This window comes from Lutra lutra, chromosome 13, assembly GCF_902655055.1.
Source record: "Lutra lutra chromosome 13, mLutLut1.2, whole genome shotgun sequence".
Lineage (NCBI taxonomy): Eukaryota > Metazoa > Chordata > Mammalia > Carnivora > Mustelidae > Lutra > Lutra lutra.
The window spans coordinates 87,292,926-87,770,641 of NC_062290.1; the positions used below are offsets into that span (position 1 = coordinate 87,292,926).

Consider the following 477,716-nt stretch of genomic DNA (forward strand, 5'->3'; position numbering starts at 1 on the left):
CTCCGCACTGATCATGTACCCTCCAGTCATGCGTGCCAGCCAAATTCCTTTAATGTAATTGAGAAATGTCCTTAAGAATGGGCAGCACTGGGGCGCCTGGGTGGCTCAGTGGGTTAAAGCCTCTGCCTTCGGCTCGGGTCATGATCCCAGGGTCCTGGAATCGAGCCCCACATTGGGCTCTCTGCTCGGCGGGGAGCCTGCTTCCTTCTCTCTCTCTGCCTGCCTCTCTGCCTACTTGTGATCTCTGTCTGTCAAATAAATAAATAAAATCTTAAAAAAAAAAAAAAAGAATGGGCAGCACTCAGACTCCTCTCCACAGAGGTCATGAGGGGACTCTCAATCTATCCCCACACACACTCATTTACATCCAGTTCTTTAATGACTAGAAGGTAGCCATCACCACCCCTGTCCTATTTCTCTCTCACCTAGGTTGTTGGACCAGCCTGGTCTCACTCCACCTCAACCTACACACACCTGTCAGCCTCAGTCTTCCATCTTGTCCCCAAGCTGTTCTAAAACCCCCAACTCCCGCCAAAGTAGGCCCCAACTCTCCAGACCGTAGGCTTAGACTTCCTTTCTGGTTTGTTTCCACTGTTCCTCCAACCTACCTATTCTACTCTCCAGCCAAATCCCATTTTCCTTGAACTTGCCCTCAACTTCCCTGTAACCACAAGCATTATTAATGTTCCCTTTCCTCCTGGCCAGAACAGAGCCCATTTTGAAGGCCACCTCCTGTAAGTTTTCACTATCCTACCCAGTTCCGTCTGTGCCCAGTTGTGTCACTCACACAGGCATCATTTGTACGCACCTTGCTAAGCTCTGCGAGGACCAGCAGGTATAAACACCTTGTACCTGTGTCTATCCCATTTTTGTGTTCCTTACAGCATAGGGCCTGGCTCCCAACGAGCTTGTGCAGGTGAAGTCAGAACGGTCTCCTGTGTCTTTAGGAAGGCTTGAGTAGGACAGTAGCAAGGTAAGAGACTGGGGAGACCAAATACTCAGAAAAAAAGACATCAGTTCCTGTTCTGGTGAGAGCTGAAAACGTATGACACTGTACCATCACTGATTGTATTCCCTCTTGTAACCCTCAGTCACCTAGCAAATGCAGCTTTTTCTATAACCAGCCACCTGCAAGCCCAGAACCGCTGCAGAAATGACTGGGTGTTGAAGGTCGGCTTTATCACAGTCCAGTTGCTCCCCTCTTCCGAACTGAAGTGTACTGACTCACTGACAGGACCCTGCTGCATCTCCACGAGCCCCTGAGCAGCTGTCACAGCCTGGTGCCTGGAATCAGGAGCCGAGTGCGGGTCTCAAACCAGGTCAAGTACAACAGTCACACCCACAGCGGAGCTGCTTCTGCGCCTCCGGTCGCTCCACCCTCTGCAAATGGAGGCTGACGATAATCAGCTGTATTTGCTTTTTGAACTTAGAAAAATGACTAGCTTGGCTCATTTTAAAAACACAGTTTCTTCCTTGTCCTTTGAGTAATCTTATCAGAGTCACAAACTGCTGCTTTCAGCAGCAAAGACACCCCCCCCCCCGCCCCACCGCCTTGAGCAGGATGAAAGTCAACTTGCTCTTCCATGGAATGCCTGGGAGGCACCTTGTCCTGTGATCAGAGTGGCACTGGGGGGATTCTGCCCGGCGCATGGGCGGTCTCAGTCTGCGTGGGAGCCCCTCCCCAGACAGACCCTGTCAGCTCCTGGCGAAACTGTGACATGTTTTCTCCAGACAATAGCTGTGCCTTCCAGCAGCCCCTGACCCCTGGCCCCCATTAGGGGTCATGATACAGAACGCCTGCAGACAGTGATCAAGGAAGACTCTGGATGAGTTCCTCTCCTGCGCCAGGAAAGGAGCACCTCCTCCTGGTAGATTTCAGTGACCCCTGCGGACATAAGCGAGCTGGGCTGGGCGTGCTAGTCTTTTCATGGTTCTGTGACTAGTTTAAACTTACAAAAATGTACACAAATTATTTGCATTATCATTGTGTGATTCCATCCTGGACCTCAGGATTTCCTGCTGGCCACATGCACTTTTTTTGTGCAACTGAAGTATGAGCGAGCATAAAGGAGCACAGATGATAATGCATGGCTCAGTGAATTTTCACCAAATGAATGTACCCATGTTGCCAGTAACCCAATCAAAACACCCGGGACTCAAAATTCCCTTCATCTCTCTTTCCGGAGTAACCTATCCTGACCTAGCAGTAGCCCCATTTTTTTTGCCTGTTTTTGAGCTTTATATAAATGGAGTCATCTAGTACGTACGCTAGTGGTTTCTTTAGCCCGGTGTTGTGTTTCTGAGCTTTGTCCATGTGGTTGTGTGTGATTATAGTTCTCCATACTCCATTCATTTGCTCTGAAAATTGCAGCTCAGACTCCATCAGAGTCCCATAGTCTGCAGCAGACCGCTTCAGTATTGTGTGTGTCACACATAACCTTCATCTGCTAGAAACCGCGTTCCCAGCTAGAGGAATGTGACACAGACAAGGGAGATGATGGGTATTTGGAGAGATTCTTGGGTCAACAATATGGCTTGAACTCTTTTGGGCAAAGGAGGGGCCCTACTTGCCCTTTTACCTCTAACTCTTCCTCCTGAGTTTCTGGGTCTCCCAGTTTAGGGGGCCATGGTCAGGCTGGCTTTGGAGTGTGGCTAAGAATTCAAGAGGGCCTTTCTCCTAAACCGGGAGAGGGACCTAGAGGTTGAGGCAGTAGCAAAACTTAATGAATAGCTCCACGCAATTTATTGAAGTGGTTGGCTGTCCCGTGGATAGGTTTCTAGAACACATCATTGGTTGTTGTAGGGGACCAGGGACACTCCTTTCAAAGGGGAGAGGGAGCAGCATCAGCTACCCACCACTCTTAGCACCTGGGGCATGGCTGCTGCTCACTTCTCAGAGGTAAATTGCCTGTTTTTCAGCTTTCTGCAGAAAGGCAGGGTGAGCAGCTGTTCCAAGAGGAGGTTGGAATGAGGACTCTGGAGGGCCCACGTAGCAGGGGGTGGTCTGCCTCCAGGCAGGGCGGCTGGACTGCTGCCCACTCAGGAGGGCTCTGAGAATCTGTGCTTTCTTTTTTTTTTTTTTTAAAGATTTTATTTATTTATTTCACAGAGAGAGATCACAAGTAGGCAGAGAGGCAGGCAGAGAGAGAGAGAGAGAGAGAGAGGAGGAAGCAGGTTCTCCGCTGAGCAGAGAACCCGATGCGGGACTCGATCCCAGGACCCTGAGATCATGACCTGAGCCGAAGGCAGCGGCTTAACCCACTGAGCCACCCAGGCGCCCGAATCTGTGCTTTCTGATTCGGAGCCATCTCACCCTCGTGAGAGCCAGCTGGAGCCCGACCTCTTTTTGTCCTAACTTGGTTCCTTGTTTTAAAACATTTATTGAGCACTTGCCTCGGGCCCAGCTTGGTGCTAGGTGCAGGAACTACGGTGAGAAACAAGACAGGGTCCCTGCACTTGAGTCACAGGAAGCCCCCGACAACAGGAATTGCTGGGGACTTCTAAGAATTGCAAGAGAGCAAGACAAGTCTCTGTCGTGAACCTGCTTATGCTCAGCAGAGGAGCCAGCGGATGCTCCGGGCTCAGTGCGATAGCTCCCAGCTAGCCAGATGGAGTAGAGAAGCCTCAGCAGGAAAATAAGATGCATCCTAACAAACCTCAATACGGACACATGAGCTACTGGGTTTTGGGTGTTTTTCACACACAAGGCACTTTGTACGAGCGTCACGATCATGATCTCATTGTACTGCTGCCAACAAGCCTTTGGGGCCAGAACACTCACTCTCTCCCTTATACAGGTGAGGAGACAAGTTCAGAGAGCTTGCCCTCTTCCCCCTTGTTCAGTGAGTTTTAACCATAGGCACTGTGTCCTTAATTTATTGCTTGACCAGAAGTGGAGCCACTCCTACCTAACAAGACATCAGGCCTACAAGGCCTGCCTAAGAATCCAAAGCAGAGGAGCACGTCCCAACTTTGTCGAACCTCTGGGATTCCAAGGGGAAAAAATGAGAAGCTTAAAGGAAGAAGAGAATGGGCAGAGGTTACTCACTTATTTGAGTGTCGTGTGAGTACCGAGAACAGGTTAAAAAAAAAAAAAAAAAAAAGTGTTGCAGTATAAATTGTCAGCTAAGCCCAGCTTCCACATTGGGAAACAGCGCAGGTGCCTTGGTTCCAGCCAGGAGAAGGATCAGGGCAGAAATGTTGAGAATCTCTGTGGGTGAGGGAGTACCCTGGACAAATTTAACCCACTGACTAGTCTGGCCATGAACGCCAAGGTTGCTGGGTGTTCTGAAAGGCTACTTATTTTCAGAGAGGAGAAAGACTTCTTACAAACCAGGTCATCAGAAATAAAGAAAGGGGGGCGCCTGGGTGGCTCAGTGGGTTAAAGCCTCTGCCTTCAGCTCAGGTCATGGTCCCAGGGTCCTGGGATCAAGCCCCGTATCAGGCTCTCTGCTCAGGGGGGAGCCTGCTTCCTCTCTCTCTGCCTACTTCTGATCTCTGTCAAATAAATAAATAAAATCTTTTAAAAAGAAAAAAAAAGAGAGAAAGAAAGAAAGAAAGAAAGGGCCAGGATAGCACCAGCTTCTGGAGTCTTGACTGACAAGAAAGGCATCATCCCCTTTGAACAGAGACTCTTCTTGGGGGCATGAGAGTGGGACGCAGGGAAGGAGGGAGGGAGCAGATGAGATGAGTTTTTCTCTTTAAGTGGCCAGAGGCAAAGATTCCAAGGAGCTAAGCTACCTGATGAAAGGGGAGCCGAGAATGACAGTGTCCAGTGGGGGGGAAGGGAGAGGAGATGAGGAGGAGGTGTGGGGGAGACAAAGCCAGGGTGCATCTCCGTGCTGGGTTCCCCCTTGCACTGCTGCCATTGGTTCAGTCCCTCCTATGTTACAGCTCCTACTGACTCAGCACCCACCAAGGATGAGGCTCTGAGAACCACTTTTCCTCATTTCATGGGGTTCTCATCACCATCCGGAGCAGGTACTATCACCATGAGAAAACTGAGGTTCGTAGAGTCTGATTATCCTTGCCCAGGGCTCATGGAGTTTTTTGTTTTGGGGGGGGCTTTGTTTTTGTTTTTGTTTTTTACCATGGGACCAATTTTGGAAACATGATGAAAGAAGCACTGAATGTGAAGACAAAGTCAGCCCAGTTCAGGGGATGGGCAGGGATGGACAGAGCTGAGACTAGGGGACAGAGAGTGCATAGGAGCTAGTGATCCTGGAGGGGCCCAGTAGAAGAGGACTGATCAGAGCAGGGCAGGTGCACGGGGTTCAGGCAAGCCCCCAGGTCAATGTCAGCGGGGAGGAAGAAGATCAAGTTCGGGAAGGCAGGTGATGGTGCCATGGGCCCCTGCTCACCCTGCAGTGGGGAGAATCTTCTTGTTTGACATTGGGGCTGAGAACTTCAAACTAGTACCAGACTCTCTCATGGAGTGATGTATGGTCTTCTCCCGTTTTCCCTTCCCTGTTTGTTTCTTCCATCGCCCTTCTCCCCATCTAACAATTCATACATTTCGTTAGTTTATGCCCCTCTCTCCCTGGCCATTCCTGAGAAGTGGGGATTTCTTCCCCCTGTCCACTGCTACACCCCCCAGCACCTAGAGCCATGTTTGGCACTCAGTTAGCGCTCAATAAATATGTGTTGAATGAATAAATATGTTACAGTGATATCATGCCAGGGTCTCGCAGGCATTGTATGCCTTGACTGTCCAGCTGCTCTGCTTCGGGCATGGCGATCTCACCTCCCCTGTTGGGACTCCCTCAGCCACTGATTTCTGCAGTTGGACAAGCAAGACCAGGATTCACGGGGGCTCTAGGAGGCGGGATCAAAAACCAGATGCTCAGCACCTTGCTAACGCTCAGCAAAAGCCAAAAAAGCAAAGGTCGGGCTGGCAGTTAGCGAATGTCTACATTGGCCAATCCTCATCATTCCTCATTAAAGTTGATTAAAAGAAAAAGAAAGATGGACTGTCCTCCCTCCACAATGCCTGGGACCATCCCACAGACCCACAGTCTGGGGACTCTGTTCCCAAAGGGCTCTCCTTCATTCTGATTCCATTGTAAGAAGGAAAGGACTAAAGGACTAGCAGAAGGAAAAAAGAGAGCGAGAGATGAAAGACACAGCCCCTCTCCAGATCCTCATATTTGAAATCGTTAGTGAGGCCTTCAAACAATCAGATGCCATGACTTTTATTTTTAAATAGCTCTCGACTCAGGAAAACACTGAAGTCATGTCTAAGGTCAATGGAACTATTTGCTCTAGGGAAATTTACTTAGGCAGGAAAGGTTCCGCCTCCCCAGGTATCTTTTTAAAGAGTCTTGGTCATCAAAGTCATCCCGCAAAGCCCTCTGACTTCTGAGCGACGGCGAGCAATGTCTCTAGTCTCGTGTTTGATGGACAGGATGTCGGCTTTACATGAAACACATGTGGCGGCGTGAATGCTCTTCACGTGTGCTTTGCTCCATTCACTGAAATCCAAGGCGTGCCCAGCGGGTTTGTGCCTGGTTTATAACACCGAGAGCACAAAGTCACCTTTTAAACTGCGCTAAATCAGGTGTCTCCACTTTACTGACTTCAGTCAGACATGTGCCTGTGAGTTACAACAGGGCTGTGTCTTGAGAGACATAGCTCTCCAGAATGCCACTGATTCTGAGATACACTCTGGATTTATTGATCTGTGTTTGGGACCAAAACAAAACAACACAACCCCATTAAATATACTCATTGTAAGATGTCTTCTGATTCCAAGAATGTCTAAACGTGAACAAGAACGCATCCTTGATTAAAAGAGGAAATTCGGTAATATTAGGCACCATTTTCAGAGAAGTGAGAAAAAGCAAAAAGTCAAAAAGATTAAGCGATTCACCCAAAGCGACTCTAAAAGACTCCCCCATTCTTGGGGTGCTTGGCTGGCTCAGTCAGTAGAGCACGTGACTCCTGAGCTCAGGTCATGAGTTCAAGCCCCACCTTGGCCCTAGAACTTCCTTTAAAAAAAGACTCCCCCATTTTTTTTTTTTAGCAATTTTTTTTAAGATTTTTTTTTAAATTTATTTATTTGACACACAGAGATTACAAGTAGGCAGAGAGGCAGGCAGAGGGAGAGAGAGGAGAAAGCAGGCTCCCCGCTGAGCAGAGAGCACGATGCAGGGCTCGATCCCAGGACTCTGGGATCATGACCCGAGCCGAAGGCAGAGGCTTTAACCCACTGAGCCACCCAGGCGCCCCGACTCCCCCATTTCTTAACCAGACTCCCAACACTGCCCACCACAGTATATACGAGCGTGGGTATGAAATATGGCAGTTAATGGCTTTGGTGGTAAGTGAGAGGCAAACGCTCTGGGCCAAAGGTGGTCCTGTATGTGTTTATTACCCGCTTTTGAGTACCCTCTCTTTGGACCATACAGGTGTGTCCCTCTCAGGAAGCAGGGCAGAGAGGACCCATGCAGATTTCCCAAAAACTTTATTTTTCAAATGAGAATTCTCTACAAATGTGGAAGGTGTTTCTCACCTGTCCTCCTCATGGGTCCAGGGGAGCTGCAAACGAGGGGCTGGTCAGGACTATTTACACAGATGGGGAGACTTGGTTGTAAGGTGTGTTGCAGGTCAAAGGGGAGGAGAATGGGGGGGTTCATTCTTCATTCATTTGTTCATTCTTTGTCTCAGCAAATATTTTGTTACTGCTCATTCAGCACCAACTTCTCCGCAGGATGCAGAGGAAATGGATCAGTGAAATAGCCCCTGGCCTCAAGGAACACAGACTTAGAAACAAAAACAGATAACCAATCATTACCTATTAATGCAACAGATACTTACGGAGTACCAAGAACTGGAGAAACAGCGGGAAAGAAGTCAGACAAGGTCTCACCCTCGTGGAGTTTATAGGCTAGTGGTGGGGGACACAGATATTAAACTCATAATTGTACGGGTCATTAGTTAATTACCATTGTGGTTACTACAAAGGAGAAGTACAGAGTGCCAACTGAGGCAATTAAAGGGGCAGGGTTGGAGACTTAGCAGGAAACCGTGAGAGCAGGAAGAAAAGGACAGCGAGGAAGGACTCCAGCGGCAGCACCCGTGCCCAGTGGGTGTTAGCAGGGCTCAGGTCCACAGGAAGGCAGGCCCATCTGGTGAGACAGGAGGAGAGGAGACAGCAATCATCTCTCTAGGAAGTGAGAAAAGTCTCATGGAAATGGGCAAGGACTCTCCCAGCCAGACTTTCTCCCTTGCTTTCTTGCTGACCGAGAATAATTCTTGGGCATGCCATGCTGAAAGCACTGTATCATTCATTCTCTTATTTACCCGTGGAGGTAGGTACCATCACCCTGCACGCAGGTGCAGAGGCCAGCGCTCAGTGGGGTGAGTGCCTTGCCCTGGATCAGATCATGGTGCTCTGTGGCTGAGCGGGAACGGAGACCCGGATCTGCCTCCCTGCTTAGCCACAGCACTCTGCTGCCCAGTCTTGGCAGTGGGAAGGGAGACTACGATTCACATCCCATGGTCCAACCACCAACGCACAGATGAAGAAGAGAGGCTCGGAGGCATGAACCAACTACCTGGCCCCTGCCGCACAGGCAGGGGGAACGAGAGGGGTCTCCAAGGAGGAGGGCTCTTCCTGGCCCCGTGGAAACTGACACTACCCTGCAGAGGTGGCCAGGTGGAAGGAACCCTTACCCTCTGGGGTGTTCTAGAAGTCAGTGGGCATCTTGGAACTATTTGGAGAGACAGACGCCCCCTGCTGGCTGAGAACTACTTAGGTAGTGAGGCAGGTGGAAGACGTGTACCCATGTCCTGGTGAGGGGAGCGAAAATGAGGAAACCCCTAACAGTTCATACAACTTTTTTGTTTAAGGGATACTCAGTCTCTTGTGTGTCCTGTGAGGACTCTAACAGGTGCCAACACAGACGGATTTTGCCAAACTCTGGGGATTTTATGTTGTATTTATTGATTTTGTTTTTAAAGATTTTATTTTTAAGTAATCTCTACACCCAGCGTGGGGCTCAAACTCACAACCCAAAAATCAAGAGTTGGAAGCTCCACTGACTGAGCCAGCCAGGCACCCCCAAGCTCTGGGGATTTTTTTTTTTTAAGATTTTATTTATTTATTTGACAGAGATCACAAGTAGGCAGAGAGGCAGGCAGAGAGAGAGGAGGAAACAGGCCCCCCCGCCGAGCAGAGAGCCCATGCAGGTCTCGATCCCAGGACCCTGGGATCACGACCTGAGCCGAAGGCAGAGGCTTTAACTCACTGAGCCACCCAGGCGCCCCTCTGGGGATTTTTAAGTGGGCCAGAGCCACATAGCATAGCCCAACTTCTGGCAGAAAGGGTCTCCTTGTGGCAACGAGAAGAGGGAGAGGCTGGGATCAGATAACCTGGCTATCAGTGCTCAGGAATCTGAAATAGGTGAGAACTAGAGATTCAGTGGCACTGTCCTAGGAAGGGAGAGGGAGAAAGAGAGGGAATGGAATTCACTTACAAGCACTTCACACACTATCTCTGCTGACACGTGACATGGAGGGCAGCCTGGGAGGTGTTTTAGCCACATACGTCAGACGAGCGGAGGAATACAGATACTAGCCAAAACCAGCTGTCACTGTCACAAATGCTAACCCCCTCGAATGGCAAAACCAGTCCTTGACTGGATTGAAGGTTAAGCCCAGACTTTGATGAGATGTGCCTTTGATCATTTCATAAACACTGCTGGCAAGGCTGGATAACTGTGTAATGAATTAAAAAATGAGGCCCTGAGGCCCATACATCACCCTCTAGCCTCTTTTTGATTTCAAATGGGCTAAAAAATCATTTTGAAAATTATACCAAGATTATGGGAAAACAATTGTGGAGAAGCGACGATTTTCTAACTAAAAGAAATTAGTAAAGATTATCACCCATAATCAGCCAAATGACAAAAATAAAAGTAAGGGACTGGAAAAATACATGAGTTCAGTGGCCCAAGTAGGTGGGGGAATAAAAATACATCTGTGACGGAAATACCCAGTGTCCAGTGGACAGATGGCCAGTCACTTTGAGACACATGACAAAAAGGTGAAGCACTGAGGAACATGTTAGTCTTTATAGTCCTTAAAGACATGCAAAACTGTAATACAGCCAAGAAGACCCCAACTCTTACCAACAAATTTAGTAACAATCGGTTAAAATGATGAGGCCCACAGCTGCTCTGAAGGGAAACAGGAACTCACTCATGTGCGCTTATGAGTCAGCCCAGTGGTCCTGAGGAAATCTGGCCTGACAAGAAGATGCATTCCTGTGCCCTTGGGTTCACTGATCTCACTCTTGGGGACAGATCTCAAGGAAATAGCTCAAGAGGAATAGTAATTAGAGAGGGACACTGTCTGCCCAGGTGCCTGCAGTTAGAAACTGGTTACCTAAAATTCTGTGTTTGGAATATTCTGTTGCCCTAAGAAGTTCCTGTCTGGAGTTAGAGAGATAGGGAGCTCATCCCAACTCTGCCATTTAGCTGTGTGACTTTAGATAGGTCACTTAACCTCTCTGAGCCTCAGTTCCCATCTGGATAAAATGGAGATAGTAATTGATGGCTACCCCGGGGCGGTTGCATATTAAACGGGAGTCATGTCTCTAGTGTCTGCACAGCGCCCTGCACAGACTGTTTAACAAAGGGCAGCTGTTGTTACTGGAAGGTGACTATTTGATAGATCCCAGAGAAAGTTCTTGCTTGCAAAGGATGAAGTAGCATCAGGAAGAATCAGCTTTGTGTCTTGAAGAAGAGCTGGTATCTTGATTCGGGGTTTATTTTTATAACAAAGTCAGAAAAGGGAAAATGAACCTCTGCCACTACTAGGGAAGAATCCACCAAAATGCAAAGGGGGTAAACCTCTTCAAAAGGGGTTAAATTCGCCTAAAGCAGAGAGGAAAATTCTGGCCAAGCTCGCACTCGCAGCCGACTGTCAACATTGGGGTGTCTCCAAGTATTTGGAAATGCACATTTTTTGAGGCCTGCTCTGCGACAGGGGTTTTACAACCGCAAGTCCGGAATTTTTATCTCCCGCTTCAGAGAGGAGGTAATCCTCCCAAGGTCATACGTTAAGTGGCCCGATATGGAAGGTCCCCAGACCCGTGCTCATAACCACTGCACCTTACTGCCTTCAGCTGTCCCGCCAGGCGCGGCTCGGGTGAGGGGTAGGCGCCCGAAGGGCTGCGGGGTCTCCGGTCTCGGAAGGAGACAGCTGGGCCAGGGATGGTCGCAGGTCCCCAGGGGTGGTGGGGTCGAGGGTCCTGGCCTACTCGGTCCTCCCCCGGAGACCCGGGGCTCTACCCGCTGCGGCGCCCCCCTCCCGCCACCAGGTGGCGCCGAGGAGACCGCGGGCGGGAGGCCGCGGGGCGCGAGCCCGCCGCCGCTCCCTCCCGGAGTCTGGACCAAGGCCGCCGCTCGCCCACGCGTCCGCCGCGAGGCTCCTAGACGCGGCTGAGGCGGGATCTGAGCCCCGGACGCCCGGCGAGAGGCTCGTCCCGCAGCGCCACCGCCCCCGTTCGCGCCTGCCCGGAAGCGCTGGCGCCGAGGGGGCGGGGCCGGGAAGCGCTTCCGGGGGCGGGGGGCGCGGGCTGGGGCGGCAGCCGGAGCGGCGGGGACGGGCCTGGCGCCGGCGGCGGCGGAGGGGGGCGCCGCGGGCGGGCGATGTGAGCGCGGCGCTCTCGGCAGGTGAGGCGCGCCGGCCGGGGGCGGCGGGCGGCGGGCGAGGAGCGGGCAGAGCGGGCGGGGCGGGGGACAGCCCTCGACCGCTGTCCGGCTCCCTCTGGGCGCGGCGGGGCGGGCGCCTCCGCGCCTGGTCAGTCCGGCGGGCCGACGGGTGGGCGGGCGGCGCAGGCTGGAGCCGAGGCCGGGCGGGGTCGGGAGGCCCGGGCACCTGCTCTGGCCAGGCGCTCGTCCCGGAGGGGCCAACAGTGCTCGGCCCGGGCGTCCGGGCTCCGCCGGCGGGGCCGAGGGTAGCGCTCGGCCAGCTGCCCCGGGCTCCCCAGCCTCCGCCTCGGGCGTCTCGGGCTCCCATGCTTCCGGTCCCCTCGCCCCCAGGGGCGCACCCCTTTTGTACGGGAGGGCCGGATGCTTGAGTGCTCTGGAGAGCCTGGCGGGGCCGCGGGGTCGGCCCTACTGGTGGCTGCAACAGACCCCCTGCCCCACGCCGCCGCTTTTCTCCAGGTAAACAGGCGGCAGCGCGTCCTGCTTGGCCCTGGACGTCTCCATGGTCACTCTCGCCCTCAGTCGGTCTTGCCATTACGAAGGGCCGGGCTGGGGTTAGCCTCGGGGTGTAAACACTGTCCTTCTAGGCTGGCCGGCTGTGCTTTAGGGCGGCAGTGGTCTGGGAGTTGTCTTGAGGCTTTCAGCAAATCTCTTCCACGATGGGCCTCAGTTTCCCCATCTGATCAGTGAGGGTTTTAGATTCGCTCTCTAAAGACCCTGTGGGTCTGCCAGTCTGTATGTGTCTGAAATTGGAAGGGCTCCCCCTGGTTCAAGATCTTGGGCAGTTTCACTGAAGACTTTTTACAAATGTGGACTTTTTAGCCACTTAATACACTTGGTTTCAGACAGGCTTTAAAATGATTCCTAGAAGAGTTTCTAAACCTTACCTTAATCATATTTCATCCCTTGCTTTTGTCCCTAGTAGTAGTCAGTCACATCCCACGGAGTTTTGGCCTGCAGATTTTTTTGTTGTTTATATTTGCCCATTTTCTCTTTGTTCCTTAGTCCAGGCCCTCTTTGCTTCACATCTGGATTATTGCAACAGCTTCTTAGTTGGTCTGTGACTTCAGAAGTCCCCCGCCTCCCCCCTCCTTCCTTTATGCTAATGCCAAACTTAATATAGGAAGTCAAAAAAAGAGTTGAGTGCTTGCTTGATTATTAAATGTCAAGATGCTGTTCCATGTGGTGGGTGAAAGTATGGGAAGACACACCGCCTCCAAGCAGCTTTACACTGGCTGCTGAGGCTTTACCTGTGAAAAGGTAATTGACTGATGAGACAGGGCTGTGTGCTATAGAATTAAGAAGGAGAGATGGAGGTCATCGGAGGCTGAACGGTCAGGGGAGGCTTAGCGAGGAGGCAGGATTTGAATTGGCTGTTAAAGGATGAGTAGGATTCAGATAGGAAAAGAGGAGTCAGGCCCAGTGATCCAGTGGAGTTGGTGAATAAACCAGCGTCCTCGTAGAGAAGTGTTCATATAGGAAAGGGAATAGGAGGAAGGACTGGCTGTGGCTTGTTCCTAAAAGAACTTGAACACTAGGCCAAAGTTGAAGCTATTCTAAAGGCAGTGGTGAGCGGCAGGAGACTAAGGGTGTTTTGTCATAATGTGCAGAAGGGGAAAGGAGAGGCTTGGGGCCAAGAGATCAGCTAAGAGGCCATAGCTCTGAGTAGTGTCGTCTCGTCTGCCCCATTGTGTCCAGCCGTTGCCCACCCTATCTTTTCAAGACTCTCCTTGGTTTGGCCCCTCCCCACCTACCCGAACCTGTTCCCTGCTTCTCTTTTCTCCTGTCTGTCCTCTGCAGAAGAGAGTTTATGACTGCCTCTAGGGCTTTGTTGTTCCCCCGTTGTTCCCCCTTCTGAAGTGCTGGCCTCCTTTTTCTTCTCTGTGTAAATTCTCCATTTCACTTCCTTCAAGCCCCTGCTGAAGATACACTTCCTCCAAAGGGTGTTCCCTGGCTGCCCTACCCCCATGCCTTTGTGGCACTCACAATCTAAAGCTCGGGATTCAGCATTTGTTCCTTGGGTATTGAACTTGTTCTTGTCCCAGCTAGAGTGGGAGTTTTTTTGAGGGCAGTGTGTTTTAACACTTCTCGCAGAGCCCTGCTGGTGTCTAATACGGTAGCCGGACTGTTAGAGGAGATACTCAAATACTTCCTGATTCTTGTTGGTAAACAACTTTGAAAAAATTTTTTTGATTCCCCTCCTTTTCTAGAGGGGACTCTGTTATTAGTTGTCAGCTTTCTCTGTAATATGTCACCTAATGCCTAATGCTGCCGTTCAAAGTGGATGTTTTCCACTTTCATTCTTAGAGTACACAGAGCGTAAAAGGAATCTCTGAAAGATTAGAAAGTTTACTTTTGATTATGGGAAAGAAAAAAGTCTTGTAATTCTTCTGTTGGAGACTGTGGGGGAAGAACCTCCGCTTTGGAATCGGGCCTGGGTTTGAATCCCGCAAGGCTCCTTATTAGCTTTGTGAATTTGGGCAATTTGTATAATGTCTCTGAGCCTGTCTTCTCATCTATAGTGTGGGGATAATAAAACCATCTCACAGGATTGATCGGAGTTTTAAAATGAAAAATATATATGTGAAGGAGGTAGCAGACTTTGCAGCTCCTGTTAACTGCTCAACACATTTTCGTCCTCATCGGGTGTAAATTTATCAAGGTGGAGAAATGAGTGCTGATTTCTGCATGTCTCTGGATCCTTTCAGTTGAAGCACTTGTTGAAAATGTCAGTATCCTGAATCTAGAATCTAGAATGGGAAATTCATTTTCATGTTACTGTAGTTGAAATTCTGCTTCATGTTTTTCAGATCTCTTAATTGTGTCCATTTAATGTTTTATAGCTGACTGCCGAACTTAGCTTAGTGAAGGTCATCAACTGAATGCAGTTTAATATCTAATGGTTATTTTCTGGTTGATATTGATGGCACGGAAAACCTCACGGAAGAAGGCGATTCAAGGTGAGCTTTTCTAATCCTCCTGTCCTGAGAGGTGGGACTCGTGTTTCCCAGGCCCAGTGTTCCTGGAAATGCCAGCCGTCAGCAGGTGAGAGGCCACTTCTTGACAGTTTTGAGTTTGGCTCAACGCTTACTCATTCCTTTACCTGAAACGTACCTTTCTCCGTGGGGATGAATTCTGGAAGCATCTACTTGCCCACTTCATAGACAGAGGTCAGGAGAGGTTTTCGGACAGATGGACATCATGCCGAGAAATGCTGCCAACTACTCAAAGTACAACACGGTGTAAACCCTTCCTTATCATTGTGTCGATGTAATGATACATCCTTGAATGAGAATTTTCTTCCCACTCAAAGTTGATCACCAAGAGTCCGGCACCAGTAAAAAAAACTGTGCATCTCACCAGCGTGCCTGAATCCAAGTCTTATCGGAGATAAGAATTCCCAAATGGGATACTGACAAATCCAGGTTCACATCCTGGCTCCGACAGTCAGTAGTGACCTTGGGAAAGGTTCTTCGTGTCTCACCTGAGTTTGTCTCGTCACCTGCAGAATGGGGATAGTTGCACGGTCTGTGTCAGAGTGTTGTCATGAAGGTCCAGTGAATAGGTAAAGAGCTTACTTAGCGTATGGTACACAGTAGGAGTATAACTGTTAGTCCTTTACGTGGCAGGTGAGGTTAAAGAGGCCATCCCTTCCCCACCAGGACAGCTCAGGAGAAGCTTCTGATGTTCTGCATTGACTGAAAGACAAACCCCACTGTCAAACCAAATCGTACTCTCAGAATTAGTGTAACTGAGCAGACTTGGAGAATGTTAACGCCTTGGTAGGAAATCTTAACAGTTTGGATAAAAATGTTCTTTCAGGCTCACATGAATTAATGCAGTAAGAACTCTAGACTTGTTTTCTTTTAAATTAGTATGAGTGCTTCATGAATATCCATCACGGAATGCCATTTTATTTATTTTTTTCGTGCATTGGGTTTCAGCAGCACCAGAATGTTTTATGCAGCCCTGGTGTTATTCGGCTGCTGCTTTCTAAAGGATTAGATTGTAATTCATGACAGCTCAAGTTTAGTTTTGATCTAGACCCAGGCAGAAATACCTAGAAAAGTTATTTTTATATAGTTGTTACTGCTGTTACCATGCCTGCTGTCCCTCGTGCTTCCATCTGTGGTCTTTTTCATGACTTTTTGTATGGAATGGAAATTAGAGATCTTAGGTCTTCAGTGCCTGAGAGAGGAAGCCAAGAGTGAGTTGTGGCTCTGGTGTCCGCAAGTGACTGAATCGGGCGGATGCAGACGTGGGTTTTGGAATCGTGAGCATCTTGATTGGGAATAATGGGTACCTCCTGGTGCCTCAAACAACTCCCAGATTTTGTAACCTTGCTTTCTTTTCGTAGAAGTGTCACTGGGTATTTTTAAAGGAAGCGGTGCAAATTAGAGTGTTTCTGGGCTAGATGGGAATGAGCCACCTTGCTAGATTTTGCCCGCTGGAAGGGGTGGTCTTGGGTCTTCAGCAGGAGGAATTGAAAGCTGAGGGTGTAGTGATGGTGGCATCTGGGGATTTTGAGCCACCAGCTTGGTTCAGGTTGAGTCAGGTGACATGTGCTGAGAGCCCCTCTCTCTCTGCCAGACGCAGTGCTGGGCTCTGGGCGCATGGTCCCTGCCCTCCGCTCACGGCCAAGGGTGTGTGCCCAGCAGCACGTTGCCAGTTGCTTGGATTTTATGCTTGCGCTTTTGTTCCACTTGTCATTACGAGGAAACACTTCCAGGGCTTTCCCCGAGAACGTTGTAGAGGGGATTGCAAGGCCCATGTGGGTGGTTGCCCAGATGGCATTTCAGTGTCCCCTCTCTCATCTTCAGGCTCTCTGCAGAACGGGTTAGCAGCACGGGAAGATATCACTAGTCTACGTCTACGTCCTGGTTTTCATTGTTCAGTTTCCTTACAGCTTTAAAAGAAGGCCCAGTGCAGAACTTTATTAATGAAATGTTATGTTGAGGAGAGGGCTAAGTATGGGTGTTCTTGTGATGATGTTTGAGTACCTCTCTTAGGAGCAAACAGCAGAACTTTTCTGCTCTCAGCTAAACTTTTTACTGTTTCCTCTCTTGTCTGACCATGTCAGTCCTTAGTACAATTTTTGGTTACTCCCAAATCAGCATCTAATGTTTCCGTACAGTTACCCACCCGTCCCTCGCCCCCTTCCTGCTACCTGTCAGACAGCTCTACACCGATGCCCAGTGGGCAGTCCGGACTCCTCTTGTTGGAGGCTGAACTTGCTTGCCTCCGAGAATGGACAGCGCCCTGCAGTCTCCCGAGTCCTGTTGAGTCCTTCTTTGGACTCAAGTTCAGGTTGGCCGCTGCCAGAATTGAGTTTCGGTTTTCTAATCTCGTGTTTAAGGCCCTCCACGTCCCCGTGGTCGTTTTCCTCTTTGCCCTGTCACCCCCGGAACCTGGGCCCCAGCCCCTACTCCAGACACCACACATTTCACTCCTTTATTCCCTGCTCCTGCCATGTCTTCTGTTTGAGCTGTTCTTTCTGTTCCATTTGAAAACAAAGCCCTGTTCACATATTACTAACACCAGGGAGCTTTCCTTTGTTCTATTTTGATTTTTTAAAAAATCTTTTTGGTCAGAAGTAATCAGTCTTGTCATTGCTCCTCATAGTTCTTTGTTTCTGCCTCTATAATTGTCTTGATGCGCTAATTATCCACTTGCTGCTTATCTTCCTCTAGATTCTTTGGTTTACAAAATTATATATTTTTAGGTAGAATCTTACACATGTCTTAAAAAAAACTTTTGGTGAGAATAATACGGCTATGTGATAAAAGATTCAAAGTATAAAATGAAGCCTGTTTCCTTTCCCTCTCCCCAGTCCTTAGTCCTCATTCCCAAAGTCACTGACATTAATAGTTTCATGCGATTCTTTCTAGGGTGGATACAGCAGTGTGTGTTTATTCTTTTAAGAAAAGTACATGAGGGGTGCCTGGGTGGCTCAAGTTGGTTAAGAGACTTCCTTTGGCTCAGGTCATGATCCTGGAATCCGAGGATTGGGTCCCACATCAGGCTCTCTGCTCAGCGGGGAGTCTGACTCTCCCCTTCTCCTGCTTTCTCTCTCATTCTTTCTCTCTCAAATAAATAAATAAAAATCTTAAAAAAAAAAAAAAGAAAGAAAGAAAAGTACTTGAAAAGAATCCCACATATGCATACATAATTGTTCCTTATCCTGCAGGTTTGGGCCAAGTAATGGAATTCTTTGTATATTAAACCATACTGATCTGTGTATCCTTTTTAAGGGCTGTGTAGTGTCTCATTGTTTTGTTTTTTTTGTTTTTTTTTTTAAAGATTTTATTTATTTATTTGACAGAGAGAGATCACAAGCAGGCAGAGAGGCAAGCAGAGAGAGAGGAGGAAGCAGGCTCCGTGCTGAGCAGAGAGCCCGATGCGGGGCTCGATCCCAGGACCCTGAGATCATGACCTGAGCCGAAGGCAGCGGCTTAACCCACTGAGCCACCCAGGCGCCCCAGTGTCTCATTGTTGATTTTTATTGTTGTCATTTTGAGCCAGTCTCCTCTTGATGGATTTTGAAGTTCTCCTTCTCTCTCTCTCTCTCTCTCTTTTTTTTTTTTTTTTTTTTTTGGCTACAGCAAATAAAAATGCTTAGTGAGCATCCTTGTTACATAGATCCTAACATACTTTTTTAAGGACTGTATATTTGTGGGATCACTTCTTAGCAGTTAGTGGTGGACCAAATGGTGAATGCCTTCTGCATTTTGATCGAGCTGACCAGGTTATCCCTCAGGATTACTCCTGCCAATTCTTTTTAAATGTGTGCAAATGTGATGGGTCACAACAGGTATCTCATTTTTTCTTTCTCTAATTCACATCTTTAGTCATGAAGAAAACTAAACATCTTTTCATGGGTTTTTGGCTATTTGCCTTTTCTTTTTCTGTGAAATGTTAATTCCTTTGTGCCTTCTTCCAGAGGATTTTCTGTGTCATCCCGATCTGATTGATTTATGATATAAGTTAAGGAATTTGGAAAGTAGCCCATTGTCAAATACAAGTAGCCCATTGTCAAATACGCATGTATTTTTGCTCAATATATCATTCACTTCTCGTGTTTTGCAGAGGGTGTTTCTTTGTCCTTTTTGTCAGATGTATTGGTCTTTGCCTATGTGGCTTCTGGGTCAGGGATTTCTGTCATGCTTAGAAAGCCTTTTATGTCATTATTATCCATGCTTTTTTTCAGTTAATTTTTGATGATAAGTCTTAAAAAACATTGTTATAAGAACATACCGGCATTAAATGGAAAGTAATAGGATTCTCTTTCCATTCCCTGGTGCTAAGAAATTGATAAACAGGCAACACCTTTGAAAACTCATGTTGCTTCCCTTAACCGTGTTTTCTTTCCTTTGAGCATCTACTGTTGTTATGTGGGAGGGAAGTCATTGCCGGTTCAACCTTTTGCTCAAACTCAGTGGGAGGAGCAGGGGAAAGAACAGAGTATCCATACCTGCTACATCTGTTTGCCCACGTCATGATCAGTCCTGTCTGCTGACTGTGGCCTCTCCAGCTTTGCAAAGTAGCTTTTTTATTCTAAAGCTCCTTCAGGTAAAATGCATTTGTTCTTAGTGAACTTTGGAACCCGCATTAGGGGTAAGATTCCCGAGCTGGATTTCAGAACGGGGTCCTGTCGTGACACATGGGCGTGGTGAGATGTTCTGCAGCTTTTTGGGTGGGGTCTTGCCGAGGTTGCAAGCAGCTTTACTAAGCCCCTTTACCGTGTGGTCTTGCATCGGATCTTAGTTTTCTTCCCAGAGCACACATGCGTGTTGACCTTTCGGACCCTTTTCCCGACTTCGGGTCTGTGGGAGGAGCATCCCAGGCCCACCTGCACACAGGACATGCAGTGTGGCTCTCCCCCGTGGCTTGTGCCCACAGTGCCTCGCTGTGGAAACAGCCTCCCTTCTCTGGGAGGTGGGCTTCACTCCCCAGCGTGGGTCTGTTTTCCTCCCGAACCTGCTCCTTCTCCCCTCGTCATGGTCCTGACCGCCCCCTGGCCTGTGCTGGCCTTGCTGCTGTCCTCGGTGCTTGGTCAGCCCTGGATGCCCTCACAGTCCTCTCTGGCTTCTGGAACGTCAGTCTCCGCGCTGCTTGGAATTCTGTTGAACTTGGGCTGAACCTGTGTCTTGGCAGAATCTACTCTGTGATTTCCACCTTTAAATACCAAAAAGACCAGTTACTTGAGCCTCAGTCCGGTGGTTTCTAATTAATTGAGGCTGTAGCATGAGGATAGCTGTGTATTTAAAGGAGGTAAGGGTGCCTGAGTGGCTCAGTGGGTTAAGTGTCTGCCTTTGGTTCGAGCCCCGCATGGGCTCCCTGTGCCTTGGGGAGTCTGCTTCTCCCTTTCCCTCTACCTGTGCTCTCCCTGCTTTTGCACGAGCGCACGCATTCTCTCTCTGTCAAATAAATAAATGAAATCTAAAAAAAATAAAAAATAAAAAATAAAGGTGGTAGGGGCGCCTGGGTGGCTCAGTGGGTTAAAGCCTCTGCCTTCCGCATCGGGCTCTCTGCTCATTGGGGAGCCTACTTGCCGCCCCCCGCCCCCGCCTACTTGTGATCTCTGTCTGTCAAATAAATAAAATCTTTAAAAATAAATAAAGGTGGTAAAATCACCTTTCTGTGATTTGTGCTGTAGTGAATTCCTAGAGCTGAAATTATTCAGTCACAGGGGACACGCATTTGTAATTTGGATGGATATTCATAAACTAGCCCCCACTCACCCGTCTTCATCCCCTTCTTCCTCACAACAGCAGTAGGAGCCCTTGGCAGCGCGAGGGGGCTGTTTACCACTTGTCCCTGTCCCTTTCCCTGGCCGCCACACTAGGGCAGGAAGGTAACTGAGGGCAGGCTTTCTTCTCATCCTGCCTTTTTCTCAGCTCTGCTGACTTCTGCCGGGCCTGCTGTTCCCCGAGGACAACTTAGACAAGGCTCAGGAGTTACCTGTGAGGGAAGTCCGCATGGGCAGACTTTGCAACAGTCCTGGGAAAGTTAGCCTCTGGGAGTCTCAGTTTCCTCGTTTCTAAAATAGGGGTAAAAGTACCTCCCTTGGAGGGCGGGCACGAGGATTCAGGGAAATCCTGCATATAAATTCTTTATGACATGCCTGGCCTGTATCAGGCATTCAGTCAGTGCTGGTTATCGATGATGCTGATGGGGGGCTTTCCCGAGTGACGGAGGAGAAGGCTGAAGGTTGTGGGAGGTGGCAGTGATCCCCTTTTACCGTTGCTGAGGCTAGCGTCGGGTGGGGGTGGCTGGCCACAGGGAAGGGGATGGGGGGGGACCATTGTCAGGACTGCCCACCTCAGAGGTGGTCCTACCCAGAACCCGCTGAGACCAGGGTCAGCAGAGTGTCATCCGCTGACCTCGGCAGAGGCTGTGTGTGGGGTGAAAGCCGCTTCCAGCTTTGAAAGTATTCTCCCCTTAAAGAAACCGGCAGAGGGGCGCCTGGGTGGCTCAGTGGGTTAAGTCTCTGCGTTCAGCTCAGGTCATGATCCCAGGGTCCTGGGGTCGATCCTCCTGTCAGGCTGTCTGCTCAGCAGGGAGCCTGCTTCCTCCGCGCGCGCGCGCGCTCTCTCTCTCTGTGTGCTGCTCTGCCTACTTGTGATCTCTCCCTCTGTGTCAAAGAAATAAGTAAAATCTAAAAAAAAAAAAAAAGAAACAGGCAGAGCCGGAAGTATGTGTGTCCATGAGTTGAATGCGCGGAGGAAGACTGAACAGGTTGGCCGACAACCTGAACTTTCCTGCAGCTCCCTGCAGCTGAGTCCTTACCACAGGTGCTTTTTAAAGATGCATTTCACGTTCTTACCCAGAGTGTAGTCTTCACGAATGAACAGCAAAAGTATTGTTAAAATAAGGTAAGTATTAATGAAAGAAAAAAGTCTTAATGGTATTGAAGAAAAATGTCCAGCTCATATATGCTTGATTTTTAAATTCGAAAATAATAGTAGAAATACCCAGGTGGAGGATCGCTTCTTGCTTAGTATAGTGTGACAGACCTGTGAGTAATCTGCCGAGCTAAAGAATACTGATCCTGTTGTATTTAGTGAGAGGAATGATCAAATTCATTATTGTCTTCTGAAGCAGCAGCAAACCTAGTGTAGATGAAAAACTAATATATAAATCACTTCTCTACATTATAAAAAATGATTTTCTTTCCCTCATCTCTCTGAGTTGGGAGGAATCTGCGTTAAGCCTGTATCAAACGGCAAGACTGGGAGTCTTACTCTCTTCATCTCTGAATTCCCTTTGGTTTGTGCATGCAGAAGACTGAAATTGAATGACTGTTTCCTGTACATGTAGAAAAATAATCTAAATTCCCAGTCAGTATGCCGTTTAGTGATTGCAATTAAATGTCATATTTGCAGCATATAAGACAAAAGGCTAATTTCCCTAATTTGCAAAGAGCTCTGACAATTAAATAAAAAATGCAAGTATAGACAAAGGATATGAACAGACAGTTCGAAGACAAATTTATACAAATTGCCATTAAACATGAGAAAAGATGATCAGCCTCACTTATAATTAAATAAAGGCATTTCAAAGCCATGAGATGCCATTCAAACTGATGAGTCTGGCAAAAGTGAAAAGGGGTAATGTTCATTATTGGTAGTCACGGGGGGAACGGGGACCTCATGTGCTGTTGGTGAGGGTAGCTGCTGCTGCCTTTGGAAACCATGATCCTAGCGAGATCTTCTGCTTGGAGGAAATACTGTGGCTATTTACCTTTTTTTCCTGTTTAGAGTATCACTTGGGGCCTGGTTAAGTACATTGTGACACAGCCTTCCACGGCATACTCTGAAATGGGAAAAGATAATGAGGGAGAGGAGTTTGTGCTGCTGTGGGAAGATTTGAAGGTGTATTAAATACATTTAAAAAAAAAAAACGGGGGGGGGGCTGGGTAGCTCAGTGGGTTGAGCCTCTGCCTTTGGCTTAGGTCATGATCTCGGGGTCCTGGAATCCAGCCGCACATCAGGCTCTCTGCTCAGTAGGGAGCCTGCTTCCGCCTCTCTCTCTGCCTGCCTCTCTGCCTACTTGTGATTTCTCACTGTCAAATAAATGAATAAAATCTTTAAAAAAACCAAACAGGGTATAGAACAATTTAATGCTGTAACTTTAAGAATGCCAAAAGCCCTGACCAGATCTTTGGGAAGAGGAACTGGGGAAGAGCTTTGCTGTTCATTTGTATTTTCTGTACTAGGATTTGAAGTTTGTGTGCCTATATTTTATTTTAAAGGTAGATTTTATTTTAAAGATAAAACTAATGAAACATTGATCTAAGTTAGGTGTGGGCTGACACTGCGTGGGGGAGGAATTAAGACCTACAAGAAACCAGTGAGGAGCCCATGTTGGAAAACCGCCAATCTGGAGGAGTCGGGGATCATATTTGAACTTGATTGTCTCTGAAGGGGGTTCTGACTTGCTCTACCCCTGGACCACTAGGCCTGACACATCAGGTCATTGGGTGTGGAACTTGTGATTCATTATGCCTTTTGCTCCTTTCAGCTCTGTTCCCAGCCGAGGGCTGGTTTCCTGCAGATTCCCTGTGCTGCAGACTTCAGAAGCCTCTTCCTCTGGAGTGTTGCTTGTCAGCAGCTCTAGGCAGAGGGCTTTGAATCTCATTGTCAGGGCCAGAAGGAGGTGTTAATGTAAAGGAGAGGAGAGTGAAGCACTTCCTTTCTCATTTGCAGAAAACTGGAATCCCTCTCTTAGGTGTTAATCATGGTCTTTGGTTTTTCTCTCCAGTGATTTTCTTTCAAGTGTAGTTCTCTGTTTTTCTTCTGAGAAGATAAAAAGCCACACAGGAGGAGGAGGAAGCCTCACCAGGGAAGCTAGTTTCACTTGTGGACTATTTCAGAAATGCTTCGTTGTTTGCTCTTTTCTGCTGGCTTTTGCCCAGGACTTTGCATCTTTCAAAAGCCTAAGCCCACCTTCCTTTTGGCCCTCACTTCCCAGAGTCCGTATTTACACAGCCTTGTGTCATGCCAGGCAGTATCTGTGTTTCTAGAAGGCGGTCAGGTGTAGTTAGGACCACAACCTCCCGAGTCAGACTAAGTTCATCTTTTAACTCTGGGACCTTTGGCAGTGTCTGAACTGCTTTTCCTCAGTTTCCTCATCTACAAAGTAGGAACAATCATAGTTATTTCCTTCACAGAGTTGATAAAATTAATATGTATAAGGTGTTTAGCACAAGATAAGTGCTCATTATATGTCAGCTTTTATACACATTCAGTGCATGAATTTGCCTCATTTAATCATGACCGCAATTTCACTGGGCAGTAGTTCTTCTGAGACATTCTCTAGGTAGGAAATCAAAGTTAACTGACTTGTCCAAGACCATGTGGCTATTTAAATATTCATTGTTATTATTATTATTTTTTAAGATTTTATTTATTTATTTGACAGAGAGATCACAAGCAGGCAGAGAGGCAGGCAGAGAGAGAGGAGGAAGCAGGCTCCCTGCTGAGCAGAGAGCCCGATGCGGGGCTCGATCCCAGGACTCTGAGATCATGACCTGAGCCGAAGGCAGCGGCTTAACCCACTGAGCCACCCAGGTGCCCCTCATTGTTATTATTTTTATCAGAAAGTGGCAGAGCTAGGATTCATAGCCAAGTCTACCTTCAAAGCCATTTCTCTTTGCCCCCTAAAAAAAAGTCTGTTATAGCTAACCTTGATACTATGGGCCAAGCAGCCACTGGGCTGAGTGCTTGCTACTGTTTTTTTTTTTTTTTTTTTTTTTATTTATTTATTTATTTGACAGAGAGAGATCACAAGTAGGCAGAGAGGCAGGCAGAGAGAGAGGAAGGGAAGCAGGCTTCCTGCTGAGCAGCGAGCCCGATGCAGGACTCGATCCCAGGACCCTGAGATCATGACCTGAGCTGAAGGCAGCGGCTTAACCCACTGAGCCACCCACGCGCCCCTGTTTTTTGTTTTTTTAAGATTTGTTTATTTATTTACTTGAGAGAGAGAGAGGGAGGGAACGTGCGTGCACGTTGCGTGTGTGCCCACAGTGGGAAAGGCAGAGGGAGAGAGTCCTAAGTAGACTCCCCGTTGAGCCTGAGGTGGGGCTGCAATCTCACAACCAGAAACCAAAACTTGGATGCTTAACTGACTGCATCCCCCAGGTGCCCCTAGTGCTTCCTACTTCTGCAGACTTGTATTCCTCATAACAAGCCATGAGGTAAGGACTCCTCTATTCCCATTTTCAAGATAAGAAAACTGAGACTTGGAAAGTTTATGAAGTACCTCACACAAGTTTGACAGGTGGAAAGCAGGTATCTTTTGAACCCAGATCCGACTCCAAATTCATACCTCAGACAGTTTGATTATGGTATTTTCCTATCTTTTAAAAACTGGCTAAGGGGGACACCTGGGTGGCTCAGCTGGTTAAGCAGCTGACCTCAGCTCAGGTCATGATCTTAGGGTCCTGGGATCAAGTCTTTCGATGGGCTCCCTGCTCATCGAGGAGTCTGCTTCTCCCTCTCCTTTTCATGCTGTCTCTCTCAAATAAAATCTTTTAAAAAGGTAAAATAAAAACTGGGTGAGTTATCCTAAATTTCTTTTTAAGTGTTACCGAATTTTAATATGTTCAGGTAGTTTAGAAATGTGTCTAAAAAGATTCATTGAAAGCTAATAGGGCTTCTAGCTACCTTGTCCCCCTGTGCATAACCATGATGTGTATATGTTGACACAGCAGTGTGTGTGTGTGTATGTGTGTGTGTGTGTGTGTGTGTTTTCACGGTGCCTTGTACAAACACCTATACTGTTTGGCACCTCACCCTTTTCCTTTAGTGATACACCATGGTGATTTTTTCATGTCAGTATGAAAAGAGCTTCCTTGTTTGTTATTTCTGGTTGTATAGTAATCTTTTTTTTTTTTTAAGATTTTATTTATTTACTTGACCGAGAGAGACACAGAAAGAGAGGGAACACAAGCAGGGGAGCAGCTGAGGGAGAGGGAGAAGCAGGCTTCCTGCCAAGCAGGGAGCCCAATGTGGGGCATGATCCCAAGAGCTGGGATCGTGACCTGAGCCAAAGGCAGACACTTAATGACTGAGACCACCAGGTCTTATATACATACATATACAGCCCCTGGTTGTATAGTAGTCTTAAATATGGATGTCCCATAAGTTATTAACCACGCTTCTCTTGATGGGCATATAGTCTGTTCCGAATCTTTTGTTGTTTTGTCCAGTGAAGTAGTAAATTCCTAGGGCTGAAGTTCCTTGGTCATGGGGAACGTGCATTTGTAATTTCAATGGACAATCACTAAAATGCCCTCTAAAGTATTTGCTTATTTTACAAATCACCAGTAATGTCTGTCAGATTATCATCATCAGGGATTTTAAGATATTTTTTACTTGGCCTTTTTTTGTCATTCCAAGTAATAAATGTTCACTGTTAGAAGTTTGGAAAATACAGGAAAGTGTGAAGAAGAAAGTAAAAACGTTTTTAAACTTAGATTAATGTAACCATTCTTTATTTATCTCTCAGTATTATTTCTATGTATATTTAATATCTGTTTATACATACATAATTTTAGAAATATCCTACTTTTGTTGTTACCTGATTTTTTTTTTTAAGATTTTATTTATTTGATAGAGAGCATGAGAGGAGAGAGGTCAGCAGGAGAAGCAGAATCCCTGCTGATCAGGGAGCCCGATGTGGGACTTGATCCCGGGGCTCCAGGATCGTGACCCGAGCCAAAGGCAGTTGCTTAACCAACTGAGCCACCCAGGTGCCCATCTGATTTTTTTTTAACAGCTTTACTGAGGTGTAGCTTACATGTCATAGAATTTGGTCATCTTAAATGTACAATTCAGTGATTTTTAGTAAATTTATGATGTTATACACTCTTAGAGTAACCCACCTTTAGACCATTTCCGTCACCCATAAAGATCCCTTGTGCTCATTTGCAGTTGATTTGTTGCCATGTTATTGAATATTCTTTCAGCAAATATTTATTGAGTGTCTACTATGTGCCAGGCGGTAAGCTGCATGCTAGTTAATAAAACAGATGAAAATCCTTGCCTTCGGGGGCTCAGATTTTGTAGCGCTTGCTTTGTATGCTTCCTTAACATCAGTTTAAATAATGACATAGTATTCAGTATATAGGTGTGCTATCCTTTAATAATTTCCAAGAAGGTGGACATTTTGATTGTTTTCATTGTTTTGCTATTGTAATTGGATATACCAACGGATAAGTTCCTGTGCCTACATCCGGGATAGAGAGTGCTGAGTCCAGAGAAGTGCCCGTCGCAAGCCTTTGTTACTCTTGTCTACCAGGAGCATACAAGATCGCCGCAGTCCTGATAGCACTGCTAGGCGGGTTTAAATCTTGCCAACTAGAGAAAGAATTGTGTCTTGTGTTAAGTTTTATTTGTTTGTTTATTGATGTTGTTAAGCACTTTATCTGTACTTCAAGACTATTTTAATTTCTTTTTTTTTTTTGAAGCATCTGTTCATAGTCTTTGCCCATTTTTCAATTGTTAAATTTGCTTTTATTTGTAAGAGTTTTCTACTTCTTCACCATATATGTCATATTTTTCATAATTTGTCTCTTGTCATTTGCTTTTGGTCAGAAGCCATTTTTTAGATGTATAGAAGTTCTTCTGTGGTTAAATCTCTGTTTTTTTCTCGGTGTCTGCCTTTTTGCGCATAGTAAGACCTTCTCTAGAAGTTCTTATGGGGGGATATGTGGTGAAGAAGAGATCTAACTTTGTTGTTATATATTCACATTATCCGAGAAGCATCTATTTCAAAAGTTCTTCCTTTTTCGCTGATTGGAAATGGCCCGTAGGGCCCATCTGGACTGACTCTCACTTACTACCTTGACAGCCATGTGAGACCTTTGTCCTTCCCCTTGTTCCTTCCCCTAACTATACCACAATTCTCTAAGGCCTCTTTCCTTCCTGCTCAGGCTCTCGTCTCTTTATGCGTGTCATTCCTTCTGTCTGTAGCACCTCCCTGCTCCCTTTACAAAAGATCTTCTAGCCCTTATCATAGTTTGTAACAAGAGAATTCAAGCTTACCTGGACCCCTCGTGCCTGGCGTGGAGAAGACAGTACACAGCAGAGTGAATGAATTCTAGAGTGATCATACATTTTGACATCTATATCTTCAGCTGGGTTTTTTTGTGGTTGTTTTGTTTTCCTAAAATGCCTTAGTATTTATTCTTCTAGATCTATGCTGTCCACAGTGTGGTAGCCACTGGCCATATAGGGCTATTGAACACTTAAAATGTGGTTATTCCAAATTGAGATGTGCTGTAAGTGTAAAATACACATCAGATTTCAGAGAGTTAGTATGAAAAAAAGAATGTGAAAGGTCTCACTAATAACTTTCTAACATTGATTATATGTTGATGCTTTAACTGGGTTAAGTAAAAATATATAAAATGTTAACATTTTTATTGTTAATGGGACCGCTAGGAAACACCACACGTGTTTGTGAAGTTACTAAGGAAGTACTTCATTGGGCTGCATTATAGTCATAAATCAGTCTTGGGTGAAAGTGTCTATAGTGTGGACTCCTTTAGAAGCGTCATGTGTGTCTTCGTTTATATGTTTTTGTCCTTATTAAAGTGTTTCTGTTTCTTCTTGCAGAGCCTATTTTTTGTTTATCCCCCAGGTAGTTCATAGTTTCTGTTACTGTTGACGGCTGTGACTTGTCATTATCTTACCTAACTGGTTTTTTATGTACAATAATTTTTGAAATGCTTCATTTGCTAGTTCCTGCTTCTAAACAGATTTGTTCCAGTGATTCCCTTGTGTTTTCTGTGTAAATAGTCCTGTCTGCCTTGAATAGTAATTTAACTCTTCTTTTCTAATGGCTCTGTGCCTTAATTTTTCTCTTGTCTGTGGCTTTGGCTGAAACTTCCAAAGCAGTGTTAAGTAAGAGAAGTGATGGGCAGACAACCTTGTATCCTCCCAGGGACTAATGGGAATGCCTCTACGAAAGTGTTTACAAGAGTGTGTACCAGCGAACACTAATTCTTGGGCATATATATGTATCTACCTTGAGAGAAGAGTTACACGCTTAAATGAGTGTGCAAACGGCTGAGGTAAATAGAATTCTTGTCTGGAGGACTTTTCAGATGGGTTAATATGTTAGTATATTGTTCAACCCCTAAGAGGTAGGGATATTCAGTCTACACATGGGCTTGTGTGCTACTAAATACATTTTGGGAACCACGGATAGGATGTTTCCTTGCTAAGGATGGTATTGCCATCGGCTTTGCAGTAGGTACTGTTTATTACATTAAGAAAATACCCTCTTCCTGTTTTTCCCCTTACTTTGAAAAGGCATTTAACTTTCTAAAATCCACGGCTAGCATAGTTTTGATTTGGCCATATGGTTTTTCTCCTTTGACTTACTGATGTGGCAGATTACATTTATACATTTTCCAACATGCGTCCATCCTTACATTTGGTCACAATATATTATTATTTTAATAGGTTATGTTTCCAAGTATTTCCTTGAGGACTTTACAATCTGTTTACTAGGTAAAGTTGACAGTCGTCTCTCTTTATGCTGTTTGCCATCTTCTGGTATTCAGATGTATGCCATATAAATTGAGATGCTTTAATTTTTTTTTTTTTTTTTTTTTTTTTTTTTTTTTTTTTTTTTTTGAGATGCCTTAAATGTTTCAACATGCATCTAAAACAGTGTGAACGGCCTGAAGATCATTTATGCTTTGGCACTTCTGTTTCTTTTTATTTAATTCTGCCAATTTATGTTACTCTAAAAATATGTCTGTTCCGTACAGATTTCAAATTGATTTCAATCATAAATCTAGGATAAATAAGAGCACAGTGTTCCTCCTTAACTAAAATGTTTTAATTCGGATTCTGGCATAATAAAAAAATTCTGGTGTGATCTAGCCACACTAACTGGTCGGTCCTTTCCTGCAGGTGTCAGATTTAATTACACATTGTTGTATCTTATAATTTTTTAAAAATTTCTCTGCGGTTATATGCTGTTCTGTATTCATTACTTTTTTTGCTTTCTTTGGGTTTAGTTGGTTGTTTCTTTTCTGACCTCTTTGGTGAGTCCATTTATTTTTCTTCTTTGTTGTTTAATGACAAAAACTTTTAAGGCACGGACTTTAAAATTTGTTGTTTCAAAATCCTCAACATTTCATTTTGAAAAATTTCAAATATACAAAAAAGGTGGATTTACAGAAAAACCTGTATACACTCCCATCTACACTCTACGCTTGTTAACACATTCCTGTGTTTGCTTTATCACCTCTCTATCCATCTCTATTTTTGGATGCATTCCCAAGTAAGTTAAAGACCTAAGTAAACTTAAACTTTACTCCTAAAGCCCTCTTGCTGCAGATTTGATGTGAGTTTTCTTTTTTCTGAATAGTTTTATTCCTTTTTGATTTTCTTCTTGATTCAGTGCTTATTCAGAAGGTGCTTAAATTTCAATTGGTTGGATTTTATTTTATTTTTTTTTTTTTAAGATTTTATTTATTTATTTGACAGAGAGAGATCACAAGTAGACGGAGAGGCAGGCAGAGAGAGAGAGAGAGGGAAGCAGGCTTCTCGCTGAGCAGAGAGCCCGACGTGGGACTCGATCCCAGGACCCTGAGATCATGACCTGAGCCGAAGGCAGCGGCCCAACCCACTGAGCCACCCAGGCGCCCCAATTGGTTGGATTTTAACCACTGAAATATAATTGTTAGATCTGATTGCATTGGTTTTGGTCAGAGAGCGCAGCCGGGCTGTATCCACTTTTGTAGTTGTGAGCGATTCGGTGCACTGGGTTCTTGGCAGGGGCAGCCAGCCAGTCCAAGGTGTGCGTATGCTGTGAGCACTGGTGGGCATTGATATGCTTGTGATATGTCCATCGCTCTTGGTGTTTGCCATGTCTAAAGCTCTTCACTGAAAGGGTCAGTTACCAACCCAAAAGGATAATAAGGTGTGCAGAACTGAAGGGGGGGAAAGTGCACATCAAGACCACTCAGATTCTAAACTAAAAAGCGTTTAGCTCTGTTCAGTGTATCCCATGTGCTATCTGCCTGGAAAACACCAATTGGAAACATACAAATAAAGCAGAACAGTTTTCAGATGAGTGTGCATTTTTTTTTTTTACGAAGTATTCCAAATCCTCAGAAGTAGGTAAAACAGGGAAATATTTTTCCTAAAAGGATACCAAATTCTCAATCAGCTGCAAAGGCCCTACTGTCTATAACATGTTATAATTTCGATGAAGATGAATATTAGGCATTTGGGGCACTAGGCTGATTGATCTTTAGGTTATCTGACTTTCGGTGACGTGAGAGACTGAAAGTAAGTAAGAGGAAGAATGCCCAGGTCAACCCTCCGAGGCACCGTGGCCGCAGTGGTGGTGGTGATGGTGGTGGTGTGATTTTCGCAAGCTTGTGTTGATGCCACTTGTGCTTAGTGAGGAGTCACTGGTGAATTATGAAACTCTCTCTTTCTGCAGATTACGCTTCATGTCAGTAGAAATGGACAGCAGCAGTTTTATTCAGTTTGATGTGCCCGAGTACAGCAGCACTGTTCTGAGCCAGCTAAACGAACTCCGCCTGCAAGGGAAACTATGTGACATCATTGTCCACATTCAGGGTCAGCCATTCCGAGCCCACAAAGCAGTCCTCGCTGCCAGCTCCCCCTATTTCCGGGATCATTCAGCATTAAGTACCATGAGTGGCTTGTCAATATCCGTGATTAAAAATCCCAATGTGTTTGAGCAGTTGCTTTCATTTTGTTACACTGGAAGAATGTCCTTGCAGCTGAAGGATGTTGTCAGCTTTCTGACGGCAGCCAGCTTTCTTCAGATGCAGTGTGTCATTGACAAGTGCACGCAGATCCTGGAGAGCATCCATTCAAAGATCAGCGTTGGAGACGTTGACTCCGTGACTGTCGGCACCGAGGAGACAACAGAGAGTCGGAATGGAGTCAAGGACAGCAGCTTCTTTGCCAATCCCGTCGAGATCTCCCCTCCGTATTGCTCTCAGGTTCGGCAGCCCACCACAAGCAACGATCTTCGGATGGAGACGACGCCCAACAAAGCTTTGCGCAGCCGCTTACAGGAGGAAGGGCACTCAGACCGAGGGAGCAGCGGGAGCGTTTCCGAGTACGAGATCCAGATAGAGGGGGACCATGAGCAAGGGGACCTGCTGGTGAGGGAGAGCCAGATCACCGAGGTGAAGGTGAAGATGGAGAAGTCTGACCGGCCCAGTTGTTCCGACAGCTCCTCCCTGGGGGACGACGGGTACCACACGGAGATGGTGGACGGGGAGCAGGTTGTGGCCGTGAACGTGGGGTCCTACGGCTCCGTGCTCCAGCACGCCTATTCCTATTCCCAAGCCGCCTCGCAGCCCCCCAGCGTCTCCGAAGCTTTTGGAAGTTTGAGTAATTCCAGCCCGTCCAGATCCATGCTGAGCTGTTTTCGAGGAGGGCGCGCTCGCCAAAAGCGAGCTTTGTCCGTCCACCTGCACAGCGATCTGCAGGGCTTGGTGCAGGGTTCTGATAGCGAAGCAATGATGAATAACCCCGGGTATGAGAGCAGCCCCCGGGAGAGGAGTGCAAGAGGGCACTGGTACCCGTACAATGAGAGGCTGATCTGTATTTACTGCGGGAAGTCCTTCAACCAGAAAGGAAGCCTGGACAGGCACATGCGGCTCCACATGGGAATCACCCCCTTTGTGTGCAAGTTCTGCGGGAAGAAGTACACGCGCAAGGACCAGTTGGAGTACCACATCCGGGGCCACACCGATGACAAACCCTTCCGCTGTGAGATCTGCGGCAAGTGCTTTCCATTCCAAGGTACCCTCAACCAGCACCTGCGGAAAAACCACCCTGGCGTCGCCGAAGTCAGGAGTCGCATTGAGTCCCCCGAGAGAACAGATGTGTACGTGGAACAGAAACTAGAAAATGACGCATCGGCCTCCGAGATGGCCCTAGATTCCCGGATGGAAATTCACACAGTGTCTGATGCTCCTGATTAAGATGGTAACGAAGTGTGCCCAAACAAAGCACATTAATCAATGCATATTTGTGATTTGCTTTGTTGTAATCTTTGGTTTTCCCAACCATCTGGAAATCTCTCGGTCTCTTGGCAGTTTTTCTAAGGTTTCTGGAAGGAACACTTCATTGTGTTTATCCTTTCCCCCGCCCTCCCTCTCCCAAGGAGCTCAAAGCATGAAGGGCAACGTATCCAGGGAAAACACAGGCTGACAGTATTCCTCTTTGGCTGAACTCTTAATTCCAAATCTGCCAGTGATTTAGCTATGCCAACTGGTTGACCCTACATTCTCTGCCAAGAGGCATGCTCTCTCGTTGTGTGCACTGGCACCGGTGCATTTCCACGGGGAGAGACCAGGATGCCGTCAGCTGATACAAATGGGTAACCTTTTCTAATTTAAAATTACTTTTAGGGGGTAGTTAGACAATTTATATATATATATAATAAAGCGATTATTATATATATAGTATATATACATTCTCAAATTTGATTTTATTCTGGTTGAGGTGAATGTAAGAGGAATATATAATTTAATACAATGTGAACAGGGCTTTTGACCCTGTCTCATTCCCTACCCAATGTTAGGGTTTTGCCCCTTTATTTCCCTTACAAAAGAATGTTAATAGGTTTTCATATATATTAATCATCGTGTCCAAAAGCAAGCAAAGCAAATCACAGTGTTCCTAGCTCTGCTTCATGACAAGTACATAAACCAAATGCCGTAAAATGTATTCAACTCTAGTTGGAAACCGTTTTGGAATTTTTGTTCGTTGTCCAGTAGGTAAGCTGGATGACCCGTGGTGCTGACCTTTTTACATATTGTAGTGTTATATTAGCCAACCCCAAAGGAGCAGTGGTTTTCAATGTTTTTACTGGCCTACGAATCTACCTTCATTCCGTACTGTAGAAACATACATACCAGGTAACTAAATCGAATCACTCTACCATGAGTTACTACTCGCACTAAAGGAAAGGGATTTGTAGTTCTGTCTACAAAATTCTCCAAGCAGTGTTGTGGGTTGTTTCTTCGTTTCTTTTTTTTTTTTTTTTTTTTTCCCTCTCTTTCTCTCTCTCTCTCTCTTTTTTCAAACAGCTAGTTCAGGTGCACAGCAACTTTTTCTACATGCGGTTCCCAGGGAAACTGCAGAACTTGGAATTTGTACTTTTTGTAAAGATATACTCTATGGGAATTGCAAGCAATATATCTATCTTAGTATCGTGTGTGCTAACGAGAGCCTCAGTGGCTCCCCCACTCTCAGTGTTTCCTGCTTAAAGAAACCAACAGTCAAAAAGCCCTCTAAGATACTCTGTGTGTCACCAAATCTGTGTGTGTCACCATTTTTTTGGTCACGTGGTGCTATTTTTATGTCTGTATCTTTTAGGTCAGTATAGTTGTAGAAAATGTGAAATCTAATGGTAATAGTGAATTACAGGTCTTGTTTTGGTTTTGTTTTTTTTTTCCTCTCTTGAGTTTATAGCTTGAAAAGAGACCTCAAAAGCATGTGCTGGCAAACACATTACTGTATGAAAACATACCTGAGTCCTATTTGAATACTTGTTTTCTTGATGCTTTAGGAAGTGTCTTGGGTTCTATATTTTGTTTACCCGTGTGCTTGTAGTGAACAAAACGGGCTTTACCAGATGGCTTCGGTACTGTGTGCTCCGACAGAGGAATTCCGTCGGCAGGTGGATGGGGCGTTTTGGCCCGCGTGCTGCCCGTGGGGTGTCGGCGCCCCAGACTCTGCTGGAGGACCTTGGCTCTGAGACTCGCAGCCAGTGTGTCTCCACAGGAGAACAGCACGAACCACCTCAAAGAAACACAGACGTGAAAAAAGACCAACCTCAGAGGCTAGGAGTTAAAAGGAATACAAAAATAGACGTTTGCTGGTTTTCTGTGCTTTTTTGGCTCTTACAATACCAAGAAGGGGTGGGAGGGTGGTGCTGGGAGGGCCACGGGGTCTTTGGGGGAGGTTTTCGTTTTGTTTGACGTTCTGTTATTTTGAGACAAGAAACTCGTTGAGGCCCTTGTGTGTGACAACCCCCGGGGGGTGGTAGCCGTGCGGTAGCATCTCTGTAGCACACGGGAGCCGTGTGTTCGCGTGTGAACTGCCGCGCTCCACATCAGTGTTACTACGGACAGATTACACTCTAATCCTGCTGCTCCCGACGAGCAGCTCTTGCTAAATCGGGTATATAGTGTATGCCTTTTCCTGTCAAACTGCCTAAGTAAGGGGTGCGTTCTCTCCCTGAAGCACTTGCTCAACTCCTGTCAAAGCCGCGTGCCTCAAGGGGAGGCTGGACCCCAAGTGTTTACCCACTTAAATATGTTCTGGGGTTTCAGGTAAATGTTTGTGATTTTTTTTTTCCCCCTTACCTGAGTAAGTTTGCTTTTGATTTTTCTTTTTTAAGAATTAAATGCAAAAAATTTGTGTGGTGATACAAATTAAGTTCGTGACAAGAAATGCCCAAATCAAGGATGAGAGGTCAGGCTCAGGGAAGGAACCTCCTTTTCTCTCAGGCTTGGGGCCTTCTGAGAGGTCTCCAGAGCATTCCGTGATAGATGAGACAAGTCAGGAGGGGAGAGCACTTGGGGCAGGTACCTCGAATAGCCTGGTTCTTGTCACTGTGTCCGTCTTAACCGTGTTTAAATGGAGTTCTTTGTATTTGTCAATTTGTTTAACTGGTTTGAGTTTACCAAAGAGTGACTTATCCAAAATTGTCTTTGACAAAACTATACATTGCTTTGATTGTACAGTTCAGGTTCAAACATTGTAATGGGACTGTTGAGGGGCAGAAAAATTGATTGAGTTTCTCTCTAATAACCATGAGTCCACATTTTGCAAGTTCCACTTGCCTCCCATTCATGTTGCTAACACTTTACCCTTTCCACTGCTAGCAGTGTTAAGAATGAATTCTCAAGCCATAACCCAGTACTGTAAGGTTCCACAGGGCTTCGAGGAGGCAGCGCGTAGGCCAGCGCAGAGCTGGGCAGCCTCTCTGGGCGAGCACGCCGTCGTGCTTCTCAGTGTGCGTGGCGGGTGAAAGGTTAACTCCATTCAGATCGGGCAGCAGCAATGAATTGTGCCTTGTCACATGAGGATTGTGCCAGGAGGATGACCATGGCCACAGAACAGAAACATTCTCTCCCCGAAGGTCCCTTCACGTCTCCGCAGACGAAGTTCGCTGTGTAACTCCTTAGAGCAACTCTTTTTGGAAAGCAGAGTCCCTATTTCTGTACAGTTTGAGGTTAGATGTTTCATTTATAACAAGTGCAAAAGTCAACTAAGATAGAAGTGATATGTGAAGAAATCCTTTACAGCAAAACATATCCTGAATTCATATAAGGGTTCATAATTGAGTCTCTTCTTGAGCTATACCTTTTCCAATACGTAGACAATGTGAAGACAGTGACGGCGTCCTTTCCTCTAGGTGTTTCACCTGTTACTACAAACTGTGAAAACAAAGAATTTTATACTTTTACTAACGTTTGTGGTTTTAAACAGTTCTTTTCATTCTAATCCGTTCTCTCCCCTCTAATTTCTACTAAAGCTGTAAATACATTTAGAAATTATATTTGTAAATACAGCATATGAAGACAAGTTAATTTTTTTGGTCAGTGGAAAGCCTCCCAGTTGGCTCTGCCTTGGCAGTTTTGTTTTTTGTTTGTGTGTGTGTGTGTGCGTGCCTGCCTGTGTGTGTGTGTGTGTGTGTGTGTACACGTGCGCGCACGCGTGCGTGGGTGCGTGTGCGTGTGCGCGTGCCTGGTGTTTAACAGCAGAAAGGATACTGTCGGTTCACTGTTAAGCAGAATATACTGTAGAACTAAATTGATGAATTTCCAGCTTCCAGAGCATGAGTAGATGTCTTCTCATGATAGCAGTTATAACCAAGTCTTTGTTTTTCCCTTAGCCCAGACCATAGGCCTGCATATCTTTGTGTGTGGTTTTGTTTTTACTTTTGTTTTTCCAGCCTAGACTCTAGGAAGAACTTGCAGGAACACAAAACAAGGGCTGGGGCGGGGTGGAGGGGGGGGGAGGGAGGGTGGGAATCATCCACGTGAATGAGCTTTACTTTAAAGAAATCAATGTATTTTATTTTAACAACTTTTTCTATTAGTTACTGTGATTTTTGTTGTTGTCTTTGTTATTGTTAAATTCTGTAATGGTTTCCTGTGAAGCCTCCACTGAAAGGGACTCAAATATGCAACACCTAAACTATTTTCCAAGGGCACACGCCCCTTGAATGGTGCTTCTAGACTGGTCAGGGTTATTTATTAAATTTTATATATGAAAGTATTGGGGAATTATGTAAATTCTTTATATGAAACTATCTAGTTCATAAATCATAGATTTCATATTACTCAGTGCAACTGAACTGAACGTTCAGGAGAGTCATTCACATTGTTCCAAATTTGTAATGGTTGTCACACGCCACATATGTCTTCTTCAGTAAGTGCCAGAGTGTCTCCACTGTTTCTGCCCGGTGCTCGACCTCTCGGCCCGGAAGAGGACCTTGTTTTCCCCGGTTCCCCTCTGGGCCTGGCACACACAGGGCTCCCGTAGTTCTTGGTCAGTCCCGGAGTGAGCCCTGCCGCAGACGCAGTAACCAGACCTCTTGCTGCCCCTCAGTGACAAGATGCTGTGAATTCAACCTTTGGACTTGCTGCCCAAGCCTTTGGTTGCTGCCCTGACTATAGTAAGAGGTAAACGTACCTGGTTTCTTTGAGAATGACCATTTTCCTAATGTGAAAACCATCTCTCTCACCACTTTTATTAGTAGGGCTAACACTTTTTTCCGTTATAAATGGTTGAGCAATTTGAATGACTTAACACAGTGTCATTATCTTGCAATATAAACTGGTAACCTCACAAGCCCACACTTCATCACCATATGAAGTATATGAAGCTAGCTAAGCGGATGCTGTATCTACTAGTAACTTGCCATTAAGGATTATTTTATAGCATGAATTTAAGACTATTTATTCAAATGATATTTTACTCTTGTATTCATTTTGTTTTAGATTTGTGACATGAATATTTCAGTGCTGCTTAATTTTGTTCTGAATTCTTGTTTCTTGCTTGTAAATGGCTTTTTTATGGTATAAAGTCAATGGAAATTGCTGTTTGTAAATAAAAATGCTGCTAGAGCAAATGTGCGGTGGCCTCCCTCTGTGTCTGCCCCTCGGGGCTTCCGTGAGCCCCACCGGCTCTGCAGACGTCCGCCACGTCGTCATTTCTGTAACCGCTGTTCTGAGAGGTGAGGATTTCGTAAGAAGCTCTTGGGCCACCGTGGTGCCGGGCAGACGAGAAAGAAGGTGTATTTCTGTATACCTCCCTCTTGTGTGGCCAAAAACGACTGTCAGGGGCCCCGTGTGCGCCCAGTCTCCCCGAGAAAGAATCACCGGTGACCCCCGTCCCCACTCGCCTGCAGAAGCTCCCCCTCGGCTCCCTTGAGCTTGCCCCGTTTGCTCCCGCCGCAGAGCGTCGTTTCCGCTGCCTCCAACCGGCTTCTCCCCGTTAGCCTCGACTCGACTTCAGATTCCAGCTTCCCTCAGTCAGGGAGCGGCGTGCCTGCTGCCCTTCGGAGCACGCGTTCCAGCCGGCCACTGTGTATTGACGAGTAAGATGGTTCAGCTCATGCTTCTCCCTCCAGCCTGTAAGCTTCGTGACAGCGGGGACCCAGGACTGTCTCCGTGGCCCGTAGAGCCTTAGCACAGGACCTGGCACCGCAGCGGCAGGGATTGAACGAATGAGCAAATGCGTGTATTCTGGGAGGTTCGAGCAGGGCGGCGTGGCTGGGAAACAGGGATTCAACTTGGCTCCTACACGCTGGAGCTAACTGGCTCCTTGCTCCTTACTGTGGAACGGGGTCTGCCCTCCCAGCAGAGCTCCTCTTCAGTCCGGTGGGCAGTGAGATGCCCCCACCCCCGTGTAAAAGCTCCATGTAGGGGACCAGCTTCAGGGTCTAGCTGGGGGCGGTGGGGATGCCTGAGCCACTCAAGGGCATGTTGGAGAACGTACATCAACTTAAGTCTGGAGGTCTGGCTTCTAGCCATGCCTGTGCCTGACCGTGACCTTAAGCACGTCCCTCTTTTTAGTCCCAGCTTATCTATAAAATGATGGAGTTGGACTCCGAAGGCTCAGATAATTTGTGAGGCAATGGCTGCTGATAGGCTTTCTCCTTAAGGCTGGAAAGGCAGCCGAAGGTCAAGAGTCAGGGCTGTGCCTGTCCCGCAGGGGTAGAGGAACATCCCGAGGGGGTGAGGTCCTGGAAATGGAAGCGGATACACTGATGGGGACCTGGGGTGGGGAGACCTCACGGAGCTGCTTTGCTGACAAAGGCCTCCGGCACTAGTTCATTCACTCTTTTCATCTGCCCTGAAGGCACTATCTGTCCTCACTCTGGCTTCTTCCCATTACAATTCACACAACCGGCTAAGCCCTCCTGGCTTCAGGGATGTTTATGATGTCCTTTATAATGTCAAAGGACAGCCACCAATCCCTAATTGCTTGCTGGTTTTCATCCCTGTTCCCTAGGCCATTTCCTTGAAAGCCCCTCACGGCTGAGTGACTTTTATGTTTAACATCCTGTGATGTTTTCCTTGTTTTACACAACAGACCTGACTTGTGCACCTTTTGTCAGCAAATAGGGCTCAAAACTTTCCAGAATGCAAAGAGCAGAAAGAGGCCACCTGGAAGGACTGGAAGGAAACATGCAGAACCTCATCAGCTTGGGGTCCTGCCGTGGAGCCCTCACTGGGTGGCTGCTGTGCCCTGCTTGGCGGGTTTATACTAAAGCCTGCTGGCCTCGCTGTCCACAGTCGAGAACGAACCATCCCTCGAAAGGGAATGGGAGGGGGGGGATTTGTCCCCATTAACACTGAATTATAATGCAGTCACCAGAGCAACCTGCCTGGGTCTGCGGGGACAAAGCTGCATCCCTTTCTTGTCTGACTCTGCGACAACAGCTAGGTCCCCTGCCCCTCATCTCTGAGAGAGTTTGCTTCTCTCGTTCCCGCTCCTGGCCTCATGGATCTGATCAGTCTGGCTGAGCCTCTACCGGGATGGCGATGGCAACATTCCCATTTGGGGTGGCGAACTAGGTGTTGCCTGTGGTTGTGGCGCGCCCCCCTTCCACTCACACCCCCACCCCCGCCCCAGCTCTGTAACAGGCTCCCCTCGTGTTTTGCTGCAAAGGCAATGAGGTCCTGTCGCTCAAAACATTTCTTCATCCCTTTTCACCCCGGCCTTGGCCCCTGATCAGCCCTTGAGCACCCTTCCCTGTGTCCCAACGGAAGATTGGCCGCTGTTGTCCTCCCCACCCCACCCCCCACCCGTGCTCCCCCGGGCTCCCTGGGGTCCCGCCAGGAGCTGTGCCTGGCCCAAGCGTTTGAGCTAGAAGGGAACCTGCCAATTTGCTGGCACCGCCTTCAGGGGCCATGCGTGTGTCTGTGTTCTTTGAAATGTGCAAATCAGAGGGTGACTCATTTGGAATTCCGCCCCCTTCCCCAGAGTGCTGGGCTTGGAAGGGGAAGACCCTGACACTCTTGTGAGTGGGAAGGCACCTCCCAGGCTATCTGCTCCCGCCCCCCATGCCGGGATTCCTGCGGTAAGTAGTCCTCTAAGCAGTCTCCAGTATCTACTTGCTTGTGGAAACCGGCTACTTCCCCACAGGCTCTGCATCTTCGACAGCTTTCCATGATAATGGCCTTTTCCTGAGCCTAACATGGGCCTCTCTGGAGCTGGACCCTTGGCCCTCCTTCCAGGCCCCAGGACCACACATGCTTTAAATATTCGTTGAGAGCATGACTGGTCTCCTTCCAGCCCTCTCTGGGCTTCTCTAGGCTAAATGTGTCTCCGGGCTACTTTCTCTAGAATCTAGGCCACAGAGACATTCTAGCGCTTTCTGTCTGCCCACCTCCCTCCTTTTCAGGGCTTTGACAAATACTATTATGAGATATGTTTCCCACAGCATTTTGCTGGAACTAAGGTAGCAGAATCTCTTAAGTTGCAAGAACGCTTCTTGGGCCAATGCCTTACTTCGGTGGGACTTACTCTAACGGCCAGCGTCTGCCAGTCGTTCTATCCATTGCCTGTCTGGGTCGCGGGAGCTGGTTTCAGTTGTTTTCGTGGGTTTTGTCGTTATTTTCCCACTCCAAAGCTTCACTCTTTCCACTTCTCCAAGTCTTCCTTTTTTAAGATTTTATCTATTTATTTGACAGAGAGAGAGCAGGAGAGCACAGGCAGGGGGACCAGCAGAGGGAGAGGGAGAAACAGGCCCCCCGCAGAGCAGGGAGGCCAATGCAGGGCTCGATCCCAGGACCCTGAGATCCTGACCTGAGCCGAAGGCAGAGGCTTCACCAACTGAGTCAGGCAGGCGCCCTCCGCTTCTCCGAGTATTAATGTAAGAATTCAAAAACCACCCTTAGTTGGGGAGATCTGGGCTCCGAGCATGGGTGTTGCACCTGGATTTCCTCTGAAGACAGTCCCCTTGAGAGCTTCCTCACCCAGTGACTGCCGGGTCTCGCCCTGCTCTCAGGGCTGCTCTGGCTTTCTGACCTCACAGGCCACTGGCCCTAACCCACTGAGCAAAGGGATTCCCGCCTGTGTCCGCTGTCTTTGCAGAGGGAAAGCACTGGGGTCTTCTTCCCACTTCGTCTTTGCCCTTTCAACACAACTAGCCCCGCACCCCCATGCTGCGGCTTCGCTCACCCCCTTCTTGCCTGTGGGCCCCTGGCCAGGATGGTGGTGAAATGGGAGGACTATCAGCTGTTCCATCACTAAACTACTGGTTGCCTCCTTTCCCTCCACTGCATGGTCCCCCGTTCCCCAGGGTGGGCCTGCGGGGACCTCCCGCCACCAGGCTCTGTGGAAAGGCCCCACTTGGGACAGCAGTCAGGAGGGGTGACCAGCCGCAGGGCCTGTGAGGACTGCAGACGTCCACCCTGAAGGTCAGCCCAGCACCTCTCTGCCTGTAATTTTACTTGTGGAAATGTTTCCCTTTATAAAGCGTCAGATACTCTCTGGATCTCATAGTCACAGCTCAGATGGAAAGAGTTGGGTGGTATCCTTCTTGGGGCTTCTGCGTGGATAACAGAGGAGGCTCACGACCTCATGGACTCCCCCCCACCCCCAGAGAGCCAGTGACAGGGCCTGGTAACCCTGAGCATTCTCTGAGGACAGAGGACCCAGGGACAGGGGATTCTGCACGTGGGGGTTGTCTTGGCACTAAGATGGCCAGCCTGTCAGGTTCTGAATGGCAGAACTCAGATGGCCTGACCTTGAGGATTCCAGGACACCACTCCCTCCTGCTGTCTCTGGAAAGAATTTCATTGTAACGAGACTGCCAGGCCTGGTGCTCTGTGGGAAAGCCCTGAAATGAGACAAGTCCTCCAGTGGCTATCCATTGCATTCGTTTGGCTGGAACCAGTGGACACATCCTGCAGATGGAGACCTCAGCCTTTGGGGTAAAATTGCCTGACACTAGTTTTAATGTCCCTTAAGAATCTGTATCCTAGACAAACCATAAGTGACTCTTAATCTCACAAAACAAACTGAGGGTTGATGGGGGAAGGGGGGTTGGGAGAGGGGGGGCGGGGTTATGGATGTTGGGGAGGGTATGTGCTATGGTGAGTGCTGTGAAGTGTGTAAACCTGGCGATTCGCAGACCTGTACCCCTGGGGATAAAAATATATGTTTATAAAAAATAAAATTTAATGAAAAAAAAAAAAAAAGAATCTATATCCTGCTCAAGGGAGAAAGGACTGGGAGAGACCCAGTCTGAGGGAGGAGGTCCAGCAGAGTGAAGAGGGGACAGGACCAGAAACAAGATTAAGGAGAATTGGGGTGCCTGAGTGGCTCAGTGGGTTAAGTCTCTGCCTTCGGCTCAGGTCATGATCTCAGGGTCCTGGGATCGAGCCCTTCATCAGACTCTCTACTCAGCAGGGAGCCTGCTTCCCCCTCTCTCTCTGCCTGCCTCTCTGCCTACTTGTGATCTCTGTCTGTCAAATAAATAAATAAAATCCTAAAAAAAAAAAAAAAAGATTCAGGAGAATTAAATTGTTAATTATAGAAAAATGAAACCATGAAGAAACTGGTTTTTTTAAAGGGGGGTGAGGGTCGACTGGGTGGCTCAGTTGGTGATGCGTCCAACTCTTGATATCAGCTCAGGTCTCCATCTCAGGGTGGTGAGTTCAAGCCCCACATTGGGTTCCATGCTGGGCTTGGAGCCTACTTTTAAAAAGGGGGGGAGGGGATGACTTATTTGCTTTTGCAATGGGGAAGATCTTTTTAAGGGTAAGACCAAAAAGGGACACCTGGGTGGCTCAGTGGGTTAGGCCACTGCCTTCGGCTCGGGTCATGATCTCAGGGTCCTGAGATCGAGCCCCACGTCGGGCTCTCTGCTCAGCAGGGAGCCTGCTTCACCCCCCACCCCGGCCCCACCTGCCTCTCTGCCTACTTGTGATCTCTCTATTTGTCAAATAAATAAATAAAATCTTTAAAAAAAAGGGGGGGGGGTAAGACCAAGAAGAAGTAATCCTCGGGGCAAAAATAGATTTGACTATATGCGAAGTAAAACATGCTTACTAAAAACAAAACAACAACAAAAAAACCACTACAAGTTTAGAAGAAAACCTTTGCAATATACAGAGCAAGAGTTTTAAAATTAACTTTAAAAGGATGAAGGGTCCAATTTTAAAAAGGGAAAGGACCTAAAGAAGCAAACCATAGAAGAATGTATACTCAGGACTAAGAAGTTTACAGTAGAGCTGTTTTACCTCTATAGAAAGCAATGGAAACACTAATGAGAGACCATTTTCCTACTTACTCAGAGGAAATACCCAGCATTGATGAAGGTGGGGCAAAATGAGACATTCATACCCTGAGGTTGGAAATAAAAGTCAATGTAACATCTCTGGAAGGTAGGTGGTTACCATGTTTCAAAAAAAATTTTTTTTAAGATTTTATTTATTTATTTGACAGACAGAGATCACAAATAGGCAGAGAGACAGGCAGAGAGAGAGGAGGAAGCAGGCTGCCTGCCGAGCAGAGAGCGCGATGAGGGGCTCGATTCCAGGACCCTGAGATCACGACCTGAGCTGAAGGCAGAGGCTTAACCCACTGAGCCACCCAGGTGCCCCCCATGTTTCAAAATTTTAAATGTACATTCCTTTTTATAAAGATTTTATTCCTTTATTTGAGAGCAACACAGAAATAGTGACAAGTGAGGAGGAGAGGGAGAAGCAGGCTCCCCACTGAGCAGGGAACCCAACACCAGGCTCCATCCCAGGACCCTGGGATCATGACCTGAGCTGAAGGCAGATGCTTAACCGACAGCCACCCAGATGCCCCCTCTGTGCTCCTTTTGATACGACAATACTACTTTTCCTCCTTTTGATACGACAGTACTACTTTTCTTTAAGAGAGTGAGAGGGAGGGGCAGGAGGAGAGGGAGAAAGAGAATCCTAAGTAGGTTCCACGCTTAGCACCAAACCTAATGCAGGGCTCGATATCAGGACCCTGAGATCATGACCTGAGCCGAAATCAAGAGTTCCCAGCAGTACTCCTTTAAAGAATTTAACATAAGAAGATAGTCTAACAAATAATAATCCCAAAATATGCATCTATTTATTCATTCCGGGGGTGACTGTAGTATTGATAAGTTGGAAGCCACCATAATGTTTATGAATAGCATTCTTACAATGCTGTAGTAGGGAATCATTGAAAATGGTGATATAAATGTGTAAATAAACCTTCATGTCTGGGGCGCCTGAGTGGCTCAGTTGTTAAGTGTCTGCCCTGGGCTCAGATCAGATCAGGATCCCAAGGTCCTGGGATCAAGCCTCACGTTGGGCTCCCCGCTGAGCAGGGACCCTTCTTCTCCCTCTCCCACTCCCCCCCTTGTGTTCCCTCTCTCACTGTGTCTCTCTGTGTCAAATAAATAAATAAAATCTTACAAACAACAACAACAACATATTGTTGAGTGTGTAAAAACAACTTACAGGAGAACATATGTTGTATGAGATATTTAGGTTAAAGTATATGCATGTACATACAACATATGATATGTCATATAATAATTTATACCTGATGGCTTCTATGACACCTGTGGATATCTATATTTATTGAATGAAACTGTGTATGAGATGGAACATACTAAATGCTTTGTCAATGCTAGCAGTTAGGAGATGAGGGTGGATAGGGTGACATGTGGAGACGTATTTTATTTCATATTTAGAAATTCAGATTTTAGCCTGTGTCCATGGGGAGGCAGTAGAACTCAGCGCAGTGAGTACTTACAGGAGTGTCTACTATAGAAATGCCAAAGGTGAAAAGGCTTTTTCAATATTGCAGCAGAGAGAATATTGCAACAGAGAATAAGGTTTGTATCAAGGGAAGGTCAACCGATTGGCTCTAAGGATAGATTGCCTTGGGGACTTCACCATGGCCTGGGGCCGGCCCTCAGCCTTATCCCACTAGAAACCTGACTTTGGAACACAGGAAAAGTGGATCTGAATCTACTATTGACTCACAGTTGCTAAGATATAAGACTAAGATATAGAATTAGAATGCTGCCACATTAAATTTCGGTGGGATACAAGTGGCACGCTAAAATGTGACATGTTCACACATTAGTTTTCAGCAGACCCGCAGGGGAAGCTGCTACTACTACTGGCAGCACCGTCACTTACAGCTGTCATTTATAAAACATTCACCAGGTGACAATATGTTTAGTACTATTCATGCGTTATTTCCCTGAATCCTCAGAAAAACTCTGTGAGGTAGATACTATTATTTATTATCTCCATTTAAAAAAATGTTTTGGGGGGCGCCTGGGTGGTTCAGTCAGTTAAGCATCTGCCTTTGGCTCAGGTTGTGATCTGAGGGTCCTGGGATCAAGCCCCTCTGGTGGGCTTCCTGCTCAGCGGGAAGTCTGCTTTTCCCTCTCCCTCTGCCCCTCCCCCACACTTGCTCTTTCTCTCTCTCTCTCTCTCTCTCTCAAATAAATAAATCTTAAAAATAAAATAAAATAAAAAATGTTTTGGTGAGGGGCACCTGGGTGGCTCAGTGAGTTAAAGCCTCTGCCTTCGGCTCAGGTCATGATCCCAGAGTCCTGGGATTGAGCCCCGCATCGGGCTCTCTGCTCTGCGGGGAGCCTGCTTCCTCCTCTCTCTCTGCCTGCCTCTCTGTCTACTTGTGATCTCTGTCTGTCAAATAAATAAATAAAACCTTAAAAAAAAAAATGTTCTGGAGAACCTGGGTGACTCCGTTGGTTGAGCCTCAGACTCTTGGTTTTGGCTCAGGTCGTGATCTCATGGGTTGTGAGATAGAGCCCCATGTCTGATTTCACACTCAGCGGGCACAGGCTTGAAGATTCTCTTCTTCTGTCCCTTCTCCCATTTGCACATGCATACTCTCTCTCTGAAATAAATAAATCTTTTTTTTAAATTTGTATATTTTTATTTTATTTTTAAGATTTTATTTATTTATTTGACAGAAAGAGATCACAAGTAGGCAGAGAGAGAGAGAGGAGAAGGAAGCAGGCTCCCTGCTAAGCAGAGAGCCTGATGCGGGGCTCAATCCCAGGACCCTGGGATCATGACCTGAGCCGAAGGCAGAGGCTTTAAACCACTAAGGCACCCAGGCGCCACTGAAATAAATAAACCTTTTTAAAGAAATGTTTTAATCTCTATTTCTTAATACTAGAACACTCAGTCACCAAATGACTGAGCTGCCCAGATAAACTGAATCTTATCTGATCTACAAAACCATAAGTTTGGACTTGGGCAGCAGCAATCCATCATTAAGTAGAAATGGGATATGAGATTGAACTTGGGAATGTCCAGAAGTAAGTTCTATGAGTAGGTGACTCAAATACTCATAACACTCATTCCTACCATATTGCCTCCTCTACTTCAATCCAAACTTGGAACCTCAAGCTACACTCATGCCAGCACCTGCTGAAAATCACAGACTGCTGAAAATCACAGCCAAGTTCAAGAGTGTCTTTGAAAAGATGGTGTAACAGGAAAACTTCCCAGTGCCCGATACTTAGCTGTCCATTTCGTGCAGGTGAGAGATGACCGGAAGTGCAGCTGTGCTATATACAGATTCATGGGCAATGGCTAATGGTTTGGCTAGGTGGTCAGCGATCTGCAAAGAAAAGGACTGGAAGATGCTCACAGAGGGCTTTGGGAAGAATCATGTAATGTGCACAGAGCATGAAGATACTTGTATTGGCTCTCTATTGCTATGTAACAAACCATCCCAAAACTTAGTGCCTTGAAACTATAACCAGTTGATTTCCTCACAATTCTCTGGACCAGCTTCATCGGGCTTCTTTGCTGAACTTTTAGGTTCTGATAACCTAGAATCTTTCCATGATATTGTGACTCCTAAGAAATACGTATTTGGTCATTCAGATAACCAAAATATATTTTTCATACATATTTTTTCTTCATCCATGGTTCCAGCCCCACAGCTCCCAAAAGATTTGGAATTTCCCAAGCTGGAAGAACAAGGGGAGCATTTGGTCTCTTATCTTTAGTTCCTAAAAAAAAATGCTTCAGAGCCATAGGGTGAAATGTATGTTTTGTTATTCCTAACAAGCCTCTTTCAAACACAACTGAGTGCATAGTCATTAAATGACTTTGGGAAACCCCTTTAGAGATGAGAACTTTCAGTCCCACTTTCTATTTTAAGAAGGAGAGAGGCTAGAGATTGAATCAATCACTAGTGGCCAGTGATTTAATCAATTATACTTATGTAATAAAACCTCCATAAAAAACAAACAAACAACAACAACAAAAATGGAAAAAAAAAAAACCCACAAAAAACAAAAAAGAAGGATCGGAACACTTCCACATGGCCCTGTATTGGCCCCTAAACTTCACAAGGACAGAGATTTATTTGTTCATTTAGGATCTTGACTTAGGTGTCTCTTCATCTAACTATTTATGTGTATCCTCTTTGTTTGTTTGTTTTTAAAAGATTTTATTTATTTGAGAAAATGAGCATGAGCAGGAGGAAGAGGGAGAAGCAGACTCCCTGCTGAGCAGGGAACCTGATGCAGGGCTCTATCCCAGGATCCCAAGATCATGACCTGAGCCGAAGGCAGAGGCTTAACCTACGGAGCCACCTAGATGCCCCTTGACTTGTATTCTTTATTATCCTTTGTAATAAACCAGCAATCTAGTGAGCAAACTGGTTTCCTGAGTCCTGTGAGCCACTCTCGCAAATTAACTGAACTCAAGGAGGGGGTCGTGGGAACCCTTGATTTACGGCCAGTGGGTCTGAAGCACAGGTGTCACCTGGCCTGGCGGCTGAAGTAGGGAGCAGCCTTGAGCCCTTAGCCTGTGGGATCTGATGGGATCTCTGGGTAGCTGGTATCAGTATGGAGTTGAGTTGTAGGACACCCAGCCAGTGTCAAAGAATGTCTTGCTGGTGTGGGGATCCTCCCCTCCCACCCGCACACTGTCACTGGTGATCAGAACCTCTGCTTCCCTGTCTCTTCAGCCCGAGGAATAGGAGCTCCTTCATTCCATCATCACATGTTTCCTCATGATATTAAGGTCTTTAAGTCATATGTGAAATGATATTCTTTGAGAAGAGACTAATTAACGAAGGATGTATGTTGTAAAACTTAGGGAAACTGTTAATATTTTTCTGAAGCACTTAAATAATTGAACATACTGTGCCAGATTCTCTGTCAGCAACTTAATACCATTCCCCTTCTGTGCTCTCCCATGTGTGAAGGGTCTGCACACTTAGGGGAGCTACAACCCCCAGCATTCCCTGCTAGAAGGGTTACTAGCTAGATTCTCATTCTATCAATGAGAAGTAGAGCTAACTCTAGTTATTTGCAGGAGTGATGCCCTATAGTGTCACTGTGAACACTAGGTTAGTGAATACTAAACCATCTTTCCTAGGGGGAAATATGGAGTTAGGTTCCTGCAAGTCACTGGTCACGTTTTGTCAGCCAATCCACCTTTAACCTTATTTTATGTGTATTTATGTTTACAGACACCTTACTTGATATATACAGTTGCCCCTAACAACACAAGACTTAGGGCTGTTGATCCCTGTGCAGTGGAAAATCCACACAAAACTTTTGATTCTCCAAAAACTTAACTACTAATAGCCTATTGTTGACCTTACCAACAACATAAACAGTTAATTAACACATATTTTGTAGGTTATATGTATTATAAACTGTATTTTTACAGTAGTGGAAGCTAGAGAAAAGAAAATGTTATTAAGAAAATCATAAAGAAAATACATGTGCAGTATGGGACGGTATCATTTTAAAAATCCATGCATAAGTGGACTTTTGCGGTGCAAAAGCATGTTGTGCGAAGATCAACTGTATTGTTGATGTGTTGACATTGAACTCATGAACAACAGCACTCGAACTCGTGCGGGAACTGTTTACCTAACACATGCACTTTCTCTTCAGGCCCAGCACAGCCTTCCTGTGCTTGGGGATGCTCTACAGTTCTCCATCACTATACCCAGAGATCAATTTTAAACAGTGAAATCACCCAAAGAAGCACAAAAATGAAAAACATGGTGCTGGATAGTCTGCCAAAAGGACACCTGTGTACTGTGTGAGGGCTGCACACGAAGGTAGCATGTCACCTTGTGTCACCTCTACCGGGAACGGGCACATCAGGCAACTCAATGTGAGTGACCTTTACAAACAAATGTTAGCAATAGGCTAATTTGCAAAGGTGGAAACCGTTAATGGTGAGGATCACTGTATGTCTGTTTCAGCATGCCCACTTCTACCAACGACTAGGGCAATTCAGGTGTTTCCATGCCACTGAGAATGGACCATTATTTTTTCCAGGCTTCTCTGAGCCACTCTAGTAGCTGGGATCCTCGCTAGCATGGTAAAGAAAGTGTCTTAAGAACATGTTCCTGACTCAATGAAGTATTTTTTTAATTAATTAATTTATTTGAGAGAGCTCATGTGAGAGGGAGTTGGGGGAGGGGCAGAGGGAGAGAATCTTCAGGTAGACTCCCAGCTGAGCACGGAGTCAGATGCAGGGCTCAAACTCACAACTCAACTTGTGACATCATAACATGATCCAAAACCAAGAGTCAGATGTTTACCTGACCAAGCCACCGAGGTGCCCCTTGAGTCAATGAATTCTTGCTTGCCTGGTCTTGCATTCCAGCTTCCTTGACAAAGCATCCACAAAATCCTATCCCAGAGGTACTCCCCTGGCTTCTCTCAGCACATGCTGGCTAGCTAATTCTTGCATTTTTCAGGTGTATCATTTATTTTTTACCTTATCAGGCTTGATGCATTCCCCATTCCCCATTCTGCTGGGTTTGAGCCCTAGTTACCAGCCTGGGAGGCTGGGGAGGAGGTGGGGGCACCTGTTGCCTCTGGGGAAGGGCTTCTTCTGATAACAGCACTGTGGTGGGTCCAGTTCTTACCAAGGAAAGGTGTTCTAGCTTGGCAAGCCCAGAGAGCCCTGGGGTGCACGTCATAGAGTCAATATCCTTAGGAACATACATCCAGATGTTCCGGTCCCATGTTTTAGGATCCTAGGTTTTCTCCACTGTGGCCCTGACCTTCATCCAACAGACTCATCTTGGCTGACCAAGTCGACAACTCCAAATATTTCTGGAGCTCTAGATTCTAACAATTAGATCTTCAGCCTGCCACTCAATGTGTCTGTCCTTCCACCAACACAGGTGATGAGGACCTCCTTGGAAGCTGCCTCCAGAGTTCCCTGGCTCTCAACCTTAGCCATTAACTGTCCCTTGACAACCCTCAGTCTCTCATTATCCTTCTGTAATACAACTTGGCTGTAACCAACCAACTTCCTCTCTTTTTGTAGGTACTGTTCTTCCCATATATTTTATTTAAAAACCTTTTAAAAGTAAACTCTTCACCCAGCGTGGGGCTTGAACTCATGATCCTGAGATCAGGATCTCAAGACAACTGGCTTTGGCATGATTTATGATTCCTTGGATTATGCAAAGAAAAATGAACCCAAACATAGACTTGCAAGACATGGTCTGTATGAGAAGAAAAAGACCTCAAGAAAACAGCAACACTAAGTTGACTAAGCCAACCAGGTGCCCCTCTTCCCATATATTTTAAAATGCTGGCATCACAACACCCATCCCAGGATTCTCCTCCCCAGAGATAGTTCCCCAGGTCACCAATGGTGAAATCTTTAACATTTGAGCCATCATCTTGTCCCAAGGACTTCCCGTGTTTCCTTAGAAGAGCAACCTCTGCCTGCTAGGCAGTGGGTAAGTGGGCAGTGGGTAAATCTGCATCCCCTAAGTATCTATTTTTCCTGACCACTCCTGGTACTGTTTGTGTCAGTCCAGATTCACTGAGAAGTAGAGGCCGTACAGGATTCAACATGAGATGATCTTATTAGAGGAAATGGGCAGGGAGGAAGGTTGAGAGAATCATGAGACTGTGATGCAAATCTGACCCCAAGTGAAGAAGAGAGGGAAGGAAGCGTGTAGAAGCATCCCATGCCATTATGCAGTCTAAAGGAGGTTCAGTGAGGCTGCTGGGGAGTCCTTGAACCAAAGATGATTACCAGAGGAGTCCCACGGCCACCTTGGGGCAGGCCGGCATTAAAACCCCTGCCATGGTCCATCATTGGGTACAGCCCATATGTACTGAGTGTAGCCCATATGTAGTGTTGCCTTAGTGCAAATGCTTTTGGGTTTCATAATGTAGCAGCTGGCCCTTGGTCAAATAAGCTCCCAATGGTGGGAGGTCTACTAGGAGCATTCTCCTGGCCACCAGGAGAACTTTTCCTTAGGAGAACCCTACAAGATAGGTACTCTAAACATTATCTTCTGATACATGAGAAACCTTTCTAAGGCCATATAGCTGGGAAGTGGCAAAGCCGTCATTATTTTCTAGAACTGACTGAATTGAAAACTTTATTCTCAACCCCTGTTCTTCCAGTTTCCCCTCTACTGCCCACATCGATAGCTGCTTCCTCTTTGGGGCATCTCCCCATTGCCACTGCTATCTGTACCTCAATGATGGCATTGTTTTCTACACCCTATCCTTTGCCTCCTGGTGCCCCCAAAGACACAAGCCCCCAGGATCTGGAGGAGTGCTGCATTCCAGAATCCTTGCTGTACCTGGGCATGGATGGCTTCTGCACAGAAGCTGCCTCTTGGGCACCATCTTGGGACAGGATGGGTTGTGCCACTGTATGAGTTATGCGTTCCTACATTAACGATTTTATCACAAGTGGAACAGCTTAAAACAACTCACATTTATTCTCTCAAAGTTTCTGTAGGTCAAGAATCTGGCTCAGTTTAGCTGGGCCTTCTGCATCAGGGTCTCACAAGGCTGTAGTCAGGATGTTGACTAGGGCTCCAGTGTCATCCAAGGCTTGGTAGGGGAAGGGTGTGCTTCTAAGCTCCTGTGATTATTGGCGTCATTTAGTTCCTTGCAGGCTTCTGGACTGAGGGCCCCAGTTTCTTGCTGGCTGTTGGCTGGAGGCTGCTCTCAGTTCTTTGCTGAGTGGTTTTCCCTCTAGGGCAACTGACAATATGGCAGTTTGTGTCTTCAAGGGCAGCAGGAGAGTCTCCCAGCAAGATGGGTCATAATCTTATGTAACATAATCACATACATCCTAAAAAACTTTCATTATTCTACTGGTTAGAAACAAGTCAGATCCTCCCTACATGCAGGAAAGGGGATCATGAAGGCCAAGGACATCAGGAGGTGTAGGATGTGGGGGCCATTCTAGAGTCTGTATATCACAGCTTCCCTATTGACTAGCATCTCTAATGAAAACAGCTCTTTGAACCATCCTAAAGCTTAACTCTCCATGAAGTACAAGTCAAGACAGAGGCACTGGCCTAGGAGATTGCCACTTGATGACTTCTCCAGGCCTCCTCTTCTCCGGTGGTTCAAAAGTTCTTTTCCCTCATTGAGAGTGACTCAAACAAATGAGATGATGAGAGCACCCCACCAGTGTGAGTACACATACACACCAGTGTATCACACGTTGATGGTAGGCAATCCAAACTCTACTGGCTGCAGCTTGGATCCTCTCATATTCTGTTACATTCTGTTTGAGCATGGGAATGACATGATTGATCAGACTTTATGATAACTGAATTTTTGAATTTTTATTTTTTAAAGATTTATTTATTTTTAATGAGAGAGTGGGGCGGTGCAGAGGGAAAAGAAGAGAGAGAGAGAATCTCAAACAGACTCCCTGCTGATTGTGGAGCCTGATGTGTGGCTCCATCTCATGACCCTGAAATCATGACCTGAGCTCAAATCAAGAGTTGGATGCTCAAGTGATTAAGCCATCCAGGCACCCCATCATAACTTTTTTTAAAACAGCTTTATTAAGATATATGGTTTCACTTACTTGTGGGACATAAGGAATAGCAAGGTGGACATTAGGAGAAGGAAAGGAAAAATGAAGGCAGGGAATCAGAGGGGGAGACAAACCATGAGAGACTGTGGACTCCGAGAAACAAACTGAGGGTTTGAGAAAGGACAGGGGTCAAGGGATGGGTTAGCCCAGTGAGGGATATTAAGGAGAACACATACTGCATGGATCACTGGATGTTATATGTAAACAATGAATCATGGAACACTACATCAAAAACTAGTGACATACTGTATGGTGACTAACATAACATAATAAAAATAATAATAAATTAAAAAAATCTTTAATCCATATACTATATAACTCATCCATGAAAAGTGTACAATCCAATGGCTTTTGGTATATTCACAGAGTTGTACAACCATCCCCACAATCAATTTTAGAACATTTTCATCATCTTAAAAAGAAGCTTCGTGTGCCTTAGCCATTACCCCCAATTCTTCCATCCCCCCAGCCCTAGAAACCACTAATCTACTCTCTGTCTCTATAGACTTGCCTGTTCTAGACATTTCATATAAAGTGGAATCAGATGTGATCTGACTTCTTTCATTCAGCATATTGTCATGGTTCATCCTTGTTGTAGCATGTATCATAACTTCACTTTTTTTTTAAATTCCCTTATATGGATATGCCCCATTTTAGTTATCCATTCATCTGTTGATGGACATTATGTTATTTCCACTTCTTGGATATTATGAATAATGCTGTTATGAATATTAATGGACAAGAGTATAGACGTATGTTTTCTTTTGGGTATATATCTGAGAGTGGAATTGCTGGGTCATATGGTAACTCCAAGTTTAACCCTTTAAGCTACGGCCAGGCTGTTTTCCAAAGTGGCCGCACCATTTTGCATTCTTACGAGCCGGGTATGAGAATTCCAATTTCTCCACTCCTCACCAGCTCTTATTATTGTCCATCTTATTTGTTTTAGCCATCCTAATGGGTTTGAAGTGGTATCTCATTGGAGTTTTTTTTAAAGATTTTATTTTTATTTTTATTATTATTTTTTAAAGATTTTATTTATTTATTTGTGAGAGAGAGAGAGGGAGAGAGAGCAAGCACAGGCAGACAGAATGGCAGGCAGAGGCAGAGGGAGAAGCAGGCTCCCTGATGAGCAAGGAGCCCGATGTGGGACTCGATCCCAGGACGCTGGGATCATGACCTGAGCCGAAGGCAGCTGCTTAACCAACTGAGCCACCCAGGCGTCCCAGATTTTATTTTTATTTATTTGAGAGCGAGACAGTGAGAGAGAGCATGAGAGGGGAGAAGGTCAGAGGGAGAAGCAGACTCCCTGTGGAGCCGGGAGCTGCATGTGGGACTCAATCCCGGGACTCTGGGACCACGACCCGAGCCGAAGGCAGTTGCTTAACCAACTGAGCCACCCAGGCGCCCCTCAATGGAGTTTTAATTTGCATTTCCCTGATGGCAGGTGATAGTGTGGAACTTTTCCACATGTGCATTAGCCATTTGTATATCTTCTTGGGGAACTATCTCTTCAGATCCTCTTCTCATTTTGCAATTGGGTTTACAATAACTTTTTGATGTATTGCAAAGAATATGTTCACCGAAGAAAACTTAGAATCTATGCACAAGCATAATAAAAATAATAAATGCCATTTAGCAAGCGTATATTGCAAACACTGTCCTAAATGCCTTCCGTGCTTGCTCTATACCCAGAGGTAGAAAGAAAAATAACTAATGGGGCGCCTGGGTGGCTCAGTGGTTGAATCCTCTGCCTTTGGCTCAGGTCATGATCTCAGGGTCCTGGGATCGAGTCCCGCATCGGGCTCTCTGCTCGGCGGGGAGCCTGCCTCCTCCTCCTCTCTCTCTCTGCCTGCCTCTCTGCCTACTTGTGATCTGTCAAATAAATGAAAAAAATAAAATCTTAAAAAAAAAAAAAGAAAAATAACTAATGTTTACTGAGCTCCTCTTAGTTACCAGGCGTTCTTCCACATAGCATCTCATTTAATCCTCCCAATGGCTTTTCTGATTTTCACCAGACTCAGTTTCAACAAAGAAACTGAGTCACAGAGATATTAAGTAACTTGCTTGCCTGAATACAGCTAGCTGGTGGCAGAACCAGAGTTTGGACTCAGGTAACTGTCTCTCCAAGTTTTTTTCTTTTTTTTTTTTAATTAATTTTTTAAAAATATTTTATTTATTTGACAGAGAGAGACAAAGCAAGAGAGGGAACACAATCAGGGGGGAGTGGGAGAGGGAGAAGTGGGCTTCCCGCTGAGCAGAGAGCCTGATGCAGGGGCTCAATCCCAGGACCCTGGGATCAGGACCTGAGCCAAAGTCAACCGCTTAATGACTGAGCCACCCAGGTGCCCCCAGCTTTTGCATTCAACCACAGCCCTGTGCCTTTCTGAATTGAGAGGCTTTGAGCAGAATCATTGCAATACATTGTCTTTTTGCTCTCCTGAAGTAAAATAAAAGTATCTTCTTTGATGATTATCATTTTCTTTGTGCAAAATGGCAGAAATTTCCCTCAGAGACCCCTGAAGACTTAGAAATGGTTTAATTTCCACTGATTTTTCTTTCTTTTTGATTGCTTCTCCTTTTTCCTCTATAAGCTTTGGGAAACAGGAACCAAGTCTTTCCATACTCTGATGGTGATTCCAAATGAATGTGAAAATTGCCAAAATGACCTTCTCCATGTTTGCATGCTCAAGAATCAATCAGAGTAAGGGAGGACGGAGGGGGTCCCCACTGTGCTTCTGGACTTCCACAGTTTCACAGATTGTCTTTGCAACTCTGCGACCGGAAGCAAATAACTTCACCTCCCTGCCTACCTCGTAGTGCCTGGCGGAGTAAGGGATGTGGGAGCAGGGGGACTAGAGGCAGACTCATTTCCCCGCTTTGCACTTGTGTGGTCTTGGGCAAGTCCCTTCACCTCGTGGGGCCTGATTTTGCCCAGCTGTAAAGTAAATGGGTAGGACCCCAGGCTCTCTGAGGTGTCTTCTGGCTCTGACGTTCTCTGTTCTGTGCCTGCCTCTGAGTTGTAAAGAATGAACATTAAGGTGATGTCTCTCACAAAACCGTTTTTTGTTCAAAACGGTGAATCCTAGGTAGGGTTCTCAAGGGGAAATTGCAAGAGGCCTGGATGTACGGGGAATAAGATGCACTGGTATTTCTAGGAAGGAGATGGGCGTGGAGGGGCGCTGAGAGGGGTGTGCGGACCGCGGAGCATCCTTACAGGCTGAGAAGGCGTCCGCAGGCTAGAGGGGAGGCCGGGGCCAGCGAGGACCAAAGCTGCAGCGGCTGCGCACTGGCGCGCCCAGCCAGCCGATTTGCGTGTCTCCGCCTCTGCGACGAGCTGGTTGGGTGCACTGGTCCGGCGCCGCAAGCGCATTGGCTGCGCGGCCTGCCGCTCAGGCCCAAAGAGCGGACGGTTCCTACTGCGGCTGGGCACCGGCTCCGCTCCCGCGTCGGCCCGCGCTCCAGCTGCGCCCGGCCCGGCCCCGGCCCGGCTCGGCCCGGCCCCGGCCTCCGAGCGAAGGCGCCGCTGCCGCCTGGGCCGCTCCCAGGGCCATGAGGAGGCGGCGGCAGCCACTGCGGCTCGCGTCAAGGTGACCGGCCGGGACTGCGGCGGCGGCGGCGAGAGCGGGCGGTGAGAGGAGCGGCCCGCGGGGAGGGGCGGGGCGGGGCCCTGAGGGCCGGGCCGCAGGGAGCTGCAGGTGCGGGGGGCGGGACCCGGAGGGACCGCTGGGCCGGGGAGGGGCCTCGGGGCGGGAGGCGGGGCCAGAGGGGCAGGGATGGTGTCGGGCGGGTTCAGGGTCGCGGGGGGCCGGGCGGAGGGGCCTTAGGTGGGCTGGTCCGGTGAGGGGTGGGTAGGAAAGGCAGCTAGTGAGGGGGTGGAGGTGGAGACAGGACGCAGGTGTGGGGGGGCGGGGCTGGTGGAGGCAGTTGGGCGGGGCAGAGGGGGGCTGCAGGTGTGGGGGCGGGGCCAGGTGGGACCACGGATTTGGCAGTGGGAGGGGGCTGCCAGGTGAGGCCGGAGCTTCTGGAGAGCCCCGGCCTGAAAAAACCACAGGTGCAAAGGGCGGGGCCAGGGAGACCTGCAGAGGCGGGGGGCGGGGCCCCGAGTGGTTGCAGGTCCGGAAGCGGTGCCCCAGGTGTGGAGCGGGCGGAGGGTGAGTGGTCCCTGGAGAAAGGGACGCAGCCCTCTCCGTTGTCTAGGGATTTTTGGGGTGGGCTCAGGAGCTTTGGGCTCTGAAGATTCTGGAGGCTTCGAGGGTTGCTGCCGGGCCAGAGGGGCTGGCCAGGCCTGCCTGTGCCTCTCCTGAGGCTGATTTGGGTGTCTGCCGCCCCGGTTATTAGGCTGGCGGCTTCTCTGCCACGCTGTGCATTAAGTGGGGCGCGTCGTTTTTCATATCCCTGTTGCTGGGGGCATGACTCGATTGGGGTCGGCGGCTGGCATCCTTTGGATGATTAGAAATGTGGTTGAGAAATGTTGCTTGCTGGAAGGGTAGTTAGTGTGAAGCTTGAAGGGTCCTGGTACCAGATGCTGCTGCAGTTCTTAGTAATGGCAGTCTCCAAAAGACTGACATGGCAGCCCGGTGAGGGGGAAGAACAGAAATGAGGGCTCAGAAGCTTTTGCCTCTGTGTAACCCCCAGAGAGTCTTTTAACTCTCCAAGCTTTGTGTTTTCCTTTGCAAAACGAGCATCTGAGCATGGACCGTCATGCTACCTGCCTTGTGTGCCTCCCAGGGGCCCTGTGAGGATAGGATGGAAAAATGCTTACCGAGCAAGTGCTGGGGTAAAGTTATGAGTCTCCTTCCTCTTTGCCGATGGGGATGTTGGATTCAGGGACTGAGGTTTTTTTTTTTTTTAAAGATTTTATTTATTTATTTGACAGAGAGAAATCACAAGTAGGCAGAGAGGCAGGCAGAGAGAGAGGAGGAAGCAGACTCCCTGCTGAGCAGAGAGCCCGACGTGGGGCTTGAACCCAGGACCTGGGATCATGACCTGAGCCGAAGGCAGCGGCTTAACCCACTGAGCCACCCAGGCGCCCCAGGGACTGAGGTTTTAAAGGGGAGGTTGGATTTGGTGTATTTCTAATTAGCAGACCATTTTCTTATTTGAGTTTGGGATGAGGTTTGTGGCAGAATGTCCCCAAGAGACAGTCTCGGATCTGACTTGGATCAAGACCTCTGAGGGAGCTGTGGCAGGGAGCAATGGCAGGTGGAAAGTGAGGAACATTTGTTTGCTGACCTTTAGACCCCAACCCCATTGAGGACTCTGAACTGGATCATAACGCTTAGGCTTGAGCCTAATTTCCCCTCCCGATCCAAGTAGGAACTCTGATTTTACCACATTCCAGGAAGAAGACCCAAAAAAGAAGGGGATGTGAGAATTTCACTAGCTTCCTACAGGGGCAGGGAGAAGAAATGAAGCTGAGAGGGCTCTCTCCTGTCCTGAAGATGTCCTGTACCCATGTGTGTGACCTTTTGGCACACAGTACCTCTATTCACTGGCAGTTTGACCATTCCAAACTGTCATTTCTCCTACCTGCATTGCATGGACTGAGACAAGGCAGGAGGAGGCTTCTCCTACACTGGCTTGCATTTTTCTTTACTTTAGAAGCTATGAAACTTTTAGAGGCCAACCACCATGGGGCTGACCTCTGTCCCTGCCACTCACCTGGTGTGGCGGTGACCCAGTGGCATCATGGGATGGGATTTCAGGGACGGGTCCTTACTGGGGCCTGTGTTTATATGGCAGGCATCCAGAAGGTCTAGAAGCAATATGTCCGATGTCCCTTTCTGTCCTAGCAGAAACTGTGTAAACGGTTTTCAGAGATTGCTGCCCTCTGGATAACCATCTGTGGGTTCAAAGGAAAGCCCAAACTTGGTGGCACACAGAAGTTAGAACATACATTGAATAATGAGGGGGTCAGCTTTTTGATTGTTATTATTGGAGTGACAACATCCAGGGTTGAGAGAGAAACTTCATTAATGGAAAATATTAAAACCAAGGCTTTCTGTGATCCAGCCCCAGTTTACCTTTTTATTTTTTAATTTTTTAAAGATTTATTTATTTATTTATTTATTTGAGAGAGAGAGAGAGAGAGAGGGAGGGAGAGAGTATGAGGGCGGGGAGGGGCAGAGGGAGAGAGAGATTCTCAAGCAGACTCCACGCTGAGCCTGAGGTGGGGCTAAAGCTCAGGACCCCTGCGATCATGACCTCAGCTGAAATCAAGAGTTTGACACTCAACTGACTGAGCCACCCAGGCAGGCCCAAATCCCCCAGACTACCTTTTAAAATCGATTTTCCTATTCAGTAAGGAGGGCGAAGGCTCTGGCTTGCAAGTCAGACAGGTCTGTGTTGGAAGCCTTATGCACCAGTTTCTCAGCTTCTCAAAGTTTTTTTCCTTATTTGTGAAGCAAGGATAATCATGCCCACCTTGAGAGGTTATGAAGAATAAATGACCTAGGTTATGTGAAAGCATCAGATATCAGGCACTGAGTGTTAGAGTACATTTCTCCTCGCCCTGCATGCTCATCTTTCAACACCACTGAACAGCATGAAGCATGTAGGGAGAGCAGGACTGGTAATTCTGAGGCCTTTACTTCTTACGTAACCTTGAACAAATCCCTTCCCCAGTCCTCCATTTTCTAGGTTGAATGAGGACGGTGTTAGACTACGAACATCAAGGGTGGTCCTTGCTCTGACATTCTTCTCATTAGCATGCTGTCCATATTTTCCTGAAAGGCAGGAGGGAAGAAATTAATGACCTGTTTAGTTCTCTTAAAAAAAAAAATCTGTCTAGCACTTTGCCTAGTATACAGTAGGTGCTCATTAAATAGTTGTTGAATGGGGCGCCTGGGTGGCTCAGTGGGTTAAGCCGCTGCCTTCGGCTCAGGTCATGATCTCGGAGTCCTGGGATCGAGCCCCACATTGGGCTTTCCGCTCAGCAGGGAGCCTGCTTCCTCCTCTCTCTCTGCCTGCCTCTCTGCCTGCTTGTGATCTCTCTCTGTCAAAAAAAAAAAAAAAAAAAAAAAAAAAAGTTGTTGAAGGAACAGATAAAGGAGTTTAGGAAGAAGGTGTGGCAAATTGCCCCTGATGCTTCTATGTATGTTGTATCTCTGTCTTCAAAATTCTATTGATTTATTTGCCAAAACATTGCAGCATTTTATTGAAACTGGTGAACCTCAGCATAGAAGACAAAAGCTGTTTCACAGTCCTGTCTTACCACAGATTAAGTTCATCCAGTTTTTGTTCATAAGCATACATACTTTCATGGTTGCTGTTATATGTATGTGAGCATATGAGAGAGGCTTGGCAAAAAGTGGTGTCTTTAAATGGTGTTTTTAATTTAAAATTTTTTTAAGAAGTAAAAAAAAAAAAAAAATCACACATGGATTCTCTTTTGAAAGGCAAGTAGTCCAGAGGGGAACAAATTGTAAAAAGGGTCTTTCTTGCCTCAAGCTGCCAGCCCTTTTCCCTAGGGGCAACTACTATTACCATTTTCTTGTTTATTATATATTCTTTCTCTTACACAAAGAATAGTGTCTGTACATACTCTTTTTCCTTAGTCTAGTCACTTGATCTGTTTTGGAAATTGTTTCAACGTTGGAAAATATTCCAATTGGTACATACAGTTCCTTCTTTTTTTTTTTTTAAAGATTTTTTTTTTTTTTTTTTTTTTTTTTTTTATCTGACAGAGAGAAATCACAAGTAGGCAGAGAGGCAGGCAGAGAGAGAGGCGGAAGCAGGCTCCCTGCTGAGCAGAGAGCCCGACGTGGGGCTCGATCCCAGGACCCTGAGATCATGACCCGAGCCGAAGGCAGCGGCCCAACCCACTGAGCCACCCAGGCGCCCCCATACAGTTCCTTCTTAATAAATGTTTTTGATTGATGTTGTAAGCAGTTTTGTCCTTATGCCCCCCACTCCTCCCCACCATGATGTTTACTCAGTACTGGTGAGCAGTCATTGTTGAGAAGAGTAGTAAGGGACATCCCTTTTTCTTTTCTGGGAAACAAATGGCTTTGGTCCCATTGAACAATAGATTACAGGCAATCCACGTATCTGGATGCAAGGCAGATGACAGAAAGAGAAAGGAAAAGGGATTTGTTTACTAGTAATTGAAAACTGATTTTCCATTCAGCCCTTGACTCAAAGTTCAGCTGTTACTTACTGGTTGCATGACTTGGGACAATGTCTCTAATCTCTCTGAATTTTACTTTCCTTATCTGCAAAATGGATGATGTTAATAAAGTCTGCCTTTTGGAGTTTTTGTGTGGAAGAGATGAGATCATGCATACCAAGTACTCGCAGCGATAGCAGCTTGTAGTAGATGCTCAGGACGGGGTAGCTGCTGTGTTGTTAAAAACCGGATGGAAACTCTTCTCTTCTTTGTCAGGAGGTATTTACTGGGCAGTTGAGGGCGAGCCGTGGGCAATGCCCAAAGTCCTTGCCCTTGAGATGCCCACACACTGTGCAGGGAGACAGGCACACAAGCCACCTATCGTAGAACAGCATGGTGGGCCCGATGTTGAGGTGGTGACCAGTATGGGGGTCGCTCAGGCTGGAAGCAATGACTTCTCCTCCGGTGATTTGGGAATGGCTTCCCAGCTCAAATATCCCCTCCTTTGTGAAACCTGCTCTGTTCTTTTTGGCACAAGTGACCACTCCTGCTTGTGTTCCCTTGACTTTCATTGTGTGCCTGCCTTGGTCGGAGTGTGCGTTGTGTTACGGCACGCGTTGCTTTATGTCTGCGGCTGCTCCCTGCACAGGGAAACTCTCCTGCTTTCTTTGCCGCTGAGACTTCAGGGTATGTTCTTTTTGGCCATTGTGATGGACCTCCTCTCCATCACGGCCGCTGAATGTTGGCAAGCTCTTACTGATAAGCTGTCAGGTCTCTGGTGAAACCCAGTCTCTGGGCTCTGTTCCTTCACTTTCCAAGTATTTGAGTGCTGACTCTGAGACAGGTGTGTTTGTGCCATACACTAGCTATAGGCTTTGGGTATGGCTGGTGATACTTGTCCAAAAAGTCTTGGAGATGGGAGAGAAAAGAAATATTTCTCCAGAGGCTCCAGGACAAGAGGGGGAAGCAGATAAAAGCATGACTCTAAAAATGAACTGCTCACACTGGCTGAAGCCCGCCTTGCCTTTCCTCAGAAGAATGGCTGCTCATCCTTCCCTTGGAGTGGGGTTGTGGAGGAACAGGCTCACGGGAGCTGAGTAGGTGGTATGTGGATTTTGACCGGGGGTAGTGGGCAGTTGGTTGGGTGGGTTCTGTGAGGGGCATCCTGGGGCATTTTTAGGGCCACTTTCTTAAAAGGAGAGGGGGTTTTACTTCTTTTATGTGGGCAATCACTCACCAGCCTTGCTGAGTTCCTGCTTTGTGCTAAACCCTTTGCTGGATGCTGGGCATATGGAGATGAAGGAGTTCTGTGCCTGCCTTTGAGGAGCTCATGGTTGGTGGAAGAACCACATGCAAACAGAAGGTGACCAGAAGGCGACTGACTATGACAGAAGACCTTGAATGAAATGGCCAAGCAGATTCATGCTCTGGAGCCAGGCAGACCTGGGCTCAGATTCCGGTTCTTCCATACACAAGGCCTTGGGCAAGTGTCTCCCTCTCTGTGAATCTTGGTGTACTGGTTTACTGAAGATTCAGTGAAATGATGCAGTGGAATGTTTAGCATGGGGCCTGACAGAGAGTTGACGCTTACAAACTGCTCATGGTTCTTAGCCACGGTTCTTAGGGAGCACTGAGAAGCACCTCTTTGTCTGTTTTCTCTGGGTTCTAGTGTGATGGTAATGGTGCTAGTGGGGTGGTGAAGGTGGTGGTCACGATACCCGAGAAACCAGCTCTGAAATCACAAAATGCTCAAGGAGTCCTAGGGACACCCCTCATAGGCCCTGTTGGCCGCAAGCTATGGGTTTGTCCACACGCGTTTCCTCCTTTTTCACATGAGCTCTTCCCGAAGGTAGTTTCCCACCCTGCACCATTGTGAGCACTTTGTATTCTTTGGGTCGCCTGCGCTGATCAATTCCATGACTTTTCCCCAAGAGGAGGCACAAGCCAGGCTTATTTCATGTGCACTTATGGAGGAGAGCAGAGGCCATGAAGACCCAGAATGGCAAATCATCCCACGGTATTTCTGCCGAGTTTTAGTTCTTTATATTCTTTATAGGAGATTTATTTCCTGACATCAGAGTGATAGGGCAGAGCTTAAAGACTCTGGAGTCAGGCCAGTGCGGGTCTGGGTCCTGACTCTACCACTCACCTCTCATGCCTTTGGGCAAGTGACCACTCCTCTGTTTTCTTATTGATACAGGAAGTGTGATGGCACTTACCTCAATTCCTGAAAGGCTTCAAGGAGTTGATGCAGAATGGGTCTTAGCATAGGGTTCATACATGAAAACCCAGTAATCATGAGCTGGATTAATGTTCTCTTCAGCCATTGTTAGAGGGCCTGTAGGATGTTTTGGGGGGCTATTAATTGTCTATGAAAGTTATGTGAGTTATTGCACAAGGAGTATATTAAAACTCAGATGTCCTTGGTGGCAGTGGCTAGTAGGAACCCCCAGGTGGCAGGCAGAACTCAGCCTTTTTTTTTTTTTTTTTAATTTTTTTATTAACATATAAGGCATTATTAGCCCCAGGGGTACAGGTCTGTGAATCGCCAGGTTTACACACTTCACAGCACTCACCATAGCACACACCTTCCCCAGTGTCCATACCCCCCCCCCCCCGGCAACCCTCAGTTTATTTTGTGAGATTAAGAGTTTCTTATGGTTTTTCTCCCTCCCGATCCCATCTTGTTTCATTTATATTTTTCCTACCCTCCAAACCCCCCATGTTGCCTCTCAACTTCCTCATATCAGGGAGATCATATAGTCATTGTCTTTCTCTGATTGACTTATTTCGCTAAGCATAATACCCTCTAGTTCCATCCACGTCATTGCAAATGGCAAGATTTCATTTTTTTGATGGCTGCATAGTATTCCATTGTATGTATGTATGTGTGTGTGTGTATATATATATATATATATAACATCTTCTTTATCCATTCCTCTGTTGATGGACATCTAGGTTCTTTCCATAGTTTGGCTATTGTGAACATTGCTGCTATAAACATTTGGGTGCACGTGCCCCTTCAGATCACTACATTTGTATTTTTAGGGTAAATACCCAGTAGTGCGATTGCTGGGTCGGTAGGGTAGCTCTATTTGAGGAACCTCCATGCTGTTTTCCAGAGTGGTTGCACCAGCTTGCATTCCCACCCACAGTGTAGGAGGGTTCCCCTTTCTCTGCATCCTCTCCAGCATCTGTAATTTCCTGACGTGTTAATTTTAGCCATTCTGACTGGTGTGAGGTGGTATCTCATTGTGGTTTCAACTTGTGTTTCCATGATGCCGAGTGATGTGGAGCACTTTTTCATGTGTCTGTTGGCCATCTGGTTATCTTCTTTGCAGAAATGTCTGTTCATATCCTCTGCCCATTTCTTGATTGGATTATTTAGAACTCAGCCTTTGTTGGGACTACAGATGCAAGCCTTGACTCCCACAAAAGCAACTGGCTATTGGTGAGTGAGAGGATGGAGTAACCCTGAGGGTGGGCCCTGACTCCGGCTGGTCCGGGAAATGAAGGCTGCTTTCCCAAGTTCTTTCTGTTCCTTGTTTTGTGATTCCATGTAAATAGAGGGTCTTTAATGTGAACTAATACAACATTATACTTTTCCTCTTTAGGATTTAAATATTTCTATTACAAGATTTTATTTGAAGGTTAAGACAATTACTTGAGTAATCAGAAGAAATTTGTATGTTTGGCCTCAGTCAGAGTTTTGTTTGAAAATCATCTTATTAGAGATGAAAGAAAGATTAATGAATGTAATTAAATTCGTGTTTATTGAATGCAATGATTCTCACTCACTCTTGTATAAGATTGATAACTAGGTCAAGAGAAATCTGTGCTTTTGATACATTTCTGAGTAATGAAATATTTATGGAAAACAAGTTAATAAATTCAGGAGAATATGCTGTCTCTTTTTGTGGCACTAAAGTTTGTTATGTGGAATTAGTGACTTTCACTATTTTGAGATATTTTTGTGTGTGTGTCCCTTCTGGGGCTGTGTTTTGTCTTTCCTCTAGGCACCGTATCTCCAGCACTTTCGGTCCACTAGCATTTGTAGATTGTTCCCCCACAGGCTCCCACGGCACCCTGCTGTAGCATATAATAACACTGTGTGACAAATGATGACTTCCTGGTGACCCTACCCCTCCCCCCCTCACTTTTGTAGAGGAAGAGCCTGCATTTGTTCTTGCCATATCCCAGACCTAGCCCAGGGCTAGTACAAGGCAGCCAGAATGCTCTGAGCATGTCATTCCTTCTGCTTAAAACCCTTCAGTGGCTTCTGATTTCTCTTAGAAAAAAGACCAGATCATCCACATGGCCTGCAGGGTCTAAGAGGATATGCTCAGTGGTGTGCTGCTCCGTGATGTGTATCTCCTGTGGTGCAACGTAATGCAGTCGGGTCAGATCGTGGGCTGGGGCTGCTTTGCTCACTGTCGGGGCCTTAGTGCCTGGAATAGCACCTGGAATGGAGTGGGTCCCCCGTAAATGTCTGTTGAATGAACAGCGGAAGTAGATGGTGAGTGTCCAGTAACTGATTTGAGTCTAGAAAATGGAAGGTTGTTGGATCTGAGGTCCCTTCATTGTAAAATATCTTAACACTTAACAAAGTCTCTTGACACCTGTTTTTTTCTGCTTCATATTGATTCCTGCCGGGCCGTCTCTGAAGTGGGCCGTCTCTGAAGTGCCGAGAAGATGGAAGCTCAGGGAGAGTAAACAGATGCCCACCACGTAGCAGTGGGAGAAGCAGAGGCACCCCAGGGTCTGCTTCAGGGTGTGGTTTCTGACAGTGGAGGAGCCATAGAGGAGATAAGGAAATAAGGATAGGGATTCCTTGGAAGAGGTACTTGTCATAGTTTGTCTTGGTTTTAGTTATTTTAATTTCCTGATAACTGAACTTAAGGAGTTGGTTTGAAGTGATGGGTTTAAGGTGTGGTTTCCATTCTAGAGAGGAGGAAACCCTGATCTCTTATTGTAGGTGGCTGAAGTACTTAATTACTTAAAGTAATTACTGACCATGTGCTGATTGGTTGACAACTAAGATTAGAATTTGTTCCTGTTGGGAAGCTTTTTGATAAGATTGGAAGTTACTTGATGACTGATCTGTAGCATTTTTTCGTTCTTTCAAAAGATGTGGCTTCCGGGCTTGCCGCAGTTAGCTTATTCTCTATCTCTGCTGTCCCGGCTACAGGGCTCTTTCGCAATGAGCACGGCTGTGGCCTTTGCACTTGTCAGATGTAGTATCTTGTCTGTCCTGAAAGTTAGAGGGCGTTGAGGCCACTCTTCCCACCTTGCAGCTGAGGGTGGGGACTTTGCCAGGGCTTCATACTCAGGTGTCCTGATTCCCTACCCAGAAAACCTGTGGACTTTAGCCCATCCATGTGCACCTTGCACTTTCTTAACAACTGCCTGCGGGTCATATAACTTTGCACATAGACCATGTGCATGGAGAAGCATTTATCTCTGATGAAAACCTCTGCGTCAAAGTCCTTTGTTGAATCAACAGTGTGAGTGTGTGGGAAGAGGGACTGAGGCGTGACTTAGTGTACAGCTCTGGGATCCAGAGGTGCTGGCTGGCTGAGAAAAGGCAGTGCCTTTCTGGTCTGTTGGCAATACGTGTCTTGATCTTAGGGAGCTTCTTCATCTTCTTAAGGGCCGAGAGATACTTGGAACCTAGTTTTATTGGTATAGCCAGTATCCTTGTGGAACAGAGAGAACAGCGTGGTATTATAGAAAAATCACCAGGTATGAAGTCAGAATGCCAAGTGTGTCAGTTTGCTGTGACACCTGCTTTCCAAGTAAACAGGAATATCCCTGGTGTGTATGCATCCTTTCTTCAGTAGGAAAACCATAGTTTTATCCTCTTCTTCTTTCTTTTTTTATTAAGTAATTTCTGTGCTCAGTGTGGGGCTCCAACTTGCAACCCCAAGATTAAGGGTTGCATGCTCTACAGACAGAGGCAGCCCCATGGAAAGCTACAGTTTTAAAATCTGAGATTGCTTTTCATGGGTAGAATCAGCGTAAAGAGAGCTGGATGATATGGAATTGCTGTAGCAATAATGAAAGGAAGTCATATTCCCTGTTACTGCCTGTCTTCCAGTTCGTCTCTCTGTCCATCCATCCGTCCATACATCCATCATCCATCCAGTTCTGTTCAGGGTCTGCTGAGTCTATGTGAGGCCACAGTACAGGAAAAAGATGGGTCTGGTCTTGCTATCTTTTAGCTCATAATCGAGTAGCAAAGTTAAAGAAGTATAAAAATAAGTACAAAAACAATAACAAACAAGTATAGAAAACATTAATTACAGCATTGACAATGGCTACAGAAAAGGATTACAGGGTATGTAGAGGCTGTAAACAGGGCAGTATTGGCCGGGAGGCCCAGAGTGGCTTCCCAGAGGAAAGACTGGTTAGACTTGACCAGGTGAAGAGGTGGCAGCTGCATGGTCACGGTCCCCACTGGGGCAAGGGCATGGTGGTGAATTCAAGATGTAACAGAAAGCCAGTGTGGTTGGAGCACTGAATGTGAGGGAGACGCCATAGTGTTCACAGCCCGGTGGGTTGGTGGTCGCGATGCTGTTTTCTTGACCTGTGCAGATAGGTGTTCCCTGACACATCCTCTACTTGCTGACTCTTTCTCAGAACGCCCATCTATCACCCAAAGCGTCTGCTACCGAAGCAGTACCTGCCGTGGTTTCCAAGATAGCAGGTGGCTTTATTTTTATTGCTTTAAAGATTGGTTGCTTCCTTTGCTTCTTGATCTCATTAGTGGTTTTCACTCATGAAGTAAACATCTACTGAGCATGTAACTGGGCTTGACACTGCCGGCTTTGCCCTCAGGGGTCCACAGACTTGACAGAGAGGCGTAAGTAAATGATGGTGGTGCTGTGTCTGGGGTGGAAAGTAGTGGAAATGGAAGCTGGTGGGGTGAAATCTGACTCCTGGGATCTTAAAGAGAGATTTTCAGTTTCTCAGGTGAAGAGGGACATGAGCAGAGGAAACAGATTGTGAGGAGTAAGAGAAGCAGGGGAGAGCAGGCTGCGTCTCAGGAATGATGAGCCGGTGTGGTGTTGCTGGAGTGTGAGGCTTTTGAAGACAGAGAGGAGGAGGTTGCTGGAGACGAGGTCAGAGAGGTGGTTTTGGGTCAGTACTCAGAGGGACTCAAAGGTAATGCTTGGGAGTTCAGATATTATCCTGCGGCCAGCGGAGAGTCATTCTGGAATTACAGGAGGAGGGAAACACTGCTAGTTATGATCCTGGTGTAGAGAATGGTTGGTGTGGGAGGAGACTGGTGTGTCGAGATGAAGTGAGGGGATGTCATCCCTGAACCTGGCTGTGGGGATGGAGAGGAGGAGGCAGGTTCGAGTGAAACTGAGGCAGAGGCCTCCCTCGCAGATTTAGCAGATGGGAAGGCATGGTCAGGGTTTGTCACTTTAGTAATGTGAGGGGCTGGGCCAGTCACAGAGATAAGGAATGGGAAAGGGGTAATGAGTAGAGGACAAGTAGTGAATTCAGGTTTGGCAATAGCCCAACTGAATTTGGGGTGCTTGGGGGATAGCATTTGGCAGTTGGCCTACTAGTCTTGGGCTCAAAGAGAGGTCTGGGCCAGAGCAGTGGTTCTCAGTCTTTGGAGCATCAGAATCCTCCGTGGTGTTTGCAGGAGAGAGATTGGTCATCTGTATGTTACAGTTTTCACAGGTGGTTCTGATGCCCTACTGGTCTAGAGAGAGAGACTTGGGGTCCTCCTTGTATAGCTGGCCCTGGAAGTGGTAGGAGAGAGATGGATTACCCAGGAAGCTTCTACATAGTGAGCAGAGGATCTTGGGTGAGCTGGGGAGCACCAGCATGAGGGGTAGAGAGCACAGTGGAAGAGCCAGAGAAGGAGCAAGAGAAGGGTCAGTGAGGAAGGAGTAACCCAGGAAGATGATGGTATGGAAATTGGTGGTTGGGCCATCCCCTCCAGCTCTCTCTGCAGGGCCTCTGCCCCTGCCTCCTGAAGCTGGGTGCTCCAGGGCCTCCCACTGACACTCTTAATTTCACTAATGCTGAAGCCAGTCTCACACGAGAGAGGTTATTTTGGTTATTTTGCTTCTGTGTGCAAAAGACTAGGGGAGGCTCTTAGCTGCAGCCAGTGTCTCAACACTTCAGCTTCTCTTAGAACCTTCTCAAGCAGTCTCCTCATGCCTTATTCTGGTGGTCTTTTGGTCTGAAATCTCTGGCTCCTAAAGCAGGAAAGTTGGGGCCCCATCTGGGTCTGGGTCAGGATGGGTCAGCAATCTTGGTGGGGAGGGTGTGTGTCTAGATCCTAGGAAAGGGAGATATCAGAACTATGGAAGTCCTGGGAAGATGATAAAACCATGTAGACTGGACTAAGGTGGTGTGGGAGCCCTGTGACTGGGACATGCATCCTTGGTCCCCTGTGTATCCTGAGCTTGGGTAGCAGCTCAGAGCCTGTTGTATAATCTCCAGAATTTACAGATGGGTCTCAGAGTTAGAGCACGTGAGGTTTACCCAGACTGCTAATGGAGGAGGATCCTGAATTAGGAAAGTGGAAGTCCATCCCGCTGGTAGGCCTGAGTAGCCTGACTGAGATCAGCTTACAGAACCCAGTGAAGAGCCTTTAATCTGAAACAGTCAACAAGAATCTGGTATCTGATCCTATATGTCTTTATTACCCTGAACCCAAAGACCTGGAAGCGTAGGATGGGGCAGAGACCTGGTTGGCACTGGCCCTGGTGCTGAAAACCACCGCTGAGTGGTGGTGAGAAAGGATCAGGGAAAATTCAAGAGGAGCAGCTGTCCTTAATATCAGGGTCCACCACCCTAGTATGAAGTCATTTGCCCCTCAGGAAAGGAAAAAGAAGAAGGATTAATGTTCATTGAGCTGAAAACCTTCAGTGCTTAGCAAAGAGAAGGGAGCAGATGAATGGGTGGGAGTATGTGTACCAGCAGAGCATAAAATGCCATTCAGCTCTTATGGGAGGAACATAGAGAAATGGTTCAGAATTTGGGGCCGACTGAGCTGGGTTCAGATTCTGCTTTTGCTCAAGGACACACTATCATAGCCAATGAAGATGCTCTTATGGATGGTGTGTTCCTAGGAATGTGACCTAAGCTCCTGGGGCCTCACTCACTAGGGTTAGTTTTCTCATTTTAAGTGGGTGGTATAACATTGCCCACCTTAGGGCAATGTAAGTAAGGACTCAGTGGTATATTAGCATGGGGAAGGTGCTTAACAAAGTATCTATCACAGAATAATGGCTCAATGAACAACAATAATGGTGACGACGGTGATGACGGCGACGACGATGATATGGTCCTCGTGTGAGTACCGCTGCGGATACCTGCACTGGATGGAACCCTGCCGGTGTAGCACGTGTATGACCTAAAGAAGAACTTCAGTAAAAATCAGTTCAGCTGTGTGAACATCACCATATGGGAGGGAAGACTGGATCCGCTGGCGAAGATTCAAACTTCGAGAGGATAAGTGTGACCATGGAGAATCCCAGAAACATTACGTGATAGGAAATGAAACAGCACTAGGCCAGGAACTTCGATCAAAGGAGTTTTGTTGGCTGTAAAGCAGAGAGGCAAGAGGCTCCCGGGTCAACAGCTGGAGGTGATAAGGACAAAACAGTGCATTAGCCTTCGTCTTTAGTGATGGTGTGGATTTGTATCACCTCTTCTCTCTCCCTGAGTATTTTGCTGGGCATTGGGGGAGGTGGCATTAGAGATTATTTTTACCTGATGTTTGTTGTTAATGCCAAAGTCTCATTTTTTCTTTCCGAAGTCTCATTTTTATGACTAGGCTTGTTACTGAGTAGCCTCTTATTAAATGCTGTTTGAATGGATAGGATGAAAATCAGTTGGTTGATAAGCCATCATTTAATTTCTGGCTCTTTCCAGGGAAGTCTAAACATAGTAATAGTGACAATACCATGTCTCCAAATGTTGGCAATTCCAGTGAGATAATCTATAAAACTTGATAAAATAGTGATATTCACCTGGAAAAATAAATTTGTAGAAACATTGACAAATTTTTAGGGCAATGAAATGGTCTTCATTCTCCCAGATTCCTGTTCATTTCAACAAATATTTGAGTTTGTCTGCTGAAATGAAAACAGTGAAAACTATGAAAACAGTGCTGGACCCTTTGTTGGAGGAATATAAAAATGGATATCGGTTGGGTATCTTTTATGGTACATATTCTCATAACCCTTATCTCTCTCCTTATGAGGGAGCCATCTCTGTAGTTCGGGGTACAAGTGACAGAAAACTAAAATAACAAAGACATAAATAAGATAGAAATTTCTCTCATGTGTGAGAAGTCAAGAGGTAATCAGGTTGGGGAGTTATAGAGCCTACGTGGTCAGAGGCTCAGGTTCTTTCTGTCTTGTTTCATGACGAGGTTATCTTGGGAATGGCTTCCAAGTCTGAGGTCACTTCAAGACCTGAAATGGCTGCTGGATCTCTAGGTTTTGCATCTGCATTCCAGCCTTTAGGGGTCACTTTCCAGAATTTGCGCATGATACCTCTTGCATCCCATTGGCCTGATCTTTATCATATGGCTACACCGAGCAATAAAGGAGGTTGGGAAATGTAATCTCTATTCAAGGAAATCATATGTCCATCTAAAAACCAGAATTTCTGTTACTAAAGAAGGAGAAGAAGATGGCTATTCGGGGCCAGCCTCATCATTACTGGCCCTATTTAATAGATGTGGAGTCTCAGAGTAGTGGAGATTAACCGGGTATATATGGCCTATAAATGGTTGAACCTTCACAACTTACAATAAAGCAATAATTTATTCTTTTTTTTTTTTTGAAGATTTTATCTATTTATTTGACAGACAGAGATCACAAGTAGGCAGAGAGGCAGGCAGAGAGAGAGAGGAGGAAGCAGGCTCCCCTCTGAGCAGAGAGCCCAATGTGGGGCTTGATCCTAGGACCCTGGGATCATTACCTGAGCCAAGGGGAGAGGCTTTAACCCACTGAGCCACCCAGGCGCCCCAATAATTTATTAATTCTATATGGTGCTTGGGTAAGAGCAGGAAACTAGACTGGAAAAGAAGTGTTGTCCCCCCGCCCCCTAACTTGTCCAGGAGCTTAATTCATGAGCCATCAGAAGTTACACAATAGCGAGGGAGGGAACAATTATTACATTGTTGGGCCATTTGGCTTTCAAAGCTGGAAAGAATTGCTTGACCTCATGTTGCAGTGGAAACTCCAGCTGAGTGTTAGTGAAAGGAGAAACCTGGAGTTAAAGACAGGAAGATGTATGCTGAGCTCTGTCGTGGGATCTAGGAGAGGTGGGCTGCACGACTTGGGTTGGGAGGAGTTAGGCAGAACTTCCCCTGTCTACTTTCTATCTCTGTGTAATGCCTGAGTCACAGACAAAAGACTTTATTACTAGCATCAGTGTGTATGTCCATTTCCCTTACCCCCACATCCCATGGGGGTGATGCCGTGGGTTGGGATGGATGCTGTGCTCTGTCACAGCTGGGAAACACTGATCTGGGGGACCTGTGGCTTTATAGCAGGCAGTAAGTAGGCCTGCTTTTCAGCCCTGAGGGAGACAGTGTCTCATTCCCCCAGGCACAACCCTGAAAAATGGACTGGTTAAAGGTGGTCAGGACCTTGCATTCTTGGTATGCCCAGCAGGGCATGTGGGAGTGCCAGAGACACTGGAGGAAAGCCCCTAACAGGTGGTTGCTGGGATTAAATGGGATAATGTGTGCAGAGCATGTGCCAATAAAAACACATGCTTGACCAGGGGCACCTGGGTGGCTCAGTGGGTTGAGCCTCTGCCTTCGGCTCGGGTCATGATCTCAGGGTCCTGGGATCAAGCCCTATGTCGGGCTCTCTGCTCGGCGGGGAGCCTGCTTCCCCCCCCCCTCTCTGCCTGCCTCTCTGCCTACTTGTGATCTTTCTCTGTGTCAAATAAATAAATTAAATAAATAAAATAAAAATTAAAACTCTTAATAAAATTTATATAAATAAAATTTATAAAATTTAATAATAAAAATTAAAAACTCTTGGGGTGCCTGGGTGGCTCAGTGGGTTAAAGCCTCTGCCTTTGGCTCAGGTCATGAACTCCGGGTCCTGGGATCAAGCCCCACATCAGGCTCCCTGCTCAGCAGGGAGCCTCTTTCCCCTCCCTCTCTGCCTGCCTCTCTGCCTAATTCTGATCTCTGTCTGTCTGTCAAATAAACAAATAAAATAAAAAAAAAATTAAAAACTCTTGACCAGTATTAACCCTTATAATGTCTGTAGGCTCTGAAAAGACAGGCCTAGCGATGACATGGTTATCACAGTGCTTTTTACCTGGTCTCCAGTGTTTAGACAAGACAGAAAGTTCTAGAATGGATGGGATGCTGGGCAGACTGACAGGGAAAGACTAGCTCTCGGTTGCTTGTGTATAGCTTCTTGTCTGCTTTTCTTTTCTTTCTTCTTCTTTTTTTTTTTTAAATTTCTTTTCTTGTATACATTTTATACCCAGTACTTCCCTAGGGCATGTGCTCTGCTAGCTTTTGGTAAATTATTTATAATTCTCTTTTTTCTTATGTATAATCAAATGAAGTCTATTTCTTGAGCTTAACATTTGTGGTTTGCTTAACTTTAAAAAAAGTATAGCAAGTTTTCTTAAGAAATAGGTTATTACTTGCTTATACATGTATTTAATAAAATCCTGGATAATTGACTCCAAATTAAAATGAAAGTTTAGATCTGTATGACTTAAAAGAGTACTATAAAAAAATGTAGAGCCTCGTGATGTTTAAAGGTGAGCTCAGCTTTCCAGTGTTATAGAAGAGGAAACTGAGGCAAGAGATAGGAAGGCAGTCACTGAAGCGTGGTCCCAGGTGCTGAGTGACAGATGCTGTGCTGGGCCTTCACCCACAGCCCTGTCTGAGAAGCCTTGAGTGCATTGGGGTGAATAGAGAGGGGACCAAAGAGAATCTGTCTACAATTTTTGGGTAGATATCGGGCCAGACCTCACCTGTCCTCAACTGAAAATGAACAAATATGAAAAGGAACACTAGAGAGGAGGCACTGAATAGATCTCAGGATCAAGGGAAATGAGCAAAGGCATGCGGGAAATAGAGGAAGAGCAAGCTTTGGGTAAACATTTGGGTTTCTCACCTTTAAACATCATCTTCTTTGTCCTCTCCAAGCAGTTCTAGATGCTGTGAAAGGTGAGACGATGATGAGTCAGCAGACGGAGACGAGGAAGGGGCTTGTGGACTCAGAGCACATAAGGAGATAAAGCACATGGTGCCAGCATCTGGAACTATGGCACTGCCAAGAGTCAGGGCATCAGGAGGAGGACACTGGTGCTCTCAGAAGGGATGAGAAAGTAGCAGAGGAGGCCCCAGATATGGGTGATGGACCTGATTGGAGACGGGAACACATGGCATAGAAGGAAGCCACGAGCTTTCTGAACGGAAGAAGGACCCGAATCTGTATATTATAATGGCTCATCATGAACTAGGCAAAATTAGCAAAAATTAGCTACCACCTTAAATAGCCAGGTGAAATAATTTTTTCACTTCAAGAATAAGGAGAGGATACCACTAGCATCCAGGCAGGAGGATGAGGAAATCAAAGAAAAAAAATTTAGCTAGGCTCAGACTTACTTACAGCATAGGAGCTGGAGGGCAGTGAGGCAAGTGTCCATTGAGTTCTGAGGGAAAATGCTGTGACCAAAGAATTTTATTCTCTGTCCCATTTTAGTTCCTATTGGATGGTAACAGAAATTCTTTTCAGTTGTGCAAGGACATACCTTATGTATAGCTTTTGCTACACCCATGCACCATTCTGGGGGAAAATATTGGAAAGCATGCTTATGTCACTGAGAGGTGAATTAATATAAAAGACCGTCCATGGGCAAGTCAAAGAAGGAGAGGACTGGCAGTGAGAATGGAACCACTGAAGTATAAAATGATTTCAAAGTAGTAGTTGTGATGATGAGTGTGAAATATAATACACATGAAATCATGGTGAGAAGATATAACATGAAGCCATAATTAATGGAAAAAGCAGGAATTCCTGCTTAAACCAGAGATCATGCACATGGGCACACTGTGCCCTACACAGAACTATACGGACATGGTGGGAAAAAGGTTTGGAGGCAAGCCCCCTGCCCTCCAGTCCGCCTGGGCGTGTGTTTTTTAGCTCATAAAGTGCTGTGCAGGTGTACAGTATGCCTGGGGCCACTTTAGTGGTGACTCCTCTGGGCCTCATCTTTTTGAACTGCCCTGAGAGGTTTGCTTGGCACCTTAATTTTTTTTTTTTTTTTTAAGATTTTATTTATTTATTTGACAGAGAGAAATCACAAGCAGGCAGAGAGGCAAGCAGAGAGAGAGGAGGAAGCAGGCTCCCCGCCGAGCGGAAAGCCCAATGCGGGGCTCGAACCCAGGACCTGGGATCATGACCTGAGCCGAAGGCAGCAGCCTAACCCACTGAGCCACCCAGGCGCCCCAATTTTTTTTTTTTTTAAGATTTTATTTATTTATTTGAGAGAGAAAGAAGGCGAGAAAGAGGGGAGTGGCAAAGGGAGAAGGAGAAACAGACTCCCCACTGACCAAGGAGCCCAATGCGGGACTCAATCCCAGAACCCCAGGAGCATGACCTGAACCAAAGGCAGCCGCTTCACTGACCGAGCCACCCAGGCGCCCACTGCACCGTCATTCTGTAGGAGGGCGTATTGCTGATGGAAATGTAAAATGGTGTAGATTCTTTGGAAAACAATTTGGCAGTTTCTTAAAAAATTAAACATCAAGTTACCTTGTGACCAAATAATTCCATTGCTAGGTATGTACCCACAAGAATTGAAAACAGACGCTCACGCGAAAACTTGTACGGGCATGTTCACAGCAGTAGCAGTGTTATTCATACTACCCCGAAGTGGAAACAGCCCAAATATCCACCAGCTGATGAATGGGCAAACAGAGCCGGGCACATCCGCAGGATGCAGTATTATTTAGCTACAAAACAACAAAGTACTGATTCATGCTACAATGTGGATGAACCTGGACACGTTCTAGAGAAACCAGACACGAAGGGCCCATACTGCAGGATTCTGTTTTTATGAAATGTCTAGAAGAAGCAAATCCATGGAGACAGTAGGTTAGTGGCTGCCAGGGAGATGATGGAATAGGAGTGCTAACGGGTACAGGGTTTCTTTTGGGGATGATGAAAATATTCTGGAATTAGGTAGAGAGGATGACCATACATACAACTTCGTGAATATGCTAAAACCTGCTGAGTTCTACAGTTTAAAAGGGCCCATTTTATGATATGTAATTATGTCTCAATTAAAAAAAAATAGTTCTTAAAAAAAATAATTCTTTTCTGGGGCGCTTGGGTGGCTCAGTTGGTTGATTGGCTGCCTTTGGCTCCAATCATGATCCTGAAGTGCTGGGATCGAGTCCTCCATCTGGCTCCCTGCTTGGCGGGGAGCTTCTCCCTCTGACCTTTCCCCTCTCCTGCTTGCTATCTCTCATTCTCCTTCTCTCAAATAAATAAATTAAATCCTTAAGAAAAATAGTTCTTTTCCTTATTTTTTTATTTTTAATTTTATTGTTTTCCCCATTTGTAGTATTTAAATTCAGTTAATTAACATACAATGTATTATTGGTTTCAGAGGTAGAGGTCAGTGATTCATCCGTCTTAGATAATACCCAGTGCTCATTACATCACGTGTCTTCCTTAATATCTGTCACCTGGTTACCCCACCCCCCACCTCCTTCCCCTCCAGCAGCCCTGTTTGTTTCCTATGATTAAGAGTCTCTTATGATTTGTCTCCCTCTCTGCTTTCATTTTGTTTTACTTTTTCCTTTCTTCCCCTATGATCCTCTATTTTGTTTTCTAAATTCCACTTATGAGTGAGATCATATGATAATTGTCTTTCTCTGGTTGACTTATTTCGCTTAGCATGATACCCTCTAGTTCCATCCACATCGTTGCAAATGGCAAGATTTCATTTTTTGATGACTGAGTAATATTCCAATATGTATGTATGTGTGTGTGTGTGTGTGTGTGTGTATGTATGTATATCTATATCTATATCTATATCTATATCTATATCTATATATCTCCAACATCTTCTTTATCTACTCATCTGTTGATGGACATCTGGGTTCTTCCCATAGTTTGGCTATGGTGGACATTGCTGCTGTAAACATTGGGATGCACGTGCCCCTTCGGATCACTACATTTGTATCTTTGGGGTAAATACCCAGTAGTGCAATTGCTGGGTCGTACGGTAGCTCTATTTTCAACTTTCTGAGGAACCTCCATGCTGTTTCCAAAGTGGCTGCACCAGCTTGCATTCCCACCGACAGTGTAGGAGGGTTCCCCTTTATCCACATCCTCAGCAACATCTTTTGTTTCCTGTATTGTTAATTTCAGCCATTCTGACTGGTGTGAGGTGATATCTCATTGTAATTTTGATTTGTATTTCCATAGTGCTGAGTGATGTTGAACATTTTTTGTGTGTGTCTTTACCTTCTTTGGAGAAGTGTCTTTTCATATCTCCTGCCCATTTATTGATTGCATTATTTGTTCTTTGGATGTTGAATTTGATAAGTTCTTTATAGATTTTGGATACTAGCCCTTTATCTAATGTGTCATTGGCAAATACTTCTTCCATTCTGTTGGCTATCTTTAGGTTTTGTCAACTCTTTCCTTTACTGTGCAAAAGCTTTTTATCTTGATGAAGTTACAATAGTTCATTTTTGCCTTTGTTTCCCTTACTTTTGGAGACGTGTCTAGCAAGAAGTTGCTATGGGCGAGATCATAGACCACAGACGTTGCTGCCTGTGTTCTCTAGGATCTTGATGGATTCCTGTCTCAGATTTAGGCTTTCATCCATTTTGAGTCTATTTTTTTGTGAATGGTGTAAGGAAATGGTCCACTTTCATTCTTCTGCATGTGGTTGTCCAGTTTTCCCAACACCATTTATTGAAGAGACTGTCCTTTTTCCATTGGATAGTCATTCTTTCCTGCTTTGTTGAAGATTAGTTGACCAGAGTTGAGGGTCCATTTCTGGGTTCCCTATTCTGCTCCATTGATCGGTGTGTCTGTTTTTATACCAGTACCATACTGTCTTGATGATTACAGCTTCGTAATAGAACCTGAAGTCTGGAATTGTGATGCCACCAGCTTTGCTTTGCTTTTTCAACATCCCTTTGGCTATTCAGGTTTTTTTTCTGGTTCCATACAAATTTTAGGATTATTTGTTTCAACTCTGTGAAAAAAGCTAATGGTATTTTGGTAGTAATTGTTTTGACTGTGTAGATTGCTCTAGGTAGCATAGACATTTTAACAATATTTGTTTTTTCAGTCCATGAGCATGGAACATTTTTCCATTTCTTTCTTTCCTTTTTTTAAAGATTTTCTTTATTTGAGAGAGAGAATGAGCAGGAGGAGGGACAGAGGGTGAAGGAGAAGCAGACTTCCCACTGAGCAGGGAGCCTGATGTAGGGCTCAATCCCAGGACCCCGGGATCATGACCTGAGCCCAAGGCAGCTGCTTAACCAGTTGAGCCACCCAGGCTCCCCCGTTTTCCATTTCTTTGTGTCTCTCTCAATTTCTTTCATTAGTGTTCTTTACTTTTCTGAGTATAGATCCTTTGCCTCTTCGGTTAGGTTTATTCCTAGGTTATCTTACGGTTTTGGATGCAGTTGTAAATGGGATCGACTCCTTAATTTCTCTTTCTTCTATCTCATTGTTAGTTTATAGAAATGCAGGGGCGCCTGGGTGGCTCAGTGGGTTAAACCTCTGCCTTTGGCTCAGGTCATGATCTCAGGGTCCTGGGATCGAGCCCCACATCGGGCTCTCTGCTCAGCAGGGAGCCTGCTTCCCCCTCTCTTTCTGCCTGCCTCTCTGCCTACTTGTGATCTCTCTCTCTCTGTCAAATAAATAAAATCTTAAAAAAAAAAAAATGGAGAGAGTCTGCTTGGACCAGATAGGCATTAAACTGGTAGATAAAGGATGAATACAGTTTGGCAAGCTTGGATGTGAAGGTATATAAGGTCCCATCCCACTTTAAAAAAAAAAAAAAAAAAAAAGAAATGCAACTGATTTCTGTGCAGTAATTTTATATCCTGCCATGTTTCTGAATTCCCATATGAGTCTAGCAATTTTGGGGTGGAGTCTTGTGGATTTTCCACATACCAGATGCCTTTTATTTCTTTTTGTTGTCTAGTTGCTGGGGCTAGGAGTTCTAGTACTCTGTTGAGCTGCAGTAGTGATAGTGGACATTTCTGCCATGTTCTGACCTTTGGGGAAAAGCTCAGTTTTTCACCATTGAGAATGATATTCACTGTGGGCTTTTAATATATGGCTTTTATGATAATGAGGTATGTTCCCTCTGTCACTACACTTTGAAGAGTTTTAATCAAGAAAGGATGCTATACTTTATCGAATACCTTTTCTGCATCTCTTGAGAGGATCATATGGTTCTTGTCCTTTCTTTATTTCTTTATTGATTGATTCATGGATGTTGAACCACCCTTGCAGTCCAGGAGTAAATCCCACTTGGTCGTGGTGCCTAATCCTTTTAATGTACTGTTGGATCCTATTGGCTGGTATTTTGTTGAGAATTTTGGCATCCATGTTCATTAGAGATATTGGTTTGTCCTTTTTGGTGGGGTCTTTGGTTTTGGGATTGAGGAGGTAATGCTGGCCTCATAAAAAGAGTTTGGAAGTTTTCCTTCCATTTCAATTTTTTGAAACAGCTTCAGAAGAATAGGTATTAATTCTTCTTTAAATGTTTGGTAGAATTCCCCTGGGAAGCCATCTGGCCCTGGACTCTTGTTTATTGGGAGATTTTTTTTTTTTTTTTAAGATTATTTATTTATTTATTTATTTGACACAGAGAGAGAGAGAGATCACAAGTAGGCAGAGAGGGAGGGAGAAGCAGACTCTCTGCTGAGCAGAGAGCCTGATTCAGGGCTCGATCCCAGAACCCTGAGATGATGACTTGAGCTGAAGGCAGAGACTCAACCCACTGAGCCACCCAGGTGCCCCTGTTGGGAGATTTTTTGAATACTGCTTCAATTTCCTTGCTGGTTATGGGTCTGTTCATGTTTTTTATTTCTTCCTGTTTCAGTTTTGGTAGTTTATACTCTCTAGGAATGGACCCATTTCTTTCAGATTGCCTATTTTTTTTTTTTTTTGCATATTGTTGCTCATAATATGTTCTTAAAATTGTTTGTATTTCTTTGATGTTGGTTGTAATGTATCCTCTTTTATTCATAATTTTATTTATTTGAGTCCTTCCTTTTTTCTTTTTGATAAGTCTGGCCAGGGGTTTATCAATCTTCATAATTCTTTCAGAGAACCAGCTCCTAGTTTCATTGATCTGTTCTGCTGTTCTTTTGGTTTCTGTTTCATTGATTTCTGCTCAATCTTTATTATTTCTCTTCTCCTGCTAGGTTTTATTGCTGTTCTTTCTCCAGCTCCTTTAGATGTTAAGTTTAGGTTATGTATTTGAGACCTTTCTTGTTTCTTGAAAAACAAAGAAAAAGTCTGTAGTGCTTCTCTCTTAGGACTGCCTTTGCTGCAACCCAAAGGTTTTGAACAGTTGTGTTTTCATTTTCATTTATTTCCATGAATTTTTAAAATCCTTTTTTAATTTCCTGGTTGACCCATTCATTATTTAGTAAGATGCTCTTTAGCCTCCATTTATTAGTTTTCTTTCCAAATTTCTTCTTGTAATTGAGCTCTAGTTTCACAGCACTGTAGTACAAAAATAGGCAGGGAATGATGCAGATCTTTTGGTACCAGTTGAGACCTGATTTGTGACCCAGCATGTGATCTATTCTGGAGAATGTTCCATGTGCACTCAAGAAGGATATGTATTCTGTTGCTTTAGGATGGAATATTCTGAATATATCTGTGAAGTCCATCTGGTCTAGTGTGTCATTCAAAGCCCTTGTTTCCTTGTTGATCTTCTGCTTAGATGATCTGTCCATTGCAATGAGGGGGGTGTTAAAGTCCCCTATTATTACTACCATTATCAATGTGTTTCTTTAATTTTGTTATTAATGGGCATATATAATAGGCTGCTCCCATGTTAGGGGAATAAATATTTATCATTGTTAGGTCTTCTGGTTTGATAGACCCCTTAATTATGATATAGTGTCCTTTCTCATCTCTTATTACAGTCTTTGGTTTAAAATCTAATTTGTGGGCACCTGGGTGGCTCAGTTGGTTGGGCGACTGCCTTCGGCTCAGGTCATGATCCTGGAGTCCCGGGATCGAGTCCCGCATCGGGCTCCCAGCTCCACGGGGAGTCTGCTTCTCCCTCTGACCTTCTCCTTGCTCATGCTCTCTCTCACTGTCTCTCTCTCTCTCTCTCAAATAAATAAATAAGATGTTAAAAAAAATAAAATCTAATTTGTCTGATATAAGGATTGCCAACCCAGCTTTCTTTTGATGTCCGTTAGCATGATAAATGGTTTTCCACCCCCTCACTTTAAGTCTGGAGGTTTCCTTGGGTCTAAAATGAGTGTCTTTCAGGGGCGCCTGGGTGGCTCAGTGGTTAAAGCCTCTGCCTTCGGCTCAGGTCATGATCCCAGGGTCCTGGGATCGAGTCCCGCATCGGGCTCTCTGCTCAGCAGGGAGCCTGCCTCCTCCTCCTCTCTCTCTCTGCCTGCCTCTCTGCCTACTTGTGATCTGTCTGTCAAATTAAAAAAAAAAAAACTTTAAATAAAATGAGTGTCTTTCAGACAGCATATCAATGGATCTTGCCTTTTTTTTTTTTTTTTTTTTTTAATCTAAACTGGTACACTGTGTCTTTTGATTGGGGCATTTAGTCCATTTCATTCCAAGTAACTATTGAAAGATATGAATTTAGTGCCATTGTATTACCTGTAAATGACTGTTTCTGTATATTGTCTGTGTTCCTTTCTGGTCTGTGGTACTTTGGGGCTCTCTCTCTCTTTTTTTTTTTTTTTAAAGATTTTATTTATTTATCTGACAGAGAGAAATCACAAGTAGTCAGAGAGGCAGGCAGAGAGAGAGGAGGAAGCAGGCTTCCTGCTGAGCAGAGAGCCCGACGCGGGGCTCGATCCCAGGACCCTGAGATCATGACCTGAGCCGAAGGCAGCGGCTTAACCCACTGAGCCACCCAGGCGCCCCAAGGGCTCTCTTTTTGCTTAAAGGATCCCTTTTAATATTTCTTGTAGGGCTGGTTTGGTGGTCACAGGTTCTTTTAGTTTCTGTTTATCGTGGAAGCTTTTTATCACTCTTTCTATTTTGAATGACATCCTAGCTGGATAAAGTACTCTTGGCTGCATACTTTTCTCATTTAGCACCTTGAATGTATCATGCCAGTCTTTTCAGGCCTGCCAGGTCTTTGTGGGTAGGTCTGCTGCCAAATCTAATGTTTCGACCCTTGTAGGTTACAGATTTGTTGTCCTGAGCAGCTTTCAGGATTTTCTCTTTGTCTGAGATTTGCAGGTCTCACTATTATATGTCAGGGTGTTGGCTTATTTTTATTGATTTTGAGGGGAGTTCTCTGTGCTTCCTAGACTTGGATGCCTGTTTCCTTCCCCAGATTAGGGAAGCTCTCCACTGTAATTTGCTCCGATGTACCTTCTGCCCCTTTCTCTTTCCTCTTCTTCTAGGATCCCGATTATTCTCATATTGTTTTGCTTTATGGTGTCTCTTATCTCTCGAATTCTTCCCTCATGATCCAGTAGTTGTTTATCTTTTTTTCTCAGCTTCTTTATGCTCCATCATTTTGTCTAATATATCACTATTTTTCTCTTCTGCCTCATTTATCCTAGCAGTCAGAGCCTCCCATTTTTTTATTACATCTCATTAATAGCCTTTTTTATTTCAACTTGGTTAGATTTTAGTTCCTTTGTTTCTCCAGAAAGGAATTTTCTAGCGTCTTCTGCTTTTTTCAAGCCCATCTAGTATCTTTATGATTGTTATTCTGACCTCTTATTCTGACGTCTTACTTACGTCCATACTGACTAGGTCCCTGGCAGTCAGTACTGCCTCTTGTTCTCTTTCTTGAGGTGTGTTTTCCCGTCTTGTTGTTTTTGCAGAAAGTTGGCATTTTTATATTTGTAGAGTTGCAGCCATTCTTTTCTTTGACCTCTGGTTGAGTTCACGGGTGTTCAGAGTGATTTGATAGCTATTTAGCTGAATTCCTGGGACCAGAGGAAGCTAAGGTCTCCTACTCCACTATCTTGGACTCCTCTTCCTCTTTTCTTTATTATTAAATATTAATTGTAGAAAAGTTAAAAAAAAAGATGGACCAAAAAAATTAAAAAGCAGCCATTATCTCTTTTTTCTTGTTTTTATTGTTGAAATATAGTTGACATACAATGTTGTATTAGTTTCGGGTGTATAACAGTGATTAGTGATTTGACAAGTCTATACATTACTCAGTGCTCATCATGATAAATGTAATTACCATCTGTCATGATACATTATGATTACAGTTATTATAGAATATATTCCCTGTGCTGTACTTTTTATCTCTGTAGTTTTTTTTTTTTTTTTTAAGGATCTTATTTATTTATTTGACAGAGAGAGACTCAGTGGGAGAGGGAGCATAAGTAGGAGGCATGGGAGAGGGAGAAGCAGGCTTCCAGCTGAGCAGGGAGCCCTATATGGGGCTTGGTCCCAGGACCCTGGGATCATAACCTGAGCCAAAGGCAGCTGCTTAACAGCTGAGCCACCCAGGCAGCCCTGTAACTTATTTTATTTAATACTTATTTAATACTGGTACAGTACTTTGTACCTCTTAATCCCCCTTATCTATTTTGCTTGTCACCCACCCACTTCCCCTCTGGCAACCATCAGTTGTCTGTATTTAAGAGTCTGATTTGTTTTGTTTTGTTTTGTTTTTTAGGTTCTCCTTGTAAGCAAAATCATATTGTATTAGTCTTTCTCTAATTTCACTTAGCATGATATCCTCTAGGTCCATCCATGTTGTCACAGATGGCAAGATCCCATTCTCTTTTATGGATGAATAATATTCCATTGTGTATATATGTATGCTCTGTTTTCTTTATCCATTCTTCTGTCAGTGGATAGTTGAGCTGGTTCCATGTCTTGGCTATTGTAAATTATGCTGCAGCAAACATATGGGTGTATGTATCTTTTTAAATTAGTGTTTTTGTTTTCTTTGGGTAAATACCCAGTAGTAGAATTACTGGATCATATGATATTTCTATTTTTAATTGTTTGAGGAAACTCCATAAGTGTTTTCTTTTCCACAATGGCTACATCAATTTACATTCCTATCAGCAGTGAACAAAGGCTTGCTTTTCTCCATATCCTTGCCAACACTTGTTATTTCCTGTCTTTTTGATACTAGCTATTCTAATGGGTGTGAGGTGATATCTCGTTGTGGTTTGGATTTGTATTTCCTTGATGATGAGTGATGTTGAGCATCTTTTCATGTGTCTGTTGACCATTTGTATATATTCTTTTTCTTTTTTTTTAAAGATTTTATTTATTTATTTGACAGAGAGATCACAAGTAGGCAGAGAGGCAGGCAGAGAGAGAGAAGGAAGCAGGCTCCCTGCCAAGCAGAGAGCCTGATGTGGGCTTGATCCCAGGACCCTGAGATGATGACCTGAGCCAAAGGCAGAGGCTTAGTCCACTGAGCCACCCAGGCGCCCCTGGCCATTTGTATATTTTCTTGAGAAAGATATCTATTCAGATCCCTTGGGCATTTTAAAATCTGATTGTTTGGGGTGTTTTTGGTGTTGAGGTATATAAGTTCTTAATATACTTTGGGTATTATACTTTATTGGATATGTCGTTTACAACTATCTTTTCCAATTCACTAGGCTGGCCTTTTGTTTTGTTGATGGATTCCTTTGCTGTACAAAGGCTTTTTATTTTGGTGTTGACTTACTTATTTTATAACTGAAAGTTTGAACCTCTTAATCCCTTTCACCTCCTTACCCATGACCTCATCCTCACCTCTGGTCTGGCAACCACCATTTTTTTCTTTGTATTTAAGAGTTTGGGTGTTTTGTTTTGTTTTAAGATTCTGCATATAAGTGGAATCATGTGGTATTTATCTTTCTCTGTCTGGCTTATTTCACTTAGCATGATAATACCCTCTGTGTCCATCCGTGTTGTTGCAAATGGCAAGATTTTTTCTTTTTTATCAGCCATTATCTTCTTATTAATGCTTGGGGTATATATGTCTTGACTTTTTCTATGTGTCTGTCTCAAAGTTGGATTGACACATTTTATGCTGCTTTCCCTGTCATGAGCTGAGTTTTTGGATGGGCATAGTCCATGGGTGCAGTCCAGAAGCATGTTCTTTTATTAGTGCTGTAGCCTCTTGTGATGTTGGAAATAGTATTTCTCTGCAAATGGAAACAGTACCTGTTTTGAAGTCCAAAGACCTGAGATCCTGCTCTGACTTCCCTTAGGTTTGTGAGCTTGAGAGAGGCACTTAATTTCACTCTCCCCATCTTTACAAGGAACTGTAATACTTATTTTGTGATATCTTATCTGCCAGGGTGGTTATAATGAAAACAAAACCAAAACCATATCACATGCTGAAGAGGATGTGGAGCAGCCAGAACTCCCATGCCCTGCTGGTGGGAGTGTAAACTGCGTCAGCCACGTGGGTAGACGATCCTCTCCTGAAGCTGAACATACACTTACTTACGACCTAGCAATTCCGCTCCAGGGTGTCAACCCTATAGAAAGGCATACGAATGTGTACCAAATGTCTTTCTCAAGAATGTTTGGAGCAGCACCACCTTATCATAGGCCAGGCTGGAAAATCCCAGTGTCCATCAGCAGTAGAATCCATGTGGTAAACTCCCACCGTGGACAGCTGTAGTCAGTAAGAGTTAATGAATAACAATTCGATGAAAAATCAGGATGAATGTCACAGGTACAGTATTCATTCAGACACAAAGATTATAAACTCTGTGATCCCATTCATTTAAGATTTGAACAGAACTCATCTACGCTGTTGGAAATGAGAATAGTGGCTATCCTTGGGGGATGGGATGTAGTAGAAGGGGATGCAGTGGTTTCTGGAGGGGGGTGGCTGGTGATATTCTTTCTCTTTGTCTGGCTGCTGGGTGCATGTATTCACTCTGAGAATTCTTGGATGTGTGCACTTATGCTGTGTGCACTTTTCTGTATGTATATTGCACATCTGTAGAAAGTGTGTTTAAGTAGGCTCCATGCCTAGTGTGGAGCCTGAGATCAAGTCGCATGTGCTACTAACTGAGCCAGCCAGGTGCCCCTGTAGAAAGTGTATTTAAAACACTGACAGAGGGGTGCCTGTGTGGCTCAGACAGTTAAGTATCTGCCTTTGGCTCAGGTCATGATCTCAGGGTCCTGGGATCAAGCCCCGTGTAGGGCTCCCTGCTCCTTGGCAAACCTGCTTCTCCCTCTTCCTCTGCCCCTCCCCCAACTCATGCTCTCTCTCTTTCTCAAATAAATAAAATCTTAAAAAAAAACAAACACTGGAAAAAGGAAGCGTATGAGTCACATGCTCCTATTAAAACTTAATTAATGAGAATGAAGGCTTTTTGTACTGTTGGTGAATAATGTAAAATAATCATTTTACCTTATTTATTTCGTCTTTATTGCTGTAATAATTTCTTTTATAATGTATGGAACATTTTGGTACATTAGAATGTATGTTTAACTTACAAATAAACATCTGTGTTTTAGAGGTGTTGGCTTAATAATTCTCAGCTGTTGGTAGTAAAGGGTCAGGAAGTTTGGTGAGCCACGGCTCGGGGTCATAAAAAGGGGGCAGCCTGAGCAGAACCTGGCTGCAGGAGGCAGGTGGAAAACAGGTGGGTGAGTGGGTGGGCCTCAGGCAGTTCAGTGGACATTCTGTGTTTGGTTGGTTTTCTTGTTGCTGCTGCATAAAGTGTGAGACGCAGGAGGTGGCGGTGAAGGTGAAGCTGGGGCCAGGCCTCCAGGGCAAGGGCTGCGGAGAAGCTCTGAAAGGTGAGAGGACAAAAGCAGCGGAGAAGGCCAGAGGTAAGGGGATAGGAGGAGTTTCCAGAAGGAGGGCCTAGTAACTGTGTTTAAAGCTACCAAGAGGTGGGAGAGCCTGAGGCCAGTAGCCTCGGCAAATTGGGAGGTCTTGGTGGCCTGGGAGGGAGCAGCTCCACTGCTTAGGTAGAGTGTTACCCAGTGGCTGGTAGTGAGGGGGTGCGGTACTGAGGAGGGCAGGGTGTCTGATGGGAAGCAGCCTAGAGTTCAAGGGTCAGAGCTCTTTTGAAGACTGAGGAGGACGGCAGGTGTTCTCAGAGGGTCCCTCAGAGGGACCAAGAGAGTTTAAGAGATTGGGGTTACCAGGAAGGGGGTTGCTGAGCCCCAGGCCCAGACCAGGGGTTGGCTCTGGGTCGCAGGTGGCTAGCTGCCTCTCTCAGAGGTGGGAGCAGAGGACCTAGAGAAGATAGAGAAACATTTAGGTTAAAAGAGGGGCCCAGCAGAGCCGAAGTCAGCTTTCCTCTCTGAAGGAGGTGGTGTAGCCACTCACCTGGGTGAGGAGTGAGAGGTGGAGGTGTGGAGAGAGGGGGTGCTCTGGAGGACAGAAACCAGCGACGGGGGGCCTTTTCAGTGCCCCCTCCCCGTGCAGGATGCTCCTCTGTGTCAGTGGGTCGCCGAGAGGCTGCCTCTGCGTTGGGGCCTGTCAGGCCCTCTCTCCCTTGTCACACGCACTCCTGTTTCAACAGCCGTGTGCCCTGAGGGCAGGGGTGTTTGCTTCTGGGCACTGCGGAGTCCCTTTCCTGCTGGGTAGTGTCCGAGGCCATGGCTGGTACTTCAGGCCTGCCAGAATGCATTTTCCCACCGAAGAAGTTGAGTTGATTTTGATACATTTAGGACAGGCTCTGCTACCTGGTAGGCTAGTGGTGGTATCAAATATTGATCTATGGGAAAAGTATTTGACATTTCAAAGAACAGGTTGAAATCCGATCTTAGAGAGCTAACGTTGGTCTGACCTTGCTGAGCTTTGAAAAACAAGTCTTACCGTACGGAAACATCGAAGTCAACGGAGTTATTCCTCCTACTTTTACAGTGGCTACTGTTTGGAAAGCGATGTGCTGGGATGGTATATCCTCTTGGCCTGGGATTATGAAGCCCATCATGTATTCCTGGTAAGTTGGTTTATGGACCGTCGTGAGATGCGCTTTCTTGGGCTTAGGGCCGTGACGGACAGGCGCCGGAAGGGGCGCGGCGGGACCGGTGATCGGGGGCGGTGCAGCCAGAGAAAGCTCGTTCCCGATGGTGTCCGCGGGGCTGGGGAGCTGCAGCCTGGCTTTCGGGGGCCGGGCGTCCTCGGCTGGGTGTGCAGAGGGGTTTCAGGGATTCCTTTCCAGATTAAATGCTGAGCTTTTCTCTGCTGGTTCTTGTATCAAGGGCTTTCCCTTTCTCCCATCACCTCCTACTTGTGCAAACCTCTTGTTGCTACCCTGTTGTGTTGCCGCCCCTTTGCTTCTGGTGGTCAGAAGGCAGACGTTCTGTGTTTCACTCCCCAATAGCTGGGACCTCTGTCAGGTCCCCGTCCCTCCCTGCACACGCCTGTCCTCTTTCCAGTTCAGCTGCCTGCGCCGCTTTCCCTCTCCTTGCCTCAGACCTTCCTTCCCCAGAAAGGCCAGCTCTTGTGTGAGGTGCTTGGTCAAGGGAGGAAGGCTGAAGGCCAAATAAGATGTGGTCATTGTCTTCAAGAGACTTCACTCTACAGGTCAACCTCTTGTCCTACCCGCCCCCTTTCTTGCTCCCCGAGAGTCTGTGCATCCTCTCTGGCACCTCTTCCAAGAATGTTTTTTTGTATTACCCAGCTGCTGGAGAGCTCCTTTTCCATTTCATTTCATCTCATCTCATCTCCTTTCATTTCATTATTTTTATTTATTTTTTTATTTTATTGAAAGATTTATTTGAGAGATAGAATGAGAGAGAGAGAGAGAGAGAGAGAGCGCGCGTACAAGCCAGCAAAGAGGCAGAGGGAGGGAGAAATAGACTCCTGGCTGAGCAGGGAGCCCAATGTGGAACTTGATCCCAGAACCTTGAGATCATGACCCAAGCTGAAGGCAGAGGCTCAACCAACGGAGCCACACAGGTGCCCCTATTTTATTTTGTGAAGACTTTATTTATTTGAGAGAGCGCAAGTGTGTGCATGAGCAGGGGGAGTGGCAGGCAGAAGGAGAGGGAGAAGCACACTCCCCACGGAGCATGGAGCCTGATGTGGGGCTCCCTCCCAGGACCCTGATATCATGACCTGAGCCAAAGGCTCTCTCTCTCTCAAATAAATAAATACAATCTTTAAAAAAAAATCTTTTTCAGATTCTTCTAGTAGCCTTACCCCTCCGTCAAACCATTATCACGAAAGAAGCAGAAGGTGAAGTTTCTGATGGTTTCCTGCTAGGGATTCCGTCTTCCTTGATGTTGCATGATTAACTACAACACAAGCATTTCATGTAGTGCTTAGTAGAAGCACTTTCCCGGAAACATACCTCCTGGTGGGAACTGGTTCCCTTAAGGAGGATGCTGGAGACAACTGCTGGTTTAGAGGCGGGAGCACACAGCAAAGAGATTCGGAGGAAAGTGATTTCCCTGAAGTCACACAGCAGGTTAGTGGCAGAACTGGGATTGGACTCCCTGTGTGTGCTCTTGGGTCTGGTGAGAACTGGATTCCGGGATGAGGTGCCTGGATTGGGTCAGTTGGAAGAGCACGTGACTCTTGATCTTGGAGTTGTTGGAGTTTGAGCCTCAGGCTGGGTGTAGAGATTACTTAAAAATAAATTTTAAAAAATAAACTTAAAAAAAAATTAAAAGAAAAAAGACAAAAAAAAAAGAAGTGGAACTGGATTTCAGGGGAAAGGCTGTGACTGTCCACTTGTGGTTCATGGGTGATCTGGGCAGTATTACACCCGGCCTCTGCCGGTGGGAGACGACTCCTCTTTCCTGTCCTCACCTGGGTGGGGACCAAAGGGCAGAGGATCCTTCCCTGCTGCTCAGCGGAAGATGCCGTTCACCAGTGTATTTCCCTTGAGCTCTCTTGAACAGAGGCTCTCAGGCTGTCCGGGCCCTGAGGCTTGCTGTGCTGCAGGAGCCCAGGCTGTCTGTCATGAACAGGGGCTACAGCAACCCGTGTCCTTCCACAGGCGGAGACAAATGACGACACATGTTCGGGGACTTGGTCGTAGAAAGGAGGGAAGCCAAACTTCACACTTGGAACAGTAGCTTCTTTGAGGCAGGATGAATGGGACAGACGCCTTCAGAACTTTAATTCACAAGAACTTTAATTCACTTTAATTCACTCCCAAAGGGGTGAGACGGGAGTGTGCCAGAGGCTCTTCTGGGACGAAAAAACGTGGCTTTTAAACTCAGAGATCAGTAGAAGTTGTTGAAATTAGTGATTTGGGAGGCCAAAGAGAAGAAATGCCTCACAACCCAGGACAATGATACAAAGAAATGGAAATAATGCATTAACAGGTAAGACACTTAGAGCCAGGAGTCTGGCTGGGGGCCAGTAGAATAGAAAATTCCAGAAGGAGAAAAAGGAACAGATAGAGGCGTAATAGAAAAACAGTAGAGGGAAATTTCAGTGAACCGAAGAAAGACGTGATTCTTCAGACTCTGGATTCATCTGGCTCACACTGAAGACAATACTTAACTTGTTTTCTAGTAAAATTCCTAAACTCCAAGAAGAAAGAGAAAAATCTTAAAATTTTGTATGGAGAAAGCAGGTTTTCAAAGGAAAGAGAATTAGATTCTCATTGGGCTTCCCACAGGTGACCCTGGAGGTGGGAAGGCCATGGACCGGTGTCCGCAGACTTCTAAGGAGAGGGGCCGCGGGCCTCTATACACCTAGCCCAGAAGCCACCCCAAAAGGCGTTTCAGACAAGTAATGGCATAAAACATACAGTGTCTGTTCAGTGCAGCTGAGAAAATGCCCGGTCATTTTCTGCAGTGGAAGGACCGTGAAAGCAGGGCAGAGACGGTGAGACCAGGCAAGAGCGCAGGAAGCAGCGGGGAGCGGTGTGCCTGTCACCCGTACGCTTTTATCTCGGGGGCTGGTGCTGCTGCGAGGTGGTTTTTGTCATGTTGAGTTCATAATAAGCTGAAAATAAAAGTTCTAAACCACGTTTGCAAAACCTCAGGCTTGGGAGAAGGGCTGAGAGCGGGGAAGGAAGCGGTCCACTCTTGGGACACTAATTAAACAGCAGATGAAACATAGAGGCGTAGTTGTTTACTTGTGTTCTGGAAGGAAAAATGTTCAGTTTTGACTTTTGGGGATCAGAAGGTACATTAGGATGAGATTTGGTTGCATATAGTAGATCTGCCCTGTATAACAATGACATAAACAGTAAGGTTTTATATGTTTTCATCTAATGAAAAAGTAAAGAGGTGGACAGTGCTCGGGAAAGAGTTCGTGAGCCCTGGAGCCCATGGACCAGCTCCTGACGCGGCTTGCATGACCCTCTACTGGAGGTCTTGGAGAGGCAGCTGAGTGTTGCCAGAGCTGTGGCGCTCGGGGAAGGAAGACGAACACGTGATTCAGGACAAACGTGACGAGTGCCACGGAGAAGGAGGAAGACGTAATAGAGGGGGTCACAGAAGGGTTCCTGGAGGAAGTAATGTCTGAAATGAGACTGGAAAGGAGAGCAGGAAGGAGCCAGGAGAAGAGGGGGGGAGAAGGATGCTTTCACGGCCCCTGCGGACACGTGGCTGCGAGAGACAGCAGGATAGGCATGGCCACCGGTGAGCTCCAGACACTGTTTGGCACCTGTTCTTGTCCGCACATCTGTCCTTCAGTGGCTGGATGCCGCATCCACGGGGCCGGCAGGGGGACCGCATGCTCCCCCATAGAACATGCTCCCCCACAGGTGGCTTTGGTACCTCCCAGCCCCTTGTTTGCTTCCCCGATGGGGACCATAGCCCTGCCCACTTGGGAATGGGTTGGAATGCAAGGAATCAGGTTAAGGAAGCCCCTGGAAAGCAAGGATAGCAAGGATAGGACATGGTGTTCAGATGAAGCCATTACTGGTTGGGCGTGTTAAAGGTGTCCATAGCGAGCCTGGGAGCGATCCCGGCTAGAGGGATCATTAAGGCGAGTCTCACTGCTTTTAGCTGAGGCTGCTCCTGGGAGGTAGCTTCCACCGGGTCCTGCCCGAGCTGACTCTGAGCCTGAACCCAGAGTGTGCTGTCCCCCCACCGTGACCCCCTCTCACATCAGCCCCAAGTGCTCACGTCACTCCTTCCTTCCCCCACCCTCCCCAGTGCTGCAGGGGTGCTTGTACCCGCCGGAGGGCCTTCTCTGCTTGAAGTCCTTTTGTGCAGTCCTTGAACCTTTTTGGGGGGCAGCAGAACCAGGTGACTGGGGGTGCTGTTGGAGTGGCTTAAGCATCACAGTCTTGCTCTGACCTTGCCCCTTGTCACAGTAGGTTTGGGGAGTAGTTCCTCCATCTTGATTGAGAACACAGCCGACTGCTGGGTACCGTGCTGGGGGCTGCGGCTCAGATACTGAGAACTTCTTGTGCGGGACACTGTAACAACACTTACCCCACAGGGACGCCTCAGCCCAGGGACTTAATGCCTGCGGAGCCCTGAGATGAGCGCCTGGCACCCCCAGCGCTCCTGAGTGCCAGCGGCTGGTGCTGCTGGTCCTCACCTCACAACAGCCGCACGAGGGGGGCACGGAGGGACAGCTGAGGCTTAGAGAGACACTTGCCCGCCGTCACGTAGGTGGTAGGTGGCAGAGCTGCATTCAAACCCAGAACATTGGACTTGCAGGTGCCGTCTCTGGGGGCGAATGAGATAGCCATGACTCACCTCACAGAGCTCGTGGCTGAGTGGGGAGATGCCCGGGGAGATTCCCTGACAGGGCGACAGGAGCTGTGGTGGGCTAAATGGAAGGCACACAGTGGAGCGGCCCTCCATAGACTGAGGAGCAGAAGGACAGAGAAGGGACAAGTGTCCCCAGCAGAGCCCTCGGTGTGATCAGTGTCCCCTCCCCGTCACCCGGGGGTTATCCCTCCGTCACCTCTGGGCTCTGGTGAAGAGGCATTGGTTCAGTGGTCTGTGCGCACGCTCAGTTAGTGAGTGATCCTTGAGGGCAGGTATGGAACTGCTTGTCCCAGCCACTCTTGGGACCTTGTCCCTTAGGAACTCCTACTGGGGAAGACCCTCCTCTTCCACAGACTGAGTGACCTGAAGTTGTCACTCTGAATTCCCAACCTTCTTGGGGACATGTGTGCAGATGGCCTGGTTTTATGGGTCTGTGCCCCCTGACCCACCTCCCCCTTTCTGCCCCTTGAGCCCATTTGGCTGTCCAGAGGACGGCTCCATTGCAGTTACACATAAATGAATGAAACATTGTAAAACTAGGATGGAAAATCCAAGCTAAATAGATCTCGCCATGACTCTGTCACCCCAACCGGTGAAATTGCATTTGTGCTCCCCCTTTTCCTTCTAGTCCCCGTCTACAGGGCAGGTAGGTGGTGGTTTGTACAATTGTGCACCATGCCTTTTTTCCTTGACATGGCTGGAAATGGCCACCAGGTGGTGCCAAAGCACCGGGCAGCGACTCCACCCTCAGGCTGGACTACCTGGCCATCCTGGAGAGCTTGTCTGTGGAAGTTCAGTTTTCTCCCTGAATGCTGTGCTGCTCACAGCATTATTTTATCACCTACTTTAAAAGAAATCAAACAATACTGATGTGTACAAAAAGTGGAAAATGAAAGTGCTGTACACTTTTTTTTAAAAAAACGTATTTGTCAGAGAGAAAGAGAAAACACAAGCAGGGAGAAGCAGGCCGAAGCAGGCTCCCCACTGAGCAAGGAGCCCAGCTCGGGACTCGATCCCAGGACCCTTAGATCATGACCTGAACTGAGGGCAGATGCTTAACTGACTGAGGCACCCAGGCGTCCCGAAAGTGCCAGTGCCGTATGCTTTTCAGAGGCAATGATACTAACAGTGGAGTGTGTGTCCGTGTTAGTGCACAAGTATTTGAAAACATGTCCAGATGTCACCTTCTCAGCACTTCTCAGACCTCCCCATTTAAAATCGTAACCCTCGTCCCCCGCTGCCTGGCCCCAAGCCCTGCTTTACTTTTTCCCTCTCTCCCCTTCGCCGACACTCCGTATGTTTCACTGTGTGCCTTATGTATTGTCCGCCGCCTCCGCTAGAATGTAGCGGCGACTTCCAGCTTTTCCTTTGCTGCTCTGTGCCCTGCCCCTAGAGCAGTACCCGACTCATACTAGACTTTCAGTCCATCCGTGCTGCGTGAGTTAATAGGGGTGGCTGTGTCCTGAATTGGTGGACATCTTTCTCTGTCCGTAGATACTGATCTATCTCGTCGTTTTAAACAACTGCTTAGGGTGGTTTGAGTGAATGTGCCTTGAGTGGAAGTGCCCCAGCTGCCCGTACGGAAACACGCCGAAGAGGCTTTCCAGTGTCTTCTTCCTTTCTTTGCAGGTGGTAGTGCAGCCCGTGACCTTGCTGGAACATGCTTTCACCTTGCCTGTCCGATGATTTCCTTGCCTTGCTCAGACTTGGGGCCAAGTGCTTCACACAAAGCATCACACGTAGTCGCCACACGCACAGGAAAGGTGCTGCTGGTAGCGCCTCTCTTTGCAGGTGACAAGCCGGGGCAGAGAGGACAGCCCCCCCCCCGCCCCGTCCAGGCAGCACACCTGCCCAGCGTTGAGCTGGACTCTTGGGGGAGTTCCTTGCATACTAAGGATCTGACTTCATCCTTTCTCATGGAACGTTTCAAACACCCCCTCCCTGGTGTTTTTATTGTCTTACATCTTTTTCATGATGTCTTTTCTTATACAGAGTTTCATTTTTAATGTAGTTAAAGCTGCCAGTGATTTCCTTTGTTTTTCTGGCTTTTGTGTCACCTGAGAGAGGACTTCTTCACTCCAAAGTTACTTTAAAAATAATGATTAGTGTTTTCTCTGGGATTTTTATGGGGATTTTATGTTTGGTTAAATAGTATTCTTACATTTGATACTGAGTAAGATTTCATTTTTTTTTTTAAGTTTCTATTTAAATTCCAGTTAGTTAACAAACAGTGTAATACTAGTTTGAGGTGTACAGTTTAATGATTCAACACATACAAAACCCGTTCCTCATCCCCATCACCTAGTTCACCCTAGCCACCTCCCCTCTGGTAACCATCAGTGCATTCTCTCTAGTTAAGAGTCTGTTTTTTGGGGGCGCCTGGGTGGCTCAGTGGGTTAAGCCGCTGCCTTCGGCTCAGGTCATGATCCCAGGTCCTGGGTTCGAGCCCCACATCGGGCTTTCTGCTCAGCAGGGAGCCTGCTTCCTCCTCTCTCTCTGCCTGCCTCTCTGCCTACTTGTGATTTCTCTCTGTCAAATAAATAAATAAAATCTTTAAAAAAAAAAAAAGTCTGTTTTTGGGTTCCTCTCTGTCTCTCTCTCTTTTTTTCTCTATGCTCATTTGTTTTTCTTAAGATACTTGGTAAGATTTTAAACAAACCCCTCCACCCCCAAGTGAATAGTAAATTGTTTCATCAACATTTATTACCTGATCCATCCTTCCCCACATTTGCAATGCTGTCTTGACTAGAGGTTAAGTCTCACGTGTACTTAACCCTACGATCTGCACTGTGTTCTGTACTGCTAATCCATTCATCTCTCTGTGGCTTCCTGGCAGGACAGGTCACTTCTCATCCTACTGCTTTTTTTCAAAACTCCTTAGCTTCTAAAAATTATTTTTCCAGATGAAATTTTAAATCAATTTGTTGTATTCCAAAACGAATCCCCTTCAGATTTAGAGTGACCTTGCATTTTATTTATAGATCATTTGGGGAGAATTGATGTCTTTACAATATTGTCTCTTTATTCAGAAGAGCAAAATGTCTCTCCTTTGATTTGTCTTCTTTTTTTGTTAGGAAAATATCAAAATTTGCTTCAAATGATTTCTGTACATTTCTTTTCAAGTTTAACTCTAGGTAACGTTTGGTTAGTAGGCTCTCAGCCTGCTGCGTTTTCTAGCCGGGTGTTGTTTGGACAGAAGAGACCGTTAGTTTTGTGGCCAGATGTCTAACTCTCATAGCTTCTCCCCAGTCCAATTCCATTTGCCTCAAATCTTCTAGGAATTCTAAATTTCTGGTTTGGTGATGTCATCCTTCCCTGTATTTCACCACTGCAACAGATTTCTTCTTATTCTTCTCGTTTTTTCATCCCAACAAGATTTGGAGGGGGAAGGCAGCTGTGTGGATCCGGTTCGCGGTCTTGGAACTTAGATCTGCTTATATGGTTTGGTGGGAACATGTCACTTCCTCTGTGCGCTTTGGTCCCCGCCCGCGCCCCAGCCCCTGCAGAGTTGTCCGTGCAATATGGAATGAAGACAGCCTCAAGACCCAAGGATGACGTTCCTCACCTGCCTGCTCCCACCTCATGGGGCGCACCCTTTCTTCCTACTGGGCTTTGTCGTGCTGCTGCCCAGGTGGCTTTCCCTGTCCTCCCGCCAGACCTCGCCCACCCCGCCTTGCTCGCAGGCAACTTCCTTCCCGTTTAGGTGGGAAGTGCCAGGCTGTGTGCGATGAGTCAGGACTCAGTGGCATTTGTGAGGAAGGCCCAAGAATGTGGGGGTCTGTTCTGCCAATCTGTTCTTCACCTTGATATTTCCAAAGTTCAACCTGCTGACGGGGAAGAACAGCGAAGAGTTGAACTGCTCTCCTTATGAGCCAGCCGGGATCCAGCGCAGGGTTCTCTGCTCGAAGCTGCTGGAGGCAAGTGAGGAGCTCCCTGCCCAGTGGCGCTTCCCATGCCCCCTGAACTTGACCTACGCCTGGGGTTGTACGTTCCTCTGGCCAGCAGCACACCGGAACAGGCCAGGCGGGCACACGTCGGGGTGCGTGTGCGAATCTCACCGGTCTTATGGCAGCAGCGGGAAGAAGGGGGGTCTTGCACAGGGGTGGGACTTTTGGGCATTTAGTGATGCGCCAGACAGATACGGCCGTCAGTGACCTGGGCTGGCACCAGTCAGACCAGTAATTCCTCTGCCCTTGGCAGGGACTAGGGAGGGACCCCCTGTTCTTCATGGTAAACTGTCTTCCAGCCCCATCCTCGGTCTCCTGTAGTAACGTATGTGGCCCACAGGTAACGGGCATGAGATGTCTGACCCTCAGTCCCCGGAGCTGCACCTCTCAGGTAACCCATGGTGCAGGAGACGGGGAGCCCGGTGTCAGGCCTGTTTGTGGAGATTGTGTGTGTGTGTGTTTGTGTGGGAAGGGGTGTGAGGGGGGTGGGATGTGAGGGTAGAGAATTGCTTTTTAAATTTAACTTTTTATTTTGAGGTAAGTTTAGACTTACAGAAAAGTTGCACAGTAGTGCACAGCATTTACATGTGCCCTTCATGCAGCTTATGTGTGAGGAGCTTACGGGCTCAATCCGCATTTCAGATTCACTTAGGGAAGTTGATACAGGTGTGATGCTGTGAAGTGGGCTGTCGGTTTTTCTCATGTGCCTCCAGTTTCCCTCCCAGTGTTGTTCTCCTGTTCCTGTCTCTGTCCACGATCCCTTCCTGCATCTAGTTGTGGGGCCTCATTAGTGTCCTCCTGCCTGGGACAGCGCCCTGTCCTGAGGGTCGCATCAGGTCCTCAGTGGAGGAAATTAATGGTCTGGTTCTTGTGCTTTTGCTTCACATCCCCGTAGGGTGAAAGTGTCTTATCTGAGAGACATCACTGAGCCCCTGAATCCTGGCATGGGTGCCCTCTGTGCCAGCCAGGCTCTCCTGTCTCCCCAGGGCCTCCCTCCTCTAGCAAAGGTCTGAGTAGAGGCCACCGTCCTCCCTCATCCTCCGGGGGCAGGGGAAGCAGCTACCACAGTCCCACTTTACCATCTTTTCTGAGGTGTGGTCTGTCAGGCATCCCCACTTCTTGTTTTTTAATTTTCTTAATTTCCCCTCTCCCTCCCTCCGTTCCTTCCTTCTCTCTCTCTCTTTCAGATTTTACTTATTTGACAGAGAGACACACAAAGAGAGAGGGAACACAAGCAAGGGGAGTGGGAGAGGGAGAAGCAGGCTTCCTGCCGAGTGGGGAGCCCAATACAGGGCTCGATCCCAGGGCTCCGAGATCATGACCTGAGGCGAAAGCAGATGCTTAACAGCTGAGCCACCCAGGCGCCCCAGGTGTCCCCTCCTTCTCTTGCATTTTTAACATTTTGCTCTCTACTGTTTATTTTAAGCCTGAGAACATGCTCAGGAGGTACCTCAAGTTCCCAGAAAACACCAGTCTCCATCTCCTGCGTTCCCTCTTCCGCCCCAGGAGACTCTGGGAGACTCAGGCGCTTGTCTCTTTGCGAGGCCGGCTTTCTGTGCGTCAGAGCCCCAGGCTGTCCTCAGCTTCCTTCTCCTCTTTCCCACTGCCAGCTTCTGCAGGAGCCGGGCCCTGGACATGAGCGCCTTCTCTTATCGTTGAGGGCGTTTTTCTAGTTTCCTTCCAGGGAAAGGTCTGGGAGGCGGACTGTTTCTCTCCGGCTGGGTATGCTCTACGTACAGGAGCGTTCACCCTTCTTAGTTATGTTCTGTGAGTTTTTGGTTGATGTTTTGGAAGGATCCCTCTGTTTGTGTTAAGAAACAACTGTGAGGAGGCAGGGATGCAGCAGGGAGGGTGTGAGGACGACACTGCCTTCGAGCAGAGGCTGGGTGGGCTGGACTTGGGGGCGGTGGAGAGCCCAGGCGTGTTCCACAGGGAGGGTTGTTTCCGCTGATGGCTGCCCAGGTGGATCCCGTCCGTCCAGTTCCAGGCGACACTGCCTGCCTTCCCCAGAGCGTGTGCTCCTGGGACCTTAACTAAGAGGAAGTAGATGACTGGTGGGGGCTGTGCAGAGTTGGGGAGAGGGAGTGGGCACCGGTCCTTGACCAGGATACCATCATCCCAAATATGCAGAAAGGGAAATGTCACTCTCCAGCTTTCCGGGGTGTTCCCAGCGCTGTTGAGGGGGCCTGGAGTGCTCCAGGTAGACCACCCTCATTCTCGCTCTCCCCTTCATCCCCATTTCCTGGCGCTCCCTGTAAGCCTCACCCCTAGGGATCCCTAGGCCTCTTGTTTCTCCCAAGTCGGCCTCCCCCACTATGGAGAAATCAGGTCTTGCCTGCCAGCTAGTGGCTGCCCGTGGGGACCTCTCCCCTCCGCCTGTGTTCTGCAGCCTTGTTTCAGAATGGAGGAGGAGCCTTTGGTTTCAAGAGAATTGTATGTGTACGTGTGAGGGATGGCGAAGCTCTAGTGGCCTTTTCGTAGAGGCCTTCAAAACTGTCGAGCCAGCCACAGCACTGGTTTTCTTTCGTGAACCTTCCCTGGTTTTATGAGATGCGTGTGTGTTCACTCATACTTCTCTTGGTGCCTCAACTTTGGTTCGATGTCTTGTGGTCTTACGCTAACGGGGCCCTGCCTGTGCCTGCCCTACCCCAGCGGGTGAGCCTGGCGGTGATGGGCGCCGGCACAGGCACAGCCGTCACTTCCAAGCTGCTCCTACCCTACAGCGTCCTAGGGACCCCTCTGACCATGTGCGAGGCGGGCATCACGAGTCTCCCTGTTTACCAGGCGAGGAAGGTGGAGCTTGGGCAGGTGAAGCAGCTTGCCCGGGGCACAGAGTAAGTGGCAGGTGAGAATTCAGCTCCCGATCGATCTGTTCTCCTGCCCCGGACACTGCTCTGCAGCTGTCTTGTTCTCAGCTTCCACCAGGCCTTCACCTGCCGCTGTGAACCGACGCAGGTGGAGGGCGTCGAACGCCTCCCCAGATCCACGTGTGCTGCGGGCTCCGGCAGCCTGCGGGATGCGTGCTGTGACTACACCTTGCGGTGTTCCGTGTGGATGTCGATACTGCTGTGATGATTAGAGCACAGATTAATTTAAGTGTGTTGGTGATCTGCAACAGCTTTTTGTTGCCAAGGGTTTTTTTCTTAGTCAACAGATGCCAAAAATAGAACTAATTTTGTGTGTGTTGAAAAGGCTAGTCTCTGAAATACGTTTACGTATGTATCTGTGCGTTTACTTCTATCTCCATATGCATGGATATGTGCAGAAATGCTGCCCTACACCATGTGAGCTGTGTGACCTTGGGGACGGGGACCAAGGGTGGTGGGGAGAGGAGACTTTCTTTTTTTATTTGATGCCTTTTTATTAAGCATATACAATTTCAGCATGTATCTGTATTACTTTATGTGAGAAATTCGGGAAGTCCTCCTCCTTGAAAAGGTCAGGTGCCCCTGGGCTGGACTAAGGTTTCCGGCTGTGGGGGGACGTGGGGCACTCAGTCCACGCCCACCTGCTGGGTTGGTGGACTGCTGCGTGTTTGCGGGCACCTACCTTAGCTCCATAAATGGAGGTTCTTCCCATCCCCAAGAAGATGCAGTCCTCCTGCTTCTCTCTGGGTTCGCTCAGTTTCACAGGTTTTTGTCCCTCTTTGGTGAGATCTGCAACCCTCCACCCCTAGAGCCAGCCCTCTTTCCCACTCCGTGCTGCTTTCTCTCCTCCACAGAGGCTCAGCCGTGGTGGCGCCTCCCCAGCCCACTCTCCTTCCCTCAGTGAGGTGGGATTTGGAGGTTGAACATCTGGTGGGTGGTTTGGAAGGGATGGGGTGCGGGGAGGGGGGGCGGCGGGGAGTGCTGCAGTGAGTGATGGCATTCAAGTCTGATATGCTTACGTGGCCAGGGCTCTCTTTGAAAGCCGCCAGACGCTGCTGCTTGCCAGGAAAAGAGGTTTGGCCAGTTTGGAGAGGGTCAGGAGGAGGCAGAGATAACAGCCCTGCCAGCGCCTGCAAGGGGGACTTTCTAAAGCTGCTGGCCAGTGGTCCCGCTCCAGAGTGATGGTTACAGTTGGAACTCTGCATGCTCTGTGTGTGTGTGTGTGTTTGCCCACGTGCGCATGCGTGCGCAAACATACACACACTTACCGCTCCTGGAGCGATGGAGGGGTTGTTCTGCCCATAACCCTCTTTATTTCCTTCTTATTCGTCTTGTCACAGCTTTTCTTCAAGATGCACAAAGGTGGAGCCAGCTCCCACCACATCCGCGGAGAGCAGCGCACTCCACGCTGGGGAAACGGGCTCTGCAGCGGGGCTTGGGATCTGTTTCCATGCTTGTCTAAAACATTTGGAAGAGATCACTCTCTTGTAATTGAACATTTCTGAATGTGTGTATTTTCTTTGAAACAACCTCCATACGCGTAGGAAAAAGTAGTTATTCTGCCTTCTCAACAGTGGTCTGCACCAGACTGTCTCATGTTATTTTCTTGGTTTCCTGAACCTGCAGTGTCGAAGGAGAATTCTGCAAGTTTGGAAAGAAACCAACATGGCATATGGGATTTTCCTCCCCTCTCCGGGAGCCCACACACGAGAGCAGAGTCTGTCATACAGAAACAAGATGAGGGATTGTTCTGTGGTCCTGATACAATTGCCACGTTCTTGTGAAGTTACATCATGAGAATTGCTTGCTCTGCGGCAATGTTTCGGTTTCCAAGGAGGCATTAGCAGCGTGTGTGTGTGTGTGTGTGTGTGTGTGTGTGTATGTGTGTATGAGAGAGAGGTGAGAGAGCTGGAGAAGGATGGAAAGATGGGATTTTGGTGTGATTCAGAATCAAATGGCAAGCTCAGAGCTGGGGCTCTTGCCTACCTGCCAGACTGCCCCGTCTAGCAGGGGCCGTGCTACGGTCAGTGTGTCCCCAAGTTATGGTGTCATTAATCTCTTTGTATCTCCATTTCTTCATCTGTAAAAAAAAAAAAAAAAAATGTTTTTTAATGCATGGAAATCCCTAGCCAGAGCCTGGAACGGAGTGTTTAATAAATTGTCCTGATGACGGGTGAGCAGATAATGGTGTGAACTCCTTGAGGCCAAGGACTGGTCTGAATTCTCTGCGCAGAGCAGGGCTTGGGAGTTTCACCAAGTCTGCCCAACAGATGGGGGAGTGACCAGGAGACAGAACGCCGTGGCTGTGGCTGCAGCGTCAGGGCTGTCTGTTAAACTCTCTGGGGATCCCTGCCTAGCTTATTGGCCGCTGTGTGTTAGGATGGACGTGGGCTGTGGTCTGGTAAGGAGGGGAGTCTGCTCCCTTGTGCTCCTGGTGCAAGGCATGTCAGGAGTCCTTTCTGCCCTGGGCTTCCACACTAGCTCAGGGTACCCTCCTCTGCCCTTCCCTTGAGACACTCCCACTGGTCCTTTGAGAGCCAGCTCAAGGGTTCTTCTCAGTGATGTCTTCTTTGACCCCCAGAGTGAACCCGTGATCTGTTAGAGCACGTGTCCCTTGAGCATCTACTTGCTGGTGTTCTCCCTACTGCTCTGCAGGACCCTGGAGGGCAGGGTTGTGTTGTTTTTGACTCTAGATGCCCAGAACTGGTCCCCCAGTGGGCTCAGTGGGTGGGTGGGTGATGTGTGAAGGAATGGACAGCTGAGCAACATTGGGCTGTCATCCACTTGTGACAGCCCCAAGGCTAGGAGTCATTTTTGGTTCCCTTCGTTTCTTCTCGCTTCACCTGTGGTCCATCACCAGGTCTTGTCTGTTTCTTTCCAGAACCCCTCCCAGATCCATCCCCCATTCCTGTAGCCAGCAGTCCATGCCACCGTCCTCTTTTATCCCTGCTGCCTCCGAGGCTCCGACTTTGTCTCTCTTCATCCAGTTCTCTGCCCAGCAGCCAAAGTGATCTCAAAAACCGTAAGATCAGATCCTGTCTCTCCCCTGCTCAAAACCCTCCAATACACCAGAGGGTTCCCACTGTACTCCAGACGCAACCCACACACCCACCATGGCATGCAAGACCCTTCATGCTCTGGCCCCAGCCTGTCTGTCCACTGCCTTCTGCCCACTCAGGTCCATCTGCCTCCATCACAGGCCTGCTGAGCTCGCGTGCATCTCAGGGTCTTTGCCCTTGCGGTGCTCACTACGGAGCACACACGGTGGTTTTTATGGGCTGACTCCTTCCTAAGCTTCCAGTTCACAGTTCAGTTCAAACGTCCTTGGAGTGTCCTTCCTTGGTGATCTGACAAACACTATCCTCCACCCTATTTTAGGTTTTTTTTTTTTTTTAGATTTTATTTATTTATTTCACAGAGAGAGAGATCACACGTAGGCAGAGAGGCAGGCAGAGAGAGAGGGGGAAGCAGGTTCTCTGCCGAGCAGAGAGCCAGATGCAGGGATCGATCCCAGGACCCTGAGACCATGCCCTGAGCCAAAGGCAGAGGCTTAACCCACTAAGCCACCCTGCTGCCCCCCTATTTTAGTTTTTTGAGATATTTCTCAGTATCTGAAGTTATCTTCTTTGTATCCATGTGTGTATTTTCTGACTTCTGCACTGGAATGTAAGTTCTGCAGGAGCAGGGCCTCCTCACTTCATGTCTCCAGTGCTTGGAACAGGGCTTCTGGACCAGGCATCACTGAATTTTGTTGAGAAAAATATGACATCTTTATTTTCACCAACCTCTAAATGAAATTTAGCATTTCTCTCAGTTACTAATAAAGACAGTGAATCCCAGTAATAATAATCGTACTTGGAACTTTGTTGCCAATAAAATTCATGGTATTTTCATATCACCCAACGATCATTGGCCTCTTAGAATATCTATGCTCATAACTACTTTCAAATTATGGTAGTTATTAAACTCACCAACAGATCTTTTTATTTAATGCAATAATAAAGAAATATGTATTTCCGTTTAAATGAAGAAATATACGTTATTATGTTATAAACTATTTCAAAATAATTTAATAACTATTTTAATATAATTGGTTTCGGGGCACCTGGGTGGTTCAGTGGGTTAAAGCCTCTGCCTCTAGCTCAGGTCATGATCCCAGCGTCTTGGGATCCAGCCCTGAATCAGGCTCTCTGCTCAGCGGGGAGCCTGCTTCCCTCTCTGCCTACTTGTGATATTCGTCTGTCAAATAAATAAATAAAATCTTTAAAAAAAAATAATTGGTTTCCTGTGTAATTTTATTTTATGCATTAACATGTGCATTTAACAAAATGCATTATGCATTTTATGCATTAATATTTCTGTGAGGAGGGACCCAGAGGCTTCACTAGGCTCCCAAAAGGGTCCAGGGCATGAAAACGATTAGGAACTCCCAGCCAGAACGATTCCTGCATAAAGTAGCAGCTTGATGAGTGAATGATCAATGCTTTTCTTTCCCTGTTCACGTGAGCCCCCTGTGTTTTCAGAGTCAGGTTTCTGGTGGCTTGGCATGAACTTGGTGTTTAGGAAGTAGCCCTGGTCCAGCTCTTTCGGAAGCCACTCCCAACTACCTGCTGCTGAGAAAGAGGCATCTACCCCAAAGCCCGGGGTGGGAGCCAGGTCCACTTCTCTCCTTTTCTTTAGATAGATTCTGCCTTCAAGCTTCTCCTTGCATCTGCTTTCTTCACGCTTTGGCCGACTCTTCCTGCTCCACGCAGGATCTGGCCACCCCCTAGAAGCGAGGGCACAGTGCCTCAGGTTGGCTGGCCGGGAGAGACTGGCGTCTCAGGGTCCTGAGTTCCCAGGAGAATCAGGTAGCCACTCTGCTCCAATCGTTCTGGCCTGGGAGTCATGGTCGCGGTCACCAGGGGCCCTCCTGTGGTTGCCGAAGCAGTTCTCGGGCCTGGGCCAGCCAGACTCTCTTGACGGGCGTCTGGTCTAATGAGGAGTTGGGGCCCAGCTGGGCCTCAGGGACTGAAGGTGGACGGCTAGAGGTTTCTCTGGGCCCTGAAAAGGATGCTCTCTGCTCTGCTTGATCCTGTCATTTCTTAGTATGTGAAATATCACTCACCTGAGAGTCACTGCCCATAAGTTAGGCTATTTGGGTCCGTGGTGAGACATGTAGGAATCGGATCTCAAACAAGTGCTCTGGGCTGCCTATAGGAAGTGGAAGGGGTAACACACTGTGGCTGATGTGCTTTGTCTCTAGGTGGGCCAGAGGGGTGTGGAGTGGGCCGAGCAGGCCTCTTGGAAGAGGAGCCCTGCACTTAGACACCTGGACTCAGCCTGTGCTCCCTGGACATCTCGGGCTCATAGCTGGAAACCCCTTTCCTGCAATGGAGGCCGGTGGTTTCCCAGCATGATGGTGTGCTTTCTTGAAGTTAATTTTTTGTTCATTATTTTAGGAAAAAAGAAAAGGTATAAATGAATGGAATTGTAGGGTTGGATTAACACTCAGAGTAACTAATAACTTGGATTGAGTGCTTGGTCTGCCACTGACCTGGGCACAGTGTTTTACATGTGTTTTCTCGCTGGGGCCCCCTGGGCTCTGGGATGAGGCCTGGGCCCAGGCGCTGGTCGTGACGGACCAGGGTTTGAACTCCCTGGCCCCACCACTCAACTAGCACTCCGTTCCATCGCCTCTCAGAGCCTCAGTTCCAGGAGTAGAAGAGTCTCCCCAGCACGGGGTTGTTGTGAAGATGAATTGAGTTAGAAACGTGGCATCTAGCCCAGCTTTGTGCTGCTGCTGTTCCCTGGGTCTGCCGCTGGTGTGTGTGCACAGGGGCACCTCAGTGCACGATGCTGGAGAAATGGGCAGAGTGGCATGTCCTTCAGACTGGATGTAGGAAGTGAGCCAATGACCAGTCGTGGAAGAGAGTGTGAGGATAAAATGTGGCACCTGTGTTGGAGGGCTATGTGACTTGAGAATTTACGGTGTCAGGCAACTGGGGAGAGCCACGGCCTCTGGTTGGGGCCAGGCTGAGCAGACTGGGCTCCATGTTGGGCTCCCCTTGGTGAAGACCCACAGAGCACCAGGTGTACCCTGAAAGGAGTGAAGCCCACCTCAGCCTGGAATGGGAGCAGGTTGGATCCACAGAGAACATCAGGCTGGCTGTCCCCTCTGCCCTCCTGCCACGGTGACTCTGTCAGGCTTGGGTCGAGTCACTTCAGTCAGGCTTGAGCTCATCTGAACCCAGTCTATCCAACAAGCTGGTAGCTGCTGGCATCGAGAGCCTGGCTGGGTTGGCCCTGACTCCTGGTTCGCATGAGCTGGGTCATCTGGTTTGAGGCCTGCAGTTTGAGCCGGTCTCATGCTGCCCCTTGGGCTCTCGAGCTGGCCTTGCTTTCAGCCTCAGTTTCTGGATTCCCCACTTTGAAGTCTCCGAGTTTCTCCTGGGGTGTCTTTGCAGGTTCTCATCCACCAGACTCCCGGGACGCCTTCCCTTTGCTCCAGGGCTGGTTCCCCTCCTCGCAGTCCTGTCTCTTCTGCACTAGAAATTCCTCAGAGATTTTTGCTTATTTAATAACCCTTCTCTCTTGTCATGGCTAATGTAGTTTGTTTTTGCTATTTTAATATTTCTTGGATTATTTCAAAGGGATGTGGAAGGAGGGCAGTTAAACATGGGAGTTCAGGTCTCCGCCCTGAAACCGAGCTGGTGGCTGCTGCTTTCACTGTAGTGGAGTTTACATACCGTAAAATTCACCCATTCCAAGTGTTTAATTCTGTAACTTCTGGTGAATTTACAGAGCTGTGGGACTGTCACGATGACCCAGTTTTAGAACTTTTCCGTCACCTCGGAAGAATCCCTTGTGCCCTTTAGCAGACCGGTTGGCTGTCTCCACCCCCAGCCAACCACTGATACGCTCCTGTCTCTATGAATTTGCCTTTTTTGGACATTTCATAAAAATGGCACCCTACAGTACAGTGTTTTGGGTCTGACCTCTTTCACTTAGCATAATGTTTTTGGGGGTTATTCATGTTACGGTTTCTGTCAGTATTTCATTTCTTTATTGTTGGGTCCTCTTCCCCCGTATGGATCTGTCACGTTGCTGACCCGCTCAGCAGAGCGTTCAGATGTTTCCAGCTTTTGGCTCTGATTAATAATTTATGTGCGTGTCTTTGTGTGGACATAGGCTTTCATTTCTTTCAAGGTAGCTACCTAGGAGTAGAATTGCTGGTAATTTGGTAAGTGTATTTTAATTTTTTAAGAAAGTACCAAACTGCTTTCCAAAGGAGCTGGACCTCCCCGCCCCCGCCCGCCCCAGCAGCAGTGTACGCGGTGCTGCCTTTTCCGTGATCGCCGTCCTGGCGGGTGTGAGGTGGCAGCTCACCGTGGTTTGGATTTGCCTTTACCCAAGGCGTTTCCCTTCATCCTACCGAGACCTTCTTTCGCTAAAGGTCTCTTCCTATTTTCGTGCAGCTGCCTTCCTTCCAGACCTGCCCAGCCACCGGCGCAGGGTCCCGGGTAACAGCGGGCACTGCTTCTCCGAGGACACGAATGATTAACAAATGAGTGTTTCCAGTCCGTCCCCTTTCCCTTGTGGGCGGGGAGTTTGGACTCGGAGGAAAAACTTAGCCGACCTGTGCTTTTTTCCCCCCTTTGCTTTCTTAGTATGAAAAGGATCGAGCATTCAGAAAGGCTGAGAGACCAGGGCAGTGAACTTCTGTCAGTGGATGTCAGTTGTTGGCGTTTTGACATGGTTGCCTTATCTCAACCTCAGCGTATTTTGTGGATTGATTTGAAATGAAGTCGCAAGCTCACTTCAGCTCCGAATTCTGTCCCATGTGTCCCCCAGATAGACTCGCTCCTACTTAATCTCCCCGCTGTTACTCTCATGCCCCAGAAAATGAATGGTGATTCAGTATCCTCTGAAATGTCCGTATCCAGCGGTCCCCGGTTGGTCCCCAGATGTCATTTATAGCTCAGACTGGTTCCTCTCAGTGTCTGGGGGAAGACAGGAGGGAAGGTGGACGGCTCACCTTCGCCGAGGAGAAGGGGGCTGACAGAAGCCAGCAGAGTGGTTGTGAGGGGATGGCCATCATGGCTTTGGAGCCATGCACTGCCGGAGCCTGTGGCGCTCTGGCATTCCTTCTCGGGTGTTTGACGCTGTCCTTTTTGGGTGTTCGACGCTGCTCGCCATGGGCCCTTGTGGCTGAGGCTCCGGCAGCGTCACAGGCAGGGTGGAGATCTTCTCTGTCTACCTCCAGACCATCTTCCCCGGTGGGCTTCATGCGAGACCTTCCCTCCAGGGTGGATCTTCTCTGGCACCCTGGATTCGGCATATATCCCAGATGAAGCTCTTCATCTTCTACAAATCTGCTGTGCCGCCTCTGTCCCTTTCCTTGAGGACGGACACATCATCCTTCTGGCACCTCAGGCCAGACACCATTCATCCTCAGCTTGTTCTCCTCTGTCCCTCTTCCCCATCATTTTCGGCTCCTGCTATCTCTCAGTCTGTCTCCTTCTCTCTGACTTCACTGTGACAATGTCACTTAGCACAGAGGACCTTCAGCTCTGGCCATGGTAATTGCAGTTGGCTTCCAGCTGGGCCTTCCACCTTCTCCTTTCCTTCCCCTGTTACATTCTCCTTGCTCTCCTGGTCATTTTCCTGCTGAAAAGCAGGTGGTAGTTCTGGAATGTTCAGTGCTATGATGAATGCTCCGTTAGGAGTGTATACACACTGGCATGAGAGCATCTGGATCTGGTTCGAGATCTGGATCTGGTTTGAGTGGTCCAGGCACGATACTCAGAAGAAACGACGTTTGAGCAGGGCCTTGAATGATGATGGGATCAGGAGATAGTATGAGCGAAGGCACTAAAGCTCTCTGGGGCTCAGGTTCCTCACATGTAATATGGGTAGAAGAGGACCTGCCCAAGGCTGTTGTGAGGGTCAGTTGAGTTAATGTATGCCAAGTGCGCTACACGTGGTGAGCACTGCACAAGTATCACCTTGCTCCTGATGAAGCGGTCGAGTGCATGGGGAGATGCGGTAAAATCCTTTTGTCTTCTTTACCTGCTTTCATTTAAAACAAAGGTCAGGGTGCCTGGTGGCTCATACGATTAAGAGTCTGGCTTCGGCTCAGGTCATGATCCTGGAGTCCTGGAATTGAGTCCCTCATCAGACTCCCCTCAGCGAGGAGCCTGCTTCTACCTCTGCCACCCTCTGCTTGTATGCGTTCTCTCTCTATCAAATAAATAAATAAAATCTTTAAAATAACTAAATAAAACAAAGGCTGTAGGGTACCTGGGGGACTCAGTTGGTTAAGCCTCTGCTTTTGGCTCAGGATGATCCCAGGGTCCTGGGACTAAACCCTGCGTTGGGCTTCCTGCCCAGTGGGGGGGGCCTGTTTCTCCTGCTGCCTGCTGCCCCCTGCTCGCGCTCTCTGCTTTGCCAAATAAATAAAATCTTCAAGAAAAGGTAAAGGTCGTCTTTGTGGTCTTCTGTTCAAGCCTAGCGCAATGTTCCCTGCCCCACTCCCTGCCCCAGTAGGATTAAGTTGAGTTTGAAACTGGTTTTCATGAGCACCCTTGCCTTGCAGGACTTCTCCAGACAGGTTATGTCACCGACAGAGGCTGCCCTGAAGCTCCCTGCGGCCCAGAGACTATGTACAAGAGGAATGGTCTGATGGCTAGCGTGTTGGTCACCTCCGCCACTCCACAGGTACAGGGGCTGTGAGAATTGGGACCATGGGTGGGAGTAGGGGGCTCCTTTCAGCGGACCCAGGCCCCAGCTAAGTGGTGGACAGCAAGGAAGCAAGGCTCCATGAATACCACCATTCTTAGCTCTCCGGAGGCCCTTGGCCACACCAGGCGTGAGATTTGGGAGGCTGTCAGCCCTGAGGATCAGTCCGTTTTCTGCAGTCGTTCTCTTCAAAGAAAAACAAACACCTGCCCAGTCCAGTTGTGGCAAGTGCCACATTCCATTTTGGTGGCAAGATGGGATCAGACCTTTCCCAAGAAAAGCTGCTGCTGATTATAAATAAGTCACACATTCCAGAATGAAGTCAGACAGAAGTGATTCCAACTGGCCCCGTGTTCTTGTTTACCTTGCTCAGTAGGAGATGGCTGTAAGGACTGGTGGTCTGAGAGTGGCCTGGGCTAGGGCCCCTGCCCTGGGCTTTAGGGGGTGTAGGGATTTGTTTTCCAAGTGCAGTGATAGAACAGAGACACACAAGAGGAGCGGCTGTCATCAGGCCCAGGGATGCCACCTGGCTGAATGTGTACGCCTGGCCCCCATGACCACTGGCGAGGGAACGCGCAGTCCCTCACAGTGGAGCTGGGCTTTTGAAATGATCCTGTGTAACCAGCTAGAAATTCACAGGAACCTATTCATATCTTACAAACCTTTAAAAAATTCCTTATTTTGATCTCTGCTTCTGAAAACAGACTTGTGAGTCCTTTTAAAATTCCCCAATGGTGCCAATACAGATTTAAATGAAGTTACTGCCTCATCGTCACCACCACCAATAGTGTATTTGGGGCAACACTGGATTAAATAAGGCCTCTTGTATGAGCGTGTGTGTCTGGGTCAGATGCAATGGGGTGTTACAGGAAAGTTATAAAACCTGAAATCCCGGGAATGGACTGTTTGGTAACTGGAGGAAATCAGGCTTCTGTTTTCATTTACAATTTACACTTCATCTAGAGTAAAACGTCTGTCTTTTCTGATCTCTCGGTGCGTATGTGCATGCGCGTACACGTAGACACGTGTGTATTGTGTGTGGGTGCAGATGTGTGTGTATCTGGAACATGGTAAGTACTCACAGCGTGGTTGAATGAAAGAACACGTGTGTAATCGAAGCACTCGGTAAATTTTGGTGACTGAATGACACCACACGCACATCCACCCCCATAACTCAGCATGTCCTGTCTGCCAGGCCTGTGTCCTGCGTGTTCACAGGTGTCACCAGTCCCTACAGTAGCCCGATCAGGTCTGTACTGTTGCTTCAGAAACTGAAGGCAAACTGGGGAAACTAAGGCAGGAAGAGGTGAATAAACTGGCTTATATCACACAGCTGGCCAGCAGTAGGTGGAGATTCACAGTCAGGCCCCTGTGACACTCAAGCCAGTGCTCCTAACCCTGATGACACTACACGGAGGAAAACCACCCTGTCACCTGACTTGGTTACTTTCTGAAAGGTGGGTGTGGCAATGCAGGGATTTCCAGGTGATCGCCTGCTTGGAGCCTGTGCACAAGACTGAGGGGCAGAACAGACTGCCAATTTCAGATGCGTTCAAGATTCGTCTTTGTTACTTCTCAGAAGTTTAGCACAGATTCTCCTCAGGGGAGAATGTCCCATCGTTCAGGGAACTTCTGAAATAGCCACGGCCGAGCCCGCCCAGGCCCCTTGAATCAGCGTCTCCTGGGGAGGGGGATTCTGCCCCCTGCTTTGTTAGCTTCACTGTATATAACCTGTCCATACCCCTGAGGGGGGGGAGTGGGGGGGGGCTGCCTATGGTGCCATTTTCCAGAGCGCTCTAAGATGGTCAGGTGAATAGCTTGTGCGAGGTCGGGCAGCCGCTGGCGTGGAGCTGGCTTCCCACCAGGCATGACTTCAGAGCTCTCAACCACCGTGGTGCGCTGCTTCTTCAGATCACCTTCGACTTTTGGGTATAGCAGCCTCCTTCGTAAAACCTTTCAGTGACACAGGCCTACTGAGATCTACAGGTCTGCGTTTCTGCTCCTCCTTTTAACCTCACATTCCTTGTTGTTGACTGTTGGTTTCCCTCACTGGCCTAAAAACACTCTAGTTTCCAGTAAGATTGCAAAGTTTTTCCAGATATAGCCTTTTTGGAAAGAGTGAAATAAAGAATTAATAAAAGCATGTTCTCTAAATCCCAGTCCAAGATATTGAGGTTAATGGAAACCACAAAATCCCTCTTCATGGGTTGAAACGAATAAAACCGTTTATGAACAGGGCACAAGTTTTGGGTGGTAAGTTTGAATGGTTCCCCGAAGTAGAGTTTGATGAAATTAAATAAAATCGAGGAGAAGGTATGTTCAACATTCTGGGATCCCCACAGGGTTGGGCTTCATAAAACTGGCCACATTTGGGGAGTTTTAATGTGCTCTTTTATGGGAGACCCCCTCTGTCCATGCAGGGCTCACGGGGTTCACCTTAATAAGGGACCCTACTAAATATAACTTGCACGCCCGTCTCCAAAGCCAGTTGGTTACCTCTCACCTCATCAGCAATCTGGTTTTTGAATTCCAAATGGCCCGTATATGAAATAAGCCTTGAGAGCCAGTTTAACATTTTATATAAGAGTTTTCTGCAGTGACTTCCAGAAAACAGTAACAACAACAACAACAAAAACAAAGGTGAAACTAGGTAACGTTTGAGAGACAGAACAAGACCGATGATTGCCTCAGGCCTCCTGAGCTGTGAAGTCCCGTTCTCTCTAAAGGAAGAGTGGGCTTTGTCCTTTTACCCCACCAGCTACACAGCAGGCTGGAAGCCGTCAGGGGCCATGATCGAGGGTGGGCGAAGCTAGGTTCACCTCCTGGCTCTCCGGTTTCCTGGCTGTGATACCTTGGGGACGTGGCATTGCCTTTGCTTCCTTATCTGTAAAGTGGGAGTAAAAATAGCGTGTACTCTGTTCCTTCAAGAATTAAACAGGACTGTGCATATGAAGTGCCCAACGCGGTGCCTGGAATGGGGTACGGCAGTGGGCAGTAGGAGCTTTTCTTCCGTGTGTGCGTCCTCGGTCCGGGCGTGGGAGGTAGCGAGTCTGCAGTGAGCCCGACTGCTCAGGCGGCACCCTCTCTCCCTGTCCTCCGCAGGGCAGCAGCAGCTCAGACTCTCTGGAGGGCCAGAGCTGCGACTATGCCAGCAAGAGCTACGATGCCGTTGTCTTCGATGTCTTGAAAGTGAGTCCCGAGGAGTTTGCTGTAAGTAACAGAACTGATGTGAGTGTCTGGGCACCAAAACGGTGCAACAGGGGCTAGGAAAAACCGGTTGGAAACGACCCATATGCCCAACTGTAGGGTCTGTGGGATATGATATTCTTTATGAAATCTAGGTAGCATTAGAGAGGATGCCTCAATCTCGAATAACCACCTTGGAAGTCATGTGCGGTGTATACGAATAGTCAGTGAAAGGGGCAAGTTACAGCACCATTAACAGAGAACAGTGCCATTTTTAAAAAGCACATGCAATGCACACATATTTATATCTGCAGAAGAAGAGGTCTACATTCGATGTTTATGTATTCATAGCTATCTGCATATAAACAGCCAAACTTTATTTACTATAACTTCTGGTTGTTGTAGGATTCTAGTTAGTTGGAATTTAATTTTACTTCTGTTTGTTTCTTTTTGTTTGCCTTCTGCATTTTTTTTTTTAAGATTTTATGTATTTATTTGACACACAGAGAAAGATCACAAGTAGGCAGAGAGGCAGGCAGAGAGAGAGGAGGAAGCAGGCTTCCTGCTGAGCAGAGAGCCTGATGCGGGGCTCGATCCCAGGACCCGGGGTTCATGACCTGAGCCGAAGGCAGAGGCTTTAACCCACTGAGCCACCCAGGCACCTTGCTTTCTGCATTTTTACGATGAGTTTTCTATGATAAAAAATAGTATTTTGTAATAATACATTTTTTTAAAAACTGGTTTTTCTTCAGCCAGTGTGTTTCTCCCGGTCTGACTGAGGGCTGTTTCTTGTGGTGGAGACGCCAAGTTGGCTTCTCGTTTTGCAGTGACTTGCTTTCTTCCTTTTGTGCTGTGAAGGTAGAGGAGTATTGCCTGTGCGGTGACCTGGAGCCTGACTGCAAGCACTGTCCTGGGGCTGTAATTCTCCGCAGCACCACTGGCCTGTTTACTGCCATGCCTGCTTCCTCCCTGTCCCCTTTGCTGTAACAGGTTTCGTGCCCTCCAGGACACTGGGGGAGCTAACGGGGCCGCGTCTCAGCCTTCTGCTGTTGCCGGCCCCCACGTTTATTTTGTGCCGTGCTGAGGCTGGCATCACCTCTCTCAGCGTAGCCAAGGGATCATTCTAAAAACCCATGTAAAGCCCTAGCAGCTGCCTCCTGTGAGAATGAGACCCTGTGTTCCTCCCAAGGCCTCCAGGGCCCCCTGTGGTCTGGCCGAGTCTCCTCTCCTGCCCCCATCTCTGTGCTTTGTGCTCCCCAGCTACACCTCTAACCCAGACTCACCCAGCGTCCCCCTGCCACAGGGCCCTGCGCTTCTCTTCCTTCACTCCTACTGGCTCTTCTGCACGTGTCTCTGTCTCTGTCCTTGGCCTAAAGTGGCATCTCTCCATCACTCCTTTCCCTTATCCTTCTCCAGTTTCTTCATATTTCTTATTCTTACCCAACATTACATTATATAATAATTTTTTTGTGTGATATATCTTCTCTGGAATAGAAACTCTTTAAGGACAGGAGCTTTATCTGACTTGTTCATTGCTTTTTTCCAGTGCCCCGAATGGTGCCTAGCTCATAGTTGGTACTCAGTGAATACATGTAGACTGCAAGAACTCGGTCTTCAGAGTGACCGATGAAGCAGATTATTAGCTCCTGATTTTCTAATAAAGAAGTGAAGAATCTAAGACATTATTATTTTATTTTATTTTTTGCCTGGAACATATAGCCAGGTATGGGCAGAGCCAGGTCTAAAACCTTCACCTCCTGATTATTCACCTAATGCTGGACGGTAATATTAAGGACAGCTCCCATTTTTGAACACCTGCCATGTCTAGTTTTTTTTTTTTTTTTAAAGAGAGTTGTGTTTTTTGTTTTTTTTTTTTTTAAGATTTTATTTATTTGTCAGAGAGAGAGGGAGAGAGAGCGAGCACAGGCAGACAGAAAGGCAGGCAGAGGGAGAAGCAGGCTCCCCACCGAGCAAGGAGCCCAATGTGGGACTCGATCCCAGGACGCTAGGATCATGACCTGAGCCGAAGGCAGCTGCTCAACCAACTGAGCCACCCAGGCGTCCCTGTGTTTTTTTTTTTTTAAGACTTTATTTGTCAGAGAGCGTGCATGCAAGCAGGGGGAGCAGCCGGCAGAAGGAGAAGCAGGCTCCCTGTTAAGCAGGAGCCCGATGTGGGACTCAATCCCAGGACCCTGAGATCACAACCTGAGCTGAAGGCAGACGCTTAAGTGACTGAGCCACTCAGGCATCCCCCATGTCTAGGTCTTATGCTTAAGTGCTTTACATGCATTATGTAATCTACTTCTCACATCAGCCTGATAAATTAGGTGTATTTATTATTCCCAATACACTGATGAGCAGGTCAGTGCTTAAAGTGGAAAATCACTTCTTCATACAGAGAGTAAGTGGCACTGTCTATCTGGGATTTAAAACCAGGGCTGGCATTCTAGACCAGTACCATCTGACAGGAATACAATCTGAATCACATGTGCAATTTTATTTAATTAATTAATTAATTATTAAAATTTTAAAATGCCAGTGTTATGTTAGTTTCAAGTGTATAATATGGTGATTCAACAGTTCCATATATTACTTACTAAGGTCATCGTGATAAGTATGCTCTTTAATCCCTTTCACCTGTTCCTCCCATGCCCCCAGCTACCTCGCCTCTGGTAACCATCAGTTTGTTCTCTATAGTTAAGAGTGTGTTTTATTTTTTATTTTTTAAAAGATTTTATTTATCTGAGAGAGAAAGAGTGAGCGAGAGAGAGAGCATTGGAGGGGGGAGGGTCAGAGGGAGAAGCAGGCTCCCCACTGAGCAAGGAGCCTGATGTGGGACTTGATCCTGGGACTCCAGGATCATGACCTGAGCAGAAGGGAGTCACCCAGCCAACTGAGCCACCCAGGTGCCCAAGAGTCTGTTTTTTGCTTTGTCTCTTTTTTTCCTTTGTTCATTTGTTTTGCTTCTTAAATTCCACACATGAATGAAATCATATGGTATTTGTCTTCCTCTGACTGACTTATTTCGCTTAGCATTATACCCTCTAGATCCATCGATGTTATTGCAAATGGCAAAAATTTATTCTTTTTTATGGCTATATAGTATTCCTTGTATATTTGTACCACATGTTTTTTTTTTTTTTTTTTTTTTTTTTATTTATTTGACAGAGAGAGAGAGATCACAAGTAGGTAGAAAGGCAGGAAGAGAGAGAGAGGGAGAAGCAGGCTCCCCGCTGAGCAGAGAGCCCGATGCGGGGCTCGATCCCAGAACCCTGAGATCATGACCTGAGCTGAAGGCAGAGGCTTAACCCACTGAGCCACCCAGGCGCCCCTGTACCACATGTTCTTTATCCATTCATCTGTTAATGAACACTTGGGCTTTTTCTTTAATTTGGCTGTTGTAAATAATGCTGCTGTAGACATAGGGGTGCACATATTCTTTCCGATTACTATTTTTGTATTCTTTGGGTAAATGTCCAGTGGTGCAATTACTGGATTGTAGGGTAGTTCTATTTTTAATTTTTTGAGGACCCTCCATTGTCTTCTACAGTGACTGCATGGAGTTTGCATTCCCACCAACAGAGCAAGAGAGTTCATTTTACTCCATATCCTCACCAACACTTGTCGTTCCTGACAGGTGTGAGCTGATGTCTCCTTGTGGTTTGGATTTGTGTTTCCCTGATGATGAGTGATGGTTGAGCATCTTTTCATGTATCTGTTGGCCATCTGGATTTTTTTTTTTTTTTTTTTTGGGGGAGAAATGTCTGCTCCTGTCTTCTGCCTATTTTTAAATTGGATTATTTGGGGTTTTGGTGTTGAGTTATATCAGTTTTTTCTGTATTTTGGATATAACCCTTTATGGGATATGTCATTTGCAACTATCTTCCCCATTCAGTAGGTTGTCTTTTAGTTTTGATTTTTTTTTTTTTTTTTTTTTTTTTTTTTGCTCTTAGAAGCTTTTTATTTTGTTGTAGTCCCAATAGTTTATTTTTGTTTTTGTTTTCCCCTTGCCTCACAAGACTTACCTAGGAAAATGTTGCTGTGGCTGATGTTGGAGATCTACAGTTAGATTGCCATCCTTCTACTTCCCAGTAGTCTGAAAGCAAAGTAAAAAACAATGCTGGAACTTTATCGGTAGATTGTGGACAGCTTTCTAGGTCAACATGTGTAGATTTAATTTTCTATTTTTATTATTTATTTATTTATTTATTTATTTAATTTGACAGACAGAGATCACAAGTAGGCAGAGAGGCAGGCAGAGAGAGAGAGAGAGGAGGAAGCAGGCTCCCTGCAGAGCAGAGAGCCCGATGCGGGGCCCGATCCCAGGACCCTGGGATCATGACCTGAGCTGAAGGCAGAGGCCTCAACCCATTAAGCCACCCAGGCGCCCCTAATTTTCTATTTTTAAAGATTTTTTTTATTTTTTAAAGATTTATTTATTTTCTATTTTAAAGATTTATTTATTTGATGCTACCCATGCACAAGCAGGGGAGGGGCAGAGGGAGAGGGAGAGAAAATCCCAAACAAACTCCCCACTGAGCACGGAGCCCAACTCACGGCTTGGTCTCATGACCCTGAGATCCTGACCTGAGCTGAAATCGAGAGTCAGACGCTCTGGGATGCCTGGCTGGTTCAGTCCGTTAAGCATCTGCCTTCAGCTCAGGTCATGATCCCAGGGTGCTAGGATCGAGCCCTATGTTAGGCTCCTGCTTCTCCCTCTCCCTGCTGCTCTCCCTGCTTGTACACTGTCTCTCTCTGTCAGATAAATAAATAAAATCTTAAAAAAAAAAAAAAAAAAAGAGAGACAATTAACCAACTGAGCCCCTTGGGAGCCCCTTTAATTCACTATTTTTAATAGCTGTATAATACTCCAGAATCTGGATATATTTTCATATATATTCCATATATATTTTTTTTCAACAAGCCCCTTCTCATGGTCTCTTATATTGTTTCCAGATTTTTACTACTGCAGATAATGGTGCAGTGAACATCTAATTTTCTATCTGCATCTAAATGTATATCTATATATAAAGTCTCCTTGTGTTCCAGTGCTCTGCTTTCTGTAGATGTAGGGATTATTGTGTCAATAGTATGCTCATTTCACTTTTTAGGAGATAATATCTAAATGCAATGCTTGATTTTGGATCAAGAAAAAATTGTTATAAAAAAGTTTTGGGATATTTAGCAAATTTTGAATGTGGACTGTACTATTAGATGTTACTATTGTAGCAATGTAAGTTTCCTGAACGTAATAATTTTATCATTATGTAAGAGCATGTTCTTGTTCTTGGGGAATAATATGCTGAAAGGTTTAGGAGTGAAGAGTCATGATATCTGCATTTTCTTCTTGAGTGGATCCCGAAAAAAATGTATATGTATAATTACATACATGGAGATAAAGCCAGTGTGGCAAGATGTTAATTAGTGAAGCTAGGTGGAAGGTTATAGAATCCACCATTCTATTCCTACAACTTTTTATAAGTTTGGCTTTTCAAAAAAAACTTTTTGAACGGTTTACTGCCAGATTGCTTTCCAAAAAGAACAGAGCAGTCCCTAGTCCTGTCGCTCCTGATGGCACCGATGGACGACAAATGGCATCTTCCCATTTAATTTGCATTTCCTTGACTACGATTCTAAATTTGCCAGACACATGGTTCCTGTGGCTCTAGGAGTAGAAGTAGGAATGTATATCTCTGGAGCTGATTGCCTTTTGTTCCGTGAGCCCTCCTGGTCAGGCGTTGGTGGAGTGATCTAAATGCAAATTTAAAGATATTTTCTGTTATAAAATATGCCACTAATTTGCCAACAGCTTCCTTTGTTTGTTTATTTGGGGATTGAGAGCCTTTATATAAGGTTGTGGCTGGGAAGAGGGAATTTAGTCACCAGTGTTAGAGAAACACTACTCTCAACATATGCAGGAACATTTTTTGTTTCCTTTTTGACTGCGTAGCTTTCATTTACCTACACAGAACCACCTCTTTCTTTGGGGCCACGTTGTGAGGTGCTTCAGTAGGTCTCTCCCTTCAGCAGAAGTGTTTTGTCATATGTGGAGATTGGCCATTTCCCTAAAAAGCCTGAATTTTTAGGGGCCCCGGACAAGAAAGAAGGAGGTGGGGGAGAAGTTATGATTACGGAAGCCATCTCCAGCACGACTAGCTTCACTGGGCGTCCCAGTGGAAGGAGAAGCCATTGAGAGACGTGCTCATGAGTGCGCTCCTCAGCCCAAGCACGGGTGCCTCGCTGTGGCGGGTTTCGTTGTTCATTCATTCCTTCGCTCACTTGTTTTTATTTAAATTCCAGTTAGTTACCATACAGTGCACTGTTAGTGTCAGGTGTAGGATGTAGAGATTTAACACTTCATACAACTCATCGTGACAAGTGCTGCTGGTAGACAAGATGGCCCCATTTCTGTGGGGGCTGCACCACGCCCCTCAGAAATGCCCTTTCTCTCCAGGAAGCCAGGGCCTCTCCCCTGCAGTCATGGTCATCTCCTGAGGCCGAGAGCTGCTGTGAAGGGAGATGGGACCTAATTTCCCTCAAGCTCCCACTCCTACCCACATCCTCCCTTTCTGGTAAAACTGCCTGCTTTGGAGTGCCTACACTTCCTGGGAAGAACTGCTTGTCAACCTTTCCACGTGTGTTTGGCTTTGTAGTAAAATGTCATGAAATTTATAATCCAGTGATTTTACCTATGTATTGACATATTCTTGTTCTGGACTCTGCATCTTTTTGGTCAGAATTGAAAGGATAGAAGTGGGAGAGTCTTCTGAAAACCCTCAGATTGTGTGTTTGGGACCAGCCAGTCTATTTTAAGTTTGGAGACCTCTCTTGTTGTTTATTTTATTTTAATTTTTTAAAAAGATTTTATTTCTTTATTTGACAGAGATCACAAGTAGGCAGAGAGGCAGGCAGAGAGAGGGGGAAGCAGGCTTCCTGCTGAGCAGAGAGCCCGATGCGGGGCTCGATCCCAGGACCCTGAGACCATGACCTAAGCCAAAGGCAGAGGCTTTAACTCACTAAGCCACACAGGCGCCCCATTTATTTTGAATAAAACACCTGAATACGTATTCTGACTTAGGGGCTGAACAGGGACTTAGGATACTTGAAACTTGGACCGTCCCCAAAAAATGTGAAATGTAAAGCCACTATTTTAATAAACCATTTGGAAATTCAGTAGCAAACCCTAGAAGTGACGGCAGGATGGAGAGGAAGTTTTCTCATTTTCACATTAGCAGACTTTTGGTTCTTGTCCTAAATGACATTGCAAACATCCTGCTAGTTCTCTGGGATCGGGAGTAAACTTGAACCATGGCAGAGATTTCCAAGGCCTTCTGAGCTTTCAGCGTGAATCTCCTGTTTTCACAAGGCCTTTCTGTTCCCCAGGATGGCAGAAGTAATCCAAATGTGAGGGGACTTGGCTAGCAATCTCCATGGGTCTGGCAGGAGAAATGCCAGTGTGTTTGCACTGCCTGGGACATAGCTCTGGGCCAGACACCAGATCTGCAGGCCTCCTGGCCTAAGTTGTCCCTCGATGACCAGATTACGAGGACCAGATCCACCTTGTGATGATGTCCACTGCCCCCTTTGCCACTGGGGAGTAGACCCAGAGGTAGAAGGGCTCAGTTCCCAAGTGCTTCTTTATTCCTGGTGCCTCTGCTGTCGCTCTGCTGAGCTTCTGTTAGTGGCAGCGCTGGCCCCTTGGAGGGGACGAAGAGGCTGTCTGCAGAAGCACGGCTTATTTCCCTCTCCTGCTCAGCCCTGACGATGGTAGGCTTTGGCCTGCATCCTGTGCTGCTCGGGAATCCAGTGCTCTTGGACCACCTTTAAATTACGCCAAGAGGCAACCACAATTCTGCACCTGAGCCCTGGATTGTGGTTACACTTGATGTACTGTGTGTGTTGCCATTTTTCTAATGTAGTCTTGAGATGAGACTTTTTTCATGACTATTTGTTGACTTAAGTAACAGCCTCCTTTAAGAGCAACTTTGATGCTTGAATATTCAAACAAATTAACAGTTCCCTTATTTCTTAGTTCATGTATTGGTCAGGAACCGTAAGTTCACATGCCAGTACGTGAGCCCATCTGTGTGACTTCACATATAAATGATGTAGAAGTATGAATATAGAAACATACGTGCACACAGTTGAACCCTGAGCACAGGTTTGGACTGTGTGGGTCCACTTATATACAGATTTTTTTTGATAAATACAGTACTGTAAGTGCATTTTCCCTTCCTTATGATTTTCTTAATAATATTTGCCTTTCTCTAGCTTAGTTTTTGTAAGAGTACAGTTTATAATTCATCTAACATACAAAATGTGTCACTCAACTGTTGATGTTAGCAGTAAGGCTTCTGGTTAACAGTAGGCTGTTAGTAGTTAAGTTTTTGGGGAGTCAAAAGTTATATTCAGACTTTATCTTATTTTTTTAAAGATTTATTTATGTTACAGAGCCAGAGTACGTGAGTGGGGGAAGGGTCAGAGGGAGAGGAGTAGAGAGAGAGAAGCAGACTCTGTGCTGAGCACAGAGCCTGACATAGGGCTTGATCTCACTCACAACCCTGAGATCATGACCTGATCCGAAATCAAGGATCAGTTGCTTAACTGACTGAGCCACTCAGGCATCCTGATAAGCAGATTTTAGACCATGGTGGGTTAGCATCCCTAATCCCCATGTTGTTCAAGGGTCCACGGTATATAGATAATCTTTGTGAAGAGTCAAGATAGGAGGCGCAGAATGCCTGGCACCTGACAGATAATCTGTCTTTCTGTCTCTCTCTCTGCATATATGTACGTGCACAGATGCGCACGCTCTTTATGCGTGTATATATGTGTGTATACACACACACATGCATATCTAGAGAGCACCTGTCAGATGCCAGGCATTCTGCACTTCTGCTCTTGAATTTTCCCAGGGATCCTATAAGACAGGGATTACTGTCACCATTCCCTAGATGTGGCACCTGAGACTAGGAGAGGTTAAGCTGCGTGTCAAAGAACATACTACTAGTGTTAAGCGGTGATATCCAGACACGCACTCAAGCCCTGGTGATTTCAGAGCCCCTCTTCGTTCCACTGCATCACAGCAACCCCTTTGACCTGTGGGCCATGAGCAGGGTGTCTGCTTGAGTTAGGAGGCATCCAAATGCCCTTGGTTCTCCTTTCCCTGGCCTCTCACAGACATGTCTATTAACTGACACCTGGCATCCCAGGTGACATATGGAGATGGGCAGATCATGAGCAGTCAGCTCAGTGCACACCTTGCCCAGAAAAGATTGTCAGCAATGGTGCTTTCTCTTACTGTTGCATGATGAGCAGCTAACGATGTTAACAGCCTTTAACTAGATGTGTATTTTCTATATTTACAACATTAGTGCTTCGCAAGCTAGCTGTGGTAAAGGGCCAGTTTTTTTCATTTTCCATCTGTTGAGGACTGATATTTAAAAAAAAAAAAAAACACACACAACAAAAACGTTGTGGCAATTTGTTATAAAAGTTCCCAAATGCTTGTTCTCAAATTCTGTAGTTATCTCATTGTGGGCTGGCTGGCGGAATAAATAGTTTGCGGTCCAGCACTGGTCCAAGGGTGCATCTCGAGTAGCACTCTACTGTATAATTTAGAGGAGGCTTAGACTTCAGAAGAAATGTACAATTTCTATAAGCCACAGTTTCTTTAAAATTTAAATTTAGAGTAATAGTGTCTCTGTTTAGCATTCTGGTTTTTAATATTGTGTCTACAACTTTTTTAAATTACAAAAGTAATTCATGCTTGAAACAGAAACTCAAATAGGACAAAAATATCCAAACTAAAAATGTTCCCCTTAATCTCAGTCCCACCCTCCAAATGACTATCATCAATTCTCAAATTGGGAGTTTGTCTCACATTAAAGAAAGAGGGGTGTGGGGTGAGGATTTATGAGGGGGGAGGGATGGGAGAGGCATTTTAGAAATTTTTTATTCTGTTCTTTCTTGATTTTTATTTCAAGGGAGAATGTGTTATTACTCTGTGTGGATTCAAATTTATCTTTGATTTCCAGCATATTCTAACGCCGCTTCTCTTTTGTTGCAGAGCCAGATCACGTTAATGGACATACCTGTGTTTAAAGCCATCCAGCCGGAGGTCTGTACTTTGTCCTTCAAATTGTTCTAAACACTGTGGCTGGGAAGGGGAAATTTAGTCAGCCAAGTTTGAATGACTCTTGGTTTCTCTCTTGAAGTCTCTATAAACATATCGTTGATTTAAGCCTGTATTAAAGAGTGCATCTGTTAAAGAGTGCATCCAGGAGCTTCTCATTCTTGAAGGTGCTCATTCTTTGAGCCCGGTGTTTGGGTTTTGCAGAGAATGTCGGTGGCTCTGGTCCATTCTGGCAGGGCTAGAGGCAGGTGGTGCCCAAGGCGTCCAAGCCTGAGCCAGGCTTTCCCGCACTGATTCCGTTTCCCAGGCTCCTCCCATCGAGAATGGTCGCTGTCGAGAACGGGATGTGAGGGAATGTTTTTCTGGAGAGCTTTCTTTTTGTCGATCCCAAATTCTGGTGGTCGCCTTGTTTCTGATTTTGAAACCAGTTGCCACAGCAAAATATACACATATTTACATTAAGAGCATATGTACATTTTTAGAAACAGCATATTCAATAGAGAGAAAAAAGTTGGTTTTGGTCTTTAAAAATATCCTGGAAATGTTTAGTAGTTGATAACAAGGCTTTAGAGTTGTTTTAGTTAGGGTTCTTTTTTTTTTTTTTTTTTTTGGGCAAGTAATAGAAATCCATTTCAAAGTAGCTGAATAGGCAGAAGAGGAGTTTATTATGGGGATAAAGGGACACTTTATGGAATCCATGAACATGGAGTTCAGGCAGCTGGAGAGCCAACCGAGACGTAAGCTGTCTCTGCCTCTTGTCTCTGCTTTGTCCTCTCTTTGTTCTCCTGCCTTCTTTCTGGTCTGTTCACGTGGTCCAACCTGGTGCTCCTAAGGGCTTGCATTTACATGGTCCTCCTTTAGGCCACCTTCCAGACTTGAGACCAGCAGCTCTCAGTCCAGCCCGGCGGAGCCACATGACTCATGCTGGCTCACGACCCAGGCCAGGAGTATGTGGTCAAGATGAGCAAACACAGCCGAGGGGACCCGGTCTGGTGAATGGGGTGCATGTGTTAGAGAAGAGGGCTGTACGTGGGGTGATAAGTCAGAAAGTGTCTGCTGCAACCATGGTTTGAATTCCAGAACTCTCATGACATGCAGCCCTTCCTCTCATAGTATGGTAGCTGTTAAGGCTTTGAGAAAAGCAGCATATTTTAATACAAAGCCAGACAAAGGATCCAGGCCTTCTGAGAGCTGGCATCTAACCTACTGCAAATTAAGAGGAAGCTAGTACTTCTAGCTGCGCTTAGCACTTATGCGAAGACGTGGCAGTGATTTGTAGGACTGTGCACGCGTGCACGTGTGCTGTGCTCATCAGGTTTGGGGAGCAGAGCTATGTTTGCTGTTTTGAATTGGCTGACTTCTAATCTTTTACTGTTATCTTCTAACATGAGATTACCCAGTCTTTCTAATTAAAAAAAAATAAAACAACTCTACCTCTTGGAGACGTTTAGGGGTGTAATTGTGTGAGGGTTGCTTTAGTTTTCTGCTTGAAGTTATTTGTGATCATGTTCTATGCTGAGCTTTGCTCTGGAGCTCTTTAGACATGTGGATCTTTTTTTTTTTTTTTTTTTTAAGATTTTATTTATTTATTTGACAGACAGAGATCACAAGGAGGCAGAGAGGCAGGCAGAGAGAGAGGGGAAGCAGACTCCCTGCCGAGCAGAGAGCCTGACGTGGGGCTTGATCCCAGGACTCCAGGATCATGACCTGAGCCAAAGGCAGAGGCTTTAACCCACTGAGCCACCCAGGCACCCCTAGACATGTGGATCTTTATTCTTTGTCCCGAGCATCTGAGAGAGGAGCCCTGCTCGCCATGAGCCCTGAATCCTGAACCTGCGTGTGCCCAGGGACACTGGCCTGGCTGCTCAGGCTCATCATAGGATGGAAAATGGTGGGGACTAGGGGCAGACCAAGGCTTTTCCCCAGGACACTGAGGTTTGTAAGGTGTCTCAACCAAGACATATCTTGATTCAAATTGTGATAAGACATTAAGGTGGAAATGTTTTGCTTTCACGATTTTTGCTTGGATCTGTGGTTGTCAATTGTGGCTGCATATCAGAATCACCTGGAGGCCTCTGAAACACGGGGTGCCCAGGTTCTACCCTCAAGCGTTGAATCTGGGTCTCTGGGTCAGGGCCTGGAGCCCAGACAACCCCATTTTGTAGAAAGTTACCAGGTGATTCTGATAGAGAATGAGGATTAAAAACTGGTTGCTTTGAGGTATCTGGAGAAACCCCAAACTTGAATGTCTTGGATCTATATTAGCTAAAAATAGAAGAGTTTGCTCCTCATTGTCACTGTCAAAACTGTGGTTAAAAGGAGGATCCTGGGAGCTGCCCCAGCTTTTTTTTGCTGTTGTTATTGTTGGTAGCAGACTGAGAATTGGAGTTTTTTTTCTTGATGATGCCAGCCATGTTGTGGGTGGGCCACCCCAGAGTTGGAGGGATATGAATAAAGGACAGTTACAAGTTCAACAAGACTACGTGCATCTGTGCCCCGTAGGGTTAGAGAGGCACCGGGCATCTCTTTTTCAGTGAGTTGTAGCCACTATTCTTTTTGATATGTAAATTGTCCTGTCTTTAGCCAGTGGGAGCCTTGTCATGTCACCACCTGTATCCCCTTAGCGCTGTCCCTTGGTTTGGATGGCTTCCTTGCTCTTTGGTGCCACGAGCTGTATCAACATTACGTCATACGACTCCTGCTGAAGACCTGGAAGCGGGTGTGCCTTCAGGGTGCTGGTTTCTTTTGCTGGAGATGAATATTCAGAAACCACAGTCTGGGCGAAAGGTCGCTCAGGAGAGGAGGTTGCAGCTGCTTTTAGGCCCTTTTGGCGGCCCGGGCTGAAGAAATGCCTGTTTTTTCAAAGGAGAAGTCCTGGCGCACCTGGGTGGCTCAGTTGGTTGAGTGTCTGATGTAGTTTCTGCTCAGGTCATGATCTTGGGGTCAGGGGATTGAGCCCCATGTCGGGCTGTGTGCTGAGCGTGGAGCCTGCTTGGGATTCTCTCTCTCCCCCTGCCTGCTTGTGCGCTCTCTCTCTCTCTCTCAAAAAGTAATAAAAAATAAAAGGAAAAATCAGGAATTCATAATGAGGGTAGGTGGTGTTCTTTCTCCGCATTCTTCCTTCCCTCTTCATCCTTGTCATGACTTCCCTGTGGGTGGTGTCTGCTTCTCATCCTGTTGACTCTGGGCTTGGCCCTGTGCCTTGGGCATAAGTGACCGCATGGCACTTGGGGAGTGAGAGGCATGACCGGCCCTCCTGGAACTCTCCGTGATACGTGGTGGCCGTTGCTTGTCTAGCCTGAGTCCGCACATGCGTGCGTCATAGATGACCTGAACCGAGCCCAGAGCCTGAATTCCAGCCTCACCTGGCCCCGCCCCGGGGAGCCCAGCAGAGACTGACTGAACTGCAGCCCTGCTACCGACCCCCGAGTGTGAAATAAATATTGCTGTTGTAAGCCTCTGAGATTTGAGGGTTGTTTGTCATATCACATCATCTTGTTGGCATGTGACTGACACAATGTTGATCTTTCCAACTCAAATCTAACGTTACAGTGTTGGGAGCTTAACTCCTTTGGTTTTTGTACGATTTCTTTTACAATGACAGTTTTGGTTTCTAACAATAAATAATTGCATTTTTGTACTATCTCATCATATATGTGTGTGTGTGTGTGTAGACACATACACACACACAGTAGTTTAAAAATGATAATACTGGTATAATGTTAACCAGCAGACTACGGATTGCAGTTTAGCATTTCTTTGCAGTTCTGTTTGTCTTCAGTACCTTTTCTTCTCATCTTCCTCCCCCGTACCACTTCCACACCCACGTGGGCCCCCCTTCTTGACTTCCCTAAAAGGCTTTTGGAAGCACCAGGACAGAAAAGGAGGGCTGTGCTCCCTCGACTCTGGAGCCTGCCACCCGAGAGACCCTGTTCGATCCCAGTGCCTGGAACGCAGTGGATACTCAATATTTGTTGAACGAGTGGAGAAGGAATGAATGGGAGACGCACAGGAGCAGAATGTTATCTGGCTGTGTTTAGGCTCATTGCCAAGGGTGGGGGGTGGGCCAACTGAGGGAACATTATTACCAGGGTGCCTGTTTTGTGGTGGAACCGCTTCCCCCAAAACAGGGGTTTTGCCTGGTGAGCTCAGCCTTTGAAGATTCCAGTTTCCAAATGCTGTTGATAACTGAGGGTAGAACTGTGGCTTCTGCTTATTTCTGCGAGGGAGACTGCAAGAGCATCGTCGCAGGGCTTAGAAGCTTGGCAGACGGTGAGTTAAGAACTGGCAGAGAACAAGGAAAATGGAAGTTAGCAAGTAGAGAACCATAACTGCCCCGTTCCCTGGTGACTCTGACAAGTGACCAATTTTATCAAGCACCGGCAAGTTAATGCAGATACAGCCTCACAGCATAATGGCTCACAGCTGGGTTTAGCTTCTATGCGGTGGCCCAGAACCATCACCACTGTGGTGGATTCCTGGCTGCCGGGACTCGGGCTGAAGGAGGCCTTCCTGAGGGGTCCCGGTGGTGGCAACCTTGTGTGGTACATTTGTGGGGTGGCATTTTGTCCCCACCAGTATTCCCTCCCACATCTGTCATTATGCCCAAACTCTCAGCCCATGGAACTAAAGGCCCAGCTGTTTCTCAGAGGCAGTGGAACTCTCAGAACTGGTTTTGTCATTGGTTTCGATGTCAACAGGGAGCAGTATCAAGGGGGACCTACTGTTCTTAGAAGGTGCTGAAAATGAGCACAGTCTGCACGTCCCTCCACCTAGGGCTCTGTCCACACTGGGCCAGTAGGTCCGCTCACCAGCACGGTGCTCGAGAACAGGGGCTCGTCTGACAAAGCCAGGGGTGGGGCCTGGCCTCACTCTTCAGGATGAAGGGTGGGGCCTGGCCTCACTCTTCAGGATGAAGAGTGAGGCCAGGCCCCACCCTGAAGAGTTCAGACTTCGGACAAGTTGTTCATTCTCTTTATGCTTCCATTATCTTGTGTAAAGTGGGGGAAATCACAGTTTTTACCTTACAGTGGGTGTGTGAAAACTTAGTAGCAGGCTGTCAGTTCCTGATGGCTTGTGGCTGTTTGCCCTCACTGGTGCCCAGTTCGAAGAGGCTGTGAATGTTACAGACCGGCAGTTGTGCTCAGCAGAACACAGTAGCCTCCGTGTGAGAGTAGCTGGCCCTGAGGAGGCTGGGCTTTCAATAGCGGAGTGGGTAAGAGCCCTCTTCCTGGAATCCCTGAGGTCTGAGCTCCCAACCTGGTCCCTGGAGGGACTTCGTGAAGCTGCGGTCTAGGTGAAGATTCACACTGCGGTGCCCCAGGACCCTGCGGACATTGCTGGAGAGTCTCTCTGCCTTGGAGTTGGCACATTGGCACTGACCCTTGAAGGCTGAAATGGACTGTATTTTATGGGTGGTTTGGGAAAGGGGATGGGAATTAGGAAGAGCATTTCAGGCAGAGTGAATAACTCATTGAAAAGGCGGATAGGGGCGCCTGGGTGGCTCAGTGGTTTAAGACTCTGCCTTCGGCTCAGGTCATGATCTCAGGATCCTGGGATCGAGCCCCACATCGGGCTTTCTGCTCAGCGGGGAGCCTGCTTTCTCTCTCTGCCTGCCTCTCTGCCTACTTGTGATCTCTGTCTGTCAAATAAATAAATAAAATCTTTAAAAAAAAAAAAAAGAAAAGAAAAGGCGGATAATATATTTAGTGAGATTTAACAATACTTTAGGTGCCGGGTGGCTGGAGAGAAGAAAGGCGAGCCTGCTGCTCTCCCAGTTCTGTGCTCCTCAAGGGTCCCATTGCCAGGGATGTGGGCTTACCAGAAGTCACTGTGTCATTCTCTTGCCCACTGGCAGCTGGGGGCATGCAGGGTCACAGAGGCACGTGGATGGGTGTCCAGTGGGCCTGAGTATGAAGGAAATGAGCCTTAGTGGTACCAAATAAAGCTTCTCTGTGTGCCTGTGTTTTTCCCAGTTTTTGCTGCCATCCCCACTGCCAGAGGCCCCAGTAGTAGACTGACCTTCACTCGCTCACTCTCGTTCACTCATCAGTCTGCTGGGCTGCGTGCTGGAGAGACACAGATGAGGGGCCACGGACACAATCCAGTGAGAGGGAGGAACAGTGATGTGAACAAAGAGTAGACAGGAAGTATCTGGGGATGTAGAGACGTCAGGGAGAGTGGGTGGTAGGGATGGGCAGGAAGCTGGGCTCTACGTTGTTGGATTCCGGGATCCACTGAAGGATTTCAAAAAGGGAGTAACATGGACAGGTTGTATTTTAGGAAGTTCATTCTCAGTGCTGGAGACAGAACCAACCAGACTCGAGACCAATTAGGTGCTTTGCAATAGTGTGTGTGGGGCCGGGGGGGGCAGCCCCGGAGAAGAGAGAGCCTGGCGTTAGGCTGGTTATGAGGCAGCTGTGAGGCCCGAGACCAGAAGAAACAGGAGAGAAGGGAGTGGACTGTGCATTCAGGGAACAGAAGGAAGGGCAGTGGGGAGAGAAGGAGACGGAGGAAGTGGCTTCAGAGGCAGGAGGAGGCGCAGGGAGCCTGGAAGCAGAGCAGGGGTGTCAGGAATGTTTACCCTGGGGGAGGGAGGCTGGAAGGGCTAGAGAGGGCTGATGGCCTGGAAGACTCAAGAAGGAGTGAGGAACCAGAGGTCGAGCAGGAGGCAAAGCACAATTTGGTTTGGAGTTAGAGAACGAGCTGGAGGCCAGGAGGTGATCGAGGGAGAATGATGGCAGAGTGCAGGGTCTGGGAGGTGGGGAGGCTCTGGAGACTTGATGGGAGGAGGCTCTGCCTTTGGGGAGCTGCAATGGGAGGACGATGAAGGTCTCTCCTCGGGGAGGCGGGGTTATGGTGTGACCCAGGGGCGAGAAGGCACACCACCCAGTTTAGGGATGCCCCTGGCTCTGATGACTGGAGAGCGAGAGGAGGAGACCATGGGCCCGAGCCAAAGGCAAGGGTGCTGACAGCAACGAGTCGGGGAGATGGAGGTGCCAGGAGGTAGCCTGGGCTCCCCCAGAAGGCAGCTGAGGGCCTAGACTAGCCACATGAGGTAGGGGACCAGAGTGTCACCAGCACCTGCCACCAGGTTTCAAGGCACAGACCAGGAGCTCATTGTTAGGGGAGGGCAGGCAGGGGCTAGTCTGGGTGGGCTTGCAGTCCTCTGCTATCCTCACTGTGGCCCCGGGGGGAAGCTGGGGCTGAGAGAGAAAGGCAGGTGGCTTCGAATGAGGAAGGGAGCAGCATTAGCGAATGTTTTGGGACAAAGAGGCTTTCTCCGGAGAGAGCTTGCCTCCCTGAAGGGCACTTACTCTAGAGAGGTTTGGCTTCATCCTTCCTGCCTCAGGGCTTGAGGCCTCTGAGCGTGACTCCACCAGCCTGTGCTGCTTTGCGAGGGGCTGGCCTGTAGGAATGGAAGGCTCCCTGCTGAAGTAAGCCATTTCCTCTGGGCCACATGACACCTCGCAGCGCAGGAAAACACTGCCTGTGGGTTCAGGAACCTGACCCTCTGGCCTTTTGTCTGGATGCCGGGTCGCCTGCTCTGAAGAAGCGGGCATTCCAGAAAGCCGAGGTCAGGGTTGGCTGTCAGACAAACCCTGTGTGTCTTTGCTGCTCCTTGGAATCACAGTGTTTGGCCCTAGGAGGAGCGAAGCGCGTTGCCAGCAGGCGGTTATTTGTAAAGAGGAGATTGGTTTCGATGACATCATGAAAACCCCTCTCTCAGGTCACATGCCGGGCAGTTTTCTCAGACCATTTATCTCCCTCCACTACCCCAGCCTGGCCTGGGTCTCTGCCACCACTCCTCCGATCACATATCCCCGCACTTCATCTTGCTTCCCTACCTCCTTTCCGCAACCGGAGACATCTTTCTAAAGCCGCAGTCTGACCCTGTCCTGCCTAGACCCCTCGGAGGCGCCCCACTGCTCCTTGGACACACAGCTCCTTTACTGTGCCGGCCAGGTGGCGTGAGGGGCCCGCAGCAGACCTCCCAGCCTCAGCCAGCCCCAGCCTGCTGCTCCGTGCGGCCCAGAGCCTCCCTGGCCTGGCCTCCCCGCTCCCGCATGTGCCCCCCACCGCCTTGCCATCCATCCGCAGAGGTGGAGGGAGCAGCCGGGAGCACTAGACTGGGAGGTGCGCGCGTTCCCCTCACGCTCGCCGTAAGGTCTCCTGCTTGCCGTGCGTAGCACTTTTCACGGTTGTACTGAAATGTCATGACTTAAAAGTTTGAATAATTAGTTATTTCCAGTCTGGCTGCCTCCTAGGTTATAAACTCCAAGGATACGGGGACCGTGCCAATACTATTCCCTGCATATCCTGTGACCCAGCACAGTGCCCGATCCCAATGTTACTTAATACATTTAGGATGTGGCAGTGATGATAATGATAAGATCTTATTGAATCCTCATCACTGCTGTGCTGCAGTGCCTCCCTGGGTTCAAAAGACTGAATTAGGTAGTAGGTAGGACCTACCTACTGCCTAGGGGGTGGTCCAGGTGCTTCCTGTTGGGGCCAAGATGTGCGCATGGAGCTCCCAACATGAGGCTCATTGGCGCTGAAGTTCGCACCGGAAGCCTGAGCAGCCGCCTCTCTCAGTGACTGCTCCGAGTTGGCATTTGTTACTTGCTTTTCATTTCCTGGTAGCTGCTCTCCCCATTGTAGTGACTTCTTGTCACAGTGGAAGCAAGTAGAAAAGGCTTCTCCCCAGCTCCACTCATGATGGAGGGAAGGGTTGGAGTCCCTCCCTGAGCCCCAGAAAAACACTTGTCTGAAGGGTGGGGAGAGCTGCCAGGACAGGACTCAGGTCTGGCTGCAGACATAGGCCAGCAGTGTATTTGATCCAATGAAACCCACACTTTGTACCTTCAGACTCATTTTTCCCCTCTTCTTGGGTGTGGATAGGACAATAGTGCTGGTTAGAAACTAAATTTCCTTTTAAATGAATTAATAACATAAAGCAGAACCTTTGGTGAACAGCTGTTTTTATCCTCGGGAACTTGGCGCCTGGTTGTGATTTTGTCTGCAAGGAAAACAAGGTTCATGTGGACAGTGTGTTAAGAGCAGCTGCCTGGTTCCAGGCAGTTTGATGTGACTGGAGGTCCCTAAGCTTCAGGGGCAGGAAGGTCTGCATTTGCAGCGCTGCTCTGCTACCCTCTTGCTGTGTGATGGTGCCAGTTCCTGCCCATTTCCATATCAGTAAAGTAGAAATGATGCCTGTCCCATTTCCATATCAGTAAAGTAGAAATGATGCCTGTCCCAGGCAGACGGCCCAGCGCGTGGCAGAAACTCACAAGGCATTTCTTCTGAGAGGAGTCAGGGACGTGGCAAGGAGAAAAGGAACAACAGTGCTAATAAGTCAAGCTTAGAGGGACCTTGGGCCAGCAATGTGTCAGGTTCTCTGAGGGAAGGATGCTCTGTGTCACGGCTGTGGTCCTTTACTCCAGGCACATTTTTTTTTTTTTTCCTTTTGGGAGAGAGCAAGAGAGAACATGAGTTGCGGGGGCAGGGAGTGAGCACAGGGAGAGGGAGAAGCAGACTCCCCGCTTAGCGTGGAACTAACATGGGTTTCGATCCCAGGACCCCGAGTTCATGATTGGAGGCAAAGGCAGATGCTTAACTCACTGAGCCCCCTATGTGCTCCGGCATGGTGCCACATTATAGGATCAATATTGTCAATACTTGTTGAACGAGTGAGAGGCAGATAGAAAAGTACTCCTATATGGCCCAAAGCTTAAGAGCTTGGGGTCTGGAGTGAGAAGGATTAGGTGTGCTTCTGTGTGACCACACCTGTCACTTACTGTCTCTGAGTCTCAGTTTCATTTCTCTAAAATGGAGATGATAATATAACTACCTCAAAAATTGGACATGAGAACTGAATGAGATTTTTTCCAGCTTCACTGAGGTGTAATGGATATATATAAATAAAGCCAAGAATTCGATAAGTTTGTATGTATATATGTGTGAAACCAATCAAATTAAAACAGTAAACATACCTGTCCCCCAGAAAGTTTCCTTACACTCATTGCAATCCCTCTCTCCCTTCCCACTCTCTCCACGGTCTTCTTGGAATCAAGTAGAATCAGTTCTTAAAATGTATTCTTCTATTTCAAAATTGCCTTGGCTATTCTAGTCCTTTCCATTTCCATATGAATTTAAAAATCAGCTTGTTAGCTTTACAAAAATGCTTGGTGTTCGGACGCCTGGGTGGCTCAGTCAGTTAAGCATCTGCCTTCAGCTGAGGTCATGATCTCAGGGTCCTGGGATTGAGTCCCGCATCGGGCTCCTTGCTCAACAGGGAGCCTGCTTCTCTTTCTACCTGGGGCTCCCCCTGCTTGTGTGCTCTCTTTTTCTCTCTCTCTGACAAATAAGTAAATGAAATCTTAAAAAAAAAAAAAATGCCTGCTGTTGAATATGATCACATTGAATCTGTAGATCAGTTTGGGGACAGTTGACATCTTAACAATACTGAGTCCCCTGAACCAGGAACACAGTGTGTGTATCCACACATTTAGATCTTCTTTAATTTGTTTTAGTAATCTTGTAGTTTTCAGTGTGCAGATCTTACACATCTTTTGTCAGATTGACTCCTAAGTGCTGCATTTTCTATGCTGCTGTTAATGCTATTTTATTTAAATTAAAATCCAACTGCTCATTCTTAGTTTATGGAAATAGAGAAATGTTTTAATTGGCCTTATATCTTACAAATTTGCTAAACTCACTTATTCTACTAGCTCTTTTGTAGGTTCTGTAGACTTTTCTACACAGATGATTTTTCTGTGAACCACACAGTCTTATTTCTTTGTTTCTAAACTAGGTGATTTTATTTCCCTGACTTGCCTTATTTGCTGGCCATACTGTTGGTTAGAAGTGGTGGGAGCAGATATCTTTGGCTTGTTTCTGGTCTTGAAGGAAAAGTTGTCTTTCGTGGTTGAGGATGATGTTAGCTGTCAGCTGTATGTTTTTCATTTGCCCTTTATCAGGTTGAGGTTATTCCCCTCTGATCCTAATTTGCTAAGAATTTTTCTGAGTGGATATAGGGCTTTATCAAATGTTTTTCCTGAGTCTGTTGAGATAACCATGATTTTTCTTTTTTGGTCTGTTACTGTGGAGAATTGCATGATTGATTTTTTTTTTTAAAGATTTTATTTATTTAGGGGCACCTGGGTGGCTCAGTCGTTGGGCATCTGCCTTTGGCTCAGGTCACCATCCCAGGGTCCTGGGATCGAGCCCAGTATCAGGCTCCCCGCTCAGCAGGAGGCCTGCTTCTCCCTCTCCCACTCCCCCTGCTTATGTTCCCTCTCTTGCTGTGTGTCTCTCTGTCAGATCTTTAAAAAAAAAAAAAAAAGATTTTATTTATTTGACAGAGAAACAGCGAGAGAGGAAGCACAAGCAGGGAGAGTGAGAGAGAGAAGCGGGCTTCTCTCTGTGGGACTCATGATTGATTTTTGAATGTTAAACCAATCTTGCATTCCTGTGATAAACCCCACTTGGTCATGACATAGAATCCTTTTTGTATATTGTTGGATTCGATTTGCTAAAATTCTGTTAAGAATTTTTGTATCAGTGTTCATGAGGAATATTGGTTTATATTTTTCTTTTCATGTAAAGTATCTTTTTCTGGTTTTAGTATCAGTGTAACGCTGCCCGACTGACCAACCTACCTACCTACCTACCTATCTGTCTATCTGTCTAACTAAGATAGAGTGTGTGCACAGGCACATGCCCATGCAGTGGGGGGTAGGGGAGAGAGGGAGGTAGAGGCACCAGTGGACTCCATGCTGAGTGTGGGGCCTGACTCAGGTCTCGATCTCATGACCCTGAGATCCAGTTTAAGCTGAAATCAAGAGTTGGAAATTCAGCCAACTGAGCCACCCAGGTGCTCCATGCTGACCTCTTAAACTAAGTTGGGAAGCACTCCTTTCTTTTCAGTTTTCCAGAAGAGTTTATGTAGAATTGGTATGATTTTTCTTAAATATTTGGTAGATTTGGCCAGCAGAGCTGTGTAGACCTGGGGTTTTCTTTGTGGAAAGAGTTTTGGTTTTTTCCTCTTAAATAGACTATTTTATAGAGCGGTTTTAGGTTCACAGAAAACTGAGCAGAAAATGCAAAAAGTTCCCAAATATTCCCTGCCCCCATATACACAGCCTCCCTATCAGCATCCCATCAGAGTGGTACATTTGTTACATTGGGCTCTGAGCTGGGTGTGGAGCCTGCTCAAGATTCTCTCTCTCCCTCTCCCCCTCCCCTCAACTGTCTGTCTGTCTTTCTCTCTCCCCCTCTTAAAAAAAATGAATTCAATTTCTCTAATAGATAATGGAGTTACTCAGGTAAGCTGCTTCTGTTTTTAGTAAGCTTTGGTTGTGTTATTTGAATGAGTTTGTCCATTTTATCTAAATTAAATTTATTCACATGGAGTTTTCATAATATTCCCTTATCCTTTTAATATCTATGAGATCTGTAACAAGGCTCAGATACTTAACCAATGGAGCCGCCCAGGTGCCTCAGTTTATGCAATTTTTTTTTTAAAGATTTTATTTATTCATTTGACAGAGAGAGATCACAAGTAGATGGAGAGGCAGGCAGAGAGAGAGAGAGAGAGAGAGGGAAGCAGGCTCCCTGCTGAGCAGAGAGCCCGATGTGGGACTCGATCCCAGGACCCCGGGATCATGATCTGAGCCGAAGGCAGCGGCTTAACCCACTGAGCCACCCAGGCGCCCAGTTTATGCAATTTTTATAGTTAATCTGATACTAGTTATTTTGTCGTAAATAGAAGCAAAAGCCTCCTTCTTTATTTTGAAAACTTTTTATTTTGAAAACCATCTTCTGTGGGGGGAAAAGTTATTTTCTTAAATTATATTAAGGTGTCATTCTACTCTGAAAGTGTGTAGGATGGCATAAAATTGCACCACATACATCTGGGCGATGACAGTTTTCACTGTCACTGTGTTCTGCTGTATAACATTTTCCCTGGGAAAAGAATTTATAAAATTGTACCTTACCTTCATGACTATGTGCATCTGTTTGCGTTTACATCGATCCTAGCTTAAGTTGGAAAATGTCAAATGAAAGAGTACAGTGAAGCTTACATAATCTTTGGTCTTACTTTCATACAGAAATTCAGTCCGCAGGGATAGGATGCTTTGCAGTGATCACGTGACTCCTGGAAGGGGGACGGAGCACCCACTTCCCAGAGATGCATGGTGGGGCAGGCAGATAGGGGAAGGAACCTTACTGGGGAGGAGTCTTGACTTGGAAAGGCCTGCCATTTCCCAAAAGTTGGACTTACCCAGACACAAAAGCCTTGTTTTCAAACAGCCTTCAAAATTGCCAAAGAAGTCACTTCCGACAGGAGAGAACTTGGTGAAGCCACGTAACCTGGACCTGACCGAGCTGAGCTATGACCAGAGCAGAGGAAGGAGATTAAAGCAGTTCCTGTGTCAAATGATACGATTTCTAGAAGAGCTGACCTGTCTTCCGGTATTTTGAAGTAGGTCACGGAAAGAATGAGCAGCTGTGCCATTTCTTTTGAAATTCGGTGTACAGACTGTTCATGGCAATCTTGGTGCCTCCAGCTCCTGTTGGTTTCTGTTACCTGTGTGTTGCCAACATCCAGAAAGAATTCTTAGATTGTGAGCTCCTTTGGGAAACTTCCAAGTCTTCGAAATGGCAGTCCGTTTCTTTGCCAAGCTCAGTTTTGACTGAAAGGAATGTCAAGGCTTTCTTGCCTGAATGAAGCATCTCCTTTGTCTGGCCACACGTCCGGCATTGCAGCTTTGATGATGCGTGGAGGCCCGCCTGCCACTGCGGCTGGGACCTCCTATGCCAGCATCGATGTCAAAGACTGCAGTGGTCCTGAAAGCCGCTTTGAAAGCCTGCAGTTCCGTCGGTGATGGGGCCTTGAGCTCCAGCCTTCTCGGGACGTTTTGCTGTGAAATGGAGCAGAACAGAAAGCTGCTCCCGCCACGCAGGAGTTCGCTGGCTCTGCAAAGGACAGGTCTTGAAGTACTGGACTGAACTTCAAACTGAAGTTCTATTTTTTTTTTCTTTGAAAGTAAAGGAAAACACACAAAACAGAGAAAGGGGAATTCTTTCATGACTTGGCTTCCTTACTAGATATTTTTGGCCCTGTGTATGAGGTAAATCAATTCACCACTATAGTTGTTTCTGAAAAATGGGCGTTTTTGGCCATGTTGCCCTCTAGAAGAGGAGACCGGGCTGGGCAAGTCTGTAAACTTTCTGCTGCTGGAAGAAATGTCTGTGCAGCCTGGGCGTGGAAGAAGCATGCTAAGCAAGCCCTCAGCAGCAGAAATCTGGAGACACCTGGCAGCCTTACCCTTCTCTTTGGAAGGCTTCAGCTGCTCAGCCAAACATGCAGAGGGAGTATGGATTCACAGTCCTTCCTTGGGGACAGGCCATCAGTGAAGGAGACCTTTATAACATTCCTGTCCCCAGCGGCTCGAGAGAAGAGAAAATGCTGAGGCATTGATTCAGCTGGAACACTCGTGGAGAATGGTGCTAGTCCTGACACTCGCAGATTCTCATCAGCGGCCTTTGGGAGTGATGGTCAGTGGGCCACTGCTTTCCTTTGGGAGTCAGGGTTCTTAGCAGCTGTTGGTAAACAAAGAAGTCAACTTGACCGGATGTCAGTGTGTTATGTGTCAAGGAGATCATGTGTGTTAGATGTGAAAGAATGCTTCACAATATTCCTTTATGTTCAGTAATAGTATACCCATATTTTTTGGATGCTTACTATGTGTCAGTCACTATTCTAATAATTTAACATAAAATGAACCATTGAGTATTCACAACAGTTTTATAAGGTAGGCGCCTTTATTATCTGCATTTTCAAATAGGAAGACTGAGGCCAGAGAGGTTAATCGATGTGCCCAGCATCGGACGGCTGGTCAGGGCACGTCGGCCCCTGGGAACTGCCTTTCTCGTGCCAGGCTGCGGGCGAGAACCACATTATGGCTCATGTTTGCCCTTTTAGCACAGTTTGAATTTCTTTTGATTCTTTTCAGGATATTGGTATTACTTTTTAATTTTTTTTTATTTTATCTTTGAAAAAGAGAGAGAGGGGCACCTGGGTGGATCGGTAGGTTCAGCCTCTGCCTTCGGCTCAGGTCATGATCTCAGGGTCCTGGGATGGAGCCCTGCATCGGGCTCTGTGCTCGGTAGGGATTCTGCTTTTCCCTCTTACTCTCCTGTGCTTTCCCTCTCTCTCTCTCAAATAAATAAATAAAATCCTGAAAAAATCAGAGAGAAATAATCTATGAAAAGATTTTTCCATTTAGGTTTAATGTTAAGATAAATTATATACAGAGTTTCACAATTGTGTTATTCCCATTTTACTGGGGAGGGAGCCCATAGCTTTCCTTAGGTTCCAAAGACTCTGCAGCTCAAGGGCAGGACCACATCTGGTGTCTTTGTCTCTCGGATGCTGGGCACAGTGCTGGACGCAGTGTTCGTTTGGTCAGTTTTCACGGACTCACTGAATATTTATGCTGTGCTGGAAGAGTTCAACCTCCGCTGTCTGGAAAACTCAGTTTTTCAAATCACTTGACTTCCTGGAGGTTGATAGAGGGTACCTCTCGTCCAGTCAGCAGTTAGTGCCTCAGTGCCTGCCGTGGCCAGGTCCTGACTTGGGAGCCGGACACACAAAGGTGAGCACGTTCGATCCTGAGGTGCTTCCCCTGCACATTGCGTGTAGTCTAGGAAGGGAAGACAGCCTATTCAAGAAGCACGTCCGTGAGGAACAGTGAGGGCTACTGTCGGGGAGTAACGTGTGCTGCAGGAGCATCTGACTCGGTTCAGGGTGGCGGAGGGGCTTTAGGAAAGTGCGTCGGGACAAATGATCTAGGAGCCAAGACCTGAGGAATGACGTGGAGTTGGTCAGGCGAGGGGGAGGAGAAGGAATCTTTCCAGCGGAGGGTGCAGCGGGTACCAGGGCCTTAGGTGAGAGAGTGGGGCAGGGAGGACAGAGGCCTGACAGGAGCGCTGTGCTGGCTGGGTCACGTGCAGAGACCCCCGAGCAACTGAGTAGCCAGAGTCAAGCAGATGTTGGGGGGCACTCAGAGGACGTGGTTTTGTGTGTATTGAATTTGAGGTGCCCAGTGCCCGAAGGTGCAGGTTGGGGCTGTTCTGTGGACCTAATCTGCAGGCTCTCCTGCAGAATTCTAGGTTCCTAGGGGCTGCTGACCCAGCTCTGTCTATAGGAGGACCCTTAAGCTAATGGATGGGTCTGAGGGGCTGTCATGCCACTGGAGACTCATTAGAGGCCAAAGTGTTCCTGAAGTTGGGAAAGCAAAGCCCCTGAAGGGGCAGCCTTGAGAGAAGTGGCCCTTGTGATCACCAGAGCAGCTGGATGGGGAGACGCTGTGTGGAGAGGAGCACCTTGGATAGGATCCCTTGGATAGGAACCCTCCAGAAAGGAAAGGGAGGGGTCAGGGCTCAAGCAGAGTATCTCAGGGGAGACTCTGTGGCATACTGGTGAGCAGCATGAGTTATGGTTCAGACAGCTGAGTTCGAGATCCCGTCTCCACCACAAAACAGCTGTGTGAATTTGGGCAGGTTCCTTAACATCTCTAAGCCTTCATTATCTCATCTGTGAAATAGCGAGGACAACAGTAGCTACTCCATAGGGCTACTGGGAGGCTTTGTTTGATAATGCATTTAAATCCTTACTTAGCACTCTGGCTGGGACAGACGTAGTCAGTGCTCAGTACACGGTTGCTGCTGGGGTTCCTTCTCTTCCTCTTTTTCCTCTCCCCTCAATTGTTATTGCTATCATCATCACACAGATGTCTCTCTGACAGGGACATAAACTGGTCTTGAATCTTGAATCCCAGTTCTACGGATTTAGGAAGGCCAGAGCTTTCCTTTCCATACAAGTTCCCGGAGGCTTACTTCTGTCACATACGCCATTTCTACGCTGGACCACAGTGATGTGGCCACTCCTGCAAGCTCTCCCGAAGGATCCGCTGCCCAAGTGCTAGGGAGCCATGGAGACTCATGGGAAGGGAACCTTGGGAGCCACTCCTTTGGCTTTGACAAGCCTTGTAGGCATCACTATTTCTAAAGCACCCACTGGCTATGCCATCATTGTGGGCCCCTTCGCTGATCCCAGCCTCTTCTGGCTTTCCCAGCTCTGCATTCCTCTCTCCGGACCATCCATCTCCCTTCCCTGTGCAGAGCAGTTCAGATGCCCCAGCACCTACAGCCCAGTGTCATTCTCAAATCCACCAAGGCGCTCAGCAGGACCTCCCTTCATCGACGACTGTGTCAATATTCATTGACCAATATAGCCTCTCTGGTGGGAGGTTGGGGGAAGAGGTCCAACTTCATTATTCTTATTTTCTTGGTGGTCTTAAGTTCTTTGCCCAAGGCCCTAGGGAAAGAAGAGTTGGCAGGTGAAATTTTCTAAAGGAGTTGGGTTGGGAGCATGGATTTTGGTGTGTGGCCTACTCAGGTTGTAATCTTGGCCTTCCCAGGTGCTGCTGGGCAGCCTCACGCAGTTCACTTCTCTTCTCTGAGTCCCCGAGCCTCAGGGTTCAGGCCAGCTTTCCCTTCTTGGAACGTTCATACCCTAGAGCAAAAGTCCTCCAGGGCGCCTGTGGGACAAGATACTCACTTAACCTCCACCCTTCCCATTTCTCTGAAGGATTAGTCCACAGCCCTGATTTTGTTGAAATTTAACTGCTAACCTCTCTGGAGGGAGGCAGGAAAGCAACTGTACATCTGGAGTGTCAGCAGATTCTAGAATCCCTCAGAAGCCATGTCCCTCATCTATGGTTCCTGACTTCTAACTCTGCGAAGGAGGTCCCTGGACTCCTGTTTGATTGGTGTCTCTGAGAGAGGGGCCTCCATTAGGCCTTCCCATCCCTTCCTTGCCTTTTTCTTCACTGAGACCATCCAGGCTGATGGGCTGAGAACATAAACGTGGGAGACCACGTCATTCAGGATGTTTTTAGTTTTAAATAGCAGAAAACAACTCAAGCTAGCTTGACAAAAGGGAAATTTGCTGTAAGCCTCCGGGGGTATCTCATGGGACCTGGAAGTAAAGAGAAGCTGGACTCTGGGCCTGGAAGTCTGAGCAGACTCCAGTCTTTCATCTCTTCCCCTTCCTCCTCTCTTTTTCTCGGGGCTTCCTCTGACCCTTCCCTACCAGCAAGGGGGTGCACAACGTGGCTGCCCAGGACTCCTGAGCCCTAGATGCTGACGTTTTTCTCTTTCCTTCCTTCTAGATTCCAGATCCATACACAAGGAATTACTAATGGCCCAGTGGGGGTTGGGTTTCTGTCACTGGAAGTGATATGCCTGTGATGGGGTTGAGGACAAGTTGCAATTTCCTGAATGGTCAAGAGCTGGGCAGACACCCCCAAAATGCGAGTCGTGGGGAACCAGTGTCTTTCAGTGTCCCCTTGTCCTAATATGTCATTTGTTTCTTGGGGACCTTCTGGTTCTGACCTATCGGCTCTGGTCGGTGCCTCTCACATTCATATTGTGCCGGTTTCGGTTTCGGAACAGAGCCCGAGAAGGGGGGCGGGGCCTGGGGAGGGGGAGTTGGTTGAGTGATGGCTCCTGCCGATTAGTGGCTCTGAATTGTCTGTGTTTGGACAGTCTTTGCTTGGTCACAGCTTAAGTCAGATGTGGGAACACTTGGCCCTTAGGAAGTGAACTTCACACAACCCTTTGGAGTCAAGAAAGATCCCCTTATACAGGGGCTCATTCTGCATTTTGAGAACTCCTCCCGTGGTCTCTGATGTGCGCCTCCTCGAGAAATGAGCGTCAGCCTCTGGAGGGCCCCAGATAAACTGTGGCCTGTCTGGGCTACCTGGGTTCCGTAGAGGCTCCCCCAGACCTCCTGTCAATGGAAAGAGTCCCAAGCCACCATGGTCCCTTCCTCCCAGGTGGTCATGTCAGTGTGGCCGGAACGGGACTCCACCTTGGCTGGGCAATGAGGGGCTCTGCCTTGGTGTCTGAGCCTGTGTGTGGCGTTCCTAGAATGAAAGCCTATGTTTTATGGAAGTACCTTTCTTCTAGACACTTAGAATTTAGTAGGGTGTATTAGACAAATTATATGTTTAACTGGAAAAATCTAACTGCATTTTAAATCCTTTCTTTATATCTAGCTGGTATTTAAAAAGCCATTTTGGTAACTTCTGACTGGGTTTATACCTTAGGCAATTGAGACAGTTAGGTTGACTCTCTTTCCCACCCCAAGATGTTTAAAAAAATAAATAGCATTTAATGGGATTTTGCATGCCAAGGTTTAGGCTGTGACTGTAAGAGCATAAAAATGGGTTTGTATGGAATGGGAAGGTTAACAAGCCATCCCCCTCAACCCCCAGCCTCCCTCTCACAGAATGGTCCTGGCAGTCCCCTTCCTGCCTGTAAATACTCAGGGTTGCCTCATTGGCATGTCAGCACGGGGGGAGAAGAAGCCAGATGATTTTATGATCCATAAATGCAAGCATCAGACATGCTCCGAAATTCATTAGTGTTTGCCTGTCATTACAAATAGCCTGTGTTGTTTGCTTTCTGACTAGACAGGCGGACAGGCAGGGCCCAACTTCTGGGGCATGGAGGGCTGCGAAGCCCTGACTCTCTTGAGAAACGAGAGTTTAAAGCAAGCTTTTAATTTATGGCTGAAGATTGTTTCTTGCTCTTGAGTTTAAGTCTTGAAAGTTTAGATGTAGATCGGCTTTTCCTTCAGTGGAAAATATGAGGTTCTTGGATAAAACCTACTCATAAAATGAGAAGTGATCTCTTGGTTTTTTTTCCTTTTCCTCCCCTCTGCATTGTGGATAAACTTTTTGGAGAGAACAAGCTCTCAAAATGTTATTCCCAGGCCCTTCCCTGTGCAGCGGATTAGCACCGTCTCTCCCCAGCCCTGCCCCAGTTTGTGGGGCAGAGCCCTGCTCCTCGGCCTCCCCTCCTCTTGGCCAGCCTCTGCCTGCAGCATCCCCACGGTCCATTTCAGACCCCAGGTGACCCCTGAAGGTGACGGTGAGGCTGTGGGAGGTGCCAAGCCGCTGCCCTCTGATGTGGGGGTGGCCCGAGTGGGACTGGGCCGTCCCAGCTGCAGTGCTGAATCTGTGTGGTGGCTGGAGGAGGGCTGCTGTGCAAGGGAGCCACGTGGCTGAGGTCTCTGAATGGAGCGGTAGGTTTGAATGTAGTCAGAAGAGATGTTCTTCCAAACAGCCTTGCTGTGCTGGCTAAGGCATCCGGGGGCCTGCTTGGGCTAGCGGGCTCCATGCTTAGTATTCAGTTGTCCAGCACTTACCACACGTGACGCTCCCTGCCTGCTGTTCTCAGGGACTTTGGGGTGAATGAGGAGTCCCTAGTCTAATGGGAAAGGTGGGAAATTTCTATAAATAATTTTAAGGGTCACATTAAAGGGGATAGACTAAGTGGTATCTGGGAGGGGAGCCAGTACTTCTAGCTGGGGCAGTGGGCAAAGCGTCCTGGAGGGGGTCCTCTTTTGTTTGTGGCCTGCAGGGATTGGTAGGATTTGGACACAAGATCAGGAGAAAGGGCGTTCGAGGGAGATGGAGCAGCTTGAACACAGGTAAGGCCATTGGGAAAAAAGTGGCCACGCGCATGGACCAGTAGCAGGTTAGTTTGGCTAGAACGAAGGAGAGGGGAAGGGTGTGTGGAAAGTTAGACTGGCGGTAGGGGGCCGAAGTATGGAAGCCATGAATGCCATGCCCAGTCTTGGGACTTGGTCAGTAGGCCGGAAGAGCTGTGCTTCCTTCAAGAAACTGAAGAAGCAGCAGCCAAAGTCCGGCCATGGCGTACTCAAACCAGACCTTTGTTTCTTTTCCTGGAACCCTGCTGGGGTCCTGACCCGTCGTGCCAAAACCATGGTGTCTGTCGTGGGCGACCTCTGTCTCTCACGTTCTCTGCTCCCGTCTCCCAGCCTCCCACCTCTCTCCCCAGTGCTGCCTCCCAGCTTCAGGCTGCCTCTTGCCACCGCGCACTCCTTTTACGCGCTCATGCCCCAGAGGACAGCTCTGTACCCACGTCTGCCCCATCCTACTCTACCGCCCGCCCTGCAGTCTTCAAACCTCTTCAGACGTCACTGAGCTTCTTCAAAACTTCCACTGGTCTCCTCTTAGGCTCAGTCCCACGTCTGTAAGATGGGAGTACAGGCCAAGTAAGACCGGGTTCGTCCCTTCCCGGCCCTTCTCCCAGCCCTCCCCACTCACTCCTCTGCGTCAGACCAGCTTTGGCTTCTGCCCTGGTCCTTGGATTTCCCCCCAGGCCTGTGCGCCTGCTTTTTTCTGCTGGGTATGCTGCCCTCCATGACAGTCCTCTCTGTCACTGACTCAGTGCGAGTCCCTGCTCCTCAGCTAGGCCGGCTCCCGGTACACAGTTGTCGCACTCTGATCTGTCCTTAGGTGCCTCATAACATGTTCATAATCAGTGTCCGTCTTCTCTACTGGAAGGCACATGCCTGTTCAACACCCGGTCCCCAAGCCTTTCACGGTGTGTGGCACAGAGAAGGCATTGGGTGAGACTGGCTGCGTATTACTGATTAGATGGGGGCTGGGGACAGCTTCGAGAGGCTGGCCAGGCAGGCCTGAGGGTGGGACCAAAGCCACGGTCTCACTCCAGTCTTATAAAAGGTGGTTTCATGCCATCAGAGGCTTGCTTGTGGCTTTAGTGTCTGAAAGGTTTCCTCACACTTAATTTAAATAAGTATCCCTGCATAGATCAAACATTTGAAAGGTTGGTTTTTCCTTTTAGCCTTTCAGGAGAGGAAGCAGCTTTCTGAAAGAGCCGTTCCTCCTAGTTCCTCCCGGTCTCCTTGTGCAGCAGCCGTCTGTGGTCATCATCAGACGGCTGGAATGTCAGCACAGCCCTGCACCGCTGTAATACATTGCGCTGTGTCGCCTTGCTGGAATTTATCAAAGTCTTGGTTTGTTTCCCCAAATCCTGTTCTGTCCAGGAGCTTCAAGCTGCTTGTGATCAAAAAGCAAGTGACTGTGGGTGGGGGAGAAGACTGTTTCAGTGTGATCGCTTGAAAAAAAAAAAAAAAGTCGCAAGTGAGTGAACGCTTACCCATGGCCCCTTTTGCAGTCAGCCTGGCGCCGCGGGGAGCTGGGGGGGATATCTTGAGGCCCGGGACAGCCTTGGGCTCCTGTGCCACCTCCAGGCTCATCATTTTCTACAGTAGCTGCTCCCACCCCCTTCAGCCTTTTTTGAATGAAGCCTGTCCAGCCCCTGTCCCTGTCCAGTTGTCTTAGCTCATTCCTCAGTCTCTCTCTGGGACCTTTTTGTGTTAAAAGCTCAGGCTCTGCTGTCTGTCGTTTGCTATCTAGATGAACGTACGTAAATTATTTCATCTCTGTGAGCCTCAGAGGGTTTATCTATAAAATGGAGTAGTAAAAACTATAAGTTTGGCAGAGGAGATATCATTAGTAATATTGTAACAAGATTGTAGGTGACTATCCCACCGTGGTGATGTATATTTGAATAACGGGTAGAATGTATCGAATTGTCTATCCCTGTGCTAGACACCTGAAACAATATCACATTATATGTCAACTCTAGTAATAAGAAAAGAAAAACAGACATGAAATTAATTTTAGTAATGACAAAAGAAATCACACATTTCTGCAGAGCTCAAAATATTATCTTCTTGATAGAGTGCTAAGAAGGAGCTGCTTCTGTTGTTGTCTGGAACAAGGGGGCTTAGAAACCTCTAGGCATATAAAAATATTTTGTTTTGGGGGGACCTGGGTGGCTCAGTGGGTTAAGCTTCTGCCTTCCACTCGGGTCATGATCTCAGGGTCCTGGGATCGAGCCCCACCTTGGGCTCTTTGCTCAGTGGGGAGCCTGCTTCCCACCTCTACCTGCCTCTCTGCCTACTTGTGGTGTCTCTCTCTGTCAAATAAAGAAAAATATTTTGTTTTGTGAAGAAATTTGTCTTACATTCAAGTATACCTGATTAAACACTGCCTGGAGAACACTAAAAAATGGCTTTAAAGCTTAAACAAAATAAAGTAGGTGAAAGTACATTGTATGCTACCTAGAAGTTAGGAAACAGCAGTGGCTGGTAGTGAGTTCTCTTCCCGTCTTTTTTATGTCGTAACCGCTGTTGTGCCGGCCACTTTGTAGATCCTCAATCAGGATTATTCAAAATGTTGGCGGAAGATGGTGATAACAGTGCTTGGCCATGCTGAGAGCACAGTGGCTAAGAGTCTGGGTCTTGGAGTCATGCAGACCCGATCTGAATCCCAGTTTTGTCATTTATTTACTATGTGACCTTGGACGAGTTAATTACCCTCTCTGAATCTCAGTTTTGCTTACGTGTAAACTGGGGACAATAAAAGCCCTTTCCGGGGCCCCTGGCTGGCTGAGTCGGTGGAGCGTGTGACTCTTGATCTTGGGGTCATGAATTTGAGCCCCACACTGGGTGTAGAAATGACTTGAAATAAAAAATGATAGCCCTTCCTAATGGGTGCCATCGTTCAAGAGTACAGACATGCTGTAAGGAAAGTATTTTTAGCCTAGTGCCTGCACACAGCAGGCTGTTCACTACTATTATTATTGTTGTTTTATTACTATTATTCTCCGGCTGGGGATGTTACTGAGCTTGTCTGGAAGGACCCTGCTTGCCTTGTAAAATGAGGAGGAGCCATGAGGCCCCAGGTCGCTTAGCTCAGTCTGTTCCCGCCGTGTTCTCTTCCTATCTGGTGAGAGCCGGGGCCACACGATGCGGGTCCCAGCCTCCCCAGATGGGTCCCAGGTGTTAGGTGGCAAGGGTTGGCCCCTCAGTGTCTGACCAGCCAGTCGTGAGTGCTCCTGACGTGTAGCCTCAGAGACTGCTTTTTTTTTTTTTTTTTTTTTTTTAAGATTTTTAATTTATTTGACAGAGATCACAAGCAGGCAGAGAGGCAGGCAGAGAGAGAGAGGGGGAAGCAGGCTCCCCGCCAAGCAGAGAGCCCGATGCGGGGCTTGATCCCAGGACCCTGAGATCATGACCTGAGCTGAAGGCAGAGGCTTAACCCACTGAGCCACCCAGGTGCCCCCTCAGAGACTGCTTTTTGTCAAGGGCATGGAAAACATGTGGGATGCTTCACGTGTGCTACCCGTTCATTTCTCCCTCTCCTGAGTTCCTCTCCTGCCGGCCAGCTGGGCCGGCTCTACCTCCCCTGCTCCGTCTGTGCGCACCTCTCACCGGCCGCACCCCACCTCCAGAGACGGCCTGCGGCTGAACTCTTCTGCTTTGGAATGCCTTTTTCTGTCTTTTCCCTCTCTTTTCTTTCCTACTTCCTCTGCTTCTTCCTCTCCTCCCTCCCCTCCCTTTTCCCTCTCCCCTTTCTCTTGCTCCCTCCCCTTCTGTCTTTCTGGAACCTGAGTTTGCACTGGTCATTTGTGTTTTTTCTGCTCATGAGCCCCCCTCTGCCCCCGGCCCGCCTCCCCCACAGCTGTTTCCTGTCTCCTGCCTCACCACATTGTCATGTCCACTCCGTCCCTGTGGGACCAAGAGCGTCCTACCCCTTCATAACTGCCTCTCAGCCTCAGCCTCTTCACACCCCCTCAGAACACTTGGAGAAGGAAAACCACTGCAGTCACGCAGTCTCCAGAGGCAGGTCTTACTTAATAGTGTTTTTATATCAAGCCAGACATGTGGCCTCTGCTTCTCTTTGCTCACAGAATGGGAGAACTGGGAGGAACTTACAGACCATCCGGTGCCACTGCATTTTACAGACAGGAAACCAAGCCTCCACAGAGGATAGGACTGGCCCAGAGTCTCGAAGGGGTTTCAGGCACGGCTGAGATTAGGACCCAGCACTCCTGACTTCGAGAGTCCCCATGAACGCATGACATGGCCTGCGCGAACTGCATGTGTCTTTCTCTGCCTTTTTGAATTTATGTTGTTCCATCTGTAACCCGAGTCCTTCTAACAGCTGTAGCTGGACCTACCTAACTGCTTAGTGACAAGCCCCAGCTCCCTTTTGGGGGGATGGAGAGTGTAGGTGGGGACAGACCTTATGTAATGGGGACATAAAGAATCTGGGGCAGTCGTGTATGGGTCGTCACCCCCTTCAGTCTTCCTGCGTGTCCTGGGGTGACCTTGTTCTGTGGTTCTGAGCTGTCTTGGCTCCCCATCTCACCCTGGCCCCACTGATGGGGCTTCTCGGCTTATCTTCCATTCTCCTGCCCTGACCCCTCCTTTTCAATGAGTATACCTTATATTTTATTTTTTGAGAGAGAGAAAGTGAGAGAGAGCACAAGCAAACATGGTGGGGGAGGGACAGAGGGAGAGAGAGAATTTCAAGCAGGCTGCATGCTCAGTGTAGAGCCTGACATGGGTCTTGATGTCATGACTCTGAGGTTATGACCTGAGTTGAAATACTTAACTGAATGAGTCACCCAGACACCCCAGTAAACCTTATATTTTAGTGTCATGTCTTTGTACATTGGTGAGAACTCTCTTGTCCAAAAATGGTGGCTGCATGCATCTCCTGGGCACTTGAAATGTGGCTAGTCCGAACTGAAGTGTGCCATATGTGTAAAAACCAGACCAGATTTCAAAGAAAGGGTCAAGCTATCTCATCATAATTTGTCATATTTTATATTGATTACAGGTCAGAGAGTATTTTGGATATATTGAGTTAAATAAAATAAATTGTTATTTTCACCCGTTTTCCCCCACCTCCCCCCACACCGTCCTCTTTAATGTGGCATTAGAACATTTAAAATACATAGTTTGTGTGACATTCTGTTGACCAGTGCTGGGCTGTAGCTTGTAGGCCTTCCTCAACCAGAAATCATGAGAAAGTCAAGCTTAATGCTTGAAGGTCCATTGTAGGTAATGAAGGTACCAACCTGCTGAGAAAGAAGAAAGCAGCTCAGATCATCTTCTGTGTTCTGTGGTTCAGACAAGGAACCTCCCGCACCACCTGTTTCTCATCGTAGTTCAAATTCCTGCAGGCTTTCTCTTCTCTTTGCTATAATGATGGCTGTTGGCTTGAGATACATATTACTGAGCTTCTAAGACTCTTTTTTTTCTTTTTAAAGATTTATTTATTTATTTGAGAGAGAAAGAGAGAGGGAATTCCTGTGAATGGGGGAGAGGGGCAGAGGGAGAGACAGAACATCTCAAGCAGACTTTGCACCCAGCACGGAACCTGACACAGAGCTCCATCTCACGACCCTGAGATCATGACCTGAGCTGAAGTCAAGAGTCAGCGGCTTAACCAGCTGACTGTTTTTTTTCTTTTTAAAATCTCAAATGAGGGGCGCCTGGGTGGCTCAGTGGTTTAGGCCTCTGCCTTCGGCTCGGGTCATGGTCTCAGGGTCCTGGGATCGAGCCCCACAACGGGCTCTCTGCTCAGCAGGGTGCCTGCTTCCCTTCCTCTCTCTCTCTCTGCCTGCCTCTCTGCCTACTTGTGATCTCTGTCTGTCAAATAACTAAATAAAATCTTTAAAAAAAAAAATAAAAAATCTCAAATGAGGGGCGCCTGGGTGGCTCAGTGGGTTAAAGCCTCTGTCTTCGGCTCAGGTCATGATCCCAGGGTCCTGGGATCGAGCCCCACATCGGGCTCTCTGCTCTGTGGGGAGCCTGCTTCCTCCTCTCTCTCTGCCTGCCTCTCTGCCTACTTGTCATCTTTGTCTGTCAAATAAATAAATAAAATCTTAAAAAAAAAATCTCAAATGGAATGTTGCATTTTGGTAATTACCTTTCAGTATCTGAGAGGATTATATGACATTTTTTTCTTTGATTTATTGATGTGCTGTTACTATGTTAATAGTCTTCAAAATATTAGCTTGTTCTTATATTTCTTAGACACACCTGCTAGGTCACGTGGGGCTCATTCTTTTCCCCCTTGTTCTGTATTTGTTGAGTGTCAGGGTTTGGGGCTGCTTCCCATTACTTTTTGTGCTCTTAAATAAATTATTTAGCAGGAGAATTTGGTGTTCTTTTAAAGTCTGAGAGGACTCACTGGTAAAATCATGTGGCCCTGGACCGTCTGAGTTAACTTTTCCAGTTTCCGACGTGGTATTTAACATACTCACCAGACACAGAAAAGTTTTAGTTGGCCAGTAAATGGAAGGCAGTGCAAAGTCTAGGTCCAAGCCTATGTCTTCCTGTGAAGCAGGTACTTCCAGAAATTTCATTTTGCGTTCCCAGCAGTGTTCAGGGTGACCCCGTGGCACTTGAGGATCAAGATCAGGAAGGATCTGTTAGTGCCGAAAAACGTGATTCCCGAACTCAGACTGCTGTGGGAACGGCGAGCAGCAGAGGAGATGGAAAACCAAAGCAGAGTGAAAGGACAAGCTAAAATTTCTGTCTAGAACTCAGAGGGAAACCCACAGGGGACAATGAGGATGACTTGTTTCTAGGAGGTGTCATGCGTGTCGCAGGAACTCTGCAAAAGGAGGGACGGGAAGATGTGAGGACGGGCAGTGAGGACGGTGGCAGGCTCTGGAGTCACAGACGTGGCAGAAGATCGATTTTCGGGGCAGCAAGTGGCGTGTGTGCACGTGTGTGTGCCCCTGCGTCATGGCTGCCGCCCTCTAGACAGGGACCTTCTGTGGCTCAGAGGCCAGGCTTGGGAGACCAACACATCTGGCTTTGAGTCTTGCCTCTCACGCTGACCATATGTGAGGATTGGAGCAAATTGCTTAACACTTCCAACTAGGCTTCCCTTTCTTCATCTGCAAAATGGGGACGTAATGGTACTTACCTCCCGGGCTTGTGAGGATTCACAGTGGACAAGCAGATGGACGGTGTGGCGTATGTGGCGCTTAGTAAAGCGCTCAGTAAATATTAGTTGTTGTTCTTATTGTCCTAATTATTGACCAAGTCTAAATTCCAGTGTTCTCTGGGTTTTAGGCTAATGGGTGGTTTACATTTTCTTCTAAGGGCTTTCTGTGTTGTCTAGGTTTTCTGTCATGAACAGCTACTGGGTTCCTAATCAAAAAAGCCAAAGTGTATTGTTTTTTAAAAGCGAACATCTGAATGCTATTACTTGGGAAAAGCATTTCCAGAGAATATGGAGAAAAGGAATTGAGCATAGTCCCCAGCGTAAGAGTGCAAAAGGAACGGGTGGCCCCGTGGGCCTTGTATCGGGCTTGGGAATCGGGGTGAGCAGAGCTGCCGGTGGCTGCTTTCCATTCTGTTCACTGGGTCCCTTTCTCTGTCACATGGACGGGGAACTGTTCACAGGGTTGCAGGTGGCTGCTGCCCTGCATTGACAGCTGGTTCTAATTGTGCAGAGCCGCCCAGTACTAGCACCGGCGGGGGAATGTTTTTGGAAATTTGCATCATCTTCATGACCCTAAATCTACATGTGTCTGGAACAGACAGTAGTTTGAGGAGTTGATGAAACAGCAGTGGTTGTGTGTTGTTATTCTGTAGACGTTAGTAGGACTGCAAGCTGAGAAAGATGAACCTGCTGGTAGTCGTTCAGTGATCTCTGCCCACAAGACACACGCTCTGTTGCCAAAGAAGGTGCCCATTTGTCCCCAGTGGTTCCTTCCTGCTCTTGTGGTTTGGCCAGCCAGGGTTCTGAGGCCTTCTGGAGGGCCCCATGTTAATTTCTTCTGGGGCCCTGCCTCCCACCCTTCTCCATACACACATCATCCCCTGCTGGTGTTTATTTCAAATTACTGGAGTGATTTGCCTTCCCGTGAGAACACCATACCCCGCGTATGAGATTATAGTGCAGACTAGACTCTAGCCTAGCGGAAGAGCGCTCGGTGGGTTTATGTCCACTCTGCCACTCTCTCCTTCACGTTCTCAGGGCAATAAAACCTAACACGTGCGTGAGGCTTTGCGAGCTGCCTGTACCCAATCCCTCCATTGCCTTCCCACCCCATTCGGTAAGATAAACTCCAGAGCTTTCTTGCCCTCCAGGCTGGGCGATGACCAGGCCTCCCACCTGCTTCCTCTGCTACCACCTCTCCTCCCGCTGCTCCGCTCCAGCCCCACAGGCCGCCTTGCTGTTCTCAGCCCAGCCTCTGCTTTGGTCTGCTCCTGCACACCGCCCACTTCTGCTTGAGGCCGGGAGCCTGCTGGAGTCCCCCGTGAGGCCCATAGCTCTGTCCTGGCTTTGGCGAGGACAGGCTCATGCTGCCACTGTCACCGACTGTGTGTGTGACCCGGGCACATTAATACACCTACTCGTGATGTTGCTTTTCGTTTAGAAGCAGCCGCACCTGCTCTGAGGGTCCTGTGAGGATGACGTGAGATGGCATGTGTCAAGTGTGACACAGTTCCTGGCACAAAGTTGGTATTCAGTAAATCTTGTTTTTGCTTATCTGGCTGGGCCTTGACCCCCATCCCTGGCCTAGTTGGGAGGCCTGCTGCCCAGGAACTGCTCTCCTGGGTGTTATCCCCACCAGACTCCAGGGTCTCTCCTGGCCTGGATCACCTGCCCCTGCTCCCATCTGCTCTGTGCTGCCTTTCCCCCTGAGCATTATTTTATTTATCTAAGAAGCACATTGGAAGGGGCGCCTGGGTGGCTCAGTGGGTTAAGCCGCTGCCTTCGGCTCAGGTCATGATCTCAGGGTCCTGGGATCGAGCCCCGCATCGGGCTCTCTGCTCAGCAGGGAGCCTGCTTCCTCCTCTCTCTCTGCCTGCCTCTCTGCCTGCTTATGATCTCTCTGTCAAATAAATAAATAAAATCTTAAAAAAAAAAAAAGAAGCACATTGGAAGTACTTAGAGTGTATCAGACATCAGGCTAAGCAGTTCGCAAATATCTCCTCACTTACCCCTTAAAATTACTCTGTGGGAGAGGTGATATCCTGCCAGTTTTCAGAAGAGCAAGGTCAGGCCCTGGGAGTGGAAGTGACCTGCTCAGGGTCCCAGAGCCAGTGGCTATAGGTCAGCTGCGGTCCATCTGCCTCCTCAACTGCTGGGCTCTGCGGTCTTTCTCTGTAAAACTGTGCCCTGCCAGCTCACTCCTGAGACCAGCGCCAGCCCCACTGCTGGGCTCCAGGTCGGAAGCCCCCATGGAGGATCTGTCATACCTGCCTCCAGCCCCAGAACCCCCACTTCCACGCCAGGAGCCTGTGGATGTCACACACCTTGGCTACTGTGGCTTCCTTCAAGGTGACAAGGCCTGGCAGGCCCTGAAGGACATGGCAGCCACTCTGTTATTTGCCTGTTCTTAATCATGTCACCAGAGTCTAGGCCCTAAGATGCCTTACTCCTTAGACTCCACCCCCAACCCTGGAACTGGCACTGTCCCCTCTGACTGCCTCAGTGGGTCATCTACTCCCTGGGATGTTTTTAGAGCTCCTTTGGCTACGTGTGATTGTCCCACCAGTTCTTCTGAAGATTGTTCTAGATATTAGAACAGGAGGAATGGGGAGAAACATGGAGGGTGGAAGAGGGAGTAAAAATGGTGATGTGGGGCCCTTGGCCGGCGGCAGCCCGGTCATACTCTGTAAGGTCGCACATAGGGACCTCTTCTTAAAGTGGGGCATGTTCCATGAGGACGTGTTTCAGGAACGTGATTTGGAAAAGACTGCAGTCAGGATCCAGTACCTGTGTGGAAGGGCCATGTGTTAGCACCAATTTCCTGTGGCCTGGTCCTGTAGTGTCTTCAGGGAGGACTTGTCCCACTCCCCAGGTCTCCTCTTCCAGGGCCTTAGCTCACGGACCCTAGACATGGTCTGACGGCCAAACTCCGACACACGAAACTGGCAGCTCTTGGGGCGTTCCTGGCAGTGTGACCCCAGGAAGCTTGCAGGGAGAGCCTCAAGCAGTAGTGACGCTTGCTGTCACCTAGGAATGATTGCATTAAGAAAAAGTTATATTCGTATCAGTTAGAAATTGTTTCCAGTTTATTGTAATAAACATTCTTCTTCAACTCTCAGAATAAGTGTCTAAATGAATCTCACGTGTTACATTTTTAAATTTAAGGCAGCTGGTCAGACTCCTTTGGGTTCTGGGCCCACTGACGCTGAGGTTCCTGTGGGGTACCAATGAGGGTGTGGCCGGGAGGCAGCTAAATATCCTGGTCTGGGGCTCAGGAGAGAACCCCAGACTGGGTGTAGACATGTGGTGGAAGCCATGGCAGTAAAGGTGGGCTCCCAGCGAGGAGTACGGACATAGAACAGGACAGAAGAAGACCGTGGACAGATTTAGGTGGAAGTGGGGGACCGTGCCGGAACAGAAGAAAGCAACCAGAAAATGAGACTGCGCATGGCGGTCGTGAGGCAGTGAGAAGGCGGCCAGAGAATACCGTGCTGAAGGGCAGGGCCAGGGAGTGGGAAGGGGCGGGTGGCTGCCCAGCCAGGAGACTGTCACCCGTGGAGGACCGAGCAGTGTCAGTGGCGAAGGGGGTGGGAAGGAGGTGGAGAAGGAGGCAGTACGGATCGCCCTTCCAGGAAATTCACTGGGAAGGAGAAGAAAGAGTAGGAGCCAGAGGAGCCCAGAGGCCTGGAAAAGATGTCTTTCATCGTAAATGTCCTTGCTGTTATCATCCTCCTGTTACTTTCTTCATGGAGAGGAAGGGGGTGAAGTGGGGAGAGAGGGCTTGAGGGCAAGGCTTCTGAGCAGGGGATGGGATGGTATCCAGTGCCCAGGAGGAGAGCAGGTCCCCTAGAGGAAAGGGTCTCTCTTCTAGCTGCAGCTGAGGAAGGGAGAGGACACAGGTGAATTTGCACATTTGGTAGCAGAGCGTTTTCTTCTCACAGCTTCTGTTTTGTCCCTGATGAAGCCCAGGAGCATCCGCAGGAAAGAAGAGAGGCCCCAGAGGAAGCTGGCAAAGGACACACAGGCTCATACTCCTCTGCTTTCACGTCCCATTGACCTCGGCAGAGAACTCAAAGCTGAGGACAGACTGGGCGAGATCAGGGCCCTGGCGCTCTGGGGAGGGGGCGTGTGGCAGCCCAGGGGCCGCTGAGGGGCTCACCCGGGCTGTGGGGCCACCAGCCTCATCCCAGCCCCTTGGCTCCTTCTAGAACCAGCCCTGTCTCCTGTGGTCAATTTGAACTTAATTATACTCAGATTGGTTCCATAGTATAGACCTTTTTTAGGCATTAGTGACTGGAAGAGTTTTATTCTATTACTTCACATTTTCCAAACCCACTTCACACAGATGGAATCTCTTGTAATCCTATAAGGCCAAACACAGAAGAGGAACAGGGCCAAGGAGGTTGGACCCATGACTTGTTTTAGTGCAGATAGAATGGTCTTATTTCTTTTGACATCCTGATAAATCTTTCTGCCCTGAATTTGGGAGTATGAGGAACGCTCATACTCCATTCACTCAACAAATGCTGCCTGCCGTCCGCTGGGGCCAGACCTGTGCCCTGCGTGTTACCTCCTCTGCCAGGCTTTCCCTCTTTCAGTCTCTGGCACCAGTCTGTGGAGTTGATTTCAGTGTCCCTGTTTGATCAGCGATGAAACCAGCACCCCCAGAGGTTAACTTGCCTGGAGTCACCTGGGAATTATGTGGCCGGGCTGGGATTCAGACCAGGGTGTTCTGGCTCTTAAGGCCTTTGCTCCATCCATTTCATCAAAGAACCCCCTCAAACATAATGTTTTACTCTGTTGAGGCTTTAATTTTAAATGTTACGTGTCTCTCAGTGCAAAAGGTTCTTTAGGGAATTGTCAAAACCCAAGAAGTGTACAAGCAATTTATGAATCAGGGTCTTGGAAATGTTCTAATCAAATAAATGTAGGGCAGATGTATTAAGTTCTTGCTTTGGTTCCTGTGTGCATGACATCAGCAAAGTGAGAGAGAAACAGTAATAGATTTTATTAATAATTTATGATCCCAATGAGAGCATTGTGCGGGGGAAGGAAGGGCTGTTTGGAGCTCGCGCTGAGTCTGACAGCAATGGGACCCTCGGGAGGGGAGGGGAGATAACCTTTACTGAGGACTTGTTCTGTGCTGTGTGCTCTGAATGTCTTAATCTCATTTAATCGTCGTGTTGAGCTTCCTAGTTATTACAGTGTCATACCCATTTTAAGATGTGAAAATTGAGATTCTGAGAACACAGTGTCTGAGAAGATCATGCAGCTGGTGTGTGGAGGCAGAGTCTGTCTAATTCTACGTAAGATTACAGACTCTTAATTGTGTACATGTAATTAAAATGTGTGCATGTGTACATACACATGCGTGTATAACTTTTTTTTTTAAAGATTTTATTTATTTAGTTGACAGAGAGAGATCACAAGCAGGCAGAGAGGCAGGCAGAGAGAGAGGAGGAAGCAGGCTCCCTGCTGAGCAGAGAGCCCGATGTGGGGTTCCATCCCAGGACCCTGAGATCATGACCTGAGCCGAAGGCAGAGGCTTAACCCACTGAGCCACCCAGGCGCCCCTGCGTGTATAACTTTTGCTGTGTATTAAAGAATTTGGGGAAAAAAACAAAAGGAGCAACTATCAGCCAGAAACTGGGCAACAACCATGCCCTAGTCCTTGATTGCCAGGTTAATGAATTCTCTTTTCGATCTTACTGTAGCCTCTACCTTCCCAGGACTGGTTTTGGGATCCACAAAGAAGGCTGCTCTTGTTCTCATAGTTTAACTTGGAAAGGGCATCGATACCCATTTGCAGAAGCAATTGAGTGTATGTTCTAAAGGGGAGAGAGAAGTCAGTGTCACTGAGGCAGGTCGAATACACATTTTCAGAACAGGAAGAATCATGGTAAACAGGTAAATCCTACATCTCAAAGAGGGTCACGCTTACATTCGAAAAGAAATAAGGTCAAGGTATTCCTTCGAGAGGAAAAATCCTGAGCCCTTCCTCTTTGCTAACCGAAGATGGTGAGAGTGGCGTGAGATGACAGGAGGCGTGATGAGGCCAGCACCTGACTGCCACATGGGGGCTCTTGCTGAATGGCAGCCCTAGTTGGCGTCCTTGTCATTGCTGTTACTTAGGGTCTATACTGAGGGTGTGAAGGACTTGGCAGGGTCCGGGATGGCCGTGTCTTCCATGTGGGTGGCCAGGAGGAGGATGGGCATTTGCAGAAAGGAGGCAGTCGAGGGAGAAGCCGCCTGTATAGCCTTGGCTTGGTGGCCGAGAGCTCCCAGGTCCAGGCCATGGGATCTTGTGTCCGGAACTGTCCACTGCCTCCAGCCAGCCTTCACACCGCCTGTTTGAGGCTTATAGTTGGGTCCCGAGAAGCATTCGAAGGGCACCGTGCTTTGGGCACAGCTGCTCAGCCGTCAGGTTTTATCTCTGGCCATTCCCACTGCCCTCCCAGACTTGCTAGTAGACCCCTATTCCAGCTGGTGGGCAGCTGGCTCTCACCAACGATCTTATTAAAGTTCCAGGTGTGTGGCAAAAAAGTGCTGTTAATAATAGCAAGGCCTGATATGAATTAAAAAGGAGGGCTTATAACTCAGAGGTGGAGAGCTTTAATCTGCCTCCTCTCTTCCATTCTTTGCCAGGGCCCCCAAGCCACAAGCTGAACATGCTGGGCATTGGGTAATGGGTTTTCCCTGGTTCCCTTATGCACCCCAAGTCGTCCTGGTGAAGTGCTCCCATTAGCTCCCTTGGGTAGGAACCAGCCTCACTGATAGGTAAAACTTAGGTAATTTGGTGATTCAGATTGTAGTGTTAAACCTGCTAGAAAAAAGAGACAAGCCCCTGAAGAAGATGTCAAAGGCAGCCTCTCCTTCTGGTCCCATGTTGGTTGTACAAGATAGGGGAGGGGCTGACTTTGGGAAGGGGTATGAGGTAGTTCCAGAAGCTTCTCTGACTGCAGTGGGCTTGGGCCAGGACATTTTCTGATTCTAGGAATGGAGGCTGTCACATGGCCATTGAGCTCTGAGATCCTTTAGCCTTATTTTTTTTTTTAAGATTTTATTTATTTATTTTACAGACAGAGATCACAAGTAGGCAGAGAGGCAGGCAGAGAGAGAGAGGAAGGGAAGCAGGCTCCCTGCTGAGCAGAGAGCCCGATGCGGGGCTCGATCCCAGGACCCTGAGACCATGACCTGAGCTGAAGGCAGAAGCTTAACCCACTGAGCCACCCAGGCGCCCCCCTTTGGCCATATTTTATTTTATTTTTTTTTTTTTTTAAAGATTTTATTTATTTATTTGACAGAGAGAAATCACAAGTAGGCAGAGAGGCAAGCAGAGAGAGAGGAGGAAGCAGGCTCCCCGCCAAGCAGAGAGCCCGATACGGGGCTCGATCCCAGGACCCTGGGATCATGACCTGAGCGGAAGGCAGAGGCTTTAACCCACTGAGCCACCCAGGCACCCCCATATTTTAATTTTAAGTTCTAAGTTCACTGGGAGGATCCTGCTAGCTAACACATCATGCCCTCTCTCAGACAGTTTGCTTTCAGAAGGGACTTCTGGTACCAGGGGAGCTGGCAGAGAGGCAGTTTGCCATTAAGGAAAATTTGGCACAGAAGTCCTGAGAAATGTGGCTGGGGTTATGGAGAAAACTATCCAACTTCCCATCCTCACCTGAGGAGCGGGGTTCCCAGGCTACACCTCCATCTCCAGATCCAGCCCTTCTCTCCAAAGGAGGAGGAGAACCTCACCCATCCCGGTGAAGAAAAGGATGGCCAGAGCTTCAGCCTTTCCCCACGTCCGTGTCCACATTCCAATTAGATGTCCTGCTGTGTTTTGCATCCCGATTAGAAAGAATCACTGCTGAAATTGACTCTGTGCTTCCTAGGAACTTGCCAGCTGTGGATGGAGTAAGAAGGAGAAACATAGTCTCGCCCCCAACGTCGTGGCCTTTACCCGGAGGTTTAATCAGGTGAGCAGTACCCCTTGCATGTGCCTGAGCAGGTAGCACAGGTGTCCCCTGTGGACTGGGCACCCTGCCAGGGTTCAGTCACAGGCACCTGGCACAGGTCCAAACCCTCCTTCCCAAACCACTCTGCCCATTAGTCCTTTTTGCCTGCACAGTCCTTTTTCACAGCAGGTGGAACTGAAACCATCTTTCAAGGGTTTGAATCTCTTCATTGGCTTCCAGTTCCATCCAAGCCGAGGCTCCAGCACCTTAATTGCCCTGCAGGGTCCTGCACAGTGGGTCAGGTTTTCATCCACCCCTCTCGCCCCATCCCTTGTCCCTTCCCCTATCCCATCCTGGCCGGCCTTCCTTCTCTTCCCTGATGCACCATATCTCTGTCCCATCAGGCCCCCAGATGTGCCGACTTCTCAGCTCAGAATTCTTCCTCCCTGTTCAGCTCCCAGTCTGATCAGCCTGAACGTCACTTCTGCGGGGAGCTTTCGGTGAATCCCCAGCCTGTGTGAGGTCTTTGCTGTCACACGTTCTCTCACTGAACCCTGTGCTTCTGTCTCCGTGTGGCCCTTTGCTCATCTCTGCTCACTCTGTGGAGCTCTTTCTCCTCCCCCTCCTATGCCAGTCTCTGGGCTCTGTCTTGTTCACCACTGTGCCTCCTGCCACCTTGCCTAATGTCCAGGGTAAAAGAGACCCTCAGTAAATGCTTGTGAAATGAATCAATGAGATGCTCAGAAAACACTTGTTGAATTGAATTTCTTTGATGCCTCATAGCCAGGCCACTGGCCTCACACATCCCGCTGCAAACTGACTTGTTCCAACCAGAGCCTTTGCTCCAGGTATGAAGGTCCACGCCCCCTCTTAAGGGAAGGATGATGGGGGCTTGGGCCAACTAAGGGTAGTGGACTTCTGGCTTCTTAGCCAATCTGCCAGAATGTGATCTTTGCTAGTAAGCTACCCTGTAAGACCCCTTTTGGGTGGGCCAACCCCCAAATGGTGCTATTGACAGCTTTTCATCTTTCTTGTTTTTTTCTGGTTTCACATGAGGGCAGTGGATTCAAGATTGTGTAGTGTGCCTGACTGGACCTTGGGGTGATGGGCCTAGGTTCCCTTTGGGCCCTTCCTGAAGCTGGGCCTCCCTGCTCAGAAATGCCGGGCCCTGTGCATCACCACTGCCCAGCCCTCTCCAGGCTTCCCCAGCCTCGGCTGCCATCCAAGAATGAGGGAGCCTCAAAGAGGCAACAGCTTTTCATCTGAAGATTGACACCGGAGTTAACATTTTTGTTGTTACAACAGGAGCTAGGAAGGGTCTAGTTGCGTTGGGAGTAGGGGCCGTATGTACCTGTTTGTTTTGAAAAGAAGTTCTGAAGCCTTTTGTTTCTTTTTTCTTTCTTTTCAAAATCTCCCTTTTCAACCAAGCTTAGGCTTTAAAAAATAAAACAGATGTGCACACGCTATCAGAGGATTCAGAGTTTCCTTCACAAAACTATTTGACTGGGAGCCAGCTCAGTCCCACCTCTGGCCAGCCGCAGAGCTCCCGGAGGAGGGCTGCTGGGGGCTCTGATGTAATCTGCCCTGCTCGCGGAGGCCAGGTCAGCTTGGCAGGGGCGGGGCAGCTCGTTCTGCGCATGACTGCCTTGTGTCCAGATCAGACCAAGTGGGTGAAGTGAGCCAGAAGTGCAGTCGCGTTTTCCCAAACAGAATGCTTTGAGAAATGGTCTTGCTGCCAGCCTGTCAGCTACTCCGAGTGAGCAGCTCCTGGACACAGCCCCTGTAGCTCTTTTGGAAACTGGCCAGCAACCAGCCCTGGTCAGCCACTGGGCCTGCTTTCTCTGAGATGAACTGATTGGCATCCCTTCCTGGCAGACTTTTATATGTGAGAACAAGGCTCCCCATCAGACTATAGATAAGGAAAACAGGTCACTCACCTTTCTCGAGCCTCAGTTTCCTTATCTGTAAGTGAGAATAATAATATGACTCACCTTGCAGAGTGGTGTGGAGATTAAGTGAAATGGTATATGAAGAACTCTTAGTGCGTGTCTGGCATGTAGTAAACATTCAACGTTTTGGGGGAAAATAAGAGGAACGTGAAGATCGACTGATCGGAAAGAGGTTGCCCGCAGATTTGAGGCTTCTTGTGGCCAAACCAGAAACCCAGTAGCCAAGGTCCTGGTCGGACTCGGTGGACTTGCCTGCCTCTCTGTGGGATCTGAGTCCCCTGGGATTTGTTCATCTTGCTCCTAGAGGGATGGAAGGACCCAGACAAGTTCACTGAGCATGTGTCATGGGCCAGGCTTGTATCTCAGCACCAAGGAGTTCACCGTAGAGCTCAGAAATGTTCAGCCTTTTTTGGATTATGTCTTCTTTTGAGAATTTGACTATATATATGTATAAAGATTTTTTATTTATTTATTTGACAGAGAGAGATCACAAGTAGACGGAGAGGCAGGCAGAGAGAGAGAGAGAGGGAAGCAGGCTTCTTGCTGAGCAGAGAGCCCGATGTGGGACTCGATTCCAGGACCCTGAGATCATGACCTGAGCCGAAGGCAGCGGCTTAACCCACTGAGCCACCCAGGCACCCAGAGAATTTGACTATTTATATGTATAAATGAACTTGTCCCAATGGGGACATTTTACAAAATGGTACTGGAACAATTGGAACATTTTTTATGTATGTAAAAAAAAGTGGACCTAGACATAGACAATAGGTCTTTCCTAAAAATTAACTGGTATTTGCCTGTGCAAAGAGAGGAGAAGGACAGTATTTGGCAATGATGAATGAAGTTGCTAGAAACATGTGCGTGTGTGTGTGCACACGCACATGTGCACGTGCACGCATGTGTGTGTAGACATAAGATTTCAAAGAAGCTGGATATATATCTAGGAGTGCAAGTGCTGGACTGTGCCATTTTGTACTCCTGCCGGTAATGGAATGAGAGTGTGTGTTGCTCCGGGTACTGGCCAGCAACTGGCACCTTCACTGACTGTTTCATTTTAGCCGTTCTAACACACACACAGAGTTCCGCCTTTCCCCTGTGACAAAGATGTTGAGCATCTTTTCATCTTTATTGCTATTTGTACTTCCTTGGTCAGGTGTCCAGATCTTTGGCCCATTTTTTAGTTGGGTTGTTTTCTTACTGTTGAGTTTTAAGTGTCTATTTTGAATATAATGCTTACATCAAATATGTGTTTTGCAAGTATTTCCCCAGGCTGTGCTTCATCTTTTAATTTCCTTACCAGCATCTTTTGCACTATAGAAATGTCTAATTGTAATGAAGCCCAACTTATCAAGTTTTTTTTTTCATGGATTGAGTTTTTGGTGTTACATCATCTGGCCTTCAGTGCCCTTCCTAGCTTTGATTTCCCCCTCTACCCTGACCCCACAGAGTACCTGCAACACCAGACCAGTCGGTCCGCTCAGCCCTCCCTGGTCATGGTGTATACAGCCATACCCCAATCCTATCTTTACCTGCTCGAAGTCCACCCATCTTTCAAGGCCTGCCTCTTCCAGCAGACCTTCCTCTACCATTAACTCTCCCGTGTTCCAGTCCGCTTTGGTTAAACAACTTCTGCGTCCAGGATTGCCATGGGATTTCGGGAGGATCCTGCCTCCTCTGATCACCCCTGTATCAGGCAAGGGCCAAGTGTCTGGACTCACGGTGCCTAGAGCCTCTACACAGAACAGGCTTCACAAAAGTCTGTTGAATTGACCTGGAGTTGCCGCCGCACCCGTGTGCTGCAGATCAATGTTGACCCTGCCGTGTGCCATAATTATGCCTTAAATGTGTGTGATTTTTTGGCGTGCAGGCATCTATTAAATTATACATATAAACTATCACACTTGAGTTTATGTGGGATAAAAATGTGCATGTATTAAAATATAAGGTTTATGGGCCTATCATTTGATGTCCAGAAAATCTTTCTTCCATAACTGGCTAGTAAACGTTTGAGTCTGAACTTAATTTTAGGCAATTCCTTGGAAAAAATGATTCTATGGAAACCCAGGCATGTCCTGGAGGCAACCACAGATAATTACGCGGAAAAAGCTTTTCTATAATATTCCTGCTTAACATAAAAAGCAAATTTTTGATTCTTGGTTATTCTTGTTTTCTCGTTGAAAAGTGACTATTTCAGGAAAGAGAAAAAAAATCTAGTTGCCGCAGTAAAGGTGCTTTGTTAACTCTGGACTATCTTTATTTTAATTTATAAAATTCAGAGGTTTTAGATGCCTTTGCCTTCCTTTCAACTCCACACTTCCCTGTACTCAGCTCAGCTCTCTCTCTCTCTCTTGACTGTGCTGTCATCCCACCCTTGGGCATCCATGGGTCACACAGCATTGTTGTTACAGTAGCGAGACATAAACAAGAAAGTAACCACTTCCCAGACTTTCTTGGCACGGAGCCCCTTCTGTGTTGTACTGAGGTGTCATGTGAGTCCACTATACCCTGGGAGACAACTTGCTTGTTCCCGAAAGGATTCAGGGGCTTGGGGATGTTGATTTCTGTGAGAGGTCAAGCATGAATAATGTTCTTTTCTTTTTTCTTTTTTTGAAGCATGAATAATGTTCTGAAACCAAAGTACCGTCATGTCCTTTTGGCATCAGTGGTCTCCAGAAAAACATGTCCCTTCACCTGCCTTGCTTTATGGGACTTTGAAAGACACCTGCATATCATTTAAATTATTGGGTGAACCTCTCCTAGAAAATTAAATTTGTTGTGATTGTGCAAATTTTGGTGAATCCTACTCAATTGAGGTCTGGCTGGGGATATAGATCTCACAGTGGTACAGCCAGTGAACATATGTGTTTGTCTGGCCATTTGTCGATCCATCCATCCAACACCCCAGCCATGGTTTTCCCACAACTGACTGCCTTCTGAGCAGGAATCTGTCCGAATCATCTCAAAATTTCCTGCCACAGCTTCAGAGAGATTCATATGCTGTGGAGGCCCAGTAATTCTCCCGGGTGATGAGGAAAGTACTTGTCTCTCGGCATCGCCGTGTGTGTTCGAGAGGGGCTGCTGAAGGAGAGACCCACCTGCAGGGCTGGGTGTCATAAAGGACCCCTCAGCCACCTGCAACCCCGGGCCTGTGCTCCTCCAGCTTCCTGACCCCCCGCGGTGGGCGAGGGCGACAAGGGTGGTCCGGGGCTTAACCATTTCTCTGGTGTGTGTGTGTGTGTGTGTATTTGACTCTACAGGTCAGTTTTTGGGTTGTTCGAGAAATTCTAACAGCACAGACTTTAAAAATAAGGGCAGAAATCCTGAGCCATTTTGTGAAAATAGCCAAGGTAAGCTCTTTTGTTATTATGTTTTCCTCTCTCCCCCCCTCCCTTCCTTCCATCCTTCTTGCAGAATGTGTTTCCTCAGTACTTTGAGAGCTGCCTTGCTCTGGGTGTGCTGGACTGGGTTCAAACAGAAGCTGTGACCTGACTTCTCTAGGCTGTAAGACTGGCCTACGTGCCTGCTCGGCATCCCCGCCCCCCTGCACGCATGGTGGGGTGGCCCTCTACGGGTTATGATGGCAGTCAACCGTTCTCCTTAGCTGGCTGTTCAGACTCTCTGTGAGACCCTGGGGGCTCCCTCTGGGGTCCATTCTTCCTTCTGTTTCAGACTCAGCCAGTCCTGGGCCCAGCCAGGCTCTGTGGTACCATCACCTCCTACAGTCTTGTCCACGATCCACAGAGCTCACCCCACCACCATCCTGAGTTTAAGGCCTAGGCCCCCAATCCCCACTCCCACCCCCTGCCCTGATAGGTTCTGTCCTTGCCAGCTGTTGAGCACCGGGCTTAGGTCTGTACCCTGCCTTTCCCCTCCTCTTCCCTGATGCTGGCCACTCTCATCTCTCCGCCAGCTCCTCCCCTTACGCTGCTGCGGACTACAGGGCGTGCCTGCACCCGGGCGGCACACTGCCGTTCTGTCTGGTTCCCCGTGTGCTGTGTGCACGTGCTGTGTTCCCACCCAGGCCCTGGGCCCGCTGACCTGTACTGATGTCCTTACGAGTCCGGCATCACAGCAGCCGCTCTACTGAACTGATTGTGTTCGATGTTTGCATTGTTATTCTCCCACTTCTAGAGGAGGAAGAGGGCTTTAGAGAGGTGAGCGGCCATGCCCAGGGCCTTGTAGTGCGTGAGCTGCAGCATGTCTCTTTGCCTTCAGGGGAGCTGCTGTGCTGCCCTCATGGGAAGGTTAAGGGCATCCATCCAGAAGTATGTCAGGGGCAGCAGATAACTTTCATGCCATGTGCATTCAGAAGTGCTCGGGACCGTGCTGGGCCTGGGCTTAATGACGCTTGTTACCGTCAGTGCGTTCATGCTGGGCCATGAGAGAAAGTGGGGTGATGTTCTGAGCCACTGGTGCTTTCTGGAACGGAGTTCACGGTGCCTGTCCAAGGAATCCAAGCCGGTCCCACCTTAACCTCTGCCATCTTCCAGTGCTGGCTCATCACGCCGGCACTGTGCCCTGAGGCTGTTCTTGTGCAGACCCCTCCTTCCTAGGGGCCTTGGTTTCCCCTCTGCAAAATGAGACAGCTGGATTAGAGGGTTTCCCAGAGGACCTTCAGCTCGGAAAGAAATTGTGTGACAGGCATAGCCTTTCAGATACATAGGATGAAATTCAGTCCTCTCAGAGAATCTGTTACTACACACAGGAAACAATTAGAGATTGTTACAAGATGTATGAAAGGAAGTATTAACTTGTGTGGTAAAGGAGAGATCTGAGGAGGAACAGAGCTGCGAGGACTAGACATAAGGGCTTTTTATTATTCATTTGTTCACTAGGCCCTACTGTGTGCCATATGCGGCATTAGGGATATGACAGCAGGTACAGTTTCACCCCTGGTCTCGGGGAACACCTGGTCCAGGGTGAGAGGGAAGCAGGTCAAAGTGACTGCAGGCCAGTGTGCTAAGGAGATGCACAGACTGCTGTGGGAACACATAGGCAGGGTCTCCGAGCTCCCTAGATTTGGGAACAGGGTCAGGAGAGTCATACTAGAGGAAAGGCATCTGCGCTTGGTAGTACCCAAAACAAGTGAGGGGGCAGGCAGGGGGGAGTCTTACCCACAGGCACAGAGCACTCCCCCAGAGCCAGGTGCTGCTCTGGCACTTGGCACACACCATCCCAGGTAGCATATGTGCCGTGGTTACCTTCCTTGTAGGTGCCGGCATGTCAAGGCTCAGCAGCTCGCTGCAACACACGGGGATTGGGAGCTAGGATTGGAACCAGGTCTCTTGGCTCCGTGGAGCCTGCTCTCTGGCCCAAACTTCACCGGCTCCCAAGAATGAGAAGGGGACCCCAGTCCCGTTAGCAGGTTTCCCTCAGTGCCAAACTAGAACGTCTTTCTGTACTTCCTCTCGGCGTGTCCCCTGCTCTTCTCTTCCATGGTCAGGAGCTCATGTGAGACTGAATTGAATCCAAATGTTCTCACCAGCGTGGGATCTAGCTCAAAGGAGCACAGTCAAGTGACTGAGAAGCCAGAGCTCTGTCTTCCTAATGGAGGGGGTGAGGGCCATGCAGATTGGTGACATTTTTCCTTGGGCCCTCTTGTTCCTGGTGTAAGGTAGTCACAGAAGACCCACGTGGATATTGTTGGCACAGCCGAGGCTTCAGTTTATAAAAGCCTTTTGGGACAGTTCCGATTCATCTAAAAAAAGAACATAAAGGACATTATCAAACCTTATCTCTAGCCACGTTTCTGTCCAGCAGCCAGATTAGTCAGCTTATAAAATTTTGCAAGTGTTTTAGATGCAAACTCACCTTTTGACAACTTGAGAAAAAAAAGCATATGTTTTCTATGAACTCCATAGAACTATATTTTCTACATGAGATATTTTTAAGTATAATCGAATTTCATAAATATGACAACATTTGGTAATACTTGAGCATGTTTTTGTTCTGTTGTTTATAGCAGCAAAATAATCTATTCCATATCTTTTTTTTCAGAAACTTCTAGAACTCAACAACCTTCATTCTCTCATGTCTGTGGTATCAGCATTACAAAGTGCACCCATCTTCAGGCTGACAAAAACCTGGGCTGTAAGTTAATACCTTTGATTTTGACTCTCATTTCACTGGTGAAGTTCTTTATTCCTTGAGCCCCCGAAGGCTTTCTGGGACTGTCTGCCTTTTGCTGGTCACAGAGGATTAGCGTGGGATCCCTGGGCCTCCTGTCTCCTTCAGGGACCTCAGCCCCATTTTGGGATGAGGAAGTTAGGAGGGTGCCAACATGGCTTGGGGCCAGAGCCCCCTTGAGTGGACCTTCCTGGACATATAACGTCACATGTAGTGGCTGGGTCAATGACATGACTTCTGCCCTCCACTTGGCTGGTATTCTTCTCTGACAGGCTCCAAACTGCCCTTGGGAAGGTCTCTGGGCTGATGGTTCGCAGCTGCCCTGCGTTGCTGGCCATATAGCTGTGAGGCTCTCTGGAGAAACCTGTGGCCCTCCTGTAGAGAAAAGTGGGGTTTTGTTTTGTTTTTATTCCTGAAGGCCGTGGATAATTTCAACTTAGAGGTGGAGTCTGATAGTTATATAATTGAGTCTGTAGGAAAGTTTTTCTGCTGTAAAAATACTTTAAAAATATCTCAGCCCTCTTTATCCTCCTTAGCTTGGCACAGTGCCTGACATGGGGGAAGTAATTGCTGTTTCCATAGCTCATTAGCATTCACCTCCTGGCCCGCCTGGCCCAGGGTCTCCCACAGCCACACAGCCCAAGCCTTTCAAGACCTGTTTATGTCCCACAGAACTGAAGGGAACTATATGGAATTGTCAGCTGTGCTTCTGCAACTCATTTCCGAACTTCTTTCTGCCAGTCTGTGGGGCTGGGCTCAGTTTCATACTTGGCTAATTCAGGGGCCTTTAAAACACTTAGGGATTATGTTGTAGGTGATCAGAAATGAGCTTGTTTTTTTAAATTGCTATTTTCCATAGACTTAGCTCTAGCAAAGTAGAGTGAGACGTCTTAGCCTGGAGTTAGACACCGGGGGTGCGTTCAGCCGCTGTTCAGAGCGTGACTTCTGTGGGACTTGTTTCCCTCTGTGCACTCAGAGGTTGGCCTAGAGGAGTGGTTTTACGTCGGTGCTTTGTGGAGCCCCAAGGGTTCTGTGGAGCTGCCTTGAGGGCCATCAGGGGCTGGGGAAGAGGAGGCTGTTTCCACCAGAGCAGCTCTGTGTGCCTCGGTTTGACGGGCTGGACTCCCGGGTGGATTTCAGTTCAGCAGTGGCTTGCGAGGTTGAAAGCAAGTTTGGAAGCTGCCGGTCTCTCCTCTTGTTGCCAGGCCTGTGAGTCCCTGCGTCCGTCTGAGCCATGAGGCTTTTTTTCAAAAGTTGCCTAGAGAGTCTTTTTCAAAGGAATTTTCCATTATTTAGATGCTCTTATTGTTTCTTGAGCTACTGGGAGCTGCGTGTGGACTCAGATGAATTATGAATCTCAGCGTGCACAAACCTCGCCGTCAGCAATGTGGCGACCCTCCGTGACCCACAGAAGCGTATAGTTGGTGAGGGCAGAAAGGGAGTCTGGCAGGCCACCGCTCGCCCAACCTGTCCCATTGGCCCGAGGACAGTGGTTGGCACAGAGCATTTGGGAAACGGAGGGGGCCCTGTTCACCCTTTATCACCTTCATCCTGATCGCTGCAGCCCAGTGGACAGAGGCAGCTGCATCTCTTCCCGACACTCTCCCTGTGCCTGTTGTTACGAGCCCCCAGCACTTCTCCTCTGTGGTTCTGTCCCCCGGTCTTCCTCCTGCTGCAACTGCCTTCTTCCATGATGAGGTCTGATTTTCCTTTGTATCCCTGGTGCCCCGCGGGGTATTTGCTTGTTGTTTGCGTTGTCTACGTCTGGGGCGCTGAATCTTTTCCTTCATTTGCCATCATTTCTGGTTTTGAGAGCGGCCATTGAAGTATTGCCAGAAAAGAGCTGTTTCCCCTTCCTCACTTTCCCCTGACCTGGTATTGGGGAGACCTCAGGGGCCCACAGAGCGGGGAGGAGCAGGAACACAGGAGACACTGCCACCGCAGCCCAGAGCGTAAGTGCTCTTAGAGTCTTCATTTAAAAAAAATTATTTATTTATTTTAGAGAGAGAAAGGAGGAGATGGGCAGGGCAGAGGGAGAAGGAGAGAGAAACCCAAGCAGACTCCGCGCTGAGTGCAGAGCTTGACATGGGGCTTGGTCTCGTGACCCTGAGGTCAACCTGAGCCCGAAACTGCGAGTCAGACGTTTTAACTGACGGTGCTGTCCCGGTGCCCCTCGAGTCTTCAGACTGGTCAGGAGGTGCGGTGGCCTGACAGAGGTCCCGGGACTGGTGAGTGCCAGAGCTGGTGTGATGGCACCGTGCCTTGCCGGTGGGCTCTGGCTCTTGGCCAGTGCGCTGGATGGCTTGTCGGTGGTAGAGCCTGATCTTGGAATCAGGCGGGGCCCAGAGCAGGGAGAAAGAGGCACACACATTGGGAAATGGGGCTGGCACTCGGGCCCTCGGGGGCACCGTGTGACTAACCCCCTGAGTGCTGTCCCTGGGGTGGCTGAAGCCCTGGAAATCTGGAAAACCTGGACAGAAGGGAGTCCTGGATGTGGGCAGACACCCGCCCCTTGGTTGTACCATGGACGACCTGAGTGAGGGCCAGTTGGTCCTTAGCTGTAGGCAGGGCAGCCCATTGACCTGTCCGTGGCTGGCTGCAGGGTGCCCGCAGCTGAGGGACCGGGGATGGGTCGGAGACTGACACTGAGCACAGGCTCCCACACAGTAGGCCCTAATAAATGCTGGCTCATGTGTAAACAGGGAGGGAGTCGCCTTCTGCTGGCCCAGAGCAGCACAGTTAGGGTCTGATTCATCCCAGCACTGGGGCCTCTCCGGAGTACTGGCTGCTCAAGGCCACGCGACGTGAGCAAGACAGAAACGGTCAGTTCTGGTTTCCTGAGTACGTGCTACTGTGCGGCTCTTACTCATTCTGCAAATCAAATATTTACCGAATGCTTCCCCCATGCCAGGCCTCAAGGCTACGGTTAAGGGCCCCATCTTTATGGGCTTTTGGGTTGTTCAGAGGAGACAGACACGTTATTGAGGGAAGACAAACACGTGTCCCATCCTGCTGGTGTAAGAAGTGACGGATGAACATTTGTTGAGTGTGTGAGGCAATGAGCAAAGAGCTGTCCAGTGGGGCTAGGAGTGACACAGGTGGGTGTGAGAGAGAGCGACTGGTGTGCTCTGGAGCCTGGGGCATCAGGGAAGGCCTTTCCAAGAAGTAAGGCCGCGCTAAATTGGGCCTGCGTGACACGGAGCCGGCCATGCCAGGATGGGGTTACAGCCAGTGCGAAGACCCACAGCGGGAAGACACGTGGTGCCGTCAGGAAATTCAGAGCTGGTGTGGCAGGGGCACCGTGGGCCAGGAGATTGATGCGAGATGCCGCGGGTGGGCTGTGGCCCATCGCAAAGGGCTTGCAGCTCAGGACAGGAGTTAGGTTCTGTTTTGAGTGCACGGAGCTGGACATGATCTGGCTTACAGCTGCTTTTCATTTTTTGTCTTTTAAATTACTGTTGCTACTGTGTGGAAAACAAACTGGGCGGGGAGTGCAGGGGCCAAGATGGGAAACGGGGCCTGGTCAGGAGGTCAGGCAGCATCCAGGAGCGAGCTGGTGTGGCTTGGGCTGGCGAGAGGCAGGACACAGGAGAGGAGGAGACGGACGGGGGAGGCATTCTGAAGGCAGACCTGGTGGGTTTGTGTGGTGGGGTGTTGGAGAGGAGGGAAGAAAAGGAATGGAGAGGATTTCTAGGTTTGGGGCCCAAGCAACTAGGACGATGGTGAAACCTTTTCTCTAGTCAGAGTGGTCCCAGGAGGAGACTGACTTACTCATGAGTCACCTGGGGGTATAGAATTCCTGGAGTCTGGGTGAGTCACTCTTTACAATAATTATAGTCATGTGCTACACACACACACACACACACACTCTCTCTCTCTCTCTCTGCTGGCTCTGCATGTTCCTGTCATGATTTGCTCTTTCCTACTGAATCGATTCAGGCAGTTTGCCTCATCTGCGGCAGCAAGGGGAAGTCATGGCCAATGGGTCAGGAGGCCTGGTCTGCAGGGTGGGGACCTGGAAAGGAGGCCTCTTGGGAGGGGGCTCTCACTGCAGACACCTGGGGGAACGGGGTCCTCAAGCTCTGCAGTTTGGAGCACAGCCACTTTACAAATGTCCTGAGAAGGCACATTTGTGGCATGCACCTATTTTGGACTTTCGAGTCTTTTATTCAGGAAGTGCCTCTGTTCCCCGTGTCTGATATCGTGCTCCAGGGAACCCCCTCTGATGCTGCTGAGAAGGTGGTGATAGGCATGGGCCCCCTCTTTTCGGCTTTCCTGAGCCTTGGCTCAGGTGGGAGGCAAGATGGCTGAGGGGGTGAGGAGATGGAGGGCAGAGGAAACCAACGTTTGTGCCTCCAGTGACTCGCTCCCCTGTCCTTCCTCATAGCCGTGCCTACATTGCTTCTCAGAAAGTCCCAGTCATGAACTCTGCTGACATTGTCACCCTCCTCTTCCTTTCATTGCCGCAACAGTGGACACGTCATCACCCCCTTCTCAAAAGCTCTCCTGCCCTTGGCCTAGTCCTCTTCTTGCTGTTCGGACAGCGGGCTCCTCCCTGACTACTTTCGTTCCTCCCGCCTACTGGATGTAAGTGTTCTGTGAGGCTCTGACCCCAAATCCTGCCCTCTCATCCGCTTCTCATCCCTGGGGGCCCCGACGGCACGCCATGGAGAGCTTCACCAGCACTTCCATGCCCAGCGGAGGCTGCTCCGCTCACGCTCAGCCTCTTTCTGCAGCCCTGGACCCGTGTTCCCACGCCTGCTCCGCACAGCCCTCTGCTTGCATGTTCCTTTGACAGCTCACGCTTGGCATGTCTGAAATCAAGCTTTGGTTTCCAGGAAGTGATCATGAGTGCCAGAAGACGCTCCTAGCAGATTGTGTTTTGGACTTTGAGGCAATATGGTAGACGGAGCTGATGGGGAATAAGCCCCTCCCTGCTCCAATCACACAAACACAAATAAATACCGGATAAGATACAACCACGTTAAAAACCAAGACGCAAAGCTGAACCAGCAGCCAAGAGAGGGGAGTCACCATGTGCTACAAATAAAGCATGCTCTCAGAGCAGCACCGTGAGCACAGCTGAAAGGAAACCGCTGTGTCTCGTCTTGGCGGCTGGCACTAGGGTTCTCGTGTGTGGGCGGACTGTCTAGGTTGCGGGCCCCCTGCACATGGGGGGCTGGAACTCAGCTACCCACAGACCTGGAACCCCTCAAGTGTCACCCATCAGAACGTCTCTGTCCAGCCTGGGGGAGCCCCTTGAAAGCATGAGTACAAAATGTCACCTATGGGAAACTGTCACCCAGCCTGTACCTCAGGCAGCTGTGGAGTCTGAGGACACAAGACCTGAGATTGTGTGGGGACCCGAGGCCAAGCAGTGAGGGGGAGTGTCCCATGGAGAGTAAGAGCATAGGCTCTTGAATCAGATACCTGGGCTCAGCCTCAGACCTGCCTCTGTGGTAAGGATTAAATGAGTAAATATATGAAAAAATGTTGAGAAATGTGTCTGGCACATCAAAAGTGTGTTGGGTGAGTATTAGCCGTGGCTGCTGCTGTTAGCTTATTTTCGACTCTTCTTGACTGTTCTTGAGTGAGCCGGGCCCGGTTATCTCTGACCTGAGATCATCACCATCTTTGGGCTGCTCTCGGTGCTCCTGGTCTCTCTGACCCTTCCTCACACCACCGCTGGAGTGATCGACCCAGAAGAGCTCCAGCGTCTTCACTTTCCTGCTCAAAGACTGCTTTTCAGACTCTGCCACCTCTTGCTTGGTTGGGGGCTCTGTGCCCCCCACTCCTCCAAAGTGGGAAGTTCGGACCTAACCCTGTGAACGCTATTCTTTAACCTGCCATTTGAACATTTCACTCACCACTCCCCGTTTTGTAATAGTGCATATATCGTCAGCCAGTTTTTAGCCATCATTTGGATTCCTAACCCTGGACTCCGGTGATCCCTGAGTGTCAGGGGAGACGCAGAGCTGGGATAAGAGGATCGGTATGTCTCAGTAGGTGTTTTGGGGGGGAAACTTGTGTTGGAGAGTGTGGTGCTTAAAGAGTGCGCACAGGTAGTGAGCCTATAGCAGAGCGTAGAGGACACAGCAGAGACATTTTGGCAATGGCAGCAAGTACCGAAAGGTTTCATACCTACCTCACACCTACTTCCTGACGTCAAAAAACAAATAATAAACCTTTCCACTGTGGCCAGTAGATCGTCTGCCTCCACCAGCAACATAGGCCCGAGTCACGTGCGGAAGAGATGCAAGAGTTGGCTGAAGGAATTTCCTTTTCGTCCATGGCCACAGTCAGCTCATTCTTTCCCCCTTTGACTAGTAGTTGCTGTTCAGGCTTAGCTACTTGTGATTGGTGCCCTGGTAGCAAGTTGAGTGGAAGTGTCAGAAGAGTAGAACAAGTAGCCAAAACGGTCATGATATGTCCGTGATTGCCAAATGGCAAGACTAAAAACATACTTTGCCAAGTGGCAAGTTTCTATCTCTCTACGCCCTTTCCAGTCTTTTTAAAATTATTAATTCTTTTTTATTTGAGTGTAGCAGACACACAGTGTTAACATTAGTTTCAGGTGTACACCGTAGCTATTCGAGTTTATATATTATGCTGTGCTCATCACTGGTGTGGCTGCCATCTGTCACCACAGAACCCCGTTACAGTGTCATTGACTGTCTTCCTCATGCTGGGCCTTTTATTCCTGTGACTTTCTCATTCCATTACTGGAAGTCTGTATCTCCCACTCCCCTTCACCCATGTCGCTCACCCCCTACCCTTGTCATTTCTGGCAACCATTAATTTGTTCTCTGTATTGATAGGTTCGATTCTGCTTTTTGTTTCTTAAATGTTTCTTCATTTGGTTTCTGAGTCCAGTCATATGGCAGTTGTCTTTCTCCGTCTGACTTGTTTAACCTGGCATAGTACCCTGGGGGCCCTCCCATGTTGTTGCATATGGCACGACCCCATCCTTTTTATTGCTGCGTAATATTCTGTTGTATATTAATACCTTATTGTCCTTACCCATTTGTCTGCTGATGGACTTTCAGGTTGCCTCCATATCTTGGCTATTGTGAATAATGCTGCACAGTAGACATAGGAGTGCAGTTACCTTTCCAGTCTTGTCCAAAGTAACATTTCTGCCAAACTGCAGCTCCCTTGGGCATCCTTGTGCATTCCTACCTCCAGGCCACTGCTCGTGCCTTTTTTTTTTTTTTTTTTTCTTTTGGCCTTGAGGGCCTCCCCAGCCCTGTCTCTGCTGGTTGAAATCCTTAGACACTTATTTCTATGACTACCTCTCTCTGAAGGTCCTCTTTCCCATAACAGAGTTCGTTCTCTCCAGAGCCCTCTTATATTGTTTCTGACCCTTCCTGTCTCAGCTAGCCTTTTTCATTGTTCAAGCAGGTTGGACAAAGGGAGACACACATTGGATACCTGACTCCTTACCTACCCACACCAAGTCTGGAGCCAGGATGGGCCCTTCGCAAGCTTCCATTTGGGGATGAGTCTCAACCTTCTTTTTTTTTTTTTTTAAGATTTTATTTATTTGACAGAGAGAGAGAGATCACAAGTAGGCAGAGAGGCAGGCAGAGAGAGGAGGAAGCAGGCTCAGTGCTGAGCAGAGAGCCCGATGCGGGGCTCGATCCCAGGACCCCGGGATCATGACCTGAGCCGAAGGCAGAGGCTTAACCCACTGAGCCACCCAGGCGCCCCGCGTCTCAACCTTCTTGCTCTACTTTGGCGGCTTTGTGAGAATGTCTCCCTGGGTTACTAGGAGCAGAATTTTTAAAAATTTAGTAAAATTATTGGAAACACATGGCAAAAGTTATCCTTTAAGATTATACATTATGTATGTATGCATGTGAGTGCATGTATATATGTGTGTGTACATGTAAACTGTTCAAGGATAATGTTTTTAAAGGGTGAACTCACGGGGTGCCTCGGTGGCTCAGTCGTTAAGTGTCTGCCTTCAGCTCAGGTCATGATCCCATGAGCTCAGGTCCTGGGATCGAGCCCTGCATGGGCCTCCCTGCTCAGTGGGAAGCCTGCTTCTTCTTCTCCCACTCCTCCTGCTTGTGTTCCCTCTCTCACTGTATCTCTCTGTCAAATTAATAAATAAAATCTTTAAAAAAATTAAGAGGTGAACTCATGACTCATATAGATATAAAATGAAAACTTGCAAAGATTTTAAGTCATTAATTAGAGAGAACCAGTAAAATATTACAACCAGTGAGATATTATCAAAAGAGAATCCAGAGTACTAGACTTCTGTAGTTACACAAGGAATGCCAAAATAGTTTTTAAAAAGATTTTATTTATTTATTTGAGAGAGAGGGAGAGAGCACAGGCAGGGAGAGTGGAAAGCAGAGGAAGAGGGAGAGGCAGGCTCCCCGGTGAGCAGAGAGCCCAGTGTGGGACTTGATCCCAGGCCCCTGAGATCATGACCTGAGCTGAAGGCAGTGGCTTAACCCACTGAGCCACCCACGTATCCCAGAATGCCAAAATAATTTTTTCAATGGCTACAAAACTAGCATTCCCAGGGTGATAATCAGTGGCATTTCTTGATACATAATTTGCCTTTCTGTGGACATGACTACATTTTCCACAAGTTAACTTCTGTATATAGAGTTTCAGAAGGCCTTCGTCACAGACAAATGGGGATAGACAGCCGTCATAAGGTTCCCTTATCTTACTTATGACAGGCTCCATTGCGAATAGTTTACATTAGATACAGGACTTTGTAGCTTAGTTATTTTTCAGAAACTGATCGTTTGAATCAAAAGAGGTAAAAATGACTTCTAAGTGCTCTCGTTTTACTCCTTATTCACTCCGTACTCAGTCTGCTCGATCCATCGGTCCATAGAGTGCCCACAGCACTAAAAATTCTTTCCGTACCAACAGTAGACACTGGAATTGAAATAGAATTTTGAGCCAGTTTTAACGTATTTGGAGCCACAGACTTTTTGTTGAAAAGCATTTCCACATATCAAGAATTGTTATTCTGTTGGAAAGCATTTCCACGTATCAAGAAAAGTTCTTCTCGCAAGGCGAGGGAACAAGATACCAATGTCCTCATAAAGAGGATTTGGAGGGACTTTTTTCTTTTTCCTTCCACGGAAACATTTTCCAGATTTGAGCTATTTACCAGATGAGGGAAGTTTTCGTCATTAGTCAAATGCAGGTGCCACATGCAGATTCTCAGAGCATGTGTGATAAGGGAAATTTCCAGAAGCAACCTATTTGACCAAGATTTGTGATCTTCCTGGTTTTTGACCCTGTGGTTTATGATTCCCGTTTATCCCATGCAGCTGACACTTGACATCATGAAAATTGTGTAATATCACTCTCCTGGGGCTTGATTTTTACTTTGTAATTTTAGTATACTTTGCCTCTATGGTCGCAGACCCTTTCTCAATCCTAATTTTGTATATTTTTGCTTTTTGCCCTATTTTAAAGAAGGTTTACCTGTTTTGTTGGTATAAAAAGTAGTTTTGGGTCTAATTATCATTTCTATAGGCTTGGCATTCAGTTTAGTTTTGGAACATACCAGTTTATAATTTTATCTACTAATCGATTTCTCTTACTTATCCCCTACCTATTTTCCTAGCTTCTTGAGTTGAATGTTTAGTTTATTTATAATCTCACTTGTTTTAACTTGAAAAGAGTTTAAAACCATGCATTTTCCTCTCAGTACAATTTTGGCCTCAATCGCATAACTTAACATATGGTTTCTCATTGTTTGTGGTTTGTAAATAGTCTGTAATTCTGGCTTTTATTTTTTTCTTTTACCCAAGAGTTATTGGAGTTTTCTAAATTTTCCAAGCATTTGGATTTTTAAGTTATCATTGTTAGTTTTTCCATTCTTTTATTCAACAAATACTTAGGCATTGTACTCTCTGCATTGGGAACTGTACCAGATTCAGGAAGTGGCGGCGTGAACACAACCAGCATGGCTGCTGTTTGCTTCATGGAATTCGCTGTTGGCTGAGGGAGACACATGTTAATTGCACAGTTAACCCCAGTCATTATGAATTATTGTGGAAGAAATTCAGGGTGCCTCACGGCTTCAGCTTTGCCAGAAGTGAAGTTGCCTATTATATTTAGTAAACTCTTTCTTGATCCTATCTTCTTTTCTTTTCTCTTCCTTTTTTTTTTTTTTTTTAATATTTTATTTATTTATTCGACACAGAGAGAGATCACAAGTAGGAAGAGAGGCAGGCAGAGAGGGGAAGCAGGCTTCCTGCCGAGCAGGGAGCCCGAGGCGGGGCTTGATCCCAGGACCCTGAGCTCATGACCTGAGCCAAAGGCAGAGGCTTAACCCACTGAGCCACCCAGGCGCCCCTTCTTTTCTCTTCTTTAAGATTTTAGTTATTTATGCGAGAGAGAGCAAGCATGCACAAGCAGGGGCAGCAGCAGAGGGAGAGGGAGAAGCAGGCTATCTGCTGAGCAGGCAGCCCAATGTGGGACTCGATCCCACGACCCTGGGATCATGACCTGAGCCGAAGGCAGACGCTTAACCTCCTGAGCCACCCAGGCACCCCTTGATCTTATTTTGTTACCTCTTTTCCTAAGCATGAGTACTTTCAGTATCTGTTTGACTATGTCAGGCAAGTAATTAATTTTCTTGTATATAGTTTTGGTCCCTCCTTCTTGAGGCTTCCCTTAAGGTCTGAAATCTCAAGGACCCTCAATTAGTATGAGGTTTCCAGTTTATGGCTCTAGTTGTAATAAAAGTTTGAAACATGCAGGAATAAATCCTGGTTATTTTTTGAATAAACAAACTCTACATTTGAAAAATAAAGTCTTGGGACGCCTGGGTGGTTCAGTCGGTTAAGCATCTGCCTCTGGTTCAGTTCATGTTCCCAGGGTCCTGGGATCGAGTCCCACTTTGGGCTCCCTGATCAGTGGGGAACCTGCTTCTCTTTCTCCCTCTGCTGCTGCTGCTGCTGCTGCTGCTGTTCTCTCGTTCTTTCTCTGTGTCAAATAAATAAGTAAAATCTTTTAAAAAATTAAGTCTTAAAAGAATTTTTTTCAGCATACTACATGCATATTAATTTTAAAAATCACCAAGTACAGAAAGGGTTAGTGAAGCAACTAAGACTCATTGATCCATTCCTCCATACCCCATTCCCCAGAGGCAACCACTTAGAGTTATTTAGTGATTTTTTCTGGTAGTTTCTGTCACATTTCCACTGATGTGTTTTTGCTACAATTTCCTGATCCATTCACTTTAGGTAATAATTGGTGACTTCCTTGTATGATGGATGCTGGTTTAGTTTTCTCGAACTACCTTCTTTCTTTCTTCAAAAACACTCAGTTACTGGGGCACCTGCGTGGCTCCACTGGTTAAGCATCTGACTTTTTTTTTTTTAAGATTTTATTTATTTATTTGACAGACAGAGATCACAAGTAGGCAGACAGGCAGGCAGAGAGAGAGGGGGAAGCAGGCTCCCCGCTGAGCAGAGAGCCCAATGCAGGGCTCGATTCCAGGACCCTGAAATCATGACCTGAGCCGAAGGCAAAGGCTTAATCCACTGAGCCACCCAGGCGCTCCAAGCATCTGACTCTTGATGACAGTTCAGGTCCATCTCAGGATTGTGAGTTCAGGCCCTGGGTTGGGCTCCACACTGGACATGGAACCTAATTAAAACAACAAAACAAAACACTCAACGTTACTATAGTTAAATCACTCTTGTTAAAGGAGTATTCGGTGTTTTAGTTAGTAGGAGTGTGTAAATACGCTTCTCTGTAGAGTCAACTAGTAAACTATGAGTAACGTGTCCTTCCTGGAACACCATTTTGATTCCCTGGAATTTCTAATTCCCTTAAAAAAAAATTCTTACTCTAACTATCGTCTGTCTACCAGATAAAATATGTAATGTTACATAATACAGTATTACAGTGTTACATAATTATAATAGAATATTATAGTATAGTATATCTATTACAGTTTTATGGTATATCTAATATAGAATAGTGACTATATAATGTTACATGATAGATGTATAATGGGTGGCATATCTGGTAGATTCACATGCACATATATACATATATAAACTATTACATATATTTTACCAGATTTTTTTTTTTTTAAAGATTTCATTTATTTATTTGACAGAGAGAAATCACAAGTAGGCAGAGAGGCAGGCAGAGAGAGAGGAGGAAGCAAGCTCCCTGCTGAGCAGAAAGCCCGATGTGGGGCTCGAACCCAGGACCTGGGATCATGACCTGAGCCGAAGGCAGCGGCTTAACCCACTGAGCCACCCAGGCGCCCCATATTTTACCAGATTTTTATAAAATACATTTGACCCTTGAACATCATGGGTTTGAACTGCATGTATCCACTTACATACAGAATTTTTTCGATAAATACGGTCCAGTGCTGTTTATGTATTTTCCCTTCCTCACGATTTTCTTAATATTTTCTTTTCTCTAGCTTTCTTTACTATAGGAGAACAGTATATGATACATATAACACACAAAATATGTATTAATTGACTATATTGTCAGTAAGGCTCCTGGGCAACAATAGTGTTCGTAGTTAAGGTTTGGAGGAGTCAGAAGTTCCATGTGGATTTTTGACTGTGTAGGTGGTCAGCTACCTAACCCCTGCATTGTTCAAGGTTCAACGACATATATATTATATATTATAAATATGTAGTTTTTAGATTATTTTATTTATTATATAGAATCATATTTTATAGTATGAGACTTTTACATAATACATAAAATCTTAAAAGTATTTTATTTATTTTTTTTTTTATTATGTATAATAAATGGATCTTGGGGCACCTGGGTGGCTCAGTGGGTTAAAGCCTCTGCCTTTGGCTCAGGTCATGATCCCAGGGTCCTGGGATCGAGCCCCGCATTGGGCTCTCTGCTCAGTGCGGGGGAGCCTGCTTCCTCCTCTCTCTCTGCCTACCTCTCTGCCTACTCGTGATCTCTGTCTGTCAAATAAATAAATAAAATCTTAAAAAAAAAACAAAAAAACAGATCTGTTTCCTCCCCCAAACAAATATGCCGTCCTAGCAGGTTTTCTACTGAGCCTTCTCCTTCTCTGGAGACTTCTCTTCCAGGGCTGACAGTGTGTGAGCCAGTCACTCTGAAGTCCCGTTGTTGTCGTTCCAGAGCCTCCATTTACTACTCCCGGATTGATTGGATCCACCGTTTCCTGTATCCCATCTCTTCCTGTATTTGGTTTATTCCCTTATTTTGCTAGAGGAAGTTCTCAAGTAGTTTTCAAATACATGCATGGGAAATAGATGTTCTGAGTCTTCCAGCATCCTGAGCACTACTACTCAGAAATCTGATGCCATCCCAAATTTCATTTGTGGGCACAGAATGGAGCAGACGAGTCAAGTTAACCAGATCCAGCCCTTCTGGATGTGTGTGTGAATGTGTGTAGTTGGCAGGGGTGGGGGAGACATGGTGAGGGGATTGGTAGGATGTATGTCTACAGAGGCAAGGTTAACAGAGGGAGGTGTGACCTGGAGGAGCCTGGTTTTAATTTTGGGAAGCATGCAAATGTGGCTGTCTTTGGTTGTCTCCCTCTGCTAAAGAACCCCAATTGTTGGTTTGCAGTCAGTGTCTGGGGTGATTTTCAGGAACATCCCACAGGCCTCTCTAACCTCGTATTGGCCTGGTCCTGTCCATCTGTCCATATCTAGGACACAGATGACAGGCTGATCACCGACGCGATACCACGTGTAGAGGCACTCGACGGGCTAGGCAGATAGGCTGGGCCTGGCGGGGGACATGGGCAGTCCTCCAGCCGGGTCCAGAGAACCAGTGGTGGAAACATTGGGGGGCTCAGCTGCAGGGTGTGAAGGTAACTGGGATTGTTTGACTGTTGAATGAACATGGCTGATTGCCAAAGAATTCTGTGGGGTTCTAGGTTGCATTTAGTAAAGAAATGACCTCCCGGCCAACAGAGGGAGGAGTCTGCTCAGGCTTACAGTGGGGCAGGTCACAGCTAGAGTGTCTGGCTCTGATCTGCATGTATGTTGTTCTGTAGTGAATTTCTCATCCCTAAATGTTCATCTCAAATGCTCTTCTCTATGCAGAGCTTTCCTTGATGCTTCCCTTGCCCATAATTTATTTCTGATTTGTCTGGATTTTTGGTCTCTATTTGCTTACGGCGTTGCTATAATATAAGTCCCTCGTCTCTGTCGAGTCGTATTCCTCCAGGATTCTCAGACAGGTCCTTCATCTCTGTGCTGTTGGACCTGCTGCTTCTGGCTCCGTCTTTGTCGCTGGGCTTTGTAGAGACCAGATGAGGCGTACGTCACGGCGTACCAGAAACAAATGGGAGGTCTTGTCATTTCCTGTGCATTTGTTCATGTGAGTCTGGGTAGCAGCTTTAGACTCGCAAGCCAGTTAAGCAACTGTTGCCCCTCGCCTCTGTGCAGCATTTCTGCTTTCATACATCCTGAATGTCTCAGTGGGGGAAAAAGTCTGCTGTTTACTCTCCAACTTCTTCAGCACTGGGACCTCTTTTTTCAGCTATTTCTTTTGCCCTTCTTCCCTGAAGCCCTTCCGCAGTCACTGCTTAGCTGGGCCATTGTACGGCTGCATCCTCCGTGACTCTGGAGGCTGAGGGTCAAGGATGTGGGCAGGGCCTGCCTGGAACAGTTTGGGTTCTCTGATGCACCAGACGTGGCCTGAGTCTGGGATTTGCAGACCCAGTTCCTAGGAACTGCACTGTATTTTTACTAAACCCAAAGGCGTTACTTGGGTGCAAAAGGCCTACTTCCCCTTGTGCTGGACAGTGACTGTTCCACTTTTCCATGCTGCATGACGGGACAGTTGGACGCTGGCCTGCTTAGTCTGATGGGTGTAGCAGGGCTGCATTCCCACATCCTTGCACTGACCATCAGGACCCCAATACCAGGCTTGACCAACAATGCCCCATGTATCCTGCTGTATCAGCCATTGATCTCAAATCCCAGAGGCCCTGGGCTCTGGAAGCTAAAGCTAGGGGAGCTCCCAATATCAGCCACATGCTGTGCCAAAGCCAGCCCTCTCCGAGTGACCCTCCCCTAAATCCTCTTGCAAAACCACATCTCCCAGCCTAGACTCCTTTCCCTAAAGCCATTTTATTTAAGGGGCCTTCTTGCCATTTCCTGGTACTGGGTCTTAACCTGGGACTTGCAGGACAACCACAACATGAGTCCTTAGCATCCAGTCTAGAAAACCAGAAGTTCAGATTTCTATTCCTTCCTTCTAAGAAGGCTCCTTAGTTACAATGGCCATTCCTCCCTGGGTGCCCAAGCTTTACATACTGGTTATCTCAGTCATAAAGGATCGTCCCCCCGTAAATGACTGCCTATGGAGAAGAAGCTTTGCTTCTCTGGATTAAAACACTGTACCAAGTATAAATATGACACGGCTGTCAACTGCAGGGCATGTGGGAGAGCCTGGGTGGGAGAGGTGGCCTGCCTCTGGGCACAACACGCACGAAGGGACCCTGTCAGATCTCCTGGGGCCTTCGGCATTTTGAGGAAAGAGCTAGAAGCTGTGGACGCAGGGAGAGACCTGATGTAGTGGTGCAGAAACTCTGGGGAGCCGTTTGTGTGGAATGGGCATCACTCCGTGAGCCCCTTGGTATTGCGGGATCTGTGCACCCATGGAGGCAACTACCATTCAGGGTGTCATGGCGTCATTTAGAACTGTGGACTAGGTGGCTTTGGAAGATATCTTCCAAATGTGAGATTCCGTGACAAGTGACAAAATCGAGGCCATGAAACTTTTCATCTCTGCACGTAACAGCCTCTTAAAATCTTCAGTTGTACCCAGGACTTGGTACACCGCAGACATGTCATTTAGGACGTTTCCCTCGGTCTTTGTGCACAGTTCGCCTTTTTTTTTTTCCTGGTTTAATTCTCTTCTCTCTCATACTCTATATATTTTCTTCTCACTTCAGCTTTTGAATCGAAAAGACAAGACCACTTTTGAGAAATTGGACTACCTGATGTCTAAAGAAGATAATTACAAGCGGACCCGGGAGTATATCCGAAGCCTGAAGATGGTTCCCAGTATTCCCTATCTAGGTAGGAGTCTGAATTGGCTTATTATTTATTAAGAAACCTGCTCAGTGCCAAATTAGATGTTTTTACAGTTTCTAGTTGAGAAATTTCCAGAAGCAGCATGGGCAGTGGATAAAAAGGTAATTGGTGAGGTCCTCGGATCAGAACAGGCCTTTGATATTTCCCAAGGATGGGAACCTTGCTGAGCACCAGGAAACAAGGGATATGGTACTTTTATATAAGAAACTTGTGAGTGAGTAGTCACCAGCCTCCCCAGCCTCCCCAGCTCAGAAGGGTGACAAGACTTACTGGTTCATCCACATCCTTGTGAACTAGTGGAACTCAGGCACAAACTCCTCTGTTCTGGTTCCCTGGGCATTATTAACATATTTTATAAGATTTGTACCAACAAAATTATAATGATTATTGATTTTTCTGATTAGAAAATAATACATTTTCATTGTAAGGGATTAGGGGAAGAAAATTAGTATTATTTGTCACCCCCTGTAGATATTTTCAGTGTTTTGCATCATATCCTCTCATTTGTTTGGGTGCATATAAAAATCCATAAATAGCGAACATTTAATGTCATTACCTGTATTTCAGTACTATGTCTCAATCCCATTGCATGGATTTGCCAAACTTGCATTTGCTAACATTAATATTTAGGTTGATTCTTCATTTTTGTTATCAAAATGTTGCAGCAAGCATCCTTACTGCAAAAACCTCTTGCATATAGTTAAGATTATACCTTACAGTAAATTCTTAGAAGTGTGATTATTGGGTCAAAACATATGCAGAATTTTGCCTTTTTGGTATGTTTTCAAAATGCTCTCTGTAGAGACTGTAGCAACTTACATTTTTATTGCAAGGGGATAAAATGATCTGTTTTTCCTAGGTAAACAAATACTGTGTATTTTCAGCTGTGTGGGTTTTTTTTCTTTTCCTTTCTCTCTCATTTTTTTTCTTTGCCAATTTGAGAGGTGAAAAATACTTCTTATAGTTTGGGTTTCATGCTAATGCTAATTTCATGAAAAAAATGTGTCTTTTTATGACCTAAAAATAGTACTAATAATAAGGAAAATTAAGGTTTAATAGAAGTGGCTCCCTAATATTTTCAGAGATCTAGTGTTAATTTTTTGGAGGTATATATTTATAGCTTACAGATGTCTTCCATGAACATTGTTTTCGTTTTTTTAAAGATTTTGTTTATTTATTTGACAGTCAGAGATCACAAGTAGGTGGAGAGGCAGGCAGAGAGAGAGGGGGAAGCAGGCTCCCTGCTGAGCAGAGAGCCCAATGTGGGGCTCGATCCCAGGACCCCGGGATCATGACCTGAGCCAAAGGCAGAGGCTTTAACCCACTGAGCCACCCAGGTGCCCCTGAACATTGTTTTCTAATACCCCCCTTTTTTTTTTTTTTTTGGTGTTTTTGAGAGAAAGAGAGAGAACACAAGCGGGGGGAAGGGCAGAGGGAGAGGGAGAATCTTAAGGAGGTTCCATGCCCTGGTTGGAACCCAACATGGGGCTCAGTCCCATGACCCTGAGATCATGACCTGAGCTGAAATCAAGAGTTGGATGCTTAACTGACTGAGCCGCCCCTGTTTTCAAATTCTTTTAAAGTCAGTTTGGGAAATTTAGTTTTTGTAGAAAATTGTCCGCTTGACCCAAGTTTATAAAATTATTTGCATAGCATTCTTTTCCTCATTTAGTCTTTTTTGACCATAGTTTTATATAGTATTCTCTTATAAATTTTAGCCTCCGATGTATGGATGCTTGTATTTGCTTCGCATTCCTGATAGTTTGTATTTTTGTTTTCTCTTTCTTTTTTTCATTTGCTTTGTCAGAGCTGTGTCTTTTGGTCTTACCAGAGAATTCGACTTTGTATTTATCAGTCATGGTGTCCTTCTACCTTCTAGTTTACTATAGTCTGTCATCCTAAGGTTGCTTTTTGTCTCCGCATGTCAGCACCTCCGAAGTTGAGATGCATCTTTTAATCGGCTGCGAACAAAGCTTGTGACGTTGTTTAGTTGGCAGCGTTTTTCCGAGTGATACATAAGATAACTGTGGTTTATAATGATGTCTTGTATTTGATGAAATATGGAATTCTGCTTTTGTCCTTTATCGTTCATCTCCCCTGTTTTCCTTACATTGTTTTGTTATTTCTGTTAATTGACTCGTGTGTATGAATATTTCTCTCTCCACTTTAATTTGGAAAATAGTTAAGGGCGTCCATTTTGCTGTGATTGCTGCTACAGGCTCTGTGACACGGTGTTCTCAGTGGTGTTCTTGGAATGTTCTGTGCTTATGGTTTCAGTTTTTCTTTTATCCACTTAATAGTTAAGGTAGTGGTTTTTTTTTTTTTTTTTAATTTTTAAGGGCTTGAATTTTCAAATGGTTTTATGGGGATAGAATTTATGTCCTATCCATTTAGATTGTCCAGTTCAGTGATTTTTAGTCCATTCACAGAGCTGTGCAGCCATCAACACAATTTTGCAACATTTTTATCATTCCTAAGACAAACCCCGCACCCGTTAGCAGTCACTCCGTTTTCCTTCTGGCCAGCTCTCTTCTGCCCTCACCCCAGCCCTTGGCAACGACCAGTCTACTTTCTGTCTCCATAGATTTGCTTATTCTGGACATTTGATAGAAATTTAATTGCACAGTATGTGGTCTTTTATGACTGGCTTTTTTCCCTTTACTATCATGTGTCCAAGGTTTATACATGTTGGAGCAGAATCATTACTTCATTCCTTTGCATTGTCAGATAACATTCCATTGTGTGGAAACCGCATTTTATTTATTTATTGGATGGACATTTGAATTGTTTTACTTTTTGGCTATTATGCGTCACAGTGCTATGAACAGCTTTGGTTTTTAAAGACATAGTCTTCTCTGTAATTTTTTTTACGTGGGTTTAGGCCATGTGGCATATATGCTTTCTAGGTTTAAAAAAATGTTTGACATTTGTCTTGTGGTTTAATATAAGATCATTTTTTGCAAATGTTTCATGGGTGTTGGAAAAGAAGGTGAAACCTCTCAAATTACCCTTATAATTGCATTGGAATGTTTAAATGATCAACTTGTGACAACTTAGTCTGTCAAGGACAGAAATATGTATTAGACTCCCCTTGCATTTCTGATAGCTTCTGCCTTATATTACTCAGTATATAGACGTTTGTAACAATTGTAAATTTATGGTGAAGTGTCCCATACAAAATGATCTTGGTTCTGTTTGTTAATTGCATTTACCTCTTTGTTATTAATTCTGTGAACTCTGTTTTATTTCTCACTTGCATTCCTTTTATAAACCGTTGACTATATTTTGGGTTTGAATATTTTAGTTGCTTTAAGCGTGATTCTTGAAAACTGCACTTAGTTGGGCCCAATATGAGAGATCCTGCCTTTTAGTAAAGGAATTCTTTCCACATACTTTTAGCCTTATGCCATATTTTGAATCGAATGTCATTTTGTGCTTTCTTTTTTGTGCTTTCTTATTCTTTCCTTATTCTTCTCTTATGGCCTACTACAGTGTCTTTCTACATGACATGCAAATCACTGCCTCACATCATCGTGGAGGGAGGGCATGTTGGTGCACTCAGCTCACACATTCCCACTTTGCCTGAGGCTGATCAGCTGAGGGATGGAATGAGACAGTGTTAGGGTGAGGGTTGCCTACTGTGGGCCCAGTGGTTCAACTAGCAGAGGTGCTCCCAGGTTGTTAGGGATGGCCTCTTCTCTGTTCCTAAGAATGATCGTGAGAGCTGCCATTTATTCTCTGCTTTCTCTGGGCCTGGCACTCTGCTACTCTGCTAGGCTTGTTAAGCACTGTCTCAGTGAATACTGACAATGGCTGCGTGAATACGCAGGCACTGAGAGGTTGTCTGGGGTCATATAACTAGAGAGTGGACTTGGCCCACATGGTCTGGCCGTAAGCCCTAAGCTCTTGACACTGCCCGCTCCTGATGCCCCGTCTCCACGTGCAGGTCATTATTTTCCTATTCCTTCCTTGCAGTTGCCACCTGTCTGCCCTCTGCCATTTATGACTTGCAGGTGGCCTCCATCAGACACTATATGAAGTGGGATGAATTGTCTTAACTTTTTCTTGTGACATTCTCTGTTCTTGGACCGCAGGGCGGTGTGTGTTGGGCTTCTGAGGGCAAAGTGGACCAACGCCGTCTCCCCTTTCTGAGCTCTGTCCCTTGTAATCAGACCAAGTGTCTGAGTCACCTCCTCAGGCCACTGGCCAGAGGCCCCTCGTGCATCACCCGATGGTTCTCGTGAGGCCACAGGACAGGTCTGTACTTGCAGTGGACACGTGGCCTGTGCCAGCCCTGAGTTTCTGGAGCCACGGCTTGTCCTTGATGGCCTCCTCTCGGTGGCCTCTCCCTGGAATTAGGTAGCAGAGGCGCTGTGTAGGCCTCGGTGTGGCTCAGTGCTCCTGCCTCTACTTCCGAGAGCCCAGCTTAGCTGCCCTGCTCTGTGCTTCCAGCCTGACGGCAATTTCCCTCCCCCCTCAGACAGTCGGGCTGCATTTCTCACGCTCATACAGAAAATGATTCCTGACACACACCAGCAAGAGGGAGAGAACAGGAGGTGTTGCCAACATGCTTTCTGTTCTCAGAACTGTGTGCGAGGGTTTTCCATGGGGGGTGCCACAGTTTCATTAAAAAGAAGGAGGCAAGATGCCATTCTGAGGCTTTGTGGGCCCATCGTCCTGAGAGCAGTTGGGGCCCTACCTGCCCGTCTGACCACCGTGGGCAGACCCTGCCCACATCCAGGCTGTGGTTGCAGTACTGCTTCCTCCTGGAAACCCATCCTGTCCCAGGGCTGGATTTGTTTATCGAAGGAGGAATAGTTACATAATTCCTGGAAAGTACAATATGGGAAAAAATGTCTGAAACCATTTCTTTTTCCGTTGGCAGAGTGTTTCCTGTAGGTCTTTGCCTCGGGGAGAGGGAGTTATTCTCTGGGAGAGACTTCAGGTCAGTTCCTGATATTTCCTGCTGCTTTGCTGCCTCCGTCGCTAGAGACCTCGGACGGATGGTCGCTCCACGGCGGAGACTTGCTTCTCATGGCAGCAACGGGGTTTATTTTTGTAACGATTCTCTTAAACGTCTGTGGAGCGTTCTATGCTATCTGGTTTCCTGGGACTGTTCAGTTCTGTTCACTTGTGTGCCCCTCACTCCCGGTAGAGGTGCCCTCCCGTAGCCCTGGCTGGTGTTAGTAACCGTGTGCGTGTGTCGTCCAGCCCCTTCGCATGCAAATTTTAGGGCCAGTTGGCTGCACTTGCACGCACTGTTTCTTGTGAAACATAATTTTCAAAACACTGAGGGAAAAACTTACTACATTTTAAAAATAAGGCTGTCTGAAAAGGTTTCTTCCCGGTTACTTCAAAGCGTAAAAATAGCGGTGGGAAATAGGTCACTTATTTGCAGCTTAAATTGATCCGATGGTAACTCCTTGTTCATACCCAGTTCAGACTGCGGGGATAATACGAGCAGGCGAGAGCTGTGGGGAGCGGCTCCGCCGCCGTTTATTTCTAAACAGCTTTGTTGACTGAGAGGGTGTTTGGTTTTCACTACCTGTAATCCCCTCCAGGAAATAGCTATGTAAAATGAAGAATGTAATGGCTTTTAGAAGGTTTAGAGCTGATTCTAAAAGTAACCCTAGGCAGTGTGGAAAATCCTGATCTCTCAAGGAACAAAAAATTAGGCATTCTGACAGTTCTGAATTATAAGAAAACATTTAGACATTCTTGGTAAATGTAACCAGACTTTTGATATATGAAGGAAATTTCTAGAACCTAAGGCATTCCTTCAGACAAGCAAGCACTGCCATAGATAAAGGAAGCCTTTATTTTCAACTATGCGGTTTAAAGAAAAGGTAAGTTGTTTCTGAGTAGAGAACAAACGGGCCTAAAAGGACTTTCAAAAAGAAGTGTTTGCGCTGAGGCCCCAAAGCCCCCAGAACAGCAGGGTGAGTGAGGGGCTCACACTCGGAGTCTGAGGACAGCATGAGCCAGCCCGCAGCGAGATGGGGTGTTCTCGGAGCCCGCCGTTGAATGATGGGTGAGCACTCTTGTTAGGGAGTGGACGAGACAGACACACTTTCTGCTCTGGGGGAGCTCACAGCCCAGGTCTGATCAGTAGCAGTGAACAAGAAACTGAAAGTAAGCTGAGCATTATGAAGGGCAAGGCAAAGGAGCAGATAAAGGGGCCCTGACCCAGTCTGGGGGACCAGGGAGGGTTTTCTGGAGCAAAGCCCTGAAGGATGAATAAGCTGGGTGAGGAGGTGGGAGGTGAGCATGCCAGACAGAGACAACAGCTTGTGCAAGAGCCCCAGAGTGGGGAAAAACATGTTTGTTGGAAAAACTGGCTGGAGAGTAGAGAATGAGGGGGAGGGTATTGTGAGAAGCCGCTGGAGTGGAAGGGAGGGGGTGAGATCGCCTGGGGCCCAGACACTGTGAGTGGGGAGTTTAGGCCCTGATTCCCCCTAAGAGCAGTGGGAAGCCATGGAGGGCTCAAAGCAGGGGCATGGCCAAGAAAGGACTTGCATTTAACACACGCCGCCTGGCCTGCAGCATGTGAGTACCTTTGAGGAGGTCAGGCTGGAGGAAGGAAGACCAGGTAGGGGACCGTGCAGGAGCCCATGCTTCATCACTGTATTTCAGAATGGCTAGAGGGAGAGGGAAAGGAAAGCCTTTGAAACACAGTTCATTTTATTTCATTTTATTATTTTATTTTTGAGAGAGTGAGAGAGAGCGTGTACATGTGCGAGGAGGGGGAGGAGGGGCAGAGGGAGAGGATCTTCAGCAGACTCTGTGCTGAGCATGGAGCCTGACGTGAGGCTCGATCCCAGGACCCTGAGATCGTGACCTGAGCCGAAATTAAAAGCTTGACGCTTAACTGACTGAGCTGCCCAGGCGCCCCCAGAAACAGTTCATTTCAGAGCAGAGCCTTGGAAAGACATGAAACAGTTGTCAGTGAGCACATTCCTTACACCCGATGGAGACAAATGGCATTTCCCTGTGCTTTGACTTTGAGAATCCACATGAGCTCAAAAATCCATTGAGCTGTGGCCTCCTTACAGTGGAGACGGGAGGGCAAGCACGGTGCTCTCTCCAGCTACCCACAGAAGGCAGGCGGGACTGGGGCGGGGGGCGCTGATGCCAGCAACACCTCTGCTTCCCAGAACATGGATCGGTGTGGCCACCAGCACCCCAGGACCAAGGCCACAGGCTCCCAGTTTGGGGGTGACTACATCGTTATCCAGCTGTCCCCAGGTTCGCCAGCATTAAGGGTAATGCTTTCCTTTAATGCCCAACTGAAAACTTTCCATTCCACATGCAGGAAATCCAGACTTTTTTGTTTTCAGTTCTCCCCTCCATGTGTTTCTAAGGATCCCCAAGGAATACTCATTTGTTCCACAGATCATCCTGGTGGTTGCATGGCGCCTCAGCGGGCTGCCTGGATCCAAACCTCTGATCCCTCCCTCCAGCATCTCTGTCTTTCCTACCCTGTCCTTGCAGCTGGACCTATGTGGAGCCAGGCTCCTCCTTCCTCCCCTAGGGAAGCACAGTTTGGGATGGATGAGGGGTTGTCAGTGCCACAGAGAAAAGCTTAAGCTTGCTTTCTAGAACGCCTGCTTCTAGGGTTCCTGGGCCATGCCCTTTCTCCTCTTTGCCTGATGGCCACATGCTTCAGCGCCAACCTGTTGCCCTCCCTTTTCTAGCCAAGGAGAGCCCTCGATCAAGCTCCCGTGTCCTCATACTGAGACATCCATCCTCTCTGAGGCCCAGCAGGCAGGGAAGAGCTGGCCTCTGACTCATATCAGACATGCTTCTGAGTCAATAGAAGAATCGCAAAGACAACTAGCATCCCAAATGAAGGAAACCTTTTCCATTATTTTGTAGAGTGGACAGCTGCATGTTGTCTTAAATCTCTCCCTTCTAGAAGAGAATTTTGCCTTTACTTTTGCAGTCTGAAGATATGTTACCTTAAAATTCATATTTCCCTGGGACTTCACAGTCATGTTCCATGTTTACAAAAAGCCAGTGGATCTTATTAAAACCCCTATTTTGTGAGTGAGCCACACTCACAAATTGACTTGTGACTTAGCCAGTGTCATATGCCAGGCGGATAGCAAGTGCAACTCAGCGTCTCGTGCTCTGGCTGGGGCTCCACACAGCCTTAACTCACACATTGTCCAGCTAGTGCCTCTGTCTCCTTGGAGAGAAATAGTGCAGGAGGAAAGCATGTTGGGGAGACATTTGCTCTGCTGCCCAGAGTACCTTGTTGCCTTTGCCCCTTTCAGAGCACGGGGGGACGTGCAATCTGCATTTCTCTGCATCAAGAAGTTGTATCTGATCCCCAAAAGGAGGTGAGAGCACAGCCCATTTTGTGCAAGAGAAAGTGTTTTCACAGCAGGAATCCATGTCCTCATCAGGATGACTGCTTTGCTTTGACCTTTCATCTCCGGATTTCCAACCAGAAGCTCACGATAGTAATAATGACAACTCCTTGGTTATTCTCTCCCACGTGACTGGCACTGCACTGAGCACTTTATGAGAATTAATCTCATTTAATCCTCCCAATGCTCTGAGGGAGGCACTGTTTTTTACTTATTTCACAGCTGCAGAGGCCAAATGGGACTCATGTTAAAGGTCTTACCACTTTGCGGTGCCACTTCCTAGTGGTGAGACCAGTGCCCAGCCCATTCTGACCCAGTGCCCAGCCAGAAACCTCAGAATATGCCGCATGTCCCTGTGAAAGACCTTCAAGCTCTGGGGAAACCTAGACAGTGGACTGAGAAGGAGCAGCTCTGGATACCTTCCTGTGTGGAGTGGAGGCTTGAGATGGGGGACTGAGGGTCACCTCCCCCAGGTCAGCAAGCCCTAAGCAAGACAGATGTTGGTGGTGGAGGAAAGGCTAGTGAGTTTCTCTGTCCTCAGGACTAACCTTGTGTCTTGTACATCTCCTTGCTGGTTTGAAGGGAGAGTTAAGACAACTGACATGGAGGACCTGAAAGATTCTGAGTGGTCGATAGCTTGTAAGATGGCCCCAGTGCTCCCTGACCCCCAGTATTCCTGTCCTTGTGTAATCCCTTCCCCTTGAACATGGGCAGAACATACTGACTTGTTCCTAACAAACAGAATGTGACAGAAATAATGAGACATCCATTATGTCCTCAGGGATATCTGAGATCAGATTACTAAAAGACCATGCCTTCAGTGTGAGGGGCTTGCTCTTGCTGTCTGTCTCTTGGATCTCTTCCTATCCCTTGGATTCTGGGGGAATCCAGCTGCCTTGTGTTCGTCAGCTCCCCCGTCAAGGGTTTGAGCCCTGCAGGCCACCACGTGAGTGAGTTTGGCAACAGAGTCCCCCTCGGTGGAGCCTTCGGATGAGACCACAGCCTCAGCCCATGGCTTCACTGAGAACTGAGACTCCTTGAGTGAGGCGCCCACCTGAGATGTCCCCAACTCCCCGACCCAGGGAACCAGTAAAGTAAGACATGAGGAAGCTACTAAGTTTGGGGGTAATCTGTCACGTAGCAATGGGTAACTAACACACCTCACAACCTTGATCACTACCCCCCATTTATTATTTTGTTACCCCAGCTGTAAAACTGAGCACACAAAAGACCATAAGAGTGATCTTTAGGGCAGCAGGAAGTTCTAGATCTGTCTCAGAAGCTAATGTTGAGGGGAAGAAATTCTATAGGACCAGGGGTGGTTGCCACTTTGAGAGGTAATGAATTCTTGCAGTTCTGTAAGGAAGAAGGGTGCCTGAAAACGGCCTGGAAAGTTACCCCGCGAAAGGCTTTAGTTCCCTACTCAGGTGTATGTTGGGCTTTAGAGGGTAATGTGTGCAGGCCTTCAGAGGTCCAGGAATGCCTGCTCAGGAAACTGGAAGACGGCCGTTCTGTGTGGCTACCCAGAGAGCTGTGCTGGGGAGGGGCCTTCAGTGCCACTCATTCCCTTAGAAACTTCTGAGATGATAAAAGTAACACGTTTGTTGTGAAACTCACACTAAAAAGAAGTCTGTGAAGTAAGAAGCAGAAACCCCTTCTTCCTCACCTACTTCCCCGAAGCAACCACAATTAACGGTCGGAGTGTATCCTTCCAGACATTTTAATCCCCATACACTAACATACGTGCACGTGTGTATGTGCGGGGCCGGGGGAGGATGCGAATAATATTTCACTTTTTAACCAAAATGGGGACATTTTATTCATTTTTGTTTTGCACCTTACATTTTGTTCCACATAAAGAATCACAAATGTTGTTTGGTGGCAGCACATATAGAACTTCTTCCTTCTGTCCGGTGGCTCCGTAGCACCTGTGGCAGGCGCGTGGGTGGTTGTCTGAGCTGGGCCTGCGTGCGCGCTGGCTCGTGCAGCTGTGTGCTGACGGACGAGCGGGCGGTGCCTTCTGTGCTCTCCCTGCGATGGGAAGTGCGGTGGAGAACATCTTCACTGGTGTGTCTTTCCTCGCCTGCAGAGAATTTCTGGAACACTGAGGACGAGGAAAGGAATTGCCACATGTGGAAGTGCTTCGGAATGGCCGCACAGAGGACAGGGATTATCTGTGTCTGGGTTGCCATGTGTGGCGGGGCTGCCCCAGGCTTCCCCATGTCAGGAGGGACGGGGATACTCAAAAGTCTTGGTGATGGTTGGTACCGAGGCATTATGTCCTCAAGTGGCAGACTCCCAGATGTGGGCTGGGTCAGGCTTGCCTCTGGATCTGAGACTAGGTGAGGAAGCCCCAGGCCTGAAGGCATGGAGATGGCAGACAGGGAGCCAGCCTACCAGATGATGTGGCCCAGGGCTCGGACCAGCCAGAACGGGCACACAAGGGGACACTGGGATGGCCAAAGTGTGGGGCTGAGTGAGTCAGTTGGAGGATAAGTGGAAGCAAGACGGGCCAGACCCAGCATTTAGCCCTGGCAAAGCCCTGGTAGATAGCCCTGGACTGGCTTCCTGACATCTGGGGACCTACTGTCCCTCCAGCTCCTTCTGCACACACGGGGTGCTGGGCTCACTCACAAAACTGCTGCTCTGGGCAGGCCGCCACCACGCTTCTCAGATGTGTAGGGGGTGGTCACAGGGTGAGAGAGGGCCCTTAGTTGTTTCATTCTGCCCTTGTGAGCAGTGATTTAATGCTGCAGAAGCAGGAGTGCAAATCCCGAGCAGCACAGGCTGCGTGTTCTTGGGCAAGTCACTTACATCTCTGAGCCTTGATTTCTGTTCTGTCACAGAAAGTATAATTAGGACACCCACCTCATAGGTCGTTATGAGATTTAAAGAGACACGCATGGTGCCTGGCACACAGAGCACCCTGTGGATGGTAGATGGCATGAGTCTAATCTAGAGCAAAATACTGCCAGGAGGATTCCAGCAGTGGGGACCTTGTGGCCTCCTGTATCCACGGAGACTTTTGAGAAACTCAGCGAATCCAGGAAGGACAGGAAGAGCCCGTCCGGGCCTAGCCGGGTGTCCCAGTGAGTGACCCAGCAGGGCCTGGCAGGGTTGGATGTGCTTTGTGGGGCAGAGCAGGGGCGGGCAGGGGGAGGTGCTGAAGAGCAGACACCGTCTCATGGGTAGTGGGACAGACTCCACCCAGCCAGCAAAGTACAGTCCCCAGAGAGGAAGAGGGTGGACAGCAGCTAAAGTAGATGCCTTCTTGGATATAGATCTAGGCTGAGACCCCGCCTTCTCTAGGAGCCTGGGAACCACCCCCGCCTGCCCCCCGCAGCACTGAACTCCAGCAGCAGCACTCATCCTAGCCAGAGTTGATAGAATTGAGGTGGACACCCAGTTGAGCGGCCTGTCGGAGCCTCTGGCCGGGAGTGAGCCCTGGAAGGGAGGATGCTTGTAAGTCTTTGCTGGCACTCAGACCAGGAGGACATGTGAGCTCAGGAATTCCTTGCTGGGAAAAGCAGATGGATGCACAATGAGAAACAGAGAGACCTGCAAGCAAGGGAAAAGGAGAAGAAGGGGGAGAAGCTGGGAAAGCTGCTGCTTTGCCTCCTGAAGGCTTTCCAGGCAGTTTCTGGTTTCTGGCCCTCGTGAGGCCCAGCTGCGTCCCTGCTCATGGACTCTGGGAGATACCTCGTGTCCTTATGTAACCAGCTTATTAAATGAGCCGGACTCGGTCAGGTGTAAGAAGAAACCAACTTACTTTTTTCCCCAGTGTCCTTTCCAGCCCGCCCTGTGCACTGGCTTTTCCCCAGACAACGCTGAAAACCTAGCAAGCCCCTTCATCTTTCTGCTGTCAGGCATGAAAAAGCCACGTCTGTTCTAACCGCGCGATCACCGCAGACAGTCCAGTGTAGCAATCAGAGGTCTGGACTTGGAGAGCTCGACTGGGCTCAGAGACCTGGGGTGGGGGCGGGCTCCCATTCAGTGCTGTCACCAGATCCCACACCCCTCCTGCCTCCCGCTTGCCCACCGAGGTTTGTGAGCCTTGGGGTTGGACCAGGGGAGAGGGAAGAGGGAGGGTCAAGGCCCATCCCACGTGGCCGATATGGTAGGTGTGCCAGGTGCTCAGGCACCCATGCTCGGTGGCGGTGGCGGCTGTGGCGGCAGCAGCAGGGGGACAGTTTCCCTTCTGGGCACCTCAGACTCAGCTGCCGTGATGGGGGATACTTCACATCCACACACCACTTACAGCTCCTTTCTGGGCGCCTGGGCCTCCTGCACCGCCGCTACCTTGCCATCCTCCCTGCTGCCCTCCGCTTCCCAGGAGACCATACCCTTGCCTGCCCCACAAGGGTATGTTCTCTTCATAAGCCCAGCAGGTCAGTGGCCCCCAGTGACCCAGGTACTGGCCCGAACTGGAATGTGGGGGCTTGGCTGGGGTAGGAGAAAGTCTGGGTTTTGCTGACTTCCTTGTGGTTTTTGGGTGCATTCACCATGGAGACCTTAGCGACAGTAGGGCTCCTGCGACTGCAGGCCTTAAAGGGCCACTGGCTGGAATGGGAGAGAAGGGAGGCGTGTTGGTCTGAGCTGGGTAGACTTCTGTGTTTGTTGGCTGTTGGAGCCACACACCAGGCACTAAGGCACCTGGCACTTGAGCCCCCCACCATTCTCTTCTTTGATGCTGCTGGTCATACCCCCATTTTACACCTAGGAGAACTAGTTCCGCATGTCTGATGGGTTTATTCCTTCCTCTCCTTCCATATAGCGGGGGTGTGGTTTAACTCAGGGTTGGGTTTTGGGGTGGGGATTGGGAGAAACAGCTGGTAGCATGGCCTGCTTTTGTTTGGATTCCAGCTAGTTTAGAAAAGGGGTTGCTCCGCATTGTCCAACATGGCTTTCCAGAACTCTGCTTTGGCTTTTGGATCTAAGACTGTGACCAGTAAGGCTGGATGGACCCTGTTTTCCTTTACCATCAATCCTTGTGTCCTGGACACTGCACTTGAGATGTGTGAGGAGGCCTGGCTGTGATGTGGGCCAAGGTCAAGATAGTCTCACCAAAGAGCATACAACAGCTGATAACCCCAACAACCAGCCGGCTAGAGGTCTGGGAGAAGGCGGTTATGAACTCTTACTTAGTGCCGATGCCTGGCACCTTCCTGATTAACTGCTGCTAGAGGATTCGGACTTATTATTTTTTAAAGATTTTATTTATTTATTTGACAGAGAGAAAGTGAGAGAGAGAACACAAGCAGGGGGAGTGGGAGAGGGAGAAGCAGGCTTCCCACCGCACAGGGAGCCCAACACAGGGCTCAATCCCAGGACCCTGGGATCATGACCCAAGGCGAAGGCAGACACTTAACTACCGAGCCACACGGGCCCCCCAGTACTAGAGCGTTCTTACCAGCAGTCTGACTGTGAGCCTCCTTTTGTCCTCTCCTGTGAAGTGAGAACAGTCCTTTCTTCACAGGGCTGCCGTGAGGGTTACATAAGAAAACACGAAGTCCAGGCACATAGTAGGCTTTAGTAAACATCCGTCTCTCCCAGCTGCATCTCTCCTGAAAACAGCTCTCGTGTGGCAGTATTTCTTGACCACTGAGAAGAGGGATTGCTGGGTCCAAAGGTATAAGAGTTTTTAAATTTTGCTGCACACAAATGTCCATATTTGGTGCCCACATTGCCAAGTTGCTCTTTAAATAGACCGAATCAACTTGTACTTGCGCACACAGAGAACGTATTTCTCCATTCGCTTGTCAACATGGAGGTTCTTTTATCTTTACAATCTGATAGGCACCACGTGGTGGTTTGTGCTTGATTTAATGTCCCTCTCTGGTTATTACTGAGATTGGTGTCTTGTTTACTGGCCTTTTATGCTGTAATGTGTTTGTATACTTTACAAAGTTTTCTATCACAGCGTTTGTATCTTTTTTCTTAATTTGAGATAGTACTTGGTATGGCATGAATATTAATCCTGTATTTTTTTTTCTTTTTTTCTTAACATATAATGTATTATTTACTTCAGGGGAACAGGTCTATGAATCATCCGTCTTAAACTTTCACAGCACTCGCCATAGCACATGCCCTCCCCAATGTCCATAACCCAGCCACCCTATCCCTGCCCTCCCCACCCTCCAGCAACCCTTAGTTTATTTCCTGAGATTAAGAGTCTCTTATGGTTTGTCTCCCTCTCTGGTTTCATCGTGTTTCATTTTTCCCTCCCTTTCCCTATGATCCTCTGTCTTCTTTCTCAAATTCCTCATATCAGTGAGATCATATAGTTGTCTTTCTCTGATTGACTTATTTTGCTTAGCATAATACCCTCTAGTTCCATCCACATTGTTGCAAATGGCAAGATTTTGGGTTTTTGATGGCTGCGTCATATTCCATTGTATTCCATTCATCTGTTGATGGACGTCTAGGCTCTTTCCATAGTTTGGATACTGTGGACATCGCTGCTATAAACATTCGGGTGCACGTGCCCCTTTGGATTTGCCTTCAATCTCAGTCATGTTTTAGTTTTTAGAGGGCAGAAAATTTGGGGTTTTCTTTAGTCATATCCCTTAGTCTTTTCCTTTTTGGTTTTGGGGTTTTCCTGCTATGCCTAGAGATGACTTCCCAGCCCACAGATTTGTTTTTCTGGTAGCTGGTGTGAAAGCTGGATTGGAATGAGGGAGACAGAGGCACAGGGCTCCTTGTCCAGGGAGCAGCCTGTTGTAGTAGTTGAGGGGAGAGGAGACACAAAGGCAGAGAAGAGGGCTTCCGTGGTTGGATGGATGGATTGGCCTTGGCAAGGCAGGGAGAGAAGTCCTTGTTTTTGACCTGGGCAATTGCTAAATGGTGCCTTTTGGTGAAAGAGGACCAGACCTGGGGGAAGATGTTTCAGGGGTTGGTTCACTGTCAAAGAGGTGCTTCTAGGATGTTCAGTGAAGACATCTAGGGCATGGCTGGATGTGAGGAGGTGGAGCCCCAGAGAACTTCAAGGTGCTGTTTTGGGACTCCTGACGGTGTAGGTGGAAACCAAAGGTAGGGAGAGTGTGATTTAAATGATTTTGGTGAATGTCCCTGATGCTGAGTCTAGCTCTGATATAGGGGGTCCCAGGACAATAACACACAGTGTAAATACGTCCAAATAGCACTGATGGCTTTTATTGCAGATTTGTGTCATTACAAGGGTAATCTGGGAATATATTAAAAAAAAAACCCTCCCTTTTATATACACAAAACATGCTACATGGTACACTTCGTGAGAGCGCTGAGGTAATAGGCACACACCCAGACATGACAGTACCAAACGTTCCGACATCTCTCACACCCCCATTCACATGCCCACCGGGGCAGTCTCACCTTCTGGACTCATCTCTTGCTCCCTGCTTGGCAAGAGTCCCAGCAGTACTGAGTCTGACACTTCGTGGCCAACAGGACTCCGAGAGCCACCATGCTGCAACACACCAGCCACGGGCTCTGGGGGCTCCTGGCAGTTCAGGAGCTTGTGAGAAGTGGCCAGTTGTCATTTTTGTGGCACCTGTTTTCCAGAGAAGTGTCGTTTGGGGACGAGATGCAGACTCTAGTCAGCCTGAGAGCATGGGACCTTTGGTCTGTAGCCATTCGGGGGCCCCAACGATCGGGTGATGACTTCTCTTCAGTTGAATATCTCCTGGGCAAGGTAGGTTATTATTTCTGTGACGGTTAAAATGACATGGAGGCTAAAGTGTGAATGGAACATATAAAACTGTGAATACATCATCTACGTGGCCGGGAGTTAGCTTTCAGGCCTGGCCTTCCCTTTCCTGACCAGAAACCTGGAGCCCAAAACTGTTTATTACTCAGAGGCTAAGGAATCTTGCCTGGAAAGAAAGGATGATATGACAGAAAAGGTAAGGAGTGGGTAGGAAGGGGTACAGAGGAGCAGAGAAGGTGGCTGGAACCGCACTGAGTGGCCAAGGACCAACACATGGAAGGTACTTCCTGAAGTACCTGGTGTTGGATGAAGGAGAAGGTGGATGGATGGATGGATGGATGGATGGTGGAAAAGTCCTGAGAATGTGAGGAAGTCTAGAAATGGAGAGGGAGGAGGGTTTTGAAATTTGGTCAGGTGCCCAAAGGGGTTCTTCAGTGAGGAAGGAGGGAGCCCCACGTGAGTGAATAAGCAGGTAGACACTCCTGGAAGAACCCCAGCACTTGGATCGTTCTTTGAATTGGAGCGACACCGTCTGTGATTGGCTCTCAGACTCACGGAGCACGATGTGAATGTGACGCTTTCCTCCTAAGAGCAAAGCTGTTGGTAACAACTTCAACATCTGAGACTTAAACATATGCATGTTTAGGCTCGTAACCAAAGCTGTGTGTATGTCTAGACATAGTACACATGGCAGATGTGGTGCACACACACGTTCCTAAGGTCGGCTCATACATGTGTGTTATGAAGGTATTGTGCAGTTGTGCTTTTGTTACTGGGATTTGATTTCCTTAAAGAAGGATTCGTCTGTAGTCCTGTGTTGTGTGGAAACCTGAGTGGATCTCTGGTAGGAAGAAAAGCAGTAGGGACAGAGAATACTGTGCCGATTCCATTCCATTATCTGCCGCAGCGACTTGGGGAAACAGAATCCAGGGCCCCATCCTCCCGGCCCCCTGGTGAACTGATGGGGAGTTGCTCCTGGTGCTGGGGCCAGCATGGCCGGGGCAGGCTCCTGGATGGCCACGAGAGGTCAGGAGGGGAGCTGGTTTAGTGGAAGGTGTTGGGGTTAGGTCGGATCATCATCACCACTTTCTTGAGCGAGTAGGAGCCTCCTCGGAACTCAGCCCAATAGACCCCGTCCTGGTAGCGGCTCCGGTAATGGCCCCCGCGGTACCAGACCCCATTGAGGTTGGAGTGGGCACAGGCGTTATACCACCAGCCTCCCTTCTGGTAGTGGGCACAGTTTCCTGCAGGAGACAAGGGAGGAGGTCACAGGGAGGAGGCAGTTTCACCCGAGTCTACTGTTTGCTTGGGGACTTTCGCGGCGCCCACTCTGGTGGGGGGAGCGATTGGAACAGGAATGCTTGAGAGGCGGGCTGGGCTTTGGGTCTGCTCTGACCTCCGAGGCTCGGCCATGTGACCAGCTCCTCTCAGAGCCACTGAACTGTCCTAAGCGGGTGCCTCCTGCACAGGACCACGTTGGGATGGAACGAGGGCACATAGTCACTCAGCCCAGGGCTTGTGTGCGGGAAGCACCTGGGGTGGGGGGTGGAATAGGAAGCAGAATGATCTGGGGTGGGCAGGGGAGAGGCCACCGGGTTCTTAGGAATTTAAGAGTTGCAACTGTTGGATCAAGAGTTTTTATAGAATGACAAAGGAAGTGTTTAAGTTGAAATGTTCCTCCACCTCCCGGCCCAGAGTCCGGCCAGATGGTTTATGATTTCACAAAAGAAAGATATTTTCATAAAAGTTCTGGCACTATCACATCATGCTGGATTTTGCTGCCAAGGACAAGCAGTTCGGAACAACAGTAAACGTGTGGGCAAGGTGCAAGTGGGTGTGCAGGGGCATTGGCCTTCTCCGGAAGGAAGAGGAAGAGGAGCCACTGGCTGCTTGGGGCCGCTCTTAGTTAAAAGAGGAGTTCCCCAGTGTCCTGAGCAGGACTGGGAAGGGGACCCCCCACTCAGGGAAAGGCTGCCCCAAGCAAGCTTGGGGGTTGGGGCCTAACGGAGCTGGTGGCCCCACTTCAGCTGAGGCCTTGGGGAGACGTGAGGCAGCAGCAGGCTGACAGAGGCAGAAGCTCAGGAGAGACTCAGCTCAGGCACCCAGAGCCTCTGCAGCCCAGGTGTTCCCAGAGTTTTCCTCAGGCACCTCTAGGCCATCACTTGAGGCCACAAGGACCAAATGGCGGTGCTGGATTTGCAGACCAGAGAGAGCCCTTGGTGCACCACGGCCAGCCTCCCGTGTGAGTGGAAGCCTGAGCTCACCCTGCATGACCCCAGGGACAAGGAGCTCACTTCCTTGCCATCCGATGACAGTGCCGCCGGACAGGCCTGACAGTTGGGGTCACAGAGCAGTCTTCTCCCTGCTCTGTGACCCATGATGGCCCTCAAGAAGTGCTGTACCAGCCCTTGTGCCCCCAGAATCTGGCCAGCTCTGAGGGTCATCTTCCTGCCCTGCTTTTCCTGGGAGCCTTGGCAGCCCTGGCCAGAGAAGACATACTGCTTCCTCAGGGCCCCCTGTAGTGCCAGTCAGAAGAGAGCTGTCTGGATGTCTCCCGTGTGGCGAGAACAGCCTGCCGGGACGTGGCTGCCGGGACACCTAGAGTAAGGCCCTTGCTCCCCCTCACGTAGGTAGCAGAGCTTGCCTCAAGAGCAGGTAGTTCCTAGGACAGTCCTTAAAGAGGTGGGAGTGGCCTGCAGACCAAGACTCAATGGAGGGGACAGGTTTGTCCATGAGAACAGACAGCCTTGGCCTAGAGGTAGGGTTGGCTCTTCGGAGAGGGGCAGCACCTCGCTGGCTTTGCCAGGTAGCCCAGAGGCCCTCAAGTCAGGAAACTGGGTGTGGGGCCTCGAGAGGCTTCACTGTGGGGGCGGCTGACGTCTGGACTCAGGCTTGGACTCTATCTGTCCTCTCACAATTTTTTGTTTTTTATTTAATAAAAGCTTTTTAGTAAAGATGTGGCTTTGAGACATGTGACCCTGGATAAATTACTTCGGGTCTCCTACCTGGTTTCCTCTTAATAGCTCCCTACTGCCCACTTGGGTTGAGCCCTATTTGCCAAGTCCCAGACAAAGCTCTTGAGGTACTTTCTCTCTGACCTTCTCACCACCCTGCAAGGTATGTGTCGTCCTGATTTCCAGTTGTGGAACTGAGGCTCAGAGAGACGGAGCAGCGTTGTCTGAGGACGCGGGGCTGGTAGGAGGTGGGACCGCATTATCTCCCAGGTGTGTGTTGTCAGGACCCCGGGTGCCTCAGGCAGAGAAGTGAGGGAGCGCTTGGCCCACAGTGGCCCACAGATGTGTCATCTGTATACAGATATGTCATCTGTACAAATGTGTACCATTTTCCCTTTTCCTTTCTGTGAAGGCCACTTTGACCCGACTTTCGTGAAGGGGGCCTGTGGGCAGCGGGCAGAGGAGTGGACCCTTAGGGAGTAGGAATGGGGTCGGGCCGCTGGGCCCTGGGACCTCCTTGTTCTCAGGCTTTGGCCGACCTCTCTGCCCTGCCCTGTGCTGGGTCCTACCTGTGTAGACATCGTGGTCTCTGTCCAGGGTGGTGAACTGCTTGCCGTTGTGCCAAGTGAAGGAGTCGCCAGCGTTGCCGTGGTAGCGCCCCAGCCGCAGCTTGTAATACTCGCTCTCCGGCTCCAGGCGGAAGCTGGCGTATTCCGCAAAAACTTTGCGGCCAGACCAGTCCTCCATGGTCACCAGCAGTTTGTAGTTCCCTTGGTTCGTCAGCCAGTAGATGTTCTCCAGGCCCAGCCAGTACTCGCCATCAATGTTGCCAAACCCTTGCTGCGGAAAACAGAGGAGAGCGTTCGTGGGGGCCTGTGGTGCCCTCAGCCGGCAGAGCCCCACTGCTGGGTGCTCAGTGCGGGACAGAGGGGACCAGTGGTGGGCAGAGCATAAGAACCCAGAGCCTGGGTTCAAACCCCGCTTCTGTACTTGGCTGTGCCTTGATGAGTCGCTTTGCCTGCCTGAGCCTCACACACGCATCATTTGAGACTGTTGGAAGAATGCCTCCTGTGTGCCAGCCATTGTGTGAATGCGGGACACTGTGTCCCCGTCCCTACGGGGCTGTTGTAGGAACGCACGTAGCGTGCTAAGCCAAGAGCCCGGCACACAGTAGGCAAGCCAGAAGAGTTCCCTGGACAAGCCTTACCTTCTCTGAGCGTCAGCGTCCCTCTCTGGGAGTGTGCGGTGTGTGAGGGTCTCGTGGACGCTCTCATGCACCGGACGGGAATGGGCTGTGGCAAGTGTGTGCTGCATCCACCAAGGCCCCTTTCTAGGTCTAAAAACGGTGGTTTTGTTGCTGTTTTTACGTGTAGCTAAGGAGTCATCGGCCAGGTGGTGGCACTCAAAGTCTTAAAAATAGATGGGTTCATGAATGCTAATAGTAGCCGGTGTAAAGTGAGCAAGGACAGTGTGTTGGCTCTGTTCTTGGGACCTTACATAGGTTTACATAGGTCATTCTATTAGTCCTCATGCGACATAGCTGGGTACTGCTATTATCCTCCCTAGAATGGGTGAACTGGGGTCCACAGAGGCCCAGGGTCATGGGGAGCCTGTGGCTGAGCCAGGATTTGAACCAGGAACCTAGTCTTAACAACTGTGCTCTGCTGCCTCGGAGAAAAACGATACGGGCAGGAGGAGAAAGGGCTGAAGGAGTGGGTCTTCGGGAACCTCTCAGGAAGCAGAGGAGAGAGAGGAAAAAGCAAAGACACATGTGGGGCAGGAGGTAGGTTGGGAGCAGCCAGGACAGGAAGGGGCCACGCAAAGCCACATGTGGACGTCATGGCCAGGGTAGTTTGTAAGCTTTGGTGTCAGAGGCCTTGGCTCACAGCTCTGCCACCTCGTAGCTGTGCGGCCCCAAGCGAGTTATTTCCCCTTTTCATCTGTAACCTGGGTCCATACTTGTGTCTCTGTGCTGGGCTTGGCGTGAAACTAAAGCAGGTAACGGACGGAAGCACTTGTAGCAGTGCATGGTGGCATTTGGTGAACTAAGCTCTTGCTGTCCTTAGTACCGCCTCGGTGTGGAGGAGGGGCCAGATTATGGCTGAGCCCTGCAGCCTTTCCTACTGCCAGGACGAGCACTCAACATCCTGGGAATTAGGGCCCGAGTTTATTCCTGCAGTTCCCTACAACAGGCCCTTGGGACCTGCCCCTTCTGGGCTGTGAGAACAGGTCTTCCTTCCCCTGGAAGCCCCAGCTGGGAGTCAGATGATCCTCGTACCCGGGCTGGGGTGAGGGGCCACCCCACACCAGTGTTTTCCACCTTGTCCACGGGCCTGGTGGGGTCTGCACACCTAGGTCGTATCTTGTAGCAGTGGAGAACGGCAAGCAGGAAAGGGGCTGCTGCTCCCCACCATCCCTGGTGGCTTTGCAAAAATGACCCTGTCAGCGTCTTTTTTACCTCCGGTGTTTCTTGCGTGGGGCCACAAAGGCCCCGACGGGTCAGCGTGCCCCTGCCCTCCACGTGGCTCTCTCACTGGATGTCAGGCTCTGGGGGTGGCCTGGTCACCGTGTGGGCAGCACAGAGGCCCGGGGTCCTCACCTTATAGGTCTCCCAGTTCCTGAAGAAGTTGACAGAGCCGTCCAGGCGCCTCTGGATGACGGTCCAGCCCCCAGGGTCATGTCTCTGGTCGCACCACACCTGCATGAGGCGGTTGGCGTTCTCCGGCTTCACCAGGTAGATGGAGCTGGTGTCATGGCCGTCCTCCAGGGCCTGCAGGCAGTCTCTCCACGGGCCTGGGGACACAGATGGGAGCGCGTCACAGATCTCCCCAGGGCCTGGCCATGGAGTCCCACTCTTGCCTGCCCCTCCCCGCCGGCTGTATCCCCGAGCAGGCACAGCCTCCAGCAGGGCTCCAGCTGTGAGCCGCAGGCCTTCTGTGAGAGGGGACTGACTTTAGTTTTCTAACTTCGAGAAATAACGTGATAGGCAAGAGTCCAGGGCTAGCGGTCAGGGTGCCTGGATTCCCGGCCCACTTTTAGCTCTCACGGTATCAGAGCATGATCTGGGCAAGCTTTCTTACCTCTCCAGACTTCGTTTCCTCCATTTCCCTGGCTTGTAGAAGGCATATCATATTTACCTCGCTCTGGGCCATCGGGGTGGCTGAGTTCAGTTGTGTGGCATTCCTGGAGTGGTTTGTCTTTGAAGCTGGTCCTGTTGTGCCAAGAGTGTGCCTACCAGCATGCAGCAGAGGGATCCCAGTGTAGATCAGCTCCGTCCCAGGCGGGGCGAGGGGTCACTGCTCTCCTGGGTCCCGACAGCTGAGGCTGGCCCACACCACCGCTGCTCTGAGTCCACGCTTGCCTTTCCAGCGACAGTGCCCGGGGACCGTTGTGGTCTCTAGTGATGAACTCCCACAGAGTCACAGTGCCCAAGCAGGGTCCAGAATTCGGCCACGTAGCCAGAGGTTTCAGGATGTTTTGAGATTGAGACACTGGCCTCCACAAACAGCTTTTCTGAGGGGGACCAGCCCTATTCAGCCCGTTTGTATATTTCCCAAAGGAAGCTCATTTAGGGCCACAGGCTCAGAGCTCACACATTCTGAGGTCACTGTCGTATACGCAGGTCCTCGGACTTGAAGGACGATGTCTGGGAAGCCTCCTGGTCCATGGCTGTCTTCTGACACTGAGACCAGATGGGTTCTGTGATTTTGTGGGACTTCACAAGCTGTGAGTTTGGCAGCCCGGTCAGAAGACACGGGTGCTGCTGGGAATCTGAGAGCCACTGTAAGCCTCTCCCCACCCCCACCCCCCTCTCCTAGCACTTTCCTGGATGTCGGTCTCACCAGCAAGAAGGTTGAAACGGGAGTCTCCAAGGTCCAAAGAAGCTAGGTTCTTCCTTGTTGATCTCAGGAACCTTCAGAAGTTTTTCAGAATTACATATATATATTTTTTAAATAATAAAGTTGCCACAATTTGCCTCAGCCTCTCTTCAAAATAGTCCTCAAACCAAGAATATTTAAGACCAGAAGTGCTAAGAAAGTTCCATCTTGTTCTATGAAGGTTTATGTTTCTCCTATTTACTGAGCGTCGGCCCTGGCAGGTGCTGTGCTCGGTGGTGGAAGCCTAGGGCAGGTGGGGGCTGCTCTGATGTCCATCAAGGGTGCGCTGACCTCCTCGCCAGCCTTATTTCAACTTGAATTCCTGTGCGTTCCTGTCCTCTCTCTTTTGCGTGTAAGGGAGGGGCCTCGGAGGCAGATGTACTCGGCTTTTCCCATGCAGATCAAACTTCTCAGATTCCTTCCTGGTTGTAGCTGGGCTTGTTTAGTCCATGTATGATGGTTAAATGAGAGAAGTTTGGGATTTGGGGGTTTTGCTAGACAGCTCAGGTGGGCTTCTCCTGGACCCTTGCACTATGTGTGAGCATCCCCGCCAGGAACCTCGTGGAAGGGCAGGAGTGGTCTTGATCACTCCTCTCTGCCCCCAGTACCTAATGAGGCACCCCGAGGAAAGGTCTGCGTAGGTGTTTGCCATGGACAGTTGACCCAGAGTACTTCTTCTTCCTTCTCCAGGGAGAGCTTCTCACCCATTTACCTGTTCACTAGCCCTCTTCACCCTCAAGGGATGGGGCAGGGCCCCCAGCACTAGCCTGGGATTTGATGGTGCAAGCAGTGGCTTCCCTCTTTGCCTTGTGCTTCGTCTGTGCTGGGGAAGGGGAGCCAGACCTCCAGAAACAGCATTCAGGAAAGAGAAAAAGCTTTTTCTTGTGTTCAGCCCCCAGCCCCAGGGACCAAGGTGGAGAATAAGTCTGTCCCCAACAGCTGGAGCAGAGCATGCAGCAGGCGTGGGAGGGACCCGGCTCTTTCCCAAGTCAGAAGTGCAGGAGAGGCCGTTTGATGGCAATGCTGGTGACAGAAAGTCCGGCAGAGGCCTGTCAAACATCCCCTGCCCCCCAGAACGAGCAGCCAGCCCTCTTACTGCAGGGCCGCTGTGGGGCTCTGGTGGGCTCTCAGAGGGACAGCGTAGCTTGGAAGGAGGCGCCGTGTCGGGACAGGCTTTGGAGGCCACTGGGGAAGTGGGGGGTCCATCTCAGACACACAGCCTGAGCTGCTTTTGGGGATGCCATCAGTTGTTTCAGCTTTACCGTTGACATGTCTACAAAGAGCTTTTTTAAAAATATTTATTTATTTCAGAGATAGAGAAACAGCAGGAGCTAGGGGTGGAGGGGCAGAGGGGGAGGGACAAGCAGGCTCCCCACTGAGCTGAGAGCCTAATCAGGGCTCAGTCCCCCCTGTGATCATGTCCTGAGCCAAAGGCAGACGCTTAACCAGCTGAGCCACCCAGGTGTCCCAAGGGGTCTTTTTAAAAGCAGGTGTTTTAGGGGCCCCTGGGCGGCTCAGTTGTTTAAATGTCCAACTCTTGGTTTCGGCTCAGGTCATGATCTCAGGGTCATGAGACTGAGCCCTGCGTCGTGCTCCACACTTAGTGTGGAATCTGCTAGGGATTCTTTCCCCCTTACTCCCCCCCTCCGCCCCCCTTCCTGCTCGTGCTCGCTCTCTTTCTCTCTAATAAATAATCTTTAAAAAAAAAAAAAAAAGCAAGTGTTTTTTTTTGTTTTGTTTTGTTTTTTTTAAAGATTTTATTTATTTATTTGACAGAGAGAAATCACAAGTAAGCAGAGAGGCAGGCAGAGAGAGAGGAGGAAGCAGGCTCCCTGCTGAGCAGAAAGCCCGATGTGGGGCTTGAACCCAGGACCTGGGATCATGACCTGAGCCGAAGGCAGCGGCTTAACCCACTGAGCCACCCAGGCGCCCCAAAGCAAGTGTTTTAAAATGTGAGGTAGCTTGGGGCGCCTGGGTGGCTCAGTGGGTTAAAGCCTCTGCCTTTGGCTCAGGTCATGGTCTCAGGGTCCTGGGATCGAGCCCCGCATCGGGCTCTCTGCTCAGCAGGGAACCTGCTTCCCTTCTTCTCTCTCTGCCTGCCTCTCTGCTACTTGTGATCTCTGTCTGTCGAATAAATAAATAAAATCTTTAAAAAAAAAAATGTGAGGTAGCTTGTAATCACCCATTTGACAGATGAAAAAGTGAAAGTATGGGGACATTAGGTGACAGCCCTGAGGTCATTTAGCTTATAGGGGACAGCTCCAATGTCAGAACCCAGGTGGTCTGGGTATGGGGGGTCCAGAGCCCATAGTCTAAAGCTCTCTTCTTTTTCCCCAACCAGAGTGAACTCCAGCTTGGGGGGACCAGGCCGACTTAACCTCTGTGTCCCTGGGACCATCTTTAATCTTCGCCAGTCAGCCGGGTTTAAAAAATAAAAATTTATACTTCTTTGTCAGGTAGGAATACCTTTCCAAAATCTTTCTTGGTGATTTAGTTTTCTCCTTTGCTTACCTTTTGGTGTCCTTTGCCCATTTTCAACTATTTTACTATCTTTTATAATGTAGAATTTTACTTTTTTAATCTTTTGTTTGTTGGGCTTTTTTAATCTTGAGGGAAAACCAGGCAGTTCTTTCCTTTAAGGCTTTTAGGGACGGCGCCTCCCCGGCACCGCGCAGCAGGGCAAACTAGTACGGAGGCACTCAGTATTTTCTCTCATCACAAAAAACAATGCTCTGTGTCCCCTGCGCTCTGCACTTGATGTGATACTCAGGACCCATCAGCTTTTATCAGCAGCAGCCACAGTCCAGACAGTTTTCCCTCGGAACCCTTTGCAGAGCAGGACGCTGGCGAGCCTGTCTGCGCTGAGCACGCCCTGTTCTTACACTGAAGGCAGCAGTGGCGAAGGTCAGAAAACTAAATGATGGACGAACATGCCTCAGACGGAATCCTTAGCCTGGGAAAGCTGGCAGTGGGAGAATGACCGAGGAGCAGAAAGGGCAGCAGCAAGACTGTCCCGGGTCTGACTCAGAATGTCCTGCTTTGATGAGAAACCTGCAACCGAGGTAAATACAGGAGTCTGGGGCCCTTGGCTCAAATCTTGGTGGCCTCGTTGCCTCCCCATGTGTCCCTGGGAAGCTCCTCGAGCCTCAGTTTCTCCTTTTGTACCCAGGCGGAATGAGCCCGCCTATTCTGGGGACCACAGGAGCCCAAGAGCACCCAGCGTGAAGCCAGCCGGAGCAGCTGCCAGCACAGGTTCTCTCGTTCTTTCCTGTGCCGCATGGAAGCTGCTGGTTTTGCCACTGTCCACTCCCCGCCTACCCGCAGCCACGCACACACAAGCAACTTACCGTACTTGCTTTTGAATTTGTAAGACGAAATGTACGATGATTTACTTAGTGGTAGATATTTTCCACAAAGCACATTTAAAAGTTACTGCTCTAGTAGAGAGGCCCCCCCCCACCCCCCCAGATAAACTGAAATGACGAATGGGAATCTTTTTGTCAATGAAGCTGCATTTTCCGTGTTCAGTGGGCAGAGCTCTCCCTTCGGAACGGTGCAAAGTGCCCGGGCAGTATTTCGCTTGGCTCCTCTTCTGAAAGGGCAGCGTGGCCCGGAGCACCAGGCCAACACTAACTCAGCAGCACCAAGGCTCCGAGTGGAGCAGCACCCGACCTCATCGCTATAAAGACTGTATTTACACTCTCGGCAGAGCTGTAGCTAGAATGTTCCACGTGCGGGGAAGTGCAGTCGCCATGGCTGAGCTGAGTCTGCGTGGTTCCTTAGAACACGGGGTGCAGAGAGCACAAAGGACTAGAGCCAGGAGGCCTCAAGAAGAAGGGGTATGGGCAATGGAAACACAAAGTATGCAGGTCTTGGGTCCCTAAACCCCAAGGTCAAACCTGGTGAGTGTTGGAGTGATCGGCTATGGGTGCCTGAGTCCCTTTCCTGCTTCCTTCCTCCTCTCTGGGGTTCTCGCACACAAGAAACATAGACCACTAGGAAACCAGGTGACTGATCCTGCGCTCAGTATTCCCAGTGAAGTGCCTTTCTGGGTCGGAGCCTGCAGCCAGGCCAGACCAATGTGTAACTGCCTCATCCCAGTTTCCTCTCTGGGTTGGGGACAGACCAGCTCAGCCTGACCTGCCCAGTCACGTCCTGTGGAGAAATGGTTTTACCAACTACATCCGCTGTCCGTGTAGCCCTCACTCCCTGCCAGGGAAACGTGGCCCCGTGAATATCTGACTGAGCCGGCAAGCTGCACCCTGGAGGCCGGGAGCTAAGGGGTGAGTTAGACAGTGATGGCTCTTCTCCCCGGCTGCTCCCGGGGCAATGTGGAGGGAGCAGGATCCTTCCTGGCCATCAGCTGGGACCAGACCACGTGGCCGGCCAGTAGTCTGACTGGCCTCTTTGACCCGTAATGCCACGTCTTGGAACTTGACTACCTGAGGCTGTGCAGCGGCCCTGTGGCCCATGGGAAATGTTCTAGGGATGTTTTAGCTCGGACGTGGGCACTGGGGAGAGGCTTCTGTGATAGCAGCAAGACACACGGCTTTTTCGTGAGAACGGTGTGCTGTTTTCAATTACTCTCACTGATGATCTGTCTCCAGAAAGTCTTTTTGCCAGTCCCTTAAACGTTTTTCTAACAGGAGAAATGACTAGTTGTTGAAACTGGATCTGGAATTTCCTATTCAAATTAATCCTTCCAAGAGCCAGGGCACGTGGATTGCTTAGGTGTGAGCCGTGTCCTGGCCAGCATCGGGACTCGCTAGGTGTCCTATGTGAGGGCAGGAGAGCAGACACCCGGGGAGGGGGCTTGGCGAGGAAGGATTACGTGTGCTGCTTGAGCCTCGTTTATCCAGAAGGCTTGGGGAAATAATATTTTGGTTGTGAACATATTTATTCTAAGTCAATCACCACTTTGCAGTGAAGCAGACTACAAAAGAATAACCTAAACACAGGAATAGCTGATGTGTTCCCAAAGACATCTCAGGTTCCCACAGAGCCCGAGAGCGGACGTCATGGTTCTCGTTTCTGGTCCTTCTGGGGAAAGGGTCCAAACACTCATGCCCACTGTTGAGACCGTTTTAGTCTGCAGATGATGGGCACAGTGCCTGGGGCCAACGGGCTTTTCAGGAGTTTATGAAAGTGCTTGGGGCCTAAAAAAATTTATTGGCTCTAAAATATGAAAAGAAAACTGCATAATCAAAATTTATAAGGATGTAATTAAATTTCTACAAAGTGGAACATCTTGTCAACTTCATTAATTGTTAAATTAAGTCTTCATAAAAATGTTATTACTTTTGAAAACAATTTGTAGGTTAGATTTTTCTCACTTCCCAAGAATTCCTGAACATGCCTAATGTTTGCTGAGAAATTAGAGCCAGCTGTAAATTAATTGTGTTACTCTTGGCCACATAATTTCAAAAGCAAAATTTAAAGAAATCCTTTCAAATGTTTTACAGTAAAAGTTATATTAGACGTGTGTATTTCAGTGGGTGTGATACTGCTATACACTCTGAGAACTCCCGAGTAAGAGGGCCCGGAGCCCTCAAGGAGCTTCAAGGGCCCTGTTTCTCCCGGTTTGACCTTAAGATAAGCAGATACTGCAGCCCTGCTTCCCACAGAACTCTTTCAGAAGCACCGTGCCCACCCCTGAGTTTCCACCAGTAACTTTGGGGAGGAGGAGAAATACGGGCTTTAAAGCAACTTAAAAGAGAAATAGGTTGGCCCTGCAGGGGCTGTGGTAGACTCACTGTATGCAGAGATGGGACGGCTCCCTGTGGCTCCCAGGACTGGTGGGGGTAAAGTCCCGGGGCTCCCTGGGTTTGGTGGTCAGTGGGTGGTCAGTGGCGCCTGAGGCTGCCTGCAGGAGGGAGGTCCCTGGACCTGGAGGTGGGCAGCACGGGTGTAGCAGTGAGAATGAACAAGCCTCTCTTGGGCCAGAGACTGATGGTGTGGTTCTGCAAGCGCATCACGGAAGAGCTCATCAGACCCACGATTTCCATCTGCAGGTACTGGACAGGTGGCATGCCTGGGGTCTGCCAGCCTATGAACCCTTTCTAAGAACGGCAATCAGCTTGTGCTTATAGAATCTATGTTGGCCTTCACTGATCACCTTTTAATTTTTCAAATGCTCACGAAGCCCTCTTTGTAGTCTTTCCTATAATTTTACTGGGGCTTAAGCCAATTGATACATAGTTTCTAGGATCTTGTCCTTCCTTTTTCTGAAAAGAGAGCATTTGCCCAGCACCAAGCCTGGTCTCATTGACTTCTGGATGATTGTGGGTAGAGGTTCTGAGAGCTTCTCTGCCATGCCCTCAGCCTGCTCATCTCCTCCTCCAGGAAGTCCTTCCCAACCCCAGAAGCGTTACTTAACTCTCCTTGGGGTTCCCATACTGCTCGATAATAGTTATCTCTACTGGAGCGTAGTAAGAATGATGACTGCCATGTATCTAGAGCCTTTGGCCTGTCAGATGCCTTACGTGCGCTTTCATTTCATCCTCACAAGGCCCCACAGCACTGAGCAGACTAAGTCCCAGAGAGACCGCATGGCTGGACAGGGGCTCTGGGCTTCGAGCTCCCATCTGCCTTCCAGGCCTGCTGTTCCCTGCCACGCCGTCTGAGTCTGTTTCACCATGCCAGCCTTGCTCAAGGTCCTGTCTCGTCAGTCTCTGGGATCCTTCTGGGCAAGAAGCCTCAGGGGCGAGATCGTGTGTCCGTCCTGCCAGTCTCCACTCTAGAATGAGTCACTTTGTGTCCCACATGCGTTCCCTCATCTCCGTCTCCTCACCCCCGGGAGCTGTGTGCCCTTCGTCATCTTCATTCTGTTCTTCCCCGTTTGAGAATCAGTGATAAGCCCATCTGGAAGCAGGGGCCCCACAGCAGGGGATTATCGGGATCCAAACCCAAACCCGGGGGAGTCTGGACGGTCTCATAGAAAGTTGGCATGTTGTATCTTGGAAAAGGGCCAGGTGATTGGATTTTCTGTTCTTTTGAATGTTACTCCAGACAGACCACCAAAGATACCTTCATTTCAACAATTAGGGGGTGTTTTTTGTTTTTAAAAACATCGCATTTGTCACTCAAATGAAAATCTTCTTTTGTTTAGCGCAATTTCTCTGTATACACAGTAATTCTAACTTAAATTCTTGCATTAAAAATCTGTTCAAGGAAAATCACTTATTCGTTTGAAAAAAGGATTGTGAGACCAGTCCAGCTCCTGCGGCTACACGGGCTCCTCCTGAGGCACAAAGCCAGGATCGTTAGGCTTCTTTTGAATGTGCCCTTCCCCAGTCCTCACAGGGGTAGCTGAAGTTGAGACGTGACTTCTAGAAGAAGCAAGTGCACTACCCATTGCACTCAACAAACTTAACCACCTTCGTCTCAGACACTGGGTTGTCTGATGCTAACGTCATTCTGCTTTATCGATTGTCCTTTTCTGGGGGAGCACCTCAGGGTTCTGATACGGTCTGCTGCATAAATTCACCACAACAATCCATCTGTGTGGCTAGGGAGCCGGCTGCAGAGGCCTAAGCTCCAGGATTTTCCAGATTACTTTCAGTTTGCCAAGTGCCAAACTGTTGGGATTTCCAGGCCACAGTTGCCAGATCGCCGCTTTAAATAGTAACAAGTTGATCGTTTTATCCCTTGGGACTGTGAAGAGCCTGAGCATTTAGCTGAATGTCTTCCCTGGAAAATGCCCGAGGAATAGAGGGAGGCTTGCCATCACACTGAAAAAGCTCTCCGTGATCCATTCCCTGAGGTATCCGAGGAGAACAGAGAAAGCAAATCTAGAAGGAAGATGTCCCACCTTGAACTCAAGCGGCTTTTGTTTATGAAGAAACTAGCAAAGAATGCTCTTTGAAATGTCACTGGATTGCGTAGTTTGTAATGAATTTGAGCATCTTATTTTGTTCCACAATAACATTTCAGACACAAGACAGCACAGTGCAGTGGAAACAGCACAGGCTCTGGAGGCAAGGGACCTGGGTTGGGTTTTCTGTCAGCTTCCGAGAACTGAAAGGCAGAACCCGACAGGGCTCCAGCCGCCCTCACTCACATCCTCACCAATCCCAGATGCTCCTCCAACCGCCCCCTCCCGGAGCTTCAGGTTCAGAAACCCAGTTGCCAGAGCTGGTCCCCTTTTCTACCTGGATCGTCAGCGCTTGACCTCCAAAAGGAGGGGAAGCCACAGTGTAAGGTATCTCGTGGTCTGCTTTAAAACCACAGTCTAACATACATATTTCCTACCTCACAGGGGGAGGTAAAATATAGGAGGGAAAAGCCATCTAGGAAACACTCTTGTCCAAGGTGTCTGCACCTCCTTGGCCATAGGGCATCCGTCGGGGAGTAAGGGAGGTCTCTGTGTTCGCAGTGAAACAATGTGGTCGCCACCTGGTGTGGCCCCAAGGACAGATCGCATCTGCAGATTTTTATATATTTAGAGTTAGCGTCTTTAAAGAAGTCCTGATTTACAGAACTTTAGATTTTGCTGGACAGTGCAATGCTGAATACAAACACACCCAGAGAAGTTGTTGACATTCGAGACAAATTAAAAATCAGATATATCTGCAGCCTTAGTTGGGTCCATTTACTGGAAGTCAGGTGTGTATTATGTTTTCTGTGGGAGAGCTCAATTGTTTTAGGTACTCTGGGGTATGATGCTAACTCAGTTCTGCTGTATCTCTCTCTCTTTTTAAAGATCTTATTTATTTATGAGACAGAGAGAGAGAGACATCGAGAGAGGAAACACAAGCAGCGGGAGAGGGAGAAGCAGGCTTCCTGCTGAGCAGGGAGCCCGATGTGGGGCTCGATCCCAGGACCCTGGGATCATGACCTGAGCCAAAGGCAGATGCCTAACAACCCTGTTAGGGCCACCCAGGTGCCCCGTCTTTTTTTTTTTTTTTTTTGTGGCATCTCAGGGTTGTGATGCAGTCTGCTATGTAATTCACCACAACAGCCCATTTGTGTGACTGGGAAACCAAGGCAGCTGGTTGGTTCAGTTGGCTCCTCCCAGGCATGACAGTGATGGGTTTGCAGTGACAGTGTCTTGCACTGTTAGCACTATGAGAGTTCTAATGACAAATCTACCACCTCTGTTCCCAGAGCTCTTTTACAAGGAGCTGCTTGGAACCTAGTACATGAAATAATGATGGAGGGTCACATCCCAGGCAGCTGGCACCTGAGGCCAAGTCAGGCATTTATAGAATGATTTTCACACCAGTTCCCCTCCAGCCTTTCCAGGGAAACCTGCAGTGTCCGGGAATGGTTAAGACAGACTTGGGTTTGAGCCGTGGTTGAGCCACTCACTAGCTGTGTAGTCTTGGCTGAGTTACTTAACCTCTCTGAACCTCGACATCCTGGAAGTTACATTTCAGGGACTGATTCTGGCTCTGCTACTGACAGGCTCTGGGGTGATAAGGCCCCTAACAAGCTCTTTTATGATTTTATGGTCCGTTCTTTATCCACTGAGAAACAAACTAAGATGATTATGTTCTCAGGAGAGAAAACAGCTAGAATTGCCTACTCTTTTTGGTTTTTAAGGATTTGTTTCAGGCAGGGCCTTGCTGTGGCAGCTGGTCCTAATACTGCCTTTCCTCCTCTGATCACTCTTGAAGGTGGGTGCCATGAGGAGGGCTGGCCTGTGCATGGCCTGTGCCTGTGCAGAGCCGAGGGACGGTGTCCCTGGCCTCCCAGACCATCTTGGGGGAAGGCCAGCCCTGAGGCCCACCCTGTCCATTCCTGTGCCTTTTAGTGACTCCTGCAGCCTTCCTCTTTAGCAGACCTGATTGACGCACATGTACGTGTGCGTGTGTGTGTGTGTGTGTGTATGTGTATGTCAAGGGCACACATGGAGAAGGAGGTCGGGGATGTGTGAGTAAGTGGAGAGGAAAAGAGGAAGGGCAGGTGGCAGCAGCTGTATTTCTGGGAGAATGGACCACAGCCTGGGCCTTGGCCTCATGGAAGCATCATCCTAACTGAAATGCCCCAGGTCTGGCCAGATCCAAGAGAGGCAGGACGGAACCCAAGTCAGACACCAGGGAAGCCAGGAGCTGCCTGGACCTCCCTCCATCAGGCTCTCGGCGGCCCGGGCCTGGCCTGGGGCCAGCCTGTTACTATCTGGCTGGGAACAAGCTAGTGAGTGTAGCTCCAAATAAGCATCCATGGCTCCCTCAGTCCGTGGAGAAGGGTGTGCTGTGGGCTGAGTGGCCCAGACGAAGAGGGAAAGAGTGGATGGCTCTGAGGTTCTGGGATGAAAGATTTAGAAACCGCCAACTCATGCACACAAAGGTGTTTCTGGCCGAGTGATGTCCTTGGGAACAAAGGATCTTGTGGGTAAGTGCACAGAAGAAGGTTTTGTCTTCCAGGCCCAGAACCTGCCCTCGAGCTCTCAGAACAGGCCTGATAAGGCTCCCTGCCTATTGGCTGAGAGAGGCCATTTGCCTTTTCCTCGCAGTATAGTCCCAAGCCCAGGAAAGGACCGGCCCTCCCTGCCCATTCAGCTTGCAGGGCCAGGTCTGGCTGGTAACACCTTGGGTAGGGGCTCAGTGGGGACATGCGTCATAGGAAATCTGTTACCAACAGTCACTACCAACATTTGGAAGGACTTTGCTTAAAAAAAGAATGCACTATAATTTTATAGTGCATTTGTCATGTCTATAGAAGGAAGGTCAGGTAGACTCAGTCACGTGTGCCACCTCCCGTGTCCCCACAGCCCCTCATTCGCTGCTCTGCAGGGCCCTCAGCACGCTGGGATGTCACCACAGTGACTGCACAGCTCATGATTTCCACTGCACTCCTGCTTTCAGGTACTCTGTTCTGCAGGTCCCATCAATTCTTACAACATTCTGGAAATTCTGGCCTTGACGGCTGCTCCGTCAAGGAAATCCTTTGTCACATCTGATGTGCCGATTTGGAGGGATAGAACCCGTAGGCACCGTCCTTGTGCATTCGCACATCTGCCACCTCCCCCAGACCGAGTTCCTAGAGGTCAGGATCAGAGCTTTCACCGGCTCCCCCGAGCCTGGCTCCGTGACCAGCACAGAGCAGGTGCGCGGCTGTGGTTGGCTGCCCCACATGACGTAATATCCCATGCCTGATTGCACTACGTTGCCACAACGACCCTGCGGTATTGTAACTCCTGTCCCCATTTTACAGAGGGAAAATTGGTGGCTCAGGGGAGCAAAGTAACTTCCTCACAAGCAAACCACTACTAAGAGGTGGGTGCAAACCTAGGTCTTTCTTTCTTTTGAAGATTTTATTTACATGACAGAGAACAAGCACGGGGAGCAGCAGGCAGAAGGAGAGGGAGAAGCAGGGTTCCCACTGAGCACGGAGCCTGATGTGGGGCTTGATCCCAGGACCCTGGGACCCTGACCTGAGCCGAAGGCAGACGCTCAATCCACTGAACCACCCAGGCGCCCCAAGCTAGGTCTTTCTTCTCACACTATTATTACCCTTTCAGCTCAGTTCAAGCTCAGGGATGTCGTGAAATCATTGACTCAGAATCCAGAGATGCTAAAGCGAGAGGAGGTCTGTTGGGTAGCCACTGAGGTCTGCCAGACACTAGGAGTATGACTTTTAGTGGAGTCTTCATTTGGTCCCCAAGGGCACGTCTTACCCTCTGGGCGTTCTGTCAAGACATATTAGCACACTCTGCCCTCTCTTTTGGAGCTTCTGATTTAAAACAGACATATGTACAGATGAGCCAGTCATCTGCTGTAGAATGCCAGCACTAAAAAGGGACTGTTTATTTATTTCAATCTCCTTGCTTTAAGATAAAGAAACTAAAACGGAAGGAAACTGAGAGCTACCACATACTGAGACTTTCCATGGGCCCAGCGCCACTCCAGACACTTTTCTTTTTCTTTTTTTTTCTTTTTTTTGCAGTATTTCCTCTCATCTTTGGGTGGGCATTATTTTAATCTATCCCCAGTTGTCAGATTGAAACAGGAAACAGAGGCTCTGCAAGGTGACTTGCCTGATATCCCAGAGCTAATCGGTGGGGGAATCAGAATTTGAATCCAGGTCAGTCCGTTCAAAGCATGTGTTCTCAACCCACCACACAGCAGAGGGCCTTCCTGTGGGCTGTGAGGTGCGGGAGGTGGGTGCTGCCCGCTGTGGACCTGCCAACAGTGTTGCCCTCATCTTTGCACGGGCCACCCCCTTTCTGGAATTAGCAAGAAGCTGCTCTTCCCAGTACTGTGGTTATTTTCAGAAGTGTGAAATAAGTGTAAATCAGGGTATTTTCAGTAAAAACATCTCCCCACTTACACAACAAAGTGGTACCAAAATCACTGACTTGGAGCAGATACGTGGTTAGTTCCTGCAAAGATCAGTCCAGTTCTCATCTGACAGCCCATCTGGAAGGCTCACAGGGGCCTGGATGAAGGAGAGGCTGGGCTCATGCTCCCCCCAGAGCACAGAGGAGTCAGCCCTAGAAGGCCTGAGGATCCTGAGCCTGTGAGCAAGTTGCTCTTCTTTTCCGCTAACCTTCTACAAGGAGTGCCTAATGCTGGTACTCTGATCAAGCTTCAGAACATGCCAGCAACCCCTTTCCACCCCCATAATGATATGTGAGAATTACCACATTTAAAGATGAACCATGTGTATTTAGGAGTATATGAATTGTCACTGAAAAGTTGAGACAGCAGCAAACTCTAGCAAATGCATGGGCTTCGGAAGGTACTCCTTCCCCCCGCCAGCCCCTACAGTGTGTTTATCCTACTTGTGCCATGAGAACACTTTCCTTTCCTTTGGCTTCTTGTTTCTTTGGTGAGTATTTACCGATTGCCAGGTCTGTGCCAGGCGCGGTACAAGAGCCACCCCTTGCAGGAGAGACATCCTGTTTGCCGGCACAGGGCATCTCAGCAGAGCCCAGAAAACTACAGGCCTGGGGCTTGTTCCCATCAGAAGCCAGAGAACATTTGTTCTCTTCTGAGACTCTCCCCGTTTCCTGGTTCTACCTTGGAGCATCCATCTAAGGAACGTGGGCACCCCTCACCCTATAGGCCACCGGGCCTGGGCCCAAGGGATCGCTGGGGGGATTGCGCAAGTCTGTTGGCCAGGCTTCAGCTCGCCGTGGCCTTTCCCCCACTTGTGTTCTCAGTCGAGGGAAGCCTGGTGCCTGGCTCTGAGGCCCCCGATGGAGCGGGCTCCCTCCCTGAAGGACTTACCGGATGGCTTGTCTGTGGAAGACGGGAGGCTGGTGAGGGTGGGCATCGTGGGCAGCGGGGGAGGCAGCACCTTCAGGTTCTGATCACTCTGGATCTCGTTGGTGGAGATCTGATTGATGATGCGGTTGTAGGGGGGCGGCTGGTAGACCCGGGGCGGGGTGGCCGGGGGTGGCTGGGGCACGGGCCTGGCTGCTGGCACCCGCTGGCAGTGCTCCTCGAGCTGCGCGATTATCTCGGACTGGTTGTGGGCCAGCGTGGCCAGGTGCTGGTACTTGTGCTCCAGGTCCTTGTACTTGCTGGCCAGCTGCAGCATGTCGGCCGTCTGGTTGAGGATCCGGTTCTCCAGCTGGGAGAGCTCCAGCGCGTTGTCCCGCTTGCGGATGATCTCGTGCAGCAGCTGCATGTAGAGCTGCGTGACCCGCGAGTTCATGTTGCGGCTCTCCTTGCGCAGCAGCTTCACCTCGCTCACGATGCCGCCGTCCACCTCCACCAGCTGCTGCAGCGTCTCGATCTGCCGCTTCTGCTTGAGCAGCTCGCTGTTGAGCAGCTCCAGCTCCTGCTTGTGGACCCGGTTCTCCAGGAGCACCTCGGGCTCCTTGGAGTTGACGCAGATGGCGCCCGTGACCCGCTGCTGGGGCACGATGAAGGTGTAGGTGCACTTGTCCGAAGACTCCCCGGCCCGCTTGTACCTGTTCAGGTAAATGAACTCGCCGGGCGAGCCCTCCTCGGCGCCCTCGAAGCCTTCCTTCTGGCCCGCAGCTGCTCCCACGGCAGCCAGCAGTCCCAGCCACCAGTATGTCACGCACAGCGGCCTCATGGTCCTTGCAAAATGGTGGTTCCTCTTGGCGAACAGAGCCTAGGAAAACCTGAAAGTAAACAGAAGGGAGATTCAGTAACACTGTTGTCACTGCCAGCGGCCTGTGCCATGCATGAGCTCAGCCTTCTCGCCAGGCAGATCTCTCCAAAAATGCAGCTTCAGGAGAGAGCCCTTCCGGAAGCTGCAGAAGGAGACAGGCAGGCCTCAGCAGAGGTAGGAAACGGGAGGGGACCAGGGCGTCTGAAGGCAGGAGGCCACAGCCCTGGCACTCCCGGAGCCAGCCCCGAAGCCCAGTCCCCTCGCCAGTCTCCTGGCCCAAGCCTGAGAGCCACATGAGGGCAGCTCGAAGCTGGGGCAGGGAGGCAGAGGAAGGCCTGTCTGGTCTCCTTTCTCTGCCCTCCTTCCCACCCCGTTCGACACGTTCGGAAACCCCTGGGCTTTCCCGGTGTGGCACCGGCCACCGTTGTGCATAGGGGTTCTGTGAGCTCTCCGCTACTGGACTCCGCACTCTACAGGGCAGGCGCTGCGGCTGATTGCATCCTGCATCCCCAGGATGCCGCGCTAAGCAGACTCTCAGCCAACATCTGTGAAATGCTCGAATCCCAGGGCACGGCGTGGAACGTGTTCAGTTGGTAGTGGACAGTGTCAGTGGGAACATGTGTCCAGCCACACGGCTTTGGTCTGTGTGTTAGAGACAAGCTATAAGCCCAGACAAGAACAAACAACCGAGCTCTTGTAAGTCCAAGTATTTGCAGAAGCCAGTGACTGCAAGGCCCTGCCGCCGCAGCGTGATTACAGCCGGCGGAAGCGGAAGACAGACACGTGTCTCTGGAGTTGTTTCAGTTCTGCTCTTGGACCATCCAACATCCGTGGTGTGCCAGGCAGCATGCCGGCTGCTGGATGAACGGCTGCAAACAGCCTAGAGCCAGCCCTGCCCTCACGGGCCTCACGCACCACGGCCCCAAAGAGCCGCGGAGCAGCAGTAACATGTGCTGCGAAAGGGTAAAGCAGGGAACTGACCTAATCGGACGATTCAAGAAAGCTTCCCTGAGAAAGTGACCTTTATAGTGACCCCTTGAGGGATGAGCAGGAGTTGGCCGGGCCAAGAGGGAGGGGACGGACGTGCACAGATCCCTCCTCTCGCCTACTCAAGGACACTGCTCCGGCATTTCTCCTCTATCTCTCCTGCATGATCACATTTTTCCTATAATTGTGCTGTTACTTCTCTCAAAGAAAATCAATCCTCTCTTGATCTCAGATCCCCCTCTCCAGCTACTGTTCCATTTCTCTGCTCCCCATTTTAGCAAAACCCCCCCGAAGGGTTGTCTGTACTCAGTTTCCAGAAAGTGCCTCTCTTCCTGTTCTCTCTTGAGCCTACTCCCATCAGGCCTGGCCTCTCCCCTCCTCCAAGTACTCTGGACAGGGTCACCGGTGGCCTCACTTGCCAGGCCAAATGGCTTATTCTTGGTCTTCATTAGTACTTGCCTCCCCACACTGGGTGATGTGGTCAATCACTCCCTTCTTAGCCTTCCTTTCCTGAAGATCACCCTTTCCTCCTTTCTCACTGGCTGCCCTTTCTGTCTCCTTTGCTGGTTCTTCCTCCTGTTCCTGTCCTGGGGGACCCAGAGCTCAGTCCTCAGACCTCTTGTTTATGTCAGTGATCTCATCCGGTCTTGTGACTTTCAGGCTCTGTTAACTCCCACATCTATTTCTCCAGCCCAGACCTCCCCCTTTGACTCCAGACGCATACATCCAACTGTCCCTTTGACATTTCCACTCGACCATCCACTAGGCATCTCAGACTTAGCCTGTCTGGAAGTGAACTGGTGTCCCCATACCTCCGTCCCAACATGCTCAGCCTGGTTCTCCTACGTTAGTAAATGGCAACTTGGCAACTTGGCTCTTCCAGTTGCTCAGGCCAGCAACCTTGAAGTCATCCTTGATTCCTCTTTTTTTCATATCCTGCATCTAGTTCACCACCAAATTGTAATAGCAATATCCTGGGTGTGTTCTCAGAATCCTGCTGCTGCTCCCTGGTACAATCCATCTTCGCCTCTCACCTGGACCTGTCTGCCTGCTGCTGGACCTGCTCCTGCCCTCGGTCCTCAGCCCAGCAGCCAGAGTGACCCTTTCAAAAAAGTCTGATCCTCTACTTGGAATCCCCTGGGAGCCCCTCATCTCAGAGAAAAAGCTTAGAAGGCATTTCTGGCTCTCCTGGATCTGGCCCCCCTCCCTCTCTGGCCTCCTCTCTGACCCCCTTTAGTCCCTGCTCCTGCACCCGCAGCCTCCCAGGCGGTCCTTTGCTCGCCGTGCACACTTCTGACTCCGGGCCTTTGTATGCTGTCCCCTGTCCGGAGCACTCTTAGACCCCTTGTCTTGTCGCCCACTCCCTCACCTCTTTTAAGGTCTCTCCTGAGATGCCACCTACCCAGTGAGGCCCACCCCGATTATCTAAAATTGTAACCCCCCCACGTGGTCCGCACGCCGGCCGTTTCCCCACCCGGTGAATGGAACCGCTGCGAGGGCAGGGGTGGTCTGCGCCGTCTGCAGTGCCAAGCACGTGGCCTGGACTGGGCAGGCAGGTGGTCAGTCAGTGTTTCTGGCCTGAGTGAAAAGGCACGCCTGCCCACTGCTGCCTCGCAGATGAGAGGGCTCGGAGCGTCAGGGCCAGGGGACCCCTGGCAGGTGATTGCCGGAGGGGTCCAGAGGTACAGGAGGGGCCGTTTCTTTCCTTCCTTCCTTCCTTCCTTTCTTTCTCTCAAAGATTTTATTTATTTATTTGAGAGACAGAGACAGAGCATGAGCAGGGGGGAGGGGAGAGGGAGAAGCAGACTCCCTGCCAGGCAGGGAGCCTGATATGGGGCTCAATGCCAGGACCCTGAGATCATGACCCGAGCCAAAGGCAGACGCTTAACCGATTGAGCCACCCAGGCACCTTGGAGGCCATTCCTTATGCTTTTCGGTAACATCCATAGAATCTATTTACCGAGTCCTTGCTGTGTACCTGCCCCTGCCCAAAACATTTGCAAGCATTTTCTACTTTGATGTAGCCTCACAAGGTAGATACTGTTAAGATTCTCTTGTCATTTCCATTTTACAGATGAGGGAACTGAGACCCAGAGAGGCTAAGTGAATTGCCTGAGATCACTTAGCTGGGAAGTAGCAGAACTAGGGATAATGGGAGGGGTCAGGAAAGCTTCCCTTGTCTGATCTCACGTATTCCAGCCTTTGAACTCTTACTGACTACACAGAAATGTACTTAATCTGGTCTTCAGTCCAAAAAAAAGGATTAGCATGATCTCCTGACTTTATGTTAATTTACCCAGGCACCCGTGGGGCTTCTCTGGTGAGCGGCCTACAGGTTCGGGCTCCACCTTGCCCCTGCTGGCCGGCTGTCCCACAACAGTCCCTGGGCTCCCGGAGCCACTCACAGGTGTTTTCTGCTGGAAGGAGGAGGCCTAAGTGTGGTTCTGTGGCCCCTCAGCCTTTGGGGCTGCGCGGAGAAAGGTGTTCGGCAGCCTTTGGTGGGGGCTGAGCTCCGAGGTAGGGCTGCAGTGACGTTAGTGGAAACCAGGCTGAGTTTGTGAGTGTTTGCCTGGTTTCCAAAGTGCTCTGGCTGCTTCCGGGCCAGCCCCGTGGCCACACCTGGCCCAGAACAATGGGGAGGAGCAGCGCCACAGGCCAGGGCGGGCAGGCCCGTGCCTTCCCCACCACGGCTCACCTGAGAGTGGTGGTGACAAACACCTCGCTGTATGCCGGGTGCCAGTGCTGATGCTGGTGCGGGCCTCTGCCTTGGCCGAGAAACTGCCAGAGGCCCAGGGAGGCAACCTGGCTCCAGAAAAGGGTTGGCTTCCAGACATTCCCAGGCCTCAAGACCTGGCAGGGTAGCACTCTTTATCATTGAGTCCTGTCCCCTCCCATACTTCCTGAGCAAAGCCTCTGCCCTTGGACTTGTGATCCTGAAGGCTGAGCCTCTTCTATGAAACGGGGTGATCCAACCCACCTCACACACTACTTAGGGACATAGAAATGCTTCCCAAACTAAAGATGGTGATAACACGATAGCGGCCTGATGGCAGACTACAAAGTCGGGCTCAGGGAGGAGCGCTGACCGACCCTGGCCCCTGGGTGAGAGACCACGGTCAAGGCTCCTCCCATTTCTCAGAGGCGGGACTTGCACCTGTGCGGCAGCTGAGAGGTGAGCAGGAGGTGTGTCTGGCCTCACCGCCCAGCCTTAAAGCTGCCCTCTGGTCAGCCTGGGTCCGGCTGTCCTGCTCTCCCTGTGTTTTACATGGTGCCGGGCAAGAGCAGGGAAGCAAGAGGCAGGCAGATGCAGCGCAGGGCTGTGCTGTCTGGAAGGAGCATTTCTCGTGATTGTTCGATTGAAAAGAGCACCAGTCTTGATCATTAACACTCATACAGGTTTTCAGGTTCCCAAGGCCTGCACGCGCATCATCTCATTCAGTCATCCCAACAGTCAGAGCTAGTTAGCTGTGCTGTGCCGTTTTGAGGGCGAGGAAACTGCCTCTCCGGAGAGTGTCTGGTATCTCGCTCAAGATGGCGTTGCTAGTGGTGCCAGCCGTTGTGAGGCTCACGATTTTGGGTTGTCCTGCTACTTTTCCTTGGGGTCTGGGCTTGGCAGGAGTGACTTTGGGGCCAGGTGGGTTACAGAAGGAAGGAAAGGAACAGGATCCTGAGCTGGGTGCCTGACACATACTGTCACAGGTGGTCTCGCCAGGTGGTTGTCCCCCACTTCTACTTTGTGAGTGGGGTCACTGAATCCCAGACAGGCTAAGTGACTTGCCCAGGAGCATGGAGCAGATAAGAGCTGGAGCTGACCCAGCCGAGAGCTCCGGTCAGCCTCACGCCAAGGGCTGTACTCTTTGCACTGGCCTTGGCTTTAGAGTCATTTGTTTTCCTTAAAAATTCTAACCCCCCTCTTCAGTTTTCTGCTACTTTGGCAGTTCTTAATGGGCAGTAATGAGTTTGTTTACTTTTGCTTTCTCGATATTTATTCAACTAATTACACCCCAAGAGAAATAACCCTCCCCAGCATTCTAGCCATCTTAGGCCTGGAGAAGAACTCCATTGCAATCCAAGCAGTGCTCCTCAATTTCTTCCTCTGACCAACAAAGAAAAGCAACTCCAACTGTTTTCCTTGGCTTCAAAATGAAAATAAAACGATTCTTGAAATTGCTTTTCCACATTGTATTGTGAGGAGTTTCCATTATGTGCGGGTTTCCCTCCCCACAAGTGGAGCTGGTGTGACCAAGCCACGTGACCGCGCCTGCATATGGGGAGGCGGCCTCCCCTGGGCTTGGGTCCCACCCAGCCTCTGGTGTGCAGCCCGGAGCGTCCCTGCTTGGCCTGGTGCAGTGAGGCCACACACCGTGTGTCCACGTCCCACTCACGGCACCACAACCCAGGTATGGGGCCACTTTGTGGGAAGAATCGTTTTTATAAGATGGAGCTTTGTATCATGACCCGCAGCAGAAGCTGGTACTGCCAGGGGTTAGGAATGACAGAAATTCAAACACTCAGGAGGATAACTACAGTCAGTTGTCATTGTGACTCAAACACTTTATAAACGTGATCTTACTTATTCCTCCCAACAACTTCAGGAGGGAAGCACTGTTATTTCAGGGCTGCCATGCATGGTGGCCCAAGTTGTGCACTATGCAACTCTAGGGAGCACAACTCACATTCAACAATCTTTGTAGTTTGGGATATTTATATTACAGCCCATTTTCTGATACCCACAAAGTGCTTTTAAGACTAACAGCAGGGCTGACAATTACCCCATTTTCAGGTGAGGAAACTATTGAGATTCTAAGACCATGAGTCATTTTGCCCACAGTCACCAAATTACTAAGTAGTGGAGCCACTAACAGAACCCTAAAATATACCGTGCTGAATATATGGAAAGAAAAGTGCTGGAGTGACAGGACACTCAAAAGAGATTGCTCTCTGACCCCCACAGGCCAGGGGAGAACAGAAGAGCTCCTGGGATCCTCAGGAGAGCTGACCCCAGGAAAACCTCTGGATTCAAGCCAGCTCTCACAGTGTCACCCACCTAGGCTAGAGTCCCATGTGAGGGCCTCTCAGAATCCGCCCCTGCCTCTGTTGCCAGCTCTGCCCCATCGTCCTATTATCATACAAGGCTGAGGATGAGCCCAGACCAGAGGCCCTGCAGGAGGCCTGGGAAGTGGGCCCCCGCCAAGGCAGTGCAGGCCTCTGGAGCTGCCACCTGCCTCTGAGTGTGCCTGGCTGGCCCCTGGCGTCTGGCTTTGGGGAAGCTAGCAACTCGACCTCTCCTTGAACAAGTCTGTTGGACCTGAGCACAAATCATGATTGTTAAGGCAACATCAGGACCAAGAAGAAAAAAATCAAAACTTCAAAGTTGACAGCTTTTCCTACTAAGGCTGTTGGGGATGTATAGTGTACCAGTGGGGTGGTACCCAAACCAACTGGTGATCCAGGATGTGGGAGGGATCTAGATCAAGGAAAATTCCAGAAGGGGCCCCAGAGGGCCCAGCTGACCTTATAACCAAAAGCATAGATAACAACAGTCCTTGTTTGTTTGTGGTAAACTCACCATGTGCCTGGTGTGCCCTTTCTCACTGGCACTTCCAGGCCCGTGCATAAGGTTGCCCCTCCGCTGAGGCCCGTTATCTTACGTAATTATGAATAGCACCCCCTCTTCCTTTCAAAAGTGTCCCGATTGGGTACCAAATTGTATGGTCCCTTTACACCAAGGAGAAGAGAAATATTATTTGCATTTTGCGGGAGAGTAAACCCAAGTCCAGAGAGGTCCCTTGTCTGAGGTCCCTTGTCTGAGGTCCCTTGAAATAAATGTCAGGACGGGATTCTGCTGTCAACTGCAGTGCCCATGCCCTCACTTCCTCCGAGATTGTCTCTCTGGCCAGCACGAACAAACAAAAGGTGCTTGTCTGTGGGCTTCATGGCCAGGATGCAGATTGCTTCTCAGTTGCTGTTGACTAAATCAGTAGAAATGGCTTTCAGGTCAGTACAAGGGGGGGTTTTGTTGGATGTTAGAAACAGCTTCTTGATTATCCAAGTGGCAAGACCCCAAAATGGGCATCTAGGATGAGCAGTGGCGTCCTCACCTTAGAAAACCCGAAGGAACTGTGCCTCGCTTGTCCTAGGTGATTCACCGCTAGCCTGGGGGCCAGGGAGGGAACAGCCGCATCTCCAACTGCCATCCCCTCCCAGCCTAGGATCCTGTGATTCATTCCCCACCAGAAGGCCGTGTGGGCACCCAAGGAGTCTGGAGCCAGTTCCCAGACCCTGCCAGCTCAGCTCTCATAAGACCTTCAAATGAGCCATTTGTTCATCTCTCCAGCCTCCCATCCCCTAGCCTTCCCCTCCAGCCAGTCATCGTGCACTGTGACAGCCCCGGTCTGGCCCTGTCATGGGTGGTGGGAACAGAGGCAGGAGCCAGACAGGCAGGCAGTGTTGGATCCGACCCATTTACCTGGGAGAGTAGCAGTGTGGGGGTTGAATCTGCCTGATGCCCTGGGCTCTCATCCTTCTGCCTCTGGGGAGGAGATGGCTCCAGGGGAGGGCTGACTGAGTTCATGGAGGAGGTGGGTTGTGGTCATACTGTGAGATCATAGGGCAAGGCGGGATGTGGTTAGGCAGTGGGGAGCTAGTTGCCTTTGCCAGGGGGGACAAGGATGCTGCTGTTACTTTTTCATGATGCGTTATTTGGGAACCATTTTGAGATTCCCCCAAAGCCTGCGCACTGAGCCCTCTGTGCCAGGAGCCCCAGCCAACAGAGCCGAGGAGGGGAAAGTCTGCGGAAGCCATGTCAGAGCCCGGCTTCTGAGTTGGCTGCTGCGTTTCCGGCAATGCCTGGTTTGCTCTGGAGCCTGGGAACTGGGCAAGCCTCAGATGAGAGGGAGAAGCTGGGGATGGGGCAGACAGTGCTGCCCCACAGTGGCTTCCTGGGGACTGTGGGCCTGGCCTGGAACTGCTTTTCTAGGCCAGGCCAAGCGGTTAGCACCTAAGGCCACCTCGGCCTGTTGGCATGGACTCATCCCTTGAGCACCGGGACAAGCACATTCTGTGCCTACCTCTCAGATCCCAGTAACTCTGTGAGGTTGGGCCTATGATTATTTTAATCTCACAGAAGAGGAGACAGAGGGAAAGGATGAAGTCACTTGCCCAGGGCCACAGGGCTACCAAGTGGTGAGGCCAGGCCTGGAAACAAGTTTGTCTACCCCAGAGCCAGGTTTCTTACCCACACAGTCCTAACTGGCCCCCCTGCCTTTGGGCCCTCGCTCCCCTGCCCTCCAGGGTGCAGGCGGCTCGAGGCCCGTCCGTCTAAGGCTCCAGCTGGTGGTGTTGGTGTCCTGCTTTAGGACAGGGCCTCTGTGCTCACGCTCAGGCTCCCTGCCGCTCTGCACATGCTCTTCTTTTTGCCCCAGTGCCTTTCCCCATGTCGTGCCTGAGGCACACATCTATCTCCCTCTCTCACTTGACCTCCCAGATCCACTTCCCGGTGAAGCCACCGTCCACAGTGAGGCCCCCTTCCCCCTCTGCCCCCAGGAGCAGCCGTGCACCTATCACAGCACCCATCACAGCACCCCAGACCAACCTCATCTGGTTGTGCACCCCAGACGTGAGCTGCTAAAAGTGGGGTCAGGGTTTCCCCTCCAAATACCCGAAAGCCAGAATGGCACTTCAAGGGTTCCATTCATTGCATGTATTTCCCGAGCATTTCCCCTGTCCCAGCCACATGCTGGGGCTGGAGACAGAGCAGGAACGGGGTAGGTCCCTGTTCTCAAGAGGCCCAGGGTGGTTGGCGCGACAGAGAACAGAGGGGATGGTGATCAGTACCTTGGCAGCTCCAGCTGGGGTGAGGATTGGGGTGGGCACAAGGTGGGAGTAGAGGCACCCCAGAGGGGCCTTGGCTCGACAACACAGAGGGGAACTATGTGGCACCATGGGACCGAGAGGCTTGTTTGTCAGGGTCTGAGGCTTGCTTGCTTCATTCATTCATTCATTCATTCATTCATCCATTCCACACATCCATTCTCTGCCCAGCCCCGAGTCATGGAGGTCCCGCAGTGACTGAGAGATACCAGCTTTCCCTTGTGGAGGTTGGACTGGGGCGGCCTCAGGCAGGATTTGGGTCTTTCCTGGAACTGAACTGTTCCTCAGGTGCTTCTGAGAGATAAGGACAGACTTCCCTCTGGGCTCCCCCCACCCTTTAAAGAGAGAGAGAGAGGCAGAGGGAGATAGAATTCCAAGCAGTTTCTACGCCCAGTGCAGAGCCTATTCAGGGCTCCATCCCATGACCCTGAGATCATGACCTGAGCTGAAACTAAGAGTCACACGCCCAACTTAGCCACCCAGGCTCTCCCTCTCTGGGCTCTTCTTGGGGATCTTGTGCCTGCCTTTCTGGAGGACTAGGCAGCAGGAGGAGGCTGAGGCTCTGGGGCTGCTGGCCCCAAGACAGGCCGGTTGGTTTCGCTAGAGAACAGACCTAACACAATAGCTTGATTGTGAGAGGCCTGACTCCCCCCACCCAACATGTGAACATTTCTGTGATCAGGATGTGTCTTACAATTGATGTAACAGAACATTGTAAAGTTTTAACTGCCGCCCCCCACCCCAGGCTGTCGTTAAATCCGTCATATGGTTTACAGTCAATATTAGGGAATACGGTTTTGCTATAGAAACTACTCTTGGCATGAGTTTCTGATGTGACCTATCTATCACCACAAACTCCCAGTTGCCAGTGGCTGAATAACTCTTCTATTTGGGGGTATTTTATATAAATTCACGTAGAAGAATGCTATTCAATGAAGTGATTCATTCTTAAGATTTCCCCAGTGTGTCTATCCCGGATGGCAGTGGGCTGGGGTAGGAGGAGTCCAGATCTGGGTTTGAATCCTCGCTTTTTGGAGGAACGTTGGCAGAGGTGCTATAACCTCTGAGCCTCAGTTTCCTCCTGTGTAAAATGGGGACAGCACCACTCATTTGGTGCCCTGTGCCCCCTCGTCACAGGTCTCTTACTGTTGTACATCTGTGTGATTGCTAGATTCACCTTCTGCCTCCTTGCAGTGGGCCCTGAGCCCCACCAGCAGAGCCCCTCCACATCTGACTGCTGTCCGTTGAGACCACTTCGGGTGAAATGGGCTATGATTCAGAGAGGCCTGAAGCTGGATGTGCCTGCCTTGGGCAGGCTGCTGCCGTTCGTTCTAAGGTAGCTACCGGTTGCTGCCTCCCTGATGTGGTCAGAATTGCTCGAGTGTGGCAGCGCAGACCGTGAGGACCTGCACGCTAGTCCTGCAGCCTGCAGACTCTCCAAGTAGGGACATAGGAAACACATGAATGGTATCTCAGACACATAGGTGAAATTTGCCCGAGGCTCCGCCCCACTGAGCCGGTGCCAGGGTCCCATGGTGCCGTGTAGCTGTGCGGAGGCTCATCTGTAAGAAGGGGTGGATAAAGCCTGTTCTGTGTCAGAGAGAGGCCTCTTTCCCATCCAAGTACTAACCAGGCCCGACCCTGCTTAGCTTCCGAGATCAGACGAGATCGGGCGCGTTCAGGGTGGTATGGCCGTAGACGAGAGGCCTCTTTCACAAGCAGGTGATGCATCAAAGGCAGGTACACATGGTTTGCAGATGGCGTGGTGTGAGCATTCGGTAGGACAGCAGCCAGAACGGACTTGGCTGCTGGGGAACCCAGTGACGGGGTCAGGAAAAGAGAAGTCAGGATACCTTGACCAGGGCAGTGGAGTGAGGAGGGGAAAAGTATAGACTTTGGAGCCAGGCTGACCAGGTTTCAAGAACCGCATCATCGCCAACTGTGTCACCTTGGGCAAGTTACTTAACCTCTCCGAGCCTTAGTTACCTCATCTGAAAACTGGGATGCTAAAACTGGCACCTGCCTCCTAGGCTTGTGTTGAGGATGAAATGAGACAATGCATGTGCTTCCTTAGCTCAGCCTGTACTTAGTAAATCACTGTGGGATGGAGAAATGACTTAGTTGCTCTGCCCGTGAACTTAAAGCAATACTGTGCATTCCCCTCCTGGGCCATGTGTTTTACACATTTTGCCTGTTTTACCATGGCTGCCTTTATTGAGTAGTAATTGATCTAATTTTTGTTAGGCAGGCCTGTGACGTCAGTCAGACAGGGCTACCTGGAGAGCACAGTGAGCCACTGTAGTTCCCGCCTGGAGCTGGGAAACCTGCAGCTTCTGCGGCCCCAGAGTCCTGTGCCAGAGACGTGCATATCTAATGAAATGCTCTCCGGAGTTCAGGGAATCCACTGTGACCTGTGGACCCACAGGAGAGAAGCTACTGTCCTAAGCTAAGACACACCAGCGTTGGCCTCCATATGGTCAGAGGTGGTGATGGAGGTGGGGTTTGGGGGAGGAGTCCTTGCGTCCCCCTCTACGGCCCTCGGACAGGCCCGGTGCTCGTCTTCCTGCGGCATGGAGTTAGCTCACTTTCCTCACTACTGCCGTTCTGGCAGGAGCCTGACGGGCAGACGAGGAGTGCCCGTGTGGGTGGTGAGGATACACCCAGGGTCCCCTTGGGTGGAGGGTGTCTGCACCCTCTGTTAGCGTGGACTTCAGGGACCTGGATGTGTTGCAGTTCCCTCCAGACATAAAGGCCCCCTCCGTTCCTGGGAAGACCCCCCCTCACTACATGGGCGGCAGTAGTGGCCACCACGCTGGCTCACCTGGTGGGATTTTCTGACAGCCCTCCTGGGTTGTCCAGCACAGAGAGAATCTGGGTACCTGCGACTTCGATTGTTACGGGTTTGATACTCCGTGCCTAACTTTTTCTGAGGGTTTGCCTCACGGCAGGTGCTGTGCGAAGGCACTCCCGGGCATGATCCCATGTGTTCCTCCTAGAAAGCAGTGGAGTGTGGCTCAGAGTGCTGGGTTCAAGTTCCGGTGCTGGCGCTTACTAACCCTATGGCCTTGGGCACATCCCCGAACCTCCGTTCCTCAGCTTCCTCCCGTAAAGGTGGGGACAAGGGGGGTGAACAACAGTACCCTGTTGCAGGATGGCTGTGAGGGTCCCGCGAGCTGGTAAGCATCTGGCCCAGGGTGAGTGCAGTGTGTTGGCCGTTGCTAAGAGACAGCTGGTATCATTCTCCCATTTCGCAGAAAAGGAAACAGGTTTCAAGAGACTGAGTGCCCTGCCGGGGTCCCGGGACTGCTGAGTAGAGGAGCTAGGATCTGAAGCTAGCTCACAAGCACTACCTTACTCTGCCTTACCGTGGGAGAACGCATGTGGGGAGCATTCGGCCAGCTTCGGAAGTGGCATTCTCGGCTTTCCTCAGAGCCCTGGTGAAAGGAGATCCTTTTCTGAGTAACCGAACTGGCCTCTGGGAGCTCTCATAATCCCACAGCAGAAGCAATAGCTGACCCGTGACACACATATCACAGAAGGAGAAGGGAGGGATCAGTGAAGAATTTCTGTTTGGAAATGTTATCTAATGCTGAGTGCTTTCAAGGGACTCGGAATGTGGAGCCGGCGCTGTACCCCCTGCCGGGTGCCGGGGAAGACTGGTCCTTCCCTCTTTCAGTGCCACAGACAGCCCGCTGGAGACCTGGGTTCCCGTCCGGTGCTGGGCGGGATCAGGCATCTGTGGACATGCAGGGAAAGCCGGGGCAACGCTTTGCCCCAAGCCACGGTGACGGAACCCTCTAGCTGGTGTGTCCCTTCCAGCTCCGGATCCCTTTGGTTCTCTCCTCTCCAGCTGAGGGGTGGGCAGAGGCTGCTGGGCTCCAGGGAACTTTCTGAACAAGGGCTCCCGGCTCTGGCAGGACAGTGTTTGCTTTTGCCTCGGCATAGGGTCTAGGCAGAGTGCATAGGAACCCAAAACTTCAAAACGTCTTCCCATGTCCTTGGGCTACCCATGTCCCCCTAAGCACACACCTACACGCAGGAACGCGCTCACGCACACACCCCAGCTGCTGGGCCGTGCCCAGGAGCCGCCTTCCTTCACCCCAAAGGCTCTTTGTCTGCGGCACAGTAGGGCTTACAGAGGAAGCTCTCAAAGCCCCAGCCCGTGGTCTCATGCCCCCAGAACACCACCCTCGGCCCAGGTGTCCGCGGTCTGCCCCAGCAGTGACTTTTTTGGCTCCAGACGAAAGCAAGAGTGACCCCCTCTGGGGTGCAGCTGCACACACCCCCAGCTGGAGGGGTCAGGGTTCTTGAACCCCCAGACATGGGGCCAGCTGCTGCCTCTTGCCCCGTTGTCCCTTGGTGCCACAGAGCTGGCCCCTTACCTCGTCACTCCTGCTAGACTCCCCGGGGCAGCTCCTCACGTGCTCTACCCCAGCCGTCAGCAGGGCAGCCTGTCCATGGCCTCCAGGAGGGGTCCCCGAGTCGCAGGCCGGACTGGCTGCCGAGCAGCCCTGCCTCACTGGCCTCTGCTTGCTCCGCGGTGCTCCACAGCCAGTCTTGGGCCAGGGGTGGGGTGGGGGCTGGCCAGGGGTCCTGCTGGGGCTGCTTACAACCTGCCTCCTCTCCCAGCAGGGGCCGGCGGCTGCCTCGGTGCCATGCTCTGCAGGTCAGGGACTCAGGCAGCACTGCTCAGGGCTCCGGGTCCATCCTCAGGCCGTCAGCAGCAGCCTCATTTGAACTCCCCACTCCTTTGTGGAGCCTTTACATGCCGCCGGAGGAAACTGTGAGCACAGCCTGACCCTGGTTGGCTGCAGGCACTTCTCTCCACCCACCAGTGCAAGAGGATCCCCCAGGCCCCAGAAAGGCTCCGGGCCTCCCCTCAGCCCCAGACAGAGGCGGGCCGCCTGGTGATGTCACACTAACTCCAGCCCCAGCTGGCCTAGCCCCTCCCGCCCCAGCCCGCTTACGCGGCCCTCCTCCCCGGCCCCCTCCTTCCCTGGCACGAGCAGCTGGGCCGGCTCTACTCCCTGGCCTGCCCGCCACTCGCGCGCTCTGCCGAGGCAGACGGCTTCCCCTCTGACTCAGGTGATGGGTCTGGATCTGCTCTAGCTGCGCAGGCAGCAGGTCCTCCCCCCGGCTGGTTCCCTCATCCCTGCCCTGCCCCACAGAGCCCCAGGTGAGCAGGGGGGACAGCCCCGGACAGATGGCTTCTCCCCATGGGTGCCCTTCCTAGAGGCCTCTCTCTCACCTCTAAACCCCGGGGAGGGAGCCCAAGGCTGTGCACAGAAGCCAGCGGGATCTGTGCTGAAGCTAGCAGGAGGCAGTGGCCCGAGACACGGGAAACACCACAGGCTGGCGGGGGTGGGGGCTGTGCATGGGAGAACCGCCTGTCACTTACCACCTAGAGGCCTTGATTAAGTCACTTCACGGTTCTGGCATCCCTTTCATGCGTCAGTAAACGAGCCAGGGCCAGTGATCTAGCTTCATGGATTCCGCGGTATCACGCCGGGGAGGAGCGCCCCAGCGGGCTGGACTCAGCACTCGGGAGGCGGGCAGGCCGGGACCACACTCCCAGAACCTCTGCGATGACCTCCAGACCTTCGAGGACCCGTGATGAGAGGCCCCAGCACGTGCTGGTCTGTCAGTGAGGTGGAGCGCACGAGCGTTCACAGAGTCAGAGCAGAAGGGAGAAGACCGCGCCGGAGCCCCGTGAAGTGAGCAATCCTGCGGACACACGTGTCAGCACCGCGGGCAGACGGGGGAGGCCAGCAGGTACCGGGGCGGGAGCGGCGGGGTGCAGGTTTGTGTCTCTGCCTGGGCAGCAGCTGTGTGAAATACTGGTGGTGACCCTTCCTCTTTAGAGAAGTTTAGTGATGATGGCAGTGATGACGCTCGAGTGCAGATCGGGAGAGAAGCTTCGGTGGGATTCTCCTTACCATCAGACATAGCGCACTGTGTTGCTGGGCCCCGGGCAAGCACGTCCACTGTGGTCCTCTGCTCCTCAGGACTGCCCCTCCTGTGTCAGCTGGGAGCAAACTCTGCTTCTCGCCTCAGCCCCTCCCAGACTGCTCAGACGAGCTCCCTTTGTCATCTGTCGGTCCTGTTCCTTTTTAGAAGGCGAGTCTTCACCAGAAGACCACAGTAGCTTACAGGTGACAACATTAGCCAGACGGTCAGGTTGGACAGTGTGCCACCCATGACCACCGTAGGGGTGAAGGCGCCCGCCCACTCTGGAGGGTCCCTGTGCGTGGGCTGCACAGAAGCCGCGGGAGGCTGGGGACTCAGGCGCAGCAGAGGCACATAGGCTGGAGTCGATCCTTCCGGAGCGGCCCCCTCGTCAGCCTGGAGGCTGGCATGCTTCCTTCTCCTCCCCTTCCTCCTCTGTCTCGCATGTGTCTTCTCCAGGATGTGTTTATTGGGAACCTGCTCTGAGCTGACACCAGGAAGTCAAAGTTGCTCTCCTCACAGAGCTTGTAGTCAGGAGGGGAGACAGACAGACAGACCCATGAGAAGTGCTAGGTGCTAAGCAGATCTCTCAGCAGGAGGCTGGCTCAAGCCGGGCAGTCGGGGCAGGCTCCCCGAGCGTGTGGTCTTTCCGCTGAAGCCTGACGGACGGGTAAGAGTCAGCAGGTGCGAGTTGGAGAGTCGATAGTCTGGGTAGAGACAATAGTGTGAAGGACCACGTGGCAGATGGCTTTCTTGAAGATGGGCCCAATAATCTCCTAGTCCAACACGAGACCTTGACACTCGTCCCAGTGAGACGTAGGGTCTCTGTCCCCTCCCTTTGAATCCAGGTGGGTTTGTGACCTCCTTACAACCGGTGGAATGCACTGGAAATGACACTACCTGCTATCCAAGCCTGGGTGAGACGAGGCGGTACAGCTTCTGCCTTGTTCACTGGGAAACTCTCTTTTGAGCCCCGAGCCAGGCTAGACCCTGGGAAGTCCAGCTACCTGCAAGCTGCTGTGCAGAGGCCCGGGGTGACACGGGTCCCAGCTCACAGCCGGGAGGTCCAGCCCCCAGCCCTGAGTCAGCTCCTGCTGGAGTCTTCCTGCCAAGGCCCCAGGCATCGGACACAGGCATCGGACACCGTTCTATAGCTGAATCCTTGACCCACAGAATCCATGAGGATAGGAAAATGGTTGTTTAGGCTGTTGAGTTTTGATGGTAATTTGTTAGGCAGCAGTAATAACTGGAACAATTATACGGGAGTATAATTGAGTATAAGAACTCCTGGGAGTTCTTCCCAGGAGTGCATTTGTCTGAGGAGAGACAGGGAGCATGGCGGAAGACGAGGCCTTTTTGGAGGTGGGACTTGATCCAAGGACAGTGGGAAGCCACGGAAAGTTTGAGCAACTTGCTTTTATTTCTGAAAGGCCCCATTAGTTGTTGAGTAAAGACTGAGTTGGCAGGAACCATAGACAAGTCACCTGGAGCTGGTGGGCGATGGTTGCAGCCATCCTGGTGAGAGAGGCAAGTGGAGGCGATGGGACTCACTGGGTCAGAGGGAATTTCCAGGACCCACCCTCCTGCAGAACAGGTGCAGCTCAGCTCCTGGATTACTAGAGCAAATTTGCTTTCACAATTCACAGTTCCTAGGATCCCATCAAGTGGGAGAGAACACCAGGATGGCCTCGTCCTATCCATGTTTGCATATCCCTCACCTTTGAGGTGGCCTTGGGCAGTCGAGGATGCTTCTGGAGAGCTTGAGTTGTGCAGTCAAATTCTGCTTCTACCACTCAGCTATAAGCCTCACTGTCCTCAAACGTAAAATCGAGATGTTACAAGGACTTAACCTGATGGGGCTGTTGAGAAAAATGAATAAGATGGCAACACACTAAGTGTGATGTGTACCGGCTAGTATATGGTACCTACTCAGTGTTGGCTGCATTAATCCCCATCGCCTCCTTTCCTGGGCTCTGAGTTCCTGGAGCACCGGAGCACGTGTGGGTGTGGGCCACACAGAGCTCTCCTTCTGTGCAGCCTGGTACAGAGGAGTGAATAATTGAGTTCCTGGCTGGGGAGGATGAGGAGCTGTGGCTCAGCGTCTAACAGACCTGGGCTCAGATCCCCACTCTGTCACTAACCTGGGCAATCTCCTCTTTCTCTCGCAAACTTGGTTTTCTCATTAAGAAAAATTTTTAAAAAATGATACTGCCGATTCCTTAGGGTGTGAGAGGACTGAGCGATATGATGCACCTAAAGCATAAGGCGTGGCATTAAGCATTCAGTGGCTGCCCAGGAAACGGGGCCGTTGCTCTTCCTGCGTCCAAACACCTCTCCGCTCTTCCTTGCCAGGCGCCTAACTTCAGCTTGGAATCCCTGTGACCTCCTTGAGAAACACCCTTCCCACATTTCCAGCTGCCTGTTGGACCAAAGTATCATGTGACCAAAGCACATGAGGAGAAGGGAATCTCCCTTTCTTTTTTTACACTTTTTTTGATCAGGATGTTTTTCATCCTGTGTGAGGTTTACATGGTGGCAGAACACAAAGACGCTTAATTATGTCCCCCAATTTGTTTAAACGATTTCATGTGTTTTCATGTCTTATCACCTTTCTGATAGTTACAATTTTTTTCTCTGTTGGAAATGTTGGGCTCTTCTACTGAGATACTGTATATGGCGGAAGTGCGTGGGCAGTGTGTGTTGTAAAAGGGGGTGCTTAGGAGGGGATGCAGTGTCTCACCAGCATTTCAAGCCTCACAGATCCCAAATTGCCGGTTTTTCCCTTCCCTTCTGTAGTTTTTAAATGCCTTTCCATTGTCTTCTGGCCTACATTGTTTCTGATGAGCAGTCAGATCTCTTCCTTATTACTGCTCCTGGGTATAGTGAGTCTCTTCCCCTCATGTCTTTTTTTTTTTTTTTTTTTTTTTAATTTTTTCAGCATAACAGTATTCATTATTTTTGCACCACACCCAGTGCTCCATGCAATCCGTGCCCTCTACAATACCCACCACCTGGTGCCCCCAACCTCCCACCCCCCACCCCTTCAAAATTCTCAGATCGTTTTTCAGAGTCCTTAGTCTCTCATGGTTCACCTCCCCTTCCAATTTCCCTCAACTCCCTTCTCCTCTCCATCTCCCCTTGTCCTCCATGCTATTTGTTATGCTCCACAAATAAGTGAAACCATATGATAATTGACTCTCTCTGCTTGATCCCCTCATGTCTTTTAAGAGTTCTTTTTCTCTTGGTTTTTAGCAGTTTGTGGTGTGCATAGGTGTGGGTTTCTTTGCGCTGATTCTGTGTGGAGTTCACTGAACTTCTTGGATCTTTGAGTTGACGGGTCTCACTAAATTTGGATGTGTGTAAGGCAATTCAGGGCCATTATTTCTTCTAATATTTCTTCAATACAGTTATCTCTTTCCTACCCTTCTGGAACTCCATTTACACACTTGGTGTTGTCCCACAGGTCACTGAAGCTCCCTTCCTCTTTCTTGCCCTTCCTCCCTCTCTTCCTTCTTTCCTTCCTCTTCCTTTTCCTTTTCCTTCCTGTGCTTCAGTTGGATCATTTCTATTACTTATCTCCACATTTACTGACCTTTCCTTCTACAGTATCTAATCTACGTTAATTTTATCCAAAGTATGTTTTATGTCAGGTACTGTATTTATTGGGGCTAAAATTTCCACTGGTTTATTTTTATAGGACCAATTTCTCTTCTGAGATTCTCTATCTGCTCGTTCATTCTATCCTTCACTTCCTGAAAATCCTGTACATATATTAGCCATTTGAAAGTTCTTTTTTTTTTTTAATTTTTTAATTTTTTTCAGCATAACAGTATTCATTATTTTTGCACCACACCCAGTGCTCCATGCAATCCGTGCCCTCTACAATACCCACCACCTGGTGCCCCCAACCTCCCACCTCCCACCCCCCACCCCTTCAAAATTCTCAGATCGTTTTTCAGAGTCCATAGTCTCTCATGGTTCACCTCCCCTTCCAATTTCCCTCAACTGAAAGTTCTTTTTTTAACTAAGTCCAACATCTAGCTCATCAGTGGGTCTGGTTTTATGGGCTATTATTTTTCTTGAGCATGGGTCACATTTTCCTGCTTCTTCACATGTCTATCATTTTTAAATTGTAAACTGGACTTCTTGTATGATACATTGAGTGACTTTGTATTTTATTGCCTTCCTCTAAAGAATGTTGTGTTTTGCTCTGGCAGGTGGTTAATTTACTGGCATACCCCCTTGGTCTTGTGGAGGTTTGGTATTTAGATTTTGTTCAGGTAGGTTTATTTTGGTTTTGTCCATAGTCCTAGGGTATAACTCTTAGTCCTGGGCTTACTGAGAAGTACGCACTAGGGCATGGTTTCAAAAACCATGTCTCGTCCAGCTTCTGCTGCTTTGGGCTGTTCTCAGGTGCTTTCAAGTAGTTGTTTTGTATATTGTCCGGAGCTTATCATTGTTACCAGCCAGAGAGTTAGTTCAGTACAATCTACTTTTCCATTTTGGTAACTGGAACTCCCCGCATCCCAACTATTCTCCCTCAAACCTCCTGTATTCCCCCTGCTTTCAGTGCCCTTGATAAACCTAGACAGCTGGTTCTTTATTCAGTTCTCTGCCCTTCCTGCTCTTGGTCATAGTCTGTTGGGAAATACCAGCCCCAAGAAGTCATAGATTGATTCAGCTCAGTATACCCACCTGGGCGCTGAAGAAATGTGTTGTCCCCACAAGTCTTGTTAGATAATCTTATGTAGCTAATTATGATATGCTAGGCATCAAGCTCAACATTCTATAGGCATCATTGTTTCCTCCTCTCATAACCTATGAAGGAAGTATTACCATTCTGTTCTACTAACAAGAAGACTGAGGCTTATCGAAGTAAAGTTCCTTGCACCAGGCCACACAGCTAGGAAGTAATGGGACTGGGATTAAGACCCACATCAAAGCAATCAGAAACACAGTTGTCCTGAAAACAAATAACATCTCTTTAATTCTAAGACATTTTTTTCTTATTTTAAGATCTCTGAAATCAGGAGGCTTCTTAAAGTTAACAGCCTGTCAGGGGCTAATTGGCCACACTTTTTCTTTTTTTACTAGAACGTGACACATTTAGTAGTTGATGACTTCAAGGGCAAGGGCAAGATTCAAGGGCAAGGAATTATGGCAGTGTTAGTGATGGGGCTCCATCCAGTGAGGTTAACCCATGGTTAAGGGACAAGGAAGCACATCCCCTCCTCTCCTGGTCAGCCGGTCTTGGAAAGGTCCAGGGGAGTGTCCAGCATCAGGAAGCCTGTGGAGCTGCCAGAAGCCACCCTCCCTCCAGATATAATGCAACAGCTGCCTCTAAGCTAAGACTCAGCCAGCTGGCCCCTCCTATCAGGAGGTGCTGTTGTCAGGTCCTATGACTTGCCGCCCCATGTCTGTCAGGGACATCATGTGTTCCCTGGCCCTGGTAAGAAGTTTGGAGACTCACGTTTATGGGGAGATTCTAAGGCAGTGCTACTGGTTATCCCATACCGCCCAGTGTCACACAGGATGTCCCAGCACATGGAAAGCCCTTTGAGGACATCGTGCTGTTACGTGCTTGCTGGCCAAACAAGTTTGTGTGTTCAGTTCCGAAGTCGCTTCGAGAGCCTGTTGTTAGCTCATGTACGACCCTTTTCATTCCCCCTTCTCGACACACCTGCCAGGAACAGAGTCAGGGTAGCCCGTCTCCTCGAGCCTGGACGTCGCCTAGCAGGCAAACACATTTGCTCTTCAGTCAACAGATATTTACTAAGCTCCATCTGAGCACCAGAGTTTGGGCTCCAGGTCAATGTGCCTAAAGCCAATTTGCTAGGATCTTCAGTTGACTGGTTTTCATTTTGTCGTTCTAACAGCATTTTAAGGAATGTTCGATTGGCCTCATCTGCCCTCTTCTTACTGCAGCTGATGCAGAGGCCTGTTCCCAAGAGGGGAGACGAAAAAGCGGAGGGAGGAGAGATTTTGTTTGCTGGTTTTCTTTGTATTGTCATAACAAAAACTTCACAGAAATTTTCCAAAGCTGTTTAAAATCACTTCATGCTATATAAACATTTTTTAAAATATTTTATTTATTTATTTGAGAGAGAGAGAGAGAGAGAGCAAGAGCACGAGCAGGGGGAGGAGATGAGGGAGAAGCAGGCTCTCCGTTGAGCAGGGAGCTGGATGCTGGGCTCCATCACAGGACCCTGAGATCATGACCTGAGCTGAAGGCAGATGCTTAACTGACTGAGCCACCCAGACACCCCACCTATATAAAACATTTTAAAAATTGCTTTTTGGAACATTGTCTGTGTCAGACAGTGTCAGACTGAGGGCAATTTTATGGCCAGGTGGGGAAGACCACAATCCCCTTCTAGACACCTGCTGGAATTCTCCTGCCTAGGAGCAACCGAGCTGTTGCTGACCTTGCTTATCTCTCCCGGGGCCCGAGAAGGCAGCTGAGCAGATAACTGAGGGCTTCTGGAAAGAGACTGATGGGGTGAGCTTCCCAGACCTGAGGCCAGGGTGGGGGGATGAGGCAGGGATGCTGGTGCCGCAGTGGGGGCAGTGTCATCAGAGAGCCCCGAGCGCACGCCTGGGATGGTCTTGTCCTGGACCCTGGAGCATCTTACTGGAGGACCAGCAGGAAGCAGCACATGGTAAATGTCTGTTGAACGGCTCTGTGGGAGCGCTAGCCTCACGTCCAGGACTTCTGACTCAGCGTCTTGGTGCCGAGGGCAGCAAGAATGCACTTTAGGAGTCTGGCTGGAAGGAGAAGGGAGAGGAGACCCAAACTAAGAAAGACAGCCTCCCTGACAACGCGAGGTTGCTCCCAGACTTCTCAGGGTTACCCTAGACCCACCCCAAGTTGATTCTGGGGGTCCCCTTAACTGCTCCTCTGCTGATCTGGCTCCCAGGTGCCCCCGCCTCAGCCTTTCCCTCTCCCCTTCCCACAGGTCCATCTGTCAGGCAGGTGCAAGAAGGAAGGTGGCACCTGTGCCGGGCACTCGGGGCCGTCCTGCCAGGTGAGGGCAGGACAGCAGAGGGACATCTGCTCATAGTCCACGCGTGGGTGGATGCGGGTGATGGTCACAGTATTAGCCCCCCTCCTCCACACGGCAGGGCCACATCCCAAAGCACTTTGGCATTTGTTACTGCCCTTGGCCTCCCAGCAGGCCTAGGAGTGCGGGGAGGGCAGCGATCATTCCCTTTTGTGGATAAGGAGAATGAGACCGTGACGATGTTATGTTCACTGTTACTGTCATCATGTGTTAAATGTTTACTGTGTACCAGGCGCCGTGCTGGTGTCATTGCCTTATCTTGCCGAAGCTTCCAGCATCTGCAGAGGGCAGGTGTCCAGGCACAGCTCCAGGATGGCTTCTGCCTGCCTGAGGCACTCTGGCTTCGCAAGCTCTTTCCTCCGCTAAGAAATATTCAAAATCATCTTCTATGACTGCACTGGTGTGAAGACAAATACCTTAATATTGAATATTAAGACATTTCCTGACCTAAAATTTCACTTTTTATTCTCATTTTAAAAGAAGTTAGAACATTTTTGTGAGCCCCCCAAAGTACCATGAGTCCTAAGTGCTGTTCCCACTGTGCCTAATGGGTGACTTAGCCCCAACTGCAAGTCCACGCGCCCTCACCCACAAATCCAGAATCCAAAAACTCTAGAAAAATAGCAAGCCTTTTTTCAAAAGGTTGTCTCAAATTCATTTGGTGGCAAAATCCGACTTGAATTGACATGAGGTTCAGTGTAGTCTTTGAACTGCTTAACGTCCCCACCCTCCTGTTTAGGGAGCTGCCCCGACTCTATGAGAGGGTTGGAGGACATGCGGCCTAGGCACCACATCCCATGCTGACACTGTCTGCTCCCTTGTCCGCCACCCAGTGACCCTTCTGCCTGCTCCCTGTTCTCCTCTCCTGGATCGTGAGCTCCTCGAGGACAGGACCATGTCACGTTCATCTCAGGAGTGTGGATAGTAATCATTTCTCCATAAATCCATCATTCCCCTTTTCTTTTCTTTTTTTTTTTTTTAAGATTTTCTTTATTTATTTGACAAAGATCACAAGTAGGGAGAGAGGGAGAGAGACAGGAGGAAGCAGGCTCCCTGCTGAGCAGAGAGCCTGATGTGGGGCTCGATTCCAGGACCCTGGGAACATGACCTGAGCCGAAGGCAGAGGCTTAACCCACTGAGCCACCCAGCCCCTGGATTACCTGCCTCTGTCACAGGGCACACCACAGATTTATAGCTGGGGCCCAAATCCACATGAGTGAGTGATCACGATGAGCCAGTCCCTGGCCAGTCTCTGGAGCTGCTCCCTGGAAGCAGATATGAGGGGGACGTGTGCTGGGGTCCTTGGAGGAACAGGAGACAAGTTCAGGGGAAGGAATAACAGAGATCATGCTGGTTGATGGCTTGTGGGTCGCAGGCTCTGTGCTGTTAGCATCGATTATGTATCCCCCGCAACAGCTCCGTGTGGTAAGAACCATCACTGTCCTCCTTTTTGGGTCGAGGAAGTCAAGGTTAGAGAGCCGAAGGAGGCTGCGCGAGGGTGCGCAGCAAGGGAGAGATGGCGCGCAGGTGTAGCCCCAGGCATGCGGACCTCGGGCTGTGGTCTCCCCTGGTGCCACCAGGGTTGTCCCTAAACTAGGTAACGATGGGGCGGATGGGGGCAGGAAGGAGGCTGCTTTCAACAGGGCGCTCAGGAGAGTTTCTGAGAGGGAGGCTCATGTGAGCCGAGGCCCTGGTGACAGGAAGGAGGCAGCCATGCAAAGGGAACAGGGCATGGAAAATCTGTGCAATTGGCCTAGCTGAGGAATGGGAAAGCCACTGTGACCAAGCAGCAGAGACAAGCAGGAGAGGGGAGTGGGGGGTGGTGAGAGGCAGGTGAGGCAGGCTGGGCAGGTCCTGTAAGGCCCTCCATGCCGGGTGAGGCCATGGGGTTTTATTCAGAATGCAGTGCAGCCCCCTGGAGGGTTGCAAGCAGGGAAATGTTATGCTTCGATTTGCATTTTCTCAGGTCCCTCTTGGTGCTGGGTGGGGAATGGTCCAAGGGGGAAAGAATGGAACTGGGAAGACCATTAGGAAACCTGAGAGGCTATCCAGATGAGAAACTAGGGGATGGGCACCACGGTAGTGTCAAAGAGACAGTGACCAGTGGCTGGATTCAGGACTTTGGAAGAAGAGTTGACAGGAACCCAGCATGACTTTAATATGGGGAGTACGAAGCTACACTGTTTAGTATCTTAAAGATTTGCCACTTGAGAACCCTAGAAATAACACTCTGGGAGCAGAGTAGTGACCCACAGTTGGGATTTGCATGTAGTGTTGGGCAGTACACACCCTACCCAGCTGTACATGATAGCCCTGACCACAGCCAGCACTGATGGCTGGGCACTGTCCTCCAGGAGTGTGGGGGAAACAGCTGGAAGGAGGAAGTTGGAGCCAGGAACCACCACCCCCGACACTCCCGGAAGTAACTGGGGAAGTTGGGAATGAGGTTGAGGTGAGGCAGTTGTGCTGGAAAGACCTATAGAACATGCTTGAATTGCTGTTAATGTTCCCACCGGCTGGAGTGGACTGGAAAAGTCCAGTTCCTTACCCCACTCCTTGAACTAGTTTGTTCTCATCCTTGAGGTAGCTCCTGAGGTAGATGTCAGTATCCAGAGGGATGCAGGGAGCCCAGGGTCTCCTTGGGTTTGCAGGAATTGCTTTCAGCAGAGATCCATAGATGTGTTGTCCCAAACCTGGAAGGGGGAACTTTGCAGCGGGCACTGACAGGAAGACGCAAGGAATTCACAACGATGAGCCTGGAAAATCGGAAGCGACTGTTCCTGCATCTTCCCTGGTTTCAGATGCCCAAATCTGCCCTGATTCTCCACCTAGTAGGTCCGGGGTGGGCCATCTCAGAGACACCCACACAGGCCCTGCAGGGAGTAAAGGCACTGGTACAGGAGGCTTCCTTTAGTCCCTCCAGCCTCCAGATCATCCCCTGGCCTCCCTGTCATCCTCCCTGGCCTGGGATAGATCGATTCCTGCTCCCAGGCTGAAACCCTGGAGGGCAGGGGTCAGGTTTCCCCTCCACTGGGTATTTTCTGGTTTCTGCCCTACATCTGGTCTTTGTTACCCTCCCTTGTGTCCAGAGGCTGACCTGGATGGATTCCCCCAATGGGCTCTCTTGCCTTCTGGCTTTGGGTTGGGTTTGGCCCATGGCAAGTGCCGGCAGGAAAGGAAGGGGTACGAAGAAAGCAAGGACAGGTGTACTGCCAGCTCCCTCCCTGCACGACCATGGCTGTCTCTGTGCAGTGGGAGTCTGCCGGGCCCGGGTTTGAGTTCTGCCTTACCTCTTACTAATCATATGACTTCTGAAATTTGCCTATCCTCTCAGCATCTGTTTCCTTATCTAAAAGCCAGGACACCAGTACCACCTTCCCAGGTCAGCTGGGAGAAATTAGTGAATCATCCCGAGTGCAAATACCCTAGCACAATACATGGTATACAGTAGGTGCTGGTTAGTGCTGGCGCTCCTCTTTAGAAGGCTGGAGCCCCATTATCTTGGATTTCCAACACATTTGGGTCTTCTGAAGATTTCTAGTTATTTTGTATCTCTCCAGAGCGTGTCCTTTAGTTTCCCTTTTTGGTTTGTATATCTGTCATTGTCCCTGGAACCACCCCCACAGAAACTCACTGACCATCCTTTAGCCAAAGAAATGCTTCCTTGCTCCCCGCCTTTGTGTTCAGCCTGCACATGAAGTCAGCTCGACCAGAGAAAATCATGCCTTCGACGTGGTTGCAAGCGGGCTTATGGGACGCGCACATGTACACATTCAGTAATAACTCGGAATATTTATTGAGCACGTCCTGATCTTCCCCACAATCCTGGGAGGCGGGTTCTTTTATTATTTTGCCATTTTCAGACACAGAAACCAAGGCCTAGGAAGTTGCCTGACCGGCCCCTGGCCCTACCTGAGCTAGTCTGGCACCAGGCCCCTGCCCTCTCAGCCCCTGGATTACCTGCCTCTGTCACAGGGAAACCACAGCTCTCTGGACCCCAGGGCCCAAGTCACTGTAGATCCTCCGGTCGCCTGGAAAGCTACGAGGCGGTTTCCTTAGTCAACCAGTGTTTTAAATTTCTTATCCATTCTTATTAAGTTTTTCACGCCGACTCGCACAGACACACACATATGTGCTAACTTCTGTAAATCCTGGCGAATCCCGATACTGGCCTCTCCTTGGTGACTCAGTCGTCTCTAACAGACGAGCATGACTGTAGGCTGCAGGGCGGAGGGCACTGTTGGCGGTGCCCTGGAAGCCCCGTGAGCCCCAGGCAGCTGTGTTTGTGTTCCTTTCCTAGCACTTCCTTCCATGGCAGCAATCACCCTCCCTTCCTGGCCTCCCCAGCCCTCTCCTGGTTTATTGCTTCTCACTGGCCCCAAGTCCCAGGAATCCGATAGAACTATTTCTAAACAAAAGGAGCCAGGCACTACACTTGTCTAAAGGGCTTTCCTGTGAGTAACGTACCACAGATTCAATGCCTGATCTTGATCACATCAACTGGGGAGCTCAGAGGCCTTTGGGGCCGATGAGAGCTATGCTCTTCCAAAATACTGCCATCCATTACATACTCAGTGTGTGCCTGGCATGGTGGGAGGCCTTTTACATGGATCATTTCATTGAATCCTCAAAAACAGAACCTTCCCAGAGAGATTGATACTGTCTTCCGTTTTAAGTGATGAGGTAGTTCAGGCTCAGAGAGGCTAGGGAGTCTACCCACAGCCACACAGCAGTGAGGGGCAAAGGCCAGGGTCTGCATCTGGGCCTGTCTGAATCCAAAGTTCAAAGCGTCCTAGGCTCTGAGCTCTCCAACTTCCCAGCGGTGTGAGGTTGGGCCCGTCAGGGAGGCTCACACCTTCATCTGGGGATAATGCTATTCATTCCCAGAATTATTAGGAAGCTTAATGGAGACAAATGGTGTGTAGTTGTCTCATAGTAGGCACCCAGGGTTGTGTGCCTTGTACTCATGACTTTAGCACCGCTCACATTGGTGGTCCTCAAGTTTTACGGGCCTCAGAATCAGTTTGCCAGGCCCCATCTCACACTTTCCGATTCTGTAGGTCTGCAGTGGGGTCTGAGAATTTGCATTTCTAATAAGTGACCATGAGGATCACATTGTGGGAGCCGTTGCTCAAGATAGATGATAGATGACTTTTCCAAGAAGGTGAGTCTGGGGTGGCCCAGCAGTGCCCATCACCTACTTTTGATGGCTGTTTCGTGTGAACAGATGCTGGGTATGTATGGAGCATGGAAAATGTGGTTTGGCTTTCACAACCATTTCCTGGGAGCTGGCTCGATGTTGCCCTCACCCTTTCCCTCCCCTATACCAGGTGCCTGCACGTCACTGATATAGAGCATTTCAGCAGCATGTGGGGTCTGGACTCTGAAACAAGGTTCCTTCGACCAGTCTCATTAACATGATTCCCACTTGCTTTCCTGGTACTGAAGAGGAGGTAAAAGTCACATGAAAAAGATAATAATCATCTTGCAGAAATTACTTCCATGAGTTATCTTTCTCCCCGATTCTGACCCCCAAAAACCTTCTGAAGCTTCCTTTGATGAGGCCAGGCATACTTTCCTTCAAAACTGGAATTTTAGGTTTATTTCTATGGTGGTATGATTGGTGCTCCCCCCTCCCCAGCAGGCTGTAAGGGTTGGGTGGATCACCTCTGGCTCCCTAGAGCCCAGCACAGTACCTGGCACACAGCAAGGGGTACTCTGTTGAGGTTGTTGGAGAACCTTGTGGCACAGTGGCAGGTACTAGAGTAAAAGGGACCTGGTTTGAGCCTGAGACCTACCCTTCCTAGTTGAATGGCCTTGGACAAGTAACTTATGTGGGCCTTTGTTTCCCCCTTTCTGAATAGGAGATGGTAAAAATAATACCTGCATGTCAGGGCTGTCATGAGAATTAGACAGCATACGGTCCCTACAGTGCCTGTGTTTGTGTTCCTTTCCCAATGGGACCTACGGTGCCTGCCACTTAGTGCTTTATTTCCCCCAGTCCTCACCCTGCCAGGCAGACTGGTGCCCGGGTAGAGAGCGTGGGCTCTGGAACCACAGTTTCAAGTTCAAATCCCAGCTCCACCCCTTGCTCCCTGTGTGGCCTTGGACAGCAACTCATGTCCCCCGTCTGCTTTAACGTCCTCATCAGTGAGGCAGGGCTAAAAGGCGTCCACAGCACCGTTTGGTGACCAGTAAAGACATGTGCGGGTAGGGCTCAGCTGCGGGGCCCGTCCGCAGCCCACACGGACTTGATCCGCCTCCACACGTGCAGAGGAGCAGAGCCTGGCCATATGTGGGGGCACTGGAGGAGGAGGCCCGGGGAGCTGCCCTTCTCATGATGCCCACCCCCAGCCCCGCCACCCCGAGAGAGAGGGGAGCAGCATGACGGGGGAGTTTTCCCTGAGAAGAGCCATCCCCAGCTTCTGCGCTGGAAAGTCCCTCTCTCTGGCAGCCCTGGGACAGGCAGATCCGTCTTCAGCTGGTTCTGATTACTCTCATGAGCTCCAGAGCGTGCTGCGGTGGCGTCCCCCTCCACAGAGCTGCCTTCGCCTGCAGACGTCACCCCCTCTCTGCTACCTGCCAGTTTGGGGCTACGTGGGGTGGGGCGCCCCCCTCCCCCGGCAGGGCGAGCGCCCGCCCGCCCGCCTGCTGTTGCCTTTCTTCCTCTGCCAGGCTCACTCTGGGCAGCCCTGGGCCTTGGCCCTCCTCCCGGACATTGTCAGAGAAACTTCCAACACCTCGAAATCCACCCGGGGGAGGGGGGGTCCTCCCCGTCCCCTTTAACGTGGAACCCAGACGATCCTGGTTTCTATGTGTGCAGAGCGTTTGGTAAACAGAATGCTTGAGCCCTGACTTGCTGGAAGGGGCGAATCCCAGCTGACGCCCCAGACGCTCAGCCTATTTTGGGCCTGGTCTCTCCCCTGCCGAGGTCTGTGGTCAGAGTGCTCATCTGCCCCCACCACCCCCCGGCACCCACCATGGGGGTTGAAGGGCCAGGGAAGCCGGTTTCGCGTCCCCGTCCGGCCCTGCCAGACGGCCGGCCCCCTGCCCCCTGGCTCCGTTCACTGATGCCTGGTATCCACTTGGTCCGTGCTCTTGTCCCCACTCCCCCCCGTGAATGCTGTGATTCAGCGCACAGAGGGGAGCTTCACTTAAGAAAGCAAGTATTCAGGGCCGCCATCCAGCTCGGGCAGGCGCCGGGAGATAGCTGCCAGTTCCTGCACGGCTGCACCGCGAGGGCCATACACTCTCCCCGCACACAGGGGGTCTCTCCTTTTTTTTTTTTTTTTTTTTTTTTTTTTGTTAAGACCCACAGTCTCTTTTGGTTGCTGGACCAGATGCAGTTTAAATATGTGTTCAGCATAGCTCATTAATAAGTAGCAGATTAATAGTCTCCTGGAATTCAGAGAACACCACCCGTTCAACAAAGTGTGTTAGAGGCCTCAGTGGGCCTGGTGCGGTGCGAGGCTGCTCTGCTGATGCTGGGGACGCCCTGGGGACCCTGGGTTAGTGGCTTGTGATCCTTGCCCCGCCTGAGACCTCTTTTGTGTCTCTTATCACAAGATTCCGGGTCTGAAAACACCTATCGGTGATAATGCTGCCATGTCTACCATGAAGTTGATGGCTGCTGTGTGCCAGGGGCAGTCCAAGGTCTTTATTACTCAGGGTATTGTATCCTTGCCGGGGGTGCTAGAGTAGATGATCCCAGTCTCCTTTGTGTAGAAGGACTGCCCACGGTCATTCAGAGCAGTCTTGCCCCTAGAATTGACTCTGATCTTTGTTTCTGTCCATTGCAATATGAACTGTGTGAAGCATGCTGCTTACATTAAGGAACAATAAATGCCTCGCTCCCTTTATTGTTAACAAACATCTAGCTGCCCAGAGCTCCTGAACAGCTGAGAGTAACTATATAATGATTGTTGGAACAAAACCCAGGCGATGGCTTCCTGCCCACCCCACCCCACCCCCCGCCAGTCCCAGGGTCTGGGCTTCTTCCCCTAACGCACTTCTGTGAATCCTGGATTGATGCTTTGAGTGCTTTGAGCGAGAGAGATGTCCTAGACACACAGCAGGTGTTGTTTTGAGGTGGGACAGGTGCTTCTCTGCAAAGCCAAGTTAGGAGGCTCTGGGGGAATCCTTTGCAAAGACTGGGGTGCCTCTGCCTCTGGGGGAGGAGGGCTGGGCACGGGACAAGCTGCAGGACGCTCAGACACACAGAGCGTGGGAGAGCCCCCCAGAGCTATGAGCACAAGGGGCCGCCCCTTTCCGGTCCCCTCTACCTCTCTGACGAAGAAGAGGAAGAAGGCAATTGAATTGGAGCCCCCAAAGTTTGGGTCACGTTGAACGTTGAAATTGGTGCCTGTTTCCATGCAGAGATGTGTAAAGGGGTTAATCTGAAGAGTCATCAGGCCTTGAAAGGACTTGGTACAGAGAAGTTCTCGCCCTTGGTTCCAGTTCTCGGTGGCCCTCCCAAAATGTCAAAAACTCCCCCAGATATTCCTGGGTCTACATGTGCAGGCGACTTAGGCTGGTGGCAGGGCAGGAGCTGTGCTACACAGGTGGCCACCACACCACATGGTGGGACACACCCTTCCAGAGAGGGGTCAGGGCATGTGTCCCTGGTGGCCTGGACAGGAGGCTGGGCTGCTCTTCAGTGATGGAGGGGCTGGGACAAAGCTGAACGCACCCCTAGGGGACCCAGATCTCCACGTGCATGGAGACCACCAGCTGGCCAGGGCCACCTGCGTCAGAGGGAAACAGAACAGACCAGGTTTGCTACCCCCGACAGGTGACCCCAGCATAAGCAGATCTTGCTTTCCTGGAGAGAGTGGACGGTGAAGACTGCTAGAGTCTGGAAGGGTTAGTGGAGGAATTTCATATAAAGAAAGGGGCTTGGAAGAGAGCAGAATTCTTCCTCCCACTTCCCCCAAGCCCCCAGGGAGAGGTGGGGGAGAAAAAGAACCACCATGAGCTTTGAATTCCGTTTGGATAGAGTCTTCACATAAACAGAACCAAGTCTGAAATCTTCTAATGTAACCATGCTAAAAATGGAAAGTGACTGCAAAGTTAGAGAATCTGGCCCAGATTTCACTAGGGGACCTGATGCCCATAATGGAAAAGGGGAGTCAGTGCAGCACGTTAGGGAGTGTGTGTTGGTGAAATATGGCATTTCACGTCTATGCCCCCAGTGGACTCAAATTGCTCAGTCAGTAGTAGTGACCTGAATCGTCTAGAGGCCCTGGCTTGGGGGTCCCTGGTCTGGCCACCTGCACTTCCCACAGATGCCTGAAGGCCCCACTCACCGGGTGGGGCAGGTGGGGCAGAGGCACGCCCTTAGCCACACTGGCTGTGGTCCAGAGTGGGGCTTCCAAACGAACAGGGCCTGTTGGCACTGGCAGCCAGGGAAGCCCTGGTGGTGGGTGGAGGGGATTTAGTGAAGCAGAAGAAGGAGAAAGAGGAGGGCAGGATGAGGAAAGCCTCTGGACCATCACTGAACACCGCCCTCCCCGTGGGCCTCCTCGCCATGTGATGCAAACGGCAGTAGGGTTAACGCCTGACCCAAGTGTCCAGAAGGATTTGGAGTCCATGTCCCAGCTCGCTGCATACAACATATGTGCCTCTCTGAGCCTCACTGCTCTCCCGGTGGGACGGTGACCAATCAGGGCTCCCACAGTAGGGTGGTCATTGAGACATGGTGGGGAGGAAACAGATGAAATGAGATGCTGCTTTCACTCGTGACCCCCACAAGCGTGCACGCCTGTGAGCTGTCCCCATCACCACCTTTGGCATCTCTGTGGGAAGGTGTGCTCATCCCCAGGGTCAGAGGTGAGGCGCCTTCATCCTTGTGGTCAAGGGCGAGGACCAGGTTGCTTTACTCCACACCCGTGCTTTTCTCTATACTTTGCCAGATAGAGTCAGTGGACGTCAACACTGCCACTGGCCTTTCACCCCATGGACCTTCTGCCCCTCTTGTCAGGCTCCCGGAAGGCAAGCAGCAGGGACGTCAGCGACTGAAGTGTGTGGACACCGCGGTTTGGAGGAAACACATGGTCACAGGAATGACCCATGGCCTGGGGTTTCTGTGTCAACCTGGGGAGGCCGTTTGTCTTAGAACCGGCTGCTGTAATAAAATGCCATCAAGTGGGTGGTTTGTAAACAATCTAGTTCTCTCTCAAAGCTCTGGAGGCTGGGAAGTCCGAGATGGGCACGGGCAGGTTCCATGTCTGCTGAGGGCCCACTTCCCGGTTCACGGCTGACCATCTCCTCGCTGTGTCCAAACATGGGGACGGGGGTGAGAGATCTCTGGGGTCTCCCTCACAGCGGCACAAATGCCATTCGTGAGGACTCCATCCTCCTGACCTCATGACCCTCACAGTCACCTTCCCGCTCCTAATATTGCCTGGGGGGTGAGGTTTCAACTCGTGAATGCTAGGGGGACACAAACATTTAGTTCACAGCCGGGTTTGTTTTTCACTGTCCTATAATTAGTGGTAGTTGAGTTTGACAAAAAGCGTAAAGCGCGAGCTGGATAAGCAAGATAACTTCCTGTTTGATAAGGCCGTTCCCTCTGTGCCCAGCGCTGACGCCCATCTGCCACCTGACCACGGAGGGTCACCTGACCCGCTGGTCCCTTCTCAGTACCTCATCTCCAGCCAGGCTGGTGGCTCACACCAGGCCAGCTGGAGCCTTTGCCTATTTTGTTTTGTTCTGTTTTTCTGAGGTCGGGGAAGGAGAGCATCTCTCTTCCTTGGTCGCAGAGCTGTCATATCCTGAGCCCACAGCTGCCACTGGAGAGCCTGAGGGAATGAGGCATGGCGTCGAGCCCCGAGAGGGCAAGGGTAAAGAAAGGGTGGAGAGTGCGAGCTGTGCAGGCAGCTGGCCACCAGCTCCAGGCCCCACCCCAGCCCCTGTGTCCCTGGGGCTGTCTTGGCGTTCTCCAGATCCTATGGTGCAGTCTCTGGTCTCGGGAGCCATTCTAGGATTCTTAGAGTCTTTCCCCCGTTGGAAGTTGGTTTCTGTCACTGGGAGTCAGAAGGATTCTGACTGAAACATTTTTTCCCCTTTCTTTTATTTAAGAAATATGATGGGGGCAGGGGCGCCTGGATGGCTCAGTGGGTTAAAGCCTCTGCCTTCAGCTCAGGTCATGATCTCAGGGTCCTGGGATCGAGCCCCGCATTGGGCTCTCTGCTCAGCAGGGAGCCTGCTTCCCTTCCTCTCCCTCTGCCCACCTCTCTGCCTACTTGTGATCTCTGTCTGACAAATAAATAAATAAATAAAATCTTAAGGAAAAAAAAGAAATATGATGGGAGGGCTTGTGTTGTAGCAAATACTGTGCCTACCACTGAGGAGACAGCTGTGAGGAGAGCAGAAATGGTCCCTGATGCTGCGAGGGGCTGAGGGGGGTCCCGTGGCGTGGAGCTCTACCCCCTGGCATGCTGGCCAGATAGACCTTGCACAGGTTGTTTGCTTCCTCAGGGCCCAGAGCCCTCATCTGTAAATGGGGCCCCCAAAGTGTTTGGGGAGAGAGGACGTGGAGCTAGAACGCAGCCCACAGAGGGCTCAGAGAATGGCAGCCACTGGTATCCTTAAAACTGGACTCCTTTGACTGAGGAGTCACAGAGGAGGAGCCTGGGGCAGGCAGGCAGGGCCATGAGGGAGATCCCCCACCTACTGGGTGAGCAGGCCTCGCCCAGCCAGTGGAGACAGTACCCACGCACAGTACGCGCGTGCTTATATCCGCAGATGTCCACTTGATTATCTACTTATCCCAAGAGTCAGCACGTTCTTGAACTGTTAGAGCCATAAGTTCCACCGACCCAATCCCTAACTGGCGAGAAAATAGCCACAGAGAGGAGCAAGGATTTGTCTGTGGTCATGCTGCTAGTAAGGGACAGAGCTGGAACAAGAGCCCAGGGCCCGAGTCCCAGTCAGTGCTCCTGCACTGCCCAGGGAGCCAGGAGTCCGGAAGAAAGAGGATGAATGGGCACCAGTAAGCAAGATGCCAGGGCGAGGGGCAGAGACCAGAGCTGTCTTGGGCACAGGGCGTGGGTGTCCGACAGACTCACAGATTGCTGCCTGTAGTGTGTTGTCAAAGAAGCCCCCAGAAAGAGCCTTTCATGCCATCCCACGGAGGTCCACATCAGCACGCACCCCTCCCTAACCGTATGACTCAGGCACATCAACGCCTCGGGGTGCCAGTGTGTAAAGTGTGTGCTACCGACATCCGCGGCCTCAGAGGTCACTTGAGCGCAGCACGGAGCTCACTGGTGCAGCTAAAACCCAGGGCCTGACTTCCGCTAGGTGCTCCGCAGACGGCTCTCACTCGGATTTGCTGCTGACGTGCTGGGGTCGTGGGCACTGGTGGGAAGGAGGCACTTTCACCGACTAAGTTTCAGCCTGATTCTACTCTGTATTCTCACATTCTGTTCTGGTCCTAAGAAATGAGAATTCCTAGTTTGAGTCCCCCAGGACCCCACAGGATCTCTGTTTCTCTCCCGTGAATCTGCTCCCTTGGCTTTGCCCCTGAACCTCAGCTGTCTGTCCTTACAAGGGATGGAAGATGATCTTTCTTGGAGAGACTTATCCAGACCTTCTGCCAACAGCATGTTGTCCAGGCTTTTCCTGCCTCAGACGAAGGTTTGGCCAGGAGATGGGTCACGCTGTCCTGTGCTGACATGTGACAGGTCTGGCGAGGCGAGGGTCCATAGGCCATCCCATGCCCATGTTCCCAGGAGGCTGCCATGGGCTTTGGCTGGGGGAAGTTTCCAGACCCTGCCATTCTTGGGTCACTCTGACTAGGGAGGCCCCAGGGAACTGTGACTGCCACGGCTGCAGCCGACCACCCCCGCCCACAGCACCCGCTCTTCTTCTCAGGAAAGAGGCAGCTCGATCAGCAGCTGCACAAACGCTTCTGAACCCAGCCTGCTATGTGCCTGGCCCTGCCACCACAGGTGCCCATGTGGACTGGGCCAGTCCTGGAGACCTGGAGGGAGATGGACGCCAAATAGCCAGTGGCCTGGTCCATCTGGAGGCCAGAGCACAGAGCCCGCCCTGCACCCGGCAGGTCAGCGGAGTGAAGGCCAAGGGGAGGAAAAGCAGAGCCTGCCTCAGCAGGGCCCAGGGCCTGTGGGTTCAGACGGGCACAGTCCTAACCCCAGACCCCGCTCCCTGGGGTGCCACGTTAGCTCCCCGTGCCGTGTCAGGTGTGTAACAGCTGCAGTCAGGGTCCAGTAAGGTGGTGCTTCCCCAGACTTTGGGCATTTGTGACCATCGCCACCATTCCTTAACTTTTGTACTCAGTTTTTCTCTTTAAATCTATTTTATTTGTATCTGTGCTATTAAGGGTTTGCTCTGCAATAAGGTTTTTAAAAAATATATATATTTATTTGAGAGAGAAGGTGCACATGTGTGAGTTGGGGGAAGGGCGGAAGGAGAAAGAATCTTCAAGCAGACTCTCCCTCCTGACCACAGAGCCTGACATGACGCTCGATCTCACAACCATGAGATCGTGACCTGAGCTGAAACCAAGAGTCAGACTAGAGACTGACTGAGCCACCCAGGCGCACCTGTGCAATGGTTTTTCTAATACGTGGTAAAATAGATACTAGTGTCCATCCCGAACCACCATGATCCTCTCAGTGGAGTGTGCCCCCACTTTGGGCAACAGGGATGACATTTGTTGATCATTTGTCTCAATGCTTGGCACATGGTGAGCTCTTATGCAGTTACAATTAGTATTGTTGGCAGCCAGCCTATAGGAGGAGAGGAGCTGGGAGCTACGGCTGCTTCATCACTGCTAGCCCCTCTTCTCCACTCCACAGGGTCCATCCTTTTCTTTCTCTGCTTTTCCTTCCACCTTGAGAGTTGTCTTTGGGGAACCCCAGAAGGTGGAGAGGCATGGGGGTGCCTGTCTGACAGGGTCAGGTGTGCGGGCTGCTCTCTGGTCCCAGACCCTCGAGCCATCCGGCACCTGCATAAAGTGGTAACTGATTCTGTGCCGTCGAGAAGGGCCCGGACCGGACCCATCTGCCTCCGTGGGCAGCAGTGTTTGCGGCGGCCTCTGCCTACCTCTGGGGTTTCACAGAAGGCATCTGGGGTATCCAGGACTTATGATGAGACTTTAGTGCCAATCCAGGTTGGGACCTTTCCACTTCTACCGAAGGATGAGCTCTCTGGGGTCTTCCACCAGCAGAGCAGTCCCCCAGAACCACGCGGCAACATGCAGTCGGCTTACATGGATGAGTATGTTTATGTGAAGGAAACACCTATATTCGGAACCCCACAGGCAGTTACTTCCCTCAGGCTTTTCTGTGTTTTCTAAGATGAACATAAATATCCTTTTTAGCAGAAAAGAAATGTCCTTTTAGACCTTAAAAAAAATAAGGTAATGCAGATAGGGAGACCTGGAAGATGGCCAGCTGAGCGTGTGAGCCAGGGGCTGCATGCTGTAGGAGATGGGGGTGAGGGCAGTGCCCTGGAGGGGAGCAGGCTGGAAAATGGGTGCAGAGAGATGAGGGGGCAAAGCAGGAAGCTGAGGTCATTCACTTAGGAGGCAAGGTTCCTACAGGGACGGACAGCTGGGGGCGGGAGTGCGAGGTGGCTATTGGGGAAAACCAGCCACCGAAGAGAATGGAAGAAAGACCAAGGGGGTGGGGGGCAGGCCTGTGGCGTGGGCCGAGGGCCCTGCTGAGGCTGGGAACTGCGCCCTCGGAGGGATGGCCATTCTGCAGCGCCGGGTGATTTCTCCAGCAGCCCTGGGCAGAGGCCTCCCGAGTTGGGGCTTCGCCAGCCGGCACCCGGCCAAGCAGAGGTGCCCGGGGGTTCGGGTTTGAGCGAGATGGGGGTTCAGGTGAGTGACCCTACAGTAAGCTCAGAAAGAAAGGGGAAAGAGATGAACTCAAGTTTGAGTTTTCTGCCAAACTGAAATTCCTACTTACTCAACCTTCAGCTATTTTTCCAGTTTTAGATAAGATCCTCCAGCCTACAGCCGCACAGGGCTGCCTTCCTGCCGTGTCACTTGCCTTGCTCGGAAGCCACCCTCGGGTTTCCAGCCCTGGCATGCTCGGGGCCGGCCTGCAGCCTGACCGCTGCCAGAGAGCCGCATGTGACCTCAGGCTTGTGGGGCCTGGCCCCTGGATGTCAGGAGCAAGGGAAACTTCAGAGAGAAAGTTTGGAGACTCTTAAAAGGCTGCTGACCTTTTTTTTCTTTTATCTTTTTTAATGGCAAGTAAAGAAAATATAAACTACCATCTTTGTTTCCTAGGGTAAGGGACATTTTAACACCAAAAATGTAAGCAGGGTATAATCTCGGAATAAAGGATATTTTTTCCTACACAAGGACAATTGCCAGCCTTTTCCTAACAGGTTTTTGTTGTTGTTGTTGTTGTTTTAAAATAATGTATTCTGTATTTTAAGTGTTTTGAATATAGAAAATGACAACATAAAATTTTATTGTGTGTTTTTACCTTATATGTAAATGCATCTTTGGTATGAATCTGTCATTTTGGAGTATGGGTTCAACAGCCCATTCCAACACTTAGTGTCTTCCACACTTGCTTGTGAAAATCCAGCCTCCCATAGGTCTGATGATGAAAATGGGAGCAACACTGTATGTGCTAGCTGCTCTGCTTGGAACATTCTGGGAGAACACAGGCCTCATGCCTTTCCTCAAACTGCCTTCTGCCCAGGTGCCGGAAAGTCAGTTTGGGGAGCAGACCAGGTTTCAGGCTAGCAAAGGCTGGTGTCCACAGATGCCCAGGGCAGCACCCAGAGTGTTGGAGGCCTGCCTGGTCATCTCGCGGGGAGCAGGGGCTGCATCTGAAGTTCCTGGGGGCCAGTGAGTCCTCTGTCCTCACACCCAGCTCATGTGCAGGTTATGGGGAACACTGGTCTCAGACTCCAAGAGGAGAAATGGAGTGTCTTATCAGTGGCACGTTCACCAACCAGTGTCCCCCCACACTGGAATGGCATATGAGACGTGCCACGCCACAGAGGGCCTGGAATGCCAGGCTGAGTGGTTGTACCTGACTGTGCGGGGGCGGTAGAGGGGTGGGAGTCGGTTGGTGGGGGGAATCCCGGAGGCCGTGGGAGGGGTAGGCCTGGAAGGAAGCAGGAGCTGGGCAGTACCGGGAGCACCAGGGAACCATCCTTGTGGGTCAGGTAAGGTCAGCGGGCACGAGAGACCCTCTCCAAGGGCAGGGCTGCTGACATTTCATGCGCTGCACACGATGATTAACGGATTAAATAACGGGAAAAGAGGAGGATCATGAGGTTTCCTGGTATTTGGAGAGGAAACCATTCCTCTTTGGGACCTTGCTGAATCTTTATATTTATGTATGTGATTGAATTATATTTGTTGCTACTTTGGTGAGACTCAGACTTAAATCTGACGGTAAATATCAATAATTAGAAGAAAGTTTCATCTCACCTAAGGACTAATACCTTCTTTTGCACAACGCACAACTGTGTAACAGTGCTGTAAGGTTTTTTTAAAGCACTGAAAATCCCCCCACTCCAGCACTTAACATCTCCATATTTTTGTCATTTTCACTTTCTTAGCTATGTCTCTATTGTTTGACATTAGAATGTTTCCAGTTTTTGTTGTTTTCTTTGTGTTTAGCCACTAGATTTCCCATGAATACCTTTGTGTGTACAAAGTTTTTCTCTCCTTTTACAATTATTTTCTCAGAATAAGTTCCTAAGAGTGGGATTACTGAGTCAAAGGACACCAGTATTTTTCTGGCTTTGAAATCTCTAATGCTTTCCAAAAACCTTGTACCAACTCTCCCTGCCGCCAGCCGTGTGTGAGCCCTCCCGTCTCCGAGCAGCCTTGCTGGCTTTCGGCACTGGTCTCATTTTAAACTTATTGATGTAATTCATTCTAATGGCAGCTTTTTAAATGAATTTATGTGTCTCTGTCTGTCCACTCCATTTCTGTGCTCCAAGCCCGTGTACTTTCTGTCTGTGTCCCTGTGCCGACTATGACCTGACTGCTGTCCATCCCCAGACATGAACCTGAATGAATGAATGATTGTTGGGGTTGGGTTCTTCCTTGTTTGTGTGGGAGCTGCCTCAGTAGCTTTTCAGGGAAAGACAGTGGAAAGATGTTTAAACTATAAATAGATGTGGTGACACCTCTTATTTGGTCAAGGTGGTCCCAGTAATGAATGCAGACTCTGTGCTTCTGGGAGTATGTTTATGTCTCATTTGAATTCTAGAAGACATCAGAGTTACAACGTTAGTGCCTGATGTATAATTTAAGTCAGAGATGAAAGAGTCTCCATCAAAAACAACCCCTTCTTTCCAGGCGTCCCATAATTACCAAGGCAGAGAGGTCTCCAAGTAGGGGCAGTTGGAGAATGTCTGAGGGAAGCCTGAAGGCCAGCCCCTTTGTTCTTGCTTTGCCCTCCCTCCTGGAACCCGGAGAGTCGGCCTCAAGGGCGAAGAAGGGCAGGACAGCCTGGGACTAGACCCAGACCCCTCTAGGGGCCTCTATTCTTAAGTCGTTATCGTTGGCGGCCAAAGCCCCGGTCCCTCAACCTCATTCTCTCCATGCCGGCTCTCTCTCCCGTGCCCACGTTCCCATGATGACGTGGGCTGAGAGCTTACCCCGATGACGGACACTGCTTCTCTGCCTCTGAGCCTTAACGGGCCCCTCCAACACTGCTTTCAACCCAGCAGCAACCCTAGCATCCAACCCGGTCTCCGCTCCGAGGACCCCGCCCCACAGCGGCCCAGTGCTGGCGGCCTCACAGACAGCCAACGCCGGAGTACACGAACCCTGAGTTTCCTAGAGTGTGGACGTGCACTACTCGTGGTCCTCCTGATTTTCCATAGCACGCAGAGAACCTCTCTTACTGTAATAGCTAAGTATTTATCCTAATGTTATTAGCACATTAAATCCATTATTTCATTTAAAAAATTAAGTAAAAAATAATATAGTGAGCCAGGAGGTCTTCTGGGATATGCCCAAAGAATTGAAAATGGTGGACAAGCAAGAGCTTGTCCGTGAATGTTCACAGCAGCACCGTCATCGTAGCCAAAGGATGGAAACGACCGAAGGTCTACCGGCTGACGAACAGATAAAGTGAAAAGTGGTACATGCATAAAAAGGATTTGGCGTACTGACACGTGCTACAGCACGGATGACCCTTGGAAACACTGTGCTTACCAGCCACAGAAGGCCACAGGCTATATGAAAAAAATGTCCCAAGTCTGTAAATCCATAGAGACAGAAACCAGATTAGTGGCTGCCTAGGCTGGAGGGAGGGGGAGACGGGGCAGATGGATGCAGGATGCCTTTTGGGTTGGTGAGAAGATAGCAGTGATGGTTGCACACAATTGTGAATGTTCCAAAGGTCACTAATGGTAAACTTTATGTTATATTAAAAAAAGATACAGGTGCTACATTGGCTAAAATCATGAAGGTGATATGTAAATGAGTGAAGTTAAAATAACATTATTATAAGTAAAGCAAGCTAAGAAATAGAGCTATGGATATATCAATTATATCTCAATTTTAAAAGGAGGGAAGGGAGAGAGAGAGAGAGAGAACAAGCAAGCTTGCTCCAGGGAGGTCCCGTCTCATTCCTGAAATCTGCTTTGCTGGAGGTCAGACCAGCGTGACCTTCAGTATCTACATAAGGACAGCCACTGTGCCTGCTGGATCTCAAGGCAGCCTTGCAGGGAGTACTGTCACTCTGACCATTTTACCATGGAACTGGTCAGTGGCAGGGCCAGGCTGGCTGGGCTGCGGGTCTTGGTGGTTCATGGAGGGTCATAACCTGCTTTGCTGTCAGGTCTATTTCTGGCCCCGCCTTTGCTTGGAGCGGCTGCTCTTGGACTAGAGGAGGAGCCCTGAGCACTTGGGGCTCTCTGTGCATGATTTGGAACTGTCAGTGCTATTATAGGCAAAATGAGCCCCATTTAATGAAATCTGGGGTCTGGTTCTGCCTCTTACCCTGTTTGCAACCTCAGGCAACTTGCCTAACCTCTCTGACCCTTCGTTTCCTCCTTTAGAACACGTATGTAATGGCATTTACTCAGCCGGAGTGTTGTTATCATTACAATTCCCATTCTCTAATTGTTTGTGCGGTCACTCACTCACGGCCTGACCCTCCCCTAGGCAGTAAGCTGCGCCGAAGCAGAGGCTGCATTGGTCCTGTTCCTTGCAGTATCCCTGGCACCTGGTATCTCGGTAAATGCTTGCTGGCTGGGAGAGTAGATTAGTGCCTGAAAAGCCCTTAGCACAACGCTTGGCACATGGTAGATGCCAGTGGATGTTAGCTGCTGTTGTTAGTGTGGCAGTGATCGTTGTTATCGTTCCAGATAACATGTTAAAGCCTTGCGCGCAATAGCTCTGATTCTCAGAACAGCCTCACAAGGTGGGAATTAAGCTCATCTCACAAAAATGGAAACTGAGGCCCAGATAAATGTCAGCCCATAGAATTGCTGACAGCAAAGCTCACAACCTGCCACTGCTCTTAATTCCTCATCAGTAGCTATAAAACCCCGAGTCCCTTCATGCAGTGGGGGACAGGGAACGTGGTATAAAATATTGTATCTTTTTGAGCACCGGTGTCGTAGAGATAAAGCATATTTTGTGAGACGCGGTACAGTACTCACAGGCTGGGTGTATGAGAAGTTATGGTTGCCCCAGAGATAAGCAGCAGCTGGGACTCCCCAGCTGTGACCCGCCAACCTGGGGCTGTCCAGGCCCACCCAAGTAGTAAGGGGGTGGGCGGGGCGTGGAAGAGAGGGGGCCCCGGCCTGAGCGTCAGGCCCATGAGGGCAGGCGGGGGGTGCATCTGGTTTTTCTCACGGCTCTGCTTTCAGAGCCCAGCACAGACCTTGGCCGAGGCCAGGCTCAGCCGCTCTTCGCTGAATGAACAAGCACACGCGGGCCTGAGCGAGTGAACAAGGCACCGAATGAACAAACCTGTTGTCCTCGAGGTGTGGCGCTGGCTTCCTTGTAACACCTCGTTTAGTGCTCAGGATGGACGTGGGAGGTGGGAACAGACACGGAGATGAGGCCCCAGGAGGTGAGGCTGCTTCTCCAGGGTCACCTGGTGGAGTGGGTGTTCACGCCAAGTCCCCCAGCGCTGTGTGCTGCTCTGAAGAGTCGAGAGCCTTCTGGTGGCCACTGGAATCCCCTTACCCTTAGCTCCGGCTGTGGCGGAGGCCGGAGAGCAGGACATGAGTTGCTCTAGAGGCGTTCCTATGCATGTTCAACCCTTGCTGTGGGTGGAAGAGGATGTGGGGGGCTGGAAGAGGGAGGGGACCGTGGGGTGGAGTGGAAGGTGCCATCTGGATCGTCATTTCTCACAGGACTGGGCCTGCCAAGACCCAGTTTTCTCTACTAATGTCATTACCATCACCCTGACCTTTCCTGAGTGACCTGATGCGGAGGGCTGTGCGCACCTCCACTCCTTCCATCTCCCCTCTGCATGAGGGAGGCACACCTCTACTCACCCCTGCTGCAGAGGCTAAGACTGAGAATCAGATGGCAGAGGAACGTTCTGAGGCCACTGGGAGCAGGTTGGTGGCAGAGTTGGCCCTCCCCGGAGACTGGCTGGCTCCAGAGCTCTCCCCCCGCACCACGCGGCACCAATGGGACCCGCTTCCCAGGCTGGCCTCCAGAGAGCTGCTTAATCCCCACAGCAGCTGCTCCTTCCTTCCCAGGCCCAGCCCGACTGCCGGTTCACGCTGGTGTCTTATTGTCGTCTTCAAGTGCCAAAGCTGAGAAATCTCAGGGGCTGTGTCCTGAGGCCCCTGGCAGGGGCGGTACCAACACCAGAGTGGGCACCTCTTACTCAAGAAGTTGGTTTTGGGGGCCTCAGCCCAGTGCCATGGCTGAGCTGGCACCCAAGAGCCAGTCGGAGTGAGGTGTGGTGGGTCATAAATCAGATCTTCTCTCTGAGCTCTTGGTAATCCACTTGGAACTACGTCCTGTTCTGGCCCAGACATGTTTCCACTCTGCAGAAGGACAGCTGTCCCCTCCGAGGTCAGGGTCTATGACTCAGACTTCCAGGCAAGGACAACAGGACTCAGCTCCTGGCGTGAAACAAAATGGAGCGACTGAAATGCCGTCCCCATGGTCCTCATTTTGAACAGAGCATGGATTGGGGCCAGCCAGACCTGGATTCAAATCTTGGCTTCTCCAGCTACTGGCCAGAGACCTCTGGAAAGTCACCCTACCATTCTGAGTCTCAGTCTCCCCATCTGGATGACGGGGGAAGCGAAGCTTTCCTTGGGGCCTAGTGGGTAGGTGAGCTGAGGAGAGGGTCTAAGGCCCAGAGCACAAGGCCTGGCTCGGACTCAGCATGAAGTGGTGGCACCCCCTGCCCCCTGCTCTGCAGGCCTCGTGCATTCCTGCGACGTCCTGTGGGGCCAGGGTAAGGAGGGGCAAGGCCAGGCCACGTTGCAGGCCAGAGCCCAGACCTCAGGTGACCTGAGGTGCAATCTCAGCTCTGCCACACACTTGCTGTCTGACTTCGGACGCACAGCTTAGCCTCTCTGAGCCTCACTTCCTCTTCTGTAAAATGAGGACCCCAAGAGACTGTGCAGATGTGGCTCTCAGCCCAGAGCCTGGCGCACAGTAGGAACTCAGTGACTGTTGTCGTTGTGCCAGCGCTGGCCTGCCTGAGGCTCCCGCTCCCTCCCCCCCCACCCCGCCCGGCCCTGAGGCAGCTGTCTTGTCCCAGGAGCCTCTCTGAGCCCCACCTCACCTGGGGTCCCCGTGTATGGGCTCTGTGTCACCAGACTGGTTACTAGTCTTGCCTAGAGCAAGATCCAGGCCAGGTCACTGTCAGGTTGATAAAATACCTAGGAATAAACTTATCCATAGAGGTTGTTGAACTGTACAAAGGACCTGTACTCCGGTGGAGGGGAAGAGCAGGCCTTCGCCCAGAGCGGTGCCCACTGCAGCCCAGGAAATCCGACATTTGCCAAGTTATTTTCCTTCACCTTTGCCCTGAGGGGACACTCTTCCTCTGTAGCAGAGACAAAGTTTTTCAGCCTCCAAATAGACCTTTTTACTGTGTCCCTGGAGATACCTCACCTTCCCAGCCCACCCATACCATCGTCAGCTCCCCTCAGGGCAGCCCCTGTCTGTGTGGCTGATGACCTGGGGCTTCTCCACTGGGCCCCCAGAGAGGACTCCTCCTCAGAGCTCACCTGCAGCATCCCGAACTGACCCGTCCACGGGGGCGGAGGGGGGGCGCAACTGCAGGGGACGGTTCTGGGCTTTGCACGCTGCTGGCTAGGGAGCGTGGCTAGAGCACGTGGATTCTGCTTGCAGCGCGCCCAGAAGTTGACGTCTGCTGCTGCCCTCAGTCTGCCATGGTGAAATGTGCTCATAAATTTGTGGAAAAAATGTGCATTGACCAACTTTTATGGCATCCAAAATCATATGTCGTCTCTTTGGGTCTTTACACTTAAGTACTATAATTACTAGGGGAAAATAGTTTTCTTCTTAAAAAAAAAATCAAAGCAATTGACAGATCACCAGATGTCCACTAACATTTCACGAATAAACAGTCCTTCTGCCTTTGAGAAGCTCTCCCTCCCACAGGGAAGCAGCTGGGCAGGGAAGCTGCCGTCATCGGAGTCATTTGGGGGATCGTCAGGTTGCATGAGAGCAGAGCGAAAGGGGTCCCTACAACTCACGGGGAGGGTCGGGCTTTTCTGGATTGCTGCTTTTGCTTTTTCCCTGGATCTTTGCAAGGCTTTTTTTTCTTCTTCTTCTTCTTCTTCTTCTTCTTTTCTTTTCTAATTCAAACTTTCATCCTGGATATGTCTAGGGTTGGGTCTCCTTCCCAGGCCCTGGCACACACTCCTTGGGAAGACCCCTGCCCTGGGTCAGCTGTCCGTCCTCAGGCCCCCACGTGCCCTTATATCCTTTCTTCCCGTATCCTTTCCCTTGGCATTTGACCTTGCCAAATTGGCCCTCCACATCAGTGATGCAAGCTTCCCAAGTGTCCATTTCATTCCTTGCTGCCTCTGGTGTTAAATTTTTTTTTTTTTAATTCTTCTGTTGTGTTTCTTAGTTTCCGTTTCTACTTTTCTTATGTCGGGCGTCTCTGTCTAGCTCATCACAGGTAGTTTCACCTGACAGTTCTCTCCTGTCACCAAAGCCTTGTTTTCTTATACTATATTGAAAAGAAGAAGTGTCTTGAACCTTCTTCTGGATCCTGGAGTAGACCATTTGAGGACCTATGTTCTCATGGTTCAGCCCATTCTTCGTGCATTCCAGACTCCATGGTTTGGCAGTATTTTTCCAGGTGTTCTCTTGTTGGATTTTCTTTCCTCTGACCACATCCTGGAATAAAGTGACATCTATTCATCTTCAGTGTTTATCAACAGGCATTTGGGGTTCCCTCTGGATACACTCCAGCTCTTTTCTGGGGCTCACAATCTGTAAGTGGAGGTGAGTAGAGGAAGGGCAGAGAGCCAGCTGGCGTATTGAGGAGCCCCCAAATCAGCTTCTGCTGGGCAGCATACTGGTCATCGACCTGACTTTTCTAGTTTTTAGATCCATGGGTCTGTGAGTCTGGGGGTAGGTCCTAAGAGGAATAAATTGACAAGGTCTACACTTGCTCAGTTTCTGTCCTCCTCATCCGCCTATAGTATGTTTAGTTTCTTCCTGGGTCCTAGTAATAAGGCTGTCTGCCAGGCTTGGTGGGTGGTTTTCATCTTTTTTTTTCTTTCTTTATTTTGTTTTATTTTATTTTTTATTTATTTGAGAGAGAGCATGAGCAGGGGGAAGGGCAGAGGGTGAGGGAGAAGCAAACTCCTCACTGAGCAGGGAGCCCGATGCAGGGCTCAGTCCCAGGCACCCGAGATCATGACCTGAGCCAAAGGCAGATGCTTAACCGACTGAGCCACCCAGGGGCCCCTTTTCTCTTTTTCTTTTTTTAAGCTTTCATTTTAAGTAATCTCTACACCCAACCTGGGGCTTGAACTCACGACCCCAAGTTCAAGAGTCACACACTCCACTGACTGAGCCAGACAAGTGCCCCCATCTTTTTTTTTCCCCCCAAAACTTTTAGTGTTAAGTCAGGGGAGGCTCTGTGAGGAGCTGTCTAGTCTCATCTGGAAGGTTTCCAGAAACAGGTATGGTCCCTCATCACCCTTAAATTTGTTGGTTTTTTTTTACACGTAACTTGAGCTACTGTGCTGGCCCCTTTCAAGTGCGTGAACTCCTGTAGACTTTACCGCAGCCCCGTGAGGAGGTTACAGATACCGTCTCCATTTCCCAGATGAAGAAGGAAGTCGAAGAACCCACCCAGGATCTTGCTGGACAAATTAGCGGCAGTGTCATGATTTGAACGCTGAAGTCTGAGTTGTTTCTTTTTAAGATTCTATTTATTTGAGAGGGAGAGCATGCACTCGTGGGCTGGGGGGCGGGGCAGAGGTAGGGGGGAGAGTCTCAAGCTGAGACTGGAACCTGATGTGGGGCTCGATCTCACGACCCTGAGATCATGACCTGAACTGAAACCAAGAGTCAGACACTTACCCGTGTCACCCAAGCACCCCAGATGTTTTGAGTTTTTTTTTTTAAGATTTTATTTGACAGCAAGAGACACAGAGAGAGCGGGAGTACAGCAGGGGGAATGGAAGAGGGGGAAGCAGGCTCCTGAGCAGAGAGCCCGATGCGGGGCTCGATCCCAGACCCTGAGATCATGACCTGAGCGGAAGGCAGCGGCTTAACCCACTGAGCCACCCAGGTGCCCCGATGTTTTGAGTTTTTAATTCATTTGTCTAGTGTATGCACTGAGCTACAGTGATGTGTAGGTAAGGGTGTGGGTGCTAGAGCCCACTGACCTGGGCCCGGATCCCACTCCTGCCACGTATGTGCTGAGTGACCCCAGACAGTTTACTTAATATCTCTGGAGTTGAGGAGGACGGCTAAGGCCAGGGAAAGCAGAATGAACTCCTTGAGTATTAAAGACATAATCAACCCATTTCTGTCTCTTATGCCACTGGTTCCTCCCAGGCCTCTCATTGACAACTGAGGCTAATTCCCCAAAGTAAGCCTATCCTAGAGTATTATTTTTTTAGCTATTCCCCACCCTTAATTAAGTGTGTAATGAATGCCTCTGTTGAATGCCTCTACTGGTCTGTATACTTCATGGGGTTGGGGACCACATCTGTGTGGCTCTCCCCTATTCACCTGTGTCTAGAATGGGGGAGGCACTGAGCGAATATTTGGAACACAAGGAGGTGGACCTCACTGCGTGGGCTTATCCCTAAGCATATAGCACCCTGTGCCCGTGGAGCCTCCTGTCCCCAGAGCCACCCACCACCTTCCCTTCTGCCCCCTCCTTCTTCAGCCTCCCTGCTGCTTGGTCTCTCTCTTCCCTGCAAAGGATCCTCTGATGGCTTAGCCAAGAGTGTTCTAATGCGACATTGGCCCAAAGCCTGTAGGAATGGCAGTGAGCTGTGGAGAAGAGGAGGGGCCGGGACTGAGTGAGGTGGGTAGAAGCAACCAGAGTAGCAGTCAGAGTCTCAAGGAGGTGACCGGGAGCCCAGAGTCAAGGGGATCAGGTTTCTTGAATCATTTCCTGAGAGAAAGGCATCTGGTGGGCAGGAGAAGGCAGCACAAGTAGAGTGAGTGTGGGTGGGCCTTCCAGTCTGCCGCAGGACCTCAGCCTCTACCCTCCCATCCCACCAGGAGCACACCATTTCAGACCAGTCCGGGGCATGAGTACTACCAGTGCCCTCTGCTGGTGGGGCCCGTCTCGTGCCCTGGTGGCATCCCCAGCTTGGGTTTGGTGGGAGTAGCCCAGACTGCAGACTCAGATCCTGCATAGGGTGGGAGAAATCCAGGCTGTCCCCAGGCTGGAGGAATATGACTGGGCTGGGAGCCTCAGGTACACAGTGTGACATGGAAAAGGGCAAAACCCAGAGAGATGGCCCCCACCGTGGAGCAGAAGCCCCTGCTCCCTGAAAATGGGTTTTCTAGGACAGTCCTATGCAGACCCACAGCCTCTCATCTCTGTCAAGAAAGAGAGCAATCAAAACAGCTGGGCTTGAAAACCACAGATAAATTAGTAGTCAGATGTCTTCCTTCTTCCAAAGAGGCCAAGGAGTCTCTCAGTATCTGATTTCAGCAAAATCAGAAAAGAATTTGCTTTACGAAAGTGAAAACCAGTTTGGATCTAGCTGACCCTCTGCAAATCTGTTGCTTGTTTTCCAGAGAATGCAGAGGTTGGTAACTGAGGTTTAGAATGTTGTGTTTTGTTACACAGTTTCCATTGAGTAAAGACTAAATCTGACAGTTTTACCTTTGCCTCAGTTATTTTTTGTTACACTTAAAGACTAGGTGAAGTGTGGTCACAGATCTCTGAGCACGTTAGAGGAAATGGAAAATACTTCGGTGGATGAGGCAGTCATCATCTGTGAGCTCACTCTCTGGCTGGGATCCTGGTGGCCTTGGATGTCCAGGAAGCCTTTCTGTGCACAGTAGCGAATCTCTGAGCCAGGGCTGGAAAGACAAGCTCGGGAGTGTTTTCCTTGGCACGTGGGCAGCCTCGATTCTACCCAATATGAGGCAGGTTTCGGAGGCTTTCACTGGGGGAATCATCTTGCGTTTCCTTTTGGTGACATCAGCTGCCCTGGAAGCCCACTGTAACACTCAGAGAAACGTGGGTATTTAGCCTGGAGATACTGGAACACAGGGCCGACCCTCTTGGGGTGGCTGTGGAGTGGGGTGCCCGGTGGCCGCGGCCACCTCTACTGAGCAGTGGAATTTCAGTGCCAGACCAGAGAGTCAAGTAGTTTTACATAAAGACCCAATATCCGGTCCAGTTGTCCCCCAGACATCTTCTGAGCCCCTACTCTGTGCTGGGCTCAGTGCTGGCCCCTTGAGCTTGCAGAGCTGGATAAGACAAGGAGTGTGTGATACATGCTGTAACGGGAGGAAGGGCAGCACACTCCAGGAAGAGTCCCCTAACCGCCGGAGGAGAAGGCCGAGTGGGCAAGGGGACAGCTTGACTCTGCCAAGCTCAGAGGCTTGAGCAGAGAGCTTGTCTGGGGAACCACAGAGGCCCACACAGCTGGAGCATCACATGAGGAGGGGATGGGAGAAGAGACCAGAGGTGCAGGGCTGGGCAGAACCCACAAGGCCACAAACACTTGACTTCCCCCTGGGGATGGAAAGTCTTTGGGTAATTTTCAAGTTGGGGAAGGGCATGATCTGATTAGGTTTTAGAAAGATGATCAGGTGCAGGATAGATTGGAGGTGGAGGCCAAAAGCAGAGAGAGGAGTCGGGAGATAATGGAGGGTTAACAGTGGCCCAGAGACAAGGTGAGAGGCAGCCTGTAAAGGTCAGTGGCCTTTACATCAAAACCTAAAGACCAAGTCTTCCCCAGTAGCTAAAAATGCTCAGAAAATCATTGTGTAAAATATTACCTCCCTCCTCCCTGCCCCCAGAGTGTTTGCTTTTCTGATGATTGAAAGGAAGAACAGAAAGAAGATAGACCTTGCTCTTTCATATTTCCAAAAGTAGTACATATTTATAGCTAAAGACCTAAAAAATACAAAATATATTTATATTATATAAATATAATATATTTATAGCTAAAGTCTTAAAAATATAAAATACAAAGCAGGAAATAACCCTAAAGTTCCATCCCTAAAGATGGCTACTATTAATAGCTGGGGCAATAATTCTCTCTCCCTGTCCCTACCCCTGTTTGCTTGTACCTGCATGTGTGAATTGGTACAGTCTACAAAATCATACCTGATTTTTTTTAAGATTTTATTTATTTATTTATTTGACAGAGAGAGAGATCACAAGCAGGTGGAGAGGCAGGCAGAGAGAGAGGGGGAAGCAGGCCCCCTGCCGAGCAGAGAGCCCGATGCGGGACTCGATCCCAGGACCCCTGAGATCATGACCTGAGCTGAAGGCGGCGGCTTAACCCACTGAGCCACCCAAGTGCCCCATACCTGATTTTTTTCACTTAAAAACACATTATGGATATCTTTCCCTGTCGGCTCTTATAAATATATTTTATTCTTTTAATTAGCTGCAGTGTATTCCACTGCTTGGATTAAAAAAAATCTGGAAACCATGCAATTTTTCACAATTATAAATGACAAACAATGGTGTAATGACTATCCCTGCTTATTTTGGTAATTTGGAGGAATATTGCTATAGGATACATGACTAAAGTGGAGCTGCTGGATCCTGGAAAACACATCTTTGAAATTTTTCTTTTTTTAAAGACTTTATTTATTTATTTGACAGACGAAGATCACAAGTAGGCAGAGAAGCAGGCAGAGAGAGAAGAGGAAGCAGGCTTTCCGCAGAGCGGAGAACCCGATGCGGGGCTCGATTCCAGGACCCTGGGATCATGACCTGAGCCGAAGGCAGAGGCCCCAACCCACTGAGCCACCCAGGTGCCCCACATCTTTGAAATTTTTGATAGGTGCTACCAAATTCCTCTAGAAGTTTCTATCACTTTATACCACAGTCAGCCTTGTACAAGTGACTATTTCCATGCATTCTTGTCAGCACAAAGTATCATCAACCTTTTTGACCCTTGCTGGTATAAATAGCCAGAAAAAGAAAGTCTCGTTTTAATTTGTTGCTTCCTTGATCAGTACCGAACCTCAGCATCTTTGGCACCTTTATTGACCATCTTCTGTAATATTATTTGCCTTTATTGTAGGAGGTCTTTGTGGATCAGAACTAGTGATTGTCTTACAAATGCAAGTATCTTTCCCATCGCACATTTGTCTTTCACCTTCTAGCATGGCACTTTCTCTGATCATGCATCAGTGTTTCTGTTCAGATGGAGTCCAGAAGAGCAGCCTTTCCTGTCATGGCTCGAGTTTTGGGTCACACTTGAGCCCTCGTATACCCCAAGGTTATAAGAAGATTCTCCTGTATTTTATTCTACTCTTCTTCCTACTTATATCTTGATCCCTAAATCATCTGGAATTTATTCTGTGTTAAGGAAGGAACGTCCAGCTTTCTATTTTCTTAAATAGATAATCATTTGTCCCAATACCATCTATTGACGGGCGCTATTGATTTAAACTGTACCTTTATCCTTCACTAGCTTTCTGTGTCTGTGTGCATCCATTGCTGGTCTCCCTACTCCCCACCTTCGGTTTGTCTGATTCTGGAACGGTGCTACACCGCACGGTGACTGTAGGTTCATAGCACGTTTTATAACAAGCTTCTTTTCTCATTCTTCTTTTAAAAAATGTTCTGTTTTCATGTATTTACTCCTCTAGGTAAACTTCGGAATTAATTCTGGGATCACATGAAGTTAATATATTAATTAGGCAATAATCGACATTCTCATGATATTGATTCTTCCCATCTAAGAATATTATATATGTCCTCATTATTTGCATCTTCTTTCGTATCCTTAAGAGATTTTATTTCATTAGTTTTTATCTTAGTTACCAAAGTGTTACATTCTTATTGTGACAAGTACAATACAGAGTGTGATAGAGACAAAGTTCATATTGGTATGAATTGTGCTTTTATTTCAGTGAAGTAGATTTTTCAAAGGATTAATAAGCCCGAGAAATGTGCGTATTTATTTTAATTCATGTTATGTAATTTTTCTATCAAATTAGTTTTCTTTGTATAAATCTTACACATTTCTGTTTACATTAACTCCCAGGGGTTTTATACTTTTGTTTTTACTATACAGGATCTCTCTCTCTCTCTTTTTTCCGTTTTCTAGTTGATGATTTTTTTTAAAGACTTTATTTGAGAGAGAGGGAGCGAGCATGCACATGCAAATGAACACGTTGGGGAGGGGCAGAGGGAGAGGAAGAAGCAGACTCTAGTGAGCAGGGAGCCCTAACCCCATGGGACTCCATCACAGAACCCTGAGATCATGACCTGAGCCGAAGGCAGATGCTTGACCCACTGAGCCACCCAAGTGCTCTGAGCTGATGATTTCTAGTATATAAGAATGCTATTGACTTCTGTATAATTTCTTTGAACTTAGTTATATTATTTAGTACTAACAGTTTTTCAGTTGAATATCTTAGATTGTTTAATTATATAACTAATATAACTATATCACCTGAAAATAATGGCAATATTATTGGTGTCTTTAATGTTTATAACACATTTCTGGTGCTCCTGGGTATCTTAGTTGGTTGAGCATCCGACTCTTGATTTCAGCTCGGGTAGTGGTATGAGGGTCCTGTTAGGCTCCATGCTCCGTGCTTGGCACAGTGTCTGCTTTTCCCTCTCCCTCTCCTCCTCCCCCAACTCACATGTGCTCTCTCTGTCCCTTTCTCTCTCAAATGAATAAATAAAATCTTTTAAAAATATACTGATAACACATTTCTTTGTGTTGTCATATCTCATTAGCTCATATATCCAGAATAGTGGTAAATGATAGCAGGACAACTCATTCCTATTAACAGCATTTCATATTAAGAACATTATTTAATATTTAATATTTTCATGTAAGAACATTGTTTTAATTTTTCTAACATGCATTCTTTAACACATTAAAGAAGTCTGTTCCTAGCTCAGTGCTTTACCAGGGATGTATATTAAAGTTATCAATGGCTTTTTAGCATCTCTCCAGATCCTCTGTTAAGTATCATTGCACTCTTATAATAAACATATTTCTTGTATTATTCTTTAATATACTACTAATTGCTAATATTATTGTAAAATACTGGTGAATTTTATTTGGTAGTGCTTTGTTTGGAATCTGTGGATCTTTATTTATTAATGAGATTGGTCTCTCTCTTTTTAAAAATCTTTTTAAAGGTTTATTTATTTATTTATTTATTTTTTTAAAGATTTTATTTATTTATTTGACAGAGAGAAATCACAAGTAAGCAGAGAGGCAGGCAGAGAGAGGGGAGGAAGCAGGCTCTCTGCCGAGCAGAAAGCCCGATGCGAGGCTCGAACCCAGTACCTGGGATCATGACCTGAGCCGAAGGCAGCAGCTTAACCCACTGAGCCACCCAGGCGCCCCAAGGTTTATTTATTTAGGTAGAGTATGTGGGGGGAGGGCCAGAAAGAGAGGAAGAGAGAATCTCAAGCAGACTCCACACCCAGCATGGGGCCCAACTCGGGGCTTGATTTCATGACCCTGAGCTCATAACCTGAGCTGAAACCAAGATTCAGACGCTTAACCAACTGTGCCACCCAGGTGCCCCTGGTCTCTTTAATGCCATTTCTGTCAGGCTCTGGTATAATGGTTATGCTAGAGTCATAAGAACTCCAAATATTTCTGATTTTCTCTATGCTCTGGAACAGTTTAAATAACATCAGTTGTTCTTTTAAGGTTTTATAGATGGGCTCCACAAAGTAGTTGGATATTTAATATATTTAATTAGGGTACTTTTTCAATATTATTAATATATTTTCTTTATTGATTGTTGAAAGTGTTTGCCTCTCCCCAAAACAGTTTTGGGAAGGTAGATTTTCCTGGGAAGCACCCATTTCATCTAGATTTTCAAATATGTTGCCATAAAAGTGACACATATTCCTATTTTAACATCTCCTCCATATTTGGAATCATATTCTCTCTCTCTCTCATCCCTAACATTATGCATCTGTGTTTTCTTTCTGTCTTTTGTTTTTTGTCCTTCATACATACCAAAGAATTGTCAACTTCGACTTTTTCAGAGAACCAACTTTGAGCTTTATTTATCATCCTACAGGCCTTACTTTTCTAAATCATTATTTCTGCTTTTGTATTTTTAATTGTCTTCTCCCACTTCCTTTTGCTTTGTTTTGTTCTTTTCCTAGTTCTCTGTAATAAACACTAAGTTCATTTTTTTTTTAACTTTCTTCATTATTCATATGAGCATTTGTAGCTCTGGATTTTTCTCTGAATAGAATTTTGTAGCTTTGTAGCCTGTGTGTAGACAGTTTGTGGTTTTAGCTTCAATCTCTTCTTTCATCTCTGAATTATTTGTAGGTTTTTTTTTTTTTCTTACCCAAATGATTCATTTTTAAAATTTGTTTTTACCTCCTGGGGCAGAGGAAGGAATGGAATTGCTCCAAATTTACCAGAACCACATGGATTATGAGTATGGGAGGTGCAGTTCCCCCAAAGGAGAAGTCAGGGCTGTTTCCAAAAGAATTGGGATAGATATTAGGCAGCCACAGATGCCAGTTTCTTCTCCACTGCCAGTAGAATTGTTGAAAGATTCCATGAGATAGTACGTGTGATTTACTTTGCACCATGTCCAGTACAAAATAATAATAATAATAACCAGATTAATACCTTCTCTTCACACCCCTTCTTAACTGCTCAGCAGAACACTGGCATTTGCTTTCCGGTCCCATAGCTCCCTAGAGAGCATGAGGAACCAGTAGGTTACCCCACTGCATCTGTGTGGATTACCATGTAGTCCCCGTGGCATGGGAGGATCTTTGATTGTGTCCTCATTTTACCTCAGGGAGCCAGGAGGAGAATTGGCTCCCCCGGACCCCAGGATTCTGTGCAGGCTGCAGAGCCTTGCCCACGTGCCCCTGTGATTCATTAGCCTCAACACCAAGAAATAAATGAGGCCATGTGCTCATCTCTGAAACATGGTCTCTGACCACCTGCCATGTGACTGCCTGGGTCTGCCCCCTTTCTGCAGACCTGGGAAACAGTGCTCTCAGCGTCCGTGAGCTTCTAGCACATCTCACATAAGGACTCTTCTTTAAGGGAGGGTTTGCTACGAAGGCTGTGCTTTGTGTGATTGATACGAATCAGCGGGCGCTAAGTGAAAGTCACAGTCTTCCGCCTCTGACGGGGACCCTGAGCTGCTGCTGACGTCTCCTCCTGCAGAACGTGGAAGTGCTTTGTGCTCCCTTTAAAAAACAACAACAACAACAACAACAACAAAACCCTAATGAGCTGCTGCTTTGTAATTTCATTTGGAATTTATCAAGACAGTTTATGTGATCAAAGCACACAAGTATAGTTCTGGGTGCCAGCACTCCTCATTTCTGAAGTTCGAAAGTGATCGTTTCAAGGCAGAGCAGGAGAACATGGAAAAAAAGCTTTCATCTCAAGTTTTAAAGGCAAGGGAGAGAGAAAAAGGAAAGTGTCAGATGGAACTGTGGCATATTTTTTATGCTGTGGAGGGTTTTTTCCCCTCAACACAGCAGAATTTTCCTTATTAAATAGATAGCTGTGTGAGAAAAACCAAAACCAGCCTTGGGATGGAAGTGAGGCGGGCGGCGATGGGAGGAACAAGAGAGCAGTGAGTTTCTGGGCTGTGGCGGAGCCCGGGTGCCGGCCGCGGCTCTGGCTCCAGGAGGTGGAGGGCGCCCAGCTTCGGGCGGGCTCCACGCCACGGACCATGGGTGTCCCTCAGCTTAAGAGAAGGTATCTGTTCAGGAGAGCACCTCCTTCGTCAGCCTGGCGCTCCCTCCTGGGGGCCGGGGCGCCTTGTGGACACCCCTGGTGAGGGGCCCACATTCACCGCCAGGAAGAAGGTTTGGCCCTATGCCCCTGAGGGCATCCAGAGCCGAGAGCCAGCTGAGGGCTGGCCGCACCCGGCCCCGGGGCTGTCTGCCCCTCCGTGGCAGTCTGGTTGGCCCTTGTGTCACAGCCACAGGGTGTCACCAAGCCCTGTGTGGGGTGCAGAAGGAGGGGGCAGAGCAGAAATATGTTCTGGGGAGCTGTCCATCTCAGAGGAGGTCAGTCTGCAGGTGGGCAAGCCACGGGGGCAGATGGCAGCTGCCAGAAGCATCCTCTGGGAATGGGGGCAGGACACAGCTTGGGCAGCTGGGACCCTCATCCCTGTGCCGGCCAAGGACTCCCAGTCCCCAGCCCTGAGCATGGCTCTCTGCCCCCAGGTTTTGGAGTTAGACGGGCCTGAATTTAAATCCTGATGGCGGGCTTGCAAGCTGTACGATCTTAGACAAGTCACTTTTCCTTTCTGAGCTTTCATTTCCTCATCTGGGAAGCTGAGTGCCTTCAGTGCCGGTCGCGTGAGAGTGCGGTGGTACGGGCGAGGCCGGCCTTTCCTGCACAGAGCATGGCTGAGATCAGTACAGCTGTTTCCCGCCACACATCTGCACCTCTCAGCCTAGCCCTGGACTCTGGCGCGGCTCAGCCCTGTGGCAGCCAGGGCCGGTGGCTGGTCCGATTACTGTTCATCTTAACGAGGCCATTAACACAGCCTCGTCTGCTGCAGGAACTGTGTGTAAGTAGGATAGGAGTTGAGGCGTCCCAGCTGTGCTGTCCCCGTCCAGACAGATTCTCCCAGCACTGGCCTGCTGAGGTGGGTGGCCGCCACGTGGTCGGCATCTGGGCGCCATCCACGGTTATGGCAAATCCAGACGGGTGCATCCCTCCCATGGGCGGCCCGACGTTCTTCCGAGTGGGGCCTGGCCGTGGAGGCAGTTTCAGGCTCCGCTTCTTGGGCACCTCAGTGGTGCAGGCCCCGGGCCAGGAGACTCCTCAGGACCTCCTTCAATACCCCCAGTCCCGGTCAAGAAACTGGGGCCCTGGGAGGTGAAAAGGACTTGCCTGAGGCCACCCAGCTGGTGAGTGGCAAGGCCAGAGTTCCAAGTCTCCCAGCTCCAAGCCCCACACTCTCCCACTGACGCCGCTGCTGCCTGTCATGTGGCAGAGCTGGCAGGGCCTTCAGGCCTGGGTGGGCCCAGTGACGAAGGGACCCGGGACAGATAGGCCACGCTGAGTGCCAGAGAGGCAGAGGGGAGGAGATGGAAGATGTGGCCGGGAGGGGCGGCCACAGTGTGGTGGTGAGCCTTCGTGGGGAGTGTTGATCCCACAGGGAGAGCCATAGCCTGGGTACCTCCGGGTCCAGCTGTGCCCCCTTCTTGCCTCACTGGCTGCCGGGCACCAGAAGATCTGACTGGGGTAAACGAAGGCCTGACAACACAGCGGGACAGACCTATGTTCAAATCCTGCCTCAGCCATTTCTCCCATTGCGTGGCCTCAGACAGGTTGAAGCAACTCTCTTGGCTTCAGTTTCTTCTTCTGTAAAAATAGAGGTAAAACCTCTCTGGTAGCTGTGTTACTGTTATTACTGTTATGATCCCATAATCTGGGCAGAGCTCTTAGTTTAGGACCTGGTACATAGTAAGTGCTTGGTTTTGTTGTTATTATTTACTTAAATACTAAATTAATTTTACTAAAAATTAAATTTTGGGGGGGAGGGGGTGGGAGATACAAGCATCTGGTTATGGAATGAATAAGTCACGGGAATAAAAGGCCCAGCATGAGGGATATAGTCGATGATACTGTGCTAGCGTTGTGTGGTGACAGATGGCAGCTACACTTGTGGTGAGCAGGGCATGACGTATAAACCTGGGAGTCGCTGTGTTGTACACCTGAAACTAATGTAACATTGTGTGTCCGCTGCACTTCACATTAAAAAAGTGATTAAAAAAATAAAATAAAAAAGTGATTAAAAAAATAAAATAAATACTAAATTCTATATACCTTTATGGAAATATTAGTTCTTTATTTTACTATTATCATCACTTGACTCTCAGCGTCTGTGTCTTCAGCTACAAAACGAGGGTAGTAATGCACTTGGGAAGTACTTACAAGAAGTTGTGGGGCTCACATAAAATCTGCCTTTTCCATGCATCCTTCATTCAGCTAATGTTTGCCAGACAGCTCCTGCGTGCTCTCTTCCAGCTGTCGGGGACTGAGCTCTGGAGCACGCCCCACTTCCTGCTCTGATGAGTCTTAAGTCTGATGAGGGAATCAGACGTTAAATACATGAATGATACAATGAAGTATCGTGTTGCCCTTGTGGTGAGCGCTAGCTGTACGAGGGGCTTGAGAACAGAGCTGGCACGGGACAAGTGGGAGGTGACTCTGCTTATGATTTCATTACAGTTTAGGCTTTTAAATATTTCCAGTTATGGGCTAATAACAGTGCTGAAAAGATTTCCCTGGATTTGCACAGTATTAACTGTAAAAGATTTGCTCCCTTTGGGGCGGTTTTTGTTGTGGGGCTGAAAGGATGTTTAGATGGAGTATCTGTCCAGGCATTACCAAGGCCCAGGTTGCTGGGAACAGGCCTTTCTGGGGAGGCCCCCCCATCCCCCAGTGCTCAGTGTGTCACAGTGTACTCTCAGGGGAGTAGACAGGTGTTGGAGTCAGCGTGTTTTGTGGAGGGGTAATGAACACTCTGACAGTGGAATTAGTTCTGCTGGCATAGTGAGCTCCCTGTGCTCCCTGGGGTGCAAGTGAGCACCAGGGGATGGAAATGGTGTGCCACCCCTTAGAGGAGAGCCTCTCCTGGCCTCCCGTTGCATAACCAGGGACCTGAGAAGAAGCAAAGGGGCCAGCTTCAGTCCTCCCAGGGCAGCACAGAGCAAGCCTTCCAGGCTGAGGGTGTTATTTGAGAAAAGCCAACTCCCCATGTGTTTCTGAGGGCCAGTGAGTGGGTCGGAACGCAGGCGCTGGAGCCAGACAGACCTGGGCTCCAATCCCACGCACCCACTGTGAGGCCTAGATAGGTTTCTTAATCTCTCTGAGCTTTCATTTTCTCCTCCACACTCAGGGGTTGATGGCAGAGTCACATGGGTAAAGAGGGAAGTTCCCAGCTTGGGGAGCTTCCAGAAGCCCCGTTCTCCAGCCCCCTTCCCTTATCCTGCTCCCCACATCTCTGCTTCTGGCTGAGCCTTCATTCTGCCGCTCTGTCGGCTCGGTTCCATTCTGCACGGGGTTTGCAGCTAGAACAGAGGTGCCACGTGTCCCCTGTCCCGGTCACCTCATGCTCAGCCCCAGAGGCTCCTTTTTGTTGTGGTTGAAGCAGTAATGGGATTTTCAGGATCGCCTTTGCTGAATCCTTGGAGAGATAACTGAATTACATTTTTGAGAAGGGAGAGGAAAATCAGGATCCAAGGAGAGAGTCCGTCTGTGGACTCCAACCCGCCAAACTTGGAGCTTCCACAAGGGAAATTATTTCTAATTATTAAAATTTTGGAAACATGGTGCCACTAGAAAGAAAGGAAGTAGAAATGGCTCCAATTAGAAGTGCTAGCATATGTTTCTGTGATTTAATGGTTTCCCGTAACAATGTGTAGTTATTTTTAAAGCAGACGAATGACTCATGGTATCCAGCACCAGCGGTCCCCGGTGATGGCAGGAAGTTTGTGCTCTGGGGAGGCAGGCTTGAGTTCGACTCCCACCTCCATCATTTACCAGCTGTGTGGCCTGGAACATGTTATGCATCCCCTCTGCATTTCCTCTTCCTCCTTTATAAAATGAGATGTTGTAAGGATTAATAAGATAATGCATGTATGAGTCAGTGCAGTGATAGTCCATCCATGCAAAAAATCCCACAACTTTTATGTTAAATACCTGCTTAACAGTATTTGTCATAATTCTTAGTAGTTTAATAAACTTTTAAGGCTATCAATTTTCCTCTGAGTACCACTTTGGTCAAATCTCATAGATTTGGATACATAGTGTTCTCACCGATGTTATCTTCAAATAGTTTTTTGTTTTACATTTTTTGCTTTTTCTTTGACCTAAGAGATGCTTGTGGGTGTATGTGTGTTTTCTTTTTTTTTTTAATTTTTTAAATTAACATATAATGTATTATTTGCACCAGGGGTACAAATCATCAGGCTTTGTAAATCGTCAGGCTTATACACTTCATAGCACTCACCATAGCACATACCCTCCCCAATGTCCATAACCCAACCACCCCATCCCTACCCCCTCTGCCCCCAGCAACCCTCAGTTTGTTTTGTGAGATTAAGAGTCTCTTATGGTTTGTCTCCCTCCCAATCCCATCTTGTTTCATTTTTTTCCTTTCCTACCTCCCAAACCCCCCACTTTGCCTCTCAAATTCCTCATATCAGGGAGATCATGTGATAATTGTCTTTCTCTGATTGTGTATGTGTGTTTTCTAATCAGTTAGAATTTTTTCTATATTTATTGCTAAATCCTAGGTGTAATATAGTAAGGTCAAAGAATGTGGGTAATACAGCATTTACTTTTTGGAACTTACTGAGCATTTCTTGATGGTCTAATATATAACCAGTTTTTGTAAGTATTCGATGGATATTTGAAAAGAGATATTTTCATTTATATAACAGCAAGCTTGTTAGTTTCATTACTCAGTATTCATATATGCACAGGTATGTACATATATCTGTATATGCATGTATTTTTTTGTAGGTAGACACGCACGCACACAGCTGCATACATGTGAGCATGCAGAAGTGCGCGCGCATGTGTGCGCGCGTGCACACACACACACACACACATTCTGGAAGAGACATGCCAAAGGCTCCTTCTATGATTGTGGTTTCGTTGAACTCACTTCATTTCTGGCAGTTTTTTGCTTTGTGTATTTTGATGCAGTGTTGCTTTGCGTGTAGCAATTTGATCCTCTTAATCAGCTGTGCTTTTCATTAGTATCAGTCCTCCTCTCTGCCTTGTGCAGTGTTTTCTGCCTTGAGTTCTGCTTTCTATTGTTCCTCCTGCTCAGCTCACCAGTATCATAGATGTAGTGGCAGTCCTCATGGAGGGCTGCTGGGACAGCATCCCATCTGGTATCCACGCACACCTGTGGAGAGCCAGGGGTGTGGATCATGCTGCACACGCAGTCCTCCTCTCCCATCGCCCGCTGAGTCCCAGTTGGGCTGATGCCAGGAGGCTGTGCTGAGGCTCACCATTGGCAGGTCGTAACCATGTTTTCCTATCACGCGTTACTTTCTTTTCTAAGCGCCCTCAAGAAAATTCTCTATCTAGCCTTAACTCTTTGTACCAAGGACTGTTGCTTTAAAAAAAAAATTTTTTTTGTCTCTTAGTTAATTTGTTATTTTGGTGTGTGTGAGTGTGTGTGTGTGTGTGTGTGTGTGTAGATAGAAAAATAGACACATAGTTAAGTGAATAAGTAGAAAAGTGAATTCAGTCCAAAGGGGTATTGTCCTGAATATGACACCTTAGATCTATCCAATGCCATCGGTTGGTGGAAAATACAAGTATCTGTCCCTTTCACGTCCTGTTATTTTCCAGTTGGATTACAGGTAAAAACCCTTGTAGCTGGAGAGTGTGTGAACTAGAAATGGTAAAGTCTTGCCAGCATGCATTTTGGTTGTCACACAGATGCCTGGTTGCAGTGGAGCCGTCTATGTGAGAAATTAGTCGGGATTGGGAGTGAAGTCAGAATAGTATCTCGGTTTTCCATAAGTCACACTTTACACCTTCTAGTACAGTAGTGCTGTTTTGTGCTATCTTGTTCTGATTCAGGACGAATGCCCACCATTACTAAATACCTTCCTTAATTTCAGGGATCTATCTTCTGGATTTAATCTACATTGATTCTGCATATCCTGCTTCAGGCAGCATCATGGAAAACGAACAAAGATCCAATCAGATGAACAATATTCTCCGAATAATCGCCGATTTACAAGTTTCCTGCAGCTACGGTTAGTACCCTGCTTGCTGGAATTGTAAAATCTTACATCACTGAAATTTGGATTTAGCATCTGATCAGTGAGAAAGCTCTAGAAAACTCTAGAAAGCTCTAGAAAACTCCAGTATCTTGAGCATCTAACATGCGCTAGACCCTTTTCCCATAGGCTTAATCCTCAAAGACTATGAAAACTAGTTGTTCCCATCTCTCTGTTACAGACAAAGAGACTGAGGCTCAAAATAGTTCAGTTGCTTGTCTGAGATCATCTGGGTAGTGGTAGGGCCCAGATCTTTCTGGCTCCCAGGTCATTCATCCATGAAGAGCTTTGTGGGCAGCCTCTGGGCATCTCTCCTCCGAGAGGATTCAGAGACCTGGGTCCCTCTGTGTTGTGGTTCCACCACGTCCCGTGGCCTCTGGGTCCTCTAGTGGACTCTACATCTGACTGGCAGATGCAGGAGGAGAAGAATCATACAAGAGTAGGGTTTATGGACCAGATTTGTACATGGTGCTCATCAGTTCTGCTGCAGCAGGGCAGGGCTAGGAAATATAATCCAGCTGTGAGCCTAGCGGGAAAAGGGAGATGACTTGGTACATTCTGGCCAGGCTCTGCTACACATGACTGGATCCAAAGTGTGACCAGTTGTCAGAGATGAAGTAGAGGCACAGAGAAGCCAGAACGCTCCGCTAGTTGGGCCGTCCATGCGGATGTCGATTACACCCAGGATGACAGTGGACTCGGGTGTGGGATGCACCTGTGAGCCAGGTGTCCAGGTCCCCCAGGAAGGGGCAAGAATGACCAGGGCGCCAGTCGGGAGGAGTCAGCCGTGAAGAGGGGTATTGGGTGGTAGAGGTGCAGGATTGTGCCTCTGCGGGGTAGGGTTTTCATAAGTGGGTGGAGGGATAAAAGTTTGGAAGCAGCCAAGGGGGACAGGAAGGAAACCAACCCCACCTACAGTACACAGGGCAGGAGAAAACTAAGAGCCTCCATTTGGGAAGGCCACAGGGAAGCCAGGGTGGGGTTCTGCGGGGCGGGCTTGCTGAAGCAAAAGCTCCTGTCCAAACCCCTCCACAGGCACTTCCAGATCAGCTGTCCTGGCTGGAGGAGCAGCGAGGGGTCCAGACTCCCCGTACAGTCCTCCCCCGAGTAGGCTCTCTCCGTTCACAAGTGCATCAGCACCGGCTGTCCCACCGGCCTGCAGGCCGGTTACACACACAGCTTTGGGGTCAGACGGACTCGGGCCCAAATCTCAGCTCTGCCACCTGAAGAGTCACTCCCTTCTCTCTAAGTGCAAGGTTTTCTCATCGGCAGAGTGGGGACATAAGGCGTGCAGAGCCCTCGGCGCATTCCCACATTTCACTAGAGCTCAGGAACTCCTAGTACGACTGTCCCCCTCATTGACCTATACCTTCTCAGACATCATCAACTTCGTGAAGCAGGTGTCATCAGCCCCAGGACAAGAGCACTGAGGCTCTAGAGAAGCAGAACGACCTGTTCCAAACCTTGCAGCCAAGGGGCAGAGCCATCAGGGGCTCCTCACAGCAGCTGGACGCCCATCCCCAAGAGTGGGGGGCCCTCCCCACCCCCTTTCTCCTCCTTCACAGCCTCCTTTACTGCCTCCACCTCTTCCCTCAACCTGTTCTGTTCTGTCCCACCCCTGGAGGAATGGCAGAGAGGACCCTGGAGGATGTTCGAACCCCTTGGAGTGCGGTGACCATGAAGGACTGCAGAGGGCACCTGGGAGAAAGGGGGGTTGTGACGTGGCAGAGGCATCCGGTGATGGGGTCGAAACCTGGCTCGGCCACGTCTCGATGATCTGATCTTTGCCAGTTGCCACAGTTGCCATAGTTTCTTTCTCTGTGCAACGGGCATAGTATTTCCCCCAAATGAGGCAGATGTGACAGTTAAAGCAGATGCCTTCTGGAAACTACCTGGTACCTAGCTTGGCACAAAACAGGTGCCCAGGTGTCTAGCCCCTAGGAGGGAGCAGCTCCAGACCACGGGCCAGACTCAAAAGCTGTGCTGGGACCGGGGTCGGACCTCTGCCCTGGGTTGATGGGGCTTGTCAGTTCGTCTCGCATTCTTGTCATGCAGGGGGTTGGGAGGCTTCCCAGCTGCCCCAAGGCACACCTGTGTTAGGGGACAGACACCCGGCTCCGGTCTGTGCTAGAGGCCTTTCTCTCCCAGCCAAGGACTGGTGGTGACTTCGGGGTATGCGGGGCCGGGGAGGGGCAGCACGCACCAGCACTTCCTACCCTTGCCCCGCGGGGTGGGGGGGACTGACGCTGTGGGTTCTGTCGTGTCCTGCAGATCACCTCACCACCCTGCCCCACGTGCAGAAGTACCTGAAGTCCGTGCGCTACATCGAGGAGCTCCAGAAGTTTGTGGAAGACGACAACTACAAGTGAGTGGCCGTCCTTGCACGGCCCCTTGGGACCCGTGAGTGGCCGCCTGCAGGGCAGGTGACCCAGCGCGCGGGAGCACCGCGGCCCCAGCCGCCCAGGCCCCGTAGATCTGAGGAAATTGTTCTGTCAGCTTCTCGGCCTGGCTTTCCCACGTTGCATGGGTAGCATGAACGTGGACTCCACGGCTGCGTGTGACGCAGGCTTTGTGCCCGGGTCCTCACAAGTGACTACCCCTCCACCATTGCTCATAGCGTTGAGCGGAAGGAAGGGCAGCTCTCTAGCCACACTGCAGGCTGACAGCTCTCCGGGAGCCTGTTTCGGGGACGAGGCGGCTCCCTGTGGCCCTGGTGTTCTGCAGGACTGTCGCCATCCGGCCCTGGCTGCGGCCTCATCTGCATCCCATGCAGCCCTTTGGAGTTGACTCTGTTCCCACGGAGACCCCTGTGGGCCCTTTGTCCTCATCTTCCCCTCACCCCGCTCTGGATTTCAGCTGGTTCTTCATTTGTGACACCCGGGAATTTACCCAGTATTTCCGTGTGTTTAGAGGGAGAAGAAAGATTTTTCAGATCAAGTCTGTCTGCCACATTGCTCGGACATCCTCTTGGCTCATTTTGAGCTTGAGGCCTCTAAGAGTCTCAGTACTTTTTGTATGACCTGCTATCGAAGCAGATCTCAACCGTCTTGTAACTGATCATTTCCCCCTAAATGTCAACTTTATGTGTATTCTTTCAAATCTCATCTTACTGGCTGCTTCCGGGGACCATGTTCCTTTGAGTCCCATTATCCAATATATATATATTTTTTATCTCTTCCTGCTTTGTATCGAAAATTTGACCAGTTTGATTACTTGGTCTTCATCAAAACACTGAAAATTGTAGGGAACTGTGGCCACTAGTGACACCCCCGGTCACTCCGGATGTGCTCCACATCTGGCCATGTCCGCAGTCGTGGTTCTCTGCCCTTGCGGTGAATCAGTCACCTGCGCTGCGAAGCCTTATAACCATCTCTATGTTCATGGTGGAGCCTGGGCATTTGTATTTTTTCAAGGTTCCCTGGGTGGTTCTAATAATTAGCCGTCTCTGGGAGCATAGACATAATGTCTTTAGTTGTTATTGTATAATATTTTGTTAGAGCAGAGTGTCATATGAAATTGTGATCTATTGCATAACAATAACAACAACAGACGAAGGCCAGAGATTACCACTAAAATTATGTTTGCCACAAATTAAGCTCATTTTACTTACAAAGCATTTGCTGTTCCTGAAAAGAGTACCCCAGAGTGTGAAATTATTCCCTCTTAGGTTCTGGGATCATATTTTCCATTCATGTGCCTGTAATACAATTAAAGAGACAGCAGTTTTTCATTAACACTAATATTCTTTAAGGAGAAAAATAGTCTATAAATATTTCTGACCATGAGATAATCCTTGGACAAGCTACAGGTCATGAGTAATTACTCCTTCCATCCTGAAGGGCATTGAACACCCCCTGTGCTTACTGCTAACCAGTCAGCCTGGATTTCACAAAAGCCCTTTGTTGTGGTCCAAGTGGGCAAACCAAGGGAAGAAGCCCGCACTCTTCCCTGGCAGGGGCTGGACCGTGGACGGGGTCCCTCCCCGGGGAGGCCCCAGCTCTGAGTGACACAGGACATGCAGGGCTGTGATCCTGCTTGAGGAACCCCTGCTCCATGGCCCAACTCATGTCCTGAGCCTTGTTCCCCACCCAGAAGGACGAGGTGGCTTCATTATCTCCTGATGATGGAGCATTTCTGACACCCTGCCCCCATCTGCTTGGGAGACCCAGTGCCACGCGGGGCCCAAACAGTGCTTCTTTTTCTCTACTCTTTGCCCATTTTATCTTAGTCACAAAAATTACCCAAATTCCTACCACTTAGAAAGCATGACCTTTAGCATTAAGTGAACATAATTTGGGACATTTTTAATGCATAGGAAGTGTATAGAGACACAGAGAAGGATGGACAGATGGTCGGATGGAATGATAGAACTAATTAAAATTGGATCATGCAACACTTGCTATTTTTAATTGAAAGTATTTTAATTTAACCAGAAAAAGAAAGGGAAATAAAATGTAAAGAATTAGCTGCTCCTCAAATAAATATTTCTTCAGCACAAGAGATACAATTTCCTAAGAGCGTCTCCGAAGATTACTAAGAGCGGTCGGGAAAAACACCAAGAGGTCTGAGCCGGTCAGTCCTGTTTTAACCGGGTCCCCACCGCGTGCAGGGTCGGTTGGCCAGTTGTGAAAGATGAGAACGTCAGCCGTCTCCCTTGCGTTCAACTCCCCTTCACCATCTTCCAGTCTTCTGTTAGTCGTGTTATTATTACTGCACAGTCCAAGTCATAACATACGCATTATGTGCGGGAACCATAATTCCTACTGATTTAGGGTTTTTAATCAGATTCAGTCCTTACCACCTGTGCTCCTCCACAGCTTTTCCGTTCCTGGAGTCTTTATTTTAACGACTCTCTTACTTAGCTGGATTTCCCCGTGAGGCAGGTTTTCACAAGTCCTGCGTGCTCTGATGTCCCTCGTGAAAACATCCACGTGTGATGGGGCCTCGCCTCACAGGCCCGCACGCCTCTGGCCTCTCCCCCAGCACTTGCACTTGGAGGCCCGGCTCCCGTCGCCTTCGGACACTGGCTGCTGGTGTAGGGAAGTCTGAGCCAGTCTGATCCTTTCCTCTTGTCCGTGACTTGCTTTATCTGCCTGGTGGGTAAAGGATGCCTTGAAGTTCAAAGGCACAACAAGAGGAATGGTTCAGAGTGGAGTGTTCTGTACCAGATTTCCCTGGAACCTGGCATGCCCTTTCTTCATTTCGGAGGGATTCTTTGGGTGATCTTTGACTTCTTCTGTACCATTTCTTGGCTTTCCTCTTTCAGGAATTCCAGGCAGCCATATGTTGGGGGCTGTCTACCTTCCATGTCCCCTAGCTTCTTCCTAGTGGCTATAATCTCTGTCTTTTCCTCACAGACACTGGGACCATCTGTCTTTACTTAGATACTCATCTGATCCTTGATTGGTCCCCTAGGACCCCAGTCGCCCTTTCCATCTTACTCCTTTGTGTCATCATCTCATTTTTCAGGTCTTGCTTTATTCAACCCATGGGGGGGGGGTCACACTTGGGGAGATTTCCTTGTGTCCCTTGGGGCTGCCTCCTGGGCTGAATAATCTAGGCAATGCTTGATTCCTTTCTTTTTCCTTCTTTGTGTGAGAGGATGTTTGCTAGGTTGCCATACCATTTCTTTTTGTCTTGCTCCCATTTGAGAAGCTCCATCTGGATATTCCATGGCTCCAATGCAGGGAGGTGACATCTGACCCTGCTTCCATATGTGTGAGGTGGGCTGGCTTTTCCTCCTGCCATACTGTGAGGTCAGGGTGCTTTGTCTCTCTTCTTCTCTAGCCTGGGGGAACACAGGGCTCGGGCTCCAAGGAGGCAGGGAGCAGGCGGTGTGTTTTAGATATGGGGGCTCTATTAAAAGGCCTGTATCAGGGTCTCATCCACCTCGTTGGAGGCTGTATCCCATTCCAGAAAGGGGCACCTTTGGGAAAGATGATTTGGGTTTCAAATCACCCCCTCAGTGGAACCTTCATTTCTGCCAGAGTATCCACCATGTTGTCCACTCCTTTCATGTATTTCTTGCCAACATCTGGTGCCACTCTGAAGAGGGAGAGGTAGGGACTCCTGCTCAGACGTACCGAGACACCTCGGAGGGCAGGATACTGGAGCCCAGCTGTCAGACCTCTTGGTCAGACTCCACAATCCTCTTTTTCTCTCCTTGGCTACAAGTTTCTGAAATTCATGGCTTCAGCTCAGCCCCTTTTCTTATTGACTTGCAGCTGGTAAGTTCTATTCCTAAGGCTTTATAATTTGTTGGGAGAAGGGGAGTCTGCCATCTGGCTTCACTCTACCATTTTCATCCAGAGGTTCTTAATCAGTACTTAAAATAATAATAATAATAATAATAATAATAATACTTAGGTGCCAGTCCTCCTGATGAGTCCATGGTCTTGCCTCTCTGAGGCATCCGAGAAGGGGGTGCACTGTAACGATTGAAAACCCTGATTTCGGGTCAGACAGTCCTGGGTTGGATTGTGTGCCCTGCTACTTGCTAGCCCGTGAATCTGGGGAGCTATTTAACGTTGCTACTGTTTCCTCATCTGGTAGGTAGGGACAATAAACATACCGAGTCCCCAGGCTTGTCTTGAGATCTAGAACAGACCCCAAGGGGCTCCTGGGCTCTGAGGCTCTAGCTCTTAGCAGCAGTCCTGTCTCCCGACTCCAGACACACATGTGATCAGTCCCCTGTGATACACCAGAGCCCCTCTGATTGCATGAATATCTTTGTTTCCAGACTGTCACTCCGAATTGAACCCGGAAGCAGCTCTCCGAGACTGGTCTCTTCCAAGGAAGATCTCGCAGGTACTATAGCCACCTCGAGTGGGGACACACCCACTAATGGCCCGGGCCAGGGCTGGCCCTGACCGTGGCATCAAGGGCACAGTTGAGTGGCAGGCTGCCAGACTCCATGGACCTAGCAGCCCTTGCACACCAACCTTCCAGGCTCCTAATCCACGGGGCCCCTCTGGGTCACCTCTGGGCTACCTCTGGGCTGGGGTTCCCTCAAAGAGCCTGGGACCAAACAGCCCCAAGAGAAGCCAGGTCAGAACCGCAGGCTGGGAACATGCACAGGGCAGAGAAAACTTCTCTGAGTCACGTAGGCCCTTAGCATTGGTCCTGCTGCCTGGGCTCAGGTTGATGCGACCTGGAGGCGAGCGGCACGGGATGCCTGGGGACGTGGTGCCTCCAGACATGGGCAGCTCACCCACCTGGAACATCAGCTTTACTCACACATTTGGGACACACAGAGTGTCCCTAGTGATTAAGGGGGCTGGGGACAGGGTTCCCATCAGAGGGACGTAGGTAATAGCAGCAGGATTCTAAAGCAGCTGCTGTGGGCCAGAGAAGGAACAGTAGCAACCACTAACCATTCAGAACTTTCTTCAGCAGATTGATGCCAAAATTCTGGAGCAGAGTGGGCTTCGATCAAAAGCGTTCTGCCCTTGAGTCTCCTTCAAATTAGTTTGAGTAAGAGGCCTCTGCCGCCTTACCTGGCTAATGTGCCTTAGTGGGATAAGCCAAGTCTCTGGCCTTCCCCACGTGCCAAGAAGTCCCCACAGTCACTCTTTCTACCTTCCGGACGGTGCCAGAGGATGCATTTCCTAGTGCCCCTTCCTGCTGCGGGCTTCCATTACCTCTGCCCCTGCCGCGCCGGGCCGTTCCCACTTCCCTCTCCCCGCACGCAGGAGCCACTGAGCAGGGAGGGATGGGGGGTGCCGCTATGAGCCAGGCACTTACAGTGAGCCAGGGACCCAGGGGGACGAGGCAGAGACCTGCCCACGGGGAGCTTAGGCTTTAGCAGGGAGACAGGCAGCAAGGCCCTGAGGGGGCCAGCACGGCGCAGGAAGAGAGATGGCAGAGGGAAGGGCTTATCCTTGGCTTTCGGGGCCAGCTCTGCCTCTCTCTAGCGACTCTCTCCATCCACAGGCCAAACTTAAGCCTCATCTCTGCCTGAGAGAAGCAGGGCCTCTGGAAAGTTCCTCAGCCAGGACCCTTGCATATGCCTTGAATGCCTTTCCCTCCTGTTTCTGTGGTTGGCTCTTACTCATCGTTCTCAACTCAGAGAGACTTTATTTCAGCTCTTTGTTTCGTTATGCCACCCCCATTTGTAATTATTCTCTTTTTCTGGTCACTGGGCCTCACTTAGTTGAGGCCCTCATCCCAGCGGATGAGCCTCCAGCATCCGGCATAAGGCTTGTGCTCGGTGGACGCTTGGGCCTCCCGGGGTTCATGGGCGAATGGGTGAAAGGAAGGAAGGACCGAGCTGAGGCTCCGGGTGGGTCTTTCGCGCGCACTGGCCTGGGGCGCAAGCGGGGTGTGACGGCTGGAGCCTCATCACAGAGCCCCAGAGAGCCTCCTCCTCCCCGCTGCCCTGTACACCGCCTGCAGCCCGCTCCTCTGCCGGCCTTGCCTCCCGAGTCTCAGCCATTCGGCAAGTCTGGGGCTACTTGTTACCAGGCCAGATGGCAGCAGAGGCCTCCCCCTCCCTCTAGGCACCTGTCTGACCCCGAAGGTCCCTTCACTTGACCAGCACCTGCCTCACTCCCTCCTTCCTGAGGAAGAGACCAGGGCCCCCTGCTGCCCCCAGGCCAGCTCTGCACTGAGCACCACCAGCTCCTCCTGCTAGGCCGGAGCCTGTGGGCCAGCAGCCAGGCTCGGAATACTAACTCTGCTCGTTGGGGGCCTCAGGAACTGACCCCCTCACTGAGCCCTGGGCAGGAAAGGAGGAGCTGTACTGACTTTTGACCCCTGCCTAGGATGGAAACGGGGCCTGGGAGCCAGGACCCAGCCCCTGGCCCAGCCTCCTCTGGGTCTGCCAGACTTTCCTGTTTTAGCCACTGTCCCCTCCATCGGCTCTGCCATTTATTAGCCGTGGGAGGTCAGAACCCAGCAAGTTAACTAACTGCCAGCTTCGGTCAGAATCCCGGCAGCAAAGAGAATTCCTCCCCCACACTTGCCCCGGCTCACACGAAGAGACTTTAATGAAGCTGAAATGGGTAAAGCGTAGTGAGGCGCTGGCCCCCTCGGCTGAGGGACCTGGAAAGGAGAAAGTGTCACCAACTCCGTGATTCCTGAGCTGAGGAGGACTCGGTGACCGAGGGAGCAAACAGAACAGTCGATGTACCCGCCAGGCCTCAGTTTCTCCATCTGTAAAGTGCGCCTCATAATGCTTCCCTCCCACGGCTGTTGTGGGAATTTGTTCAGACCCCGTGTGTGAGACAGTCCAGCGCCGGACACACACAGCCTCTCACTGAGTGTGTCTTTGCTAGGATGCTGTCATTGTCGTCAGTGTTGACTGTGCCTCCGTCACTGAATCAGCCTTCAGCTGTTCGTGAAACGTCACCGCCTCAGGTGCTTTTCCTGCCACCAGACCCCCCTGCCCCGTCCCCGCCCAGGTCAGGCCCCCGCTGCACCAGGGTTGGCAAACTCTGGCCCACATCCAGCCCACCCCTGTTTTCGTGTTGGAGCACGCCACACCCATCCGTTGACATATTGTCTGTGTCTGCTTTCCGTGACAGTGGCAGAGTTGAGTGGTGGGGACAAAGACCCTATGGCCTCCAAAGCCTAAAATATTCACCATCTGGCTTTCTGCAGAAACTCTGCCAGCCCAGCGTTGTACACTCTTGTGGAGCTGGTCTTTCTCCGCAGCACTTCCCCGTGGGGATCAGAGTGTTACCTGTGCACATTTGCCCCCGTCTGCCTTCCCCCCAGCGTAAGGACCCCGTCCGGCGTCCCCAGGGCCTGGCACATAGGGGCCCTGGGGAAATAGCCGCACCGGCCCGGCCTCTGAGCCCCTGGCCCGAGCCTTCAGGCACTGGGCTCTGGGAGGCAGCTCCAGGGCTGCGGACTGCTGACTCCACACTCCCGGGGAAGTGCTGAGGCGGCACTTTTCACACAGCGGTGCGAGCCCAGCTCACAGGAGTGTTTTCCACCAGTTTTCCAAAGCCCTGGCTCCCGCCCTGGAAGCAGGATGTTAAGGTTTTCATTGATCACCAGAGGGCCCGGGAGTGTCTGGAAGGCTTCCGACGTGCTCAGTGGTCCTGGCTTCCCACCCGCAGCCTCGAAGCGTCTCCAAGGACAGAGAGGCGGGCACTGCTGCAGCGTGGGGCAGCCGAGGGGTCCTGTGGAGGGCGGGACCAGAGGGGCAGCTCCCGGGAGGCCTTTCCCCATCTGGCAATCAGACCGGGCTGCGTGGCAGGAGCCCGGCCGGGCCCAGGGACAGGAATGTGCCTCTTGCAGTCCCAGGAATGGGAGGAACGCAGCTTCCCTCAGCTCCTTGGGATGGGGGTTTAAGCTACAGCTCCAGGGTCTCTTTCCAGCAGTCAGGGACCCGCCCCCACACCTGCCAAGGAGAGGACCCGAGATGCCTTCATGAGTTCATGCACTCAGGACATCCGGGGCCTGCTGTGCCAGGCCCTCGCCATGAGCCAGCTACCCAGGGAACAAGGCAGAGACCTGCCCACACGGAGCTTAGGCTTCAGCAGGGAGACAGGCAGCAAAAGCCAGGAGGCGTGGCACAGGAAGGAGCCAGAGGAGGCCAGTGTGAGCACGACCAAGATGGTCGGTGGGCTCCCTGACCCTTCCATGCGGCTGTGCCCACTTCTCTCACCAGCTCGCCTGCCTCAGGCGCTGAGACCTGCTGACCCCGCCCTGAGAGCAGCTGGGACTTGGGTCTCTCAGAGGCCTTGGTTAATGTCAGTGTGGTCCCGGGCTGAGGCTGTGTCCTTCGTGTCGGTGAGAGCCCCTGTGCCCCACAGAGAGCTGCCAACTCTCCACCCTGGGGAGTGACCGCCCCGGCAGCTCCACACCAACAAATAGCCTGTGAGAACGGAAACGGAGAGACCTTCTCAGTTTCTGGGCTGTGGAGGCCACAGGGCCAGGAGTGCCACGTTTTCAAACCCCCCCATATGTAATGTTTCGTTTATATAAATGAACTAATATTTTCCTGGAGAGCAAAAATCATAAAGAACGTTGACCCCCAGAGAGGGCAAGTCATGTTTGTGTGTGCCTTGGAACCGATGAAGACATTTCCAGATTCTGTTAGCCCGCCTCTGCGTGGCTGGACCAGCTGACAGGTTTTCTCTCAAAAGTCCTTGGCAGCAGAGCAAGGCCATGGAAAATCTCAGCTGGGCCTCAGGTTTCTGCGCTCGTACCTTCGGACCTGCTCTCCACATGCTTCTATGTATTTCTGGTCTTACTGCCTTTTGGGGGAAAGCCCTGCTTTGGAGTCAGACAGACCTGAGTTCATGGCATGGCTCCGGCACTTCTTAGGTGTGGGGCCTGGGGCCATCAGCTTACTCCCTCCGAGCCTCGGTTTTCTTGTCAGTGACACGGCCATAGGACTAAATACTTCACGTGGTCTTACTTCCTGGGACTGCTGGCTCATGGCCCACATGGGGCAGTCTCTGGTGCTATCCTCATGGAGGGACAGCATGACACAGCCGACAGAGCAGGGGACAGGGAGCCGGAGGGCCCTGCCCTCAAGTCCGACTCACCATTCATTCACCAGCTGAGCTGTGTACCACTGCTGATGGCCAGACACTTCAGAGCCTAGTGGCCCAGAACCACCGTTTTCATTACAGGCACGGGCTCTGTGGCTCAGCAAATAGGACAGGACACAGCCAGGATGGCTTGTCTCTGCTGCACAGTATCTGGGGCCTCCATCAGAAGGACTTGAAGATTGAGAGGGACTCAGTGACTAGGGGCTGGAATCCTCTGGATGCTTGTGGTGCTGGCTATTGGCAGGGCCACAGCTGGAGTAGAACACACTTACGTGTGGCTCCCACATGGCCTGGGCTTCCTTACCGTGTGACAGCCTGAGTCCCCAGCTCCTACGTGGCAGTGTTCCCCCAGAGCAAGTGTCCCAAGAGCAGGGTCGAAGCTGCGTCATGGCATCTGTGTGACGCACCCCACCCCCAGAAGTCACGTGGCCTTGCTTTTGCCATGCTCTGTTGGTCAGCGCGGTCACACAGGCTCACCCAGGTGCAAGGAGAGGGGACGCAGACCCGACTACTCAACATGGGCAGCGTGGAGAATTTGCGGGCGTGTGTTAAACCACCACACCAGCTGGTTCGTGCTGGTTCATGCTAGGGAAACAGAGGCTCAGAGGTGATGGAGATGGTGGTGGCAATGGCAGCGGCAGTGGCAGTGGCTGTGGCTGGGACCCTTTGAGCTTGTACTCACTGCCAGGCACTGTTGGAAGCATTCCCTGTGTGTTGACTCGGGACCCTCACACCTACCCTGTGCGGCGAGGGCCAAGAGCCTTGTTCTGTAGGAGGAGGTCGTGGGGCACTCACCCCCTCATCTCTCGGATGGAGGAGGGAGCAGAGCCCACTGCTGAGCCTGGGGGTCTGGACTGGTCACCTGTATCCCCTGCATGGAACAAGCAGGATGCCCTAGAGGGTCCCAAGCACCTTGGGCTCTGCCCCCATTGCCCTTTGTGTCTGTGCAGTACAGTCAGAGAAAGTACAGTGTCTGTGCCATCATCGCTGCCTTGGATGACAAACCTGGCATATCCAGGCCTTTCCTAGAGAGACTTTTGAGTCACATACTGTCCCTGCGTGGCTCTTAGAAGGCCGGTTCTGTGTAAGAATCACAACTCCAAACCTGATTTGTCATTAAACCTTCTTCACTGCCCTTGGCTGGGGACTGATCTCTTATGGTCAGGGTTGGGGGTGCTTGGCCCTTCTCCCCGCCAGGACTCTTTCTGTTTCCGTTGGCTTGCTAACCTCAGGGCATGGGGCAAAGGACACAGTCTTAGCAGTGGGCACTGCTGTCTTGGACCCTTCGGGTGACAAGTGCTATACGGATGTCCTCACATGAGCACCTTCATGGGTTTTTCAGAGATCCCATGGGTCCCTTGGCTGGGGCGTGGCGCCCGTCCATTCTGGGACCACAGCAGTCCCTTCACAGAGTCTGTGCACCTGGCCGGCTCCTTGCGGCTTGGTTTCCTGCAAGCCCCTACCTCCAAGCCAGCACTCCTCACAGAGGCGGTGGGAGGCCACACCTCACCTTTCCCTGACAGACCTACCAGTGCAGCTAACACTGGTGTGGCCACCGCTGTCCTCTGGCTGGGGCCGTGTGGGCTCCCATGCCTGAGGAAGGCACTAGGAGTCGCCTGGCTCTCCCAGCTGCCAGGGACATATGTCAAGCTCCCCAGGTGGTCTGTGGAGTCCTCCCCCTCCACTGGAGAGTAGTGAGCAGAAGAAGAGAGTACCGCATGGGCGGGGGGTGGGGATTCCCCCTTGCCCCCCCCCCCCCCCCGCCGCCGTAGCTTTTTTTTGATTCTCAGAATGGGTAAAGGGGCTTGGGGGAAGCGCCCGAGAGCCGAGAAGCCCGTGTCTGCCTCTCCACTCTGGGAGTTCACATCTGCTCTGTTCCTCGTCTCTCTTCTTAGTAGCCTGCTACATCAGGGTCAAGCAGAGGAACAGAGACACCAGCCCACTTTGGTCCCACTCCTCTGCCCCGCTGTGGCCCAGCTCCACACTTTGCACCAGTGGCTTCCCGGGGCTGCTTGCTCTGACTCCAGGGAAAAAGCCTCTGGGCCTCACCACTGTTGAAGGGGGATCAGATGCCGTTTTTCAGGAAGAAATGAAGCGGGGCATTCTGAATGATGTGTGAGCCAGATCTTGGCTCACGGCGAGGACCCGTGAGAGCTGCGTGTGTGAGAAACAAAGAATGTGTGTGAATGTAACAGCGACCGGCTTCCAGGCTCGCCCATGAAGCCTGGCCTGAGAGAACTTTCTGTGCGCAGGGCCCCATGTCCCTGAGTACCAGAGGGCAGCCCCAGGGAGGGCCCTGGTCTGGGCACAGGGCTCGCAGCACACACAGTAAAGAAGCCAGGAAACACACAACTCCCTTCACCTTGTGCGCCATGTGCTCCCATGACTCCGTCGGGAGCCTCAGATCCGGCCATGGCCACTCCCCTTCTCCAACGCAGAGAGGCACTGGACTCCGAGCTCCCGGCAGCCCAGGCAGAGGCTGGACTGGAACTCGAGTCTTGTGACTCCGAGTCCCCTCTGCCACAGCTGCCTCCTATTAATTTCCAGTGTGCAAGACTTGGAAAGTAGCCCGTGAGCGGCCGCTGTCTGCCAGACTGCTTCAATCGGGCAGTGCTGACCCAGAGCAGGGACGTGGATGCTGCTGGAAACCCGTGGGAACGAGGCTCCCTGTCCTCCTCTGCAGAGCCTACCCCTCTGTAGCCAGAACCCCACGCCTGGCGCACTCGGGCCTGGACAGCCCCCGCCTCCCTGAGCTGGTGCTGCTGGTAGGAGACTCTGGTCAACAGGAAATTGCATCTCGTTCCTTACTTACAAGTGCATGGGTGTTGTGAAGGCAAGTGCAGGCTGCCAGAGAGTGAGGGACTGGAGGGCCTGGCCCCGAGGATGGGGGTCACTGCCCTCTCTGAGAACTGAGGACATGTGCACCAGCAGCACAGGGCCTGCCTCTCAACAGAAGCCCTTCCATCGCTAATCGAACCACTGGCAAAGGGGGCAGCTCAACGGCTCTTGCCTCTGTTTCTCCCTTCTCCCGAGAAACCCATCTGGTCGAGCGGAAAGTTGTTTCTGGAGCGTTTCAGTCTTGCCTGCGATGGTCCACATGGGTGGGCAGAGGAGGACGCTGGCTCCTGGCGCTGGCCATCCGACTCAGGTGGTAGGCTAGGCCCCTCCAGCTTGCTCCCTCTAGAGACCCGGACCCAAGGGAAGGAGAGCGTGTTGCAGCCCCAAAGATGGGTGCTACCTAGACAAGGTGCCTCTGAGGGAGAAGTGGTGACAGCCCAGGATGGGGCTGCTGCCCAGGAAATCAGTGCATTGCTTCTAACGCCTTCCATTAGACTTACAAGTGAAGCCCAAGGTCATTCTCTTCATGCATCTACAATGACACTTGTCTCAGATATTTGTTCTGTTGACCCTGGATCTACACAGGTTCCTTTTTAGCCTGTCCCTTCTTCTCATTCCACAGACACTGGTTCTGTCCCAGTTCTCACTGAGTTTACAACTCTGGATAATTTTGCCCACTCCTGGGGCTCCACACACCCCTGTCTGCATGCATCTGTCCCCGGTGCCATCTGTCTCCTGAACGCCACACCCAGCAGCCTCCAGACATCAGTCCCAGTCTGAACTTCCCATCAGCCCCACAGGCCTGCTTCCTAAGTGAACAGCAGCAGCCTCCACTGAGGCTGTCCTGAGCCCCCCTCCCGCCGTACCCCTGCTGGTCCACCTCCTACCCACCTGTCATCCTCATCTCTCCTTCCCAGCCTGTCATTCCGGCCCCATCCATGTGCTTTTTTAGCCAGAGTGTGCTTTGTAGGGTACAAATCTGAGCACATCACCCCTCCTCCTGAAAATCTCTCCACCTTTCTCTCAGTAAACCCCAGCCTCCGCCCATGGCCCTGCCACTCTGGGCCACCCCCCCCCACCCCCACCCCCACCCCCACCCCAGGCATAGTCCCCGCCCTCAGCTCTTCTGCCAGGCTGGCTCCCTGCAGTTTATCTAGTAGCTTCTGTTTTCTGTCATCTCGGGGTCTTTTCTCTTTTGCTGCTGCGTCTGCATACGCCACGGCGTCGGCTTGGGCCAGCCTGGATGTCAGACCCGCCAGCTCCTCTCCGACCTTCCGGTGTTCTCGGATGCACAGCTCATGGCTCTGCTGCTCACCAGCTGCTTGCCCAGGCAAGCTCCTTAATCCTTCTAACCTCAGGTCCCACATGGTGGCGTCGAGATTACAACCAGGCCTGGGAGGCCGTGTTATTGCACCCATGTGAAACCTTCAGCACAGTTTCTGGCCCCCGCAGATGTGCAAAGGTCAGCTGCTACCATTACCACCATCGTCATTGACATGGTCGTCATGCCACTGGTGTAGTGACTGCTGTGAACGGACCTGTTACCTTTCTTTCGATCCAGGCATGTGTCCTATTGGTGTAGTCACTGCTATTATCATATCTGTTCTCTTCTGTCCTCCGGTCAAAGCCTGTGTCCCTCCCGGGTGTAATGACCTGCATACTTGTCTTTCTCGCCCACTTGACTGTAAACCCCATGAAAGCAGAACACGAGCTCCCTAATCCAATGTGGCTGACCAGCACGTGGCTCAGGGCTGGCTCCGGGCCAGAAAACACTTGCTGCAGAAAGAAGGGAAGGATGCTGTATCATTTCCTCTTCACAGGGAGCCTGCCAGGTTGGGCCACTGTTCCTGTTTGGCAGACGTAGAATGAGGCTCAGAGGTGCCAGGTGACTTGCCCAAGGTCACTCAGCCTGCAAGTGGCCGTTAACACCGGAGCCCACGTCCGTCTGCCTCTGGATCCTGGGTTCTTAGGACCATTCATCACCCCGACTCCCGCCTACCTCAAAGCCGTTGTTAGAAGGCCCTGTGCTCTTTCTCTTCCAATCAATGAGTGGTCTGTTGGGCAGCTTGTTGGTTTCTTGAGAGAAATGTAATGAAAACCAGATTTTTTTTTTTTCAACACGATATCTAGTTCCCCACAGAGACTGTCAGTTCTCATATGTTCCAATAAAACTGCTAAAGAAACAGCCACTTAAAGAGCTTTAAAGATTATTCATGGAAAAATTATGCTGAGGAAAAAGAGAGCAATCCTCTGACATAGTCAAGCCACATGGTCAGTTTTTCCAGCTGTTCGTGCCATATCGGGCCGGGCAGCAGGGACCACACTCCACAAAGCAAGGCCAGAACCCCAGCTCATTATCACTGCCCTTACCCCTGCCCTTGCCCCAGGGGACATGGAGAAACAAACTTGCCAGCTGCCCAGCTCAGAAACGGCCCCAGAAGACACGTGTCTCCGGTGCTGTCACGTGGTGGCCATCCCAGGCTTAGTGGGGCCGGAACGTGAGGCCTTTCGGTAGCCGAGAGCGTCACTTACTGGCAGAGAAGCCACCCCCATCCTGAAGTCCCAACTGAATGGAAATTCTTCTGCTTCAGCGTCAGACCAGGCTATTGGTCAACAATGCAGGGGGTGGGAGTGGCCGAGACCCGGGGCACCCAGAGCAGCATTGGCTTGGACGCTGGACCCAGGCAGATCCAGCTTCTTCTGCCTGGGCCTCCCACCCTTCCCCTCGGCTGGGCTGAGGGCCATCTGAGGCCAGTCAGGCCTCCCAGGGCTGTGCAAAGCAGCGAGAAGAGGGAGGCGGATCTGGGCCTTGTCCTGGTGGGAGAATCAGGAGCCCAGCGGAAGAAACCAAGGGCATATCCGCAGGCCTAGGAGAGCAGCACACGCGAGTCAGAGCCAGGATGCGGGGAGCACCTCGAGGCAGGTGAGAAAGGAGTGAGTGGGACAGCCACCGAGGTTACCAGAAGAGCTTTGGGGGTCCAGCTCTCTAGGCTCAGCCCAGCACGCTCAGCCAGCTGAGGGAACAAGGCCAGCACCCCTCCAGCGCGTGACCTCATGTGCCTCAGATGTCTCTTTAAAATGGCGACTGTAAAATTGCCAGCTACCTACGAGTTTATGAAATAGGATGTTGGAGTGTTGGGACAAGCCTGGCATGCAGCTGGCGCGCAGTAGATGTTTGTCCTTTCCACCTTAACCTGCAAGTGTAGCAGTTGGACCTTTTGCAACACACGCTTCCTAGAGGAAGTGCCACCCGCTTCTATCTGATCACCTCAAGTGTGACACTGTTTTTTTCTGCCTCAGGTTTTAACGCCTGACCTTCGAACTGCTAGACCTGCCCCCCCCCCACTCCCTGTCCCGCCCCCACTGGGAGAGCCGTGGACCCCTGGGCTCAAGTCCAGCACGTGGCTGCTGAATGGGCCCTGGCTTTCCCATCTATGAACCAGAGCTGCTGGGAGAAGCCCCGACATGGAGGGCAGCACGCCCCGCACCTCGGTCCCCGGCACAGAACACTCGATCGTGATTATCACCGTCATTATTACTGTGACAGCACAGGGAGTCGAGTTCCAGTTCAAACCACAGGGGCCAGAGCAGTGCAAGCTGACCTTTACAAAACACTTTCTGAACCCATGGTGGGAGCCAGGGTGACTCAGTCAGTGTAATCCCGCGGCCATGCCACTGATAAACAAGGCGAATTCCGCCCTCCGCATGGATTCACTTATTGAGCAATAAGTGCAAAACAAAAACAAACCAGGACGGCCTCCATTCTTCCCTTTCTTCTCTGGGGCAGACACACGAGACATTTCCTCCAGGCCTGAGCTTGCTTTTGTCCCAGCTTTTGTGCAGAATGTCTTCACTGGGGTGCGCGTGCGGGCCACCTGGAGAGCAATGGCCAGACCCGCTTGAAGCCAATGAAATCAGAACCTCCAGGATGGGCCCAAGAAACCCCATTTCTCTCCAGATGCCTCTGCTTCATCCCCCGGTGAACTGGGCTGGTGATGGCGTGGACCACCTTGGATTTCAGAGGCAGAATATAAAGTGTGGGGACTCAGACCATGCAGTGACATGAGTGATGGGTGCGAGGAGATGTGCAAAATCTGGGGGCCTTGGCGATTGTGTATGGCAAGCAAAGAGGAGATGAGAAGAGACAAGTCACAGTCTAGGAGAAGCCGAGATGACCCCACCTTCCAGGCCAGGTGGCAGACTGTCCAGAGTTGGAAATAGAGGAGGAGGCTCCAGGTTCAGCCTTCACTGAGCTGAACTTGGGATACCTTACGGAAGTTCAGATGGAAACGTCCTGGGTCTATTGGTTTCAGGCTCAGAAAAGTGTCCATTTCAGACTCATCAGCATATCTGGTGAGATAAATTAAATCAAAATCAGGAGCCAAAGAGGGAAGCGTGTGTAGAAGACACAAGCGTGAGAGCTGGTTGGAGGATAGGCAGCCCACGGAGGAGCCAGAGCAACAGTGGCGAAGATGCATGGAGAGAAGCAGGAGAGTGAGACACCCGGACACCCAGACACCCAGGACATATGATGTTTCGAGAAGGACTGGTCACTGGCACCAGATGCCACAGGCTCTGGTGAGAAGGACAACGGTGTTCATTAGTTTCACAAAAAGGAGGTCAATGGAAATGTCACTGGGTGTGGAAACCAGATTTCAGTGACTTGAAGGCTGGGTGTGGAGGACAGTAGCAGAGCTGCGAGGACAACAGCCCTCTGACGGGGCACGACCGGCTGGGAGGAAGACGGGGCCAAGGGACCTTATTTCACAGAGAAGGAGAGACAAGGGTGTGTTTAGAGGGCTGGGGAAGGGGCCTGGGGAGAGAATGGGAGGTGATGGCGTGAGTTCTCAGAGGGAGCAGGTAGAACCGGGAGGAGACAAGTTCCAAGCCCTGGGCCCAGCAGGGAGCCACGTGTGGGTGCGGCCACCGGTGACAGTCGCAGGCTGGACCCGACAGCCACAGCTTCCTCATGGAAGGAGAGAGCAGCATTGCTTGAAAGGGAGAGGGCCACAAGCTGCGCAAGGGGCTCAAGGACAGAGGGGTTGGTGGTGGGGCGCGGGGGTCTGAGGGAGGAGGTGTGTGTGCCCTGTGGGTTGTGGACGGGAGGCAGAGGTGAGCCAACGGCGGGGAGCGGGAAGTCTGTGCCCCGGACGGGGTGTGTTCGCCTGCCTCCTGAACCTTCCAGAGTACCAGGAGGGAGCTAGGCTTTCTTCAGTGACAGGCTGGGAACAGGGCTTAGTATTTAGAACATGAAAATGGGGATGAGTCAGGCGTGCTGGAGGACAGGGAGCCCTTAGGCCCCGTGTGGATCTGCGGCGTCTTGTGGTGGAGGGTCTGAAGCCCTGCGTGGACCTCACAGGCCCTGCAGGGAAGCTCGCCCGTGTGGCTGGGCAGCAGCCTGTCGGCTCGCTGTGTGTCGATGTGCTGTGCAGGGAGCCGCCAACTCCTTTGTGGAAGCGCGGGCTCTTAACTTCCAGCGTCTGTCCTGGGTAGCTAAGGCTAGACTAGCATCTGGGGTCCCCTCCCTTCAAGACTTCCCTTCCCACTACCACAGTAGTGGTCAGGACCTTGCCCCTCCAACTGTATAGCCCAGGACGTGGCCGCACAAAGGGTTCTGCCTCAGTCTCCACACTCGGCACCCAGTGCAGTTTGTGGCCCCAGCAGCCCCCCCACCCCGCTCTCGTGACCTCCCACTGACCCCATGGCTAAGGCTGAGGAGGACATGGCAATAATTACCAGAATCAAACAAGTAGGAGCACTGTCTGTGAGACTCCACGTACGTGACCTCATGACCTCCCAACTGCCTGCAAGGTCAGCTGAGTTACTCCTGCTTTCCAGAAGAGGAACCTGAGGCTCAGGGATCAAGTGAAATGACCTGTCCGAGGTCATCAGCCAGTAATGGATAGGCCTGGCGTCTCAGCCCCTGCCTCCCTAGCCATGGCCTACCGCAGGAAAGCCACTGCCTCCCCGAGAAGCCCCCTATCCCCTTTGGCTGAATGAGCAGAGAACAGAAAGTGGCCACGGGGGCACAGGGCACGGACGCTGGACTTCGATTCAGGAGATACACTGTGAGCTTTCAGTTCTGCCACCCAGCTGGGTGCCTTGGAGAAATGTTGCCGTGGGGAGACCAAGCTAGGCTGCCAGTCCCCATGCCTGCCTCCCGCCTGCGCCCCCCACCTCCATCCGCACATTGGCTGTATTAGCCAGTGGCACTGTCTGGTCCAGGGGCACCATGTGCAGCAGGACACCAGCCATCTTGACAGTTCAGAGGCTAGTTATCCTGCCAGTGAGGGGTCCGTGTCTCATGAGTAGAAAGCCTCGAGGCTTCTGTGAACCTTGTCCTGCTTACGTCAGCCGGGCCTAGTGCCTTACCCCACCGGGGCCACCACCTCTGAGCCTCCCCAGCCTGCCCTGACCATTGCTCTCTCTCTCTCTGTTCTGTTCACAGGCCCCTCCGCCGGCTCCAGCTCTGCGAGGTTCAGCCGACGGCCCACCTGTCCTGATGCGTCTGTTGCTGGCAGCCTCCCCACACCCCCTGTCCCGAGACACAGGAAGAGCCACAGCCTGGGAAACAAGTGGGTGACTGAGCATCTCCCCGCGCCCCCCAACACCTGCCGTGGGCTCCAGACTGGGCTGAGTGTGGGACATGGGCTCTAGGGCTGCTGGGAATGCTTGCCCACTGGGGGGCTCCCTTATCCGTCTGCTGAGTGCTCTCGGTATCCCTGGCAGGTGCCCTCTCCCCAGGATGACACGGGCTCAGAGGAGTTGGGAGGGCGGCTGGGGCAGCACAGCCTGTGTACCGGTGGCGAGCATCACTGGTTCAGGAGCTGATGGAGGAAGCACACGGGGAAGTGCAGGGAAGTGCAGGGAAACGATGGTGGGATTCCAGAAGCTTTACCCAAGCTCAGTTAGTGCCTCCCTTATGGAAACTCCAGAGTCCACTGGACATCATGACTGTCATCCAGGACATCACCAAATGTCTCGAGGCACAGGCACCTGCCAGTGTTGGGGCTCAGGGTCTCTTTTCGCCCGTTGTTTCAGAAAGCCCGAAGGGCAGTGAGCCTGCTGCTGGTTTGCCCGGCCATATGGGACTGACACCCGGGGGTGGGGGTACCCAGGTCCCTTCTGGCCTCATCATGGCCGGGCCTGTGTCCCCAGGGTTTTGGGCACAGACTCTTGAACAGCTGGGTCCCTCCTCCCTCTGTTCTTCCCTCCTCTCCTTCCCTCTGTCCCTCTCTCCCTTCCTTTCTTCCTCCACTAAGACACAAGACTCAGGCAGCTCAAGCTGGCCCTGGGGTCCCTCACAGGCCGGAGGGGGAGGGTCATCTCTGAGTGTTTCGGGCTTTGCCCTGGTTAGATGCTCCGCCATGTGCCTGCCGTGCCTTACATCCTTGAGCCCCTGCAGGCGTGCGAGGTGGGTGCTGTCTTCATACTTTGTGAGAAGCCGTCCTCTGAGACTCAGTCGGGTGGAGTACTTTGCAGCTGTGAGCAAGGTTGACACAAGGATCTGGATCAGACGTGTGGCTCCAGAGCCAGGCATGCTGGCCGCAGGTCACGCCGCCCCTTTCCCTGTGTGGCTGCATCGTTCGCAAGCACTGTCCGCTCACTTGAGCCTTGTCGTCCTCCCGAGAGACGCAGGGCAAGTATCATTAGTCCCCATTTGACAGATGGGGAAACTGAGGCTCAGAGAAAGGAGGCGACTTGCCCAAGGTCACACCATGAGCTAGGGCAGAGCCTGGACTTGCACCATGCTTCTGGGCGGAAGTCCTTTTCCTCCAGCTGCACCGTCTGCTCAGGACCCCCGGGCACGTGCAGGTGTGCTCGCTGTTATGCCACAGATAAGGAGCTTTGCCTTCTTTCTTCCTTTCCATTTTCCAGTATGATGTGTCAGTTGAGTGTAGTTGAGAGTAAAAGTGCGACATTCCCATCGGAGAAAGCGAGGCACCTGCTGGACGACAGTGTCCTAGAGTCCCGCAGCCCCCGCAGGGCCCTCGCCCTCACCTCCTCCTCTGCCATCACCAATGGACTCTCCCTAGGTAAGCGTCTCCGGCCTGCACACGACAGCGGGCGGGCCACAGTCCGGTGTGTGCTCCGTGTCTGTCTCTGTCACTGTGCAGGGCCCGGTGGCCCCCCACCCCCTGCAGAAAGGGCTCCCTACCGCAGTCGCCCAAGCCAGGGAGGCCTCTGCTTCCTGGTCTCCGGGGTTCCACTGGGTGCTCCGAGCGCAGCAGGCAGGTGGAAGGAGCCGCCGGATGCACACCTGAGACCCGCTGTTATTGGTTGGCAGCTGCCAAAGCCTGGCTGTGCCCCAGGGGGCCTTCTGTCCTGGGGGCACCACAAGCCCCAGTGTGCAAAGCCAAGTAGGGGAAGCAGTAGGTGAAGCTGCCTGGGGACAGCAGCGGGGCGGGCCACCGGGTTCTTCTTGTATACTTGTCTTCACACTGAGAAGCCAGAGTTTCGGAGGATGAAAAATTGATCCTCAGGGATGAAATTGCGTGTTTGAGCTAGAGCCAGAAATGGTACTTGTGTCCATGGAAGGAACACAAGCCGAATCGCTGAGGCCAGGATGGAGAGAGGCTGAGTCAAAGCTAAGACACTGTTGTGCTCTGGTCACAGGCCTGTCCCCCTGTAGTGCCCAGATCACCTATCATGACAACCATCAGACAAGTACACTGTCCACTGGCCGTGCCTGTGTTTCCGTAGTCTGTGTGTCTGTGTGTCTGTCTGCTTCCCTTCACAGGGAGCCCTCCCAGGGCTGGTGGCGGCTTAGGGAGTCACCAGGGTAGGGGTTTGATCTCGTGAGGTCTGGTTGGGGGCCCATGAACCCCGGGAGGAAGTTGCGGGGAGGGCGGGGATCCCAGGTCCTGCATACCTGCGAAATGAGGGAGGTCTCTGAGTCACTATCACTGGGGGGGAGGGGACAGCTCTCTCCCACTGCCAGAAAGACTGTGACAAGCAAGGCCTATGTCTCCCTTCTGGCCTGGGAGGAAGTCATCCTCACTGGACCCAGTCAGGGGTTTATGACAGCTCAGGACAGTGCAGCCCATGGTTCATAGGTGTCAGTATGCTGGAGAGAATTCTGGGGTCAGTATGGTGGGGAAGGGCTGGGTTGAACCAGGTAAGCAGGTCTGTTCGCAGAGCCTTGAATGTGCCGATGGGCATTATGGATCACCAAAAAGGCGGTAGAGTCTGCAGGTTCTCCCAGTCTGGTCATGGGACCCTTTTCCTTGGAGTATTCTGGAATGAGGTAGGGATGGGGAGGAGGTTCCGAGGAACCAGTCTGGGAAACGCCAGCCCCAAAGCCTTCAGCGGGGCAGCAGGGCAGCTGTTTTACATCCCAGGAAACTTGCTGAGCTGTGCCTGAGCCCCCAGCCTTGACTCAGAACACTGAGTCAGACACAGTACTCTCCAGTATCCAGACAGGGATCAGCAGGCGGTTTGGTTCTCCGCTCCTCTTCTTGGAAAACTCAGACACTTTTCTGTATGGAGCTGAAAACCATGCGTGCGTGTGCCCTATTTGGAGCCCTCGTCACCCGGTGACTCCCGAGGGACCTGAGACCTCCTCCCTCCCCCTCTCCCCCTGCCCAGAGTCGGTGCCAGAAGGTGGCCCGCAGAGGGCCAAAGCGAGGCAGTGCCAAGGCCTGAGGGAGAGCACAGAGGACTGGGCCCTGTGCCGTGAGAGGTGTCCTTGCGGCCAGAGCCGGGCCTTGGCGAGCAGGTGTCCCAGTCCGCCCCAGAGGGCCAGCTGGGGGAGATGGACCCTCTCTCCTGTGTATGCTGGCCAGGAGGCAAGGGGCCACTTCTGCAAGGCTTCTGTCTTATGCCAGGCAGTTACTGTGACAGTCCTGGCCCTTGGGAAAAGAAGTGCTCATTTGGCCCGTGTCCTCACTTGATGAGGCTTGTTCTAGCACTGGTTTCACTTGGTCCAGGAGGGAGGCTGTGGTAGGGCCAGGCCAGGCCGACATGGAGGCTGAGGGGCGCAGGGCCTGGCGGGCCAGTGCATAGCCAGGAGCAGCCTTGCGGGGTCAGGGGTGGGCAGGAGGCAGTGGGAAGGGTGGAGGACCTACCGGGAACAGTAGGGGAGACTTCTTTTGACCATCCCAGGAGAGCGAGTGAGAAGTGGCAGCAGCAAAACCCCCAGTCACACGGATCCCCCCGGGGTCAGAAAGCCGTGTCTCCCGCATGTCTGTGGAGCTCAGGGCCCTGGGCTTGCTGACCCAGGAGAACGGACTCCTGTGGGGTTGGCCGCTCTTCTGTGAGGCTGCCACGCTCATTGATCTGTGTTCCTTTTCCAGGCAGTAGTGAGAGCTCAGAGTTTAGTGAAGAGATGTCTTCAGGGCTGGAAAGGTGAGTGTGGCCTCAGCTCAGCCTCTCTCCCAGGGTGGCACTCAGGGCTCTGGGCAGGGACCAGCCCCACCCCCACTGCCCCTCACTGGCCCAGGCTGGGGAGGCTGCTCTGTGGCTCCTCGGCCCAGGGGCAGGGCCCGCTCAGACTGGAGGGTGGAAGAGCAGGATGGGCGTGGGGTGGGGGTCCCAGCCCCATGCTCTGAGCAGCCCAACTCATTGTCCGGCCCAGAGCTGGCCCAGGAGCCTGAGGCCGGCACCTCTTCCTCAGGCTGAGCTGCCGAGGAGACCTGCGAGCAGATTTGGTCTGAAATGTGGCTTCTCAAAACCAGAAGCCCGAGATGGGCCTGGTGTGGAGATGGGCACGTGGCTCCGCCTGCTGGGGTCTGAGAGTGTTACACCCGCGTGGCCTCAGGCCTTGGGCACCGTGACCGTGAAGTGGATCCCAGCCCAGGGTTTGGCTTCCTGTGGTGAGCACTTTTGCACCCGGAGTGGGGCCTCCTGCTCAGGAATCCACCCACTGCATGTCCCCCACGCACTCATGGGCTCTGAACGGGGAGCACCCATATAGCTATGGTGCCCCCAAAGGTGAAGGGGCATCGTGGCGACTCAGGGTGTGAGGGACGTGGGGAGAAATCCACTGACTCGGAAAGCTGCAGAAGCGGATTTGCACTGTCCTTTGAAGTAGCCCCTCCAGTGGCGTGCAGGGGCGTGTGTGCACACTCCCACAGTTATGTACACTCTACACACGCACAGACTTATACACACAGTCTCCCACGTGTGTGTGCACACGTTGCCTAAGAAATGCCCCGTGTGTGTACACATTCATACACACGTGTGCTCGTGTACTCACACATATGTGGGTATACAGTCTCGCACGTACATTCACACACAGCTCACACATGTACACACCCACACATGTGCACGCATGCTCAACACACAGCTCACACATGTACTCACCCACACACGTGCGTGCGTGCTCACACTCACACGCACACATACTCTCTCTCTCTCTCCACACTCCTCACTTCTCCTCTAGTGCTGAAGCCTCCTGTCTTATCAGTCCCCATAATCATAAAATGTCCAGAGAGGAGATAAACCCACCCAGGACATCCTCACAGGACAGAGGGACGTAAACGATAGATCATAAGTGATCTTTGTCGAGCATCCCCTGTGCGCCAGACCCTGTCTTGGCCTCACCAAATCCTCAAGAACCCTACACAGCGGTGACTCACAGTGTCCGCAGGCTCTGAGAGGTGAGGTGACCTGTCCTGCTTCGTTCTCCTCTAATAGGGCAGGGTTGACCCAAATCCACATCCTCCTGACCACTGAGTCCCCCTCTTTGTGCTCCTGGCTCCATCCAGAGGCCATGGTGACAGCTACAGGGACTGGTCCCACGTCCGTTGGTCAGTCTGTCTGTGAGAGCCTAGATGGAGGGCTGGAAAGGGGGAGGACAAACACTGTGAGCCCTTGGAAACTGCTCCCTCTGTCCCTGCTGTAGGACTCCCGGAGGGACGTTTGCTCTGTTCTTGTCTAGCTTGCTCGGGCCAGTGGGCCCCGCTGCCTGCGCCCTGGGGCCAGCCCAGCTGTGGCAATGAGGGTGGACTCTAGGGTGGACTCCAGATCTGATGAGTAAAAGTCTGACTTGTGTCAGCATCCGTCAGGGGACTCCTAGGGAGATCGTGACAAACGGGGCTTATAGGCAAGCCAGTGTCCCCTGGCCCCAGGCCAGTGGGGGGACACAGTGGGGGGAAACTTCTGCATGCTGCCAGGATCCAGACCAGAACTTACCCACTGGTTCGTTCGTTCCCTCATTCATTTCAGTTCGTGCCTATGTAGGAAGCCACTGCGTCCTGCCAGACACCATGCTAGTCGCTGAGGGCAGCAAGCAGCTCCTGACGCGCTCCCGTGACCAGAGCAGAGCCACCAGGAAGGGAGACAGTGAGGGGCTTCCTGCTGCATAGAGGGTGCTCTGCTCAACCAGTAGCGAGCCCTGTGACATACAGCATTTCTCTTTTCTCTTTCACTTAGAACTTGGCATTCGATTTACTATCCATTGAAATGTTCTAGTAAGTGCTTTTTGGGTGGGACCTCCCACAAGAACTGGTCTCCCAGCTGGCTCGCCCATGCAGGTGGCCAGCCCCGTCTCCGGCAGCCGGCAGGGGGAACGTCATGTTTCTCATTCTCTGGGATCCTAGCCCGATGAGGGGAGCAGACCACCTGCTTTGGAAGATGCCCATGGGGCTAGGATGAGCCCTCCAGTCCAAGACCCAAGCTGCCCACTTTGGCCTCTAACTCCTTTGGCCAGGCCTCCAGTCTGCATTTCCATCTTGCACTAGCCTCTTTCCGTGTCCACCAGAAAGAATCCACTCCCTCAAATGCATGTGAGCGTTTGAGACTTTCCTGAAGAGCCCGTGGGAGAGCTGGAGGGGAGGGTTTGCCTCATGGCCGTTGGAAACTTTTGCTAAATGCCACTCTTTCCCACACAACTCAGGGACCACAGTTCATAGGGCTTCCCTGCCTCACCTTCACCCACACAGTGCTCAGCCCCCCTAGGCCTCCCTTCACGCCCAGGCCACTTTGCTCTTGCTCTACAAAGGGGAACAGATTTCCTCTTCCAGAGCCTCCAAAACACTCAACAAAGCACAGCTTCCCTTCTCAGAGGTGCCATCAGCCGGTCCTGACCGAGCCTGTGGGAACACAGCCTTCTCTACCCCTTTACGCGTGCATGGGCAGACAGTGACCTCAGGACCACAGCCAGTGGCGCAGGAGAGCCCCTCCTCCCACCCCCCCCCCCCAGAGGAATGAGGTGTGATGAAGAGGTCCTGGCTTCTCTAGTCCCCAGAGGCCCGGCTAGGGCAGGGGCAGCCCCACAGCCCCGAAGCTTAGGGGTCACAACCCGCAACTGACTGGTCCACCAGGGCCCCGGCCCTGCTGACACTCTTGACCTAGGCCAGGAAGAGAAATGGAGCCAAATACCAGCATGAGGGACAGGGAGCTCCTAGGCCAGTGACGCATGCCACCAGCACATGACCCTCCACTGGTCGGCAGGCCCAGCTCAGTCACCCTTTATGCCACTGTGACTGGGCAGGCAGGAGGGTTCCAGTTGTCTGACCGAGTGCAGGGTCATTTGGTCTCGTCTTGCAAGTTTGCCTTCTCTGAGATCATACCCACAGCCGTGTCACCCTGGGGCCTGAAGGCTTGAGTGACAGCCGGAACCCAGGCTGCACCCAGTACTTCCCTCGAGTGGTGACCTTAATGAGCTCCTGTGATGGAGCCCACAGGGCCTGGGGACACTTTGCGCTGCTCTTCCGCAGAGTGGACTTAGGAAGGGATGGCAGCCCCCCAATCCTGTTCTTGCTAGGACTGTGCTCGAGGGCTCATGGGGCGAAGGGGGCCTCCTGCTGCCACTCTCATCCTTCTGTCGCTTCATCTGTCTCAGCCCCAGCAAGGCCACAGGACCTGTGGGAACAGACCAGCCATGAGGTGGCCAGATCAGGGAAGGGTTGGTTTGGCTGCTGTAAAGACCCTCCCCTGTCTTTGGACAGGGTGGTGGTCCCGGGTCAGCGCCCTCAACAACCTGAGGCCAGAGTCACTGGGCCAGGGGTGGGGGGGGTGAGGGCGGGCCCCCTCCTCTCTTAAGACTCTACCTCATGTCCCAACCTGCACCTTTCTCCCCTCAGTGTCCTGGGTTGAGGACAAAAGTGGAAGGAGGACCCCATATTGAACTGTGATTTCCCAAGGAGAGAAGGCAGGCGGCCGTGAAGAGGCATTTTCAGCATGTGCTTGATGAGCTGGAAAGTAGGGACTGTGGACACTGCCCTAGGCTAGCCTCGAGCAAACCTCAGGCTTCTCAGAAACTCAAGAGGGAAGAGAATATTTTAGGCCCATCAGCAAGAGCTAACAGGTGCTTCTTTTTATGCCTGATTTGGCACTGACATGAGAACAAAAATCTTAGCCTAAGAGTTCATTTTAAATGAAATATTTAAAAATAGGAACAAAACGGATGATAAGAGGTGAACACATATGTATGTACAAAAGCATGTCATGTCGCTCATCTCGGTTCTCTCTGAGTTCTAGGGCCACTGAATGAATGTTCTTCCTTATTTTTCTATATGCTCCATATCTGCCACAATGGGTACATGTTTCTTTTACACCCAGAAAAAAATTAACATTTCTTTTAAAAAAAAAGAGTTCATCAGAAACATTTACTAATTGGTTTTTAAGAGGTGACATATGAAAGCATGTCACAGAGCTCATCCCAAAGCCCTCGGCCATCCGTCTTGTCTAGCCCGACATCAGCTGTATGTGAGGAAGCGCCACTCTCACACAAGGGAGGGACAGGCCGGAAACACAGGTGACGCAAAGGCGAGGAGGAGGCAGAGGGATCCTTGGGGATGGGAGAGGCCGAGTGACGGCCCCCTCTGAAGCAGAGCTGTTTCCCCTTCCGGCGGGGGGGCGGGGCACAGGGGAGCTAGTGGCAGCTCCTGGTCGGGTTGGGAGACGGAACAAATCGATGATACCAGGTCTGCAGAGGGTCCTGAAGCTGTGCCGCTCTCCATGGGAGTGTCTAGCACGGTCCCCGAGTCAGACTGCGGGGTCCGTGGTGGCTTCCGGTAGAGGCGAGGGTTAAGCAGCAGCCCAGGGACATTGGTGAAGAGGACCACCTTGGGCCCTCAAGGAGGGGCCTCGGGGTCTGAAGAGGCTGCAAGGCCCTAATCGTGTGCCGGGATGGGAGGTGGCCCAGGGATGCTCAGTCCGGCTCTTCTGAGTCCCTGCAGGAGAGGCGATTATATCACTCGGTGATGTGCCCCGGTCTCCGAAGCTCTTGGTGAGCCTCTCCATCGAAACATTGCGGCCTGGCTACCCGAAGCTGCCAGCAGCTCTGGGAGAGGCCTGGGGTCAGGACAGCCAGCTCTCTGTGACCTTGGGCCTGTGTCTCAGCCTCTGAGCAGCAGGAGCCCCAGCTCTACATGATGAGGCTCCCTGGATACACATAGCTCATAGGTGGAGCTTTGTGCTTGGGAATTTTGACTTTTTTGAGAGTTTCACTCGGTGGTAACTCCTGGCAGCTGGCAGGGGATGCAGGGGTGTGGGGGGGGGGGTGAAGAGGAAAGTCCCCAAATGGCAGTTCAGTCATCATGGGACAGAGGAGCCAGGCGTGGCTGGCCTCCAGGGTGACAGGGAACTGTGGGAAGGACCCGTCTAAGAGGCTGCTGCAGACAGTCGGCCCCGCAAGCGTCCCAGGGTGCCCAGGAGGGTGGGCGATGCAGTGCTTCCATGCGTGGGGTTTCCTTGTTCTTAGCCAGTGGAATCTTTGATCTTTAGGGAGACCCCAGGGAAGTAGAGTCATGGCGGCAGATTCCCCAGCCTGCTACCTCCAAATCAGAGCTTTTAAAGAGACCCTTTTCCTATTTTGAGACAATCAGAGGACTCTAGCAGATGGCCCAGGTTTGCCAGGGTACAGAGCCACCTTCTGAACCCCAAACTATGCAGCATTTCAAGAGATGGGAGGTGGTCTAGAGGCAGTCCTGGTGGTGAGGGGTCCCTTTAACCGAAGTGCAATGTGAGAGTGGCTGTTTTCAGGGTGATTTTCTCGGAGGGTCTCGCTGCCTTCCTTCCACCCCTGTGGCCAAGGCCCAGGAATCTCCAGGTTCATGTCCCGCCCCTACCCACCCATTGGTCTGGTCTCCCCAGCTCCGGCTTGCTCTGCCTCCTGTGTCAGCCTAGTTGGACGATGTGCCGAGCTTCTGATGTGGGCTTGCCCCAAAGATGCTGTCTCTTGCCTTGCTTTCAGCAACAGACACTGAAGTCTGGACAAGGAGGCTACCCAAGGAGCTCAGGCTCCTCTGAGAGAAAACAGTGGGCAGCAGTCCCTGGGCCTTTGGCTCAACCTTGTCCTCGGGCTGCTGTGGCTTCACAGGCAGCTGAGAAATCTCAGCCCGCCCTCTCCTCCAGTACCCACATCCCCTCCGAGTCGGGTCCTGGACAGCAGGCGGGATTTCTTTCCATCTCGAGTCAGTCCTTCTCCACATATATCTGCCACACCCCCCTCTCGCTCTCTGCAGACCAGATTTCTAGACTTCTCAGCTCACAGAGGGGAAGAGGAACACCTTGCAGCTCCCACGTTTACATGTTACAGCTTCATCCAGCCACAGAGCCTGACTTTCCTTCTCTCTCTCACATCTGGTTCCTAATTGCCATGAGAGAACATCTGATTGACCTGGCTTGGATCAGGTGTTGTTCTGTCCACTCAGCTAAACATGCAGTTCGAATGTGGCTCCTAGAGACCCACTCAGCAGATCAGGGACATTGCCCAGAGAGAAGCGAGTGAGTGACTTAGAACAGTAAAAGTCCGTGGCAAGTACTGCTGGAAGGGACGTCCCAAGGTCCAGCAGAGCCTCAGGGTGGCAGCTTCCTGTCTACAGATGAGGTCAATCTTCCGAAGTGGCTGGGACCAAGCTCAGGCCTAATGGGACAGCTTCCCATTAAGGTTTGCTGGTACAGGTGGACACATGGTTGATGAACAGCATTTCCTGGGCTCTTCCACAGGCCCACTCCTACCTCAAGGGGCTCTGTGTACTTGACATAGAAGAATGGGGTGGAGGACCCTACTGCTAAGACAAGATTACTAAGACCCCAGTGTAATTATTATCCAAGACTTCTCCCTATTCCGCAGCTTCCTAAACCAGCAACAGGGACGCGGGGCTTTCTGAAATTTAATCTCCATGATGCTACCTAGCGTGTACCTAGAAAACTGCTGAGGGGGAAATGCCTTTCAGACCTGCCTTGGCTAGTCTGCGTTCTCCTGATGCTGTTGGCCCAGGCAGGACCCTGGCTGCTTCTGCCTCGACAGCTCTATCCACTCTTCCTCTTCCTAGTGTTGTGACCGTGGGCAAGTTACTCCACCTCTCCAAGCCTCAGATGCCTTATCTATAAGATGGGGTTCGGAGTAGAGCCTGCCTGGGGCGCCTGGGTGTCTCAGCCAGTTAAGCATCCAACTCGTGATCTCAGTTCAGTTCTCGATCTCAGGGTTGTGAGTTCAAGCCTTGCATTGGGTTCCCTGCTGGGCACGGAGCCTACTTAAAACAAACGAACAGAAAAATAGTGCCTGCCTAACAGTATTCCTTATTTTCAGGATAGAAAATCCCAGTGTGATTAGACAAGATAATAAACAAGTACTGCTTAGCACATTGTCTAGCACCCATCATCCCCATCATCCCCCCCATCATCCCCATCGTACCCCATCATCTCCGTCATCCCATCCTGATCATCCCCATCATCTCCATCATCTCCATCATCCCCATCATCCCATCCTGATCATCCCCATCCTCTCCACCACCCCATCATCATCACCATACCGTCATTCTCATCAGCCCATCCGTATCATTATCGCCACTACCACCACAATCATCATTTTGTACAGCATTTGGGACTGAAGTGTTCTACTTGGTTGCCAGCCTCCACCTTCCCCAAACCAGACTTCCCATGAGTAGGGTTGGCTGCTGCATCCTTCCTCCCCACCACTGCCCAAGATCATCCTTGAGAGGAAACAGTAGAATGGTCTCCCTTGGGTACATTACGTTCAGCCACATTCTGCCCCAGCGTCATGCTGGGAAAGGTGTCTGTGATTCTGGAGTGGGAACCCCCATGTCAGTCCAAGAGATCCCCTGACTTCTGAGTTTACCAGATATGACTGCCCATTCATTTTTCATTTTTCTGGCCCTGAACATTCAAATAGCAAATCTCAAAGCAGGGCCGTGATCAGATTGTTTCCAGTGGCTGAAGATCCTGGCTCCTCTGTGCTGATTCTAGCCTGCTTGGGCCCAGCCAGAGTCACCCCAACTGTCACAGCCTTCCTCCAGCCCTGCAGGGCTCCCCTGGGGGAGAAGGCTGCCACCACAACCCTGACTGTTCTGAAAGCGGGCCTTGGGGAAAAGTCACCATTATGCTGACCTTCACAGCCAGGGGCACTCACTCCTCCAGGGTCCAGGGAAGCAGGCTCTGACTTCCCTACTGGGAGCAGCTTGACAGACACAGGCCCTCTGCTCACACAGGAGAGCCAGCCTCCCTTTGTGAGTACTTGCGTCTCCAACCCTACTGACAGTCCAGTGCCGTGGGCTCAGTGGCTTCACCTCCCGGAGCCTCTGTCTCCTCATCTAGGACAGGGCGGGAGCAGTGCCCCTCGCGGAGGCTGGAGGAATGGCGTGTCTCGTGGTCCCCAGTTGATAAATGGCAGCGGCTCTTAAGCGCCAGTCTCCAAAACCCCCCAAAGATTACTCTAGCACAGGGACAGAGGGCCGAGGGAGCTTTGGTCCCATCCCCAGAGATCCGGGGCCACGGCTGCTGGGGCCGTCCAGTCTCACAGACGCGGACAAAGCCCGGTCAGTGCAAGCTGCTGCAGAGATCCACAAGAGTGGTGCCTCCGGGAGGAAAATGTCCCGACGCCACCCACAGGGTGGACCCAGTCCCCGTAATAGACTCCACCACATGTGACACCTCAGCCTCCCTGCGACCCTGAAAGGCGTGGGAGGAGCTTGGGCTGTAGAATCCGAACAGGGTTCAGATCCTGGCTTACTGGGCTCGTGCCTTGGTCAAGTGTCTTCCTATCACTGAGCCTCAGTTTCCCTCTTTCGGGGAAGACAACGTGCTTAAATAAAGCTCCAGTGAGATGGTTGAGTGTCATGGCCTTGCACGTGCGAGCCCCCACTCACCAGTGAGCTCTGCACCCCTGCATTCCTCCCACCAACCCAGCGCACTGGGGAGCACCCTACACCTTTTGGAAGAACATGGAGAAAGGCTGCTTAAAAGGCTAGACAGGCTGGAAGATGCTGAGTTAAGGCTCCCCATTGACAAGTGTCAGTCAGGCAAACGTCTGCTGAGCGTGCAGCCATGGACTATCTCAGGAAGAAGAGGACAGAAGGAAGGTAGCAGCGCCAACCACGTCCCCCCATTCGTGGAACCACTGGACGTTGTGGACAGCCCACTGTCGCCGCACCTTATCCTTGGGTACCAGGGCAAGAAGACAAGAAGAAAGGTGGAGAAGAAGGGGCCAGAGGACCCAGCTCTGGAAAGGGAGGCTCCATCTCCAACTCCAGACAGGTTGCAGCTCAGAGCAGGAATCCAGATCAAAGAGGGAGATGTCCCCTGGGCACGAGGAATGTCATCACAGAAAGGTTCACTGTCAGATCCTGCCTCGACTCCTAGGACATCTCTGGTAGTGGCTGGGGAGGAAAGCACCTGGCAGCAGCCCATCTCGAGTCCTTGGAGCACCCTGCTTCAGCACGGGGTTATGCCATGTTGTGAGGGACTCGGCAGTGTTCCGGTAACGATGAGAATACTAGAGCTTTCCATAAATGAGAGCAGATTAGTCATGACCTGTGACGTCCTGCTCACTCACTGCACTGCAAGCCTCTTTCTGAATTGGTGGGGGCTGGAGGGAGGCGATCTGGCCCATGGGCTGGGCATTGGGCGAGCTGGGGCCTCATCTGCACCAAGGCTCGTGGTGGGGCTGGGGTCAGCCTGTCACCCAGGTGTGCTGGGGAAAGGCTGAGATCTGTAACCTCTGAGGACTTGGGGGGGCCAAGCAAATGCTGTGGCTTTTTACCTAAAGAGGAGGGGCTGACGGGCAGCTGGCCTAGACGGCCATCAGACTCCCACCTGCCCTGAACTTGAGCCTCTGTACAACAGGCACAAGGTGGTCATCAAGAACTGTTCCTTCTCAAGTGGAGGACTGAGGGGCAGGGAGCCACACGAGCTTGCCTCGGAGGCACCTGAGCTTACTTACGCTAGGACGGACCTGCTGCCGTGAATGAGTGCATCCCCCCCGCCCCCCTCCAGGTGTCCGGTGCCATGGGGCCGTGTGCAGCGACCTAGGACTGGCAGCAGGGAACAGCAAAGGCGGTCCTAACCTTATCTGACCTTATAAATTGGGTTAGATTCCTGTTTGGCCAACGGGCCAGGAAAGTGATGACCCAGAGAGACGCTGTGCTGTGGGGGTGAGCAGGTGTTTGAGGACCACATGGACACAGGAAATCATCCTGCTGAAAGAGGAAAGGGTGAAAAGGAGAGACAGAAAGATGGAAGCCTCCCCTGCAAATAGGTTAAACTTCTCACTCTGGGAGCTGTACCTTTCCCTGCAAAGGCTCCCTTTGCAAAGGGACGCCAGGTGGGAGAGAAGGCAGAGGAGCAGCCCACAGGGAGATGGCAGGAGTCCAGTGGGGGCCAGCAGAGGAGGCGTCCGGTGGAGAGGACACAGCAAACAGAGGAATTCAGCTGTGCCCTAGTGAATGAGAATGGTGCGCACGTCCCCCGCCCCCCGCAACAAACACCCCCCAGGCCCGACATGCAAGACTGCCCACAGTTCTGTGTGCCCTTGTAATTGGATTCACCATGGACTATTTGGGCTGGATGGCATTTTTTGTTAAACATGTTGGCTTCACATTGGGTAAGTGCGTGTGCCCTGGTTTTAGTCACCCCCTGACACTCACTGATGGAGGCTCTGGGGGCGTCGTGTTCATAGACCTGGCAGCTCCAGATATGCCCCAGATGTGTCTGCAGCTTGATGTAGGAGGTGTGGGAAGAGCTGGGATCGGAGCCTCCTGAGCCAATGCTCACAGAGTCTGAGATGCCCTTGCTTCCTCCAAGTGTCTGGTTGTTCGCAGCTGTTGCTAAATCTCACCCCTTTTCTTCTGAAGCAGGGGACGTCTGTATGCCACGCTGGGGCCCAACTGGCGGGTTCCGGTTCGGAATTCTCCCAGAACCCGGAGCTGCGTCTACAGGTATCCATTTGTTGTGTGCTCGTTTACTTGACAGCTAGCTCTAGGTTGCTCGGTGGATGCCGAGCGCTGTGCTCGTGGCTGCTGCCATGGGAGACAGAGACTGAACCGATAATCCCAGATCCCTGATGGTCCCAGAGAGGAGGTGGGCTGTTCTGCGAGGGGAGAGCAGGGAAGGCCTCTGTGGAGAAGTGACTGGAAGAGTGATAGGAACGATCCAAGTACAGGGAGGGGAGGTGTAGGGATGAGTGTACCCCAAGCCAAAGGGAGACAGGAAGAGCAGGGTGGCTTGGGGAGTGAGGGAGGGGAGGGGTGGAGATGAGGCTGGGGAGATGCGGCCCAGCCAGGGGGCGGGGGGGGGGGGGGAGTGACAAACAGTGGCATAACCAGGTCATCATGGCCGTGGCGAGGAGAGTAGGAAAGCATGCAGGAGGAAGGCAAGGCTGGCCTGAGGGAGGCCAGGGAAGAGCACTGGGCAGTGGCTCAAAGGGAGAGCAAGTTCTGGCCTAAGGTGGGGGGAGTGAGATGGCGGAGAGGGGCAGTCAGGCACATCCAGGGGTCGGTACATCCTTGGGATCGGGTAGGTTGCAGGGGTGGAGGGGAAAGAGGAGAAGCGCCCCCAGATCTCTGGTTCAGGCAGCCGTGTGGATGCTGGTACCGTTTGCCCACCTATGGAAGAAGAGCAGCTTGAGGAAGGGCGCCCAGTTGAGGGAGGTGCCTGTGGGAGACACCTACCCAGTGACCGGAAGCCGTCCAGAGCCGCGGGGCAGGTCCCAGCCGGTGCTGCACTGGGCAGTCTTTGCCTGTAGGTGGCGCCCGAAGCCCTGAGGCAAAGGCACTGGGCTTGGCGGCGCTCCCTGGTCCCGCTTCTCAGTCCACGACCACCTTCGCACACTCGCTCGCGGCTCCTCCAGGCTCTGCCAACACAAGGAGGGGCTGCAGGGCCCCAGGCTCCCCAGGTGGAGAGGAAGGTAGAAGCTCGGGAGGGCCAGGAGGAAGCCACCACCGAGGTCAGGAGCGGGAGGCCGTGCTCCTGGGGTCTGGGTTACAAGAAGCTCTGCACCAAGCCTAGGCCCTGAGGCACTTGGAAGGGCGAGGGAGGTGAAAGTTTCCAGCTGTGGCCAGCGCAGGGCCACCTGCCCTGATCATGTTGAGTTCTCTGGCCTGGCACAGCATCAGGAACTTGGCGGTGGGGAGCTGGGAGGGAGAGGTGCCTGAGCGCGGCTCCTCCAGGGCAGGTCTGACTGGTGGTCTCCCCCCAGCCCCACGGGCCCGTGCATCTGTACGCTGGGGAGCTCGGCCACAGTGCCCACCATGGAGGGTCCTCTGAGGAGGAAAACTCTGCTCAAGGAAGGCCGGAGACCCGCGGTAAGTGCACACCCACCTCTGTCCAGAGGCAGCAGGGCCCTTGGCAAGGACCCTGGGCTCTGGCCCTGGCTATGCCACTGAGTGGGCAAGGGCCTCACTCCCCACATCTGTGAACTGGGATACAATAGTGCCTATGTGTCCGAGGACTCAGCAAGACTGTCACTTAGGGCTGTGCACACAGCGAGCATGTGGTCACCCAGAGCTGTGACGAGGGCGAGTGGAAGCCCGCAGACCCCCGGGCGTTGGGTTGGAACTGCCCCTGAGAGGGCCGGCGCAGCCTGCGCCCAGTCCCCAGCTACAGGTGCCCTCCCTCCCTGTGGCGGCAGCATCAGGAGGCCTTTGAGGCTCTACCACTTGTTCCTGGGTCACCTGTGCCAGACCCCCAAGTCACTGGCTCCATGACCTCCCCCCATGGCAGAGCCTCAGCCGCATGCAGGGACCCCCGAACTGTTACCACGGAGCATCCGTGCAAGGGTTTCCTACCAACGGACCGTGGGCTGCGTCTCCAGGCGGCATCCACTACCATCTGCTCTGCCCTCCTGCTCCTGCTCTGGCCCTTGCCCGTGGAACCCCGTGAAACCACCCCCTCCTATCTGTGCCCACCGTGAAGGTACCAGGGTGCCAGCCCAGCTGTCCTCTCCAGACACTGCTCTGTCTGCAGGTGCCAGTGGCTCATGGGTAAGGGGAGTCTTCAACCCCGGCCCTAGGCTGCCCTTCGTCCTTGGGCCCAGATTCTCACAGAGCATTCTGTGACATGGGGCCCTAGATCTGGCCTGTTGAACAGACCTGCCTGCTTCTCTCCCACACTCAGAGTTCAGGCCTCGGTCATTCTGAGTCAGGGCGAGACAGTGTCCTGCTGGCAGAGTTTTCCCAGATGTTGGTTGGCCCAGTAGTGAGTGATGAAGCCAGTCCAGTGGGTCATGGCCTGTATTTGTGAGCAGAATAGAGTAGAATGGAAAACAGCAGCATCCCATATGTATAATAAAGCTAAGTCCGTTTCAGGAAGCTTCTTTCAGTTGGACACGTACGTGCGTGTGTGTTATGCACATGTGTGGTTGTCGTCACACACGTCTGACAGCCCGTGCTGTCATGGTTGCCATCCCCGGAGCTGCATCCCGCGTGGAGAGGGGCTCTTGTGGGCTGTGATTCGGAATGGTTGGCCTCGCTCCTCTCAACCTTGTTCCTTGCAGGAGCCGGTACTTGCTTCAACTTTGTAAACCAAAAGGCTTGTTGAAGTGATTTTCCCTAAACCCAGGAGCAGAGCCCCCTGAAGAGGGAATCCCAGCCTTCCTGCCTAGAGAAACCGAAAGAATACCTGTAGCTCTGCCCTGTTGGCTTCTCCGCCTTCGAACCCTGCAGACTTCCCACCCGCTGCCACTCAGTCCCAGCCCGAGCACCCCAGTGCAGTTACCATGGTTCGACTAGGCTATGGTTTGGCATGTCCGTGTTTTGAAAATGTTTTTCCCCAGGACCTTCTTGGGCCCAAGTCACCTGAACACACAGAAATTAAGCCTTGGCACTGCCTTAAACAAGGTGAAAAAAATGCAAGGCTCTCGGAGTAAAGGAGCCAGAGAGGGGAGTCAGGGCTCAGAGCTCAGAGGCACTGATGAGGAGGCTCTCCCTCCCCCAGGCCCCGGCCGGAGGTGACACTGATGCCTGCGGGGCCAGGGGAAGAGATGAGGCCTGTGCTGGCACTGGTTGGCAGGAAGGGGACACCCTTCCACCCATGTGGCTGGGAATCAGGCGGGGAGGGGGACTCCACCCCCCACCACCACCACATGCAGCGTTGCCACCCTGCCTCCCCTTCCTCCGTAGCTGTCCTCATGGACCAGGTACTGGGTCATACTCTCGGGATCCACCCTCCTGTACTACGGAGCCAAGTCCTTGCGGGGCACAGACAGAAAACACGTAAGTCCCAGAAGAGGACTCTCCATACTGGGACTTGAGGTGGTATGAGCTGGGGGGAAGGGGCAGGGGAGGGAAGGAACCTTTCCAGGCCCAGCTCGGCTTCCCCGGGGAGTGAGGGGTATGGGCCTCCCGGTTATGCTGTTGTTCTTCCCCAGTATAAATCCACACCCGGCAAAAAAGTCTCCGTGGTGGGCTGGATGGTGCAGCTGCCTGACGACCCCGAGCACCCCGATATCTTCCAGCTGAATAACCCCGACAAAGGTAGGCAGCAGCCCCGGCGCTGGGTGCACACGACTTCCCTCCACCCTGTTTTCCTGGTCTGCTAAATGTGCATTTTGAAACAATAAGAACTTTGGGGGCTGCTGCTTTCCCTTTGCTTTAGGTTGTGATCAGAGGGCACCACACTAGTCCGTGAAAACTGCTTAGATCATGGTCAGTGTGACCACTGAGCCGTGGGCATGGCACGTGGCTGCAGGAACCCTTTTGTGGCCTCACCTGTGGCTTCTGGGGCTCATCACCTTTGAAGGTATAGCCTTAGGGTCTTGGAATAAATAATATAATGCTGCATAAGGCAGGGACCATGTGGCTAGAAGGGTCTTGGGTCTTGGGAGACTTCAGAGACATCCCTGACATTACCTGTGCCATGAGACCCTCACGGTATCCCGGTCCAAGGCCAAATCAGAGAAGAGCCCTTTTACAAAAGCCCCAACTTTAACTTGTCTGGTCATCTCCCATATCTTTCTGGTTCCATCTCTCCCACGTGACCATGTTGCGTGGAAGGAGAGGTTCTGGGCGCCATCTTGTCCAGAAGCCTCTTTGCATTGGCCTTGCTATCAAGGAAATGGCAATCAGAACCACAATGAGATATCACCTCACACCTATCAGAATGGCTAAAATCGGGGCGCCTGGGTGGCTCAGTGGGTTAAGCCGCTGCCTTCGGCTCAGGTCATGATCTCAGGGTCCTGGGATTGAGTCCCGCATCAGGCTCTCTGCTTAGCAGGGAGCCTGCTTCCCTCTGTCTCTCTCTCTGCCTGCCTCTCCGTCTACTTGTGATCTCTCTCTAAATAAATAAAATCTTAAAAAAAAAAATGGCTAAAATCAGAAAGACAAGAAATAACGAGTGTTGGTGAGGATGTAGAGAAAAAGGAACCCTTGTGCATTGTTTGTGGGAATCTAAATTGGTGTAGCCACTGTGGAAAAGAATACGGAGGTCCTTCAGAAAATTAAAAATAGGAATACCATCTGATCCCATAATTCCATTACTGGGTAGTTACCTAAAGAAAATGAAAACACTAATCCAAAAAGATATTCACCCTTATGTTTATTGTATTATTGATAATGGAAGCAACCTAAGAGTCCTTTGATAGATGAATGGAGAAGGAAGATGTGATAACACACATACACATCACACACACACACACACAGAGCCATAAAAAAGAATGAGATCATGCCCTTTGTGATAATGCAGATGGACTTAGAGGGTGTTATGCCAAGTGAATTAAGTCAGACTGAGAAAGACAAATGTGATATGATTTCCTTCATGTGGTGTCTAAAAACAGCAACAACAAAAAACCAAATGAATAAACAAAAAGCAGTATCAGACGTATAATTATAGAAGATAAACTGATGATTTCTAGAGGGGAGGGGATGGGGAGATGGACAAAATGGGTGAAGGGGGATAGGAGATACAGGTTTCCAGTTATGGAATGAATATGTCATAGGAATATAGTCAATGATATTTTAATAGAATTGTATGGTGATCATAGTAACTGCACTTGTGGTGAGCATAGCATAATGTATAAACTTGTTGAATCACTGCATCGTACACCAGAAACTAATGTAACATTTTGTGTCAACTATACTAAAAAAAAAGAAAGGAAGGAAAAAAGAAAGAAAAAGAATAGCTCATGCTTGTCTTCTTGGAAGCCCATGTCACATGACAAAACTCCAAAATACCGGGGTCTTGGGTTCTAGCCAGGCGAAGTCACTGGGACTGTCAGGCCTCCAAGCATCTTTACATCTTCTCAGGAATGTTCTAGTGCAAGGTTCACGTACATACAAATCACATGTAGAGTTAGCAAAAATTCGGGTTTGGATTCAGTGGATCTGGGCTAGAGCCCAAGCTCCTGCATTTCTTACAAGCTCCCGGGTAATGCCGGTGATGCAGCCGTAGAGAGACCGCAGGGTTCCAGCGTTGTTAGCTGGGAAGTCAGAAAGCAGGAAACCTCCAGTGGCCCAGGGACTGGAGAGGAGGGGAGTCAAGGTCTCTGCTCCACGTCTGAATGGTTGAATGCACGCACAGCTACACACACGTCAGAGCGCATCCTGGTCTGGTCGCCCCTGGAATTTCTTCCTCAAACTTCCAGGCTTGGGTTAGAAGTCCTCTTTCTTGAGGAAGTAAATGTTGGGCCTACAGGAAAGCACTGTCCCCAAGCAGAGGAAAATACGATACAGAGGGTGGCCAGAGTCTGTGGATAGAATTCAAGGGGTTTGTGAACTCGAGTGCTGAAAAAAAAAAAAATCACATCTTTTTTTTCCTATGGACTCTCATGCCTTTATTTATGAGTATAGAACTACTAGAATGTTCACAACACCCGTGATGTCCAAGAAAAACCGCAGATATTTTCTTATCACATACAGTTGTAGATTTCTGAGTGGCTCACCTCTCTGGAATTAACAGAACAGTGTCAGACCTGCCCCTAGTTCTCGGTACTTGTGCATTAATAGAGGAGCACATCTAGAACTGTATCACTCAAGTGTTTTTTAGTAGTTTGATAACTGCATTTCAGTGGTATTGATCTCTCTCTCTTTTTTTTAAATGCATTTGAAAATGTTATTCTGAGGAGGGTCCACAGGCCTCACCAGAGTCCAATGCACCGTGGCCCAGCAGTGGCTAAGAGCCCCGGTCCACAGAGACACCCCAGAGGCACCCAGGTTCTGCCTCTGTAAGCCCCAAGCTTACACTGGGCGGCTCCTGACCTCCCTTGGTTTGGTTAACCTAAGTTCACGTTTATCTTCAGGCTCCCGTCACAGGCAGACCCTCCCATGAGACCCTCCCTCTTCCTAACCAGTGGTTTCCTCTGCCCATCAGGCAATGTTTACAAGTTCCAGACTGGTTCCCGGTTTCACGCAATACTGTGGCACAAGCATTTGGACGATGCATGTAAAAGCAACAGGCCTCAGGTAAAGTCACCGAAACCCTGCTTGTCTCTGGAGATATCCTCTCCCACCCTTAGGACTAAGAGTCCGTAGAAAACAGGGCTCCTTCCTTCCCTCAGAGCCTCTCAGCTGTGCTCCTGGGCACTGTCTTTTGAGCAGCCTTTTTCCATGAGACAGGGCACCCTCTGCTCAGCTTAGAGCTAAGTCCGGCTCCAGACCAGAACTGTGAATCTGGTCCCGTGTCTTTCCCACTAAGGGAAACAGCACCAAAACATCAGTCGGGCACAGTTGGGTGACAGATGCGATATGGCCCCAAGGCTGAGGATACAGCACCCAGTTAGACCATGTCCCCCAAAAGCTGATTCGTGGGCGTACTCCCCACTGACAAAAGGGCCTCCCTGCCACACAACCCTTAGGAAGAATACTATCAGCTAATGCTGGGAGCCAGCCACGGCTGCTCCTCGGGGTATCTGCGCCAGCGGGACCGCTGGTCTGCGCCTCCCCCAGGCCCGGGCACTTCGGGCAGTGTTTTACCTGAGGGGATCCAGCGCCCCTGTGAGGCACGTTTCTCTAATTGTCTCCATTCTGTGCTGAGGACTCTGAGGCTTAGAGAGTGGCAGACACTCATTCAGGGTCCCAAGGTGAATGAGATCTAACCCCAGTCTGCCGGCCACCACCAAAGTCTGGACTTGCTGCCCCGAGCTCCCTACCCTCGCACTTCCCAGAGGGCCCCCAGCTTGCTCGCCTCCCGCGGTTGAGCTGAAGGCCCGGGAGCACAGCCTCGCTGTCAGGCTTCTGAGAGGCTTGGCTGCTCCAGCCCTCAGCACCCAGCGGGGCAGGCTGGACGTTTCTGCCCCTGGGAGTCAGGGCGGGGGGGCGGCGTTTGGCTGCTGGTGCCAGGATGGGTGTTCCTTGTCCCTCAGCTTCCCTGTCCGTGTTCCCCAGGGACCAGCCAGAAGAGGGCGCTGCGGGATGGGTCCCTCTCAGTCTGGGGACAAGGCAAGCCCCAGAACTTTAGAATAGGCTCTGCCAGCTTCAGGCGGGTGGCATCTGGGAGGCACCAACTCTGAGATGTGAGGGGGGCCTCAGCAAAGGCTGGTTCACACCAGGCATTTGGGTCTGGGAGGCTGCTGGCGACAGCACAGTCACGGACTTCTGGGTCCCTCCGAGTGGTTCTCAGAAATCAGAGGGAAGTCTCGGTTTGGTCCTACTCAGGATTTTCATCTGTAACGTCACATGAGAACATACGTGACAAGCTGTTCAGATTACAGATGATGGGAAGCTAGAAAGCAGAAGTAGTAGAAAGTTATCGACAAAATAAAACAGTAGGAAAGACTGAAAGAGGGAAAATGCAAGGTAGCACAGAGCAGCTTGAGGTAAACTGCATTTGAGTCCCCTTACTCACCTATCTGCCTGCCGGAATTTGTCCCGGTGATAGACTCACACGTGTCCACAAAGGTCTGTGTTCACTGCAGGGACACCTGGCTGGTTCAGTCATGTAGGCGTCCAGCTCTTGCTTTCAGCGCAGGTCTTGATCTCAGGGTCTTGAGTTCAGGCCCCACTTCGGCGTGAAGGCTACTTTAAAAAAAATGTTCACTGCAGCACTGTCCTTGATAGAAAAAAACTGGAAACCTCTGTGACTGTCAGTAAATCCATATTGTGTGATATCTGGTAGCGATTAGAAAGACAGAAGCAGATCTGTGTGTGGTATCCTGAAAGGGGCCCTAAGATATAAGTAAAAAGCAAAATCTAGGGGCACCGGGCTGGCTCAGCCAGTAGAGCCATGAGTCTGAGCCCCACGTTGGGCACAGAGATTACTTTAAAAATAAAAAAAATTAAAAAGCAGGGCGCTTGGGTGACTCAGTGGGTTAAAACCTCTGCCTTTGGCTCAGGTCACGATCTCGGGCTCTCTGCTCTGCGGTGAGCCTGCTTCCCTTCCTCTCTCTCTGCCTGCCTCTCTGCCTACTTGTGATCTCTGTCTGTCAAATAAATAATAAATAAAATCTTTAAAAAAAATTTTTTAAAGCAAAAATTTAAAAAGCAAAAAGCAAAAATAAAATCTTAAATTTAAAAAGCAAATCTCATTTGTATTAAAATACATAAGCTTATTTATAATATATATGTTTGTCTCTGTATATGAGATTTCTAAAGTGATGTGCAGGAAGCTATCGCTCGTGGTGTCTAGAGTGCTTACGTATGTTTTTTTACATTAAACAAACGTAACTACTCGTCTCCACAACAGGAAGGCCAGGGGTTTCAGCCGACAGTCACCTCAAGGTGATGCAAAGTAAACAAGGCCCCAGGTCACATTAAGAGAAGAGGAGTACCCTGACCTTTCCCAAACTAGTCACCTTGGGTGTGTCTGGGGCTGCAGCAGGGAGCAGGAAACTGGGTCAAAAACCACTTGGCAGAGCAGGTGTTTGGTCAGAAGGACAAATAGATTGAACTTCTTTATGGCAAATGTGGTGTGCTGTGGCAAAGTTCTGCAACGTTTAAGTATTTTTGACCTAGCCAAGAGGGACCTTTTATTTTTTTCTACCTTTTTCCCCTTTTTATTTCAAATTTACTTCCCACCATATATTCCTACCCTGTGCTGCATGTGATCATAAAAAGCTAGCAGCAGCTAACTATCCCACCCTGTGATGGCGTGCGGGGCCTGTGAGGAAAGAAAGCACAGAAATTCGTCTATACCCATGGAAAATCTCAATGACTGGGACCAGTTTTCTTTTTGGTGGACTTGCATTTCTTAAAATTGTTTGTACTAACACTGAATATGCTTAAACCTTATTTATAACCTGTGTAAGGTGTAAACCACAGCTAGAAAAACACAACACTGCTCGCTGCCCGCCCAGCCTAAGGGCAGGACCTCCCTCCCCCAGGGACCTCTTCCTAACTCTGTGTGCCCCCCCATCTGCCTGCACCCCCTAACCACACTCCTGATTGATTTACTGGTTTTTTATTTTTACAATGTTAGCACACATATTTGATTCCTTCATGTATTGTCTGGAGTACATTTTTTAAAACATTTTAAAAAATAGAACCATAACGGGATATTTTCTTCTGTGACTTACTTTTCTCCTACAGTGTGTTCCTGAGATTCATCTGTGTCCATGTGTGTAGCTGTCATTCATTTATTTGTACTGATATTTGTTTTATTAATTCTGGCAGTGATCCCAGGAACGATTTCCTGCTTTTTGCTATTTTGAACAGTGCTGCTGGGACCGTCCGTATAGCTATCTCCTGGTGCAAGGAGATGCATTTTTTTTTCCCATTCATCACTTTGACCAAATTGACACCGAGATGATTTGTTTTTGATGAAATTGCTTCTCATCAAATCTCCCGGAACCCTACAGCAGAGCCGGGTGGGGGAGCCTGGGGCAGGGGGCAGCTTGGAAGGGAGAGGGAAGCACACTGACCTTGGGCTGGTGGTCTGCCAGCAAAGGGAGCTGGGATTGTGTCCTGGGGACGAAGCTATGGGAAGATCTTGGGGATCCCAGCGCCCTGATCTCTCCTCCTAGTGCTCCTGCTTTCAGTTCCCACCACCCTCTCACCACCTACCCCTGCCCGCTGGTTTCCCTTCCAGAGGCTTAGGCCCATCCCTGCAGAACAGGCCTCCTCTCCGCTCCAAGGGCAGTTTTGTTCCACACCAGGCTGGTAAATGAGAGCGTGGGCTCTGGGCCATGGCCTGCCATTTGCTTGAGGTGGGCTTCCCCTCTCTAAGCCTCGGGGTCCTCATCTTTGTCATGGGGACACTTCCAGAACCTGCCTCCTGGGGTGTCATGAAGACTAGAGGACACGATGATGTCAAGTGCCTGGCACACAGTGGCTACTTGACAGACAGCGGCCGTGGTTCTGGCCAGGCCCTCTTTCCTACCTGCCCCGCTCATTCGCAGACTCGCTGGGAAGACCTCTTCCCTTAGGGGCACCCCTTGTCCCATTCCCAAAGGTTGGAACTTTGACAAGAGGCTGAGCTTTCTCTTCCAGGTACCTGCAAACCTTATGTCATTTGAATAAGTCTCTGCAGGACTTGGCGTGACTTCAGAGGCTCCTGGGAGCCCAGCCTTGGACTGGTGGCGAAGCGCACGTCCTGGGCACAGGCTCTCGGCCAGCGCGCTGGGTGACTCACGGCCGGACTCAAGGGGCCTTGGCTGGCGGCCTCACGGCCCTGAGGGCTCTGCCAGCGCAGGGCCCACCTGCCAATCCCCAGCGACTCTCACGCTACTCATTCTTCAGCACCACTCCGCGAAGCCGCGGTTGGGCCCCAGACTCTGCACCCTACCCTCCCTCTCTGGGCCCTCGTCCGTCCACCAGCTGCTGCTTCGACTAGAGAGCATCCGGCCCATGTTGGGTCCCCCATGCTTTCTCCTGCACAAGAGTGGACAGTGTTAACCTGCAGGAGGGGCCAGAGAGAAGGAACAGGCTATGGAGGAACAGGCTTTTTATACCCCAAGTGCACGGGGTCGCTCGCCCACAGGGCTGCCTCAGATTTTGTACAACCCCCAAAGCGTCCTCTGCGTGTGCGTGCCATATACGTGTGCGTGCGAGCGAGTGTGAACTCTTCAAGAAACATGCATTTTGGCACAAGACTTGTGACATCACACCCTCCATTCGCTTTGAGGCCCTGCTTTAACCTGACGTGACAGCCTTGTCCACCGAGGAAGGTCAGAGTGAGAGCCCAGATTCCTCCTGTGTTAAGGGTTCCTTGCATTCTTTTACTGTAAACAAACAATGCCTTAAATTGTGTCTTGTTTTCTGTTCCAATGGGTGCTATTCATCTGGAAGGTCTGCTCTCTGGGCCCCCGGGTCCCTTCCAGGCCTTGTTGCTGTTGGCTCTTCTGAGACAGGACCCGGCTTCACTGTGGACTGGGCTGGTCTGCTTGCTCCCTCCCGCCCCTCTCCTGCAGGGGCTGAAAGCCCTTGTCCTCTTCCCCCAGACCACGCCAGAGTGGGAAGTTGTGACGGTTTCTCCCGGCTTCCTAGGAAGCCCTCGCAGGCTGCCGCGCTCACACACACAGAAGCGCTGTGCACAGCCTGTCCCGCAGGCCGAGGTTTGCTCCCATCATCTACTGCCAGGGCGGGGCCCACCGGCATTCTTGGTTCCACTGGGGAGCTGAGTGACACTGAGGCCTTAAGCTCCCCCAGTCTTGCCCCCAAACGTAGTCACCAGCAAGTTCTCCACATCCAAGTCCAAGGGCACAATTGTTGATGACCATGGTGACAAGAGAGCAAAGCCCCGGGGAGTGAATGGTCCCAGCTCTGCATTCAGTTAAGCGCTCTTCTCATGGACAATGTCCTTTATCTGTCACTGTCTGTCTTATTTTTAAGTGACTTTTATTTTGCACAAATACATCTTTATTCACAACAATGAAAACTTAGCTTTATTTATGGTAGCTTTACCACCATAGCCTCTTTCCCTTCCTCCCTCTCTAATCTGGGTGCCCGAATTCTGAGAAGGAGACCCTGAAATGGTTTTCTGAATTCCTGGGTCCTTGTTGCTGTCATGGTTTCCGAGCTCACACCGATCAGACATCCAACCATCCCTAAGAGTTTCTGGGCAAGATGCTTCAAAACAACATCTTCACCAGTAAACTGTGATGGGTGAATTTTAAAACTACCAAAGGACCCACCACTGTATTTTGATCAAACGGTGACAACTTTCCTGAAAATTCCAATGAATTGAATCTTATTTTATGGTTGAGGCTTAGTGTGCCCAGCAACTAACCCTCCTTTGGAGCAGAGTCTAGAATATTTTTGTGCCAGGAGAAGCTCCAGGTGGTAAAGCTGGTGCCATCCCACCTTGGCCGTGAGTGCTCTGCATGCCTGCGAACAGCCGGGGGGACGGCTGCGCGCCCCCAGTTCACGCCAGTGACTGCTCAAACGGGCATCCGGAGCCCGAATGACAACACCAAACACTCCAGCAGCTCTCACCAGAACCATGCAGTGTTAACGCCGCTTTAACCTACACTGATCTGATTCTGCCTGCTAATATCTTTTGAAGTCTTAAGTTTGGAGGAAAGCGCCAGAATGGAAAATCAGCCACTTATTTTCCCTGGGTTTCTCCACTCCTCAACTCTCCTGGCTCTTCTCGTATGAAATACTATAGAGGCCAAACCAAGGACCTCAGAATTTCAGGCTCCCTTCGGTCAGTGCATTTTCTGCCCTTTACACACTTTTCTTATCCTTTGCAAAAATTTTCTTCTGAGCTGAATTGAAATAGCACCATTGCAATTCTTTTCAAAATGTTTAGTCTTCTCACTGATTGAGACTGATCCCACATCCCCTCCTAGAAACATTTGTAGCTTGGACTCTTGAAGAATCTGCTTAGGCCTTGTTGGCACAGGCCTTTAAAGCTGGTAAGAACCTTAAGCATACGGGAAGAGTCCCAGAGACAGGCCAAAAGATACTGGCTTCTCCCAGGCCGGACGTGGGGCCAAGCATGTAAGTGCTGATTTATCTTCCCAGCATTGGTTTGTCCCTCAGGCAGCGGGTGAGGAGGCCCTGAGGCTGGCACAGAGAAAGCCAGGTACAAATCCCAAAAGGGAAGAGTCCATGGCTGTATTCTCACCCCATAGGGAAGCATTTCTGGTTTATGTTCTTTGACTGTCCATAATGCATCAATGTTTGTGAAACCATCGAAGGTGATTAGTGTCTTGCATGCATATGCTGGTTGTTGGTTGTTTCGTTTTGTTTTGTTTTTTGTTTTTGAGCAAACAGATCATGGTGCCCCAAAATGAAAACTGTAGAATTCTGTCTAGAAATCGTAGAATAGGTAGTTGGTATCATTATGATTCCCCAAGAACCTCACGCACCTCTCCCTGGGAATAATTTCTGGCCCTCTCAGTTGGAACATGTTTTATAACTCAAGGTCAACCAAGTGCATTCTGACAACTGAAATGCTTCATGGAGGATTGATTCAGTGGGGAGCAGTAGAAATAGTGTTCTGAGTGTGCCCAGTGAGAGAGTGCGGCCTCCCTTTCCTTCCTGAAGAAGCCCATTCATCACCCTGTCTTGCTGTGGAATCTAAAGAGGAAGATACTCGAAGGCATTCTGTTTAGGAAAGAACCCACTCTCTCTTGCCAATGAGTTAATAAAGCTTTTGATTTTCCTTACCAAGATTTCCTTTCTTCATCTTCCTCTCCCACCTCCCGAGCCCAAGACGTGTATCTTTTAGGATGCCATTTTACAAGTGGAAAACGATCCATGAAAATGAGAAACCTTTCACAAGTGCGGTCTGATTTCATTCCGCAGGTGGGGTCTACAGCTCAGCACCCCCATCGCTAATGCTTGTAACAAGGTGAACATTGCTAAAAACACAACCTAACTTACTTTGCGTGACTTCCTAAATGGCTTTACCCAGCCTCACATCATACTGACATGTTGTGTGATGTCATTTTTTACAGAGAAAAAAAAAAGTTACAAGAGTCCCTTGGAAATAACATTCTCTGCACAAAACCACCTATTCGTGCATTCATTCATTCATTCATTCATGACTCTAGTGAGTGCTTCCTGTGTGCCAGGCTGTGGTTGGGATATGCCGTCAGTGGCTGAGAACAAGCAGAGCTGGTCCCTGCCCTCCTGGAGCTGACCACACTCCACAAGCAAACAGTCCTCACCATGGCATCTCCTCCGGCAAGACCCTGCCTCTCTCCTAACACTGGGTAGAGACCCTGTGCACATTCCTCCAGGAAGGGTTCAAAACACTCATCAGACTGAATGGCCTCTTGATCTGTGAGTTCACCTGCAAGGAGAACTAGACGGAGTTGCTGTCCTAGAGGCTGGTTGTCGCAGAACACCCAGTCACAGAGCTATGGCCGGGCGCACTGCGGAGGACTCTGAGATGGAATGAGAAAGCAGGGTCAGAACGTTCACAGTATTTACTTCAGAGGCTTTTCAGTTATAATTTCAGTGTTAAATGCAAATTAAGCGTAAGCGAGAGCTGCAATTCCTTGGGTGTTGGGAACTTGTACTGTGGACCACCTTGGAGTCCCGAGCTGCACAAGGGTGGGTACGTTGGGGGCAGCCCCGAAATCCCTGTTTGCAGCAGCGTGAAGAATCATCTGTCCATTCTATAATCATTCATCTCTTTACCCATTTCTGAACGACTGTGACCATCCGGTAATGAAATATTAGTCATTAATTTATTAGTATGGTATAATCTTTAATAAATTTCGTGCCAAAATGCATGGTTTTTCACTTAGCATTCAAAATGTTGCGTAGAGAGTAGTTTTCAATTTATTATGTATTCCTCAAAGTAAGTTGAAAAATCAGTTTCTACATTTTAATTTGTTTCTTGTTAAATCTGTTGCACTCTCCCGGGCTGTCTTTTTTTTTTTTTTTTTTTTTCCCCAACAGACCCCCCCCCCCCCTGCATGCAGTTGTGTAAGGACTTTCTCTAATTCTTGTGAATTGTCTCACCCGCAGTAACCACTGAACATCAGCCCTCTGTGGGATTCTTTAGATTTTTGGTGAAGTATTTTGTTACCTCAGTCTTGTATCAAGTTGCTGTATTTTTCAGCTTGTTACACTGATAATTGTTTCACTAATTAAATACTTTAATGTACAAACATCTTTGTTTACTTTGAAATTAAATGTGTTTTCCAATGAACATTGCTCAACTTATTATTCACGTGCATTTGCGTAGTAAACTGTTCCTGTGCCAGATCCAGAGATCAAGGAGGTCTGGGGCACTCAGAGCCCGGCTCAGATGTTACTAGAACATAAATGACAAATGGGAGCAATGCCCTCGGGAAGGGACAGAGTCAGTGCTTTGGGCACTCAGAGAGGGAGATGGAGGATCTGGGGAGGGGACAGGGGCATTTGGAGATTCATTTCAGAGATTGCTGAACACATGGAGGACGGGGGAGGCAGGAAGACAGAAAGGAGAAGGAGCGGGACGAAGTTAGGAAAAGCAGCCAACCCAGTCTCACTGAATAGAGGATTTGGGGGAGTAATGGGATCCAGGTCTGAAAAGATATGTTGGGGGAGTTCAAGATGTAAGGCAAAAACCAGAAACCCACTCTAGTTTGCTTAAGAAAAGGGGGGACTTTCTTACAAGGCTGTCTCATGGAAACGTCTGGAGGACCAAGGTGGAGTCTCACCGGGCTAGAAGGAGAAGTGGGAAGCCTCCTACCTCTTTCTCTCTCCCCTTCATTCTCTATCCAGATTGGCTTCTCTGCTGGAATGTGCGGCAGCCAGGAGCCCAGGCGTTACAGCGAAAGCGTTGGGAAAGTCATCAGGGGGTGTGTGCCAGTGACCGGATCCAAACTGATCACGGGAGCCCTGGCCCTGCCTGCCTCAGTTTCCAAAGCTACAGTGGCTGATTCTCCAGCACAGGCTCCCACACACACTCCTCGGGCTCTCCTCCAGCTCCCCAGCCTCAGCCACTACAAGCCCTGCTTGCTGAGGCGCCCTAACTTACCTCCTCCTCACGATTTGGATGGCACAGTGACCCCTCGGCTTGACCCAGGTAGGGACGCTGCCCTCAGCCCCAGTGCAGTGCTCAAGGGCTCTGAGACGGATGCGTCTGACTTGGGGAGGAGGTGAGGACGGTGGGGTGCAGCGGCCGTCACACCGGTGGAAAGAGTACATCACATCCAGTCGAGTCTCGAACCCACGACTGGTCACCTGCAGAACACCAGCCCCTCATTCTCACTGCGTCAGGCGCCACGAACGGCCACCAGGAGACAGCAGTACTTCCATTTAATGGGTGTAGAGATCCGCGAGCGAACGCAGACTGCCGGAAAACGTCTATTTAGCCTTGAGGGCAGGTATCCTACCCCTGCGCGTCGCCCGCCGGGGCCTGCATCCCGCGCAGGTGAGACGGTGTGGGCCGGGCCGTGTCGTGGGCGGGGCTTGGGGAAAGCGGGCTGTGGGCGGAGCCCTGTCCAAGCTGGGTTGAAGGCAGCAGGAGTGAGCGAACCCTTGTACTGGGGGTTTTAGAGAAAAAGGGGCTCCGCGCCCGCGGACGGGACACGGGGAGGGGCGGCCCCCAGAGGGACGCTGCGACGTGAGAAACGGCCAGGAGGCACTGAGGTGTGGAGGGACGACGCTCCCGGGAGCTGACCTTTTGGGTGAGGGCAGGGGCTGCGCGGAAGCTCAGTAGTGGAGGAGTAGGTGGGCGGGGCCTGGGCCGGGGCTGAGGGGTTAGGAGCGGGAGGGGCGTGGCTTCAGGTCCGACGCGCTGAGGACAGGGTGGGCGTTTTGGGTGTCTGGGCCCAACCGAGGTGAGGAGAGCCCACCCGGGACCCAGTGGGGCCGGCGTCGGGAGGGCGTACCTGGAGCTAGGGGCTGGGGCGGGACCTAGACCCGGCTGAGGAGTGCGGGGAGGGCTGGGCTGAGGTTCGGGGCGGGGGAGGGGCGGGGCCTAGGCCTGGCCGAGGAGCCCGGGGTGGGCGGGGCTGAAGTTCGGGGCGGGGGAGGGGCGGGGTCTGGACCCAGTTGCGGGGCAAAGAGCAGGCTGGGCTGAAGTTCGGGGTGGGGCTGGGGCGGGGCCTGGGGCCGGCGGTGGCGCGCGGGGCGGGGCATGGCATGGGCTGCGGCGTGCGAGCCGAGCGGCCGGCCGAGCCCCGCCGAGGCCCGAGCCCACCCGAGTGCGCCCGAGCCGGCGGCCCCCGCCCGGGGCGATGGAGCCGGAGCCCGGCGGGGCGGCCGCTGCGCTTCTGCGGCAGAAGAGGGCGGCGCTGCGGCGCAGGGGGTGCAGCTTCGAGAGCCCCAGGTACTGCGGCCGGGGAGGGGTGCGGCCGGCAGGGGCGGAAGCGGGGAGCCGGCCACGTGGTGGGTGGGGGACGTTCTGGGGGGCACCGAGGGCTGCGAGGCCGCGGCGCGGTAAGGGGTCTCTTCGGGGTCTGAGGGGATCCGGCGAGGAACCTGGGCCGAGCGGCCGGGGTCGAGGGAGGGCTGGGCCGTCCGCGCGTCAGGTGCGGGAGGGGGTCGCCCCAGAGAAGAACCAGCGAGTGTCGGGAACCCAGACCCGACGAGACGCCCCCAAAGCGTCGGTGCTGAGGCAGGCCCCGAGCAGAGCCGGGCTCCAGGAGGGTTTCGCACTCTGGGGAATGTGCCGTGCCGCCTCTTCTAAATGCTCAAGGACAAGGTCGGGAAATAGCCCCCTGAAGTCCCAGGGAGGTCTCCCTCCTGCGGGAGCCTCTCTGCGTTGTCCCCAGGACCCAGGCCGGCGCCAGCCTCCCCAGCCTGGCTCCGCAGGTAACGCACACCTACTGCCTCGCAGCCCCGCCCATCCTGACACCTTGTAGCCCCCCAACACGCCGGGTCCCCGGGGCCCCTCCGACCCGCGGACGCCTTTCCTCTGCCGGGGGAGCCCTTGCTCACCCCGGCCCCCCTCGTTTGGCCGGGGGAACTCTCCTGAAACTGTTCTGTTGGGTTCCTTCTCCTTGGAACCTTGCTCTACGGACACGCCCTCACTGAGACCGCTTAAAGAGAATCTAGAGCTGGGCTGACAAACCTGGATGCTTAATATGAGGTGGCAGGCCCTTGCCCTGCTCCCCTCACCCTTAGTGACCTGCTCCCAGCGGTACTGATGAGAGTGTAAGCCTCATCCCCGCCGGGACCATCCGGGCCTGTTCACTACTCTGTCCCCAGAGCCTGCCTCAGGCCTGGCTAGCACGGACTTTTACTATCTATTGAATGAATAAATGCCTGACCAGCTGGTAATTCTTTCCCTGTGCTGTGCTTTTTCTCACCTGTGCCTTTACTCCTGTCATGCTCTTTGCTCTACTTAGGAGAGTGTTTTTGGCTAAGACCTGCTCCCTCTTCCTCTGGGAGGTCTTCCCTGAACCCCGGGCTGAGCTCTGTGCTGTGTCAGTAATCTCTGTATGTATCTGCTATTTCATGTCCCACTGTGTGGAACTACCTGGATAATAGTCTCCCCCACTAGACAGGGAGAACAGGGCAAATAAGTTCTCTGTCCTTCTGTTGCTTATGCTTGCTGCTGGCGCACAGCGGATGGGAAAAAATGTACCAAGGGATGAGGCTGAAGAGATGAGCCAAAAGCTGAATCCAGGCCTGAGGTAGAACATTTAGGTCAGAGCTGTCCAACAGAACTTGCCACAATGACGGAAACATTCTATTATTTGTGCAGTCGGATACCGCAGCCACCGGCCACCTGTGGCTCTCAAGCCTTGTTGAAATATGGCTGGTGCAACTAAGGAACTGAATTTTAGACTTTATTGGCCTTTAAATTAAATAGCCACGTGTGACCAATGTTTATGATTTTGGATAGCGCCAGTTTAGGAAACTTTGCTCTTCCTCCAGCTTCTCACTTTTTCCCCCCTACCCTTTGTCTCCATGACCTCACACCTGAAAGACAAAATGACTTTTAGAGGTTTTCTTCTCTATTTAGAAGTCCGTGGACATATCGTATAAACCTTAGAAATAATCCTTGCCAGTTTTCTGGTTATAAAAATAACTTCTTTATTTGCAATTTATAATTTATTTAACCCATTTTTTAAAAGAGTTTATTTATTTGACAGAGAGAGCACAAGCATGGGGAGCAGCAGGCAGAGGGAGAGGGAGAAGCAGGCTCCTCACTGAGCAAGGAGCCCAACACGGGGTTCGATCCCAGGACCCTGGGATCATGACCTGAGCCGAAGGCAGACACTTAACTGACTGAGACATCCAGGTGCCCCATTAACCCATTTTTTGTTATTGTACCTGCTGTGTATGACCAGTTTTCACTCTTACTAAGTCACATCAAATCTGTGTGCATTCGTCTGTGTATAAAGAGGTAACTTCCTTAAGATAAGTTTATGGAAGTGATGGAAATCATTGGATCTAAGAAAAGGGACATTTTAAAAGCTTCCGAAGCATAATGCCAAATTACCCACCAGAAGGTCATACCGGTTAACAGCTCTCCTGAGAGCATATAACTTGTGCCTGTTTTTCCCAGCCACAGTGCAATGCAATATCGTTTATACATATGTGCTACAATGGTCCATTTCTTTGGGAGTGAGGTGAAACTTTTTTCGCATATTCATTTATAATTTCTTTTTCTTTGAATTTTTTGCATGCACTTTATCCATTTTCCCTTTGGAATGTTTATCTTTTCCTTACTGAATGGAAGCACTTTTTATTTATTGAGGAAATTAATTTTGGGGGTGCCTGGGTGACTCGGTGGGTTAAGCCTCTGCCTTCAGTTCAGGTCATGATCCCAGGGTCCTGGGATCAAGCCCCACGTCGGGCTCTCTGCTCAGCAGGGAGCCTGCTTCCCCCTCTCTCTCTCTGCCTGCCTCTCTGCCTACTTGTGATCTCTGTCTGTCAAATAAATAAAAATTTTTTTAAAAAAGGAAACTAATTTTCTGTGGCCAAATATGTAGTGTATTTCTTACAGTCCATTATTTGCCTTTCAACTTTCTTTACGGTGTTTTTTGATAAAGTTTTTATTGTTATTTCTTAAAAGTTAGTCAAATCTATTTATTCCTGCTATTGATGCTTAATTAGAAAGTAATTTCCTAATGTGAAACAGATCAGTGTTCATCTCCAATTTCTCTTATGTTTGTTGCTTTAAAAACAATTCCTCTTCGGGGCGCCTGGGTGGCTCAGTGGGTAAAAGCCTCTGCCTTCGGCTCAGGTCGTGATCCCGGGGTCCTGGGATCGAGCCCTGCATCGGGCTCTCTGCTTGGCGGGGAGCCTGCTTCCTCCTCCCTCTCTGCTTGCCCCTCTGCCTACTTGTGATCTCTGTCAAGTAAATAAATAGAATCTTTAAAAAAAACAAAACAACAACAACAACAAATTCCTCTTTAATCCATTAATCCAAATTACCTCACTTAATCCAATTTACCTCACCTGTTTAAAGGGAACCTATTAACAGCTCTCTTGTATTGGGTCGGCATAATGGACAAGTACGGCCAGGAGAAGAAAAACCATCTGTGAACGATCTCAGCCATACAGTGTATGGGTCCCCACAGCTGATCTCTTGTTCCAGAAAGTTCGGGGTGGGAATTGGGCGTGTGTGGATGCTCAGGAAAGCTCTGCAGGTGGTTCTGACAGAAGACCAGGGACAAGAGCCTCCGCCTCACCTGGGGGCACGCTGCCAGCTCAGCCTCCCCTACTCCAAAGTCCTCAGTGACTTTGTGTCAAGTTTATTGACTTGTGTTTGTGTCAAGTTTAAATTTCCTGTTGTGTCAAGTTTAAATGCCACTGCCTCGTGTGTGGGGCCTTTCAGAATCTGGTTTAACCATATTTACTCAATCATGTTGACAACAGGAAAAAATGGCATGACTTTCAGAATGGCAACTGTCTTTGCTAAATGTCCTGTGTCCATTTTATGGTTAGCTGGCGGGCAGACACAGCCCGTGATGAGTGTAAAGGAACAAGGTGGGGCGTGGCCCAGACTTTAGGCTTCCAGGCAGGCGGCAGTGAGAGTCGAGCTGGGGAATCTGGGGGCCAGAGGGCAAGACACTGATGTTGTTAAATCACTTGCCCTAGGTGTGTTTGTCCTCATTTTGTAGGAAGTCATATCAGATAGTGTTCAAAGGAGGACTTTGGACGGAGCCCTATCCAGGTTCAGGTTTCTTTTTACTTGTCACGTGTGTGGCCTTGGTCGAGTTGCTTAATCCTCTGACCCTTGATAAACTCGTTTGTAGAATGACATAACACCTAACTCACAGGACTGATGTCAGCTTTAAAGCAACTAATTTATGCAAAGTGCTAAAAAGAGCTTCTGGCACAGAGCTTTACCAAATGGCAACTTTTCCGGACAAAAGTGATTCACGTTTATGTGCAAGTTCTCAACCTTTCCCTTGTCTTGCCTCATTAAAATTCTAGCTTTACCCATTCAATTTTTCCTCCTCTCCTACTACCTTCCCAGCAAGGTCCTGCCTTGCTTTTTTGCATTTTTGAGCTGCAGATTTAGGAAGAGAGAGACTGAAGAGAACAGTAGGTACACAGGGCACTGGTTAGAACCGGCTGATAAAAAATTTTAAGGGACTGCTTACAGAGACACCTACTTTGGATGAGGGAGGCTAATAGGTATTCCTGTTGTTCTTGTTGCTCAGTGATATATTTTAAGAAATATACCTGTTACCTTTTGTGACTCTGTGGTGACCAAGAAATACAGTTAATGAACTTGAGCTATTTTAAATCACCGTTGCTGCGCTATGTCACTTTGGCTGCAGCCTTTCATAGAGCCGAACCACAGACGAGCTACGGTACTGGCAGGGTTACACAGTTGGACTGAATTTGAAAGGCAAATTCTAAAGATCGAAGATGGTCAACATTGAAGGGAACCATAGACATCACGTAGGTTTGCCTCCCAGAGCGCGGGGCTTCAAGTGTGGCCCCTGGACCAGCAGCATCCACTAGCTCAAGATGCAGATTCTCTAGCCCAGCCCCAAGTGTCCTGAATCAGAATCTCTGGGGATGGGGCTCAGGAAACTGTGTTTGGAAACCAGGGCGCTCTCGTCTCATACAGTGGTCCTCAGTCCTCACATAGAGAATCACCAGGAGGGCTTCTTGAAAAAGGTCCTCGGACCTCACCCCTACAGATTCTGCTTCACTTAGGTGGCGGCGGGTCTATGAATTGTATTTCTAACAAGCTTACAGTACTGCCGGCCCAGGGACAGACTTTGAAAACCACCCCACTAGGGCAACGCAGGCATCTTTCCTATAACAGCCCTCCCAGCTGGTCACCTTCCGCTTTTTACGTCTAAGGCCAAGGAGCCCATACCGCAAGCCTCTTTGTTATCGGGCAACTCTGTTGCCTTTCCCTAACAGCACAGTCAAAGCCTGCCTGGTCGTGCTGACCACCCATCATTCATGATTCCGCTTTGACAGCTGCTTGCAGCAACAGTGCCTGGGGTCGTGATGCCAGGTGAAAAGCGGGGGCTCGGACTGTGGGGCACAGACTCGGTGGTCAGGCGGTTCTTATTTCTGGCAGCCGGTTGTGATCGCCGAGCAGTTCTTGAGCTGTGAGCGGGACGAGTAAGCCTCACGTCTTTTCTGATTGGTGCCTGACCAGTTGTTAATACCCTTTAAGATTATCAAGGTCGGTGAATGACAAGCAGAGAAAAAGGATTGGTTCACGGAATTTGCAAAATCGTGGAGTAGACCAAGCAAGCTCTGGGAGCGGGTAAATCCAGGTGTTCCGATTACGTCATCCGGAGGCTTTCTTCGTCTTCTGGGTGGACTTTGTTTTCAAGGTCTTTCCTCCTGGAGGCAAAGAAAGTTAACTGTTTCAGGCTTACTTTGTTCCAGCGTACAATCCCAGCAGAAAGACCCTGCCTCTCTCTCAATATTTCTAGAGCGTGTTTCCCACGCTTGACATTCATTGGCTCTCTTGGATCGTATGCTCATCCCTGAACCAGTCTTTTTGGCTAGAAGGGGGTAAAACATACTCCTTTGGCTGAGCTGTAGGGTCAAGTGCCCAACGGGGAACGGGGAGATTGGATCACTTCCATCTGTAGACACCAAGAGGCAGTGACAGCCCAAAGGAAAAACCGCAGTGCTATTACCAGAAGAAGTGGAATGGATACTGGGTTAGGCACCCCCCACCCCAGAAGAGTGCCATTACATCTGGGAAGCTTTCCAAACTACATACCCAGATGCCACCCCAGAGTTCCAACACTAGGTTTTCTGTATTTTTTTTTTTTTTTTTTTTTTTTTTTTTTAGTTCTCATTGTAAAAGGCTACCTTAGTTGAGCGTTTAAAGTATGCTTACTGGGGGACCTGGGTGGCTCAGTGGGTTAAGCCTCTGCCTTCAGCTCAGGTCATGATCCCAGGGTCCTGGGATCGAGCCCCGTATCAGGCTCTCTGCTCGGCAGGAAGCCTGCTTCCCCCTCTCTCTCTGCCTGCCTCTCTGCTTACTTGTGATCTCTGTCTGTCAAATGGATAAATAAAAAATCTTAAAAAAAAATAATAATAAAGTATGCTTACTAAGTTTAGCCACAGTGGGTTGCAGAGCCCCACAGAGACGAGATTTTGAATCACAAATAGAAAACATATTTTCTGCTTTCTTAAATACTGCTTCCTACATAGTGGCTTCCTTGTTAGTAATGCATATAACCTACACCTTGTGAGAACATATTTGGTGCCAAGACAAATGCTTGCTTGTTCCTGAACATGACTTTTGAGGCCAAGATGGGATCCGAAAAGAACAATTATCCATTATGCACTGCGTTGCCTTCTTCTTCCTTATGTTTGTCCTGACTTTCAGATTCTTGGATTTTTTTTTGTTTCTTTTTCTCCAGGAGACTCTTGTCCCCCCCCCCCCCCGGTAGTTTTGTAAACAATTATTTTAATGTGGGCTGTTTTCATGTTCTTCATTTCTCTATATTATATAGTTATTCTTCTTGTCTGTGCTGGGCCCTTAAGTATTTAATCACAAATAAATCTGCTGCTGTCAGTTTTCTTTTGGAAAAACAGCAGTCTTCCTGGGAAGGATTATTAAGAGCTGTCTTGTATTAGGCTGACATAATGGGCTCTTAGGGCCAACAGAAGAAAATTAATTTTCATATTATGTCTGTTCTCCTAAGAGAAGGGAAAAAACAACTTTTATTATTCACCAAGAGTTTAAGTTAATACAAACCAGCTTCCCTTCTCGGAGGAAGACAATAGTCAAATTCGTTTTGCTTTAGGAGGTTAATATGAGAAATTATGTTTGGTTGTCTGGTTTCCAGAGCTGAAGATCTGAACAGAGATGGAGGCCAACAAACAATGCTGTTAGAAAATGATAAGAAATTTGGCCTGGACAGTGAGACTCACTGCTGGTTTTCCTGTGGGGGGAAAAAAATTCTAAAGCAGCATATGCAAGCATAGAGGTGTGGGAAAATAGGAGCCGCGCATCTGCTTGTGTCTAGAACTAGGGTTTTAGAGGACAGGAAGCGAATGGGAGCCAGCAACGAGGTGCCGCTGCCCAAGGAGGTTTGGGTTAAAGACTGCTCCTGTAGGATTGCTTGTAAAAGTTAAAAAAAAAAAAAAAAAAAAAAGTCCATTGGGAGCATATCAATACAATACTAGTAATTTGATGCCAAAAAGGTTAAAAAGATAGATACCGGGGCGCCTGGGTGGCTCAGTGGGTTAAAGCCTCTGCCATCGGCTCAGGTCATGATCTCAGGGTCCTGGGATCGAGCCCCGCATCGGGCTCTCTGCTCCGCAGGGAGCCTGCTTCCCCTCTCTCTCTGCCTGCCTCTCTGCCTACTTGTGATCTCTCTCTCTCTCTGTTCAAATAAATCAATAAAATCTTAAAAAAAAATAAAAAGATAGATACCAGTCTCTGTTCTCTGACTTGAAAAGATATTTAGGATGCTCATATGTGTTAAATGAAAAGGACCAGGTGGCTTCTGGTGATAACAAGTGTATAGAATTCCAAATAGAATTTAAAATTTTTCTAGTAGCCATACCTTTTTTTTTTTTTTTTTTAAAGTAAGCTCCACGCCCAACGTGGGGCTTGAACCCACGACCCAGAAATCCAGAGTCGCATGTTCTACCGTCTGAGCCAGCCCGGCACCCCCTCTATGAGCCATAACTTAAAAAGTAAAAAGAAACCGGTGAAATTAATTTTAATAGTTTATTTTGTTTAACTCAATATATCTAAAATGTGACCATTTTAACAGGTAATCAGTTTTAAAAATAAGGAAGATAATTTACTTCTTCTTTCGGTACTTTCTTTGAATTCTGGCTGGTACATATTTTACACTCGCAGCACCTCAGTCCAGACTAGCCATATGTTAAGTCCTCAGTAGCCACGTGTGGTCTGTGACTCCCGCAGCGGACCGTGCAGAGACGGAGTTCAGGTAGGAAGTTTTTGAAAGAGCTCATCAGAGTTTTTGTTTGTCCCATAGTGTGACTGTGAATCATAGTGAAATAGGGAAAGGAAAAAAATGTGGGGAAGAAAAAGATACCAGGAGACTTTAGGAAAAAGAAATCACTTAGGTTTATTAGGAAGGACGACTATGATTTGATGGACTTTTATTAACTGTTCTCATAAACCCCAAGTAAGATTTAGACTTTGAGGGGCACCTGGGTGGCTCAGTGGGTTAAAGCCTCTGCCTTTGGCTCAGGTCATGACCCCGGGGTCCTGGGATCGAGCCTGCATGGAGCCCCTCATCGGGCTCTCTGCTCCGCAGGGAGCCTGCTTCCCCCTCCCTCTCAGCCTGCCTCTCTGCCTACTTGTGATCTGTCTGTCAAATAAATAAATAGAATCTTTAAAAAAAAATAAATTAATAATAAAAAATAAAAAAAAGATTTAGACTTTGAGACTTAAACGTGAAAACATTGTGTCATGGATACATGATGTAATTAATTTTTTTTTTATTTTGGGGAAATCAAGATAAATTAACAGTTTAAAAAAAAACAGTGAGGCCTGGTTTTCTGTGTCAAATTCTACTGATAGGTCAAACAAGAAGAACATAAACTTGACCATTGGGTTTAGCATCATGGGGTCCTCGGTGGCCTTTTGACAAGAGCTATTTCTTCGGAACAGTGAGGAGGAAAGTCTCACTGGCCAGGCTTCAGGAGATAAAGGAAAGGGAACTGGGAACAGTCTAGTCAGCTCTTCTTAGGAGCGGAGGGGCTGTGAGTCGAAAAATTGTTGGTTTTATTTGGTTTTGATTCGGGGTTTTCCACTTTTGTTTCATAAAGATGTTTATATCCAATGGGAATGTGAGTAAAGAGGAAAGATTTCAGCAGGGGAAGGAGAGGTATTACTTGAAAAAGAGAAAAATCACAGAGGATATAATAGCTGTCTGCCCACATTTGAAAGCGTGTCAGATGAAAAAGGAATCCGGCCCACTCCACTCTGCGTATGGCCCTGGGCTCGACCTGAAATCACGGTGGGTATGAAGGATAATCAGACAGATTGGGCTCAGCACATGAAAGTGCATTCTGGCAGTCAGCTCAGCGCGTGCCAGCATGGCTTCCTTCGAGACTCAGTAACATTTCTATTCCCGGAGATGTGAAAGCATCTCTAGGTTAGACCAGTACTTCTCCACTCTTTTGTGTTTCGTGCACACTTCTGGAGACAAGAGCTTTTGGCGGCACACTTGAACAGGTGCAAAGCCACGTTAAGCTGGGCAGTGCCGGCCGAGCATAATGGTCCCCCGCTCCTGCGGTGACCCGAGAAGCATCCCCAATTAGCGCCCGGTCTTTGGGTTGTCCTTTGGCACGTCTTTGCTGTTTGAGCAGAAACCAAGCAAGCTCGCTTTTGTATTCAAAAGGCAAGATTTCCACATATTCCAGAAAAGTACGTAGCCTCTGGTTCTTGCCCCTGGAGGATGTGCCCACCATTGCACACCCACCAGAACAAAATCCCGCCCCACTGTGTGCTCCGCACAGGGTCCCATGAGCTGTTAAGCTCAAAATCCAGTCTGGCAAAGATTGCTCTAAGACTACCGGTCAGGAATCGGTTGCTCACCACAGAACCACTCTACCTAGTATAAGCAGAATGCAATTTAGTAGTGACATAGGGAATTAAGTGCTTACAAAGCAGACTCTAGTCTGAGCCTCCCAGGAATGACTCCTAGGCCCCAGAAACCACCATGGTCTGCCATGACCGAGAAGGCTGCCATTTCTACCAGAAGCTGATGGGGCAGGAAGCTCCCAGCCCCTGAGTTGACCGCAGAGCCACGCTACCAACTCTGCCTTGATCCCAAAGCTGCCACTGCGGCTCCAGAAAGCCATGGAATCAAGAAGTCACTGACTCCGGAACCACCACAGCTCCGTCACGACCTACAGGAGCAAGATGGCGCCCTGCATCCTCTTTGTGAATCCGCCAGGCTTCGTTCTGAGTGAGAGGCTCTCGTGGGCGCATCTGATGTGCGGAGTCTTAATTCATCTCCAGAACCCTAAGCTGCAAAGAAGGGTAGAGCCTTGACGTTCTAGCTTTCTAACTTTTGTGCCCTGGAATGGGGCTGAAAAGGCCTTCCGCAGTGTCTGCCGCAGACAGCACCTTTCCCCAATCACGGGAAAAATAAATTAGACACATTGACCAAAAGTCAGTAGCATGCTGGTGAAGGTTCCCGTACGGAGGTAAAAACGAGAAATCAGGCCACAGCTCGGTGCTTGAAGCGCACTGTACGTATCAGCGAGTCTATAGTGAGCACAGACGGGACTTAGGACATTCGAATATTTGATGACGGGGAAGAAAAGTGTCTTTAGAAGGCCTGCTAACCGGTAAGTATTTTCCAGTGTCAGGGCCGTAGCTCAGCCTGGATTGATGTTTTGCAGATGGACTGTCTTTGCTCCATGCACTTGTCACAGTCCTCACAAAGTAGCTGCCTGTCAGTGACGGGCAAAGAAATAAAGCAGGTCCCGCCGCGGTCTGACTCAAGCCACCAGTGACCTCATTCAAGAGCCACCAAAACAGTCTGACATCGTCTCCCTTTTCCAAAATACTGTTTCCCTCCCAGTTTGGCGCTTACACAGTCACTCATTCGGCAGCCATCAGGCACTCCTGTGTGCCAGGCGCTGGGGATACACCGTGACTAGGACAAGTAGGGTTCCTGCTCTCCTGGAGCGAACATTCTAGTGGAGGGAGGAGACAAGGTACCGGCAAACAAATGCATAACATTTGGGGACAGAGCGAATCTGCCTTCTGGTGCCCCGAGCTCTGCTCCTGTGGTCGCGGAGCTGGTTTGAAGAAAGGCGAGAATGATGTTTTGCACTTGGTTTAAGGTTGCTTTCAGCCAGCAGTCAGAGCATGGACCAACGCACAAGGTCAAGAATGCAGGGGAGTGGGTGTGGCTCCCAGGAGGTGTCCGGGTTCCTCAGGGGATTTCAGCAGAAGCTCTGCAGCAGAAGGCGCTTGTACCAAGGGGCCTATTGGCCACTTGGAAGGAGCCAGACCTGAGACCTTGTAGCCTTTCCTTTCTAATACGTGTCAAAAAATCTTCTGGTCTGTCCTCTTCATCTGCCTTTTGCAAACCTTTTTTCATAGTCCTGTGCTAGTTTATTCCCGCATGTTCCTTCTGGAATTGAAGCAGTTCTCGTCTAGGTCTGGGTTTCCCCATTAACGACAGGGGCAGATTTACCTTGACCCCCCCATCCCTGGTCATCTGAGCAATGGGGAAGCTTCTCTTTCGGAGCTGGAGCTAGAGGCCGGTCCGGACACTCCTCGGGAAGCGGGAAGGGTCCAGAGGCAAGTGGGAATGTGCCATCTGTTCTCCCTCTCTCCTCAGGCTTTCCCTCCCATCTGCCAGGTTCCTGTGCCTGTGGGGCTTGCGGGCCCATGGCAGGACTCACATCAAATTTCCAACCCCTCCTCCTACCCTCCACTTCAGAGCAAACAGGCCCCTCCAAAAACAGTCTGGGTCAGAGTGATTTCCGAAGCATCTTCTTCTGGTGGACTCAAATGTCCCTTTGGCTAATATCTTTCAAGAGAGTCAAATGATTCCCAGGGTTCACTTTTTCCTCTCGCCTTCACCTTCTTATTAGCACATGGGGCAGTGGGAATAAAAAAGAGAGAGAGAGAAGAAGAAACAGCTTCTTCCCAGTCTTGCTCCTGCTTCCAGCCCTCATTCCTCCAAATCAGGTATTGTCAGGCCTTTCGAGCATTCTTGCCCGTGTCCCTTGCCGGATGCCAGGGTGCCTGGGACTCGGAGGTCGCTTTCATTTTGCCCTACACGGATTGTACACAGCAGACCCTCAGAGCGTGGGGTTGAGCCATTCTCTTCTTTCAGCAAGTTTCTTCTATATATTGAGCCATTTTTGCTCATCTCCACGGGTTCCAAGGAGTTTTGCCAATGAACACGTGCTCTGCCATCCTTCCAAGAAGTTTCTCAGCTGCTAGATATATCCTGCAGTGAGACCGCAAAGCTAAAATGTCAGGAGATGAAGAGGCACATACGTTTTTGAAAATTGGGAAGGTAAGACTAAGAAAACATAACAAGTGAATAAAAAGATTAAAACTCACAGTGATGGGACAGAATCAGAAGAGCTAGAAAACGAAGTTCAAGAATTAGCCAAAAGGATGGAAAAGAATGAAACTCCACGAGTAAAGTTATGGCAAAAGGATAGAAGTAAATAGTAGCAAAGTCTGAAAGAACTAGCATTTAGGTATGTTTAAGCAGACTTTAAAAAAATTTTTATTTGGGGCGCCTGGGTGGCTCAGTGGGTTAAGCCGCTGCCTTCGGCTCAGGTCATGGTCTCAGGGTCCTGGGATCGAGCCCCACATCGGGGTCTCTGCTCATCAGGGAGCCTGCTTCCTCCTCTCTCTCTGCCTGCCTCTCTGCCTGCTTGTGATCTCACTCTGTCGGGTAAATAAATAAAATCTTTAAAAAAAATTTATTTATTTATTTTTTTAAATTTTATTTATTTATTTATTTTATTTACTTTTAAACAGGGCTAGTTCTCTCTCTTTTTTTTTTTTTAAGATTTTTTTATTTATTTATTTGACAGACAGAGGTCACAAGTAGGCAGAGAGGCAGGCTCCCCATTGAGCAAGGAGCCGGATGCAGGGCTCGATCCCAGGACCCCGGGATCATGACCTGAGCCTAAGGCGGTAGCCTAGCCCACTGAGCCACCCAGGCGGCCCTCTTTAAACAGACTTTTAAAGATTCAAGGGTTGGAGAATCACGTGCTAAGACAATGAAATAACCTAAGTATTTAAAATAAGTGAAAAGGTGGAATGTAAGCAAAACATAATGTTCTCTCGTTCTAGAGTTGTACCTGTAGGGGCACCCAGCAGGCTCAGTCGGAGGAGCACGCGACTCAATCTCGGGGTCGTGAGTTCGAGCCCCAGGTGGGGTGTAGAGATTACTTAAATAAAACTTTGGGCGCCTGGGTGGCTCAGTGGGTTAAGCAGCTGCCCTCGGCTCAGGTCATGATCTCAGGGTCCTGGGATCGAGTCCCGCATCGGGTTCTCTGCTCGGCAGAGATCCTGCTTCCCTCTCTCTCTCTCTGCCTGCCTCTCCATCTACTTGTGATCTCTCTCTGTCAAATAAATAAATAAAATCTTAAAAAAAAAAAAAACTTAAAAAAAAAAAAAAGATGTACCTGTAGTGACTGATGTACAGAGATGTTTTAAGACTATGTTTAGGGGCGCCTGGGTGGCTCAGTGGGTTAAAGCCTCTGCCTTCAGCTCAGGTCATGATCCCAGGGTCCTGGGATCGAGCCCCGCATCAGGCTCTCTGCTCCTCAGGGAGCCTGCTTCCTCCTCTCTCTCTGCCTGCCTCTCTGCCTACTTCTGATCTCTCTCTGTCAAATAAATAAAATCTTAAAAAAAAAAAAAAAGACTATGTTTAGGTAGGAAAGCAGGTCACGGAACATCGCGCCGTCTCCAGACATAGGTCACACAGAGCATCACAGATAGGTAGAGACCGGAGCGCTAGGGAGTGCACCGCTATGTTAATGGGAGGTGGGAAGGGAGCGGAGGTAGGGATGCTCTGGGCACTGTCAGATCCCCCCAGGTGCTCTCACCTTTTCTGGCTGCTTCTCCCCTCCACTCTTCGGTGCCTGTGCTTTGGCTCAGGCACCCACACCAGCCCTCACTTCCCTGTAGTTGCCCTGGGTATATGCATACTTGGGGGTTCGTTCTCCCCGCCCCCGACCCCACTGTGACACTCCGCACCTTATCTCAGGCTGTGTGCCTGGAGGGATGCTGTCCAAAATGTAAAGCGAGCTACATAGGTGATTTTACATTTCTTAGTAGCCACATTAAAATTAATTCTAATATTCTTAGAATTTTATCTTCAACATGTAATCGATACAGAAATTCTGAATGAGATGTTCCAGATCTTTTTTCACGTGTATTAAGTCTTGGAAATCAGCGTGTATTTTCATGTATCCACACCTCTCTCTGCCCATGTATCCGTTGCTTATTTTTATAGGTGGCCACTCAGGACAGCCCAGCTCACCCAAACCGGAGCTGTCCCCACAGAGGACTCTGCCTGCAAAGAAACCATACGTCCTCGCCCTGCTTCCCCCACTCCCTTATGGCTTTTTTTTTTTTTTAGGAGCACTTTCTTAATAATTTTTTTGCATGTATTATTATTATTGTTGTTGTTAGGAGTGGTAGTAATTTTTTAAAAATCTAGAAGGTTAAAAGGAAACAAAAAGTTATCCCTAACCCAGAAGCCCTGCTTTGTGGTTGGTTTGTTGATTGCCTGGGCAGCTGCAAACTCTAGGGAGCCTGGATTTCACAACACTTGGGGGGTGGGGCAGACGGGGTGTCCCACGAAGTAGAGAACGACTGATAACACCCCAGGAACCTGGCTTCTTGCCGACGTCGGTCAGGTGTGGAAAGCTTGAACCTTTGTTGTCTGTCCAGTTGCTGCTGAGATCAGTAGCCTCAAGCCATCTTAGGGTGAGATGATCTGGAAGTCTGGCTCAGGTATGCAGCACGGGGGCTTCCCGGGCCCACAGCAGGCCCTGGGGGAAGTTGGGTCAGGCCCAAAGAGGAACGGCAGACGGGCCTGGCAACAGAGAAGGGCCTGGCAACAGAGAACTTTTTTCATTTGGAACATGCCCGCAGCCTAGCTGGGAGGACGGTAGCAGCTGGGGAGTGGGCGGAGACTCCCTTCCCTTGGCACCCAGCTCCGAGGCGGGATGGTGGTTCCCTCAGCAGGTGCCTCCTCCTCGGGGATCACACCGCTTGAGCTGTGTGTCCCTTTTGACCAAAGTGCCTTCAAAGATGGCTTTTGATTTCTGTTTTTGCATTTCCAAGGAACTGGATTTAGTTTGTTCATTGTCTGGCACTGGAGGCGGGGTGGGGGGGTGGTGAGGGAAGAAGGGGAGGCTGCTTATTGGCTGAGAAAATAATTCCAGTCCAGAGCTGAGATGCCTGCATTTTCCTAACGAAGCAGCCCCTTCATCCCAGAACCACCTCTGCCACCTTCCTCACTGTGTCCTCAGAGAAAGGAGCAGGCAGGTTGCCAGAACACATTTCTCAGTTTATTCTCACAGGCAGTTCATTTACTTATCCTCCAGGCCTCTGCTGCTCGCATACTGTATGTGCCATTGGTCTCGAAGGGTCAGTTTGGTCCTTTCTGTCTACAGTGTCGTTGCCAGTGTAGGCCCTTTTGACAGCTTTTCTTGCATATTTTAATTGGAAATAAGGAGAGAAATCCACGCACCCTTGCATTCACGTAGTGATGGAGGTCCCCCCTCTAGCTCATCTCCAAAAGCACTCCCGAGAGAACTCTTACTGAATGAGTGTTGCCATCCTGAATGAGTCTGTGATGGCTTGAGTGCTCACTGGTCCTCCTTTTACCTTGGACCCCACTCACTTGATTTTGTGGATGACGTCGCTCAGTACTGAGGGAGGGGACAGGATGACTTGGGCCCCGGGGACACACGCCTTCCTTCCCCACAGCATGCGCGGGTATCGCTCTGCGCAGTCTCAGGGGCGGTGGGGGGGCATCCAGGTCTTGGAAGGGCCTTGGCTTTGCTCCTCCTGACTTCCTCATAGGGCTGGCCTCGAGGTAGGAGTGCCAGCATCGGCCCGTGACTGGCCGGCCATCCGTCTTCTCTGCTCTCAGTGCCTCTCCCACCTCCTTCTGCTGCAGCTCGGCGCCTCAGCCTCCAGGCCCACCGATGGATCCGCTGAGCAAGGGGTCCTGTCGGAGTCAGATGGCGCAAACCCTTCTGTGGAAAGCCAAGTCGTCTCTGTCCTTCGGCATCCAGCCTCTGCAATCATGGCCAACAGAAGACCCTGAAGTAGAGTCCCAGGTCAACCTGTAAGTAAGTAGAAGAAACATCATCTTTTTGGGCCCATGTTCACTCTATTCTGAAATCCCTTCGTGCTTAGGAAGAAAATACTTTTTACCTTTTCGGGGAGAATGGGGAGGGGAGAGGGCAGTGGATGTTTGGTTCAGAGATTTCCTTTCTGTTCTCCATGATGCCTTCCTCGTGTATTTCTTTATTTGCTTGGCAGTAGTCATGGAGCACCACTCTGGCCAGGCCCTGTGTCAGGCATAGTGAGCACAGTAGATTCATTTCCTGTCTTCAGGGCATTTGCAGCTCATGGGACAGATAGCCCTTCATCAAAGAATCACGCAAATGCATACTAACAAATCGTGACGAGTGCTATGAAATGTGTTACCTTGATTCAGTAAACATTTAGAGAATGCCTTCTGTGTGCCAGCAGCATCTTGGGGATATAAGAGAATAAGACAGTGTCCTTACCCTCGAATAACAAATCCTATCTACAAGGGGAAAAAAATCCAATATTATTTAGAGGAAGTGATAATAATAAGGATAGTATAACTAATAGGGACTCAAGTCCCGTAGGGTGGTAAATGCTTTTCCTGTTTACTCCTGACTCCTCGGGCCTTTGTTATGATGTACAAAAATATCTGCTGGATGAATGAATAAATGAATGAAGACAGTACGAAACCAGGAGCTTAGTTCCCCAGGGAAGCAAGTAGATGCAAAAATATGATTGACTTATGAACAAATGAGATGCCTCATCGATTCAGTGTGACAAATATTGCTGTACCCAGTGCTTCTGTGAAACTAGTTCATAGCTGGGGGCAGGGATCACGATCACCTGACAGCCCCCCGCATTCCGATTCAGTGGCTCTGGAGGTGGTGAAAGGACTCCTTCGTGTGTTTGCCTTCACGGAACTTATGGCCTATCCAGGAAGACACACACAGGTCACCAGATAACTCCAGACCTGCTTGAAAAGAACCCAGTATAAAATGCTTCAGCAGTAAGTTCTCTGCTGGAGCTCAGGAGAGGAAAGGGGTAACAGCAGAGATCAGCCTGGTAGGATAAGCTGTAGCCAGGACAGGAACAGGGGAAGAGACCGCTTGGAACAGGAAACTACAGAGCTAAGGCTAAGATCCATGAAAAGTATGTTTCAGCAGCACTGACAGGTGTAAACCAGTGGTTCTCAACGCTGACTGCATGTGAAAATCAACCCCAGGAGCTTTAAGAACAAGGGAGCTGCGTCATTTCTCCAAGATTCCAGGTTCTGGGGTGAGACACAAATACCAGACCTTTATAAAGCTCCCCGGGTGATTCTCATACATGCCGCAAAGCTGAGAAATGCTGCTTTTGTGAAGGCGACCCGAGGTAAATAAATACAGAAGTTAGAAGCAGCTCGTATGCCTCACCAAGGGGGTCTGAACTTTCCAACTCAGGCAGTGGAAGGCTTTGATGCAGTTTAAAAAGTACAAGGTTCATGGGCGCCTGGGTGGCTCAGTGGGTTGAGCCCTGCCTTGGGCTCGGGTCATGATCTCAGGGTCCTGGTATTGAGTCCCACATAGGGCTCTCTGCTCAGCAGGGAGCCTGCTTCCCTCTCCCTCTCTGTCCGCCTCTCTGTCGACTTGTGATCTCTCTCTGTCAAATAAATAAATTTAAAAAATCTAAAAAAAAAAAAAAAAGTACAAGGTTCAAATCGTTTCGAAAAATTCATGATTGCCAGTTCCGTCGTGGATTCTTCTAGGGCTTTTCGGAGAGACCACCGCACCTTCCATAAATGGCCCTAATGAGAATAGGAGATTTAATCTGAAACTGAAACCTAAAATTTCAGTAAATACTGAGTTATCTGGGCAGAATGAACTGTCTCTGGCCAAGAAGGGCAGTGAGACAGGGACGCCATCCACCGAGGGTGAGAGGACGGCCCTCTGCAGTCCTGCCGAGCTCCTAGCGGGAGCTGGTCCACAGGCGGCACTTCTGGTGCCGCCTCTTTTCTAGACTACAAGTCCCACAGTACTCTGCGCGCATGGCGCAGTCTGCGAGAGAGCCTATGAGATGCAGGGGAAGCAACCAAATTGGCATCTGGAGGGCCCTATTGGTAAGTTGTCTGGTTAAGGGTGGGCCCGGGCTGTGGTGATTGGCGGCCGCCCGTCTGCCTGGGCTGCAGGGAGAAGGGGTTAGTGAACCGAGTCCGGATCGAGGACTGGACCCCAGCCAGACTCAGGGGCCGGACTTGAAACTGATTTACCGGGAGTCTGATGTTGGATTCCCTCTGGAAAACGGGCTAGAAAGATGTGTCTGCAAGAACCACTGCCGTTCTGTGGGCCGCTCATTCATTCATTAACTCATTCATTCAGCAATATTTATTGATCCCCCATGTCCCAGGCACGTGTGCAAAAATTCTAAATGCGTTTTCTCATTTGGTCTTCATGAAAAACCCGATGAGGTGGCTACTGTTAGCTCCATTTTACAGATAAGGGAACTGAAGTCCAGAAGGGTTGAGACACGTCCAAGACACAGCCTGTAAGTGACAGAGCAGGGATTTTGAACCTAGATTTGTCTAGCTCCAGTGCAGATCTGCTAACCTCAGGGTGCTCAGCCATGCAATCAGGAGCAAAGTGTTTATGCAATGTAGGCGTCCACAAGGCATCTTGGTATAAATGTGTGTGTGTGTATATGCACACATGTTCAAGTGAAGAATATAACAACAGTATCTTGCGGGACACCAATCTGGACAGATTCTGATATCAGACAATTCACTGAGCATCTGTGTGCTCTGCTGAACCCTGTGCTAGGCACTGGGGATGCCGAGAAAGTCTCTCCTTCGAGATGAAGGGGGCTGAGGAAAGTGCTATTCCCTAGGGCAGTGCAAGGAGATTTCCCAGTTGAGGGAATACCTAAGGAATAGAGCTTTACCAGGCAGCGGTGGGAGAGGACTTCCCAGACAGAGGTGACCGTATGTGCAAAGGCCAGCAGCATCAAAGCACTCTGTTTAGAGAACTGTGAACAGTCTCCAGTGCTGCTTGAGGAGGGGTGGGTGGTGAGCCTGGGAAGGTAGACAGAAGCCTACTTAACCACTGGGGAGTGGGAGGCCTTAACCACCCACTAAGAAGTTTGCTTTTGAGTCTGTAGGCTGGGCCATAGCATGATCAGATTTGCTAATTGGAAAAATAACTGGTGTCAGTGGGCAGCTAAGTTGCAGCAGGATAAGGCTGGTGGCAGGGAACCCTATTAGAGTGGCCAGTGAAGAGATATAAGCGTTCTAATGAGTGGCAGGAACCATGGGGATTGATTCAAGAAATATTAGCGAGGAAGACTAGAGTGGAACATGTGTGGGCGGTGGGGTGAGTAAGTGACCCTCGGAGTTTTGACGTGGGCAACTGAGTGGTTGGTCTTGCCATTAATGAGAGGGCCCTGAGATGAGACAATGCAAAATCCAATATAGAATAAGACAAAGATCATTAGATAAATGCCATCAGTACTAAAAAAGGGTACAGTTACATCTCTGGGGGCAAAAGATGCTTAGGAAAGTCTTTTCAGAGATGGTAACATGAAGTGGACCTTGAAAAAGGAGTATCTCCCTTCCTTCTTTTCATTTTTGGGACTACCTTTTAACAGGCAGAGATGGGAGGAGGATGTTCTAGATGGCCAGATTTTGGTTTGCCTCTCGTGCAGGGCAGTAGTAGGAAGTCTGGAAGCCAGATTGAGGGGCATGTTGTAAAAGATGTTGTACTTGATCCCTACAGGGGATCCTCTGAGTGTTGTTTGAGATGCCCAAGTGTTGGTTTGAGCCCTGCTTTGGCAAAGTTAACTTCACAGCTGCATACAGCAACGAGGTTAGGAGCCAGGTAAGAGATGGACCAGGCTGCGTCTTCTTGGTTGTAAGTTAAATCAATCCAACTCAAAGTAGTTCAGGCCAAAAAAAGGAGACTGCCTGGGTTCACGTAACCGAACTAAGGAAAGGGAAGGATCTGGCTTCAGGGATGGCTGGATCCGAGGACACGAGGGCTGCCAGGCCAATCCATTTCTCTCTCACTCTCACGTCCTCCAAATCCTTAGCCCTGCTTCTCTGCTGGCCTCCTTGTCTCCTACTGTCCATGAGTTGTCACCATGTAACGAGTGACATCTCAGGGAGCACGAAACTTGAGAGGAAAAATCTTTCCCATTCATTAGAAGAACCATGGGGGACGTCTGGGCCACGCGTCCACGCCTGGTTTTGTGGGCGAGTATGTTATGAGGGAGAAAAGTGCTGGTTCTTGTTTGCCCTGGTGAGCAGAGCAGCCTTGGAGGAGAAAAGGTGTCGGGAGGTAGGAGAACAGGATTCAGATGGGTCATGGAAGCCCCTGGAGGGATTTCAAGATGTGGAGTGTTCTGTTACTGATCACAAAAATAACTTAGGAAGTTTAAAAAAAAAAAAATAGGGCTCATGGAACCTATTTGTTTGGAATCCCTTGTGGTGGGATGCAGGTGGTTGCATGGTGTCTGGCGTAACCAGTGCTCTGCAGAGGGAGCCGCAGTCCCACAGCCGAATGTGCTGATCAGACAGGTGTAGAGCACCTGTGACAATAAGGCCATTTCCCTTGGGAGGGGCAGGCGGGAGGCCGAGCTCCAGACTCTGCAGTCCTCACTTCTCCCAACTCATAACCTTGTTTCGGGACCATTACCAACCGGGAATGTGGTAACATTTCTTCCGAGATGTGTTCAGTACATTAGGGGAGAACTCAGAAATGCTCTTAGAAAGATGGTTTTCAAGGCCATTCTGCCTTAGATGGACGTCAGGTGGAAGGGGAAGGAAGAAAGTTTGAAGTTTTTAATCCCCTCTGAATTATCTGCTAATTCTCTTTTACTCTGATTCGTGACAATATACTAGCAGAAAGTTGGATTTCTTACAACGGGTAATTCAGACTTCATTTCCCTCACGAGGCTGAATTGGCAGTGGTTTACTTTTTGATCTTTTGAGGAAAGTTGGCGTGTATTTGGAAGAGTTTGTCTTCAAGGGATCATACAAATATCAGGCAGTTTTGTACTTGGACAATTTTAAAACAGCTTCCAAAGTCCCTGAAAGACCTAGTTTGTTCCTGAATGAAGGGCCACTTAAACTTAAAACACAAGGCTAGAAAGTAAGCTTTTTGGTCTCCAGCTGGGGGAAATTCTGTTCCCCTGTCCTCTTGCTCCGCTTGCATGGAGGAAAGGGGTTGGACCGCTGACTTGTCCCTCTCTCCTGTCCCCTCTCACCCTTGGGATGTGGTTGCGCACAGAGCTTGGGTGTTATCTCCCTTCTTGTTTCCATCTGGAAGAACACACCCGAGTCCTCTGGAGACAGGTGTAGAGGCCCGCCTGCCTCGGTCTCCCCTGTTGGAGCTCGACGGTCCCGAGACAGCAGTTCCCCTGACAGCCATCCAGGCAAGTAGCCCCCAAGTGGCCTCTTCCATAGTCTGACCAGGAGGGATGGGGGACTGACACGAAGCCCCTTTGGCCGTCAGGCTCAGCCACATTTGCCAGGGAGCTTCTGACAGGGAGGTAGTTGATACTTGATTTCCATTTGCCTGACTCCTATCCCTAAGTCTTAACCGATTCCAAACAAGGAGAAGAGAGTGTTCTGGTTTACGGATAAGCTCCCACAGCTCCCACGATGGTGAGACAGGCAAGGATCAGTGAGGGTCTGGTTTGGTTTGCTTTGCTCATTCTTCCTGGTCTTAACGGAGCATCGGGCACATAGAAAATGCTCACGAAATACTTGTTGGGTGTCAAGTTGAAGGGTGATAGAGCAGGGGTGCCGGCTAGGAGGCTTCTGTCTGCAGTGACGAGGGTCTGACGAACTCAGAGAACATGGAAGCGGAGAAGAGAGGAGCCTCGAGGGACTGGTTGACACTGGAATTCTGCATGCGCCCATGGGTGCAAACTGGCGGACAAGCCTGGGCGCTGCGGTGGTATTGGCAGTAGCAGAAGACTGAAAACCATTACCTAAGGGGAGTCAGTTAAATAAAATATGATGTATCCACTCAGCGGAGTACTTTGTGGCCATAAGAAAGAATACTGGAGCTTTTTGGGTACTGATCTGGAAATATCTCCAAGATACACTAAATGAAAAAATAACAAAAACAAGGAGTAGAATTGTGTATCGCATGCTACCATTTGTTTGGAGAAAAGGGAAAAGGAAACTTGCATTTTTCTTTGTCAGTGGCTCAGCATCTCTCGGAGAATATAAGAGGAAACAGGGATCTGAGGGGGCAAGAGAAAGGGAGGCTTTCCCTGTACAACTTTCTAGGCTCTGTGGGTTTTGAACCAAGGGAGTGTGTTCTCTCTTCAAAGAACAAAATGCAAGTGCACGGATACAGACACACAACTTTGAGAAGCAACACTGTGCAGGCAGCAGGAAAGGCACCGGGCAACCCTCCCGATGCTGGATGTGAGGGCAGACCCTGGTGATCGCCTTGAACCTTGTACCTGGAGGGACTGACCGAGGAAAAGAGGACAGTGGGCTGAGCCGCACGCAGGAGTCGGTGTGAGTGTGGTCCGGGACTGCGCGGCTGTCCGTGGAACTAGAGCCCACCCTTAGTCCAAGTGTGCGGTTGGAGAGAAGGATCCAAATTGGAGCTTGGGTATGGGGGGTGGATTATTAGCTCAGAGGTGGTATTTGAAGGCACAGGAGCAGGGCGGTCCCTAGGGAGGGTGGTGGCCTGAATCAAAAGGAGATCAAGCATCAAGTTGAAAATTGTATCGCTGCTTCGTGTGATCTGAGAACCAGGAGGAGTATGATCTCACTCTGCCAGGACATCCTGGCCCTTTCCCAGGAGCTGAACTTGCCCATGGTGTGCCCTGGTCACCATGGGAGCTCAACAGCCCCCAGAGAAGAACAGCTAAAAGCCATCAGGTTTCCTAAGGAGGTTATGCCACTGCCAAGAATTGTATTCCTCTGACTATTCGGGTTTTCTATTCTTTCAAATTTTATAGTCCTCAAGGGCCAGCAACCCATTTTTGGTGCTCACCTCGTCTCAAAGTACAGTGCAGAACACTATAAGGACACACTATAAATAGTGACTTGATAGTATTATTCTTTTTAATCGTTGCTCTTACGGAGCAAAAAGAAATAGTTTCAGCTGCCCTGCCCTAAATTCGCCCAGCTAACACTCATTTTTACAAGTCCCATTTTGGCCTTGGAAGCAGACTCGTTTTCTTGTCATCTCCTATAGTGATAAATGTTCTTATTAAAATATTTTGCCTCCTACATTTCTGTAAGTTTGGGTTATCTGTTTCTTCACTTTCTTTAAAGCTCTTTCTTACCCTTGGCTTCACAGTCTCATTTTCGTAGACTATCTCAGAATCAGAGCAGCTTAGTGAAGTCAACATTTTCAAAAGCCTTTCAGAAAATAGTTTGACCTTAAAAGCACAAAGTAAGCTGCTTTTCTTCTGCTATGTGGTCTGAACGTGCCTGCAGGAAAACTGCACCCAGATAAGCGTGGAGTAGACCTAAATTGGTCCAGAAAATCAGAAGGAGAAAACAGAGATCATTTAAAATGTAGCCTGGGCTTCCCCTCTCCCCTCTCCTAGGTCACCTCAAGGTAAAATTCAGTCAGTTCCAGTATTTATTTCTATGCTTGAGACTAAGAGTTTTTCACATATTGGCATGGACTATGAAGGGGACCAGAATGTGCCACCCGAAAATAAGCTACTTTGGCACAAAGATTAGTTTGAGCTGAAGGCAATGCGGAAAAAACACAGGAAGGACTCTCTGCCCGCCCCCATCTGCTTAAAAGCAGGTCATAAATTTCCTTTTGTAAAGGTTCCCCCTCTCTTCTCCTGTACCTAGAGGAGAACAACAACCCTTATCCCCAGAGACAGAGAAGGCACCAAGATGAGTTTGCATAAATAAGCCTTACTCAAGAACTTGTATCTACCGTTAGTTTTGCCCATGTACTTATCGTACCATGATTTGCACTCCTAGAAGCCTCAAATCCTTCTTTTGTTTAGTCAATTCTCCCAATTTGTTGCCCTTTGTTAAAAGGGTATATAAACCCCTGAGTCTAACTGCTTTTGGGGGATTTTCTCCTCTGTGGTGCCCTTGTGCATGTAAAATTAAAAATTAAACTTGTATGCCTTGACTTCTGTTGATCGAGCTTCGTTAAGCTAGATGTTTGGTTAATTCATAGGCCTCTGGTGAAGAACCTGAGAGAATACAGGGATAAAATTTTTCCTCCCTGACAGCTATGCTCCTAAAGTGTGAAAATTTTATTTATTTATTTATTTATTTATTTATTTATTCTTTCATTCATTCAACAGTGAGAGACACAGCGAGAGAGAGCACAAGCAGGGGGAGCAGCAGAGGGAGAGGGAGAAGCAGGCCTCCTGCTGAGCAGGAACCGCCCCCGCCCCCATTGTGGGGCTCGATCCCAGGACCCTGGTGTCACGACCTGAGCCAAAGGCAGACTTTTAATGACTGAGCCACCCAGGCACCCAGTATGAAAATTTTAGATTACAACAAATTCTAGCTTGTCACAAAGAGATTCTTTTTTCTTTGTGTTGTTCTTCCCATGTTCTTACCAAGCATACATACACATCTTCTTAATGAGAGGCGTGGAACACAACTTCTGTTTATTCCTTTTTTTTTTTTAAGACTTTATTTGTTTTACAGACAGAGATCACAAGTAGGCAGAGAAGCAGGCAGAGAGAGAGGAGGAAGCAGGCTTCCCGCCGAGCAGAGAGCCCGATGTGGGGCTCGATCCCAGGACCCTGGGATCAAGACCTGAGCAGAAGGCAGAGGCTTAACCCACTGAGCCACCCAGGCGCCCAACTTCTGTTTATTCCAGTAGTTACTGGGCTTAACCTAGAAATCGTGCTCAGGGCTTCTTCATATGTGTTTCCTCCTTAAACCCAACAGCCCTATGAGGAAGGTACCATGGTCATCGGTATCTGTTGAATTAATTCCTTATTCAAGCCCCATTTTACAGTCGTAGAACTGAGGATTCACGAAGGAGTTATCCAGCAGTGGATTCACGGTGGGCTTCACAGGGCTAAGTAAATATAGGCAGCACTTCCGCATGCGTAATTTCTCTATTCCTACAGATATTTATGTAAGTTTAAGGTCAGGGTTCTGTGTTTTCTCTGTATGACATTTTTTTTTTAAACATTTTATTTATTTATTTGAGAGAGAGACAGTGAGAGAGAGCATGAGCGAGGAGAAGGTCAGAGGGAGAAGCAGACTCCCCATGGAGCTGGGAGCCTGATGCGGGACTCGATCCCGGGACTCCAGGATCATGACCTGAGCCGAAGGCAGTCGCTTAACCAACTGAGCCACCCAGGCGCCCTCTGTATGACATTTTTAAAGAATTTTTTCGTGCTGTAATTTACATGCAATGAACGGTACGGATCTCACTCGGCACTTACACTTGATCCACTTGTTTTTTACACCTGATCCGCTCTTTAGTGTTAGGGGCCGGTCACCTGCGCTGAATCGGATCATCTGCTTATTGAAATACGCCACCTGCCAGGCACGGGAGACGTGAGCTTGATGAACTGACGGCGAGTGAATGAGGTCGCAGTTCTTCCATTGTGTGGGCTCGCGGAGCATTTGCTTTGTTTGCTCCTATGACTGGCATCGTATTAATCTCTGAAATGAGTTTTCTGATATTAACCTGAGGCAAACATTTACAATATTCTTATGTCTGACTCAAAATACATTTCATGAATATGCCATCTCATGGAGCTCGCTTCCAACAGCAACTGACAGTGAAGTTGAGAGCACACGGGGGTGCTCTCAGGCCCGGTCCTAGAGAAAGTTCTGAAGCAGCCTCTGTGTTCTCCCTACACGGTCTCACTCACCCTACCCTCCTGCGTAACTGAGCCCCTTGTAAAGAAGAAAATCCCTAGGAGACATGACGGTTCTCGTCAGATCTTTGAAGGGCTCTCCTATAGAAGTGGACGTAACTTGTTTTACTTGGACCCGAAGAGTGAGCTGGCTTGTTTTCATTCACTCGTTCATTTATTATTGTACAACCCCACTAAGAGCTGACTCTGTGCCAGGTATTATGTTAGGTGCATGGAGCAAAACCAAGGGAGAGCCTGCCCCTGTGAAGTTTATACTCTAGTGGGAGAGGCAGGTGTTAATCCAACGCCTTCTTTAGAATTTCTAGTCTGGAGCAGGGGATGGGCCAGGAAGAAGGACTTTGGAGAGCGCAGTCCAGGTCCTAAGATGAGAAGCCCAGAAGCTGCTCATGAGCCAAAGGAAGAAAGGCAGAGTGGCTGAAGTGCTAGGGGGAGGGGAGCATGCCTGACCCCACAGTGGTGGGGGTTGGGGGTGGTATTGGATGTTAAAGAAATTGAAGAAGAAGGAGAGGGTGAAGATGTAGGACCAGCTGGTAGAAATCCAGGTGTGATGGACTTTAATTCACTCCTGGAGCCTGAATGGAGGGCCTTGGGGCATACTGTGTTTGTGATCACTGATGGTGTGTAAGGACAGACTGGGTAGCTCTTTTTCAAGTATCAATCGCAGGTAACGGGTTAGACCCCAGGTGGTCTGTAAGTCTGTGGAGATGGAAGTCTCTTCCACCCTGAGATTGGATGATGAGGAGACAGGAAGACTGATGAGGCCGTTGTTGGCATCTGGGATTCAGACCATGAGGACCTGTCAGATGGACGGACCGGGCTGGCTGAGGTTGGGGGCCGATCACCGGCAATGGACGAGGACTGTCCATAGAGCTCGGAAGGGAGAAGTCAACGGTGATTCATTCCATAGCCTGGAGACTGTGAAAATAATTGAGTGCTGACAGAAGCTAGAAACCACGTTGTTGGATCAGTTTCGGAAAAACCACACTCACCTCCTGACACTTCTGGGAGAAGCAAGAAAGGTAACTGAGCATATGGCAAGCCCAAAAGTGTAAATTTGGGATTTGTCGGTAATACTGATGCCATAAAAGTGCACAAGTCCTTCAAAAGATGGACTGCAGGGAGTGCTTCACGTTTGGGAACAAAAAGAGAAAGAATGAGCCAGTGAAAGAGGCAGAAGCGACTGTTTCTATGGGGTTCTGTAGAAGAGACGCCTTCCCTAGGCATCCAGTGGATAGGAAATGCGTCTGCCAGCATTTCTCAAGTCACCTTTGGAATTTATTTTGGTTAAAAATACAGGTGTTTGGGTGCCTGGGTGGCTCAGTGGATTAAGCCTCTGCCTTCGGCTCAGGTCATGATCTCAGGGTCCTGGGATCGAGCCCCGCATCGGGTCTCTGCTCAGCGGGGAGCCTGCTTCCCCTTCTCTCTCTCTGCCTGCCTCTCTGCCTACTTGTGATCTCTGTCAAACAAATAAATAAAATATTTAAAAAAAAACACACAGGTGCTTAGGGGCGCCTAGGTGGCTCAGTCAGTTAAGCATCTGCCTTCGGCTCGGGTCATGATCCCAGGGTCCTGGGATTGAGCCCACATCGGGCTCCCTCCTGAGCCTGCTTCTCCCTCTCCCTCTGCCTGCTGCTCTTCCTACTTGTGCTCTCTCTGTCAAATAAATAAATAAATAATCTTAAAGGGAAAAAAAAAAAAACTACAGGTGCTTAGATCCCACTCCTGAAGATTCTGATGGAGAAGGTTTGGGGTGGGGACTGGGCATCCATATATTTAGATGAAATTTTTTTAAGCAAACTAAAACTTCTGCAGGGGACAACAGGAGACAGGTGTTGTGTTGGGGAAGGATTAGTTAAGTCAGAAGAACAAAGATCAGAAAGGAAAAGATTGAAAATGTTTATATTCAAATTTTTAAATCCCTGCATGATCAAAGATACTGGGAGCAGATTTTTAAAAGAAAAACTGCTTTTTCGAAGAAGACATCTGTGATTTGTTAACCAGAAAGAGTTGGTATTCAGAACATCCCAATAATTCTTATAAATCAATTAGGAAAAGACCAGCAGCCTACAGAAAGGGAGTGGGTGAAGAAGCGGGAGGAGGTAAATCCCAGAACAGCTAGCCCTTGTGTCCAAGAAGCAAAAGGAGAGATGTCCCAGCTCTTGTGTTATCAGGAGAGGGCAGATGGAAGCCACACCTCAGTGAGACACTATTTCCTGTCCTTCAGACTGGCCAAAACCAGCTCCTGTCAACAGCAAGTGTTAACGACGAAACGGAGCCCCCATGACTCCCCGGCTGCAGTTGGGAGAATAAATGGCTCCTCTCACTTTGGAAAGCAAATCTGCAGTGTGTAGAAAAAACAAAGATGCACCTATGACCCAGCAGTTGCACTCCTGGGTGTGTCATCTGGGGACATGACTGCCACTGTACCAGAAGAGAGACGTAAAAGGATGTTGGTTACAGCGCCATTTAAAAACTGGAAACAGGGACACCTGGGTGGCTCAGTCAGTTAAGCATCTGCCTTCGGTTCGGGTCATGATCCCAGGGTCCTGGGATAGGGTCCCACATCGGGCTTCTTGCTCGGCAGGGAGCCTGCCTCTGTCTCCGCCTCTGCCTGCCTCTCTGCCTGCTTGTGTGCTTTCTCTCTCTCTCTTTCTGACAAATAAATAAATAAAATCTTTAAAAATAAATAAATAAAAAATAAAAACTGGAAGCAATCGAAATGTCCAACAGTAGGAGATTGGAAGAACAGTGGCTCAGTAATCCAGAAGGCTACTCAACGGCAGTATATGTGAATGATTCCGAGCTCACGGGTACCAACGTGTGCAAATCCCAACAACAAATTGTCCATCCAGAGAAACGAGCTGCCGGAAGACATGTGTAGTAATGGTATTTGTATAAAATTTTAAAACATGCTAAATAATATTCCATATTGTTTATGAATAAGCACACAGCACAAATACAAAAATATGAGCAGGAAGTATAAACCCAATTATTTAGTGATTATTTCAGGGGAAGGAGAAATGATGGTGGGGTCAAAGCGAAGCACCCAGGGGTTTCAAGTCTGTCTATAATGTTCCTTATGTTGTTTCTCTCTGTCTTGAGATAGTTCATCATAAAATAGATTAGAGAAAAAAATCCGGATGATTCTGATTATAGCTAGGTTTGAGAACCAGGATCTAGAATCAGTGCTTCCCCAAGTTCAACGTGCATGTGAATCCTTAGGGGCTCATGCTATGCTGTTGCATTAGGTCTGGGGTAGGGCCTGAGAGTCTGCATTTCTCACTGGCTCAGGTCCAAGGACCACACTATTCTGAGTTGCAAGCGTGAGAATGACCTGGGTGTTCTCTAGGGTTCTTGGCAGCGGGGGACTGTTCCAAAGTGCCCGCTCTGGATAGCATGCCTCCCTTTAGGGCCTGGGTACAGCCGGAGGCAGATTTTGCACACCTGACTGGAAAAACCCTAAGGACCTGGGGAGACAGACCTTGGAGGGCTTTCCCCAAAGCAGCAAAATCTGCAGGTAATCAAGGGAGGTATGCAGCAACATGTGTTATCTGTTGATTTTTTTTTCCCTTGAACCATTTTCTGTGTTAACACTTGGTGGTCATGTCTGTAAGGGCCTCCTAGGGGCAAATTATCCTCAGAGCTGGAAAGTTCTCCGGTCTTGACCTCATAGGAAAAGGGAAGCTCAGGCCACTGAATAGTGGGGAAGGGGAAGAGCAGATGGACAGACCTTACATTGGCAGGAATCCTCTCGTAGGTCGCAGTTCTCCGCTTTCCGGGTGATGGATCTTGAGCTGTGAAAAGCAGGACAGACCCCCGCCCCCCGCCCAGGCTTCTGCTCTGGGAACCCACACCTGAAGATCGCATATGCTACTCCTGAGGGGTTAAAAGAGGCTGTTGTATGATTTACCGTCTTTGCCCTACACAGGTGTGCTTTGCTCGCACTATATTTTGGTTCCCATGAAGACCTGTGTCCTTGATGTTTTCCCCCAAACTGTAAGCACCGTGAGAGCAGGAACCACACATCTCAGGTTTAGTACCTGAGCCCAGTACCTGGTACCTCACACGTGCTCAGGAATGATTTATTCAATGAGTGAAAGATAGAATTTTTTTTTTAAAGATTTTATTTATTTATTTGACAGAGAGAGATCACAAGTAGGCAGAGAGGCAGGCAGAGAGAGAGAGGGAAGCAGGCTTCCTGCCGAGCAGAGAGCTCTATGTGGGACTCGATCCCAGGACCCTGAGATCATGACCTGAGCCGAAGGCAGCGGCTTAACCCACCGAGCCACCCAGGCGCCCCGAAAGATAGAATTTTTTAATTGAAACTTTTTATTTTGAGAATCGTAAATTCATATGAAGTTGGAAGAAGATGTAGAGAGGGGGTGCCTGGCTGACTCAGTCAGAAGAACATGCAACTCTTAATCTCAGGCCGTGAGTTCAAGCCCCACGTTGGACGTAGAGCTTACTTTAAAAAAAAGGGGCGCCTGGGTGGTTCAGTGGGTTAAAGCCTCTGCCTTCAGCTCGGGTCATGATCCCAGGGTCCTGGGATCGAGTCCTGTATCAGGCTCTCTGCTCAGCAGGGAGCCTGCTTCTCCGTCTCTCTCTGCCTACCTCTCTGCCTACTTGTGATCTCTGTCAAATAAATAAATAAATAATCTTAAGAAAAAGAAAGAAAGAACACAGAGAGATCCCCGGTGCCCTCTACCCAGTTTCCCCCACAGTAGCATCTTGCATCCGTGGTGTGCGGTATCGCAGACAGAAAGTTGTCATCGATACAGCCTACTGGTCCTCGGTTCCCGTTTTACACTCAGTCCCATCAGACCTATGGGTTTGTTCAGCCACCACCACAGGCCAGGCAGGGAATGACTTCCTCACCACAGGCTCCCCGAGCAGCCCTTCATGGCCATACCCATGTCCCTATCATCTTGTCATTTCAAGAATGTGAGATAAATGGAGTCGCACAATCTGTGACCTTCTAGGATTGGCTTTTCTTCATGCACCATAATTCCCTGGAAATTTATGTTAGTTTATCAGCTGTTTGTTCTTTTAATTACTGAGCTGGATATGCCATGGTTTGTTTAACCATTTGCCTCCTGCCCTCTTAAAAAAGATTTATTTATTTAATTTAGAGAAAGTGTGAACCAGGATAGAGGCAGAGGGACAGGGAAAGGAGAGATGCAGATTTCCCCCTGAGTGCAGAGCCTGATGCAGGGATCGATCCCACATGACCCTAAGATCATGACCCTGAGATCATGACCAAAATCAAGAGTTGGATGCTTGACCAACTGAACCACTCAGGTGCCCCCTAACCATTTGCCCTTTCAAGGACTTCTAGGGTTTTTTCCAGCCTGGGGCTATTCTGAAGAAAGCTGCTACAAAGCATTTGTGTACAGAATTTTGTGACTATCCATTTTCATTTCTCTGGGATAAATGCCCAAGAGTGTGATTACTGGGTCATATGGGTAACTGCATGTTTAATTTTCTAAGTCACTGCCAAACTGTTTTCCAAAGAGGCTTAGCTTCTCATTTTCCATTCCCACCGAGATGTGTGAAGGGTCTGGCTGCTCCGATCCTCACCAGTGTTTGGTAGGGTTGCTGTTTTTTATGTAGAGAGAGAATTTCAGAGGCACTGGTAGGGATCGTTATCGAGAGGAACTTTGCAGGGAATTACCAGAAGGCTTGAATCATAGTAGAGAACCAGGTCTTTGTCGGAAACTTAGTGGATACATAAATACTGTCAGAGGAAGATGTTCCAGAATGTTGGAGAAAGAGGATTCAGGTGAAAAAGGTGTCTTAGTGAATAACATCAGATGCATCCAGAGGTTGTCAGAAAATCTAATGGCAGGTGGGGGGGTGAGGAAGGGGAATGAGGAGGAGGCAGGAGCCCACCTGAGTGTAAGCAGAGCAAAAGTGAACAGACGTTGTCACTTAACGATTCATTTATCCAATCAGCATTTACTGAGCAGCTGGCTATGAGCCACTCTGTAAGACACACAAGGCATAGTGATGACCATGACAGATAAGGTCCCTGGACGTTGGAATAACCAACATTTATTTAGTGGCTACTATGTGTCTGGTGCCGTACTGAGCACGTTATGGTGTCTTTCTATCCTCCCATGGAGATGGATATTATTTCAGTCCATGTTACAGGCGAGGAAGAGGCTCAGAGAGGGGAAGTAACTTGCCTGAGGTCACTGAGCTGGTGTGCCAGAGAGCTGAGCTCCAAGTCCTGTCTGACCGTCTGATGGCTGGGGGGACATGCTAAGGGTATGCTGAAGACCCTGGTCCAAGGAACACATGACAGCCCAACCCCAGACGCGGGATTGGGGACAGAGAGCTGTCTGAAGCAAGAACCAAGGGGCTCTGATTTCCAGGGCTCCTTACGCTCTACAAATCTGCCTGCTGACTTCTTCCTTCCTTGTATCTGAACTGTCTTCAGAAGAGGACAAAATTCTTCCATTTCATCTTTGGAAATCACTGTATGATCACATCTCTGCTTCTCAGGTGTCCCTTACCTTCGGGCGAGACAGCTGGTCCGAACTGTTCTGGTTCCTGGTGTTTGGAGGCTCAGGCTCCGTCCAGGATGAAATCTGTAGTCTGGTTCATTGTTTAGCCTCTCTGCTCCTCAGGGGGATCTCTCCCTTCTGTCTCTTACCCTCTGCTGATCAAGAGGGCTGAGGCCTCTTGACATTGAACTCTGCTAGTCAGTGGGCTTCTGAAAATCTGCCTGTCGCTTTTCACAAATGCTGTCAGCTGACCCAGGAAGAGTCCCCACACTCGCTGTTGCCGTTAATTGTTCCAGCAGGGCTGGAAGTGACAGGGGCCTGGATTAGTGGGGTCTGGCCGATCGTCAGGGGGAATCACTAATCTCCAGGTCAGCCGAGTAAAGGACCCGTATCCCAGAATGTCAGCTTCCTTTCTTTCCTTATTTAGTTTGACTCTCTGGAGGGGCTTGTCTTGCTTTCCGGGAACCTGATTTATATAATGGTAATTTTTTTCTAGCCTCTTTGCGGGGCTGGAAATCTTTGCTCTCCTCCCAGGCCTTACTTGGAGACGTAACACAAAAGCCCTCAGCTCTGTGCCTACTTGCAAGGCCTGACCCAGCATCCTCACACATTAATTTGCTAAAACACAGTTTATATTTAAAGCCCAGAACACATTGCATGGGCGTGAGGAACTCGAACTCTCTGGTTCCTTCTTGCACCTGCCTTGTGCTGGTGACATGCTCTTGGGTCCCAAGTACTCTCTAGGTGGGGTCACACTGTGAGGGCAGCCCTGAGAGGGAGGAAACGTGATGCTGAGCTGCGAGGCTGCACTTGGCCCCAAACCTCCTCTTCTTCTGTGGGGGTGTGATGTCTTATTTAAAACTCTCTACAGAGCGGATAATCGTTTATGTCGACTGTCCCTTCCCAGGGCTCTAACAACCTGAGAACTCATCCCACTAATAAGAGCCATAATACAACAGCTAACACGCACTGAGGAGTTTTTATGGGACAGAACTTGCGCTTAAAATAAACTTTTATTTGTTCTAATTTATCCTTTATAACCCTGGTAAGTAGGCGATACTTTGAGCCACATTTCATACAGGAGGGAACCACTGCCCAGAGAGGTTAAGAACTTATGCATCTGTGCATGAGTCACATGCCCATAAGGACCATATCACACGTCCTCCCCTGAAAACAAACACGGCCTTGTCCCTCCTGATGAAAGTGCTGCAGCATGGCTGACGGGTTTTCCCAGGGATTCCAGAATCATCTGGAAGGGCAGTATTTTTCACAACACTGTCTGTGGACCACCTGCATCCGAATCCCCGCTGTTTGTTAAAGTCGCAGCCATGCTGAGTCATAGCCTCTGGGAATGGGGCCAGGGAATCTGCATTTTTAGAAACCTTCCCCCAGGGATGCTGAGGGACTCGAGTATTTCCATTGCCTTATTAACCCCAGTCTACCGGGAGGCCTGAAACCAGCAACAGGGATTTGCGAGGTTATGCAACAATGGCAGGCAAACTTTTTTTTCTGTAAAGTGTCAGACAGTTGATCGCTTCAGCTTTGTGGGCCATAACGTCTCTGTCTCTGTCACAGCGGCTGGGCTCTGCCCCTTCGTGATGCAGACGCCTTCACAGACACCCTCACAGACGCCCTCACAGACTCCCTGTAACCAAAGGGTATGGCCGTGTGCTAATAAAACTTTGTTTGCCGTAGCAGGTATCTGGGGGGGCCCTCAATCTGCTGACCCCCGAGAGTCATCCCGGCCCGTCAGCCCTCTGACCACCCCTTTCCGTGGGAGTTACTCTTCTCCTCTCTGTTAACGACAGAGAACTGTATCCATTAAGATAAAATCACCTATTGTCATAAACCCTGAATCTTAGTGACATAAAATAAAAGTTACTTTTCACTCATGTCCCTGGGGATCTTCTCTGTGGTCACTCAGGGACCAAGCCCACTCCTTGTTGGGGCTTTACCCCTATTGGCCTTCACAGCCCTCTCCAGTCAGCCAGTGGGTGAGGAAAGACAGGAAGGATTATGCATGGGAAATTAGTACGGGCTGGGTCTGGAAGAGGTACCCCTCATTTCTGCCCACAACCGAACTCTTCCTGTTTGGAGTCCAGAAACAGTCCAGAAACAGTGATTTCTCAAGCCTGTGGGGCCCTCAGTCTCTAGACCCTCTCTGTTCCCTTCTTCCTTTGCGTGAAACCCATCAGGTTCTTGCCTGGGCTCCTCTCTTCTTCTTTTCTTCTTTTTTTTTTTTTTTTAAGATTTTATTTATTTATTTGACAGAGAGAGAGGTCACAGGTAGGCAGAGAGGCAGGCAGAGAGAGAGAGGGAAGCAGGCTCCCTGCCAAACAGAGAGCCCGATGCGGGGCTCGATCCCAGGACCCTGAGATCATGACCTGAGCCGAAGGCAGAGGCTTAACCCACTGAGCCACCCAGGCGCCCCTCCTCTCTTCTTTATCAAACAAACAAACAAAAAACCAAAAAACAACTTTGCTGAGGTCAACGAGGAGCAGCAGCCCCACTGCAGTGTCCGGCCACTTTCCCTCAGGCTGCAGGCTCAGAAGGCACAAGGCCCCCTTCCACATAACCGTAGGGCTACGTTTTATCGCATATTCTGCCCGTGTTCCCTAGATCTCCATCCTCCCAGCCGCCAAGATCAATTTCCTCCCTGGCAGCTGCCTGCCTCCCAAGCAGGTGCCATGTATTTTAGGCCGTTGCTATGGTAGCACCCCGACTGCAGGGTACCCACTTCCGTATTAGTTCGGGTGACACGGCAGCTTTAACAGGTAAACCGAAATGCTATGGGACTGACACAACTCAGCGTCGATTTCTTGCTCGTGGCGTATTCTAGTACAGATGTTCCCGGAGGTGAGGCCTTGGTCTCCTGGAGACCAGGTCTTTTCCATCCTGAAGCTCTGGCCTCCTGCAGGTCCTTGTGGTCCCCTCCACCCTGCCGGCCAAGGGGCTCCTGGACGCGGCGTTAGCGCTTCCACCCATATTCTCTTGGCCAGAGCTCAGTCATGGGGTCGTACCGCAAGAAGGGCTAGGAGACGTCATCCAGTGGCAAGCCCAAGAGGAAAAGAGACTAGGTTTTGGCAGGCACATCGCAGTGTCTGCTCCTTGGGCCAGGACTGTCTGACGGACTAGTGACCACTGGCTGAGGATGGAAACTGTCAACAGGCAGCCTGCCTTGGTGCTCACCAGGGGTGCTCTCACACTGGCGAGTAAGACCCAGACGATCGGCAGATACCTTCATCGATACAACACACATTTCCTGCGTGTCCGCGCTGTGCCGAGCAGTAGGCCAGACCCTGGGACCCACAGGAGAACGAAACTCTCTAGGAGCTCTGGGGAACTCCTTTTAATCGTATCTCCTGTGCTGGGTGCCAAGGGGCCAGGGAGCCTGGGGAGGGAGCCGGGGAGGCCGGAGTGTTCGAGTGCCTCCTGCAGCCGCAGAAAGGCTCCCCGTGTCATTGAGCCTGCTCTCGCCATTAGCAAGCACTGTCTCTGCAGCCAAGTGCACAAAATGTAATTAGAGGGGAAAAGGGCAGCTGATAGCAGATGTTCTGTTTCTCTCTCTCTGGGTTGTTTTCATAGGACACTGCTTTCCCGCTAGGCAGCTTCGAAGGATGTGGTTGCCCCAGGATGCAGGGCTGTCATCTCTTTTTGTGTTAGTTTCTGGCTGTTGGCAAAGTTAGGGAGCAGGCAGTGTGTCTGAGAACACCCTCGGTGGTGCTTAGGGCGGTCCAGGGAGGGGCCCAGAGCCCGGCATCCTTTCCTCTTCTCACGATGTTGGTCATTTGTGTTAGAAGCTGCTGTGGCTGTTGGTGGTGGGGCGGTGCCCCGCCCCCCCCAAACTGAAGCAGTGAGCTGAGCTGGGCAGACAGAGCTTTCAATCACCAGCCATTGGGCATTCGCTCTGCGCCCCATCTCTGACCTGGTGCAGAGACGCTCCTGTCACTAGACCCCGCTCTCTCGGTAACCCAGGGCCGTGGGGAAGGATCTGGAAACTGTTATGTAGGGCACTGGTGGTATTCTCCGGGAGGGTTTTCAGAACAGGCTAAGAAAATGGGCCTAGAGGACATATTTAATACAGACCGGAATAGGCCATGGAGAGAACTTTTAAATCTCTTTCAGGGACTTTTCTGGGGGGTAGAAAAACCCAGTCTCTGGAAGCCGGACGGTAGCCGGGGAAGTATCTGGGGCACCCTTCCAAGCTGCATTCGTTAATTTGTTGCACATTTTCTGCTAGGGAAGTGAGGACTACAAAAGGTTAAATTTCTTGTATAAGATTAATTCAGCCATCTCTGTGAAATGGTGGAAGCAGAATACCAATAGACCCTCGTTTCTCTCGTGCTGTCTTGCTTGGAGCCTATCAAAGAGTGTCCTGGCAAAGAGTCAGGTCTGTGGCTGCTAACCAGTGCAGTCAGTCTCTCTCAGCCTGCCAAGAAGGCTGTAATTTAGAAAATGTAGCTACCTTTTAAGGGAGGATGAAAAGGTACAAAATGCACCTTTCTTTGCATGTTAGATCCCAAATATTTTGGAGTGATGGAACGTGTAGCCCTGGTGCAATTTGGTTTCCTAGGGTTGGGGAGAGTTATTTGCATGACATCTACAAGAAAAAAAACTTGTTAAAGCTGCTTGCTTGTTCTGTGGAGCTCCTGTGGTTTCAGGAGCACCGGCTTGGGCGCACCGCTCCGGGTCCTACACAGACCAACTCCTCGATAAGATGTGTGTCTTTTGAGTATGGAACTCTGCATTCAAGATGTAAATGCAGTAAGAGTTTTGCCCTGATTTTAATTGCTCTTCAGAATGTGTGTGATTTTTCTTATCTGACTTAAGCCTTGGTGGGGGTGGGGGGAGGCCTGGGGCTGGGGGAAGTATTAGCTATTGTTACATAAAAACTAAAGATCCTTGAAGTTAGATCTTTAGGTTTTCTGTCAGTACTGCTCTTTTTTTTTTTTTTTTCATATTGTCATGTTGTCGTAAATGAAAAGGGGTGGGGTGGGGCCTGCCAGGATTTGGAAGTTTCTTCCTCCTATTTAAAGTTTCATTTCTGCTCTATAGCCTCAAATAATGCTGGTTATTTTTACGGTGAATATTTGGGACAAAGAGACTCTCTTAAACGAAAGATAATTGCAAGCTTTGTCCCTGGCCTCAAGTTTACTGCAAGGCTTCTCATCCCCTTTGGTTATACAGAAATGAAATTATAAACCACCAGTAGCCTTGGAAATCTCAATCGATTGCAAACGACTAAATATTTAATTCAATCATTGCCTATACTTCCAGGGATGACTCGGGTGTTTTTCTTTTTACCGAGGGCTCCGTGAACGCGGGCTCTGCAATGGCTGCTGGGGACTGTGTCTGTTACGAGGAGGCTCCCCTGCAGTGAGGAGCTGGGGCAAAGCCTGTTCCATAGCAGCCCTTTTTTGCAAATGGTAGTCGATTTTGGCAGGTTTGTGGCCAGATCGCTATGTGTAATACTGATGAAGCATTTTTGTTCCAGCTCTGTCTCGGAAGACCTAGGCTGTAGACGTGGGGATTTCAGTAGGAAACATTATGGATCTGTGGAGCTGGTAAGTTTACACTGTCTGTTCAGTGGTAGTACATTGATTTAGAATTAGAGCATTGCCAAACTCATCAGATCTTTTGTTGTATATTTACTGTCAGACCATGTGGGTACCGTGTAAGGCTGGGATGGGAGAAAAATGCCTATTGAAAGGCCATAATAATTTGATCATCTTTATTTGTTTTTATTGTTACGTACTCTTAATCTGTGCCTTCTAGTTTGTTAAAAATATGTTGTGGCTGGGTATTTTTCTCTGGTTGCATATCATTGGGGTATGTAATCAAATGATTTATGAATTAAGAGAGGTGGCATTTGGTTTTTATATTATCTTATTCCTAAAAGTTAATAAATCTAGTTTTTGAGGTTTAAAGATGATTGAAATACATGTTCTGATTTTCTGTACCTTTGCTTTCTGGGTATGTGGTAGGAATGAGAATATTGATGAGATTTTTTTTTTCTTCCTGTTAAAAGTATATTTGTTGGGCTAGAATATACTGTAATAGATGATCAATACCTGGAATGAAAATTTCCACATTTTCCTTATGAGAGACATTAGGGTTTATGTTATGATCTTTTAAAATAGTATGCTTTCATTTTAAAAGAGGAATAATGAAGGCACATTTTGCTTCAGTCTTTTAAAGGACAGAACTGTGATCCCCCCCCCACGCCAGTTGCATGGAAATTTGAACAAATTTTCAGGAAAATGTGCTCATAGAATTCTCTTGTTATTATTTAACACTATTAAAAACATTGAATTTATTATTTCTATCTATTTACAGAAAATGAGTTGCTTGGATCCATTTCTGTAGTACCCAATTTTCCTCCATTAATATATGCTGCATTCTTGCAGGGTTTAAGTAGTAGGAAAAATTATACGAGAGTTGTGTACCAGTAGCATTCGATTAGAATTCACTTATGTATTAGAGACTTGGCTGTGCAACTGGCCCAGGGCTGAGTATTCTTGAAAACATAAAATAACTAAAAGATTTGGTCCTTGTTCTTAAGGAGCTTAGTGTCTTGAGCTGGGCAGATAAGATACATAAAATAACTAGAAAATGAGTTGAATCACATAAAAGACACATTGATCGACTCCACCAATGCGCGTTCTGTGTCGCTGGTGGCACCGGGCCAACTCAGACCACCACCTCCCCCGAAGGATCAAGTGTAGAACTATACAATTCAGGGAGGGGAATGGGTAAATATTGGGAGAGGGATACAGATAGGGCCTGTCGGGGTGAAGAGAGGGGAGGAAGTGACCCATCCCAGCCAGGGATCTTGGGGAAGCAGCCGGGAAGGCCTCGCAGAGGCGGTAGGACGGACAGTCGTGGGTTGGTGGTAGAGAAGACAGACAGTGGATATTTGCAAACAATGTGATTCTTGGCAGTGATGTATGCCAGGGCCAGTGAGCAAATGGCCCTGCCTCGCAGAGTGTGTGAGGCAGCAGAGCTGACTGGCCACAAAGCGGGCAGGCTTGGAAATCAGGCCTGGCTTCACCTACCAACTCCAGCACCCACCACCGTCTGTGCATTTCTCTGAACCTCAGTGGCGCTGAAGAAGTTGTGCCATGAAGTCGTTTTTTTCCATCATTTCCTAGTTGTCCGATCTTGGGACTTCTTTTGGCCTTCTTTCTCTCATCTGTGGGGATAATACATTATTATACATTATTATATATTATATAACCGGGGATATTAATATTACCTACCGTATAGGGTTGTCAGGAGATTAAGTGAGATGATACTCATAAGCACAGGCCACGGTAGGTAGCTAGCCATGGTGGTAAAGATGAAATTTGGTGGCCAAAGGGGAGGACCTGGCTTGCAGGTGGACTTTGGACCTGATCCAGAAAGTCCCATGAAGCTCTCATAAACCATGAGAGTGGTGTTTGGGGAGAGCTCAAAGGTGTGAAAGATGGACCCTTTATAGACTCGGGGAAACCACGGACGGTCGGACAGGGGAGGTAGTTGAGAGCAGTGGTTCTCAAACCTAAGCACGTATCTGAGCACGTCGAGCATTTCTCAGAACAGACTGCTGGGCCTCCATCCCCAGAATTTCCAATCTGGTAGATCTGGGGTTGACCCAGAATTTTCTTTTCTGGCAAGTTCCCCGGGGATGGTGATGTCACTGGTCCCAGGATCACACTTGAAGAAACCCTGCCTTAGAGAAAGAACTCCAGGCTTGTCCTCAGTCATCTTCAACCTCATGCGGCAGCTCAGTGACCAGAATTCTTCCTTCCATTTGTTCAGGTTTTTGCTCTGGAGCCATGGGTGTGTGTGTGTGTGTGTGTGTGTGTGTGTGTGTGTCTTTCTAGCTGACTTTTAAAATAGTATAAACTAAATTTTTTAAATAGATTTAAAAACCCTATGTATTATAATTTCCCTGCCCCATTGCCACTTTTTCCATCTCATTTTGGTACCTTCCAATTTTTATAACGACTAACCTCGGTTCCACCTAGCTGTAATCAAATTACACATATAATTTTGTCTTCCTCTTTCTTCATCCAGCTCTGTTTTGTGAATGTCTTCTCATCATATAGTCCTCATGTTACCATTTTAACTGTGTGATAGCCCAACATCGTTATAAACAATTCTCTAGGTAACAGTTCTCCTCCTTTTGTAAAATTAGGCTGTGTCAATTTTTCTCTTATTAGTAATGGCACGCCCTGGTGGTTGGAATGATTGAGAAAAATCAAATGAGCCAAGTTCCATTTTTGCCATCTAAAGATCTCTTGAAATTCTGACTCCTGTGTTTTAAGGAAGGAGACATTTTCTCTCATCTATGACCACCAGCAAATTATTAAAAACTGTTTCTGTGGGGGTGCCTGGGTGGCTCAGTGGTTAAGCATCTGTCTTCAGCTCGGGTCATGATCCTAGGGTTCTGGGATCGAGCCCGATGCTTGGCCTGGAGGCTGCTTCTCCTTCTCCCACTCTCCCTGCTTGTGTTCTCTCTCTCACTGTCTCTCTCTATCAAATAAATAAATAAATCTTTAAAAAAAAAAAAAGCTTGTTTTTGTGTTTTTTATGTGCATGAGAAAATAAGCTTAACTTTTTTACATACCTGGTTTGATGAAATTGTTAGAAACCCAATAAATCTTGAGCATCCTGAAACTCAACATTTGTAGAAGGGTGCAAAATTTGAAATTTTGCAATCGACTTCTTTTGACCTTGAACAGATGAGGTAGAAGTCCTTGTGAAGAACCAAGCTTGGCTGTTAACATCTGTAATGAGGACAGATTTGGGGGCTCAGTTGCCTTGTTTTTGGACTGGGTATGACTTGTGAGTGAGCATGTGGAAGCTCAGACCTTTATAGATCCATGGGGGGTGCTCTATAAACGGGTCAGCGCTCATCCAATACCCATGTATTGAAGGCCGGCCCCTGCCCCCTCGCACCCGGCCCAGTGCTAGGCACTGAGCAGAGGGAAAAGCAGGTTCTCTGCCCTCCTGGAGCTGTGGTCCGGCTTTAGGAACCAGCCCGATCCTGGCTGTTCCCTGCCTCCATCAGGAATTGTTTCCTTGCAAGGAACAAAGACCCACTCAGTCCAGCTCAAGTCCAAAGCAGTTCTCTGAGCGCGTGTAGGTGAGGCTCACCGAAATGAAGTCAAATGAAGTGCGGGGAAAGCCCGGCTGGGCCTTCTGGGTCCCGGAAGCCGCCAGACTATCGCTCATCTCGCCCGTTCTCTCTCTCTCTGAGCGCCGATGCCATCCCCTCCGCCAGCCAGCTCCCCAGACTGCACGGTCGTCTCTCTCCCGACTGCTCTCCCAGCGGTGGCGGGGGTTTTTAACACTTCTTTTCATTATGGTCAAATATACACAACAGGAAATTTACCATTTTTTTTTAAAGATTTTATTTATTTATTTGACAGAGAGAGACCCAGCGAGAGAGGGAACACAAGCAGGGGGAGTGGGAGAGGGAGAAGCAGGCTCCCCGCTGAGCAGGCAGCCCGATGTGGGGCTCAATCCCAGGACCCTGGGATCATGACCCGAGCTGAAGGCAGGCACTTAACGACTGAGCCACCCAGACGCCCCAAACTTACCATTTTTAAAGGATCATTTCAGAGGGCAGGAAGTACATTCACGTTATGCCACCGTCACCATCGTCCACTATCAGAGTATTTGCCATCAGCCCAAACAGTGACTATGCCCATTAGACAGCAAGTCCGCATTCGCCCTTCCGCCCCAGGCCCTTGTCACCTTTATTCTGCCTCTGAATCTATGAACTTGTCTCCTGTGGGACCTCCTGTAAGTACAGTTCTGCAATATTTGTCCATCGTGTCTGGTCTGTTTTACTCAGCATGAGATTTTGAACGTTCATCCACGTTATAGCACATATCAGAATTTCATTCCCTTTCGTGGATGCATTCTGTCCTTTGGACGCACCACATTTGGCTTATCCATTGATCTATCTCAGTACATACTTGGCTTGCTTGTCCTTTTTCACTATTGTGAATAATGTTGCTGTAAGCGCTGGCCTGCCAGTCTGGTTCGAGTCCCTGCTTTCTTCAGTTCTGTTGGGTCTGTTGATTGGGAGTGGAATTACTGGATCATAGGATAATTCTATTTTTCACTTTTGAAGGACTCCCAAGCATGTTTCCATAGTGGCCACACTGTTTTAGGTCTCCACCAGCAATGCACAAGGGTTCCAGTTTCTCCACAATCTCACCGATATTTGCTCCATTTTGTTTAAAATTTTTTAAAGATTTTATTATTATTTTTTGACAGAAAGAGACACAGCAAGAGAGGGAACTCAAGCAGGAAGCGTGGGAGAGGGAGAACGTGCTTCCCACAGAGCAGGAAGCCTGACACAGGGCTCGAACCCAGGACCCTGGGATCATGATCTGAGCTGATGACAGACGCCCAATGACTGAGCCGTGCAGGCACCCCTCCATTTTGTTTAATAGCCATTCTAGTGCATTGTAAAGGGGTGCCTCATTGTGATTTACCTTTCACCCATAACCAGTGATATTGAGCATCTTTTCATGTGTTTATTGGTCATTCGTATTTCTCCTTTGGAAAAATGGTATATAAGTTTTTTTGCCTTCTTTGCCCATTTTTTAATCAAGTTGTTTGTTTTGTTACTGAGTTACTGTTGTTGTTCCAAGAGTTCCTAATATATTCTGAATATTAATTCCCTTATCAGAAATATGATCTGCAAATCTTTTTTCTTGTTATGTGGGTTGTCCTTTTACTCTGTTGACAATATCCTTTGATGCATGAAAGTCTGTAGTTTCCATGAAGTGCGATTCATCCTTTTGTTTGTTTGTTTTGCCATTTGTGCTTCTGGTGTTATATTCAGGGAGTCATTACCAAAGCCAGTGTCAGGAAGATCTGCCCCTGTGTTTTCTCCTAAGAATTTGATACTTTTAGCTTTTACTTTTTTTCCTTGATCCATATTGAGTTGTTCTACGTGGTCTATGGTGTAAGGTAGGGGTCCAAGTTCATTCGATAGGTTTATGATTTATTGGGAGCTATTTTGTGTGTGTATGGAATGACATAGGGTCCAGCTTTGTTATTGTACTTGTCAATATCCTGTTTTCCCAGTTCCATTTGTTGAAGAGACCGTCCTTTCCTCATTGAATGGTCTTGGCACCCTTGTCTGAAATCAGATGATCACGCATGCAAGGGTTGGTTTCTGGGTTTTCTCTTCTATCCCATTTGTCTAGATGTATGTCCTCACACCAGAGTGATGTTTCAAAATGTTGGCAATATAATGTCTCTTCTTTCTGAAAACCCTTCATTGGCTGCCCATCCAAGTCCAGACCCTTTACAAAGCCCTATAAGAACCTGAGTGATCCCGGTTCTGCCTGCCTTTTCCACCTGCCCTCATGCTACTCTCACTGTGCTTCACACGTTTGGCCTTGTTTTGGTCCCGAGAACACAAGAGTTCTTCCCTGTCCCAGAGCCTTTGCACTTACTCTTCTTCTGCCTGGAACGGTCTTCCCCTCACTTTTCATGGCTGGTCTCAGCTTAAATGTTACCTTCTCAGAGAGGCCTCCCCAACCCACCTACCTCAAGTGGTCCTTCTCTCCATGCTGTTCTATACTCAGCCTCCTATTTCTTTTCTTAACAGTATTTAGCATGCTCTATTTATTTCACGTATTTGTTTACTAACTACTCTCATCCACCAGAGATGAGGGTGGAACCACGTTTGTCTTGTTCATATTTGTATGTCTAGGACCTGGCACGGGGCCTGGCACATTCTGAGTTCTTACTAAATGTTGTTTATCACTAAAATGACTTCCAGTCCCCCCAGTTCCCTTTGTCTTACAGCTCCACTGCCCACCACAGTCTGTTCACTCTTGGGTCCAATTTCAAATTCCAAGTAGAATGTCAAGGATAGCTTCCTCTAGCTCATGTGTTTATCCCTGATTCACACTGTTGTATTCAGGGAGTGGGATCATATGGTATAACCTAGACCCATCTCCTCAGCACAGTTTGGGGATGGGGCAGCTCCTCTCAAAAGGTTATAGACAAAATTCAGTTTCAAATAATATGACACCTCAAATGCCTCTCTACATTGCCTTGTATGGTAGATATTAAAAGCTCAAACTAAAAGCACCTGGTGAAAATATCTTCTTCTGCCAGTGGACCATTGTTCTGGACACCTTTTTCAATCCCATAAACAAGGGTGCAGATTATAAACCCCCTAAAAATAGGAGTCATGGCTCTTTAGTTACCACTGTGTCCCTAGCACCAAGCACAATGCTTAGTGTTCATTACTTAGTGAATATCGATCAAATGAATGAATGGTTCGATTTGGTTGAAATTAGGAAGTAGCCTAACCTATCAACTAGAAATACAAGAAGGGAATAACGAGCCTCTTGGACCCCCTCCCCCAGTATAATTGGCCTCATTAGCTTGCAGTGCGTTCCATCCAAAACACAGGCCATTTTTCTTCTTGAGAAATGGAAGTCTGGTCTTTCGCGGCAGGATTCTCGGCAAGGCATAGCCGTTACACCATTGCCCGTTCTTCATCACTTCATATGGAAATCTGTCAGGAAAACCAAAGATTGTTTGTAGCTTTTATTGATCTTTTTTTGGCCTTTGACTCAATGGATACGAAACTGGTATGTTATGAATGATGAATGATGTGGGCACAGCTCTCTCGCTCCCAGCCCCGCTGCCGATTGTCCTATAACCCGCCATCTTGATACTTCTGGGGGGTGCCACAGTCTGGAAGGCAGTGTCAAGTCCAGATAAACATTGTCCAATCCTTTTTAAGCCTGTACCTTCATCCCTCAAGCCCGCATTTAGATGATTCGCATGCTCCCTTGCTGTATAGGAAAGGAACATAAAAATGCTTCCCTGTAAGGACGGCATGGTTTTGCTGTGATGAACTCATGGTGGCCTCAAAGGCTATCTGTGCTACCTAATTACCCTCAAAAGAATGGTTCGTGGTGGACTTGGTGCCATCCGCAGATTTTCACATGTGAGGTTTCGACTGTTGAGGACTCCTGCCGCCCGATACGTAGTGATTGGTATTTTTGCTCTGGCACGAATTTGAATGATGCCTGTGGGACTGTTGTACAGAAAGATTATTCTTGGCTAATGAGTGATTTAGCGGCCCGTCCAACGTCCCTGACACAGTGCAGCTTTGTTCTCTATTCAGGGTTGAGGAGGCTTTTTGTTTTCATAGGCATTTTATGGGAAAAATTATATTCCATGTAGTATTTCCAAATTGAGACATTAGTGAAGGTACCAGCAGATTTCCCTCAGGAACATCCGAACATCAGGACTGCGCCATTCTACAGCTAAAATCATCATTTCAGCAGATGTTTCTTCAAAATGGACCTGGCTCGTATCTGAGTCTTAAATAGCAGCTTGACTCAGCGAGGTACCTCCAGACATGTTTATCTCAGAGCATTTCCCAGTAAGTTAATGCGGTTTAAAAGTGTGGGGGCTTTTGTGGATATTTTTGGTATCTTTGTGGGTGACTTTGAACCTTTCCCAGGCTAAAATTTAAAATTCTTGCCACTATCTTCTATGATGTAGAATCTGAGACCTTCCTCCTGAAATTATTTATGTATCATAATGGAGCCAGAAATCTTTGACTGTGATCATTATTTTGTTACTGCTGTCACCAGTTTTAATGTTTACTGAATGTGGGCTACATGCCGGTCCCTGAGCTAAATGCTTTAGGAGCATTTACTTGTCCGACCTTCCCAAACACCTGTGCAGCAGGTATTATCTGATTATGCTGACGTTGTGGGGGTTCAGGAGACATTTGTGGGGATTGAATGGCTCCCCATTTAACTGATGATCTCAGAGAGGTCCCACAGCCAGTGAGGGGTGAAAGTGACATTCCAACCCAGGTCTCCCGTGGGCTCCAGGAGCCCCAGGGCCCCATCTCTCAGTCTCTGAGCCCAAACTCTTACAGCCCCCACTGCTGAAAGGTTGGGTTTCTAAAGAAATGAAGTTGATTGTCGGAGCAAACTCTTCTGCCCTTAATCAGTAGCACAGAGAAGCTCTGCCTTAGGTTTCAGCTCAAACGTCTAATTTCAAACTCTCTTCTGGCCACATCTTCATAAGCTTGATTTTGAGAAAAATGTTGATAAAGAATTATCCAAAGAGACATCCATGCCATAAGTGGTCTAAATTTAATTCCTGGATTAATCTCAACCATAAGATAGCTACAAACACTTGGCCTGCTGTCTTTGGCCTCTCTTAGACTTGTTTCTCTTGGTTTGTGCCTTGATCTTACGCCTTCAACTTGCCCTGATGGACAGAGTGGAAGAGGACCATACGGAGCTAGATGGTATGTCTCTTACAGAATGCTCTTGAGGACTTTTCTCAGTGGGCCACAAAGTCTCACTTTTAAGAGGACCTATGAGGAAAGTTTTGCTCAGGACCAAAAAGTACGATGCTTCCCCCGTGAAGCTGGTTTGTTGTTAATCTTACAGGTAGTAGGGAGCCTATAAAGGACTTGGATTTTTTCCTCTTTGCGTTGTCCTCCAGGAAGCTCGGAGCCCTGTTTTTGGCCTTGCCGCTAACTACCTTAAAGGACTTTCTAGCATACATCCTAATCTGATTCTCTTATTTTCACTTGATTTACCCACACCTAATCTGCCCTTATTCTGAACGTGCTCTATATCTAATTTTCTCCTTTGAATAAAATATATTTCAGAAAGGGGCACCTGTGTGGCTCAATCAGTTAAGTGTCTGACTCTTGATTTCCACTCAAGTCATGATCTCAGGGTCATGGGACCAAGCCTGCCCCCAACCCCGCACCCCCGGGCTCCACGCTGGACTCTGGAGCCTGCTTGGGATTCTCTCCCTCCTCCTCTGCCCACCCCCACTCACGTGAGCGCACACACATACACTCTCTCTCAAAAAAAAAAAAACAAAAAAAAGATATTTTGGTAAGGTGCTTTAAACATTTCTTAAAAATAAGGTAGACATAAACTGTAATAAGAATACAAAAAAGTACTCTAAATTTTTCCACACAAGAGTCTTGGGAACAACTGCTTCCTTAGCACCAGCATGATCTCTAGTTTCAAAACTAGAACAGAGGGGGCGCCCTGCTGGCTCAGTCAGTAGAGCATGCAACTCTTGATCTTGGGGTCATGAGTTCAAGCCCCACACTGGGTGTGGAGTTTAAAACAACAACAATAACAATTAGAACTGGAGACACTCTACTCCCAACCTTCTGCGGGTCCAGGGTTGCTCATGCTCTTCCTGGTGGCCTCCCGTCCCTGTGCTGCCATGTCCCTCCCCACAGGATGTGTGATCTCCTACTGCCGCAGGGACCCCAGCTCAGCTGCCCATCTCTGGCTCCTACTCCTTCTACTGGTCTCCTGGGTCTTTGTTCATGGACTCCAGTGGTCTTCAAGTAGTGGCGTATAGTAGTACTCTGGTGTACTATAAAAATACTTTCAAATTCTGGCCAGTGTGTAACTGTTTATTTTTTATATAAACAGAGACACAAATTGTTAACAGATTGTTTACTTGGTAAATTCTTCACAGGAAATCAAGTTTTCTGCCTTGATTGTGGTTTTTCATATGCCCAGGAGGGACAGTTCTCATATGTGTCTCTCACACACACTCTCTTGGTGCCTCTTGGGTAATGTCCTTCGCCTCTCCCATCTTGTGCCAGAGCGACCCCTGCCCTGCACCCACCCCCTCAGCTTCCAGTCAGACCGGGCTCAACAGTGTGTACTATCCATTGTCGCAAAAGTACATCTTTAACTTGCTCAAAAGTATATCATGTTAGGGGTGCCTAAGTGGCTCAGTGGGTTAAAGCCTCTGCCTTCAGCTCAGGTCATGATCCCAGGGTCCTGGGATTGAGCCCCGCATCAGGCTCTCTGCTCAGCAGGGAGCCTGCTTCTCTTCCTCTCACTCTCTGCCTACTTGTGATCTCTGTCTGTCAAATAAATAAATAAAATCTTTTTTAAAAAAAAGCATATCACGTTATATACCTTTGTATGCTGTTCTCCTGAAGAGCAAATATTTTCATTGTTTTGAAAAGGCTTTTTAAGAACCCGTGCTTACTTCTGAATTTAGGCAGGTCCACCATCAGAACTGTGGGATCCAACAACCACAAACACACTCTCTCCCTCTCATTTGAAAACCACTCTTTTACTTCTCTCGGTGCTGTTAATGCTGAAAAGGAATCTGGTCTGTTTTCCAGCATTTCACCATGGGGGCTCTGAACATTCAGAGCTCTTTTTTAGGCCCTCAGAAGCCACTCTAGCCCTTTTAACTCACTAACTGCCCCCTGCGGGTTGGGAGACCTCCCCCAGGGCGGCAGGAGAGAGAGTGTTTGAAGTGTCACCGAGGGCACCTCCCAGTGCCCCTCCGCTGAGGCCCTGGCCTTCCAGCCCCGCCCTGTCTCCGGTCAAGTACCTGCTTTCTTCAGGTACGTACCCATCTCACTGGCTGGAGCATCCATGGTGGGTTCCACAGCTGGCTTCCCCTGCTTTCCCCACCAGGTGAGGGTAGGGCAAGTCACACCCTGGGTCCAGCATGGCCGCCATGGCTGACGGACCACTGAGGGCTTCCGGTTTCACGCCCCACTGTTATGCATGAGCCCCAGCTAATAATCTCATTTTTATACGGAACTATCTTACCCATTTAATTAAAGCAGTGACTTTGGTTTCCTTTATGTGTAAGAAAAGGATTGTATGCTTTTTGGCCTCAGCTTTTTAATCGGTCTACTGTAGTTATCGCTGCGGCGCAGTCTTTCAAAATATAATCTCAAACCACATTTGCTCGAGAGATGTGAAGACTTTTTAATTACTCTGGGAGCACCTTTCAGCCACTGTCTGAAGTCTGTGTTTGATCCCTGGGATAGTTCCACAATTTCCCTTCTGAATTCCTCCTTTGGATGCTTCCTCTTCTTCTTCACTGAGCCTGCTCTTGCCAAGGTCACAAAGACCGTTATCGCTCCTAATCATCACCTTCCAGGCCCAGTGTGCAGCACGAGCCCAGTGAACGCCTTCTCTGGGGTTTGTGCCTCGGCTCCCTTACTCTACCCCCTCAGCTTCTTTACGGATTCCCTCTCTTCTGCCCAGTCCTCACATTTTGAGGCTCCTCAGGGTTCCGTCTCAGACACTCTGTTCATGCTACATGCTCCTTCTTGGTGATCTCTCCTACCCTGTGGCTTCATTTACTGCCTTCAGACGGTGACTCACGCGTCCTTGTATTCTTCCCAGATCTCTAGAACCATCTGCCTGGGTGCCCACTGGATGTCTCTCCTGGGAAAACCTGTGGGCGGCTGAACCTCAGCGTGCCCCGAACTGAACTCAGGTCGTCCCTCCTCCCAACCCCAAACCACTGAGGGAATGGCGCTACCTTCTTTTCAGTTGCGAATTCCAGAAACCAGGAAATCTCCCATACCCCACATCCAGTCTCCTAGCAAACCCTGTTGGATTTATGCCCTAGACAGCTTTCATGGCTAGATTGCTCTCTATTCACAGGGTTGGTCACATACAATGCCAGACAGCCTTTTGAGTGGTGGGGAGATAAATACACACGTATGCATGTATGTATATGTGTATATGTGTATGTATGTGCATGGTAATATATATGTGTACATGTGTGTATACTAACTCAAATTCCACACCCACCTGATGAGGTATTACTACCCCCATTTTACTAGAGAGATAACTAAAGTTCAGAGAGATTAGTAACTTGTTCAGGGTAGAACTTGTCCCCCCAGCTTATCCCAGTAGGTTCTGTTTACCAAGAAGTTCTGTTATCTTGCTGTGTGACGGCCTCTTCCAATGCCTTTCAAATTTTATTGTTCATAAAAGTCGCTTGAGGAGTTTGTTTAAACTTCAGGCCCTGACTCATTATGTCTGGGGTAGGCTGAATGGTATACAGTTTTTACAAGCTTCCATAATGGAAGTGACTTTAAGGTCTTTACATGGTTTACATTTGATCTGCTAAGGAGACAGGAAAAAGAAAAGAGCAGGAATGTTTGCTTCTGTGTACTCCCTTCTTAGTGTGACATTTATGTCATTTCCTCCTTCCCTGAGCTTCTGGCACTTCGTCTTGTCTCCCTGACATCTCGAAGCTTCCGTTCCACCAGTTTTGATAAGATTACATCCAGGTTATCAGAATGCTCAGCTGTAATTAACCTGAGTCTGGGGGCTTTGTTTTCCTTAATGCCATAAAGAGTTCTTTCCCAAATACTCAGCTCTGTCAACATCATCTTGATGCTTTCAAACAAACAACCTTCAGCATCTCTCTCTTGTTTATGGAATAAAGAAAGAAACTGTTTAGCCTGACATTTAAGGCTTTCACACAGCCTCTCTCCAGCCTGTCTTTGGAACCTTTGCTTATATGGCCCGTGATCCATCCCAACATGCCTTTACCCACCATTACCCAGGCCCCTGGGGCCTCTTTATGGCTCTCTTTCCTTCTGAAATACCTTCTTGAAATAGGTGTCTCTTTTCCAAGCAGCCTTACCTGATCCCCCAATGGGAAAGTCATCTTTTAACTGTTAGAACCCTCCATTTCTTGGGGCACCTGGGTGGCTCAGTCAGTTAAGTGACTCTTGATTTCGGCTCAGGTCATGATCTCAGGGTCATGAGAGCCCTGTGTGGAGCCTGCCTAGGATTCTCCCTCTCCCCTCTCCATCTCCCCTCTGCCTCTGCCTTTCACCCCCCCTGCCCACCTCTACCTCTCACTCTCTCACTCGCTCTCTCACAAAATTTTTTAAAAAGAACCCCAATTCCCTTGCCTTTCTCTGTGGCACCTGTTGTATTTTACACTGTGATTAGTTGTGGCCATTTCACCTTTTCTAGACAGCAGGGCTCATGCTTCTTTCATTGTGGTTGTGTCTCCAATGGCATTAACTCACAGCCAGAGGTCCACGTACTAGCTTAAAGATCGGTTTTGCTAAAATTCTAGTGTCTGATAAATTTTTTTCTTCTTAGATTTTTTTATATTGCTTCCCAGTCTTTGTGTGTGTTGTGTGTGTGTGTGCATGTGTGTGCATGCCAGCACACTTCTAAATATACTCCTCTGATTATAAAGGGAATGCATGTTCATCATAGAAAATTTGAAATATACTGAAAAGCACAGGAAAATTAAATTAATCTGTAATCCTACCACCTAGAGGTAATCACTGTTAAGATTTACTGTATGTCCCCTTAGAAATGAAATTTATATACAAAGTGGGTTTGTATATTTTATTGGTATCTTTACTTTAAAACAAAGTTTAATCTTTCTGAAGATGTAGATGCTCTTCCACAAACAACTTTTTCCTCCTCCCATCCAAATGCCTTTTTCCCTTGTATCTGATGCCATTGGCTGTGACCTCCAGAACCAATACCACAGGGTCCTTGTCCTGCAGTTCCGGGGAAGTGAAGGTATCTCTTCTCAGTCATTACAGATCTGAGACTCCGAAGTAATGGCTTCCACAAGAATAACTTGGCTGGTTTTAAAGCTTCCAAATGATCACCTTTTTCTCTTAAAACTGTACAAATTCTGATCCGATACTATATTCATTTCATAGGCCTGCAGTCACAAATGGCAACAAACTGGATAGCTTAGAACAACAGAAATGGATTCTTTCTCAGTTCTGGAGGCTGGAAGTCCAAAATCAACATGACCGCAGGCCATGCTCCTTCTCAGAAGGTTCTAGGGAAAAATCATTCCTTGTTTCTTCCTGCTGCCTGCAATCTTGGCCATCCTTCAGGCTTGTAGCCAGCTCATTCTCGGCTCATTCCAAGGCCTTCTTCCCTGCATCTCGGGGTCTGCAACCCCCTCTGATCTCTTGTGAAGACACCAGCCATTGGATTTCAGTCCCACCCAAATCCAGTATGACCTCATCTTAACTTATTCAATCATATCATATGACATGAATCATATCTTACCCTCTTTGCAGATAAGGGCAGGTTCTGAGATTCCGGACAGACGTAAATTTGTGGGGATACCATTCAACCCAGTGTGGTTAGCTTGAAGCCCTGGGGAGTTTATTTTCTTTCTTGATGACCTTTCCTGCCTGGATTTTCTCAGATCTTCTTCTTTTTTTTTTTTTTTTTAAATATTTTATTTATTTATTTGACAGAGATCACAAGTAGGCGGAGAAGCAGACAGGGAGAGAGGAGGAAGCAGGCTCCCTGATGAGTAGAGAGCCCGATGCGGGGCTCGATTCCAGGACCCTGGGATCATGACCCGAGCCGAAGGCAGAGGCTTTAACCCACTGAGCCACCCAGGCGCCCCTCTCAGGTCTTCTTCTTCATTCTTTTATTTTAAAGTTTCCTGTAACTTCTCCATGTGTTTCTTTTTTCATTAATTTTGCCTAAAACATTGCATTTCTTTGATTCTTAGTCTCTGGTCTTTTTTTTTTTTTTTAAGATATTTATTTATTTATTTGTCAGAGAAAGAGAGTAAGAGAGCATGCACAAGCAGGGGGAGAGGCAGACAGAGGGAGAAGCAGGCTCCCGACCAAGCAAGGAGCCCATGCGGGACTCGATCCCATGATCCTGGGATCGTGACCTGAGCCAAAGGCAGCTGCTTAACCAACTGAGCCACCCAGGCACCCCTTAGTCTCTGTCTTATGTCAGGGATGAATATTGTCTTCTGCTGTGTCTTTGATTATTGTTCATTTCCCCCTACACACACAAACAGTAAGAAAGGTCTTTTTCTGTCCTTTATAACTGTCTTTTCTCTCTCATTGTTTTCGTTTCATTTAGTTCCTTTTCATTGTGGGGAAGCCTCTTAAATAAAGAGTATATTTACTGTTGCTGTTTTCTACAATGAACATTTTGCTTCCCATCAACAGGGATGTTAATCCTGCATTTGCGTTTTTTGGTCCTCTTTTTTTTAACCCTTTCCCAAAACTTTATATACCTGATGCAAAGCTCATGTCTTCTGTCTTACTGAGGACAGCAACTACTTTTCTGAAATTTTATTTTGGTTTAGAGTAAAAACATGGTGTGCTTTCCTTTCTAGTTTCCAAGACCATCTGTGGCAATTTTTTTTTTTTCATAGCTCCCATGTTGGATTGTTTTGCTTTGTTTTGTTTTTAATAAAATCTTCAAATAAAAACAAAGAGCTGTTTGGACCTTGTATTTTTCAACAGACAGAATATATGACTGGCCATCAGCTCTCATTGTCCTTTTGGGTGCCGTAGCTTCTCTGAGCTGACGAGCTGAATGGCCAGTGGTTGTGCAGAGCTCCCTGATCAATGTCGAGTGTCTAGCTGGTGTTTATCTTGTAAGCTCTGCTGGAGGGAGATAGGATGTTCTCCACACTTGGCTTTGGCTGCTCTGAACCAGTGGTGGCTCCAGAATTTATATGTACAGCAGGGGCTGGGGTGGGGAGAGGGGGACAGATAGCAGTCTGGTTGGAAGAGGAGTATGGAAGTAATGTATGCTCAACTCTTTACCTAAGCTTGAGAAAATGGTATCTGTGTGGATTAAAGAATACAATGGAGATGATCATGAGACTGAATTTTTCCCGCCTCAGTCGCCCTTGGGCATCATGGCAAAACTGTATGTGCTCCCCGGGAAGCCCTGTTCCAGGACTCCTCTTGTCTTTCTCCCTACCTGGAGTGCCAATATGGCGGCAGCTACCTCAAAATGCAGCACCCGCGCCGTGTAAGCATGACTCCCGGTATCTTACTGTCATTCTTCATATAGATCCAATGTCTCTCAGCCAAGATGAGACCGCGGTGGGACAGATAAAATGCCCTACAGCTTCCTGTGCTGACCGCAGAATTGTTCTGTGTCAGGCAACGATGTCAGTGACCAAATGTGTTTCTCCATTCTTCTCCATCGGCCCTAGAATAAGTAGAAAATGTCCTGAAATCTTGGCCAGAGGATGGGCAGTCTTCCTTTGGACTCATGAGTTGTCTTCTTTTGTGCTGAATCCTCACAGGTATTTTATGGGGAAGCTGAGCATCAGGGACTGACAGTGAAATATTATTTTAATGAGGAAACCAAGACAGATAGGTTTTGAGGTGGAGGGTCAAAGGACGGCACTCATCCCTGCGGGTATCACGCTTCTCGGTGAAACAGGTGGAGAGGCCGTCATCTCTCTGAAGAAAGGGTGTATCTGTGTGACTGACAAGCCAGGGCCAAGGTGGGAGACTTAATGGAACGTGAGAAAGGAATTCAGGAAAAAGGACCCAGTCTAGCCAGGGTCAAGTAGCCTGAGTCTGCTGCTGGCCTAGTCTCGTCTTTGAACACAGAAGGAAAAGAGAGGGAATGTCTTTGGTAGCAAGCAGGTGGTTGAGGCTGGGGCTTGAGGCAGGGGGCACGGGGACAGGTTGGCAGGACAGGAGACCTCTGTGTTGGGGAATGCAGCATTGACGTAACCCACCACAGGCCCCAGCCCGAACCAAGCCCTAAAACGCCAAAGTGGGTCACAAGCCAGTTCTGTGACAACTGAGCTCTGCCGGTGCAGGGGAGCGCGCGTGGGCGACAAAGCCATGAAGTAAGTGAGGTCATCGGATTTGAGAAAGCAGAGCACGTGTGCTCAAGACAGCAGGTGAATCGCTGTGACAGACGCTGCGTTTACCGAGGATGGTCGCCAGGGAGGATGATGGCACTAAAGAGTCTGAGCCCGGATCTGAGGCCTCGGTGGTTTTCCTTCAGTCAACATCCGCCATCCCGGCTGGACCAACCCCGATGCTCCAGTGCCCCAGCCCACGAGGCTTTTCCCTGGCCCTTGGCACAGGCAGAGCAGGATCAGGGGAAGAGAGGGAGGAAGAGAGCATCTCCAGCGCCCACCCCACTCCTTGCCTCTCCTGCAGGCAGCGGCAGTGCACCAGGAGGGACCGGGACACGGGCCCAGGAGCCGCATCTCCAGTCAAAGGATGCCTCATTCTGCCCAGCTTTAGGCCCATCGACCCCAGCTCCAAGCCATTTTTTTTTTCCTTTCTTTTTACTGAAACTTGATTAACACGCAGTGTTATATTCATTTCAGGCGCACAAAATACCGATTCTACAATTGTTTTGAATGGAAACATTTATACTTTCTTTCATCCCGTCTGAGCAGTGCCTTCGAAGTCAGGTGTGTGTGTCTGGGTGGGTGTATGTGTGTCCGTGATTTGCATAGATAGTCTCAGATGGCTCTTCTGGACTCGTATTTGTGGTTTAAAAAAAAAAATCTTCTGTTGGAAATCATTTCTCAAAGGCCCTGTACACCTTCCAGAATAAATTTCATTACAGCAATGGAAGCTTCTCCACATCGCCCCCCTCCACCCCCCCGCAGAGTTTGTCTCTTCAGCCTCTGACCTCCCCCAGCACCCGGTTCTTGCTACTATTACCACGTTTAACCAGATTGTGCGATGATTTATCTGTTTATATGTTTGTTTCTCTCTCACCAGGCTCCGGCTCCTCCAGGGCAACGATCAAGCTGCATTTGTCTTTCTAAGTCCAGCAGTTAGTACGGGCCCTGAAAAATAGGTTCTCGTGAACGTTTGCTAGAGAGACAAATGTTTAAGCAGAGCTTCCAAGCATTTAAATTCAGCATTAAAAGGTTCAATCAGGGGCGCCTGGGTGGCTCAGTGGGTTAAAGCCTCTGCCTTTGGCTCAGGTCATGGTCTCAGTGTCCTGGGATGGAGCCCTGCATCAGGCTCTCTGTTCAGCGGGGAGCCTGCTTCCTCCTCTCTCCCTGCCTGCCTCTCTGCCTACTTGTGATCTCTGTCTAATAATCAGAGCATTTTATATTCATCATTTGTTACTAGTATTCGTACATGATGTCATGACATTTATTAAGTATTCCCTATATCCAGGCACTGTTCTGGACTCATTACATATTTTATATTATTGAATGTTCTCCACGAGCCTGGAAGTGGCTACAATCATTGTCCCTATTTTAGAGACAAAAAAAGGCATCATTTAGGAGGAAAAATTAAGTGATTTCCCCAAGGTTACATGACTACTAAGTATAGAACTGAAATCTGAACCTAAGCAATTGGGTGCCAAAATCCACACTCACTCACTTGTTGTAAAGAAAGGAGATGGGGAAGGGACGGTGTAGAAATTTGAAATATTATTTTTCTAAGATGTACCTTATATTAACTTTTTGAGATTTTTTTTTTCCCAGGTTAAACTACTGTTTCTGTGATTTATGTACCTGACTGTGACCTCTGTAGAGTGCCTGGTAACAGAGGTCACAGGGAATCCTAGCACTGCTTTAGAAAGGAAACAGACACCAGCCCAAAGAAACAAAGCAATTAAGTAGAAAGAGAAAAATTGCCTTTTTAAAAAAAAAAATTATGTGTTCATATTAGGAAATATTCTTACTTAATTGCCGATAATATTAAATGAATAATACTCTTATTTGCAGTAGTTAATGAATAACATTTTATGCTTCCTGTTTCTTCTTTTAAATTAATTTGTTAAACCATACAACTGAATATAATTGGTTGGATAGTACTTTTTCCAGAAATAAAACATCTGATGCATTGAACACAGCTTAGTGTTAAATGAATCCATTTACACTTTGGCTGAGTTTGGACCAACACCTCTACTCAAGATGTGAAATTACCATGAATTTCCACTGTTTATAGTGTATTTAACTAACTCTCAGCAGAAACCAGTTTGACTGCGGTCGCCCAGCACCGCCTCCACGTCCAGCCTCTCTCAGTTTCACCCAACTGCGCTTTCTGTGACTATGGAAATTTGGGATTTGTACTGTCCTGCCGAGTAGCCACATGACAGCGTTGAGCACCTGCATGTCAGTAGTGCTACCGAGGAACTGAGTGGGGTTTTTTTATTTTATTGTAAGTAACGTAAAATTTATTTATTTATTTATTTATTTATTTATTTATTGACAGAGAGAGAGAGATCACAAGTAGGCAGAGAGACAGGCGTGGGGGGGTGGGGAGCAGCCTTCTTGCCGAGCAGAGAGCCCTATGTGTGGGGCTCGATCCCAGGTCTCTGAGATCATGACCTGAGCCGAAGGCAGAGGCTTAACCCACTGAGCCACCCAGGTGCCCCAGTAACGTAAAATTTAAATGGGCCCCATGGCTGCGGCCCCCAACAGTGGGGGAACTCTGAAGGAATCCCTCACGGGTCAAATGATCATTTGTTTCGCCTCTTCTCTTCTTTCTCTTTCTCTCCGACCATCTTCCTCAGCACCGCCCTTCCTTTGGTGTGTGACTGAATCAGAGAGGTCAGACAAAAGGAAGGAAAAGAAAAACCCTGCCCTCTTTTCTTAGTATTACTGATGTGATGCTTATGTGAACACCCTGTATGTGCACTTCTGCATCAAAACAAATGCCAAAGGATTCTGCTGCTCTCTTCTTGGAGGGAACGCTCCTCGGCTGCCTCCCTGTGAGTGAGCAGGCTGTCCTGTGGGGATGGGGCCCTTGCCTCCTCGGGAGCGCCTCCCCACCACCACCCAGCCAGGGCCCCCTCGTGTTCTCACTACCACCCCAGTTCTACAAGCAGTTACTGGTACTTTAGGTTTCTTTCTCTTCGGAAGCCAGTTTTCATTATGTATATTTCCTGGAAAATGTCCATTTTGTGGAAGGTTCTGATAACGCTTGCACGTTAGAAGCATTGTCATGCTTTAAAAAAATCACTTCTTCGTAGGTATGTTTTCCTTATTATCACTCTGTGTTCGTGTTTGTCCTTTGCTTTTTAAAATCAGACTTGCTGGTGATTTCTTGAAAGTGTTTATTGATTGTACTGTCTTTTTGAATCTATAATTTCTGCTCTGATCTTTTATTGATTACTTGCCCTTCCTTTCCTTGGGAGTTGTGCACTGCATTTTTGATATCTTCTAGAGGAAAAGTTGAGGCACCTTCCCCATCTAAAGGGCCTCGCTCGCCACATGCCACCCAGGATTTGGACCCACCTTCAAGGGGAGAGAATTAAGTCAAACAGCCACCTTAAGGGAAACGGGTCTGGCCATGTGTCCAGGGCATTCCGTCCCCATAGAAGACGGGGTCCATACCACACTGGCAGGGCTGGGCCACGGGGCTTCTAGATTATGTGGTATTAGATGTTCAGATAGGTGCTAGTAGACATTATTTCATTCCTGAGTCAAATCTTCCAACAAAGGGGAGAGTTTCGATTTTCTGTAGCTGTAATTGGCCAGATCACAGGTATGAGGAATAATAGAAAATTACCGACAGAAACAGCTTCTCTTCTGCATTAAAAGGATTTTTTTCCTGTGTTGTCATTCTTCTCATCCCCAAGTTCACCGGAGCACTGTCTCCTCTCACATCGGCTGGTGTGCTGGTCCTCTGCAGGCCGCAGCCAGCATGGTGCCTGGTGCTTTACGTAGCCAGCTGCCCGAACCGGCTGTGAGGGGGAGCCCTGGGACTGCCATTCGGTCTGCTGGTACCAGGTCACTCTGCCAGCATGACCGGCGAGTCCCCTGCCCAGCTCCGGCCCTAACCCCCATGCTCACCTCAGGCAGGCCCTGTTGGCAGTCGCCCATGGTATTAGCCGGATGTGCTGGGTCTGATTCTGTTACCAGCAGCCCGACTTGCCCTTGCACGTGGTGATTCGCTGGTCGTTCCTGCACGGTAGACCTGGCAGGATGTCCTTGAAATTTCTTGCGTGAGTCATGAACCTCTGGTTTCCAGGGCTGTGTAGATCTTATCCCCAGTTTCATATTCCTTTGGTCATTTCGGTAGGAATTAGGCCTTGATTTAGTCACAGATTTCTTATTCGGTAAGCATGTAGTGGACATCTATACTGTGTCGGACAGGGTCCTTCATTCTGGGAGTGCGGTGGTGAGGAAAACAAGCCATCAGGGTCTTCGTGGGGCTTATCATTGGGGCGCAGGGGAGCACAGAAGGAGAAGCGGCATGAGTCCCGTAGTCACACAAAGAAACGTAAATCACAGCTCCCAGGAGCTCTGAGGTCGGCGAAGTCCCCTGCAGTAGAGAGGGCAGTGAACGTGGAGGAGGAGTTCTTTAGGGGAAGATGGGAGAGGGCCTTCCGAGCAAGGGAGTCCCCTGCACTCTGGGCCCCTGGTGGGAAGGAGCAGGGTGCTGGGACAGATGTGGGTCTGTGGGACACTCAAATTTGTAGTTTGCCGAAATTGCCCGGCGGTGTGCGGATCGGGTCGGAGATGGTGGATGGGTGCTTGCTCAGCCTGGTGTAGGAGGCAGGTGCGTCCATCTGGGTGAAAGACGACAGTGACATGGGTGCAGACGGTGGTGGCAGAGATGGTAAAGGTGTGAGGGTCAAACATGTCAGCCTGAAGCCCAAGTTCCGTGCCTGTGGGCTTAAGATCAGAGGGAGCCAAATTCCTTCCAGCCATCAGATCATTAAATGTGTTCTTCCTTTCTGCTTCTTGAACCTTTGAAGCAAAAGAAGCAATTAACTTCTTGTTCTAATCTCACCACAGGAAAGGGCTTTATTGCCTCTGCCTGGCTGTGTCTGGAATGTAGTGGTGGAGATTTTATTTTTGTTCGGTGAATGAATGAGTGAATCGGTGAATGACTGTCAGCTCTCCTCCCAGGCCTTTGAGTCCTGGTTGAAATTAGCTATAATGAATCCACCAACCTCTAATTCAGGCAAGCACGTGTCCCCCTGTCTCTTTATACACCTGTGTCAGGTGTATAATTGATGGCAGGTCTCTTTTCTCTCTAGATGGGATCTCAGAACCCTTCTCCCAAAGCCCTTGAGGCAGCCTACGCCAAGAACACTTGACTTGAAACCTATTTGCTATAACCTGTATTTTAATATTTTAACAGACAATGAGTAGAAGCTCACAAGCAAAGAGGAAACTGACACTGAGTCCTCTGTGCTTCCCCCATGATAATGGCAATGACCCCAGGAGACCTTCATTCATCTTGTTCTTGTACTTGAGAATTGGCCTCTCTAAACTAGGAAACAGTCCACCAGACCTCACTTCTGCAGAGTACGGGGTTCCCTGGGGCCGCTCTCAGGTTTAATAATTTGCTAGAAGGAGACTCACAGATTATAGTGAAAGCTGTTAGGCTCACTTACGCTTTATTACGGCAAAAGGATACAGATTAAGATCAGCCAAGGGAACGGACGCATAGAACAGAGGCCAGGAGAGTTCCAAATGCAGAGCTTCCCAGCTGTCCTCTCCCAGTGGGCTCACGGACAGAACTAACCCCTCCTGTCAGTGACGTGTGACGGTATATGGACTGGGACAGCTCACCTGAGCCTTCGTATCCAGATCTGATACCGTGTAACCCAGAGTACCCCTTGCCCACAGGTCAGGTGTTTCTCCTGTGTGGCTCGAAGACCCCGGTAAACAGACACTCCTGCAGGACATTCCCAGGGCTTGGAGGTGACTTCTCAGGAGCCAAGGGCAAAGGCCAGAGCTCTCCGGGGCAGGGCTAAATTCTTTACCACACAGCCTCTGTTGCTCATCTTTGGTTTACGAACTCTGTAATAATCTGATGCCATAAACAGCTAAATATATACATAACAATATTTTTATTTGTTTTTAGAAATGATTTTGCAGGATAAAATTTAGGTTGAAAACCTGGGCCTTTTCATGGACATTCCACAGAGGACCGTTAGGTGGGGCAGTGGTTAGGTGAGGGTGATGGGTTTCTGAAGTCCGGCTGCCTGTGTTCACATCCCAGGCCTCCCACGTACTAACTAGGATATGACCATGGCTGATTATTTTACCTTCCTCTGCCTCAGTTTCCTTATTGGTAGATGAGAACAATGATGGTATCCATCCATGTTGCTATTTTGTGAGTTAAATGAGAGAATGTTTGTGAAGACCAGAACGGTGCATGGCTTTTAGAAGCGCTCAGTAAAAATTACATACTATTATTTCTATATTTATCGTGAAAAAGATTTATCTGCCTTTTGCAAATAATTTTCCTTGGGAAGGTTTGTAGAGTTTCCCCGTGGTTTTTCCATTTTCACACTTCCATATCTCTGACCACGAGTGAAAATAGGAGATAATCATCTTTCTTAAGAAATCGTGTTGTCTTTTTTACCAGGTAAGTCTTGAGTTAGAAAGGTAGGAAATGTCTTCCCCCAGGGCAAGCGCATTGGAATGAGTCTGGGAAATGGAAATGCTTGGCAGATCTTGGCTACAAATTGTGGGCAGATTTAAAGGTTAAAAAAAGACATGTCATTTTCCCAAGTTGCTACTGAGAAATCTAGGAGATTTGGGAGAAAATAAGTTAAATCTCGAGTCAGTAATTTTAGGACTGATGCGCGAGTCCCGCTCTCCCTCATCTCATCCTACCAGTGAGCTCCTTGAAGACTGTCTATTTGCAAGCATCGTGTTGCCAGAGCTCAGATAGAGCCTGCCTGCTTTGGAAGGGGCTAATTGGCCTTTTGGAGACCATTTAAAACTGAATGAAGCACAAGAGCTTTCTGTGACGTTAGCAGAGCCTTGAGCTCGTGCCAGCCATTAATTGTTTTTCAGGCTTTCCTGTGAAGACGGCCGAACTTGAGACTTGGCTTTCGGTTTTGCCATCTGTGAGCTGCCCTTGTCCACGTGTGACGCGTATTAAGATTGTTTTTCCAGGGAGCATTGCTTTGTCATTTCTCGGGATTGGAATAGGTTCACATTTAGATTTTATTGAAAACGTTCACATGCAGATTTGTTGCTCTTGATTTCCTACTCTCGCGGGTTAGGGGGCCGTCACTCCGCAGCTTCCTGAAGACTGTGGAGACCAACCGTGTGAGGCCTTGGCGGACAGAGCTTCAGAAAGACCCATTAGCTTCTGGGCTGGGCCCTCCAGCTGTCGTTCCTTGGATTTGGCTGACGTAGGACAGATACAGACAGACAGAAGAGGCTTTGCCCATGGCGGCCCAGCTCCCTAACTGATTGCTCTCTTGTCCCCTAGCTTATTTCCAGTGATGCTGATGGCGCCATCCAAAGGGCCGGAAGATTCAGAGTGGAAAATGGCTCTTCAGATGAGGTAAGGGAGCCCCCCACCAGCCTTCACCCCACCCCCCTCTATTGTCACCAAGCACATGATTATAGCACCTGGGTTACAGCACTGAACAGTTGGTGATGCTCATTACTGCACAAGACTTGCCTCAGTGCAGATTGGGAAGGGTTCAGTGGAACTCTTCAGAGCCTCACCGGAAGCAGACATGAAGGGAAAATGCCATTGTTCTCTGTATGGAAGGTGCTATTAATAGGGTGAGGGGGTGTACTCTTTCAAAGATCTATAGTAAAGCCCGGGACATTAAGGTGGTCTGCCAGCCGTGGGACCAAAGAAGAATTCACAGCCGGGTCACCCTTTGTGGGGGGTCCCAGAAGCCCAGCTCTCCCCCTCTGCTAAGCTGCTCAGCTCAGCATGGCCCTACAAGCAACACAGCGTCCAGGAGAGAGATGCAAAAGTTACTATAATTACCAAATGTCATCTTTATCCAGGGAAGACACCAGGAAAGGTGTCTGCCCACCATCCTTGGGCCCAAGCCCTCTTTCAGGGGTCTCCCGGTCTTTCCTGCTGCTGGCCGCAGGGACTCAACTTGCTTGTGTTTCTTCTTCAGACTTCCACTGCCCATCCTGCCCCTTGAGGTCTACCCAGCAAACTGCAGAGTGTGGTGTGAGCCCTGGTGTTTTCCATCTCTGTTACCTACCTCCCTGAGAGGTAGGCCGTCAGAGTGCTTTAGCACCCCTGCCCCAACTTTGGAATCAAACAGGTCTGGGCTCAAGTTTTCACTCCCACATCTCCTAGCTATATGATCCTGGGCAAGTAATAGCCCAGCTTTTCTGAGCCTTGGTTTCTTCATCTATAAGATGGATAGTGTCTCAGGATTATTAGAAGGAATCAGTGAATCAAGCTTGTAAAGCGTTCAGCACTGTGCCCGCCATATTGTTAGCAGTCAGGAAGTGACAACAAGAAGTGGTGATGGTGGGTTTGTTAACATAACTACTGCCATATTGCCAGCCTTGCTTTCCCGACCACCTCCTTGATCAGATTCCTGAGGAAGGGCTATGGGTTTAACTTGAAAGTCCACAGCATTTGGAAGTCATTTCTCATCTTCAGCTTTGGCCTTCACTTTCCATACCCAGACATGGGACCTTTGTCATTGCTCTGTGAGGTGCAAGGAGGCTGTCCCATCTTAGGCTGGACTCCTGAAGAGGTGCCCATGTACTTCTCATCCACAGTGATGTCAATTGAGCCACACAGAAGAAGGATGTCCCTGGGGAATTTGCTTCTGAATCTTGGAAACAGCCCTCCCCAAATGGCCCAGCTCCTGAAATGAGATGGTCTTAGCACCACAGACTCGGGCAGCCCGCTGTGTGCCAGGAGCTAAGCCAGGAGCAGAAACAGAGGCCTCATTTTCCACTGCTCAGGAAGGTAGTAGCCACCGTGCTGAGTTTCTACTTTGAGAACCTTAAGTGCCAGGGGCCCCAGAGGTTGCCCTGCCTCCAGATGTCTTTGTGCTCCCCAAATTTTTGTAAACCTTTAGCCCAGCCTGAACCAAGCAAAGTGTGCTAGACTTGCCCAACGCCGTGTAAGCGAAGCTCTGCCCCCTGCTGGAACCGGCGTCAGGAGGAGAGCCACCCTTCCTAAGAAAGACCTAAATGTGGTCCTAGGATCCCCGAACTCCCCTCACCCGGCTGTGTCCCCTGGCCCTGCCCCATCCCAAAGGACATGTTCTGGGCCCGGTCAGGGATTAGAACTCGCCTCTGGACGATCATGGGCAGGCGTGGCTCTAGAGTCAGACGACTTGGGTTCAGATGGCGAGTCCACAACGCACCAGCACGGTGACCGTGGGCAGCACTTAACATCTCTGAAACCATTCAGTGGAGTTATTGATTTCACAAATCACTGTGGTCTGTTGTGTCCAAAACCCAGTCCTGTCTCAGATTGCCTCTCTGGGAAAGACGATACCGAGGCTCAAACGCTGTTTTCAATTTTGTTTCTACCAGAGCCACTGAGCGTGCATGCTTGGCTGGAGCTCGGTGGCTGTGTTTTATATCAATGGTCTTCCACTAAAAGCCTGCGGCCAGTGTTAATGTACACCCTGATAAAAGACCCGAGTGCACGTGAGACTCAGAGGGAAACCAACCCAGCTTGCTTGGAGTCCGTTAAAGCCATCCGTGCACTAGAAGGCACCATATTTGTAGCTGCTTAAAATTTTCAGGCACATGAAGAGACAGATTGCGAAGTAATTTCATTACCGGGCTGTTTCTCCTTTTGTTATTGCATTTTAACTCTGTTCTTTATACAGTACGGATCCTAGACCCTCATCAGATCCATGATTTGCAAAAATTCTCCCCCATTCTGCAGATCGCTTTTTCACTTCCTTGATTGTGTCCTTTGAAGCACAGACGTTTTAAAATGTAATGATGTCTCATCTACCTCGCTTTTCTTTTCTCTGCTCATGCTTTTCGTGTCATTTCTAAGAAGCATTGCCTAGTTCAAGGTGGCTCAGTCACTTCTTATACTTACTGTTCCCCGGAAGACGGTGTCGGATTTGCCTTGCTTTCTTTCGATACAGTGTTACCATCTGTGGCAGATCATTTCACTGTGTGACGTAGCGGGGGCTCTGCCCTGTGATTTCACCAGGTAGCAACCTACTGTGTGTCCCTCTGTGCGTGGCCACCGAACAGTTGCAGGTATTGTGCTTGAAAATGAATTTTTAGGATTAATAGGAGGCCCAGGTTGAGTCTCCTTTTGGTAGGGCGTGTTAGATCATGAGTTAAAATAAATGCCTATTGGGTCTCTTTCTCAGTTCCTGACACTGAGCGGCCCAAACCTGTGAATTTCCTAAGCGCAGAGAGTGATCCTGTGTCTTTTGTCATGTTAATGAAGTGACTTTTGGGAAACCCCTCAGGATGGGGGCTGGTCACCAGGGAAACCTCCCATACAGTTATAGGGTTTGAACTTCCTTTTCCACCCCTGACCTCCAACCCTGGGGAGAAGAGAAGAGCCGAAGATTGAGTTCAGTTGTCAGTGGCCAATGAGTTAATAAAACACAATTTCATCTATGATTTAATCAATCAAAGCCTCCATAAAAACCCACAGGATGAGGGATCAGAGAGCTTCTGCTTTGGGGAGCACGGGGAGATTTGGGGAGCCCCACACCCTTCCCCATGCTTTGCCCTGTGCCTCCTTTCCTGAGTTATATCCTTTTATAATAAATCTAGTTAATAGTTAATCCAGTAATCTAGTTAGTAAAATGTTCCTCTTGAGTCCTGTAAGACACTCTAGCGAATTAATTGAAACCAAGGAGGGGGTCATTGGAGCCTCTGATCTATAGCTGGTTGTTCAGAAGCACAGGTGGGATGAGCCCTTCACCTGTGGGACCCGAGGCTGTCTTCAGGTAGATGGTGTCAGAACGGATTTGAATTTCAGAACCCCCAGCTGCTGAGAAATGCTTGTTGATGTGGGGAGAAAACACATACTGGAATTGATGTCAGAATCGGAGGGAGGGCTTGCACATTCTCTTGCCGGACACAGTAAACTAAATTCCCAGCGTGAGACTTTTCAAACTGCCCTGGTGATGCGGAACAGAGCTGCGTGTTTATGTGAAGGCTGGCTTGCGGGCACAACACCTCAGAGACACTCCTCGCTCAGCTCTCCTGGGCACTGACAACCTTCCCTGTAGCCTCTGAGGTGCAGGGGGTCTCTTTGGGTTCCCCTTTTCCTTGAATGTGTTTCCTTGAACGTGGGGCCCTTTTGGAGCTCCGGCATAATGGGGGGGGGGGTCTCCTATTACACTGACCTGCTTCAGAGGGTCTGGGGCTTTGATGCTTTGCCCTCTGGCCCCAGGAAGCCACCAAAACTCAAGTTTAGTTTCACCCAGACTGACAAATATCCTCAAGCTGAAAAAGATGGCCATGGTCCCCCTACCCCTCTGGGTTCCCACTTGCCTCTGTTTGGGCTGCCATTTCTGGACTACCTCATGAGCACAGCAAGGGCTTTTTAAGGAGATGATTTGAATATTTTTCGAGCAGTTTGAGTTTTTGCCACAGGAAGGTTAGTTGAATAACCTAGCCCACCATTACCAAAAACAAAAGTTGTATCAGGAGTGTCTTATCCCGTAACACATCATGTCATTCATTCAGCTCTCATTCGTTGGATCCTTCCTCGGTGCCAACTAGTCTGTGCACTGGTGATGTAGGGGTGGGTAGGATTGCTGAGCTTTCCGCCTGGTGCCCTCGCAGACCGGCGGGTGGAGGAGTCAGTGAACAGGTGCACAATAGCTAGGCAGAAAGCAAGTGTTGGCAAGTACTATGGGGAAACCAGATCGGGGTGTGGCACCACGTGAGAGGGAGAGCCCCACTTTGCTGCGATGGTCAAACAGGGCCAACCCCCAGGATGCTACAGTGAGCCCGAGGCCTCTGAGCTGTGCTTCTCAGACCACCAGGGGTAAAGGACCCACTTTTTAATTTCTGATCTGTTGCAGAACTCAATGTGGTCCTACTGTGCGCCCCCAGCCCGCAGCACCCCCTTCACAGAACGCCCCCTTAAACTGAGTAACACCCCGATAGGTCTGGACTCTGTTTAAAGAAATGAACCCCCTGAGCATGACTTCGGTCACACGGTCATGTCAAAATGCTTGTAAAGCGTCCTCAATGCTTCTCCGTTGTTGTCCACGTCATCACTGAGCGGGAAGAAGCCTGCAGGTGAGCGCCCGTCCGTCCGCACTTCTCACTGCCTCGGAGGTCATCTAGGCCAGTCCCCCACCCAAGGCGAGAGCCCCTGCACCAGCTCCGCCCCAGTCAGCTCATCGTTCCCTGCTCGAATGTTTTGGCAGGAATGGGGAACTTGCTCCCTACCTGATAGGTCGCTTCCCTCCGGACAGTGGCCAAGTGTCCTACGATTCAGTTAGGACATAACTACCCGGGTTAGCCCCGTAAGACGACCCTCATTTCAGACACCAGTTGCAAGTATCAGGTCGTCAGGTCACCCACACTTCTGTCCCACTTGGTTGTAAGGTCAGGCTTTCCCACAGCCCACCCCCAGGTTTAATAATTGGCTAAAATGACTCATAGAATTTAGGAAAGCCCTTCACTTGCTCTCCCGTTTACTACAAAGGATACAACTCAGGAACAGCCAGACGGGAGAGATGCCCAGAGCAAGGTTTTGGGGGCCGAGGGCAGACACGGAGCTCCCATGCGCCTGCTGGGGGTACCACCCTCCCAGCACCTTCTTGTGTTCACCAAAGCATGATGGAACAAATCATTGGCCATTAACGAATAAATCGGTCTGCAGTCCCTCCTCTCCCACAGGGTTCACCGTGGGGCTAAAAGGTACAAGCTTCTGATCAAGGCTTGGGCTTCCTAGCAAGCGGCCCCTTCCTGAAGCTCTGGAGAGACCCAACAAGGGCCTCTTGTTAGAACAAAAGGCACTCCTGTCACCCTCATCACTTAGGACATCCCCAGGGTTCTTTTTATTGGGCAGAATTCATCTGTCTCTATTTTCCACTCAGAGTTGCTATTTACATTTTCTGTAAGGCTTTGCCCTCCTCGCCATGGTGGGCCTCCAGCATTCCAGGACATGTGCTGCTTTCTTCCTAAGATGTGGACTCCGTTCCACTCATCGTCGTCCTCACTGCTGCTCCTGGGCCACATGGGAGGTTGTTGATGTTAGGCTGAAGTGGTCAAAACTACATTCGGGGCTCCAGGTACACCCCACACAGGGACAGCGGGGAGTAGGCTCGTCCCTTGCCAGGCACACTCTCTTTTTACAAAGCCAGTAATTCATTACGGACCTTAGATGATGCTGCCCCTTGCCCTAGTCTTCTTCACGATGTAGTGGAGACAATTTTGGAGTTCGGGCCTCACTCTATCACTTACCAGTTTATGACTCAACTTCTCAGAGCCTCAGTCTCCAGACAGGTGAAATGGGTGCGGATTCCTGCTTTGTAGCACCTGGCCTTCTCCTTCCTGTAATTCGGCACTTTGAATTCATCCCCAAATGTAGGATTTTCCATTGTCCATACAAAATTTAATCTCATCAGAGTGGCCCTGATAGCTAATTGTCAAGAGGTTTCTTTTTTTTTTTGACATCTTGATTCTGTCACCTGTCCTATTAGCTAACCCACTGAGAAGCTTTACATTACCTTCCAATGTGCTTCCCCAGCCATCTGTGTGCTCACTCAGATTATTAATTAAAATGAGTGTGACCCCCGGGTGGATCACTGGAGACCTCCCTTACAGCTCACTTGTATGTACCAATTAGTATATTGTGGAGCAGAGGGACAATCTTTCAGCTTTTTATAAATCAATCTTCCTTCGTGTGGGAGGATTCTCTTATACACGGTTGGGGGATATGCAAACGAGGACAATCTTTTGGAAGGACAATTAGCAATAATTAAAAATGCGCACACCATTTGGCCAGTAGCTCTACTGCTAGAATGTGTATTGTAACGTTATTTTAAATAGGAAAAAAAAAAAAACCCACCTGGAAACAATTTCGGTTTCCATCAGTAAAGGAGTAATTACATAAATTACATAAATTATGATACATTTATACAATAAAATGCTTAGTAGCTATCAGAAAGAATGAGGCAGTAGTATATGTAATACCACAGAAAAATGTTTAGGGTCCAGTTAGACCTAAAAGCAAGTTCCAGAATGATTAGGATATATCATGCATTTCCTTAACAGACAAAAAGGTAAATAAGTTTGTCAGTATGCAAGAAAATTTCCAAAAGGATACATAAGAATTAAGCAGTAATTGCTTCTAGAGAATGGAAATGGCGGGTCAGGAAAGACGTCAGAGAACCTTGACTTGCCATAGCAGGTCCTTCTATGCCATTTACAGATGTTATACATCTCTACTCAACTGTAGTATTTAATTTTTCTAAAAATCTGCATAGTCACTAAAAAGAACAAGGTAAATCTAAATGTACTGACATAGAAATATTTCCAAGATAATTTCTATTTTTAAAAATGTTACTTATTTAATCTCTACATCCACCATGGGGTTCGAACTCACGACCCCGAGATCATGAGTTGTGTGCTTTTCTCACTGAGCCAGCCAGGCACCCCCTAAGATATTTTCTTTAGTGGAAAAAATCAAGTTTCAGTGTAATAGCTCCACTAGCCTCCCATTTATGAAAATAAATTCTATGTGGATACACATACGTGTTTGTCACATATGTATATGTACATGTGGACATGGATGTGAACTTAACGTTGTATGCACAAATGTAGACAGCAAACACCTTTGTAAATGCATACAAAGGTCTGAGACTATCCACACCAACCTGGTAGAATGGTTATCAAAGGCAAAGGATGTGGACAGGGACATGGAGGACAGAAAGAGACAGATTTTACTTTGTGTGTGGTTTCACTTTTTCAACCAGCTTATATTTATTTGCATTTGCAATTCAGAAGTCTTTAGTGTGTTTTTTTAAAAAATCCATCTTCTTTATTGCCAGCATTCTCTTAGCAATTTAAACCTAGAAACTGAAGTAAATTAAAGTCCGTTTAAATGCGTTCTCTCATTAATTGAGCTCACTCTGGAACAGACTCTGAGAACTCCCAGGTGTTATATAAAACTAGGGATCTCATCTGCAGTTCAAGTTCATGGTGCAGATTCCCTGCTTCAAGTCCAACACTAGCAAACATTCAGATAAAATGAGGGTGTTATATGTAGATTTTGATTACATTCTCCTCAAAATATCCTGGCCAGATTCGTTCAGTCCTCCCCTTCACATCCCACGAGTATAAATGGAGTAACAAGATAAAATAAGATCAGATAAGATAGGATAAAATAAAATAAAATAAAATAAAAAGACAGTGGCTCAGTCGCTTAAGCGTCCCACTCTTGGCTTGGGCTCAGGTCATGATCTCAGGCTTCATGCTTAGCAGGAAGTCTGTTTCTCCCTCTGCTCCTCCCCACGCTCACTCTCCCTCTCAAATAAATCTTTTTTTAAATAACATTTTATTCATTTATTTGTCAGAGAGAAAGTACACAAGCAGGGGGAGCAGCAGGCCGTGGGAGAAGCAGGCTCCCTGCTGAGCAAGGAGCCTCATGTGGGACTCAATCCCAGGGCTCTGGGATCCTGATCTGACCTGAAGGCAAATGCTTAACCGACTGAGCCACACAGGCGCCCCTCAAATAAATAAAATCTTAAAAAAGAGAAAAAAAAAAAAAAGGACAATGAAGGCAACAAGGAGCTTTTTTGGGCTTTGGAATTTGATGTCGGAATGATTCACGATTTCTTAGTCTCGGGCCTCATTTAACACTGTGGCATGTTCAGGCATATCTGCAGCATGGAAAAATTTGAATTTATTACTCTTCATAATATCTTTTAGCAAATGTTTATCTAAAAGGGCATAAAACACCTATGAGCATTCGCAGCATTAATCTTTAGTTTGTTTGGCAGATGTGTCCATCAGGGTGTTTCCTCCAGACTTGCTTGTTGATGTCAGATAAAGTGTTCCTGGTGTTATTGTCACCTTAAATGTTGTAGACAAAGTTTTTATATCCCTGAAACCCTCTGTAAAATAGATCTTACTTAAAAGACTTAAGGTTGGGGCGCCTGGGTGGCTTAGTCGGTTGAGCGACTGCCTTCGGCTCAGGTCATGATCCGAGGCAGGGTCTTGGGATCAAGGCCTGCATCGGGCTCCCTGCTCAGTGGGGAGCCTGCTTCTCCGTCTCCCTCTTCTGCTCCCCCTGCTTGTACTCTCCCTCTCTGTCAAATAAATAAATAAAATCTTTTAAAAAAAAAGGCTTAAGGTTTATTCCAAAATTAAAGCCACAGTTAGGCACTACTATGCCCACTCCAGAACCACTAAAAGGAAAATGCCTGAAACACTAAGAGCTGGTCAGAGGACAGGAAATCACTAGAACTCTGCACATCTTGCTAATAGTGTAAGCTGGTGCATCGTGTTTGGAAGGTTAGCAATATCTACTAGAACTGAAGTCTGCCTCCTCTGGTCCCAGGCAGCAGCAATGAGTGCTCATGGCCGCCAAAAGACAGATACAAGACGGTTCACGTGACTTTATTCTTAACGACCCCAAACTGAAGACAACCCGTATGTCCATCAGCCAGAGGATGCATACATACACTGGGGACTAGCCACGCGGGGTGGGAGAGAGTGAGCTTGTTACATCCCCAACATGGATGAACATCACAGACATGGTGCCAAAGGACAAACCAGAATCAAACAAATACACACGCTAGGATTTCATTTCTTTGAAGTTCAAGAGCAAGTAAAATGAATTGTGGTGATAGAAGTCAGGGCAATGGTTACTTTTCACAGTATGACTGGGTACCTTCAGGGCATTGAAGATATTTTCTATCTTGATCCAGGGAGTGGTTCCACGGGTGTCTACATATTTTAAAAATCATTTACTATTCACTCAAGATTTGGGCCCTTTTCTGTCCGCTTCTGGTACTTACCATCAGAAACCAGAGATCATCTTTGGACCCGCTCTGGCCCGTGCGGTCTTGGGCAGAGGGTGCTTTTGTTGTTTTTTGCTTTAGTCTCCTTTCTTTGTCGGTTCCTGCATATGTTCGTGTCTTTACACCTCATCGTATGTGATTTTAACAAGGGACATGAAGTGTCTCACTCTGCGAGACTAACAACTTTTTTGGTGTTGGGGTCCCCCCCCCATTTTAATTAAGGATTCAGTGAAGACAAAAATTAAGTAGTTAGCTTTTTGATCATTAAAAAAAAAACACAGACACCTCACAATTGACACTTTATACTTGATAGAGATTTGGGGCATGCCACCGGCCAGAGTCCTGTCTGTGACTCTGAGACGCTCCTCCCATGTTACTCCATCCTGCGGTTGCTAGTGTTCAGAGCTCTGGGAGGGGAGAAGGCAGATTCGGTGCTTCAGAAGATCTAGAATGTGGGGGCCAGCTTTTACATCCGTTGACCCCCTTGGCAATCTCTGAAGCCTGTAGACCCCTTCTCAGAATGTTTTTGAATGCGTAAAACAGAATACACGGGATTACAAAGGAAAACAGTATGTTGAAATATATCAGAGGGGTGGGTCAGCTAGTTAAAACATCCGACTCTTGATTTCAGCTCAGGTCATGATCTCAGGGTCATGAGATCGAGTCCTGCATCAGGCTCACGCTCGGCTCGGAGCCTGCTTAAGATTATCTCCCTCCCTCCCCCACCCCTCCATGCTCTAAAAAACAGAAAAGAAATAGTTATCAGAGGCTTAACCCACTGAGCCACCCAGGCGCCCCAGATGGATTTTTTTAAACCTGACTTATGATACAGTAATATATATCCTTTTTTATCAGTATATTAAATAACAAATCCAGCAGCAGGACTTACAACTATTACAGTTTTGAACCAGGAAGATTGTAAACAGTGTTCAAGATATCTGCAGCCACTACAGTGAGTTCTGAAAATATCTGTGATTTGTGCGTGTGTGCATGCGTGTGTGTGTGTGTGCGTGTGTGCGTGCACATGTGTACGTGTGTGTGACATGGTTATCAGGGCTGTTTGTTCTACTGTAGTTCTGTTTTGTTGCTGTTGTTGTTTTGACCGACATTTGTGGTTGAAAGAAACATTTTTTTAAAGATTTTATTTATTGGGGCGCCTGGGTGGCTCAGTGGGTTAAGCCGCTGCCTTCGGCTCAGGTCATGATCCCAGGTCCTGGGTTCGAGCCCCACATCGGGCTTTCTGCTCAGCAGGGAGCCTGCTTCCTCCTCTCTCTCTGCCTTCCTCTCTGTCTACTTGTGATTTCTCTCTGTCAAATAAATAAATAAAATCTTAAAAAAAAAAGATTTTATTTATTTTTTAAGATTTTATTTATTTATTTGACAGAGACACAGCGAGAGAGGGAACACAAGCAGGGGGAGTGGGACAGGGAGAAGCAGGCTCCCCCGGAACAGGAAGCCCAGTGTGGGGCTCGATCCCAGGAACCTGGGATCATGACCTGAGCCGAAGGCAGACGCTTAACGACTGAATCACTCAGACGCCCCGAGATTTTTTTTTTAAAAGATTTTATTTATTTATTTGACAGACAGAGATCCAAGTAGGCAGAGAGGCAGGCAGAGAGAGAGGAGGAAGCAGGCTCCCCACTGAGCAGAGAGCCCCATGCAGGGCTCGATCCCAGGACCCTGAGATCATGACCCAAGCTGAAGGCAGAGGCATTAACCCACTGAGCCACCCAGGCGCCCCCCCGCCCGCCCCGAGATTTTATTTTTAAGTCATCTCTGCAATCAGCATAGGGCTCAAACTTACAACCCTGAGATCAGGAGTCTCATGCTCTACTGACTGAGACAACAGGTGACCCAAGAAACACTACATTTTTGTTAGAAGTTAGGGAAATCAAGTTTTTTTTTTTTCTTTACCCACATTCATGCCCTCCCTGCCTTCTTTTAGAACCCCTGGCATAGAGGTGCCTGGGTGGCTCAGTCATTAATCGTCTGCCTTTGGCTCTGGTCCTGATCACAGGGTCCTGGGATCAAGCCCCACATCAGGCTCCCTGCTGAGCTGGAAGCCTGCTTCTCCTACTCCCATTCCCCCTGCTTGTGTTCTCTCTCTTGCTGTGTCTCTCTGTCAAATAAATAAAATCTTTTTTTTTTTAAAGATTTTATCTATTTATTTGACAGAGATCACAAGTAGGCAGAGAGGCAGGCAGAGGGAGGGGGGAAGCAGGCTCCCCACTGAGCAGAAAGCCTGATGCAGGGCTCAATCCCAGAACCCTGGGATCATGACCTGAGCCAAAGGCAGAGGCTTTAACCCACTGAGCCACCCAGGCGCCCCAAATAATAAAATCTTAAAAAAAAAAAAAAAAAACACCAGCTGGCATAGAGCGTTGCTTCTCAAAGTTTAGTGTTCTTCCTAGTCACCTGGGATGCTTGTGAAACTACAGATTCTTGGGCCACGCCCACAGATCCTGAAGAATCTGAAATGGTCCCAGGGTAATATTTTAACAAATCTAGAAGCACAGAGTCAAGACCTGGTGCTGTGCCATCAAGTCTGGGAAGCTCCAGAGGCCCAAGTTCCTGGTTCCTTTAAAGTCTCCTCTCCAGGCTCTGCTGATGGTGTCTAGGATCTCAGGCCTTGGGACAATCGCACCAACCACAGTGACATCTGCTGGTAAAGGCCAGGTGCCTGAGCCGGACACCCCCTGTGTCTGGTCAGCTGATGCCTGAGGCTGGCTGGTGGGCCCCGAGGTCATGCCGCAGCTGCACGCAGCCCCGTGGTGTAGTGGGCTGTGGATGGGCATTGCCAGTGGTTTGTGATTATAAAGTGAATACCATTGACAATGAATCATCCAGAAACTCTACCGGAAGCAAAATCCAATTATCGTGTGCTCTTCTTGAGTCACACCAAAAGGTCAAAACTGAGAGGCAACATCTTAAACCGGAGATCAACATTAACGTCCCCAGTGAGGAGCAGATAGATGTCTTGAAGTACAGTAAGCTGGAAAGGACAACCCCCCCCCCCCCTTGTGTAGCCTTCTGACCAGGCACGCGTGCCCTGCCCCTCATCGTGGGGCAACATCAGACAAACCCAGAAGGAGTCATGCTAGATTTTAAAAAAGAAGAGGGGAGGTGTGTGCCGTATTCTTTAAAAACGTCAGTGTTGTAAAAGGCAGAGTCTGTGGAATGTTGCAGAAGAAGGGAATTTAGAGACCTGACAACCCCATCATCCTGCACTCAAAAGGGAAAATACTTTAAATGACGTTTTAAAGTCAATTCACAAGATTGGTATGCAGATGGTAGATTAGAGGTACCCTATCGTGTTAAATTCGTATAAGTTGGTAAAGCTATATTGTGGTTATGTAAGAAGATCTATTCTTGGGAAATACACACTGAGGCACTTAGGGATAAAGTGTTGTTATTTGTGCATCTTAGTCTTAAACGGTTCAGAAAAAATTATGTGTGTGTGTATGTGTGTGTGTGAGCAAAGGAATAAATGGGATAAAATATTCGCAGTAGGTAAATCTGTTAAAGGGTATACAGATGCTCTGTGCAGTCCCATTCCCACAACTTTTATGTAAGCTCAAAATTATTTCCAAATTAAAAAATATGTACATCGGGGCGCCTGGGTGGCTCAGTGGGTTAAGCCTCTGCCTTCAGCTCAGATCATGGTCTCAGGGTCCTGGGATCGAGCCCCGCTTCGGGCTCTCTGCTCAGCGGGGAGCCTGCTTCCCTTCCTCTCTCTCTCTGCCTGCCTCTCTGTCTGCTTGTGATCTCTGTCAAATAAATAAAATCTTTAAAAAAAATGTACATATATGTACATAGACTCAGTAGCTGATTTTTTAAAACTCAAGAAAATTCCATAAAAGCACAATACTAAGAAACGTTACCTACCTTTTTTACTCCTTGAAGAGTTTTTTAAATTGTATTTTTATTTAAATTAAATTTTTAAAAAAGGAAAAAAAAACAACCCTCCAAGATTGGCCCTGACTTAGTTCGAGCTCCACTGCTTAGGAGCTCAGCGACCTTAGGCAGCGTCGCTGAAGTGTCCGAGCCACACTTTCTTCATCTGAAAGTAGGGGATAAAATAAAATCTGTGTCACAAAGTTGGTGGAGATGCTATGGAGCTAATGCATATAAAGTACCCTTAAAGCTCTCTCAATGATGTCAGTATTTCCGGAGCATGAAAAAGACAGAAAGCATCCTAATTCACTTTTTAAGTTATATAATTCTGGAAGCATGACAGCACTTCGTACAGAAAAGAAACCTACAAGCTCCATCTCACTAACAAATATGTTACATAATTCATATTTTTTAAAACTCCAGCAGTGTATCGAAAGAATACTATACACCATGACTTAGTCGGATGTATTCCAGAAATTTCAGAAACATTCAGCATCGGAAGAGCCAGTAGTATAATTCATTACATTAGTCTGACTTTTCCGCCATTTAACGTATTCTCTTAAGAGTTGCCAAAAAAAACCTGTCAGCGCAATTTGGTATTGATTCCTGAGAATGGCCTCTACGTAAGCTTGGAATGGAAGGAAACCCCCTTCGACATGATAAAGTGACCACAAACGTCTGGGAAATCACCAGAAGCATATTAGAATCGGAAAAGTACATTCCAGTCATCTGCCGTATACACACGGCACAAAGTAGAGGCCAAAGGAGGTTCAGTGTGATTGCATTTTGGTAAGAAAAATGCGAATGTCTGTCCATGTAAGAAAAGAAGGAGAGGAAGCCATACCAAATCATGTCATGGTGACTATCTTTGGAGAGAAGATTCACATCATTCATTATGTTTACCCATAATTTCCCCCATTAACTGTGTGACCTCATGACACATTTTTACAATTCTACAACAAAAATATGAACTCGAGAGGCCGCAGAGATATTATTCCAGGTGAAATGGACCCGTCACAGGGGTACCAAACGGAAGGGCGTGCCTCTAGGGGGCGCCAACTCCCAAATATTTGGTTTGGGCCAGAAAGGAGAGAAAGTTCAAGTTTACACTCAAGTTGGAAGTAGTGGAGTCTGGGGTGGTTCCCTCCGTTCTTTCTCCTCTACCCAGAGGACCTTCCAAATGCTGCTGTGATGTGGCCGCGGGAACATGTGCTTACAGCCCTGTTCGTACGCTTTTGACGATGACTTCTCCGGTTCTTAGGCCCCAGGTTCCCTGCCTGCTTCTTGTTTACTTTCTGAATAAGCCTCTTAATGGAACGACTTTGTTCGATTACAGAATGCAACAGCTCTGCCTGGGACGTGGCGAAGAACAGACGTGCACTTAGAGAACCCAGAATACCACACCAGATGGTATTTCAAGTATTTTTTAGGACAAGGTAACTATGCCATTACGGTGGTTGGGAGGAAAGGATATTCAAGATGCAAATTAAGTGTTGGTGTAATTTTTTTCTGGTGCCCCTAAAAGTGTGAAACTAACCAGTTTAGGGACATTAATATCAGGTTAATAGCTTTGTCAATGGAAAGATTCGATTCAGTGTCAGTCCTAGGATTTTTCATATACATTCATATATGAAACTATAGATATATAGTTATATATAGAAGCTACATGTAAATATAGAGATGGAGATAGATGTGGGTTTTTTGGTTAGTTATTTTTGTCCCTTGCGAGTTAAAGGGAGCTCCGATCGTCTAAATAGTTTTTGGAGACCTAAGAAGAATTTGCAGGGTGGAAAACATCTTTAGACCTAACAAGGCAAGTGCCCTGTCTATAGTGGTGAGTTTTGAACACTTAGTTCAAGACAATGAGGGGGAAAAAAAGGAACCCTGAGCTCCAGGACCACCATAGAACTAGAGAGGCATTGTCCCGTGGGCTCTGGTAATGGGCGTTTATCACCTACCACGTGCCAGGTAGTAACCCTGGCAAAGGCAGTCATTCTCCCAACCTTCATGGAGACTCTAAAATGGATCTGAATCCTGTTCTGCCATTCTTAACCACAGAATCTTACGCTGGTCGCTCTCCACTTCTCTGAGACTTAATTTCCTTATCTGTAAAATGGAGGTGTTACTATTACATACCGAGTAGGCTTGAACAGGAGTTTCAGTGAGATACGCTGGAGAACGAGCCAAGCCCCATGCCTGGCACAAAGCGACAGCTCGGTCATTAACAGCGGCGTACATTTTAAGTGAACGGCTCGGGTGAACATATGTGGGAAGGCGGAAAACGGGAGTGTGGCTAACAATAGGAGAGACTGGGAAGGGAAGAATGATCACTGTTTCAGGATTCGAGAGGAGGTAGATAAATTGCTTGTCAGGCTAATGCCTCTGTTTCTAGAAGATGTGATGCGGGGACTATATCATGAGAGTGACCAGACCCAAACAATGTCTTTTTAAAAATCTGATACTGTTTTATTCTAAGAAGTTCACTTACTGGACAAGGCATATTTCTTTATAAAGATAGAAATCAGTGGGAAAGTTGTCATCCTCCTAAATGGTTGAAAGCATAGTGCCCAGAGCAGCGGTGACTTTAGAGAAAATTGGTGCCGTCAGTTCAGATGCTGAGAAACTCAGAGGTAAGGTAGGCTCTGGAATTGGTGAACTCAGGGGCTTGGTGCTGTCATCAAGGCTGGCCCTCCTCAGGGTCACAAGGTGGTTGCAGCACTTCCAGGCATCACTTCTAGACACCGCCCATGTCCAGAGGAAGGAGCAGGCCATCTTCAAGAATAAGGAAGCCTTTCCAGAAACTGCCTGACCCATTTCTCCTCCTGTCTCGTTGGCCAGAATTGGTCACGTGTCCATTTCTGAACCAGTCACTGTCAAGGAGAATGTCAATGTGATCAGGTTCTTTCCGGAGTGGGGTTTGGGATTCTTGTTACACGCTTATGTGGGAAGGAAAAATTGTCTACTCCCATCAGGGCCTGGAGGAACCAGTGGGTCTTCACTGTTCTAAACCTGTCTCTTTTCCAGTCCATCAGAATTATATTGGAAATGATGCTGAGAAGAGCCCCTTCTTCCTGTCCGTGACCCTCTCTGACCAAAACAATCAGCGTGTCCCTCAATACCGAGCGATTCTTTGGAGGAAAACAGTAAGTACCTGGCTTACACCTGAGTATCACCACCACCCCGAGTTTGATGAATGTCTTTGTCACAGTGGTTCAGGGGAGTCTTTTTCTATGAGGTTCTTTGAGTTTGGATATTCAGAATTATATGATTCAGAGGTGGGGCCTTCAAGCTCTGAGTGTAACCACAACTTGCCCCATACGAGCCACTACCTGGACATGTCCATTCCCTCTGTCTCGTGGGTGGACGACGAAGTGTATTGTACAGAATATTAACCTTAACCTTGGCTGTTACTAACACTGAAACTGACCAGCCGGCTCAGCTTCAACTAAAAGAAACAAAATGTACTGGAGGAATATAATGTTGTTACTGGGATACATCCCACAGCCTGCTCCTGTTTCCCTGGGTCGTTCAGTCCAGCACTGAATCTGCTGTGCTTCTAGAATTTCTTTGAGGCTTAGCCCCCTTCATCAATTTCCTGAGGTAGGAAGATGACTCGAGTCTTAACAAGACAAGTACCCCATCCGTGGTGGCTTCTGGGGACAGTGACCTGAATAAAGGCATGTCCCTTCAATTCAGAAATTCAGGCCTCTAGGTAGCTCAGGAAGATTCTCTTATGTTCACTATCGCGGCTTTCCCTTCTCTTTTCTGATTTCTTCAGTAATTCTTTGAGTTGATATCTTTTCTTATTATTTTCTTCCCTTGGGCTTTTTTTTTTTCCTTCGCTTCTCTGAGAGGCATTAATAGGCATTAAGGACACTGGAAAGAACAGAGGGTTTGGAATTAAGCAAACCAGTGTCAAATGACATCAGTAGCAAATTCATTCGTTTCAATTTGTGCAAATTGCTGATGCTCTCCATTTTCTTCTTTGTAAACTGGGGAAAACTCTTGGCTGTGGCTCACAGGGGGCCGAGGACTGTATTAAGTGAGGTCTTCTTTGAAAATCCACATTTACATGGTGTCCTAAATCCCCAAATCTTAAACTGCTTAGACACCTGAAGGATGAAACATTTTACTTGTGAATCAGTGAGTACAGTGGATAATTAAGAAGCAATAAAATAAATCACACTCAGAAAACCTTATTCCTCTTATGTGGTGGTCTCGCTTTATAGACATGTTTGTTGAAAGTCATTACCGAGGAATGCTGGGTGGCTTCATTGGTTGGGCATCTGACTTCAGCTCAGGTCATGATCTCGGGGCTCCCTGCTCAGTGGGGAGTCTGCTTGTCTCTCTGCCCCAGCCCCCAGTTGCACACGGTCTCTCTCCCTCTCAAATAAATAAATAAAATCTTAAAAAAAAAAAAAAAAAAGAAAGAAAGAAAGCCATTACCTAATCATTGTATGCAAATTTTTCTCTCAGCAACATAGTATTTCAAAAATTGCTATGTCTATCTTTTTGGGAAAGAACGAATACAGGAACTTAAAGAAACAGTAATTTTTGTATATACACACACTCAAAAAAACTAATTTTTTTACACACACACTTTGAAAAAAATTGTAATTTTTATACATATATATATATATATATATATACACACACACACACGTATATAAACACATTTGCATGCACGCATACAGATACAGCAACTTCAGAAAGCCCCGAAAGAATTTCTAGGAACCAGGGGCGCCTGGGTGGCTCAGTGGGTTAAGCCACTGCCTTCGGCTCAGGTCATGATCCCAGGTCCTGGGTTCGAGCCCCACATCGGGCTTTCTGCTCAGCAGGGAGCCTGCTTCCTCCTCTCTCTCTGCCTGCCTCTCTGCTTACTTGTGATTTCTCTCTGTCAAATAAATAAATAAAATCTTTAAAAAAAAAAAAAAAAAGAAAAGAATTTCTAGGAACCATTACAGAATAGACTGTGGTTAGAAACTTTTTGTGATGATTAAAACTAGTGACTGTGCTAACAGGAAAATCTAACATTTATTGAGCAGTTACTATATGCCACATATTATATACTAAGCTTTCCCAATGCCTTATCTCAAGAGGTATTATTGCATGTTAGGGATATTAAATGATGTGGCTGAGGGCACATGCCCGAAATTGGCAGGCCAGGCAGAACTCTGGACTGCACACCGAGCTGTGAACGCTGCACATAATTAATTCTGCATGTAGCTCTTTGACTCATGCTGTCTCTCTCCCTAGACCGTGAGCTCTATGAAGGTAGGAGACATATCTGCTTTGTTCTCACCCAGCCTGCTTCGTGGCACATAGAAGTAGCTCAGGAAGTATTTACTGAAGGAATTAATGAATGACACCAAAGTCCTGCCTGACCGGTGTCCTCTGCTGCCTCCGTTTATATAAATGTCCATGTTATGTTGCAGAAATTTTTCTCCTTTTAAGCAGGTTTAAGGAAAAAACCTAATGTAAACCCCAGTTCACTTTTACTCGTGAATGATTTCCTGGAGAGGGGTTTTGGTTCTTGGCTCTCTCCCCGTGTCACTGAAGTGGGGGGTGTCAGTCTTGCCCTTGTCGGGGCTGTCCTGGAGGAGAGGTGACACACTGGTGTTGTAGGGCTACGTGCCCGTTGTTCTCAAGTTCCCCCATGACAGTCTTTTCCCATTATTCACCTAATGAGAAGCGATTGTGCTCTTGTCCGAAGCCTCTTATCTTCTGCACCAGGAAGACTGTTTTCTGGTCTGATTAGATTTTTAAAGATTTTATTTATTTATTTGAGAGAGAGAGAGAGAGAGAGCAGGGAGGGGAGATGAACAGAGGAAGAGGGAGAAGCGGACTCCCCACTGAACAGGGAGCCCGACAACATGGGACTTGATCCCAGGACCCTGGGATCATGACCTGAGCTGAAGGCAGACGTTTAACTGACTGAGCCACCCATGCCCCCTAGCCTGTTTTTTTTTTTTTTAAAGATTTTATTTATTTATTTGACATACACAAGTAGGCAGAGAGGCAGGCAGAGAGAGGAGGAAGCATGCTCCCCCTGAGCAGAGAGCCCGATGCAGGGCTCGATCCCAGGACCCCGAGATCATGACCTGAGCCGAAGGCAGAGGCTTTAGCCCACTGAGCCACCCAGGCGCCCCTTGTTTTTGTTTTAACTTATTTATTTAATGCTTGCTAATTACGCTATTCCAGTCTGTCTGGCTGAAATATTCTCTTTGGATGACCCTGCCCCTTTTGGACAGTCTTTCCGATTTCTTTCCCCTCCCCTGCTCCTCTTGAAGTTGCTGTTTGGGTGCACCAGGAGAGGGCTTATGGGATCTCATGGTGGCAGGACGAGAGGGCCTTGAGTCCATATGGGGCCCTCTGGGTTCTTTCTGGGTTCTGTTGTCGATCTGGTCTCTGAACTGGCAACCATCAAGAGGTAACTGGTCGCCTCTGGCCTTTTTGGGTCACTGGAAAGTACCACCACTGAAATCCACGGTCACAGCCATTTGCCCCTTGTGGTGAAATCACTGCACGCCGTGACCTCTGTGACCCAATCCCAGGTATCCACTAGTCACTTAGCCTCTCAGTTCCGTCCTCACCTGCATCCCCTGCAAGGCCCTGGGTAGGTAGGGAGGAGCAGAAACCTTGCTTTAGGCTCACATGTCTAATCTTGCTGACTGTCTATGCCTGAGGCTGCTGAGTTAACCACCGCTCATCAGGTTCAAACAGGTTCTACCTGGACTTCAAGATTCCTGCAGAAGGGCATGCCTAGGAAGCGACCCCCTAGTCCAGATGTTCTTAGGTGTCTCCAGGTCCTATCTTGACATATGGGCAGCGTCCCTCACCCTCTTCGAGGCCTACCCTCTGAAGGGCAGAATTAAGGGCCCCGCATCTAACCCCTTAGCTTTCCTCCCTTCTTTCTTCCTTCCTTCCACCAAAACAAGAAAGGGCAGTTTCATACTTCCGCCACCTTTCTGGAATGGATTTTCTCAATGTCCTGCCTTCTTCCTCAGGGCAGAGACAGCCACTCTACCTCCTCACCTGGGGAGGCTGCTAGGTACTGGAGGAGGGAGGCTGGGGCAGATACAGGGGGGAGTTTTGCTTTTTTACTATCTGAAGATGTTGTCTCTGTTACCTGATAAATTGTGATGAATATTCTGAAGGAAACAGAGGCAGAATGATATGGGAGACTGACTTCAGATCAGATAGCACAGGGAAAGGTTTTTGAGGAGGTGACATTTAAAGAGACCTGCAGGAAGAAGGGGAACTAGCCACATAAAGATTGAGGGAGGGCACCTGGGTGGCTCAGTCGGTTAAGTGTCTCCCTTCGGCTCAGGTGGTAATCGTGGGGTCCTGGGATGGAGCCCCATGTTGGGCTCCCTGCTCAGTGGGGAGTCTGCTTCTCCCTCTGCCTCTGCCCTTCCCATTTGTGCTTTCTCTCTCGCTTACTCTCTTTCAAATAATAAATAAAATCTAAAAAAAAAAAAAAAAAATATATATATATATATATATATGGCAGGGGGCAGGCAGGGAACATTCCAGAAAGAAGGAACAAGGAAGACAAGACAAATGAGGAGCTCTGGAACTCCTCTTGCTGGCCCTTGGAGAAGTCAGTAAGGGGCGAGTTGGACTGCCGGTCCCCCATGAAGGCACCAGGGCTGGCCTAATGAGTCTGTCCTCCTCTACCAAGAAGTGCGGGGCCTTCTCCAGAGCTTTGGACCCAGACCATGCATCTCAAAGGAGGGCAGGCCAAGCATCAAGTGGTGGTACTGAAGGGGTGGGAGGGACTGAAAAATCAAAGCAGAGCTTGGCAGGAGGGGTCCATTGTGAAGCCCCTTTGGGTCCAAAACTAGTGCCGGAGGCTGCAGGAAATGCAAAGAAGCCATGAGCCTCCGGCATGAGCTTACAGTTCATTCTAAAACAGACAAATAGCTAAATGTATGAACCCTGATTTAAACAGTCTTGTCCCTCTGTGCTGTGTTTCTTCTAAACACAAAGAAAAGACTTAAAAAAAAAAAAAAAAAAAAAAAACCCTCATCCTTCCTGTAAATTCCACCCAGACAACGAAGCTAGTAAAAAGAAGAGGCTCAAAGTCCAGGCTGCTCAGGGATAATCACTGCAGGAGCCTTACAGACACCGGCTCACCTGTGCGCATGCGCACACACCTGCGCGTGCGCAGACACACACACCCGCCATGTTAAGGGGGTGATGTCCCACATGTACTTCCATATCCCTGTAATGCTCAACTGGTGTTGCCTGATAGATACTCGTGCTCGACTCTGAGGAGGCCTCTGTTTATCCCACTGGAAAACAGAACTGAAAGTTGTTTTTTGTTGGAGAGCAACTCTGCAAAGCTACGAAAGGAAGAAGATGGGGAGGAAGAGCTTTGCCAGCTTGTGAAGAAAAGTACAAATCATGGTCCCCTGAGCCTGGGGTCTCACATCCGTGTAGGCAGCTCGTAAAGATGTCACCATCAGCCAGGCAGGGGCTGGGTCCTCTCCTGCTCCATTCGTTCCCCTCTCGGGCTGCCCTTGGCTTCTCTTAAAACCGCATTTATTGTGCTTGGTGAGAAGACAAAGTAGACAAGGTAGGGGCTGAGTGGAAAGGTCAGATTCAAGACCCTCTTCTAGAAGGGTTGGCATCCCATACAGCTGAGCACAGTGGAAGGTAGGCCAGGGCCAATAAAAAGAGCAAGGCTAGGGGCGCCTGGGTGGCTCAGTGGGTTAAGCCTTTGCCTTCAGCTCAGGTTATGATCTCAGGGTCCTGGGATCCAGCCCCGCATCGGGCTCTCTGCTCAGCGGGGAGCCTGCTCCCCCCTCTCTCTCTGCCCTCTCTGCCTTCCTCTCTGCCTACTTGTGATATCTCTGTCAAATAAATAATTAATTTTTAAAAAAAAGGAGCAAGGCCACCGAAATAACTTGGGTTTCAATGGGTGGTTTATGTGGAACTTGAAAATGCCTATTCCCATCATAATATTCCTCTGTATTGGAAATCTCCTGAAGTCTCTGTACCATAAACTACATTGGCTAATAGAGAACCCATGAGAAGGGCTCTGTTTAGAGGGACTTCTGATGGTTTGCTGGGTACCCTGGTACTGCTCCCCAGCCTGGAGTGGGGGTGAGGTTACCAGTTCTCCAGGGGCATGGGTGTGAATGTTTAATTTGCCAACAGATCACGGACTTGACAAAGTTGAAGAACTCTACTCCGACACCAGTGTTCGGGGCTTGGACAGATGAGTTGGCAGGTGTATCTCGAAAATACAAGGAAAATCCTATATCCTTCCTTGCCCATTTCCTGTAAGAAATGCCCTGCATCTTTCTCTAGCTGTTTGTGTGGCCAATTTTATTATTAGTCAAAGCTAGAAAGTTTTAAATGTGTACTACATCGTAATCCCTTTTGCTAAATGTGCAGTGTAAACTCTTTGTGGATGACAAATCTGTATTGTATTTTTTTTAGAGATTAAGAAAGTAGCACTCATCTCTGCTGGGTGTTTGGGCGTGGGCCTGAACCGTTTGGGCAACCTTTCATTCTTTCCCTTTCACACAGCAAATATCCATTGAGTGCTTTCCATGAGTTAGTCACAGTGAGTGCTCATTTCGAGAGGGAGAAACAGAGTTTAAATAGTAAACGCAGAGGGGCACCTGGCTGGCTCAGTCTGTAGAGCATGTGACCCTTGATCTCAGATTTGTGAGCTCAAGCCCCTGGTTAGTTATGGAGACTACTTAAAAAAAGAAAAATATATATATAGTAAACACAGAAAAATATAAAAGTACATGTTATGAAAACCTCTCTGAAAGATTCAAGTGAGTTCTAGTTCAGAAAGCCTTCGGCTTGGAGATACCATATGTAGGTCCCGTTGAATTTGCAAAGACTGCTTTCTTCTTGTTGTCTTTGAGGCTGATGTGACTCTTGGCTCAGAAACCAAAGCCCTTCTCATCTCAGCCATATGGCTCATCTGCTCACCACACCTCTGACCCCAAGGGCCCCCAGTATACAAGTCTGTATATTGAGGAGTAATGCTTAAATCCATAATGTTGGGTTTGGGGGATAGGGAAAGATGCTGTTGAGCCTGAGCAAGATTTTCCCACCATAGAATGTGTATCTTCATATATAGATTCATGGCCAGTGAAAGCTCTTTCAGAGATGGAAGTCGCCAAACTTCTCACTGATCCGGTGTTTTGACTTTCCAGGGTACCCAGAAAATATGCCTTCCGTACAGTCCCACAAAAACTCTCTCTGTGAAGTCCATCTTAAGGTGAGTACTCAAGAAGAGGGACCCAACACCAGGAGCCTTATTAGTATTTTTCTCCTGCGATCATTCTGATGTCACTTTTCTACTTTGTGGAGCCCTGACTGCATCCCAGGCATTTTGCTACGCCTCGGACACGCAGTGCCCCCCTGCCGTCTTCCCAGCAGCTCTGCAGGACCGGGCAGTGCTGTCACCCTGCTCTGGAGAGGCGGAGGGGGAAGCACAGAGAGAGGAAGATCACACAGCCAGCTCCGCTCTCACGCATCTCCCAGCTGCCGACGTAGCCTGTTCCTTTCTTCCTGCATGCCGGCAGATACTTTGGTTTCCTAAAGAAAATCAAGAAATATTTTTCCTCTCATTTTCCTGCTTTGAAATAGAAATGTATATGTCAGCAAGTGTGTCTTAGAGAAGAATGTGCTTATTCTTTGCAAAGAGAGTTAAATGAATGGAGAGTCTAGCTGCTCTGTGCTCAGCTGCCTCTCCTGCCCCCACCTTTCCGTCCCCCTCCTGGCTCTCCCGTGCTGGCTGGCAGACCTGCCCCCCTCCCCAGGGAATGCCGCCATTCAAGCGGCACCTGTTGCTGCGTCCGGTCCAGCCGAGAGGTGGCTTCATAGTGACAGCAGCTTCTGTTTGTTGGGCACCGTGCTAAATGCCCTGTGGTCATTCTCTTAGTAAAATCTTAAACCAGCTCCGCAAAGTAGACCCATTATTACGTGCCCTCCACCAAGGAGGAATCAGAGCCTCAGAGAAGTGAAGGGATTTGACAAAGATCTCACAGCTGGTATACTACAGAGCTGGGATTTGAACCCAGGCCCCTAGCATCCCTGCGTTTGGGCCATTAGCCACCAAGGCCCACATCGTGGGAGCAGGAACGCTTATCCCAGGGCCCTGGTGCCTTACTCTGTTCGTCTGCAACTAGGTGTTGGGGGAAGGGATGGTGTTTTCTGTGTCCCCGCTGCAAAACATACTTGCCGGAACATCTCTTCAAGTGACAGTCGTGACTCCATCTGCCAGGGGCCACATCTGGCTGATGAAAGGGGCACAGAGAGTTGGAAGAAAAATTTTTAGATCTCCTCTTCAAGCTTGATGTGGTCTCCAAATTGCAGACCTTCTCCTTTCTGCTTTCAGCCGTCTGATTTTTCTCCTGGGCAGTCCGAAACTGGAGCTATGAAAGCCTCATTGAAGAGGTTAACGTCTTTATTGAGCACAGAAAAATCTTGCTGCTTCTAAGGAGCTGTAAATCCTAACTGGCTTTGAGAAGAATACTTAGAATTATACTGGCTTAAGATTTCTGTGGTTTTTCTTTTTCCTAAAAAGAAGTTTCTCCAGTTCCTTTCTTCTTTATATTTGAAGACATTTCATTTCGTTAGGATTTCAATTTAGTTTTGTGAGTAGGACCTGTGCTTCTCAGTCCCCCACTCATGGAGCAGAGCATGTTTCAGCCAGAAAACATTTTTTTTTAAAAGATTTTATTTATTTATTTGAGATCGAGAACTTGAGAGGGGAGAGGTCAGTGAGGGAAGCAGACTCCCTGCTGAGCAGGGAGCTGGATGCGGGACTGGATCCCGAGACTCCAGCATCATGACCTGAGCTGAAGGCAGTTGCCCAACCATCTGAGCCACCCGGGCGCCCCTGAAAACATATTTTTAAAGATGCAGAAGATCAAAAGTTCTGCAGTTGCTGCCAATAGAAAAAATTTTATCTTTATTTGTTACAATCTTAAACTTGAAAACATAAAAGGAGATGAAAATATGGATACTATGGAGTCAGGTAAGTCTGGGTTCAAATCTCTGCTCTATTGCTTCCCAACTTTGTTATTCTAGTTCAGTGTCCTCACCTTTAAAATGGGAATAAAGTTTTTTAAATAAACAGTTTAATGGGGTAAAAGAGCACTGCCTCACGGCGACTAAATGAGGTCATCCATGGAAAGCATTGAGCAGGCTGCCCGACATTATAATATTATAAGTACTCTGTAAGTTCTCTGTAAGTATTAGCTATTATTATGTTTACCGTACAAATTCAGGACTGCTAGATGAAAGGCGCCTTAGGGAGCATGCGTTTCAACTCCTTGTTTTACCTCTAGAATAACTTAGGCTCAAGGAGGTTGACGTTCTAACGTGAAAGGACCATCTTGTTAAGGAGGGCCTTTTGCCCTAAGTAGCAGAGGAATTGCCAAAGGAAGAAAGAAATACCAGGTAGCATTACTTACGTTTCATTTGATCATTAATTGCTACGTAAATATCAATGAACCACTTTCTCGATAAATAAAAGTAAGAATCTTGGAGGCTAGTCAGGCTGCCTGAAACCTGCTCCTGATCATCCCTTCCTCTCCTATTAGACGAATGTCATCAAGGGCCAGTTATATAAGTAAAGTACGTGTGGTGTTTGGTTACTCTCATGTATTCATTCATTGAGCACCCTATGTGATCACTGATCTCCTGAATGCCCAGCCTTACAGGGAATCCAGCTATGATTTTTCTAGGAGGTATTATTTCATTTCTCTGAAGCACGGAGACTCTCTCCGAGTTAAGTTTCCACCACCCTGTGGCTCATTCTGTCCTTTCTATTTCAGTGCCATGAACCTGGACAAATTTGAGAAAGGCCCCAGAGAAATTTTTCATCCTGAGATCCAAAAGGTAACAGAATTCTGTGTCTCCTAATGGTAGACATCGGATCACAGTGTTAGATGGGAATGGACAGAGCATTGGTGATTTCTCAGCTTTGGATCTAAGCCTAATCAGAACCACCTGTGGGGCTTTGAAAACAATCATCATAAAGAACCTTACAGTTGAGATTCTGAATTGTCAAGTGGGGGGAGATATGCATTTTTCAGGAGTTTCGTGAGTGATTCTGAGGCGCAGCTGCATCTGAGAACCACAGAACTCTGTGGTCCTTGATCCAGGAGCCAAAACAGTGTATGTTCAGAAAGACCTTATTAGCTTAAAAGCCAGCCTTTTTACGGAGTGATGTAGAATTGTGTGGAGGGTGAGGGTTTTTCTTTTTTTAAATACTAAAGCACAAACTATTTATTGAGTTCAGACTCACATAGAACACTGTGCAGGATACCATAGGGAATAGAAGGTATCCAAAATCCATCCTGTTTTCTCAAGCCCTACTGCTAGGGAAAAGCAATCTACCTCGGGAGGAAAAAATTTAGAGTCTTAATCTAGGTAAAGGGCCATCAGAAAAACGTCAGCCAAAATTTGTCTTGTTTCAATTGATAGAGCTTTGAAATTCCCCCCTTGAAACTTAGACGTGCCGCCATCACCTAGCGCCAGCCGTGTATCAGAGCTAAGCTTCGGGGAGGCCAAGGCCAGGTGATCAGGAAGAGGCCGGAGAGGCAGGTGGGAATTCCGTCCAGGAGACAGCAGGGAGCTCTGGAGTCTTGAAGTGGAGGAGCATCGTGCTTAAGTCTGCTTTTTGAGGAAATAACTCAGAGGGTACGAGGAAGATAGGTGGGAGCGTGAGCAGCCTTTGCTTGCATACCTTTAAAATAGTTAGCTTTTAAAATAAAGTTAGCGCTTTTCGGCTTACCCCCCAAATACAGAGTGTTGTGAATCCCCGTATCTTCTGTTTTCATGTAATGTTTAAAATAGTATTTGTGTCCTGACTCAACCCCAGAAGGAATGGAGGCCAACATAGGTGCGTTCGGTTAAACTGCACGCAACATGGAACCGTGCAATGCTTAAAAACTAATTCTTGATGCTGAATTTTAAAACGACTTAGAATTATAAATATGCCTCTCTCCATGTGCCTTTTTTACTTCATCTGTACAGGCTCTCGTATTTTTAATCCTTCCCTTCTTGGAGTCTTGGCGGGTCCCCCACACAGGGGCCCGAAACCCCGCGGAGCCCCTGTGGGATGCTTCTTTCTGCCTCCTGAGTGTGGGCCTCTCTGCTTTCCCTCTTCCATGAAGTCAAAGAGGACAAGAAACAGGATATGGCAACCTTCTGCCTCTTTATATCATAACTCTGCCTGTTTCTCACCAAACAAAAGACACCTTCCACTTTCCCGACATCTGTGTTTTGACTCTCTTTCCCTTCATGAGGGTCTGCCCACGCGCTTTCCCGCCATCCCGGGTGTGTGAGCGTGCATGTGTGTGTGCCCCTCCATAGTGGTGTTTCCACTGCTGCCGCCAGCTTTCTGTCGCCGTGCCCGAGGAAGCCCTGAGCCACAGGTGCTGGGGAGAAGAGGAAGGGAAAAGGTCTCCGATCCAAAAAATAAACAGAAAATAAACCGCATTATAAAGAAGGCATCTTTCCACCAAGCAGGAAGATGGCTGGTGCTATTTAAAAATGTCATTCGTCTGCTTCTGGCTGCTATACCATAGTTACATTTTTCCTGGCCAAAATCTTTCCAGAAGCAACCTGTGAGAAGCTAGCTTTAAATAGATTGGGAAATCTGGGTGTCTGTGGGTTTCTTCTGGTTGCTATAGTTCGTCTTTGTTTTTCCAAGAGTTGTGCTCTAACGTGACTCTCCCAGATGACCAGGTAGTTGACAAAAATCCATACAACTAAACTGGAATATTTTACGCACCTCTGGGGGGTGGGGGTGGGGAGCGGTATCCACGGGAGCTTGGCTTTCACAGAAAGTCAAAATAAAATCGTCACTGTTAAGCATGGACGTAACTTTCAAAATTTGGTTTGACAGGACTTGCTGGTCCTTGAAGAACAAGAGGTAAGAAATTTTATGAGAAATTTTACGTTCCTGCTACCTTCTGCCTCTGTGTTTGTAAATGTGCTTCTCCCTTCACCCCGACCGTGACTTTCTTTCAGTCAAACCTCTACATGGATTTGCTCACTGAGCTTACTGTCACTGAAAGACTTTGTCGACATGTTTTCTCAAGGTATATTTCAGGACCTCCTATGCAGCCAGCTATAAAGATATAAAAACAAGCTACTTAAATCTGCTTGGAAATAATCAGAGTTTAGCCTCATGATCAGGGCAAGTAATGGGGTTTTCATTTTCATGAAGTCAAATCGAGAGGGCATTTGTGCTTTATTAGCACATCCGATTTATGGACGCCATATTTATTTACATGTCTCCATCCCTTGTTGTTCCACTATTGGGTTTTCTGAGGACATAACAAACATAGGGAAATATTTTTTTTAAAATGCTATCAAAGGCAATTGAGTAAATTATAGTTTTTGCGTATCATGCCTCTCGGTACCTAGTCGTACCATCTGTCCAGTTGCTCCGGCCAAACTTGGAAAAATCCTTAACACCTCTCTTTCTCTCACACCTAATCCTTCGGCACATCCTGTGATGACTTCTTCAAAATATACTCCTAATTCAGATGTTTCTCGAGGTTTCCACCACGACTGCTCTTATCCCTTGACGCCGCCCCATTGTCTCTGGCCTGCACCACACGATCTCCAGCTTTCTGCTTCCACTCTGTTCTGTTTCTCATGTAACAGCCCAAGGGTCCTTTCAGATGTCAAGTCAGGTCACCCCTATGGTGCAGGCTGTCATGGCTTCTCAACGCACTCCAAGTAGAGCCCTGAGTCCTGACTGGGGCCCCCCTGTAGGACACCACTGTGCTGCCTCTCCTGTCTTCTCCACACAAACCACGAACCACGTTGATGTGCTCATTCCTTCACCTGCTCGGGAAGAGCCCCCTGTTCCCACCCCCTAAGGATGTCCCTTCCCAGACCTCCTCAGGGTCGTACCTTTTCCTTGATATCAGAGTCTCTGCTTGGAGAGGCTGTCCTTGACCACTCTGTCTAGGGTAGCACACCCCGCCTCTCCCGCTCTGCCCTGCACACCGTTTTGTGTTTCTTTTTGACACGTGTTTTCATTAGCTAGCTGTGTATCTGGTGCCCGCTACCCCAAGAATATGAGTAGCATGAGAGCGGGGTTGGGGGGGCTTATTCAGTTTCCTCCTGGTGGTATCCCTAGATCCAGTCAGTATTCGGTGGTTGAATAAGTGGATTATGTATTGATTGAGTAAAATATGAAAAATAATGATGCCATTGTAAAGAATGAGGTGAACCTTTATTTACTGGCACAGAAAGTTTCCCACAGCAATAGTTACGGGGGCGGTGGGCAGGTAGCAATTCCCAGGGCAGTACCCACAGTATATCCCCAATTGTTTTTATAAACAAATGTGTAGGTATATTCAGTCATTTGCTCATTCCTTCATTGATTCAACAAATATTTCCCAAGCTCCTACCATGTGTGCCCCATGCGCTGTTTGCGCCATTGGGAATACACTGACGAGTGAGACAAGGTCCCTTCATGGAGCTTCCAGTCCAGTGGAGTAAGACCAATGACACAACTGAGCAGATGTGAACACAGTAACATGATGGCCCCAAGAGCTGTGAGGAAAAAAAACAAAGTAGGCGATACAGGGGAAGGAGTAGGTTTTTGACATGGAACAGAGTAGGTTTGTCTGAGGCAGTGACATCACAGCTGATTCCTGAACGCATCGATATACGTGCAAAGGAGCCAAAATAATGTGCCCCAGGTTGTTGGCAGGGGTTACTTTGTGCAAGGCAGTGGGGGTGAAGGGTAGGCTGCCGCCAAGCGCCAACAAACAGAGACGTCCCCACTTTTATCCATATATTATCCACATATGAATCACACTTGTGATGACAGTATTCATGAACTCCATGTATGATTTGTAGAAGGCAAAAAATGAAAGTAAGACACATTTCTGGTAAACATTTGAAAAATACAGAAACACTCTGGGGCACCTGGGTGGCTCAGTCGGTTAAGTGTCCCAACTCTGTTTCAGCTCAGGTCATGGTCTCAGGGTCCTGGGATCGAGCTCTGCATCGCGCTCCACGCTGAATGCAGAACCTGCTTGAGATTCTCTCTCCCTCTGCTTCCCACCCCCAATTCTGCTCACTTTCTCTCTCTCTAAAATTAAATAATTTTTTTTTTTAAAAAGCCCTTGTTATAGTGCGTTCAAGGAGGTGTGAGCAGTGGTCATCTCTCAGCGTTTCCATGAGGATGTGGCCAAGGCTCTTTTGCTGGCTTCTCAGCTCAGAGCGTTCATCCTCATCCCACCCAATTATACTAATAAACTACCAGCTGCAAAGATGAGCAGAGAAACAAAATTAATAAGCAGCACCAGTGATGTCCCTGAAGGGGTGGCGATTTGGTAAAGTGCGGTCAGTGTCCTGAAACCCACGTTCTGGGTGCCCACTGCAGAGAGAGGCCCCACAGCAGAGAGCATTGTGCCCCAGGTCACACCAGCGAGAGAAGCGCAGGAACATGTGAATAAGAAAAATACCAAGGCATTGCCGGAAAAAGAGTAACGAGGAACCTGGGGTGTCCACTTTTGAATCAGGCCATCATTTCTCGGTCCCTCTGGAATTACTGGAACTTAGTGTCCCCACATACTTCACTTTCTTCCAAAGAAATGTAATTCCTAGCTTCCTATTAATTCCCAAGGATATGACTGCACTTTGGTTTGTTTTTTGTCTCAGACCATTTAGAACTTAAAAATCAAAGGTCCCACCCAAGCAGGAATTACAAAATGACCTTATCTCTATGATGAGTGTCTGGGCAGGGTATTAAGTCCTGAGAAAACCAGTTTGCATGGATCCCCCCCTACCAGTCACCTCCTTCCACAGGCCCAGATCTGGGCTTGGGATCTTGAAAGCTCCCTCCCAACCCCATCTAGTGCTGCATCAAATGGCCTTGTAAAAGTTGATTCTCTCTAGCCTCAGATATTATTTTATTATAAAATACTTCAGATATACCAAAAAAAAAAAAAGAGAGAGAGAGAATAATATTATGAAGATCTGTAAACCAGTTATCCAGTTTAAGGAAAAAAAATATTGAAAGTACCGTTGGGCTACGTGACTCCTTTGTCTCTCTTCCTACAGAACCTATCATCTTACGTTTGGTATTTATTATCCCCAGGGGGTCAGATTTTAATCTTATGTTTAAAGTCGAGGGTAGTAGACTGGACATTTGTAATAGCTGTTTCTTGATTTCTGTCCCCCTGACTGGCGGTTTGCCCCAGAATGGACCTAGCATCCTACAGAAGCCATTAGTAATGAAGTTACCGATGAATTAACTCACATCAAAACAGAGAGTTTCAACCGTAAGCTCTCAAAACCTGCAGAAATAAAGAATGATCTTGTTAATATCGATCAGCTAACTGTATGCTCTGATGATAAAGCTTACATCCAACACCTTTTGTTGTCTCCTTGTAAGGGCTCTGTGAATTTCAAGTTTGGGGTTCTCTTTGCCAGAGATGGGCAGCTCACGGACGACGACATGCTCAGCAATGGTAAGTGTCCCCTAATTTGAGTCACTGTTCTGCCTTGTTGCGGTTTTGACAATCCAGACTGAACTTACCTGTTGAGTTGGAGTCCTTAATACAAAGAAAAAGCCAGTTGTTTCGTGAAATTTTAGGGTTAATTTCCAAGTAAACTTTATAAGGCGGGTGTTGCCCAGTTTCATTCCTTTGACAAATATTTATTGGTCACCAGACTTGTACTGGGCACTGGCACCCAAGAGGGAGTCTAAGTGGAAAATGACACAGGATGTGAAGAATTTGGTTCTATGTCAAAGTTCCAGTAGCAAAGGAAGGTCTCCAATTTTTATGATTGGGAGAATGATAAAATGGTGCCATTTTCCATTTTTCTTCAGAACCTTTCACATTAGATACTTATTCATTTAAAAGAAGCAGTTCCAGTGTTTTCCTTCTGCAGTACTAACCTCTGGTGATCCCCGTGTGGCAGCGGGAAGGTGGGTCCGTCTGATTCGTGGTTGTCCTTTCCTTGGAATCCTGGGAACTGTGCCATCTCCTGTGTGGTCTCTGGGAAGGAAGTGTGACCTCTCTGTTCTGTTCGTCTGCTGCCCACATCTTTAGAGCCTCTGGGTTCAAGTGATTTCAGTGCATGTTTAGAAAACGAAGACGTGCTGATTCTGTACTTTCTTCCCACTTTACCTCTCCCTACAGAAATTGGAAGTGACGCTTTTCAAAAATTTTTAAATCTTCTGGGTGACAAAATCACCCTAAAGGGCTGGACAGGCTACCGCGGCGGTCTGGACACCAAAAGTAAGCTCACCTCCTGATCTCTTCTGTGGTCATTTGTGTAACTTCTAACAGCCAGCCTGATCTGTGTTTGGACTTATACCCAAGCTGGGGGAAGGGATGGACAGGGAAGGGTAAGAAGACCGTCACACCCAGTCTGACACAGGGTGGCTGGACACTTTTAGGGGCTCCACTGAGTTTTGGAAAACCAAGTCAGCCCTCCCATTCCTTCGGTGTGTCAGACCATGGTCTGCCTGTGAATGCTTACTGTTGAGTGCCTCTGCGTGCCAGGGCTGTGCAAGGCACTGGGACGTAGCAATGGATAAACCACCACGGTCCCTCCCTCTCTAAGATCTTATAGTCCAGGGGATAGCACAGACATCGAACAGATAATTATGAAATGCCTTAGCAGAGTACTTGGAGGAACAAAGAAGAAAAAGTACAGAGTGCCATGGGAATATTTTGTCTAATCTAGGGGATGGGAGAAGGCTTCCCTGAGAGAAGATGAGAAGGAGTGATTTGAGTCCTGAGGGGAGAAAGGAATTCTAAGCCAGAGAACATTTATGAAGTCCCTGAGTCAGGAAAGAGCCTGATATGTTCTAGAAACTAAGAGGACATCTTTATGGCAGAGGGACTAGAGAAGAGGAGGGAGCGATCCCACAAGGTGTTGGAGATCACATGTATAATTTTGGATTTTATGGTAAATGGAATTGGATGGCATGAACAGATTTTAAGTAGATGCATGGTGGGATGAGGTTGTACTTTGGAGCCGAACTTGCTGGCCAAAGTGTGGGCAGCGGTCCAGCAAGGTGCATGAGCACTTGGTGAACAGGTGCAAGGCTCGTGAGGTCACCAGCCCCGGGGCCAGTACTCAACCTCTCTGTCACAGTCACGACTACCATCTGCTGATGGTCTCTATGGCCAGGCACCCCACCAAGCACTTTACAAGTAGAATCTTGGACACATCCCTAAGCGTTAGATACTGATTTTATCCCCATTCTCAAATTAAGAAACTGAGGCCGCAAGAAGGTGAGGTGATGTGTCAAAAGGAACATAGCTGAGAACTTGAACCCGGGTCTGCCCCCCTCTAGAGCCCATGCTTTCAGCCACCATACCGTCTGCCAGTGAACATACTTGCTTTGTTTTATGACAGTATAATTATTTGTACATCATCTTGTGTTAATCTGGCCCTGTACACCGGGAATAACTGGGCGGCAAGGAATTATAGCACGTTCTTTTTTAGCCCAGCCTTGTACGTGAATCAGATAGCAACTGAGCTTAGAGTGGGAAGGAAGAGGGCTTTCCACATGGGCAGGATCCTTGTATCAGTTGGAGAGTGAGCCATATGTTGCTTCTGCTCAGGCGGATAATCCACAATGATCTTAGCGAATGCACTCACTGTATGCTGTATTCCCCTATCCGGCAAATAAAGACCATTTCCTCAGGGTCTCAGAATTCTCTGTGCCTACTAAATGCGTGTTTGTGTCTTACAGATGACACCACAGGGATCCATTCAGTTTATACTGTATACCAAGGGCACGAGATCATGTTTCACGTCTCCACCATGTTGCCATATTCCAAAGAGAACAAACAGCAGGTACGTGTGAACACAGGCTCTTTGAGAACACGCAAAGCATCGAATAGTGTCTGAAACGTGGAGGAAGCATCATCGCTCTGATTTCATAGCATTAGAAACTGTGTGTGTTAGTATGTGAACTGAACCTCAGGTACCAATGTAGGGATATTCTTTACAAAATCTGTATATTTGGACTCTCAGTGAGCCTTGGGAAGAACTGTCCTCACTGATGTTGTCCCCTTAAAGGAGCAGCGATAACGTTGCGCACACGTGTCCATGTGTGAACACGTGTGTGTGTTTGCCTGCGTGAGTGTGGTTTTATAGACTCAAAGTGTTTTGCCTTCGCTCTGTGACTTCTCATGTGCCTGGTGTTCCGTCAGAGACTCCCCAGGACATAAAATAAGCGGACCCCAAGCGATGGCTGGCAGCACATTTCAGGTTAACGCAGGAGGTTGACGCAGGAGTTTAACGCCAGGTGTCTACACACGCTGGGCCAGATTGGGGGGAATCTACCTGAGACACTCCTCATGTACCCCAGAGATGGGCCATTTCCAGGAGAAAATTTTCCAATGTGTAGGGGAATTCAGACCTAACAAAGATACATGCTGCTGGTTTTTGAAGGATTTTGGGGGGTGGATTGCCATGCCACTTAACTTTTGATTAGCTTCCTCTCCCCTTTTTAAACATTGAAGGCATCTGTACAAATAAATATCACCAATATGAGTGGACAGCTGGCCAGCAAAGATCTGTGAGAAGTAAGAACCTAGAGAGGGGTTGTGATGGCCCAAGAAGGCCTATTTTTCTGAGCACCTGTAATTCTTAATTTTTTTTTTTTAAAGATTTTATTTATTTATTTATTTGACAGACAGAGATCACAAGCAGGCAGAGAGGCAGGCAGAGAGAGAGGAGGAAGCAGGCTCCCTGCTGAGCAGAGAGCCCGATGCGGGGCTCGATCCCAGGACCCTGAGATCATGACCTGAGCCGAAGGCAGCGGCTTAACCCACTGAGCCACCCAGGCGCCCCTGTAATTCTTAATTTTAATAAGACTTTAGTAAGGGGGGAAAGATACAGCACAGACCAGAGCACTAAAATGCAGTGTTCCAGTCATGAGAGATCAAGGTGCTTTGAGGACATGGCAGGGAGGGGCAGGGAGAGCGGGCCCTATTGGATGGTCTGGGGCCTGGCCCTATTGGATGGTTGGTGGATTTGTCCCACAGGCACTGGAGACCCACTGGAGGTTGTAAGCTTGTTCTGGTTTTAGAGGGCTCCCTCTGGGAAAAGTCAGGTGGAAACAGGAAGTACCCCGGCCCAGGAAGACTGCTTCACGGCTGAGGTCACTTCCTGTAAGGCATCCTGGTTTGCGTGGTTGAGGCTGCCTAAGTTCCTGCAGGAGCTGAATCTCTTAGGATCCTAGGATCACATGCAGAAGAGTTGCTGAGCTGACCTTCCCAGTCATCATGAGTTATATTGACCTGTTACAGTTCAACAGTGATATCACAGAACTTCCACACAAGTGTTTTGCAATCCTCCCCCTCCTCCTTCCATTCTGACCTTTTCGGCCTTGTGCAATCACCAAAATTGCCCACGTCTCATGACAGATGGGGCATTAGCCAGAGAGACAGGAGGAAAGAATGTGATAGCTCAACCTTTGCCCAACTCTGAAGACTTTAACCTTATCTCTTTGAGGGGCTGTCCGTATGTGAAGGTCAGCCGTGAAACATCTCCATGTGGACCATGGTCTCCGTGGGTAGCGCCTGGGTCCTCCACTGGCCCAGCATCGGTAGACGTGAGGAAAATGAAAACTTTGAAACTTGTCTCTATCACCGGGAAGATCACGCAGGTGGGCAGAGAGACACGCGCAGGACGCTAGAACTTCTAGTGTGCCCTGTCAGGGCAGAGCAGAAAAGAACCCTTGACCATGAGCCTCTCTCTCTACCTCAGGGGCTCAATGCAATAGACAAAAAGACAAGGGGCAGCCTGGCTCATAAAATCTTGGTGCTTATTGACCTCCTAACATCTAGAACACGAGTGGAACCGTCTGAGCCATATCCCAAATCTGACATAAAGAAGCCAGTTCTCACAGTCTGTAAACTCTGGTATCCCCGTGACATCTGCCCCTCTTCTCTGGTGCTGAACCAAACCTTAATGGGGAGTGGAAAGGTTGATATGTGCCTCTCTGGGGCCTTACCTTCCTCCTAATGTGTCATGGTGTCCCCCACCACCACCATCTCCTGGTCTCCCAGCTCCAGGGCCCGCAGGTAGCATCTAGTACTGGAAGAAAGCCCGGGCTCAGGGGCCCATCTGGGCCCAGTTCTAGGCCCACCAGAGCTAGCTCTGTGAACTTGGGCACATGGAGACCCTTGCCTGGCCCAGGGCACTGTTCTTGGCCCTCTTGTCTCCTCCTCCTAACTCTCATTCACCCCTACCCCATGATCTCCCCTGGTCTCAGGACTTTAAAGAGCTTTTATTAGCTAGTGACACCCAAATGTACATGTCCTGCCAGAACTCCCTCCAGAAGTCCAGACTCGGGTACGCAGCCTTCTTCTCAACGGCCCCCTGGGCTGGACGCCTCAAACCTCACAGGTCCAATACTGAACTCTGGCCTCCCATGGCCTTTCTTATCTCAGAGGAATTGCTGGGTCATATGGTAATCCTGTGTTTGGGAGTCAGCCTATACCATTCTCCCCAGCAGCCGCCCCATTCTGCATTCCCACCAGCAGTGCGTGACAGTCCACTTTCTCCACATCCTTGACAGCACCTGTTATTCCCAGGCTTTTTGTTTTTTCTTTGGTTTTGTTTTATTTTGGAATAGCTCTCCTAATGGGCGTGACTGGCAGCTTGCTGCGGTTTTGCTCATATATATGGAGCATCTTTTCCTGGGTTTATCACATGATCTCTCGAGAAACATTTATTCAACTCCTTTCCCCATTTTTTAATCAAGTTATCAATCAAGTTATTAATCAAGTTATCTGACTTGCTGTTGAGTTACAGGAGTTCTTTATGCATTCAGGATAGAACCCCTTATCAGATACGTGGTTTGTAAATATTTTCCCCTGTTCTGTGGGCTGCCTTTCCACTCCGTTGGTGTGGAAAATTCACAAAAGCTTTCCGTCCGATGTGGTCCAGTTTATCTCATTTTTCCTTTTGTTGGGTGTGCTTGTGGTGTCAAGGCCAAGAAGCCAGTGCCAAAAATAATGACTTTCTGAGTTAAATTGAATTGAAATGATTAGAACATCTCTAAACCTTCACTTCTCACTTGCAAAAAGAGAGTAATGTTGAACACGGATCAACGGGGTCCTGTTCTCCAGGAGCTTACGGTGTTTAACGGGGCACACGCTGGGAAGCCACAAATAGTGAATCACTCCGTTCGGCCGATTAAGCAAAGGTCTAGGACAGGGGTTGGCAAACCACAGAGCATGAGCTAAATCTCACATACTGCCTATTTTGTTAAATAAAGTTGTTGGAACACAGCCACGCCTACCCAGCTGCTTTTGTACTACGACAGCAGAGCTCCTGGTTGTAAACTGACGATGTGACCTGCAAAACGGAAAATATTTACGATCTGGCCCTTTACAGAAAAATTGGCTGACAACAGATCTAGGAGATCATTTTTGAAAGGTCAACTGAGGTCAGATTAGGTAAGCCCATTGTCCTCACCAAGCACATTTTGCAGAATTAGCTTAAGGCCTTTATAAACGTGTACATGTTGAAGCCCCCTCCCCAGAGAATTCTGACGCAGAGCCTCTTGTCTGGGGCCCTTGAACGTCAGGCTAAGGAGATGAAGCAGGAGTGAAGGTGGACACAATCAGAGCAGCAAAACGGGAGAGAACGGAGGCAAGGAAGCTAGTCAGGAGGCTGCCGCAGAAGGGAAGACAAGAGGAAATGCAGATCAGCATTGGGCAGGGAGCAGAGGAGATGGATAGGAGAACCTGGATGCCGGGTTGGTAAAACATGAGAGGCAAGAAGTTAAAGATGGCGGAAGTGTAGGGTTATGTGATCTTTGCAATTTGCCATAGTGCGTTAGTGTTTTAACCCTGTGAATCTATCACATTTGAGCGACCTCCTTGATGACGTTACTTATGCTTACACCTAGGTGGAGAGGAAGCGCCACATTGGAAATGACATCGTCACCATTGTGTTCCAGGAGGGAGAGGAGCCTTCTCCTGCCTTTAAGCCTTCCATGATCCGCTCCCACTTTACACGTATCCTGGACCTGTGTGAATGAGTTTAGTGAGCTGTTGGTTGGCCCCGTGGGACTAAAATGACCCTCAAAACTAATCTGACAGTTGACTTGCTTGTCGTGGTTGTTTTGCATCGCTAGATTTTTGGAGCCGATATTCTGGACTTTTCCCTTGGGGTTATATTCTGCCCTCCTCTTCCCCCGTCCACTGGTATAATGGATGGATTCATTCTCAGAGAATTCTAGGCTTCTAGAATCTCTTGCCTTTCCTCAGGTAGTCTATGAAGTAAGGGAAACCACCTACCATCCATCAGTAGTAAATGACCTAGAATCATAGGTAGTGAACCCTCTGGAGAAATCTGCTTTAAATAAAAATTTGAATGGAACTGAAGTTATTAGAATTCAGCTAAATTTAGTTAAGTAAAAATTTGCAAGTTAAAATAAAAAGCCAAAATAATGTTTCTTTGTTGATTCTAAATCCTGGAGATAGCTACTGCATTACCTCTTGAAATTTAAGGAATGATGGAATTAATCATATTTTCACTTGCTCTTCCCTCTGCTTCCTTAAACCCTGCTTGGCTCGTCCCACTGGCAGAGTCCTGATGACCTTCTCTGTAATGTCCAGGCTCAGCTCGGTCAGACAGACATAGGACATGAGCTTGGCAAGCCTGATGGAGGCCATCATGGCCTTGTTGCTTTGGGTCACAGGCCACAACAGTGAGACCCAATCCCGGTGTCTCCGTAGGTTATACACAATGAATAAAAGGCAGCTATCAGGCATTTTCAGGATAAATTCTGGTCTAGATATTCATGTTCCCTGGAAACTCCAGTAAAAATGTTGGGAGACAGGACCATTGTCACCTATCATGTCTGGAAATGGATTGCTCTGCCTGCTTTGACTTATTCATTATAACCTAACAATATAGCATGTAAGTTCTTTAAAAGTGGAGAATGGCCAAATTTCTTCCAGGAGAGCAGGGGGAAAAAAAGTATAAGCACCTACACTTCAATAATAATGGTTTTTGCTCCTGTCCCTGCTCATCGTGCGATATCTTCCTCCATTCCCTGGGAGTCAGGGCTCCTGTTTCCCCTTTCCTGCAGTGGTTCTTGTAAAACAGAAGTTTCTCCAAGTACCACGCAGGGGGTGCGAGGGAGGTGGCTCTTTAAGTGACTGAGAGGTGATCATTGTGTTTAGAAATTCCTTTAGTTGTAACTTTTAGATTTGGGGCTTGACACATTTGTTTCTGGAAAGGGACAGGCAGAGAGTTCATGCAGATCCTTTCCTCTGAGTGCAGGAATGGAAACACTTTGAGGGACTGATGGCCTTTCAGCCCTGGCAAAGGAAAGCTGAGGGTGGGAGCTGGCAGGGGAGAAGGAGGAATAGGAGAAAGGAAGCTGGACAAGGTATTTTCGGCTCCACGCAGCTGACACAAGTAGTTGAGCTGAGAGGCCGCCATCAACTGCACTGCCAAAGCCAGGAGAGGGAAGGTGCGCGGCGGAAATATTTAAATTGTTTTTATTTTTAAAATGGGTGAGAGGAAATCTATGTCTGATTTCACAGTGGGATGTTTTGTATTTCCAAGCAAAGGAATTGCTTTTTTTGCCTGGTTGCCTGCTTAGCTGAATAGTAGCTGTATGTACATTGCTTTCCTGACAGATTGGGAGACTAAGGTCTTTCCCCAGAGGATGAGCACACAGAGGTCGAACTTATGTCTTCCTGAACTGTCTCTTAAAGAAGTCAAGGCTCCATTTCCACCAAAGAGTGACAGATGCCTTGAGCACAAAAGTGCAGGTCTAGGATGATTCTGCACAAGGGATTTCAAGACACAAGCCATCGACAGTGAGTTTTGGCGTTGTTGATTAATTTCCTTAACCACCACCACAGATATTTTTGCCTTAGTGAGGTATGATCAACAAAATGACAATTACAGGTAGGTGATGACTTTCTCTCGGTTGCTTCTTCTCATTCTCATGTTTACTTGTTAATTTAGCATCCATTCAGTGACTCTTGATATAACGTATTTGTTGATTGATTTGATGTGAGTGTCCTCACCTAACAGAACTTTCTTCAAGGCCATCATCTCTTTGGGAAAAACTTGTTCCATATAGTATTGCCCTGTGCAGTAGACCCAAGGGTCAGGGTCAGTTTGGAATTTTATTGTACCCTAAAACGGGCACAAATTTGCCATGTTTGATCTTGACCAGAGCACCCCCTTTCCTAGGCCACGTCCTAGCCCATGTATCCCTCTGTTCTCAAAAATTAATCTGTTAAGAGGGAATCGTGATGTGAAAAGAACGTGAACTTTGAGCCAAATAGATTTGGGTTGGAATCCCGGCTCTGTCCCTTATTAACTTCCTGAATTTGAAAGAAGTGTTTATCTTCTCAGAGTCGCAGGCCTCATCCATAGGACAGAATAAAGGTAATGCTACTCCCTTGGCAGGTTGATGAGAATTGGTTGATGCTATATATTAAAATACCAAGTATGCTGCCTGGTGTTTAAGGAGTGCTCAATGGTGGCCTTCTCTATTATTCCTGGTGTTCCTGACCTTGCCCACAGCTTGATAGGTTGGACCATGAAGGATACAGGAAGACTTGGCCTCTACCCTCCTCTCCCTCCTGGGAGAGCCTCACAGTGGCTGAGCCTCTGACAGCCCAGAGATGGCACTTCTCTTATGGAATGAATATTCTTGACATATCACATAGGCAACTGAATAAATGTAAGGTCTGAATATTGCTGATCTTTGAAGAAAAAACAAATAATTCTGAAATGTTCTCCACATAGGCTGAAAATATTTTCGGAAGAAAGTGTACCACTCTTCGGCCCCCCCTTGCCATCCCCACCGGTGTTTACAGACCACCAGGAATTCAGGGACTTTTTGCTAGTGAAACGTAAGTTTCTATTTTAAATTTTTTTGCAACTTGTTCTATATCAGAACACATGTCTTCAGATCCTCCAAGGACGCTGTCTAAGAAAAATCTTGTTGTTTAAACGTTGATCCCCTTCCACGTTCTGTTAATTCTTCATGAGAAGCATTCGGTTTTCTGGTAGTGTTATGTAGGTCTTCTCCTGTGTCCCAGTCTGTATCGACCATGCTGCTCACCCGCCTTGAAGTTTATCTACACTCACCTGCTCACGATACAGGGGCCTCAAATTTGCTTTGCTGCCCAGGCTTCTGATATGGCCATTTCTGAATCTCTAGCTACGTGTGTATCTGAGTCTTTGTTGGAGAGCGGGAAGCAGGTGGGACAAAAAGGGTGGTTATGTGGGTGTGTACTTAGGGAAAGGGGAGTTGTTAGCAAGTTAGGGGGGGTGCATGGGGAAGGGAGAAGACAGACGGACAGAGAGAATATGGATAGGATCATACAGAACCTGACCATCCAGGCTTCACTAGCTGGTGAGCTGGTATTATCAGCTCCACTGATAATACCCTACCTGGCCCCATGCCCCCCATCTTCTGAACCACAAGAGCTCAGCTACATCCCTCCCCAGAATAGTCCTTAGTTATGACAGCTGGAAGTTCAGCTTGCAAACCCCATTCAGGGGCATGTTCCCAGTGCTGCCAGATAGTCCAAGTTTTCCAAACGAGACAGAGATCCAAAATTGTATGTGAAATTGTCTGTGTCTTAAAATGGGGGTCCATGTCTTTCACGTCCAGAGGATGGATCTGGTAGAGAGCAAGGAACAGACCTGAAACAAAGAGTCAGCAACAGAGAGCTTTAGCAGCTAGAAATGGGCAGGGTCTTGGAAGGGGTGTGGGCTTAGGAAGTAAGCAGTCTTTGCAGAATGCCCCTAGCAAGGGAAGGGGCTGCTGCAGGCCTGGAGCCATTGAATCCTGGTTAAAGATCACTCAGCAACCTAAGAACCCAGCTTATGAGTGTTATCTGCTGATTTAAACAGAGTCAGTCAACAGAGTGATTTTGAGGAGCCCCCTCAGGGCTTGGTGGACACTTGGGTGTAATGAAGCAAAGGCTTGATCTACGGTTGAAAACCTGCACAGGTCAATAACGTGGAAGAGCCCAGGCTGTGGGCTGTGAAGAAGAGTGTTAAAGGGTTGGAGCATGGGGCCAGGATGGACCAGGAGGGGTTGATGGACTGAGAGAAAAGGTAGAAGCCAGGTCTCTTTGAATTCAAAGTTGAGGCAGCAGGAGGGAGGAAGAGGGCCAGGCAGGAAACTCCAAGATAACAGGAAATGGGTTTTCAACAAAACTTTTGAACTTTCCCCCCTTATTTGGCCCAATGGGTCATTTTAAATGCCCCTCCCCCCACCGGGGTACTAAGGAGAAAATATCCTCAAACAAAAAATTCGCAATCACAGAATTAGAGAAAATAGTAGGCATGCCTTAAGTGCATGCAGTTTATATTCCTTAAGAGATGTCTTGCCACAGATGAGCCCAGCTTGCCCCCACCCCTCAGATCCTTTCTAGGCAATGTCTGAGCCCAAGAAGTTCATTTTTCAGTCAGTGAACACTGTCCTTCCTTTGGTCCTTCCTATGAGAAAAATAAGAGTTCATATTTATTCAGTTTGGTGCTAATTCCTTATATGTATTATATCACTTAAATTCTTACAGTGACCTTATAAGGAAACAAGGTGACATCCATTTACAGGGTTAAAAATGAGGCCCCAAGAAGCCAAATAATTTACTTAAGAGTGTGGTAGCACTGCTGGGACTCAAACCCATAACTGCCTTGACTTCAAGCTCCAGACCCCGTCGTGTGCACTTTCTGTTCTGTGCTTGAACGTGGACTTGGACATTTCACTTTACTGCTTCTTAGTATCTGTAGTCCACTAACCACCAGCTTTCTTTCCCAGAAGAAACTTCCACTAGGGTAAGAATCCCGGTACTCTGTTAGGCAATTGTTACTTCTCTTAACAGAATGTAGCGAATATATATTTAATCCTGTGGAATGGCATCCTGGTGGTTAGGCCCATGTGTTGGAGGAGTGTGTTTAGATGGTTGGGTAAATGGGTAGATGGATGGATGGGAAGAAGAATTGGTGGATGGGGATGGGTTCAGTGTGTACGCAATCTTCTAATTAGATACATACCGTCTGCTCAGGAAGCTTACAGTCTAACAGGAAAAGTAAGACAGACATACCTATGGACTACGGGTTTGTACAGAGAAATTTAGAGAGTTTTTAAGCATTCTTCCATGAAGGAAGGGTCGCACCAGTGGTAACACCAGTATTGGGGAAGTGGGTGGTGTTCACTGAGGAGTTTCCTTGAGAAGAACATTCTTTGATAGCCAGTCAATTTTTGTAACTCCCTTTATAACTTGATTTATTTTAGTAATTAATGGTGAAAAAGCCACTTTGGAAACCCCAACATTTGCCCAGAAACGTCGACGTACTCTGGATATGTTGATTCGATCTTTATACCAGGATTTGATGCCAGATTTGCATAAGGTAACCCTGGGTCCGTGGTCTTCTTTCCTCCTCATGGGTTGGAGCTGAGAACATAAGTCCTAGTGATGAGTCCTGGTTAGGAGAGCCGAAGAGTCGCCTTGGTCTCTGAGGCTGTGGCCACAGGACTGATGGCCATGATTTCATTGTTGCCATAAGAGAGGGCTGAATGTCCAGATGCAGGAAAGTGATTTGCAGAAATCACAGGCCTGTGGAAATGGAGGTGCAGGGGGGCGTGAGTATCAATCCACCATCCCCAGAGCACTGGAGAGTGCTTTTTTGGGGTGGCTGTCCTTGGTGTCACTCCTCAACGCTACTGGTGCCATAGAGCTGAGGGACAACCGAGAGTGGGGATTTTGGAGAGACACTGGGAGCTTTTCGAGGGTTTCTGGAGCTTTACTGGCTAGCCCCATGTTCAGGCACCTGAAACGACCTTTACATTTACTGCAGATTTGCTTTGTGCCAGACGCTTCCTAGGCTGGAGGTATCTCCGCACGGAGGGGACCCAGTGCCACCTCAGTACCTGGAGGGGCACCCGGGCTCCTTGGAGGCCTCCAGACTCAGTGAGAGATCACTGGATTCCCTGGGCTCATTGATGCAGAGTGATAGCATTGCTGTTCGGAAGCGGTTGCTACCTGCCACAGGGAAGCACAGAACAAACAGGGAGACTCCCCTAGGCCCCTTGCATTCATAACCTCCAGCAAAAGGCCCTGCCAGCGAGGCTTGTAAATAAATGGCGTGCGGGGTTCAGGTGCTCAGGTGCGGAGATGAAATTATCCTTAATGAGCGGGTGCTCATATGGTCCTTTCCCTTGGGCACCGTGAGCATCACCATTTTATAGGGTACCCCTGACCTCCAGCTGGCCGGTTCACCCTATCTGCTCTCAGGGATTCGGCCAGACTAACTCCAGGGCGCTAAAGAGCCAGACATAATTGCTCACCTGTCAATTCTTTTATTCCCCTAAAGTCAGGGAGGGGTGCAGAGAGGGTGTCGAAATGAGGACACAGTGCCCCTCGGGTCTGAGCTGAAGCATGGATGCCTGATGCAGGCCTTCCCCAACCCCCTGTTGAAGCCAAGCCCCCCCATTAGATGCTCTCAGATACCGTCTGTGTGTCCCCTTCGCAGACGTTCTCCCATGTGCCAACCATGTAATCAGCTCCTCGCTCTGTCTCTGCCATTATGCTGTGCTGTCCAAGGACAAGGACTTTGTTCCCCACCCCCGACGTGTGCCAGAGGAGCAGGCACCCAGTCAGGGCTTGCTGATGAAGGAGCGTGCCCATTCTCTGACTACACCCCAGAAGAGAACTGTTGTTTACTGAGCGTGTGCCCAAGCCCTGTGCCCAGCCCCTTGCACGCACCTGCCTGTGTGATCTTCATCACACGCCTGGGAGACGGGTATCAGCCACACAAAGACGCTGCGACTCCAAAATTAACTCACTTGCCCAATGTTACTGCGAAGGCCATGGTGTTGCACAGCCCCAGGGGTACCGTTCACTTTGAATTCTGGACGCCTTGTTCCGGCGGGGAGGGGGTTGCTCTATGTGAACAGTGTCCTAGAGCTGTGCCCGGCGGTGACTCCATCATCACACCCCAGAGGCTAGCAAGCCCCGGAGCTGCTGCATGCTTGACTCCAAAGCCAGTGCTCTCGGTCAAGGTGCGACCCTCACTCTCCACCCGCTGGCCTTCTACCCCCGGCGTCTAGCACCAGCCCTGGCCCGTGAGGGATGCTCCATGCAGGCTTGAGGAGCGAATGGGCACAGAGAGTTGAAACAGCATTTGGACAGATAGGTCTGTGCGTTAAGAGAAGCCAGGGGATGAGACTCGACAACCGTTTCTGGAATTCATAACTTGTTTCTCTTTCCTAGAACATGCTCAATAGACGGTCTTTTAGTGACGTCTTACCAGAGTCACCCAAGTCCGCACGGAAGAAAGAGGAGGCCCGCCAGGCGGAGTTTGTCAGAATAGGGCAGGTGGGTTTTATTCTGAAGCCTCTTCAGCGAGATGTGCAGCCGGGAGCCCCATCCGCACCAGATGGCCTGCCTGTGAAGAGTTGGTCTATGTACTCCCGCAGGAGCTCTGTAGTTTCTCTCAGGATAACTGTGGAAACCAGGAGTGAGATTTTTTATAATCACGTAGGCGGGGTTCTCTGCAGGTGGGAGTGGGAGCAAAGCCTTCTGCTGAAGAAGGGATGCCGCTGCCTCCAGGCAGGAGGCCATAAGGCCCAGATGGGGCTCCCTCTTATCAAGGGAGCATATACCATTTGCCTCCCTCCTGAGGAATTTCTGAAGAGCAAGGAGTCCGTGTAGGGAAAGCACCTTGAACTCCCCTGGCAGGAGTAGGCACACCCGAGCTCCCGCTCTGCTACTTGGAAGCAATCCTCAGAGTTAGGTGGCTCCCACGTAGCACCTTATTCCAGATTCTGGAGGAAATCACTCCTGCTTTGCCTCACTCCCATATGACGTTCAGATGTCTCCATTCTGGGAGGTGACCCAGCTTTCTGTCTTAATCCCTTGTCCCAGCACGAAGGAGGAGAGCTGCCAGCTGCGGCTAGGGTTCTGACCCAAAGGGAAGAACCAAGCAGCGTGACCCAGGAAAGCTTAGGGGCAAAAGTAACTTAGCCCCAAACAGGTGCACTGTGACAGGGGCTCTCCGACGCAGGTCCTTGTTTAAAGGCACCCTTGACTCTGCTTTCTGAGATTCCGAGTCATGAAGTTTAGGAGGGACCTGGGCGTGTTTTCAGTCTCCCGGTGTAGGAGTCACTGCCCTGAGATACGCATGAGTTGAAATGACAGGACGGGGTCCTTCAGGCTGGGACATTGCCATTAAGCTGCATTTCTTAGCTTCAGTGAGAGGGCAGTGTGCGAACCCTAAACTGTAATCCAAAATGGCTCCTATTTGATTAAAAGAATTTTTTTCAAATCACATTTGTTGGGCCTGCGGTTCTTTTATTGCCTCATAACGAACTTTAAAAGAGATCTCTGTTCTATAAGGCACTGAAACTGAAGTCCATCGTGAGAGGGGACGCTCCGTCAAGTTTGGTGGCTTCGGGGATCTGTAAAAAAGAGGTGAGTCGATGCTACTCTCAAGTTCACCTGTGAAGGTCCTTTGTCGTGAGTGAAGTTATTGCGCTTAGAGATTTGTGGGACAGGCGGGAGAGATGAGCTTGTCTGTTGCAGAGTCCTCAGGGAAAGCCCCAGATAAAGTCGAGTAGCATTTAGGGAGAACCACCTCCCCGTTTCCATAGTGTGTGTTGCCTTTGCTTGCTTAACGGGAGCAGAGCTGCTGGAGCAGGCCTGGTGAGGCGGACGGGGCCGGGCAGTGCTCGAGCCTCGTGTGCGTCCAGAGCGCCCGTACATCTCGACCACATGCGTGTTCTGATGCTGCTGCTCCGCAGAAGGCTCAAGATTGTGCATTTCTCACAAGCTCTCCTGTGGTACCTGGACACACTCCACAAAGCTCTAGCGCCGTGTGTCTCCAGGTTTTGTGTGTACTACAATCATCCCCTTTTTAATGTCTGATTCAGTAGGTCTGGGGTGAGCCCTGAGACTCTGCATTTCTAATGAGCTCCCAGGCGATGCTGATGTTGCTGGTCAGAGGACCACAGCCGAGAAACCACTGCTTCCTCTATCGTTCATTCAGTCACCCCAGAAATGATGTGGTCCGTGTATCTACTTCTCACCTCCACTTTCCTTGGGGGAAAAAACGAGGTGGTGATCAGGAGGAGAAGAGCAGACGATAAACTGGCCACCCAGAAATGTACCACACACGTGATTTTGTATTGTAAACAAATTTCTATGTCCCTAGCTATGTCTGTGTTCCAAGTATGTCAAAGTTCGCTATGTGGAACAAACCCGCAGACAGTGCATGACTAGAGAAGTGTCCGTTATAAAAGCAAAAGAGTTGTGATTGCTTTTACTTTAATGATAAAGGTAGAAATGCTTTGTATCTGACTTACACTCTCTTTAAAGCCTGGTTTCCGGGAAATGATGAGCCCAAAATACAACTGATGCTAGAAAACCACAACCAGTTTAAGAGCAGACTGATGGCAAAGCATCTTTTCCAAAGGTTGCATAAATTCCCACTATCGGCTCTTTGTGTGAATGGTAGAAACCACAGTGTTTCCAAGAGCTCTATAAATACCAGATTCCAGCAGGATTTAGTAACCTTGAAAAGAAGTTCTTAGACATCCATAAAAATGAAAGTCTGTGGAAGTGTAACCTGTTTGCTGGTAAAGAGCAAAGCAAGAACTTTGATTTTTTTTCTCTCCATTCAGAACCTACCAGTGGGCCCCAGGCCTGCCTTGGAGAAACACTGACCTAGAGGCCCTCACGGACTTCTGTGCAGCTGCCTCCAAGCAGGCCAGAGTCCCACATGCTGCTCCCAAGAGTGTCTTATTTCCAAAGAAGAGGCTTTGTCAACCTCTTAGGCACCCATCAGTCCATGTGCTCTATTAATGTTCTTAGAGGGTCCCATGCTCTAAGGCCCCATCCTTGCCCTACAAACTCTACACCAAGCCCCTCACTTGGCAGAAGGGAGTCCAGTGCAGTGGCAAATGCCATCAGTCTTCAGAGGGAGCCTCTGTGGGACCAGCTCTGGGTTCCTGTCACTAATACTTCATACACGGTGTCCTTGGGCAACCTAGAGTCCCCGGCCCCTTTGAGAACCCAGGAAAGCAGTGGTCACCCCCCCACACACATACACTAGCCCATTAAAATGTATGGATAACACATGTATACAACATTTTTAATGCAATTTCAGGGCTTCCCACACCTCCTCAAGCTCTCTCTGGATCCTCTAGGACCCTCTTTGAACCCCTGTCTGCCTAAATGTTCTAAATTTGTGTTCTCTGCTCAGAGAACATTTTGTTATTAACAGTTGGTTTTTATGTCTTGGTGTTACCTAATGCTCAGACGTCTGGGTCTGTCTCCCAGTTGGCCTTACAGTGGCTTTGCTTTTCTTCATGTCCACCTGCTATAAGTCACAAAGTCAGAATTTCCAGACATCTTCTTAGGGAAATGCCATTCTAATTAATGGCCTGCGCTGTGTCACCCTTTCCAGGTTGTAAAATGTCTCCACTTTCTTTGTGTGATCTTTCCAGAATGGCCCGAGCCTTATCTTAGCAATTAGAAGATTTCTTTGGAGGCTTGTGAGTTTCTTAAAGTGACAGCATACTTTTCTGAGACAGCGGTAGTGCACACGTATTTACCCTCATCCCAAATGACACCCTGGAAGGTGATCTCACTGCCACCACTTCTACTTTCAGTGGGCAAACATGGACTCCCCCAGTGCACGCACACACCCCCATGTGCGCACACACACACCCATGTGCATACACACACACCCCCATGTGCACACACACACACACCCACGTGCATACACACATGTGCATACATAGGGTCTTGTACCACCCCCCGGGAGCATGTCTGACTGAGAGTAAATCTGCAAATGTGAATCTTTGACTTGTCCCTGATAAGCTCCCAAAACATCTCTGTCCTTCGAGACCAAGCCTCCTGGCTCTGGGCATTTCCACGCAGCTCTGGGGCATCCCTAAGGGAGGGCTAACCCTAATGCCTGAACCAGGTATGAGACGAAGGGCAAGAGCGCACACGATATGACTACCTCGTGTGGGCGCCTGAGCCCGTTTCAGGCAGCCCCTCCCTTATTCTAACAAACATGTTATTTTTTTTTTCTTTAAGCTTTTGTAGCCTTAAGTGGGTCAGTAAGCATTTTCGTGTTAAGGCAATATCAACTTCTTGTCTTGTGTATGCCTTCGTAATTTTACTGAGTCAGCAGCACAGATCTGATTTTTTTTTAGAGTTACATGGGTCTTCCTTAAGTGATGAGCTCCTGTGAAGTTTTCAAGAAATAGGCCGCAATTGGTCCAACTTCAGGTATTAAGGAAAAATGTTTGCTTGGAAGACGTTACCAATGGTTTGGCGGCTCGTAAGGAGGATTATTACGTATGGAGACACGTCATCGTGCCTACAGCCTGTGCCTTCCCTCTTTTCCTGCTGCATATGTATTTGAAAGACTTTTCTTCTTAAGAAAGTTTACTGAGGGCCACCTGGCTGTCTCGGTCGGGGGAGCGTGCGACTCGATCTTCAATTCATGAGTTCGAACCCCATGTCGGGTATAGAGATTACTTAAAAATAAAATATTTTTTAAGAAGATAAGAAAAAAAAAAAAAAAAAAAAGAAAGAAAGGTAACTGAGGTTAGGGCCTGTTTAGCTTCCCGAGCTGCGGTCTCAGGCGGCGTACCACACGTTTCTCTCCAAGGGACCACAGGATATCTTTCCTGGTACACTTACTTTCTGATGATTTTGTTGCCTTGCAGCCTTGGGAGCCCCAGTGTTTCTGCAGTAATTTCCCTCATGAAGCCGTGTGTGCGGATCCCTGGGGCCAGGCCCTGCTCGTTTCCACGGATGCTGGTGTCTTGCTAGTGGACGGTTAGTGAGTAGCTGCTCCTTCAAATGTCTTCATTTGTGTAACTTGTAGGACTTCTGAGACGTGTGACAGCCAGTCAACTCCCTATAGATAAATGTGTCATCAGCAGTGAGGTTAGCGAAGTTTTCCTTTCCTTACAAAATTAACCCCTTCTTTTCAGGACAAGCAGAGGGGATATATTCTGAACGAGCAAGCCACAGGGTGAGTCGTGCGTGACGGGTTCATGCCTGTCCCGAATCTGATTAGTCCATGGACATATAATGACCTGCAGAAGGAATCTCCTTTTTGGCCAATACCTATCATGATTCTAACATTTTACCTTAAATCAACATCTCCTATCTCAGGGACATCCTTTCTCTCTCTCTCTCTCTCTCTCTTTAATGTTTCTGATTCAAAAAGTATCTTGTGTCCAAAACAAGTAAGAAGAATCTTAGATAACCCAGTTTTGTTGCATATAGAAACAGAAAGATTTGACAGGAAGAGAGATTCCAACTTAACATAAAATCAAACTTTTTTTTTTTTTAAAGATTTTATTTGTTTATTGGACAGAGAGAGATCACAAGCAGGCAGAGAGGCAGGCAGAGAGAGAGAGGAGGAAGCAGGCTCCCCACCAAGGAAAGAGCCCGATGTGGGGCTCGATCCCAGGACCCTGGGATCATGACCTGAGCCGAAGGCAGAGGCTTTAACCCTCTGAGCCACCCAGGCACCCAAAATCAAACTTTTTGACAATCAAGTGGATCAGTGTGCCTGGGGACGTGGTCAGTTCCCTGTCACCACAGATCAGCCATCAAAAGGACATGACCGGGGTGCCTGGGTGGCTCAGTGGGTTAAAGCCTCTGCCTTCCGCTCAGGTCATGATCCCAGGGTCCTGGGATCGAGCCTTGCCATCGGGCTCTCTGCTCAGCAGGGAGCCTGCTTCCTCCTCTCTCTCTGCCTGCCTCTCTGCATACTTGTGATCTCTGTCAAATAAATAAATAAAATATTTTTTAAAAAGACATGACCTTGGCAAGGATGCTGGAGGAAGAGTTCAACTTCAGATGGGGATTTCATTTAGACTCGAGGACTGTGTGGTCCCTTCCAGCAGGAGGCCCCTTTGGATCTTTCCAGACTATCGATAAAGGTTAAAGGGTCTCCTGGGGCTTCTGAGGGAGCCCTGGGCCTAGAGACAGTGTCTTCTAAGGGTACATCTTACACAGCACACAGCAGGCTGCCCAGTCTCGGTTACCATCCTGATGTTTTATGAGATTCCTAATCACCACTGAGAGGGACATGATAGCCTAGAACGGCAACATCTTCCCATTCTTGGCCACCGCCTTTACTTCCTCCTCTGACCCTGTCAGCCTATTTCCTGAGTGCCTGCTATGCACTGTGCCCTTGGGAAGTGGAAGTAGACGCCTTCTATGGGAAAACAAGACAAGCAGACCAGGCTTTATAATGGACTTATTTCTGACTTCCTCTGTTACTTCATCTGTTTTATACACACACACACACACACACATACACACACACACGTGTGTATGTGTGTGTGTATGTATACATATATATAATATATATGTAAATTTATATATATGTAAATATATGTGTGTATGCATATATACACACATATAACTATACATATAATTTACTTATTTACTGAAAGACAGATAATCTAAAATTTATAAGCTGAGCATTTAAATATTTAATTTTTAAAATTACAAAACAATTAGAGCATCTTTGTGATCTTAAAGAAAACTGAGCCTCTGTGAGCTTCAGGTTCCTCTGAGGGTGGGGAGGGTTTTTTAAGCAGCTGCAAGCTGGTTCACGATAATGAAAACAGAAAAAATAAACAAACTGGGACTGATGATCGTAACTCCAAGAAGGGATTGTGGAGATTATGAATACCTAGGCTAAGTGCTTGGATCAGTGTCGGGCACATAGTCGTAGTAGTAACTTAGTAAACAACAGTTACTGTATTTATGATATCCCTGTGGATGTGTTAAAAAGGGAACAAAGTCCAAAGATTTGCCAAAGGCGCAACCAAATAAAATAATTTATTAAAAAAAACAACAACCACGGGGTGCCTGGGTGGCTCAGTGGGTTAAGCCTTTCTGCCTTCAGCTCAGGTCATGATCCCAGAGTCCTGGGATCAAGCCCTGCATCGGGCTCTCTGCTCAGCAAGGAGCCTGCTTCCCCCCCCCTCTCTCTGGCTACTTGTGATCTCTCTGTCAAAAAAATAAATAAAATCTTAAAAACAAACAAACAAACACAACCAGGCTTTAGATGTATAGTCTCGTTTCTTCATCTCTTCGTTTTATGGATGAAGAAACAAAAGAAACTGTGTGTCTTGCCCAAGATCACACAGCTGGTTAGTAGCACATCTGCACTGGAACCCAAAGGGGATTTTTATCCAGCACTCTGTCCACTAAACAAATCAAATTAAACTCTACCCATGTTACTGTCTTTACCTTAACACAGGTTTCCAAAAATACAGTCCTGGGCAAATAATTATGAGACATGTTTTGATCAAAAGGGAGTTATATTCTGTTTGTTGTTTTTAGGATCGAGAAAATATGCTTTATAATGGCTCTTTGTGAGGCTTGTCTAAAAAACAACGTAATTCTCTTTGAGTCAGCTCCTGGTTTTTAAATGTAAAATCCAAACCAACATTACCAAATCCCTTTCTGAAATTTTCATTTTCTGAATCCAAAATTTAATGGAGATGTTAAATTTAAGGATTCCCGTGATGTGCCAGGAAGCTCTTTTCTTCCAACTTGGGGGAAGTGGTAGAACACAGATGGTAGCCGTATACACCCGCCGCGAGCTTGGTTTTATTTCTCAGATTATTGTTTTCATTCCCTGGGTGTGCAGCTCTGCTACCCCGTTTGCTTTTCTAAGAAGAGAATAGCCCTTCAGGCTTTCTTTGTATTCCTCATTGCGCTTTGAAGCCCCAATGTGCTCGTTACTTCTTTGTTTACCTTTTTCTTGTCGATACTTAATCACATTATGAATCTTTTCCATGAGTGAATCTCTCCATTTCCTTTCGGGCCACGTTCCACTCTATCCCATTAGCGTCTGCCTAATTTCATTAGACCTACCCCCTTGAGAGTCTGCTCCTGTCAAGGTCATCATTAAAACTCAAGGTCCTTTGTATTCTAAGTGTAGCAAAAGCTACTTTGAAGGGAGACACGCCGATGGAAGATGCCATGACCATTTGTTTTGGGTTTGCAGTAATAGAAAAATGGGCTCTAAAAGATCCCTGCTTCATAAAGAGATGAGAAGAAGGAAAACATTGCTACAGAAGAGTCATTAAAGTCACCTGTCACTTTCTCAGATCCTTGCTTCCTCTCCATTCCTGGCTATGTATAAACTTGTTCAGCCACCTGAGAAAGATTTGACGGAGAATAAATGCTGATTTATTCTGTACACAGGTGTGCTGCTATACAGTATCCCTCTGTCTTCAATGTCAAACGAAGTGCTTCTGTCATTTATGAATTCTATCCAGTACTGTTGCTCGTGCGGTGGCCCCATCATCCACGGGGCTGCCGTGCTGCCTTTAGGCTAAGAGTAGAGGCTTTGTCCCCGCACGGACCTGGGTCCCCGCACGGACCTGGGTCTAGACGTGACTCTAGACGAGTTATTAGCATGTCTGAGCCTCAGGTCCTTGTCTGTTAGGTGGGAGTATTAGTAGTTCCTACCTAAGCGGGTTCTTGGGACATTTCAGTTAATAACATGCAAAGCACTCAGCCCTGAGACCTGACATGCAGGATGCCCTCTGTGTATGTGAGCTGCTGCTCACAAAATGAAATAACCAGGATGCCTGGGTGGTTCAGTCAGTTAAGCATCTGACTCTTGGTTCTGGCTCAGGTCATGATCTCAGGGTGGTGAGATCGAGCCTGGAGTCGGACTGCCTGTTCAGCGTGGAGTCTGCGTCCCCCTCCCTCTCCTGGGCCCCTTGTCCCACTTGCATTCTCTCTCTCTCAAATAAATAAATATTTTTAAAAATGAAATAACCATAGTTATTTAGTCAGGTATGATGATTGGTATCGGAGTGATCATCTCATGTTTTGAAAATTCATGTCTGTCCCCAACAGAAGCACAAAGCCTGAGCATAGAATAGAATTTACATTTGCAGAAAGAATGTAGGGGAGCCAGAGCAAGGCCCTCTGTCTAACAAGAGCTTGGCAGGCTCTGTGCTTGGATAAATCCAGAGCCCACACAGGCCGGCAAGGAGCAGGAGAATCTTCCCTTTGGAAGCAGTTAGGAACCCCGTCCCAACAACGCAAGCTCTTCTCTCTCCCCGGCACCATCCAGGGAGAAATAAACTCCCAGCCAGGCTGATTTCTAGAAGAGCCAAGACCCTCAGGGCCCCATGCACCTAAACGGTAACCAGAGAACCAAACCGAGACTCAAAACAGAGTACTTGAAGACCTAAATGTCAGACAAAGCACCGATAAAGAAAAAGCCACTTATCCAGCCTGAAATGTCTACACCATCCCATGTCCTCTTTGTCTTGCACTGGTTCTACCTCCTGCTCAGAACAGAACCTTTGTTTACGAAAGAGCCTTAGTATTTCTTTTGGCCCTCTCTGTCCTGGGGGCCCCCAGGAACAAGGTGTTTGCTAGCAATGTAAGTTCCCAGTAAGTAAACTTAACAACAAATCCTACATATCATTACGATGTCTTCGATCATCCCTTCACCAGAACTTTTCCTGATCATTCCCATTACAATTAGTTTTTTTTTCCTGTTATTTGGGTAACTTAGTCAACATTTCTCTCTTATTTTTGTCTAAAAAGGAGATTTCCTATTTCTCTATAGAGAAATACTGGAAATGTGTAGGTAAACTCTTGTTGATACAGAGATAGACATGAAATAGGGTGGGTTTTTATTTTGTTTTAAATTCAACAGGAAATTTTTATTTTGCTTTCTCGAGAGATATCCAAAATAACCTGAGAAGTGATGTGATTCAAAATTACATAAAAATAAAATACTTAAGAGAAATGACTGAGCTTTTTTTCCCTTTTTTTGTAATTTGCTGTTCAGTCATTTGGTACAAGGCCAAGTAAAAACTGGGGTGGAGAGATGATGTGTTTTCTTTGATGAATATTAAAGAGAAGAATATAGTTTCTAGGCCCTGCTGCTCTGTTTCCAGTAGAGAGGAAGGAATGTCAGTCCTTCTCCCTGAGCTGAGAGAATAGTGTTTGACCTTACGAATGTTCTAGAAGCGGATGTTCCTTGCCTAGAAAGAACTCGGGTCCAGGACCACTGACAGGCATGTTTTATAGGTTCTGAAAGTGTGGGCTGGGTCCAGTTCTGGGAACCATGTCTCCTCTTCCAGATGACCTCCCGTCAGTGCCCGTGTTTGACAAAACCCTGCTGGTGAAGCAGATGCATGTGCTCGAGACTCTGGACCTCCTGATCCTCAGAGCAGACAAAGGTGATACTTCCCTGCGCCGCGGTGTCCTCTGGGAGCAGGGAAGCAGGTAGCCTTCTGTGGCCACCACGGGGCTTGCGGTGGTCGGACCCCATGGATCATGCCAACTACTGCCTTGTGGGTGGCCGGTGCTCAGGGTCCCCGGATGGGCCTTTGTTCTCTTGGGTGGGGGCGTCAGAAGGGAGGGAGCGAGAAGGGTCGGGGGGCACAGTGTTCAATGCACTGTTGGGTAGAGGCAGTGTGGGGTTTCTTCTCAGTTCTAGAACGCCTCAGCTCCTACTTCTGTAGCAGTTGCTTTCCTGCACAATCCCACTCTTCCGGTCTTCCCCGCCCATCTCCTCCTGCGCCTTCTTTATCTCCCCAGGGAAAGACGCCCGCCTCTTCGTCTTCAGGCTCAGTGCTGTGCACAAGGCCATCGAGGGCAAACAGCCCGTGAAGAGCAGGTGTGACTGCAGGGACAACAAGCTGGAGAAGACAAAAGGTGACCACAGTCTTCATTATCTTGGTGGTTTTTGGTCAATTCTTTTTCTCCCTCAGACTAATCAGATCTCACTGGAATTTGATTTTCTTGGTTTGGTTTTTACTTGGAAACACCACTAAGATAGCATGACTGTTTCCCTAAGAGAAGCCCGAGAGGTAGCCCAACATGCGGAGGGCCAGAGGAAAGTCTAGGCCTGGCATGACGAGCTTTGAAGGTAAGTTGAGTTCTGTTCACAGATCGGTGAAGAGAGACTTTTAGCCTCTGGTTCCCGGAGCTCCGCTCACCTGTCGCTTTAAGTCATAGGGTGTCATGAGTGTGACGCTAAAACCACAAACTCTAGAATACAGGGACTATGACTTCCTTCATTTTCCTGAAACTCAGCCTAACTTGTATTTCCCAGCTCTGTTTGCCTGGTGGCCGGAGCATTGTCAAGCACCCCCTGGGTCATGCTCAGTGTCCAGGGTCCTTAGGCATCCCCACATTGTCAAGGCCTGGGCCCTGCCAGGGTCCTGTCACATGTTCAGCATCCTTTCTCTCTCTCCCCAGGCTGCCACCTCTATGCCATTAACACTCACCATAGCAGAGAGCTGAGGATAGTCGTCGCCATCCGGAACAAACTGCTCCTGATCACGAGGAAACACAACAAGCCGGGCGGGCTGGCCGGCATCTCCCTGCTGTCCCCCCTGTCGGAGTCACCTGTGGAGGAATTCCAGTACATACGGGTAGGTCCGCCCTCCAGATCCCTTCTCTGCTGGCCAAGGTGTTAGGAGGCTGACCCTCTCATTCCACCCAGGGTCTGTCACCCACGGGGGTTGTCTCACAGGTCAGTACCCAGCGGGGGAAACCCTGCCTGCTGCCCTGGTTTCCCCAGAGGACTGAGGCTTTGGGGCTTTTCCCTACTCCATCCAGCTCATTCATGCCAGGGGCCACCTACCGGCGCTGTTCTAGGCACTAGGGGGATAGCCGTGAGCAGTCTCCCTTCTCATGGAGATGACTTTCTAGTTGTAGATGACACAAAAGAGAAACTAATTTTCTGTGTCCCGAGGATAACAGTAAAGCAAATTGAGGGAGGAGAAGACAAGGAGTGGGGACAGGGGGATCTGTTCTAGAAAGGGTGTCCCAGAAGCCCTCTCTGAAAAGGTTGCTTTGAGCAGAGATCCAAGGGAAATATAGGGTAGATGAGGAGAACATCTGGGGAAAGGAGGAAGCAGTCAATTAAGGACCCAAGGCCCTTCTGGGGCAGAAGGAGCAACCAATTAAGGACCCAAGGCCCTGTTCAAGGCACGATCTGGAGGCCACAGTGGCTGGAGCTGAGGGAACAAGGCAGGAAGGGCAGAGAGCCCTGAAGGCCATTGCTAAGATTTTGGCTTCGACTCTGAGTGAGAGGAGGCAGCCAGTGGAAGGTTTTAAAAATACCTTTCTGGCCCCGACAGAGAAGAGCATAGCGGGGAGGGCCAAGTGGAAAGAAGGAGACATTAAGAGGTTAACGCAGGATCTTAGCAATAGATGACAGTGGCTTTGGTGGCCAGAGAAGGGGAAGGAGCTACCCTTGCCTTCCCGAGCTGGTAGGATTGGCAGATCTACTAAGGGTGGGACCTTGGAGGGAAGCCTCCTTGAGGGTCCCTTTCCTGCTCTCACCATCTCTTACCTTCTTAAAAACGTGGGCTTAGTAGGTGTGAACCATGTCAGACATTGGCTCCCAGGGTTGACTTTGCCTGTAGGTGAGCCGAGCAATTATTTTTGCCAGAGTGAAAGCCTCCTGAATTATGCATATCCATTTCTGCTAATAGTCAATTTAGGCAGACAGAACTGCCATCACAGTGACGTTAAAACAAGTTAAAATCTTGCTCTATTTAGGTCTTAGTCCTCTTAATATAGTAATTAGAGATCTTAATGACTATTTCTGTAGAGCACGTGCATTTCTGTGGCATATCAGCTCTGAAATCGGATTTCCTGAGCTCCAATCTTGGCTGCCCCACTCCTGTAGACTATGTGAATGTGGCCAAGCCTTGTGACCTCTGAGCCTCAGTCTCCTTATCTGTAAAATAGAATAATAAATAGCCTTACCTACTTCATAAGGTCGTTCTGAGGATCCAGTGAGAACCGTCCCGTGCACTGTGTTAAGTGCTCAGCAAGGTTAGCAATTATAATTCCATTATTACTGAGTCACAGGACAGGGCCGAACTCTCTGGGTGCTAATGAGGGTCACGCTGTTGATTTGGTTTTGTCAGGTATCTTGAGGACAGGTCGTGGGAGAGGGGATTCTGGCACAATCTCTGCCCCTCCTTCTCTGTCCCCACCTTCCCTGCCAGTAAAGCGCTCAGCAGGAGCCTAGAGAGGGAACCCGCTACTAGATGGGGGAGGCTGGGGGGGGTAGCAGGTAGGGGGGAGGGTGGTTGCTGTGAAAATGGCTACTCCATGTCCTGACCCCCTTCTTCCCACATCATCATCAACCACACAGGAGATCTGTCTGTCCGACTCTCCCGCGGTGATGACCTTAGTAGATGGGCCAACCGAGGAGAGTGACAACCTCATCTGTGTGGCTTACCGACATCAGTTTGATGTGGTGAACGAGAGCACGGGGGAGGCCTTCCGGCTGCACCACGTGGAGGCCAACAGGGTGAGTCGACAGGTGGAGGGCAAGTGGGAAGCCGAGAAGACTAGGAGCCCGTCTTCTAACCTCCTGAGGCCGCAATTAGGATTTCTTTAAAATCACGTACAACTGAACGCAGTGGTAGTCCGTGATACACTGTTTGGGCTGCACCCTGGGAAATCACCTTCTTGTGGCTCAGACCGGTTCAGTCTAATGGAATCGCCCCATTGCCCTACTCAGCTTTTCTAGATCTCCCCCTGCCCGTCTGTCCTTCCTCATAAAGGAGAAGTGAAGGGTCGAAAAGCTCAACCTGAGTAACTAAAGAAATGAGAACATTTGTTCGGTCATTCACTCCGGAAGAGCCTTATCCTCTCTCCGTGGTCCAGGCAGGCTCTCAGCTTGGGGCTCGGGTGGTTGAGGCGGGCTCAGCCCCTGGGTCCATCCGCCAAAATCTCCTTAGGAAAGGAGGAAGGGAAGGGTCACCACGAGGAGAGAGAAAGAGTATCTCCTTCTAGCCTAGGCTACACAGAACGCAAGGCTGTCCGGGGTTTGGAGGAGATCCGGGACCCACCTGTAGCTGTACTTGATGCCAAAGATGACTGGGTAGGGTTTGAACATCCATGCCCCTGTGGGGCAGGGAGCGCTCACCAGCCTAAGACCCGGTGACCTGTCTGTCCCTGGAACTGCTCCGTGCTGACACAGCAGATGGGAGAGTTCCTGGGCCCCTTATCACTGGGGAGTAGGGCAAGGCTCAATAACACTGGGGCCCCTTGAGGTTTGCCTAGTGCAGACCCAGCCCCCCAGCTTGGGTACCAAGGACACCGCAGAATGGGGACATTGCCTCCACAGAGAACATAGTTCTTGGTGAAGACTTCCAAACCTACAGACGTACTCTAGTCCTGTCCAGCTAGGTCCGAGAGACTACAGAATTTCTTCTAATTATGTTTTACAAGACATACTAAAAAATACAACTTACATGAGGGCACGGCCAACCCAAATAGTCATTAAAAAATTGCTCATTACTGTATTAAGAAGACTTAACACCAAATGAGAACAAGATTTTAAGAAGTAGAAAAATCAGGGGTGCCTGGGTGGCTCAGTGGGTTAAAGCCTCTGCCATCGGCTCAGGTCATGATCCCACGGTCCTGGGATCGAGCCCCACATTGGGCTGTCTGCTCAGCGGGGAGCCTGCTATCTCCTCTCTCTCTGCCTGCCTCTCTGCCTGCTTCTGATCTCTCTCTAGCAAATAAATAAATAAAATCTTAAAAAAAAAAGAAGTAGAAAAATCAGAAAAAGAAAAATCTAGATATAATTAGGGGACCTTCTTGCCTTCCACAGTTATCAAGTACAGATCATCGGTTCCTTCTCATATATTGTATGTATATTTGGTGATGTCCGAACTTGTCTGCAAATGGCGTCCTGCAGCTGGGGTGGCTTTAAAAGCCACCGTTGCCTGTGTCCCATCCCCAGAGATCTTGCTGGTCTTACAGGTGGGTATAGGCTTTGGAATTTTTTAAAGGATCCTCAGGTGATTCTTAAGTTCAGACAAGTCTGGGAACTGCCTGTGTACATTGCTTCTCACCCTGGCTTTAAAAAGATGAGTGCACTGGCCCCACCCCAGGTCAATTACATTGGAATTTCTGGTGTGTGGGAATCAATATGCTTGTGTCTTGCAAGGCGATGCAGATACAGACCTAGTAGAATAAGTCTGCCCTGAAACTCTTCCTAATTTAAAGCTGGAGGTTTTAAAGCCCTCCATCCCAGCAACAGGGAACCTATAACCTCTTCCAGGCTCCCAGCTTCTGAGGAGGAAGGGCCCAATTTGGCTTTAAAAATCCTTGCCCTTCTTGGGGGCACCTAGCTGGCTCAGTCAGAAGAGCATACTGCTCTTGATCTTGGGGTTGTAAGTTCGAGCCCCACGTTGGGTATAGAGATTATTTAAAAATAAAATCTTTAAAAAAAAAAAAAAAAAGTTCTTGCCCTTCTCACTTTTCAAAACCGTGTGACCAGCCAAAAGAGGTAGAAAAATCATGGCCCGGCAAGCAGGTCTTTGTTCCATCAGTCCCTTCCCTGGCAACTAGTTTCCTAAGACTTCACATGCTTTTTCTGCTGATTGTTATTATATACTTATATTTAACACCCTAATAATTTACTAGAGTGTAGTTTTTTTTTTCCTCGTAAGATTCATGAAGGCCCAGGAAAAATCGGATGAAAGATGGTTTTCTTGGGTGACTCCTTTGTTTTGTTTTTCTGAAGGTGATCAGGAATAATTCAAAAATGTTCTGTCTTTTCTTCAATATGCTTTTTAAAATTAAGTCACTAAGCCGTTCCCTAAAAGAAAACCTTTACAAAAGTGTTTTTAAGCCCTTCCCTAGATCTAAGTGAGTGAGCGTGTATATTCCGACCTTGGTACATCTGCAGTCGCTGAGTGTTTGCTGAGCGGGTATGGATGCTTGGACACAGCCACTCATCTTTGCAAGGAACTTATTGTCTAATTGGAAAGATAAGCCCTAGAGAAATGAAAAAGGTAATGAACAAAGTGTTTTCTAATAGCCAGTTCCTGCAGGAACTGGACTAGCTTTTTTTTCTTTCCTAAGATTTTATTTATTTATTTAAGAGAAAGACCATGAGAGAGAGAGAGAGAAGGAGCAAGGAGAGGGGCGGAGGGAGAGGGAGAAGCAGACTCCCCGCTGAGCAGGGAGCCCCATGTCAGGCTCAATCCCTGGACTCCGGGATCAGGACCCGAACTGAAGGCAGACTCTTTAACCCACTGAGCCACCCAGGTGCCCCTGAAGGCAGACTCTTAACTGAGCCACCCAGGTACCCCCAAGGCTAGCTTTTTACCAAGGCATTCCTGCAGCCCAGGCCCGGGTGCGATGGAGGCAGGAGAGAGAGAGGCCGACCTACCCCTAAGTCATTGGGCATTTCAGGATGGTTCAAGTTACTCTACGCACGGCACCAGTATGGATTTCCTGGCCTAGTTTCTTACCTCCATTCCTCCTCTCTTCTCAGCCAAGCCCATTCAATTTCCGTGTCCGCCCTCAACCCCACCTGAGGGTCTAAGAAAACCCTAGGTCAAGAGAGGACTTGTTTAAGAAGCGTCAGAATAGCAAACTGAAAGTCAACATCAAGTTCATTATGCCAACAGGCCTTTCGTGACCTGCTGCCCCAGCTCCAACAGCAAGCATTGGCTTCCTTCCCAAAACAAAGGTCTCCTCTGGAGGGAACCGCAGACCTGGTGATGAGGTCTAGATCTCTGGCGTAGATGCTGGACCTAAGTCCCCATTCTGACCATCTACCTGCCTAGGACCCAGTGAGTCTCAGTGGGAAGCTCACCCCAAAATCACATGGCAAGTTCGGACACTGACCTAGCAGTGTCTCCCACTTTCAGCGGGTGCTGGGGAAGGTGGGGTGCAGACTTGGCTTGTTACAAACCAGAGCTTTGCCATTGCCTGCAACACAGCCTGAATCTCTGCACACAGCCATACTCGTCCACCAGTCGGCACGGTCCTGGGACCCCCTCATAGACCCCGGCATGCCAGCAGCTCCCCTGGTGTCTGCTGCCGCTGTGTGCAGACTTTGGTCCACTTCTGCCTGAACTTGCTCTACTCCCGGGATGGCTGCACGTCTCTCCCTCCCCCACCCCAAGCACCTATACAGGCTCTACCTCTAAATGCACAGGCCGTCCCATTCTGGCTTTCCCACTCCCGTGACCCTCCCAAAGTGAGAAGAAACAGAGCCACTGCTGAAAGATCACTTCTATGTCTGGCCCCATGTCAGGGCATCTCATAAGCACTATCTCACGGCATCTGCCCAGCAACTGTGGGGCATGCACTGTTCACTTCCCGGTTTTGCAGAAAAGGAAACTGAGACTCAGAAAGGAGCAATCGCTTATTTACCCAAAACCATACAGCTAGTAAGGAGCAGAGACAAGACTTGAACCCAGGCTCTCCAACTCAGGAGGCATACTGTGGCCTCCAGAGCCACGTCCCAAGGCATGATGGGGGCCAGGCCACAAAGCCGGGAGCACTCAGCCCCTCCTGTTCTCCCTCTGGCTGGAGTGTCATCCAACTGACAAGTACTGGGACACCTAAGGAGGAACTGATTCTAAGGCAAAGCGGTGGGGACAGGAAGGTTCCCTCTGGGACCTGAGAGTTCAAAGGCTGCTCCCTCACGTCACATACTCCGTTGTTGCCAGTCCCACAGCCAGGTCGTGGTGTCACTGACATTTACTGAGCATTTTCCAAGTAGCAGACCCTGCGCTAGGCACTTCTGTAAGCGGCCTCATGGAACCCTCAGCTGCCGTAGGGGCGGATGTCCTTCCTATCTCTCCTACAGATGGAGAAACTAAGACTCTGCGAGGCTGAACAGGTGGCCTAAGGGCACACACCCCCAAAGTGACAGAGCTAGGATTTCCTTTATTCGGTCATGCATTCACTGAGGATTCATTCTGCTCCCGCCACGTGCCAGGCCCAGGGAAGATGCTGAGTGGGTGATGGCAAACAGCACAGGCAAGGCCGCCATTCACGAAGCTTATGTTCTACTGGGGGGCGGGGGGAGGGGGCACTGATAAACAGACAAGTAAGTCAACATCAGACAGTGACACACGCTATGCAGATCATTAAAATAGAGGGGTACGATATAGAGCAGAAGAGGAGTTATCTGGAATTTTATCCCCAAGTCTTTATGCTCCCAGAGTTGACAACTGAACTCTGAGCCTCGCAGTCAGTCTGTCAGCACCCCCCAAAAGCACCCACAGCTTTCGCTTGTGGCATGTACCTTGTTTTATGTATTTATATGCTTTTCTGGTTTTTTCTTGAGGGGCAGAACCCTTCCTTATTCATTTCTGTGTGCTGAATGGTGCCTAGGACAGTGCCAGATGATGAGGGAAGGGAGGGGACAGGGGTTCCATTGGAGGGAAGCCGGAGCCAAGGCAGAGGCCCCATGCTAGGTGAAGTAGGAGGAATGCCCTGTACAGAGGGTGGCCGGCCCAGGCGGACCTGGGCAGCATCAGCTCTGGAAAGGGCTAGAGAGGCGAGCTGAGGGGCACAGGCCCATGCTCCTGCCTGGGAAGGTCAGTCCTTGGCTGGGGTGGCCGCAGGCCCCCACAAGACACCCGAGAGCCCCTGAAGAGGAGACTGCTGGGCTTGGGGGAGTGGATGGAGGAGCCCTCAGACATCAGGACTAGCCCTGCTCACAAAAAGGAAGAGGATTAGGAGGAAATTAATCACATGCAAGAGGAAGATGATCATAGTGCTGACTGGGCAGCGTCAGGCCCTCCTCGAAACCCTTGGCCTCTTCTGTGGAGTTCCCATTACAGTCCGGCCAAGTTACTGTCCTTGCACCGGTTTTACAGGCAAAGACCCGGGCCCAGAGGTTGCGCTCATTTGCCATGAGCTACAGAGGCAGACAGTGGTGTAGACAGGCTGTTCACTCAGGTCTGCCTGCCCTGAGTCCATGCTCCTGCACGCTGCCCTGTTCCACCTCCTGCCTCTCAGGAACTGGGGTGTAGAATCTGTTGGGTTGAGAACTTGGAAACGAGAGCAGTGCTCTGAGGAGAGCATGTGCCTGAGCGGGGAGAGGGAGGGATTTTGAGCTCAGAATAAAGTGTGGAGCTGGAAAGATGAGTGTTTTCCTGAACGAGGGACGAGCCAAGATGTGGAAGCATAACCCGAAGTGGGCGACCGGCAGGAGGGAGGAGATGCTGCATGTCAGGGCTCGCGGAGAGCTGGGCAGAGGTGAGCCTTGGCCAGAGGTCTCCAGTTTCAGGCAGAAGGAAATCTTTGAGCCCAAGCAGGGCAGAGCCCCAGTCATGGGGGGTGGGGCAGACTATGGGTGGAGGCCCACGAGGGAGTGAGGCTGTGTAGAGACCGGGGGTTTGAAACTCCAGAGACCTAAGCACCCCCAGGCTGAGCACTGTCTTCTCAAACCATTCACCGCAGCCCAGGGTAGCAAGTTTGCCCGGAACTAGGAACAGAAGATGGAACTAGGTCTTCTGATGCCCTTTCTAGGGTGTCCTGCTGCCTCCCGCCAGGTGCAGGAGAGCGGGAGAATAGAAGCGGAGACCTGGCCCCGGGACTCTGAGATTGTGCGGCTGCCTGCCCACTCGCTGAGGTGTGAGAGCGGGTAAGGCAGTGAAGAGGCGGAGGCCTGGCTCAAGTCTGAGCAGGGGCACGGACTCACAAGTCTCACTTCCCTCATCTGTGAAGCGGGAGGAATGCCACACACTCCCCAGGGTCGAGCTCCCCCTGCAAGGAAGCTTTGGGAACCGGAGCGCATTACCCAAATGGGAGTCCCCATAACAGAGAAAGTGGAGAAGCCCGTCTCCCGAGAGCTCCTCGATGGGTAGAAAAGATGGTGGAAAAGTCCCAGTGGGGAAAGGCAGGGGAGACGGTTCTGTGCATCATACTCATGGCCACCTGAGGTGGCAGTGACCCCACAGCACCTGAGAGCTGAGGCCTGCCCTGCCAAAGCCTTGAACTTGAGAAAGACTTTCAGCAGTGGCCTCCAGCCCGCCCGCCACTGCCGCCTGTATCGTTGCAGGTTAGTTTCGTCGCAGCTATTGATGTGTACGAAGACGGAGAAGCCGGGCTGCTCTTGTGCTACAACTGTAAGTCGCTAAGTCCGCTCTTTCCCCGGTAATTTAAAGGAAGCCAGACCTAGATTTACCTGGAGCCTTGCTCCTGTGACCTTAACTACACTCCAGGGAGCATCTAAAAATGGCCTTCTGGCCTGGCTCGCCCAGCCCTCCTGAGACGGGCCTGCCTGTGGTACCATCTCCAGGTTACAGGGTGTGGCGGTCACTTCCATTTAGGGAGCCCTTACCGCGTGCCAGGCGCTGACCGTTTCACTGAATTCTCATCCTGTTACTACCTGAGCTTCGGAGATAAGATCCCTGAGGCCTGGAGAGGTGAACTGCCTTTCTCCGGACTGTGCGGCTACAAAACAGCAGAGCCAGGGTTCACGTTTGAGGCCGTCTTGGCCCCAGCACCCCAATTTTAACCACGGTAACTCTTCTACTCTTGGCTGCTTCCAGGCTGTTAATGAAATCAGGCCCAGCCTGGCATATCCAGCCTCACCTGTTCTGGCCTGGGGCCCGTGGCGGGATGGGTTCCAGGCAGACCAGATCAAACGCATCAGAGAGAGTCAAGGACTTTCAGCATTTCAAAAGCTAATATGATACTACAATAAAAGGGATCCTTTTAAGGCCAAAAGCAGTGAGATATTTTCCTGGCTAAGCCTGTTCTTTCCAACCTAGAATTGTATCAATTTCCATACACATGGGGCTGATATTTTGATTAATCTTTGATTAATAGGTATGGGAGAGCTAATTACCAGCTGAGGAATTTGTTTGGTAAAAATCATCTTTTTTTTTTTTAAGATTTTTTTTTAATTTATTTGACAGAAATCACAAGTGGCAGAGAGGCAGGCAGTGAGGGGAGGGGGAAAGCAGGCTCTCTGCTGAGCAGGGAGCCCCATGTAGCGCTCAATCCCAGGACCTGAGATCATGACCTGAGCCGAAGGCAGAGGCTTAACCCACTGAGCCACCCAGGCGCCCCTAAAAATCATCTTTTGAGATTTGAGATTTGATAGCCCAGTGGTAAGGAGGCCGATGGGCAAAGCGCCAGGAACAGAGCTCACTGCCCACGCTCCAGTGGGGTTCCTGGGCCCCACGGCTCCTGCCGTCCCGGCTCCCAGGTTACAGTGTCCAGTGAAGCAGGGAGGTCACTTCTGTAAGATCTCTTTATGCCTTTCTTTCATCTCTTTCACATGTTGTCTTTCCACTTTAATGAAAACTCCAGAAGGAAAAGCTTGCAGTGGGACGCTATACAGATTGATGTCGATTTTTTTCTTTTTCCTTTTAATCACTTGAAAGGATGGGAGGGATTTTAGGTGGGAGAGAAGATCAGAACAGAAAGATAGAGCAGGTTATCACAATGGGATGATTAGTCTGAAACCAGAAAGGGAAGGAACACGGAAGCAAACATGGACGATATCCTCTCGGTACCAAACTGGAAGCTCACGGACCCAAGCAGGCAGCGATCCTGTGGGCAGCAGGGGCCTAGCGCCATGGCGGATGTTGTTCAAGAGACCTTTCTGGCTCGAGGAGCCCAGGGACTTCCACTTCCCCGGGCTTTGCTGGTCTCCTGCTTCAGGCTCTGGTTTCATCTCAGATGGGATTGGGGGTGCTGTGTGTGTGTGTGTGTCTGTGTCTGTGTCTGTGTGTCTGTGTGTCTATTTTCCTAGACTCACCAATGCATCAGAAGGTAATAAGCTCTGTGTTTTGTTTTTTAAGATTTTTTTATTTGTCAGAGAGAGACAGAGAGGGAACACAAGCAGGGGGAGTGGGAGAGGGAGAAGTGGGAGATACAGGCTCGGTCCCAGGACCGTGGGATCATGACCTGAGCCGAAGGCAGACACTTAACAGCTGAGCCACCCAGGCACCCCAGCTCTGTGTGTTTAGATGCTACTTGGGTCAAGACCTTGGGAATCCCAGAGATTCCCAATCCTGCCTCCATCTTCCCCAAACTGTGCCACTTGCTTCTGTTTCTCTGGGTCAGGAATCTCGTTTTTCTTTTCCATCTCCCTCCTTCCCCCAGCAGGTGGGCAGGTCCCCAGTGAACAAGCCCAGAGAACCAGCTGGTTTTCCCCAGTCACCCAGGACACTTCTGTAAGCCATCCCCCCCCCCCCCCCACAGTGAACGCTGGGCTTGCCCACTTCTGTCCACACGCCTGTGCCCTGAAGGCCATTGTCAGGAAGGTGCTACAGAATGATCTTGCTTCCACCCCCGCCAAGGTTTGCAGCTGATTTTCATCAGTTTCTTTTCCATTTTCATTTAAAAAAAAAAAAAACAGTAAAAAAGCAACTTTTATACACTCAGAGTTTCATATAAAGGGACTTTTCTCTCAGACATGTTAAAGATAAAAATATTTTATAATAGGAATTATAACTTCCAGTTATATGTTCTTAGAGAAAAGTATATTTGCAAGATCAATTTCAGGCAGGAAAAGTATAAGTAGTTCAATATAGCAAGAATTTTATTTCCTTGTAATTAATCTCTATCTTGAATATCGGAGTCAGTCTTTATTTAAAAAAAGAAAGAAAATTCTGGCCATGATCTTAGCATGCGATAATGATTCACTTTAATGCAAATAATACATTCCAGTACTAAGGTGAACTCTGTTTTCCGATGGTATTTTAAAGTTAATTACACAAGGAAATTAGAAACGCTCGCATGAGAATCAATGGTACTTATTGGTATAAGTACTTATTTTTAAGTACCATTGATTCTCTGTGTGACCACATTTAACCTAAGTCTTAACTTCCAGATGAATAACGTGAAGAAAACAGAACCTACCTCTCACGTCTTCTGTGAAGGTTAGACAGGATTCTACATGTAAAGCCCATGACACATTGTCTGGCACAGCGAAACTGTTATTTCCTCCTTTAATCCCAGATTCATCAGAGCATCAGTCAGCATCCAGTTTGATTCGTAACCTCCATAGAGGTTTCTACGTGCAGAAAGGGGACTTTTCTTGTAAAATTTGTTTTAAATTTTGTTTTAAAATTAGAAGTAGTATCTGTCACCCTGCTGGATGGGGAAGGTCCAAGGAGTCAAGGTCACAGCCTCCTAGCTCCCTCCTATGCCCCAACATTTTAGACTCCTGCCCCTCACCCCAGGTCCCCCATTCAGGCTGCCCTTTTCAAACCCCAACAGACGACCTTCTCTGTGTCGGGCACATGCTAGATTCTGGAGACACAACCGTGCAAGGCACTGCCAGGGACTGCAGTGAGCTCACGGCTTAGGGGACGGCCAGGCACAGACTCCAGCACTTCTGGGGGTAAATGTGCTTTACAGCTCTGAGGCCCAAGAAACATGCTTTGCTTACTTTTCTAAACCAGTTCGGTCTGATTTAGAGTCCCCGTCCTTGGGTGCAGAAACCACCAATATTAGTCATTGGGAGGGAGAGCCCTCTACTTCTCTGGGGTCTTGTCGGAGTCCCTGGGGCTGATTCACTTGGAAAGGGGAACAGAGGGGCCTCTGAAGTACGGTCTAGGTCACCTCATCCATGCCCGGGTGACTGTTTCTCATTGGCAGCTCCATTTCTGGGACAGGCTGAGCTCCCAAGGCAAGTACGCAGCGTCCCCTGCTATCCAGTGTGCTCTGTTCTCCACAAGCTCAGGTCTCCTCCTGCCCAGACCCCCTCAAATCCGCCAGCAGTCTGCTGTCCCCTGGCAGGAGCTGGGGTGCCAAAAGGGGATAGAGAGGAGATGTGTGTAAGGGACCGGGCCTTGAGGAACATAACCCTGCTGTGTCCTTCCTAAGCGGGGACAGCAAGGGAAGAGTAGTTCACTCATTCTACAAGTATTTGCTGAGCACCTCATGTTTCCGCAGTGACTAAAAGATAACACACATCCCTCCCTCTCAGAGTGTACATTTTTCAACGGGGCAGATAGCCAGTTAACAGGATAAATAAGAAAAGTTTCTAGTATGTTGAATGGCAGTACATGCTGTGGACATAAAGCAGGGAGAGGGGAGCAGAGGCAGGCAGGAGTGGGGAGTGCGGGTCTCCATTTAGGGAAGGCGGAGAAGGAAGGCCTCCTTGGATGGGGCACTCAGAGAGAAGACCGAGGGAGTCAAGAAGGGGTATGTAAAGACCTTGAGGAGAGAACATTCTCATATTTCAAGGTGACCCCAAGATGACCTGTGTGGCTACAGCAGCGTGAGTGTGCGCGAGTGGATGGAAATGCTCTCATAAGAGGATGGATTTCAGGGAGAGCCTGGGAGGTGAAGGACCGCTTAGCCAGTGAGCTGCTGGAAGCTTTTGAGCAAAGCGGCGACAGGATGGGACCTAGGTATGAGATGGGCCACGGGCCAGTCAGGTGGCGGTGTGGAAAACTTCACGGAAGTGGGTAAGGCCGTTCACTTACCAGGTGACTGCACCTGTGCGATGAGAGATGACAGTGACTTGCACCAGCACCCGGCAGTGGAGGTGCAGAGACGGGGTCAGACCTAGACATATGTGAAATTTGAGGACCAAGGTCATCGGTTCATGAATCCAGCATGACATGCCAGGAGGAGAGAAGGGAGGCTGCGGTTTGGGACTTGAGCAACGGGACAAATGGGGAATGCCATTTGCTGAGGTGTGGGAAACCAGCACAAGCAAGCTTGGGGGAGGGAAGATCAAGAGTTGAGTCTGGACAGGTCCGTGCCTCCCCGTGGAGGCTGGGGGCCCAGGGACAGTGCCCGTGGGAGATCCGCATTCGGGAGCCATTAGCACGTGAGTGACACGGAGTCACTGGAAGCTGGGAAGTCGGAGAGGGATGGGAGGAACCAGCAGACTGAGGAGCCGTCCGAGGTTTTGGGAAGCAATGGAGCAAAGCCCACCGCATAGGATGAGAGGGACTGTACGAGCAAGTAGAGACAGGAGTCCAGAAGAGCCTTCCAGAGAATTTCCCTTAGGGGGGAAGAGAAGGGAGGGTACAGGAAAGAAGGAAGAGAGGTCACAGAGGAGGAAGAATAGTTGCTTTCTAGAAGGTGGAAGAAGGCACCGTGCTTGCAGGCTGTGGGGATAGACCCGACGGAGAAGGGCAAACGAGGGTGGAGCCCTGAGATCAAGAGCAGATGGGCCCAAGGGGAAAGGGGGGGACCAGCCGCACCTGCACCTCAGAGTGACCGGAGCCTCGGCACAGCCGTGAGGGGCCACCCTTCCTGCGAGGCTGTCCGCTCTGGGAGCAAGGGCTCCGGCTGAGACTAGAGGTACCTTTCTCTCCCCTAGTGAATCCATTGTAGCAAAAATAAGACAGCACTGACTTTGGCTCATTTTTCCTCTCCTAAGGACTCAGTCTCCTAGTTAAACTATGTAAGGCTATTGCTTTGTAAGCCTAGTGGTCACTTGAAAGGAGTCCCTAAACCCGGATGGGGCAGGACTCTCCCTACAGATTTGACAGGGCGGGCGCCTCAGCTGGGCCGTGGCAGCTGCTGGGAGGGCCTCCTGCTTGGCCCCGGGCAGACCCTGACCAGCAGCCGGGCTGCTCCAGCCCCCGCCTCCTGCAGCGGGCCTCGGAGCATTCTGTTCTGAGCAGGGAAGGGAGTGAGTGCTTAACTGGCCTGAGGTTTCTTTTTAGGGTCATGAAAAGATGATAAAATTAGATTGTGACATTGTGCAACTCTGCAAATTTACTCAACTACATTGAATTGTACACTTAAAGGGGTTGAATTTTATATGTGAGTTATAGCTCCATAGAACTGTTTTTAAAAATAATTAAAAATAAAACCGTATGGCTAAAACATGATGGGCTTCTGGAATAACAGGACCCTTTGCTTCTAGACGGACCTTCTCACTCGGAGAGGATCCGAACCACCTGGGCTTAGGATGAGAGCTCAGAGCAGGCCAGGAACAGAGCAGCTGTTCAACCTGGCCCTAATCTCATTCTGGCTTGTGTTGCCCAACGTGACACAGGCGTATGGCTTGGAGTTTTCCTAAAAAAAATGTGGCGGGGTGGGGGAGGTTGCAGGGAGTTAAGGTTGCCCACCACACTCATCCTGCCGAGTGAGGCTCAGAACACGATCTGCCTCACAGGAGGGCCTCCTCCATCCGGCGGGGGGGGGGGGGGTCTATCAACGGTCCCTTCTCTGCAATCAAGCACACCTGTGTCCAAACCCTGCTCTCCCCCCCCCCCCCGTCCATGTGGTACTTATGGTACTTGGCACACACTGGCTGGGTCACCTATCCCGGCCTCTGTTTTCTCATCTGTAAATTGAGCGTCATAGTGGCATCCCCTCCTGAAGCTCGTTCAGATGGAAGAAGCCGACACGTTGAAAGCTCAGTGCCCGGCGCACGGTAAACCCTCCCCTCCCGGGGCAGCAGGGTTGCCTCCTCCTGGCTGTGAACGTGGTCGCGCCCTGGAGGCGGTGCTGGGACCAGCTCCGTGCCGCCGGGACCCTCTGCGGGTTGCCCAAGTCTTCGTTTAGCTGATGACCGGCTCTCTGCATTGTCTCTCACAAAAAATGAGTCGCTGTTGTTTTGTTGCAGACAGTTGCGTCTATAAAAAGGTTTGCCCGTTTAATGGGGGCTCTTTTTTGGTTCAACCCTCTGCGTCAGATTTCCAGTTCTGTTGGAACCAGGCTCCCTACGCGATTGGTAAGAAAAATCTTGATCGTTTTGCGCTTCCCCTCCACAGACCCGTCTAACCTGTTGGGTCCCATGTAAGCGGACTCACTGGCTGACTGCTAGATGGCCATGAGTAACTCGAGTCTGATGAGAACTTACAGTGTTCTTTTTCCTTTTTAATTCTATGCCCGTTTGTTCCCCTTTGTGGGGACTGTTGCTGTCCCCTGTGCCTCCCAGTTGTGAGCATGTGAGCATTTGAGAGCCATGAAATCCCAGTTTTTAGGACTTGGGGTCTTCCAGTTATCATTTCATTCCTGGGCTTTGCTTCCCTTTTTTTACAATCCGAGAGCAAGACCTCCAGCCTTAAAATACCAGCCGACTCGGTGGAGAAGTACAATGCATTCTGCATCCTACTTACATGTTTTAAAGCTTGAAATTCTAGAATCACAGAAAGACAGGTACTTTGCCTGTCACTGAAATATTAGGGAGTGAGTGGTGGTGCTTCCCTTCTGGGGTTCGGGATTCACAGCTGGGCATCTGCCTGGTGAGAGTCAGCTCAGAACCAGGAATGTTTGAGTTAGTACTCTTTTCCCCCAAGAACAAGTATGTCCTGATAGGTGAACATTCGAGAGTCTTGAGATGAGAACAGATGATCCAATCCAGATAATGGAGGGACCAGACCAGTCAGGCTTCGGTGACAGTTAAGATGTGCCCGCCCCCCCAAAAAAAAACAGAGGGAAGGGGTGAAAATTGCTTTCAGGTTTTGAGCCCCAGTGCCGGAGGTCCCTTGGGAGAACAAGGCTGGAGGCATGGGTAAAGCCAAGGGAGTGGAGAGTTCCCCAAGGACAGAGCAAGCAGAGATTAAGCTCATGTGAAGGAGCATGGAGTAGCCTGGGGAGAGGCCACAGGTGACGTTCCAGAGAAACCAGGGTGGTTGTGGGGCCTGAAAGTCAGTGTCATAAAAACAATTTCAAGAAGAGGGGCTGACCTTTAACAAATAACAAACCTATTGACACCACAGCCCGCTGTGAGGGACAGTGAGGAAGGAGACACAACCCCGGCCCAGGCATACAAGGCAGGAGGAGCACAGGGGAGAAGGGACCAAGGGACGGGGCATGAAGACCTGGGAAAGGCAGAGGGTTGGGCCATGGTGGCATCTGCCAGAGGGGAGTGTGTGGTAAGCCACAGTCTGGACGAGAAGGGGGAGTGTCTCTCGGGACTTGGGCAGGTGAGCCTCCAGGAGACCAGGTTTTGAGACCCCAGTGGAAAGGGGACAAGGAGAAACAGAGGCAGCACTCACCAATTTGAAGCAGAAGCTTGGCAACTAAGAAGAGGCTATCTCAGGAGTGAGGCTTTCTTAGAATCGGGGGACATGCCAGGGGAGGAAGGAGAGAAGCAGCCAGAGGAGGAGGGGAGATGGAAGTTTCCAGAGCAGTGAGGGCAACTATGGGCCACCTCCAGGGTCTCAAGCCAGTGGGCTGGCAGCTGACGCGCCCTGTCGTTACCTTACAGTATGTGCTTTCCCGTACCTCCTGGCCTTTACCACTGACTCCATGGAGATCCGCCTGGTGGTCAACGGGAACCTGGTCCACACGGCAGTCGTGCCACAGCTGCAGCTCGTGGCCTCCAGGGTGAGTAGCACATTTGAGGGTCTCTGGGAGCCTGGAGCCCCTAAGCTCCGGGAGAGCACGGACACTGTCTCATCAGGTCAGTCCCCTTGTGTACTAGAGTGAGAATGTCCACAGCAGACCCCTGCTGGGTTTTTGTGCGTGGTCCTCTCGGGCTTCCAAATGGTTTTGTTAGAGTGTCACTCGGTGCTGGTAGTAGTTGCGAAGCTCTGGGCTGAAGAGAGGAATGTGCCAGCAGCCTGGGTTAGGTCAAGGGTCCCCATTGCCCCGAGGGACTGCCCGAGTCCCGAAAAGGGACAGTTCTTCCTTTGCCACTTTCCATGATCAGCTTGAGTTTTGTGGCCTGTGAAATATGGCTAACGAACGAATCCATGTCTAGAAAAAGAGTTTGAGCAAAACCAAGGGACATAGGAACGGAGATGACTTCCCAAGGTGCCCTTGTCACTGGCACACAAGCCAGGAGGTCTTGTCCTAGCCCCTCCCACGTCAGCCCTACACAGTCTGCCCTGTCCCTGACAGACCCCGGTGGCCCCCCTGCTCAGCCCCTGTGGTGCCTTCTCCATCCATCCTGACATGCGTCCTCTTTGGGGGTGGGCGACTGCCTATCTGTCTGCCTCCCCTACTATGCTGACAGTTGCGGGACTTGAGGACTAACACAGCGACAGTGGTGTGCTGGTGAAGATTGAACCACTAGCCCTCTGGGGCCTGGAAGTCAGAGTGTGTGAGTGTGTGTGTGTGTGTGTGTGTGTGTGTGTGTGTGTGTCTAGACACACATATGTATACCTCAGTTGGTTATAAATTTTGCTAATAGAAAAATTAAAATAGCTTATGATTTACAAATAATAAAATATACAGTGTTTTTTAACCTCGAAATCGTTAGGCCAGTTGGTTCTCACAAAATACTTTTCATTAATTTTTTTTGCTAACTGTGGATACGGGTCTACCCAGATTTTACAGCTGGGAGTTATAGCTCAGTACATTAATTCTCTTTCCAATAAGCTCGCTCTCATGAAATCTGATACATGATCTACTGTTAAACTATTTCTCACTCTCCTACCAACCAATCATTAAACCAAAACGTCTTTCAATTTCGACACTAGCCTCAACACACTTCTGCTTTCAGTCTTCACTATTAGAAATTGTCTCCATCCCATTAAGCTCAGCCGCTCAACAAAACAACAAACCAAGCTCTGGTCTGTAGCATCTGCCAATGTCCATGGTGTAAATAGTTCCGCCATTAGGACATCCAGCTCCCAGTGTGAAAGGTGATGTAAATCAAGAGCGTGGATCATGGTAAACATAGTCAAAGAATGAGGAATGGTCGAATTCTGACATTTAGTACCCTTGTTTTTACTGTTATTTATTTAAGTTTAATAATGGCTGCGTTTCACTTGCAAAATCCCTGAAAATCGGCACTCATGGATTTCTACAGTTACAAGGCTGCTCCAGTAACTTTTGTCAGTTACAAGGTGGCTCCAGCCCCGCCCCCTGCTGTTCCTACCAGAGCCAGCACAGGGCCCGTGTGCATGAGTGTTTGCTGAACCAGTGGATGAAAGGTCCGTGCCCCCATCTGTAAGTGGACCCGACTGAACCCCAGATAGTTTCCAGGTCTGACACTGCAGCGGGCCTGACATTCCTGTTAGGCAGGTGTGCACTGGCTTGGGAAATGGACTCTTTTCTGTTGTGAACCAACAAGCAAATAAGGGAAAGTGTGGGGGACTGGATACCTAGGCAAGGTCTGGGGTGACAATACAGGACTTTTGCTCTGGAACCCCCGTGCCCAGGCACGTTATCACACTGCACACCCCAAGGACAGAGCAGCTGAGCCAAGAAAGGTTGCAGGCTTTGTAATGATGACAGGAGGGCCGTGGGTACGGGGCCTCCAAGCCACGCAGCTCCCTAATGCTTTCTTTTTCATTCTAGTCGGATATTTACTTCACAGCAACCACTGCTGTGAACGAGGTCTCGTCCGGAGGTAGCTCCAAGGGGGCCAGTGCCCATAATTCTCCGCAGACACCCCCAGGCCGAGATACTCCAGTGTTTCCTTCTTCCCTGGGGGAAGGTGAAGTGCAATTTTTACTGTCTTATTAATAGATATTTCCAATCTATTCTGGTTTCTTTTTTTTTTTTTTTTAAGATTTTTATTTATTTGAGAGAGAGAGAGAACATGCGCACATGCACAAGCAGGCAGAAGGTCAGAGGAAGAGGGAGAAAGACTTACTGCTGAGCAGGAAGCCCACCACGGGACTCCATCCCAGGACCCTGGAATCATGACCTGGGCCAAAGGCAGATGCTGAATGGACTGAGCCACCAAGGCGTCCCTCCATTCTGATTTCTCTAGTTCATTCTCAAATACCAACATGTGATTACTGCCTAACGAAGTCACTATTTAAAGATATATATATATATATATATATATATATATATATATATAAAGCCTTGCATTCTGAATGCATTGGTTGCATTCTTAAGAAATTCGTGATAACAACAACAACAAAAATCCCATTATGAAAAGAATTGTTTCCATGGGGAGAAGGGAGTTGAGGACTAGAAATTCCAACTTGCCACAGCAAAGGTGTTTTTCCTTCAGGGATGTCAATGATCTGGTAGGTTTTTATAGCCAAAAGGATAGAGTCCTAAATCCTACGGAGCACACTCAGCTTTCATTCCATCTGCCTCTGCTCACGAATCCCAAAGACCTTTGCTGTGGTTACCACTTGGCTCTGAGCACCGCGCTTTTCCTGGCCGCTCATCACATCAGCCATTACTCCTCCTGTCCCTGGAAGCACCGGGAGTCCCAAGCAGGCAGGGTCCTTCTGGGTGTGCTGCCGCTGTCTGTCCTCCTAGCAGCTGGGCATGTGGAGACAGTAGCAGGGCCATTTTTCACCATGTACCTGTGAAAATGGTGCCCATAAAGCCAAAGCCATCAGGCATCATCCCTCTGTTGCCCCTAACGGGGTCTGAGAGGTCAGCATGCAGCATAATTCTTCTTTCCTGCTCCCTGGGTTGAGGAACCAGAAGTCACCTTCGTAAATAGTACAGACCTGGCTCAGAGTTCTCATGTTCTTCTCTCAATCATATTTCAGGTGAAACTCCGTCCAAAAATCTGTACAAGATTCCGCTCAGAAACCTTGTGGGCAGAAGCATCGAACGACCTCTGAAGTCGCCTCTGGTCTCCAAGGCCGTCACCCCTCCCACGGCCATCGGCCTGGGCATCGCCGCCATTCCTGTCACTCACTCCCTGTCCCTGTCCCGCATGGAGATCAAAGAAATAGCCAGCAGGACACGCAGGGAATTGCTGGGTAATGGCGGGCCGTTTTGTGTTTTTACTGCTTGTAAATAGACCAGCTGGTTTCATCTTTGGATGTTAATCATCCTCGAAAACAATGAGTTAAAAAAGAAACTTCCCCTTTAACAAGGGATTTATAAACCCATTATAGTGCAGCTACACCTAGGAATAGTATACAGTCTACCCCTAACAACGATGTGTCAGTCTGTATTTATTGGTGTGGAAGGCTGCCCATATCAGGTTAAGAGTGGAAAAGGCAGTTTTCAACACAGTAGATCTAGTCTGATGCAATTTCTTAAAATGTAAGTATCTGTATATGTAGGATTTCCTCGAAAGTGTCTAGAAGAGTTTACAACATGCAGTTCTCAGATAACGTGTGATATTTGAAAGTTTAAATTCACCATGTTTTTGGTACTCATGGTGCAGTTCAGTTACGACTTCTCAAAGCCCAGAGATGTGGGGGCAGGTCTGTAGGCATGGTGCAGACGTGAAATATTTGGTAGAACTTTTTCTCTCCGTAACACCGATGGGAGATCAGACCAGAAAAGCACGAAGCACGTGATAGTTGTGCAGAGGCGAGACCGCTAGGAAGACTATTGTTCCGAATGGTGAAAATAAACTGAAGAAAAAGGAAGTGATGTGCTAAACCAGTAAGAACTGGTTTGAAACCTAATTGGGACCTGCACGGCCTAAACTGTAAGGACAGATCACCTTAGGGCACCCCTGGCCTGCAGTCACGTTTCCTGACCCCTGGGGAAGGGAGGCCGGCCACCTGAGGGGCAGGCTTTGACTCCGCCAAAGTGGGTCAGTCTTAGAAGTCAGTGCCTTCCATTGTGCTTTCAAAGTACGCATGTTGCTATTTTAACCCACTATTCCCTATGAAAGAGTGATCTGTAGGCTGCTGTTTTACAAACCACTGTGCTTTTCTGAAATTGAGCCTTGGAGTTGGAGAATTATTGTCTCCAGTGGTAGGATCATAGATTTTCTCTCCTCCTCTAGACTGTTCTGAGTTTCCTTCCTTCCTCCCTTCCTTCCTATGAATATATTCTTTAGGATCAGAAACAAAACAAAACAAAACAAAACAAAACACCCTTCTGCCTACAAGAAAACCAATTACTTTAAAATATGTACTTTATCAACACTTCCTGACTCTAACCCAATAATGCACCAGTAGCCAACCAAGAAAAAAAATAAAAGGACATTTTCTATCTCCAAGGCAGCCCAGTGTTAGGTAATAACCTCCTGACCTGTGCTTCTCCCCTCTATTCCAGGCCTCTCTGATGAAGCTGGACCAAGGTCAGAAGGAGCACCAAAGCCCAAATCAAAAGCCCGGAAGCAATTAGAAGAAAGCCAAGGAGGCCCGAAGCCAGGGACAGTGAGATCAACTAGCAGTGACAGGTATAGCAGGCCGTCCCCAGCTGTCCCTGCTCAGGGTGGTGGCCCTTTGGGTCACAGCACTGCCATGAGGCCCTTTCTGCTGACTGATGATTGCCATGGCCAGAGAGTCAGCACCCAGGCCCTCTCTGAGGACCCCAAGGCTGGCCCCGGGGGGAAGGGGCACACCAGGCAAGGGGGCAACCTCACAACTCAGTGAAGCTCATAAAAATACATTAAGAGATTTTTTTTCTTTCTTTTCTTTTTTTTCCCCTCACCAGATTGACACATTTTTTTTAGAGATTTATTTATTAATTAGAGAGAGAAAGAGCAAGCATGAGCGGGAGGGGCAGAGGGAGATGGAAATTGACTCTCAAGCAGACTCCATGCTAAGAATGGAGCCCAGTGTGGGGCTCGATCTCACAACCTGAGCCCAAACCAAGAGTCAGATGCTTACCTGACGATACCACCCAGGCTCCCCGACAGAGATATTTTTATTTTATTTTATTTTTTTAAAGATTTTATTTATTTATTTGTCATAGAGAGAGAAGCGAGAGTGAGCACAGGCAGACAGAGTGGCAGGCAGAGGCAGAGGGAGAAGCAGGCTCCCTGCCAAGCAAGGAGCCCGATGTGGGACTCGATCCCAGGACGCCGGGATCATGACCTGAGCCGAAGGCAGCTGCTTAACCAGCTGAGCCACCCAGGCGTCCCCCGACAGAGATATTTTTAAATGACAATGCTCAGTAGGAGGACAGATAATAGGCCCTCTCTAATGCTTCTGGTGGGAATAGAAACGGGGATAGCCTTTTTGGAGGTTCACATCAATGAACGGCATGTCAATATCCCATGTCCATGAACGTTTGTTAAATCACACTGATTTGTCCGCTAAGAGCCTCCCTATCCCTCAAGCTCCTGAATGGAGGATAAGGGGGCAACATGTCCGGACTCTAGTAATTCACTCAACACCCATTCTCAGAGCACCAGGCCCTGAGCTGGGTGTTGGGGATATTCAGATCACTCTCGGGGGTTTACAGGCCACGGGGAAGGCCAACAAAACCACTCTAGGAATTGCAGCATTCCTGGATGGCAGGTGACACGAGGAATGAGGAGTGTGGGCCACCCCCCACCTAGAGCAGGGATGGTCTCAAACACCAGTAGAGGCTGAGCCAGGTCTCATAGATCCAATTAGCATTAGTCTGGCCCAGAGGGAGTTGGCATTCACAGATGCTCTAATCCCACAAACTGAGCCCTATTTTGTGGCAAGTCCTGCCCTCCTGGACTTTACATTCTAGTATAGAGACACAGACCATAAACCTGTAAACAATTAAGCAAATTAAGTCATTTCCAATAGTGACAAGTGCTGTAAGGAAATTTTTAAAAAGTGATGGGGGAGTGGGTAGAAATTCTGCTTTGGGAGGGGGATGTCAAAAGGGCTTCTCAGAGGAAGTGGCATTGAGCCAAGCTTTGACTGAATTAGAAGGAATGAGGGGAACAGCAGGGGCTCTGAAAGGCTTGGCCTGTTGAGCTGCCAAAGGCTGGGCCTGGGGGGCTTTCACAGGCCAAATGAGTACTTGTTGAATGAATGAACCCCCTGAACTTGGTCAAATTGATTTTGCAGCTATCAAGAAAGTGTCCTGAGTACAAGAGAAAATCAAGGGGGTGAGGTGGGCTGGGAGGAGGCAGAAGGGTCCGCAGGGGCAGATCCTGTGGTCTGTGGCCCTGAGGGTTGGAGTGTCAGCCTTATCCTCAGGCCACAGGGAGCCCCAGCCCAGGAGGGTTTTTTTTTTTTTTTTTTAAGATTTTTTTATTTATTTTATTTGATAGAGATCACACGTAGGCAGAGAGGCAGGCAGAGAGGAGGAAGCAGGCTCCCTGCTGAGCAGAGAGCCCGATGTGGGGCTCAATCCCAGGACCCTGGGATCATGACCTGAGCTGAAGGCAGAGGCTTTAACCCACTGAGCCACCCAGGCGCCCCCCAGGAGGGTTTTAGACAGAGAGTGACATTATCCTGACTTGCCCTTTAGAAAGGCAAAAAACTCCCCAGACACCTCCTATGTGTCACTTCTGGCCTTTAAAACTCCCAATAGCCCATGAGGTAGGGCTGACTGACTGCAGACCCCACACCCTGTGGGGATGACTCCTGCATGTACCTACCTTTTCCCACTAATGGGTGGGTTGTGGGAGGGGAGATGGGCTTTATGAGCTCAAATGAGCAGGAAACTTCCTGACAGAAGGGGCCCAGGTCGCTAGTGCTCTCCAGGGATCAGTTACGTGACTTTTCTCTTCTAGGATCACCACGGGCTCCTTGGAAAGTCCTTCTGCTCCAGAAGCCAACCCCGAGGGGCGCTACCACTCCACGGGCTCTGACCAGGACCCTGTGGCGGACAGAGAAGGCAGCCCTGTGTGGGGCAGCAGCCCCTTTCAGCTCACAGCCTCCTCGGATGAAGACATTATTGACCTGAAATAAACAGGGTCCGGATTGAGTTTGCCATCTTTAATTTTTCTTATGGAGGTTTATACTCTTTAACCAATTCTGACAGCATTTCTCAACAAAATGTGGCTTTTAGCCCACCCGTGATCTACTGGACCAAACCTTCTGCACACCTGGACGGTTTGGGTCTCTCCAATGTCCGGTGCCATCTTCCTTGACCTTAGTTTCTTTCTGTTCAGGAACCATCCGTCCCCTTGTAATAAAGGTGGTAGATTTCATTGCGGTTTTAGATCGAAACTTTGAATAAATCAAAAATGTTCATTCTTATTTACTGCAACCTTCTCTTATATTTTATATACTTAGATGGAAAATTATTTTTTCATTACGGTTTTGATTTATGTCACATAATGTGTTTCTTTTATAAAGAAAAGCCATTGCTTTTTAAATTTATTATAAATAAGTTTTCTTTCTGCACCTTTGGCCCCTGTTGCTGTTTCAGTTCACTGAGTTTAAAACCAGCTGTGTCCCTGCCTGTTGACTTTTGAGAAAAGCTGAATGGTTCATTCTTAGAAGCTCCTGCTCCCTCCTTGTGTCTCACAAAGAATAAGAAAGGGGTAGGATCCTGTTAAGAGTCTTAAGATTATTTTGTTTGGTTTCGTTGTTACTCTGCAATCATACAGCCAGCAATAGTCGCTCCTTGCCACCAAAATCACCATCCTCAAGCTCCCTTCCCATGTTCAGGTCTGCTTTGTTTTCTCATGTGAACCAAGTGATTGTGCTTCTCCTGTCATCACCTGCCTTCTATTGCTCCCCCCTCAAAGTGAGAAGAAAATGTGGGCTTGACCAAGTGCAAATGAAATCGTGAAATGTCAGCCTCTAGCCATGGGAGATCAAAGGGGAAACCTAGTTTCACTGACACTGTAAAAATGTTAATCTGTGTGAAGAAGGTAATTTACGTTTGGCTTTACTCTAACAGATTCCATTTTATTAGCTCTCTTCTTGCCCAAATTACCCACCAAAAGAAACTTTAAATCATTCCCCCATGAAAGCATCCCTGAGGGTTCTTCTGTAAGCCTTCTCTGGGAATGCAGAGAGCTGTGTTTGACATGACCTTGATCTGACAGATATTACAGAAGTTTGGGTCCTACCTCCTCGTGGGCCTTGCACACTGTGGGGAGAGCTTCTTTGTCTCTGAAGACAGCGCTTTCTAAGTATAGCCGGGTAGACCCTCGCTGTGCTCAGCATTGCCGTTCCTCCTCTGTGTTTCCTTCTACCCTTTTCATATCTGGGGAAAACACAAGACCCATCGCATGCTGTATCTCAACCTCATGAAAAGTTTTGGGAGTTAGATTTTATTATTATTGCTTTTCAAATAAGTAAACTGAGGCTCAGAAAGGGACAGTGATTTGAAACTGTGAGTTGTCTGACCCCAGAGCTCTGCTCTCTCCCTTGTCCGCCATACAGAGTCAGGCTGAGTGCCTTGTGTCAGTTGGATCTGACTGGTGTTTTTCATGTTAAACTAATTTGTAAGCTTTATGAGTTTGTCTGTGTGTTCTTTCTGTCCTTTTTTTTCCCCCTGGAGTTTCTTGCTTCTCAGCCTGGAATAGAAGAAAACCAAGGGTGATTTAGAACATTCTTCCAAGAGATTGGAAGCATCAGAACGGCCCCATGATTGGACAAGAGTCACAAATCTGAG

General features: G+C 49.0%; 4 protein-coding genes across 29 annotated transcripts; 3 read left to right on the plus strand and 1 right to left on the minus strand.

Annotated features, from left to right (window-relative positions):
- The first annotated feature begins 11,574 nt into the window (after positions 1–11,574).
- On the plus strand, positions 11,575–32,971 carry ZBTB34 (zinc finger and BTB domain containing 34). Of its 3 annotated transcripts, none has more exons than XM_047700300.1 (3): positions 11,637–11,678; positions 14,558–14,674; positions 31,188–32,971. In XM_047700300.1, exon 3 carries the CDS (start codon positions 31,198–31,200, stop codon positions 32,710–32,712), a length of 1,515 nt encoding a protein of 504 aa, XP_047556256.1. In that variant the 5' UTR covers positions 11,637–11,678; positions 14,558–14,674; positions 31,188–31,197; the 3' UTR covers positions 32,713–32,971. The 3 variants fall into 3 exon arrangements, with proteins under 3 accessions (XP_047556258.1, XP_047556256.1, XP_047556257.1); XM_047700301.1 differs by lacking the exon at positions 11,637–11,678 and adding an exon at positions 13,813–14,442; XM_047700302.1 differs by lacking the exon at positions 14,558–14,674 and having other exon boundaries at positions 11,575–11,678.
- A 23,401-nt stretch (positions 32,972–56,372) lies between these two features.
- RALGPS1 (Ral GEF with PH domain and SH3 binding motif 1) lies at positions 56,373–331,406 on the plus strand. Of its 15 annotated transcripts, none has more exons than XM_047701132.1 (22): positions 56,373–56,752; positions 88,277–88,355; positions 105,108–105,240; positions 109,440–109,561; positions 112,685–112,771; positions 122,838–122,888; positions 158,518–158,601; positions 163,787–163,876; positions 166,527–166,619; positions 182,575–182,701; positions 280,738–280,875; positions 283,171–283,264; positions 287,639–287,706; positions 301,693–301,819; positions 303,123–303,280; positions 305,540–305,591; positions 316,286–316,369; positions 317,629–317,734; positions 319,550–319,642; positions 319,798–319,903; positions 322,734–322,825; positions 326,786–331,406. In XM_047701132.1, exons 4-22 carry the CDS (start codon positions 109,505–109,507, stop codon positions 326,813–326,815), a joined length of 1,737 nt encoding a protein of 578 aa, XP_047557088.1. In that variant the 5' UTR covers positions 56,373–56,752; positions 88,277–88,355; positions 105,108–105,240; positions 109,440–109,504; the 3' UTR covers positions 326,816–331,406. The 15 variants fall into 15 exon arrangements, with proteins under 15 accessions (XP_047557088.1, XP_047557087.1, XP_047557089.1 ...); XM_047701131.1 differs by having other exon boundaries at positions 56,374–56,752; positions 112,685–112,792; positions 316,289–316,369; XM_047701133.1 differs by lacking the exon at positions 326,786–331,406 and adding an exon at positions 325,970–326,779 and having other exon boundaries at positions 56,374–56,752; positions 112,685–112,792.
- On the minus strand, positions 198,215–233,375 carry ANGPTL2 (angiopoietin like 2). Its single transcript, XM_047701147.1, has 5 exons — positions 232,877–233,375; positions 218,780–219,645; positions 204,326–204,519; positions 202,296–202,566; positions 198,215–200,016 (listed from the first exon to the last, which is right to left on the minus strand). Exons 2-5 carry the CDS (start codon positions 219,594–219,596, stop codon positions 199,817–199,819), a joined length of 1,482 nt encoding a protein of 493 aa, XP_047557103.1. The 5' UTR covers positions 219,597–219,645; positions 232,877–233,375; the 3' UTR covers positions 198,215–199,816.
- A 1,279-nt stretch (positions 331,407–332,685) lies between the features above and the next one.
- GARNL3 (GTPase activating Rap/RanGAP domain like 3) lies at positions 332,686–476,347 on the plus strand. 10 transcript variants are annotated; one of them, XM_047699901.1, is made up of 30 exons: positions 332,686–332,833; positions 349,252–349,422; positions 371,214–371,283; positions 395,481–395,555; positions 410,195–410,294; positions 411,883–412,001; positions 419,043–419,107; positions 421,674–421,737; positions 423,752–423,778; positions 427,271–427,346; positions 428,022–428,120; positions 429,590–429,693; positions 433,766–433,874; positions 435,738–435,783; positions 436,636–436,742; positions 439,142–439,257; positions 441,120–441,224; positions 442,245–442,319; positions 445,589–445,700; positions 451,013–451,111; positions 451,473–451,589; positions 452,136–452,311; positions 454,051–454,209; positions 460,726–460,792; positions 467,221–467,328; positions 468,811–468,929; positions 470,850–470,988; positions 472,013–472,228; positions 473,487–473,613; positions 475,879–476,347. In XM_047699901.1, exons 2-30 carry the CDS (start codon positions 349,280–349,282, stop codon positions 476,054–476,056), a joined length of 3,117 nt encoding a protein of 1,038 aa, XP_047555857.1. In that variant the 5' UTR covers positions 332,686–332,833; positions 349,252–349,279; the 3' UTR covers positions 476,057–476,347. The 10 variants fall into 10 exon arrangements, 8 of the variants coding, with proteins under 8 accessions (XP_047555857.1, XP_047555856.1, XP_047555858.1 ...); XM_047699900.1 differs by having other exon boundaries at positions 332,691–332,871; XM_047699902.1 differs by lacking the exon at positions 332,686–332,833 and adding an exon at positions 332,995–333,024.
- Positions 476,348–477,716: the final 1,369 nt, after the last annotated feature.

What these genes read in the sequence shown, in the direction of transcription:
- ZBTB34 (XM_047700302.1), top strand. Translation starts at nt 31,198, where the DNA reads ATGTCAGTAGAAATGGACAGCAGCAGTTTTATTCAGTTTGATGTGCCC.
- RALGPS1 (XM_047701130.1), top strand. Translation starts at nt 109,505, where the DNA reads ATGTACAAGAGGAATGGTCTGATGGCTAGCGTGTTGGTCACCTCCGCC. An exon ending in ACAAGTTTCCTGCAGCTACG is followed by an intron (nt 280,876 to 283,170) that starts GTTAGTACCCTG and finishes CGTGTCCTGCAG; the next exon opens with ATCACCTCACCACCCTGCCC. An exon ending in GCTGAATAACCCCGACAAAG is followed by an intron (nt 319,904 to 322,733) that starts GTAGGCAGCAGC and finishes TCTGCCCATCAG; the next exon opens with GCAATGTTTACAAGTTCCAG.
- ANGPTL2 (XM_047701147.1), bottom strand. Translation starts at nt 219,596, where the DNA reads ATGAGGCCGCTGTGCGTGACATACTGGTGGCTGGGACTGCTGGCTGCC. An exon ending in TTCCACAGACAAGCCATCCG is followed by an intron (nt 204,520 to 218,779) that starts GTAAGTCCTTCA and finishes CTGTGTCCCCAG; the next exon opens with GCCCGTGGAGAGACTGCCTG. An exon ending in AGACCACGATGTCTACACAG is followed by an intron (nt 200,017 to 202,295) that starts GTAGGACCCAGC and finishes TGTCTCCTGCAG; the next exon opens with GAAACTGTGCCCACTACCAG.
- GARNL3 (XM_047699899.1), top strand. Translation starts at nt 333,424, where the DNA reads ATGGAGCCGGAGCCCGGCGGGGCGGCCGCTGCGCTTCTGCGGCAGAAG. An exon ending in AGGAATTCCAGTACATACGG is followed by an intron (nt 452,312 to 454,050) that starts GTAGGTCCGCCC and finishes TCAACCACACAG; the next exon opens with GAGATCTGTCTGTCCGACTC. An exon ending in AGATCAACTAGCAGTGACAG is followed by an intron (nt 473,614 to 475,878) that starts GTATAGCAGGCC and finishes TTTCTCTTCTAG; the next exon opens with GATCACCACGGGCTCCTTGG.